Source organism: Trachypithecus francoisi, unplaced genomic scaffold, assembly GCF_009764315.1.
Source record: "Trachypithecus francoisi isolate TF-2019V2 unplaced genomic scaffold, Tfra_2.0 Lachesis_group3, whole genome shotgun sequence".
NCBI classification, from domain to species: domain Eukaryota; kingdom Metazoa; phylum Chordata; class Mammalia; order Primates; family Cercopithecidae; genus Trachypithecus; species Trachypithecus francoisi.
In genome coordinates this window covers 42816685-43356962 of record NW_022681468.1, presented here as the reverse complement: position 1 = coordinate 43356962, position 540278 = coordinate 42816685, and the positions used below count along the sequence as shown (strand labels likewise).

At 38.9% G+C, this 540278-nt stretch overlaps 1 protein-coding gene, 1 long non-coding RNA gene and 1 pseudogene across 2 annotated transcripts; 1 reads left to right on the top strand and 2 right to left on the bottom strand.

Annotated features, from left to right (window-relative positions):
• Positions 1-20566: 20566 nt before the first annotated feature.
• On the bottom strand, positions 20567-21246 carry LOC117069502 (annotated as a pseudogene).
• A 34851-nt stretch (positions 21247-56097) lies between these two features.
• On the top strand, positions 56098-320614 carry SYT16 (synaptotagmin 16). The gene is given in 14 exon segments (XM_033187801.1): positions 56098-57122; positions 57125-57754; positions 161803-161982; positions 258751-258963; positions 264316-264572; positions 269986-270426; positions 273333-273522; positions 290469-290782; positions 304381-304485; positions 304879-305025; positions 306154-307644; positions 308746-308869; positions 317435-317550; positions 317663-320614. Coding segments are annotated over 8 exon segments (2931 nt in total). The 5' UTR covers positions 56098-56416; the 3' UTR covers positions 304381-304485; positions 304879-305025; positions 306154-307644; positions 308746-308869; positions 317435-317550; positions 317663-320614.
• A 2551-nt stretch (positions 320615-323165) lies between these two features.
• On the bottom strand, positions 323166-329663 carry LOC117069501. Its single transcript, XR_004431567.1, has 2 exons — positions 329600-329663; positions 323166-324004 (listed from the first exon to the last, which is right to left on the bottom strand). It is a non-coding gene; the product is annotated as an uncharacterized LOC117069501 (long non-coding RNA).
• Positions 329664-540278: the final 210615 nt, after the last annotated feature.

The window sequence follows — 540278 nt, the reverse complement described above, 5'->3', positions numbered from 1 at the left end:
GGCATCCAGTTATAAACAAATCCATTCACCCACTCAACAGAAATCTGCTGAGAGCCTACTACGTGCTGGGAACTATTTTCACATCGGAGACAAAACAGAGGGTGACATGAAGAGCACGGCCCCTTTGGAGCCTACGGGGATGGCGCTGAGCGGTTTCACAGGAGACCTCCTGCCCCAGAGGATCATGCCCAGCACCTGGCTCATCCTCCCAACACCCCCAGCTCTTCTCCTGCTTTGCTCCTTCCAGCTGGGGCTAAGCATGGGGTTCCAGCCTCGCTGGTGAGAAGCTCGAGGTAGGGATGAAGCGGAGAATGGGAAAGGTGACACGAAAACAAGGATGTAACGGGAACGTTGTTGGAAAGGTGGCATGGACAGGCGACCCTAGCGTGGCCGGGAGCATGTTTCCAAGTTGCTGCGAGCATCCTCTTTGGGGGAGGGGCGGAAGGGAAAGGAGGGGAGGGGGACGGACGCGGCGAGGCTAGGACTGGGAGATCCAGCCTCCGGGCGCCGCAGCTCGGCCACTCTGCCCGGGAGGCTGGGCTCTCGGGACGCCGGCGGCGGCCGAGGGGCTGGCGGCTGCTGGGCGCGGGGCGGCGCGGCGGGGGCGCGCGGCAGGAGGGGCTGTGCGCGGCGCGGCCCCCGAGCGCACCGGGCCTGCCGAGGAGCGCGCTCCCGGCCGGGCTCGGCGCCGGTTCCCCGAGCCTGGGCGGCCGCCCGGCAGCCCCCTCGTCGGACCATGGCGACTGACAGTGAGTGCGCTCCGGCCGTGGAGGCCCGGGGTGGGGGGAGGCCGCGGTGTCCAGGGTGGGAAGTTCTCCGCTTTCAAACGCTGCCTTTGTGCTGGCTCGCGGGAGCAGCGGCCGGGTCCCTCTCCGCTCATCACCCTTGGCTGCCTGGCGGGGCTTGAAAGGGCAGGTGGCCCTGGCGGCGCGCCCCGTGAGGGATGTGGCAGAAGGGCGTGCGCCCGGCTCCAAGGCGGAGGGGACTCTCAATGCCGTGTGGCAGCGGGGCCTGCCATCGCAGCCCTTCGCGGGCACTGCCCCCAGGCCCAGAGCCAGCCTTCAGCGAGCCGGGCAAACGAAGGCACTGCGCGTTTTTGGCGCTGTGAGTTCAAGGTTCGCCTCGAGTTCTGGGTCGGGTTTGTGCGTCTGCCTTCTGGGGATCAGGATGGCTTGCAGGGCTCGGCTGCCCTGTGGCCCACGGGCTGTATTCGCAGCGGGCAGCACAAGGCCGGCTGGAGACCGCATCTGGTTACCATGGTCAGTGGATGGGAGGAGTGCCTGGAGACATCAGGTTGAAACTCTGAATGGAAGCGTTGGAAGGCGCTAGGTTGGCCTGCTTTTGGCATCTTGGCACCGCTGCTCTTATGGCTCAGTGCCTTTGGAAATTGGAATCCCGTCTATGAAAACTGGTTAAGTTAGTTGCATTTGAAGCCAGATACATATTAGTGAAGCCTCAAAGGGAGTTCAGAGTAAAACCAAGTCACACCTGCCATACCTAGCATCCAAAGTCCCTAGCACAGGCTTGGTGCATGTTAGGGACGTCATTAGGTGAGTGAATGGGGCTGGATGTGGTGGCTCAGGCCTGTAATCCCAGCACTTTGGGAGGCCGAGGCAGGAGGATCACTTGAGCCCAGGAGTGCGAGGCTACTGTGAGCTATGACCCTGCCATTGCACTCCAGTCTGGGCCACAGAGGAAAAAAACAAAAGATGGAATGGTGTGCTGGCTACAGAGGCCCTTTGGAAGGTATTTTTTTGAGAGGTGAGGAGGAAAAGAGATGGGAAAATGGGATGTCAAAATGTCTGCAATAATTTATTATTTTTCTTGTAAACAATTATCCCAGCCAAGAACACAGCTTTAGGATAGTGCAGAGAGCTTGAGTTTTTGTAGTCAAACAGGCCTGTATTTTATCTCTCTAGAATTCACTAGCAGTGGGACCTTGGCACTGTCCTCAGTTTCTCTAAATTAGGACAAGGCTGTCATTCATAGCTCTCACAATCGTTGGGCACACAGGTGGCCTTCAGTAAATGGTGGTTGCCCTCTCCCTGCTGTTTTGTGTGTGGGATACCACCATGCTGTCCTCCTTTTTAAAGAGAAAAATGTTAATCAGGTGTTTCCAGTAAAATCAGCTAATCTGGGCCAAATTTCCCTTTCCTCAGCTCTGTTCATTTATACAAAGTGTGGTTCGGTTCGTGTGTGTGTTTAGAAAAAAAATTATGGTTGAGGCTTTACTTAACAAAGTAAGACTCAACAAAGAAGGAGATCATGAGATTTGGCCTTATTCAGGAAAAACAAAGGCAAAGGGGTTCAAAGTACCTACCAGCAATTATGTATCACACACATGCAGTAAGACACTGTTCTGCTATTTATTTTATGTTTTGGTTAAGATGAAACATTTAGTACCCTAGAAATATAAACTGAGATGCTTCCATACCAATTTATTTAATGTTTCTTCTACTTCCTTATATGGTATATTCAACTGTACTGAAGAATCAAACTTTTGCCCATTGATTTTGTTTATGAAAAAATTATGATGATATTTGGCCATCTCAGCTCTTGAGCAGTTTTTTAGGCTCAATCTTATGTTCTTTCTTAGCTGAGACAGAACTAGAAATCTGAAAGGTTTCCAAACTGTGGAGAAACATTATTTTGTCTTTGTTCTTATTCAAAAGTAATGTGAGAGGCTTACTATGTGTCCCTAGTATCAAAAGGGAGAGAAGGAAAGTATTCTCTGTCAGTGTCTTGAAAAATTTCCCACAAAGCTTGGCCACGTCTGCAGCCCGAAGTCCCACAGCCTTCTGTAAGCGTGGAGGTGATTCTGAAAATGTAGAGCCCAGGGCTTCTCCCAGATATAGAGTTCTTCAGTTAGCTCTGGTTCTTAGTCCTAGTTGCATGTTAGAATTACCCCAGAGAGCTTTAAAAAAGACCCTGACATCAGTATTTTTAAAAAGGAGGTCTTAAACTTTAACATGCATCAGAGTTACCTGGAGGGCTTGTTCAAACAGATTGCTGGACTTCACTCCCAGAGTTTCTGATTCAGTAAGTCTGGGGTGCATCCTGAGAATTTACATTTCTAACAAGTTCCAGTGATACAGGAACTACTGTTCCCCTGTCCTTCTCCTTACCTCTGCAGGTGAGGAAATGACAGGTGAGAGGCAGGTAGGAACAGAGTGATGATCACTTCTTTAGCAGTCCTGTCTCGTCACCGTGCAGTGACTATATGACCTCGATAAGATAAAATCAAACCTGGGCACAATATTGCCTTAGGGCTATAGCTGACGGCTTCCCTCAACCCGCATTTTTCTCCCCCACAAAATTTCCCCTTGAGGGAAAAATTGGTTCTAAAACCAGGCGAAATCCGAGTGTTCTATTCCAGTCATTTCTGGAGAGAATCCAGAAAGACCTTCTATATGAATGTAGCATGTAAATTATATAAAATATGGAGATATTTTTAAAATATTTGCCTGGAAACTTGTAATATTCACATAAAAGAACATAGCCAATAGAAAATGTTCTTATGTCTAGATAGCATGCTGTCTAAGGGCAGATTCCAGAGGAGAACAGGAGAACTCGAGAGCTTCAACTTGGTTTTCAGTAAGTTATCATGAAATCGTGAGGAACTCTGAGATCCCAGTCTGTTATATAAAGTGGTGGTACTTGGGTACTTGAACTATTTCATGGTTTCCTCAGTGACAAGTATTCCAGATAATATTTTGTCTCCAGAACACAAAAGTAGTGAAGTACTACTTTTCTTTTTTTATTCCATTTATGGCATTTGTTGCATTATTAGTACTTCCATTTATAGGTGTTTATTTTTGAAGTCACTTTAGTCTGTTTGTAAGAATAATTTCTTAGGAACAGCCAGGCATGTTTAGGTAATGTTGGAAACATCTAATTCTATCATACCCTGGAAATCTTGGGCAGTTTTCAGGTGGATGTGTCTTTGGGGCTGTGATGGATGAGCATTTGTTATTGTAAAAGGAGACATCTGTCCCCATTTGAGTGCTCCTGGTTTCCTGGCTGATCTTGTGTCATTTTTGCCTGCTCCATCATAGGCTGATGTTCCTGCCCTGCAGTCAGTCTCCAACAGCAGCCACTTTTTCCCTTCTTCTTTCTTGCTGGCAATCTGCAGTTTCCTTTCTCCCCATCCTGTCTACTCCATCAGCAATTTCCACTCAGTGCTCAGTCCTGGAAGGAGGTGGGTGGGGGTGGGGGATCACATATAAGCCCTCAACAAGTCCAGGTTAGAAACCAGTGCTGTTTAGCACTGGTGACTTGAGATGTTCACGTGACAGTGACTTGAGATGTTCAGGATTTCAGATGCTTAGACTTTAAAAGAAAATTGCTTCACTTTGGCTGAAAATGGATGGAAAATCTTGAGTTAAATGACTTCTAACCCTAGTCATTATTAAAAAGTTTATAAATGATGCCAACCAAAAAATATAGATGAAGAGAGTTAGAAAATTACTACTTTGAAACCATCATAGCAATTATTCAATCAAGATTCATCCATGGATGCTGAACTGTTATGTGAAAATTTTAAGAGGAACAGAATTATTTACATTGTTAAAGAATTTCCCCGGGGCAACCCATTTCTTTAGGATCCCTCTCTGTTGCAGAGAGCACTTCTTTCTTTCTTAGTTAAGAACTTCCACTCTTGGCCTGCGGTGGCTCATACCTGTAATCTCAGCACTTTGGGAGGCCGAGGTGGGCGATTCACGAGGTCAGGAGATTGAGACCGTCCTGGCTAACACAGTGAAACCCCCGTCTCCACTAAAAATACAAAAAATTAGCCGGGCATGGTGGCGGGGGCCTGTAGTCCCAGCTACTTGGGAGGCTGAGGCAGGAGAATGGCGTGAACCCGGGAGGCAGAGCTTGCAGTGAGCCGAGATCGCGGCACTGCACTCCAGGCTGGGCGACAGAGCGAGACTCCGTCTCAAAAAAAAAAAAAAAAAGCATTTTCCCCAAAGATTGTTTATTAATTGGAAGATGGGGGGAAAACCTGGAGTATACTTACTTAACCAAATAATCAAAGTTAACATTAACAATAATGGGGCTGGGCACGCTGGCTCACGCCTGTAATCCGAGCACTTTGTGAGGCCGAGGCGGGTGGATCACATGAGGTCAGGAGTTGGTGACCAGCCTGGCCAACATGGTGAAACCCCGTCTCTACTAAAAATGCAAAAAATTAGCCGGGTGTGGTGACAGGAGCCTGTAATCCCAGCTGCTTGGGAGGCTGAGGCAGGAGAATTGCTTGAACCCAAAAGGTAGAGGTTACAGTGAGCTGAGATCGTGCCATTGCACTCCAGCCTAGGCAACAAGAGCAAAACTCCGTCTCTAAAAAAAAAAAAAAAAAGGAAACAATAATGGGACAAACTGATATCCTGTACTTTCTGATATGAAGCACCGAGAAGGACACAATGCCACTTATTGTGCCACAAATGTATAACCTGGTTCTGATCATGAGGAAACATCAGACAAAGGCAAATCAAGAGACATTCTATAAGTCAATGTCATGAAAGCTGGCTGAGGCACTGTTCAGATTGAAGAAGCCTAAAGAGACCACTAAATGCAACGGATGATTTCAGGTTATATCCTAGATCAGGGAAAAAATGTGACAAAGGACAGTATTGTGATAATTGGTGAGATTTGAACATGGCTTGTATACTGGATAACAGCATTGTATCAGTGTTAAATTTCTAAAATTTGGTGTTTTTATTGTGTTTGACATGGGACATGATATCTGCACCTAAATGTCAAATGCTTTAGGAGAAAAGGATATATGCATGGATGTGTGCATTTATATGTATATGTGTATCATATGAGAGAGAAAGCAAATGTGGCCGAAGGTTAGCATTTGGTAAATTTAGAAGTTCCTTGTGCTGTTCTTGCAGCTTTTCTGCAAATTTGGCAGAGAGGGAGTTTATAAATGAAAGCACTGAGATATTAATTTGTATTCTAGGCTTTATGGTCTGATACTATTGAGTTTACTTTGTGAAATAAATAACGTTGGACTCCTAACTCTGTTGTGAAGTGATAATGTTAACAAAACGTTTTATTAGGGAAAATTTCATGTACACAAGAAGAGAGAATAATATAGTGAACCCCCATGTATCCAGGTCACATAGCTTTAATGAGCATTAACATTTCACCAATCTTGTTGTATTCATCTCCACCTCCACCCCCACTTTTCTGGGAGAGGCATTTTGAAGGAAAATCCAAGACATCATGATGCTTCACTGTCCCCCTGTGCATACTTCCCTCCTCATAATCCCCATGCTCTTATCAGACTTCAGTAGCAATTCTGCAATAAGAGATGACAGCAGCCAGGTGCGGTGGCTCACACCTGTAATCCCAGCACTTTGGGAAGCCGAGGCTGGAGGATCACGAGGCCAGGAGTTCGAGACCAGCCTGATCAACATGGTGAAACCCCATCTCTACTAAAAATGCAAAAATTATCAGGGCGTGGTGGCACACACCTCTAATCCCAGCTACTCGGGAGGCTGGGGCAGGAGAATCGCTTGAACCTGGGAGGTGGAGGTTGCAGTGAGCTGAGATTGCCTCACCACACTCCAGGCTGGGTGACAGAGTGAGACTCTGTCTCAAAAAAAAAAAAAAAAAAAAAAAAGATAGCATTTAGATATTATTAATGTTGTAGAATAGCAGAGTTCTGAGGAATGTACTGATTTGACATATATGGGCTGTGCACTTGTTTTAAGTTTGAAAAACTGACTAAGCCTGGGTAATTATAAACAGTGTAGAAGAAAAGATCTGTGAAGCTGCTTGTTCTTGTTTTGTTTTCTAAACTGCTCCTCCTGTTTTTAAACCAATAATTAAATTCTAGAAGAAAACATAAAGATGGTTATGGTGGCAATATTCTCAACCGATTTACCCAGTTAATGTTATCCTATTGAAACACTGTAAATCAGCATAAATAATTTCATACTGTTTGTAGAATTCCTATGTTTTTATTTCAGCATGGCATCTTTGAATTGGTAAACCCAGTGAAGCTTTTTCTTGACCAACCTGAGTTTCTAAATGAATGTAAAATTTGGTCAATATGTTTTATAATAGAAATGGGACAGATATCTTGGGAGGAATAAACCTTCCCTTCTCCTGAGTATAGTAGATTTGGATGACATTTGTCCTTTTAGGTCACTAGGATATTATTTAGTCATTAACTATTATTTAGCATTATGAATGATAAGATGCCTATTATGCCATTTAACAATTATCTGTATATTAAGATGATAATCAAACTCGCTGACAGTGCTTTGTAGTAGATTAGAAAGGTATCTGAAGTGCATATTACAAAAAACATTTTATGCACAGCTGTCATCCTTCCATTAAGGATTATATATATCTGATTTTAGGTAATTTAAATTTATGGATGGATATCACCCCTTTAGAATGAAATTTTCTTATTATAAGAATATAGGCCGGGCGCGGTGGCTCAAGCCTGTAATCCCAGCACTTTGGGAGGCCGAGACGGGCGGATCACAAGGTCAGGAGATCGAGACCATCCTGGCTAACACGGTGAAACCCCGTCTCTACTAGAAAATACAAAAAAAAAACTAGCCGGGCGAGGTGGCGGGCGCCTGTGGTCCCAGCTACTCGGGAGGCTGAGGCAGGAGAATGGCGTGAACCCGGGAAGGCGGAGCTTGCAGTGAGCCGAGATAGAGCCACTGCACTCCAGCCTGGGCGACAGAGCGAGACTCCGTCTCAAAAAAAAAAAAAAAAAAAAAAGAATATAATATTCTTCTGGCTTCTAATTGTAGGAATATAATAAGTCACATTCTATAGTTTTACTCACAATGGAGCAAAGATTAAGAGACATAAAATGATTTTACCCGCCCTGCATGAAAATGACCCTGGTTTATATACTTAATTCAAAAGAGCACCGTAAACATAATCTACCAATTACAAGTAGGTTTTCAATTGGCTTAGCTCAATAGAAATTGCAAAAGATTGATGAACTGAGTGTGGTATGGTGGAAGAGAGCACAGGCCTGGTTCCAGAGGTGCCTGAGTTGTGAACTCTGGCCCTGCCACTCAATGGCTGGGTAACAGGTAAATTGTTTAACTTCCCAGAGGCTTTGGCTTATTCCACTCGGAGGAATTACAAGGAGTAAAAGAGATGAAACGGAGTTGCTGGCACAACATATGCATTAATAAATGTCTGTCCCTTTACCTGCTACAAGATCCTTCCCATGGCATGTACCTCCCCATAGGGTATACCTCCTATTATGAGAACAATCTGACTCTCAGAAACAGGGTGCCTAGTCATTGATTCCATTTTTTGTGTGTGAGGAATATGAAATTAAGAACAAATGATCTGCGTACAAATGTAAGACTAGGGAAGATAATCTAGGACAAGCACCCAAAGGTGCAGAACTCAGATTTTAAATAGAAGTATTAATCATGTTTTCTTCCCCAATGCTTATTGTTTTGTGCAAGTGTACTTGTACCATGAGCATGTGGGTTTGTGAAACGTGCACACACACAACCTGCAGAAACCTTGGGAGAGTTCACTGATGGGCTCTGAAAAGGGCTACAACAGCTGCCTCTTTGATGTAAGAGCCAAGAGGGTTTTCAGCACTTCTCCGCTGATGTACATTTGGTGATCTCTCTGGGCTTCGTGGCCTACCCTTCTCAGGAATGACTGATGGATGGCTATAGCACTGGGTGGATATGCTTCAGGGTACCTTTTCAGAGATTTTTTTTTTTTTTTTTTTTTGAGATGGAGTCTCTCTCTGTCGCCCAGGTTGGAGTGCAGTGGCACGATCTTGGGTCACTGCAACCTCCACCTCCTGGGTTCAAATGATTCTCCTGCCTCAGCCTCCTGAGTAGTTGGGATTACAAATGCCTGCCACCATGCCCGGATAATTTTTGTATTTTTAGAAGAGACAGGGTTTCAGCCTGTTGGCCAGACTGGTCATGAACTCCTGACCCCAAGTGATCCGCCTACCTCACTTTTCAGAGTTTAATGCCCTCCTGGCTCTGAAGTTTTATAAAAGCCCTTTCAATGATGTTGATAAGCCTGAAAAATTTCTGGCTGTTCCATTATTGAGCTTTAAAAAGGCTTAATATTCTAATAATACCCATACATAAATGACTTTGTCTCCACTGGTCCTGACCTTAGCCATCCAGCCCTTCCTTCTGGGAGTAGCCTTTCTTTGTCTCAGATATCTGCTCTGGGATCCTCTCCACTGCCGATGTTGACATTCCCTGTCTCTCTTGCTTCCCAGCTCTTGCTCTAACTCCCCATATCTGCCAATCTGCTTTTCCCTTTGGTTTCACTAGTTTTGGTATTTTGGCTGAGACATGCCAGCCCCATTAGTGTCAGGTTTGCAGAGCCCTTACGAGCTGGGCTACCTTCAACAGCCCTCCCCTTCTTCTCCACAGGAAGAAGGTAGAGGGTGACCCCTCTCCCTTAATCCCTATCATCCTATTTCTTAGAATTTTTAGAAGTTCATTACAATATCTTTCCTAACTAGTCCAAATCAATTGTTAGATTTTAGTGGTGATAATTAGAACCATAGTCATATTTTCTATAGTGTTTTTTTTTATACTCCCCTATATTTGTTATCTATTGCTGCATAACAAATTACCACAAAGCTAGTGGCTTAAAAAAACACTTATCTGTCATTCCACAGCTCTGTAGGTCAGGAGTTTACATCGTTGCAATCAAGGTGTCAGCTATGGCTGGGCTCTCATCTGAAGGCTTGAGTGGGGCAGATCCACTACTGAGCTACGGACATTGACAGGATTCAGACTCTTGCAGGCTGATGGACTGAGGGCCTCAATTTCTTACTGGCTTTTAGCTAGAGGCTACCCTTAATTCCCTTCTATGTGAACCTCCCAGTATGGCCTCTTGCTTCATCAAAGCTAGCAAGGGAGAAAGTCTCCTAGTAATAGAATCATGCGAGTGACATTCCATCACCTCTGCTGTAGTCTCTTGGTTAGTAGCAAGTCATAGGTTCTTTCTTAACTTGAAAAGAAGGGATTAAACAAGGGTGTGAGTACTAGGAGATTGGGATAATCATAAGCCATCTTAGAATCTGTCTGCTATACTCCCCATGAAACTTTTATATCTACTTCTTCAATTAGATTTTTATTTGGAGTATTACATTTCCTCTTTAAGACTTTAGATATCATTGGGATGGTGTACTAGTCAGGGTTCTCCAGAGGGACAAAGCCAATAGGATATATCTATAAAAATGGATTTACTAGGGGGAATTGGCTAACACGATCACAAAGGGAAAGTCCCATCACAGGTCATCAGCAAGCTGGAGAACCAGGGAAGCCAGTGGCATGGCTCTCAGAGAGCCTGGTAGCATGGCTCAGTCCAATTCCGAAAGCTTAAAAACTGGGGAAGCCAACAGTACAGCTCTCAGTCTGAGGCCAAAAGCCTGAGAGCCTCCAGGAGCTTGCTGGTACAAGTCCAATAATCCAAAAGCTGAAGAAGCTGGAGTCTGACATCCAACGGCAAGAGGAGACAGTCCTGCTCTGGGAGGGAGAGAAAGAGCAGAGGTGAATCCCCCATCTTTTCCCGTACCCCTTCTTTGTCCTAGCAGGGCCACCAGCCAGCTGAATGGTGCCTATCCACATTGGTCTTCTTCTCTTAAACCACTGACTCCTGCGTCATTCTTCTCTGGAAACACCCTCACAGACACATCCAGAAACACTGCTCACCAGCCATCTAGGCATCCTTCAATCCAGTCAGGTTGACGCCTACTAACCACTGCAGGTGGTAGAAACACTGCTCACCAGCCATCTAGGCATCCTTCAATCCAGTCAGGTTGATGCCTACTAACCACTGCAGGTGGTAGAAACACTGCTCACCAGCCATCTAGGCATCCTTCAATCCAGTCAAGTTGACACCTACTAACCATGGCAGGTGGTAAAGCCTGAAATAATCGCCTTGGTCAGAGAAGAAATTGTTCTCTTCTTTCTAACCTGAGAGCTGTTGCACTGTAGAAACCATGGCGCTGGAAGGGTAATTTTTGGTGTTTGAGCTGCTATTGGGAAAGTCCATCTGAATAAGAGGCTGCTGTGGTGAGCTCTGAAGAAGCAGAAGGCAGTATGCTTTGTGAATTTTATGAAAACGTTACAGATTTATAAAAATGAAAACACTCGGCCGGGCGCGGTGGCTCAAGCCTGTAATCCCAGCACTTTGGGAGGCCGAGACGGGTGGATCACGAGGTCAGGAGATCGAGACCATCCTGGCTAACACGGTGAAACCCCATCTCTACTAAAAATACAAAAAATTAGCCGGGCGAGATGGCGGGCGCCTGTAGTCCCAGCTACTCGGGAGGCTGAGGCAGGAGAATGGCGTAAACCCGGGAGGCGGAGCTTACAGGGAGCCGAGATCCGGCCACTGCACTCCAGCCTGGGCGACAGAGCAAGACTCCGTCTCAAAAAAAATAAAAAAATAAAAAAATAAAAATAAAAATGAAAACACTCAAATTGTCTCATTTTTGGAAACATTAAGAAGCACAGGAAGTCAGGATGAGACTCTGAAACTCAGGTTGAAAGTGGGTAAAAGGCACAGAGTGTGACAAATGAGGAAGAATGATACCAAAGAGCAGCTGTTTTCTCATGGGGGAAAATGGACTGTTTCAGGGTACCTTGCCAAAGTGTGAGGCATCATATGGGGATAGGGTATTAAAGTTTTAAGGCTCTAATTTTTATTTATTTCTTTTTTGAGACAGAGTTTCATTTTTGTCACCTAGGCTGGAGTGTAGTGGTGCAATCTCGGCTCACTGCAACCTCTGCCTCCTGGGTTCAAGCGATTCTCCTGCCTCAGCCTCCTGAGTAGCTGGAATTACAGGTGCCTGCCACCATGTCTGGCTAATTTTTTGTAGAGACGGGATTTCATGATGTTGGACAGGCTGGGCTTGAACTTCGTGATGTGTCCACCTCCGCCTCCCAAAGTGCTGGGATTACAGGTGTAAGCCAGTGTGTCCGGCCTATTTTTTAATTTTTAATTTGTTTTTAAGAGACAGGGGACAGGGTCTTACTCTGTTGCCCAAGTTGGAATGCAGTGTAAAGTTTTAATATGCTTATGTTGTATACTCTTAATGATTTTATCCACTTCAAACTATTGCTTTGCCCTTACAAAAAGCGTGATAGAGGCTGGTTGTGGTGGCTAATGCCCGTAATCCCAGCACTTTGAGAGGCCGAGGTGGGCGGATTGTTTGAAGCCAGGAGTACAAAACCAGCCTGGCCAACGTGGCAAAACCCTGTCTCTACTAAAAATACAAAAAAAAAAAAAAAAAAAAAAAAAAAAAGCTAGGTGTGGTGGTGCACACCTGTACCTCCAGCTACTCGGAGGATGAGGCAGGAGAATCACTAGAGCCTGGGAGGCGAAGGTTGCAGTGAGCTGAGATGGCACCACTGTACTCCAGTCTGGGTGACAGAGGGAGACCCTATCTCAAAAAACAAAAAACAAACAGAGTGTGATAGAAATCTAGAAACTGGACAGTGACTGACTGCTTTATGATACTGTTCCGTGCGACAATAAACTGCTGATTGAATTCTTGCTTTAAGATGATTGTCTTAGAGTTTAAAATATGAAACTATTCTCAAGAGTTTGGTTAATGGAAAGTACTGATTTTATTCTATGTCTGTTTCTTGAAACTCTGAACACTATTTCTAATCAACTTAAGGCTATCCCACTCTTTATGAACTCAGTTGGATCCTGGAGACAAACATTTTTATTTTATCTGAGAAAATTGGTCTATATAAAATGAATACAAAGAGAAGAGTCTGAACTCACTTTATTAAAAAGGGTTCTTTTCTCCATTGTGGCCCGAGTCACATGCTGTTCTGTTTGCTCTTTGAAATCTTTGTCAACTCTCCCATTCAGAATCTGTCACTCATTTTATTCATATTTCTCATATACTTTTTTGGCCTTATTCGAGTCTATATTCTCCTTGAAGGAAAGAACTACTTCTGCAGATATTTCCTCAATTTTGTTTTCTATTGAATATACATAGTGATAGCTTATATATAATAAGCATTTTATTTTATTTTATTTTATTTTATTTTTTGAGATGGAGTCTTGCTCTGTCTCCCAGGCTGGAGTGCAGTGGCAGGATCTCGGCTCACTACAATCTCCACCTCCCGGGTTCAGGCCATTCTCCTGCCTCAGCTTCCCGAGTAGCTGGGACTACAGGCACCTGCCACCACGCCCAGCTAATTTTTTGTATTTTTAGTAGAGACGAGGTTTCACCATGTTAGCCAGGATGGTCTTGATCTCCTGACCTCATGATCCGTCCGCCTCGGCCTCCCAAAGTGCTGGGATTACAGGCGTGAGCCACCACGCCCGGTTATAATAAGCATTTTTATGTTTGACAAATTCATTCTGTTTATCTACTGTAAGGCTGCTGTTTTTTCCTGCATCCCATCCTTTACTCCAGCAGTTCCCAAAGTGTGAACTCAAGGTAATGGTGGTCCCTAAGACTTTTAGAGGGTCTGCAAGGTCAAAACTACTTTCATAATAATAAGAATGTATTTGTCTTTTTTCTCTCATTTTATTGAGTGTACACCAAAATTTGCAGAGGGGGCATGAGGAGCTATGACTTCATCACCCTGTGGCTAATCGAACTTGTGTTTGTACATGCTTCTGTTTTTAAATTTTCTCATCTTTAATTTTGAATATTGTACATATCAGTAAATAAAACAAAAACTAAAGTGCTTTGTTTGGGGTCCTGAAAATTTCAAAGTAGAAAAGAGCCCTAAAACCGAAAAAATGAAAAACTGCTTTTACTCTATCATAGGTTATTCTGGAACAAATTCTCCATTAGCATCTTGAAAAATGAAGTGTGATCCTTGGTGGTTCTTTCACATTTGAGAGTGGGGCACCAAAATAGCCTCTAAGGGCAGGGTTGTGGGCTGCTTTATACTTGCTGTGTCACTTCAGGGCGATTATTCAGGATTCCATTTCACTGTGGCCCCTAGCTCTTGGTATTTGTAGATGTAGTAAGTCTTCACTTAATGTAATTGATAGGTTCTTGGAACCTGTGACTTTAAGTGAAACGACATATGACAAAACCCATTTTACCATAGGGTAATTGACATAAACAAGAGTTACGTTCCTGGCTGGGGCTCTTGCCTGTAATCCCAGCACTTTGCGAAGTGGAGGCAGGTGGATTGCTTGAACCCAGGAGTTTGAGACCAGCCTGGGCCACAGAGTAAGACCTCGTCTCTACAAAAAGAATACAAAAAGTAGAGTGATTGTAGTCCCAGCTACTTGGGAGGCTGAGGTAGGAGGATGGTTTGAGCCCAGGGACATTGAGGCTGCAGTGAGCTGAGATCATGCCATTGATTCCAGCCTGGACAACAGAGCAAAACTCTATCTTAACAACAACAACAACAACAACAACAACAACAACCAAGTTTCTATGGTGTATTTCTGGTAACAAAACTTCTAAATAAAGACCCCAAGCCCTTTAATATTAAACATAGAAATGAATGTGAGTTATATATACATTTAAGAAAGATTAATAAAAACAAGTAAGATAATTCTCTAATTTTTGGTGAATCAGTGAGTAATAGTGGCTTATAGTGTGGTGGGCTAAATCAATGAATTAACTTTTGCAGAGTGAAAACTGTCAGGATTACTTCCTGCTACCCCATAGTTCAAAAAGCAAACAAGGGCTTGCTGAGTGCTTTCATAGTGCATCATTTATTTTTGTGTATTGGTATGGTTATAATATACTTTATGAATTTTTGTCTTATAATAATTTGTTTTTATTTCTTCATTCATTTTTCAACTCACTTTTTCCCATTCAGGGTTGTGGGTGGCTGGGGCCTGTCCTGGCAGCTCAGGTGCGAGGTTGGAACCAGCCCTGGACAGGACGCCATCCCATCTCAGGGCACTCATATACAGCCACACTCACTGACACTGGGACCATGTGGACATGCCAGTTCACCTCATGTGCACATTTTTGGGATGTGGGAGGAAACTGGGGTACCCAGAGCAAACCTATGCAGACATGGGCAGAACATGCAAACTCCACACAGACAGTGGCTCTGGTCAGGAATAGAGTGTTTTGTTCTCATCAGCGTTATAACAAAATAGCATTATTCGAGAACCTGCTGTATTTTTTCTGGGCCCAGTAATTTTCTTTAGAGATGAAGATTCCAATTTCCTATCTCTGTCTCTCTCCCTGAAAGTACTGCTGGGCATAAGCCTAGTTGTCATTATTTTGTGAATCCAGGAGGTGAAGAGACCTGGCAGACTTCCCTTTTATTATCATGGACTCTTCCTGAGTACTCCATTTTTGGTACAGAACCTCATTCTTGCCACGAGGGATGCCTGGTTTCCAAACCCACAGCCTCTCTGCTTTTATTTCTCCAGAGATTAAACAGAGGTCCGGGTAGACTTGGTATATTCGTCAGCTGGGACTCCCATAACAAAATACCACTGTCTGGGTGCTTAAACAACACACAAGTATTTACTCACAGTTCTAGAGGTTATAAGTTCAAGACTGAGGTGCCAGCAGGGTTGGTGTTTGGTGAGGCCAAACACAACTTATAAATACCCCATCCCCTTTTAATATTCCTGGCTTGCCGGTGGCACCTTCTTTCTGTGACCTTACTGGGGTGGAGGAAAGAAAGCTCTTGTGTTTTTTCCTCTCCATGTAAGCCCACCAGTCCTATTAAATTAGAGTCCCACCCTTAGGACCTTATTTAATTTGAACTACCTCTTTAAAGGTCACCCTTATGACCTTATTTAATTTGAACTACCCCTTCCTCCTATATCTCCAAATATAGTTGTATTCGGGGACAGTGGAGTCAGGGCTTCAACGTATGAATTTTCGGGAACAATTCAATCCATGATACACTCTGGCTTCATTGTTGGCTGCTGGATCTGGTGGAGGCTTGGCTCTCTAAATATCCTTTTCGCCAATTCCCCTGTTTTCAGCCCTATCTCTATTCCCCACCTTCTGAGGGAACAGGCACCTACAATGACAGAACCATTCTGGGATTCTGCTGCATGAATCAGCTAGCCTGTTGTGGCATTTCCCCTGTGTAGGTGCCTTGCAGAGTGAAGAAAGATGGTGAGACATAGTTTCTAGCTATATCCTTCTCATCTTCCAAATATGTGTTGATCTTTCTCATCTGCTACTGTTTCTCCCTTGCTCTTTTTGTCGATGTTGGTTTTTACCTTAAAATTCTTTTCTCTAAGAAATCTGAGGTGCAGTAATAGAGATAAAAGCGTGTTCAGTCTGCCATTTTACACTGGAAATGAGTCATTGATAGAATAATCAATGTTATTGATTGTTCTAATGTTAATCAAAGGTACATTGCTGGGATTAGACCTATTGGTCATGTTTTTTTGTTTTTTTTTTTTTTTTTTTTTTTTGGTTATTCTATTTCCCCTTCTCTACCTTATTTTGGATTATTTATACACATTTTTGATATTTTATTTATTGCCATGTTTTGTGTGTTTTTAAGTGGAGTGGGAACTACACTGTATATACTGAACTTCTCACTGTCTACTTAGAATCAATATTTCACCACTTCAATGGAATATGTAATTCTTACCACCATATAAGTCCCTTTATCTGCTCCTTTATTTTTTATATATTATATTTCACATTCTCTTATGGGCCAAATTGTATACACCCCAAATCCATATATTGATGTACTAATCCTCAGGACTTCAGAATGTGACTGTATCTGAAGCTAGGGTTTTAAAATATGTAATTCAGTTAAAATGAAGTTAAAATGAGGTCATTAGAGCGAGCCCTAATTCAATATGACTAGTGTCATTATAAGAAGAGGAGACTTGGACGCAGACACAGAGAGGATCGTGTGAAGACACAAGAAGAAGATGGCCATCTACAAGCCAAAGAGAGGCTCCAGAAGAGACCAACCTTACTGGCACCTTGCTCTTGGAATTCTGATCTCCAGAAATATGAGAAAATTTTACTGTTTAAACTCCACAGTTTGTGGTACTTTGTTATGGTAGCCCTAGCAAACTAATACACATACTTTTTGCCTTCAAAAATCAAACATATTTTAAAGAATTCATAAGAAGAATGGTTTACTATGTTTACCAAGATATTTATCATCATCGTTGCTCTTCTTTCACTCCTGGTGATCCGGATTTCTCTTAATAATATTTCCTTTCTGTCCAAATAACTTCCCTTAGCAATTCTTTTAGAGTAGGATTGCTGGCAACAAGTTTTCTTAGTGTTCCTTCATCTAAAAATGTCTTCATTTCCCTTTTGTTCTTGAAGGACATTTTCACTGGTATAGAATTCTGACTTGACAGTTGCTTTATTTTAGCACTTGAAAAATGTGCCACTTCCACCCCAACAAAATAATCATAGGATCTGAAAATGTGGTGCAGACTTGGTAGAAATGGAAAAGAAGAAAAACACGTAGAGTTATACAGATTGTTCTGCGTGTAAAGGAGAATTGGATCCTATCTGATACCATAAATGTATAAATCTGAATACACATCTCAGACACTATGTGCAGTGACAGTTTGTCCTTTGGCTGAGGGTGAGGACCCTGAGTACTCTCAGACACAGACAATACAGATCCAACTCTTTTTCCTTATTCTCACTGTAAGGCTATTCCTAACAAAGCATATGCACAATCAAGGAAATGTTAGGGAAAACACCACCACCAATTGGACCAGGAACAAAACACTGATCATAAAGTCTATGGGCTTAGACAGACGTTTGAAAAAGATAAGAATTGTAATGAAAAAATAAGCCATTATAAACCCAATGCTATTTTGCATTGGAGAATATGTTATATTGGACAAAATAAAGTTTGCTAAAACCTATTTCCTCATTTTTATAATATCTACTATTTAGTGTTGTATTTTATGAATGGTATTTTAGTAGAGTTGTTGGCATTCTATTTGACATATATTTAAGTCAATAAATATATGCTAAATATATATTTGACATATATGATATATAGAATATATTTATATATTATATATGACATATTATATATTTGACATATATAAATATACAAATATATATATTAATCTATTAATATATCACAAAAGAAAAAGTGCCACTTCCTTCTGGCCTCTATGATTTTAGATGTGAAATCCATGGTCATTTGAATTGTTATCCCACTATATATACTTTATCATTTCTGTCTACTTTCAAGATATTTTTATTGTCTTAAATTTTCAGAAATTTGATTATGATATGTCTGGGTATGGATTTCTTTGGGTTTCTCCTGTTTGAAGTTTAGTCAGATCTTTCAATCTCTAGATTTATGTCTTTCCCCAAATTTGGGATATTTTCATAATTTCTTGAAATAGTTTTTCAGTCCTGAATTCTTTCTTTGATCCTTCTGAGATTTTGATGACACAAATGTTAGATTTTTTTGTTATTGTTCCACAGCTCCCTGAGTCTTTGTTCATACCTTCCTCCTAAACTTGTCTCTCTTGTTCAGATTAGACAATTTCTATTGATATACTTTCTTTTCTTTCTTTTTTTTTTTTTTGAGGCAGAGTCTCGCTCTGTCACCTAGGCTGGAGTGCAATGGTGCAATCTTGGCTCACTGCAAACTCCGTCCCCCGAGTTCACGCCATTCTCCTGCCTCAGCCTCCTAAGTAGATAGTCCCCTGCTACCACGCCTGGCTAATTTTTTGTATTTTTAGTAGAGATGGGGTTTCACTGTGTTAGTCAGGATGGTCTTGATCTCCTGACCTCGTGATCTGCCCACCTTGGCCTCCCAAAGTGCTGGGATTACAGGTGTGAGCCACCGCGCCTGGCTTTATTGATATATTTTTAAGATCACTGGTCTTTTCCCTCTGTCATCTCCATTCTGCCACTGAGCCCAGCTAGTCAGTTAAAAAAAAAATTAATTTATTGTATCTTTCAGTTCTGTTATTTTCAGTTTTGTTCTTTATATCTTGAGTATTTTTCAGAGACCTCTGGTTTTTCCATTTGCTTGAAGAGGGTTCATAATTTCTTGGAGCATTTTTATGATAACTGCTTTCAAATCCTTGTCATAAATTCCAACATTTGTGTCACTTTGATGTTGGTGTCTGTAGATTGTCTTGTCTTTCAGATTTTCCCTGTTCTTGGTATGATGAATAACTTTGATGAATAACTTTGGATTGTATCCTAGACATTTTGAGTATTACATAATGAGACTGTGGTTTAGAGGCAATCAACGTGCTTGGGCTCAAAACTTATGTCTTATTCACTTTTGTGGGCTGTGGCTTGAATGTCAATTTAGTTTTTATAGCCTTTGCCCTGCTCTTCTGATCTGCTCTATATAGTGTGTTATCCGTAGGTGAATTGAAATCTATATGATATTTCTCACCATAGTTCAGTTCCCAAAACTTTACCATGTTGATGCCAGTTGATTTCGTGCATGGACCATTTAGGGGTATGTACAGGACTTCATACACAGATTTAACAAGATTTCTTTATCCAGTCCCCTCTTCTCCATAATCCTTCCTCACTCTCTAGTTGAGAGGAGGTAGGGCATTGCCTCTTTGCTGCGCTTCAGTTAGTAAGTGCAGGGTGCTAGAGTGCTTCTCCCTACAGTTCCTGTGGGTTCTGTGGTTGCTATGCCATTGAAGAAGGGAAGGGGCACTGCTTCTTTCCTCATCCTGTCTCGGTTTAGGGCAGGAGTGGTCAACAGAGCTCCAACCCATTCCAGTGAGGAGGGGAAGGCATGCTACTTTTGCTGTTAATGCCAGGCAAGGATGGTCATCAGGGCTCTTCACAGTGCCTGGTGGGGATGCAGAGAGATGCAGTTCTTTCATGGTGTTTGTCTAAAATACAATGAGTATATTCAAAAGGGTTCTGTCTTGCAGCACTGTCCTCTTCCACATCCTTTGGCTAAGGGGATTGATTCTCAACTGGGGATACTTTTATTCCCCCAGATGACATCTGCCAATGTCTAAGACATTTTTGGTTGTCACAACTGGAGGGTTGTCACTGACATCTAGCCAGGGATGCTGCTAAATATCCTATAATACAGAGAACAAGATCCTACAGCAAAGAATTATCCAGCTCCAAATCAAAAGTGCCAAAGGTGAGAAACCCTGAGGGAGAGAGAGCAGACTTTTCTTGGAGCTTTTTTTTTTGTACTTATTCCATCTTGTCCAGAAATGGGGGTCCCTTCAACATTTTAATGTATTACTTTTTAGTCCTTTATCATCTATCACTGATGAGAATTATAACTTATAATTTATTTTTAGATAAATTGTCTTCCTCTGGTTGATTTTAAGAATTTCTCTCTCTTTTTTTTTAAAAAAAAATCTTAAATTTAACCATTATGGGTATAGTGTGGATTTGTTTTTATTTAGACATTTTCTGTCTTAATTCTCACTTTCTAATTTTGGAAAATTCTTAGTCATCTCTTTGAGTATTCGCTCTCTCTCTCATTCCCTTCTTTCCTTCTTAGACCTCTTTAAACTGCCATATGCTGGAGCATCTCTTTCTGTGTTTCTTATCTGTTAAGTATGCATTGATTCATATTCATATTCTTTATTTCTCTTTTCTCCCTTCTCCACACCTTCTCTCTGGTAACTTCTCCAGATTTTTCTCCCACTTAGGTAGTTTTTTTTTTTTTTTTCGGGTAAACTGGTCATTTATTATCAGTGGTACTGTTTGGCATAACAGGTTTCCAATAAATAAGCATGGAGTTGCACGGAGGTGACAGAGCAAGGCACAGACGCAGGACAGCATCTCTTACTTCTTCCACTCATTCTTGTCATAGTCCCATTTGGCGGCAAAGCCCTGCACGGGGTTCACCTCATGTCCAGCACCCTCTTAGTCTGCATGGCCACCCACTATTTGTCAACGATGTGCGGGATGGGGCTGTACACACAGCGCTTCTCCCAGATGATAAGGAACAACGTGAAGCCAATGAAGAACATGGCAGCGCCAACAACCGTCTTCCACTCGTTCGCACCCCTGTTCATCTCCGCAAAGGTCTCCTTGAACTGAATGCAATACAACTCGACTTTCTCATCCATGGAGAGGTTGCTTCGGGAGGCCTTCTCCTCCTCCTTCAAGGCCTTCTATCTGGCAGACAGGTGCTTGACATGAGCCACATCAGGTAAGGGATAGTCACATCGATCCACATAAGCTGAGAGCGCATTGTCGTCGCTCTTCACATCATTTCCGTGTGCTTGTACAGACGCCGATTTGGAAATTGCTCGCTTGCCGACTAGGCTAAATACCCTGGTAGGCAACATTCTGCCGCTGCTGTCCACCACCACCACCCTTTATGCCGGGTGTCCCGCGACCCCAGTACTTTTTTTTTTTTTGAAACTGAGTTTTGCTTTTATTGCCCAGACTGGAGCGCAGAGGCGTGATCTCAGCTCGCTGCACTTCCGGCTCCCGGGTTCAAGTGATTCTCCTGCCTCCCGAGTAGCTGGGATTACAGGCACCTGCCACCATGCCCAGCTAATTTTTTGTGTTTTTAGTATAGATGGAGTTTCACCATGTTGGCCAGACTGATCTCGAACTCCTGACCTCAGGTGATCAGTCCACCTCGGCCTCCCAAGGTATTAGGATGACAGGCGTGAGCCACCGCGCCCGGCCCAGCCCGGTAGTTCTTTTTAAAGGTAGCTCTGTTCTATTATTTAACCTAGCAATAGTTTTGTTTTCCACTAATAATAGTTTTTATTTATAAAATTTTATTTGGTTATTTAAAATAAATCTGTCCCTTTGCCAGAGTATCTTATTCCTTCACTATGGTTTCTAAATTATTTTAAACTTGACTGTTTTGTAGTCCATTTGGTTCATCTATTGTTTTCACTTCTTAAGGTGTCAATTTTCAGGTCTGCTGATTCACCCTCATGGTGATTCGTTTCCTAATGTGTTCTGTGATATTTAATTGTGCTAGTTCATCTTCAGTGAGTTTCCCATAAGCTTTGAGCTGTAAAATTATTTATTTCAATCTCTGTCTGTAAGGACAGAGATTTTCATGTTGTGTTTACTGGATCCCTAGGAATTTTGGTGGTCCTGGATCACTTTTTATAGTAACAATTCATCTTGGAGTATTAAAAACTGTATGGAGGAAACATTTAGACCCCTCATCCTGTGCAAGCCCAGGATTTCTATTTCTCATGGTGGCTTTTTTTTTTTTTTTTGAGATGGAGTCTTGTTCTTGTTGCCCAGGCTGGATGGAGTGCAATGGCACGATCTCAGCTCACTGCAACCTCCACCTTTCAGGTTCAAGCGATTCTCCTGCCTTAGCCTCCTGAGTAGCTGGGATTACAGGTGCCCGCCAACGTGCCTGGCTAATTTTTGTATTTTTATTTTTTTATTATTTAATTTTTATTTATTTTTTTTTTTGAGATGGAGTTTCGCTCTTGTTGCCCAGGTTGGAGTGCAATGGCTCAATCTCGGCTCACCACAACCTCCGCCTACCAGGTTCAAGCGATTCTCCTGCCTCAGCTTCCTGAGTAGCTGGGATTACAGGCATGAGCCACCATGCCTGGCTAATTTTGTATTTTTAGTAGAGACGGGGTTTCTCCACGTTGGTCAGGCTGGTCTCGAACTCCCGACCTCAGGTGATGCGCCCGCCTCGGCCTCCCAAAGTGCTGGGATTATAGGCGTGAGCCACTGCGCCCAGCCAATTTTTGTATTTTTAGTAGAGACAGGGTTTCGCCATGTTGGCCAGGGTGGTCTCAAACTCCTGACCTTGTGATCTGCCCACCTCAGCCTCCCAAAGTGCTGGGATTACAGACATTAGCCACTGTGCCCAGCAGTGGCTTTTTTTTTTTTTTTAATATGTAAATTTTAAACTCAAGGACCAGGGCACTCAGCAGTTTCCTCTCTCTCTCTCTTTGGGCTAGCGAGCAGGCTGTGTACAGTTTCCTTTTTACTTACAGGACTGTTTTTTAAGGTGCAGGGCTTTATTCCTGCAGGGAGGTGGAGGTGGAGCTTCCAATCCTCCTCTTTTTCCCTGTGGAGTCCCATAGCCTCGAAGTCTGAAACTAAAATTCCAGTGGATTGCTGAAGCTCTGGCTTTGATTTTTTTAACTTTGGAATCTGGTAGATACCTGTCCTTTGGAAGTAAATTTTGCTTATTGGTTATATTTTATTCAGAATTTCCATGTGTTTTTAGTGGGAAGGATGCATCCATATCAGCTCTGTATACTACATGGTCAGATGTCCTGATTCACTTTATTTTTATTTTTTTTTGAGACAGAGTCTCGCACTGTCACCCAGGCTGGAGTTCAGTGGTGCGATCTTGGCTCACTATAACCTGTGCCTCCCAGGTTCAAGTGATTCTCCTGCCTCAGCCTTCCAACTAGCTGGGATTACAGGTGCCTGCCACCGTGCCTGGCTAATTTTTTGTATTTTTAGTAGAGACAGGGTTCCACCATGTTGGCTAGGCTGGTCTCAAACTCTTGGTCTCGTGATCTGCCTTCCTTGGCCTCTCAAAGTGCTGGGATTACAGGTGTGAGCCACCGTGCCTGGCTATTTTTAAATTTTTTTGAGACAGAGTCTTGCTCTTGTTGCCCAGGCTGGAGTGCAGTGGTGCAATCTCGGCTCACTGCAACCTCCTCCTCCTGAGTTCAAGTGATCCTCTTGCCTCAGCCTCCCAAGTAGCTGGGATTACAGGTGTGCGCCACCATGCCTGGCTAATTTTGTATTTTTAGTAGAGACGGGGTTTCACCATGTTGTCCAGGTTGGTCTTGAACTCCTGACTTCAGGTGATCTGCCTGCCTTGGCCTCCCCAAGTGTTGGGATTACAGATGTGAGCCACCGCACCCAGCCCTGATTCACATTTGATATATAAGATCACCTATCCATCTATCCAATTGTACTGGTATATAAATACTGCTTGGTGCTTTGTGTTGTTCTCTCTTGAAATTATTCATTAAACACATTGCTGTAGTCCAATTACCTATTGTTTGAAAAAGATGTGTGTTGATATATGATGGTATATAGCATAGCATTCCATAAAACCAGGCATGTGTTTGGAAATATTTCTGTTTCCAAAGCACTTGTTTTAGTTTCATTAAGGCCTTAAAAAAACTTACCTTTTTATAAATCCTGATCTTTTATACCCATTTTGCATATGAAGATATTAAGAGAAATTGTTGCATTATTTGCTGTGATAAGACATTTTCAAGGAAGAAGGCAGTGTGTGCTGATATATAAGTTCAAGAATGGCAAAAAACAGTTAATAGACTGCTACTTTGAGCATCACTGAGTAGTGGAGTAAATGCATATGAGGACCTACCTTTTCACTAAATAGTACATTGTAAATGTTGTCTCATGAAAGGTGAATTTTTTTTTTTTTTTTTTTTTTTGAGACAGAGTCTCACACTGTCACCCAGGCTGGAGTGCAATGGCATGATCTTGGCTCACTGCAACCTCCTCCTCCTGGCTTCAAGTGATTCTCCTGCCTCAGCCTCCCAAGTAACTGGGATTACAGGCACCTGCCACCATGCCCAGCTAATTTTTTGTATTTTCAGTAGAGACGCGGTTTCACTATGTTGGCCAGGCTGGTCTCAAACTCCTGACCCGTGATCCGCCCACCTCAGCCTCCCAAAGTGCCGGGATTACAGGCATGAGCCACCGCGCCCGGCCAGGTGATTTTTTTTATGATTGATTTTATCAATCACCTTTTAATGGCCATTTAGGGATTTTTAAAAGATCAAAAACTACTGCCAGAATATTCCTGAATTTATCTTTTTACACTGTTTACTTCTCCTGGGTGTAGAACTGCTGAATCAAAGGATGTACTCATTTAATATTTTGATGTTGCCAAATTTCCCTACAGAAAGAAATTTTCCTTCGCTACAGAAGGAAAATCAAAGTGTACAATTTATACTTTGATCAGCAGCACGTGGATAACAAAATCAAACAAAGCTTTTCTACAAAAATACATTTTAAACTACAGATAATGGAACAAAAATTTTCCTATCTGGCTCACAGAAACTTTTCCTGTCTTTCTTAACTTACAAGTCCCAGGTGAGTAAGACCTACTCTTGTTGGCCTAGAACGGTGGTTTACAAAGTATGGTTACTGGACTAGTAGTGTTACCATCACTGGGAACTTGTTAGAAATTTAATTAATCAGAACTTACGTCAGACCCACTGATTGAGAAACCCGGTGGAGCGCAGCAATCAGTGGTTTGATTAGCCCCCCAGGTGATTCTGGTACTTGCTAAAATTTGGAAACCACTGGGCTAGGAGCAGCTTATCTTTATATAACCCAGAGATCAGCTCAAGTCTTTACTACCATATCCTTCATACAAATCATAGAATTTGAATTCCTGGGGGTTGATTTCTCATGGTCCCTTCCACCTCTTTGTGCCTGCATCTGCGTGTCTTGATCGCTCTACTTTACTGCTGGTGGCTGCTCTTGTGTCTGCATTGCAGTGACCCAGATGGGCAAAGGAAAAGGAATCTATTTTCCTTAATTCACACAAACATCAGCAGTCCATTCACTTGAAAGGCATTTGAATATGTAGAAAACTAATGGATGGTTTGGAGGGATAGGAGAAGTTTCTATCTTGGTAACATAAACAGTTTAAAATTGAGTATTAAATGTACGCCTTCTGAAATCCTGTAGCCATTCTCCTACATTCCTTCCCCAGTCCCTCATTTTCCTCCCTGCTGCACCTCCCATTGGTTTGCTTTCTTCTCTAGAGTGATTTACTAATGCTATTTGTGTCCTTGTCTTCTGTTGTAATAACCAGGATTTTTATTGCAGACGATACAACCTACTCAACTACTTTAAGAAAAGAGAGTCTCAACTAGAGAGTTGTATGGCAGATTACAGAATTGATGAGAGGGCCGGGGAAACAAACTTGTTAGCCATTCAGTCATAGGTATCCTTTACATCCATTTATTTATGCCTATCTTAATTTCTTTCATTAGGATTTTCTAAACTTCTATGAATAAATTTTTTGTGGCCTTAAATTAATATCCAGTTAGGTTTTTATTTTCTGTCATGATTTCATGCTAATTTTCTGATTGCTCTGCAGATTTTCCAATCTCTCCTACCTCCCCTGCAGACAGTACACTAACCTCTACTGATAGGAGGAGCAAGGGAAGTGATTTGAAGATAATAAGGCCGCTTCCCCGTGACTGAGGCAGTTGAGCCTGCATTTGATGAGTTTGACATTGAGCTTGTCTTTCTTCCTGTTTGAAGACAGGACTTTGAGATTGAGGGGGTTTCAAATGATACTTCTGTTCAGTGGTAACTCTGTGCTAGTGAGCAGGGCCAGGCCTCCTCATAGGTGTTGATCCTAACAGATTTCCATGATTCTCCACTGAGTGTGAGAAGCTGACTTTTTTTTTTTTTTTTTTTTTTTTAGACAGGGTCTTGCTCTGTTGACCAGCTTGGAGTGCAGTGGTGCGATCTCGGTTCACTGCAACCTCTGTCTCCTGGGCTCAAGTGATCCTCCCACCTCAGCCTCCCTAAGTGGCTGGGACTACAGGCGTGGGCCACCTTGCCTAGCTAATTTTTTGTATTTTCAGTAGAGACAGGGTTTCGCTATGTTGGCCAGGCTGGTCTTGAACTCCTGGCTTCAAGTGGTCCTCCCACCTCAGCCTCCCGAGTAGCTGGGATTACAGGCGTGAGCTGCCATGCAGCTGAGGCTGATCTTGGAAAGCTGGAGAACTGGCATCTGAAAGCTGCTAAGGCCTCATGGAGGCTCTTGGAGGGTCTGCCTCTAGAAGACAAGTACATTAATAATACGAGAATCCACCACTCAGTGGAAAAGTCCTCTAGATACAGGCTTTCCAACTATTCTATATTGCCTGTCTCCTGGGTTCTCTCTGGATTCCAGAACAGCCTACACATTGGATGATATGCGTCAGGCTTGCAGAGTCACCCTGCCACCTTGTGGCCATGTTTGAGAACTGTTCTTCCCCCAGATGTCGGCTTCTTTCCTATGTCTCAGAATCCAGCAAAGCTGAAATTGGTCACGCTGGATTGCTTCTGCCTTTAGCTTTTCGAACTAATAGGATTGGAAGAGATACATCATAGCATACACCAAAAGAAGACTTTCTAATAGCTTTAAACAGAAATATATATGCAAGAAATTTCGTTGCCCCTGTAATGACATCTTGACATATTAGATAATGTGTGTTCAAAGCAAGAATGGGTCAATGTTATGTCCCAAAGCTGTTTCAGGGCTGCCCTGAGAGATCCTGTACTTTTCCTGGGAATCGGAGTGAGCATTATGTAGTAGACATTAATTTTAGAGCACAATTGTCTTTTAGATCACATTCCTTTATTTTTCTATATTGAATTAACTGCCTGACTGGTGGGAAAATTAAATCTCGATCATTACCGACACCCTTTCCCACTCCATAGGATAATATAAGAATCCCAGGCTGATACAGTGCCGTAAATTTGGGGCTGGTCCACTCCCCACAGTTGGCTCCGTCATGACCACCGCACATTCCGATATGCTGCCGCTGAAGACATGATCCCCAGCAACTAGGCTGTGAGAGGACCCTCCCAGCTCTTCACCCACTGACCACCCTGAGAGACAATGCACCATGTCCATCTACTCTTGGCTTTCTGGAAGAGCTCCCCCAGCTCCCACCTACGCAGGCACAGGTGGGAATGAGGCCTGTGTTTCTGACAGAACACAATCCCTTAAGCTCACTCCTTTCCTGTTCTGGAGAATATTTCTGTCCTTTCCCTTTTGGCATAGGCTTTCTTTCACAAAGAAAGTCTGGATGTGAACTTTTGTAAGTACCTTGAAACTTCAATTTCTTACGCTGAAATTCACAAAATTATTAAAAATGGAGTGTGACTCTTGCCAAGGACTCAAAAACTCCAAACATAAAGTTGATTATGTTATTGGAAGGGAGAAGGGAAAAATGCTGATAGTAGCAATAGCAGCAGGAAGAAAGTACAAATTAATATCTCAATAAATCATCATGCTCCATTGTGTCTGATGTAGGCAACAGGTCTAAGGCTTCTGCAGGGCAAAATCGTCTCTTTACTCGGGCCAGCCCTAGCAGTTGAAAGGGTGTTTATTGAGGGTGTTTCCCCCTCTCCCCATAGTCTAAGCACTGTGCTGGGTTCTTGCAAAATGAAGATGACCTCACAGCCACAATTACGGAATGGTAATCAAGTACTAAGTGTTAGGAGAGGAACACAGCTGGAGTTCTGTGGGAGTGCTAAAAGAAGTTGCTGTGGTCTAAATGTGCCCTCCAAAATTCATGTGTTGGAAACGTAATCCCCAGTGCAACATTATTGAGATGTGGGGCCAAAGGGAGGTGTTTAGGTCATAGGGCTCTGCTCTCATCAATCGATTAATGCCACTATAAAAAGAACTCTTGGCCGGGCACGGTGGCTCAAGCCTGTAATCCCAGCACTTTGGGAGGCCGAGACGGGCGGATCACGAGGTCAGGAGATCGAGACCATCCTGGCTAACACCGTGAAACCCCGTCTCTACTAAAAAATACAAAAAACTAGCCGGGCGAGGTGGTAGGCGCCTGTAGTCCCAGCTACTTGGGAGGCTGAGGCAGGAGAATGGCGTAAACCCGGGAGGCGGAGCTTGCAGTGAGCTGAGATCCGGCCACTGCACTCCAGCCTGGGTGACAGAGCAAGACTCCGTCTCAAAAAAAAAAAAAAATAAATAAATAAAAATAAAAATAAAAATAAAAATAACTCTTGGGAGTGGATTCATGCTCTGCTGCTCTTCTGCCATGTGAGGACACAGCAAGAAGGCCCTCTTCAGATGCTGGTAACTTGATCTTGGACTTTTCAGCCTCCAGCATTGTGAGAAATAAATTTCCATTCTCTGTAAACTACCCAGTCTGTAGTATTTTGTTATAGCAGCACAAAATGGACTAACACAGAAGTGATAATTGCAGGAGGAGTTATATATAAGTCAGGAGATAACCTATATGAGATGATATTTGAGCTGTGCCTAGAACCATGAGAAAGCATCTGCTTGGTGGGAAAAGAGTGAGGTACAGTACATTCAGGCAGTGAGAACTGCGCCAGCACAAGTGTGGTATAACAAAAGTACATGGCTGATTCTGGGAATGCTCTGTGGCTGAGTGTGGTGCACATTTTGGGGTTATCCGAAGCAATGAATAAATGTGAGCTGAGTTGGAGCTCAATTACAGAGGACCTCGTTTGATATGCCAACAAATTTTTAATTTATTTTTTAGGCCAGCAAATCACCATCCATTTTCTGTTGCATTATATTCCCATGGGTTTACTTAGGGAGATGTGCCAGTCCCTCAGAGCTAACTGTATTTCTATGTTTTTTTCTTCAGATGAAGAAACTATCATTAACCTGGGAACATTATGGAGGGGAAAGCGGGAGGGAGAAGGGAAAGAGGAGGGGAGGGGAGCAGAAGAGGAAGAAGGGACAGGGAGAGGAGAAGGAGAGATGAGTTACTAATTATTGGACTACGTCAAGCAAGAGGTATTCAGGGACTGAACTCAGACAATTCACGGGGAACATATGGATATAAGACATTTTGGAGATGGAATCAGGACTTCTATGTCATAGATTACATGTAGGGAATAAGGGAGAAAATAAAAGATTATAGAGTTTTTCAAGTTTAGACAACTGGTTGGATGAAAATCACATTGAGACAGAAAGTAAGAGAAGAAGCAGATTTTGAGGCCAAGATAATGAGTCATGTGGGGGCACATTTAAGAGCCTGTGGGACTTCTGGATAGTGAGACAAGGTGTGCTATTGGAAATACGAGTCTAGAGCTTGGAAGAGAAGTTGGTGGTTTTAGCTGTGGGAGACATCAGTGAAGAGAGTTTAGGGAAGCCCCAAGAATGGGTGAGATCACCCAGGGAGAGTGAGTAGAGTAAGGAGAAACGTTCAGGCCAAAGCTGTAGGGATATAAATGTTGATGAGTAGGAGGTTAACGAAAATATCACCAATGAGACCAGGAAAGAATAGCCAGAGTTGGGAGCAAAACCCAGGAAGAGCATGGCCATAGCAGGCAAAGGAAGACGATTTTATTTCTTTTTCTTTCTTTCTTTGTTTGCTCTTTCCTTTTTCTTTATTATTCATTCATTTATTAGGAAGACAATTTTAATATTATAAAGCAAAAGGGTAAGGAGTGAACAAAGATCTTTAAAACAGCAGTGACACGGTGGCTGGTGGCTTCCAGGTTAGTGTTAGCTAAGCAGCATAAAGGCAGCCGAGGTAGCTGCATCCTGGTAATTAGGAATAAACGGAGATGAAGAGGTAGAGCTCATAAATACACGCTATTCCATCAAGAAATTTGTAGGAGAAAATAAGGAGATGAGAGAGCAGCTTAGTATCCATATAAAATATCTTATTTTAGAAGGGAAGACTTGAGTATATTTATAGGCTCAGAGGGAAAAGCCAATGGAAAGGGAGAGATGGAGGTGTGAGAAGGAAGAAATAGTCAATGAAACAGTCACCCAAGTGAGGAGAAGGCAGTGGGATTAAGTTAAACCTGTGGTTCTTTGCCATTTGGAACCAGTTTTGGGGACTAGTGACCAATTTGGCTTACTTGAGGACCTACTGAAGTGGGGTAGAAATCCCCTAAGATGTCCCTGGGCCAAAAGTTAGCCAGAATAGGAAGTAACCCAAGGTCTCCTAGGGTTATCTGGAAATAGCAGTTTGGCCTCCCAGCACCATTGAAATGCTTTTGGAGAGAGCCACATTATTCAAGTTCAAAAAAGAAAAATCACAGAACATTCATTCTTAGCAGACATTGTATGGGGATACATTTATAGCTGTGTTCCAGGGTTTTGTTTCATGTCACAGAAAATGCTTGGCAGCTTCCCAGCTAACTGAATCTGGTTACAGGAAAAAGGAATGCTTTTATCCTGTGTCACTGCTTTCATATTCATTAGCATGTAATGAGAAGCAATGGAGGAATTCTTAGATTAGCAGTTTTCATTTAAAAGGTTTTAAAAAAATACTAGCTAAGTCTGTTTAATTTGAAATCTTTAATTTTAATTGATTATTTTAGATTCAGGGAGTATATGTGCCTGTTACATGGGTATTATATGTGTAATGGTAGGGGTTGGGCTTCTAGTGTACCCATCACCCAAATATTGGACATTGTACTCAGCATGTAATTTTTCAGTCCTCCCCTCTGTGGAGTCCCCAGACTTTATATGATAGCTTTCTTTTTCTCCATCTCTATGTTCATGTGTGCCATTTGGTTAGCTCCCACTTATAAGTGAGAACATGCAATATTTGATTTTTTTGCTTTTATGTTAGTTCACTTAAGATAATGGCCTCCAGTTCCATCCATGTTGCTGCAAAGGACATGATTTCATTCTTTTTTATGGCTTCATAGTATTCCATGGTGTATCTATGCCACATTTTCTTTATCCAATCAACTGTTGGTGGACATTTAGGTTGGTTCCATGACTATGCTATTGTAAGTAGTGCTGCAATAAACATATGAGTGCACGTGTCTTTTGTTTTTATTTTTAAATCTGTTGTGGGCTTTAAAAATTAAATTTTAACTTGTGCGGGTACCTAGTAGTTGTGTATATTTGTGGGGTACATTAGAGGTTTCAATACAGCCATGCAATGTGTAATAATCACATCATGTAAAATGAGGGATCTATACCATCAAACATTTATCCTTTCTGTTGTAAACAATCCAATTATACTCTTTTAGTTATTTAAAAATGTACAATTATTATTAACTGTAGTTACCCTGTTGTGATAGCAAATACTAGGACTTATTCATGCTTTCTACTTTTTTTGTACCCATTAACCATCCCCACTTCATCCTCCTGCCACTCTTCTCAGCCTCTCATAGCCACCCTTCTACTCTCTATGTCCATGATTTCGATTGTTTTGAATTTTAGGTTCCACAAATAAATGAGAGCATGCAATGTTTGTCTTTCTGTGCCTGGTTTATTTCACATAGTATAATGACCTCCAGTTCCATCCCTGTTTTTGCAGCTGACAGGATCTCATTCTTTTTTATGGCTGAATGGTACTCTATTGTGTATAAGTACCACATTTTCTTTATCCATGCATCTGTGATGGACACTTAGGTTGTTTCCAAATTGTGGATGTTATGAACAGTGCTGCTACAAAAATGGGAGTGTAGATTTCACTTTGATATACTGATATCTTTTTTTAAGGTATATACCCAGCAGTGGGATTGCTAGATCGTATGGTAGCTCCATTTTTAGTTTTTTTGTGGAACCCCCAACTGTTCTTCGTAGTTATTGTACTAATTTACATTCCCAGTGAACAGTGTTCCCTTTGCTCCACATCCTTGCCAGCGTTTATTATTCCCTGTCTTTTGGATATAAGCCATTTTAACTGGAATGAGATGATATCTCACTGTAGTTTTGATCTGCATTTCTCTGATGATCAGTGATGTTGCATTCCTTTCCATAGGATTATTTCTTAACTTCATTGATTGTTTCTTTTGCTGTGCAGAAGTTTTTTAACTTGATGCAATCCCATTTATCCATTTTTGCTTTGGTTGCCAGTGCCTGTGGGGTATTACTCAATAAATTTTTGCCCAGAGCAATGTCCTGAAATGTTTCCCTGATGTTTTCTGGTAGTAGTTTCATAGTTTGAGGGTTTAGATTTAAGTCTTTAATCCATTTTGATTAGATTTTTGTGAAAGGCAAGAGATAGGGATCTAGTTTCATTCTTCTGCATATGGATAGCCAGTTCTCCCACCACCATTTATTGAAGAGACTATCTTTTCCTCAGTGTATGCTCTTGGCACCTTTGTCCAAAATGAGTTCACAATAAGTGTGTGGATTTGTTTCTGGATTCTCTATTCTGTTCCATTGGTGTATGCGTCTGCTCTTATACCAGTAGCATGGTGTTTTGGTTAGTACAGCTATGTAATATAATTTGAAGTCAGATAATGGGATTCCTCCAGTTTTGCTCTTTTTGCTTAGGATCGTTTTGGCTATTCTGGGTCTTTTGTGGTTCCATATAAATTTTAGGGTTTTTTTTCTATATATATGAAGAATGTCATTGGTATTTTGATAGGGATTGCACTGAATTTGTAGATTGCTTTGGGTAGTATGAACATTTTAACAAAATGTATTTATCCAATCCATGAATATGAAATATCTTTCCATTTTTTTGGTGTCTTCTTCAATTTAGTTCATTAGTGTTTTGTAGTTTTCATTATATAGATCTTTTCTTTCTTTAATTCCTGGATATTTAATTTTATGTGTCGCTATTATAAATGGTATTACTTTTTGGATTTTTTAGGTTTACTGTTCTCATGTAGAAATGCTACTGATTTTTGTATGTTGATTTTGTATCCTCCAACTTTATAGAATTTATCAGTTCTAATAGTTTTTTTTGGTGGAATCTTAAGTTTTTCCAAATATAATATCATATCATCCACAAATAAGGATACTTTTGATTTCTTCCTTTCCAATTTGAATGCCCTTTATTTCTTTCTCTTGTCTGATTGCTCTAGCTAGGACTTCCAGTATTATGTCAAATAACGGTGGTGAAAGTGAGCATTCTTGTTGTGTTCCAAAGCACAGGAAAGGCTTTAAGTTTTTCCTCATTTAGTATGATACTAGCTATGGGTCTGTTATATATGGCTTTTATTGTGTTGAAGTATGTTCCTCTATACCCATTTTTTTAGGGTTTTTATCAGGAAGGGATGTTGAATTTTATTAAATGCTTTTTCAGCATCAATTGAAATGATCATATAGTTTTTGTCCATCCTTCTGTTGATATGATGTATCACACTGACTGATTTGCAGATTGTTGAACCATCCTTGCATCCCAGGAATAAATCCCAGTGGTTATGATGAATGATCTTTTTAATGTATTGTTGAATTCAGTTTGCTAGTATTTTGTTGAGGATTTTTGCATCAATATTCATCAGAGATATTGGGCTACAGTTTTCTGTTTTTGATGTGTCTTTGTCTGGTTTTGGTATTAGGGTAATTCCGGCCTTATAGAATGAATTTAGAAGGATTCTCTCCTCTATTTTTTGGAATAGTTTGAGTAGGATTGGTATTGTTTCTCCTTTAAATGTTTGGTAGAATTCAGCAGTGAAGCCATTGAGTTGCAGGCTTTTCTTTACTAGGAGACTTTTTTTTTTTTTTTTTGAGAGGGAGTCTCGCACTGTCACCCCAGCTGGAATGCAGTGGCATGATCTCCGCTCACTGCAACCTCTACCTCCCAGGTTCAAGTGATTCTCTGGCCTCAGCCTCCCAAGTAGCTGGGATTGCAGGCGTCTGCCACCATGCTCAGCTAATTTTTTGTATTTTTAGTGGAAATGGGGCTTCACCATGTTGACTAGGCTAGTCTTGAACTCTTGACCTCGTGATTTGCCTGCCTCAGCCTCCCAAAGTGCTGGGATTACAGCCATGAGCCACTGTGCCCAGCCTGGGAGACTTTTTATTATGGCTTCAATCTTGTTACTTGTCTGTTCAGGTTTTGGCTTTCCTCATGGTTCAATCTTGGTAGGTTGTATGTGTCTAGGAATTTATCAATTTCTTCTAGATGTTTCAATTTATTGGCATATAGTTGCTCATAACAACCACTAATGATCCTTTGAATTTCTGCAGTATCAGTTGCAATGTCTTCTTTTCATGTCTGATTTTTTTTGGATCTTCTCTCTTTTTTCTTAGTCTGGCTAAAGATTTCTGAATTTTGTTTAACCTTTCAAAAAATCAACTTTTTGTTTCATTGATATTTTGTATTCTTCATTTCAAATGTATTTATTTCTGTTCTGATCTTTATTATTTCTTTTCTTCTAATTTTGGGTTTGGCTTGCTCTTGTTCTTTAAAATGCATTATTAGGTTGTTATTTGAAATTTTTCTTGTTTTTTGATGTAGGCACTTATAGCTATAAACTTTCCTCTTAGCATTGTTTTTGCTGTGTCTCACAGGTTTTGATATGGGACCTATGTGTTTCCATTGTCATTTGTTTCAAGAAAATTTTCAATTTCCTTCTTAATTTCTCCATTGACCCATTGGTCATTCAGGAGTGTATTTGTATTGTTTCCAAAATTCCTCTTGTTATTGATTTCTAGTTTTATTTCATTGTGGTATGAGAAGATACTTGATATTATTTCAGTTTTTTGAGTGTTTTAAGACTCGTTTTGTAACCTAACATATGGTCTATTCATGTGCTGAAGAAAATAATGTGTATTCTGCAGCTGTTGGATGAAATGTTCTGTAAATATACATTAGGTCCATTTGGTCTATAGTACAGATTAAATCTGATGTTTCTTTTTTTTTTTTTTGAGACGGAGTCTTACTCTGTCGCCCAGGCTGGAGCGCACTGGCACGATCTCGGCTCACTGTAAGCTCCGCCTCCCAGGTTCACGCCATTCTCCTGCCTCAGCCTCCAGAGTAACTGGGACTACAGGCGCCCAGCACCACGCCCGGCTAATTTTTTGTATTTTCGATAGAGACGGGGTTTCACCGTGTTAGCCAGGATGGTCTTGATCTCCTGACCTTGTGATCCACCTGCCTCGGCCTCCCAAAGTGCTGGGATTACAGGCATGAGCCACAACGCCCGGCCTCTATATCTGATGTTTCTTTATTGATTTTCTGTCTGGAAGATCTGTCCAATATTGAAAGTGGGGTGTTGAAGTAGAACACTCCACTTATTATTAGCTATTATTGTACTGGGGCCTATCTCTTTAGCTCTAATATTTGCTTTATATATCTGGGTTCTCCAGTGTTGGGTGCATATATGTTTAAAGTTGTTATATCCTCCTGCTGAATTGACCCCTTTATCATTATGTAGTGACCTTCTTTGTCTCCTCTTACAGTTTTTGTCTTGAAATATATTTTGTCTGATATAAGTATAGTGATTCCTGCTCTTTTTCAGTTTTCATTGCCATGGAATATCCATTTTCATCCCTTTATTTTCAGTCCATGTGCATCTTTATAGGTGAAGAGTGTTTCTTATAGGCAACAGATCATTGGGTCTTGCTTTTTCATCCATTCAGCCAGCTGTGTCTTGTGATTGGAGAGTTTAGTCCATTTGCATTCAGTGTTACCATTGATAAGAACTTACTCCTGCCATTTTGTCATTTTCTGGTAGTTTTATGGTATTCTCTTCCTTCTTTCTTTCCTTCCTGTCTTCATTTTAGTGAAGGTGATTTTTTTCTGGTGATATAATTTAGTTTCTTGCTTTTTATTTTTTGTGTATCTGTTGTATGTTTTTTTATTGGAGGTTACCATGAGGCTTTCAAACACTATCTTATAACCCATTATTTTAAGCTGAAAACAACTTAACACTATTTGCATAAACAAACAAGCAAAAAGAAAATTGATAAGGATTCTATGCCTTAACTCTGTCTCCCTGCTTTTAAACGTTTTGTTGTTTCTCTTTATATCTTACTGTACTGTCCACATCTTGAAAAGTTGTTGTAGTTATTATTTTTGGTCAGTTCATCATTTAGTCTTTCTACTTAAGAGTAGTTTACACACCACAGTTAGAATGTTATATATGTTTTTCCTTGTACTTACTATTACCAGTGAGTTTTACACCTTCAGATGATTTCTTTTTGCTCATTAACATCATTTTCTTCCTAATTGAAGTACTTCCTTTAGCCTTTCTTGTTGGACAGGTCTGGTGTTGATGAAATCTTTCAGCTTTCGTTTGTCTGGGAAAGTCTTTATTTTTCCTTTATCTTTGAAGGATATTTTTGCTAGATATACTATTCCATGGTAAAAGTCTTCTTTCCCCCAGCACTTTAAATATGTCATGCCATTCTCTCCTGACCTGTAAGGTTTTCACTGAAAAGCCTGCTGCCTGATGTATTGGAGCTTCATTATATTATATGTCAGTTGTTTCTTTTCTTTTGCTGCTTTTAGGCTGTTTTCTTTATCCTTGACCTTTGGGAATTTGATTATTAAATACCTTGAGGTAGTCCTCTTTGGGTTAAATCTGCTTGGTGTTCTCTAACCTTCTTGTACTTGCATATTCATATCTTTTTCTAGGTTTGGGAAGTTCTCTGTTATTACTCCTTTGAATAAACTTTCTACCCTTGTATCTCTCTCTCTATCTCTTCTTTATGGCCAATAACTCTGCCTTTTAAAGACTATTTTCTAGATATTGTAGATGTGCTTCATTGTTTTCTATTATTTTTTCTTTTATCTCCTCTTACTGTATTTTCAAATAGCCTGTCTTCAAGCTGCCTAATCCTGCTCTTGATTAATTCTGCTGTTGAGAGACTCTAATGCATTCTTCAGAATGTCAATTGCAGTTTTGCAACTCCAGAATTTCTGCTTGTTTCTTTTTAATTATTTCAATCTCTTTGTTACATTTTTTCTGATAGGATTCTGAATTCTTTGTGTTATCTTGAATTTCATTGAGTTTCCTCAAAACAACTATTTAGATTTTCTGTCTGAAAGCCTACATATTTCTGTCTCTCTGAGATTGACCCCCGAGGCCTTATTTAGTTTGTTTGGTGAGGTCATGTTTTCCTGTATGGTCTTCATGTTTGTGGATGTTCGTCTGTGTCTGGACATTGAAGAATTAGGTATTTATTGTAGTCTTCACTGTCTGGGCTTGTTTGTATTCATTCTTGGGAAAGCTTTCCAGGTATTTGAAGGGTGTTGTGATCTAAGTGTTTGGTCACTGAAGCCATATCTGCATTAGGGCACATGCTGTGTCCAGTAATGCTGTGGCTCTTGCACACTTAGTTACCACCTTGGTGGTCTTGGATAAAATCCGGAAGAATAATCTGGATTGCCAGGCTGATACTCTTGCTCTCTTTCCTTAGTTTCTCCCAAACAAAAGGAGTCTTTCTCTCTGTGCTGAGCAGTCTGGAGGTGGGGGACAATTGACATAAGCACCCCTGTGGCCACTACCACTGGGACTGTGCTGGTCAGACCTGGAACCAGCACAACACTGGGCCTCATTCAAGGCCCACTGTAGCCGCTACCTGGGTACTGCCTGAGTTTACTCAAGACCCTAGGGCTCTATGATCAGCAGGTGGTGAAACCAGCTAAACTTGTGTCCTTCTCTTCAGTGTGCTGAGTTTCCCTGGGCCATAGGAAAGTCCAGATATGTTCTCTGGGAGACAGAGCCTGGAGTCAGAAATCTACCTGGTGCTTTATTCTACTGTGGCAGAGCTGGCACCTAAACCACAAGGGCCCACTTAGGGCTTGACTCTTCTGTGACAGAACTGGTATCTAAGCTGTAAGACAAGCCCCCTTTACCTTTCCCTCTGCTTTTATCAAGCAGAAGGAGTCTCTCCTTATAGCTACCACAGCTGCAAATGTGCTGGATCAAACCTGAAGGCATGTCTCAGAGTCATCGAAGACCCACAGCGTGTATTACCTGGTTGTTGCTGCAAATTATTCAGGGCCCAAGTCCTTTTTAGTCAACAGGTGATGAATCCTGCCAGGACTGGGTTCTTCCCTTCAAGGCAGCAGGCTCCTTTCTGGCCCAAGGTTGCCTAGAAATGATGACCAGGAACTAGGCCCTGGAATGGGGGCCCTCAGGACTCTGTCTTATGCCCTATCCTATTGTAACTGAACTTGTATCCAATTTGTAAGACAAAATTCTCTTTACTCTTTTCTCTCCTCTCCTCAGGCAGAAGGAAGGAGTCTTTTTTGGAGCTGTGAGCTGAACTGCCTGGAGTTGGGGGAGGACTGGCACAAGCACTCTCTTAGTTGCCCCAGCGGGTGTCTCACTAGGTCACGTGCCCCCCAAAAATCCACTGGTTCTGAGCCCAGCACAGCATTAGGATTTGTGTGGGAGTTACAGTCGTTGTGGCATAGATTGCCTTTCAAGTTTATTTAGGATCCCAGAGTACTTGTGGTGGCGAGGCTTGCTGAAATTCAACTTCCAACTGCTTGGATGGGTGATTTCCCTCTGACTAGGGCTCATCTAAATGCTCCATCCATGGGCACTGGCTGAGTTCTGCCTGGTGTTGCTTTCTGCTGTGATAGGGCAGCATTGAGTTCCAATGCAAAGTCCCACAATCGCCATGCTCTCCCTCCCCCAAGTGCACAGATTCTTTACCTCACATGGCCACTGCCAGGGGGTGGGAGAGGGGTGGCATTGGCAGTTCAAGACCGTCTTTCCTATCCTCTTCAGTGCCTCTTTCAGTGATATGAAGTTAAAACCAGGTACTGTGATTGGTCACCTGAGTTTTCATTCTTACATAGGTGCTTTTTTGTGTGGATAGTTGTTCCATTTGATGTTCCTGAAGGGAAGATGGTTGGTGGAGGCTTCTATTGACCATCTTGTGCTGCCTCCACTCCCACAGGTATCTTTTTGATATGATGATTTATTTTCCTCTTGGTAGACATCTCCATAGTGTTTTCCATAGATGTTGAATTAATTTACATTCCCACTGACATTATGAGCTTTCCCTTTTCTCTGCATCCATTCCAACATCTGTTGTTTTTGACTTTTTAATAATAATCATTCTGACTGGTGTAAGATGATATCTCAGTGTGGTTTTAATTTGCATTTTTTTTACTGTCTTTCTTTTCCTTTTTTTTTTTTTTTTTTTTTTTTGAGATGGAGTTTTGCTCCTGTCACCCAGGCTGGAGTGCAATGGTGTGATCTTGGCTCACTGCAACCTCCGCCTTCTGGGTTCAAGTGATTCTCCTGCCTTAGCCTCCCTAGTAGCTGGGATTATAGGCAACCGGCACCATGCCTGGCTAATTTTTGTATTTTTAGGGATGCGGTTTCACCATGTTGGCCAGGCTGGTCTCAAACTCCTGACCTTAGGTGATCTGCCTGCCTTGGCCTCCCAGAATGCTGGGATTACAGGCATGAGCCACTGTACCCAGCCTAATTTGCGTTTTTCTGATAGTGATGTTGAACATTTTTTTCAGGTAGTTTGTTAGCTGTTTGCATTTCTTCTTTTAAGACGTATACGTGTCATTTGCCTATTTTTAATGGTGTTGGTTCTTAAAATAAAACAATTTTTATGTAACTTTCTTATGTCTACCCAGTAACTAAATTGTAAACCCTTCAAAGAATGAGATTCTTTTATGTTTATCCCTTTAGTGCCCTCCACATCAGATGCATTCAACAGAAATCTATTGCTTTGGTTTGGATGAACATGCCTCTAACTTTTCTGTTTGTGCTATTATGTGTTGGTAATCTCTAGTGAATCAGAATGTTCTTCAGATTACTTTTGAGGCCAACATTATGTTTTCTTGAGTTTTAAACTTGTGAAAGGGTTAAAGGGAAGAACTGGCTGTTGTGAAAATAGCAGTTACTCTGAAAGATTATTATTATTTTTTCTTAAACTTTTATTTTAAATTCAGGGGTACATGTGCAAGATGTGCAGGTTTGTTATATAGATAAATGTGTACCATGATGGTTTGCTGCACAAATCGTCCCATCACCTACGTATTAAGCCCAGCATCCATTAGCTATTCTTCCTGATGCTCTCCCTCCTCCCACCCCACCCTCCAACAGGCCCCAGTGTGTGTTGTTTCTTACCATGTGTCCATATGTTCTCGTCATTCAACTCCCACTTACAAGTGAGAACAAGTGGTGTTTCGTTTCCTGTTCCTGCATTCGTTTGCTGAGGATAATGGCTTCCAAATCCATCCATGTCCCTACAAAGGACATGATCTTGTTCCTTTTTATGGCTGCACACTATTCCATGGTGTATATGTACCACATTTTCTTTATCCAGTCTATCACTGATGGGCATTTAGGTTGATTCCATGTCTTTGCTATTGTGAATAGTGCTGCAGTGAACATATGTATGCATGTATCTTTATAATAGAATGATGTATATTCCCTTGGGTATATACCTAATAATGGGATTGCTGGGTCAAATGATATTTCTGCCTCTAGGTCTTTGAGGAATCACCACACTGTCTTCCACAATGGTTGAACTAATTTACACTCCCACTAATAGTGTAAAAGCATCCCTTTTTCTCCACAACCTCGCCAGCACCTGTTGTTTTTTGACTTTTTTAATAACAGCCATTCCTGACTGGCACAAGGTGATATCTCACTGTGGTTTTGATTTGCATTTCTCTAGTATCAGTGATGTTGAGCTTTTTTTCATGTTTGTTGGCTGCATGTATGTCTTTTTTTGAGAAGTGTCAGTTCATGTCCTTTGCCCAGTTTTTAATGGGGTTGTTTGCTTTTTTTCTTGCAAATTTGTTTAAGTTCCTTGTAGACTCTGGATATTTGGCCTTCGTCAGATGGATAGATTGCAAAAATTTTCTTCCGTTCTGTAGGTTATCTCTTCCCTCTGATAATTTCTTTTGCTGTGCAGAAGCTCTTTAATTTAATTAGATCCCATTTGTCAAGTTTTGCTTTTGGCATTTGCATCATGAAATCTTTGCCCATGCCTATATCCTGAATGGTATTGCCTAGATTTTCTTCTAGGGTTTTTATAGTTCTGGTATATTTTATAGTTCTGATTTATTTAAGTCTTTAATCTATCTTGAGTTAATTTTTGTCTGTGGTTTAAGGAGGGATTCCCATTTCAATATTCTGCATATGGATAGCCAGTTTTCCCAGCACCATTTATTAAATAGGAAATCCTTTCACCATTGCTTTTTTTTTTGGTCAGGTTTGTTGAAGATCAGATGGTTGTGGGTGTGCAGTCTTATTTCTGAGTTCTCTATTCTGTTCCATTGGTCTATGTGTCTCTTTCTGTACCAGTATCATGCTGTTTTGGTTACTGTAGCCTTATAGGATAGTTTGAAGTTGGGTAGCAAGATACCTCCAGCTTTGTTCTTTTTGTTTAGGATTGTCTTGACTATTCAGGCACTTTTTGGTTCCATTTGAATTTTAAAATAGTTTTTTTCTAATTCTGTAAAGAATGTCAATGGTAGTTTAATAGGAATAGCATTGAATCTATAAACTACTTTGGGCAGTATGGCCATTTTCAGGATATTGATTCTCCTATCCAAGAGCATGGAATATTTCTCCATTTATTTGTGTCCTCTCTGATTTCTTTGAGCAGTGGTTTGTAGTTCTCCTTGAAGAGGTTCTTCACTTCCCTTGTTAGCTATATTCCTAGGTATTTTATTCTTTTTGTAGCAATTGTGAATGGGAGTTCATTCATGATTTGGCTCTCTGCTTGCCTGTTGTTGGTGTATAGGAATGGTTGTGATTTTTGCATATTAGTTTTGTATCCTGAGACTTTGCTGTGAAAGATTATTTAAAAAGCAACATATATTTTTCATTTGAAAGAAAGTTAAGTAGGCTTTGTAAAAGTCAAAGTGATACTGTAAACACAGAGGTTTATTGCCTGTTATATTATTGATGATTTAAAGTGTGGAATTTGACTTTTTTTTTCTTTGAGTGGAGTCTCACTCTGTTGCCCACACTGAAGGGCAGGGGCATGATCTTGGCTTACTGCAACCTCCACCTCCCAGATTCAAGTGATTCTCCTGCCTCAGCCTCCTGAATAGCTGGAATTACAGGCGTGTGCCACCATGCCCAGCTAATTTTTGTATTTTTAGTAGAGACGGGGTTTCACCATGTCGGCCAGCCTGGTCTCAAACTCCTGACCTCAGGTGATCCACCCGCCTCGGCCTCCCAAAGTGCTGGGATTACAGGCATAAGCCACTGCACCCGGCTTTGTTGTTTTCTACTTGTCCCAAACAGACATAGCTTTAAAATCACAAGAATTAAAATCACTTTGGACCCTTGAGTCACTGGGGCCATTTAGATGCTGGGCATCTTTTCACTATTGCTATATTCAGGGTCAGTTTTTAAATCTGCAATAAGAAACCTACTGTTATGGTTTGAATGTTTGTATCTTGCCAAGTACATGTGTTGAAATCCTAACCCTCAAGATGATGGCATTAGGAGGTGGAGCCTATGGGAGATGATAAGGTCATGAGGGCAGAACCTTCATAAATGGGAATAGTACCCTCATAAAATAGGGCTAAGGCCTTCTGCTATTTCTTTGTATCTTCTACACAGGGAGAAGGTACCATCTATGAATCAGGAAACAGAACTTCACCAGACAGCAGATCTGCTGGCACTTTGATCTTGGAACTTTCCAGCCTCCATAACTGCAAGAAATAAATTGCTATTGTTTTAAAACCACTAGCTTATGGCATTTTGTTGCAGCAACCTGAATGGACAAAGACACTTACATGTTGCAAATGGAAAACTCAGGCACAGGGAAAGGATGGATTTTTAAGGAGCTTCCTGGAGAAATTTTAGTGGGAGCACAATTTATTATTGGAGGTCTTTCAGTCTCTGATTACCTTTGGAATTATTAGGATTTCTCATGGACATCTTATTCATCAAGGACATAAAATATGGACTTTTGATCTAATGTCTAAATGTGTCAATATATACATACATATGGATACTGTAAGTCAAAAATGTGTACACATAATACACGTAATCTGTGAACATCATAGTTTAGCCTACCCTACTTTAAATATGCTCAGAACACTTATTTTAGCCTATATATATTAGGTTGATACATGCACACCCCCACCACGATATGTGTATGTGTACACACATATGCACATACACACATATGTATACATGTGTATATACTTTTTCCAGAGATATATTTGTAAGATTGAAAGAAAGTATTAGTGTTCATTATGCAACTTTAAACTTGGGTTCTAGATCACACCACTGTGAATTATTTTGCCACGTTTTTCAAAAGGTGCTAATTTGTTGAATGAAAAAATTTAAAATATACTCCAATGATGTTAAAATCTCTTTTGGCATTTCCTAATTTGTATTATACTACTTTACCTAGTTTTAAAAATCATACTATACATACACGTGCGTGCACGCTTATACCTCTCTCAGAGGCCCTTGTCACTATTACTCTAGTAAGAAATAGTAAGTGGATTGGCTTTTGCTTGTGCCTTTCCTTTTTTCACATGTTTAATGTTTATAGTGTCACCGCTTTGGTTTGCCAACCTAGAAAGTCAGCCCATCTGGGAGTCCTTCTTGTGCATTTGTTTAGGGAGAAAACTGGTTTCCCTGGACTCCTTTGACCAATTTAGCAAAGTGAGGAAAGAGAGGAACCCAACATTGATTGCCTCCCTAGAAACTTACGCCTCCCTCATGGTTATTTTATCATGTGTATATATGTGTGTATACATTCATATGCAGCAGCAGTTTTTTGCAGTGTAATTTTCTCCATACTTATCTAAAGTTTATAAAAACTGTTGCTTATTCTTTTTTTTTTCCCCCACTAGCTTAGCCCATGGCATGCACAGTGAATATTTCCCCCACTCCCACCCTGCCTCTATATATAGAAAAGGACTTGTGGGATCTTTCTTTTGCTTGTCTCATATTGGTGAAAATCTAGCACCTTGGGTTTTTCTCTCATCACACTTGCTTGTATAGGAAATGGGGAAGCAAATTTATATGAGTACTTTATCTATAAGGACTGAGATAAATTTATTGATTGTTAGCTTGGTGTCCAGAAAGTTTTTCTCTTTTTATAATTCATTAACTACAAATCAAAGACAGAGTTCTTCAAGTCAAAAGGTGACTTAGGGCATGTTGACATTTTCAGAATCTATTTAATGCTGTCTGAGTCCAAGTTAATTTCCTAAGGAAGGTTAAAGGAGCAAGCTTGTCTTGCACCTATTGGTGGATTAATTAGACTATAATTTTGCATGGAACTACAAATGTATACAGGTGCTCCTTGACTTATGATGGGGTTGTGTCCTGATAAACCCACCATAAGTTGAAAATAATTGTAAGTCGAAAATGTGTTTAATACACATAACGTGCCAAACATCATAGTTTAGCCTACCCTACCTTAAATATGCTCATAGCACTTACATTGGCCTAGAGTTGGGCAAACTCATCTAGCACAAAACCTATTTTATAATAAATTATTGAATATCTCATGTAATATATGGAATACTGTACTGAAAGTGGGAAACAGGATGGTTTTATGGGTACTCAAAGTATGGTTTCTACTGAATGGATATTGCTTTTGCACCATTGTAATGCTGAAAAAAATCTTGAGTTGAACCATTGTAAGTTGGGGACTATCTGTATGTGTATTTAATAGGATGACTATTAAGCTACTAGAAGCTATTATAAAAAATAAGTTACCATAAGAGTAGAGTGGTAATTATGTTGTTATTTATTTATCAGTTATAATGCCTAGGCAAAGTTTTTGTACTTCTTCATGATTTGGGAGCAGAATCCAACAGACCAATGAAAAAGGGTCCAGTCCTTTTGTAATAAACCTGAGTGGTTTGAATAAATCTAAACTGACTCAGCTGAAAAAAAGACTCTCACAAGTAACATTTAAAATTAACATGTAGATTTTATATCTTCCCACTCAAATGTTATCCCCAATGTCTGCAATGGGATATAAAAAGGAGGAGCCAGGAGTGTATGTGGTGTGGCAGGGAGGGTCACTCTACCTAGAGCAGAGCCAGTGGAAGGGAGTGCAGGAGGAGGAAGGTTAGAGAAGTAATGGACAGCCAGTTGTGATGGGATGGCCCTTGGAAACTGGCAGGAAGGCTTTGGATTTTACTTTGAATGAGATTTGAAGCTATGCAGAGTTTTGATAACAGAATAATGTTATCTAACACACACATCTTTTTTTTTTTATTATACTTTAAGTTCTAGGGTACATGTGCACAATGTGCAGGTTTGTTACATATGTATACTTGTGCCATGTTGGTGTGCTGCACCCATCAACTCATCAGCACCCATCAACTCGTCACTTACATCAGCTATAACTTCCAATGCAATCCCTCGCCCCTCCCCCCTCCCCTCTCCAAATAGGCCCCGGTGTGTGATGTTCCCCTTCCCAAGTCCAAGTGATCATTGTTCAGTCCCACCTATGAGCGAGAGAACATGCAGTGTTTGGTTTTCTGTTCTTGTGACAGTTTGCTGAGAATGATGGTTTCCAGCTACATCCATCTCCCTACAAAGCACACAAACTCATCCTTTTTTATGGCTGCATAGTATTCCATGGTGTATATGTGCCACATTTCTTTTTTTTTTTTTTTTTTTTTTTTTTTTTTTTTTTTTGAGACGGAGTCTCGCTCTGTCGCCCAGGCTGGAGTGCAGTGGCCGGATCTCAGCTCACTGCAAGCTCCGCCTCCCAGGTTCACGCCATCTCCTGCCTCAGCCTCTCCGAGTAGCTGGGATACAGGCGCCCGCCACCTCGCCCGGCTAGTTTTTTATATTTTTAGTAGAGAACGGGTTTCACAGTGTTAGCAGGATGGTCTCGATCTCCTGACCTCATGATCCGCCCGCCTCGGCTCCCAAGTGCTGGGATTACAGGCTTGAGCCACCGCGCCCGGCCGCCACATTTTCTTAATCCAGTCTGTCACTGATGGACATTTGGGTTGATTCGAAGTCTTTGCTATTGTAAATAGTGCCGCAATGAACATACGTGTGCATGTGTCTTTATAGCAGCGTGATTTATAATCCTTTGGGTATATCCCCAGTAATGGGATGGCTGGGTCATATGGTACTTCTAGTTCTAGATCCTTGAGGAATCGCCATACTGTTTTCCATAATGGTTGAACTAGTTTACAATCCCACCAACAGTGTAAAAGTGTTCCTATTTCTCCATATCCTCTCCAGCACCTGTTGTTGCCTGACTTTTTAATGATTGCCATTCTAACTGGTGTGAGATGGTATCTCATTGTGGTTTTGATTTGCATTTCTCTGATGGCCAGTGATGCTGAGCATTTTTTCATGTGTCTGTTGGCTGTATGCATGTCTCCTTTTGAGAAATGTCTGTTCATATCCCTTGCCCACTTTTTGATGGGGTTGTTTTTTTCTTGTAAATTTGTTTGAGTTCTTTGTAGGTTCTGGATATTAGCCCTTTGTCAGATGAGTAGATTGCAAAAATTTTCTCCCATTCTGTAGGTTGCCTGTTCACTCTGATAGTAGTTTCTTTTGCTGTGCAGAAGCTCTTTAGTTTAATCATATCCCATTTGTCAATTTTGGCTTTTGCTGCCGTTGCTTTTGGTGTTTTAGGCATGAAGTCCTTGCCCATGCCTATGTCCTGAATGGTATTACCTAGGTTTTCTTCTAGGGTTTTTATGGTATTAGGTCTAACATTTAAGTCTCTAATTCATCTTGAATTAATTTTTGTATAAGGAGTAAGGAAAGGATCCAGTTTCAGCTTTCTACTTATGGCTAGCCAATTTTCCCAGCACCATTTATTAAATAGGGAATCTTTTCCCCATGACACGAGAAATACGTGACAAATGCACAAGCTTCAGTAACCGACGATGAACTGGAAAAAAGAGTATTAGCGACTGAGGATCAAATGAATGAAATGAAGTGAGAAGAGAAACCTAAAGAAAAAAGAGGAAAAAGAAATGAACAAAGCCTTCAAGAAGTATGGGATTATGTGAAAAGATCAAATCTATGTCTGATTGGGGTGCCTGAAAGTGAAGGGGAAAATGGAACCAAGTTGGAAAACACTCTTCAGGATATCATCCAGGAGAACTTCCCCAACCTAGTAAGGCAGGCCAACATTCAAATTCAGGAAATACAGAGAACGCCACAAAGATACTCCTCGAGAAGAGCAACTCCAAGACACATAATTGTCAGATTCACCAAGGTTGAAACGAACTCTCGGCAGAAACTCTACAAGCCAGAAGAGAGTGGGGGCCAATATTCAACATTCTTAAAGAAAATAATTTTCAACCCAGAATTTCATATCCAGCCAAACTAAGTTTCATAAGTGAAGGAGAAATAAAATCCTTTACAGATAAGCAAATGCTTAGAGATTTTGTCACCACCAGGCCTGCCTTACAAGAAACCCTGAAGGAAGCCCTAAACATGGAAAGGAACAACCGGTACCAGCCATTGCAAAAACATGCCAAAATGTAAAGATCGTCAATGCTAGGAAGAAACTGCATCAAATAATGAGCAAAATAACCAGTTAATATCATAATGACAGGATCAAGTTCACACATAACAATATTAACCTTAAATGTAAATGGACTAAATGGTCCAATTAAAAGACACAGACTGGCAAATTGGATAAAGAGTCAAGACCCATAAGTCTGCTGTATTCAGGAGACCCATCTCACATGCAGAGACACACATAGGCTCAAAATAAAGGGATGGAGGAAGATCTACCAAGCAAATGGAGAACAAAAAAAAGCAGGGGTTGCAATCTTAGTCTCAATAAAACAGACTTTAAACCATCAAAGATCAAAAGAGACAAGGAAGGCCATTACATAATGGTAAAGGGATCAATTCAACAGGAAGAGCTAACTATCCTAAATATATATGCACCCATACAGGAGCACCCGGATTCATAAAACAAGTCCTTAGAGACTTACAAAGAGACTTAGACTCCCATACAATAATAACACATACATCTTAACAGGATTGCTCTGGCTGCTGCTTTGACAATAGACTAAAGATGGGTGACAGTGGCACCAGTTAGGTAGAATGTAGACAACAGATGATGGCAGCAGGGGAGTAGCAGTGGAAATGGTGAGAATAGTCAGATTTTGGAGATATACACACACTTATCTCCAATATAATATTTTATACATATGCACATGTATTATTTAATACATACGTACTATTCTGAGGATAGAACAGACAGGATTTGCAGATAGACTGAAATATGAGAGATACTGAGGATCATTCTAAAGTTTTTGCCCTGAGACACTGGAGGGCAGGAGACACCATAAATTTAGAGGGGAAGACTGTGGAAGGAGTGGGTTTGGGCAGGTGAGGGTTGAGGAGGAGTGGAGATCAGGAATTTTGTTCTGGGAACACCAAGTCCTAGATGTCTGTTAAATATCCTGTTGGAGATACTGAATAAGCAGTTAGGTGTTTGAATGTGGAGATCAAAGGAAAGATCGGGGCTTGATATAGGAATATGGGAATCATCAGCACTTGGGTGATGTTTAACACCATGATTTGACATCACCAACGGAATAAGCATAGGCATGGGAGATATGTGGCCAAGGACCCAGAGTTTAGGGAGGAAGAACTAGCAGGGATGAGAAGGAGCAGTCAGTGAGGTAGGAGGAAACACACGCTATTTAATATCCTAGAAGCCAAGAAAAATCTGCTTCAGAAAAGAGGATGATCACCATGTCAAATGTGGTTGATAAGTTAGATGAGGATCATCTTAGTTTGGGTTCTCTAAGGCAGAGATGGTGGACAAGGTATTTATTTGGGAGATGATCCCAGGAACTGGAATGAGAGAGTAGGGAAGTGAGATAGTGGAAGAGGAAAGCCAATAAAGGGTGTGTGATTGAGATGGTTGCTCTAGACTGTGGGGTCAGCTCCACTGAGACATCTAAGAAGGATGTAAAGTGCCAGCCACAATTTTCTGCTCAGACAGTGGGAAGTCGGGACATGTGTCTGGTCCCCCCCGCTTGGCTGAGGGTTTTCTTGAGAGTGTTAACTCTTCTCTACTTCCGGGATTTACAAGCTCCTGTGGGCAAAACCTTGAGGCTGAAAGTAGAGAGAGGTGAGGTGGGTGCTTGTTAAGGCATGCTGTTAATGAGCACGGAACCATCTGCAGCTGTGGCTGAAATTAGAGGTGGGCCCAGGGAACATGACATGGACCATAGAAAGCGTCTACTTCAAAGACTGACAGTTGACTGCCAGAGTTTACAAAGTGGGTTTCCCTAGTGACCTTGAGAAAGCAATGTAATGGAGTGGTGGGGTAAGCCTGGTTGGAGTTGGTTAAGGAAGAGGGACTGGAAAGAGCATATAGACAGTACTAAAGGAGAGTGCAGTCAAGAGGCTGGAGAGGAAGTGGGAGCAAGAGAGTTTCTTCTTAAGATGGGAGAAATAATAGCATGTACACTGATGGAAATAACTCAGTAGAAAGGGAAAAATCTCTGATGCAGGAGACAAAGAATTGATGGAACAGTGTCTCTGAGTAGAAGAGAGGTTGGAATCCAGTACATAAATGGAGGATTTGACCTAAGATGGGAACACAAACAATTCATCTCCAATAAAAGGGAAGAAAGAGTATATGGAAGGAAAGTTTGCTCCCTTCTGATTGTCTGTCTGTCTGTCATTTTGACAGGGGGAAAAAACATTCAAAATTTATTCTCCAGCAGACAGCATCTGTGAGTACAATTACAGGGGTTTCTCTGTAGATCATACGTTCACATGACATTATCATCTCAAAAGTGAGAGAGCCACTATTATGTTCTCTGTAACAGTATCCACTTCACAGTGTAAGCAGGTACTATTGTTGTGTTCACTTACAATTCCAGAAGGAAAGGCACAGCTTGGCAAAAAAAGAAAAAAAATTGGGGAATCCTAAAGTCAAGATGCAATAACTAAGAGACAAAACTTGGCAAACAGTCTTAGGTCCACATTTCAATCAGGGCCTTCTGCTTACAGGGGAAAGACTTTTCCACCCAGAAGTTAGGATATTTCTTTCTCCTTTCCCGTTAAACCATTAGAGCAACAACAATTCATATGTTCAATTATTATTACCTGTACAAAAGGAGATTATAAAAAAATGGAATAAAAAAATCATCTTGCACATTCAGTTCTTCCTAGCAATACATCAACTCTTAAGTTTAAGACAGGGCCTGGGAATACTTTAGTGGTCTTAAAATAGGAAAGCAGAGACTATGACTACAAAAAATAAAAAATAAATGAGGTAGACAAAACTTTCACACCCAGGATTTTCCTGTTCCAACTTCGTAGCCTTCACGAAATACCCAGGAAAAAAAATCTTCATAATTACTTGGCATAAGTTGTACCAAGGCAATTAAACAAAAAAGTTAGTACGTGAACTTGTGATAGGAAACGTGTCCTTCCATAAGTTTCTTCTCAAGAATGAAAACCTAATTTTTCAATAGAGTAGGCACTGATACGGGGGTTAAGAAGAAATCACTTAGGCAGATAGTAAGGTTATGGGGAGTCCTTGGTAAGGCTTTTCCTTTTAATAAAAAGCAACCCCAAATCATTTTCTTTTTTCTTTTCTTACTGTCTTTTTTTTTCTTTTTTTGAGACAAAGTCTCACTCTGTCACCCAGGTTGGAGTGCAGTGGTGTGATCTCAGCTCACTGCAAGCTCCGCCTCCCGGGTTCACGTTATTCTCCTGTCTCAGCCTCCCAGGTAGCTGGGACTACAGGTGCCCGCCACCACGCCTGGCTAATTTTTTTGTATTTTTGGTAGTGACAGGGTTTCACCATGTTAGTCGGGATGGTCTCGATCTCATGACCTCATGATTCACCCGCCTCCCAAAGTGTTGGGATTATAGGCGTGAGCCACTGTGCCTGGCCTGCCCCAAATCATTTTCTAACAAAGAGCAGCCTGTAAAGTCGAGCTGCAGACATAGACAGTGAAGCTGGGATCTTGCACTGGTGAATGCTGGCGGGAACTATGGACTAGACATGTTGGCTCCGTCTTCCTGTAGGTGCCAGCTGTGTGTACAGTAAAGAGCGACAAGATGGTGGCCAGACAAGGAGAGTTCCTTAGCATATAAGATTAGGGTGGGGAGAGCAGCTTTTGGGCGTGCTGTGTAAACATCACATTTGATTGAACCAATCTGTGAGCCCTACCTAAATCAGACACCACCTCCTCAAGCTTGAATATAAAATCCGGGGCATCCACAGCCAGCCCATCTTTTCCCCTGGGAAGACCCCTCTCTCTCGACAGAGAGAGCTATTTCTCTTTTCTTCTGCCTATTAAACCTCTGCTCCTAAACTACTCATGTGTATCTGTGTCCTAAATTTTCTGATGCCAGACGGCAAACCCCTGGATATATACCCCAGACAATGTAGCCTCCTCAGCACTGGAAAACCGAATTCAGTCACCTGAGATTCCTAGCTCAGGTGCTCACAGGAAGATGAAGGCATCTGGGAAATGTGGGGTTGGCATACTTAGGGCTCCAACCGAACTGTATTTAAATAAGCAGCAACATATTGACTCTCTAAGGACTAACATATCCATTTGAAGGCATCTTAAGGTTCTAAGGTTGAAATAATTTTATAATTCTTTTTTTTTTTTGAAAAGTACATTCAAAAGAAAACAAAAAATGAGGATAAGTTTGGGGGCATATAAAACAAGTCCCTTAATAGATGACAGACCTTGTCCATGTACCCACATACAGTTGCCACAGAAATATACAGTACCCTTCTCCTCAATGAGGCTAAATAGTTGTCCTTTCCACTGTGGTTCAGTATGTTTTAATGGTTCCACCACGAAATAGGTAACAATCTTTGGAAAAAGTCACTGTACGTTGCAAAAAGATTTTATGTATACAGTTTGCTACAAGTAACAAAGCTACTTTGCAAGAACTGCTTCTTTCCAAACAACAACAACAACAAATGATTCTAGCCTGTATTTGTTTGGGTGTGATTTATTTTTAGTTTTCATTTTTTGCAAAGCAGCACAGAAACAATTATTGGAGTGTAGTAACAACCTTTGTAAACATCATTTGCATATCAGTAAGAACTGATTGTCTTTCATTCCTTTTTAGTGAAAGAGGAAGCAAGATGATCAACTGAGAGTGAATAAGGTAGGGAAGTGCTGGCAGTTTGAGATTTGTCATCTAGGATTGCAATGCACCAAGTGGCCAGTTGGGGAGCCTTTGGTTACTGACTTGCCAGGAGATGAGTACAGAAAGTGAGAGTAAACTTTTAGAAACTTTTATAGCACTTGACATTGCTATAACGTTTTTATTGTATTTTTAAAAAAGTTTTGGTCTATAATGGATTGGAAATAAAAATATCTAATCCTCACAACAGATAGTTTGAGAGGCACTGGGCCAAGAGAGTGGGAGAAAATGGAGTAGGGAAAGGTAGAAAGATTGCTGCACTGCACTGAGGATCCACCTGAGGCTTGTGGCCATGAATTTCACGTGAGGCCATTCGATTCAATAGTGTTTTTCTCCAGCCTTGTTTAGCTATGTTGATACAGGCAGTGTTGGATTTTACCAGGGTGTGGTTTTGCTAAGTGGGTCTAATGCAGTGGGAAGATGCAAGTGTTTAGGAAGTATGTCAGTGAGGTGTACGGAGACTGACCATGGCATTTTAAGCTGGAGGAAGAAGAAAGCAATCATGAGGAGGGTGAGAGGCAGTGAAGAAAGTGGTAGGATTGATGGAATCTAGGACCAGGAAAAATCAAGTTTGCTGGGGTTGGAATGTAGGACCAGGAAGGAGTGAACTAGAAGTATGGATAGTGGTGATCAGAGTGGGATTCCTGATAATGAGATTCATCACAACATTGCTCACCAACTGGGAGGGAATCTGAATCAATTATTTTGTACGTATCCAGCGGACTATTTTGTAGCCATTAGAGGTCATGTTGTCATTCTATTTCTTTATGGACACAGAAATGTTCAGGATATGTTAAGTGAAAAACGCTTACCAATTTGCAAAATTAAGTTGCAAAGTTTACTATTTTTTTTTGGTAAAAATATAAACATTTTAATGCACAGAAGTCTTAACTGTGGTAGTATCTGGGAAGAATCACAGATGCCTTTTACTTTCTGTTGGATAATCTCCTTTTTGTTTTCGAGACAGGGTTTCCCTCTGTTGCCCAGGCTGGAGTGCAGTGCAAACATGACTTACTGCAGCCTTGATCTCTTGGGCTCAGGCTCTTGCTTCAGCCCCCCATGTAGCTGGGACCACAGGCATGTGCCATCATGCCTGGCTTATTTTTATATTTTTTGTAGAAATGGGGTTTTAACATGTTGCCCAGGCTGGTCTCAAAATCCTGGGCTCAAGTGATCTGCCCATGTCGGCCTCCCAAAGTGCTGGGATTACAGGTGTGGGCCACCACGCCCAGCCCATTTGATAGAATTCTTACATAGGCATATTTTAGAGATACTGGGGATTCAGTTCCAGCCTATTGCAATAAAGCAAGTATCTCAATAAAGTGAGTCATGCAAATGTTTTGGTTTCCTAGTGCATATAAAAGTTATGTTTACACTATGCTATAGTTTATTAAGTGTACAATAGCATCATATGCAAAAAATATCTACCTTAATTAAATATACTTTGTTGCTAAAAAATACTGGCACAGAGTCACAAAGTGAGCACATACTTTGGAAAAATAATGCTGACAGACTTGCTTGATGTAGGGTTGCTACAAACTTGAAATTTGTAAAAAAAAAAAAAAAAAAAACCACACACACACACGCACGCACAGTATCTGCAAAGCACAATAAAATGAAGTGCAATAAAGTGAGGTATGTGTGCATATTTATTGTTATATTCTTATAGCTTTATTAAAGTATAATTTGCATGCAAAAATTCACCAGTTTTAAGTGTACCATCCTATAACTTTTGACAAATGTATAGTTTTGAAACTACCACCACATTTATCTTGTAGAACATTTCTCTCATGCCAAAAATTTCCCTTGTCCCCTTGTGCAGTCAATCTCCTCTCCCACCTCCCGGACCCTGGAAACCAGTGACCTGCTTTCCATCATGATAGTTTTGTCTTCTCTAAAATTTTATACAGATGGGATCATATCATATGTCATCTTTTGTGTCTGGCTTCTTTCACTTAACATAATGCTTTGGAGATTCATCATTGTTCTTGTGTGCATCAATGTTTATTCCCTTTTAAAGAGTAGACATATTTTAGAGTAGTTTTAGGTTCACACTAAAATTAAAGGGGAGGTACAGGGATTTCCCACCTACACCTTGCCCCTATACATGCACAGCCTTCTTCATTATCAGCATCTCCCACTAGACTGATAACATTTGTTACCACTGATGAACCTACCCTGGCATATCGTCATCATCCGGAGTCCAAAGTTCACATTAAGGTTCACTCTTGGTGTTGTACATTCTCTGAGTATGGACAAATGTATAGTGACATGCATTCATCATTATAGTATCATACAGAGTAGTTGCACTGCCCTAAACATCTTCTGTGCTCTGCCCATTCGTCCTTCTACCCTTTCTAACCCCTGGCAGTCACTGATATTTTTACTGTCTCCACAGTTTTTGTCTTTTCCATAATATTATATGGTTGGAGTCATACTGTATGTAGCTTTTTCAGGTTGGCTTCTTTCACTTTGTAATACACATTTAAATTTCCTCCGTGGCTTGTCATGGGTTGATAGCTTATTTCTTTTTAGCACTGAATAATGTTCTCTTGTCTAGATTCACCAAAGTTTGTTTACCCATTTACCTATTGAAGGACATCTTGGTTGCTGCCAAGTTTTGGCAATTATGAATAAAGCTGCTATAAACATTCATGTGCAGTTTTTTTTGTGTGTGTGTGGACATATATTTTCAACTCCTTTGGGTAAATACTAAGGAGTTGTATTTTCAATTCCTTTGGGTAAATTCTAATGTTGCCCAGGCTGGTCTCAAACTCCTGGGCTCAAGCAATCTGCCCACATCGGCCTCCCAAAGTGCTGGGATTACAGGTGTGGGCCACCACGCCCAGCCTGTTTGATAGAATTTTTACATAGGCATATTTTAGAGATACTGGGGATTCAGTTCCAGCCTATTGCAATAAAGCAAGTATCTCAATAAAGTGAGTCACACAAATGTTTTGGTTTCCTAGTGAATATGAAAGTTACGTTTACACTGTGTTATAGTGTAAAGGAGAATGAGTGCTGGATCATATGGTAAAAGTGTGTTTAGTTTGGTAAGAAACTTCCAAACTGTCTCCCAAAGTGGTTGTACCATTCTGCATTCCCACCAGCAATGAACGAGAGCATTCTCTCCAGCATTTGGTGTTGTCAGTATTCTGGGTTTTGGTTATTCTTATACATATGTATCTCGTTGTTTTCATTTGCCTTTCCCTGACAACATATAATCTGGAACATCTTTTTACATGCTTGTTTGCCATCTACACCTCTTCTTTGCCGAGCTGTTTGTAAAGTTCTTTGGCCCATTTTTCAATCAGGTTGTTTGTGTTCTCACTGTTGAATTTTAAGAGTTCTTTGTATATTTTGGATAACAGTTCTTTATCAGATAGTGTTTTGCAAATATTTTATTCCAGTCTATGGTGTTTGTTCTCATTCACTTGACTTTGTCTTTCACAGGGCAGAAATATTTAATTTTAATAAAGTCCAACTTATCAACTCTTTCTTTTGTGGATTGTGCCTTTGGTGCTGCATCTAAAAAATCATCACCAAATCCAGATCATCTAGATTTTCTCCTGTGTTATCTTCTAGGGGTTTTGTAGTTTAGTGTTTTACATTTAAGGCTGTGATCCATTTTGAGTTAATTTTTGTGAAGGGTGAAATGTCTGTCTAGATTCATTTTCTTTGCATATTAATGCCCAGTTGTTCCAGCACCAATTGTTGAAAAGATTATCTTTGCTCCATTGTATTGCCTTTGCTCCTTTGTCAAAAATCAGTTGACTGTATGTATGTGGGTCTAATTCTTGGCTCTCTGTTTTATTCCATTGATCAATTTATTCTTTCACCAATGCTACATTGTCTGTAGTTTTATAGCGTGTCTTGAAGTTGGGTGTTATCAGTCCTCCAACTTTGTTCTTCTTCAATACTGCGTGGACTATTCTGGTAATTTGTTCTTTTTTATGTGGAGGAATATACCTTTGTATGAATATACCACAATTTGTTTATCCATTCACCAACTGGTAGACTTGGGTTGTTTCAAATTTTTGACTATTATGAATAAAACTGTTAATGACCCGGGAGGAGGTGCTCCCCTTACAGACCGAAGTTGTCCAATGTGAGGAGCAATTGAACTCCCTGAAACAGAAGCTGGCGGCGGCCCTTTTGGCGGAGCAGGAACCGCAGTCAGAACGGGTGGTTCCGGTGTCGCCGCTACCGCCGAAGTCCGCTCTGTCCGGAGATGAGATTCTGCGCTATAGCCGGCAGCCGGTGCTGTCCGAGCTGGGCGTGCACGGACACGTGCTAGTCGTGCGCTGCAGTGAGCTCCGCTGTCCACTGGTGCAGTACTTGGCAGCGGCCGGCGTGGGCCGCTTTGGCCTTGTGGACTATGACGTGGTAGAGATGAGCAACCTGGCCCAGCAAGTGCTACATGGTGAGGCACTGGTTGGACAGGCCAAGGCCGCTTCGGCCGCTGCCTCGCTGCGCTGCCTCAGTTTGGCGGTGGAATGAGTGCGGTACACTTAGGCCCTTACGCCTCACTCCCTAGACCCGGTCTGCCGATATGATGTGGTGGCCGACTTCTCGGACAACCTGCCCACTCGCTAGCCAGTTAGTGACGCATGTGTGCCGGCGGGTTGGCCCCTAGTGTCTGCCAGTGCCTTGCGCTTCGAGGGCCAAATCACAGTCTACCATTATGACGGTGGGCCTTGCTATCGCTGCATATTCCCCCAGCCACCCCCAGCCGAGACAGTGACCAACTGCGCGGACCGCGGGATATCCCGGGCTGCCTGCAGGCTTTGGAAGCGCTGAGCATCGCTGCGAGTCTCGGCCCATCTCACAGTGGCGGCCTGTTGCTCTTTGATGCCCTGAGAGGGCATTTCTGCTGTATTCGGCTGCAGAGCTGCAGGCTCGACTGTGCAGCTTGCGGGAAATGGCCCGCTGTGACTGCTCTGCTGGACTATAAAGCCTTCTGTGGCTCCTGAGCCACCGATAAATGCCACTCCCTGCAGTTACTGAGCCCAGAGGGGAGTATTTCTGTCACCGACTATAAGTGACTTCTGGATTCTGGGGCACCCCACCTATTGCTGGACATCAGGCCTCAGATGGAGGTGAACATCTGTCATTTGTCTCATGCCCTACACATCCCTCTGAAATATTTGGAACACAGGGATGCGGAGAGCCTGAAGCTCTTAAAAGAAGAAGTCTGGGAAGTGAAGCAGGACACACAAGAAGGGGCTGCTCTCCCCATTTATGTGATTTACAGACTGGGAAATGAATCACAGAAAGCCGTGAAGATCCTCCAGGCCTCATCAGCAGCTCAAGAGTTAGACTCTTTAACAGTTTGGAATATTGTGGGGGACCTCATGGCCTGGGCTGCCCAAAACGATGGAACACTTCCACAGTACGAAGGTGACTGGTATAGTCTGATGGGAAAGAAGTGTATGGCTGTAATACTGCAAAGATATATTTATTTGCATTTTTCGGTAATATTCATAGGAGCTGGAGATTCTACAGTATCTGTGAATACATGGACTCCTTTTTTTTTTTTTGTTTTGTTTTGTTTTGAGACGGAGTCTCACTCTGCCGCCCAGGCTGGAGTGCAGTGGCCAGATCTCAGCTCACTGCAAGCTCCGCCTCCCGGGTTCACGCCATTCTCCTGCCTCAGCCTCCGGAGTAGCTGGGACTACAGGCGCCCGCCACCTCGCCCGGCTAGTTTTTTGTATTTTTTTAGTAGAGATGGGGTTTCACCGTATTAGCCAGGATGGTCTCGATCTCCTGACCTCGTGATCCGCCCGTCTCGGCCTCCCAAAGTGCTGGGATTACAGGCTTGAGCCACTGCGCCTGGCCTGGACTCCTTTTTTATAAGGAGTTTTAAAAATTATTTTGTGCTGGATGACTTGTTAATGGATTTAACTGTTTCTGGGAACCATCATTTTTTTTTCAGCACATGGAGGGTGTCTTGAACATGTGAGATGTAACCTGACAGGATTTTATGTTTTAAACTGCAAATCATTTACTTGTTCTTATTTTCTACCTCCCCCAGTCAAAATGCTTTCTAAATCATTTTATACCTGGAATTAAGGTGCAGTAAACTTAGTCTTATGAAATTGATCACAAATTATATACTTATGATCAGTTTACTTTTTAGTTAAGAAATTCTTGTATCTTATTAATATTTCAGATGATAGAATACATCTTACAGAAATACATGTTTAAAATGTAAATTGCTTTAATTATTCAGAAAGTTGGTCGTTCTATTTGGCATTTTGAATTAGTATCAAAATGAGATCTTTAACGTTTACCAAAATAAAGGAAACTACCTTTTTAGTCTGGAAAAAAAAAAAAAAACTATTATGAATACTCATGTATAAGTATTTGTGTGGATATATGCTTTAATTTTTCTTGGGTAAATACCTAGGAGTTGACTTGCTGGGTTATATGGTAGATGGGTACACATTTAGCTCTACAAAAAATTGCCAAGAAAGGAAGAGTGGGGTCGGGAGAAAGGAAAAAATAATTGCCAAAATGTTTTCCATAGTGGCTGTACCATTTTTTATTCTCTCCAGCAATGTATGACATTTCCAGTTGCTTTACATCCTCTATTATACTTGGTATCATCAATTTATTTTTATTTTTGTCGTTTTCATGGTTATAAGAAGGTATCTCATGTTGGTTTTAATTTGCATTTTTCCAGTGACTAATGATATTGACCATCTTCTCATATGCTTATTTGCCATCTGTACCTCTTCTTTGGTAATGTATATGTTCAAATCTTTTGTTCATTTAAAAATTATGTTTGTCTTATTATTGCATTATGAGGGTTCTTTAGTGTGCATACAAGTTGTCAGATATGTGTTTTGCAAATATTCTCCTGTAGTCTGTGGCTTGCCTTTTAATTTTTCTAACAGCATGCTTTAGAGAGTAAAAATTTTAAATTTTGATAAAATCCAATTATTTTTTTCTTTTATGTTTAGTGCCTTCTGTGTTCTACATAAGAAATCTTTGCCTAACCCAGAGTCAAAATAATTTTCTCCATTGTTTTTTCCTAGAAGTTTTATAGTTTTAGATGTTACATTTAGATCTGTGATGCATTTTATATTTTTGCTTATGTTGTGAGCTAAGGGTCTAGGCTCATTTTTTTTCATAAGCACATGTAATTATTTCAATAGCACTTGTTGAAGATTATCCTTTCTTGGTTGCATTACCTAGGCATTTTTCTTGAAAATTATTTATATATGTTTGAGATTATTTCTGGAGTCTCTTTTCTCTTTCATTGATCTATATGTATATCTTTATGCTAATATCATACTGCTTTGATTACTGTAGCTTTTTATGTAATAAGTGTTGAAATCAGGTAGTATAAATCCTTCCACTTTTTCTTTTTTTCAATCCTGTTTTGGGTAATCTAGGTCATTTTATTTCCATGTAAATTTTAGAATTAACTCACCATTTTCTATGAATAAATTCCCCCTGGATTTTCTTGTTTGTACATTAACATTTGTTGAGAAAAAGACATAAATGGCATATACATTGAAAAGGAGGAAGTAAAACTCTTTATTTACTGATTTGACCTCACAGTGACTCATTTCCTCATGTGGCTTGTGAGAATTTTGCTAGTTTGTTTTCAGTGAATTTCCCCATACCCAGCATCTAGAAGACCCATATGTTCTGAACTATGATTTGGAATCTACATAAAAGCTACTAGAATTAATAAGTGAGTCTAAAAAGATGCAAGGGAAAATATACAAATATTGTTTTTCTATATACTAGCAATTAACTTAAAACAATATTATTTACAATGAAAATACATTACTATTTATAATGAAAAACAATACTATTTACATCAGCGTAAAAATTATGAAAGACGTAAGAAGTGATTTAACAAGTTTGTACTGTTGAATAGGATGACCTTGCTCCCAGTCTTGGGGAAAAGCATTTAGTCTTTTACCATTAAGTCTGCTGTTGCTTGTAGATTTTTCATAGATGCTCTTTATGAAGTTGAGGCAGTTTCCTTCTACTCCTAGTTTGCCGAAAGTTTTGATCAAAAATAGATGTTGAATTTTGCCAAGTGCTTTTTCTGCATCTGTCAAGAAGATCATATGGTTTTCTTTAACTAGTCTGTTAATATGTTGAATTACATTGAGTTTTGAATGTTGAATCAGTCTTGTATTATTGGGATAAACTCCACTTGGTCTTATGTATACATTTTGGTATATTTTGTCTTCATTTTTATTCATTTCAAAAAATTAAAAAATTTCCCTTTTGACTTCTTTCAATCATAGGATATTTATAAGTATGTTCTTTAGTTTCCAAATATTTGGGGAAACTGTCTAGAAACCTTTTTATTATTGATTTCTTATTTAACTCTCTTTCAATAACATTTGTATGAGATGATTCCTTTTAAATGTGTTGTTTTGTTGCCCAGATTATGGTCTGGGTAAATGTCCCATGTTCACTTTATAAGAATATGTATTTTGCTCTTGTTGGTTGTTCTATAAATGCTGATTAATTTTATTGATAGTATTTTTCTAGTGTTTTAAATCCTTACTGAATTTCTGTTTACTTTTTCTATCAATTATTGAGGTTCTGGCATTAAAATATCCAACAATACTTATGAATTAATCTATACATTTATCCTTCTAATTACATCAGCATTTGCTTCGTGCATTTTGAAGTTTTTTAATTATGTGAATAAACATTCAAGATTGCTATGTACTCCTGATGACCTGTTCCCTTTATCATTATGGCATGATCCTTTTCTTTGGTAATATTTTATTCTGAAATTTAACTTAGTATAGCCACTCAGCTTTATTTGGTTAGTTTTAGTGTGGTTTATCTTTTTTCTATCTTTTTTACTTGTAATAATTCTGTCTTGTTACTTAAAGTGTAATTCTTGTAGATAGCATACATAGTTGAGTATTGTTCTTCTATCCAATTTTATATCTGTTTTTTTAGTTGATGAGTTTAGACTATTTCCATTTAAAGTTGGATTTAAACCTACCATTTTATTATTTGTTTTCTATTGGTCTTCTACCTGTTCTTTTTTTTTTTTTTTTTTGCTTTGTTTCTACCTTCTTTTGGATTAAATGAAAATTTATTAATATTATGTTTTAGGTTTTTTTTTGGCTTGTTAGCTCTACCTTTTTTTGTTGTTTAATGGTTGCTCTAGAGTTTACAGTATAACTTTTAAATTTATCATCATCTACTTTCAAATAATATTACAGTGATTCCCACATATTTTAAGAACCTCAAAATTGTATAGTTCTATTTATTTTCTCTTGGTCTTTGTGTTGTTGTCATACATTTTACTGCCACCTATGTTATACACCCAACTGCCATGGACTGAATGTTTGTATCCCTCCACAGCTCACCTGTTGAAGCTGAATGCCCAGTGTGATGGCATTTGTAGGTGAAAGCTGTGGGAGATAATTAGGTCAAAAGAATGGATCCCTCATGAAGGAATGGATCCTTCCCTTATGGAAAACCCATAAGGATTAGGGTCCTTATGAGAGACATGAGAGAGTTTTCTTTCTCTTTTTTGCTCTCTGCCAGAAGATAGCTATCTGCAATCCTGGGAGCAGGCTCTAACCAGACACATCTTCCAGTGCCTTCAGCTTGGACTTCCCACCCCACAGAACTGTGAGAAATAAATATTTGTTGTTTAAGCCACCCAGTCTGCTAATTTGTTATAGAAGCCCAAATTGATCAAGACACACAACAATATGTTATTATCTTTAGTTACCTTCTAAAGTATATTAAAAATAAGAAAAAATTTATATCTACTCTCTCTTTTACCATTTCTGATGCTCTTCATCCCTTTGTGTAGATACAAATTGCCATCTGGTATTATTTGCCTTCTACTGAAGGACTTCCTTTACTATGTGCAGTGATGCTCATGATATATGCTTTTAGCTTTTGTACGTCTGAAAAAGTATTTACTTTTATTTTTGAAGGATATTTTTGCTAGGTATAGAATTCTAGTTTGTCAGCTATTTTATTAATTGCTTTAAATACGTTGTTCCATTGTCTTTTGACTTGCATTGTTTCTGATAAGAAATATATTGTCATTCTTATTGCTGTTCCTTTGTATGTAATATAATGTCTTTTTTTTTCCTGCCTACTTTTCAGTTTTTCTTTGTCATTGTTTGTTTAGAAACCTGATGATGATGTACCTTAGTTTGGTGTTCTTACTGTTTCTGCTTGGGGTTTGCCAAACTCCTTGGATATATGTGTTTATAATTTTCTTCATATTGGTAAAATTTTTTGGCCAATTGTTTCTTCAAATATTTTTGCTACACTTCCTTTCTCTGAGACTCCAGTTATATGTATAGTAGGCCACATGATGTTGTCTTCTTTTGAATTTCTTTTCTTAAAAGTCTTTTTTCTCTGTGTGTTTTATTTTGTTTAGGTTTTATTGCAATGTCTTCATGTCCCTAAATCTTCTACAATGCCTAATCTTCTGTTAATCTCATCCAGTGTATTTTTCATCTCAGTTATTTTATTATTCATCTCCATAAATTTGATTTATGTCCCATTTAATCTTCCATTTCTGTTCTTAATATGCTTTTGTGGAGTACATTTATAATAGCTGTTTTAATTACCTTGTCTAATGATTCTGTAATCTCTGTCATTACTGGGTCTGTTTCTAGTTATTGAATCCCTCCCACTCCCACTCCCCATTTTTCTTTTTTGCCTGCTGGGTAATTTTTGGTTGGAGGTTAGATATTGTGAATTTTATATTGTTGGATGGTGCTTCATTTTATTTCTTTAAGTATTTTTGGCTATGTTCTGGAAGGCAGTTAAGGCCGCTTGACTTCATCTAGTTTTGTTGAAACTTGCTTTTAAACCTTTTTAGGTGGATGTAAATCATCCCATAATCTACTGCTATTTTGTTCCTACTAACGAGGCAATCAGCCTTTAAGTATCCCACTTTATATTCTGTATATTAGTAATTTTTGCCCACTGGCTAGTGACAACATAAATTATTCCCAGCTTTTCATGAGCTCTGGGGATTTTTTGATTGTACCTTTCTGGTGGCTCTTTCCCTTGTCTTGTTAGTTTCTTAATACACATGTGCTGATCTGTACTCAAAGACTCAAAGGAAATCCTGTCTGTGAATGTTTCTTCTGCAGTGCTTTACCCCATAAATTCTAGTCACTGTGGCTTCACCAAACTCCACCCTGCTTCTATTCAACTCAGCAAGACTCTGTTCTGGGTCTGTTTGGGCTCCCCTTCCCTGTCCCGTGACATGCTCTCCAGGCGGTGAACTGGAGCACCCACAGGGATCACTTTATTCATTTGTTCTTTCTCTCAGGGAACACCATTTAGTGTTGCTTGCTTTCCTGCATCTTTAAAACCATTATTTTATATATTTTGTCCAGTGTTGTGGTGGTTTAAGGCAGAAAGAGAAATTTAATCCCTATTACTATATTATGATCAGAGCTGGAGTCCTTAGCTAACTTTTGCACATGAAATTACAATAATTATAAAAACAATACCACATTATAGACAACATATTAAAGGATATAAAATGCCATTCTATGAAGTGTTATCATAGCACATTTTCTTTCAGTATTTTTTTGTCCTCTGTGAAGTTTTTAGGCAATATTGTTAGTAAAATGAGACTTTGGAGTTGCTTGACCCTACAATTTATTATCAGTGTTCCATTTTTAATTCTTTTTTTTTATCTTGGGAATATTATCATCTTTAAGACTCATTTTCTTACCTGTAAAATGTGTGGATAATTGTACCTTCCTTGCACTATTGTAGCAGGGATTAAAAATAAAATATGAAGTGTCCAGTAAATAGTAGTTATCAATAGTTTCAATCACACTATGTATGCAGCTTCATACCCTGATTTTAAAACAATTATAAGCATTTGATATATTGTCTTATAGCATTGCTTGATACTTAATGAATGACCCAATGCATACTCATAAACTCTTCCCTTATTTTTATTTCTTTGTAAATACATATTTTTAATTGATACATAATAGATGTACCTATTTTTAGAGTACATACAATATTTTGATACTTTCATATAATGTGTAAAGATCAAGTCAGGGTAATTGGGATATCAATCCTCTTAAATATTTATCTTTTTTTATGCTAGGTCTTCGCTTATTTTTGGATATCTGGTTTATTTATAATTTTCTCCCTTAATATATCATCATACCTAGGGCTGTCTTATCTAAATTTAAAAGTTCTTAATACAGCCAATTTGAAGATAAGTCTTGATTTGAAACCTGTTTGAGATCTCCCTGCATTAGTTCACCTGAATTTAACTGGATCTCAGCAGCTTCAACCTTCACTGTGCTTTTCCTGCCCCTCCCTGTTTCTTCTCAAGAGAAGACAATTTCTTGCTCATTATTTTCTGTGGTAACTGAGAAGAGGAACTGAGTAGAAAGATGTTGGGCTACTAAGACCCAGGGCACATCCCATATAGAATTCTCTCTACTCTGTTTTGTGCTTTGGGAAATGCAGATGTTGGTTCAGCCCCCCTCATCACAGCTCACGGCTTCTCCTGTTTTATTCTCTTTCAGGGCAGGGAGTTAGTTAGCGCTTGTCTGTTTGGATGCCTAATTCAATCTCTATTGACTGTGTTTAGTTTTGCATACATTGTTTATACTTCGGTAAAAATAATTCATTAATCTTTTCTAGTAAGCAGTTACAATGACAAAAATTTGATTTTGAGTAGAATACAGATGAGACTCATACTAAAACATTGTATTCATAGATAGGATAGGATGTATCCAGAAGCAAATTCATTAGCCTTATCTGTTTGTTTTTTTTCATGAAAGGCAATCATTTGTTAAAGAGGGTTCAATGTTTTACTGAGAAAGGGCCAACTAAAATATTGACTGTAGATAGATCCTTCCTGGGAAAAGAGGACCCATGAGTTGGAAAAACATGTGAAATTTAAGAATATGATCTCAAATTGGCCCTAGTGTTTGCTGTTGCAAGCTTGGAGAGTCCTTGGTTGAAAAAGTATAACTCTTTCCCTGAAAGGGTTATAGGCTTTTCCCATAATCTGAAGAGAAACCACCATGCCACAGCCAATCAGGAATGAAATGGGGTGAGAGGATGGATAGGCATTTTTCCCTGGTTCATCTCAGGCCTCTTTCTGTCACCCTGGGTTTGCCTGGCTTCTCCTTAACAAAACATCTTTCGTTTTTCTCCTACTGTCTTTCCACCAGAGCCCTAACTGCCACTGGCCCCTTCCTTTGTACTTACTGCCCATGCCCATTGGCCATGGAGCTTGACATTTTTCAGAATATTCATCTGAAAATGAATCTCTTTTGTGAATAACATTTATTCATAGCCTAACTTTGATGCATTTTTTAAATTTTAAAAATCCTTTTCTCACATGAGTAGGGGAGGTACAAAGTGAGCAAAGTGGGAAGAGAATCCATGTGTAACACCCCAAGGGTGAATATTCACAGGAGGGCAAAAATGTCCTTAATTAATGAACCATTTCCTATTCTGACCAGTAATCTAAGCTATCCATCATCATATAAAAAACAGAACTACATGTTATGATAGCCAAAAGTAGGATGATGTCTTCCTCTACCCTGTGGCCTTCTAGGAAACCATAACTGATTACAGTTCTTTCTAGAGGTATTAAAACGGGATGGTGGACCTTTTAAAATTTTTGTGTGTATCGTGAAATTTTGGATATGTTTAGTGAAGAGTTGTCAGCGTTTTCAGTAAAGGAGAATATATTCTGCCTTCAGTAATTGCATTAATACACAGAATAATTAATACTCAGAAAAATACTCAGATTAATACTCAGAAATACTCAGAAAAATATGATGGCCAATTTTGGAGGTGAATTTGGAGGTAAGAGCTGCTGATGGCACCATCTTTATAGAGGACGGTGAATATGAACCATGAACGCTAGTTGCATAGAATTTTGCAAAACAATTTTGTTCCTGTTGACAAGGGACAGTCCCTTTCAAAGACATTACTGTGGAAAACTCTATTAAGTTCAGGAGAGGAAAGTGAGACATGGAAATACAGTTGACCCTTGAACAATGTGGGCTTGGACTCTGTGGATCCACTCACACATGGATGTTTTCCCACCAGATGGTACTTGCAGGATGCGAATGCCACAATCTGGAGGGCCGACTTTTTGTATGAGTGGGTTCCACAGGGTCTACTGCAGGACTTGAGTGTATGTGGATTTTGGTATATGCAGGGGGTGATGGGCCCTAGAACCAACCACTTGTGTATACTGAGGAACAACTGTACATGCACAATATGTTTTTATATCAGACAAGGTACAGAGAGTATTTCTTTCTTGTGTCATCACACCTTTGTGCCCAGGTATTACAGTGCTTCAAAGATAAGTCTTCATACTTTTAATTTATATTTGAAAAAAAATTAGTGTCCATCCAGATGAGACTCTTTGGGACCATAAAACAGACAATGTTCTCTAAAGTATCCAAACTGAAAGCATAAATGGCTCTTGTATTAAAGAGACTAGTTTTATAGAATTTAACATTTTCAGAGCCAATGAAGCAAGAGTTTTTTTTTTTTTTTTTTAACATGTTCTAACATTTTGCACATAAGAAATTTTCCATTTGGTGTGAGGCATGTGCCAAATGATGGAATGTATTGCCACGTTAGAGTCTGGTTATTCTAAATATAAAATTAAAAGGAAAAGTAGAGGAGATGAGCTCCAGAAAATGGAAAGAAAACACACTGAATTTTTTCTCTCTGGGGACATTGGAAAAGTTACCTGAGCACTGGAAACTTTGCTATGCAAAGTGCAGTTGTGGACCAGTAACCTGCCTGGGAGCTTGTTAGAGCTGTGGAATCTTAGGCCTGCTAAATCAGTCTACATTTTGTCACAATTGCCATGAGATTCATAAGCAGATTACAGTTTGAGAAGCATTGCTCCAAATTGATGAGGGCTGCTCTGTGCATCACCTGATATCAGTGTTATGGCTTTAGAGTATACATGTAATACTTCTTCATCCTTGGGGAATAGTCTTATACGAAAATGGCTGTGTCAGCCTGTATCTTCCTTCTGTGACTTTGACCTTTCTATGTTTGGTTACATTCCTAGTTGAAAGTGAGGAATCAGGGAATCTTTGGGAATTAGAGACATTTATGTGGATTGGGTGTACATAAAATAAAGACTGGAGACTCAAGAATTAGGAAAGAGATGGAAAATTTTGAAGGGTAGCAAAAACTTCAAGGATATTATTTGTCTTCATGTAGTTAAAACATTAAAAATTTTTTCTCATGTAAGGTTTTTGTTGTGGCAATAAACACCAGTGCTGGTTGATTTAAGCAGCAAATGAATTGTTGAAAAGATGCTACTTGGTTCACAGATTTCTGGGAGGGCTGGAGAGCCAGGTTGTAGCCATGAAGCCAGGGAGAGAGCCCAAGTCAGCCTGCAGAGCTGGGTTGGTGGATACTCCTGTTACTACAGAGCACTAGAGGCTGCAGATTGCACCCCAGGTGCCATTAGGACCAAACCATGCATGCCTGCACCAGCCCTGCATTGTGGGGCCGCTGTATTCCTTGTAGCATCTCTGTTCCCAGAGGGAACACTGGGTGATCTCTGTACACTGGGTGGGTATGTCTGATTGGTGGTGCCTAGACTATGTTCCTTTGTCCCAGGTGCCAAGGAAGCTGGGAAGGCAAGTCTTTGGTATTTTTGCAGTCATTCTGGGAGGTGACCACTGCCTTGTTAGGTTGGGGAATTTCCCAAACCTAGTTCTAATCTAGGGTTCAGATACAGGTGGATAAAAAGAATTATAGATGTTTGATAGAGTTGCATGTGTCTGTGTGCATGTGTGTGTGCACATGCATGTGTGTGTGAGTGTGTGTTTGCTAGGGATATTTATTTCAATAGGGCATCTTCCTGAATTTATGATGAAGGTCGATAATGGAAAAGCAGGATTCATTTTGCATAATTTTGCTTTTTTGTTAAAAATGCTAACATACATATAAAATCAAGAGTACTGATACTTGTTTCAGGTTGCGTTTAACCAGGACAAAACTTGTTTTCTGTGAGATTGAACAGCTTCCTAGCACTCACTCTGAAATATGCAGTTCATTGCATTTGCTTTCTAAATGAGAACCACATTTAATGAAACCTTGACCGTGTAATCAAGATAATGAGAGATTTTTAATTTGCCTGAGTGACTCAGTTGTGGAGTACACACTTTGACTTGTGTTCAGATGGGAGGTTGAGAAATTATCACTGCCTTGGTGTACATGAGACACAAAGCAGAAAACAAAATCAGCATGCGCTGTGTCATATTTGTACTGAGATAACACCGAGGAACAGCTGTGACTCTTTCAAATGACTCCATTTGTTTGATAATTGCTGGGTAAAAATAGTGCCACTATTGGTTATTTCAGGAAGACAGATGGCGTTCTAGATTATGTTCCTTTCCTTGTACCCAAAAAGAACAGGACCAAGTCTTTCTGAAAATTACTGTCTGTGTGTGTGAAATAGCATCGGGGAAGGGGACAACACATTTCAAGCTTTTGCCCTGCAGGTCCATAGGGAGCAGGGGCTGCGCCGTAAAGGAAACAGGGAATTCAATTATTCCAGCCTGAGCTAGGGTAGGAAATCAAGGCATCTATCTGTTGCTTAGAAACAGAAATATCCTGTGCCTCAGCTACAGCTGGAGAAACCAGGTCATTTACTTTCAGAGTTCACCTACCGGTTATCCAAACAGAGCTGAAGGAGAAAGCACCTCTTTTCTCCTGGCAGGGGTTATTTTTCTCATCAGACCTCCTACCTTTCTTCCAGTCAGCAAATTCTCTGTTGTTCCTAGTGTATTTCTCAAAACTGTGCCAAGCAAATTACAGTACTTCTTGGGGAGGAGGGTGGGAGATGATCGGTTTTCTTCAGGAGCTGGCCCTTGGGTCTTTTTCCCTCCCAGGAAGCCTGGGGAGGCAGTGGTGGAGTGTGGTACTCAGCCTTTTGTCTGAATGGCAGGCGTGTGATGGTTTGACATGTGGTTGGCATTCTTGTCTGCACCTCAGGGAGAGAAGGTTGTCACACACACTCCCACGGTCCCACAGTTAGGTCTCGGGTCAGGCAGGGAGGCAGAAACACAGATCTTTTGTGAGGTATGAGGACCCCACTTCCTGTGCCAAGGGAGGACCGTGGATTGCACCCTTACCTGTGTCTAGGAATCTCTTTGAGATCTTTCCAAAAAACACACACCTGAGACTTACACCCAGAAATTCTGCTTCGTTAGGTCTGAGGTATAACCTGGGCTCCCGAGGGTTCAAAAGTTTCCCAGGTAATTAGAGCTTAAAAGTCATTCCCATTTTTCTCCTTAGCCCCTGCTGAAGAGTGCTGGACTCCCAGATCCAGGCTGGGCATAGAAACGCTTAAGCATGGAGTTCCTGGGTGTCCTTATTTCTGTCCAGAGTTGAGAGCTTGCCCTGTGCCCTTCTCCCTGGGGAGCTCTGTGTACTCAGGGTCACATGATTCCTGCAACAGTGGGTTCCTTGGTCTTCAGTTTGGGTGGGAACGTTTACTCTTTCAGGAGCACTCAGAAGGAGAATTGAGACTTGTAGCTGGGTAGAAACATTCTGGAATTATTTAGGCGTTAACTAGACAATGGGAAACTGGTAGGTAGAACCTTAATCCCTGGGTGTTTCTGACTAAGCAGGCTGATAAGAGCAGAATGTCCCAGGCACATAGGCACACACTGCCAGTACACCTGCCCTGGGGAAGGCCTTGGGGTGTATAAACACTGATCATTTCTACTCACTGTTCTCCAGGGATCCTAGGAAAATCAGATAGTTTCAATAAGAGTATTACAGTACGCAGAGGCAAAAAACTTAAAAGGACAATGAGATGTAGTTCCTTTTTGCCTCTTCTTTTTATCTTCACAAAGAAAAAAAAAGTCATTATATTGAAAATGAAGATGATTAGAAAAGCATTAAAACATTCTCAGTATGTTTTAAACATTTCTCCTAGAAAGCCACAAGCCAAAGGCAGTTATTTCTTGGCTCCTTTTTGCTCAGTTATGTAAACGTCCATTTGTGGGAATACCAGAGTTGATCCGGAAATCTCAATTTCAAGAGAGCTGAGAAGTAGACTTGTTAGCATGAACATGAAAGGAAACACTGTGGGGCAGCTTTAATTTTCATGACTCTCAAATGCAGGGACGTGACTAAAGCACAAGGTGTCCGATTTTCAGTTGTACCTGGCCATGAGATCAATCTCCGAGTCTACATAGCCACACTTGAAACAGCCTCACATCTCTCACACTGGCTTGCCAAATCCGAGGGACTTTGATTTGAGAAAAGAAAAGGAAGACATTTCCACCATTCACACCAAAACCTGGGTTTTTGAAGTAATTTGAATTTCTGATCCTTTTTTTCAGCCTCTACTTGCCTCTCTTCCTGTCACTGTAGAATCCAAAATAAATTCGAAGCTCTCTCTCTTCTGTGGACTAGGAAGAGTCAGAGAATTTTAGAAAGATTTTTGCCAACCTGCTGTGGGAGGTACAGAATTTCTAAATAGCAGGGTCTTGGAGTGGTATTCTAGGCACTATTAGAGGATTTATCTAGAGGCAGTGTCTATGTAGCAAGCATACTTAGTTTGTAATGTTTATATTTAGGATAATGAGAGTGTTGGCTCTAAACCCCCAGACTTCCCTTCAGTGCTACCACTGTAAGCTATGAATAATCTTTTAAATACAGAATTGGATATCTCTCCCCTTTCCTGCTATTAATTTTTTTTAAAGTGTGAGTCCATTTCTCTTGATACACTCAATGTGTGTGTAAGGAAGAGGGCCAACCATATCCCACCTCGGAATACCACCAAAGCAGCCAGGACAACTGTGTTATTAATACTTTTTCTCTTTGGCTTCCATAAGGATTTAAAAACAAAAACAGAGAAATGTGCCTTTTCTTTTCTCTCCTACTTGATCTTCAAGTTAATAAAATGAGTGACAGAGAGATTACAACTGTGAAGAAGTAAGGATGCCCTTTCAGCCAAGGGTACTTGTCATGCCTTCGTCTCTGTGCTCTTGGAAAATAGTAAGATCTCAATAAACATTCTCTCTTAGCACTTTTGACAAACAATTCACCTGTCGGGACTTCAGCTCTAACATTGCATGATCTATGATTTTAGGACCTAGATAATAATATTGCCAACCCCCATTTCTATGGGTCCCTTGCTCTTTCGTCACCAATAAATGGCACCATCTTCAACATCTTTGTTTTAAGGTACCTGCTCTCCGACTCCTGTCCCACCCTCCTGGCTGGAGCTTCTAGTGTTATCACCCCACAGACCTCTAATCCATGGCCTACCACATTTTCATTGTCTATGATCCCCTTTCTCTCTTTTCCTTTTTTACTAGTTTAGATTTCACATTATATCATTTAAGCAGTAAAATATGTCAGAAGAAAAATGCATAATTATGCTCAGTGATCTACAAATTCCTGACATTGATGTAACATTAGCCCTTGACACTGCCTGGCAATCCTGCCATCTATCTTTTGGATTTTTGTCCTTCTACTCTCCAGAACAATCACACTGTCTTCTCTCACCCCAGCTTTCTGGGCTCCTTTCCTATTCACTCTTAGCTGACTATGTTGCTTCCACATTTACTGAAAAGGTAAAAGTAGTAAGGCAGGCCACATGCCCATTATCGAATCTAGCACCCCACTTATGTCTTTATTTGCACTCCATTTCCCACCTCTGTCTGCATGAAATGTCTTAGTTCCCACCAAAAGCTGCTTCTGCTTATTTACCTCCAATGCTGCCACAGATATACTGGGCATGCATCCTCATTTGCCCAGTTCAATGATAGTTTGCATTTGTTGGCCTGGCATGACCATGAATAAATAGTTCCCCCTAACGTACCCCAGTTTGTATGACAAATTATATAGTCCTCTTAATCATGTAACAAGCTTCCATGTATGGTGGGGGGTCTGTTTCTGGACTAGCAGGTCAGAGCATCTCTGTGCCCACATCATACTGTCTTAGTTGCTTTACAGGTGGTCATGTAGCTTTAACAAGTCCATACACAGGGCAGAGCAAGCATTCCTTTCTGTTCTTCAGATGTGTATCTGCTTTTTTTGGTCCTGTACTATTTCATGTGCATTTTAGAATTAGTTTGTAAAGTTTCACAAAATCCTGTTGGGGTTTTGATTGGAGTTTCATTGAGTCTCTAGATCAATTTTGGACAAATTCAATCACTGCAAAATCAAATCTTCCTATTCATTTACACATATATTGCTCTATTTAGTTTTTCCTTAATATCTCTCAGCAAAATCTCACAATTTTCTGCCTGCAGGTTAAATACATATTTTGTTAATTTTTTACTAGATATTTTATGGTTTTTGTTTCTATTGTAAATAGTGTATTAAAAATTGAGATTTTTGTTGTGGTGCTGTTGACTTGTGTATTATTCTCTTTTTTTTTTTTTTTTTGAGACGGAGTCTCGCTCTAGCCCAGGCTGGAGTGCAGTGGCCGGATCTCGGCTCACTGCAAGCTCCGCCTCCCGGGTTTACGCCATTCTCCTGCCTCAGCCTCCCGAGTAGCTGGGACTATAGGCGCCCGCCACCTCGCCCGGCTAGTTTTTTGTATTTTTTAGTAGAGACGGGGTTTCACCGTGTTAGCCAGGATGGTCTCGATCTCCTGACCTCGTGATCCGCCCGTCTCGGCCTCCCAAAGTGCTGGGATTACAGGCTTGAGCCACTGCGCCCGGCCTACTTGTGTATTATTCTTATATGCAGCTACTTTGTGAAATTTTTATTTATAATGATTTATAAATTTATCAGGATTTTCTTTATACGCAGTCATAACACTTGCAAAAATGATGGTTTTGTTTTCTTTTTTCTAATCCTACTTTTAAACAACATAATTGACATGCAGCATACATACAGGAAGGAGCACACATCATAAGGTCACCTCTTGATACATCTTCACAAAATGAACACATTTATTTAACCAGCACCTAGATTAAAAAACAGAACATTATTTGCATCCATGAAGCCCCCTGGTGCTCTCTTCCATCACTACCTCCCCAAAGAAAAATGCTTGTGTTTTTAATGTATTTTTTTCTGGTCTTATTGACTTGGCTCTTGCAAAGTTCCCTTTTTTAACATAATCACTTTCTCCCTTTCTGCTGGAATATTCCCAGTAACATACAAATGTGCTTTACAATCTTCTATCTTAAATCTGAAATCATTCTCCCTTGACCTTATTTGTGTCCCTTTCTAGCCAGTGCTCCATTTGGCTGCTCCCCTTCTCAGCAAAACCTTCTGAATAAAAGTCCTGTAGCCACTGTTTCTACTTCCTCACTGTACAGTTTTCTTTTCAACTCACTTTTATCTGGCTTCTGTCTTGGTATTCCACTGAGGCAGCTGTTGTCACGATATCAGTGTCGTCCTTGGTATCAAATCCAGTAGACAGCTCTGTTAATGTCCTCTCCATCTCTTAGTATCATTTGATATAGTTAGCCCTTGCCCATTTTGAAATACTTCATTTTCATGTTTCCATTTTTGCATTTGGATGACTACTTGTTGAATGCCCTTCTCTTCACCTAAACTCTAAGTTCCATAATGGCTATGGTGATGTATGGCTTTTTCACTGTTCCATTCCCAGTGTCTAGTCCAGTGTTGACATTAGATTGACAAATATTTGTTGCCTGGGTTTTAGGGGTGACAATAAACATCACTTTTGTCTCATGTCTACTTAAATGTCTTACAGGTACCTCAACCTCAACAGGTCCAAAATATGTTTATCATCTTCTTCCACAGACCCCTTTTGAGTATATACCTACCAGTAACATCCACTAAACCAGAAACCTTAACTCCTTACTTTTTCTCATCCCCACATCCAATCCATGATTTCTGACCATGCTACTGCCTACATACTTCTCCCAAACCATCCTCTTCCTTCTGTGTCCATTTGCATTCTTCTGGCATGCCATTAGATTGAATTACTGAAACAGCTTCTAATCTGTTTTTGTTCTGAACTGTTCTGAACTCTGGTATTACTTCCTCCAATTAGTCTCCACATAGCAGCCAAAGTGATCCTTTTAAATATACAAGTCTAGTTAAATCACCCTCGTATGGCAGACATTGTGCCATATACTATCCTCCCAATTATAAAAATAGAATGAACAAAGGATAAGAAACAAGAGCGTACAGGATCGCACTATTAAAAACAAATTACATGATAAGTAATTTATAGTTAATTTTAATATCACTATTCTTCCACATTTTCTTTTTCTTTTTTTTTTTTTTTTGAGGCGGAGTCTCGCTCTGTCGCCCAGACTGGAGTGCAGTGGCGCAATCTCGGCTCACTGCAAGCTCCGCCTCCCGGGTTCACGCCATTCTCCTGCCTCAGCCTCCCGAGTAGCTGGGACTACAGGCGCCCGCCACCTCGCCCGGCTAGTTTTTTGTATTTTTAGTAGAGACGGGGTTTCACCATGTTAGCCAGGATGGTCTCGATCTCCTGACCTCGTGATCCGCCCGTCTCGGCCTCCCAAAGTGCTGGGATTACAGGCTTGAGCCACCGCGCCTGGCCTCTTCCACATTTTCAAAGCATCTGTATTAGTCCCTTCTTACACTGCTATGAAGAAATACCCAAGACTTCTTCACAGGGCAGCAGGGCAGAATGAATGCAAGCAGGAGAAATGCCAGATGTTTATAAAACCATCAGATCTTGTGAGACTCATTATTATGAGAATAGCATGGGGGAAGCTACCGTCATGATCCAATTACCTCCACCTAGTCTTGCCCTTAACACATGGGGATTACAATTCAAGATGAGATTTTGGATGAGGACAAAACCAAACAATATCATTCCTCCCCAGCCCCTCCCATGTCTCATGTTCTCATATTTCAAAACATGATCATGCGTTTCTTACTGTCCCCCCAAATCTTAGCTCATTCCAGCATTAACCCAAAAGTCCAAGTCCAAAGTCTCATCTGAGACAAGGCAAGTCCCTTCTGCCTATGAACCTGTAAAATTGAAAGCAAGTTAGTTACTTTCTAGATACAATGGGAGTACAGGCATTGGGTAAATACACCTGTTCCAAATAAGATACATTGGCTAAAACAAAGGGGCTTCAGGCCCCATGCAAGTATGAAATCCAGTAGGCCAGTCATTAAACCTTAAAGTTTCAAAATGATATCCTTTGACTCCATGTCTCACATCCAAGGCATGGGACTTGCACCCTCTGAAGCAATGGCTGGAGCTGTACCTTTGTCCCCTTTAGCCATGGTTGGAGCTGAAGCAGCTGGGATGCAGGGCACAATGTCCTGAGGCTGCCCAGAGCAGGGGAGCCCTAGGTCAGGCCCAGGAAATGAATTTTCCCTCCTAGGCTTCTAGGCCTGTGATGGGAGGGGCTGCCAGGAAGGTCTCTGACATGCCTTGGAGACATTTTCTCCATTGCCTTGGTGATTAATATTCAGCTGCTCATTACTTATGCAAATTTCTGCAACTGGCTTGAATTTCTCCCCAGAAAATGGGTTTTTCTTTTCTGTCACATCATTGGCCTGCAAATTTTTCAAATGTTTTTGTTCTGCTTCCTCTTGAACACTTTGCTGCTTAGAAATTCTTCCACCAGCTACTCAAAATCATCTCTCTCAAGTTCATAGTTCCTCAGATCTCTAGGGCAGAGGCAAAATGCCACCAATCTCTTTGCTAAAGCATAGCAAGGGTGACCTTTACTCCAGTTCTCAACAAGTTCCTCATCTCCATCTGGGACCACCTCAGCCTGGACATCATTATCCATATCACTGTCAGCATTTTGGTCAAAGTCATTCAACAAGTCTCTAGGAAGTTCCAAACTTGCCTACATTTTCCTGTCATCTGAGCCCTCCAAACTGTTCCATCCTCTGCATGTTATCCAGTTCCAAAGTCGTTTCCACATTTTTGGATATTCTTGTAGCAGTACCCCACTCTTGGGACCAATTTACTGTATTAGGCTGTTCTTACACTGCTGTGAAGAAATACCTGAGACTGGGTATTTTACAAAGGAAAGAGATTTAGTTGACTCATAATTCCATATTGCTGAGGAGGCCCCAGGAAACTTACAATCATGGTGGAAAGCAAAGGAGAAGCAGGCACCTTCTTCACAGGGTGGCAGGATGGCATGAGTGTAAGCAGGGGAAATGCCAGATGCTTATAAAACCATCAGATGTTTTGAGACTCACTAACTAACTATCATGAGAACAGCATGGGGGAAACTGCTTCCATGATCCGATTACCTCCACCTGGTCCCCCTCTTGACATGTGGGGATTATGGAGATTACAATTCAAGATGAGATTCTGGGTGGGGACGCAGCCAAACCATATCAGCATCCTTTGGATTTCACTGCCACTCCTGTATCCTCTACAACTACACAACCATCAGTGGCCTTTCTCTTTCTCCACCTACCTTTTCTCCAAATTGAAATCACAGGACTGTTTTTCAATAATAGCAGGTAGATTTTCAGTAACTACCAGAAGAAGGAAGTATATAACTAGTTATCTGGGTTGATGAGCTACCCAGCAATCCATTCATTAGCAATAAGTCTTGTAAAAACATTAAAAAGAAAACTCTTCAGGCTTCCTTTATTAATATTAAGGATTGTTAGAAGTGATCAAAAGTTAATTTATTATACCTCACCTCCTTTCTTAAACACAGATCTTCAACTAGTTAAGGAAGTACATTCTGTATTATTAAGGGCACTGTGCTTCAGTCAATGATATGCATATACCCTACAATGAAAAAACCTAGGTTTAAAGTGATAAACCACTTGTCTGCTCCACTGATTGAAAGTTGCCGCTTGCAAGAAAGCCTGACCAGTTGAAGGACAAAGTTGAAAAATTCTTTGTTTTTGATGATGTGCCCTCTTTTTAAATTTGAGAGCAACAAGTTGTGACTACTTTCCTGCTTCCGGAATTAGCAGGAGTAGCAGGACAAGATTAATAGGTGGGTTCATTATGCCTAAGAAGTCGACTTTTTTTTTTTCCACAGAAAATAATTGCTTTTTTGGAGTGCAAAAAGCTTTTGCTCATGCAATGTCAAGATCTGTTATACTGATTAGGGGATGAAGTCACTCTTCCCGCTGTTTGTAGGGCACAAAGTCCATAAATGTGATCGGTGGTTTTGTACAGCATTGAAAAGTCTCCAGAAGATTTCTCTCTTTTGGGACCCACTAAAAACCAGAGGACTCCAGGAAATAAAGCCAAATTGTGCTCTTTTGACATGAGGCCATAAACATAATGGAATGCTTTTTCCCATGAAAGATCTGAGCAAAATAATCTCTACTGATTTATTTGACTGAGTCACATCCAGCTTTCCTTCATTCTTAGGTGCTGTTGCTTCAGAAAGTATCATCACAATTTCATTATCTGTCTAATACTGTGTAAACAGATACCTTATTTCAAATGGACACAAGGAGGTAGTGGAGTAGAGAGTAAGATCCTGGGCTCTTGAAACAGACTCTTGGATTCTAAACTTGATTCAACTGGTTTTAGAATGTTGGGTGAGTAACTTACTTTTTCTTTGCCTCAGTTTCTTTATCTAAAAAGGGAGAGAAGGTAGATAATTACCTCCCATGGCCATGGAATGTTTTTGTGAAGATTAAATTTATTTATGTAAAGTGCATGGCAGATAGTGATGACTATTATTATTATTACTGAGGTTGCAAGGACTGGCTGAACATTCTCTTGTGGCATTCAGGGAACGCTGAAGGTGAATTCTGCCTAGCCTTAACATTTGTGGGTGGATGAATCCTTGCACATATAGTCAGATAAATATTTAATAAGTGGTCATTGGGGGGTTGACAAAGCAAGGAGACATTTAGAAAACATACAGAATCCTGTTTTAGAGTGCCTTAATTGATAGATCATATTTCTATTTACAGGCTTACTTTGGAGATATTGCAGGTTTGGTTCTAGACCACCACAATAAAGCAAATATCTCAATAGAATGAGTCACACACATTTTTTGGTTTCTTAGTGGATATAAAAGTTATGTTTACACTATGATATAGTCTATTAAGTGTGCAATAACATGATGCCTTAAGAAGTACATACCTTAATTAAAATATTTTATAGCTAAAAAATACCAACAATCATCTAAGCCTTCAGTGAGTCATAATCTTTTTGCTTGAGTGTTTTGCTTCAACGTTGATGGCTGCTGAATGATCAGGGTGGGTTGCTGAAGGTTGAGGAGGTTGTGGCAATTTTAAAAAATAAGACAACAATGAAGTTTGCTGCATTGATTGACTCTTCATTTCACAAAAGATTTCTCTATAACATGTGACGCTATTAGATAGCATTTTACCCACAGCGGAACTCTTTTCAAAACTAGAGTCAGTCTTCTCAAACCTTGCCACTTCTTTATCAACTAAGCTTTTGTATTATTCTAAATCATTTGTTGTCACTTCAATGATGTTCACAGCATCTTTACCAGGAGTAGATTCTGTCTTAAGAAACCACTTTGCTCATCTGCTCATCTGTAAGAAGCACTTCCTCGTTCATTCAAGTTTGATCATGAGATTGCATCAATTCAGTCAAATCTTTAGGCTCCACTTCTAGTTCTAGTTCTCTTGCTATTTCCACTGCAGTTACTTCCCTACTGAAGTCTTGATCCCCTCAAAAGTGATTCATGAGGGTTGAATTCAACTTCTTCCAAACTTCTGTTAATGTTGATATTTTGGCTTCCTCCCATGAATCACAAATGTTCTTAATGACATTTAGTGAATCATTTCAAGAAGGTTTTAATATGGTAGCGGTAGCCTTATGAAATGTATTTCTTAAATAATAAGACTTGAAAATTGAAATTCTTCCTTGATCGATGGGCTACAGAGTGAGTGTTGTGTTAGCAGGCATGTAAATAACATTTATCTCCCTATACATCTCCATCAGAGCTCTTGGGTGACCAGGTGTATTGTCAATGAGCAGTAACATTTTGAAAGGAATCTTTTTCTGAGCAGTAGGTCTCAACACTGGGCTTACAATATTTAGTAAACCATTCTATAAACAGATACGTTGTCATCCAGGCTTTGTTGTTTTTTTTCTAGAGCATAGGCAGAGTACACTGAGCATAGTTCTTAGGGGTCCTAGGATTTTCAGAATGGCCAGTGAGCACTGGCTTCAATTTAGTCACCAGCAACATTAGGCCCAACCAAGAGAGTCAGCATGTCCCCTGAAGCCTTTAAGCCAGGCATTGACTTTTCCTCTCTAGCCATGAAAGTCCTAGATGACATCTTCCAATAGAAGGCTGTTTGGTATACATGGAAAATCTGTTGTTTGGTATAGCTACCTTCATCAATGATCTTAGCCAGATCTTCAGGATAAGTTGCTGCAGCTTCTACATTAGCGCTTGCTGCTTTGCCTTGCACTTTTATATTATGGAGATGGATTATTTCCTTAAACCTCATGAACCAACCTCTGTGAGCTTCCAACTTTTCTTCTGCAGCCTCCTTCTGCACCTCTCAGCCTTCAAGAGTTAGGGTCTTGCCCTTGATTAGGCTTTGGCTTGAACAAATGTTGTGGTTGGTTTGATCTTCTATCCAGACCACAAAATATTCTCCATATCAGCAGTAAGGCTGTTTTGCTTCCTTATCATGCCTGTGTTCACCGGAGTAGCAATTTTAATTTCCTTCAAGGACTTCTCCTTTGCATTCACAACTTGGCTAACTGTTTGGTGCAAGAGGCCTAGCTTTTGCTCTATCTTGGCTTTTGACATGCTTTTCTCACTCAGCTTTATCATTTTTATCTTTTGATTTAAAGTGAGATATCTGTGACTCCTCCTTCCACTTGAACACTTAGAGGCCATTGTAAGATTATTAATTGGCCTAATTTCCTTTTATTTATTTATTTGTTTTGAGATGGAGTCTCACTCTGTCGCCCGGGCTGGAGTGCAGTGGTGTGATCTCAGCTCACTGCAAGCTCCGCCTCCCAGGTTCTAGCGATTCTCCTGCCTCAGCCTCCCGAGTAGCTGGGACTACAGGCATGAGCCACCATGCCTGGCTAATTTTTGTATTTTTAGTAGAGACAGCATTTTACCATATTGGCCAGGCTGGTCTCAAACTCCTGATCTCAAGAGATCTGCCTGCCTCGGGTCGCAAAGTGCTGGGATTACAGGCATGAGCCACCATGCCTGGGTTAATTGGCCTAATTTCAATAGTGTTGTGTCTCAGGGAATTACTAGGTCCAAGAAAAGGGAGAGATGTGGGGGAATGACTGGTCAAGGGAGTAGTCAGAACACATACAACAATTATTAATTAAGCTTACCATCTTATATGGGTGCAGTTTGTGGTGTCCCAAAACAATTGCAGTCAAAGATCACTGATCACAGATCACCAAGACAGATATAGTAATAATGTAAAGGTTTGAAATTATTGTGTGAATTACAAAAATGTGACAGATACAAAGTGAGGCATGTGCTGTTGGAAAAATTGTGCTGATAGACTTGCTCAATGCAGGGCTGCCACCAACCTTCAATTAGTAAAAAAAAAAAAAAAAAAAAAAAAGCAATATCTGTGAAGTGCAATGAATGAAAGCATAATAAAACAAGGTATATCTGTATTTTTTCCTACAATGATGAAGATAAAGCTAATAACTGTCTCTCTATAACACCACATCTTGTAATCCTCTGTCACATTTAGGTTTTGTGCTGACATTGGTACAAGGGCTTAGGGTCACATTCACCGTAGGAGGCCCAGAAAAGGTCACGATAGTCATTGCATGAAATAAGGTATTTAGAGCTGTTAAAGAAAAAAAAGATTCAAAAACTTGGTAAAGTCGGTAAGGCAGACTTTATTCAAGGGAGGCATGGTGACAGTTGCAGGGACCATTGCCATAGGGTCTTGCAGTGGAGGAGAGAGACTGGGCTCAACTCTGACCCCAGCAAGGACAAGTAGGGGTTTATAACCACCGAGCAGAGTAGGGGTCAGTGGATGGAAAATTATCAAGGAAACTTCAAAGATAGGGGGTTACTGGTGAAGCCAAATTGACAGAATTATTGCTGAAGGCAGGCCAGGTTTATAAGATACTAGAGGGTGGTCAGATGCCAAGGTTGGGGACATTTTCCCTGAACTGACTGCTATAGTTTAGATGTTTGTCCCGCTAAACCTCATGTTGAAATCTGATCTCAATGTTGGAGGTGGGGCTCTAATGGGAGATGTTTGGGTCAAGGGAATGGATCCCTCCTGAATCCATTAATGCCCTCTCTGGAGGGCAGATAAATGAGTTCTTGCTCTATTAGTTCCTGCAAAAGCTGTTTGTTAAAAAGAGCCTGGTACTTCCCTCTGCTCGCTCTTGCTCACGCTCTGTCTGTCTGTCTGTCTGTCTCTGTCTCTCTGTCTTGCTCACTTTGTCTCCAGTTATGTACTCTCTGCACAGGCAAGCTCCCTTTTATCTTCCACCCTGAGCGGAAGCAGTCTGAGGCCCTCCCCCAATGCACAATCATGAACCTTCCAGCTTGCAGAATCGTGAGCTAAATAACTCTCTTTTCTTTGTAAATTACCCAACCTCAGCATTCCTTTATACCAACACAAAACAGACTAAGACACTCATTTAGCAGGGTTATTGCTCAAATTGGATTCAGCAAGGACACAGAGAGAACCCCAAGGTCAGCCTAGTCAAGCAGAGGACTCAGAGGGGCTGGATCCAAGTTTTGATCAAAGGAGGCAGTCTTTGTCACAGCCACTGGGGACATACAGTCAGGCCACATTCAGTCAATAAGAATAACCTTTTATAAGTGGAGAAAGATCATGAAGAGGCAGGATATTGCTCTCTCCTGGGTTAGGAGGATCATGAACAAGCCTTTCTTCCTTCTCTCACTTTTAGTTTCAGATGTTCAAGACTGTGTGGGCACTTTGGTGGAAGTGAAAAGAGTAAGAAAGACTGGGAGCTTCTGGGCTATGGGTAGTTTGGGTTGGTTGTTGCAGGGAGGATTGCCACCCTGGACAAAGGAGGGGCCAGGGGAGTTCCCAGAGCTGTGGATATGGGGCAGGCCCCTGGGAATCATTGAGAAGGGGCTTTGGGTTTCCTTTCAAGTTGCCCATCTCATTTCACAGGTTAGTGAGAGGGACAAGGATTCACGTTTACTGCCCCAACCAAAGTGAAAGGGCTATATTTGTCCCTGAGTTCCAGATACAGGTAGTTGGGTGGTCTTAAATATAGTCAAGAATGTTTCCTTAATGACAAAAAAAAAACCCCAAAAAACAAAAAAAAACCAACCCATACAATTTTTACTTCTATAGAACTATAATTTTTACTTCTTTTTAGAAGAAAAACCTGAGCTCCTTTGCTGCAGTATCTATTTATATGCATCTAGATTTTTATAGAGCCTTAAAATTCATTGATACATGAAAACTGAGGCCACCATTGACAGCAATTGTGTGTGTTAGTAAATAACGTATGTTAGTAAATAAGGGTAGCTGAGGAAAACTGAGCCTCTGGGATTGTATTGAACAGTTTCATTGCTGTGGTGCTGTGAGTGAATGGGAGGGAGCTGGCTTCCTGCATGTGGGGGTTGGTTGGTGAATGAGGAAAATTAGTGTGGCTGGGTTGATTTTTCTCTTTGAAAAGACTTTGTGCCCAGATGTCATACATATTATTTAGCTTGAATAAATATGAAATATTCTGGGGGAAATAAATATAAGTCCCTGGAGTGCAGAGACTCTCTGTTGCTAACTTCAGGTGCTTTCGGTAATAAGAAAGAAGGCGACATTTGTCTCCAATGTGTGAATGACCCCACACACATTAGGCTTTTGGCTAAGGTACTTTCCTTCTTTTGCCTTTTAACATTCCACTCATCACTTCATTTTTCTTTTGGCTCTAGAGAAAACCATACTGTTTTATTCCTTGATGAGCATTTGAGAACTGAATCCTTTAATTTATCTTTTGGTCCACCTTCCAGGACATGTGTGCACATGCATACACACACACACACACACACACACACACACACACAATTTATCCATCTCTCTCTTGCTTTTGCTCTTGGTGGCAAGCACATCTTCACCTTTTTTTTCCCCCTTGCAAATTTGAGCATTGATTCACATTTCAAGTCAGTTGTTTCTTGCTGTTGCTATTGAGAATGTGACATTAGGGAGATTCAGAACATTGCATTTCAGCTCACTGTTGACTCATGTTGGATGATTTCAGCAGCAGCAGCTCAAGCTGGTGGCATGTGGGATCAAGGTAGTGTGCCCGAGTAGCTGCCACTGCAGCGCTGAGAGGACAAGTAGGGCTGGAGGGACCAACAGCTGGGACCCTTCCAGATTTCTAAATGATCATGCAAAAGGCAGAAACAAGACAGTTTGCATCAGGAAAAGGTGATAAAGGTAGAACAACTTATTAGAACAGAGAACAAGATTAAGGGAGTGATAGGGAAAAGAATGAAGTCAGAAAATATAATAGTGTATAATCTTAGGCTAGGATCCTACTGAATAGGTCAGCTGATAAAGTCTAAAAGGATAAGGTAGTAGAGATGCTCTGAAGATTGAAAGTTCTTATTTTGGTAGAAGGTAATCAATTCTTGCTGGCTGTGTTATATAATTATGTGTCCATGTTTTGACACATATGTTGCTTTCATCTATTTTAAAGGTTGTTTTGGAAAATATAAAAAAATTCCCTACAGCAAATGGCAGGACCCCAATTAAAATGATAAATGCAAAAGAATTTATTGACTCATCCAGAGGCGAGGCTGACTGGGTTTGGCTGGACTGAAGCATTCAAAGGAAGATCTCACTTCCCTGCCTCCCTCCTTCCCTTCCTTTTCTACTTTTCTCTCCATTTACTCGCCTTTCTGCATCTCTACCTCTTCTCCTTCGCCCTGCATCCTCCCACCATAAACCTCTCCTCTTCCTCCCTTCTCTCTTGCTTCTTCCGCACATCTTTCACCTGACCCTCCCTCTCTCTGACTCGACCCTCCCCACCATGCCCTGGCCCCCTCTCTCTATTGCTTGCTAATCTCTCTTTCCATCCCCTTAATTGCTCTCTCCCTCCACCTCTAGCTGCTACTCTTGCCCCCGTCTGCCTCCTCTCCTTCACACCTCATGCTCCTTTCTGTCTTTGCCCTTGCTTTGTCCCCACTGCTCCCATGGCCACCCTTGGCCTCCATTTTCTCTCATGCTCTGCCTTCCATTCTTTCTCCTTCCCCCATTTATTCTTCTCTCACCCTAGCCCTCTCATTGCTCTGTTGTTCCCTTTGCTAATTTTGTTCTAGGGCTAACTCTCCTCCGTGGTGACCTCGCTGCTGCTCCAGACTTGTATCCCCAGCTTGGCCTTCCCAGTGGAAAAAGAGTTTCCCTTTCACAATAGTTCCAGCAAAAAGTCTCAGGATTGTCTCTCATTTGGCTGATGTGGGGACCAAGAGGCTTTAGAATCGAGGAGGGGTGGTGACATCCCTTTCTGAACCATGTGGACTGAAGTTCAGGTACATTATAGTGCTGAAGAAGGGGAATTGAGGACTGCATTCAGAAGAAAGGGGATTAGATACGAGGCCGGCAAAAAAACTAAGGCACCATTACTGTTCCCGTTGGCCAGGCTATTGGTTGGTAGCTGCCATAACAAACAACCCCCACATCTCAGTAAAATACAAAATAAAGGTTTTTTTTTTTTCTTCTTCACTTTGCCACAGTCCAGTGCAGGTGGGGCCGCCTTCCACAAGCCTTCCTCAGTGTGGTGACTCAGCTGTGGTCCTGCTGTACTGGAGTCCTTCACTTCCAGGGCATGAATAGGAGGAAAAGAGTATAAAACAGGCCTTTATAGCGACACTCATACGGTGTAGAGAATTCCTGCTCACTTCCCATTAGCTGGAACCCAGTTCCTGTTCTTGATCTTACCAGAAAAGATACTGGGAAATTTAGTGTTCTTATGTTCCCAGAAAAAAAGTGAACATGGTTTGGGGAGCACACAGCATTGTTATGGCCATAGCCAGGCTGTTTGGATACATAATTGGATGACAAGCAGCTGGAACTAAGCCAATATAAAGTTAATGCTGGGTATTTATGACATGTACGTTTACGCTTTCCTCTGAAATGCCTCTCGTTCTTTCTTTGATTCTAGATCTTGTCCTGAAATTCTGCTTTTATATGAAGCCTTCCAATATGGCACTGTATAAGAGCTTGGACTTTGGAACCAAATGGCATAAGTTAAGTTTCAGCTTCCCCATTTTCTAGGGGGTGACCTGGAGCAAATTAACCTCACCAAGCCTTTGTTTCCTCCTCTCATATACTGTGCAAAAAGAATCATTAATAATAATCCAGATTTAAAAAGCATTCAAACCACTTGGGTGCTTGTGACGTTTTCTTTTTTTAGCTATAATTTTACTTAGCAACTCAGTGAAGCTCAGCAAATCAGTGGTACATCTGGGCGTGGGCTGCGCTGTAGGCTCCCGTTTTCCATCCACTAGAATCTTATAATATCAGAGCCAAAGGGAAGTTCAGTGGTCACCATTTCAACCTTCCCATTTTACAGAAGAGGAAATTGAGGCTCAGAGAGGCGACTTGATTGTGCGCATGGTGGCAGAGCTGGAGGTAGGTCCCATGTTCCCCGATTCTACATCTCCTGATTCCGCATCTAATAGACTGTGGCTGCTCTCTCAGGGGTGGCCTTTTGCTTTTTTGGATCTTGTTACTTCAACACATCAAAACCTAGCATCCTAAAGTGAAGGCTCCTCAGTTGTACCGCGCAGCTCAGGAAAAAAATGCCTGGTTGGCGTGGTGGCTCACGCCTGTAATCTCAGCACTTTGGGAGGCCAAGGTGAGCAGATCACCTGAGGTCAGGAGTTCGAGACCAGCCTGGCCAATATGGTAAAACCCTATCTCTACTAAAAATGCAAAAAATTAGCCGGGCATTGTGGCGAGTACCTGTAATCCCAGCTACTAGGGAGGCTAAGGCAGGAGAATCGCTTGAGCCAAGACGGAGGTTGCAGTGAGCTGAGATTGCACCACTGTGCACCGATCTGGGCAACAAGAACGAAACTCCATCTCGAAATTAAAAAACAAACAAACAAAGCCTGTTCATTAGGTTCTTGGTTCTCTCTCCATACCCACCCCCGCCCCCCCAAATCAAGTGTAGACATATTTTTTGTGTGTGTGTTCTAGACATAAGACCGTCCTATCTACAGAAACTGTGGTTTAAAACTTTTTGGTTTTACAGAGATGGCTGCTGCAGCTCAATGAGAGGTGATAAAGACATAGGTAATTGCTGTAGAATAATCCTGCTGCCAAGAAGATGATTGAACTCCCACACAGAAGGTGAACAGATGGTATATTTATTGAAATTCATAGGCTGTGAGATGGAATAATTTAACTGATGGCTGGGCACCCTCATTTCAGATTGAGGGAGGTTCTCAGAAGAACAAGTGTGCCGCTAGGTGGCGTGATTATCTAGGGCCCAGTGTGATCTTATCAGAGAAGAAGGCTTGATTCTGTGCACACTCAAGAATCACTTCATTTCCTAATTGGGATGACAAATCTTCCCTGTGGCTAAGTAGGAAACCATCATGTTTTTAAAACTTAAAATCACTTGAATTATAAAATAAATATTTACCACTAAGGACTTTTGCATGGAGAAAAAGCAATCAAATGACAGGATATCAAATCACTAAAGAGATGGAGTCATGGCTTGTTAGGGGGCAGTTTCTGGACCAGGAGTAGCTGTGGGCTCCAACACTCTCTCAAAGCCTTGGCCCATCTGGGCCCAGTGCCATTTGCTCCCTGCCGGCTGCCTTACTCCTCAGCGCCGCTCACTGCTTGTAGTGCAGAACAGCAGAAACAACTGGGGCTCTAGAAACCTCATTTGGAAGTTGATATAGTTTAATGGCATTATATCAGAGGAAGAATAAAGGAATCCGTTGTGAACTAATGTGAAGGCATGGAGGAAATGATTAGATCGCAAAGGTGGATTGATAACAACTTAGCCTCTGATGGTTTCCCATCCTTATCTCTTTTGTTTAGTTAATTTTTTTTTTTTAAATCAAAGTTCTTCCTCTAATGCTGAATCCCTCTGGCTTCCAAATCTAGAGCACCAAGAAACTTTGCCGATGACTTTGGAATGCCCACACCTTGCTGATTTTGTGTGGGTACCACTTCCTGCTTATGTTTGATATCATAAATGTGTCCACTTTTCGGCTCAGCAAATATTCATTGAATCTTTTTCTTGTTCAAGCTGTTCCTTTTTGTATCTAAGTTTTCTCATCTGCAAAATGAAGATAAATACTTGTTTCAAAGGGTTGTTGTAAGGATTAAATGAGTAGTTTCATGTAAAATGCTTAAAACAGGGCCTGGCAAATAGAAAGTACTCAATGAATATGAGTTGTATTTTACTATTACTGCTACTCCCACCACTACCTACTATTGTATTACTACTACCACACCACTGATGCCGCTGCTGTTGCTGCTGCTCCTATGTATTACTACTATATTGTTACTACTACTGCTACTGTTACTCTTGTATTACTACCACAGTTACTCCTACTATTCTGAATTAATTGGATTTTTAAGTCTTTCTTACTCTGAATTGCAAAAAAATTAATCTTGTCAGTTTAAGGTACATTTATTCTGCATTTTTAGCTAAATATTAGTTATTTAGGAATTTTTTTCTTTGATCACTTCTCTTCTCCTCAGAGCTAACCTCTTAGGGTTTACCTCCAGCCTGGCAGTACGGGTGAGGACAATGTGGTTCATGATTATCCTCTGTTTGTGCTGGGCTCTTTTGTCATTACTGCAGTTTGTTCTTTGGCCTTTGCCCTTATACCTCTCTGAGATCTCGGCTGGCCTCTTTGGAGCCATTTTTTTTTGGACTTGGTGGGTGTGGGGGATGGGTTGGGTAGAAACCGGTCAGAATTTTCCAGATCTTCTCTGGCCTTGTGTTTGTGAGGCTCAGCTAAGGCTTCTTGCCCCCATATACCATTCACTCACCGCTGTGGGGACCAAGCTGGACCAGTTCTTCCTGCAAAGTGTACAGGTCCCCTGGGCTATACCCTGGGAAGTAATATACAAACCCCTTTATCCTGGAGTCCCCAAACTGAAGTGAAGTTTTATCACATAATTGCCTACTTCATTTCCACGTATGTACTCATAGTGGAAAGGGATTTGGGAAGAGAATAGAGTGTCCTTGAGAAATGCTTCTAAAGTCATAGCACAGAGAGGACCAGTTGAAGGCTCAAGTATATTATCAACCATAAAGTTGTGCCTTAACAGTTGCTCTGGAACAAAATCCTTGGGTATGGCCAGTTACCTATTCAGACTGAAAATGGGTGGTGGTGATAAGGCCAGAAAGAGTTAATGAAAATTCTGGGCTGTAGACTACATAAAGAAATAGAGTTTTTTGGACTGAATACATGTCCATTCAATATAGGCCAGTAAAATATGCCAAATAGGGACCTTGTCAGACTTTACAAAATGAATATATAATAGTGTTTTCACTTATATATGTTGGGCTTGAAAATAGTTTGTTTTATGCACTTTATATTCTCATCTTATAATTTTGCATTATTTATAAAGAAATACATAAACTCTATCCCCCTCCTCCCATATGAAATACTCAAAAAGAAATGGTTAATAAAGTTTCCTTTTATGTATTACTTGAGACTAGAATTAGTTGCTTGTTAGAACTGAGATTTATCCTATTAAATTGTGATGATATAAGACAGAGGTCAACAAACTATGGCCTCTGGGCTTTGTTCCACTGTCTGCTTTGTATGAGCAAAGAATAGTTTTTACAAGTTTCAAATGGTGGAAAAAAAAGAAGAAGAATATTTCATGTCAACATTATGTGGAATTCAAGTTTCAATGTCTATAAATAAAGTTTTATTGGAACACAGCCATACTTACTTGTTTACGTATTGTCTGCGGCTACTTTCACACCACATTGGCAGAGATGAGGAGTAGCAACAGAGACCATATGGCCTACACCGAAAATACTTACTGTTTGACCCTTTCCAGAAAAAGTTTGCTGACCCCTGGTCTAGGATGTGGATGCAGCATGAAATGAAGAGGAATTTAAGGAGATAGCGTTGTGTTTAGAATTTTCTTTACCCTGTTTACAGGTAAGAGCAAAACGGCCTCACAGAGGAGGCGTCGATCTTGTGGAAAGCGGATGGGAGAAGTTGTGCTTCCGTCAACCAGTGCATGGTGCTGTGTCAGTTCCACCCCTCATTTGTGGTTCTTAAAGCCTGCTGTTATTTTATGCCACCTGCATAACCTGATTTGCATCTTAAATTAATATCTAACTACCACTTGGACTTTTTTCAGAATAAGGAGAATGGCTTTTATGAAGCCATCTGTAGATGAAAACTAAATAGCAGCTAACAGTCCTGGAATATGTGATTCAGGGAGCTCCTGCATAGCTAAAGACTCACACAGCTGATTTGCTCCCCAAGTCAAGAAGATACCAAAGAAATTTCAGTATTTGCAAAATGAGGGAGGCAAGCAGAAGCCATCTGGGAGATAAAAGAAAAATGAAAGCCATTTGGAACCCATAGACACACTTGGCTCAGGGACTGGGTCAGAGCTTGTCCTCTCATTCTGAATCCCCTGCCCTCTGGAGCTCCTGGGTCTTCTGTCCTTCTTGAGCCTGGCAGGCTTTGCTTGAAAGTCATGGAACCCCACATCTCTTGGGACTGCACTTGCTGCACACGTGGTTTTTCCTGTAGTTACTCAAATCAAATGAGGATTTCTACACCTGAACCCAAGTTCCAATTTTGTCTTAATAATGTCAGAGGTTAATGACTAGATTAATATTCTGGTTCTTTTTTTTTTTTCCCCTAACCATCTCTAGCTGCCTGTTACCCCCAAAGGAGTTGTCAGGGGCAAATTGCAGAAAATGTGCCAATTTTTAGCTTCTAAATGCAAAACAGAGGAGTGAAACAAAGGTTGAGGAAATAAACGTGAACAGTCAGAATAATTCTCTATAATTGAATTCTTCCCTGTAATTCCCCACCTAACCCCACTCCTGCCTCATCCTAGTTTTCCTTTTTGAGTAAATATAGACCTTCTAACCAGGAAAAGAGAGAAGAGAGGTGGACAAGGCATATAAGAGAGACCTCTCTCACTGTGTGTGTTCCCTGCTCTTCTTAATCTCCAACTCAAGCTAAGTTTTGGGGTTGTGGGAATACAATCCCCTCCACCCCATTCGATTTAGAAATATGACAGTAGAGAAGATTTGTGTCTGGCATCCTGGGTGAGGTTCGGGGAGATGTCAGATCTCATGGAGGAAATCCTGGGTCCATGATGGTACTACTGTGTAGTGGAAACAGCACTGAGGTGTGTCTAAGCTGGGTCAAGTCCCGAAGATCTGCACAGATTGGAACTGCAGAGCATCCAAAGTTCATGTGACTCCTTCCAGTGGGCACAGACACCAGCTGAGAGTGTACACTTGAAGCCTCCAAGGTTCTTCCAGCCAGCACGGGGGATGTGTGTTGGAAAGATGTGACAGGGATGGTCTCTGCTCACAGTGTGCCAATATCTTGCTCCAGGGAGCTATTTGAGAATCCTGTTGTCTGCACCAGGGACTGGATGAGATAAGTTGTGTCCGGGTCCAGCACAGGATGAGGCCCACACAGGATCCCATTAGGGACAACTCCAGAGAAGAGAGGGACGAAGAAGACTTTATTCTTCTATGTAATCAAGTTTTATTTTTCATATTGGGCAGAATGGAGGGTCAAAGTCAGAAATTAAATTGAGTTATAGGAAATAAGTTATGTTTCTTGCACACTGGAATTTGTGATTGTAAAATTTGTCCAGAAGCAGTCACATTTATTTTATATTTTGTACTGGGTATTCTGCATATGATTTTCATGCATTTTCCCATTTAATTATTTTAATAACTTTGTGAGGCAGGTATTACTAATCCCATTCTGCAGAGGAAACTAAGGCTTTCACAGGTGCAGTAATTAGCCTTAGGTAACCTACTCAGAAGGGTAGGGTAGGATTTCAGTCCAGGTAGCACGACTCCAGTGTCCCATTTGCTCCATGTACCCTGATACTTGAGGGTTAGCTAGGGCCCTAGAAGAGGCTGTTGAAATCTGCTTTGCCCATGGCTGTTAGAGAAGCAAACTTTTCCTTTGACAATAAAACCTTTTTGGGTCTCTTTTCATGTGCCAGGTGCTTTGCTAGGCATGGGATACATAATGAATAATATTCACTTCCCTCCAGGGATGTAACAATCTGCCTACATTTGTTCCTAACACATGGAAGGTACTCAGTATGGGCTGGTTGAGTGAATACATTTGAAAGGTACAAAGCATCAGTAAGGGGAAGAATGCCTTTGTCTAATTTCAAATGTAGCATCATGAGCATTGCAACCATGCTCATAGAGAATTTGAAAGAATCAGATGGCTGATTCTGGTGGAAATACAGATTTGACTTCAGAATGGTCTCTGTCTTAGGCAGAGCCGGAAGGCCTGTTGGTTGGAAACTGAATCCGAGATGAACAAAGCCCTGGGGAGCAATTGGGCTCAGAGCAGAAAGACAGATGAGCTGATGTGAGGAGGTTCTTTTATTCTTAACATCAGTGGTGAGGTACTGATGAGGGAAATCAATCAGTGAATCTCCCAGGGTGGAACTGTGTTCAGAAGGGAGCACTCACTTCCCAAAAAGTGCCCCTTTCTTGGTGTCTATCTAAAAAATGGAAAAAGGGATTGATAAAATGACTGACAGAAGGCAAGAAATCTAGGTCGTATTACAATTTCTGTTATCACATATCACACACTGTTGAATATGGAATATATTAATACAACTAGGCTTCAAGTTTCTGTAAGAGAAAGAAGAAAGAGCTGGTTCCAACCTCATAGCTTGGGCAGCCCACAGGCAGTGACTTTGATTGCCAGGCAGTAAGTGGCATCCTATAAATTTCTGCTATTTTCTTTTCTTTTTTTTTTTTGAGACGGAGTCTCACTCTGTCGTCCAGGCTGGAGTGCAGTGGCGCAATCTCAGCACACTGCAACCTCTGCCTCCCAGGTTCAAGTGATTCTCCTGCCTCAGCCTCCCGAGTAGCTGGATTATAGGTGCCATCACACCTAGCTAGTTTTTGTATTTTTAATAGAGACGGGGGTTTGCCATGTTGGCCAGGCTGGTCTCGAAATCCTGACCTCAGGTGATCCGCCCGCCTCGGCCTCCCAAAGTGTTGGGGTTACAGGTGTGAGCCACCATGCCTGGCCACTATTTTCTTATTGGTACTTCTATTCTGAAAATACATTTCCAGGAAGGCCCATTTATTGGAGTTGTATTAGGATATAAGGGATCTTTGGTGGTTTGTAACAGACACTAGCTTTTGTTATTTTAAATCAAAAGAGAATTTACTGGAACAATAGAGGAGGGCCTGCAGGAGAGAGAAGCAGCTCCGAAAGGGCAGGGATCAGGTAGCACTGAAGGTCTTGAGGCAGGAATTACTCAGTGGTTCACTGGGGCCTGTGAATGCCAGCCTTGCGTGGTGTTTTCATCACTGTCCTCCCAGTTCCATTCCAGGAAGGAGGGAGGGCCTGTTTGGCTTGGCTTGGACTATGTACCCACCCCCTGGTCAGGGGAAGGCAAGGCCTCTTGATTTAAGTTGCAAGGACATCCAATGGAGAAGAGGCAACTCCTCAAGGAAATAGGTGTGTGGGGCTTCTTACCAAAAGAAGGTGGACTGGACGCCACGTGGCCACATAGACCCCTTGGTTGAGAGGGCTCTGCTTCAGAAGCCTGTTGACTGCAGTGTAGGTTCCTTGGTATGGTCTTGGAAGGGTTCTGTGATCCTGCCTTCCGATTTCCCTTCTGACTTACCTGTGATAGCTCCTCCTCGTGATTCAGCCACCTTCAGGCTTCCTCAGCATCTAATCTATCCTTCCCTTTCTGACTGGTGTGTCTTTGCACTATCTACTCTAATACCAGTTTGTCTTCACCTGGAAAGAATCTCTTCCTGTGTGCTCTCTTAAAACATGTTGTTTTGGAAATATACAATCCTTATCTTCCTGGCCCAAGAATCCCCTGTGTACCTATGGCTGCTGCTGTTGCTGCAGCAAATACAAAGCACTCAATACGTACCAGGCTTTCCTAAGCACTTCCTATATATTCACTCATTGAATCCTCCCAGCCATCCTTTGTTGCTAGTATCTCCATTTTACAGGTGAGGAAATGACGAGGGAAGTTAAGCAACTTGTGTAAGCTCAAACAGCTGGTAAGTGGCTGAGATAGATTTTGAACTCTGCATTCTGGGTAGCAGTGTGTACCCTTAAGTAGTCTTGACTTTATTTCATGTCTCCTATGCCCTACACACTCATTAGATGTCTGCCCTACCTCTTAATAATTCTGGGTTCCCCCTGTATCCCCATGTGTTAGTTGAGCCTTCTTGATCTGTTTGAGTAGTGTGGTAACTAGTCTTCATCTTTCAAGTGTATTTAGCACACCACTGTCAGAAATATCTTGTCAAAAAATAGAACATGATCATAGTGTTCATCTGCTTATAATAATAATAATAATTATTTTTTTGAGTCTTGCTCTGTCGCTCAGGCTGGAGTACAGTGGTGCAATCTTGGCTCACTGCAACCTCCACCTCCTGGATTCAAGTGATTCTCCTGTCTCAGCCTCCAGAGTAGCTGGGATTACAGGCACGCTCCACCACTCCCAGCTAATTTTTGTATTTTTAGTAGAGACAATGTTTCGCCATGTTGACCAGGCTGGTCTCGAACTCCTAACCTCAGGTGATCCACGCACCTTGGCCTCCCAAAGTGCTGAGATTATAGGAGTTAGGCCTGCTTATAATTATTGAAAGGTCTCCTATTACCTGCTGTGCCAACATAATTGGGGTCTAATTTTACCTTCCAGTTGTATCGTCCACCCTTTATACTCCTCCCTGTAGTTGTCTACCTCCATTCATTCTCTATGTGCCCCTTAGGAAATTGCCTAGAGCATACCAAGTGCTTTATAATTTGGCAGCTCCTCCAAATTACTTGCCATTCTCTCAAAAGGCCATATATTTTCATCCTTGGCACAGCCTAAAAGACCTTCATGTTTGACTTCTCCCATGTGCCTGATAAAAGTCTTGATTATATTCCAAGACCCCATGCAAATAGCACTTCCTATGGAAAGCCTTCCTCACCCATTACAGGTACAGTTAAGTGATTTCTTCCTCTGTGTTCCCATCATAGCCTGTTCTTAGTTATGCTATAACGCTTAGCTAGTATATTCATTTCCTAGGACTGCCATAGCAAAGCACAAGAACTGGGTGACTTAAAGCAATAGCAATTTATTTTCTCACAGTTCAGGGAGCTGGCAGTACAAAATCAAGGTGTCCCAGGGTCATGCTTCTTCTGAAACTTGGCTTTTGGTGGTTTGGTTGTTTTATCAGTCCATTTTCATGCTGCTGATAAAGACGTACCCAAGATCAGGTAATTTATAAAGAAACAGGTTTAATGGACTCACAGTTCCACGTGGCTGGAGAGACCTCACCATCATGGCAGAAGGCGAAAGGCACTTTGTACATGGCAGTGGCAAGAGAGAATGAGAGCCAAGTAGAACTGGTTTCCCCTTACAGAGCCATCAGATCTCGTGAGACTTATTCACTACAATAAGAACAATATGGGGAAAACTGCCCCCATGATTCAATTATCTCTTACCAAGTCCCCCCTGAAACACGTGGGAATTATGGGAGCCACAATTCAAGATGAGGTTTGGGTGGGGACACAGTCAAATCATATCAGTTTTTTACCAACAATATTTGGCATTCCTTGATTTGCATGCAGCTGCAGAACTCCAGTATCTGCTTTTGTAGTCCTATAGTGTTCTCCGTGGTGACTCTATCTTCATGGGACCATCTTCTTATAAGGACATCAGTCATACTGGATTAGGGGCCTACCCTACTCCAATATGACCTCATCTTCACTACTAATATTTGCAATGACCCTATTACCAAATAAGGCCACATTTTGAGTTAATGGTGGGGGTGGGGGGCGGTTAAGTCTTCATTATGTCTCTTTTTTTAGTGTGGGGCACAATAAAACCTGTGTAACCCCTGGCTATTTTGTAACCTTTTGTAAATGCATGGTTTCCCCCAGTAGACTGTGGCTTCCACCTTATTCATCTTTGTGCCGCTTGCTCTTTCCCATAGTTGGCCCTCATTAAATGTATGGTAAATGTCTGTCTCCCTTCATGAGATAGTAACTTGTGAAAGGAAAGAAGGTGCTTTTTAAATTAGGTTATGAATGAAGGAGAAGGTAGATTAGGATTTCCTTTCAATATCATGTAAATTCCACAGGAGCAGCAACTCTGCCTGTTTGGTTGACTAATATATCCTTAGTGCTTAGAACATGACTGGGCTTAATAAATATTTACAAAATATTCATTTTTTGATTTGGATGGAAACTGTGGAATGAGTGGGTTAAGATTATAGGAAGTAGATTATGGGTAATTTTGCCAACATTTTATTGGTCTTTGTCCTGGCCAGGTCTTTGCTGTGGTTGTTTAGGTAAATTCGTAAGCTTTAACAAGTAAGCGTGATTCTTGCTAGCTGCCAGCCAGTGGCAGGAGCTTGATATAAAGGTAACCACTGCTGGGATGCTGAAGGTATTGGAATTGGAGCTTGATATAAAGGTAACCACAGCCGGGATGCTGAAGGTATTGGAATTGGTTTTCTTGCCTGTAGATCAGCATCCTACTGAAGACTTTGTGGGCTTCCTCATTTCCTTCAAGGGTATCAATAATGAGAGAGTGCCAGTAACTCCTGAGAGAAGTTGGCCCTGCTTTTCAGTCTATTCCTACAAACTCCCAATCGTAGGAGTGATTGGGACCCCAACTTTTCTCCTGTATACTGCTCAAACTGGATGCTTGGCCGAATCCTGTGCACTCCCTGTCATTAACTAACAACTGCTTGATACCACTGGAACTATCCATCCTTGGCTTTTCCCTGGGTCTCCCCCTTCTGTGAGGTTTTGAATGCCCTCTATTGTACCACATGCATGCGTTGATTTAGGACTATCAACACTGAGGAAGTCAAAACTTGCCTTGTTTCCTTCACTTCCTGCCTCCCAACTGGACTCCTTTCCCTTAGGTATGGGGTCGGCTTCCGCATACCATAGAAGGCAGATGCCAGCTTCCTTTCAGGGCCTTGGCAGGAGCAGCTCAGTATAATGTGAAATGCAAACCTGGGATTGCCCATACCTTGGAGGCCTGCTTTGCATTCCCGTGATGTTATGAGGTTGTGTTTCTCATATTTAGGCTAAACTTTTATGAAGAGCTGTGAGTGCTGGCTTTTGCTGGTTTGAGTCTTGAGTCTTGGAAATGGTATGTGTGGAGCTAATGGTTGTAATGATTTCAGATAAAGGGGAGCTACCAAGGAAAGAGTAAATCTGTGTGTCCTTGAACACTGACTTTCTACTCACTGAGATGGTGCCTGAGTAGCTGGGAGAAGTCAAGGCTTTGAGAATGCCCACTGACATACTGCGTTCTTCTCACTGGGCCTCTGAAGGCAGATTGACTAAGGCTTTGGCCCACTTTTGTCACGTGTATAATATTTATGAATTTTTCCCTTTGTCTTTTCTTCCCTATATCTCATGACTATAATTAGCAGCTCCTAATCATAATTCACTTGAACCTCTAGGACCTCTGGGAGGTTAGAAACATAGCAATTATTAAAAGAGGGAGATCATTAACATTCACTGAAAGGAGGTGAAGGGATAATCAGGAACACATTTTCTTATGTGGCCTAAAACTTGTGTTGCTATCTAATTGCTTCTGTTACAGTTGGGGTCAGAATAGAATATCATGTATTTACTTCTCTCCCACTCCAAAAACCTCCCCCTTACATTTCTTTCTTATTCCTTCAATAACCTGATTTCTAGGAACTACCTGCACTGTCTTATGCCCTGGGGCCATAAAGATGAGTGAAACCCAACACAATTCTCAGATGCCTGAAATTCCATCCAAATCATTCTTTTAGCTTAAAATCATGATTTCTGTGAACAAATCTTTGAGAAGACTTAAGCTACTATCAAGTATTAAAATCTTTGTGTGAATAAATATTCATGGGTAGGGATGTTAGCTGTCCTCCAAAGTTCATGCTCTTTCTTTATTAGGCTGGTGCAATTATTGGCAAAACCCGCAATTACTTTTTTATCAAACTGTTGTGGAGTTGTTGCTGGAAAGTGGCCGTCTAGGCAGGAACTGCATTTCCCAGATCTTTTTGCTTCTGGGGACATATGACTGAGTTCTGGCCAGTGGAGTGTGGCTGGAAGTGTTGTAAGCTGCTTCCAAGCCCAGCCTATGACAATCTTCTGTGTAATTATCTGCTTGCCTCACCCCCTTCTTACACCTCCTGGCAGACTGTCCACACCCCGGGTCTCTTTGGAAGTCGAGGGTTGAAGACAGCAGTGTCTCTATTGGTCTAGCCCTTGAAAAACTATGTGACACAGATCTCCTCCACTTCTACCTTCTGCGGCAATTGGGCTTCTCTCTTTTTTTTTTTTTATTTTGAGATGGAGTCTTGCTCTGTTGCCCAGGCTGGAGTGCAGTGGCATGATCTTGGCTCACTGCAACCGCTGCATCCCAGGTTCAAGCGATTCTCCTGTATCAGCCTCCTGAGTAGCTGGGACTACAGGCGTGCGCCACCACGCCCAGCTATTTTTGTATTTTTAGTAGCGTTGGAGGATCCACTTTCAAGCAGACTCACACACATGGCTGTTGACCTCGTGATCCGCCCGCCTTGGCCTTCCAAAGTGCTGGGATTACAGGCGTGAGCCACTGCGCCCAGCCATGGACTTCTCTTATGTTAAGACACTGAGAATTAGAGTTTAGCTATTACCACAGCTAGTACTTCCCTAACTAACAAAGAAGTAAAACACTTTCTTTAAAACAGTGTGTTTTGATAGGGAATTTGAGACAGCCAGTTTCCTCAGAGAAGGGGAGAGGGCTGTGTCTACTGGTGAATGTGGGAGGATTCTAGAATGACAAGCAGTGAGCCATAAAATAATTTTCCTCATTTAATTATTCCTTATGTTTTTTAGTAGCAAAGTCTTTCTCTGTTACCCAGGCTGGAGTGCAGTGGTACAGTCATGGCTCGCCGTAGCCTCAAATGCCCGAGTTCAAGCGATCCTCCCATCTCAGCCTTCTGAGTAAATACGAATATTCTTGTTAGGGCTCTGTACTGTTTGTAGCATATTGGCTAAAAAGGATTTTTCACTGATTTAGCATTTCAGATTCTTTTCTCGCTCTTCAGCTTTTTTTAGTATAGTTTTCCTTCTCTTATTTTCATGGCCTGAAGCAAATATTTGTAAATCATCTCCTATATGTTCAGTACTTTCCTAAGCACTAGAGTATGCAGTTTTAGTTTCTTCTTGCTCCTAGCTCCGATATGAAAATTCTAAAATGATATAAATAAACAGCTACACTAAATAACTCAAAATGTTCCTTCCTTCCTTCCATCCAGCCATTGATCCATCCTTCCTTCCTTCCTTCCTTCCTTCCTTCCATCCATACATCCATCCCTCCCTTGGTCGATCCCTCTATCCCTCCCTCCCTCCCTCTCTCTCTCCCTCCCCCCCGCTCCCTCCCAGTACTTGTACTCTCTGTCTCTGATGCGCCAGGAGCTCCACAAGGCTCTGAGGACACAATGGTAAATGAGACACACAGCACTTGGGTCTCACAGAGCTCACATTCTAAAAATTAGAAATCATCTTACAGGTAAATTACTGTTTTAAATGCCTATTATTCATACCCTGTGCTAGAAGTTATGATGGATATAAAAAATACCTGGAATTTCTGCTCCAAAAGCCTAGTCGAGGCAGAGACAAGCTCCCTTTGTCATTACTACTAAAATAACTGCTCTAAAGGCAAGGTGAGCTGAGCAGAGTGATTTAGTTCCTTCAATAGTTGCTTGGTTCATCAAAACTTGAGTTCAAGTGCATCATGCAAATAGCTTTTAAATATTTGATCATTTTATTCTTGGTTATGGTTGCCTTGAGTGTTTTCAGTAAAACACCTGCTTGTGTTTCCTGAGTAAGACGTGTATATTAACTAGAGATGACGTTCTTATGAGTGATTATTGCCAATGAAAATGTACTTCATTAATAAATGAAATCTGCATTAATTATCTTTTTGCCATGTAACAAATTATCCCACAAGTTGGCAGCTTAAAATAACTTTTATTATTTCACAGGTTTGGCATCAGGCATTTGGGAGTGACTTGGCTGTGTGATTCTGGCTCAGGGTCTGTCTGAGGCTGCAGTTAGACCCTCCACTGGCATCGGAGGATCCACTTGCAAGCAGACTCACGCACATGGCTGTTGGCTGGAGGCCACAGTTGCTCACTGTGTGGGCCTCTCCACAGGGCTGCTCATGATATGGCTGCTACATCACCTCAGAGTGTGGGATCCAGAAGAGAGAGTAGGGCAGAAGCCATAGTATTCCTTATAGCCTACTTCGGAAATGACATGCCATCAATTTTTCCATATTCTGGGAATCACACAGGTAACCCTGGCACAATATGGGGAGAGACTACAGAAGGATGTGAACCCCAGCGGGGTGCATCCTAAAGGCTGACTGGCTACCACAATATCCTTTCTCCACAATTTTTTCTTAACTCTTAGAAATATCACTTGAATAAAGTGAGCTTATGTCATGCTCCTACAAAGAGATTCAGGTGCCACAGGATCTTTAGGACCATATGCAAAGAAGACAGAGCATGAGAGACTTTGTGTGTGTGTTTAGGTGGAGGTGTGTATGCAGCTGTGCTCTTGCAACTTCAAGAGCCTGTTGGTCATTTAATACTATACTTCACAGTCCTCACCTGAGTATGTGGTGAGCCACCCCTGTAGGACAAGACCAGCCTTTGACCTTTAAAGGCTGCTGTTTACCTGTCTTTCCCCTTTTCTCAGTTTTTCCACCAGTGTGCTAACTGCAAAGTTGATTTAGGTGTACCAGGTTTAGTTGCTTGGTGAACTCACAAAGTGTTCCTTCGAGACTTAAAAGACAATAAGCCAGATTGAAGAGAATCACATATATGACATGGACTCAGTCAGTGATTCACACATTTGTCTGATCATAAGAATTATCTGCCATTCATTAGAAATACAGATTCTCAGACTTTCCTAGACCTATTATATCAGAATATTCTGTGGAGAGGCCTGTGTTTGTTTTTTTAAAGTCATTTCAGGTATTTTTTTAGGTTCCATAAAATGAGAAAATACTCGATTATATCACATTGGGAATAGGAATTAGATGAACATCTAACTTAATGGGGTTCATTTAATTTGAAATAAAATGGAGAACACAATTTTAATAAGTGGACAGTTTTGTTTTCTAATTTTTCTTGGTGAACATTTGCTCCAAACTGAGCAGGGATGGAAGGAAGGTCTGATTGTATTGCTTTCTTGGTAGTCTGAGCTCCATGTTGCCTTCAGGTCATGAACATCTTTTTCTGATTGAAAATCTAGTACTGAGAGATACAGGAGTTTTTGGTAAGTGTTCCTGAAACGCAAGCTAGCTTCTACATCTGGTGACTATGGCTCAACCAAAAAGCAGCAATCCATTTATTTCTTTCTTCCTTTCTTTCGTTTCTTCTCTTTGACAGTCTTGCTCTGTTACCCAGGCTAGAGTGCAGTGGTATGATAATGGTTCACTGCAACCTTGAACTCCTGGGCTCAAGTGATCCTCCCACCACAGCTTCCCAAGGAGCTGGAACCACAGGCACATGCTACTACACCTGTCCAACTTTTTAATTTTTTGTAGAGGTGGGGGGTCTCCCTATATTGTCCAAGCTGATCTTGAACTCCCAGCCTCCCAAAGTGCTGGGATTACAGGTGTGAGCCACCGTGCCTGGCCCCATCAATTCATTTTAAGCACAAAGTCAAAATGAACCGTAATGGATATTTTTGTGAGTACTTTCAGAGTGACAGAGGGGATTTTCAAGGTACTTTAGACTACATGCAACTTTTACTTTATGTTCTTATTTTAAAACTCCACAAGAGATACTATTCCATCGTATATAGTGCATATACTGCTTATTTTCTGTGGCCGTCATAACAAATTACCACCAACTTGGTGGTTTCGAACAACAGAAATGTGTTCTTTCACAGTTCTAGAGTTGAGTCTGAAATTAAGGTGGTGGCAGGGCCATGGTCCCTCTGAAGGCACCGAGGAGTGGATCTTTCTTTATCTCCCCTGATGGCTCCAGTTGTTTTTTGGCTTGTGGCTACATAACTTCAGTCTCTACTTCCATTTTCACATGGTCTTACTCTCTCCTTCCTGTGTGTCTCTCCTGTGTGACTCTTGGAAGGATACTTGTCACTGGATTTGGGACTCACTAGGACAATGTTATCTCAAGCTGCTTAACCTAATTACATATCCAAACACCCCCTTTTCCCAAGTAAGCTCGTAGTCACAGATTATGAGTGTTAGGGTATGGAGATATCTTTCTGGGTCCACCATTCAATGTACCATGCTACCTTACTGTAAAACTGGAAGCAAATTATATGTAATATAGCTTGTAATGGCCTGAGTTAGCTAAGAATTTTTCTTCACTGAATATTTGTGGAGGCTTTAATCAAGAATGGCAGCACTGGCCGGGCACGGTGGCTCAAGCCTGTAATCCCAGCACTTTGGGAGGCCAAGACGGGCGGATCACGAGGTCAGGAGATCGAGACCATCCTGGCTAATACGGTGAAACCCCGTCTCTACTAAAAAAAATACAAAAAACTAGCCGGGCACGTTGGCCGGGTGCCTGTAGTCCCAGCTACTTGGGAGGCTGAGGCAGGAGAATGGCGGGAACCCGGGAGGCGGAGCTTGCAGTGAGCTGAGATCTGGCCACTGTACTCCAGCCTGGGCGACAGAGCGAGACTCCGTCTCAAAAAAAAAAAAAAAAAAAAAAAAAAAAAAAAAAAAATAAATAAAGAATGGCAGCACTTAGCGACGTCCTTGGTCATTCTGTCCCTGTGTTTTTTTCTTCTAAGCTGTGCCTTCTCTGATGTGCCTTGTCTGTAGTCATGTTCCATGCCAAACCATGCATCACAGTGGTTTTGTTGCTTTTTAATACAGAGGCTGTTGTATAATTTGAGTGAGTGCTCAGTTTCTGTTTGCATTCATTTAAAGGTGAGTCTTACGGAACAGAAGCTGTCTGCTCCAAATTTGACAAGTATGTTTCCATTATGGTAGCTATTTCTACTCTTACTTGCTGTCATTCATATCCATATAAATATATGCCCTCCAACTCTGTAATTTTTTTCGAATATGACATCATATTAATAATTTCTGCAAAATGTATGCTGTCTCCTTTTTTTTTTTTTTTTTGAGATGGAGTCTCACTTGTCTCCTGGGCTAGAGTGCAATGGCATGATCTCATCCCACTGCAACCTCTGCCTCCCAGGTTCAAGCAATTCTCCTGCCTCAGCCTCCCGAGTAGCTGAGATTATAGGCACCTACCACCATGCCCAGCTAATTTTTGTATTTTTAGTAGAGATGGTGTTTTACCATGTTGGCCAGGCTGATCTCGAACTCCTGACCTCAGGTGATCCACCTGCCTTGGCCTCCCAAGTGCTGAGCCACCGCACCTGGCTGGTTTTTTTTTTTTTTTTTTTTTTTTTTGAGATAGGGTCTCTCTCTGTCACCCAGGCTGGAGTGCAGTAGCATGAGCTTGGCTCACTGCAACCTCTGCCTCCCAGATTCAAAGATTCTCCACTTCAGCCTCCCGAGTAGCTGGGATTATAGTCATGCACCACCACGCCTGGCTCATTCTTGTATTTTTAGTAGAGATGGGGTTTCACTATGTTGGCCAGGCTGGTCTTGAACTCCTGAACTCAAATGATCCGCCCACCTCGGCCTCCCAAAGTGTTGGGATTACAGGCATGAGGCACCAAGCCTGGCTGTATGCTGTCTTTAAATCTGTTCCAAAACTTGAAATTAGCTCTGATGAGACAAGGTGATAAACCTCCATGCAGGGTATCAAGTGACTTCCCACCATTTTTCCAAAGTTGTTTTCCTATACTGTATTCACTTTCAGTATTTCATTTTCAGATATTCCCCCAAGCTGTTCCTCATTCTCTGGCAACAGCATGTGGTTTTACTGGGATCTTGCTATTGAACAATTTCTTGCCTATTGACTGACTTGCAGGTAGCACTTTCAATCTACACACTTGAATATTTATGACTAAAATTTGTATGGCGTTTCCTCAGATAGATATTTTTTATCCTGATGAACAAGTATTTCCTAAGATTCCAACTAGGTATCTAGATAACCCTAAAATGATTGCAGGGGTTGAATTCTGAAGGACATAGCCTAGCCTAACTAGGCTCGAAGATCTGCTATCAGAACCAGGCACTTTCTAAAATAGTTTACAGCCCTTACCTTTAATATAAATTCAGCCCTGATTTAGGTAGTTTTAAGTATTTCCAGTCTAAGGTAATAGTTTGGCCAATTTGGAGGCACATTCACATTCTTACAGTTCTGGATTATATCACAACAGAGTTGGAAAAGCAGGTGCTGTCCCAAACCCATCCTCATTCAGCAAGACAATTGTTGTTTTCTGTTGAAAAATGTATGAAAGAAGATGCCGGTGGATTTGCATCATTGAAATGAAAGAGCCAAGGCAGATAAAAAAGAGGCTCGGAGGAGCTATGTCCTATGTGTTTAAGAAAAACAGAACACCACAGCAGCTTAAAAAATTGAAAGCATTAAAATCAATATCTAAGAAGTTCATTTAACCATAGCAAAGACACCTTAGCAACAGACTTTTTTTATAGTGTTTTGCAAAGGAAGTGGGGCTCTCTGAGCTGTGATTGGCCACTCAGTGCAGTGAACCTGTGAAAAAGAACTCAATGTTCCATTGAACTGGAAGCAAATTATGGTTGCCAAGGGAACCAGCTCCTCTGCACCTCTCAGGTGAAAGGATGTTTGATCTTTAAAATAACAGAAACAGGGGTTTGCATGAGGAATATTATCTGCATGTTGCAAAAAGTGCAGTTGGGGGAAACAAATGTATTATTGCTGTAAATTATCAAATGATTATCGAAGCAGATAATTGTTGGGAAGGCATTTGGTATGTACCTTACAAGACAGGCTGGCAAAAATTCAATTCCAAATTTATTGACGTCATGGATATTTTCAAGATGATTATAGGAGTGATGTATCTTTAAGTTTTAATGCCATTTTGTAATGAATTTTGATTACCAGTTAATATTTGATACTACTTCTCTGGATACGTGTCCCATGCTGGGAGACTAAGAATTTGTCAAACCTTACCTCTAATTTGAAAAGACTTTGCTAAGCACTGAGAAACAGAATTATGCATGAAAAGGGGGAATATATGGGCTTCTTTAAAAAATCAAAGGACAGGATGGGATTACTAAACTCATTTTTGTTTTGCTTACTGCTGTTACACTGACAGCATTTCACACAAATGTGACATTGTGTGTACTTATGACCAATGAGTCATTTGTTGGGTATGATTTCAAAAGAGTCGATTTGTATTATCCTATGTTTGGAAGCTCTTTGAATTATTGAGCTAAGGCAAGGTTTATGGCCTTTATGTTTGCTGTCTAGCAAAGAGTGTTGAATAATGAACTACATTTTTAATCAAAGATTTCCTTTTACTCTAATCCTTTATTTCCCAGTGGGCGTAACCTGATTTATTGTGTTGAGTGCTCTGTGAGGAGTCTGTGTAACCTTGGTGGTCTCCTGAGAGAAGATGTATATTGACTCAGGAAGTAGCAAGGGAAATAATAGTTTTGACTCCTGGACGTACTTAAGTTTTAGGCTATCAGTCCATTTATCTATCCGTTCATCTCTCCATCAAACATATCATTCCCTCCCATACGAAGCACTAAAGGAATTATGAAGAGAAAGATGATCTAGTCCCCATCACTGTAATCTCTTGGCAGGAACAGACAGAAACAGAATGAACTAAAGCTACAATAGAGCTCCAGGAATAGTGCCAGGGCTGTGGTAGGCATTCAAGAATGAATGAATGAATAAAGATATAAAGTGTGATAGAAACATGAGGTACAGAGTGATGGGTGATGAATTCTATTGAGAATCTGGAGTCTTGGTCCTCCTTCATTTCATCCAGATTTTGCTCAATGTGGCATTCCTTAGAAATCTTCCCTCCTCCATATCCCTGCCATGTGGACAGCTCAAATATGTTTTTATCTCCTTGCCTAGCCATGTTCTTCTTCTTAGCATTTTGTCACGATGTGCAAATATACCATATATTTGTTTATTAATTTGTCTATTTCCACCATTAGAATGTGTGCTCATGAGTATAGGGATTTTGTCCCGCATGTGGCTGTGTCCCCAGAGCTGTAGTGCCCAGAACATAGCATATGCTCCACCCAATATTTGTTGAAAGGATGAATGAATGATGGGTTCTGGAAATACAGTTTGCTACCATGGAAACATGAGGGCTACTTTATAAAGACTATAGTCTATAGACTGGAGGAGCTTGGTGGGTGACCAAAAAATTTAAAAAAATTGTTTTTCTTTTTACATCTTTAAAGATTGCCCTTAAGAAAAAATTCATATCATGTAAGACATTAGGAATAAGGCAGCATAGAATGCTAATGCATACTGATAGGTGACATACAATTATTGTCTTTTCCATGTTTTGAAGTTAAACAACTTCCCATTGGAGGAAATGAAAGAAAATATACTCTGCTATTATGATTATGGACACTGGACTGTATTTACACTAGTTTTAGCCTCAACTAAAAATGATAAAATGATAGAAGAAAATAAGATCATCCTTCTTTGGGTCTTGTGTGTGTGTGTGTGTGTGTGTGTGTGTGTCAAATAAAACTTAAAGATAATAAAGTTACAGGGACGAACTTGCATATGAATTTTGAAAATACACCAAGCAAGACGGATCTTCATAAGAAAAAGGCTCATTCAGTTTAAAAGCCTGGGCCCAAACTTGGATTTTTCCAACATAGCCTTGTCTGCAAACTTTGTTTTTGCAGTGCAAAGGAAAATAATCCACACACTATTGGAGAAGCTCCAGATTTACTGACCAGTCTCACATTTTGAAGCAGGTCTTGGAGAAATAAGTTCACATTTCTTTAGCATTCAAATGGATGAAATTACTGGGATTTCTCAGGATAGCCTCTCCTATTTTTCCTATTCTGTGAGTCCCTTTTGGAACATTTAAAGGCTATTGACATCTTTGAAATGGTATAGTTATAATTTGTTCAGTTTGGGATAGCATTAATTTCTCTGTAATATTTTGTTGGATCACTTTGGAGTTGGAGAAGCTTCATGACTTCTGAAGCTCAGGGCCAAGCAAAGTTTCTTTGCTAGGCAAAACTCCAACTGGAAGGAAAAGCTTGGTCTCCGAACTCCAGTGAGGCAGATGACACACTATCTATTTTTGCTGTTTTGGTGAAGCAAAAGCTCCACATGTTGTGGCTGAATCATGCTGTCTATATGAAGGGATCTCATTCAGTCCCATGCACACTATTTTAGCATACTCTTAGGACTCTCTATTTTTATCTCCAGTGTTGACCTGAAATCCAGACTCATTTATCCAATCAGCATTTTCACTTAAGTGTCCAGTAGGGCTCTCTAATTGAGCATGTTCAGGACAGACTCCCTACCACCAGATTCCTCCCTACCACCTGTTCCTCCTCCAGTGTTCCCCAGCTGTGTAAAGTGGTACCATCTGTTGGCTGAGGCCAAAAACCTAGGGGTTATCTTTGACTTATTTTCTTCATGCTCTATATCCAGTCTATCTATCAGTCATACCAACAAGTTGACTTGGGTTTCTCTTCAAAAATACATCCATATCCATTACTTTTACCCAGTTATAAGCCACCATTATCCTTCTCTTGAGGGAGGTTTCTAAGTAATTTCCCTTCTTACAGCCTTGCCCCTTTTAGCCTGTTCTCCAGACAGCAGCAAACTAAGCCTTTTATGCTGTAAATCAGGCCTTGCTACACTCTGGCTTAAAACCCTCCACTGGTTTCCAATTATACCTAGAATCAGATCCAGATTCTTACCATGGCGCATAGGTTGTACATGGTCTGGTCCAGCCTTATCTCCTCTAACTCTTCCCTTATCTACTGTGCTGCTAATCACATAGTCTAGAAGAATAGCCCCTATCACTCTCCATGCCTCAACCCACTTATTTTTTTTCAGGGATTTGTAGTTTGAGGTGACAATAAATGATGATCCTCTTTTTCGGTCATGTTCTGAATTTCATAAATAGGATAATGAGGATAGCTAGATGTTCAACAAAATGTATCTGCCTTTTTATGGGTGGTAAAGGGGTTAGATGAACATGGCTTTAGATTTTTGGCCAAGAAAGATATAGCAGTGATGGCAACAAAGACCCTGTTCTCAAGATACATTTGAAGAAGATTGAGTTTTTTTTTTTTTTTTTTAAAAACAGCACACTCATACATATAATTAATGTAATATGTAATGTGGATGTATGTTTACATAACATAGCCATGAGCTAGAAACATAATATAGAATTCCTTACTGCCAGAAATTCTTTGAATTTATAGACATCAAATTTTTGAAACATTGAATTGAACTATAGGAACAAGTTTAGGACAATTTTTTTTTAGAGAAATAAAAAACGCACTTGAAATCATTTGAGACTGAGGAGTTAATTCTTCATTGGTTTCTTTTTTGAATATGTGTGTGTGTATACATACATTTATTTATTAGGTATACCTTTTTATTTCTCAACACATACCATGATGGACAGTTGTTTTTGAACAGATTTCTACTCTAAAGGAAATAGATATCTATGTGAAGTTCACTGCTGGAAAAATTGCTCCTGTGCGTTGGTGTCCAGTGTGACTATGCTTTGTCAATTGATCTTTCTATGGTCAGAAATCTCCAGACATCTGGAAATGCTGAAGAACTCATTTGAAGGTTGCTGCTACTTAGAAGACCTTTACATTAAAGCATGGATTATTAATCCTTTCCCTGCTGACATCAGTGCATCAGTGATATAGTCTTTGCCAAAGATGATGTCATGGGTTTGAGGACAAAAGAAATGGTACAACGTGAATTCAGGCTACATATTGGAGCATTCTTGTATTCCTTGATACAGTGTTTTCTGTCTGTCAAGGTGAAAGGCATATTTTGATTCTTTGCTGCTGCATGTCTTTAGGCATTTTTTTTTCAGGACTAGTTGCTATCAAAATGCAAAGTTGCTTAAATACTAAAGATGACTTGCATTCTATTTAAAAACCGTTTTATAATTCCAAATCAATAACTTCAACCCTCTCATTGAAATTTAGCTTTGAGCAGATTTTCTTTTGTGGAGCAAAATTTGGATTTCAATCTTTGTTCAGGAAATATCCATTATTTTTTCATAAAAAATGAGTGAGAAGCATAACTTTTTATAAAGTGGCTTTTACATTCTGCGTAGGTGAAGAAAATAAATTTCCATTTCACAAATGCATTGTACGTGCAATCTTTTGCATTTCTGTGTGCTCATATTCCTCCATGGAGAGTTTATATTAGATTTTCAGAGGGCTTTTTCTCCTGAGATTTATTTATTTTTATTGATGAGTAATAGTTGCAAATATTTATGGGGTACATGTGATATTTTGATACATGCATGCTGTGTATAATGATGAAATCAGGGTAATTTGGATATCTAGCACCTCAAATATTTATCATTTCTTAGTGTTAAGAACCTTCCAAATCTTCTCTTCTAGCTATTTTGAAATATGCGATAAATTATTGATAACTATAGTCACCCTACTGTGCTATTGAACAGTAGAATCTATTCCTTTTATCTAACAGTATTGGACTCATTAACTAGCCTCTCCTTATCTCCTCTCCCCCGATCCTTCCCAGCCTCTGGTAACTACCGTTCTACTCTCTACCTCCATGAGATCCACTTTTTTTCTTTGGCTCCCACATATGAGTAAGAACATGAGATATTTGTCTTTCTGTGCCTGGCTTATTTCACTTAAGACAGTGACCTCTGGTTCCATCTATGTTGTTGAAAATGACAGGATTTCATTCTTTTTATAACCAAATAGTATTTTATTGTGTATATATGACACATTTTCTTTATCCATTCATCTGTTGATAGACACTTAGGTTGATTTCATATTTTGGCTACTATGAATAGTGCTGCAATAAACATGAGAATGCAGATATCTCTTCAACATACTGATTTGCTTTCTTTTGGATATATACCCGGCAGTGGGATGGCTGGATGGTAGTGTAGGTCTATCTTTAGTTTTTAGAAGAACCTCCATACTGAGATTCTCAGACGGATTTGTGATCCCAACAAGTGAAGATCACTGTCTTGGAGAGTTCCATCTTTGCATGGATGTCTATTGCTTTGTTTACACAGCATCTCTTTTCCTCCCGGTAATTGTACCCTGTCTCTTTGGTTATAATTAGTACACAGCATGGGAGTCCTTTGACGAATCAAATCAATGGCCTGTTCAACCTCTGGGCCACAGGGATTGACTGGTTCACAGACAAGTAAATAGGCCTAGTGGTCCAATAAGAGCCAGTTCTAAGATTTTTGGGGGGAGCATATTGAGGAAAGAGGCTATCTTCTACTAGACTTGGAGCTATGATCATAGAAGCCTAGTTACCCCTTACAGGGAAACGTTCCCAACCAAAATGTAAAGCCAGTGCAATTGAAAGCAGAGTCAAGAGGTCAAGGAGGGCAGCTTCTTGATATTGTTTGAGCGGATCTGATTATATCTGATTTTAAGTTGTGTGAAACAGCTTTTTTTTGCTTAAAGGTACTTGAGTTGGACTTTTTTTGTCACTTGCAAATGAGAGTCAGAACAAGACTGTTCTAATTATAAATAAACACAGAACTATAAACTATAGGTTAAGTATCCCTTATCTGAAATGTTTGGGAGCGGAGTGTTTGACTTTTGGCTTTTGGAATATTTGCATATACATAATGAGACATTTTGGAGATGGGACTCAAGTCTAAACATGAAGTTCATTTTATGTTTCATATATACCTTAAACACATAATATGAAGGTAGTCCTAAACAATATTTTAAATGCTTTTGTGCATGAAATGAAGTTTGTGTGTATAGAACGATCAGAAAGCAAGGGTGTCACTATCTCAGCCACCCATGTGGTGTCCTGTCGGTGTTTAAAGAGTTTTGAATTTTGGAACACTTCAGATTTTTGAATTATAGGTGCTCAACCTGTATAAGGAATCATAAGCTATGGAACTTTTAGGTTTAGTAACCAAAGCTTTGGCAGGAAGGCATTTTCAAATTGATATATATTGCTGGACACTATTAACATTATCAACGAAGGTCAAGTTTGTTGTTCTGTTTTAAACATATTTTTGTCTCATTATCCAGTGTCATGGTTAGAAGCACCTGGAGTCTAATTAATCAATCATATGGGGGGAAATATGGCAGCTGGAATGAAAGCATCCCCCAGAGCGTCAGTGGGGGTAGAAGCCATAAACTGTAGCATGGCTGACCTCCAGCCAACAGGTGGTGATGGCGGCAAACACCTGGAAGAAAAGAGGGGAAATACAGAAGATGGGGGATAAAGGAAAAATAAAGCCAAATGTCCAGTGATGAGGGGACTGAGGGAATAAATGATGGTATATTCTTATGTTGAAAATACTTAGTAGCCTTTAAGAATTATATTTTAAATGTTTATATTCATAGAAAGATTCATAATATATTGCCTGGCAAGAAAAGCATGATGTTTTATAAGAATATGATTCCACTTTTAAAAATAAAATACATGAATATGTATAAATATTAATATAACATTCTCAAAGATAGCTCTGAAAATACAAAAAAAAAGTTATCTCTGGGGGGTGGGGTGGGAATCATGGTTGATTTACCTTCTTTTTCTTTTTCTTGTTTGTGTTCTGATTTTTCTACAATGAATATGAATTACTTGTGTGGAAAAACAGAAGCAGAAGGTACCTCCTGAGACAGAAAATTATTAGTGTTGCAAGCATGTGGGCCAGGCATTTCTAGGTGTCAGGGAAATGTAGAGGAGAGAATCAGGAGCTAGAAAAACATTTTTCTAACTTTTGGAAATAATGTAAGACTAAACCCAACATATAGGGAGGATTCATAGAAGAGACAGGTCCTGGGGTGCAGCCTTAAAGGTTCGTGACTCTTTTTTAACCTGCCTTTGCCAGTAGCCTCCAATTCAATCCATTAGGTAGGTATTTCTCCAACAGGGATATATTTTAACTTTGCTGCAATACGTGTGTTCCATTATTAGACCCAATAAAAATGTGATAGAAATATGTTGCTAGGCACAAGAACAGGTAAACAGTAGACACTGTTACCTACCCTGTCCCATTTTCTTAAGATCTTCATCATCTGTCCTCTGCACAAACACAACAGCCTCCTAGTCAGGTTTTCTAGTTCTAGTGTTTTACCTCTTAAGGACATTGTGCTAGTTTCTTATTGCTGATGAAACAAATTACCACAAACTTAGTGGTGCAAAGGTACACAAATTATCATGCAGTTTGTGTACAACAAAAGTTCGAGACTCATCTCCCTGGGATAAAATCAAGGTGTCAGCAGAATGGCATTTATTTCTGGAGGCTCTAGGAGAGAATCAGTTTTCTTGCCATTTTTGGCTTCTAGAGGTTGCCCACCTTCCTTGACTCATGGCCTCTTCCTCCATCTTCAAAGTCAGCAGTAGTGGATTGAGTTCTCATGCTGCCATTTCTCTGGTCCTTTTTATCTGATTCCTTCTCCCAGTTTTAAGAACCCTTGTGATTCCATTGAACCTATCTGGATAATCCAGTATAATTTCCCTATTTTAAGGTCATCTGATTAGTAACCTTAATTCCACCTGCACTATTCCCCTTTGTCCTGTTATCTCTTATATCCACAGGTTCCAGAGATTAGGACATAGACATATGGAGAGATGGGGCATTATTTTGCCTTCCATAGACATCATCCAGATAGCTGCTAGAAAAAGCTATCTGATATGCACACTTGGCCAGAACTCTGTCGTGGTGAAAACCTCCTCAAGCCTCTGAGATGATTTAGTCATCTCAAATCCTTGATACATGTTTTATCACCCTCTGTTTTTCTTATATCTCAGTTTTCATCTCCCCACTGCCTCTCAATTTATACTTAGAAAGTATTGAACTGTTAGAGATTTCTGCATGCTCCAGGCCCCCCGACATACACACATTGCTGTTTCACATGCCTGTGCCTTTGCTGATGCTGGTCCTTTGGCCTCTTATTCATCTGGTTACCATACACCTGTTTTTCCTCCTACCTTGTTGGTTACTTCCTCCTACCCTTTTATTTTCCTTTGCTGTTTCCCTTCTTGTCCTGAATTCTAAGTGTTTCTACTGTTAAGAACTTGGTTTTTAAAAATTTATTTTAAGTTCTGGGATACATGTGCAAAACTTGCAGGTTTGTTAATAGGTATACATGTGCCATGGTGGTTTGGTGCACCTCACCTATCAACCCGTCATCTAGGTTTTAAGACCCTTATGCATTAGGTATTTGTCCTAATGCTCTCCCTCCCCTTGCCCTCCACCCCCCTACAGGCCCCGGTGTGTGATGAAGAACTTGGTTTTAACCTTTCTCTCTGTCCTCTCTCTCTTCTTAGATGATCTCATCCATTTCCATGACTACAACCACTCAATGATTCTCACATTTATATCTCTAGGTCCAGGCTTGTCTCTAGAAACGTTCACTGGAGTGTCTGGTCGGCATTGTAGACATTTGAAACAATGCCGTTTCAACACAGACTTCCTCCTGATTTTCCTCACTCTCAAATTGTTGAGTTCATTCATTTGTTGAATGAATATTTATTATTCTATTCAGCAACACAAATAGGTGACTTATTGATTATTTACTGGATGTGTCAGACTCTCTTTTAAGCTTTAATCTTTATAACACCCTCATGAATTAGATACTATTCTTGTTTCCATTTTATGGGTGAAGAAATTGAGGCCCAGAAAGTTTAAGAAGTAGTATGTCTAAATTAAAGAGCAGTAAGTGGTAGAATGAGGATGTGACCCTTTACAGTCTGACTCTAGATGCTCATAACTACTTGGTTAAGCAACTAAAGAGCCTCAGACTTGTTTTCAGTAAACTCTCCTCAGACCTCCAGGCTGTCGGAGGAAACCCTCCCCTGTGTCCCCCAGTCCTCTTTGCTCACTTCCAGCTTGGTAGTTTACATGTCATGATTAAACTTACATTTGTCTCTTGCCTCCCTTTGGAGAACATGCACTGACTTCTTCATCTTTGTTCCCTCAGCATCTAGCACAGAACCTGGCACAGTAAGCCTTGAAAAACAGAGCTTGACTGAATAAATGCTCCTGTTTTGCTTAATTATTATCATATAACTCATGTTCCTGCAGCAGTGGTTTCTCTTAGAACCTTCTCCTCCTGCCCAGGGTGTCACTTTGCCTTTTGAATCAGGTCTAACTCCGTTGTTCCTTATTGCAAAGGCCATGAGCCACTTCCTCATCCTGACAGCACCTGACATTATCCTTCCAGGAGCCTTCTGTTACTAATCATAAGTGAGGGGACAATTTTCCCAGTCTCATTCTCTGTAGCAGGAAACTTCAGTGTTTCTGTTATATACATAACCTTTGCCCTGGAGGCAGTGTCGATGTTTAATTTCGTGTCTGCCCTATCTGTGTATTCATTCTCAGTTCTTTTCTTAGATGTCTGTATTCCATATTGACTGGTGTCACCTTGGGTTGTGAGCTACTGCTCTGAGTCCTGGTAGCTTTGTTGACTTAGAGTAAGGGGCTCAAGAGCCACAGAAGAACCATTTTGTTTGGCGTTTTCTGTTTCAACATTGTCTAACTCAAGCCAGCTGCACTGCTAGTTGTCATTAGTCACATGGAGAACCCAGCAAGAGAGAGTGGACAGGTAGCAGGCTGTCACCTATGGGGCAACCAGCTCAAAGCACATGTCGTATTGGAAGTGGGATGAAAGAGCCAGTAATAGTGCAGTGATTAAGAGAAGGGACTTTGCAGCGGACAGACCTGGTTTCAGCTCTTAGCTTCAATAAAATACTAGCTGTTTTACCCTAATCAAATACTTCCATGAGCTTTTTCCTTGGCTTTAAAGTGGGTCCAGGGTTCTTATGTCTAAAATGGGGGTATATGGCACATATTTAATCGTCAATGCTACCGTCTCAAAAGAAAGAGCATACTTAGGGTTCAAATTAGTCCTTGTGTAAAGAGAAAAGAAATGCTTTATAAGCAGTGTGGTGATTCCTCAAAGAGCTAAACACAGAACTACCATTCTACCTAGTAATCCTATTACTAGGTATATACCCAAATAAATATAAATTGTTCTACCATAAAGTCACAAACACGTGTCTGTTCGTTGCAGCACTATTCACAATAGTAAAGACATGGAATCAACGTAAATGCCCATCAGTGACAGATTGGATAAAGAAAATGTGGTCCATATCATCATGGAATACTATGCAGCCATAAAAAGAATGAGATCATGTCCTTTGCAGGAACATGGATGGAGTTGGGAGTCCATTATCCTTAGCAAATTAACTCAGGAACAGAAAACCAAATACTGCATCTTCTCACTTATAAGTGGGAGCTCAATAATGAGAACTCATTGACACAAAGAGGGCAACAACAGGTACTGGAGACCACTTGAGGGTAGAGAGTAGGAGGAGGGAAAAGATCAGAAAAAATAACTATTGGGTACTAGGCTTAGTACTTGAGTGATGAAATAATCTGTACAATAAACCCCTGTGACTTGCATTTACCTCCTTGAATTTACAAACTTGTACCCCTGAACCTAAAATTAAAGTAAAAAAAAAAAAAGAAATGGCTTATAAATTTGCATGGGTATCAGTGAAACTAGTGTTGGAAAGAAGTGGACTATTTGTAGGCTGGGCACGGTAGCTCACGCCTGTAATCCCAGCACTTTGGGAGGCCAAGGTGGGCTGATCACGAGGTCAGGAGTTTGAGATAAGTCTGGCCAACATGGTGAAACCCCATCTCCACTACAAATACAAAATGTTATCTGGGTGTAGTGGCAGGCGCCTATAATCCCAGCTACTCAGGAGGCTGAGGCAGGAGAATCGCTTGAACCTGGGAGGCGGAGGTTGCAGTGAGCCAAGATCACGCCATTGCACCTCATTGTATACTATTCTTTCTACTCATTATGGCGGGCTGGAAGACAATGGCCCTTATGAATATTATGTAGAAAAATTATTAGGTCAACAAAAGAATATTCCAATTATTTAGGCTACAAATTATGGAACTATGGCATCATAAAAAGTATATCAATGCAACTTAACAAGTCTCCTCTACCTTTTTTAGCAGAATTATTCTTCACTTTCTTATTATGTAAAATGGCAATGATGAAGACTACCTAATATAAATAGTGTATGGATTAAATAAATTCGCTGTATCAGTTAGGACTAAATTCAGCCATTGTTCTTGGTGATAAATTGTATTGATTTCTACTGCTTGGTTTATTACAGAATCAAGCAACCTTTCCAGGAACCCCAAACCTCTCTTCCCCAAATCTCTTATTTCCTGACCTCACCACTAGATGACAATCCCTTCCTGTGTTTTGGCCAGTGAGCGAGAGGAAACATTTCAAGCTGTTTGTTTTACAGTTGTTTCCGAATAAGCACCCTAGTAATATCTGGAGGGAAACTTTATTTATAGCCTTTAAACATCATATTGAAGTTATTGGGATGCAGTACAGTTAAATGTCTGTGCCAGACAAATGGAAATGAATTTTGAGTTTAAGGGTTTGACTGTTACAACTTAATTATCTGGTATTTGGTTTAAAAAAAGTTCTTGAAAATCATGCTGTCATGTCTTTATAAAGATTCAAAACCAACATATTATTAATAGGAATTTGACCCCCCTTCAAAATCATGTTGACAAAAATGATTATAAGACTACATTCTTCACTGAGATCACAATTAATGTATTTTGTGACTGCTGTCAGTCTTTTTTGTTTGCAGAAATGAATAGTTTCCCTTAAAAGGTAAATCTCAGGCAAAGTTAATACAAAGTGCTATACATGAAAGATGACTGTCTATGCTGAATCAGGATGAAAGGAAAGGGATATGGAGATGCTGAAATTATTCTGACATAAAAGTTGAAGTGGTGAGTCTTGCATAGTAGACAGTCCCTTTAAATGACTGTTTTTGATGACCTTGGTTACGCCCAGCACTGTGCTAGGGGGCATGGAGAGATGCAAAAGGTGGGGTTAAATTGGGTGAAGTTTTTTGGTTGAGATTATTAGACCAAATGATCCCAGAGCCCCTAATGATTTTCAGGTCTCTGAGATTATTTGAGGGTATATGAGACCTCAGAGCCAAGATAATCCCTGGGTGTCAGTGCGTTATGATATGTAAGGTTTAGAGTTGTCTTTCAGATGAAATTGTTAAGCAAGGCTTGGAAACTTCACTGCAGTTCAACCAGAGAGTAGAAGTGTCTGTAGCACCAACAGCAATTTAGGATGTAAACAACTAGTGTGTTATGAATTCAGAACAAGGGTGTATTTCCTATTCATTATTAAATCAATTACCTGAATGAAATCTTGGTTTGCGTATCTAACCCTCAACATTCTATATAAAAACCTTTGATGACAATCTAGTTAGTGCTCTTGGCTACTTATTGCACCAAGTTGTGCTTCTTTTTTTCTCATACTACCATGTTTTTCTTTCCCTGTATGAAACCCTCTTGCTTATGAGAGACCTAGCAGAAATATTCCTCAGTTTCTTATTATATAAAATGGCAATGATGAACAGTACCTAATAGAAATAGTGTATGGATTAAATACATTTGCTGTATCAGTTAGGACTAAATTCAGCCACAAGTGACAGACAACCCCAAATTATGGTGCCTTTAACAAGTTAGTTTATTTCTCTATCATGTAAGCAAAGTCCACAGGCACTTGAGTTTTGGGTGATTGTGTTAACTTCTTGGTCCTTAGGGACCCAGGCTGCTTCTGTCTCGTTGCTTCACCATCTTTAACACATCTCAAAGTTGCCTATAAAATGTACATTTGCATCTCATTTGCCAATCCTTAGTTGTATGGTTTCATTCAGTTGTTAGAGGTGCTGGGAAGCGCCCTCTTGATTTGGCACAGCCACTGGCCTAGCTAAATGCTGGTTGTTCTCTTGCTAAGGAAGAAGGACAGAATAAACACTGGGGGGCAGTCTCAGGCATGGTAACCTAGCATAGATTCTGACAGTAAGACGCTCTTCAATTGCTTTTTCAATTCTCTTCCTTCCCTCTTTCCCTCCTTTAAGCTATTTACATCTGGAATTGGTCTTTATGCTCAGATTGGAAAGTGTTAAGCCTGAAAAGAGAGCTTTTTGGCAGTAAGAAAGGAACTCCTGTGGCCAGTTTTAGTTAATTTGTGATTCTAGAAGAAAATCTTGGCATAGATTAGTATCAAATCGTGTGTTGTGCAAAGAGTGTCCAATGTGGACACAAAATGGTGTATTAGCATTTGCTTTTAAGTAGCTAATTATATTCTTAGCATTCAAATGTGGAAAACCAATACTTTTCAAGATTACTTCAGACGCTATTTAGCATTGCTTAGTCTCATTGTAATTAATGTACAAAAAGGGGGTTTCTTCTCTTAAGATTTTTAGAAATGCATAATTACACAGTTTTCCTCGTACAGAGAGCATGTGTACAGAGAACACGTGTTCTCTTATGAAAATTTCATGGTGAGGCTTTATTTTGACCATCTTTCATGTTTTGGCCTTATTTTCTTCTAACATTTTATGATGCAGTGATTATGTTCCTTTCCCTTTTCACCTGAATTGAATAAGTCAGAATCTCTTACCTTGAAGGTGAGAGATAATTCCTGGAAGAATTATCTGAAAGCTGTGTGTGGGACCTACATACAACTGGTGGTATTTTTCCCTCCAGGAAAAGGTGGAGATTTCACAAGAATGTAAAAGCCAAAAGAAAACTTGGAAAATCTAGGACCAGGGTCATGGTTCAGATTGTGTAAGACCACTGTGTAAACTCTGTGAAGGCAGGGACTTCTTCTGCCTTAATCCTGGCTGTAGGTCTGGATTATGCTGGGTACATAGCATGCTGTCAATAACAATATATGGTCTAAATGAATCAATGGTCACCAGGAATGGTGAGTGCTCTGACTTAGCAGCACATGTGTAGGAGATATTGGGGTTTCATAGGCTGAGAACTCAACAGGAATCAAGTTGGGACTTCTAAAAAATCTAGACATTAGATGCTAGAAGGAATTTGCTGTCTTGGGGCTAAAAATAAGGTTTACTCAGCCCAAATTAATGCAGAGAGTCAAAGTTAGAGTATGTGCTCTGCGTGGTTGAAACTCATGGGAAACACAGTGTTTAGTTTCTATTGCCACCCCTATGAAGGGCATAGACAAACAGACATTCAAATATAATTTAGTGTGGATTCTTGCATCTTCTCTGCAACACCCTTAGTGGTGAGAGTTCAGTCTCTGTATGGAGGATGAGTGATGGGGAACTCACTTTGAGGCATGCTGTTTCATTTTCCAGAACATTCTGCTTCTGTGCTTTGGGAAGAGACTCATATGACCAGGAGAATAGGAGTGTAAAAATCATGTCTAATCAAGGGCAGTTGGAAGGACAGCACCTTCGACTCTTTAAAGAGCTATACTGTGAAAGAGATACTGTTTTTCTGTATTGGCCTCATGGGAGAATTGGACTGAGGCAGTGGCCAGATATTACCTCTGAAGTGGAAATTCTTAGCCTGGACTTTGAGGACCTCAAAGGGCTTTTCAGATGAATTTTAAGGGGGCATGAATACATTCTATGAATATATTTACACAATTTTGTGTGTGTGTCTCCTCCCCCTTGCCCCCTACCCTGCCAGGAGAGGGTTCAGGGCTTTCAATTTCAGAGGGTGTCCTTAGCTCCAGAGATAAAAACTACTATCGTGGGGTCTTCTATAACTCTGAGTTTCTATGCTTTAAAAAAAAAAAATGTACAAAAATAAAATATTAGTTTTCTTTTTTACTTAGGTAAAATAGACTAATTAGTAATCCTGTAACAATGTCTCAGCTGTAATTATAGGACTCCTCCTGTATGAAACAGGAAAATTAAAAATCTGTTACAACTCAGCAACAGTGGTCCTTCATCCCACATACTTTCACGTTTTTAGTTTTCACAGAGTAACAGCCCGGCTATTGCCTCTGGCTTCACAGTTTTACCTATGCAAAAGCATAGTGGTTTTTAGCTTCTGTGACCCTCTTGGTTTTAAATTCCAGGAAGCATGACTTCATCTCAGCCTGAGGCTCTATAAAGCTATTCAGTGAAAAAATGAGTGATGAACACTTGGGAAGTAATGTATTTTTATTCCAGGTTACGATATTCGCAGGAGACTAGGCATTTTGTCTTCATCAGCATCCCAGCTGTGATCCTGCACTGGCTTTTTATTGTAGGAGCTTTAGGCACAAATAAGAGAAAGCACTTTTTTGATTAACCAAAATATTTATGGCCAGAGTCTGAGTTTAGTTAGGGCAGCAAATTACATCTGTTCCCTAAAGGGAATAATTACTTACGGTTTGATAGCAAATGAATAATAATTTGCAGCAAATTTATCAGGATGTTTTTTTTCTGTAAAGACAGAACTAATAATGCCACTGAACAGGTGGTTATGTATTTTTAAAAAAATGATTAAATTATTAAGGCAGAAGGTTGTAATAGCTATCATGGTGAGTCAGACCAGTTTCTCTACCTCCTTGATAGCAAACATTCCTTTGGTGAGTCTCACACTCAAGTAAGCAGCTGGCTTTCCTTTACCCCTGCTAGGTGGAAACTGCAGTTTTGCCCAGTTGGGTGCGCATTATTAACTCCAAGGAGAGCAAGAAGTCATTATGACCTAGAGTTAGAAAAAAAAAGTAATAACCTAGTGTCAGAAGGGAGGTGGAGGTGCTTTTCCAGGAAATTCTAGGTAGCCTCAATTGAATCAACTTTCTCAAGGAAATATCATGCCTGGTTTAACTTGCTTTGCAGTCATGAAAGTTCCAGAGAGCTGGGTAAGTTGGTTGTTCTGAACAATCCTCAGGCTAACTTTGGTGTTCTGAGGGAAGGGGCTAGTTTACTTTGAAAATAGTATAAGAACCGTACTAGGTGTAAGTTTGATATTTAACCTATTTGATTTCTCTTAAATTAATTTGAGACTCCTGTTGTTGCAAGTTCAAACCCCTTATGGATCTGCATTGTACGAGTTCACCTGAGCGTTATAGCAAATGGAGGGGTTGAAAGGCGGAGCTAGACAGAGGCTAGAGGTGGGGAGGAGGGGAAGGGATCTTGACTGGAGCTGCAGTGGAATTGATTTGCGTTGTCCTCCTAGGAGATAGGAATGGACATCAGGAGCACTTACTTAAAGAAAGTGGGTGCTAGAAATCTGTTTGCTGAGGAGCAACTGGCAGGAAAAAAGGATATAACCGGAATTTTGCTGTCTTGTGCTTGTTTTCAGCTTTTAACATAGTCTTGACCTTGGCATATATGTCTTTGAGCTAAGTGAGCCTATGTAAAACTTCTTTTCTGTGTGTCTGAATACCTAGTTCAGAGTGGGTGTGTAGGAGGATTAGTGATCTCTAGTCACCAGAAATCCCATGGCAACATGATCTGGCATTTACCTGATTCTTTTATACCTAGGTGAGAAGCCCAGTCTTCTGGGATTGGCAGAAACAGGCAGTGGCAATTACATTTTGTTCTCATTTACAGAGCTTGCTTCTTTGCTATTAGAGGGGCTTAAGTCTGTAGATATTGGCCACTCTTCTGTTCACAAGCACACTGGAGGCGTCTGGTTATTTTTTAAATAACCTGGGTTAAGAATTGAGCATTACTTCCTTTTGACGCTAGGGCATAACACACAGCTTGTTATCAGGAACACAATAATGAGGATAAGTACATAAATATGGATAAAAGCACGTCCCAAAGCACCATCTCCTGCAGGAAGAAAGGTGATTTAGTAGGCACAAGCCTGACACTTCTTGTGTGCATAGTCATTAGTGACAACCTGTGTGTGCAGGGGAAAATTCAGTTTGTACCATGGAGCAAGAACATTGCTAAATATCTATGAAAATTCCTAATGCTAAACACATTTTTGCTGGTTTACCTCTTCAGCACTGGCTTAGTTCAGTTTTTCTCTCCATTCTGAGGCCCAAAGGAAGAGCGATCCGGGGATTACTAGTAAAGACAGTTCAGGCTATTTTGATGTAGTCAGTTCATCTAGCTATGCTCAGTGCATCTCTGTAACAGCTGGTGGGGCAGCTTCTGTGAAATTTGTTGGTCAAGCCTGCTCACTAACCCCTCAGGTTTGGCCGACTAGAAAAACCCTGTTGGAGTCGCTGGAGGCTTGAGTTGTTTGAATTTTATGAAATACAATTCTAGGTGTTTATAAAATTTCATACAGAGAGATGGACAGGAACAGAGAAAAAGCGTTTATGTTGTTTGTAGGGGTGGAGGCGTACAAGTCAGGTGAAGAGGAGAGATTCACAAAGGGATGTGTAAGCAATGTTAACCTGGGGGTTATGCCTAGCACCACCCACCTGCCTCTTTCTGGACTTTAAATGTTTCAGGAAGAATACTTGTTTCAGCAGGAGTTGGGCAAAACCAAAACTGATAAAACTTTTTTCTTTTGCCTTTGATCCCTGAATTTGCAGTGAAGGCATGTCTGAAATATCTTAGGTGTTTTTTTCTACTGCGTTGCTGGAGCATTGATATCTCTGGAGAATGTGTTGTGAGAAGCTGAGTTTGGGTGATCAAATTGGTTTTCTTTTTTTTTTTTTTTTGAGGCAGAGTCTCGCTCTGTCGCCCGGACTGGAGTGCAGTGGCCGGATCTCAGCTCACTGCAAGCTCCACCTCCTGGGTTTACGCCATTCTCCTGCCTCAGCCTCCCGAGTAGCTGGGACTACAGGCGCCCGCCACCTCGCCCGGCTAGTTTTTGTATTTTTAGTAGAGACGGGGTTTCACCGTGTTAGCCAGGATGGTCTCGATCTCCTGACCTCGTGATCCACCCGTCTCGGCCTCCCAAAGTGCTCGGATTACAGGCTTGAGCCACCGCGCCCGGCCATCAAATTGGTTTTCTTATTTTTCTCTGTGCTTGTTTCTAAAAGGGTAATATCATAGCAAAGGAGTTTCAAAATTTGTTATCAGAGTGATTGAAACCTTTTGATGGCTTAAATATGGTTTTAAATGTTGCTCAATTGATTGCCTTTTTTAAAAACTGAAAAAGTGGGTAAGACTGCTGAAATACAGTGTAGCCTTTGCATAATAACAGTTCACTAGGTCAATTTGTATATAAGGCAGTTATATGGTGTGGTTAAGTTACAGAAGTACTTTAAAGTTATGGAAACATAAGGCGCTTTTCCCTACGGCTTTAATTGAGCAAGGAAGGGGCCAGCTTGTTTAATCCACCTTGAGAATAATCCTTCCTGACCCGTGTGGTGCTCACATCTTATCTAGGGCTTCTAAACCTGTGGATGCTGAGTACAAGATGCTTATATTCATAAAGGCAGGCTTTTCTGTTCTTTCCATGTGATTCATACTAGAGCAGACAGCTTGATCTGCTCATATCTCTCACTTTATCCATGAGTTTTATGCCGCTGTCTCCTATTTCTTTTTCTCTAGTCAGACCTCCCTCCAGACCACCTGTTCACAGAGTCATGTGCACCCAGACGTCCCATGAGCACCTCCGATTCTGCATGTGTATCACATTATCTCCCTCCCTCACCTGGTCCTTTGCGTGTGTTCTCGGTCTCTGTGAGTGGTCACAGCTGTCACCTGGCAGCTAGGCTGCAAGTCACTGTCCATATCTGACCACCACCAAATCCTAGAAGTTTCAACCTTAACATCTGATGGAACTGCCTTCTCCACATCTTCCCTTTGGCCATTGCCATCCTTCTGGCTCTCATCGGGATCGTTGTAATGATTTTTAACTGGTTCTAGTAGGCCAAATAGTGCCCCACATCCCCTCGAGGTGTTCACATCCTAATCCCCAGGACCTGTGAATACGTTAGGTTACATGACAATGGGTAATTAAGGTTGCTAACCAACTGGCCTTTAAATAGGGAAAGAATGCTGGATTGTCCAGGTGGGACCAGTATAATTACAAGAGTCTATGCAAGTGGAAGAGGGAAGCAGACAAAGAGGTCAGAGTGATGTGATATAAGAAGAACTCCACTAGCTGTTGCTGCTGGGTTTGAACACAGAGAAAGGGACCATGAGCCAAGGAATTTGAGCCACTTGCAGAGGCAGGAAAAGATAAGGAAATGGATTCTCTTTTAGTGCTTCCAGAATAGAATGCAGCCCTGCTCAAACCTTGCTCTTAGCCTGGCGAGACGCATTTTGAACTTCTGAACTACAGAACTGTAAGATAGTAAATATGTACTCTTTTAAGCTACTAAGTTGGTGATAATTTGCTACAGCAGCAATAGAAAACATACTTGTCTTCCTACCTCTGGAGTGCCGCATTCCAATGCACATGCAGATCTCATATTACTTTCTTGCCTCCAAGGCTTTCAGTGACTCCCCTACCTCCACACTGTCTATGTGGCACCTCAACTTTGTAAGTAGGAGGAAATTACTAAATAATGAATAAATGAAAACAACCCATTTTCCAGCACATTAGTCCAAGTCAGGATTCTTTCTTAGAGGAGACAGATTAAAAGTCAGTCAAAAGTCAATTTTCATATACTCTTCTAGAAACAGGATGGAGCCAGCATATATTCTTTCTCTTATTTATTTTCTTTTTTAAAAGCTTCCTTTGTTTTTTAAATTATGTGATAGCATTTTATTGTAGCCAACTTGATAAATGAAAAAAAGTCTACAACAAAGCCACTCAGAGATGATTATTTTTATTATTTTGATGTGTAACTTTCTAGTTATTCATATGCCTACATCTATATTTTATGTTTTAAAACCCACTCTTCATTTAGTATAGTAGTACAAAAGTTTTTCTACAGCCCTTTTAATGGCTGCATGAAATGCCTTTGTGTGACTGTACTAAAACTTAGTGCCTGTCTCATATTGAACTTTTAGGTTGTTTCCAATTTTCCCCTATTGTGAAGAGCCCTGCAATTAATATCTTTGCTGTATCCATGTGTACATCTAGGATCATTTCCTTAGAGTAAATTCTTTAAGTGTAATAGCCAGGTCAAAGGCTCTGGAATGTTAATGGCATTTAATACGTATTAGAAAACTGCCCTCAAGGAAAATTGTGCCAGTTTGCAGTACCACCAACAGTGTCCTTTTCTTAAGTTGACCTTCCTGCTCTGGGATCTTTTGAATTAATGGGAAGACTAGAGAGCTTGACATCAAAGGTGACTAGAGGGTAATTTTACTTTGGAAGTGGACACTGCTTTAACCAGTTGAACACACACTGGGCACTGTGGCCACCAACCAGCACACCCAGCTCCTTCATAACTGAGATACCCTCTTACCATCCCTCCAGAGGACTGGCACCATTGCTACTCAGAAAAGTCTCAGGGTTGGCCTCACCTTTCTGACTACACCAAATGCTGGAAACCAAGGGTGGAGCCATGGCCCCCTTCAGTGTTTACAGGCTTCTGATTTCTGATAGGAGTCTGTGTTAGTCTGTTTTCACACTGCTATAAAGAACTGCCTGAGACTGAGTAGTTTATAAAGAAAAGAGGTTTAGTTTCCCAGAGTTCCACATGGCTGGGGAGGCCTCAGGAAACTTACAATCATGGTGGAAGGGGAAGCAGGCACATCTCACATGGCAGCAGGTGAGAGAGAACATGTGAAAGAGGAACTGTTAAACCTTATAAAACCATCAGATCTCATGAGAATTCACTCACTATCATGAGAACAGCATGAGGGGAACCACCCCCATGATCCAATCACCTCCCACCAGGTCCTTCCCTCAACACATGGGGATTGTGGAATTACAATTAGAGATGAGATTTGGGTGGGGACACAGAGCCAAACCATATCAGAGTCTGAAAGGAGACTTGACATGGGGCACACAGATAGATCTTCTGTCTCTCCTTCCCCATCTTTGCTTCAGACCTTATCTACTCATGACATTAAACTACTCATGCTTCGTGTATGTAGGTGCTGCATTTTATATGGCAGGGAGTGAGTCCCATAAATGCCTGTTGAATGGACCATCCTGACATCTCTGCTCACTCAAAATTAAGAGTAAAAACCTACTGCCCAGACTTCCAAGTCCAGGATAGTTGTGACATGGTCATAGTTAGCTTTGACTGGCTGTTTTTGTAAACATTGATCAGGTATATACAAAAGCATTAATAAGGTATCAGGTATGTTGTTAGCTACATTCTCTTTTTTGGTGGAATATCTTTGACAGGGTGAGTTTGGGAAAGCCAGGCTAGTTGCCATGGAAACGCAAAAGCTTTCAGGCACTTGTTTGTTTGTTATATTCTTTTGTCGGTTTATGGAGTGGTCTGTGGAGCCCCTTAGAAGATGTGCCACTTAGTGCTGACAGTTAAATCACCATGCTGCCTGTCAGAGATGAGAGCTGGGAGGAGGGGAAGGGACAGACACAAAGCTCCTTTCCTATTGTCTGCTTTCACAAAGATTCTGGCTATAGAAAGAAGGTATCTGACTCTGAAGCAAGAGGTCTCACTTAGTGTCCCTAAAATTACAAAATAAAATCAGTGAAAGTTGGAATAATCAAACCTGACTCTTTCATCCTGTTTTCCCAGCCTCCACCCTATAGTCATCCCTGAATTTAGGACTGTATAGTACAGTTACGTGATTTTTCTCTCAAAAGTCTAAGGGTGAAGAGCTGTTCTAGTCAACCCATAGACTCTGAAACAAAAGAGGTGCCAGGAGAAACAAAACAAAGCTGTCCTGTTCAGGGTTGAGCTGTCCTGTTCACCATTTACCTCCTCTTGCCCTAGTCTCTGGGGGAGTGTGCACTCACAATGTGGCCCCTTCCCAGCTAAAGGGCTAGTTGTGTGCAGAGGCCAGAACTGTTCCCGTTAGTATGATGGCTCGGGGTAGATAGTGAGGGTTAGGTTATCAGACACAATGGAGTACCGCCGAGGTGGCAAAGTGTTTGGACATTTACAGAATAAGTTATTTTCTATTTAATAAAAAAAAGTCTATACCAGAAGAATAGAAAATAAGGAGAATATTTAAAAATCACCTGTATTTGCATTCCCTATTCCCCAAATTAGCATTTTAATATGAATTGTGTATATGTGTGTGTATATATATATATGTACACACATACACATGCATATTTGTGTGTATATTTATATATGAGTGTGTGTGTATGTGTATGTATATGTATACATAGCCATATATATATATATATATGCACACATACATTCATGTATTGCTATTGTTTTTGTGGAAATAGAGATTTGGCTGCATACACTTTTTCTGTATAAATTTTTCATTCAACCAGCTTATGAGATATTTCTATGCTTATAACATTCATGATTGTATAAACTTTTTTTGTTTGCTTTTTTAATCATATAGATATACTGTCATTTGATTCAACCCTTCTTTCATTTTGACATTTAGTTTATTTCTATTTTTCTATTTCTTCAAATAATTCTGTGCTTACATTTTTTTGGTACCTATATGTAAATGGCTTAAAAAGTACATGGCAAGTCAACAAGTCCCTATTAAATGTTAATCATCTAAAGTTTCTTTTTTTGTTGTTGTTAAAGTGGTAATTCAGCCTGAGAAAACCTCTGTATGACAAAAAATGTAGAATGCTTTATGAATGTGTAAATCCTAAACTGACATGTAATACCAGAATTGAGGCACTGTTATGCAAAGAGAACTCTGGGAGGAAATGATATGGTTTGGGACTACACTGGTGGGTAGCACGTGCTTAGATGTATTAAATTGCATTATAGCCAGTGCTAAGGAGATGACTAAGTTATTTCACCGCACTGAGATTTTATGGGGGTGACCCAAAAGTGTTGGATGCAGCATAGTGGGCAGAGATTGGTCTGGACTGAGGCAAGCTCCATTCTAGTTGTGCCTCTCACTAGTTTGTGGAACCTGGGACAAATCCTGTTTCCTTACCTGCAAAGTGATAGAATTGTTCTAGTTGACCTCTGAGGTTCCTTTCAGATCTAAAATCCCATGATTTGAAGATGACTCTGCTCTGTTTAATTCATTTGTAACCCATAGTGAAAACAACGTGGACTTGCAATACACTTCCCAGAGTTTAAAACTTTGTGGCTTGGTGACATTATGGCAGTTTTATTATAGTGAACTCAGTACAGTTTTGCGAAAGAGTATTTTTATTCCTTCTTCCTTTTTATTTTCAAAATTTATTCCATACATTTAAGGCATGCAACATATTTTGATATGTATAGGAAAATGATTACCACAGGTAAGCAAATTAATATATCCATCATCTTCCATTGTTATCTGTTTTTGCCCCTTTCTTCTTCCCCTGTAATTTTAATTGGGAGCGGCACTACTTTCCATGGCAGGCAGTTTGGGTGGGGCTGTCAATCAGATGGCCTTGCTCCTCCAGTCAAGAGGTCAGCATGACCTTTCAATAGGGGAACTCAAGGCCCTGCAGTGATTGAAGCTGATTCATGCCGACAGTGGCTCCCATTAATTTCTCCTCTGCAGATGCCCACACTGTCCTTATTCTGGCCCTTTTCGTGTCTTATTTGTTCCCTTTTCTTTCTATCTGGTGGTCTTTACATATCTTTTCATTATAGTTTGGTTTCATTTTTTTAGCCAGAGTCATTCTGCTGCCTGCAGCAGAGAAGTCCTAAGCCTTGGTTGCTGGTGCCGGCCTAGCCTGGCTCTTCACCTAACTGGGGCTTTGTAACCAATGGGCAGCTTGGTCATTCTCTAAGCCTGTGTGTCCTCATCTATACCAGTGAGGATAAGAAAACTGATCTAGTTGTTGGGGTGGTGAAACTGACCAAGCACAGGGTCGACACATGGTAGTTTCCCTTCAACCTAGAGTTTTGTTGGGAAAGTGTTTGGCCTGTGAATTTAGGACCTTCACCTGGATGCGTCCCACGTGGGCTCTAAGTCGGTAGACTTAGAAGGATGTTTCTGATAGAAATTATGGTTACTTTGTTCTTGATCTTGCTTTGCATCGTGGTAAGCGCATAGTAGGTTCTTTTGAATGTGTTTTAGAAATCATTAAATAAGAACATATGAAAAATTTTGTTACATGTTTTAATAGTACAGTTTTTCATAATCATCAGTGTTTTAATACATTGAGTAAAGGGTGCAAGTATTCTGACCCTTCTGCCAGGGTTTGTAAATATTTTAGCTCAGAGAAACTTGTGTCTAACTATATTGCTTTAATGGAATTTCAGTTGTATAGCACTGCTTTAATTATTGGAATCTTCTTTAGAAAAAAATGTCTGAAATTTGAGATAAGTTTACATATTATTATATGAATCACAATTTGCTTTAAGAGCTTATCTAAATCCCATCTGTTTGATTGGAAAAAGGAACTCGGAATGAATCCATCTGATTTTCGATTTTCTTCCTTGGAGAGAATCGTGATTGAAAGTCAGAGTGGGGTTATGTGCTGCCTCTTTTTGCTGGTTTCTATAGGAAGTTTTAGGGGTTTCCATAGCAATGTATGAGGAGTCATCATTTTCTGCCATGATTTCCCAGCAAAGAAAAAAGTACCGATAACTATGGTTTAGTAGAAATGAAAAAGTTGATACTAGATCATTCTAAATTTGTTCCGGCTGCTGGGGGATAGGTAGGGCAGAGCATCATTCTATCAACTGGAGGTGACTGATTCCCAGTGCCACAAGGCGGCTAATGAGTTCACTAATCATCAGTAGTAACGTCACAGAAATACATTTCTTAATTTGATTAGGCATGACACAGGGAAGAGGTCCTGCCATAATTGTCCCTGAGATTCCATAGAGAATTTGCAGTTTAGAAAGCAATGATGTTGCTGCACCTCCTCCATCACTTTTTCTCTCTTCATTTTCCACATCCCCCTGGCCTTCCTCTCTGCTCCCTGTGCCACCTGTCCGTCCCCTCCTCTGTTCTGTGTCTGCCTGTGTAGCCATGTTCCTTTGTATGATTGCCTTAGCTCTTTGACGCTCCCAGAGAGAGGGTCACAAGCCCAGGTACCATCCTTGGCAACTTTTCATCACTCCCAGGTGGGCCTGGCATGTTCCTTTCCTTGAACAATTCAACCTGTTTTCAGGTTTTCTAAAAATGGCAGCGTTTATACCTGATGTCACAAGGGGTACCCGTGCATCCTTGCTTTGTGAACTCTGAACAAATTGTTCTCATTGGTGAATTTACAAGGGCTAAAAATCCTCTTCATCAGCTGTCCAGCATAAGCATGAACTTGTTTTACAGACAACAAAAGCCAACAAAAAAGACTGTGCCAGGAACAGTGCTACTTGCCTCAGTGGAGGCTGGGCTGGCTGGAGCAGGGATTTCCCAGTGGGTCGTGATGTCTCTGTGATTCTATTTCCAAGAGCTTCAAAGTTTACATTTGCTTTAAACTGATTTTGCTTTGAAGCAGTAGTCCATCATGATTTTTAAAGTTGGTTATCATTTGTAATTGCTGGAGCAAGGCCAGTGGTAATGGCAACTGTGCCTTGCAGTTTGAAATGTTTTCTCTCCTTGTTTAATAGAGTTAAGTGGTTTAGTGAGTTCTTGAAAAGACAAGGCGACCCTTTGCCCTGGGGTAAGACTAACTTCCTTACTTTGCCAATTGTGAGAGGAAGTCCTAATTTGTGAATGAGAGAGAACTAGGGATTTTCCAATAAGTAGTGTTTACAAAATTGATTAACATTTAGCATTTATATTTAATAAAATATAAGATTAAAAAAAAAGAAAGTAAGGTGCATAGGAGCTGTAAGATCTACTTAGCTTTTAGATACTATTTATCAGTTGCCAACTCCGACCTGTGCTCAGTCTCTACTGCTCCTCTGCCTTTTTGGTTAAAATTACTGAAGCATTTGCTGACAAAGTTTCTAATGATCTCAGGACCAGTCAGGGTAATTTCTTGACATACAGACACACAGCCACTGTGGATGGGCAGGAAGCCCCATTTGTCTTTCCATGGAGATCTGGAGAGTGTCGGGACAATTTTCAATAAGAGATTATTGTTTTCGTTGTTTCAGTGGCAGAAATGGAAGTCAGGCACCAGGCTTTCCAGATATGATGTGGCATTTGGCTTTGTTGGGTTAGAGGAAAGAGGAAGGATGGAAACTTGTTCCTACTATGGCAGTGGGAAACCCCAGGGACTCCCATGTTTGTGGTCAGACTTATAATTGATCCATGTGTCTATGTGTCAATCACACATATTGACAGAATACCCACTTGTACAAGTATAAGGGAGAAAATGGTACATGAGTGTCCTGCTTTCAAGGAGCTTATAGTCCATTAAGGAATACCCATTTTAACTTTCATCTGAGGCCTCTTCTGTTGCCCCAACCCCCTGCCCCCCAACACACACACACACACACACACACACACACACACCACACACACACACACACACACACACAGTGTTTCAGACAGGAAGCTTAGAGGGATGAGACCATATATCTAGACTATAAGTTTAATTTTTCAATGAATTACCTAAGGATAAAGAACTTTGTAAGAAATGAGATACTCAAACAGGGTGGGGATTGCTACAAGCTCTGCGTTCACACCTTTTCTCCCTTATGTGCTTCCCTGGTGTTTATTGAATGATACTGTACCCAAAACCCTGTGATAGACAGTGTATGAGAGGAGTGGGGAGGGTACAAGGAATATTAGATATGGGCCTTCAAGGGCTTCACAAAGTAGAAAACAGCTGCCTAGCTTGCCAGATACAAGATGTTTGCCAGGTAAGTAGTGTGGGAGTGCCATACAGTTCACCTTCAGGGGTGGCTGGGTGGGAGGGACTTGACTAGGAAGGCATTCATAGGGAGGGGGTTGGCTTAAAGGTCAGGAGGCCTAGAAATGAATAAATAATGCTCTCTCCAGGGCAATGCACTGAGGTTGTTAACTCTGTTGAAGTAGAAGGCTTCCTTTGGGGGCACAGTGGGATAAACCTGGAGTTGACCTTCAGAGACAAACAAAAGAATTTAAGGGGTATCCTTAAGAGACAAGCAAAGGAATTTGGGCTTTATATTATAACTAATGAGAAACCATTAACACCAGTTAAGGGGGACTGACATGGTAAAAAAACAGGTGAAGATGAATTTTGTTTGATGCTAAGAAGGATAAATTTAGGGGACAGAGGGAGCCTGGAAACAGAATCTAAAGGGATTTTATGCTAATTCCTAAAGGATATAAAAAGGACATGAGGCCAGGCACGGTGGCTCACGCCTATAATGCCAGCACTTTGGAAGGCCAAGGCGGGTGGATCTCTTAAGGTCAGGAGCCTGAGACCATCCTGGCCAGCATGGTGAAACCTCGTCTCTACTAAAAATACAAAAATTAGCCGGGCGTGGTGGCGGGTGCCTATAATCCCAGCTACTTGGGAGGCTGAGGCAGGAGAATTGCTTGAACCTGGTAGGTGGAGGTTGTAGTGAGCTGAGATCGTGCCACTCACTGCACTTCAGTCTGGGCAACAGAGGGAGACTCGGTCTCAAATAAAAACGAAAACAAAAAAAAAAACAAAAAAAGGACATGAACCAGCGGGTTATGTGTCCGGGAGCTTTGCCATGGAAGTCTGGAGGACCTTTAATTCTTTTTTCCTCCTGTTCCTGATGGATGCATAATCCCCCCAAAGCACTAACTGGCAGTCTGTTTGAGGGCCAGGAAGCACATGTTTATTCAGTGAGACAGCTAGCAAATAATCCTCCTCTGCACACCTACAGTTCACGGAAGACACTGTATTAATCCACTAGGGCTGCTTTCACAAATGCCACCAACTGCAAAGCTTCAGCAGCAGAGATCTATTTTCTCACAGTCCTGAAGGACAGAAGTCTGAGATCAAGGTGTCTGCATGGTTGGTTCCATTGTGAGGCTTCTTTGCTTGGGCTCTACATGGCCGTCTCCTTCTGTCTTTGTATGATCTTTCCTTCATGTGGGTACATACCTGTGGCCAGATTTCCTCTTGTTATGAGAATGCCAGTCATATTGGATCTGGGCCCACTTTTAAGGCCTCATTTTAGCTTCTCTCTAAAGACATTATCTCCAAATACAGTGACCTTCTGAGGTACCAGGGGTTAGGACTTCAGTCTGTGAATTTTATGGGCGACACAATTCAGTCCATTGCAGTGTCTAACGGGGAAGAAGAAGGACAACGGAAGGACAGAGGCCAAGCACCTCCCCGACCCCTCATTCCAGGCCCCCGCTGTACACCTCAGTCCTATCTATGGTGACAAAATGGGTCACCTCCACAGAGAAAGTTCCCTGAGCCAGCTTCCTGTCATTCTTTTCTAGGAGAATTTAGGCTGATGTCATCTGGGGGCTTTTCAACTCCCAATCTTAGAATTAGCAGCCTTTTTCCTTTTTTTTCAAAAAAACTCTGGCAATGCTAGTTTCTTACCATATTTATTGCAGTCAACTGTTTATGTGCATGATAATTTTTATAATGATGGGAGGAAATCTCTGAAGATGAACAGAATATACAGAATAAACAGATGCATTAAGTTGCAAGTACATAGTTTTCATTATTGTCTTTTTCACGGGGTTATCTCGTATTTTTGAATTCCTTAACCTCAGCTTTTGAGGTGACATTCCTTTTATTTCTAGTTTTTTTTTTGTTTCCATCTCCTGGCTCAGGCTGATGCTTAAAGATCCTCATGTTATTGCTTCTAAATTCTTGTTCATCTCTCTTGATTTGAGACTAAATGGCTCTCCTCACGGCCACTGAACCCCTATTGACAGTGTGTGTTGCATTCTAGCCTCAAAAACACAAAACAAAATCCCCTAAAAACCTGTGATAAGGCAGGATAGCAGAGTGATTAAAATAGGGTCTTGAGCCAGACTGCCAGGGTCAAATTCTGGCTCTGACACAGCGTACTGCAACTTTGGATAAGTCATTCTTCAAGCCTCAGTATATTTCTCATCTGTTAAGTGATAAGAATAATAATTTCAATGTCTTAGGACCCTCGTCAGATTTACATGAGCATAAAGTGCCTGGCACATAGTAAATGCCATGGAAGTGTAAAGTATAATAATTATTATTCTGCTTGTCTTTGTTCTGAGTAGCTTCCCTGGAGATTCAGATCTTGCTTGGCCCCTTCTCCATTTCCCTCCCTCTCAGGTTTTCCTTTTGTCACTCACATGGTGGTGAGGCAGGCTTCCCTGGAATGCTCTTCAGACCGGCTGCTCCTAGATCAGACTGAGAACCAGAATGGTTGACAAGGTCTGTATGTTTTGCTTGCCTGGGGGCAAATCTGCTTGAATAATCACAGACAGGCTTTGCCTTCCCTTTCAGACTGCACTGAAATGAAAGTCTTCCTGAGCCTTGGGGGAGACCGTGACATCTGCCCCTTTCCTGTGCAGAAGGACCACTTATTTAGAACCAAGAGTTACAATCTAAGGGAAAGTTTGGATGGGCATGTTACAATGGGGAGAGGTAGTGCTCTTTTTGTTATGTTAGTTTGGGATCTACAGACAAACACATGCCTATCTGTGTTGAAGGTGAGGTTCTCTGCCTCAATAGGGTTAATTGCACAAACGCCAGCCTCTCTCCCTGTGCCTATGGCCTGCCTTGGATCAGCCACTGCCAGGACTTTACCAGTCACTAGCTATCCCTTAGTGATGCCTCGTTAAATACTTCATCATTCAAGGACTCCAAGGGCTCAGATTCACAGCTCTACCATCCAGGCATCAGCTCATATATAAGCCAGTAATAATTCTACAGCAGTATCAACAGTATCCTGTATCCAAGGTCTACAACAGTATCCTCACTCTTTGGGCTATTCTTTGCCTTGGGGAAGGGTGACAGTTTAAATTGTTTTTTCTAAATCTTCATTCATAGCTCTCTCATTCTTCCCTGAAATCTGAGACTCTTCTTGCAATCCGTAGTGACTTTTGTGAGACATTCTTGCTACTTTTCCCTTCTTCCAGCACAATCCTGTCCTCCATGAGATAAAGCCTTCTGCTCAATACCTCTCATTCTATCTTCCCTTGCCCCAGCCTGCGGCATCAAATTCCACTCATTTTTTCCCCTTATCTAGTCAAGAGGAATCTCTCTTTTCTTCTTATCTCTGCAGCTCCCTTTAGTGCTTCCTCCACAGTCCCCATCCCTTTCCCAAATGGACAAACCCCATTGCTATGACCACAGGTGCAAAGGTGCCCCTTCCCACTACAAGTTCTCAATGAAGTGGGGGGCAGGATCTCAATTTCCAGTTTGTGAGCAATTGAAATGATTTGTCTTAAATACAAGTCAACAAGCTTTTTGGAAAGTATCTGGAGCCAGATGAAATCCATCCAAAGGTAGAAGACTTTTTTTTGCCTTTGGCTGGCAAGGCTTCTTTGGCCATATATATAAAAAATTACTCATTAATCAAACAAATGTGTTTATGAATATGAAAGATGCTCAGAAATTGGCAGAATATACTGCTTTTCTGCAACTCAACAATGAATATTATATAATTTACAAGTTTCAGATGTTGGTTGTATTTTTATTTTAGATAAGGCACTGCTTACAGATGTAGATAATGAGATGTTTTTACATCAAGTTGTTGCAGTGATTCTTGCTAAGTCACTCGGCCTCCTTTAAAACCATTTCTTATTTTATAATAGTTGATCCTTATAGTCCCTTTTTCAAGTCTTGGTTTTTGTGGAATAAATTTCCCACACATAGAGCCTTCTTTGAGAATATTTATTAAGCTTCTTGAAGTTAGAAATCAAGTTCCAGTCATGAATCGATGCTCAGTAAGTAGCTAAATTATTGATGGAGTGGTGTCAGGCTCGTTTACCATGTTGGAGAAGAGGCTGTATTTAATCTTTGCTCTCTTTAGTAAAAATACCAGTGGTGTTATCAAAATGAGACTCCACAAGGTTTAAATAATGAAAGTTTAGCTTGGAGAGATGTCAGATAAGCTGAGAAATAGATTTCTTCTTCTGTTTTTCTACTCACAGTGGGATTCTGAAACAGAATCTCGGCAGGAATTTAGATGACTGTGATCCTGTCAATGATATGTACTGAGTATTTTTGGTTATGAATTGATATTTTAGTGAGTGCTTTCATGGACTAAAGATGGGGGTTGAAAGGAGAAAAACAGGAAAGAATGTATTGAAAAGTTTAAATTCATTCTGTAAAGTTTTAGGTTGATTTGTTTGTGTTCTAGGGTATTCTGGCCCTAAATTTTTTTCTTGGGTATTTGCATCTAATAGTTTTCCCTCTTTAGGTTTCTATCGAATATAAATCAGTTGAAAAACAACATTCTCATAACAAAGATCAGAGTAGAACTGAAGGAGATGGAGACACAAAAAACCCTTCAAAAAATCAATGAATCCAGGAGCTGGTTTTTTGAAAAGATCAACAAAATTGATAGACCGCTAGCAAGACTAATAAAGAAGAAAAGAGAGAAGAATCAAATAGACACAATAAAAAATGATAAAGGGGATATTACCACTGATCCCACAGAAACACAAACTACCATCAGAGAATACTATAAATGCCTCTGCACAAATAAACCAGAAAATCTAGAAGAAATGGATAAATTCCTGGCCACATACACCCTCCCAAGACTAAACCAGGAAGAAGTCAAATCCCTGAATAGACCAATAACAAGTTCTGAAATTGAGGTAGTAATTAATAGCCTACCAACCAAAAAAAAGCCCAGGACCAGATGAATTCACAGCTGAATTCTACCAGAGGTACAAAGAGGAGCTGATACCATTCCTTCTAAAACTATTCCGAACAATAGAAAAAGAGAGACTCCTCTCTAACTCATTTTATGAGGCCAGCATCATCCTGATATCAAAACCTGGCAGAGACACAACAAAAAAAGAAAATTTCAGGGCAACATCTCTGATGAACATTGATGTGAAAATCCTCAGTAAAATACTGGCAAACTGAATCCAGCAGCACATCAAAAAGCTTATCCACCCATGATCAAGTCGGCTTCATCCCTGGGATGCAAGGCTGGTTCAACATAGGCAAATCAATAAACATAATCCATCACATAAGCAGAACCAATGACAAAAACCCATGATTATCTCAATAGATGCAGAAAAGGCCTTCAATAAAATTCAGCAGCCCTTCATGCTAAAAACTCTCAATAAACTAGGCATTGATGGAATGTATCTCAAAATAATAAGAGCTATTTATGACAAACCCACAGCCAATATCATACTGAATGGGCAAAAGGTGGAAGCATTCCCTTTGAAAACCAGCACAAGATAAGGATGCCCTCTCTCACCACTCCTATTCAACATAATATTGGAAGTTCTGGCCAGGGCAATCAGGCAAGAGAAAGAAATAAAGGTATTCAAATATGAAGAGAGGAAGTCAAATTGTCTCTGTTAGCAGATGACATGATTGTATATTTAGAAAACCCCATCGTCTCAGCCCAAAATCTCGTTAAGCTGATAAGCAACTTCAGCAAATGCTCAGGATACAAAATCAATGTGCAAAAATCACAAGCATTCCTATATACCAATAATAGACAAACAGAGAGCCAACTCATGAGTGAATTCCCATTCACAACTGCTACAGAGAGAATAAAATACCTAGGAATCCAACTTACATGGGGTATGAAGGACCTCTTCAAGGAGCACTACAAACCACTGCTCAAGAAAATAAGAGAGGACACAAACAAATGGAAAAACATTCCATGCTAATGGATAGGAAGAATCAATATGGTGAAAATGGCCATACTACCCAAAGTAATTTATAGATTCAATGCTATCCCCATCAAGCTGCCATTGACTTTCTTCACAGAATTAGAAAAAACTACTTTAAACTTCACATGGAACCAAAAAAGAGCCCGCATAGCCAAGATGATCCTAAGCAAAATGAACAAAACTGGAGGCATCATGCTACCTGACTTCAAACTATACCACAAGGTTACAGTAACCAAAACAGCATGGTACTGGTACCAAAAGAGATATATAGACCAATGGAACAGAACAGAGAACTCAGAAATAACACCACACATCTACAACTGTCTGATCTTTGACAAACCTGACAAAAACAAGCAATGGGGAAAGGATTCCCTATTTAATAAACGGTGTTGGGAAAACTGGCTAGTTATATGTAGAAAGCTGAAACTGGATCCCTTCCTTACATCTTATACAAAAATTAACTTAAGATGGATTAAAGAATTAAAGATTAAGACCTAAAACCATAAAAACCCTAGAAGAAAACCTAGACAATACCATTCAGGACACAGGCATGGCCAAAGACTTCAAGACTAAAACACCAAAAGCAATGGCAACAAAAGCCAAAATAAACAAATGGGATTAAACTAAGGCGCTTCTACACAGCAAAAGAAACTACCATCAGAGTGAACAGGCAACCTACTGAATGGGAGAAAATTTTTGCAATCTATCCATCTGACAAAGGGCCAATATCCAGAATGTACAAGGAACTTAAACAAATTTACAAGAAAAAAAAAAAAAAACCCATCAAAAAGTAAGCAAAGGATATGAACAAACACTTCTCAAAAGAAGACGTTTATGTGGTCAACAAACATATGAAAGAAAATTCATCATCACTGGTCATTAGAGAAATGCAAATCAAAACCACAGTGAGATACCATCTCATGCCAGTTAGAATGGTTAGACTTTCATTAAAAAGTCAGGAAACAACAGATGCTGGAAAGGATGTGGAGAAATAGGAATGCTTTTACACTGTTGGTGGGAGTGTAAATTAATTCATGGTGATTCCTCAAGGATCTAGAACCAGAAATACCATTTAACCCAGCAATCCCATTACTGGGTATATACTCAAAGGATTATAAATCACTGTACTATAAAGACACATGCATACGTATGTTTAGTGCAGCACTGTTCACAATAGCAAAGACTTGGAACCAACCCAAATGCCCATCAATGATAGACTGGATAAAAAAAATGTGGCATATATACACCAAGGAATACTATGCAGCCATAAAAAAGGATGAGTTCATGTCCTCTGCAGGGACATGGATGAAGCTGGAAACCATCATTCTCAGCAAACTAACACATGAAGAGAAAATCAGACACCACATGTTCACACTCATAAGTGGGAGTCGATCAATGAGAACACATGGGCACAGGGAGGGGAACATCACACACCAGGGCCTGTCAGGGGGTGAGGGGGTGGGGAGAGATAGCATTAGGAGAAATACCTAATGTAGATGATGGGTTGATGGGTGCAACAAACCACCATGGCATGTGTATACCTATGTAACAAACCTGCACATTATGCACATGTATCCCAGAACTTAAAGTATAATTAAAAAAAGGATGAAATGATGTCTTTTGCAGCAACATGGATGGAACTGAAGCCATTATCTTCAAGGAAATAACACAGAAATAGAAAGTCAAATACTGCATGTTCTCACTTATAAGTGGGAACTAAACAATAAGTAGTCATGGATATGCAGAGTGGAATAATAGACATTGGAGACTCCAAAAGGGGATGGTGGGGAGGGGGGTGAGGGTTGAAAAATGACCTACTGGATACAATTTTCACTATTCAGGTGATGAGTACACTAAAAAGCCCGACTTCACGACACAATATATGCATCTAAGAAATCTGCACTTGTACCCCTAAAATATATTAAAAAAAAAAAGAAAAACAGTGTTCTCAGGTACTGTTTTCTGTTAATGGGCCACACATATTACTACTCAGACATCCTACAGAGCTGATGGAAATGGCAGTTTTGCATTGGAAAGTTAGAGAAATGGGCACTGAATAACACTCTTTCAGAGGCCCTCTGTTCTCTTTTTCGAAGCCCAAAACTGTTTGGGACTAGGTCCTATTCTGTGGGGCAGAGGAGGGCAACTAGTAAAATTGGGAGTCACAACCATATGTTTTGAGAAATGATTGAAGAAACTGCAATTGTTTAGGTTACAGAACAAAATTGGGGAGGCATAGAGCTGTCTTTAGCTATTTGCAGGATTGGTGCTGGCTTTCTTTGTGAGGAAGAATGTCTAAGCAGAAGATGTGGACAAAGAATGGTTGGACTGTTTGGCAGAGTCACGAGCTTCCTAAGCATCAGAAGTATTCAAGCAGATGCTGATGGTTGTCAGTCAGGGTGGTATACAGTGAAGTCCTTCATTTGGTGAGTTGTTGGAGGTTCTTGGCTGGGAGAAGAGCACTACTGCTGTGAAGAGTGGATGCCGTGATTCTATGTAAGAGGGTCTCAGGGAGAAGCAGCAGGGAATGGTAAAGCCAGTACTGTCAGAATGCATGGGAAATCCTGAGCTCTGGTCTCAGCTCTGCTACAATATTGCTGGGTATTTTGGGTGGATCTTTTGGCCTCTGACTTTAGTTTGTTTCTCTCTCTCTCTCTCTCTCTCTCCGTGTATAAAATGAAGGGTTGAATCAAAGTCCTCCAGGGTTCCTTCTAAATTAACAGTTTTAAGATAATAGTTTTCTTAGCCTGCACATTTGATAGTTGGCACAGCCCCAGAACCATGGAGGTACCTAAACCATAGGGCAAGAGCAGCAGAGCCACATGCTTGTTAGAGCCAATAAGAAAGAAACACTACTTACGGGATTAATTTTCTTCCAGAGATATATCTCATTCCATACTCTTATTCAGTGACAGTTTACTGACAGGGTTATTGTGCATAAAATAACTTAAAGCAAAATGTAATCCTGGAGGTTATACTTTTTTATTCAATTAAAGTAACATGGATCTATGATGAATAAGGCATCAGGAATATGATGAATAATAAGATGCCATCTCTGGCTTCAATAAACTATAGCCTAGTGGGGATAACAGCTGGATTAAACTATGATGCACTGAAATGAGCTTAGTGTAAAGGCACAAGCACCGTGCAAGTGTGCATTCATCCCTTCTGCCAGGTGGGACTTGGATAGGCTTTGTAGAGGGGTTGACTTTCCAGAGGGTCCTAACAACCTGAGTAGGACTTTACCTGTAGAGAAAGTTTATTCCAGGGGCAGGGATTATTATGAGGTAATGCACAAAAGTTTGGAAGTACTTGGTGTGTTTAGAAAAATGGGTAATCTGGTGAGGCTAAGCATAAAGTATCTGGAAGGTCTGCTTGGTAACCTAACTAGAAAGGTGGTTTGGGGCTGGTTTAGAAAGAGTCTTGAATGTTGTAATATTTTGAGCTTTAAATTTTAGTGGAGAGCCCTAGAAGTTTTTAAGTATAACCATATCTGTGGCTCATGTACCTGAATCTATTAGGGATTAGTAGAATGGATTGGAGTTGTGAGGGATCTGGCAGTATCCTGCATAAGTGTATGTGTGTAAAATAATCATTGTTCAGCCATGTTCATGAAATCATCTCTATCTGAACCTCACTATCCTATAAGATTATCAAAGTAGCTTAGTCTAGCCAAGTCCTCTCTATCAGAGACCCAAGTTATATTTTTGAGAAATTAAAGAGCTGAAAACTTGGACTAGGCATTTAAAAAACTAAAAAAAAAAAAAAAAAAAAAAAATCTAAGGGGAAGGAGATGGAGGACAACCTCTAACTGGGGGCTTTCGCCTCCAGCCTCAGAATGGTAAGGGTCTGACTGAAGCACTGTGCTAAGAATGAAGTGCTGCATATTTGGGAAGTTTCAGAGGACTTTTGAAGAGGAGAGTGAGTGAAGTCCCAGGCTTGATAATGTTAGGAATCCTGCAGGACATCCTGGTAGAGATATATGTGCCAGATTAGATATTTGACATATTTGGTAGCCCTCAATGACAGCTAAAGCCATGAGAATGCAGAAAATATGTGAAGGAATCCTTGTTAAAGTGGGAACAGTATCAAGCTCAGAATCTTGAAGATCATAAAACCTTTGTGAGGTGAGCAGAGAGGTGGAACTTTGAGAAAGTGGTTGAAGTGATAGGAAGAGAACCCTAAACCAGGAGATTCTGGTGATGACTTAGGCGTACAGAAAGTAAAGTTGAAGAGTAAGGATGTGCGATGTGGATTCTAGCTCTGCCCAGAGGCTTGGGTCTTCTGATTTTAAAAGGCTATTCTGGAATCTGAGTGAGAGAGTCCTTAGGAGGAGACAGCTGAGTCATCTACCGAGTAGATGGATGGAAATAGACCTTGAGAAGATCCAGCTTTTCTTGCTCTTACTCATTGCTCACCAATCAACCTTTTGATCTGTAATTTCATCTTAAGTGAATCCACCCCCAGATACAAGATTGGTTCTGGTTTCCTGGCCAGGAATAATCATTATAGTATAAAAGCTGGTGTTTTGATTTATCACACATCTATGTGAAAGCACATTGACATCTCCAAGGCAAGACACAACCCTGTCCTCAGCACCTCATATCACCCTGGTTATAGAGTTAGTACACTAGACCAGACTCTCCTAACTCACGGCCAAGTGCTCTTTTTATATCCACTATGTTTCTCTGCCTTTCAGCCTCGTGCTGTTTTAATTAGAATGAACCAGTCCACAGAGACTGAGCATCTCTGTGTGAACTTTAAATCTCATATGTTTTTTTCTTTTCTTTTCCTTTTTTAAAAAGAGATGGAGTTTGCTATGTTGCCCAGGCTGGAGCGCAGGGCTATTCACAGGTGTAATCATAGTGCACCAAAGCCTCCAACTCCTGGGCTCAAAGCGATCCTTCCACCTCAGCCTCCTGAGTAGCTGAGACTATAGGTGCTCACCACACCGCACTGGGCTGATTCTTGTATTCTTAACCAGCAAAGTCCTAGAATAGAATTTGGACTGTGGTGATGTTGTTGGATGCAGCAATGAGTGAGGCTTAGCTTAAAGTCATCCTATATCATTCACATTTTACGGCATTTGAATGATCTCGGTTAACCCATGTAAGTACTTTAGCCCCCTGTGATTCTGATCTGGTGAGGGTAGCTCTGTACCATTAGAGGATGTTCCCTAAGGAGGCACACTTTTCTGGCGAAAGCGATCAGCACATAGCTTGCTATGAAATCAGAGCTTTGTTTCACAAGACTTTGTAACATGGTGCCTGCAAAGCACGAGAATAAAAGCACCACCTTCTGGGCCTCAAAGTCCCAGTTTTATAGTCCTTGTCTGCTTTGCGAATTAAGACGCTTTGACAACTCCCTCTTGACCTAAATGTGTAAAATGTTGCATGTTGTTCGGGCTGTTCTAATAGCTTTTATTTGGTCCTTTCTGAATTTATAAGGTCAAATGTAATTAGCCCCGGATATCCACATCCCCACTGGGAATGATTTCAAGCAGCAATACATCTTAAAATCTATTTAAAAGCCTCCAACCTCTTTACATCTTTCAAAAATTGTTTACGTCTCTAAATTGGCCTTGATTTGGAAAGGTAAATGGGAGAAGTTTGAGGGAGTAATTGGGCTGAGTCAGGTACTTGTGCTCAAGGTTAGAAATAAAGGACTCTTTTAGATGGGCCTGTAGTAGTTGTGTTTTAAGATCAACTCTCATGCTTGCCATATGGAGCCAGACCTATGGCTTTCACAGCTGCAACACTTTGGCCCTGTGTAATCTTCCCTCGATGTGTAGTGATAATCACCAAGTGGAATGCCTGGTACAGATGGCCTCCCATGCTTCAGTGCACAGCCCCTCTGGGTACAGATGATGTGCAGCAGAGTGATGTGGGCACGCAAGTGGGTGGAAATTTTCTAATGTGTCACAATAATAACAATGCTGAATCCTATTGCTGTTCAGCTTCCTCTAGAACTTCAACCCACGCGGCAGCCTACTTGGTTCACAGTCCTATGTGAATGCTAGACAATTAGCAGCTGATAATGAAAAATGCCATGGGAACCAGTGGGAAAATAATAGCTTACTCCAAGGATATAATGAAATGAAATTAGCACAGACAGTAAAACAGACAATTTATGGTGTCTTTTTTTTTGTAATTAAAAAGAACCAGTAAATACTTCTAGTAGAGAAATCTGAGAATCGATTAGAATCCCATCTAATCAGAATTGGAAGAGGGTTTTTGTTTTCTTTTTCCCCAGAAATTAACTCTAGAGAAACTTCCTCTTAGGAAGAGGTTCCTACTAAGGAACTTGAATAGATAAAGGATGCTGATTTTATTTGAATATATGATAGTTTTGTTCAGTAGTTGTTACCTAAATGGTTGTTTGTTGTCTGAGCTTTAAAAAGGGACAGTAACACTAGATAATTGGTTTTACTAGTTAGGGCTATGCATTTTTGCTCTCACCTGAAATATCGGCAGATTTTGAATGCTCCCAACAAACAAATTCTTAGTAATAGGGTGAGCTTATATCTGTGGACAGGTAACCTTTTGAACACAAGAAAATGTGTTGTCTGAGAAGTGTGGGATTGAATGGCTCTTTCAGTATTCTTATTTCTAGATGACCCATGTGCTACTTAGGCAAGTCCTTAAGCACCCAGTTCTACACCTGACTTTGGGGGTCAAGAGTTAAAATTGGGAGAGTTTTATAATCATCTTTCAAAAAATGTTTGTTTTAGGCTGCAAGAAAATGGTTTGTCTTTTTAGGGGTATTGGATTAGTGACAAATAATTCTGTTAAAGTTTTAGTCTCACTGTGTGGGCAGTCTTCTGTGAGTTGAAAAATAAAGTTACAAACAAATCAAAATTATATTTCACTCCAAATGTTTTTCAAATGCATTTGTTTTGGAGAGTTGAAGAAAGTCAGATGTCTTTCTTCCAAGATTTTTTTAAATCTGTCTGAAGTAGACTTATCACTCAATCTCTCTCATTTGTAAACATATTCTCTTTTTATGTGAAAGTTAAATTGCCCCATTGATTCAACAACCAATCCCCCAAAATAATGTGATTGAATATTCTCTGACATTTCAACATGACACACTTTTATTGGGCATATGTTCCTAATTATTTCTATAATTATATTATGTTCAGTACACACACACACACACACACACACACACACACACACGGAGGGCAGTGGTGTGATCATGGCTCACTGCAGCCTTAACCTCCTAGGCTCAAGTGATCCTCCCACCTCTGCTTCCCGAATAACTGGTACTACAGGTAGGTGCCACCATGCCCAGCTAATTTTTGTATTTTCAGTAGAGACCGGTTTTGCCATGTTGCCCAGGCTGGTTTTGAACTCCTGGGTTCAAGGGTCCTTCTGCCTCAGCCTCACAAAGTGTTGGGATTATAGGCATGAGCCACTGTGCCTGGCCATTAAGTTCAACAATGTTGAACTGATACAGTGATATTCATGCTAACTGATTTTTTTTTTTTTTTGGCAAATGACATAAATTGTACAAGGCTCATATATTGCTTAATTAAATTCAGCAACATAAGCATGCTATTGAAAACCCAGCCATCCAGAAATGTTGACTGTGGTCTTATTAACTGACAAATCACCTTTTGCTGGTGTTCTATTCTCTTCCCCATCTGGGAAGATATAGGAAAATGGAGAGGTCTGTAGAGTGGAGAATAGCTGAAGTGCGCAGGGAAACTCAGACAAGCGAGGAAAATCTCAGAGATTCACTCCATGGACTATTGCATCTCAGCCATTTTCATCATTAAATGCTACTTCTGAGCCTACATCTGAGTATTAAAGGAAAGGAGAGTAAGTTTGCTGATAATTTTCAGCTTCTAGAAGTGTGTGTGTGTGTGTGTGTGTGTGTGTGTGTTAATGCTAAGAGAGAATGTACATTTTAAACATGTAAAGCAGATAGGTTACTTAATTCTCAGAAGATGATGGACATATTTCAACACACATATTTTATTATATTAAAGATAGCACCCCATGTATACCCCCAAATGTTATGTTCTCAAGTGTTTTGAAAAATGATTGGTTGCTAGTGACTCCATATGTTGCTATGCTTTATTTTGGAACATGTTAAAATCTCACTTAGGTTTCATTAAGCCACTTTTTTCCCCTATTTTTTGAAAGGTCTATTTTTTCCTTCCAAAGAATTTGTTTTAACGTGTAGTTAACATATCTTTGTTAGTTATTAACTAAGAAGAACATTTAAATGGAATCACCCATTTTCCTTACTTTAAATACATATTTTTTATATTTCACAGTTTCAGAAATTTTTAGAAAAATGACTGAGTATCTATGAATATTATTGCACTTATAATGCCTAACTAGCTCTGGATGTAGGACATTGCCAAAATAATATGCTGCAAAGTATCACAGACCTTGTTCTTCTCTTCTTTTAGTTCTAGAAGCATCACATAGCAAAAAAGGAAAATTAAAGCTCTCAGTGTAACTTGTTCTGTATTAATTTTTAAGTGGCTTATTGAATTTTGTATTTGGTTGTATAAACAACTAATATAGGAATGAGTCTAATTGTACAGATATTTTGAATTTGTGTCCTTAAATTGCTTTTTATAGAGAACAGACACATTGGTTGTCAATGCTTAAAGGCTTCCAATTTCTTACCTCTTTTTTGTTGATTGCAAAGAAAATCTGAACATAAACTATAGTATCTGTGATTATGCTGGTCAAAGCAAGAGAAATGGTCCAAAAAAATTTTTTTTAAATTTCCTCTTTGAAAACTTCAACCCCCACATAATGCCTGCCAAGTAGTTCTAGAGGTCTTCAGGAGACCTCTCTCTTGTACCCTGTAGACCACACCTTTTGTTCACAGCATTTGCTCTCTTGCTCTCTCTGGTTCCCCCATGGTGACCTCCTAAATTGTTGATGACAGTGAAAGTCACCAGCACTGATGCTGGAGCCAACTGCTGTCTCCACCATCCTATTGAATTCTGAGGTCTAGGGCCTCACCTCTTACTGCTGCTGAAATTGCCTTTGAAGACATCTCCTTGTTTTGCAAAAGCTGCTGATACCTAATGCTATACCTTTGATGGTCACTTCCTTATCCTGGGACCGAAGGAGTCTGGGCTTGGGTCAACCTGAGTGGTAGACATCTGTGCTGTACCCAGGTCACCTCTACTCTGACCTTGTTCACTGCCTTTCCTGGGAGATGCTGCGGTCCTTAGGGATGTGGATTCCTGGAGGAGAATGTAGGCATGCTCAAGCAAGACTGAAATCCAAACAAAGCTTAGGTTTAAGTCAGGGACTTCTGCTGCATGACTGTTTGAAAACATCATAGAATGTTTCAAACTTCTGCTGCTTTCTAAATGAATGAGTGAAATTGAGGTTATTTCATTGGAAGGAGAACTTTCAGATTAATGGATACACAAAGATGGGAGGGATCTATAAATGGCATTTTAGATTTACCTCAGACTTTCCTTATGTTTTTAATGAGATTCCTCACACTTCCCACATTGGTGGCAGAAAGTTTATAATACCTGTGAAATTATACCTTTACTTTTTAATTGTTTGTATTGTTTTTGCTCAGTTATCTGGTTGCCTCCTTATTATTTTGTTAAATAAATTTTCAGCTTCCTTTCATCTTATTTCTAGTTCTTGTTGTGAGTCAGATGGTTGCAATTGGTTAGCTCTTTTTTTTTTTTTTTTTTTTTTTTCCCCTTCACCAACCACGGAATGAAATTTACAAACATCTAGTGACTGTGTGACATGCTGAAGCATCTCTATTTATGTCGTTATATGTCCTGCCTTCTCCTTGAGCCATTGCTTGAAAATCAACAGATGGGGCTATCCAGTGGCACGCCAGACATACAGTTAACTTTGAGGAAGTTTTTAGCATGAACTATGTGACCAAACTTTACAGCCATCTGATTTCCAATTTAGTAATTACTGGAATAATTAGATGAGTTACTCTGCAGATGGCACTTAAATTTCTTGACATATGTGCCCTTGTCATCTATAGCAGATGATATATACACTAGTTTTCTTCACTATAGCATTTGTATATAGGGATGCAACATGCCTTTTAAGCTTCCCTGTCAAAGTCTCTAATTTTGTTTAGACTCAGATGCCACCTTGGCTTATACTGATAGAGCTGTTGGCTTGCTCTGTTCAGTGTTACACATTAATTGTAGCACTGTGCTAACTACTATTCTCATGACCTATAATATTTAAACTTTATTTTTAATTCTAAATGTTGAATAATAAAATTACAGAATGTTCAAAGATGAAGGAAATGACTCTCAAACAAAATCTAAGGAAATTAAGATTTTAAAAAATATATATATTTTGAATTTAAAACTTGTTTTGAGATAAAATTCATATATCATAAAATTCAGACCCTTTGAATAATGTTTTCAAGGTTCTCCCATGATGTAGCATTTACTAGTATTTCAGTTTTTCAGTCTTTACCATAGCAGGGTGGTATATAGTACTTAACTGATTTATTAAGGTATGATTAACATACAAAAGCTGTGGGTGTTTAGTGTGGATAACTTGATGTGTTTGCCGATAAGTATATACCTGTGAAATGATCAAGCCATAATCACTATCAATGGTATAAACTTGTTCATTGCCTCTAAAAATTTCATACTGTCCCCCTCCCACTATTTTGGGGGTGGATTCAAGAGTACTTAACATAAAATCTACCCTCTCAGCAAATTTTTTAAATATACAGTACAGTATTGTCGATCATAGGCCCTATATTTTACAGTAGATCTCCAGATCTTATTTAGTTTGTGTAACTGAAACTTCATATTTGTTGAACAGCAACTCCCCATTTTCTGCTCCAACCACTGGCAACTAACATTCTCTCTGCTTCTATGTGTTTGACTATTATAAATGTATTGCATATATGAGATCATGTGGTACTGTATTTATCTTTCTCTGTGTGTCTTATTTTACTTAGCATAATGTTCTTCAGGTTCTTCCATGTTGTCACAAATGGCAGGATTTCTTTTTTTAGGGCTGAATAATATTTTATCTTATGTATATACCACATTTTCTTTATCCATTCATCCATTGATGGATACTTAGGTTGATTCCATATCTTGGCTATTGTGAATAATCTTTCAGTGAACATGGGAGTGCAGATATCTTTTTGAGATTCAGATTTCAATTCCTTTTTGAATGTGTGTACAAGCTAGATTGCTAGATCAAGTGGTAATTCTACGGTTAATTTTTTGAGGAATATCCATTTTGGTTTTCATGGTGTCTATAACAATTTACATTCCCATCAACAGTGTAAAAGGGTTCCCTTTTCTTCGTATCCTCCCCAACACTTGCTCCTTTTTTCTTTTCTTTTTCTCTTTCTCTCTTTCTTTCATAATAGTCATTCTAACAGATCTGAGGTGACATCTCATTGTGGTTTTGATTTGCATTTGCCTGATGACTAGTGATTTTGAGTACCTGTTGGTCATTTACATGCCATCTTTGGAGAAATGCCTATTTAGGTCCTTTGCTCATTAATTGAGTTATTTGGTATGTTTGCTATTGAGTTTTAGGAGGTCCTTATATATTTTTAATATTAATCCTTTATTAGATATATGGTCTGAAAATATTTTCTCTTATTCCATAGGTCACCTTTTCATTTGGTTAATTTTTTCCCTTGCTGTGCAGAAACGTTTTAGTTTGATGTAATCCTGTCTGTTTATTTTTGCTTTTGTTGTCTGTGCTTTTGGTGTCATATCTAAGAATTGATTTGCCCAGTTTTAAAAGTTTTAAAAGATTCAGTGTTTAGAAGCTTTTAAAACTAAGTTTTCTTCTAAAAGTTTTATTGTTTTAGGTCTTATGTTTAAGTCTTTAATCCATTTCAAGTTGATTTTTGTGTATGGTATGAAGTAAGGGTTCAACTTCATTGTTTTGCATGTGGATATCCAATTTTACTGAACCATTTGTAGAAAAGACTGTTCTTTCCCAATAGTGTACTCTTAACACCCTTGTCAAAGATCAGTTGACCATATTCGTGTCTATCACTAGGCTCTTTATTCTGTTCCATTGGTCTAGCTCTCTGTTTTTATGTGAGTGCCATACTGTTTTGATTACTACAGCTTTGCAATATGTTTTGACATCAGGGCGTGTGTTACCTCTAGCTTTGTTTTTCTTACTCAATATTGCTTTGGCTATTAAGAGTCTTTTGTGATTTTGAATGAGCTGTAGGTTTTTTTTTTTTTTTCTATTGCTTTAAAACGTGCTATTGTGATTTTGACAGGGATGCATTAAATCTGTAGATTGCTTTGACAGGGATTGCATTAAATCTGTAGATTTTAAAAAATTTATACATTGCTAAAATAGACAATATTTATTATTCCAATTCATGATCATGGGATGTCTTTCCATTTATTTGTATCTTTTAAAATTTCTTTCATCAATGTTTTGTAGTTTCCCATGTATGTCTTTCACCTCCTGCAGCATTACTGCATTTGCTGATTAGTTCTAACAGGTTTTTTTTTTTTTTTTTTTAGTCTTTTGGGTTTTCTACATAGAAGCTTATGCCATCTGCAGACAGAGATAGTTTTACTGCTTCCATTCTGATTTGGATGCCTTTTATTTATTTTTCTTGCCTATTTTTTTCTGGTTAGGACTTTCAGGACTGTATTGGAGAGCACTTTTGGAGACGGAAGTATGGTCATCCTTGTCTTATTTTAGATCTTAGAGGGAAGTTTCATTGTTGAAATGATGTTACCTGTGGGCTTTGAATAAATGGCCCTTATTTTGTTGAAGTAAGTTCCTCTATACTTATTGAAAGTTTTTCAATTATGAGACAATGTTGAATTTTGTCAAATGCTTTTTCTGCATCTGTTGAGATGATTATGTGATTTTTATCTTTCATTATGTTAATGAGCATATTTCATTGATTGATTTGTGTACGTGGAACTGTCCTTGAATCCTAGGGATAAATCTCACTTGAACTTGATGTATGATCCTTTTAATGTGCTGTAGAATTCAGTTTGCTAGTGTTTTTGTTGAAGATTTTTGTAATGCATTTATCAGGGAAATTGGCCTGTAGTTTTATTTTCTTGTGGTTTTGTCTGGTGTTGGTATTTGGTGATACTGGCCTCATAAAATGAGTTTGGAAGTGTTCCCTCTTTTTCCCTTTTTAAGAGTTTAAGGATTGTTATTAATTATTTAAGTGTTTGTTAGAATAAACTTAGAAGCCATCTGGTCCTGGGCTCGACTTTGTTGGGAGTTTTTCGATTATTCCTTCAATATCCTAATTTGTCATTGGTTTGTTCAGACTTTCTGCTACTTCTTGTTTTAGGTAGGTCGTATGTTGCTAGGAACTTCTCCATTTCTTCTAGGTTGTCTAATTCATTTATGTATAATTATTCATAATATTCATTTATGATTCTTTTTAGCTGTAGGTTCAGTTGTAGTATCTTCCCTTTCATTTCTGATTTTGAGTTCTTTTTTTTTCTTAGTTCAGCTAAGGGTTTGTTGATTTTGTTTATCTTTTCAGAAAAACAACTCAGTTTTTTCAATTTTTAAAATTGTTTTTCTATTCTCTAGTCCATTTATTTCTGATCTTACCTTTACTATTTTCTTCCTTCTGCTAATGTTTTGTTTAGTATTTTTTTATTTTTCTATTTCTTGAGGTATATAGTTAGGTTTTTTATTTGAGATCTTGCTTCTTTAATGTACGTATTTATTGCTTTAAACTTCTCTTCTAGTAGTGCTTTCCTGAGTCACATATGATTTGGTATGTTGTGTTTTTTGTGTCTTGATAAATATTAATTTACTTTTTGATTCGTTCTTTGACCTCATAATTGTTTATGTTATTTAATTTCCATGTGTTTGTGAATTTCCCATTTTTTCTGTTATTTCCGTTTCATTTCATTGTGACTGAAAAATATATTTGTAATGATTTCAGTCTTAAGTTTGTTAAGAATTGTTTTGTGACCTAGCATGTTATCCATGCTGGATAATGTTCTGTGTGTAATTGAGAAGAATGATTACTCTGCTGCTATTAGGTGGAATGTTCTGTATGTATCTGTTAGATCCATTTGGCCTGTAGTGTTATTTAGTTCTGCTCTTTATTGATTTTTTTTGTCTAGATGGTCTATATATTATAGAGAGTAGGAGATTGACATCTTCTATTATATTGCATTGCTACCTATTTTTCACTTCTGATTTGTCAATGTTTGTTTTATATTTCAGGTGTTTTCATGTTTGGAGCATATATATTTATGGTTGTTATAGATCCCTGTAGAATTGACCCTTTTGTCATTATGAAATGACCTTCTTTGTCTCTTGTGACTGTTTTTGTCTTAGTGTTCGTTTTGTCTAATATGAGTATAGCCACTTTTGCTGTCTTTGGTTACCATTTGCATGGAATATCTTTATCCACCCTATTCATTTTCAGCCTTTGTGTGTCCTTAAATCTAAGGTGACTCTTTTGTATATGGCATATAGTTAGGTCCTGTTTTTTGTTTTAATCTATTCAGCCATTCTGTATCTTTTAATTGTAACTTTTAGTTCACTTATGTTTAATGGAATTATTGATAGATAAGGACTTACTATTGCCATGTTGTTAATTGTTTTCTGTCTCTTTTGTAGTTCTCTTCTTCCTCTCTTTTTCTCTTAGCATCTTTCTTTGTGTTTTGATTTTTTTATAGTGGTATGCTTTGATTAATTTTTTTACCTTGTGTGCATCTACTGTACTTTTTTGTTACGGAGTTTACATTGAACACTATATAGTTATAGCAGTGTATTTTAAGCTGATAACTTCAATCACATACACAAATTCTGCGCTTTATGTCTTCCCCCAATGCTTTGTGCAACTGATGTCATATTTTGTTTCTTGCTATGTTATGCTTCTATGAACAAATTTCTGTGGTTATAGTTACTCTTATTATCTTTTCCCTTAATTTACATTCTGGTATTAAATGAGAATTACACACTGCCACTACAGTAGCACAGTATTCTGTGTTTATCTTTATGTTTGCCTTTAGTAGTGAGTTTTATATTTTAACATGCTTTTGTGTTCTTTAGCATCTTTTCATCTCCACTTGAAGAATTCCCTTGAGTACTTCTTGTAAGGCGGGTCTAATGGTGATGCACTACTTTAGTTTTTTTGGGGGGGCTGTTGGGACAGGGTTTCACTTTTCACTCTGTCACCTAGGCTGGAGTGTAGTGGTGCAATCACAGGTTCACTGCAGCCTTGACCTCCCAGGCTCAGGTGATCCTCCCACCTTAGCCTCCCAAGTATAATAACTGAGACTACATGTGTACGCCACCATGCCTGACTAACTTTTAAATTTTTTTGTAGAGATGGTGTCCATGTTGCCCAGGCTGGTCTCGAACTCCTGTGCTCAAGTAATCTGCCCACCTTGGCTTCCCTAACTCAGTTTTTATTTGGGAAAGTCTTTATATCTTTTTCATTCTTAAAGAACAGTGTTGTTTTTTGTTTGCTTAGGATTGCCTTCTTCATTCAGGGTCTTTTTTGTATGCATATGAATTTTAAAGTAGTTTTTTCTAATTCTGTGAAGAATGTCACTGGAGAAGTAACATTGAATCTATAAATTGCTTTGGGCAGTGTGGCCATTTGAAAAATATTGATTCTTCCTACCTGTGAGTGTGGAATATTTTCCTGTTTGTTTGTGTCATCTTTAATTTCTATGAGCAGTGTTTTGTAGTTCTCATTGTAGAGATCCTTCACTTTCCTGGTTAGCTGTATTCTGAGGTATTTTATTCTTTTTGTGGCTATTATGAATGGGATTGTGTTCGTGATTGTCTTTCAGCTTGGATGTTATTGGTGTATAGGGATGCCAGTATTTTCATACATTTATTTTGTATCCTGAAACTTGGCTAAAGTTGTTTATCAGATCAAGGAGATTTTGGGCAGATACTATGGAATATTTTAAGGTATAGAATAATATCATTTGCAAACATGGATAGTTTGACTTCCTCTCCTCCTATTTGAATGCTTTTTTTTTTTTTTTTCTTTCTCTTGCCTGATTGCTCTGGCCATGACTTCCAATACTATGTTGAGTAGAAGTGATGAGAGAGGCCATCCTTGTCTTGTGCTGGTTTTCAAGGGGAATGCTTCCAGCTTTTGCCCATTCAGTATGGATCCAGTATGATGTTGGAATAGAGCTGGGAGTTATCACATTACTTGATTTCAAAATATCCTACAAGGCTACAGTAACCAAAACAGCTGCAAAAATGAGCAACCCCATTAAAGAGTGGGCACAGTACATGAACAGACACTTTTCAAAAGACATGCATGTGGCCAAAAAGTATGTGAAAAAATGCTGAATATCATTAATCATTATATAAATGCAAATCAAAACCACAAAGTGACATCATCTTATACCAGTCACAGTGAATATTATTAAAAAGTCAAAAAATAACAGATGCTGGCAAGGTTGTGGAGAAAAGTGAGCACTTATACACTGCTGATGGGAATGTAAATTAGTTTAGCAATTGTGGAAAGTAGGTTAGTGATTTCTGAAAGAACTTAAAACAGAATTACCATTCAACCCACCAATCCCATTAGTGAGTATATAGCCAAAGGAATATATTCTACCATAAAGGTACGTGCATGTGTATGTTCATTGCAGCACCATTCACAATAGCAAAGTCGTGGAATCAACCTAAATGCCCACCAATGGTAGCCTTGATAAAGAAAATGTGGTACATATATACTGTGGAATACTACACAGCCATAAAAAGAATGAGATTATGTCCTTTGCAGCAACATGGATGGAGCTGGAGGTCATTATGCTAAGTAAACTAACCCAGGGACAGAAAACCTAATAACACATGTTCTCACTTGTAAGTGGGAGCTAAACATTGAGAGCATGTGGACATAAAGAAGGGAACAACAGACACCAGGGCCTACTTGAGGATGGAGAATGGGAGGAGGGTGAGATTTGAAAAACTACGTATTGGATACTATGCTTATTACCTGGGTGATGAAGTAATCTGTACACCAAACCTCTGTGACATGCAATTTACCTATATAACAAACCTGCACATATACCCCTGAACTTAAAAGTTAAAAAAAAAAAAAAAGACAGTTTTGCCAGGTAAATATTTTGTTTTGTAGTTTTTCTCCCAGTATTTATATCATCCCATTGTCTTCTGTTCTGCAAGGCTTCTGCTGGGAAATTAACTGATAGTCTCTTTGGGAGTCTCTTGAATGTGTGACACGTGGCTTTTCTCTTGATTCTTTCAAAATTCTTTCTCTCGGACTTCTGGCAATTTAATTCTAATGTGTCTCAGTATAGATCTTTTTGTGTTCAATCTAGAGAGTTTTGAGATTCATGAATCTGGATGTCTATATTCCTCCCAGTATTTAGGAAGTTTTGGTGATTATTTCCTTAAATATGCTTTTTGCCCCTTTCTATATTCTCCTTTTTGGACTTCCATAATGTATGTATTTGTTCACCTGAGAGTGTCTCATGAGTCTTGTAGACTTTCTTTATTCTTTTCATTCTTTTCTTTCTGTTCCTCTGACTGGATAATTTCAAATGGGTTGTCTTTGAGTTCACTCATTCTTTATTCTGCTTGATTAAGTTGAAGCTCTCTCTTCAGTTCAGACATTGTATCTTCAATTCCAGTATTTGTGTTTGGTTCTTTCTTTCTTGTGGCTTCTATTTCTTAATTGTACTTCTCATTTTGCTCACATATTGTTTTCCTGATTTCATTAGTCTATTTTGTGTTTTTTTATAACTCACTGAGATTTTTAAAGATGGTTATTTTCATGTATTTTTCAAGCAGTTTATGTATCTCCATTTCCTTAGGGTCAGTTTCTAGAGCTGCAATAGTGTCCATGGAAGATGGTGAACTTAATCAATAAATATTGTGTAGGTTCTGACTGCCCCACCGACCAGTTGTTCCTCCATCTCTCTCCCTTTCCCTCAGGCCTTCCTATTCCTTGAGACACAACAATATTAAAATTAGGCCAACTAACAACCCTCCAATGGCCTCTAAGTGTTCAAGTGGAAGCAAGAGTCTCTCAGTTTAAATCAAAAGCTAAAAGTTGTTGTACTTCATGAGCAAGGTATGTCCAAAGCTGAGATAAACCAAAAGCTAGATCCCTTGTACCAAACAGCTAGCCAAGTTGTGAATGCAAAGGAAAAGTCTTAAAAGAAAATTAAAAGTGCTATTCCAGTGAACACACAAATGATAAGGAAGCAAAACAGCCTTATTGCTGACATGGAGAAGGTTTTAGTGGTCTGCATAGAAAATCAAACCAGTTATAGCATTCCCTTAAGGCAATGCCTAATCCAGAGTAAAGCCCTAACGGTCTTTAATTCTGTGAAGGCTGAGAGAAGTCAGGAAGTTGCAGAAGAAAAGCTTGAAGCCAGAAGAGGTTGGTTCATAAGATTCAAGGAAAAAAGTCATCCCCATTACATAAAAGTGCAAGGTGATGCAGCAAGTGCTGATGTAGCAGCAGCAAGTTAAACAGATGGTCTACCTAAGATCACATCTTCAATGTAGACCAAACAGTCTTCTATTGGAAGAAGAGGCCATCCAGGATTTTCATAGCTAGAGAGGAGATGTCAATGCCTAGCTTCAAAGGACAAACTGACACTCTTAGTAAGGGCTAATGTAGCTGATGACTTCAAGTTGAAGCCAATGCTCATTGACCATTCCAAAGAGTCCAAGAGCCTTAAGAATCATGCTCAGTCTAATCTTCCTGTGTTTTAGAAATGGAAAACAAAGTCTGGATGATAGCACATCTGTTTATAGAATGGTTTACTGAATATTGTAAGCCCACTGTTGAGACTCACTGCTCAGAAAAAGGAGACTCCTTTCAAAATATTACTGCTCATTGACAATGCACCTGGTTATGCAAGAGCTCTGAGGGAGATGTACAAGGAGACAAATGTTTACATGCCTGCTAACACAACATCCGTTCTGCAGCCAGTGGATCAAGGAGGAAGTTCAACTTTCAAGCTCATTATTTAAGAAATATGTTTTGCAAGGCTATAGCTTCCCTAGATAGTGATTCCTCTGACTCATATGGGCAAAGTAAATTGAGAACATTTGGAAAGGTTCACCATTCTAGATGCTATTAAGGACATTTATGATTCCTGGGAGGTCAAAATACCAATATTAACAGGAATTTGGATGAAGTTGATTCTAACCCTCCTGGATGACTTTGTGGGGCTCAAGATTTCAGTGGAAGAAGTAACTGCAAATGTGATGGAAATAGCACACTAGAATTAGAAGTGGAGCCTAATGACATGACTGAATTGTTGCAATCTCATGCTCAAACTTGAACAGATGAAAAGTGGCTTTCTTATAGATGAGCAGAGAAAGTGGTTTTTTGAGATAGAATCTACTCCTGGTGAAGATGCTGTGAATGTTGTTGAAATGACAACAAAGGATTTAGGATGCTGCATAAACTTAGTTGATATAGCAGTGGAAGAGTTTGAGAGGATTTTGAAAGAAGTTCTGCTGTGGATAAAATGCTCTCAAACAGCATCATATGCTACAGAGAAATCTTTCATGAAAGGAAGAGTCAATCAATGAGGCATTCATTGTTCTTATTTAAGATAAGAGCCACCCCAACCTTCAGCAACCACCTGCCCTGATCATTCAACCGCCAACATTGAGACAACATCCTCCATAAACAAAAAGATTATGTTTCACTGAGGGATCAGTGATTTTTAGCATTTTTTAGCAATAAAGTATTTTTAATTAAGGTACATGCATGGTTTTTTAAAGACATCCTGCTATCGCACATTTAAGAGACTACAGTATAGTGTAAACATAACTTTTATGTGCCCTGGAAAACAGAAAAATTGTGTGACTTGCTTTATTGTGATATTTGCTTTATTGTGATGGTCTGGAGCTAAACCTACACTATATCCAAGGTACGACTGCATTTTCAGTTCTCTTGGGTGCATACCTGGGACTGGAATTGCTGAGTTATATTTGGAATTTTAAACATGTCTAAACAGGGCACTTTTTGTGCAACCCTGATTAGGCAATCCTGTAAGTCTTGTGTTGCCACCTTCCGAGTCATTTCTATGACACTCTACTTATTTAGAAAGCACATAATCTAATCTACAGTTTAACATACCTATGGCTAACGGTCCTTCATGCACGTCTTTAGACTTCTCGCTGAGTACTCATAAGCACAGAAAAAGATGAAATTGAAATTAATAGATTCTGGAAGAAACATGATGAACTCTTTTGAAATAGCCAAACTTGCCTTTCTCTAACCTTTCTCTAACCGAACTAAGCTTTCCCTCTCCTTAGCTAGACTTGAACTTATTTCTAATGCTCCCCATCCCTCACCCCTGCCCCAACCTGGAAAGATGGAGAAAGACCATATCTTCACTGTTTGTCTCTGACTCAGATATTCAAAGGTCATAATAGTGCATATGGCAGAGTGGTTGTAAGCATGTTTTAACTTGTTTAACTTAGTGAAAATGTGTAGGGAATGTTTAAGATCTGTCAGATTGTAGAGGAAAAAACAAATAGAGAAAAATGAAAGTTTGTAGCTGAAGAAATAGTAATGTAGTTTAAGATGGAACAAGCGCAGTTGAAATAGAAGAAATTCTCGAAGACGTAAGTGAAGAAAGTTCTCCTAAGCTTGGAAAAAAACAAAAACAATAAACAAACCATGGATATGTGATGAAATCTGGCTTCCAGGAAAAATGAACAAAAGAGACTCACAAAAAAATACATTCTGGTAAAATTTTTGTGTTATAAAGGAAAAGGTTCTAGTAGCATACAGACTGAAAAATTCCGTTGCCCGTATAGTAATGAAAAGTAAGCTGCATCATCATACTTATTTATGGAGCATTAAGGCTAAAAGGTAATGGAGCAATGTCTGTATAATTTTGGGAAGAAAAAAATATGGGACTTACCTAAAAATTTTATGCCCATCCATAGTTAAGCCATTACTACAAGAATTGTTATTAACAAAAATGTTTCTTCTCCAAAAAAGCAGAGTTATTTTGAGTAACATAGGGGCCATTTTCTACACTTTTTCTTGTCTTTGGAGATTATATTGAATAACCTCTTCATATTACCTTCAATCTGTGAATGTTTTTACATTGAATTCATTAATATAAGTGTATGAAATGGTATCTCAATTATGATAAAATAAAGTCAAGAAAAAATTATTTATCAAGCTAAAATGTTAACTGACAGGTGATAAGATTGAACATTATCATCATTTTTATATTTTCTAATATTTTCCAAATGTTCTACTCTATGCATGAATTACTTATTTTTTCTTTAACTTGTTTAAAAATAATTAAAACTTTTTAATGAATACAAATATTTATAAGCCCAAACAGTGAAGTATTTACAATTTTATATTTGCTAAGTAGCTAAAGTGACTGAAGGGAAGCACATAAAATCTCAGTAGCGAGTTGTTTTATCTTTTTCCATATTTTTCAGCTTTTATGTAATGAGTTTCATGCAGCTTTTATGATGGAAAAAATCCTTTATTCAAAAATAAAAATTTAGTTTCATTAATTAATGACATTATAAGATGCAGATGTTTCTGCTTATACATGAATCCTGTTTTTCCTAAGACCTATATTAATGTAAATCATATCCTATGTTGATAGTTTTACTGACACCCTTGAGGTATATCTTTCCAGGAGTTTTCACTGATAGGCACATTGGCCAATGTGTTGTAACATAGAAGAGTTCCAACATTTATTCAGGCAACAAATTATCTATTGAATGCTTACCTTATGCTAGCTGCTGAGAGTACAGTGAGTAACTCAGGCATAGTTCCTATTCTTATGAAATTTAAAATTTAACATTTGAAATTGGTTGAAGAAACTGTCAAGGGCTTGGTAGGTGGCAACACACTGTAGAAGCATCCAGCTTTGGCTAGAAGAACAAGAAAAGTTTTCAAAGGAAGCATGGTATCAGATTAGCCAGAGGAGCAGTTGTCCCAGGGAGTTGAAATATGCAAAGATCTGGAGGTGTGACGTACATTTGGGGAACCAGAAATAGGTGAACACAGCAACAACCACGAGTTTGATGTTGGGGAGTGATGAGCAATAAAGGCTGGAATCAGTATCCAGGTCATGAAGGGCCTTGTAAATTGAGTTAGGGAATTCAGATTTTGTCCTCTGGGTAATGGGATGCCATTGTATGGTGCATTAGTTTCCTAGGGTTGTTATTGCAACAAATTACCATAAACTTGGTGACTTAAGACAACACAAATCTACTCTCACAGTTTTGGAGGCCAGCAGTTCAAAATCAAGGTGTTGGTAGGTTGGTTCCCTGGAGGCTCTGAGGGAGAATCTGTTCTGTGCCTGTCTCCTAGCTGCTGGTGACTGCTGGCCACTCTTCACACTCCTTAACTTGAGGTTTTGTAACTCTAATCTCTGCCCTGGGCTTCACGTGGCTTTCATCTCTCTGTGCCTTCTTTTTTTGCTGTCTCATAAGGACACTCATCATTGAATTTAGGTACCACCTTAATCTAGGATGAACTCATTTCAAAATCCTTACTCTAATTACATCTTCAAAGACCTTTATTCCAAATAGGGTCACCTTCTGAGACTCATGGTGAACATATGTCCTTGAGGCCACACAGCGCAACCTGCTACAGAAGGCTTTAGAAGGGCAATTGAACAAACTTACAAATGAAATGACTTATACATTTCAGAATGATTGTTCTGGCTATTGTGTGGAGAATGGACTTGAGGGGGCAAGGCTAGAAACAAGGAGGTCAGTGGGAATCTAGGTATAGAGTACCAGCAACTTTAGAGGTAAGAAAGTGGAGATGAGACTGAGTGCGGTGGCTCACGCCTGCAATCCCAGCACTTTGGGAGGCTGAGGCGGGCAGATCACTTCAGGAGTTCAAGACAAGCCTGGGCAACATACCAAAACCCCGTCTCTACTAAAAATACAAAAATCAGCTGGGTGTGGTGGCGCACACCTGAAATCCCAGCTACTCAAGAGGCTGAGGCATGAGAATCGCTTAAACTTGGGAGGCGGAGGTTGTAGTGAGCCAGGATTGCGCCATTGTACTCTAGCGTGTGTGACGGGGTAAGGCTCTGTCTCAGAAAACAAAAATGGTGATGAGTGTAGAAAATACTTTGAAGATGGTTGATAGTGGAAAGAAGAAGATAAAGGGGTGTGGTTGAAGAGCATGTGGTGGTGAGGAGGGAATTTTAAAGGATGGGAGACACCTGGTGCATTTCTCATGCAAATGAGAAAGACACAGCATCCACAAGAGAGAGTGGCTGACAACACAGAAGTGAAAGGCAAAAAGCTAGAGAGGGGAGGAGAATGGGATCCAGAGCTCAGACTGAGCACAAAGCAGCTGATCCATCCCATATTTGATCATTCCTAGATATTTTAGTAGTTCTGGAAAGTTGGTGATGAGAAAGATAGTTTACTCCTGTTTAAGGACTCGATCAAGTGCCACACTGATTACTTTCCTTGTGTTACCTCTGTTAACCTTTGATGTAGCTGTGTTTATTTACTCCTTTTATAGTTTAGCTCACTGAAGCACAAAGAGGTTAAATAATTTGTGGAAGGCCACACAGATAGTAAGTGGTAGTATCATTTCAACCAAGCACTGTGACTGCTGATCCCTTGCCTATAACTACTACTACAGGGTACTCCTCTGAAGGGAGGGTGCATAATCAACATGCACATACTTTATTTTTCATGGTGTGTGTTGATTTTGATAGCAGGCACTGTTATTATTTTGCAGGCTATAAAGTTATTATCTTGCCTGCTGTTTTTGTTTTGTTTTGTTCGTTCTTATATTGGCTTGCCACTAGGTTGAATCAGTAAGGCAGTATCATTTATTTCTTTATCTTTTCAAGGTGTTGGGATTGGTTTGATTCATCTTTTCTCTATCTGGATAGTAAGGTTAGGTGAGTATTATCCCTTCATATTATTAAGGCTTTGTGTTATTTGTATTATTAAATCATATATTAAACCTGCCCAATGATTAAAGCTGCTCTTAGGAGATTCATTTTCATAAGCATATTCACATATACCCAATTCCCTTGAATCATTCTTAATGACATTTGTTCTGTAATCTAACCCTTTATACAAGTTAATTTCTGGATGTCTTTACTGAATGTTACTTTGGCTCAAATGTTACTTCCTTAGAGGATTCTTCCCTAAATCCCAAACTAGCTCCTCTGGTCTCCCTGTTATATATGCTCACAGCTGAATGCAATGGCTGGGACTCTTTGAGGCATACTGACCTTAGCCGGGTCAGTTAAAGGGCCGAGGTTTTCGATACTGAGGAGGAGGAGGAGGAGGGGAAGGAGGAAATGGAATTTCATCTTCCAAAATTCTAAAATATTAGCAGTCAAAATTATAATTTGAATTTCTTATATGGATGGCATGAATTATTAATTTTCTTATTGGTGTTGATAACCATGATCAAATTGCACAGTTGGATTTGCAAAATGTATCCAGGAAATGACTTTCCCTCCAATTGCCAATATTGATGGAAATATCTATCTGAAAATTTGTCTCAAGTGATGATTGTGTAAGCTTTAGGCAGCTGCATTTTTGGAGACTTGCTTTTATAACACTGGTCAACCATGTCCAGCTAAACCCATTTGATTGAACTCTCTCTTTATTGTGTGTTTGAAGTTGAATATTGGGCTGAGGACAGGAGCAAGGAGAGCTGTACTCCAGGTAGAAGAAACTACACATTCAAAGGTATAGATGTCTCTCATTTAAGGAGCCAGCATCGCAGGATGTACTGGCCAACAGTCCTTTTCCTTTCCCCTGTACACAGTCTTGGGGGATGTCAGCCAGTGTCAGGATTTGTAGAGTATTTGTCATTTCTCATTAATAAAAGTAAAGATTTTGAATAGCACTGATCATAATTTGTTAGAACCAAAACTTAGGTCACTCTCATTGTGATAATATTTTTTTCTGTGTTCTCTTGCCAGTCACTCCTGAAGCCATTGGCTTCTTGTCTGCTGTTGGGGTCTTTATTGTTCTTCTGGCCGTCCTCTTCCTCTTCATCAACAAGAAGCTGTGTTTCGAAACGATAGGAAGCATTCCTTTCCTGGAGCATCGAGGGAAAAGAAAGCAATCTAAAGACAAGACTGGGATTCGCAAGGGGCTGGGTAAGCATTACGCTTCAGATTCTCTTGGGCTTGGCAACTTGCTGTGGTGTAGGTCAGGGTGGACATGATGAATTGACTTTACTAAAGAATACATTATCGTTATGAAAGTAATGTTCTCCTTAGAGTTCGAGGAGCAGATGGGAAGAGGCTCTGACCACCACTTCCCATTTTCTTAGCTCTTTAGAAGTCTCTGTTGAGTTTTCCTCTGATGAATGCTTGAAGAAAAAATATGTGTTCTGTTTGACAAGAACCTTAATGCATTTTAGTCTCATGATGTTAGAATGATGTTGACATTTCACCTGTTAGCTGTTTTTGAGATTTTTCAGTGCTCAGGACGGTGTCCCACCTTGTATGGCAATGGTCACTTTTCCAAAGGGAGGTTTTTACTCTTTAAGCTCACTGAGTATACTGTGTCATTTACTCACTGCCTTCAGTTTGATGAGGGAAAAATAACACACTTAAAGAAGTAATTGGCTTCCTGCTCTTAAAGGACATATTCTATTTTCAATTGCTGAAGCATAGAACTTTGTGATACAGGATGTTCTCACAGAGGGATAGTTATCACACAGATGTGGGGCATTTAAAGAGAGTACTCTTATCTTACAGATAATAACTTTGCTGTTTTTTTATCAGTCTGATTATTACTCTCGTCTTCCATACCCCACAAAGTATGGGGCATGACATACCTGGTCAAGGAGCAACCTTACATTTTTTTCGAGTGAAGGGAAGGTCTTGAGGAGAGTACCCTCTAGGTATCCTATGTTCTTGGTGTGTTCTAAGTATGCCTGGATCAAGGGGAATATTTGGCTTACTGATATGGCAGCTTTTGTAGCCATGGATAGTTCAGCTTTTTTGCCTTGTTATAAGAAAGGCATAATGTAGGAATAAAGGCATTTATCTATTGCTTATAACAAATTATCCCAAAACTTAGTAAGTTAAAACAATAAAAATTCATTATCTAACAGTTCTTGAAGTTCAGAAATTGAGGAGTGGCTTAGCTGGGTTATTCTAGATCAGGGTCTATTGTAAGGCTACAATTAGAATGTCATCTGAAGGTTTCAGTTAGAATGTCATCTGAAGGCTGGACTGTGGCTGTCAGAGTCCCCTCCAGGATGGCAAAAGGCCTCAGATCAGATCCATGTGGAACCCTCCACAAGGCTACTTGAGTGCTTTATGATGTGGCAGCTGGCTTTCCCTGGAGGGAGAGATCCATACGAAAGCAAGGAGGAGCCACCGCTCTTTTTATGCCCTAGCATGGGAAGTCTTACAATGTCACTTTTATCACATTGTGTTTGTTCACTGAGCACAGCTTGAGCTCAAAATTTGGGAAATTCAGTTCTACTTTTTGAGGGGAAGAGTAGCAAAGAGTGTGAGGACATATTTTTAAATCTCTATGTGAGATAATAATAATGAGAGAGGTGTAAATTGCAGATTTGGCAATTGCTTTGGCATTCCTGCTGTTGCAGTGGCCTTATTTTTTGAACTTCCCATGGGACATATGACTTACTCTGAAAATAGAATGGAATATTTTAAATAGAGCTTGCCATGCAAAAGCTGGGACTTATGAATGATTTAGACACTACTGTCCCAGCTGGGACATAGGTGAGTGAGATGAACAGATGTCTGTTTGGCCATGGGGTGGTATGAAGGTAGGATTCATCATGATTCTGTTTCTCTCCCTTCAGCAGCTGGCTGTCACTCATTATGTGACCTTGGCAAATTATGGAACCATTATGAACTTGAGTTTCCTTGTTTGCATATTGGGATTATCAGTACATCTCTCATAGGGTCAGCCTAGATTAAATTAATTAATTCTGTAGAGATACCAGCATAGTGCCTATAGCAATGCAACAGCAATAGCAAGTCACAGTGATGGCTGCTAGGAATGCCATTACACATTCATGAATTGTATTCATTACTTAAATTGGGAGGTTAAAGTTGGTGATGTTTTCTCCTTTGCAAACTATAATGGGTATGAGGAACTGAAGTTAGAACTATTTAAAATATTTCCTTTTTGTCTTGTTTGACATTTTATCTGAATATTTTAGAGACAATTATGAATTATACTTGCAAATAAGTTGAGGTTTTAAGAATGTTGAAACAATAACAATAAAGTATGAACAAAAGCTGTTCGCTCAGGAAACACTGAAAAATACATGTCTCAAATTCAGAGTGGGGTCATGTAAAGGGAGCTTTAAAAATAGTTTCTTCAGGAGCATCCCCAAATTATAATGTCTAAAAAGCAAACACCTTCACTTTGACATTTCTCCTTTTACAAGTTTAATTATTGTTATCAAAAGTCTTTGAAAAACATGCTTCTACCCCAGATTGTGTCTAACCTTTGATATTTGCCTTAATTATCCTCAGAGTACTGATTTCTCAGTGAAGTTGGGATGTTCTTAACATATTTTGACAAACATAAAGAAGGGAGGCAGGCAGGCTGGTGTGGTGGGAAGAAGCCCAGTACAGACAGACAGAGCTTAGTTTTGCCACTAATTGGCCACGATATTTTGGGAAACTCACTTCACCTCTCTGAGCCTTAAGTCCTCATTTGCAGATTGATGAGTCTGGACTAGGCTTCTCCCATTCTCATTCTGTGATTCCGTTAGGTTCTTCGGGTTACCATAGCAATTTCTTCTCTAGCTTTCAGTCTATGAATGGAAGAGAACTAATAAAAATGAGACCATCCTACTCTTAGATTAAACCATATGAGATTGCCATTTTTGTTGATCAAAAAATGATAGAATATCAGAAACTGAATTAATCATTTTAATCTAATATATGTGATGTTCTGAAGAATAAAATAATTCTTTTTGATTATGTGGTAACACCAGAGAGGCAACAGTGGATGTTTATTTTCCAAACCTACTATGCAAAATGATTTGCTTGACAAAAATACCTTGCTTTCCTTTAGGCTATATATATTTTAAAGTTTAAAGAATTTACAGACGTCATTCTGCCTGGATTTAGGCAAGGGGACAAAGAAACTGGAATGGTGTTTTCCTAATAGCATAGGTAATAGTAATAATAATAATACAGATAATGATCATTGGTAACTATCATTTATTTAGCAATTACTATTATCAAGTATTTTACATGCATTGTTATTTTAAGTATTTTAATGCATTATTTGATTTCTTCATGTAACGTTCTTGTGTTGTTCATTGACAATGATTGCTTTGGGGGAAGGATGAATATCAGTTGGAACAAAAAAGCCAATATTCAGATTTGAGATAAAAAATTGATTAAAAATAAAAATTTCACAGTGAGATAATAGTTTTTAAAAGAAGCCCAGCTTTGAGAGAAGAGGAGGGGAGAGAGAGAATATTTTTGTTGTTGTGTTTTGTTTGCTGCCCCCCCCAAAAAAACTTTATATTCCAAAAGCAAAATTTAGGAGTTGGTACAAAGAGCTTCATTTTAAGAGGCACAATGTAGAAAGCATAGACAACGTAACATGAGGGCATTTCCTCCCAGGCAGGCAAGGGAAGAAGGATGCCCTTCCTCTTCTGGAAAGGGCAGACCATGACTTGAAAAGGTGAAAGGAAAGAGGTTTGGAGACCATGAAATGTTTCCTGGACCAGACCCTGAGAAGGAGGACAGATGTGGGACCCAGTCAGGCCAGTTGTGATAAGAAGGTTGGAATTCAGCACGCCCCAGGAAGAGTTGGAAAGGAGAGTGCCGTGTGCTTCTTTTTGGAATTGTGGCAGGAGACTGCCTCACTGGTGTCCCATATGGGCCTGGGGGTCTGTGGTGGGGTGAATATACTGGTGGTGCTGGAGGGAGAGAGAACTTGACAAGACGCCGCTGCTACAGTTCCTCTGGTGAGCAGGAGAACACTTGTTTTAGAAATTTCTGCCTGACCCTGGCGGTGGGAGCAGGGGCAAAGAAGATAGCAGATGAATGAGTCAATGTGCCTGCCGGCAGTTATTGCAGCTTGCCATGAGGTGGGCCTGTATTGGAGGCTGGAGGATGAACAGTCCAAGGCCTTTTGTAGTCAGAGCTGGCTTCATGGGCATGGAACTGCACAACTGCCCAAAGCCTACACTTAGAAGGGCCCCTGTGCTTGGCTTAGTGATGATGTGCTGTTGCAGTCTTGAAATTCTTAGTGATTTTCAAGGGCCCTGCATTTTCATTTTGTACTGAGTCTTGCAAATGATATAGCTTGTGCTGCCTAGGGTCATCACCAAGAGGTACTCCTGCTATGGAATGCTGTAAGGCAGAGGTTGATTCTCCTGGAGTCAGCAGGAGCCAGCAGGAATAGCACATCATGTTAAATAAACTCACACCAATGCCCAGACACTCCCTGCTGTAAGAGAACATGAAGGTGGGAGTGGAAATCCCAAAGACTGATACTTTATCCAAAATGAAATGGACTGAGTTACTGTGAGTGGCAAGTTTAAGTTTAGTTTCTCAACACTGAGCATGGGAAGGTGGAGGATTCTCCAGAGAAAGATAAGAGCACTGAGTAAGTAAGGAAACAGGTTTTGTACATTGTGGCAAAGCTGGTGCTTAGCTGGAGCTCAGAAGGATGGTTGCTAAAATGTGACAATTTATCCCTACCAGCTGGTAGAAAGACCTAACTAGCTGGTTCCTGCACAAGATTACCCTCTCCTCTCTACCTGCAACTAAACAGCTACCTTCTGATTCAGCAGGGGCTTCTGACCTGCCCTAGCAGCTGTGGCCAGATTCTTTTTGCTTGGGCCATAATGACTGCTGTTATCAAATACTTTTCATTTTATTTCTGCATTTAGGTGAGAGTATGTTTAAGTAGAGGTGCTCCTCCACCAAATATTTTTCATTTTATTTTTGCATTTAGGTGAGAGTATGTTCAAGTACAGGTGCTCCTCCACTTACAATGGGGTTAATTACAGATAAACCCATCATAAATCGAGAATTTTAGATAAAGACAAAAAAAATAAGTTGAACCATTGTAAGTTGGGGACCATCTGTGCACCTTTCCCACTCACAATTCAACAAACAGGTGCTAGTATCATCTCCATTTTATAGATGAGAAAACCGAGGTGAGAGAGATGAATTCTTTTTTTTTCAAGCTATTAAGTGGCAAGGCTGGGACTCAGACTAAACATTGCCTGACCCCAGTGGCCAACATCTTAATTGCCACATGTATCAGTCCATTTTCATACTGCTATAAGGAACTGCCTGAGATTCGGTAATTTGTAAAGAAAAAAGGTTTAATTGACTCACAAATCAGCATGACTGGAGAGGCCTCAGTAAACTTAATCATGGTGGAAGGTGAAGGGGAGGCAGGAGCCTTCTTCACAAGGCAGCTGGAAGGAGAAGTGTTAAGTGAAGGGGGAAGACTGCCTTATAAAACCATTAGGTCTTGTGAGTGCTCACTCACTATCATGAGAACAGCATGAGAGAAACCATCCCCATGATTCAATTACCTCCACCTAGTTTCTCTCTTGACATGTGGAGATTATGAGGATTCTATCTGGTTCTTAGGGTTACAATAACAATTTCTCCTCTAGCTCTGAGGATTACAATTGAAGATGAGGTTTGGGTGGGGACACAAAGCCTAACCATATCATTCTGCCTCTGGTTCCCCCCAAATCTCATGTCTCTCTCACATTTCAAACCAATAATGCCTTCCCAACAGTCCCCCAAAGTCTTACTTATTTCAGCATTAACTTAAAAGTCCAAGTCCAAAGTCTCATCTGAGACAAGGCAAATCCCTTCCACCTATGAGCCTGTAAAATCGAAAGCAAGTTAGTTACCTCCTAGATACAGTGCAGATACAGGCATTAGGTAAATACACCCATTCCAAGTGGGAGAAATTGGCCAAAACAGAAGGGCTACAGGCCCCATGCAGGTCCAAAATTCAGTGGGGCAGTCAAATCTTAAAGCTCTGAAATGATTTCCTTTGAATCCATAGCTCACATCCAGGTCAGGCTGATGCAAGAGATGGGTTCCCATGGTCTTTGGCAGCTCTGTCCCTGTGGCTCTGCAGGGTACAATCCTCCTCCTGGTTACTTTCATGGGCTGGCATTGAGTGGCTGTGGATTTTCTAGGCACACAGTGCAAGCTGTTGGTGGATCTCCCATTCTTGGGTCTGGAGGACAGGGGCCCTCTTCTTACAGATTATTAAGTAGTGCCCCAGTGGAGACCCTGTGTGGGGGCTTCCACCCCACATTTCCCTCTCTCATTTCTGGAGTAGAGGTTCTCCATGAGGGCTCAGCTCCTGTGGCAAACTTCTGCCTGGATATCCACACATTTTCATACATCCTCTGAAATCTAGGCAGAGATTCCCAAACTTCAATTGTTGACTTCTGTGCACCCACAGGCCCAACACATGAAAGCTACCAAGACTTGGGGCTTGTACCCTCTGAAGCAATACCCTGAGCTGTATGTTGGCTCCTTTTAACCATGACTGGGATGCAGGGCACCAACTCCCAAGACTGTACAAAACAGCAAGGCCCTGGGCCTGTCCCACAAAAGCATTTTGTCCTCTTAGGCCTCCAAGCCTGTGATAGGAAGAGCTGCCATGAGGACCTCTGACATGTCCTGGAGACATTTTCCCCATTGTCTTGGTGATTTACATTTGGCTTGTTATTACTTCTACAAATTTCTGCAGCCAGCTTGAATTTCTACCCAGAAAATTTTTAAAAATTTTCTTTCTATTGCATAGTCAGGATGCAAATTTTCCAAACTTATGCTCTGCTTCCCTTTTAAACATAAGTTTTAAATTCAGATAATTTCTCTCAAGTTCAAAGTCCCATAGATCTCTAGGGCCCTAGGGCAGGGGCAAAATGCTGCTAGTCTCTTTGCTAACGCATAGCAAGAGTGGCCTTTGCTCCAGTCTCCAGGAAGTTCCTCATCTCCATCTGAGATCACCTCAGCCTGGACTTCGTTGTCCACATCATTATTAGCATTTTGGTCAAAGCCATTCAACAAGTCTCTAGGAAGCTCTAAATTTTCTCACATCTTACTGTCTTCTTCTAAACTCTCCAAACTGTTCCAACCTCTGCCTGTTACCCAGTTCTGAAGTTGCTTCCATATTTTCAAGTATCTTTATAGCAGTACCCCACTCTTGGCAGTACCAATTTACTGTATTAGTCAATTTTCATACTGCTGTAAAGGACTGGCTGAAACTGGGTAATTTATAAATGAAAGAGGTTTAACTGACTCAGTTCACCATAGCTGGAGAGATCTCAGGAAACTTAATCATAGCGGAAGGAGAAGGGGAGGCAGGCACCTTCTTTACAAGGCAACAGGAAGAAGTGCCAAGCAAAGGGGGGATAGCTCCTTAGGAAACCATCAGAACTCATGATACTCACTCACTATTATGAGAACAGCATTGGGGAAACCACCCCCATGTTTCAGTTACCTCCACCCAATTTCTGCCTTGACACGTGGGGATTACAGGGATTATGACGATTACAATTCAAGATGAGATTTGGCTGGGGACACAAAGCCTTACCATTATCACCCCATTTTTCTGCCCACCTAATCTTCCCAACTTAATCCACTACTTCATACCTTTGAAGTAAACTTCTGGGATGAGAAAAATCAGGGAATGGAGGATTTGGGTTTCCTATGGCTGCCATAACAAATAGCTACAAACTTATTGTCTTAAAACAACATAAATTATTTTTGCACAATTCTGGAGACCCATATTCTGAAATCAAGGTGTCAGCAGGGCCACAATCCCTGGAGACTCTAGGGAGAATCTGTTTCATGCCTTGCTCTTAGCTCCTTGTGGCTGCCAGCCATCCTTGGCATTCTTTGGCTTGTGGCTGCATCATTCCAATCTCTGCCTCTGTCTTCACATCACCTTCTTCTCTGTGTCATTAGTCACTGGAGTTAATCAAGGAATCTAGTCTCATCCCAAGATTCTTCATTTAATAACATGTGCAATGAAAGACTCTTTTTTTTTTTTTTCAGATAATATAACATGCATAGATTCCAGGGATTAGGACACGGACATATCTTTGGGGAGGTACCATTTGGCCCACTATAACAGGAGAAGAAGGTGGAAGCCCCACTTGGCAGTGGTTTCCAATCTTTTCAAATAAGTTGATGAAAATTGGAGGCAAGATTCTCTTTTCTCAATTTTCCTCTAGCACTGGTATTCCACACTCCCAACTGGGGTTGTAATGATTCTTACAAAGAAAGACATAACAAAAGCTTGTCAGACACTTATGATATAGATTGTAATTAGCAGTCAGGGTATTTTCTAACTGTAACCTCAGTTGAACTACACAGGATCTCAATTCTGGGAAGCTTTTAAAAACTACCAGTGTGAGGCTCACTGCAAATTAATTACATCACAACAGAGAGTGGCAGGGCAAACTTATAGCTTTAAAAAGAATGCCAGGTGATTTAAAGGTGTGACCAGGTGGAGAACCATTGATGAAAAGGGATAGGCTTATTGTTAAGTTCCCCTTTTAAGTCAGGAATGGAAGTGCTTGAGCAGAGTGTTAACACTGGACCAGTGCCCCTTTGCTGCTGCTCACACAAAGTATCTATCTGGCGGTTTCTCCACCTGGTTCCCTCTCTCACTGCTTCAGTTTGCTCAGTCTTGTGAGCAAACAAGGTTTTTCCTTCATGATGCTTTCCTCCCTACTGCCCCATATATATTGTGACACTACCAGCAGTTGACTTCTGCACAGAGAATAAAACATAGTTATTTAGGAAATTTGTCTACTCTATAAGATTATTCAAGTTTGTCAAATTATAACCAACTTTAATTTAAATTCAAGATTTCGAGACTTTTAGAAGTTTTTGGTGAATTTGGCCAAAACAGAAGAGTCTGACTGTCCCATCTCTGTATCTTTCAGTATCCTCTTAATGATTTGGATAACGTTCTGTTTTCCTTTTATGCCCATATAAGGAAGAATATGACAAATTTTGTAAAATGGTGTGAATCAGGATCTGAAACAGATGTAAAAATAAAAATAGATAGTATAGTAGCTTGATATAGGGATGTAGCAGTGGTCTTATTATTATCATTATTTTTGGCTCCTTGAGATGGAGAGGAACATTTAGCCATGTGCTCATCTTATAGTTGTAAATAACCATCGTCAGCTTCCTCATACTTCATATTTAGTATGATTGATGAATTAGGCAGAGAAAGGCATTTTTCAGGATAATGTAAAATCAGCACAATCCATAGTCTTCTTTCCTGGGTCATTTTGTTGCCTTCTTTAGCAATTAATTTTCTTTTACCTGTACCCAGAGTCTAGGTTCCTTCACCTGCAGGTCTGTGCAGTGGCTTCCTTTTAGGCATGTCCTACTCAGATGAATCTTAAATGAATCAAATATCTTGGAATAAAAAAGAGTACATATTCCCCTCCTTTTCTTTTTAATTAGATGATTAAAAATAAATTCTGGCCAGGCTCAGTGACTCATGCCTATAATGCCAGCACTTTGGGAGGCCAAGGCGGGTGGATCACAAGGTCAAGAGATTGAGAGCATCCTGGCCAACATGGTGAAACCCCGTCTCTACTAAAAATACAAAAATTAGCTGGACGTGGTGACATGCGTCTGTAGTCCCTGCTACGCGGGAGGCTAAGACAGGAGAATTGCTTGAACCTGGAGGCAGAGATTGCAGTGAGTCGAGATTGCGCCACTGCACTCCAGCCTGGTGACAGAGTGAGACTCTGTCTCAAAAAGAAAAAAAAATTCCACTGGGATACTTTTTGACAGTCTATAGAATTGCACAATAAGTTTTAGAATTGAGTTTTCAATCCCTAATTGTTTTAGAATTAAGGATTGAATGCTCTTTAGAAAACTGATATCTTCTACATTCCCCAAGCCCTCCACTTTTATAGTTTTTGTCCTGAAATAATAGGATACTTAAAATGTCCCCTTTATACTTATTGTGTCACCCTTCTCCACTGGGACATGCATAAAACAAAACCCAACTGGAAGGGTGGTCTCTAGTGTGGGAAGGACACTTGTGAGTAATCTAAGTTACAAGGTGTTTTTTCTTCTGATTTTATTATCTTAATTTGCATAGAATATACATTTCTCTACTATGGGTTACATTATATTGCACTATGAACTTGCTGTTTTTGTAGGTGAGAAGTTTCATATGGTTCAACCTAATATATGATATTAAACATTTGAAAATTGAGGAACTGTAAAAGTTTATTTGAACATCAAGACAAGCCTTGATATATCTCATTGCAGTCTGTAGTTACTGGTGTTGGTTACTTGATTAAGGCACAAATAATTGAGAATTGATATTAATCTTATATTTTGCTTTAAAAAATATATAGGCTTATGATAATTCAGATGGGCCCATCACCTGTTTGGTGGGTGCAAATTCCAAAAAACTCAGGTGAGAGATTACTGGTTTGAGAATATTTATTCATCCATTCAACATTATTCATTGTGAATCTGTGTCATGCCACACATTGTGCTAAGTGCTGGAAACAAAATGGTGAAAAAGAGAGATGTAGTTCCTACTCTTTTGGAAATTACATGCTTTTGATGAAGACAGGGAAACACAAAACCAAAAGTAAAGAGGCAAATAAAATAATTATGGATTGTTATAAACATGGTAGGGGCTTAACAAAAGACTAATTGACAGGACAGGGAGATGTACTTTAGATAGGACTGCTCTTTGCTGGGCAGACAAACTGAAAATTCTGTAATGGCTATAGGGAGCTCTATTAGGGAGAGTTTTTCCAGAGAAACAGTACCAACATTGTGTGTGTGTGTGTGTGTGTGTTTGTGGTTGTGTTTAGAGAGAGAGAGAAAGAGATTTTAAGAAATTGCTTACATGATCATGGAAGCTGGCAAGTGTAAAATCTGCAAGTTGAGCTGATAGACTGGAGATCTAAGCAACAGCTAATTTTGCACTTCCATTCTGAAGACTGTCTGCTGCACAATTCCTTCTTGCTTGTGGGAGGTCAGTTTTTGTACCATTAAGGACTTCAGTGAATTGGATGAGGCCCACCCACATTATGGGGGTCTATCTGCTTTGCATACAGGTCACTGAATTAATTATTAATCTCATCTACAATAATATTCTCAGAGAAACATCCAGACTAACAATTGACCAAATATATGGGCGCCATGGCTTAGCCATACGGATGCATAAAATTAACCATCATAGGATCTTACCTTCCATCCGTCTGTATTTGTGTTTTGTTTCCTTCAGTATATTATGGTGGGGAGGTTGGGAAAAGAAAATCTTCACTGAAAAACTTACTATGGAAATGTTCAAACATATAAGAAAGTGGAGAGAAAAGTCATGTAATGAGCCCCATATGTCCATCACACAGCTTCAACAATTATTCACAAAGACAATTCATTTCCAAATGATACCCTCTTGTCTCCATTTTCTTGTTTCCCTGGCTCAGAGAACATCCCTTTAAAATCTCCATCTTGTATTATTTGTTTTCTTGCAACTTAGACACGGGTTATTGTCCCCTGCTTGAGAATTTGACCCAGCAAATGAACATGTTACACAGCCAGCTGATTGCTGGAGATGGAGGCATTAGATTCGAGGTTGGGAGGGAACTAGAAGTCATTTGACAGATCTGCACACATTTACAGTTGGAATATGAGCAGCCCTGCTTTCTGAGTTATTTACATAAGGGTGCATGGTGAGTTTCCTTAGAAACAGATTCTTCTTGGGGCATTTGAGCTTCCTCTGTGATGCTAGGATGGTAATAAAAACAAATCTGAAGCTCTCTTTAAGTATGAATTGCTGTGGAAATGTTTAACACCTAAGTTTGAGAGCTCCCTAAACACACATCACTATTTCAAAAGCTGCAGAAGATTTCCCTCATGCTTTTTCACTTTACCAATGACTGTGTAACATATGGGTGTATATATATATATTTAACATATATAGTTCTGAGTCTTATTTTTAGTAGAAGCTCTGGAGCCAGTCTATGTTTGAAATAGTCACAGCATGGAATTTTATGACTGAGAATTCTAGACAGCCCTCAGTAAACCTTGGTAGTCCACATAGAAGCACTCAGTAAATGCTTCTTTCTTGGTTGATAGAAGTTCTTCCTTCAGTCCTGCAGCATGGGTGTATTAGTCCGTTTTCACACTGTTGATAAAGATATACCTGAGACTGGGTAATTTATAAAGAAAAAGAAGTTTAATGAACTCACAGTTTCACGTGACTGGGGAGACCTCACAATCATGGCAGAAGGTGAAAGGTATGTCTTACCTGGCAGCAGGTAAGATAGAGAGAATGAGAGCCAAGTCAAAGGGATTTCCCCTTATAAAACCATCAGATCTCGTGAGACTTATTCACTACCAGAAGAACAGTATGGGGGAAACTGCCCCCAAGATTCAGTTATCTCCTACCAGGTGCCTCCCATAACACATGGGAATTATGGGAGCTACAGTTCAAGAAGAGATTTGGGTGAGGACATAGCCAGACCATATCAATGGGTCTTCAGGATGATCTCAGGCAGCCTGAAATGTACATCTTTTTGCTGGAGACAGTGAAACTATCTCCCCCTACTTTATGGGAAGTTTTGAAGGATTTTTGATGTAGTGGAGATAAATATGTCATTTTCAATTACAGATGAAGACATTTTTTGTAAGTTTAAAGTTTGTATGCCTGTCTGCACATGCTAAAGACTGGCATCATTAACAACAGCTGTTCTCTCGATGGCATCTTCCAGAGAAATCTCTCTCCAAGATATATCCTGTCTGGAGGATCCCATAGGTGGTAAAAGTTACATTTGTCAGAGGAATATTGGGGTTTTATGCTTCTCTTGTCAGCAAGACCCTAATGTTTATTCCACTTTAAAGAGATATATGCCTTAAATTAAAATCATAATTAGTTGATGGGTGGGAAGCAAGGAAAAGAGATTTTTGTGTTGTTTGGGTAGAATAAATTAGTAGAGGTGACTGTTTCTGCATTGAAGTGGGTGCCTATGAGTTTATATGCTTAACTAGCTATTTGAATAATCAGTTTTAAACCAGTTATTGGAGTAATAAGTTTACAATTTCATTACTTTCCTTAGCCTGAAAGATTAAAGTAAAAGAAAGAGCATGTCTGTGTTTATACACTTCCATTAAAAATATATGTTTTCCTCTAAAGCCTACTTGAGGAGCAAATACCTTATTCATAAAAGCTCTCATAATAATGGCAAGCTTGTGTTATTTCAGACTCTTTGATTGAAGTTTAATGAAAAGATGACAGGTATTATTTGAAATGTGTGAATTTAGAAATTTGAAAAACATTTTGAATCTTATTTTCTTATAGTTTTTCTACTCTGGATCTCCTAAACAGTTCTTGATACTTTTGAACAAATAATTTCAGTTTTTTTTGTTTTTGTTTTTAGAGATAGGATCTTTCTATGTCATCCAGGCTAGAGTGCAGTGGTGTGATCATAGCTCACTGTCATCTCAACTTACTGGGCTCAAGCAATCCTTCAGCCTCAGTTTCCTAAGTAGCTTGGACTTCAGTTGCAAGCTACCACACCAAGTTAATTTTTCTATTTTTTCTAGAGATGGGGGTCTCACTATGTTGCCTAGGTTAGTCTCAAATTCCTGGCCTCAAGGAGTTCTCCCACCTTGGCCATTCAAAGTCTGAGGATAATAGGTGTGAGCTACTGCTCCTGGCTTAATGTCAGCTTTATTGAATGAAATTGCTATGTGATTAAAAACTGCTTATCTTTTTTGTTTTTCCCCAGTGAGCATTGACTACAGGGTGGTAATTTATAGTTGCCATTCCACAAAAGTGCAGAACATTTGATGGGAACAGGGTGATGAAGAGAACCTACATTTAGGACATTAACCCTTTGAATATTTCTTTTCAAAATCATCTTGAAGCAAAATCCAAATCATGGCATTACAAGACATTACAGAAAGTATGTTGAAGCTTTCAATGTTTTACCTTGACTGTTTAACAGAAAGGTTTTTTAAAGGTTTACATTTGATCTTCCCAAATCCCTCCATCCCCCTTCTGTCCCTAAACAATTAATGCCTATTAAAGCTACACTCAGTGCTTCTTTAGTCTGTGTTGGAAAGATGTCAGAGTCCTGTTAAATTTTTATTTTTCATACTGTTTGTTTTTGTGGTTAAAGACCTAACTGGTATTAATTTTAATAACATTTTAGGCCAAGAATTCCATTTAGAATTTCTCCAAAGAAGCTGAAATGAATCAAGTGTGTATTTTCTGTGGGACTGTGCTTAGAAATGGAAGCCAATGTGAAATGTCATTTTCATATCACTTGGAAGATTTTTCATTCCATTAGCTGCTCTATTGCAGGACTCATATTTATATTAAAATTCTTTTTGGAATGAAATTTTAGTGTTTTGCTATCAGAAAGTAGAATCTTATTCACTATGGGTGATGGTAGTAAGTCTTGGTTGAATATGAACTGAGCTATGCTAACAGAAGACTACAAGGTATTTGCTATTCCTCAGTAAGCAAGAGTCCACGTCTTTTAGTAAGAAATTGGAAGGATTCAAGGAGAAAGAGGAGGAAAAAGCAACAGACAGGCATTGTTGGCTTAAAATAGAATATAACTAGCATTTTGGTTTAACTGAATAGATACAATCTGTATAACTATATATAATGCTATAAAATAGGTCACACATGTATGTAGAATTAGTTAAGAACATTTGGCTCCACTATCATGCCTAGAAAACAGTGCTTCCCAGTTCTTATGTGAAATTCCCTGCCAGTAGAAAGGGAAATGTAAAAGGAGTGTTTTCAAATATTCTTGGATTGGGGTCACTTTGGCTCGGTAGACCTGAGAGACATCATGTACCACTCACATAACCTACTTATGTTTGCAACCACAAAGATCCCATTAAGGCTGCTGTTTTTGATGGAGTCCCAAGAGGATCTGATTATTAATGTTTGCCAGACACAGAAGCATTGACAATGTCATATTATTAGCATTACTATTCTAGCAGCCCAGTCATCAAGGACCCCAGGAGACCTCATTTTGCTAACCACTAATGAAGAAGACAAAATGTGTAGCAATAGTCACTTTAGTAATGAACAATTTTACTACCTGTTTAGTTTGAAGCTTGTGTAAACAAATGAGAAAATATAAGGAAAATATCAAACAGTTGTTAGCATTGATTTAGATAGGGACTTTCAATTTATGAATGCTAATGTGTTCATTCATAGGAGGGGGCCAGTATAAATAAGGATGTCAGGCTGTGTCCTAGGATCTAGAAGAAACATTTGCAATGAATTAGTAATTTGTGATGGAATGGTTTTCTGCCTATCGATAAAAATTCCATCAGATGCAAGATTTATATTTTCTCATCCCAGAGTGGGGACCAGATTAAAACCTGTTGTGTAATTGTTGGTTTTAGGGTATGTTTCAGAAATAGACCAATTTCAGCAATCTGTGCTCTTTATAGAAGTGACACTGGGAAATAGAGATCCTTTTAAGACTCTGAGAAAGGTATGAAGATGATCTCCAGGAAAAACCTCATTCATTAGACATTTTGCAAATAGTTTAAAATTTATAAAAACCATCCCTAGATTTTATAGGAGGTTAACCTCCTGATTAAGCAGATCTAATTTATGGAGGCCAGTCTCAACTGAGTTCAAATTAATTTGATATAAATATTTCTTGAGTGACTTCTATGTGCTCGACATGGCTGCTAGATGCTAGAATTTGTGATTTGTCTATATCATAGTTATGTTTGAAACAAAATGAATTATATGTGTATTGGCTACCAACAGTAGTAACAAGTCCAGTGGAGGTGGCTAAGGGGAGCTTCCCAAGATCCTGCTTTAGAATGTTATCTTCAGAGAACGTTGACAACTTACCAAGTGTAATTCTATCATTTGCAGGTGAAGAAATGGAAGCCCATGATATTAAACATATTTTTTGAGTTCGTAAAGAGTACAAAGGTGGAACTGGCTCACGGTGGCTGATACCTATTTTAGTGTCATTCCACTGTCTCTCCTAATCTCTTAATGAAAAAAAAAAAAGTAATTATAAGGTAAACAGACACCTGATTATTATTGTTATTTATTAGTTGTTTAACCAGCTATAGATTTTTTAAAATAGAAAATACAGAAGTAAGCTTTAGCTTTGCTCCTATCAAAAGACTAATAAATACCTAATTTATGATGTCTGAATTAATACAATTTATAGACATTCTCATTCTGATGGAGAATACTGGATATTTTTTCTTGAAATGTAAAGGATTGAATATTATTATTAGAACAGGTACTTTCATAGATTTGAATTTGGGAAAATATATTGAGGCCCTAATTGAAAACCTAGTTTTTAAAATATCAAATCATTTAAAATGATAAACATAAAATACTGTAGAAACATGCAAAATGTGTTAAAAATGTTAACTGAAAGAAGCAATATGTAATATTTGTGTATGTTTATATATGTGGAGCTATGTATTCAAATATTCAAAGATATTGATGGCCTATTCTATGGTAGTCAGTTACTTTGCTTGATGCCGACAACATGGCAAAGACAACAATTAACCTACTCCCTGGTCTCATAGAACTTCTTGTTTAGTGAGAAAGACAGATATTAAAAAGAAATAATTTTATAAGTCATCAATAAGCTACAATTATAATAAGTGTTAATAAGAAATAAGAGGTGTTATGAGAGAATATTTCAGTGACATCATTTAGTATGGATTATGCTGGGGGGAAAACATTCTGAAAAGTGAAGTGTAACGTGGGACCTGAAAGGAGATGGATGGGCACTGTCAGGGTCGGGGATCCTGGAGGGAGAAGAGCTTTCTCAGCCTATGAGAGGAGCCTGGGTGAAGTCAGCAACTAAAAGGAAGAGGTGAGATGCCCCAGCATAGAGAGCAAATAGCGCTTAAAGACAAGATGGAGCCAACCAGACATGGCCTTCTGAGTCCTGTGAATTTTGAACTTTGTCATAAGTATAATGGGAAGCCATTTTAAACACTGAATGACAGGATCAAATATGCATCTTAGAAAAATCACAAAGTTCATTTTGTGGAAATGGGGTAGGAGTGAATGCAATGGGGTCATTTAAGAGGCTGTTGAAGTGGTTCAGTTGGGAAATAATGGTGACTTGGACTCAAGTTTTACCTGTTTAGGTGGCAGAAGGCCATAGAGTTCAGTGTTATTTCGATGAAAGAATGGGTAGGCCTTGGTAATAAATTCTGAAGGAGAGAGTTGTCAAAGGTAATTATTAGTTTTCTATATAACCTGATGATAACTGTGCAAATTACAAGGAAAATGATAGAAGAAATGTGCAAAAATAATTGGAGTTGTGTGAAGGTGGAGGGATTGTGAATGATTATTTTTCCTTTTTTTTTTTTTACCAAATTTTTATAAGGCTAATATTACTTTTATAATTAGTAAAAAAAAAAAAAAAAAAACCTTTAACAAACACTGAATGATTGCTGATATTTAGAATATTTTTAAATCTATCTCAAGAGGGTTACAGTGACCTTAGTTCCATCATTTTTGACCTACTTTTGAGCCTAGTGCCTTTTCAAGTGATACAAATGATGTTTCCATCTGTGCTTTGGGGACAAAAATGAGTAATCTGGTATATCTTATAGTCTGAAAGTAATTCTTATTGTGTCTGCATTTTGCCTTCTTCAGTTTTATTACATTACCTCCTAATTATGTTGCTTCATACTGTGGATGTTATTTGAGATTTCAGAATCTTCTCTACTGGGGGCCAGTAGATGTGCGCCGATGGCCCTGGAGCACAGATGCTCTTTTGGAAAAGGTCTGTAGTGATTGCTTTAGACTGGATGATGATAAGATTCTTCCTCATTTTGGTTGGGGTTTTAAAAAGGCAAGTGTAAATAGAATTCATTCTTTTTTCATAAAAATTTTATTATATGTGTATCTGAAAATGGATTTCTGTGCAAGAGGGGTGATAGTCTCTTTAAAAATACTGTGTCATTAAAGCCATGTTAAATAGTCCCTCTGGAGATGCTGAAGACCTTATGTGTTTATATAACCACTGAGTATTTGCAGAGCATGTTTAAATCTCTGCCTTGGATATAATAAATACTCAAAAATACTCAATGGGCTTATGAAATCTAAGGAATACTTACAATGTGCTATTGCTATAATGTGATAAACCTTGAGCAATGTAAAACTTGTATTGAGCCAGTCCTAGTTTGTTTGAGATCATCATGCTCCAAAGCTATTTGTTGGGTAGAGTTTAAAAATACATTTAAATTTAACCCTTACTTGACTTAAGCATAAGTTTATAATCTTTTTAAACTTCATTATGCTTATTTTTAAAAGTAACTGTGACATTTTACATTTTTTAAAGAGTTCCATCAGTGAAACAGGCAACTGTGGTGTACTAGAAACAGAATAAACTTTAGAGCTAGACAAACCTGAATTTGAACCCCACACTTGCCACTTAGGAAAATCACTTTACCTTTTTTATTTCTAATTTCTTTACTATCTAATTGCAATTTTTTAAAAGATTTGGAGTAACGGTTAAAGCAAGAATTTGGAATTCAACAAAGGAGGATGGAAATACCAGTTCCACCTGTGTTATAGATAGAAGCCTAGGGCAACTCACTTACCCTTTCTGAGCCTCAGTTTTTTCAACTGTAAAATGGGAAGGCCAATGTTTTCCACAAAGAGTTTTTATTCATGTAAGTTGTCAAAAAGCATTGTGTACTATATAGTGTTTGGAAAATGCTCGATATATTGATAGTACCATTTTTTCCCCATGGTATTAGCTCATTAGGGAAAGATGATAATATCGAGTTTAATATATTTTTACTTTTTGAAATATCATGAATTTGGGATTAATATTGAATACCTGATGTTGAGTGCCTGTTAATACTGGGCTCTGTTATAGGTGCCTAAACATTGTCTATGTAATCCCAGCACTTTGGGAGGCCAAGGCAGGCGGATCTCCTGAGGTCAGGAGTTTGAGACCAGCCTGGCCAACATGGCAAAACCCCATCTCTACTAAAAATACAAAAATTAGCCGGGCATGGTGGTGGGCGCCTATAATCCCAGCTACTTGGGAGGCTGAGGGGGCAGAATTGCTTGCACCTGGAAGGTGGTGGTTGCAGTGAGCTGAGATCATGCCACTGCACTGCGACAGAGCGAGACTCCACCTCAAAAACAAACAAACAACAACAACAATGATACCAAACAACCAACAAACAAAAAATATTGTCTAATTTGATTTCCATGGTGAGTTGCAAGACAGGGAGTAGTGATTTTCCTGAGATCCTATTAGGATCTCATCCTCCTAGATGAGAACATTTAGATGCATTCACTAGTATGATTTGCCTTGTGCTATGGAGCAAGGCGAGAAGCAGACCCAAGACAGTCTTATTTTGTGTGATTCTAAAGCTATTAATATGTCTTTCCTTTATATTGTCTCATTTTTCTGTGTCTAACGATGAAAGTCTATTTTGATTATAGGGCAGCTTCACTTTTCATTTTATATTAACTGCCTCCCTGATGTCCAGTGTAAAAAGGCCTATTGGATTGCTCATGCTCCGGCAGTGACAATATGGCTGTACTGTATCCATATTGTTACCATAAAGGGTCCTCAGTAGTCCCTTTTTATATTTGTTGAGATGCCAACATTTAGAACACATTTTGGACAAATGCTGTAGAAGATACTTCATTTCAGTGACACATATTCCAACCCACATAAGAAATTTGCTCTTAATGGAAAACACCTGTAGACTCCTCTGAATCATATTAAGGATGAATTGCAGCCTATTTTGTAGTTCTTATTTTGACTCCATGCATTATTCATCTTCCTAAGCTTTCTTATTTATACCAGGTCTATGCAAAATGTCTTTCTCCAAAAGGCATGATAATTGTCATAAAAATAATTAGCTTTATGACTACTCTACTAAGTCAATAATAAATAACCAATGTTTTATAGGTGACACAAGAAAGTTAACTGACAGCTATGAGAAGACACTTGAAATAAACCCATGGTTCTTGACTTTTACTTGTGACTGACCTATGAGTGTTGGTGAAGAATGAGAAGAGTGTATTTTTCCAAGTGATTTCTCCTTCAAAAAATGATGAACATCAGCACACTTCAGTAGATGAACTTGTATAAAATTTTGATTTGATGTTGGGTTACCTGGGGACCGTATTATTGGAAACATGTTCTTGTCTCTCAGAATGTGTCTGACTCTCTACAGGAGTTAGTTGATAATCCTTTGAAAATCACACAGGCTTACAGGCTTCCACTTTAGCTTTCACCAAAATAACATAGATTTTTAAGGCACAGCTTCTAGAATCTGGTATTTCTTCTTAGGTCATAGCTGTCCCCCCACCCTGCAAGCAACACCATCAGATAGAAAATGGGATTGGAAAGATTTAACAGCCTTTCAAGGACTATGAGCATTGTTATTCTGGGATGGAATACCTCTTTGCTGTTCACAGTTAGCTTTGGTGAGAACAATCATAATGTTTGATAAAACATATGGCTCAAGAATTTGATAGTTTTTCTTTCTACAGAAACACAACTCTTTAATACTTACTGCTTTATCATTTCCTATGTACAAAATGATCTTAATTAAAATAGAATTCTAATTAAACCAAGATTTTAAAAAAGTAGGCTTTAAGAATATATTTATTTATGGCTTTTAAAAATCTTTATCAATTGCTACTAATTCTTTCTTCGATTGCTAGTTTATTCTGAGTACTTCAATACTTTGTAAATCTTCCCAGGTCATGTTTGTGATAGAAGCTTGTATGTTAAACACACACACACACACACACACACACACACGCAATCTTTTTTGTTGTCTCATTTTATACTTCCATAATAATGAGATATCGTGAACCATTTCAATTGTAATAATGAGTCTTCTCAGATATGACAAGACCTTAAATGTATTTTTCCTTCTAATCCAGGGAACTGGATGTTTTTTCTATTTTGTGTGTGTGTGTATGTGTGTGTGTGTGTGTTTTCTAAAACACCAGAAGCCACTTTATCTTCTCGTCAGCTGTAAGAAAGCCACCAAAGAAGTAGCATACAGTATATATCTGGCATTATTATCCTTGGTGTGCCCTACCAATGAAGTTGAAATATACCTAAGCCACAAAGACATCTCCATGGTTAGCCTACCAGTGCTGGGCCTCTTTGGCTTTAGACTGATTTAGTATAAAACGAAAGGTCTCTGGTGTTGCTAACTAGGTAGTTTTTCAGATTCTAGCTGCAGATTTCCTTCCTTTTTAAGTACTTTAGAATATAACAACTGGACACTCTTTTATATAGAGACTGAGATTTTGCTTCTTTCCAATTATTCTGGTATCATCTAACAATGGTTTTTGACAAAAAAAAGTACAGAACTATTCCATGAAAAGGCATCTTGCTTCTGGTTGTATCTGGCCTCAATATTACAATGTTCTGTGGTACACAATGGCAAATTCTCGGGTTTCAGAGCAGAATGGAAGTGTTAGAAGTCATCTAGTGCATTAATGCCACTTTAGAGATGGATAAATAGAAAGGAATCAGGTTTACTTAGCTTTAAATATTTTCACTAGTAACTTCGTTCATTCATTCATTCATTCATTCACTCATTCACTCATTCATGGAACATGCAGAGCCCCTGCCCTGTGTAGATTCTGGAGCTACAATGTATAAGCTTAGCCCTAGCACTTGTGGATTCCCAGTCCATTGGAAGAGGAAGACTGACAAATATTCATCGTATCGAGGGAAACATTATATAATAAAGACACATTCAAAGCACTCTGAGTCCACACTTTTGATTGTAGATGAAAAGTTGACAGAGGAAGCAATAAACATTTCCTCATAAAAAATGAGTATCAGGCAGTTTAGGGAGAGAAGTCATCCTGGGCAAAACAAAAGTCAGGAAAGAGCACAGTCACTTTGGAAAATGCTTAGTGTGTCAATGAGACTGGCGCATAGGACTTTATAGAGAGGAGTGGTAAGGAAAGGCTGAGTTCTCATGGTGTGGCAGCATTATTGGGGACAGCTCAGATACAGCTAGGTATTCAGTGAGGATACAAGGTGGTGCTCCGTGAGTTGCTGTTGTCCTGAAATTAGTTCCAAGCTGGTTGATAAATAGCCATTGATCTGAAGCCCCTTCAGTGTCCTTTTGCACTTCTAGACCTCCTCAGACCCAGTGTTTCAGCAATTAAAGTGTTTATTTACACTTTGCAGGAAGCCTTTAGGATCTCCCCAGCACTAAGCCCAGTTGGATGGTGCTGATCATTATTTGTTACTATTACTATTATTTTATTATTATTATTTGACTTATTATTATTATTATTATTTTTATTATTTGAGCATTTCTCCTCTTGTATGCCATAGTAAAGAATTTGAACTTTATCCTATAGGGTATGGCTTGGAAATTCAAATGCATCCAGGGGTCGGGCAGGCCACATAGAAATGAGTGAAGCAAGTGGATTGTAAACAACAGGGAGAGGTGAAGATTATATTGAGTTGGAAACATTCAAATTAATTTTTAAAAAAAGCACTGTATCAACAAATATAAATGAGTAGTGATTTTGACAGCACCAGTGCTCAAACTTTGCAGCATAAGTAATAGGGAACCATTATGACTTTTTTTCTTTAAAACTAGGAGAATGATCAAAAATCGTTTTTTACAAAAATTGCCATTTTGATGAACTGTCAATTTTTTTAAAAAATGAATTTTTTCATGCTCATCATCACTGGCCATCAGAGAAATGCAAATCAAAACCACAATGAGATACCATCTCACACCAGTTAGAATGGCAATCATTAAGAAGTCAGGAAACAACAGGTGTTGGAGAGGATGTGGAGAAATAGGAACACTTTTACACTGTTGGTGGGATTGTAAACTAGTTCAACCATTATGGAAAACAGTATGGCGATTCCTCAAGGATCTAGAACTAGATGTACCATATGACCCAGCCATCCCACTACTGGGTATATACCCAAAGGATTATAAATTACTCTACTACAAAGATACATGCACACGTATGTTTATTGCGGCACTATTCACAATAGCAAAGACTTAGAATCAACCCAAATGTCCATCTGTGACAGACTGGATTAAGAAAATGTGGCACATATACACCATGGAATACTATGCAGCCATCAAAAAGGATGAGTTTGCGTCCTTTGTAGGGACATGGATGCAGCTGGAAACCATCATTCTTAGCAAACTATCACAAGAAGAGAAAACCAAACACCGCATGTTCTCACTCATAGGTGGGAACTGAACAATGAGATCACATGGACTCGGGAAGGGGAACATCACACACTGGGGCCTATCATGGGGATGGGGGAGGAGGGAGGGATTGCATTGGGGAGTTATACATGATATAAACGTCATGCACATGTACCCTAGAACTTAAAGTATAATAAAAAAACAAAAAAAAAACAAAAAAAAAAAACAAAAAAAAATGAATTTTTTCATTTTTGTTTGGATGAACAGAGATTATAGAAACCAAGGGGATATGAGGCCAAGAATATGGGCTGTACTAATTTGAAGATTTGGACAAGAAGATGCTGGCTCAAAATCAGGGATTTTGGGTTGCATATGAAAACAAAGTTTTCTACCAAACACCACATGTTCTCACTCAAAAGTGGGAGTTGAACAAGGAGAACACATGGACACAGGAAGGGGGACATCACACACCAGGGCCTGTTGGGGTGTGGGGGGTGAGGGGAGGGAGAACAATAGGACAAATATCTAATGCATGCGGGGCTTAAAACCTAGATGACAGGGTGATAGATGCAGCAAATCACCACGGCACATGTGTATGTACATAACAAACCTGCACGTCTGCACATGTATCCCAGAACTTAAATAAAAAAATAAAAAATTTCAGAAAAACAACAACAACAAAACACAAAGTTTTTTTTGTGTGTGTAGTAGAATGATGGAAGAATGATTAAGGAAAACATGTCATTTCTGGCCTAAAATGTTTCAGGTACCAAAAAGACGGCTGTGGAAGCTAAAGTCACTGAAATCTCAGAGAGAACCTTGTAAATCTGTAATGTGCTGAAGCTTAGTAACTTACACAAAATACTTGCACAGAAAAAAAAAACAAAAAACAAAAAACTTTGGGTAGTGAAATGGGATGGAACAAATGGCAAAAGGATCTTTACTGTTGTTACTCTGCAGGGGACTTATGTGATAACATTCTTTAACATCTTTTTAACACTTCTGGATAGGATTTATCCATTAACTTAACAAATTTACTGAGTACCTAATATATGCTAGGTGTTGTTTTATGCATGATTTTTAATAGAATTTGCGATTGAGAATTCACTATGTGCTCAACACACTTCTAGGCACTGGGGATAAAATAGAGAACAAAACAGACAGTTCCTGACATCCAAGGAGCCTCCATTCTAGAGGAAGAGACAGGCGTAACCTTATATAAAATCAGGTTATGGTGAGCAAACAGAATGAATTGAGTCTGGGTAAGAATAGAGTATGAAGCGAACTAGGTATGTAGTATCTGAGGGAACTAGAGTATGGGAAATGTGATAACTGTACAAAACATGATGAAAGAGAATCTTTGGAGACCAAAAGCTAACAGAATTTGGAAAGGAAGAAGGGAGTGTTGAAGAGAGAAATTCACAATCACCTATGTTGTGAGTCTAGAGTGATGAACGCTTGTGGCAAAGTGATAACGCTAGGTTTGGATGAGCTGAATTTGAGATTTTAGTGAGACATCCAAGTCTATCAGTGTTTCTTAAACTTCCGTGGGTGTCAGACTTAACTGGAGTACTTGCCAAAAATCTGAAGGTTCAGACTAGGTCCTTTTCCTTCAACCAGCCTGGGCCTTTGTATTCTTTATTAGCTCACTAGGTGTTTCTGACATACCAGAGTTTGAGAATCACTGGCTTTGACAGTCACAGATATAAGTCTGGAAAGAAAAATTGAGCAAAGCCTGGAGAAGTATATTTTGGAGTTTCAAAAAGGTGTTAATTGAAATGTAGGGATGGCCTACTCTTACAGCTGGTGAATATAACAGGGAAGAGAAGCCATAGGACAAGATTTGGTTGTATACATGTAGGTGGTGGGAAGACAACGAGGAGCCTGAAAGAGTGACACATGAATTATTCAGCCTAAGGGGGGAATGTAGAGAGCTCAGTTTCCCTTTAACTGAGATGTGGGCTCTATGGAGACAAAGCCCTCAGGATTACCTTATCCCTGGCGTTGTGCCAGCATTTAATAGATAATCAATATTTGTTTATTGAATAAGTCAATGCATCCATGAATGGCTAATAAAAAATTTTTAGAATGTAAGTAGTCATATCACATGCAGTGGCTGAGGTCAAGAGACTAAGGGATAGCTAGTAGATTTAGTTAAACGGAAGTCATTGCTATACAAGATATTGGGTAATTAAGTTTAAGCAGTGAGTTAGGCCCTCTAGTCATTTGTAACATTCATCTTGAGCTGTTGATGAGCACTGTAATAGCAATAAGATATGCACACACATAATATACACACATAAGCATATGTATACATTGTATGCACGTATACATGTAAAAGTATAAATATTTAGCTCCAGAGTCTTCATAGTGTCCTGTGGTTTTGTTAATATCCAGGAGCTGCTTCCTTCAGGTTGTAAATCTTGTGGGATGAAGTGTGTCTTAGGAGTCTCAAAGGTTGTGGAGAGCTATCTATCTCCGGGAGGTTGGAACATAGACAAAAGCAATGAGATTCCAGGGACATGTCTCCAGTCATGTCTCCATAAGCTAGATAATCCATTTGCCACCCTCGGTTTTTCAGTGATTGCTCCCCAAGAATAGATATGATTTCTAGAGATTGCATAAAAATATAAAATCCTATTTTAAGATTTGTTTAAAGCTTTTTAATTCCAGTCACATACTTCCTTTGAAAGTACAAACTTTAGTGTCATAAAGCAGAGGTGCTTATTAGTCAGCTCTCTGGGATCTGCAGGTTTGTAGATGAAACATCCAACCTTTTTTGTGTTTTGAAATGTCATACCAAACTGGATCTTAATGAAGATTCATTTATCCTTTTCACACTATTAAGGATGGTCTATGGGGACAGACTCCTCTCAGTCCACATGATCAGAACCCATTACTGCTAATGGAAGTTTTCCACATGGCTGTGGAGGTGAATAGGCATTGAAATAATCTACATCTAGGCTTTCACAGTCATTTTTATATAACTATTTTAAGATTTCCATGATGATCCCTTTTCGTGTCCAAATGCTGTTTGACATTGTCTGTAGGTATCTGGTGATGGGTCTGAGGTTGTAACTTTAACAGGTGTAAGTATTTCTTTCCTCTGTTTCAGCTGGAAGTTTTGAGAGTGAAATATTCACAGCCATTAAGAGACCTCCAAATTAATTTCTCAACATGCTTATTCTATAGTTCACATTCAATCCAGAGCACTGAAGGAACTGAATAAGTGGACACTGTAGACATCAGATAGCTGGCCATGGTGTTGGTCATGGCGTCTCAGGATGCTCAGAACTTCTTCCAGCCTTTCTCTTCCTGGATATCTCGGGTTTATGAAGCTCTCCAGCAAGCAGGAGATATGTTATCTGCTTCGCTGGTTAACATAAGCAAACAAGACTCTAAATTGAGTGACAAACTAGATCAGGACTTAGATAATATTCAGATTCAGGAAACATACTTTGAAGATGAAGAACAAGACAATGATTGGAGTCAAGAGGATGCAAATTCCTTGTTTCTTGAAGTGGATCATTTCTCATGTTGTAATAGTGATTTGCAGGACTCTGCCCAAAATTCAAGCCTCAGGCTTAGCCAACATGCAAAGGACTCATGTTCTACAATGTCCCAGTGGCCCAATCGGGCCAGTGATGACCACAAGTCACCACATGTGCTTTCTTCTATTGCGGAGGAAGAGCATCACCTTGAAAAGCCAAGAAGTGGCCTTCAACGTGGCTTTGACAGCCAGCTCCCTGGTACTTTAGAAACTGTTAATGGAAAAAAGCAAGGTAAGCTAGCCAGTCATCATTTTATCTGCGTTCATCCAAAGAGTATTTCTACTTATTTTATTTTGACTTGTTTTTAGTTATCATGTGGATTTTATTTTTCTCTCTCTTTTACCTTCCCACATACTGGCTTCTGATTGAGAGATATAATCCTTAGGAATATTTTCAATATATAAAACTTTGGAAGATCCAAGTTTGGGAGTTCCATATTTCAAAACAATAGTTCTGAGCAAGTGAAATGGTGAAAACGAGTCTGCGGATTCTGTTTGAGAAGCCCCTTGTGCACATGTCATGCTTTTAAAAATATCTTGTAAAATGTTCTTTTTTTCTTCTAGGTTAGGAATTTCTAGATGTTACTATATTATTCAGTGTGAAATCCTGTGCAAAAAGCCATACTTATTGCAGAATGTTTAGTTGATAACACTCCAAGAACACTTCTCACAGTGTTTCACTGAGACGTGATGTGAGATGACAGTGGATAGGAAATCTTTGAAATAAGAATAGCTTGATTTTCTTTTAGCTCTGAATGGTAAGGACACATTTAATAAAAACTGCTGATAAAGATTTATGCTGTGAGAACTGAGCACATATTGGGCCTTCAATAAATATATATTGAATATGATAAAAATGTAATTGACTCTCTAAAAGTAGCTGTGGTATGTTCCAGCATGAATTTCTCATGCCTCTAATACTCTAACCTTGAAGTAAGGACATTCCACCTGGTTAAGGGACAGAGGTAAATGATATGCACAGAAGGCATTTGGGTATGTGTGCATGGTGTGTAGTTGTAATGCACATATAAGTCACACAGATTGGTGAGTCATTTATGTGATCTAAAGACAAAATTGTTAATGTCCCTCTTGTGGGAGAGAGCAGACTTTTCTGGAATACCTCATAGTCCCTTCATTCATTTTCCATGATTCCTATTAGCTTTGTCTTTTTAGGGAAAAGTTTTATTCAGATATATGAAGTGTTGGCATATAAGGAAACACAATTTCATATTCTTCTCATGCTTTCTTGATACTTTTATTCAAATTAAGGTAACATTGAAATGCTAGAATAAATTAGTGAAAATGAGGTAGGTTGATATTCTTTCTGAATCTGATAAGCTATAGATAATTGCAATTTTGAGTCTTTTGAAACTGTCTATAGAGATATTCTAGAAATATCTGGGCCAGCAGTAGAATTTCTTAGATTTGAGTTGAAATTTTGGTTCCTATTTTAGAACAATCTTGAAAAGGTTGAACTATATTTGAAATTGATGTGAATTTGGCATACCGCAAATTTTGCTAATTTTTGTAATTGTAAAATCTAATGGCAGTAAAACAATTGTGTTCATTTGACCCTTCCAGAGATGCTTATTCACTAGATTGGAGGCTCCAGGAAGTCAGGGACCATGCCATAGATTCATTTGTGTTTTCTTAACAATGAGCACAGTGTTGGGTGAGAGATTAAATAATAATTAACAATGGAATAGCAGCAAGGAAAGCTAACAACATTAAGAGGTAGATGCTATTATTATTCTCACTTTACAGTTGAGAAAATTGATGGCGAGAGAGTTTGAGAATCTATCCAATATCCACATTTATTATAGGAAGAAGCAGAGCTCAGGCAGTCTCATTCTAACATTTACACATACACATATTTTCTCTTTTTTTCCTTTTTAAAGGTATAATTTACTATAATAAAATCCATCCTTAGTAAATAGTTCTATGCTTTTTGACAAATAGACATGGTCTTGTAACCACCACAACCAAAGTATAAAATGGTTTTGTTATGTCAGAAAATTCTCCTACATTTGTTTTTAGTCAGTCCTTTCCCTACTCCAGCCCCAGACACGTGTGGATACATTTTTAGCCTCTCCTGTTTTATCTTTTTCAGAATGTCATATAAGTGGAATTACACAGTTTGTCATCTTTTGAGTCCAGCTTCTTTCACCTGTCATAACGTGTTTGAGATTCATCCATGGTGTTGTGTGTTTCAGTAGTTTTCCCTTTTTAATTGCTGAACCATATTCCCTTGAATGAATGCACTAGTTTGTTGATTGATCAGTTGAGGAACATTTTGGTTGTCTCTAGTTTTATTTATTTCCAATATCAATGTCTATTATTTCTTTTTCTTGACTGATTACCCTGGATAGGGCTTCTATTATCATGTTAAATAAGACTGGTGAGAGTGAATATTCTTGCCTCAATCTTAAACAGTGTTAAATCCTTCAGTCACTCAGTAGTTAGGTGCAGGCTTCTGCAGATGCTCTTTATTATGGTGAAGAAGTTCCCTTGTATTCTAGTTTCCTGAGAGTTTTTATCAAAAAAGGATGTTAAATTCTGTCAAATGCTGTTTCACATCTATTGAGATGATCATATGATTTTTGTTGTTTAGTATGTTCAAATAAATTACACTGTGTTTTGAAAGTTGAGCCAGTTTTGCATAGGTTGGATAAGATCCACTCGGACATGTTATGGTATTCTTTTAATGTATTACTGGATTTGATTTTTTAGTCTTTGCTAAAGATTTTTTTTCCACGTATTTTTTATTAGGGATATTGTTTTGTAGTTTTCCTGCAATATCTTTGGTTCTGGGTAATGTTGACTTTATGAAATGAGTTGTGAAGTGTTTTTCCTTTTCTATAGACTGGAAAAACTTGTGTACAATTATTATTTTTTAATGTTTGCTAGAATTTTTCAATGAAGCCTTCTGAGCCTGGCATTTTCTTTGTAGGAAGGTTTTGAAACACAAACTCAATTTATTTAATAGGTATAAGAGGAACCTAGTTATTTGTTTTTTTCTTAAGTGGTTTTTTGGCACTTTTGAGTTTTTCAAATTTTTTCATTTCATCTATGTTGTTGAAGTTATGGACATAGTAGTTAATTACTACTTTTTAAATGTTGTTAGGATTCATAGTAATTTCTCCCTTTATTTCCTGATATTGGTAATTTTTTTCTTTTTTTGTTGCTGATCTGTCTGGCTAGCGGATTATTTGTCTAGCCACCTACCTATCTTGTTTTTTTCCAAACATCTCAATTTTGGTTTAATTAATTTATCTCTATTGTTTTTCTGTTCTTAATTTCGTTAATTTCTGTTATTATTTTCTTGCTTTGGGAATAATTTGTTCTTTGTTATTTTCTATTATGGATGTATAATTTTTTCCTCTCAGCAGTGCTTTAGCTGTATCTAATAAGTATTAATTTATTTTGTTTTTATTTTAATTCCATTAAAAATATTTTCTAATTTCCTTTGTTACTCCTCTTTACTGCATTGGTTATGTAAAAGTGTGTTGGTTAAGTTCCAAATATCGGGAATATTCTATATATTTTTCTGTTGTTGATTTCTAGTTTTATTCCATTATGACTTGAGCACATACTTTCTATTATTTTAGTTTTTAAAATTTAATTAAGGTTTGTTTTATTACCCTGTCCTGAACTGTCAAATATTTCATGTGCACTTGAAAAGATTGTATATTCTGTTACTGGAGAGAGTATTCTATAAATTACAAGTTTTTTGAGGCTATTTTTCAGATTTTCTAATATTTATTTTGTCTCTCGATTTTTTTCCTTTTTAGCCTACTGATTTTGTTCTGTTGATCAGTAAGGGAGGAGTATTGAAGTCTGTAACTCTGATTGTGGATTTGGCTATTTCTCTTTTTTATTTCTATCAGTTTTTGCTTTGTGTAGTTTGAAACTCTGTTAAGTATGTACACATATTAGAAATATGTATCTTCTTGGTGAATTGACCTCTTTGTCATTATGTAATGTACCATTTTTACCTCTAGTAATGTTTCTTGTCCTAAACTCTACTTTGATATTAATACAGCTCCTCCAACTTTCTTTTGATTAGTGTTGACATGATATATTCTTTTCCATTCTTTAACTTTAAACCTATTTTATATGGTGGGTTTCTAGTACATAGCATATAATTGGGTCTTACTTTATAATCCAATATGACAAGCTTCCACTTTTAATTGGTGTGTTTTAACTATTTGTATTTAATACAATTATTGATATTGCTGAATTAAAATCTGTCTTCTTGCTAGATTCATTTCTGTTTGTTCCATCTGTTCTTTGTTTCTTTTATCCTAATTTTTCTGCTTTCTTTGTATTGAGTATTTTTATGATTTCATTATATATCCACTCTGGGCTTGTGTTAAAAAAGGCTTAATGTCCATCCTAGGATCCCTAATGCAAGGATCTTTAATTAACTTCAGTCTATCTTGAAATAATACTGTGTTGTTTCATGCATGGTTTGATGATGTTGCAACAGTATACTCTCAATTCTTCCTGCTTATCCTTTGTTTTACTGATGTCATATATTTTACTCTTATACATGGAATAAACGTATAACATACTGATGCTGCTTTGCCCTAGACTATTGATTATCTCTTAGAATGGTTAAAATAAGACAAAAAAAGGCTGAGGTGAGAGGATTGCTTGAGCCCAGGAGTTTAAGGCTGCAGTGAACTGTGATTGTGCCACTGCACCCCAGTCTAGGTGACAGAGTGAGACCTCGTCTCTAAAAATCATTTTAAAAAACCCCTCCTCAAAACCAAACCAAATTTAAAAAGATAAAAATATTATATTTACCTCATTTAGGCCACATGAACATATGCCGCTAATGAATTATCCCAACTTTTCTTCGAAAAATGCTTGACATCTATATTTAAAAATATTTTAGGTATTTTTATTTATTACCTTCATTTATTCAATTTGAAGCATTCTTCATTTTAACATTTCTTATACTGTATATATGCTGCTAATGAATTATGTCAGCTTTTGTTTGAAAAATTTTCTCAATTATTTGAAAAATATTTTAGCTAGGTATAGAATGTTGGTTGACAGTTTCTTTCAGCACTTTAAGATTGCCATTTCACTATCTTATGGCTTTCTATAATACTTTCCTTTATTTTTCTGCATGTAATATGTGTTTCTTTCACTTGCAGCTTTCAAGATTTTGTCTTTATCTTTGGTTGTCAGTAGAGTGTGTCCAGGAGTGTTTGTGCATGGACATGCATGCATGTGTATGTTTTGGTATTTGTTTTTCCTGTGTTTTCTAAGCTTATTAGGTCTGTGGGTTTAATGATTTTCATTACTTTTGAAAAAGTTTGGGTGATCATGTCTTCAAATATTTATTCTGCCCCATTCTCTCTTGTTCCTCCTTCTGGTATTCCGGTTATACAAATATTAGATTGTTTGGTATTATCCCACAGCTCTCAGATGTTTTTCTTTGTTTCATCACTTTTTTTTTTCTTCTTCATAGTTCAGTTTGGGTAGTACCTACTAACATAGCATCTTCAAGTTTACTAATATTTTCTTTGACAACATCAAGTTTACAAAAGCCTTTTTTATTTCTGTTACCATGTTTTTCATTCCTAGCATTTTGATTTGATTGCATTTTAAAATAGTTTCAGTCCCTCTGCTCATCACTTCATGCACATTCCCCCCTTTCCATTATCGCTTTTAACATATTAATCACAGTTATTTTAAAATTCCTTGTCTGATAGTTCCAATATCTGAGTCATATTTGAGTTCGGCTTTCTTGGTTGTTTTGTCTCTTGACAGGGTGTTTTTGTTTCTTTTTTGTTTGTCTTGTAATTTATGACTGAAAATAGAACATTATATGTAGGGAAAGTATGTGATATTTTTTGCTGGAAGTGAGCAAGTCTTGTCTAATGTAGGGTGTTTAGAGTGAGGGGGTTGAATCAGTTTAGTCAACATTTGAGTTGGGTTTTTGTTTTGTTGTTATTGTTGATCTCAGTGTGATATAAGCTTCAAAATTCTCTATTACTACATTGTGTTTAGGGTAGGGGCCTGTTTGTTACACAGTTTTGTCAATATTGGCTCCATCTTTAACATTGTCTTCTCTTTTTGCCTATGCATCAGAGAGTGTCTTTCTTTTTCAGGCTTTTGTCCCTTTCCCAGGAGAAGCCTGTTATTATGCATTACTTATGGTTTGTTAGTGTGGTGCGGTTGAGTTGGAGGTTGTGTTTCCTGCTGTTCTAGAGTGCTCTCCGTCTTAGGCAATTGCTGTGTTCCTATGTCTTGGGGTTAGGACATTCTCAGTAGTCCTGCCTCTCTCCCCAGAGACAAGGGAATCTCCAGTGGTCTGACCCCAGGAGTTTTTCCTGCCCTTTCCCCAGGGATAGAAGTGTTTATTCTGTTCTGTTCACTCACCTTAATGTGTCTTTACCTGTGGTCTAAAAACAACAGGATTTGCTACTGTATTAGTCCATTTTCATGCTCCTATCAAGAACTGCCTGAGACTGGGTAATTTAAAAAGAAAAGAGGTTTAATGAACTCATAGTTCCGCAGGGCTGGAGAGGCCTCAGGAAACTTAAAGTCATGATGGAAGGGGAAGCAAAGGTACCCTTCACATGGTGGCAGCAAGAAGAATGAGAGCTGAGTACAGGGGGAAGTCCCTTGTAAAACCATCAGATCTCGTGAGAAATTACTATTATGAGAATAGCAATGGGGAAACCACCCCCATGATTCAATTATCTCCTTCTGGGTCCCTCCCACCACACGTGGGGATTATGGGAACTGCAATTCAAGATGAGATTTGGGTGGGGATACAGCCAAACTCTATCAGCTACCCTTCCCCAAGTGGCCTAAGGCTTTTGTTTCATAATGGAAATTCAAGAGCGGAATCTTGGTGGGGCTTCTTACTTTGCCTGTAGTAGCCATTGTTCCCCTTCCTCATGACTGTATCATGACAGCAGCTTTCTCTTCTCCTGCTCTCCACCCAGTCTTTCTTGTGAGTGCCTGGTGAGCTCTGTGATGAGCTTCTAAGTGGGCTTGAATTTCCATTTGGTTTGTGACTCCTGTGGGTTCTGTACTGCTGTGCTAGTCCACTGGGCCTTTAGAAATAACTGGAAAATATTCATTTAATTCTTAACAGCTTGTATGAATCTAGTATCTGCCCCTTGCCAGCAAGTACTTGTGTTCTTTCTCTCCTTAAAATAAGTTGCCTCTTTTTAATTTTTGGACTGGTTGATTGCTTTATGACTTCAGCTTTCTGATGAGTTTAAGAAAATATGTGATTTGACCATTTATATAAATTTTGTTATTGTTTAAAGAGTGGGACCATTACTTCCAACTGTCTACATCTTAAGTGGAAGCTGGAACATAGAGTTTATATACTTAACACTACACTGTGAAATTGAATTGGACATTCTTATTAAACTGGGTAGCATGTTTGGGCTGAGGGATAATTGTGTAAATAACATATTGGTCTTCCATTAAAGAGTTCTGTGATGTGTGTGATATATGTAACCAATCCTATAAAAAAAGTTCGTGAGAAGTTATAGTTATGTATGTGATAACTTTTGGTATGATTTTGCCAGAGGTGATCAGATAAGGTTCTTGTGAGCATGAGTCAGAATTTAATAGGTGAATGGAAGGAGAAAGGCATTCCAACTGGAGGAAATGTCATGAATGCTGACATGTGAACAAACCTGACATTTTCAGGGATGGATCATGAGGCTAGAGCTAAGGCTGTGATTGGGAAGGTCTTTGTTTTTTGTGTTAAGAATTTAGCCTTCATCCTGTGTATTAGTCCATTTTCACACTGCTGTAAAGACATACCTGAGACTAGGTAATTTATAAAGAAAAAAGCTTTAATTGACTTACAGTTCTGCATGGCTGGGGAGGTCTGAAGAAACTTACAATTATGGCAGAAGGTGAAGGGGAAGCAAGGCACATCTTATACAGCAACAGGAGAGAGAGAGAGAGAGAGAGCGCACAAAAGGGAAGTGTCACTTTTAAACCATCAAATCTTGTGAGTACTCCCTCACTATCATGAGAACAGCATGGGGGAAACTGCCTGCATGATCCAATTACCTCCCACCAGGTCCTTCCCTCCACACATGGGGATTACAATTCAAGATGAGATTTGGGTGGGGACACAGAGCCAAACCATATAATCCTGTAAACGACTGGGAATCTTAGAAATATCTTAATCAAGGGTGGCACCCACAGAACTCTGATATAGAAGGATAACTTTAGTATCAGTTTGGAGGCTAAATTGGAGGGGAGAATATGTGTTGGAGAACTATTATAGTAGCTTGTAAGAAGGAACCTATGTAAGAGAATATGAACATATAAACAGAAATAATTATTATTTTGTCATTGTTCTGCCAAAAAGACATCTCACAAAGAGAGTCTATGACATGGTTCTGGCATGCAATGGGGTACCACCTCATTACTGTGGAGGTAGAAGACCAGCGTCCCCTCTTGGCCTCTTTGACCCTTGAAGAGGTGCTCTTCATTAATGCTGAGTTAAGATGGGAGTTCCATCTTCTCATGTGGTTTCCAATGACCCCGAGGTGCAGGTGGACTCATTACCACTGGGTTCTGGCGAAAGTCTTGGGTCTCTGCTAGACCTTCCTTGACATTACCTAAATGGGCAGGAAGAGGTGTGCCTCATGACTTCCAGGCGGGGGTGGAAGACAGGGCTTCCCAAATGGTCTCCAGTGAACACTGTGTGGGTGGGGGATACTCACTCTGGCATCAGGGATGGAAGTTCCAGTTCCTAGCTTGGCCTTGTCTGGCATGCCTTGTGAGAGTATTGGGTTGCCTCATTACAGATTGGTGAGGATGGAAGTCTAGGTTCCCCATGTGGCCTTGTTGTCATGGGTAAAGTTGAGGACACAATTTTTTTCTGTGCTGTTTGGCTTGGGTAGAGCAGGTCCTATCTAAACGTTTTCTGTCTTACTAGGCTGCACCTTTCCTAGTCCTTTGTGCAGAGAGAGCAAGCCTTTATTGAGACTTTTGTTTTGGTCAGTGTACATGGGCATTTTTGTGTTGCCAGCTTCTTCAGCTTCAGGTCTGGGATATATGAGGTAAAAGAGCCCAGGGAACTCATGACTATGTTGTTCCTTGAGTCCCAAGGTTCCTATCCATTCTACCTTCTTCTCTGCACTTCTCAGTCTTCTGATCTCTGTTTAATAGACAATGTCTAGGGTTTAGGGTGGTACTTAGAGGGAAGAAGAGGGAAAAGTATGCTCACTTTCTTCCTGGATGTTTTCACATTAGTCCTTAAACAGCATTATGACTTTGAATTCCACCCACTTCTTTCCATTTCACAGGGAAAATAAGAGCAGTAGAAAATGATAAAGAGTGGTGTGGGTGTGTAAGTAGATATGAGGAGGAACATTTCTCTATAAAGAGAGGTGTTATACTGTGGCCCCTTTTAACCAATCAAATATGTATTGAACATCTATCATGTACAAAGCATTGTGGGGAGCAGACAAGTATACACAAGTATAAGCCACAGGCCTTTCCTTCAGACTGTGCAGAAGCCTATATCACTTGTTTATTCTGTTCCGGAGGATGCAAAAATGTTTTCAATGCCCCGGCTCTGTGGTGGCGCTGGGAATTGGGAAAGCAGCATGGGCTTAGAGTGAGACAGCCTCGGCCCAGTTCACTCACAGCTTTATAGATGGAGGAGCTCGCCTAAGTTGCCTCTAGGGAGCTTCCATTTCTCTCTCTCGCTGATGTGATATAGCCCACTAATTTACTTCAAATGCCTTTTAGCCATTGAACAAAAGCTCTTATTTCTCTTTCCTCAAAATATTTAAGTACCCTGAGGACCCTCTAAAACTAGGATATGTGATTGGACTCTTAGCTGTATGGGTGTTAAAGCACCTGTTTTTTGTTTTTGTTTTTGTTTTTGATGTTACTGATGGGTTAACAGTCTCGAAGACTCCTCATGCGCTCAGTTGTTCCTTTATACCATGGGGTGATGTAAGCCATAGCACATGGGCTGCTTTGTAGTCTGTTGAAGAGAGGTATTAGGAAATACGCTAGGGAAAAGCAGCATTTTAATCAGTGATTTATGTGCACGTCTTAAAAAGCCTTGTCAAGCTCGCTTTTCCCATTTAACCTTGAATTCTTTTCATAATGTTGTATCTTGATTTTATGTTTCTTAATGTGCCATATTTTTCTCCACAATAGATTTTAAGCTAAATTGGCCCAAAACAAGAGGGATGCTGAATGCTTTTTGTAACCATGGAAACATTTCTGGGCACTTACTGAGGACCTGGTTGCCAATAGTAATGTAACAGAGAAAATAGATACACTTCATTTAGCAGTTGCCGATGATTAAGAGGCAGAGAGACTACTTATAGTGTCATCCCAAGATAGGCTTTTTGGTTTAAAGACTCAAATCCAAAACACCACCTTCTCAGTAGAGAAGCAGCTATGACACCTTTGATATGTGATGGGAAGGAGTTCTAATTGCATTTAAAAATCATCTTTGTTTTCAGTTTTTCACCTCTTGCTTTTTTTGAAGCTGTTTTTTAACCACATGTATTTGTCTCCAAGAAATATGCTCACTATTTCCTGAAATAGCCTGCTAATGGAATTAATGTGTTCCAAGCACATTGGCATATAGAACTTTAGAAACAATCTCTGAATGTACTTAAAATATAGAACAACAGGCTTTGAAATCATGGTGATATTTTACTTTTCAACCAGATTACTCTGCTAGGCTAATGTAACATGGAAGGGAAAATCCTACAGTGTTCTTAGATGCTGATTGATTCCAACCCTTTGCAGATTGAAGGTATTTTCTTCTGTCAGTATTATTGGGATTGCTTGTGGCAATTGAGACTAAGTGGCATCAGAAAATATAATATAGCTGATTCACAAATCATACAGGCCTTATCTTTTCTACAGGATATGCTATTGCATGTGAAATGTTGCATTCCACCTTTCCTTCCTTTGCAGTACTGGAACTTTGCTTTTCCATTGCATAAATGCTTTCTTGAAAGTAAGCCTATGCCTAGTTAAATTTATCGTCATTTGTTAGTCCTTCATTTGATAGTATTTGCCATCATGTTCCTTGGTTATCCAGAACTGTCCAGGGAAAAAGTTTTAATATTCTGTGACTGCTCCAGAATCTGTTTTCTAAAAGCTTTATAAAGTTAATTTTCTTGATATATTGATTTACATGTTTTAGCAAAGGTAGATAGATATTAATGAACATGTTAGCAGCTGACATACAGTTTTCAAAGTCTTGACGTTTAAGGTGAGAAGATGATTATTCCCATTGTTACTTATTTTGCAGTTTTGTGTCATTTTTGGAGGAAATTTCAGGCATATAACAAAATCCTATGTGGATATAAGTTAGAATATGTAAGATACAAATGATCAGATGATTTAATCCTTACTTTGACTTCTGGATGTTGTTATGATAGAATACTGGAACATTTTGAAGGACAGATTCAAAATAAGAAAATTAAGTCCTTTTTTTTTTCCTATTCTTAACATAATTAGGAATGGATTAGAGGAATTAGAGGCAAATTATCCTCCAGATAAGCTTAAATCCCATTTTAACAATTCTCAAGGAATAAAAAAATTTTCTTTATTAGTGGAATCACTTGATATATTTTTTTTAAAAGCTCAGAAGTTTTCCTTGTCCTATAAAAAGTAAGAGCAGGGATATCTTTTTTACAATTACCCAGCCTAAAGGGGAAGAAACCAGAGCTAGACAGGAAGTACAAACTTAATAAGATCTTTTCTCATTTATCTTATTTCTTCTTCCTGAGGAAGATTCTTACCTGTGTGTTTGTGTGTTATTTATTCATTTATAAAAATATCATGGAGATATTATCCTCTTCTTCCCTCCTCTATTCTTTTTTCTTTGGTAAATCTCCTTTCTTTCTTCGCTGGCACCCTCTTCCCACACCTGCCCCTGAGGAGAGCGAGTCTTGTTTCTGAAAAGGAGCCTTATAGCAGGAGGAGTTTCTGAAATGTGATTTTAAGTTCCTCTTCTCTTTGAACTCATGTTAATTATGCTAAGGGCTGGCCTAGGTCATTGCTAATGGAGTTCTTAGTGCCCTTTATATTTCCTAGTTTTTAAGTTTATGAAACATTTTAAAAACAGAAAAACATACAGTAATATAACAGAGTCACAGATCGCCACTTTGCCAAATCTTGACATTTTGTCATATTTCAGATTTATTTTAAAGAAGCCAACCAGGACAAAGGGAATTGAAATACCCTGAGAAGCCCTTTCTGTTTTCTTTCTTTTCTCTACTCACTGGGGTAAAACAAATCTAAATTTGGAAATTATGATTCCCATTGTGTTTCTGTTTTTTTTTTTTTTTTTTGCTGCAAGCATATGTATCTGTAAACTACATGTAACATAATTTTGCATGTTTTAAAACTTTATACAAGTGATATAATGCTAAACATATTATTTTGCAATTTTTCCCTTCCCTCTGAATGTTATGTTTTTGAGTTATGCAGATACACGTAGATTTGTTTTAGTTTTACTGCTACATGGTAGTCAACTGTATTAATATACCATTTTTCCATCCTTCAGTTGATGAACATTTAGCTTATTTCTAAACTTTTACTATTAAAAATAATTCTGCAATATAAATGTCTCTTTGAGCACATATACTGGAGTTTATGTAGATGGTATGTATGAGGAGACTGTCCTATTCCACACCACTTTCTTAAACTAGGTAGTTTCTTTCCTGGTCAAGGTCCCTTGAATGAATTTCCTTCCCTTCCCCTGCTTTATCTTTAGGTGGTTCAAACTGGTTTCTTTTCCTTGTCACCAAGAGAGTCATAGTCAATAGTGAACTTAAGGCATTAAAAGAATCTAAGTATTAGAAGTTGTCTGTGTGTTTAATAGTAAGTTTAAATAATGAATAAATGAGAACATGGGCAGTGATTCCAAATCTTAGGAGGGTTACAGGCTCCTTTGAAACTTCATGAGAGTTACAAACTCACTTGTCCAGAAAGATCCATCATGACATATCAAAAAAATTTATAATGACATTTTATGGGTTCATGGACCTCCTGAATTTCATGTGTGTTACTCCAGATTAAAGTCAACCAAGTTTACAAGAGGAAACTAGTAATAATACAGTCAGGAGTTAATCATTGTACCATTCATTTTCAATTTGGCTTTTCTAAGAAGATAAAATTGGAGAAATGCGTTGGAATCTGTGCTGGTTCTCAAACTACTGTCAGCTCAAATCCATTCTTCTAGATTCTGCTTTGGATGTTGGGTTTAGAATTCTGCAAATTACAGTTCTCCTATGGTGGTGGATCATCGGATTCTCCTAGGTTCTCCTATGCCCGAAAGAGCAGTAAAAAGACATTGAAAGATGGGAGGAGATGAGAAGGGACTTACTGATTTCTGTTTTACTCACTGTTCCTATTAGGGGTACTCCAGCACAGCCCTTCACTCTGCTATCAGCAGTTTGGGTTCTCATCTGTAACTTCTTTCAGTGTTCCAGAACCAGCCTCACTTGGAGGAACAGCAGGCGTCAGACAATTTTTCCTCCTCAGATGCCTGAGCCCCGTTCTGTGGCGGCTGATTTCTGATAATTTGACTGCTTCCCTTTGGTCCTCAGCCCTAGGGGTGGTAGCTGCTTCATGCAGTTGTAATCTCTGGCCTGTTTCCCTATTCTTCTTCCTATTCATTTGACATCCACTACCTGTGAAACCAATTCCCTGTATTAAATAAATTGCCTCTGTTGATAATTTCTGCTTCCCTGAAATTTGACCAGTAGTGTAATGAAAGTGTTATCAAAGCATTTGTATAGATCTTAAAATAGTCTATGTTAATTGCACAAGACCTAGATTCTGCAGGTAAACTGCGACTTTCTGGAAATTATAGGTAACTGATGAAGCAGACATCTATGTCTTACCCATATCTGATATTCACCAGCCAAACAAATAAATATAACATGTCAGGTGATGAAAAGTGCCATGTAGAAAAATAAAGCAGGATAAGGGGATACAAATTAATTGGATGAATGCTACCTTAATAGGGTGGTCCTATGTTTTATAGGATGATCTCTCTGAGAAGGCAGCATGTAAACAGAGACCTGAACGAAGTGAAGATGAGAGCTGTGCAAATATTTGAGGGAAGAACATTCTGGGTATAGGGAAAAATAAGTGGACATGCCCTGGGGTGGGGTGAGGAGTGTTTTGGTGTTTGATTGATTCACTTTGCCCGTGCTTACTAGCATCTGGTCCTTGGTAATGCCATCTAGTTGTTACTCTGGAATTTCTGCTATCCTAGAAATTTCCTAATATTTAATACATTTTTACTAAAGGATGTCAGGTATAAGATCATCACAAGAGACATTGTTGTTCATGGAGAGACTTTGAGAACTTTTATATTATTTCAAACATTGTTTTTTTTTTGTGGGGGTGGGGGGCAGGGATAAACAAAGTTGAAACATCAAGCAGTATCTTCTTAAGCTGTAATATCAGAGCCTATTTCAAAACCAAAACAAGAACTTTAGGTTCTTCTGGGACTACTTACTTTTTATTCTGTTTTGATCTCACAAAAAGTAGCCACTGCAAAACCTATGTGCAGAAAGTTAAAAAACTGTTCTTCAGCATTTAAATGCATATTGACCAGCAGTTACTTCTGTTGGAGTCTGCTAAATCAGTTTTTACATGAACCACGATTTCTTACCCTTAATATTTCCCTTTGCGAAGTTGGATTTATTCTTAGCCGTAAAGTGATATAGAGGCAATATTGCTTATGTCCCAGAAACCACACTATTTACACAACTGAACTAAAGTCAAATTAGGCATTTCTTGGCTTCTTATGAGCAAAGATAAAGGCGTGAGCTCAAGTAATGGATGAATCTGGGAGTAAATCTGGTTTCATGGGGAATTCTATCTAGAAGTGCAAATGTTATCTTTGGGACCTATTTCTCCCCTTCATCCCCAGTTTCTAATCTCTACTTCCATTTGGGCTGGCTCCATTCTCAAGCTCCATGCATAGCCAGATGGTTGCCAGAACCTCCCGGTTTATATCCTCCTAGGTTATAATCCAGCGAGAAAAACAAAAAAACACTACTTTCTGGCAATAAGAAGAAAATGCTGGAATTAGCACTAATTGGCTTGATTTGTGTGGCTTGACTTGAATTATGTGATGAACTTTAGCAATCACTGAAGCCAGGGAAATGTGATGTTCTGATTGGCCAGGTCTAAGTCAACTGCTGCTTCTGGTGTTTGGGGTAGAGAGCTTTTCCAGAAATGACCTGAGAGTGGAGGAAAGGTGATTTACTGGAGAAAATGAAGGTTCCAGAAGTGGAAAGAATAGATACTGGGTGTCAAAAAACCCCACAGCTCTATTAGAGGAGTCAATGCCATTCATAGACCTCTCCACTGCTTTTACATTGAATGCTGGTTACAAGCCTGTTTCAAGGAAAAGCCTAGATTTCTTGTGTCACCACATATGCCATATATCACCATAGGACCCCAAACACCTACTTCTCAGTGCTTATGGAACATGTCTCCCACAAGTCAGGGAACACTATATGTATGTATATATGCACACATATGGGTGTGTGTGTGTATATATATAAATAAAAAATATATATACACACATATATATATATTTTTTGATGCCGTGCATCATTTGTCACTGCTGATTTATATCATGGCTTTTCTCCTGCATGTTAAAAAAAATCTCTCTAATGCACCTTTTTAGAGTGGTGTAACCATATAGGATCTGTATTAGTTATCTATTCATGCATAACATATTACTACACATTTAGTGGCTTAAAACAACACTCATTTAATATGTCACAGTGTCTATGGATTAGGAGTCCAGGCATGTGTTAGCTGAATCCTTTGCTTAGGGTCTCACATGGCTATAATCAAAGTGTCAGCTGGGCTGCATCCTCATCTGGAAGTTTGACTGGGGAAAAGTCCACTTCTAAGCTCTCTCAGGTTGATGGCAGAATTGATTTCTTTGTAGTTGTAGGATCGAGGGCCCCAGCTTCTTACTGGCTGTTGGTTGGAGGCCACCCTCAACTGCTGGAGGCTTCCTGAGGTCCCAGAGGCTACCTTGCCACATAGGCTTCCCCAGCATGTTTGCTTACTTCATCAAGCTAGAGTCTGATAGCAAAAGGAATCTCATGTAATTTAATTGTGATGTGACATCTTGTCACCTCTGCTATATTCTACTGGTTGGAAGCACAAGTGCCATCAACACTGAAGGGGGAGGGGCACCAAAGGCATGGACACTAGAAAGTGGGGCTCAGGGGGACTACTTTAGCATCTTCTTACCACAGGATTCTATATTGTCCATTTAAATAAATAGAGAAATTGCACAAAAGGTGGGAGCTACTTACATGCCTTCATATGAGTTATTTACTCTTATAGATTTTTTTTTTAAGTGGGGAAATTATATTTTTGTCTTCAAAGGCAACTTTTACTTTACCTTGGCTATTCTGCAAATGGTGCGTCCAGGAATTGTTCTTAAGATGATTTTGGTTATAAGCTAAATCTATATAGTTGAATCGATTTTGAAATTATAAAGATAGTAAAAGGAAAGCAGACTGTAGGAAAACTCACACTAGCATGAGCTTTCTCACGGAAAGTGCCTAAGACAAGAGACTTGCCAAGAATCCTTGTTGACTTTATAGATCACTTCAGGTGAAGAAGTTCTCAATTGCAAATGTTAGCAATAATATATAGAGAGTGATAACCTTAACTATGTAGTAGTTAACTATGTAGTAACCTTAACTGATGGTAGACATTTTACATACATTATATTATTTAATCATCATCAAAATGTTATGAGGTGTATCCAGAGTGGTGGTAGATTCTTATTCCTATTTTTAAATAAAAGGTAATCATTTTAGGGATGTTAAGTAGCTTGTTCAGTGTCACTATCTGATAAAGAAGCTGGGTTTTCAAGCCACATGTGTCTGACTCAAAACATCAAGGCATTCTCCTCATGGTGGTGGTTGTCCCAAAGTGGGTTGAAGTGCCCCCACTTCCATCCCATGCCTTTGCTACAAGAAATTCAGCTCAACAGCATTTACTGGCAATGAAAAAATTCCTGGGCATTATGGTTTCTGAGAGTGGACTTACACATTCCTAGGTCAGGTTTAAGGAGTTTATGGGAAAATAGGCTGTATTTGCAGTCTCTACTTCCTCCTGCCTGCTTCTTCATTCACTGCGATTTGGCTTCTATTCTATTACTCCCATGGGCATGTTTTTTTTGTTTGGATTGCCGTGACCTCCTGAATGGTTTAGTCACAAAATCAGCCTTCCTCCCCGCTTCCTTCAACTTTACTTGACTGATTTTGACAGTTAAAATTGTTGACTATTCGGCCATGTGTGGTGGCTCATGCCTGTAATCCCAGCACATTGGGAGACCGAGGTGGGCAGATCACAAGGTCAGGCGTTCAAGACCAGCCTGGCCAATATGGTGAAACCCCATCTCTACAAAAAATAAAAAAATTAGCCAGGTATAGTGGCGGGCACCTGTAGTCCTAGCTATTCAAGAGGCTGAGGCAGAAGAATTGCTTGAACCTGGGAGGTGGAGGTTGCAGTGAGCCGAGATTGTGCCACTGCACTCCAGCCTGGGCAACAGAGTGAGATTTCATCCCCCCCCCAAAAAAAATTGTTGACTATGCCCCCCATGAAATTCATTCCTCACCTGGGTTCTGGACTCCACTTGTTCCTGGTTTTCTCCCTGCCACACCTAGTCATTCATTTTCATTCACCTTCCTCTGCCTGTCCCTTAAATATTTGGTTCCCTCTTATGCATCCTTCCATGACTTCCATGACAAATCTTCATCTCTAGTCTGGACCTCTTTCGAACCATGGGTTCATAGATCCAGCTGCCTTCACGTGGATGACAGATATCACATACATGTTTAAAAATATAACTAATCATCTTCCTTTCTTATTTCTGTTATGGAAATCCTGTTATCAAAGTAAGATACAAGTCCTTCTCAATCTCTTATCCTTCATAGCTCCCCTACCTTGCCTATATTTTGTTCAGTATATACCAAATCCTATTGATTATGTCTCTGCTACTTATCTTGTATCTGTCCAACTCCTCCCTACCCCTACTACCTTAATTCAAGATATGCATCCTCTTCTGCTTGGTCTATGCCAATAATGTCCAGGGTGTAATGGCACAGTCTCAGCTCACTGCAACCTCTGCCTCCCGGGTTCAAGCAATTCTCTTGCCTCAGCCTCCTAAGTAGCTGGGATTATAGGCACCCACCACCATGCCCAACTAATTTTTGTATTTTTAGTAGAGACAGGGCTTCACCATGTTGGCCAGCCTGGACTCGAACACCTGACCTCAGGTGATCCGCCCGCGTTGGCTTCCCAAAGGGCTGGGATTACAGGCATGAGCCACCGCGCCTGGCTGGTTTCTCTATTTTTATGTTATTTCCATCTTTTATTTATTCTTGAGTTTCCCCGTCAGAATGTTCATTTTAAACTCTGCATCAGATTTCATATTTTCTTATACAAAAAGCCCTCCAGTACAACTTACTTTGAAAGATACATAACCTTCAATTATTTACGTCTACTGTCTTCTAGCATCCTGAAATACTAAGTACACTTCATACCTAAAACTTTTGGTTTCATCTCCCCCAACCTTGTGCCTTCCTTGCGAAAACTGTTCATCTCTCAAGAGTCATCTCAAGCAGCATTTTCTCTAAGGAGCCTTCCTTGTCTTCTTTCTCCAGCTTCTGTCACATTCTGTACATTCCTTCTCCCTGCCTTTTTCTGGCAGTTAGCTGCTTCCTCTGCTATGTTGCAATAGCATGTTACATTTCTCAGTAATATAGATTTTATATTGTATCTAAAGATTTTATGGGTATACCCACTCAAATCTGTAGACTTTTTCAGGGGTTTGTGCTTTTAAAATAATTTTTACATTGCCAGCATTTAGCATAGCATCAGTTTCATGAATGAAAAAAAAAAGAATGACTTAATGAAGGAACATAAACCTAATCTTAGCTGTCACCACTGTATTTCATCATCTTCAGAAAAATGACCAGTGTAAATATCCTACAAATACTTTTAGATTACAGATTATTAGAAGAATGCGGCCAAAGTTCTTAACATTTTTGACATGCTATCTTATGAAGACATAAGGCAAAAAGACAGCGTCCTAATATCTGCCTTGACCTTCTCCTCCCAAAATTAATGAGGACTTAAAAAACAAGTGCTGTGATCTGAAGGTTTTTGTGTCTCCTCCACAAATTCACATGTTAAATCATAGTCCCCAGCGTGATGATATCAGGAGGTGGGACCTTTGGGAAATGATCAGATCATGAAGGCAGAGCCCTCATGAATGGGATGAGTGCCCTTCTAAAATAGGCCCCAGAGAGCCACCTTGCCTCCTCTACCATGTGAGGACACAGTGAGAAGACTCTTATCTCAGAAGTTGGCCCTTATGAGACACTGAATCTGCTGACACCTTGATCTTGAACTTCCCAGCCTCCAGAACTGTGAGAAATTTCTGTTTTTCATGAGCCACTTGGTTTATGGTATTTTGTTACAAGCAGCCTGAATGAACTAAAATAAGGGAGAATAAATTGTGACTATTATTGTGTTAGCCTTCACTTTCAGTTGTTAATTGTTTCTCTGAGATATAAGGCAAGACATATGAGTCCTTCCCCTGGGATAGTCCTGGAGCTCTAGTTGCACAGGTGTGGCTAACGTGGTATCACCGTTACGTGAACAGCTGTGAAAGGGTCTGTTTCAGAAAACTTGTCAATAGTGAAATCATCACAGTGTCTGTTGATGTGTTCTGGCAGCACCTCCTGAGCATGCTCCAGGAACAAAAGATCAAGGGAGCAATAACTCTTCTTTGGCACTCCAGCTGTGGAAATGAAGTCATGATGTTTCAGTTTCCATGGCGCAGCTCCAAGTCATTTTCACGAGAGGTGTCCTCCTGTTAAAAGATTTTTTAGCAAAGATGAGAGAGATGTTATACATACCAGCGAGGAGCTATCATTCAATATTAGTGCTGAAGAACATTTAATAAGGTCATCATCATTTGAGACTTTGAAATAACTCAAGTACATTTTTGCTTTCAAGTATGGCACTGATTATAATGGGATTCTTGTCAAATTATAAGTATTTGACCCCTAAATATGTTTTTGTAGCTGCTATGATTTTATCTATGTTAGTTTGGTGTCACTATTTCTGATGTACATATTTGAGCTCTCCTGCTAAACTGTGGACTCTTTAGAACAGGGACCACGTATTATTACTCATCCCTGTATCCCATCACCACTGTGTTTAGTACTGTGACTTTCCTGTGCTAGATTCATAATAAATATTTCACAACTTAAGTTAGGGGGAAGGTTAAATTTTGCTGAGATTCTGTCATAACTTTGTCAGGCAAAGTAGAAGACTTGAGGAGGACATGCCCAAAGAATCTGTGGCATGCTCTTTTGGGTTGCTCTGTTTTAAGGAATTTTTGAATTGGGGGGGATTTAAAAAAAGAAAATTTGTGAAAACTGATATTCATAAAATACTGGTTTTATTAATAATTCTTTAGAGATCCAAAGTTTCATTGTTGGTGTAGGAAATAAATGCTTCCTCCTACTTACCTGGTCACTTTCTCTTAGTCTCCTTTGCTTGATCTCTAATGCCTCCCTGACTTCTAAGTGTTACCATGATCTGGGGCTCAGCCTTAGGATTGGTCTCTCTTCACAGTATCATCACATCCTAATCTCATTCACATGCTGACAAGTCTATAAGCTATGCTTGAATTATCCAAGCGTATACTTGCAACTCTGCTTGGATGTCTAACAGATATCTCAAACTTAGTGTATCCAAATCTGAATTTCTGACCACCTCTTAAAATCCTGTACTTTCCTCAATTATGCTTATCTCTATATAGCAACTTCATTCTTCTAGTTTCTCAGGTTAAAAATCTTGGAGTTGTTCATACTTCTCCCTTTTATTCATGCATGTAATCCATCAGCAACTCTGGATGGCTCTACCATAACAATATATCTAAACTCAGGCTGCGTCTTCCCACCATCACTGCTATCATGGTGCTTTAAGCAACCATTATTCTCAGTATGTGTGTGTGTGTGTGTGTGTGTGTGTGTGTGTGTATGTGTTTTGAAATGGGGTCTTGTGCTGTCACCCAGGCTGGAGTGCAGTGGCGTGATCATAGCTCATGGTAGACTTGAGCTCCTGTGTTCAGGCGATCCTCTAACCTCAGCCTCCTGAGTAGCTAGGACTACAGGTGCACACCATGACACCCGGCTAATTATTTTCATTTGTTTGTAGAGACGGTGTCTCACTCTGTTGCCCAGGCTAGTCTTGAATTCCTGGCCTGAAGCAATCCTCTGGCTTCAACTTCTCAAAGTGCTGGGATTGCAGGCATGAGCCACCTTGTCCTGTGTTACTGAACTTACCTCCCAACTGATTTCTCTGTATCCACCTCTCCCTCTCATGTGGTCTCTTTTCGACATAGCGCATTGCTTTTAAACTTATGTCAAAGCATGTCATTCCTTTGCTGTCAATAATTTCCAAAGCATTTAAAGTAAAAGCCAGAGCCCCTGTAGTGGCTATAAGGTCCTGTGTCATCTAGCTCTGTTGCCTCTCTGACCTCATTCTGTTCCTTTCTCTTTGTTCACTCTGCTTTAGCAACTCTGGTCCCCTTGGGTCTTTCTCCTCCTCCTCCTCTCCTCCTCCTCCTCCTCCTCCTCCTCCTCCTCCTTCTCCATCTTCTTTTTTGAGACTAAGTCTCGCTCTTGTCACCCAGGCTGGAGTGCAATGGCACAGTCTCAGCTCACTGCAACCTCTGCCTCCCAAGATCAAGCGATTCTCCTGGCTCCACCTTCCAAGTAACTGGGAGTATAGGCATCCGCCAGCACGCCTGGCTAATTTTTTGTATTTTTAGTAGACAGGGTTTCACATGTTGGCCAGGCTGGTCTCGAACTCCTGACCTCAGGTGGTTTGCCCACCTCAGCCTCCCAAAGTGCTGGGATTACAGGCATGAGCCATTGTGCCCGATCTACCTTGGGTCTTCTTCTAAAATGCTAGTTATACTTTTGCACTAGCTGTTTCCCCTGTCTGGAACACCCAAGCTCCACATCTCCCCAGGGCTGGATTACTCACTTCCATTGGGTCTTTGCTCCAATGTGGCCCCCTCAGAGGTCTCCCTGACTACATGAATGTAAATGGTACCTTCCTCCACTCTCCACCTGTCCCCATCCCCTTTCCATGCCTTATGTTTCACTCTATGGTACTTCTTACTCTTGGACCTGTTTTACTTCTTTCTTTGTTTCCAAGAGGGCAGGCGTTTCCATCCACCTCTTTCACTGGTGTTACCCCTGCATCTGCGCTTGCCTTATGGTGGTAACAAATCTTTGTTGAATAAATGAAAGAATACTTTAAAAAATTTGGTGTACTCTGTTTCCGAATAGTTCATTGTGACAGCATCACAAATAAAGTGACTGAATTTACTGTGAGACATTTTTAGTTTTGTAATCAGTGGAATTATAAGCTATTGACATGTAAGGAAAAGTGAAGTTTTTCTTCACTTCACAATGCCTTAGAAGTAGGCCAAAACTTGAAAAGAAGGAACAACACTGTAGTAATACAAAATATTTGATTTTTAACCTTAAAGTTTAGCAGATTATCTAGCAGAATCAGAATGTGCCTGTTTCTTAAAAGAATTGGGGAATGTGGAACTAAACACAGAAATGAAGATATTCGATATGTTTTTTTCATGAAATGAGTCAGTCCCATTTTTTAACTTACCACACTGAGCGTGTGTGTGAAGACCCTGGTTTTTGAAGCCATCTGGGTTCAAATGCTGATGCTGCTACTTTCTTGCTGTATATCCGTGGGAACAAGTAGAGGCTCTCTTTGCTCATCTGAAACGCGAGGATAATGGTATCTAGTTAAATGTGAGAACCTATGCAAACCTAGGCACAGAATTAGGATGAAACAAGCACATTTTCTTTTTTCACAAATTGCTGTACTTTTTTGTTTTTTCTGTCTTTATGGTCTTTGGAAATGTGAAGTTTAGCCTAGAATCAAAGGAGATGCTTCCAGGTGTTTGCTTCTCCGTGGGATACATTTGCAAACACAGTGAGTCCTCTTTTGCTAGCCAGCTATGTTATCAGACAATAGGCAGAGTGTAATCTAAGTCATGGGAAGTCCCTGTTCCATTCTATGAGGCGTGATTGCAGTGGAGCGGGCACTAGCCCCTTTTCCTGGGGCTCCTGTGAAGACGAACTGTCCACTACATCATTTAAAAGCGCCTGACACCTGATTCTAAATGGTGGCCTGACCACAATCCTGTCACATACTAGTAATGCTGCCAGAAGGCTTGGAGATAGGCGGTAGTCAGAATTAGTCAAGGGAATTGTTCTTTTTTTAATTTTTAAATAAAGAAATCCTTTCAGGTTTTTTTCTAACTTACTAGTTAGAGATTTAAATTCATGAAGGAATTTGATTTTATCTGGGTCACTTCGTAAATCACATGTAGTGGTTCCTGAAGAAATTTGCCTGACAATCTTGGAGTTCTCATGTTGAATTCTGATCCCTTATTTTGTGATACCTTATTTCAGTGGAATGGAAAGAACTTTAGTGATTCCAAAATGTTTAAAAGCCTCAATTATTTTATTTTCTTAAAGAATTTTTTCACTCCTCAATAGTAAAAGTACATTAACTTGCCACCTCACTCAAGTTTACTACTATGTGTGTATATGTCTTGTATGATATAATATAATATAATATAATATAATGTAATATATAATAAAATCATCCTTGTCACCTAATTTTAGGAGAGCAGATGTGATCCTACCACATATACCTCTCCCCCTCCCTCTTTCTGTCTCTTTCTTTCTCCATCTTTATTCTTTCATAGATCTTTAGGATAATTCCTAAAGTTACCCATATATTTGCCTAGGAAATGTTGAATTGAATTTGGAGGGCTCAGTTTCAAAGTTTTCCACATTTTCCAAGGGAGGAGGGGGACAAAAGGTAATGGAGATTCCCTTTCAACTCTCAAAAAAGTGTCCGTGTTTTCATTTCCCTCTTTCCAATTCGTTTTCATCAGCCAGCAGTGGGCTCTTTCCACCTGGTCCTGACTTTGATTAAACTCAGGGAATCTCGGCAAAGCTTAGCTAAAATTCCTGGTGGGCACCAGGAGCCTCCTAGGATCAAGCTGGAGATTTCTAAGTGAGCATGACCACTGTGATGGTGGGGGCACTCCATGTCCCCAGCGTTGGCACACACCACCTGTGCTGCTTGGCAGTGACCATGGGCAAGCTCCATGCAGCCCCATGGCTTCTCAGGATGCAGGTGGCTTGAGAAAGAGCAAAGTTGTGAAGGTTCACACTCATAAGTGGTGACATTTTATTCTTTCTTGGAGTGTGAACTGTTTCTGATTTTTAAAAAGCTGTGTACCTGCTCTCCACGTAGGTGCCCTGCTCATGGTTTTATTCTGTGTTGGAAATTTTCTTCTTAATTCCTCTCCTAAAAACTCATCTTGTATTATAATAATTATTAAGGCTTTTTGTGATGTTTCACAAGTATTTTTCCAAATATGCTTTTATAGAGTGTGAGTTGATCATTTTGAGGGGATGATTTTTCAATTGCTTTTATGGTCACAATCACTCCAGAAGGCAAGAGTAAAGTTCAAAATCAATTTTATTGCATTTTCTAAGGCATTGCTTTGAATGTGCCTAGTTGGCAGAATGGAATGGTGGTCTCTGTTGTTCTGGTGCAAGTTTGGTCTTAGGTAGGTGTTACCTCCTTGGCTCTCATGGGAGTGGCCTTCTCATTAATCCTGCCTCTTTCTCAGATGTAGGAGACATCTCATGACCTGGGCCCAGGCTCTATTCCTGCCACCCTACAGTATTAGAGGTAGAAGTTATTTGTTGTTGTTGTTGTTGTTTTTTTATCCTGTTCTCTTCCCCTACTTGCAGAGGTCTTCAACTGTGCCTAAAAGCCAACAGGATTTTCTGTCCTTCCCCCAGGGACTTAAGTCTATTGTTTCCTAGGAAAAGTGGAAAAGAATCTGTGTGGATTTAGTACTGTTTTCCACAGTGCCTGCTGTTTCCCTCTACCAAGAATGGACTAAAAGGGAGGCTTTCTCTAGTCTCTCCCTCAGCCCCCAGTCTTTCTCATTAGCATCCAGTGAAGGTGGTTGAGAAGAATCTGTGAGTGGGTGTAGATTTCTATTTTGTCTGCAGCTCCTAGAAGTTTTGTGCTCTCATGCTAACTCATACTTGGTCTTTAGCAGTCTGTTAAAACTTTTAGTTGAAATTCTTCCTAATGGCTTGTCAGGGGTCCAGTGTCTGTCTCAGGTAAGCGAATTCTAGTATCTTGTCTCCCTTTGGAGGCTCCTGTCTTTTCTTAGATTTTGGGTTATTTTGGTTGCCCTAAAAGCTAAGTGCTCTCTAATAGGTTCAATAAAAGTTATAATTTTGCAAATCTTTTCTTTTTCTTTTTTTTTAAGGAGTGGGAGATAATCTTTTCCAATGGGAAGAGTATTGTAATTCTTGTTAGTCAGTATTTTATACCTACCTACACGTGTACTCAATCTTCCCTTCTACATTTCCATAATTCCATATGAGACTGTTTTCTGTTAGCTTCAAAAATTCCATTTAGTACTTCTCATAGTGCCAGTCTGCTGGTTATGAATTTCTTAGCATGTATGTGTTTGAAATGTATTTTCCTTTATTTTTGAAGTAAAATTCTGAATTGCTAGTTCTTTTTTTATTTCAGCATTTTAAATACACAATTGCATTGTCTTCCAGCTTTGAAATTTTTTGTTGAATAGACCTCAGTCTTATTGTTGTTCTTTTGAAGCTAATATGCTGTTCTGCACTGGCTGTTTCTGCGAGTTCTCTTTGTTTTCGTAAGCAGTTTTACCATGATGTATTTAGGTGTGGTCTGCTTTTTATTTATCTTGATTTCGTGTTTGATGTTTCATCCATTTTGGAGAATTTTTGGCCCCTATTTCTTCAGATATTGCTTCTGCTACATTTTCTTTTCTCCTTCTAGAATTTCTATTACACACACACATACACATACACACATGCGCACACACACATATATGTATATATGTCATACACTATTTGTGCTTTTTTTATTATCTGGTTTTTAAAAATGTACTTCAGTGTAGGCATTTTCAGTTTACTTATCTTCTGCTTTGCTTTATCTGATCTGCTCTTGGGTTCATCAATTGGATTCTTTCACTTAGGAATAATTGCGTGCTCATTGGCTGTGATACTGCCACTGTGCAAAGCTATGAATTGTATTCTTAATTTTAGTTATAGAATACTTTTAAGTTCTAGATTTTCCATTTGAGTCCCCTTATAAACAGATTCTACATCTCTATTTAAATATTCATACTTAAAAAAATTTTAAAACATACCAATCTTAATTTTAAAGTCCTTGTCTGATAACTTCATTGTTAGAATCACTTGTGGTTCTATTTCTCTTGACTGATTTTCTCTTTGGTTTTATGTCGTTTGGTACTGTTTTCTCAGTAAGCCCAGTCATTTGTGACTTTTTGCCAAACATTGTGGCTCAAAAATTGTTGAGACTCTCGATGATTTTTTTCTTCTTCTAAAAAAAGCTGTTTTTTTTTTTGTTTGTTTGTTTTTGTTTTTGTTTTTCTGCTGGCTGGGAGCTGGAATACCAGTGGATTACCTCCTTCAAGGGCTTATTTTAGGCTTTGTTTGGGTAGGTTTATTGCAGTCTTACCTTTATTCTTAGAGATGGCTCTTCTTACTAACCTGCAGTGCCTCAGAGATCTCAATGAAAGTCCAAGTATTTATCAAGTGCACTTCACCCTAGTAGAATTTGACCTCCAATCTCTGACTTCCCCCAAACATACCGGTGATAAATTCTCTACTTAACTGTTTAGTTTCCCAGTTGCCAGCTTAGAAATTGGCCAACAACTTGGGGGAAATTTTTACTCAGATTTTTGGGTTCACTCTTCTGTGCTTACCTACTCCCAGGAATTTTGCCCCAACTGCTTTGGCTGATTTTACCTTTTTCTCTTCATCTCCAGTTCCCCATGCTGGGATTTTGAACAATGGTCCCAAGGAAATAGTTGAGGTGAATGTGTAGTTTACCTTCCATGCTTTTCTTCTCTCAAGGATCATAGATTCTTAAGTCCTACCTGTGTTAGTTGTTCTTGAATAGCTTCAAAATTTTGTTCAAACAATTGTGTTTATTTTTTCTTTCAGCTTTTATAGGTGGCTTTTGTGGGATGGTTATTCTGATAAAAGGTACTCCATCCTTAGTTTTGCTTTTTTTTTCTGAGACAGAGTCTCTCTCTGTCTGGAGTGCAGTTTTGCGATCATCCTTAGTTTTATAATCGTGTAGTCTTTCCACCTTGCAAACATGTCTTGTATGTCTTGTTTATCTTATCTTCAACCAAACATTCATACTGTATTCTTTTTCAAACATGCACTAGTGTTGGCTGTTTGATTCTAAAGTTTATATGCGAAAATGTTTTATCAATTTTCCATAAAAACCTTATTGTGTTAATCTTATATAAAAAGTAGAGGAAGAAATGATGTCTTTAAAATATGTCTTTCCACTTAGAAATATGGAATATTTTCTGAAATTTTTCCTGTTACCCTTTTATAAATACTAGTAAAGCAGCTCAAATATGAACAATATCTTTTTGGTCATAATAATATAAACAGCAACTGTTGACTTAATGAAAAATGTTATATATAATATTTGAACAGAGGAGGAAGAGAATGCAAGTAGTGCAAAATAGCTAGAGTTTCATCCACCACAGGAATTCTATAATATCTAAACTTGATAAGTGAAAATTAGTAGTGTAAATATACTTAGAAAAATGAAGGTAAATACCAGAAGAATCAGCTCTAAGAGTTTAAAGTGTTGGCCTCAGGGGAGCAAAATTGAGAGGTGGGACAAAGCATTGCTATTTTTTAATACTGATTACTACTCTTTGATTTGAGAAAAGTGATGTATGTGTATTATCCTTAAAATAAAAATTACGGAAAACAGATAGCTTTTTGGTTAATAGACTTTTTAGAGCAGTTTTAAGTTCCCAGTAAAATTGATGAGAAAGTACATAGTTCCCAAATAACCTGTGCTCCCCTTTTCCCCCTCACTATCATTCTCCTTCACCAGAGTGGTAGATTTATTACAATCAGTAAACCTGCTTTGAAACATCATTATCACCCAAAGTCTAGAGTTTATATTAGGGTTCACTCTTGGTGTTGTATGTTCTATGGTTTTTGACAAGTATATAATAATATGCATCTACCATTATAGCATCATGCATAATATTTTCACTGCTTTAAAAGATCTTCTGTGTCCTGCTTATTCATAACTCCCTCCTCACTAACCCCAGGCAATTACTGATCTTTTTACTGTTTCTATAATTTTGACTTTACCAGAATATTATATAGTTGGACTCATATAGTATATAGGTGTTCACACTGGCTTCTTTCACCTAGTAATAGGTATTTAAGATTTCTCCATATCTTTTCATGGCTTGAGAGCTCATTTCTTTTCAGGGCTGTATAATATTCCATTATCTAGATGTACCAGTTTATGTGTCCATTCACCTACTGAAAGACATCTTGGTTGCTTCTAAATTTTGGTGATTACAAATAAAGCTGCTATAAATATCCATGTACAGGTTTTTGTGTGGATGTGTTTTCAATTCTTTTGGACAAACACACAATTGTTGTATCATATATAGTAAAATCTTAGTTTTGTAAGAGACTGCCAAACTATCTTCCAAAGTGGTTGTACTCCCTCCAGCATTTTGCATTCCCTCCAGCAATGAATGAAAGTTCCTGTTGCTTCATATCTCTGCCAGCATTTACCATTTCTAATAAGTATATAGTGGTATCTTATTGGTGTTTTAATTTGTAGCTCCTGAATGACATATGAGGATGAGTATATTTTCATATGCTTATTTGCCATTGGTATATATTTTCTGGTGGGGTATCTATTCAAACATTCTACCCATTTTTAGTTGGGTTTTTCATTTCCTTACTGTCGAGTTTTAAGGGTTGTCTGTATACTTTGGAAAACAATCTTTTATCAGATATATCTTTCACAGGTATTTCCTCTCAGTCTGTAGCATGTCTTATGGTTCTTTTGACAGTGTGTTTTGCAAAGCAGATGTTTTTGATTTAATGAAGTCCAATTTATTATTTGTTTCATGGATTGTGCCTTTGGTAAAATGTTTATCTTTTTGTTTTTCATTTTTTTTGTTTATTTTTATGTTATCCAGCCCCAAAACCTCAAAAATATTTCTAAGTGTTTCATTTTTGGGGTTGCTAATGTAAATGGTATTCTATTTTAAATTTCAAATTTATTGCTGGTCTATTTTAGTTTTATTGTTGGTGTATAGGAAAGCAGTTGACTTTTGTATATTAACCTTGTACTCTGCACCCTTGCTGCAGTCACCTGCAAATTGTTTTTAAAGAAATAACAATAAAAGTAGTTCTCAAATTAAATTTTTCTATTGGATCAAATGATATATGTTAATTACTAATATTAAACTATCATTGAATTCTTGAGGTAAACCTTATTTGGTTATTTGTGGTGATTCTCCAATTTTGCTACACTTTGCTGTCTTCATTAAAAAAATTAGGTAGCTTTTCTTTTATATACCTTATAGTAAATTATCACATGTAATGTAATATCTGAGCCCTCAAAGTTTGGAGTAACTCTTTGTCCCTGTTTTTTGTTTGATTTGCAACCTGCCCTTTTCCTTAAGTATCACATGGATCACAATGGGTGGGGGGAATGTCTCCTATGATCCATACAATTGTCATATCAAAGTATATTTCAAACTATGTTGCAATTACCCATTTTCTTAATCTGTTTATGTTGCTATAACTAAATACTTGAGACTGAGTATAAAGATAAGACATTTATTTCTCACAGTTCTGGAAGTTGGGATATCCAAGATCAAGGCACTGGTATCTGGTATCTGGTGTGTGGTGAAGGCCTTCTTGCTGCATCCTCCCATGGCAGAAGGTGGAAGGGCAAGAGAGCAAGCTCACTGAGTGAGCTCACTATGTGAAGCCTCTTTTGTAAGTGTCTTAGTCCTATTCATGAAGGAGGAGCCCTCATGGCCTAATTGCCTCTTAAAGGCCCTACCTCTTAATACTACCACTTTGGTAACACCTGGATTTTGAAGGAGACACAGTCAAATCATAGCCCCCACTTTCTTTTCTCTTTCATTTGTTAGTTTCTAAGTTTTGTAGAGGCAGCAACATGTCTGTCTTGGTTACTACTGTAACATCAGAGCCAGTATACAGCAAAGCATGTAGAAGGTGCTCAGAGAATACATGAGAATAAATGAATAACAGCTTCTCATTCTAGTAATTTATTGGATTTTCCTTTAAGACCAAGTATAGATACTTTGACACTTTAAAATTAGGTGTCCTTTTTGCTTTTAAGGGATGAAGTTTTATGCACCTGAAGCTGTTAGTTATATTTTTATTTTCAACTACTTTTTTTTTTTTTTTTTTTTGAGACGGAGTCTCGCTCTGTGGCCCAGGCTGGAGTGCAGTGGCCGGATCTCAGCTCATTGCAAGCTCTGCCTCCCGGGTTCACACCATTCTCCTGGCTCAGCCTCCCGAGTAGCTGGGACTACGGGTGCGCACCCGCCACCTCGCCGGCTAGTTTTTTGTATTTTTTAGTAGAGACGAGGCTTCACCGTGTTAGCCAGGATGGTCTCGATCTCCTGACCTCGTGATCCACCCGTTTCGGCCTCCCAAAGTGCTGGGATTACAGGCTTGAGCCACCGCGCCCAGACCCCTTTTCAACTACTTTTTTGCCTACTTGATCTTTCATAGACTTAAAAGTGTTTTTTCATGCATATCTTAAATATTTTTATACATTTCAATGCCGTGTGTCTCCACACAATGGTTTAAGATGCTGATGTCTTCACTGCAAATTTTGTCTTTTATCATTTGTAAAACTAACTTCTCTGTCATTTAATGCTCTTTACCTTAAATTTATCTTTTTCTGAAATTAGCCTTTATTTTATTAAAAATAGGTGGGAAAATGAGAGAACGTTCCCTGACAGCACATTGAGCTTCTTTCTTTTCCTGTTTCCTCCCCTTAGCATCTGTGACTGCAGTATATGGCTTCCCATCCTAATTCAGCCTTGACCATGTTACGTCTCTGATGCTTTCCAAAATGAATGTAGATCCACTGGTATCAATGTAGGACCAAGAAAGAGAATGGCTGTAGCCCTCTCAGAAGTAGAGCCCAAGAAAAGAGAGATGGAGAGGAACCTCATTTTGTGGTTGGTAGCTCTAGACCTAGGTCTGTATAAGGGCACATTGGAAGGATGGGTATAAGCAAAGCTTTTACATCCAGACAATATTCTGATTGATTGTTACCTATGTTTCATTGACTGTTTAAAAATGTTTAATATCATTTTCTCACTAGATTATTCCATTTTTGATACTGAAGCATGAGTTGGATGTTCATTGTATTTCAATCCAGCCTTACATGCACCACAGTAATACTCTCAGAGGTGACATATCACTGATCACTATCCTTTGGTTCCTGCAGCACAATGACCTTGCATGTTTTATGTTATGTTGGGAGTTTCACTGTCTTTGACCTGCCCATTGAATCAGACATGGATCCCTGATTGGAAACACATCTCAGAAGTCTCTAGTCAGCCATGTTTAATTTGAGTCTTGTGTTCTCCTTTATTGCCTTCCCCAAGCTGCTTGAAAAGAGCCTTTTCATTTCAGAGGGAACTTTATATTTTGTGCAGGCGGTATATTTCTGAAATGTTGCTCATTTTTATTGCAGACTTCTTCACTGCTGGGGGTTGTGCCAAATGTGGGATTTGATTCCTTGGGAAAGAGAAACATCTGAGTTTTATACACCAGAAAGTGTTATTACCCTTATCCTTCTTATCACTGAAGTCTGTGATGTTCCATCTGAGGTTCTCAATATTGAGAAGATATCTCTGTGTCCTTCCTGGCCTGGCTGGGTTTTGGAAGGCAGAATTTGCTCAGTTGTGTTATGCATTATATGATGTGCTAACTAGTCACTTATGTTTGGCTTCTATCTTCAATTAATTGTCTTGCATTGGTTTGATTAGAGCCCCAAACACAGTGGGTTGTGCATTTACTAGGTTGTATTGGACAGTGTTGTGGTTGGGATGACAATGATTATAATCACTATCGCTTCCTTACTTCCATACTGCCTGCTTACTGCATGACTTCTAAGTGCTTTATGTACATTAAATCATTCAATCCTTCCAACAATTCTCTAAGTACTATTAACTCCATTTTACAAAAGAGGAAACTGAGGCACAGAGCATTTAAACCCAGGATCACACAGCTCATATTTGACAGACCAAGATTTGAATATAGGCAGCCTGTCTCTTAACCACAATGTTATGCTCTTTCTATACACAATTAACCATGAAATCACTCTGTTCATTTAAACTTTTAGGTGAGTTGGAAAAATTTCTATATTAATTTCTGTCTTAATTATAATTGTCTAAGTAGGATTAAGATTACCTGAAAAGGCTAATTAAGGAGAACAGGTTTATGATTGAACAGGAAAAGACATTAAAATGTTATCATTCTGAAAGATTAAAGTCTTATGTTCTTCTATTATACAACTAGTGCTGAAATAAATATTTTTTTAAAAAAAGTAAACCCCATACTATTTTTACCTGAGCTTAAAAGATAAATGTAAAGGAAAATTTACAATTAATTTATAACTATGAATTTGAAAGTACTGTGCATAATGACAGTACCTTGAAGTGTAATTTGGAAAAAGTAGGAGAAACTGAGTGGAATTTATCAGGTGAAATCAAAGACAAATGTGGAATGTTTTAACATTAAATTCTGGGAACTATTTCTTAAAACTGAAAGTAGCTGTCCTATCCCCTCAGTGCAAAATTCAGAATGAGGCCAGAGTGGCAAGCTTTGCATAACTACTTTTCATCTGAGTGGTTCCCACAGGGCCAGCCTGAGCATCACAGTTAGGAATGAAATGGTTCTTTTTTTTCCCCTCTTTGAGACAGTCCCGCTCTGTTGTCCAGGCTGGAGTGCAGTGGCGCAATCTCCGCTCATTGCAACCTCTGCCTCCCTGGTTCAAGCGATTCTTGTGCCTCAGCCTCCTGAGTAGCTGGGATTACAGGAACCCATCATCACCCCTGGTTATGAAGCGGTCCCTTTGGAGCAGTCTTGGGTGAATGTGGGAGGAAAAGGAGATAAAAAGAGCACCATGTTCTTCCAATACTTGAGGCAGCCATGCTTCATGCTGGTAACAGGCGTTGGGCTTTTCCACTGCACCTGCGTGAGCAAATAGCGGTGCCCACTGGTGGTTTTCTCTTGATTGTGAAGATTCTTGATGAGTGTATGGAGATCATGTGGAACTCTAAAAATGATATGTTACACTTCCTTTCGGGAGTTCTATTCCTAGAATAGCACAGTTCTTTGAAATCCTCATTTAAATGAGCTTCATGATTTGTGAAAGGTGAGAATGCACACACCTGCTTTGCAAGTTGATAAACTATGCCCTAAATTCATAACAGGTGGTTTGCTTGAAGTAGATTAGTGAGTCAGCAGTAGGGCTATCAATAGAGTCCAGTCAATAGTTCTGCCACTCACCCTCCGACCTCCCTTTTAATGTTAGTCTAGTTGGAAAAAAAATAGTAGTAGGAGGGGATTGATGGTTTTTATCAGCTGAGGCCATTGCTTTTCTCTGTGTGTATGTGTGTGTACACATTGATATGTTTGTGTGTGTTTCTGTGTTTGCCTGTGTTTTCTGAATCATTTTTGCCAAGTGGTATCTTCTTCCTACTTCCCAGATGGTAGTTCTGATTTTTTTTCTTTTGGAAATTGCTCACAAATCAGAAGGCTTCACTTGCCAGTTGACAGATTTTAACAGCAGCTGGTAGCTGACCACCCTCCACCACCCATTCCTCCCACCTTCTTCCACGAAGAGGCGTCACGAGATAGCACAGATAAGCTGTAAGATGTTTAGCTTTGTTAAGGAGGTTAGGACAGTGGGAAAATTTGACCATTATTGAAAATATTCAATACAAAGCCAAACTGAAATGTATCTTTCTGCTCAGATTAAAGCCATTTTTGCCAATGTCTCTGACTCCTTATTTTGATCAATTCCTTTTCAATAGTATGGTAGTTTTGTCTACTTATATCATCCTGCCAGGAAAAAAAATTAGTTTTGAAAGTGTTTTAAACATAACTTACTCAGAGAATATTGAAAATGCAACCATTGTGATGTTGATGTTATGCGAAGGATCCTCTGTGTGGAAATCATTCTGAAATGTCTTTGGATGATGAATTGTACGGAGACAAGTGTGGCCTCAATTTACCTTACTTTGTTGGGAAATAAGAGATACGTAGATCTATACCAGTCCAAATCCCATCTAGATTTGTGCTATACATTTTGTTTATTACTCTCACTTTCTCTTTCACACAATTACTACCTGTTTTCTTACCAGGAGCAGAACGTAGCTCTGGTCAGTCTGCAATAGAGTATAAAGGTTTTTGTTTTTAATTTGGTTATTTGTTAATCCCATTCAAAGGTGGCTTTAACTTTTCTCTCAATTAGCCAAGAGTGTATTATCATTGATTGAATTCAAGCATTGATGAAACAAAATGGATTTTCAGACAGTGGCCTTTTGTATTTATAAAATGAAAGCTACAAAGAAAGGAAATCAAAGCCATGATTTATCTGTTGCATTTGGTTATTAATAAGCATCAGAGATGCCATATCATTTGATTTCAGGTTGAATAATGTGCTCCCAGACTATGTGGGATTGAAGCCTAGGCTACCGTGAGCATGCTAACTTAGCTGCCTCAATTTCCTTATCTATAAAATGGGGGAAATAATAGTGCCTGCCTCATGGTATTGCTGTAAGAATTACATGAGATGTTTGCAAAGCACATAAGCTATATGATATATATTTTCTTGAACTGTTAAAATCTGCTTTAATATTTTGCGAGTTTGCTTCAAAGTCTCTTTGAAAATGTATGCCATGTGTTAAAAAATGAAAGGCCACAATGCACAAATAAATACAAGCCTCCTCCCTATGTGAAACACAACCATGCCTTCAAAACTGACTCCTATTTGGTTGAATTCAGAGAAAGAGACTTGCCAATCTGGATTTTGAATGAGCTAAACTGCATTTATTTGCAGGTCTATTCACATTTAGCACAAACACTATAGTTAAAAAAACACCGTGGAGCTGTTCAGAAATGGAGACGATGTTCACAGTGTATTTTAAAGGTGGAAGAAAATAGTTCAAACTCATTTGAAAGGCAAATAGCTACTAATCTATGTGAACAGGTAGGTGAAATTTTGTGCATCTTTTCACTTCTCCTAATCATGAAAACAAGAGGGGCAAATGTGAGCCTGGAAGTGAGAAGAGTCATAGTGTTTTAGAGCTAAAAGTAAGTTAAAATCCAGGAGAGTCCCCTCTTTACTGTCGAGGAAACTGAGACCTGGAGAATATATGATAGTGAACTTGCTCTAAACCACATGATCAGGTGGTGACAGGAAACAGACCTTATGATTCATGCAGTGACTCAATATAAACTGAACTCCCTGGGTAAATTAAGAGTCTTATCAAGACTCCATCTTGATAAGATGGTAACTTACAGTGGATTGATCCTTGACACCAGGGAAACAAGCCTTGTACTGGAATTAATAGTGGGTGGTGTCTGTATCAGACTTTCGCCCATAGAGGAAGACTTTAGGTATTTCTGCTACTGAAAGACTGTTGGGATGAGGGAGGGCCTATACAGGGAAGATGGACTTCATCTGAACCCTAAAAGCAAGAGGCTGTAGACACTAAAATCTAAGAAAGGCAGCGGCACAGTTTGCAGACGATAAAAATGGAAGGGAATTTAATGAAGTGCAGAATGTCAGGTGAATTGCCTTGACGATGGCTAGAGAGGTTAGAAGGAAATCCAGTGGCTTGGATGACTAAAACGGGAATGATGTATTAAATGACCCAGTAAGTTGAGTGAAAAGAAGCATGTGACATTGAAGGAAACTCAAGTTACAAAAGAAGGGTAGAAGTTTAAAAGGAAAGAGGGAGAATGAATGTTGGCATTATTGCTAGCAACCAAACATCTTAATAAGATTTAAAATTCCATAGAAATGTAGGATGCTGTTAAGGTAATTTTGTCATTTTCTTTACTATGGTAAAACCATTTAGTCTTTGTGGCTTTTAATTCCTTTCTTGGTAAGATAAGAATTAGAATAGCATACCATCCTAAACATCTGTTAGTCTGTGACATTTAAAAGAATCAAGGATCATTTACTTGACTCCTGCAAGCAGTGGCACTTTTGAATCTATTATTTTGTAATATCCGTTAGCTTAGGATGGTTTTGTATACCTAATACACAGAAAATTCTTATTAGAATTTATGAATATATTAGTTATTTGAGCTTATAAAAATGAATTCACATAGGGTAATGATACTGAATAATGACAATGATCTTTTAGCTCTAAATGCTTAATTAGTTTTGCAAGCAAAACTCTCATCCGGAAGTTTTGGAAATCTGATTAAACATAATATTGACAGATTGTGGAGCTTCTGCAGTTAGTGAAAAAAATTAAGGTAAATTTAACAGCTTAAAAAAAAACGTATTTAATTGGGATGGAGGGAGGAGTGGTTGTTTCAGGACTAAAATATTTTGGTAACTACAATCTTATTTTGTTACAGCCCATTTAGCTAATGAAAGTGTCACTACAATGAAAGAAATTTTTATGCCTAATTGTTTTGGGTATAAACCCATATTAATTGGTTCACTTTTAATACTAATTTTGGAAATATACCAACTATTAAATGCAAATGTAGTACTAGATCATAAATTACACTTTAAGAAACTTTGAAAAACATTTCATGAAATTAAGGTACCGCTGAAGTTAACTTAGCATACTAAACTTAAGGAAAAATATTTCTCTGTAAATATTTCAGAAAAATATAGAAAATAATAGGTGGTTAAATATTGTATTTGATTTTAAATATTAAGGCAAGAGTATGTCTTAAAAACCATAGAACAGTTGAAAAGTAAATATATAGCTATTTTATAAATCAAAGATAAGAATGGGTACCTTTGGATTGTGTTATGAATGAAATCAACTGCATTTTTTTTTTCCTGAAGGTCAAAGTGGAAATAAAATGTTTGACAATATGACTGATAAGTGTATAAATCTTGGTTATCATATGAGGGATATCTTTCCTCCCTGGCCTGATGCATAAAGCACAGAAACTGGCAAAGTGTGGTCTATCCATCAAAGGGAATATTACTTGGTTATAAAAAGGGATACTTCACTTTTTAATTTTCAAAGCAAGAACAAATATTCTGGAAGAAATTTAGTGATCATGAATCAATTGAGTTGTTTGACAAGTTCATGAGCCAACTTGAAGAAAGAGAGTATATGAGAGCATGAGTGAGGTGGAGAGGAGAGGGATTGAATTAGTGCCCTATAGGAAATGGAAGGACGTGAGAGCTGCTGTATAATTTATGAATATATAATTGATATCCAATGAAAAAACAGCCTTCTTATACCATACACACAATAAACTGAGATAGACTTATAGACATAAATGTAAAAGTTAAAACCATAAAAGTTTTAGAAAAAAACCTGAGAGTAAATTTTCATGACTTTGGGTTATGCAAACCTGTATTAGATATAACAGTAAAAGCACAAGTGACAAAACAAAAAAGTAGATATATTGGATTTTATTGAAATTCAGAGTTTTTGTGCTGAAAATGATATGATTAGCAAAGTGAAAAGACAACCTAAAGAATGAGGGAAAGCACTTGCAAATTTTATATCTAGTAAGGGACATGAATCGAGAATGTATAAAGAGTTATTGCAACTAAATAATAAAAAGCCCAATTAAAATGGGCAGAGGACTTGAATATGTCTGATTTTCTAGGGAAGATATACAAATGACCAATAAGTACATGAAAAAATATTCAACATTCTTAGCGATCAGAGAAAATCAGATTGGAACCACAATGAGATGCCACCTTGTACCCACCAGCATGGCTGTAATAAAAAAGACAGATAATAACAAGTGTTGGTGAGGATGTGGAAAAATTGGAATCTTAATATACTGCTGGTGGGAATGTTAAATTGTTTAGCCTCTTTGGAAAATAGTATAGCAGTTCATCAACAGATTAAACATAGAGTTATCATACAACCCAGCAGTGCCACTCCTAGGCATAAATTCAAGAGAAATGAAAAAATGTGTTCAAACAAAATCCTGTACATGAATATTCATAGTACCATCATTCATAATAGCTGAAAAATGAACACAACCCAAATGTCCATCAACTGCTGAATGCATTAACAAAATGTAGTCTGTTCATCAAATGGAATATTACTTGGCTATAAAAAGAATGAACTACTGACATATGCTACAACATGGATGAAGCTTGGCAACATGCAAATGAAAGAAGTCAGTAACAAAAAGTCACATATTATATGACTCTTTTTTATATGCAATGTCCACAATAGGCCATTCCATACAGACAGGAAATAGATTGTGCTGACCAGGACTGGGGGGGATGAGAGGGATTCCAGGTGTGGGGGAGAATGGGTTTGTGACAGGTCATAGATATGAGGTTTCCTTTTAGTGTGAAGAAAATGTGCTAAAATTGATTGTGATGGTTGCATAAGTGTGTACAACATTGAACTGTATACTTAAAATTGGTGAATTGTTATGTGATTTTATATCAATAAAGCTGTTTTTTTTTTTTTTTTTTTTTAAAACTTCCTCACAAACAAAACAAAAACTGTTCCAATTGATCTTCTTCCAGAAAATGACAAAAGTTTTTCTGTCGGAGGGTGGATTTGACTGACTGCCCTACCCCGAAAGCTTCTTACTTTGCCTTGTGGCTTTGATGGGTATGACAGATAGTACTGTCCTTGAAGTGACCTTAAATATCCATGTGTGTCATCTGTTTTCCTGATGCATAGGAAGGGTAATTTTTGCGTATGAAGGGTCAAATCTTCTGGGCACAGCTTGCCTCAGGAGCTCTAGTAGGTTCTTGTATGAAGGTTCTTTGACATGTTGCTAGCCCCCACTTAAATCCAATTTGGATCCTGACCAGTTTTAGCATATATTCCAGAACTCAGCATGCAGCAGTTCCAAGGGCATGTAGCCCAGTTGTTTAGTATCTTATTTTTGAAAGTATGAATTATTTCTATTTGTGCTGTATACTGCTTTGATTTTTACTTTGTCCTAATTATTTGGTCAGACTATTCTGTTCATCTTTTTATCATGTTATAAGAGCTCTTAAGAATGTTAAATCCACTTAAAGGAAAAAGAACATGAAGATAAAAGAAGGATACAATATGGAAATAAAATAATGAAGTAATATATGTTTAATTCTGTTAAAGAGACAGATATCAATTTTCAGGTTTGGGGAGACAAGTGAAAATAGATTAATAGAAACCAAATTTGATAAACAATGTTTCACTGTTGTGCACACAGCCCCTGCTTACCAATGGGTGTTGTTCCAAGCATTGCTTTGTAAGCTATTTGGAACTTGAAAGACAATAAAACTTTCCTATAAAAGTTGGGGCTAAAATCCAGAGCACAAAAGCCCATTTAATCCATGTATATCTGAATTTCAAGTTGAAGAGTCCTGTAAAGACTAATGAAATATATAATTGATTAATTCAACCGATCCGTGTTAAGCATCCATTCTGTGCTGGTCATGGTGATAGATGCTTTTCCATGTTAGATGCTTTTAGAATTCCTACTCCTCCAACTATGGTAGGATGGAGTTAATTAATTACTGCCTTCATTCAATAAATATTTATCGAGCAGCTGCTGTTGGGCTGACACTGTGCAAGCTATGTAGGCTCTGAGGATGCAGAAAGAGGGATCCTGCTTCCACTTTTAAGGAGCTGTCAGTCTGGTGGGGGGAATATACAAGTAAAGGGAGAGCTTCAGGTTATTTTGGTAAGTGCCTCCATAGGGGTAAGCACAGGGCGTAGGAGGAATGAAAATGAGGGAAAGGAACCCAAGCTCAGATTTGTTTTCTGTGGGAGGTGGAGAATAGATCCCAAAGCAGGTGAAGCTTAGAGCATTTTGAAGAATGAAGTTAAAGTTGGAAATGAGAGTATGGGAGCAGAGACATCCTGGGCATAGAGACATGAGGACCTGAAAAAAGAAAAGAGGTAACCACATATTGGTTGGGTATGGCTGGAAGCGGAGATGGGCAGGATGGGGATGTGGAGAAAGCTGAGGCTAGAGGTAGTGTTGAATACATGTGTCAAGATTTCAGGAAAGAGGGGGATGGAGAAGCTACTCTGCTGGCCATCATTATGGAGGTGGGAGTTGGAATTGTGGGTTGTTTAAGATTTGCAGAGAGAGCACGTGAACTCAGTGTGTTAGTCCATTCTCATGCGGCTAATAAGACATACCCAAGACTGCGTAATTTATTAAGGAAAGAGGTTTAATAGACCCACAGTTCCACATGGCTGAGGAGGCTTCACAATCATGGCAGAAGGCAAAGGAGGAGCAAAGGCACATCTTACCTGGTGGAAGGCAAGAAAGCCTATGCAGGGGAGCTGTCCTTTGTAAAACCATCAGCTCTCATGATGAGACTTATTCACTAGCATGAGAAAAGCATGGGAAAAACCCAACCTCATGATTCAATTACCTCCCACCAGGTCCCTCCCATGACACATGGAGATTATGGGAGCTACAATTCAAGGTGAGATTTGGGTGGGGACACAGCCACACCATATCACTGAGCAAGTGCTCACAGTAGATTCTGGAGGAGCACTGGTGCCAAGAGGTGGTAGAAGAAATGAGTTGGCTTCAGGGGCTGAGATGAGCAAAGAGAACAGAGAAAAATGAGGCTGTGTTGTCATGGAGGACAAGAGAAGGAACTTGGTCAGTGGCCACCTGTTCTGCTGAGAGGATGGCAAATGAGGACTGAAAAGCCTCCACTGTATGTAGCAACTAAGAACAAGTTATTGTGTTTCTTAGACACTTTTGCCTCTGAGCTACGGTCAAGTCTCAGATGCTCTGATAATCTGGTCCCCACTTGAAATGAATTACAGAAGCGTGAGCTTTTTTTTGACCCCTTTGGCTTAGTTATGGCAGGATCCCTGTTCACAAGGTCCTGCAGTTTTCTAGTGTTTTGTTTGTGTTTATGTAACTTCCTTGCATACTCTGTCACCTCCAGACTCTATCCTGCATCTTAAATTTATATTAACTTATCAATAATCTCTTAGGGAAAAAGTTTACATGTCTTTATTAACTATCAACCTGTGATTTGGGATGTCTCTTCTAGAAATCAGAGAAACATAATTAGCTTGTGTCTTAAATTTATGTTTTCAACATTATTCTTAATACAGGTGCACAAACCTTTATCTGGAATTCTAAAAACCAAACCATCTAAAACTGGAATATTTTTCATGTTGTTAAGATTGTTTTAACTGAGATGAATTGATTTAGAGTGTTTACTTATCTCTGTTCGTTTGAATAATCATGTTTTAATTATTAATGTGTTTTATGACAAGGTGTTTCCTCAGACTCCACTGGGGTATTAAATAATGTATGGTGCATATACCATATTGTCTTTGTAAAATTCCAAAGAACCTGAATCCTGAAACATATCTAGTCCCATGGGTTCCAACAATGGACTTGGCATGTCTAAGCTAGTGACTCATCTGGGCCATTTCTGGTTTCTTAAGTGAACCTGACTTTCCTGCCTGCTTTGTGCCCCCCGGAGCCTTTCAGTGTCATAGAAGAGAGAGCTGGTGGTATTGGAATTGCATGTTGGTAACCTGTAGCCAGAGGTCTTTTTATGATCTTTTTATGATCACCATGTACATCTGTATCAGGCTTGAGCTTGGCATGTCACAGAGTCAGTACTGTTGATTAAGCAGATGGATTTGTAAATAAGTTATTTTTCCTGAATTTTTCCTGATTTCACTTTTCTTTTCCTGTCCTGCTTCCAGGCTTGTTACAGCTCCACTCTGCCAACTCTAAACGGGACGTAGATAGGGGTTTCTTCAGGGCCCACGCATGGCCGGTGGTTTCATCTTGCAAGCATCTCTGATGGATTTTGCTGCTGCTAGAGTGTGGTATATGGATTGGATTCTGAGGCCACACTCAGGAAAGAATACCATAACCAATTCACAACCTCTACTTTTGATATAGAAGATATATGGCACTGTTTCCTGAGTGTGGCCTCAGAATCCAATCCATATACCACACTCTAGCAGCAGCAAAATCCATCAGAGATGCTTGCAAGATGAAACCACCGGCCATGCGTGGGCCCTGGAGAAACCGCTGTCTATGTCCTGGTTAGAGCTGGCAGAGTGGAGCTGTAACAAGCCTGGAAGCAGGACAGGAAAAGAAAAGTGAATTCAGGGAAAATCACTTATTTACAAATCCATCCACTTAATCAACAGTGGCACATATTCCATGATTTTGTTGATCCTAGCTACTGTGAAGAGCAAGGAATTCTTGGGTCCCAGGACTCATTTGTTTTGTGTCATTTTGGTTTTGAGGCCTAGCTCACTGTCTGGCCTTTGTAGTTCCCTGGCACCTGAGGAATGGAGCACCTGGCATTTGTACTTTGTGTTGACCCATCAGGGTAGTGTGATGAAGGGACTATGTACTTGAGAGTCAGAAAGAGCCCACCCACATGTTACTTAACTTTTCTGGGCTTCAGTAACTTCATCTGTTGAATAACCATATAATAGCTTTCTCTGAGGATATTATAAGTTTTAAATGGAATATTATATGTAACATGATGAGCACATCATAATGCCTAATAAATGTTGCCTAGAGTTCTTTTGTGCCTACAAATTATTATTCTAATTTATTTATGAAGAAATGGAAGGTCAGAGAGGTAAAGTGACAAATGGCAAGTCACACAGCTAAGAAGTGGCAGAACTAGGACCCTAACTTGGGTTTTTAAAATTCTAAATCCTTTACTCTTCACTTCCCCTCTTCTTCAGTGAAGAAAACAATTTCTGGCTGTAAAGGGAAATTTTGATCTAGTTTAGTTTAATTCAGCCAATGCTTTCAGTGTGCTAACAGTGATCCATCTTGGGATTGTGGAGACCTAATGCAGACCCTGCTGCAAGGAACTTGAGTGTTGAAAAGACAAGGCATAAGGTGCCTTGGTCATTTTGAGTAGAATGCCATGAAATCAAGGAGCAGTAATGCATGATATTTGGGGTTACGGTATTCTTATAGATTCATAAAATATCCTAAGCTGAGAAGGCTCTAAAAATCCACTTCCACATATTATGTATGCTAGGTCTATATTGGGTTAAGAAAGGGTAGCATTAGCTATGTGTGAGGACACAAGGACATGCAACTTGAAGAAATAAGACATTAAATGAATGAAATGTTAATAAAGATTTAAATAGCTAGTCAAGATAGAAGACATCACAAGACAGTATATATTTATATGTCTAATGAATTTAATACATTTTTAATGCATTAAAAATAGAGACAGCATTTATTGCAGGAATTCAGTGGAGAGAGCAATATAAAGTTCTTTGGCCAAGATTTCATAATTATGTGTTGACAGAGACAGATCTTGAACAGAGATCTCTGAACTCTCACCTATAATACTGTTGCACTTCACCAATATATGAGAATACATCTGGGCTCAAGTGACAGAAGCCAAATTCAGAGGGGCTTAAGCATACACACACACACACACACACACACACACACACACACACACAGTAGATTTTACTGGTTCACATTAGTGAAAATTGGTGTGCTAGAAAAGCATATCCAGTGAGTGCTGGATACAAGAATGATTTGCTCCAGTTCACGGAGGGTGTTGAAATCAGTAATCTAGCAGCAACCTTGGTTCTGCTTTTTTTTTTCTTTTTTACTATGTTGACTTCTTTCTTAGGCAGACTTTCCCCAGATGATGGCAGATACCAGTTTATGTTCTACTTGTTTATCCACCACAGCTTCAGGAATGGGGAAGCTTGCTCATAATATTTCTAGCAAAATCCCAAGGATGGTTATCATTGGCTAAACTTGAGTTTTTTGCCCAGCCTAAAATGAAGGAATGTGGAATCAATCTCACTCAGACCTCATGAAGATATGGAGAGGGGTGGTTTTCTAAAAGAAAATCAGGATATTGTTACTAAAAAAGAGAGAAAGATGCTAGAAGGTTTCAAAGTTAACATCTGCCTGCTGCAACACATACATACAATTGGGACATTTTAAAAAGAGGTTTAAATAATAAGAACCTAAATCTTTATGTATTTATCCACATAATGATTTCAGGTGCATAGATCCAGATTTATATTTGGTATTTTTCTTTTGCTTGCAGGACTGACTTTAACATTTTTTGTTTTGCAGGTCTGACAGTGATGAATTCTTTCTGAAAGTGTATTTTGCCTTCGTTTTTGAAAGATATTTTGTCTAAGTATAGAATTCTGTCAGTTTTTTCTTTCTGCATTTAAGAAATATTGTTTCACAGTGAGATTTTAAAATGAGAATTCTGCTGTCATCCTTATCCATGTTCCTCTATTCATGAAACATCTGTTTTTCCTCTACTTTTAAAAAATAGATTATTTTTAGAGCAATTTTAGGTTTATGGAAATAGAGAGCAGAAAGTATCAAGAGGTTCCATATACTCTTACCTCTTCCTGCCTTGTTTCCCCTATTAATATCTTAGATTGATGTGGTACGTTTGTTACAATTGATGAACTGATATTGATACCTTATTGAATTAGGGTTCTCTAGAGGGACAGAACTAATAGGATAGATGTATACATAAAGGGGAGTTTATTAGGGAGTATTAACTCACACAATCACAAGGTCCCACAATAGACCATCTGCAAGCTAAGGAGCCAGGAAGCTAGTGTGAGTCCCAAAGCTGAAGAACTTGGAGTCCGATGTTCGAGGGAAGGAAGCATCTGGCATGGGGGAAAGATGTAGGCTGGGAGGCTAGGCCTGTCTAGCCTTTTCATGTTCTTCTGCCTGCTTTTTATTCTGATTAAATTGTGCCCACCCAGATTAAGCGTGGATCTGCCTTTCCCAGGCCACTGACTCAAATGTTAATCTCCTTTGGCAACACCCTCACAAACACATCCAGGAACAATACCGTGCATCCTTCAATCAAGTTGACACTCAGTATTAACCATCACACTTATTAACTAAAGCTCATAGTTTGCATTAGTGTTCACTCTTTGTGTTCTGTTCCTGGTTACTTTTAACCGATTTTAAGGAATTTATTATATACCTTGATAGAGTTTTCACCATTTTTCTCAGGCTCAGACTGTGTTGAGCCTGTTGAATTGGTGAGCTTATAATTTTCATCAAATACAGAAAACTCTGGGCCTTTTTTTTTTTTTTTTTTTGAGATGGAGTCTTGCTCTGTCACCTGGGCTGGAGTATAGTGGCATGATCTTAGCTCACTGCAACCTCTGCCTCCTGGGTTCAAGCAATTGTCCTGCCTCAGCCTCCTGAGTAGCTGGGTCTGCAGGTGAGTGCCACCACGCCCAACTAACTTCTTATATTTTTAGTAGAGATGGGGTTTCACCATATGGGCCACTATTTTTAGATTTTTTTTCTGCCCCTTTCTCCTTCAGCGTTTCCCATTATATGTGTATTGTGCTACCTGAAATTGTCCCACAGCTCACTCGTGCTTTCTTCATGTTTCTTACGTTGATTATTTTTTTCTGTGTTTCATTTTGGATGGTTTCTATTGCTGTTTTCAAGCTCACTAGTCTTTCAGTCTGCATTGCCCAAATCTGCCATCAATCCCAATCAGTATATTTTATGGTGTTTAATTTTCATCTCTGCAAGTTTCATTTGAATCTTTCATCTCTTTACCTATCAGGTTCAATCTGTTGTCTAGTTTCTTGAATATATGGAATATATGGAATGTAGTAATATAAACTGTCCTTTCCTACTAATCATTCTCTGTGTAATTTCTAGCTCTGTGTCAATTGATTGACTTTTCCCCTCATTATGGATTTATTTTCTTTTCCGCATCCCTAAAATTTTTTTTCTATTTTTTAGGGCGGTGGGGTCTCACTATGTTGACCAGGCTGGTCTTGAACTCCTGGCCTCAAGTGATCCTCCCATCTCGGCCTCCCAAAGTGCTAGGATTATAGGTGTGTGTCACCACGCCCAGCCCCAAAATTTTTGATTGAATATCACACATGGTGAATTTTACCTTTGTATGCACAATATATATATATATTTTTTTGAACTTTGTTCCAGGAGGTTGTTAAGTTATATAGTGGCTCTTCAATCATTTCAGATCTTGCTTTAAGCTTTTTTAGGAAGGGCTAAAGTAATGGTATACCTGGGGATGATTGTTCCTCATTACTGAGGGCATATCTTTCTGAAGAGTTTACCCTGCGCACTGTTAATAATGAGGTTTCCATTCTAGTTGGAACAGGCACTATTCGTGGCTCTCAGTGAGCCCTGGTACTATTCCTGCCAATCATTTCAAGTGGTTTTTTCCATGATTCTGAATCCTCACATGCAGGCATTGATCAGTATTCAGCTAAACACTCAAATACTGTATATCTCTGGAGCTCTTTCTCTTGGTAGCTTTCCTCTTTAATACTATTTCTGTGAGCTCTTATGTCCTTGACCTCCCTGGACATCTAACTCCATCTTCTCAAATCAGGGAAACCTGGTGGTTTGTCTTGAGTCCTGTTCTCTGAGCTGTGGCCTGGTAATTTTCTCTAGGGAGCCAGCTTGAAAATCATAGGACTCACCTTTCTCATTTCTCACCTCTCAGGAATCCCTGTTTTTTGTTGACTAGAGTTCAGTATATGGAGAACTATTATTTATGCCCCCCCTTTGCCTGTTTTATGTCTATATGGTGGTAAATTTGGTACTTGTTATTCCATCTTGATCAGAAGCAGAAGTGTCCTTGATAAATTCTTTTTTTTTTTTTCGGTTTTTTTTTTTTTATTATTATACTTTAAGTTCTAGGGTACATGTGCATAACATGTAGGTTTGTTACATATGTATGCTTGTGCCATGTTGGTGTGCTGCACCCATCAACTCGTCAGCACCCATCAATTCATCATTTATATCAGGTATAACTCCCAATGCAATCCCTCCCCCTCCCCCCTCCCCATGATAGGCCCTGGTGTGTGATGTTCCCCTTCCCGAGTCCAAGTGATCTCATTGTTCAGTTCCCACCTATGAGTGAGAACATGCGGTGTTTGGTTTTCTGTTCTTGTGATAGTTTGCTAAGAATGATGGTTTCCAGCTGCATCCATGTCCCTACAAAGGACGCAAACTCATCCTTTTTGATGGCTGCATAGTATCCCATGGTGTATATGTGCCACATTTTCTTAATCCAGTCTGGTACAGATGGACATTTGGGTTGATTCCAAGTCTTTGCTATTGTGAATAGTGCCGCAACAAACATACGTGTGCATGTGTCTTTATAGCAGCATGATTTATAATCCTTTGGGTATATACCCAGTAGTGGGATGGCTGGGCCATATGGTACATCTAGTTCTAGATCCTTGAGGAATTGCCATACTGCTTTCCATAATGGTTGAACTAGTTTACAATCCCACCAACAGTGTAAAAGTGTTCCTATTTCTCCACATCCTCTCCAGCACCTGTTGTTTCCTGACTTTTTAAATGATTGCCATTCTAACTGGTGTGAGATGGTATCTCATTGTGGTTTTGATTTGCATTTCTCTGATGGCCAGTGATGATGAGCATTTTTTCATGTGTCTGTTGGCTGTATGAATGTCTTCTTTTGAGAAATGTCTGTTCATATCCTTTCTCCACTTTTTGATGGGGTTGTTTGTTTTTTTCTTGTATATTTGTTTGAGTTCTTTGTAGATTCTGGATATTAGCCCTTTGTCAGATGAGTAGATTACAAAAATTTTCACCCATTCTGTATGTTGCCTGTTGACTCTGATGGTAGTTTCTTTTGCTGTGCAGAAGCTCTTTAGTTTAATTAGATCCCATTTGTCAGTTTTGGCTTTTGCTGCCTTTGCTTTTTGTGTTTTAGACATGAAGTCCTTGCCCATGCCTATGTCCTGAATGGTACTACCTAGGTTTTCTTCTAGGGTTTTTATGGTATTAGGTCTAACATTTAAGTCTCTAATCCATCTTGAATTAATCTTCGTATAAGGAATAAGGAAAGGATCCAGTTTCAGCTTTCTACTTATGGCTAGCCAATTTTCCCAGCACCATTTATTAAATAGGGAATCCTTTCCCCATTTCTTGTTTCTCTCAGGTTTGTCAAAGATCAGATGGCTGTAGATGTGTGGTATTATTTCTGAGGACTCTGTTCTGTTCCATTGGTCTATATCTCTGTTTTGGTACCAGTACCATGCTGTTTTGGTTACTGTAGCCTTGTAGTATAGTTTGAAGTCAGGTAGTGTGACGCCTCCAGCTTTGTCCTTTTGACTTAGGATTGTCTTGGCAATGCGGGCTCTTTTTTGGTTCCATATGAACTTTAAAGCAGTTTTTTCCAATTCTGTGAAGAAACTCATTGGTAGTTGATGGGGATGGCATTGAATCTATAAATAACCTTGGGCAGTATGGCCATTTTCACGATATTGATTCTTCCTATCCATGAGCATGGTATGTTCTTCCATTTGTTTGTGTCCTCTTTGATTTCACTGAGCAGTGGTTTGTAGTTCTCCTTGAAGAGGTCCTTGACATCCCTTGTAAGTTGGATTCCTAGGTATTTTATTCTCTTTGAAGCAATTGTGAATGGAAGTTCATTCCTGATTTGGCTCTCTGTTTGTCTGTTACTGGTGTATAAGAATGCTTGTGATTTTTGCACATTAATTTTGTATCCTGAGACTTTGCTGAAGTTGCTTATCAGCTTAAGGAGATTTTGGGCTGAGACAATGGGGTTTTCTAAATATACAATCATGTCATCTGCAAACAGGGACAATTTAACTTCTTCTTTTCCTAACTGAATACCTTTTATTTCTTTCTCTTGCCTGATTGCCCTAGCCAGAACTTCCAACACTATGTTGAATAGGATTGTCTTGTGCCAGTTTTCAAAGGGAATTTTTCCAGTTTTTGCCCATTCAGTATGATATTAGCTGTGGGTTTGTCATAAATAGCTCTTATTATTTTGATGTACGTTCCATCAATACCGAATTTATTGAGCGTTTTTAGCATGAAGGGCTGTTGAATTTTGTCCAAAGCCTTTTCTGCATCTATTGAGATAATCATGTGGTTCTTGTCTTTGGTTCTGTTTATATGCTGGATTACGTTTATTGATTTGCGAATGTTGAACCAGCCTTGCATCCCAGGGATGAAGCCCACTTGATCATGGTGGATAAGCTTTTTGATGTGCTGCTGAATCCAGTTTGCCAGTATTTTATTGAGGATTTTTGCATCGATGTTCATCAGGGATATTGGTCTAAAATTTTCTTTTTTTGTTGTGTCTCTGCCAGGCTTTGGTATCAGGATGATGTTGGCCTCATAAAATGAGTTAGGGAGGATTCCCTCTTTTTCTATTGATTGGAATAGTTTCAGAAGGAATGGTGCCAGCTCCTCCTTGTACCTCTGGTAGAATTCAGCTGTGAATCCATCTGGTCCCGGACTTTTTTTGGTGGGTAGGCTATTAATTATTGCCTCAATTTCAGAGCCTGCTATTGGTCTATTCAGGGATTCAACTTCTTCCTGGTTTAGTCTTGGGAGAGTGTAAGTGTCCAGGAAATTATCCATTTCTTCTAGATTTTCTAGTTGATTTGTGTAGAGGTGTTTATAGTATTCTCTGAAGGTAGTTTGTATTTCTGTGGGGTCGGTGGTGATATCCCCTTTATCATTTTTTATTGCGTCTATTTGATTCCTCTCTCTTTTCTTCTTTATTAGTCTTCCTAGCGGTCTGTCAATTTTGTTGATTTTTTCAAAAAACCAACTCCTGGATTCATTGATTTTTTGGAGGGTTTTTTGTGTCTCTATCTCCTTCAGTTCTGCCCTGATGTTAGTTATTTCTTGCCTTCTGCTAGCTTTTGAATGTGTTTGCTCTTGCCTCTCTAGTTCTTTTAATTGTGATGTTAGAGTGTCAATTTTAGATCTTTCCTGCTTTCTCTTGTGGGCATTTAGTGCTATAAATTTCCCTCAACACACTGCTTTCAATGTGTCCCAGAGATTCTGGTATGTTGTATCTTTGTTCTCATTGGTTTCAAAGAACATCTTTATTTTTGCTTTCATTTTGTTATGTACCCAGTAGTCATTCAGGAGCAGGTTGTTCAGTTTCCATGTAGTTGAGCGGTTTTGATTGAGTTTCTTAGTCCTGAGTTCTAGTTTGATTGCACTGTGGTCTGAGAGACAGTTTGTTATAATTTCTGTTCTTTGACATTTGCTGAGGAGTGCTTTACTTCCAATTATGTGGTCAATTTTGGAATAAGTGCGATGTGGTGCTGAGAAGAATGTATATTCTGTTGATTTGGGGTGGAGAGTTCTATAGATGTCTATTAGGTCCGCTTGGTGCAGAGATGAGTTCAATTCCTGGATATCCTTGTTAACTTTCTGTCTCGTTGATCTGTCTAATGTTGACAGTGGAGTGTTGAAGTCTCCCATTATTATTGTATGGGAGTCTAAGTCTCTTTGTAAGTCTCTAAGGACTTGCTTTATGAATCTGGGTGCTCCTGTATTGGGTGCACATATATTTAGGATAGTTAGCTCTTCCTGTTGAATTGATCCCTTTACCATTATGTAATGGCCTTTTTTGTCTCTTTTGATCTTTGATGGTTTAAAATCTGTTTTATCAGAGACTAGGATTGCAACCCCTGCTTTTTTTGTTCTCCATTTGCTTGGTAGATCTTCCTCCATCCCTTTATTTTGAGCCTATGTATGTCTCTGCATGTGAGATGGGTTTCCTGAACACAGCAGACTGATGGGTCTTGACTCTTTATCCAGTTTGCCAGTCTGTGTCTTTTAATTGGAGCATTTAGTCCGTTTACATTTAAGGTTAATATTGTTATGTGTGAACTTGATCCTGCCATTATGATATTAACTGGTTATTTTGCTCATTAGTTGATGCAGTTTCTTCCTAGCCTCGATGGTCTTTACATTTTGGCATGTTTTTGCAATGGCTGGTACCGGTTGTTCCTTTCCATGTTTAGGGCTTCCTTCAGGGTCTCTTGTAAGGCAGGCCTGGTGGTGACAAAATCTCTAAGCATTTGCTTATCTGTAAAGGATTTTATTTCTCCTTCACTTATGAAACTTAGTTTGGCTGGATATGAAATTCTGGGTTGAAAATTCTTTTCTTTAAGAACGTTGAATATTGGCCCCCACTCTCTTCTGGCTTGTAGAGTTTCTGCTGAGAGATCTGCTGTTAGTCTGATGGGCTTCCCTTTGTGGGTAACCCGACCTTTCTCTCTGGCTGCCCTTAAGATTTTTTCCTTCATTTCAACTTTGGTGAATCTGGCAATTATGTGTCTTGGAGTTGCTCTTCTTGAGGAGTATCTTTGTGGCGTTCTCTGTATTTCCTGAATTTGAATGTTGGCCTGCCCTACTAGGTTGGGGAAGTTCTCCTGGATGATATCCTGAAGAGTGTTTTCCAACTTGGTTCCATTTTCCCCCTCACTTTCAGGCACCCCAATCAGATGTAGATTTGGTCTTTTTACATAATCCCATACTTCTTGCAGGCTTTGTTCATTTCTTTTTCCTCTTTTTTCTTTTGGTTTCTCTTCTCGCTTCATTTCATTCATTTGATCCTCAATCGCTGATACTCTTTCTTCCAGTTGATCGAGTCCGTTACTGAAGCTTGTGCATTTGTCACGTATTTCTCATGTCATGGTTTTCATCTCTGTCATTTCGTTTATGACCTTCTCTGCATTAATTAGTCTAGCTGTCAATTCTTCCACTCTTTTTTCAAGATTTTTAGTTTCTTTGCGCTGGGTACGTAATTCCTCCTTTAGCTCTGAGAAGTTTGATGGACTGAAGCCTTCTTCTCTCATCTCGTCAAAGTCATTCTCTGACCAGCTTTGATCCGTTGCTGGCGATGAGCTGCGCTCCTTTGCAGGGGGAGATGCGCTCTTATTTTTTGAATTTCCAGCTTTTCTGCCCTGCTTTTTCCCCATCTTTGTGGTTTTATCTGTCTCTGGTTTTTGATGATGGTGACGTACTGATGGGGTTTTGGTATAGGTGTCCTTCCTGTTTGATAGTTTTCCTTCTGACAGTCAGGACCCTCAGCTGTAGGTCTGTTGGAGATTGCTTGAGGTCCACTCCCGACCCTGTTTGCCTGGGTATCAGCAGCAGAGGTTGCAGAAGATAGAATATTGCTGAACAGTGAGTGTACCTGTCTGATTCTTACTTTGGAAGCTTCCTCTCAGGGGTGTACTCCACCCTGTGAGGTGTGGGGTGTCAGACTGCCCCTAGCAGGGGATGTCTCCCAGTTAGGCTACTCAGGGGTCAGGGACCCACTTGAGCAGGCAGTCTGTCCGTTCTCAGATCTCAACCTCCGTGTTGGGAGATCCACTGCTCTCTTCAAAGCTGTCAGACAGAGATGTTTGTGTCTGCAGAGGTTCTGCTGCCTTTTTGTTGTTGTTTTTTTTTTTTTTTAGCTGTGCCCTGTCCCCAGAGGTGGAGTCTACAGAGACAGGCAGGTTTCCTTGAGCTGCTGTGAGCTCCACCCAGTTCCAGCTTCCCAGCGGCTTTGTTTACCTACTTAAGCCTCAGCAATGGCGGGCGCCCCTCCCCCAGCCTCGCTGCTGCCTTGCGGTTAGATCACCGCAGACTGCTGTGTTAGCAATGAGGGAGGCTCCGTGGGCGTGGGACCCTCCCGGCCAGGTGTGGGATATATTCTCCTGGTGTGCCCGTTTGCTTAAAGCGCAATATTGGGGTGGGAGTTACCCGATTTTCCAGGTGTTGTGTGTCTCAGTTCCCCTGGCTAGGAAAAGGGATTCCCTTCCCCCTTGCCCTTCCCAGGTGAGGTGATGCCTCGCCATGCTTCAGCTCTTGCTGGTTGGGCTGCAGCAGCTGACCAGCACCGATTGTCCGGCACTCCCTAGTGAGATGACCCCAGTACCTCAGTTGAAAATGCAGAAATCACCGGTCTTCTGTGTCGCTCGTGCTGGGAGTTGGAGACTGGAGCTGTTCCTATTTGGCCATCTTGCTCCGCCCCCTTCTCTTAGGATTTTTAAAGGTTCACTGTATATATTCTCTTATATCTCAATCAATCTTGTTAGTGACTTATCATTAAAACATGCAGTTTTTGGCTGGGCATGGTGGCTGTATTCCTAGCACTTTGGGAGGCCGAGGCAGGTAGATCACCTAAGCCCAGGTTTAGGTGAGATCAGCCTGGGCAACCTGGTGAAACTCTGTCTTTATAAAAAATTAGAAAATTAGCTGGGTGTGGTGGTACACACCTGTAGTCTCAGTTCCTTGGGAGGCTGAGTGGGGAGGATCCCTTGAGCCTGGGTGGTCGACGCTGCAGTGAGCTGTGCACTCTAGCCTGGGAGACATTTAAAGAAAAAAATGCAGTTTTTATCTTCTCTCATTTTGTTATGTTTTCTTTATATGAATATTTTTATTAACAACTGCTTTTATCTTTTATAGTTCTTCCTTATATTTTGCTTTGGTTTAAACTGTTGACATCTTAAGTTGACCATTTATCATATTAATTTTTCAGTCTTTTTTTTGCTTTCTAACGTGTGCATTAAATTAATCCATGAATTTCCTTTAAGTACCACTTTAATATACCCCACAAATATATGATATGTGATGTGTTCATTATTTTTCAGTTATAAATATTTTATCATTCCAGTTAGGGCTTCTTCTTTGACCCATCAATTATTTAAAAATGTGGTTTCTGGTTTCCAAAAGCATTTTTGTAATTTTTAAGAGACTTTTATTTCTAACGGTGTTGAAATTAGAATGTGGTCTAATTGTAGCTCTGAAGCTTCTGTGCTCGTGGCCTAATACAGGGCTAATTTTTGTAAATCTTCCATGTATGCATGAGATTACTATGTATTCTGTGATTGTTTTCCAACTTTCCTTAAGCTAGTTTAATCCCTTTAATGTATTATCTTCTGTGTGTTTGTGGGGTGTTATGCAGTAAATGTTTACGCCCCCCCAAAACACTCATTTGTTAAAACCCTAATCCTGACAGGTTGGTACTTAGAAGTAGAGTCTTTGGGAAGTAATTAGGTCATGGAGGTGGAGCCCTCATGAATGGGATTAGTGCCTTGATAAGAAAAGGCAAGGGAGTTAGTGAGCTCTCTTTCTGTCATGTGAGGATAAAAAGAGAAGTCAGCTGTCTGCAGCCCAGAAGAGGGCCCTCATCAGAGCCTAAGCATGCTGGCTTCCTGATTTCAGACTTCTAGCCTCAAGAACTATAAGAAATAAATTTGTGCTGTTTATAAATCACTCAGACTGTGATACTTTTTTATAGCAGCATGAAAGACATAAATTGGTTCTGAGCAGTGGGGTGCTGCTGTAATAAATATCTAAAAATGTGAGGGCAGCTTTGGAACTGGGTAATGGGTAGAGGCTGGAAGGGTTTTGAAGTACATGCTAGAAGATGCCAAGATTGTCACGAAGGAACTTTTAAAAGTGATTCTGGGAAGGGCTTAGAAAAGAGGAGCGGTCTAGAGAAAACTCCCATCTTCTAAGAGAATACGTAAATAATCACGTCCAGATTGTTGGTAGAAATGTGGACAGTAAAGTCCATTCTGGTGAAGTCTCAGATGGAAATGAAAAAGATGTTTTTGGACAGTAGAGGAAAGTGGATCCTTTCTCAAGGACATGAGCCTTCTCCTGCCCTCAGACTGAAACTTACATCATCTGCTCTCCTGATTCTTAAGTCTTTGGACTCTGGAACTTATGCTATTGGTTCCCCTGGTTCTCAGACCTGCAAAGTCAGACTGAAACTACATCACTGGCTTTCTTGGGTTTCCAGCATGCTGACTGCAGACCTTGGCACTTCTCAGCTCCCATGATTGCCTAAGCTAATCTCTTATAACAAATCTTTCTATACACATTTATATCCTATTGATTCTATTTCTATGCAGAACCCTAATTCAGTATTGTACTGATTTTTAAATGCCTTTGTTCATTCACTATTTAAGCATGTGCTTTATTCTTAATAGTATAATAGACGCTAAGGGCAGAGACTAGAGAAGTATGAATTAAGACTGCAAATTCCTCAGAAATGTTCAGGGAGTCACGACTACATAAACCTATTTAGAAAATGTAAATAAGAAAAATAATGGAAGGTAAACTCTGTATGAAAATTATGAAAATGAGTGGAACAAAGGGCATTATTATACCTAGGGCAATTTTTTGTTCAATGGTGCCAGGCTTGTTTTTAGGTGGTTGAATGCCTAAAAAGTCGAGGTGCTTTTTGTGGAGCCCCATGAAACTTTAATGGATTTATTTTCATCATGAATCAGGAACCATTTTATCAGTGGAAAATATGAGTAGATTATGGAAGCCATTTAACAGGCACAGCCATGGATGTGCATATCCATGACTGAACAAGCTGGAGAAAGAAACATGATTAGCTGTTTCTTTGTTAATATTCATTTGTTTTATTACCTGCTTGTTCTTGTCAGCATGTGTGTGATAACAGGCATCCATGGCATAGAAGTGTTAGGGGGAAAAGTGAACATTTAGAAAACCTTTTCCATTTTTCTTCTTGCAAATGGAGAAAAGTTATTTATTATTAGATTTTATAGGGAATCATTTGGAGGCTGCTATTCCAGTATGAGCACACCACAACCAAATATCTGATCTACAGATTGTATGTTTTCTTTTTTTTTGGAATATGGCTTTTAAAAAAGGTATTACTTAGTTAAGTGATTTTTTTTTTTTTTTTTTTTTTTTTGAGATAGGGTCTCACTCTGTCATCCAGGCTGGAGTGCAGTGGTATGATCATGGCTCATTGCAGCCTCAATCTCCCAGGCTCAAGTGATCCTCCCACCTCTGCCTTAGTAGTAGCTGGGACTACAGGTGTGTGCCACCATGCTCAGCTAATTTTTGTATTTTTTTTGTAGAGGCACAGTTTCCTCATGTTGCCCAGCCTGGTTTCAAACTCCTGGGCTTAGGTGATGTGCCTGCCTTGGCCTCCCAAAGTGCTGGGATTACAGATGTGAGCCACCGTGCCTGGCCAGTGAGTCTATTCTTCTTCTTCTTCTTCTTTTTTTTTTTTTTTTGAGATGGAGTCTTGCTCTGTCGCCCAGGCTGAAGTACAGTGGCACGATCTCGGCTCACTGCAAGCTCCGCCTCCCGGGTTCACGCCATTCTCCTGCCTCAGCCTCCTGAGTAGCTGGGACTACAGGCGCCCACCACCACACCCGGCTGATTTTTTGTGTTTTTAGTAGAGACGGGGTTTCACTGTGTTAGCCAGGATGGTCTCAATCGCTTGACCTCGTGATCTGCCCACCTCAGCCTCCCAAAGTGCTAGGATTATAGGCGTGAGCCACCGCGCCTGGCCGAGTCTATTCTTAATATTCAGTCTATTTATTTTCAGTTGTTGTGATGTATTTGGATATATTCACTATAGAGTCAATGCTGAGGAGAGTTTGTAACTGCCTCATAGAAATTATCTCTGTAGCTTGACTTGGCTCTATTGTGAGATAAAAGAATGACTTTAGAAATTGCCTTGAGGATGATTTACAGCATGGGATGGGAAGACTAGTGAATGAACTGAACAGCTAGAAAGCCAGAAACTCATAACACCTGAAAATTGCCTGAGCCATTCATGACCTTTTTCAACCTGTTTACACGTCCCAGGCTAGTATGTATGGCAGTGAGATTAAAAAAAAAATCTTTCTAATCAGAGAATTTGTAAATTAAAATGTTGACACAACATTTGCTTGTAAGGATTCATTGGAGTGATAGAGAAATATTGGGGGTTTGGGGAAAGAAAGCAAGAACAACCATTTGGTGTTGTGTTTTCTCTGCATGCACAGAAATTTAATTATCAGGTCACCTCAGTTCTCAGCAGAGTAAATTACAGTCTTGGCCATTAATTTGTATGCAAATGCCACCACAGTAGGAAAACAACACAACACTTGGGTCCTATCAAGCAATTCCCTTGTAGGAGGCATACACATGAGAGAGCAGAGCTTAGACGAGTTAGAGAGGCTGACAGTTTCACACTTGCTTTTGTCTAGGTGAGTCTTTTTGCAGTGATGAAACAGTTTAGAGTAATCATCAAAGCCAAATGTTCGGAAAACATTGGTAGTTGAGAGAGTCCTTGAAGTGAGAAACGAGGGCCCAGTGAATCTGACTACAGATATGGATCTGTTTAGAACACTACCTACAGTTGAGGGTTTTGTGATCCCTGCAGTCAGAACCAATCACCCTACCTCTCAGTACTTTCATCATGGCTCTTCTTTTACCTTTGATGGGTTTGGCCTCGTGGGGAAAGCAAATAAGCCTCAAAGAGGCTAGAGGAGCCCTTGATATAGGGTGCATCCCTTAGGTGAATAATCAGCAACCCAAATCCCTGCTCAAAGATGCAAGGACAACTTGAGGCTGACATAGGTGTATTAGTCAGGGTTCTCTAGAGGAACAAAGATAATAGGATGGATGTATATATAAAGGGGAGTTTATTAAGGAGTACTGACTCACATGATCACAAGGTAAAGTTCTGCAATAGGCTATCTGCAAGCTGAGGAGCAAGGAAGCCAGTCCAAGTCCCAAAACCTCAAAAGTAGTGAAACCAACAATGCAGCCTTCAGTCTGTGGTCGAAAATCCAAGAGTCCCAAAGCTGAAGAACTTGGAGTCCGATGTTCAAGGGCAGGAAGCATTCAACATGGAAGAAATATGGAGGCTGGAAGACTCAGCCAGTCAAGTTTTTCCACGTTCTTCCACCAGCTTTTTATTCTGGCCATGGTGGAAGCTGATTAGATGGTTCCCGCCCAGACTGAGGGTAGGTCTGCCTTTCCCAGTTCACTGACTCAAATGTTAATCTCTTTTGGCAACACCCTCACAGATATACCCAGGAACAATACTTTGCATCCTTCAGTCCAATCAAGTTGACAATATTAACCATCACAATAGGTAAACACTTTTTTCTCGTGGGTGTAAATATAGTGGGCTGAATATGGCACCAGAAGGGCCCAGGTTGTAGTATCATTGTCTGTATTCACAGTTAGTTGGGTTTGACCTTAGTTCATGGCTGTTGGGACAGGGAAGAGGGTCCAATAACTAGAGACATGGGGACGGGGTCAGACAAGTAAGCTGTGGGCTGGATTTAAAGGCTTATCTAGGAACTCACAATATAAATAGGAATGCCAGAAGAACTTCCCCGGTAAATACAGTAGGGAGTAGAGAAATGCAACATTTCATGGGTACTCAGCCTTCTTTCCTAGGTTTAGAGCAGGAAGACAAGTGCTTATTGGCTCATGACTTATGGATTTGAGCTTTCTCAACTGCACAGAAATGACTTTATGCAGGGAAAATTTGAGTCACTAAGGGGAGATCATCTGGGTCTTGCAATGGAAAGAGGTAAGGCTGCTATAAGATACAGATTTCTTTTAAGCCACCATTAAAAAAACTCCATTGGGGCACAACTGAAGTACAATAAACTGCACATACATAAAGTACACAAGTTGATGAGTTTTGACATGTTGTACTTGTGAAACAAATACCACAGTCAAGAAAACATATATTTACATTACTCCAAAAATTTCCTCTTGCCTCTTTGTAATCCATCTCTCTCTCTAACCCCACCCCAGGCAACCATGGATCAGTTTTCTGTCACTATATATTATTTCGAATTTTTAGATTATTATATAAATGGAGTTATATAATGCACATTTTTTCACCTTTTTTCCCACTCAGTTTAATGTTTTTGAGATTCATTCACGTTGTTGCAGGTAATAAATAGTTCCTTCCTTTTGATTTCTGAGTAGTATTCCATTGTATTGATATACCACAATTTGTTTATCTGTTCATGTGTTGCCAGGCTTTTCTTTGCTTCCAGATTTTGACTATTACACATGAAACATCTATGAACATGTGTAAGTCTTTGTGTGAACATGTGTGTTTGTTTTTCTTGGGAAAATATCTGGGAATGAGTGGCTAGGTTATATGGTCAAATGTATGTTATGTTTGTATGTTATGTTTAAATTCTTTTTTTTTTTTTTGAGAAGGAGTCTCGCTCTGTCACCCACGCTGGAGTGCAGTGGTACAATCTCAGCTCACTGCAACCTCCACCTCCCATGTTCAAGTGATTCTCTTGCCTCAGCCTCCGGAGTAGCTGGGATTACAGGCGTGTGTCACCATGCCCAGCTAACTTTTATATTTTTTAGTAGAGAAAGTGTTTCACCATGCTGGCCAGGCTGGTCTCGACCTCTGATCTTAGTTGATCTACTCGCCCTGGCATCCCACAGTGCTGGGATTACAGGCATGAGCCACCACACCTGGCCTAAATTCTTGGGAAACTGCCAAATAGTGTTCAAAAGTTTTATCATTTTACATTTTCACCAGGAGTGTATGAGGGCTCCAGATGCTTTGCTTCTTTGATTTTGATATGTTCAGTTTTTAAAAATTTTGTCGATAGCAAAGACATGGAATTAGCCTAAATGTCCATCAGTGGTACACTAGATAAAGAAAATGTGGCACACATGCACCCTGGAATACTATGCAGCCATAAAAAAGAATGAGATCATGTCCTTTGCTGGGACATGGATGGAGCTGGAGGCCATCGTCCTTAGCAAACTAACACAGGAGTAGAAAATCAAATACCGCATGTTCTCACTTATAAGTGGGAGCTAATGATGAGAACACATGGACATATAGAGGGGAACAACACACACTGGGACCTTTGGGAAGGTGGAGGGTGGGAGGGGGAGGAGGATCAGGAAAAATAACTAACGGGTACTAGGCTTCATATCTGGGTGATAAAATAATCTGTACAAAAAAAAAAAAAAAAAACCCATGATACAAGTTTACCTATGTAACAAACCTGCACACGTACCCCTGAACTTAAAAGTTAAAAAAAGAAAAGATTTTTAAAAATTGCCCTCAATTCATTGATATCTCATGTGGTTTTACTGTGGCTTACCCTGATGATCACTGATGTGGAGCATCTTTCATTTGTTTATAGGCCATTTGTACACATTAATTTATGAAGTGTCTGGATTTTTAAATTTTGTTGGTTGTGTTATTTATGAGTTGTAAAGGGTCTTTATAAATTCTAGATAGAAGCCCTTTATTTTCCCTCAGTCTATGGTTTGCCTTTTTGTAAATAACATTGTTCAAAGAACAGAAGTTTTTAATTTTGATGGAGTCCAACTTAGGACTTTTTTTCTGGTATGGTTCATGCTTTTGTATATCCTGAAGTCACAAAAGATTGCTCTGAAGTTTTTTCCTGGGTGTTCTATAGTTTAAAGTTTTACAGTTAGATTATATATATGTAGATCTACATATATACAAATTAATAAAAATCATATACACATACACACACACTCAATGTGAGATAGAAGTGTTGATGTTTCTTTTCCCAAATAGATACCCGTATGCTCAAGCATCAGTTTCTGAAAATACTTTAATATTGAATTACATTGGCACTGTTGTGAAGAAATAATAGAACATACATGTGTGGTGCTATTTCTGGACTCTCTATTCTGCTTCATTGATTTATTGATCTATCCTTATAGCAAGTTGTCTTGATTTAATGTGCTATGTAGTAAGTCTTGAAATTAGATAGGTTAGTCCCCCTACTTTGTTCTTCTTAAAAATTATTTTGACTATTCTAGGTCCTTTATGTTTTCTTAAACACTTCAGAGTCTACTTGTCAGATTTGACAAAAATGTCTGTTTGGATTTTGGTTTGGATTGCATTAAATCATTATACTGGTTGAGGGAAATTAGCATGTTAACAATATTGAGTCTTCTGTTTTCTCTCAGTAATATTTTATTGCTTTTAGTGTGAGAGTTTTGAATGCTTTTTGTTAAATTTATTTATAAGTATTAGTGCAGTTTGATGCTCTTTCTAAATGGAATTAAAAAAAATTTCATATGTAGTTTATGACTAGAATATAAAAACAGAATCGATTTTTATATAATGACCTTGCCAAATTCACTAAGTAGTTCTCATAGTTGATTTTAGCTATAGGGTTTCAGTAGATTCCCTACACTCCTTTTCTTTCAAGATTGAGAAATATCCATAGAATGGTGAAATTTTTTATTTTTTATCAGAAATTGACAATAAATTCTGTCAGCATTGTTTTCTGTATGAGTTGAGATGATTATTTGGTTTTTCTTTTTTATTGTGTTAATTTGGTAAATTGCATCAACTTTAGTATCTTAAACCAACCTTGCATTTCTAGGGTAAACCTTATGTGATCATAATATATAATCCTTTAAATACATTATTGGATTTCTTTTTTTAATATATTGCTGAGGAATTTTTTATGACTATAATCATAAGAGATATTGGCATATGATTTTCTATATTTGTGATGTCTTGTTAAAAGGTGTTAAGGATTATGCTGACCTCTTAAAATGAGTTCAGAAATGCTCTTTCTTTCTCTTCTTTCTGTAAGAGCTGTGTAGAGATTGATATTATTTGATATTTATTGAACTCTGTATCCAAAAACTGCAGAACACTCTTTTCAATTGCACGTCATTATGGTCAACTATATGTCAAGGTACGGAGATTAATAAAAGATATAATATTGCATTGTGGGGTTGATAAAGTGTGAAGTTAAATATGAGATAACAATAACACAAAGGAGAGGGGAGGTAAATTATTTATACTGTTGCAAAGTACAAATCATTGTACCATGGTATAATATTGTATAATGCAATGTATAAATTTTGTAAATTGATATAACACTGTCTTAAAATAGACTGTGATTCACATAGGACACAATCCCTAGAACAACCGTTGACAAAAGAAAATGCAAATAGGTATAGCCAAAGAACTTAATAGACAATTTAAAATTGAATTTTAAGCGAACAGGTTATTAACACATATATAAAGTAGTAAGAGCAACTGAAGATGAAAAAACAGACGCAACAAATAGAAAACAAACAGCAAAATGACATACCTAAACCCAACAATGTTCTTACATTAAATGCAAATTAAATAAATTCTCACTTGAAAGTACAGATTGTCAAACTGAAGAAAAAAGCAAGACCCAACTGTATTATAACTATAAGAAGCATACATTAAATATAAACACGGGTTGAAAATGAAAGAATTAAAAATATGAGTTATGCAAACTGAAAGCATAAGGAAGCTAGTGCAGTTACATTAATATCAGACAAAGTAGACTTGAAGACAAGGAGTATTAGGAAAAAGAAAGAAGTATGTTTTATAGTGGTAAAGTGGTCAGTTCAAGAAAACACAAAATTGTAAGCGTGTATGCACCTATTAAGGGCTTAAAAATACATGAAGGAAGAAGTAACAAACTAAAAGAAGAAATAAAATTTCAAAATAAAAGTTAAAGATTTTAACACCTCTTTCTCAGTAGCTGCTAGAGCAATGAAAAAAAAAAAAAACAAACCCAGCAAGTATATATATAATCTGTGTTCCCTTCTTTCAGAAATTGGATCTCCTCCAATTTCTGCCTGCTCTTGCTCACCATGCCTTCAAATAGTTGACTTAAAAAATGTTGTTGTGAATTTATAATTTTTACTTGTAGAGGGGTTAGTTTGAATCACTCTGCCATTATCAGAACTGGAATTTTCAATATTGTAACTTGTTTCCTAGTATAGTGCTTTGTAGGTTACTAATTGTAATGGAAGATTTTCTGTTTGACTCACTCATATTTAATTATTACAAGTGCCATCGCTTTGTTCATATGTGAAATGGAGTTGTCAAAACATCTCGTATAAGGTTTGGGTGACAAAACAGATATTTGCAGGAGGACCAGATGTTGATCTTTTTTCTGCCACTTACTAGCTATTTGATTTTACTCAAGTCTTTTAAGTGGCCTCAGCCTTAGTTTCTCTATTTGAGGTGGGGATGAGGGAGAATGAGGGAGTTGGTTTACATCAACGTTTTTCAAACTTAATGTGTCAGAGGCTTCCTTCTCCCCCCAGCATAATCTTATAAAAATACAAAGCATATTAAAACAAAATAGCCCTGATTGAAAAGAGTACAGAGCCCAACCTGTGTATTGCATCCCTTATACACCTCCATGTCTACATTGGCATTGAAGCTCCTTTGGGGAACCTTAGACTTCCTCAGGGAATAGTCTCAAAAAAAAAAAAAAATCAAGACTGGGTAGTTTATAAAACTATTTTCCTAACCTGTTTGAGTCCAGGAATGGCCAGATTGTGCTTTTGGAAATGTGGCCGTTTTTCCTAGGGACTAATGTGGGCAGTTGTCATTTTTGACCTCCCTTCTGCTTTTTCTTACCCTTGTTTCTATCCTTATCCAACCAACATGGGCAGCCATTTGCTGTGGATATTGGAGAAATCTCATATCTAAGGGATTTCCTGAAATTGTAGTTGAAAGTAGCACTCAGGTACTGCACCACTGAGCACAACCCCCCCTACCTGTCTCTACTTCCCATCTATACAGTGTGAGCAGTACTTGCCTCCACCGCATTGCTCTATGTGGGAGGAATTAATAAGCTTGGCGCTGCTCTGATCATTTATAATTTTTTTCTCCATGTCTAAAGTAGCAGCAGACAGGCTCAAGAAATCCTCTCTTTGCATCGCCAGTTGGTAATTTTGCTTCCTTAAAAGAAGCAACAAAATGAGCAGGTGTTGGGCACTTCCCACTTCCAGGCAGTGTTGTTAGCTCCTACAGAGCACTCCACCTCCAGGCTTGGGAAAAAGCATTGTAAGGTAGGGTGGGAAGTACAACCCACACTATCAGCTCTATCTCCTCCTGCCCCAGCCCTCATTTTTTCCACCCTTCCACTACAACAACCCTAATGGTAAGTTCTCAAAGTCAGACCCTGGGAGAGGGCACATGCTTTCCTTTGCATATAAATGCCAAGCTGGAGAAAAGGATTTCCACAAAGGGCAGTGACATGGTGGGGGATGCTGATGAAGATGATGAAAATAACAATAGTAGTTAAACATTTAAAAAGTGTATCATATGCCAGACATATGCTAAGTGCCTTTATGTGATTTACTCATTTAGTCTTCTCAACAATTTTAAGAGGTAAGGGATATAGAAATGAGGACAGTGAAGTTTAGAGAGATTAAAGGAACTTGCTTAGGTCCCAGACTTGCAAATGTAATATCCCAGTTTTAAACTCTGTCAGCGTGGCTTCACATTCTGCGCTCTTAACCACTCTAACCATGGCTGATACTACTCCCAACAGACAGTTTCTGTCATACTAAGACCCCACCATCCTGTCTGTTTGGAAGATAGAGATGGAATTTCCTCTGCCCCTCCTTAAACTAGAAAAAAATGATTAAAAATTACAGAGAGAGGAACACTCTGGCTTCCTTGCAATAGGAACTTGATATTCATAGGTCATTTTTGGATACCTCTTTGACTGTGAAAGTCATGAACTGCCTGCCAGTCCAAGAAGCCCACAGTAGCACCTTGATTATGTGTTCATAAAGGGATGAAGCTGCTGGAGTACGTGTATCAGAAAGATTGCAGGAGAGTCAGTCTTCTCTTTGGTGGCAGATATTTAGATGATATCTGAGATATGTCTGAATTCTGTGATTGAGTGAGATGAACAGTCTTTCAGCTTCAAGGTGTATCCACATTTATGAAAATTGTGTAACTATTTTTCTGTCACATTAGCAAGTTAATTGGATAAGGGTAAATTAGATAAAAAGATAAAATAAAAATTTCTATTGTCTTATTTCCTTGGTACTTAATTAGAAAGGGATTACAACTTGGTATGTATATGATGCTTCAGAAGATGCTAACTTATTGTTGAAATAAGTGTCACAACTTAGAGGAGACCTTGTGACTTTCAAAGATTAAGTTAAATGAAATCCACATCAGCTATTTAGTAGCATAGATACATTGAAAGGCAAGTAGCTGGGATCTTGCAAATAGACAAGAGCCAAATTTGAAATTTGAAAACAAACAAACCAATGGGCAAACACTGGGGAGAGACTGGAAAACGCTTTGGAAAAACCATTGACTTGGAACATGGTAGACTTTAGATTGGTCCTGGTTTGGTGTGATGGTGGGCAAATCACTTCAGCTTTTTGGCTTTGGTTTTTCTATATGAAGTAGAGGGAATAGATGCTCATGAAAATGTTTTCCAGCCCAATGTATGTAATTTTATTTTCCTGGTGATAAAACACAGTTGCATCCATTTTGTCCAGAATTTAAGAAGTTTTTTCCATGGGGAAACAGATGGTAGAGGGAGCATAATGGACTATTAATAACATGGACTTCGGAGCAAGACAGCTTAGATTTGAATCTTGGCCCACTGCTTATAAACTGTTATGACTGTGGCAAGTTATTAACCTCATTGTGCCTTAGTTTCTTCATTCATAGCCTGGGGATAATAATAGTACCTACTTCCTTAGGTTGTTGTGAGGGGTAAATAAGTTAACGTATGTCAAGTAGTAGAACAGTGCCTGGCATGTGATAAATGCTGCATAAAGGATTGCTCTTATTACTGTAACAGGCCACTATTGACTTCTATTGCTGCTCAGTGGCCTTTGCAAGATCTCTTTGCAAGAGATCGCAGGTTTCATTTTTAGACTGAGAATTCCCTGAGGTCCTTGGGGAGTGAGGCTTAGAACAGCATGTGCGGATGTATTTATAATCCCACAAGGAGCAATAAGCCTGTATGCACTCACATCTACACTACTGCCCTTTTCACTGCTCTGTTCTTCCTTTATCCATCACAAAGAAAGCACTCTTGACAGGTGTCAGGGTGGAAGCAGGAGAACTCCCTGAACCTTGCTATGACTAGTAAGCTAGATAGGGCTCTAGCTTCCTAATGCAATGAAATCTGATGATATGCACAGTGGTTAGGGACATAGATGCTACACCTAAGTCCCAACTTTGGTAATTTCTTAAATTTGTTGCCTTATGACAAGTTACTTAACTTTTCTCTGCCTTTTGTTTCTATCTATATAATCATAATATAATTCCTACTTCATGGAATGGGTAGATGCAAATTCCCAAGAAGGTAGCTGGTTTATATGTTTAGTATATGGGAAATGTTATAAGTACTGTATGATTGTGTATCAGGCAAGGAGAATTTTTGCTCTGTGGATGATCAATGACTCACTAAAAAAAATCAAGAACCAAATGCTAATAAATTAGTTGCAATTATTTTATAGATGGAAAGATATCCATGCATTGACTAACTCATTTGAAATGGATGACTTATGACTACTTAAATTTTAAAAATTGGCCTAAAAATATAAATTAGAATGGAATCTCAGAGTTGGAAAACACTCCAATTGTTGTCTAATCCAGACACCCCTCACATGCATGTATCTCCCCAGGTGCTTAGCTGGTCCTGTACTCTAAAGGTGGAAGTAGTTTGATTTTGTTCCTGTTGTTCCTGGATCTCTCCTATTTGCAATGGTCCATCCCATCCTAGAGTGCTATGCCCAGCACATGGAGGCATGAAGAGACTGGTCATTATGGTGGTTTTCTGATGGAATGGTATTTGCATAGCTTATTGGAGTAATGCTGGGAAATCTAGTCTCTTCTGACACTTAGGTTTCCAGGTCCTACTGTGGTGTTACATGCAGCCAATAGAATTAAGTGAGATGACAAAGATGTACTCTTACGTTTCTGGAGAAGCTGCTCCATGAAAGAGAAGATCAGTAAAAAATAAATCGAATGTTGATGCATGTCGGGGAAGTTTGGAGTTGGAGAATTTTAGAGCTAGAAAAGACCTGGGAGATGATGCAGACCTTTAAAATGATCCAAAAACAAGGCATAAGAGAGGTTAAGAGACTTGGCCACAGGAGCTCCACTAGTTAATGTGAGTACACAGAGTGAGAGTTCTTTCCACCACCTCTCTCTGATTCTCCAGCACTATGATTAGAAATGTGGGTGCTAGAGACTGGCTGCTTTAAATCAGATCTTGGTTCTGCTCTTTATTGGCAGTGTGATCTTCTGCCAGCTGTATACTTCTCTCTGCCTCAATTTTCTTACTTGGAAAAATGGAAATAATCGTAAAGGTTTTGTGTGTAAGGCACTTATGACAGTGTCTGACGCATAATGAGTACTCAGTAAGTATGTTATTATTGCCAGTCTTCCAGAGAACCCCAGGAATGTCAGCTCTCAGACAAGCCAGAGAATACATGTTTTGACCAGGCTGGTGTTTAAAAGTATTTTCTCTCACTTGAAATATGGCTTTTTATTCCTTCCTGACTTCTGATTCAGATGTGATCTTCAGGACCCATCTGTGAATGAACAACCATATTCTTCTCTGGAATCACTATGTGACTTTGGGATATAAAATGATTAAAAATTATTCCCCATTATTTGTGGTTTCCAATTCACATTCAGCAAATATTTACAGAGTAGTCTGCTGTGTGCCTGGCTTGGAGATAGGGCCTGGATGCAAAGGTGGGCAGTCTGATGTGCTCCTTACCCTCATGGTATATGCAGGTTAGGTGGGGCAATTTGCAGTTAGATAGGTAATGCTGCCATGGCATGGGAGGGAGCACTGACAAGAGAGAACAGAACATTGTTTTACAGCACATGGAGGGAGCTCTTAACCTGATGTAAGAGGTCAGGGAAGGACTTTCTGGAAGAAGTGATGTCTGAGCTGAGACCTCAGTGATGAGTTAGATTCCTGACTAGTGTATATAGGGGCTGGAGAAGAGTATTCTAAGCACAGGGAACCGTGTATGTGTGTGTATGTGTGAGTGCATGGATATACACTCAGGCTTAGGAGAACTCTGGGTATTCACCAAGTCATTCAATATTTAACAAGTGTTTATGAACTACTTACTATGCAGCAGGCATTGTTTTACATATTGAGAGACATCAGTTAACAAAATAGGAAATATTCTTACTTTCATGGAAGTGATAGGGGAGAACAGAGAACTAAAGCTTAGTGCTATGAAGACAACTACTTAAGGGAGGATGTTCAGGGAGGACTGTAGGATGAAGTGCCAGTCAAGCTGAGACCTGCGATATGAAGGAGCCAGACATGTAAACACCTGGGAGAGGCAGAAGGAACAACAAAGTCCAAGAGCTCAACAGCAGGAACAATCTCGGCCTGTTGGAGAAACTGAAAGAGGGCCCATGTGCTGGTATATCAAGATGTGGGAAAAGTGTATGAATAATTCAAAGGGTGTTTCATTAGGAGGGCTGTTATCAAAAAGATAAAAGACAACGTGTGTTGGTGAGGGTATGGAGAAGAGGGAACTCTAGCACACTGTTGATGGGAATGTACATGGTTGCAGTTGTTATGGAAAACACTATAGAAGTTCCTAAATAAATTAATAATAGGCTGGGCATGGTGGCTCACGCCTGTCATCCCAACACTTTGGGAGGCCCTGGCCAACATGGTGAAACCCTGTCTCTACTTAAACAAACAAACAAACAACAAACAAACAAACCTAGCTATGGTAGTGCATGCCTGTAATCTCAGCTACTCTGGTGGCTGAGGCATGAGAATTGCTTGAACCTAGGAGGCAGAGGTTGCAGTGAGCTGAGATCGCACCAGTGCACTCCAGCCTGGGTGGCAGAGTGGGACTCTGTCTCAAAGAAAAGAAAAAAAATTAACAATACACTGCTATATGATTGAGAAGTCCGTCTTCTGGTTATATACCTCAGGAGGTGAAATCACTACCTTATAAAGATATCTGCACTCCCATGCTCACTGCAGCATTATTCACAGTAGCGAAGATAAGGAAACAACCTAAGTGTCCATCAATAGGCGAATGGATGAAGAAATTGTGGTACATAAATATGCCTTAGAAAGGAACGAGATTTTTATATTGACAATGAAAAAACAATTTAAAAAACAAGATCTGTCATTTGCCCTAACATGGATGGAACTGGAGGACATTATGCTAAATGAAGTAAGCCAGACACAGAAAGAGACATAGTGCATCATTTCACTTATATGTGGAATCTAAAAAAAAAAGTCCAAATATACAGAAACAGAATAAAATAGTTACCAAGGGGCAGGGGGCAGGAATAGGGATGCATGTCAAAGTATACAAAATGGATATGCAGGATGAACAAGTCTACAGATCTAACCTACAAGATGTGGATTATAGTGAATGAAACTGTACGTCATTAGGGACTTTTGTTGAATAAGTAGATTTCAGCTGCTCTTGTTACACAAAAAAGTAACTATGCAAGGTGATAGACATGTTAATTTGCTTCACTATAGGAACGATTTTACTATCTGTATGTATCCCATACCATCATGTTATAAACCTCAAATATATACAACTTATTTTTAAAAATCAATAATTCAAAGGTTGGATTGTTGATGCTGAGAAAGATTCAGAAAATTTCTCAATGGGTTAAAACACACACACACAATGAGTCTCTTTTCTTTTCTTTTTTTTTTTTTTGAGACGGAGTCTCACTCTGTCACCGAGCCTGGAGTTCAGTGGCGCAATCTCAGCTCACTGCAACCTCCGCTTCCTGGGTTGAAGTGATTCTCCTGCCTCAGCCTCCCGAGTAGCCAGGATTACAGGCGCCTGACACCACACCTGGCTAATTTTTGTATTTTTTGTAGAGACAGGGTTTCACCATGTTGGCCAGGCTGGTCTCGAACTCCTGACCTCAAGTGATCTGCCCACTTTGGCCTCCCAACGTGTTGGGATTACAGGCATGAGCCACTGCGCCGGGTGGACTCTCTTCAAAACTAGAAAGCTTTTGGAAAATCATGTTGTAGATACTCCTTCTCCGAAGTAGGGATTGGCTATGTGTGTTTTAATAAATGAGATGAGATGAAGAGCATACATCCCATGGTTGTTGACTAGAACTGCATATAAGGAAATGTGCTGATACACATTCTGTTTCCAGTTATGAACACATTTAAGCAACATAACAAATCAGCAGGGCTGCCTGGCTCAACATGAGAGTTCATTATGATGACTATGGGTGTCCCAGTGATTTCTGTTGGGTTCTAGCTTTATACCGTATTTCTAATTACCTTCAGGAGCATTCTTTTCTTTGGATTCAAATTTGTGTTGCAGAAGTGTTTTCCATTTTTTTCTATACAGTTTGAGCGTGCCTTTGTTCAAGCTTATTGTCCATGTTCTTCTGTTCTGTTTTCCCGGAGAGTCTATCTCTGTATTCGAGCACATAGGCCACACAGGAGACTCATGGCTCTTGTTTACTCCCAGTCAACAGCTTTGGGGATGACGAAGAGCTGTCCACATCTTCCGACAGTGACGAGGAGGTGATCAAACAATTTGAGATTTCCGTGTCCCGGTCCCAGAGTTTCCGTTCAGTGACATCTGAGAAAGGAAAGCAGACAGGATTGGAGCAGAAACCAAAATTCAGCCGTTTGTTGTTGACACACGGAGAAGATGGCACAGAAGTATCTGCCTGCGAAGGTATTCTTTGCCTGACACCCTTTCTTTAGACTAGGGATGGCCAATGGTAAGAGCACATCCGAGTTATTCAGCCTCCGCACTCTGCATCTGAGAGTCCAGAAAGGAAAAGAAAATAAGACAGGATGCAGCACATGGAGCAAAGGGGCTGCTTTAAACCTCCCAAGGGGACTGCCATGCAGGAGGGTTGAGAGAAGGAATGGATCAGAACTGGGTGGGTCTCGATACTAGGTTGTGGGACCCCTTTCTTTCTTATCGGCCACTTCTTCCTAAATTTAGAATAGCATTTATTGAGCTTAGCAAATCTTGTTCCCTTTTGATAAATACAAAAATTTCATGTACCTGTCCGCTGACGTTGAGAGTCTGTGCCATTTCTCCCATTTAGAATCATAAAATAAGTTTTCCACATATCTATATAACTCCAGAAGATATTTTAAAGCCTTTCTTCTAATTAGTTTGCATTATGAAAGCAATGGGTATTTTTATCTTTCAAATAAAAAAAGTAGTGTAATAATATTAAATAACCTTTTTCAAACAGCACATGCCCCTGCATCCTTATCCTCAGTCCCTGTAGTTTCTTACACACCCCACCTGCATGAAAATTACTGGGTAAGCACAAAGTCTTATGTCATTCTCCAGCATTATCTTCCTAAATTTACATTTCACAAAGGGGAGGGGATACTCAAAGGTAGGGCCAGCTTGGGATGGTGGGCAGACCTTGTTACAGGTCCTCCTCCCCTCTCTAACATAGACCCAAAGTAACCTGGAGAGAGGATGCAAACAGGACAGTACACTATTTCTTTGTGGTTTCCCAAGCAAAGGTCAAAGTATCTACCCGACTCCTTTATGACCAGAGCCCTGAATAGACACAGCCATGGTAACAGGGAAGGGTCTGTGAAGTGTATTTGGTAAAAAAGCAAGAGAAAATGCTCTGCCACCCACCTTCGTGACCTGATCTCAGTTACCTGCGCTCTAACCTTTCCTTCTTTCCTTTTGGGAAGGTGGTCAGTCAAAGGAGAGCATAGCTGTAGATGTTCCATGTTTTCAAACCCAGACAGACAAAAAGGATGGTGCAGAAATTGAGAGAAGATAAAAGAGGAGACATTTTGATTTGAGGATGAACACAGGACATGCAGACAGAATAAAGGATTAAAGAGCTAGAATTAACAAAAAGACCCCTAATTTTCAGCAGGAATAACTTGTTATCTGTCACGTGGTCTGACTTATTGGCATAAACCAACATAATGTATTTTATTGCCATTCTTTTTAGCTCAAGGTAAATTAATAAATAAAGATCTTATATAACCGAACCACAACATCAGTGGCCGCGGACACTGTCATTTCCCCACCCCCTCTCTTGGCTTTTCTCTTTCTCTGATGTTACATCACAGCATTCCTTTCTCTCCATTGAGAGGGCAAATGTTAGCTAATGAAAGTTAATAGCAGTTGATTCCCTGAGAACAGCTTGTTTAATCCTGAAGCTAATGGCCCCATTTCCCCAAAGCCCAAGTGTCTGGCTTCTGATTTACACAAATGGCTGATATTCTGAGAGTTCTGACAACCATTCTAACCCTTATCCCTCCTGGGATGAGCAGCAAATTATCTCTTGTCCTAACTGGTAATTCTGAATTTTAGACAGATGGTGATAGAAAAGGTTAAAGAGGAAAAAAAAATCTACTACATTGAATGAAGTACCTGTAGATTTTGAAGAAAATCAGCAAGATTTTCATAGAAATAGACACATACCAAATTTTAGGTTACCAGATGCCATGGAAATGTTAACATGGTTTTTATTGCTTGATTTTTTTTTGTTCATCTTTATATCAGTGGATTTTCTTTGGTGGTAAAGAATCATGAAAAGATTAAGCATGCAGCCCAGAGAGGAATTTTTTGGTATGCCTGTTCTCTATTTAGCTGTTTTATTCCACTGTAAACCTTGTTTTGTAAGACCAAATGTAGTTGTAGAAACAGTTCTTCCACTTTAAAAATGCATTCCAAAGTGTTGGACAGTGAAATTAAAGGGCCAAATCCAAGTAAAATCTGAAACATGAATGAGCTAGTGGTAGGTTGTCTCATATTTCATCTTAAGTGAAATCCTTCATTCTAGATTCTGTGGTGAGGCTATTTGGAACCATATTCCAGGCAAATTCTCTTTTGTCCTGTGTATCTGATTTAATGTTACATTGCACACTAATTGTCACTGGATTCCCGATAATGTCAAAGAGGGTTTTTGGTCTAAGTGGTCTGGATTGGAGGCCTGTATGCAAGGTCTTTAGGCATGAAACGTTAGTTGCAGAATATTAGTCCATTTCCTGGGGCTTTTCTTTTTTTTTTTTTTTCCTAGCAATAACCTTATTTTTGCTTATGGAATAGTTATTCTGAGGATGTTTCCTACAAGCTAGATATTATTACCTTGGTGTCCTCAAAACCAGATCAATTGTCTCCAGAATGTATACTTAGTTTTGTTTGAGATGGTATATCCGTCATGGTTCAATTGGAGAACTAGAACCAGCAGGATTACATGCATACATATACATACAGAATGTACATGTACATACAAACACATGCACATGCAGGGGTGTGTGTGTGTGTGTGTGTGTGTGTGTATGTGTGTGTATCCCAAGAGATTCATTGCAAAGAACTGGTTTATATGAAGGTGGTGGCTGGCTAGGTAACAGAAATACACAGCCCCCATATTTGCAGAACAGGTTGCAGAAAGGTAGGGGGAAACTCTAGGCATGAGCTGAAGCTGTAGTTCTTAGGTTAAACTTCTTTTCCAGGGGAACCTCAGTTCTCTTAAGGTCTTTCAGCTGACTGCTTATGTAGGATAATCTCCTTTGGTTAAAGTCAACTGATTATAGGCTTTAATCACATCTATAAAATACCTTCACAGCACTACCTAGATTTAGTGTTTGATTGAATAATTGGCGCCTATAGTCTAACCAAGTTGACACATAAAACTTGCCGTCACAGATGGTAAGCAGAAGTCTTTGTATTTGGGTGGCGATCAGGGAAAGAGGTTTGGGAGTATGAAAAGTGTATTTGAATAATGGGGTTTTATTCTATCAAAGTGGGATATGGACTAAGCAAGTGGAAGAATTTCTCTGTTAAAATAAATTTGGTTGATGTGACATAGTTATGGCCTATAATTTCTAAGAAGCCAGGATACATTTATCTGACAACAGGCAATTACTTTTGTACGTGTGTTGAAGGTGACATGATCTTCTTTAATTTAAAGGCACGGGAAGACTGCTTTATGGAAAGGTGAATCACCTTTCCCTTTCCTCCTCCTCGCAACTTGACTTGTACCCCAGATTTGCTTCTCTCATTCATTCCTTGCTTGTCTGTCATGGAAAATGGTTTGTTACGTTAATATCATTCTTATGTTTTTCAGTTATGAATAGCTTTTCAAGGCTTAATGTAGCTTTTGAAAATTCTCTTATTACTGATCTTGGTATTATCACCGTAGGAGTTAAAGTCATGAGATAATTTTATGGGGGTAATTTCTTGGTAAAGTAAAAATTTGTGCTGAAATCCTGCTGGGTTCTACACATGTTGATGGATGACCCGCTGTTTAATAGGACATTTTACTGTTCGTATATGTGAGGAATGGGTGTGCTAATTAGAGACTTAGAAGAAAATCCTGCTTTGTGTTGTAGGTTTTTGCATGTGGATTTTTCCTTGTTCTGTCATTTTGTGTGGCCTGTTTTTAGTATGTTTGCCAAATAACCAAAAGTCTGGATGTAAAAATGTTGTGATGTCCTATAAAAGTGTGTCTAAGGCGTCTGAACTGAATAATTGAGGATAACAAAGAAGATAGAGAACTTTCTCAATGGCCTGCTGTGATTTTACAAAACCCCAAATCAGGAGTCTGAAGTTCTGCCTCGAGGACCTGCCTGAAGATGTTTTTATATGGTCTGGTTGATAACATATTTTTAAAGTTTGAATGCTTACTATACATGGGTCATATACTCTGGTGAATCCCTGTCACCAACACTCATATTGCCGCATACCTGGCTGCTTTCAATGTTTATTACCTACCTAGACTTTTAAGTTCTCTGAAGGGTTAGTGATAACCCACTGGCAGATAAAGACTATGCAGTAGATGTATGTGGCTTAGTACCATCCAGGAGCTTACATTCTATTAATAGCTGAGGTATCAGGCTAACGAGGGAAAACAATTGCTACCATATGATGTATATGTAAGAGCTTTATGACATAGACTTTGCCAACCCACTCCCTTGTCCTGTCTAAATCTCTGATTTTCTTTCATCCTGGGATGGGGTCTGCTGGAGGAGAAAAGAGGCCAAAGAGATAAGAGATCTTCAATTTCTCTTTGGGCAAGGGAGGCAAATAGTGGGGGCAGCTATTTCTTAAGAAGATCCTGCCAGCTTTTCCTGACCATCTGAGGACAACCTTGACATGTAGGAAGACGAAAGGGGATGAATTGGGGTGAGGAGTGCTGAGAGAGCAAAGTGTGGAGACTGAAGGAGGCAGGGAAGGCTCAGGAGTTGTTGGCGCTTTCTATGGGGAGGGAGGACAGGACACAGGGAGGGGTTGAGGGGCACCGTGAGCAGAAATACACAGCTAGCATTTTCATAAACGGGTGAGACCAGAGGAATAAGGCATGGTCACTTGGGAAGCAGTGGAAAATGGGGTTGGATGGGCTGGATGAGGCCAGTTCGGGCCAGGCAGGTAAGCAAGGCTAATATTTATGGAAGGCCTGCTGCATGCCAGGTGAATATTATTTCATGTGTCCACAGTGATCTTCTGATGGCTTTCATCATTTTTTAGATAAAGAAGCAAAGATTCAGAGAATTTGAATATTGTCCAAATTCTTATGGCAGAGACAGGATTTAAACTCAGATCATATCAATCCAAGACCACGGATCAAGGAGAGAACTTTTTACTTGGTAGGGTCCCCGAAGCTTTTTGAGCAGAGGGGAATATAGTAAACACTGCAGAGAAAAGGAAGCATGGTTAGGTTGGGAGACCATATGATCTTCGCATTAGATGACTCTTTTTGCTTTCTAGATCCATTGCAGAAGTCTTGTGGTCATTAGCTCCAGCAAAATGCTGTGTCTATTTTATCCTTTTGACAAAAATATACATTCTCTACACTCATATTTAAAAAGTATTAAACCTTCTGATACCCCCCATAATGAGATAATGTTCTTTTTCATTTTATGGATCAAGTTTCTTCACTGTATGGATAGAATTATGTTTCTGCAGGTATTATTGGTATGGGTTCTGTTTTTGCAATCTTGATTGTTGTGACTGCAATTACTCAATTTCTCTAGGTAAAAAGGTGTTAAGAATGATGCATTTGAAACAGTTTTCTTATTGCAAATTTAGATTTGGATGGAGCCAGCCAACGGCGTTATTCTGAGAATCTCTCCTATGGTGAAGATGACCACATCCCTGCTCACTCACAGTCCCCATGTGAGAGGGGGGATGCCAAACACCATGGCACATCGCACCAAGAGTCCAATGTGGTCCAAAGCCTCAGGCGCCAATCCACAGAGGGCAGCTTGGAGATGGAGACAGCTTTTAATAGCCGGGGATTTGAAGATTCCTATGCCACTGACAGCTCCTCCATGTGGAGTCCAGAGGCAAGTTATTTGTTTTTTATTCTTTCATTGGTTCCCTTTCCCCTTCCCCTCTTTCCACTATCCTTTCTCCTCATCTCACTAAAAAAAAAAAAAAAAATTCCAGAAAGGAAGCATTACCTTTATCTGCAATAAATTTTTGTTCAGATGACCAAAATCCCATGCATGTCAATAACAGAATCATAAATATCTCTCAAAGTGGAAAAAAAAGGAAGAATGCTTTAAAAAAAAGGAAGAAAAAGAGGAATGGTGACAGAATGGATCCAGGAACAGCCAGGCTTTTCTTTTACATAAAGAATTTTACAGGCTTAATTTTAAATAATGGAATTTTCAGTTCTTTAGAGAGACTGGTTTATTTACTTCATGGTTTCAATTAAGTGGAGTCTATTTTTATTTAGCCCGAATCTCAAGTTTTGATTATTTGATATGAAAGTTATTTGAAAATTGAACTAAAATGATATGACCTTCCAAGTGAAATTATACAAGGTATGATGATGTGGCTGTTGCACTGTAAATATATTTGTTAGCTTTGAATTTAACTGAAGGCCTAGGAGACAGCATTAATTAGTAATGGCCCTCTGGCCATTGACACTGCTTTTTGTAGTAAATCTCTGATAAAAGATACTTCTTCCAAAGTTCTTTTTCAATTAAAGCTTAGTCCAGAATAAATGTGACAATCAATCCAGAGATATGGCTGGAGGTGATGATGGTAGTAGCTACAATTTATTGAGCAGTAAATATATGCCAGGCATTGTGATAAGGATTTTACAAAATTGTTTCCTTTTACTGGCCCTTACGGTTATTTTTCCATTAGATAGATCCCTCCTATCATGATTCTGTGACATTGGAAGGCATTAAGGAATGGCGTTTAATACCTAATTTGAAATTAATTTTGATGAAATAAATCATATACATATATAAACCTTTAATATAATTTGCAGGGATGAGGGAAGGAGGAGAGAGGTAAATAGATTTTATTAGCATCCATTGGAGAAAATAAACAGAATGCATCTCTTATTAGGACTTGGAGTGTCACACACACTAAATGCTCAAGGTAAAAAAAAAAAAAAATCACAGAAAACCCTGTTTCCAAGCCTTACTGCTGACACATTGGTGCGTGTAGGTGGTATCTAAGGAGGGGTGTGCACACATATACGTGCCCCTGTGTAGGTGTCCCTGCTGAGGACCTAAATGGTAGCTCACATATGTGGTTTGTGGCTTGTGGTTTGTGGTTTGAGGCACCCAAAGCCATTAACTTTATAAATTTTGTTTAAAAAAAGAAAAAACTCTGCTTACCCGTTAGTTTACTACCAAGCCATATTAAATCCCACACACTAACATTTAAAAAATGCTTTGAATCTCTCACCCAAAAACAAAACAGACGAAACGATTTGCCTGCCTATTGATACTCTGTCTCCTTGGTGATTGTGCCACGAGGCTTGGAAGTGCCTTCTCCAGGTCACCTCCCATTTACCTGCCTGCTGGAGCTTTAATAGAAGACTCGGTATTGAGGGTACTAAATGTTCTCAGACTCCAAAAATACCCAGACATCTCTGTGTGCTCCATTCAACCTCCTATCTATTTTGAGAAAAAACTGTAATTTGGTGCTCCTACAGTAGAACTTCAAATCCAACACGGAGGCAGTTCCCGTAACTGCCTGCTTTGCAGGCTTAGCTTGCCTTTTAAGAATTGATTTATTTGCCTCTTAGCTGTATTGAGAACTCTGTCTTCCCCTGTGTATCTGGCATCAGGAACATATTGTAGGCCTGTTTGCTTTAGGCCACACAGATGACATCAACACTATCTTACTAAAACAGAAAGGCTTTCAATTTGACAGAAAATCTTTAAACATACATGGGTTTTGACAATTTGACACAAGTATTCTCATCTTAAGGAAAAGCCCAGGATATTAGAGCTCAAGGAATCATTTATTTTGTCTCAGAAGGAAAGCGGTCGTGCAGTGTGACTACCTGTTAGGCTGATGGATTTTTGAGCTCCACTTTTCTCTGCTGGCAAAGGCCTTTGGCTTTTTCCTGCAGAGCCAGGGCTTGGCAGGAAAGACAATGGGAGTGTGGCTCGTGATTTTGAGCACACAGGGAGACAGGTGTCCCACTTTTCATCTCTGCTTTCCACTGATTAATTGGTTGGCCTTGAGAAGTTAATTAAAATCTGCCAAATGGGGATAAGAATGAAGAGATTTTTACCTTGCAGGAAGGTCAGATGGATTAGTGGTGTTAACAGTACCCACATGAGGAGCTCCTTCAGTTGCCTGGTGAGAGGTAAAGTGTATTGAAATAATTAATTGCTATGAAAATACCAACATTCACAAATCTTTTTCTCAAATCAACCCAGGGAGGGGCCACAAAGCCCAGTTTTTATGGGCCACAGCTTGAATTGGCCTATCCAAAGCCCAGCCATTGGCAGGATCTGCGCCTTATTCAGAGGCGTTCTTAGGACAGTCAGGAGCTCTACTCAGGACTCTCCTAGAAACCTGCAGGTGCAGTGAGCATTTATCTGAAGAGATAGCCTGATACATAAGTGGAGAGAGTTCCTCATTCACTAAAATATTTTTACCTTGGCATTGGAGTTGACAAAACTAAGAGCTATTAACTAACATTAGGAGCAGGGGCCGCAAAGGATGTAAAAACCACAGAGAGTGTGATTCCAACCCCCACCTGCTGTCTTCTCCCCTCTTCATCTTGTGCTCTCTCTCTCGTGCGTGCTTTCTCTCTCTCTCTCTCTAGATATATATATATGTGTGTGTGTGTGTGTGTGTGTGTGTGTATAAATAAAAATTGTTATGCCTGAAGGTTTGGGGAAGAAGAAAGGAGACCGTATGGTTCAAAATAAGGTTTGGGATTTTGGGATTTTGAGTATTGAATATGAGTTAAGGCAGGCCCAGAACTCAGACTGCCAGGGAATGAGTCCTGGATAATCTTGTCTGTGAATATGATCTGGGCTTGTGGGGAAAGAGCGTGTTATTTAGTCTTTCTAAGCTTTAGTTTCTTCCTTCATAAAATGAAGATATTAAAATACCTACCTCATTACATTGATGTAAATATTCAAAAAGATAATGTTTCTTAGTTGAGTTCCTCAAAAAAACAGAGCCTAAGTAAAGGCTTTGTTCCCTACTTTGGGAGTGCAACCTCAGGGAACAAAAGTGCGAGACAAGGGAAGTAAGGCAGGGAAGAAGGGAGATCAAGTATGAGAATACACAGTTGAATTGGCCACCACTCAGTATGGCTAATTGCTTGATCTTGTGTGTCCACACTCCAAGAATCTGTGTGAACTGATAGGGCAACTGACTACGGGGCAAAAAGTAGACTTTACATATATTAGTGTCAAGCAGGATTCTGCAGCTGTCTAAGCCTTGGCGGTCAACAGAAGGACCAATGATAAGAGATGAGAATTATATTGTGTGGGTAGACGGTAAGACTTTATTGAATTGTTCCAGACTGAAACTACTTAGAGCCCAGATAGGCTGTGCCTTAGGGGAAGATGGAACATGAGGTAAGGCCAAGAAGATCTGAAGTGTTTAAGAGCCAGTTTTTGTAGCCTGTAAAAGATTTGATATGGTATTTGGCATAAGAAACAGCATAGTAGATGTTAGCTATTATTACTTATGGTCAGAAATGCAATACAGAGATGAACAAGAGTAGGCTAAAATAGATGGGAGTTTTAGGAAGAAACAAGGGAGTTTGAGAGAAGATTCTGACTTGATTTTTGAGTTGGCTTAAATCCTTGGAGACTTGCTTCTAATATATATACACCAGTCAGTTGTATTCAAAAGTCTCTATAGCAACCACTTTTATCACTTGAAACTAAGTACCTCTGAATAGAAACACTCACGCATGATTGCATGCTCAGAGGAAAGGATATAAGAAGCTTCACTTATTTTACAAGAAATCTAAATTTTCTTGTAGGCTACTTTGAATCTTAAAAGAAAAGGGTATTTATTAGATGTCTACTATCTGTCAAGTCCTCTACCTTTTACAACATCCCTACACAGAAGGTACCATCTCCATTTTAGAGTTGAGGAAAATAGAACATGGAAAGGATTAAATAACTTGCCCAGTGTCATAGAGCTAGTAAGTGGTAGGCCTGGGCTTCCTAAGGAAATATGAACCCAGAGAACCATGAACTTTCACCCAGACTATGTGGGAAAGTTTCATTGATGGATGCATATTTTGAGGCATTTTATTATAATTTGAAACAAGATCTCTAAATTAGCAAGGTCTGGTGTTCAATTGCGTAAATAAGAACTGGTTTGCAATAAGAATCAGTTCAAAGTTGAGTTACAGGTAAGGATCATGCCTTCAGAGGAAAACAGAATTATTTTTGACATTATTTATAATTTGTTAGTGGGGTGGTTCATTATAATAAATGCAGTTCAGCTCAGTTTTCCCAGTAAGGTCATCAGATCTGAGTGGTTGCAAGTAAATTGCCGTCCAAGGATGACATTCCATAAAGAGAGATGTGTGTTTGAGAATAGGTGGCACCAGTCCAGTGGTGGGAATAGATATTGATGCAGTCTGGCCTGAGCCAGGTATTTTCACATCAATGAAAACCTCACAACAACACATCAGCAAGCAGGCACATTAATGTGCGTTTTTAAGCTTGAATACAGAGAGGCTGGTCTATTTGGCCAGCGTAAAAAAGCTAGTCAGTGCTAGAGTTATGATTTCAATTTAGATGTTCTGGCTCCAGGCTCAGTGTTGCTGTTTACTAAAGGGCTGTGGAGGTGTCCTCCTAAACCTTTGTTGCTCAAAGTGTGAGGCGAGGCTAGTAGCATCAACATCCTTTGCACATGTCCCAGAAATGGCAGAATCTCAAGCTCCACTCCAGACCTACTGAATCAGAATCCTCAGATGATTTAGGTATACATTAAAGTTTGAGAAGCTCAGCCCTAAACCTTTTCTCCCACATAGATTGAAAATATACTGAAGCATCACCTTCCTGGGACTCCCATCAAAATTCTTGTCTGTAGAAAACTCTTGTCTGTGGAGAACAGGCTCAGGCTCAACCATCTGTATTTAGGGACACAAGGAAAAGTCTCCTATGGACAATTGCCTGTTGACTTAATTTTAGATTTAGCATCTCATTTGGTTTCAATGATCCTGGGCAATTGTGCTTTTTGAGAGGCAGTGTATATGAAAACACTTTGCAAAATATAAAAGCTTTAGTTATCCATTCCAAAAACATTCACGAAGGCGCGCCATATGCTAGGCACTGTGCCGTCAAAGAATTCACAGTTTAATGCAGCGACAGACCAGTAAATAGACCTGTCTGATATAGAGGGAATACACTGGCAGTTAGAAAGCAGGGATTCTGAAGGAGCACAAAGGAGCACCAACTGGCCAAAATGTAATTGGGTATCATCATTTCTGTTTCTAATTGTTTCCTCTGCCTGCAACAGGAACAGGACAGGACCAATTTGCAGGTGCCATCCGGAGTCTCAGAGCCCATCTCAAAGTGTGGTGACCTAGATGTCATCTTTGAATATAGAGCCTCCAGCCAGAAGCTCACAGTGACCATCGTGAGGGCACAGGGCCTCCCAGATAAGGACCGAAGTGGTGTCAACTCCTGGCAAGTTCATGTAGTGCTGCTGCCTGGTAAGAAACAGAGGGGCAGGACAAACATACAGAGAGGGCCCAACCCCGTCTTCAAGGAGAAGGTCACCTTTGCCAAGCTGGAGCCCAGAGACGTGGCTGCCTGTGCTGTCCGCTTCCGCCTGTACGCTGCCCGGAAGATGACCCGAGAGAGAATGATGGGAGAGAAACTTTTCTATCTCAGCCACCTGCACCCAGAAGGGGAAATGAAAGTGACTCTGGTTCTGGAGCCAAGAAGTAATATAAGTGTGAGTATGTTAAATGGTGCTGCTAATGACGTGGTGTGTTCGAAGACCTGGGATTGTCAGCCCTTGATTTAGTACATTCAGTCTGTGAATTCAGAGACTTGAATTTAATTTTCCATTTGGCTCTCCTCACCCTTGTAAGCCATGATTTGCACCTCATGGTACAATGGGTCTTTCATGCCTGTCTTCCTGATAACCTGATGGATAAATGCCCTGTCCATTTTAGGACAAGATAGCAGCAGTGTGGTAGAGGGCATGGAAAAAAACAGGGAAGGTGGCTTGGCCTTCTGGTTTGTGGATAACTGATCCTACTCCTCCTACCCCCAATCTGCATCATGATGAATCTCAGAGATGGGACTTTCTGGGCAAGGTTCTTCACGGGTATGCTGGGGCGGACTGAGATAGCAGCCCAGAACTTCAGCTGCCTCCAAAACCTTTCATTTGTACTACTACAGTCTTCCCTCGTACCCCATTTCCCTGCTTGCCCCAGAGTTTCAAGGAAGCGTGTCATAATTTATATGTCTACAGGATGGGCAGCTCACTACTGCTGTGGGTTATCTGTCATGTAGTATGCCCATCTCCTTTTACAAAACCATGTTAACAGATCAGGGAGCTCTCTAGGCTTTGGGATCAATCAGTCATTCATTCAGAGATGTTTACTGTCAATTATGGTACAGGCAAAGTGGATGCAGGAAAGAACTAAGCAGGCGATGCCTCTGCACTTGGAGAGCTTGCAGTCTAGTGGTGGCCAAGTAGGCAAGGAGAGAGAGTGATAGGCTGCGCTTGTTTAGAGGATCAGAGAAAGTTTCTTTGAGGTGGTGATAAAACACCAGAACTCACAGCATCGAGAGAGCGAGGCTGGTGACGTGAGGAGGATGAGAGTTCCAGACAGAGAGAACAGCACAAGCAAGCAGTCAGGATGTGGGGTGGCCGGGGGAGGGAGGAAGCTTGTCATATCTGAAGAAGAACAAAGGAGACAGAAAGGCTGGACTGTAGTGGTGGCAGGTTCATCTACTTAAATGTCCAATGATGTCTCAAAATTAACGTCTTCAGGCTTGAAATCCTGATTTTTGCCTCCCTAAATCTATTCCACCTGTAGTCTTCCCCATGTTGCTTAAAGGCAGTTTCATTCTTCCAATTGCTGGGTTCAAAAATCTCAGAAGTCATCTGTGACTTTTCTGTTTTCCACCTGAAATCCTATGGGCTCTATCTTCAAGTACAACCAGAGCCTGGATCTCTGCTGGATTACTGAAATAGCTGCTCAGTGGTGGTCTTTCCACTTCTGCTTTTGCCTCTACAGACTCTTCTGGATGTGGGAGCCAGAATGAACCTTTTAAAGTATAAGCCAGATGATGTCTCATCTCTGCTCAGATCTCCCTTTTTTCTTAATATCTGAGTAAAGCACATCTGAAGTGATGGAGAACAGAATGCACAGGAGATCAGGAGGGATCCTGCATGATAGAGCTGGGGAATGGGGATGATCACACCCATATTTCTGTTTGCTAGGCCCTATGCTGTGTGCTGGGGGCACAGAGTTGAATGGGGAAAATGAGCTAGTGTAAAAGAACTTTGCAGGTGAAAATCTTTCATTTTGTTGAGCATAGTTATGTGCCAGACATTAGGCTATGCACCAGGGACTGAGAGATTTATACGGATTCAGAATTTGATGGGAGAGGCAAGCAGTGAGTGACAGGCGCCACAGCGGGAAGCTTTTATAGAAGCACTGGAGTGGGAGTGAGTCTCACTTAAAAGTAGGCAAATATTTCATTGTTGAATTTTTGTCTTCTAGACAGTAGGGTCTGTAAGGCATTTATCACAACCACCTAGCCCTACCGTTTTTCCATAAAGCCTCCGGGGCAGCGGGGCGGGGGGTGGCACTTTGCCGAGATGTCTGTGGTTTGGTAAATAGGATATTTTCCTGCAGATGGGCAGAATATTTGATTCCTTTTATTGGTTCTGATTATTGAGTTTCTGGTCAGAAGTTTGAATAAATGATTTTAGACATTGAGAAGAAAGGGTTAAGCCAAATCGAATGCCCTTGTTTCTGGTGGAAGAGATGGTATTTCGGGGGGACAGGATTGCCTGCCCCCACAGGGCTGATTCCTACTCCCGTGCCTTGAGTGACAATCAGTGTCCTGTTCAATTTTGTGCTCCTCCTCCTGATGTGCCCGTGCCTGGTGGGGAAGGGTAGGTGCTCAGGAGAAGCGTGCCCATGAATAAACATGACAGAAAGTGCAAGTTCTCCTGGGATCGCTTGGTGCCTGCCAGGTCGCTGAGACCCACAACCCATGTGTTGGCTTTTTTCTCAAACAGTTGTAAAAGTGCTCATTTGTAATGTAGGTTATTTCTTTAAAAGGCAAAATTTGGCACCTGGCCTATATTTTGTAACCTTAAGCAGTACTAGGAGCCAAATGTTCTATGTGGGGGTAGATGTCCAGTGATCGTTTCTTTTATAGTTAGGACACAACACCTCCTGTATTGCCATATTCATCAAGGAGCTGCAGAGAACAGAAACAAACCTCAGGCCTGGAGTGGAGGGGTTCCTTAGAAACAGCCAAGCACAGATTACACAGGAGGGAATTTGAGTCTATATTGAATGTATTATTAACTCTCCTTGTATTTTAGAGGGTTTGATTTACACTAGTAATAACGTCTTTGTCCGTTTTGTCTTTAGAGAGGAAATATTGAATGGAGACAGCTCTTGAAGCAAACATGTCAGTTCCTAATGCAGGGATCTCATCCATGACTGTGCTCCCGGGGCCATTGTCATTCACACCGAGTGCGCCCTTAGTCATCTTTGGCAGTCATTGGGGATTGGGTCACAATGTCACCAAACATAATATCGGCTTTCTCTAAAAGAGAGTAGTGCAGCGTGGGCCAATGGATTCTTTGTTGTTCTTCCCCTCCAGAGTGGAGGGTCTCCGCTCAGCCCATCTGCGGTTTCTCACAGTGATAGTACTTCATCCACGCAGTCGCTGTCTCATGGAGGGGCGCCAGAGCTGTTGGTGGGGCTCTCGTACAATGCCACAACGGGGCGATTATCTGTGGAAATGATCAAAGGCAGCCATTTCCGAAACCTTGCTGTTAACCGAGCACCTGGTAAGTGTGAGTCTGTTCTCCCAGCTCTGGTTCTTCCAGGGACAAATGGAAAGACCTGTCTGCTTTCATCTTAGTTCTTAAATTTTTACCGTAAAAATGATCTTATTATGACTTAGGCAAGCTTTCACAAAGAGATACCTTTCTATTTTTAAATGGCTTTCTATTTAATTAGACTTCTTTGCTATCTAGATGTATCTGGACATGAAATAGACTGGCCTGTGTGTCTATATTGTTTAAAGGAAAAGAATGAACAGCATTTTCAGCAACATAATGTGTATGGGCAATTAAAATCTGCTAATATGTCCTAGACCCTCAACTTTAAAGAAAAAGAGCTCTGGCTTTGGAGTAGGGCAGATCTGGGATTGAATTCCAGCTTTACCTACTACTTAACCACTAGCTTTGATCTGATCCTGTGCAATTTATCCCTTTTCAGAACACAGCTAACTCATCTGACAAAAAGAAGATATTAATAGTACCTTCCTGATGGAGTTGTTTTGGAGTTTAAATGAAATGATTTATTTAAAGCATTTAGTACAGTGCCTACCACATAGTGAATGCACAAGAAATGTTAATGGTTATGGTGGTGACAGAGAAAGGAAGTACAGGAGGCAGATCTGGGGCAATGCAGGACTGGCTCTCCAGGGGAACTGCCACTTTTGAGATTGTCACTGGAAAGAGGGGTTCAAGGTATATCCCCAGAGCTGCAGTCCAAAGTTCAGAAAGCCACACTCAAAAAGCTGCTGTTTTCAGTTGCCTCAACAGCCTTTCACCATCTAGGAAGTTAGAGATTGAACATTAGAAGCATGCTGTTAAAAAGTTAGCTTACCTTTTTATGATCTTGTTTTTCAGCAAAAAAGCTTGAAAGGGGGTTTCTTTTTTGCTTCTGCCTTCTGGACCTCATGCAAACACACTTAATTGGAGGACTTAATTTGGATATGGAATGCTAGTTGCAAGAGAGTCTGAAAATGTTGTTGAATTTCTAGTTTTTCAAGTCAGAAAGGTAAACTTGAAGGGAGTAGAATGGAGGGTTAGGGAGCCTGCCACCATGGGCACCAAACTGTTATTGAAAGAAGGATGAAATCAGTATATTTGTGGCAAGCTGAAAGAGTCAGTGGACTCAGGTCTCATGTGTCAGCAGCAGGTGAAGAACTAGGAGTGCCACTGTAAAAGAGTTGTCTCCTACAGCTGAATCTGGGCTCTCACTCTTTTTTTGCCCTTAACTGTGCCGCAGCCCTCAAAAGCTCTGTGGAATGGGTGTATCTTGTTAGAACTTGTGTGAAAACCATTAGGGCAAATTAGTAAGGAATGCCCCAGCACTTTGGATAACAGAATAGACTGGGTTTATCAGCCATATTCTGTGTTGACACTCAGAGCCACGTGAGGGCTATTTAGAATGCATAATAGATGCTTATTATTAGTTGCATAGCTAGACTCTTTTTACTAGATACCAATTTGTTTTCCAGAATAGCTCTGAATTTACTAGAGATCTGTCTGGATTTACTACTTTGCCTTCTGAACTTTTGCTAACCTCTTTCCCTGTCCTTCTGAGACCTGGTAAAGTCTGAACAATTTTTTAGGAACATAGTAGAGATGCAGAGAATGATGGGGTTGTGGATCACACAATCATGGCCTGTTCAAGTCCATGCTGTGAAGCTTTATTTTGTATATTGGGTGGTACTAGGCAATACAGAGGAGAGGTACAGCATGGTGCTTGAGAAAGTACCAGCTGGAGGCCAACAAACCAAGGTGTGAATTCAGGCTCTGCCACTTATTATAATAGCTGTGAGTTACTGCCTGGGTGTGGTGGCTCAATGCCTGCAACCCCAGCACTTTGGGAGGATGAGGTGAATGGATCCCCTCAGGTTAGGGGTTCGAGACCAGCCTGGCCAACATGGCGAAACCCCATCTCTATGGAAAATAACAAAAATTAGCCGAGCTTGGTGATGCACGCCTGTAATCCCAGCTACTTGAGAGACTGAGGCCAGAGAATCACTTGAACCCAGGAGGTGGAGGTTGCAGTGAGCCAAGGTTGCACCACTGCACTCCAGCCTGGGTGACAGAGTGAGACTCTGTCTCAAAAAAACAAAAAACAAGGCCGGGCGCGGTGGCTCAAGCCTGTAATCCCAGCACTTTGGGAGGCTGAGACGGGCGGATCACGAGGTCAGGAGATCGAGACCATCCTGGCTAACACGGTGAAACCCCGTCTCCACTAAAAATACAAAAACTAGCCGGGCGAGGTGGCGGGCGCCTGTAGTCCCAGCTACTCGGGAGGCTGAGGCAGGAGAATGGCGTAAACCTGGGAGACAGAGCTTGCAGTGAGCTGAGATCCGGCCACTGCACTCCAGTCCGGGCGACAGAGTGAGACTCTGCCTCAAAAAAAAAAAAACAAAAAAACAAAAAAACAAACAAACAAACAAAAATTGTGAGTTATGAAACTGTTCTGAATCTCATTTTCCTCATCTATAAAAAGGGAGTTGGTATAGTATATACTTTATAAGTTTACATACCTGTAATACTTGCAAAACTGTGATATTGAGGATGGAACTATTATATCTTAATAAATATCTATATAAATATGCTAAAGATGAAATTCTTGTAACAAATATTTAAAACCAAATAGCAAAAAAAGGGCAAATCCTAATTTAGAAATTGATTTTATTCCAGAAGTTTAAGACTATTTGGCATTTAGTACATGATTTGCCATAGGCATAGTGTTGCAATAAAACTTAAAATGTAACTGACATGTTGTATCTTTGCAACCCATAGAATAGAAAACAATGCTGCTGTGATGCTAGGAATTAAAATAGAAACCCAATAGTGAAGACAAAAGTTTTTTGTCTCTGTAGAATGCTGGTACTTGAGGAAAAGCCAGTTTAATTAGGAAGGGATGAGAAAGTAGAAGGTTCCTTTGTGGAGCTTCTGAAAGGGACCTCTTGGAATTTTTAAGGGCTTTAGATGTCGATGGTCTTGGTTTTTCATTATGTCTCGCTTCATTATGGCACTCACACTACTTTGACAGTTACATGGCAAGCTTGGGATACATTTTTAGTTCCCATATGGAAGAGAACAAGAGAGAGAAAGAATGAGGGGACACGAGTTTTATGAGGTAACTGAGAAGAGTTGGAAGGAAGAGGGGGAAAAGAAGAGAGGACAGGAGCCAGGAGAGGAATGGAGCTGTGAGTGGGGAAAGGCGGAGGCTGCATGCCGCTTTCACCGCTCCCCACGGCAGAGGGAGAGCCGGCGGCAGCCCGGGCCCTGCTGCAGAGTCCGCCACAGGGTCACCGCAGGCCAGGGGAACTTGTACCACTGAGGGCCACGACATCCTGTGGTTGAGGCTCTCAGCTCAGGTGCAGTTACCTCCTCCGTGACTTCAATCCTGCCCGATAGGGTGGTCATGATCACGTAAAGAATGGTTCTTAGGGAAGTGTGAAGGAAAATAGGTTGAGCCTGAGTACTGGGAACTTTTCTTCTCTTGAATATTGTTAAGGTTTCACATGTTGCTGGAAAGAGAGACAGTGGCTAGGATTTAGAAGTGAGAATCTTTTTGCCTCAAAATACATCATAAAACAAAAGGCAACTTTGAGTTAACCAACCTGACCCAGTTAGATGATCTGATACTTTTAAAACTTTTTCTCCTAAGTAAGACAGAGGAACTGAACAAACAGTAGATGAAGTTCTTCTCCTCTGTTGGGGTCTTAGAAGAAATAAACCACTGAGATAGAAACCCCCTCCCCTTCTGAGGTAAAATCCTTGGGCGAGAGGGCTCCTTACTCTGATGGACTGGAGCTAGTGGGGGCAATAATAGAAATGTGAGTCTCCGCCAGCTCCAACCAGAGCCTCCACTGCACAGCCCCCAGCATGGCTAAAATGAAAAATTTGCACAAAGTATTGGTGAGGATGTGGAGAATACATTCTTGGTGGGAGTGTAAAATGGAACAACCACTTTGGGAAAAGGCATAGAAGTTTTTTTTATAAAACTAAACATGCACTGAGAATCTAGCAGTTACATTCTTAGGCAGTAACCTATAAGTCAAAAAAGAAAAAAAAGACCCATACAAGAATGTTTATAGCAGCTTTATTCATAACAGCAAAAACTAGACAGTCCTCATGCCCATCTAGAGAAGAGTGAGTAAGCAAATTAAGATATACTTATATAATGGAATACTATTCAGCAATAAAAAGTAATAAAATTAAACGTAGGCATTCAACAGCACGGAGGAATCTCACAAACTTGCTGAGTTACCTACTGCTTGAATCTATTGATAAGAAATTCTGCAGTAAGCAAAACTAGTGTATAGTGGAGAAAAAAGCAAAGGAATGGTTGTGTCAGGAATGGTATTGGTGCTAGGATGTACTAGGTAGGGACATGAGGAAATGTTCTAGGGTGATGGGAATATTCTGTATTTTGTTATTCTTTAAAATTTTTAATCTATATATTGATAGGGATGTGAGTTAAATGGATGTATACATTTGTCAGAACTTGGTGAATGGCACCGAGCTTTGTACACTTCACTATAGGTGAATTTTACCTTAAAAAAGAACTGTAAAATATTAAACTCTAGCTAATGAAATGCATGCTGAAATTTTTAGCATTGAAGAACAACAATGGCTACAATTAAAATGGTTTAATGGATGAATAGAGGCACAGAGATACGTGAGAAATAAAACAATTGAAAACTCAAGGTGGTGGGTATATGGACCTCCACTGTACAATTATTTCAAATGTTCTATATGTTTTAAATTTTAGATACTGGGGAATACAATCTAGTGTGGTATGAAGTAGATCAGCTGGGTCAAGTTGGTAAAAATAAAATATGAATCTTAGCCATGAATAGGGACTTCTGTGGTTGGCAATACTTCTTGTTTTTTGTTTTTGTTTTTTTAAATTAGCATGACATCTCTAGATGTCACTCTATTTCCCTAGATAAACCTTGGATCAGAAAGATGGGGTACTGACTGGGCTGGGTGGCTCATGCTTGTAATCCCAGCACTTTGGGAGGCTGAGGCGGGCAGATCACCTGAGGTCAGGAGTTTGAGACCAGCTTGGTCAAGTGGTGAAACCCCATGTCTACTAAAAATACAAAAAATTAAGTGGGCACGGTGGCAGGTGCCTGAAATCCCAACTACGCAGCTACTTGGGAGGCTGAGGCAGAAGAATTGCTGGAACCCAGGAGGTGGAGGTTGCAGTGTGCCAAGATCGCACCACTGCATTCCAGCCTGGGCCACAGAGCGAGACTCCATCTCAAAAAACAAAAAACAAAACAAAACAAAAAAAAGATGGGGTACTGAGCATCTGAACCTGAGGGCATCTTCTATAGTGTCCTCCGTAAACCACATCAATCAAAAGGGAAAGTATTTGGCTGGGCATTTCTTCTTTTCTAACTTCATTTTTCTGTATCTATCTGTCTGTCCATCATCTTTTGGTGAAAAAGCCCATGTTATAAAGTGTTGTGATTTAAAAGAAAATTCCTGTAGGTGGGCTAAGAAAGGTAAAATAGGCTATTTGGAAATTACTGTAACTAGCTGATAGAATCTATTTATACACAATATATAAGTGCAGTAGCAGCATGAACTTATCCTAGTGCAAATCAAGTAACAATGTGCCGAACATCACTCCAGCCATTTTCAAGGTCATGTCTCATTTAGTACATGTGGTCAGTGTTCAAAACTATTATTGCTATTAAGATGGTATAGAGTAGTCTACAAATCTTCTGATGGCAAATGATAACTCCAAGTCTGTCCCTGGCTAATGGTCCAGATGTAAAAGCAGTGTATAGTGTCTAGCAGACATCTGAAATCCTGATGTACATTTATAAATGCTTTTGGAAAAGTTAGCAGTAAGAGATAGAAACATTTGATTATCTTTTGAATTTAGCTTCACGGGAAAGCAATTCAATAGCAACTTAGCAGCTCTATTCTGTTCTTCCCCTAGTCCTGCTATCCAACTGCCGCATGGCCTCAACATTTGATTTAACCCCTCTGAATTACATTTTCCTTATTAAATGAGGTTAACAAGCTAGTGTTACAGATATACTGCTATGTTTCAAAACAGTTAGCTATTGTGTTGACAGGTTCTCTTTCTCCATCTTCATCTTTGCTATGTCTCCTTCTACAGTGTGCTACTGCAATGTGTATGTATGTGTATATGTACACATATAATGGTTCTTGTCAAAAAGTATCATTAAGATGTTCCCTCCAGTTAAAAACAAGTTCCCCAGCTTCTCAGCATGTGCGTGATTAGCCACACATGCTAATTACACCCCAAATGATAATACTTAACAGCAGCGGCAGCATATTAACCTTGTTAGGCACTCGCAATAGCAGAGACTACAGGAAAGAAAAACAAGCAAATCAAGCTCCCTCATGTTTTGTGTGAAGAAAAAGTGGGATTCAGAAAGTGTGCTCTACAAACAGAGTGCAGGGAAAAAAATACTCAGTGAAAATGAACATATACGAGACATATGACCTTCTTTTAGAATCATGGTCCAGTTTTTGTTAAATATCGTGTATTAAGAGTCACTGTCTGCTCAGAATCATGGCCATTTCACATGAAAATTTAGATGAGGCACTAACTTATTGAATGCATAGGTGATATTCCTTTTTCTACATCAACTCATTTAATTCTCACAATGATGATATCAAAGTTAAAAAATATTAAAAGCAGTAGGAGGCCGGGCGCGGTGGCTCAAGCCTGTAATCCCAGCACTTTGGGAGGCCGAGACGGGCGGATCACGAGGTCAGGAGATCAAGACCATCCTGGCTAACATGGTGAAACCCCGTCTCTACTAAAAAATACAAAAAACTAGCCGGGCGACATGGCGGGCGCCTGTAGTCCCAGCTGCTTGGGAGGCTGAGGCAGGAGAATGGCGTAAACCCAGGAGGCGGAGCTTGCAGTGAGCTGAGACCCGGCCACTGCACTCCAGCCTGGGCGGCAGAGCGAGACTCCGTCTCAAAAAAAAAAAAAAAAAAACTTTGGGAGGCCGAGACGGGCGGATCACGAGGTCAGGAGATCGAGACCATCCTGGCTAACACAGTGAAACCCTGTCTCTACTAAAAAATACAAAAACTAGCCGGGCGAGGTGGCGGGCGCTTGTAGTCCCAGCTACTCGGGAGGCTGAGGCAGGAGAATGGCGTAAACCGGGAGGCGGAGCTTGCAGTGAGCTGAGATCCGGCCACTGCACTCCAGTCCAGGCGACAGAGCGAGACTCCGCCTCAAAAAAAAAAAAAAAAAAAAAAAAAAAAAAAAGGCAGTAGGAAAGAAAAGATAGTTACTATGGTGTATTAGTCTGTTTTTATGCTGTTGATAAAGACATACCCAAGACTGGGTAATTTATAAAGTAAAAGAGGTTTAATGGACTCACAGTTCCACGTGACTGGGGAGGCCTCACAATAATGATGGAAGGTGAAAGGCATGTCTTACATGGCAGCAGACAAGAGAGAACTTGTGCAGGGAAACCCCCCTTTATAAAACCATCAGATCTCTTGAGATTTATTCACTATCATGAGAACAGCACAGGAAAGACTCGCCCCCATGATTCAGTTACCTCCCACTGGGTACCTCCCACGACATGTGGGAATTGTGGGAGCCACAATTCAAGATGAGATTTGTTTGGGGACACAGCCAAACCATATCACATGGTATGTCAATTATATTGCAATAAAGATGTTAAAAAACCCAGTTACCTACAGAGGAATCGCAGTGAGACTGAGGACAGACTTTTTAACAACATTAATAGAAACCAGAGGACAATGGAAAAGAATATCAAAGTATTGGGAGAAAAATACTCAGCTTAGCGTTTTGTTCCCCAAGTGAAGGAAAAATAAAGATATTTTCCACAAATTTGAAAGAGTTTTTCATGAGAAAAAACAACTAAATGATGCATTTCAGGAAGAAAGCAATTGAAATGGAAAGGAAGTAATGAGAAGCAAGAAGGAAGAATGAACAAATAAATTGGCTAACATGTAAGTAAATATAAGCCTGCATGGATTGCATAAAGCAAAAACAGAAGCAGTAGGAAAAATGACTAATATTGGGGGTAGTACCACAAAGTGGCAATAAAATTCTAGGCAGAAATTACATAAATATGGGAAAGAGAGAGAGACTCCAGGTGATTTTTGACAAGGCTGCTGAGACCATTCAAAGGGAAAAGGATAGTCTATTCAACCAATGGTGCTACAAAAGTGGATCTCACCCTGCAAACGCATGAAGTTGGATCCTTACCTAACACCATATATAAAAATGAACTCAAAATGGATGAAAGACCTAAATATAACACCTAAAACTATAAAACTCTTTGAAGAAAACATAGGGCAAAAACTTTATGACCTTGGATTTGGCAGTGATTTCTTGGATATGACAACAAACACATAGGCAATAAAATTAAATATAGACAATTGGACTTCATGTAAGTTCAAAAATTTTGTGCATCAAAACATAATAAATAGACCACCCATCGAATGGGAGAAAATATTTGCAAATTATATATCTGATAACAAACTAATATCCAGAATATATAAAGAACTCCTAAAACTCAACAACAAAACAATGAGTTTAAAAAACGGATTAAAGACTTGAGTAGACATTCCTCCAAAGTTGATATATAAATGGCCAATAGAAATATGAAAAAATGCTCAAAATCATTAATCATCAGGAAAATGCAAATCAAAACTACAGTGAGATACCACTGCACACTCATTAGAATGGCTACTATAACATACACACACACACACAATAACAAGCGTTAATGAGAATGTGGAAAAATTGGAGCCCTTGTCCATTACTGGTAGGAATGTAAAATGGTACAGCTCCTGTGGAAAACAGAATGACAGTTCCTGAAAAGATGAAAAATAGAATCACCATATAACCCAGCAAATCCCTTTGTGGGTATGTACTCCAAGGAATTGCAAGCAGGGTCTTAAAGAGAAATTTGTACGCCCATGTTCATAGCACCATTATTCCCTGTAGCTAAAATGTGGAAGCAGCCTAAGTGTCCATTGAGGGATTAATGTATTAGCAAAGTGTGGTATATACATAGAAGGAATACTATTCAGCCTTAAAAAGGAAAACAATTCTGACATATGCTGCAATATGTATGAACCTTGAGGACATTATGCTAAGTGAAATAAGCCAGCCACAAAAAGACAAGCACTGTATGATTCCAATTATATGAGGTATTTAGAGTAGGAAAAAAATCATAAAAGCCAGTAGAATGATGGTTGCCAGGGGGTGGAGGAGAGGGAAATGGGGAGTTATCATTTAATGGATATGGAGTTTCAGTTTTTACAAGATGAAAAGAGTTCTGGAGATGGATGGTAGTGATGTTGTACAACATTATGAATGTATTTAATACCACCAAAATGTACACTTAAATATGTTAAAAGAGTAAATTTTGTTATATGTATTGTAACACAATTTTTAAAAATTGAAAAAAATACACTGGAGAGAGATCAGAGGATATTGCAAAACCAGGTTATGAGTAAGACATATGAGAGCTGGATGTTTAGACTGATGTTGCTTCAAGGAAAAGAAATACTAGTATTAAAATGAAGAGATTAGGAGGCTGTATGTATGTGGGAGCAGGGAGTTTATGGGAAATCTCTGTACCTTCTGCTCAATTTTGTTAAGAAATTGAAACTGTTCTAAAAAATAAAATCTATTTAAAAAATTAAAAGATTTAAAAATAGAAGAGAGTAGAGATTTTGATTAATTTTAGACATTAAACCAAGTGAACATATTAAAATTTTAATCTTTTAAACCAATGGAATAAATGAGAAGAAAGCGAATGTAACCAATTCAGTAGAAAGCAGAGAAAATATTTTTTAAAGTGTAGAAAATTGCATGATAAATAGAAAGCACAAACCAAACAGTGAATATATGTCAAAATTTATGAGTAGTCATAATAAATATAAAGGGACAAAAATTTTTATGTAAAAGATAGATATAAGATTAGATTAAGGTCTCTCTCTTTTTCCTAGTCACTGTCTGCCCCACTTCCTCACACTGCCTCATAGTAAAAACACACTACAGTTTATACTGGGTTCACCTAGCTTTGTGATATATAAGGAAGGAAATCATTAATTACCAAAGAATTGGACTTAGCTCAGGAATGCAATAATGATTTAATATTAGGAAAATCTGCTAGTTTAATTCACCATTTTAACTGGTTTATGAGAAAGCCTTATGATAATATCAGTAGATGCTAATAGAAGCTTTTGATTAAAAAATAAAATTTTTGAAAACATTATGATTATCTCAATAGATGCAAAAAGTTGCTTTTGGCAAAATGCACTCTTCACTACTGACAAAAATCTTAGCAGATGTGTAATAGAAGATGTATTAATATAGACTAGGCTATGATGCATCTTGTAAGATGTATTAATATAGACTAGGCTATGACCGTTAAACCCTGCTGACTCAGGGGCTTCACACAGCAAAAGCTTATTTCTCCTTTGCATTACAGTCCAAAGTAGTTATGTGACTATTCTCTAAACTGTAACTCAGGCATATAGGCACTCCCGGTTTACTGAGATGATGATATTCAAAATGTGGCCTCCATTGTTGCCATAGAAAGGGAAGAGACAACATGGGAGATTTCCTGCTTGGGTGGGAGTGGTTGAATATAACCGTGATTGAAGGTGACATTTATCACTTCTCATATTCCATTTTCAGAACTCAGTCACATAGTTCAGTTAATTCAAATCTGGTGTAAAGACCATACCCTTAATTTGATATTTGACCTGAATTAAATGTTGCATTATTCACCTGAGAAAGTTTACTGAGCCTTTGTGGCTCAAAGCCTTTTAAAATCTCTTTCTTCAGAGATCTGGAATCAATCAACTCTTCCAGCCAGGTCTGAATTTCTGTATTTTCTCTTTTTTCTTGTATACTGGTCAGTTCTTTCCCAAACTTAAATTTTCCCCTCTTCCCCCTAAATGCAGCCAGTAGTACTGAATACATACTTCTAACATTCCATTTTTCAACTTCTTTTTTTAGAGCAACAAACTCATTAGGCACATGTTCTTTATTCTAAGTCATAGCAGGTGGAAGTTTTACCATCTCATAATATGGATTATGGATCTTCAGTGTTATATCCTCTGATATAAGTTTATTTATTGCCTGATACCCAACTTCTAGACCAATCTCCAATCTTATTTTATTTTATTTTTATGATAGCAAGTTTCCAGTTCAGGTTAGCAATTACTATTATCAGTCACATGTTTTCAGGAAAATAGCAAATATTCTAGGTATGTTTGATCAGAAGTTATTATCAGGTTTAAACATTGGAAGACAAGGGAGTGAAGATCAGGAAGACTGTTTTCAGGAAGCTCAGGAGTATAAGGCATCACAGGAGAGATGTCAATAGGCTCTGAACTGTTTGCACACGGGACAGGTGATTTTTTATAGGGGTCTTTGATCAATATCATTCTCATCTACTAATGATCACTATGGGCAGAATTTTTCCATTGTCATCTTCTAATGCCTACACATGCCTGCAACTGGTTCTAGAGTACTGGGGCTCACTCTCCTTCTACTTTCCTGTCTCTTGCCGATGGCTTTCTTTAGTGGAACCTTACTGATAAGAGACTAGGGGAATGTAGTTTTAAGGGTTTATATCTATCACCCAGGAAAGATCTTAGAATGGTGGATCTGGTAGTAAATATCAGTAACTAATAATGTGGCACAGAAAGAAACTTGCTCAACTTGACAGTAGATATTTTAAGGAAATCTATATCAATTATCAATCTTAATCCTCAAATCCCTTTATAGTCAAAAGCAAAAGGATTCCCACCAGCAGTTTTGTTTAATATTAGACTGGAAGCTTGAGGCAGTTCAGTATAATAAGCAAAATAAATAAACATTTAAAGATTGAAAGGAAGAAATGAAGCTGCCATTATTTGTAGAAAATCTGATTATCAACATTAAAAATAAATGAAAATCCATAAAGTAATATTTCTTATATAAATCAGTTGTGTTATAATACATCAGCAACAATCAGAAAGTAGAGCTTTAAAATGTTACTATTTATAATAGGAACAAAATATCTAAGATACCAAAAGATAATAAAAGATGGATATGAAAATTATAGGAAAACAACAGAACTTTATGAAAGATACAAAGAGAAACTATACACACAGACACAAGCACACACACATCTATATATACTGTGTTCATTAGCAAGAACATTCCATATTGTAAAAACAAAACAATTTTTTTTCCAAAGTATGTGTCCAGTACAATACCAATCAGAATCCCGAGTGTTTCTTAGTATTTTTGTTTTAGTTAGTAGTTTTTAATCTTGTTTTGTTTTTTACAGAGCTTGGCAAACTCATTCTAAAATTCATATGCAAGAGCCAATTAAACCAAGCAAGAGAGTAGAATAACTAAAATAGCTTTTAAAAAGATGGTAGAGGGATTATCCCTAGCAGATATCAAGACATGTTATAAAATGATGATAATAAATATTGTAAGACTTAGGGGAAGACACTGAATCTTGGAAACTTGATATTTGACAGACATGGTATTACAAATTAGTGGGGAGATAATAGATTATTTAATGAATAATCCTTCCAATACAGAAAAAATAATTAGATCCCTACCTCACACCACATGCAAAGCTCAATTACAGCTGTATTAAAGACCAGATGTGAAAAACAAGATCTTTAAGATTCAGAAGATAATGTGGGAGACTATTGAGTTTGGGTAGGATTTCTTTAAAAAAGCATCAACTTAAAAGAAGACACCAATAAACCTGACTCCACAAAAATTTAAAACATTTGTACTACAAATGACTATAAATGAAGCTGAAAGGCAGGTAGAAGGTAGTAGCAATTAATACAACTAGCAAAGATTTTGTGTCTAGAATTTGTAAAGAGCACAGTCATTCACTTCTAGGTATATCCTAGAGAAATTTTTGAATTTTGGTATAATGCAAGATAGAGAAAAACGTTCACTGAAATCTTTTTAACTTTTGGTAATTATAAGGAATTAAATGTTCATTAACAGAATGAAAAAATGAATTATAATTTATTAATACATTGGAACATTACACACAGAAGATAAAATAAATGAATCACATATATGTATACATAGAGAGAATATAAAAAGTTATAAATTAAATAAGTTTTAGAAAGTCATACACAACAATGTTAAATTTTTTAGTGTGCTAAATTCTATTAAATATAGTTTGGACACCTATGTTTACATCTATTTATATATTGAAAGTTTAAATACATATATGGAAATGATAAATTCCAAATCCAACATAGTAGTTACCTTTGTTGAGAAAAGAAGTTGGACAGGATCCCAAAGAGGGATGCTAAAGGATCTTCAATTGCAATGTTTTATTTCTTAAAAATCAATAAAAAGGCAGAAACATTAGTAGCATATATGACAAATTCTAAATACCCTGTCAGTTTGTGTGATATTATTTTTTATTTTCATATGTTTAAAATCATTTATACGTATTAATAAATTAAAAGTGAAAGTTAAATGGCCAAATTCCTTTCCCTTGCCCTGTATCCCAGAGATTCATAGTTCCTCTGACCCCCAGCCAAGACTCAGCTCAGCAATTGGTAGAAAATTATGCTGCAAATGGGTAGGTATTTTGTGGGGGCTATTTAACTACTGGGTACCATGTTGTTTCTTTGGAAAAATGCCTTCTGAGTTCCAAATGACATACTTTTGTGCCATAATAATTTGGGGATTGTGTACTATAATAAATATTGTAGTACAAGTGCCATCTTCCTTTAGCAAGAAAAAGGCAAGTGACTAGTAAAACAGTTGACAGGGCTGTCAAGGGATTATGACCCATTCAGTGTTTTGCTAATGGTTCTGAGTTACTAAAGATACTATAAAGCTTTTTGAATCACCACCAGAAAAGAAAATACTGCTCAGCATTGTTTTGTAGCCACGATTACCAGTTTCCAAAGACTAAAACAGAGCTTATTTAAATGGCATATTTACTTAGCTAGAGTCTTTCTCCATTCATTCTGACTGATGTTAATCAGAGTAGGTCACTGAACCCCAAAAGACCCTGGTCATGCTCCCCAACTATTCCATAGAAGCCAAATTTCCTGGGCACAGCCTCTGCACTGGAAGTTAAGAAGTAGGTGCATTATTAGTGTTAATAGAAGTTTCCCTTTTGAACTAGAACAATGAACATTTTCCTTCCTTTTGTCTGGTGTCTTCAGACTGGATTGCTTATAAGATTATTATTATTTCTCTTGTTATGCACATACAATCCAACTTCTGTGACAGTAATTTGGTAGTAAGTGGCCTTTCTCGTAATTAGAAAATAATCTTATGGCAGGATAAAGCTTGAAATTGCTCTCTGTGTGAAATGAGCATGCTTTTGTTTGCAAGATTAACTCAATTCCCACTGCTATACCTGGCAGCAGACTTGCCCAATCAGTTTGGTGACTGGATTGAACTTTTTCTACAGAAATCATGTAGCTATGCAGCTTCAGAAACACAAATCCACTCCCTCATTGTTGGTTTTCTGACAGCTTTTTCTGTAGAACAGTTTGAAAAGAAGAGAGCCCTGTTTCTGAGACAGAGAAGTGTTTTCACACCTGAAGTGTAATTTCACACCTTGTGTTTCTCAGCAGATAAGTGCATAAAATAACACATCAAACTGGAATAGAAAAAGATCAACATAGAAAGAAAACTGCAGGTTGTAATTTGTTTCCTATCTTACAATGCTCTTGGAGAGAACAGTAAATTACAGAGATCTGCGTTTAAGCTTTAAAAAGTTTGACTGGTCGTTAGGTGGGAAAATGAGCAATAAACACTAACCAGCTTGCAGCCTGCATTGAACAGAATGTACAGAATGATAGAATTTTGGAAACACCCTAACATTTTGATTTTTTAGGAGAATAATGTGCGCATGTTAGTAGTAAAATTTGTAGATAAAGGTCAAGACATTTATAAATTGATTTTAATAAAAATGTAATTGAGGAGATAATTATTTTATGATGGTCCCATTCAGGAATTTTAGCAAAAGGAGATCATGTTGGTAAAATTTGAATGCTTTCTTTCCTTTCTATAATGATGCTAGTCACTGTTTTCTGGCATTCTAGTTGAGGGGGGGGGTTCTACAATGAAGAGGTTTAGCTTCATTGCTCAAGTTTGAAAACTTGAGACCGAAAGAAAAAGAAAGTTGAGCTTCCTGACTAGGCATGAACATTCATTACAAAATATTTATTGAAGGTCTAGCACATGGTAGGCACAAGCTAAGTATCAGGTGTACAGTGGTTAATACGGCAATCCCTCTCTCCACCACTGGAAAACTGCATCTTTGCAGACAAGTAAATAGGCAGTGATAATACTGGTGGTAAGTGCGGAAATAGGCTAAAACTAGGTTTTAGTGGAGACTATAAGAGGGTTATCTGAACTGGTGGGAGTGAGAGAAAAAGGTCAGAAAGGCCAGCAAATATTCCCAGATAAAGTGATATCCAAACTGAACGCAATGAACAAAAGTCATATGAGGCTGAATATCGGTCCGGATGACAGAGCACGGGGAGCATGTACAGATGAGAAAGAGAAGAAGAACAAATTGGGTTGGAGGAGGGGAGAAAGTTCAATGCAGTAGAATGCAGTGTATAATGGCAGCAGTGGTAAGCAATGAGACTAGAAGATAGGGCCAAAGAAGAAAGTCTACACCAAGAAATTGAGCTTTTATCTTGACACTAGTGGGAAGTACTGAAGACTTAGTTTGTGTTTATTAGTGAGAGTGACATGGCCGGATCTGTATTTTACAAAGATTGCTCTTGGAGTCCCCTGACTAGGAAGTCAGTGAGGAAACATGAGGTAATATAGGTGAGAAATGCTGGCAACCTGAGCTTACAGTGTACACAGAGTTCAGAGGCACTGGGGATGGAAAGAAGTGGGTAGATTTGGGAACCGTTTGAGAGGTAGAATCAACAGAACGTGGTGACTGATTGGATGAACTGGGAATGAGGAAGTCAGTCTTGTGAAAAATGAGGTCCTGATTTCTGACTTGGATAATTTGGTGAATGATGCTACTATTCACAGGGATAGGGAACACTGGAACAGCAAATGTTTACAGTTGGGGGCATATTGAGTGTGAGACGAGTGTAGGATTTCAAGAGAAGAAATGTAGTATTGAGTTGAATCTTGAGTTTGGGAGAGAAGTTGAGGCCAGACCTATGGACTTGGTAGATGTCATTGAAAATATGGGAGTGGATGAGATGGTCCAAAGGATATGTAGACAGCCCGGGCAACATAGGGAGACCCTATTTCTACAAAAAATTTTAAAATTAGCTGGGCACGATGGTGCATGCCTGTAGTTCCAGCTACTCAGGAGGTTGATGGGGTAGGATCACTTTGGGCCCAGAAGTCAAAGCTGGAGTGAGCTGTGATCATGCCGCCGCACCTCAGCCTGGGCAACAGAGCAAGACCATGTCTGTCTGTCTGTCTCTCTCTTTCTCTCTCTCTCTCACACACACACATACATACACACACATACGAATATGTAGAGAATGAGAAAAGAATTCTCCAATTCAGGCATAAAATAGAAATTTGACTATGAAAAAAATCATGTAGAGCAAAATGTGTATATTTATCTTGTTACATAAATAAATATAGATGAAGAACTGTGCCTGCCCACAAACACCATTGCACATATGCTTGTGTATGTATGTATACAGCCTGTGCACGAAGAGGTACTAATGAACATCAGCAATGTGTGCTAGATAGTGAGCCACATGAAACATTAGGCACTCAAGGTAATAATTCCCTTCCTTAATAATTCATGTAGGCTGTGTTGCCCAACAGCAAGAACCAGGCTTAAGGATACCGATCAGTATGTTGAAAGGAGACATGTGTAGCCCATATAAATGTTATGACTAGTCCAGCCAAACAGAGAGCACTAATGTTTCTTACCATCCCCACCCCACCCTTTTTTTTTTTTTTTTTTTTGTCTTAGATACATACGGAAAACTCTTTCTCCTCAATTCTGTGGGTCAAGAGATGTCCCGTTGCAAGACGTCCATTCGGCGTGGTCAGCCCAATCCTGTCTATAAGGAGACCTTTGTCTTCCAGGTGGCCCTCTTTCAGCTGTCTGATGTCACGTTGATGATTTCCGTTTATAACAGGCGTACTATGAAGCGTAAAGAGATGATTGGCTGGATTGCCCTGGGCCAGAACAGCAGTGGAGAGGAGGAACAAGATCATTGGGAGGAGATGAAGGAAACCAAAGGCCAGCAGATATGCAGATGGCACACTTTGTTGGAATCCTAGGTTTGCTAACCTGCATTTGTGTGCTGTGTCCACCTTGGTTACCTGTGTTGCTGTCTACTGACACCAAGTCGGTGTGTCCTGGCAAGGGTTTCAGGGTTTCAAAAGCAGATTCCAGTAACCCCTAGGACATTGTGAGTGGGAGTTTTGGGTTTCTCAATAGTTTGATTTGGATTTAAATATTGTAATTTTAAAAACACACATACACAGTGAAGTGTCCATATGGAAAATGTTAGACCACAATTAAGACCACTGATGAGTTAATTTGTGCCAATGATCATTGAATTTTGGTTCAGGGTATGGGGTGAAGCTTCTTCTGCTGTCTCTGTTTGCTTGAAGAGTAACCTGAGATTGCAAGGGAGCTGTTAAATGTTACTATTTGCAACCATTTAGGTGGATGAATCAGAATTTTCTTAATATGGTACAAAAAACTCCAAAATATAGAAATGAATCAGATGCTGAGCCTCATAGAAGAATCTAACTCTAATCCATAAACTCTTATTTCACATTTTTCTCTTTATCAAAGAAGCCTATTTACCTAATGAGTAAATATTATAAACTTGCACTTTTAAAATAAATTTATATTAATTAAATACCTCTTTTATCTTATATTTTGTGGTTTCTATGAGATTTGGTTAGATGAATCATTTTGAAGCAAGAAAAGAGTTCAGAAACTACTGTTTTAAGACAACTTGTCTCCTTTTGAATATGTAAGATTTCAAACTTGTAACTTTCAAAGTTTTTATGCTGTCTTTCTCACCCAGTAAGTTCTTACAGAATAAGAAGAAAACAAAAAACAAGACTATTTCAGTTATAGATTTATTGATTTTTCTGATTCTGGTGTTCTTTTGGATTAAACTTTTTCTATGTTCAATTATATATACTCATATATTAATATTTTGAATGTACTGCATGTAAATCATGCTCTTTTTAAATTGAGTATTTTCCATCACTAGAGCATAGTGAATTGTACACCGTGGGTCTTTAATAAATATTGATTTGATTGACTCTTCAAAGTGAACATGTTATAATACCTGTGAATGGAGAAATATTTTCAGCTTGTGTGGAATAACATTAAGTTTTTCTTTGAGCATTTGAAGTGCCTATAACTGTCATTTTTTATGGCATTTGCAGCAACATATATTAGTCACTACTTGCAGTCTGGGCATGTGCCACTCAGAACACTGATCTTGTATGGTTATGAGCATGGGATTTTACTTGTGACTTACTTTTACATATTTATGCAGTGCATGTTTATTTTCCTTATTCTTAGGTCTGGGCCCTTAATTTCAATTACTTTAAATTGGCTTTAATAAAAAAATAGGGAAAGAATGTATGTACATTTAATCCCTGCGCTCAATGTGCAGCTCTTCTGAGCAATTGCTCAGTCACCTATTTTTAGTTTCTATGTTTCATTGTGGACTTTTTCCTGTCTGTGGGAAGAGTGATAGCTAGTGATGGCTGTATACAGTTAAAAACACATAACTCCTCCTCAGCTCCACGTTTTGACAGATTGTAAGCGTAGGCTGTAACACTTGAAGAACATATTTATTCCTTACAGTGTGTAATGGTTATCCTGACAAGACCAGACTAGGGCACAGGATAACTCTACTATGCTTTCACGGTTCCGTCTTTGAATGAAATGATTTCATATGGAAGAATGAGAATTTGCCAAATAAATTAATACCTTAATCACTTTTCAGGTCATGGGAGTTTCATATATATGACTGCTCAGTTATTAGGAATATGTAATAAAACCATGCTCCTCTGGGTTTTTACCCTACCTTTCTTTGGGAGAGCTCAGAGTGCTTTTCCAGCATTATATCCATTAACTGCTGAGTGGTCTTTGCAGCGTGGCTAAGTCATTGAGTAGAACTGAGTGCGATTGATTAAGTAGCAGCACAAAGAATTGGCTTTTCACATCTCTTTATGCCCTGTGTTTAAAGGGAAGTAGAACAGCCTCGCTATGCTTTCCTTTATGCAGTAACATAATAGCAGCATTCATTTTAAAATTTACATTTGAAAAAAATCTGTATATATTGTACAGACAGCCCTGAATTTTTCCTTCTCATATTTTCCTGCTGCTGCATCCTTGTTTCATGGTACCCAATAATCACCTATACTTCATTTTCTGTTCCCAAGACCCACCCATTTTGAAGGTTTTCTGCTGGTATAGTGAAGATATTTGTGTGCTTGATCTGCCTTCCAATGGTCTGTTTATGATACAGTTTACAGGAATGTGCAGCATTTTAAGGGAGGGAATGCCTGAAAAGCATTTTTTATTTTTATAATTTTACTGTGTTGGTGCTACTCACCAAATAGGATGCATGTACATCTTGAATATACAGCAACATTCACCCTCAGCTGATTGTATAAATCTAAAATGCTGAAGACAAGATATATAACAATATGTGACTGATTTTTTTACCTTGATTTGAAATTCTAGTTTAGTAAGATCTTTTGATTTTGTGCACTTAAACTCCCTTATTTTCTTGGCATAGTCTAGACACAAATGCATTTAACATGTTTTTCACTTGAGCTTTTACATTTGGTTTTCAAAAGAGTTATGAAAGATAATTAGTTGGTTCTGCAGTGAAAAAAAAAAAACTGCTTTTGCCTATTTCTTCCGGCTAATGATTAATATCTCATAGGGAGATTTGACATTGAAGCAGCACTGGTTTTTGTTGCTTGAGTAAGTCTTTCAGTGATTTTGCCTGAAGAGCAGGCTTTTAAAATAATATTGTTAAGAGTAAATGATGTGCTGGGTTGATGGAAATCTGCTTTATAGTGTGCCTTCTTCTAGGATGTGAGTTTACACTGAATTGAGAAATCCTGATTTCACCAATTACGGTGGTGGCTGTTGTACTCCCTGTTCCCCTCTGACTATTGTTGAATTTTTAAATGGACCATTCACCAGGCAGCCGAACACCTGCTCTCCGTTCCCTCTCCTTCACTGGCTCCCAGTGTGATGCACAGTTGTTTTGGACTCTGTTTTTGCTGATGCCGCATAACTGTTGGAGGTGGGGGTGTCTTGCCTTCCCTAACATAAGAAGAATTTGTAATGCCTGTGGATGTATTATACTCGGCATTCCACCTGCATGAAATCAGGGAAAGAATCATCACCGTGTTTGTGAGAGGGAAAAGAGTATGGCATTGCACAGTCATTCACTTTAGGCACTATTAATTCTGACATCCTTCATTGAAAATTAACTGACATCGAATGTCAATATTCTCCACAGTCCTAGGTGCCAGTGAGCCTGAAACACAGCTTCTGCCTTTTCAATGTGTAGATTTCATAATATTTTACAAGTTACCATTACCTCTTGGGCAGTCACCGTGCTTTAGATGATCTTATCTGAGAACCAAAATTCTTTTCTTTCCAGAGGAAGTACTATTTAAGTAGAAACTAGCATTAGGTTAAATAAAGGTGCTCCTCTGATAGCCACCAATTTGATTTAATTGATGATTCGGTGTGGACATCACTGTGGGTTTCCTAAAAACCTGGTTATCCCTTTGCAGCAGAGGACTTAGTATATTAAAAGCAGAAAAGTGAGTAGGAAATAATTATTTGTAAATGTCATAAAACCAGATAGAGGTATATTCTTTACTGATAAAGAAACAGGACCGGAACATGCATGTGGTATCTCCTTTTACTTTTGAGGAAACTGTGGTTAAAGAACATTCTATTGTATTTGATCTAAGAACCAAGCAAATGATGGATAATCCTGAAATGGTAAAAGTATTTTTATCTTAAAAATTATTCATCTGGGCAAAGTCATCTACAACAAAATAAAAAGGTCATACAGCACACCAATGGAAGAATTAAAGAATAAATAAATGTGCTGGATACATTTAGAATCCTCCAGGGAGCAGTACGCAAGGCGAGTAAACTAATAAACCAAACAACGTATCCGATCAACTAGCTATCACTTTTCTAAAACTTGGAGAATTCTGAAAAATATTTAAAGATGAGAGAAACGAAACTGTCCTAAGACAATGAGATTGGCATAGCACAGTGAAGTTGGCACAAACTGTGATCCTAGCCTGGGTTTACATGAAACTCTGCTGTGGGGCCTTAAGAAAATTACTTAGCAAGCCTGTGTCCTGGTTTCTTCAACTGGAAAATGGAAATACTACCTACCTCATTAGGTGTCTGAAAACGTATCAGTGAAACCACAGACGTAACGTGCCTAACGTAGAGCTGGGCATGTAGTTAGCATTCCATAGTTCCTCCTCACAGTCATGCTTGAAAAAGAAAATATTTAAGATGTATCTTCTCTTTCTAGCAAAAGTTATTGTAACACTGGAGAAAAACAAAAACCGACTTTCAGATACTGTAAAAAGGATAGGCTCATGAAGCCAGGCTGGATTTGTAAATAAAGGAGGCTTCATCAGGACAGCCTAATCAGAGATAAGCCTGGTATGTGGAGGAAATTGAGCCTTAACAGAGTCCAACTGTGGTAGAACCAAGTCTTTGCATTTATCCCCTTAGTTTGGAGGGAGTACACATCCTTGATGGTTTGTGTGTACCTTTTGATCGGTCACAAACAAAGCCTCTCCTTGTCTCCAGCTCTCTTATTCATAAATGGACAAGGCACCTTGTCGCCTTCATCAAAAGAGTTGGTGACAATGGCAGTTTGACTGCATATTTCAACTGTGATCCAGAAAAGTAAAATAAATGATGTGATACTTCACTGACACTCTTTTAAAAATGGATAACACTTTCTTTGAAACCTACATTGCATATCCATTTTATATCCTGATAGGCAAACATTTAAAAATACTCTCATAACATGGCTCTCAAAACTTATCTGTTCAACTGGAATGCTCTATTCAGAACAAATTATCACTGTTTCCCTTATGAGATCATAATGAAAGACATTTAGTTGATACTACTTTTTAAAATGGGTTTTAAGAGTGGCTTGTTCTCAAGTTTCTGGAGAATTTAGAAAAATCTTTGTTGACATTTAATCTATAGAAGTCTTCATGAGAAAACCACTTCAAGTTTAGTGTAACCAGGTGCCATGAATCAGTCATGTGCTACTTGTGGTTTTAAACTAAACATGATTCTGGGAAGGGGAAGTGCGAGGCTACACTCCTGATATAATCAAATTGCCAAAGCATTGTTTTGATTCCTAGGTATCCCAACTAAGGAGAAACATGAAGACATTGGAGAATCACTTAGCTTAGGGCCTTTAGTAGGGAATAATTAAACATGTAGGGAAGGTGAAGGAGTTAGATGGTAGGTAAGAAGGCTGTGGAGATTTCTAGTAACAATGATCCAGAAGTTCTAACCAGGGGGATGGTGCACACTTTCTCTTCTTGACCACATGGATAGATTTCAGAGCATCCCCCTAATCAAGTCTGGAGAATTGTGTGAAGGTTGTTTCTCATTAATTCAAAATTTATTCATTGTCTAGCCCTGTGCTATTTGGGCTGGCACAGAACTTAAATCTCTTTGGAGTGCTGTGAGTGCACATTGAAGCAGTTAGTCATCATTATACAATAATGCTTACCAATATACAATTGTTAAGTTAGTCTAACTATGTGCCATAAACAGTAGAGTTCCTTTTTGTGAGTATTGGAAGGTGAAACATTGGCTGAATTTATTGGGGCAAGCGTCTAGGAAGCCTTGGACTGGCAGTGAGCCTTGGTTGCATTATATGGGGAATTGGTGGGGGTGGGGGTGTCAGAGAATCATCATCTTTGGAAGTTTTTTAAAATAGAAAAATGTGCTTGAAGTCTTGGTTCTGCTAAAGAAGAATGAGAGGACACCCAGGAATATACCCTTTATAAAGTTCTTTCTAATATTCAGGTGTAAAGTTAAAAAAAGAATCAACGATAACACTCCAGGCCTGTCCTCTTCCATTTTGGACATTTTTTCCACATTGATTTTTCTCTGCATCATAGAAAGTTTTCTCTGAAGAGTTCCTATTTGGGTTTTGTTTGGGCTTTGGGGATGCCTGCAGGCTCAGAGGGAGTTTCCTCTCCTATGGTGCTTTGACTGTTTTTGTTTCCCTTGGGTCACAAAACTGTATCCTAGACACACACACAACAATCACCTTATTTATATCCACTGTGGAACCTGTGAAACAGCTCGAGGCTTTATAGAACAAGCTCATAGGCAGTCATGGGGCTCTGAGGCCCTTCTTGGAATGAAGCTGCTAAATTGCTAACTGCTTTCCATTGCTCACTAATGCTGCCTTAAGCTTTCTCGGTGGGAATTTTTAGTTTATGGCTTCGGGTGACAGTGTTACCAGTTTTATTTTGAGGATGATGAAAAGGCTGACTTCCCATTGTATTGCCATATTTATGCATTATTTTTGTTTACTTCGTTTCCCCCGGAAGTATCTAGTTGCTGGGATTTTGTTTGTTTGTTTTATACAAAATTTATTCATTCAAAAAGAACTTTATAGGTTGGGCATGGTGATTTACACCTGTAATCCCAGCACTTCGGGAGACCGAGATGGGAGAACAGCTTGCGTCCAGGATTTCTAGACCAGCCTGGGTAACATAGTGAGATCTTGTCTCTACAAAATACCAAAAATGTGCCGGGTATGGTAGTGTGCGCCTACAGTCCCAGCTCCTCAGGAGGCAGAGGTGGGAGGATCACTTGAACCTGTGAGCTCGAGGCTGCAGTGAGCCGTGATCATGCCACTGCATTCAGCCTGGGTAGCAGAGTGAGACTCTGTCTCAAAAAAACCCCACAAAAACCAAGACTTTTTAAAGTGTAAATGTTCCAGACTCAGGGTTAGGGGTTGGAGAATGGCAGTTGGATAAAACAGTTTGACAGTTTTTTTTTTGTTGTTGTTTCTAAATATTCTTTATAAAAACTAGATTCTGATAAGTAATCTAGGTAAACAACAAGATATTTTATTAAGCTTGAATGTTTGGCTTAATGTATTTTTCTGTAATTGTCTCTTTCCCCCTTTGAAAGGCAGAGGATTTAGGGAAGGTGAAAGTTATTACCCTGTCTCTAATTAAGAAATAGAGACACTTGTTTGTCAGTCTATGCTTCCATTCCATATAAATGGATATGTTTTGTATCTGGGGGAGGAAATGCATCATTCCATTCCAGCAGTGAAAAGCGTTATGGCATCAAATAGGATAGTTAGTATTTTTGACTTTTATAATTAAATACTGAATGCCCTTTGCAAGACAGTAAGTGAGACCCTGGAATGCTAGGTCTGTACAAACTTGACACATTTCTTACAAGCTCTGTGTTTTCATAGTCAAAGGCATTGCTACCCTTTGCTTTTTGAAAGAGTGAACTGGAAACAGTAGCCTCCAGAAAAGGAGGTGACAACCTAAACAAAGAGCCCTGCTTACCTCTCTGTGCCTAAAACTAGTCTTAAAAACTGAATACATTTGGGGTATGCTTATGAAATAGGTAAAGGTCAACATTGGGAGTGTCCCTAATTTGGCAGATAGACCAATACTTTTTTCCTAGACTCAACCCATTTTTAAAGCAGGAGTTTTTCCAATGGATTGGTTATCATTCTACTAGACATGTCTTAGTCCATGCAAATTAATGCAAAATCTTTGGTGGCCTAAAAATTCTTACTGAAAGCAAGTTTTTCGTGTTGCCCAGTTGATAGTCCATAATAAAAAAAGTACATATCTTGTTTAATAAAAACCTTGATGTTTAAGAAGAAATATCAGAAGCCGGCTGGTAAAAACTCTGATTAAGTGAGGAACATGTACATTAAAAGATATTTTCATGTAAGTTATTTTAAGATAGTTGCATTCTAGGGCCATGTTTCTTTTTTTGAGAGTGTTTCTTTGTCAAGTTCCTTATAGCCAATGCCTTGACCAAAGCTTCCTAATTATGCCATATTTCCTTGTGGGTTATGATAATCTTTATTAATTCACAACTCTACCAAATTATAATATGGTCTTTTATTATGCCACCATATGAATGCAGCCGCAAATTCAATTTTATTGTGAAGTACAAAGTCCTTTCCAGAATTTTAAAACTTAATTTCAGTATAGATTTTAAGTTTGTGAATAAGAAATTAGTATTTGTGTACCTTATTATGACAGAGGTTTCTGTTACAATATTTTCTGTTACAGTATTGGGATAAGATTTGACCTACATTTTCAGGCAAAAGCTGGTCTTTGAGATCTACTTTTTAAGAAATTAATAAATTTTATTTTTTAGAGTTTTAGGTTCACAGCAAAATTGATCATAAAATATAGAGAGTTCTCATATACTCCAAACACAACCTTCTGCCCCGTGAACATTTTGAATACCACAGTGGTATGCTTGTTACAACTGATTAACCTTCATTGACATATTATTATCACCCAAAGTGCATAGTTCATATTAAGGTTCACTCTTGGTGTTGTGTATTTTATGGGTTTTGACCAATGTACAGTGATGTGTGTTCATCATTGTAGGATCATACAGAAGATTTTCACTGCCCTAAAAATCCTCTGTGCTCTGCCTATTCATTCCTCCCTCCCACCTAAGCCCTGGCATCTACTGGCTGTGTACTGTCCCCATAGTTTTGCCTTTTCCAGAATGTCATACAGTATGTAGCCTTTTCAGATTGTTTTTTTTTTTTTTCACTTAGGGATGGTCATGTAAGTTTTCATGTCTTTTTAGGGCTTGATAGTTCATTTATTTTAAGTGCTGAATAATATTTCATTGTCTGGTTGTATCACCGTTTATGACCTATTTGCTTTTATTTCTAGTTCCAGTTGCTATGGCAAATTTTATTAAAGTGCATGCTCTCAGGAAAGGCTTCATATATTTTATATGATCCATCAAATAAAATGTAGCAACTTCCAGTCTAGAATAAATTTCACCTATATGATATTGAGCTTGTTTTACATTGGAGGAGGAGATTTATGAAAAAATCTAATAATTTCATAATTTATATTACCCTATCTATGAGTTTTTCCCTCCATTGGAATCTAAACCAAAAGTTCTGAAGGTTACGAAGACGTGATCCCAAATTTAGTGACTCTGTAGTGTCTTCTTTTGTTGAGCAATGAGTTAAATATCTGTCGATAAAAAGTGCTAATTGTGTTATTACTGATTCATGATAGAAAATCACCTTCTGTTGCTAGTTTATATGACTTTACATTTACCACTCCTGCCAAGAGAAAGGAAACTTTGTGATTGTGCTCCATCATAGTTAATTGTACAAATCAATTAAAAATGGTATGTAAGCATCTGGCTCACACAGCAGCTCTGAATTCTGAATGAAAAGATAACCCATGCTAATGTATAGGTTGCATGAACAAGTAGATGGGTGTTGGAAGGATAACACTGATAGTCATTCCGGGTGAAGGGGGAGTCCTGGCCAATGATTTGTATCTGAGAAACATTTTGAGACTATATGTCTTCTGACTGCCCTTTGCTTTGTAGCTATAGCAACTTGCAGAACCTGGCATTATTCCAGAGATAAAGGTATAGTTGTGTAAAGAATATTGGATTAAAGTTGATGAGGCCTGTGCTCTCATATCAAATCTTCCACTAATGAGCTCTAAAATATCAAGTCACAATTTCTTCAGGCCTTCATTGTTGCATCTATCAGATGGGAATAATAATACTCATTTTACCTATTTTTACCAGGTGGTTGTAGGAACAGGATTCATTCATTCCTTCATTAATATAATGAAAATTTTGAGACTCCACTATCTATCATGGCCATAAGTATGACAAGATGATAGATGGAAAGACATTTTGCTGAATTTTTGAAGACTTGCAGTGTTTTTGAAGACTGTAGGATAGTTTGTTATTTTTATATGAAGGTCATATCAACTCTTTATGTCAATATATCAAAGTAATTGACACTTTTAGAGCTCTGCCAATCAGTGGGCCATATTCATAGAATGTCAGTAATTTGTCTGAATACAAGTTAGAGTTGAATGGTCTTTAGCCGCTCTATCTCTGAGATGCTAGAAAAATTGGATTCTAATTTTTTTGTTCAAACACTGATCATATAACAAATTGCAAATCCACGTTTTCAGCCAGTCCACCAACCTTTGAGTAGAATGCAGACCTTTCTTTAGAACAATCTGACTTTGAATACAGGCAAAGTATTACATGGAATAGCTTTTCCTCCCCTACAAAGTGGATTTGAATACAGTACTTAGAAAAATTCTTCCCCTGCCAAAAAAGGTCCTTCAATCTACTTTATCATTTTTGTTTTGAAGAATCAATCTGGCCCATCTCTCCCCTCCCAAGTGACTTTCCTCACTCATATAATCATTTTCTTCATAAACGCCCTTTTATTGTCTCCCAGAAAAAGTAAAGATTTAAAACACCATTTTTAAGGTACATCCAAGATTTCATAGCAATATTTTATTTGTGTTCACAGTGCAAGATAAATCTGACTTTCTCAATATTTTTGGTCTTCATATGGCATCTGAAACAGTTGTTCATATTCACACATTTATGTTTCACCATATGCATACTGTGTGCAGCTCTGTTGTTCTAAAATATTTTATTGGTTTTCCTTTATATCTCAACTTTTGATGGGTGTCCTTGAAGAACTTTCATGAAAAAAATGTAAATGTGAATGATTCATTCATTTTGAACATATGTAACTATTTTAGGAGATTTTCAGGAGATTTTACCCTACATGGAGTACACTGTTCTTAGCAGGGAATGTGCTTTGTATTACTATTCTACTCACAGCTGGATGCTGCAGATGTATTAACCTTGTAAACATGTACTTTTTTCTATTCTGTGCTTACTTTAATACATTATTGATATGTACGAGACTGTGCTGAATTTTGGTGGTTGTCAAAGGCAGTCAATAATTTTATAAATTTCACTTTTGTGGATAGTTAAGTATAACATGGTTTAGTATAAAATCTGGTCTTCCTCTAGATTTCTAAGTCACTAGAAGAATTTCTTGGCAAATTGATTGTTCAAGGCCAGTTTTGTTAGTTGTAAGGTAGAAGCCACCCAGTCCTCTCCCAGTGTTTCACAGGCATTTTCAGACCTGAATGCTATTATAGTTCCTCCTCTAGTTTTCCAGTAGAGAATTCCTCTGTGGTCCAGAGGTTCGAGGGAGAGAGAGAGAAAAAATTTCTCCTCAGAAGAATTGAACCCTTATTTTAGAAACTTCTGACAATCTTCAGAACATTCCATGTGGGTGTCCTTGTGTTTCTCATAGTATGACTTATTGATTCATGGTGTCTCTTATTAAAGAAGCATGAATGTATCACTAGCTGTTACCAGAACAAACAGCTGTAGAATGTAATGACCCATCCTATTTCTAAATTTACTTCTATCAGTGGATAATTTGTGTATAGGAAAAGGTGTGGAAGTTTTTTAATTGTTAAAAACTAGAATACCTTTCTACCTTTTGTAGTCTTTAAGATTTCATAATAATGGTTTTAATGTATTACTATCCACTATTATGTATTGTGTTTAAACAAGACCAATCAGTGAAATTTTGAATGTCAATACTTTTTTTGTTAGAAACGCCCTTTGAAAATGTTAGAAAATGTAAAACTTTACCTGTGACAAGGAATAAATTCATGATTAGAAGAATTATAATGTTTTTCTTGTGCAAATAATACTTAAGGCAGATGTTCAGTCTCACAGTGATGTTGGAAAGCATATTTTATGCAGTCTAAACACTATTTCTGTATTAGATATTTAAATGCATGAGGATAAATTCTAATTGCTTTTTGTTTAAAACAGAAACATAGAAGAAGCATTAGCCCCAGTTTGTATAAAATGTCTGCTGCAACTGAATTCATGATAGTTCATGAAAACTGAAAATCATTCCAATTTTGTAAAACTGCTGCTACTGGTTTTATCAATAAAGTTTTAGCAGATGGCTTATATGTACATGTGTGAAAATTTTTTATGTTAAAAAAGGATACAGTTTTGCAGCATCAACATGCAAATCTTATGGGCCTGGATGATACTGCTTATTTTAGTATATACAAAAGCCATTAACTTCAAAACCATACCAACTGCAGACATATATTTTAGAACTATAAGCATTACATGTATGATCCATACAGTTCATTTGGTTTCAGGGTGCTGTAGGCTTTTATGGTGAACACATATACAAATCAACATATATCAGTTCAAATGCTGGCTTGAACATCAGGTAAGGAGCTGTATAAATGTAAGGATCACCTGAATTAATTAAATTGCATCTAAAGAGGATTCTGAGAAGGCCAAATGCAAAGTGTAGGTGTTCATGTAGAAAAGTGTATGCAATTCCTCATTAGAGAAGCTCTTGTCCAGAACACTTTCCCCTCTATGAATACCCAGTTCTCGTAAGTTTGCAAGGCTCAGATGCAACAAGCTAGAAGTAGAGGGAGCTGAGCTATTATATTCAGACACCTACATAGCACTCAAAACATGGCTGACATCCCCCAAACAGAAAAGCATAGAGAAAAAATTCTATAGATGATTCAGTGACAATTTTTAAACAATTTTAAAATTCTGTATTAGTTGAGGTAATGTTACCTGTTGTAATAACCCAAAATGTCAGTTGATTCACACAAGAAAGGTTTATTTCTCCCTAATCTGGGATGTTTTTGGCCAATCAGCTTTCTTTCTAGCAGTATCTCAGGGGTTGAGTCTTCTTTTGTGATTTAGTCATTCAGAGTCCTTATGGACTTTGAAGGAATGTATTGCCATACAAATGGGGGAGGAAGAAAAGACATGAGGATCGAATGATGTGTTTTAGGCGACAGGCTTAGAGGTGCCACTCTTCACTTCTGCCCAAACTCCATTGACCAGAATTAGTCCAATGGCTCCACCTATATTTAAGAAGGCTAGGAATTGTAGTTTATTTGTATACCCAAGAAAATGAAACAGTATCGGTAAGACTCTTGTTAAGTCAGTATCTGGCATGCTTACATTTAAAAAAAAGTATTTGAAATATTGTGGTACTGGTGATTATTTATGAAAAGCTTGCCAATGGCAAACTTATTGGTTGCTTAAGTTCCTTCTCACCCACGACAGCACTAGAACTCTATCGGCTGATTAAGGGTTCTACTTCTACTTGTACATCCATAGTCACCTTAGATTTAGACCATTTCAACACTGTGAAGGAGCATTGTTGCAGAGAAAGACCATTTGAGTTCATATTTCCAAAGCCACAGGGCAATGAGTTGAGCAAGGTTGACCATTTCTACGTGTGTATGTACACTAGTAGATACATATATGGCATACTGGAAACATTAAAGCAAATATAACTATAAGCAAAGGAAGAATAATGCAGAGGAAACATTTTTCCATATATGAATCTTAGAGTATGTCATCTGGAAAGCTTAAACTTGGCAAATGATTGCTATCTTGTGACACTGCTTCAACACAGGCTTACCCATGCTGAAATGTTAAAATAATTGAGATAGCCATCTATGACTGGTTCTTTGGTTCTTTTTGTCTTTTGTAGTAGTTGAAAAATCCTGTGTAGCATTTTATTGATAAGTCAAATAAGTCAAATCACATGATATGTATTGTAAGCTTCATCGTCTCTTTATAGTTTCCCTGGGGTTGCTCCAGAAAGATTCAGAAATATGGCTCAAGGGGAAGCTTGGGTGACATTTCACAGTGCTGATAAATTTTAATGTGCATTCCACTACGTAACAAAACATCTGATTCTTTTCAGCAAACAGATAAGAAGTAGGAGACAGGATTGGCATTATACCTATGGTCATCTCAAGGAGGGACAAGATTGAGTGGTGAGAAGATTAGAAGTTGGATAAATTCTAAGGTAGGTTTTATGGAATTTTAATATGTATTTTAAAATCCAAAATTGTTTAATGAAAGATTCTAATCTTACAAGGATAATTGCAGAATTTATCAAATTCTATCTGCAGACATAAATAACCTAGTCAAGATGAAAATCATACCTGTTTTCTAATTCCAGTTATGCCATCAAGGAATCCTGTGATCTTGGATTACCTTGACCTTTCTTTTGTGTCTTCCAACATCTGTTATATCTTGAGGTAGTCCCAGAGGAGGAGGGGATTTGGCAATTATTTGTTGAGTTAAACTGACAATAGAAAAGATTTCCTAGGCTATTCAGATAAAGTATAACACTAGACATACCGTCCATACTGGTCAAATTAGCTAGCTGCTCCCAAATACATTTTTTTCTCCCTAGAGGTATAGCATGTGATTATGGAGGCTGCTTTTACCTGAGGTAGAGGAGTATTTTAAGGAAAAATGAAACAGTTCATCTCAGAGGACTCACAACCACTTTACAGGGTGTGGAAAGATGAGAATTAGGAAAAAATATAAATGACTTTAGGTGAGTATTTCCCAATGCTATTAAAATGCCGGTAGTGACCTTTATAAGATGTTTTGAAAAGGGGGAAAAAAAAGTCGCTTTATAAACACAATGTCTCGTTAAGGGAATAAAACTATTTTCTGTATAATAGACTTTCCCCCAGCCCCCCTCTTGTGCTTGAGTAACTGTAAAGACAGTAACTAGTGGCTGCCTTCAAGGTTAGTGTAAGTTCATGAACTGATAGCTACGTAGCTGAGGTGAAAACAGGGACCTCAAACGAGGTAGGTGGACTCATCTATTCCCATGTGTTCTTGGTTACCTTTGATGTACCAGGCACTGTGTGCTAGACACTGGGGACACAGTGTTAACCAGGTGCACTAGCTTAAAATCTGGTGTGATGAATATTGTGAAATAGGATTGGTAGGGTGAATTGGGAACGTAATTAAGGGGCTAATATAGTCGGTGGGAGGCTGTCAGGAGAAGCTGCTATGAGGAAGTGGTATTTAAGCTGAGACGTGAAAGCTGAGTAGGAGTGAGCCAGGTAAAAGGCAGGCACATTAAGAAAGAAGAAACAGCATGTACAAAATACCTTAGGCAAGTGAGACCCTTCCATATTCAAGGAAACTGAAAAAAGTCCAGCGTGACTGGACCTTAAAGAGCGAGGAGGAGAGTGTTTTGAGATGAAATGGACGAGAAGACAAGGCTGATTGAGATATCAGCTGCATCTTGCCCTTATTCCAACTAAGAAGGAAGTAGCAGTGGTGTACTTCTGGCTAAGACCATCTCCTGGATTTGAAGTGTACCCATCCCAAAGCCTGCTGTCATACCCGATAGCTGAAACTTTATCATCAGATCTTCAAACCACTGTGGCTTATGATTACTTCTTCAGACAGTTCAATTTTAGGTTGCCAGCTTTTTAAATCTTAGGGCTAACAAACTGTTAGCTTTGCCGCAGGTGTTCAGTAGGTGCTGAGAGAGAGCAAGCAGGGGGACCTGAGAGTGGTGGGGCCACTGGTGTAGCCCCTTCAGCCTGACAGACGGCCAGCCACCACAGGAATCAATGTAACACTGCACAGCAGCCCTGCCCTGGCTCCAAAGACGGCAACTTTTCTTTCTAATTAATTCCCAGTAGTGTTCTCTTCCTTCCAGGTCCTGGCATGACTCTACAGGGAACCAGGGAAGTGATGTGTCTCTTCTTTGGTGCGATTCTCCCTCTGAAGATAGCTTTGGGCAACATTTCTCTACTAGATTTTTCATCTTCCCTTATTCAATTTGGCTTACTGGCTACCCAAATTGCCCACTTTGATGTTCTAATTATCCCCCATCCCCAAGAAAACAGCCCTATTTAACAACCACAACAAAAGCAATGTAAAACATAAAAACACAGCTTGAGTGAGATATGAAAAATGATGCAACCAATTGGGTAAATTTATACTAAAGTGTACATGTACACTAAAGTATACTAAAGTGCTAAAACAAGCACACCTCTAGTCTCCTTTGTGAAAAATACCTTTGCTCTTCTGCATTTTCATTTTAAAGAAGTTTACATGTTGGCCTGAGGTTTTAATTAGCTATTGGACCAAAATGAAGACTTTCTAATTGTGTGAAGGACGTGTTTTAGACCACAAGAACATTTTTTTTACTTAATCTGAGGCACCCTGCCAGTAGGTAGCCAAAGACAACGCCAAAAGGAATGAGACTCTGGGCTGATTTTTATGAATTAGTTAATATATCCCTCCTCAGAATCTATCAAGTGCTCAAACCTGCAGACACAAACACGAACATACTAGGGAGGAGAGTCCCAGAAGGCAGAAGATCCCGTACTGCTCATCCCCAAACGCCTCACCCCTAGTCACACCCACGAACTCATCCGGTTCTCCCTTCTCAGCGCCCTGCTCCAAGGCGAAGAGTATCCCAGAGGAAGCATCGGGGTCTAAAACAACAACAGCAGCAGCAACAACAACAACAGCAACAACAACAACAGCAACAACAACAACAACAACACTGAGCCAAACCCTGCTGCTTCCTCAGTCTATGAAAGTGCCGCCCCACCCCTCTCCCCAAACCCAACCTCCGTAGGGGACATCGAGCCAAGGCCTGCAGCGAGTGACCTGCCGGTGGAGGCGCGGGGCCGCTCACCTACCCGGGCCCGTGGCTCTCGCCCTGCCCCAGCCTCCCAGTCCACTCCGCCGGCCCCAACTTAAGCGAGCGCAGTCGGGACCCCTCTGTCGGGCTCTTTGTTCGCCGCCCCTCGGCGTTCCAGCTCTCAACCTTGCTCCCAGCAGCCCCCGCCAGCGCACTCGACCTACAGGAAAGTTGCTCCCGAGCTGTGGAGGGGCGTCATCGCCTCCTAGCAACGCTCCTAGCAACCGGGTAACATCTGCTCCCTGTGGTCCAATGCGAGCGGAGAACAGCTGCGCGCCCGCCTAGAGCTGCGAACCCGGAGTGAGAGGCGCTTCAGAGACTGGAGGGACGGACCTGCAGGAGCCAGGGCTGCCCGCCGAGCTGCAGTTGCCGCTGCTGCCGCTGTCAGTGCCCGACTGAAGAGTGACAGCCGCAAAGGCAGAAGTGAGCACCGAACCCCGCGCCTCTACCTAACAGGTGCATGCGCCGATCTAGTGAGTGGACCCAGCTCGCAAGGTATGTCTGGACCCATCCAGCCAGGTGCTTTCCTCCGAGCTCAGAAGAGACTCCTTTCCTTGAGGGGGATGATACGGACGTGTTCCGGGATCCCACCCCGCCCCCAGTCATTGAAGAGTGTCCAGCTGCTGGTCCCAAATGACCTGATTTGATTTTTTAAATGTAAACCTTGGGATTGGTTCTTGGGTGAAGATTCCCCTGCTCTTCGCTATCAGGTTAGCGTTCGGAAGTTTTCAGTCCTTGTTTATCCGTTGACTTGGCTGCTTATATGCGGCTAGGCTGGAAGCAGCAAGCGCCCATAGAAAGCCTGTGGTTAAAGCTCAAACGACATGGTGTAGTCTTGACTAATTGAATCAACACGTATGGATAGCAACATTCTTTTTAGGTCCTCCTCTGGAAAGGGTCCATTTGGCTAAGAGCAGCCGTTCACTGTTACTCAACCTCCTGAAAAGTAACCATAGTAACTCACCTCTCTTTTGATGGGATCCTCCTTATTGGCTGCCTATCTTCCTTTGGAAAGCGCATCTCTCTAAATTTAGAAGATGATGAGATCCGTAAGCATACATCCATGTAGAAAAGGTGCAGTTAAACATGGCCCTTTAAAGAAATGCCGTCTTCAAAGAAAAAGTAGCATTTGGTGATTTCAAATCTTGTGAGAAAGAATGTGCATTCCAAAGAAAGACTGGGTTCATCTGTTTAGTTAACTCCTGGTTTGTTACTTTAGAGGGAATACTTCCTGAAATTATATAAAATCTGGCATTAAAACTTAAGAATGACTCTTGATTTTTTTTTAAAATCAGCGTACTGATAATCTTCCAAAAATAATCTCCCAAGTAAATAACTGGTAAGATGAGTTATTCAGTTATTTCCAAATTTCTTAGGATAGTTAAGATTTCTCATGTTTAAACTTAAATCTGTAGAACACTGAAGTGATTGTGTGTGTTTGAAGGTTTATCTATCTATCTAGTCCAGACCAACCCCATCTCAAATATCTTAGATAGTATCCTCCTGTTGCAGGCTTTCTCCTGACTTGAGAACCAGTTCATGTCAGTGCAGTCCTGACTCGCCCGATGTTATTTGTGTCTGTCTCCTTGTTTCAAGATCTCAGGTAACCATTCATGAGCCTGAGGCTGTGAGAAATGCTCGCTGTGCAAAGGGGAACTCTCAGCAGATTTTCTGAAACTGTTCTAGAAATACACTTTTCGGATTGATTCAGCATTACCAGGTAATTGCTAGCTTAAAAGAAATTACTGTTTAAATATGTATCCAGAGAAATGAATGCTAATGTAGCATTACCATAACTTACAAGATCAATATAAGGGGTTGTTTATATAGATGGTTGCTGGGTAGAAGTCAATAGAGGTTTTCTGTAAAAAGGACATTTGTGGGCTGGCAGATTTTCCTCTCTAAGACCCATGTGAATAGGGCGGGCCAAATTAGGTAGCCTGGCTCCGGGAACATGCCAAGCGGAAGCCTACTGAGCACACGAGTGCCTGTTTGAATGAAGGAAGTGAAGAGAACTCTCCAAGTTGCAGAAAGAGATTATTGTGATGTTTCAAATTTAATTTGCATAAGGTCATGATGATAGAAACCTCTGAGGGTTCAACATTTTAAACTCAATTTTCAAGACTGAATACATCTTAAGTGAGTATTCAGCCCTCCAGCATTTGTAACTTTCACATGTCCTGTGCCCTTTCCGTAGGTAACCAGCCTAGCAAATAACAATCAAATTTATAAGAATAGACCATGCTGCATTTCATCCCATTTCTTTCCTCCCTTTATAAAAATAAATAATTGACAATTTTTATTCAGAAACCTATTTGAAAATTTATTCTGGTCTAGTGGTACAGATTTATGAATACCATGAGACTTTAAGATTATTGATCTCTGTAGCCACTTATTTAAATATCTGTAGTTTAATCATTTTAAGCATTAAAGATTAGCATTTGAACTGTCAAAAATGTTTGTTTTGTTAGCCGTTAGCACCATCCACCCTTCTTCCTTCATTTATCATACTGACTGTATTTTATGGTGAGAAACAACCTAAGGAGACAAATAATATTTACTGTCATCTGCCATGAGATGTATACAGAGTTCCACACCAATTTTTATTTAAGGATCTAGTCACCCTCATCAATTTGAACACCAGCTGCACTTGTATATGTAATGGGTTATAAAGAGAGCATGCACTTAGGAGTATAAGATTTGGATAAGGCTGAGATCAAGCAGGTTAAAACTAAATCAAATTATAATTTCAGTCTTTTTTACTCATATACTCTATTTGGAAGTTTTTAGGTATATGTGAAAAATTCTATGTTCAGTTTTATGTCATGTAAACTTCATGGAATTTAGAAGATGCTTTGATGCACAGAGAGATGTTGAAAACTTTTATCAAGAGGTTGAGGCCCTTCCCTCCATACCTGGGCTCCCTACTGATGACTCATGTCAGCTGGCATCCCAACAATAACTCTAAAGCCAAGGAATAATCAGTTCAGATTGCTCTGTTTGTCAAAGCAATATGCCTCAGAAACCTAGAAAAAGCAAAACTGCTAACTCTGAAGCAGAGGTAGGAGTACATTGACCACAACCATTTAGCACTAAAACGAAGGAAGGATACTTTTGAGTTTTGGGAGAAGCCAATCCTTGTGGATTCTTTTTTTTTTTCCTTTTTCTTTTTAAGTTGTTTATCGAAATAGTGTTAATACATTAATGTTTACCCTTTGTAATCCAACACCAGTTTTTTAATATTTTCTTTTTTTCTAATTAAATTTATGCAAATGGGCTAATAACAGAGCCAATCCTATTCACTGCAATAATTCTCAGATGGGGTGAAGGGGTGGTGGAAGGATATTACTGAAAAGCACTAAGAGCTAACCAGTATTGTGCTCAATATTGTAATATAGCCTTCTATTTAGAAAACAAAAGAATGACAGAAAGTAAAGTGCAGCAAGAAGGCTTCCTGGTAGAAATACAAGAGTTATCTAAATATCAGTGGTGCGTAGAAGGACAGGAGGAACAAGTTTGAGGTTGGGAAGTCTACTCTGCATGTGTATTTCAGAGTATATATTATTTTCAAAGTGCTTAGGAAAAGGGAGCATGAGTAAGGAACATGAAGAAAAGTTGGGAATATTGTAAAGAGAGTCAAGACTCAAGAGCCTAGAATCTCAATTCTGCCTCCACGTGCTGCTCATTTTACTGCTTTATGGCTCATTTTCTCGCTATCTAATGTGTGGTATAAGACTACAAGCTTAAGTAGATTGCTTGAGCTCGAACATAACACAATTTAATGAAGCATCTATAGCTCTTTAGGAAAAACTTATTTTATATTCATGGGTACATGTGCAGCATTGTTACAAGGGCGAATTGTGTGTCACCGGGGGTTTGATCTACAGATTATTTCAACAGCAGGTAATAAGCGTAGTACCTGAGAGGTGGTTTTTGTATCCTCACCCTCCTCCCTCAGGTAGGCCCCTGTGTCTGTCCTTTGTGTTCATGTGTACTCGTTGTAGCTCCCACTTATACATGAGAACATGCAGTATTTGGTTTTCTGTGTATGTGTTAGTCCTCTTAGGATAATGGCTTCCAGCTCCATCTATGTTGATGCAAAGGACATGATTTCATTCTTTTTCATGGCTGTAGAGTATGGCTATGTGCTCTTCCATGGAAGCACCCATAGCTCTTTAGTGAGAAGGTACCCTGTGAATGAAAATCATTTCACCACTAGAGCTACTCCAGGTGAAACACAAATCAGGTACCACATGAGTGAGGGCAGAGAGCCACCCAGCTCCAGGCAAATCCTCATGTGTTTTAAAGTGAGTAAAATTAAAGATTAGTTCAATCTTATGGTTTTTTATCCATAAGAGTTTGTTATCCTTTCTGGGATAGCAGAAGCAACATTGGCCCAGATAGTTGTTTTTGTTAATATACTGAAGCATGGAGTGGTAGTGGTGGTGATATCAAAGTGGAAGACAATGTGAGTGATATAGATCAGGTACTTTTAGAAAGGCCACTGTTATCTATAGGTTAGGGATTAAAAGTCCTTTCTTTGAGTACCAGTCCTGGGTATTGAGGGAAGGTGTAGTATCTCTCTAGCATATCTCTAGGTATGGATTTCTTGGAACCCATATACTGCAATGTGGTTCCAAGAAAGCAATTTTCTTTCTAATTCATTTCTACTTTCCAAGGTAAAAGATGGGGTAAAAGGGAATATCATTCCTCAAAATCAGGAATCCACTTCTAGGGGGTGGAAGATCACGACGTTTACCCGAGAAACCTCCTGCACTTGGCCTCTATCATTAGCAGAGCCAGATCACGGCAGCAATTGGCTTTAGTACAGCATGTAAGGAAACTTAATGGTGTTCTGTTTGGTTCAGAGACCATTACCATGGGAGCAGGGTAGGCTTGTGGAACTGGTGGGGTTTTCTTTACTATTCCATGCCTGTGCTTGGGGTTATCCCAAAGGACATGGATACAATCTAGTACCAAACAATGCTGCTAGTATCTTGAGAAAGTCTTCTAAGTCATTGGCTCTCAGTATTCCTGGAAGTTCATAAGAAAGTCTGCTAGGAGCTGGGACTTGTTGGTAATTCTAAACTGCCAGTAAAGTCAATATTGTGCTTGGGGTGGATGATAAATCTGAAGAAACAGATTGTTCCATTGATTCGGAGATAAAACCTGGCACTGAGTTCCGCTACCATACAGGATGTTATCCAGAAAGGTGCTAGGCAAGGGGGTTATGAGAGAGAAGAAAGATGGCTGATGGAATATTGTTAAACATCAACAGAGCCAAAGGTCTCCAGAAGGCACAGAATCATAGCCTTGAACTTTGCACCCATCTCCCTTCTTGAACACATTTGTGAATGCTTCATGCAGCCCGTGCTTAGCACTAAAGAGAGGACCAATGTCCTAGGTGTAATATAATGCTGCTGAGCAGGATATGTACTTATGATTTCAAAATGAAATCACTGCAATAATAATACATAACATTTATCGAGCAGAAAATATGAGCCCATGCGACAGGCACTGAGTAACTGCTTTTTAAACATCATCTCTTCTAATTCCAGTAAAACTCAATGAGTTTGATATTGTCCCCCCATTTAAAGGTTAAAGAAAAGTTAGGCTCTTTGAGGTTAAATATCTTGGCCAAAGTCAGTAAGCAAATAAACTGTAGAGCTGATATATGAACTAGGGCCATTGGACAGAACTAGAAGGTTATGCTGAAGTATTTTAAGCCATGCAGCGAGACTGCAGAATATAGTTAACAGGGACAGATGGGGTAACTCTTTCTAATCAACTGTGGTCATGGCCCTTAAGGAAATATCTCCAGTAGCTTTGCCACCAGCAAAGCTTTATTTAGCTAGATAGGAACGATTGTGCTTTCAAAGGCTCGTGCCAGGCTAACATATTACAAAGAAAAATCAGCAAGAGATTGTGAAGCTGAGGTGCCTGATTTATCTATAACACAAGTCAGTTGTTGATCTGAGATGGAACCAACCTTCTTTCTCATTGATCAGCCTCCACCCCTTCTGTCTGTGGATAGGATGCACACAACTAATAGGACGGTTTCAACTCTGTTTTTGGAATGTTTTGATTCAAATGTTGTGGGGAGAAAAATGAAAACCAAACTAAAATTAAGATATATTGGACTCATCACTTCTTCACTATGTCTCCAGCTTTTCAGTCTTGGATAAAGAATGGATTACTTTGACAGGAGTTGTTCTTTTTACTGTGGTCTGTTATCTCAAAGTATTTGTAAATTAATTTGCTCATGATGATTCCTTAATATACTGTCCCCGGGCCATGTACCAAATGAAATCACCTGCCCCATAATAGGATTTTAGTTTTCTGGAGGCAGAAGCAGAGCAATAAGGAAGAGCATTTGAGCAATCATTTGTAATTACATTTTAAACATTTATTTAAAGAATTACATATAAATTGTATTGCTAGAACTCTAATGACAGGGATGGTCACTCTGTTCCGTAACTTTTAATTTGTTGGTTATTGACGTTTTATACTACCAAAGACACTGAGCCTGGCACAGATATTTTATGGGCCCAGAGGATATAGCATTAGAAGCAGCTTGAATATTCAAGCCAGCATTAGCCATTTCACTTTCAGAGATAAATTTAGGCTCAGCCTAATTCAGTTTTGTAATTTACATACTGTTCTCAGAGCTCAGAACACTCAGAATAAGAAGACATAAAGTCATTTCATTTTTTCTTGTCTATTTCGTCATCTTTATTTGAATAATAGGCTGGGTTGAGTTTGACCTTTTAGTTGCAGGAGAACTATAACAGATTTACACATGTTTACTGAACCATAACAATCAAACTTCCTTGGACAGTCAGGTCAGCTTTAATTAATTATCCAGATGATTACCTGTATGTTTCAAAAATAGTTTACACCTCCTTCACCCAAAATGCATGACCAATGGCAATACGCCAGAGATATTTGGAGTTATTATAGAATCTGTACTACTTTTTTTCAGCTTGATCATTTGCAATATCTTCTTGCAGTTTTTTAACTTGCTGATTACAATCTAGTATTCTTGGGAGGCAGGGTGGTGGAGTCTTTGAGTCAGAGCTAGGAGGCCAGGCTGGGCTTTGTTTCTATGTGGTATATTTGTGACTCAGGCTGGGCTTTGTTTCTATGTGGTATATTTGTGACTAACGGCACAAATAAGGTCTACAATTTGATTGAGTATTTACTATATGCTAGGCACACAGCCAGTCACTTTCTATGAATTATTTTAATGATCTTATGAGCCAGTGTTATTTCTATCCTTACTTTACAAATGAGATTTCTAGAGAGTTTATGTAATTTGCTCAAAGTCACACAAATAAGAAGCAGCAGAGCTGGAATTCAGACCACTTCCATCTGATTTTCAAAACCCAAACTCTTAGCCACATACCAGAATGTAAATTATTGAACTCGTCTGGGCTGTAATTTTCTTATCTGGACACTGAGGAGGCTCAATCAGGTGATGGATACATAGTTATCAGCTATGAATTTTTTTGAGTTCTAATCCAGCCAAGCAAACAGATGTAGGAACTTATGTTTGCTATATATTTTAACCTAAAAGTGGCTAGAACCATCCTCCAAAATTGATACTGAAAACATTTTAAATAGCTAAACAGCTTGCAAAGAGGTAATTGTCAAACTGATTCCAGCTGTGAAGGCTTTTCAGCATTTTAACAACTGGGGGGTATTTTTTAAGAGCAATAAACTAAATGGCTAAGTGTGTTGCCCACGGAGGAGTTGAGATTCAAATCTGGAACTCCTGAGAATTTTATCTGTATTTTCAGGATCTGATACATTCAGTATCTTAGGCTAACTGGTTGATGATAGCCAGACAATCTTTATGAACCTTGGAATCATTTGATATGATTTTTTTATCTTGATCTGTTAAATAAAAATAACTTTCCTGGAGGTGCACTTGGGAGCCAGAACTATAAGTTTGTCATTTGGTTCTCTAATCTGCCACCTGCCCTCCCTTGTATCACTCATTAAAAGATTTTTAATTGGTCATAAATGCTGTAGATATTGCATTACGTGGAAGATAAAATGAGCAGACATTTAAAAAAGATACATATAAGAAAGTTATGTTTGCTTATGATAAAGTTACTCATCTCATTTTCTAGTCTTTCCTCAATGTCACCTACACTATAGTAATTCATTAGAACTTGTTAAAAAAATTAGTGACCTGCCCAGGTATAATGCTAATAACAGCCATTGATGCTTCTTAATGTGAACCCAGGAAAACTGACTTCATTGTTCACTATTTAGTTAAAATGCAGTCTGGCTTTGTTCATGAGGCTAAAGCATCTAAGCCAGTGTAGGGAAGCAACAGTAACAACAACAATCAATCAAGCCAATTGCCTGACATTCTATTGATATGGCAATCAGCTGATTGACTGAACGTTCTGCTCTTAACTTGTTGCCATAGTACTACTACTACACCTGCTGAATGCTGCAAATGAGAGGCTCTCAAAATGCAATCCCCAGACCAGCAGTATCAGCATCACTTGGAAATTTGTTAGAAATGCAAATTCACTGCTCCTAGCCCAGATCTACTGAATTAGAAACTCTGGGGGTGGGACCCTCAGAGTGTAACATACCCTCCAGATAATTCTGCTGCTCACTAACATTTGAAAACTACTATTACATCAATTAGCTAAACAGTTTAAAAAGAAGTAAGTACAAGTAATTGTCACATGGGATAACCCAAAGCTTCACCTAATTATTTGATTAAATCCTTAAAATATATACCAAAGGAAATGCAGTTTACTAAAAAACAGCCCCTGAGAAAACTGGTTTCTTTGTTCTCTATACAGTTTTGTTCTTCTTATTTCCTAAACGTTTGAAATCAGTGAAAACTCTGCGTAAGCTGTGTTTGCTTACTGAATTCAGGGATTGTGTAAGTGTAGTAGCAACTATTGTCTTTGCTTCAGTTCAGTTGTGAATTATCATGACATACTCATTTCTTTTAACATCAGATACACCAGTGTTTTAAAATTCTTCATTCCGTTAACAAAACATAACTCAAAATTAAGGCTCTCTTTGGTTAATAATCCACAGTGATGCCAGTGAAAAATCGGAATGCTTGGGAGTGATTTTGTAGCTTTTCTTACTGACTGAGGAAAATCATATAACTACAAAAAATTGCAGGAAGCTTTTGTTGCTCAGGTGCCACTGAGTTGGAGGACAAACTAGAAAAAGAAAAGTCTTGAACGCATTTTAAATATTTAAGCTTAGAAAAATTTAAGATTTTAGAGAAAAACCATCAAATGTCTTGCTGTAGATTTATTTAACTAACACATAAATTATTCATTATTTTGTGAACTAAATGGTTTCAACACATAGAAATATTTGACGGTGTGTATTACGAGTAAAATAAATTGTGTTTAAATATGAAGTTTCTTTCTGGCCTGGTCCCCTGAGGTTGAATGAGTATTGAACTGGACTCAATTTGTTTTCTAAATTCACTCAGTGCTTTCTCTAGGAAGCTGCTTGTCTTTAGCTTTTAGAGTAGATCTTGCCTCCTTTTTGTGATATGAGTGCCACCTGGAGTACACTCTGGGAACTCCCTTAAGCACTGCCTTTAAACTGAAGGATCACTGAAAATTGGCTTCTGGAACTCCGTCCTTCCTTAAACAACTCAGAACCTCGGTAGCAACAGTATTTTAAAGGAGAAAACAAAGGTCTTCACTTTGAGTATTATGACAAGGCCAAGTCTGCAAATCAGAACCTTACCTAATTCTTTCATTTACTTAGAACATCCATTAAACCATGTGTTAGGATGATGGCTATACCATAATCATATCATAGAGTGTTTTGTCTATAGATACACTGTTATTTCTTTAAAGTGTAATTGGGCTATCAACTATTTTATGCCAATTTGATTAACCTAGTAACACTAAATGTCCTCTCTATATTAGGCAGTTTAACTAAAAGAATGATGAAAAATTTCTTATCTCCTCCCATTACATTCCATTTCAAATTTGGGTGTGTTTTGACATTAAATGGCATGAAATAAAATAGTATATTGGTATTTGATTTCTGAGGGGCTGCATAAGGAAATAAAGATAGGTATCCTCTCTAGAACATCTAGTTTGGGTCTGGATGGTGGTATTTTCCTGCCTGCCGGCGTTTCAATCACAGCTTCACCACGTTGAAGGGAGAACACCAATTTCCAGGATCACCAGTTTATTTTTATAGATAAAATGTATATTATAAGATACTATTTGCCACAATAAAATCTGACCTTTCCCCAATTCTTTTATTTGTTTAGCTTATCCAACAAAAGTGTTAACATATACATTAACAACGTCGAAAGTAGCCTACTTTAAGAGAAAATATGCAGAAGAAGAAGATTTACATCAAGATTACCATGGGTATTTTCCAAAAGTAAGGGTTTATTTATTATTATTTTTTTCATTTTTATGAGTGTTGTCAACAGTAAAAAGCTGTAGTTTTTGTTTTTCTAAATATAGATTTAATGATCATGTTTGCTTTCCAGCACCTGATATTACCTGAGGACAGAACTTGCATTCTCAAACTTTCTCTGGAGAAGCTCAGGTTTCTTGAAGACCCAGAAACCTACTTAAGAAGGTCTGTGTTAATTAACAATTTGCTGAGGAAGATACATCTAGAGACGGAGAAAGAGAGCTATGAATACTTTAAAGAAGCTCCCTGTTATAAGACTGCATATTCTGATACAAGAAAACGGCTGAAGTTTATGGTACAAGAATGCTGTTCTCAGTCTCTCTATTATGAAGAGCTGCATTCCTATCATATTGTGCCTTATGCTTCGGAGAATGCCATTTATGAAATGGGCTACACTAGCAGCCACTTGGAGCAAAATTCTCAGTTGCTTATTTATAAAATGAATTAAAGTAACTGTTAAGTCCATTGATACTTTGTTTCTAAATGCCTGAACTGTTTCTAGTGAAGATGTTAATATAAGGCACTCATTACCAGTGCACTTGATATCAAAGATGAGATGCATGCTGAACTGATTGGAGAGAACAATGGTTATTACTCAGCAGTCCTTAGAATCATCAAATTGAATAGAAAATATGTTCACATATGATAAAGTGGTCAATTAGCGCTTTAGAAGCAAAGATTTTTTTAAAACATAAGATGTGTAGGAAGGGGCCTATGTTAAACAATTATACAGGTGAAAAATTTTCTTTTACGCCCTGATTTCCAAATTCTGCCACTCTTACTGGAAAGTAATGAAAGTAACAGATTAAATTGATAATGCCATATCCCTGAGGATGAAGGGTGGAACACATTTAATTTTCTGTAAATGACATGAGGAAGGGCTGGTTCTTTCTGAAGTGCTTTGACTTGTCAAGCATTGTGCCAAATAATTGTTTGACACCATTTTCCTTTTACCATTAGTAGCAATTCAAGATGGGGCAAAGACACTGCAACTAAACTGCAACTAAACTGCTGAGTGTAACGACCAGATTACTCCAAACTGATCCATTTTACTATTTTGTGGGGAGGGCTTAGACTTTTCTCTTTAAAAGTGAAATTTAACAAAATAGCCTTGCAGATGGGCTTATCTTTAAATTCTACAGGTTGGTTAAAATTTTTGGTGGGCCTTTGGTTAGCAGTTTAAGTTTTATTTATTTATTTTTTCATAGGCTGTGAAGCTCAGGAAAAGGGTAGGCAGGTAAATTTGTTTTTAATGAGTTAATACTTTTTAGAAACCTTATCTGCAAAAATTAATGAGAACAACAAATTCCACATGATGTTATTTCTTCATCTAGCTAAGAGTACATTTAAGGCTGCCTGGATGAAACTTTGCACTGATTTTTGTATAATAGTTGATCATTCACTATTTGACAAATTGTTTCAGAATGCCTTTGGTGGTGAAGTTTAGATAAGTCTTTATGTTTTGCAATTTGACAGATAATTGTTTAACAAGTTGGATAGATTCACGAAATTGTTTGAAGTGGCTCATACTGTTCTTTCAGGTTTGATTGAGTGAGATGTCTGATTTCAATGTCTGAAGTTTTGTCCTATGGAGCGTATCATTTAAAGAATTGTCATTAACTGATAAAACAGATTGGAAAAACTAGGTGCCAAAGGTGTATTTAAGAAAATACCAAAGACTCAAAGATGAGTGTTAGGAAGACTATGATAATGAAGATAAGAATCTAAAGTACGGATTGCATAGGACATAAGAAGAACATGGTTAAAGGGGTTTGGAATGATTTGCTTACTAATGTGCTTTCAGAACACTTTACACATAATAATCATAATCAAGGGCACTGCTTTAAATGAAGATACTACAGACCTTTAGGAATCATATGCCTTGGAAAAAAATCATGTATGGTGACTTGTCAACAAAGTATCTTCCCTAGTTGGATGCCATCTTGTAACCAAGAAGACTTTCTTCTATTCAAGAGAAATTTGGTTTCAGTTTTGATTCAATACTTGGTCCCTCTAATTAATCACTGGGGTGATTAACATGAATTCAGTTGGCATAAAGAGTATTGGTTCCCTAATTAGCCTGCATTGTTGAAGACCACATAGATATATTATTGATAAGACTATGAGGCTTATGTTTAATTACTCAATCAAAGTAGGAAGAAATGCTTGAGAAGAAACTAAAAAATTATAATTTAGGTTAATTTTTAAAGGCAATTTAATATAAATGAGTTAGCTTTGAAATACAGATTTAAATGTTTAAAAATTAATTTGAGGGCAAGATTTGATACCAAAGTTTCAAAAATTTTATTTCACTGCTTATAAAATACTTAATCAGAACACTTATTTTAAAAAATAAGATCTTATTTGAAAAACTCCAAATTTGATGGGATAGTTACACCATCATGCAATTTTAAAGGTAGAATTAGCTTTCTAATACTTTAAAATGTTTTCTGAAATGAACATTTGACTTGGTTTAGGACAGTGTCTGTAAGTAAAAGACACCAATGCTAATAGATATGAATTATAAAAATGCCACATATTGAAATTGATTGAGGATTGAAATACATATACTTTGGCATAGAGAAGAGAGGAAGAGAAAAAATATGAAAAAAGTGTGACATTGTAATATTTATTGTATTTAATAAATCTTGAAGAAAGAACTCTTGAGCAATGAACCAGTGACAGATATAAAAGCCTGTTTGATGACATCATTAACTGAGTTTTCTGATCTATACATTCATACATCGAGAAGGAACTGTCTTAAAAACCAGTGGTTTTTTTTTTTTTTTAAGTTCTAGCATACATGTGCAGAATGTGCAGGTTTGTTACACAGGTATACACGTGTCATGGTGGTTTGTTGCACCCATCAGCCTGTCATCTACATTAGGTACTTCTCCCAATGCTATCCTTCTCCAGTGATATTTGTTAATATGCTTTTTTAAAAAGTGTCTGCCTCGAAACAAGTAGTTAAAAAATATCTTGTAGGGCATTTAATTATTTTTCCCAATAAACAACTCATAGATAAGGGGTTGACTAATGTTATCTTGATTTAGAAAATTTGTATGTAAAATGTGTAAACTTATCTGGGTTAACTAATAGACTACCGGCATTTTAGCACGGCAAACTAATCTATAGGGAGACCCACACACAGGCTTGCTTTGCTGACTACCCAGCGGGCTTTGTTAAGGAGCTGCAAAAGGTGGAAGACCAGTTACAACTTTTTTGTTTTTTTTTTTAAACCTGGACATCCTTTCTCTGGTGGCAAGAGCCATCCTTATGACAAGGAAGGTGAGATAGAAAATGGAGAGCCTTTGGTAATGTTGATCTTTCTTGTGGGTGTCCAACTAGCCTAAAGGCCAAGTGAAGAAGAAAATAAAAAAGTAGAAGAGGAAAAATGAAGAAAAGAGGAAAACGAGGGCAGGGCCAGAGAAGTAAAGAGTAGGATTAGTAAGTGAAAGAAAAAGTTGCTTTGTTGTGTGGGGGGGTGTTCTTGCTTGCTATACTCAATTTTGCTTTCCCGTGTCTGCTGTACACAGAACACCTGATCTCTGCAATGTATTTCTCCTTTCTTTCATTCACCTGTGATGAGTAAGACTAGATTCTTTTCAGTATATCTACTATTTGCAAAGTGTGAACACTGTAAAATATCCCTGAAACTGAGCTCTTTGGGTGGATAAGCAAAGGGAAAATAGAAAATAATTAAGGTTAGGGAAAGGCTAAAGGATAAGCCTGTGTGTAAATGGAAAATGGATAAGTTCAAATGCATTATCTGGTTTCAATGTAACACCCAAGATTTAACAAACTCAGTGCTAGAAGACTTGAAAATAAGTGCAATTTACTACCATTTATTGAGCAGCTATTATGAGCCAGGCACTGTGCTAGGGCTGGGGATACATACGTGAATAATGCACAGTCCCAGAAATCAGATTATTTGGTTTTGTTTTACCAAATCCAAATGCAGTACCTGCATTTCCCTTTTCCAAACTGGGATGGCTATCAAACATGTCTTTCAAAAAGTGTTTGCAGGTGAGAAGATGCACAAGATGAAGGAAAGTTTTCCTGACCCAGATCTTAGAAGGGAAGGAGAGGATACATTTTGCTTTACAGCGTATTTACTGTTGGCAAAAAGCCACTATTGCCTAAGGGAAGTATGGCTGACCTTAGCCCATCCCTGGGGCATATCTTGTGGGTGTGGTAGGGAGACAAATCAGGTAGGGAACAATTCCTTCTCCCCTTACCTGTCTAGCTTCCATGTTCTTTTATGGGACAAGTCAGATTAATATTAATGTTAAGGAGAGCCTTAAAGGAGAAAGAGAATCGATAAATCACAGCCCGAAAGTTGTGTATGTTGTGTGCAAGGTCAGAGGGGCAGCCTTCTTTAATTTGCCTTGTGCTGGTGAATTGCTTGAATGAACTTCAGTATTTCTTAACACCAGGTACTGGAGCCACCTTCCTTCTCTCCCTGTGGTTTCCTCTTTAAATCACATCCCGACCCCAGTCTTTATAGTCCATTGTAAGTGGAAGTTATGGTTCTATTCTTCACCCCCAGCTTGCTCCTTATCATTGATACTTAGAGGAAAGTAACAATTTGCAGTACTGGCTGAACTCCTTTGGGAAAGTTTCTGGAGTGTATCAAATAAGAATTCATCATAGTAACATGGTCATTACTGGCAGAACAAAATTCTTTTTGAAACTATTGCACTTAGTCATTAAATAATTGTTTACTAAGGCAATCTTCATGTTTCCAGAATTCAGTGTAATAGTTAACAGTTGTATATGTCTCACAAAACAAACTACTTAGGTTGGAAACAATGGAAGGTTGTATATAATTAATCAGGTCCTGAATATTTATGTAACATATGGCATTTTAACTTATATGTTCTCATTCTCAAAATTCATTACTATACAGCAGCAACAAGACAAATTTCAGGTGTTTTGTTTCTTTATTAAGTGGGCCATGTCTAAAAGTTGTTACATTCCTGATTGAATGTTATGGACAAAATTTCCCCATTAAAGTAGTTTTGTCTTTCTCAAGGATTATCCTTTAGGGTTGGGTGGATTAAAAACATTACATTAGTGCTTCTTGTGCTTACAAGTCACTAGGGATCTTGTGAAAATGCAGATTCCTTTTAGTAGGTTTGGGATGAGGAATGAAGGTCTTCATCTCTCAAATGTCCCAGGTGATGTGGATGCTGCCAATCCATCGACCACACTTTGAGATGGGAGAGTCTACATCATTGGAGAAATATGCAGACTGAAGCCTATACTCTTAAACTTTCAAAGACTCTGTGTTCATGTCTGTGTTCTGCGGGATTTTTTTTCTTTTAAGAAATAAAATGCATAAAGTAAAATCAGCAAACCATAACACTAGTTTTCTAAATTTGCCACAAATACTATAATACTTTGCAGAGTAAAATGCAAAGATTATTCCTCTTACAAGTTTTCTCTATATCAAGTGCAGGAAAGGAACATGGGTAGAGTCATGTACCATCACATGCAAATTTCTCTTCTTGATTTTCCTCTTGATTATATTCACATAAGGGAGCTCCATTTGGTAACAAAGATGAAATCCTGTTCACAGTTAACAAGAATTTAGCAATTTCTTGCTTGGCAAAATCTGAGACAACCTTACAAAAACATCCTACATTAAATTCAGAATTTTGGGTAGCTGCATAAGCTGAAGATTATGGAAAACCTGAGCTGAAAATGGCACCTGGATCTGTAACTTCTTGTCTTGAGCTCTTTTTTTGAGCGTTATTCTGTGAGAGATCCTTCCCCTGCAGTAATTTTTCTATTTCTCCTCAGTCGCTGGGGTCTCAGTACGGGGTGGAGGATTGGTGTAAATGAGAGAGTCACATAAATTGTCTAATTTGAGCATGCCAAGTGATTTTTGTCAGGCTCTTTTGGTCATAAAATTTTGATATAACTATTGTGAAATATAGTGTCATAAATTTGTCATAAACCATTAATGAAGGAAGAGAAGTAGAAATTTATTTCTGTGGGAATGCACTCAAATATCAAGCAGATGGTGTTCTACAACATTTATCTGGGAAAATGTGTATCTGTTACATAATCTAAAATATGTCTTTTTCACATTTAAAAATATTTGGGTCATGATTTAGAGTTTTTATTGGATTGTTTTTTAAACTGAGAGGAAGAAGAAAGGTAATTGTATTTTAAAACATTTGACATGTTACTAATAAAATTTTATTTCTGGTGAAATATAGGTGCCTTTGTTAAGTAGTGGAAGTGGGATCATGAACATCTGGCAACTGCTGTATGTCCCTTATTTCCAGAGCCATCATTTTAAAGTCATATGCTTGTATTTGTTTCAGCAGTTTGTTTTCAGCACAGTTTGCTTAAGGATTTGGAAGATATTCCCAGTATCCTGGCACAGCTTCTTCACTGAGTGACCCTGAAATGGTTTTTAGATAGTGCACGTCATTAAAAAGGACACAACAGAACTGACTCCTTTTAGGCATTATTTAAACACAACAACTATAAATCTCAGGGTGAAAGATAGCTCCTCTATCCACTGAATAGCTGTGGGTGTGTGCATCATTCTCCATGATTCATTAGGTGAACTGAGCATTAGATGAACTTGGATTCATTAGGTAAACTGGCATGCACCAGGGAGATAGCGTCCCTCTCTTTCTAGCAAACTTTCCATCAGTTTGCAAAGCTGATAAAGTTGATCTAGTTATCAGCTTTGCAAACTGATGATCCTAGGGGCCCCTACAAAACACTGACTCACATGGGGCACCAGTGCCCATGTAGGTGTCTCAAAGCAAATAATCTTTTTCTGTGTATATCCAGTGTTTTAGTCTGGTCTCTCACTGCTAATAAAGATATACCTGAGACTGGGTAATTTATAAAGGAAAGAAGTTTAATGGACTCACAGTTCCACATGGCTGGGGAGGCTTCACAATCATGGCAGAAGGCAAATGAGGAGCAAAGTCATGTCTTACACGGCAGCAGGCAAGACAGCTTGTGCAAGGGAACTCTCGTTTATAAAACCATCAGATTGCATGATATTTATTCACTACCATGAGAACAGTATGGGGGAAACGTCCCCCTCTGATTCCATCATCTCCACCTGGCCCTGCCCTTGACATGTGGGGATTATTACAATTCAAGGTGAGTTTTGGGTGGAAATGTGACCAAACCATTCCACCCCTGGCCCTTCCCAAATCTCATGTCCTCACATTGCAAAACCAATCATGCCTTCCCAACAGTCCCCCAAAGTTTTAACTCATTTCAGCATTAACTTGAAAGTCTACAGTCAAAAGTCTCACCCAAGACAAGGCAAGTCTCTTCTGCCTATGAGCCTGTAAAATCAAGAGCAAGTTAGGTACTTCCTAATACAATGGGGGTATGGGTATTGGGTAAATATAGCCATTCCAAATGGGACAAATTGGCCAAAACAAAGGGGCTACAGGCCCCATGCAAGTCCAAAATCCAGCAGGGTAGTCAAATCTTAAGGGTTCAAAATGATCTCCTTTGACTCCATGTCTGACATCCAGGTCATCCTGATGCAAGAGGTAGATTCCCACGGTCTTGGGCAGCTCCACCCCTGTGGCTTTGCAGGGTACAGCCTCCCTCCCGGCTGTTTTCATGGGCTGCTATTGAGTGTCTGTGGCTTTTCCAGGCACACAGTATAAGCTGTTGGTGGATCTATTATCCTGGGTTCTGGAGGACAGCTGCCTCCTCACAGCTCCACTAGGCAGTGCCTCAGTGGGAACTCTGTTTGGGGGATCCAACCCCACATTTCCCTTCTGGACTGCCCTAGCAGAGGTTCTCCATGAGGGCCCTGCCCCTGCAGCAGATTTCTGCCTGGACATCCAGGAGTTTCCACATGTCCTCTGAAATCTAGGCACAGGTTACCAAACCTCAATTGTTGACTTCTGTGTACCTACAGGCTCAACACCATGTGGAAACCACCAAAGCTTGGAACTTGCACCCTCTGAAGCAATGACCTGTGCTCTACATTGGCCCTTTTTAGTCATGGCTGGGATGTAGAACACCAACTCCCAAGACTGTGCAAAGCAGTAAGCCCTGGGCCTGGCCCACAAAACCATTTTTTCTTCCTAGGCCTCCAGACCTGTGATGGGAGGAGCTGCTGTAAAGACCTCTGACATGCCCTGGAGGCATTTTCTCCATTGTTTTGGCGATTAACATTTTGCTCCTCGTTACTTATGCAGCCAGCTTGTATTGTTCCTCAGAAAATGGGTTTTGCTTTTCTATCACATCATCAGGATGCAAATTTTCTAAACTTTTATGCTCTGCTTCCCTTTTAAACATAAGTTCCAATTCCAAACCACTTCTCTGTGAATACATAAAACTGAATGCTTTTAAGAGCACCTGAGTCACATCTTGATCACTTTGCTGTTTAGAAAATTTCTTCTGCCAGATGCCCTAAATCATCTTTCTCAAGTTCAAGGTTCCACAGATCTCTAGGGCAGGGGCAAAATGCTGTCAGTCTCTTTGTAAAACATAGCAAAAGTCACCTTTATTCCAATTCCCAACAAATTCCTTATCTCCATCTGAGACCACCTCAGCCTGGACCTTATTGCCCATATCACTATCAACATTTTGTTCAAAGCCATTCAACAAGTCTCTAGGAAGTTCCAAACTTGCTCACATTTTCCTGTCTTCTTCTGAGCATTTTGTTCAAAGTCATTCAACAAGTCTTTAGGAAGTTCCAGACTTACCCACATTTTCCTGTCTTCTTCTGAGCCCTCCAAACTGTTCCAACCTCTGCCTGTTACCCAGTTCCAAATTCACTTCCACATTATCAGGTATCTTTACAGCAGTGCCCCACCACCCAGTACCAATTTACTGTGTTAGTTCATTCTCACACTACCATACCCAAGACTGAGTAATTTATAAAGGAAAGAGGTTTAATGGATTCACAGTTCCACATGGATGAGGAGGCCTCACAATCGTGGTGGAAGGCAAAGGAGAAGCAAAGACACATCTTACATGGTGGCAGGCAAGAGAGCTTGTGCAGGGGAACTCCCGTTTATAAAACCATCAGATCTTATAAGACTTATTCACTCTCAGGAGAAAAATATGGAGGAAACTGCCCTCATGATTTAGTTATCTCCACCTGGCCCCACACTTGACATGTGGGGATTATTACAATTCAAGGTGAGATTTGGGTGAGGACACAGAGCCAAACCATATCATTGAGCAAGCAAAGTCTTGATTAAATGTACAGTTATTTGAGTAACCCAGTTATTTCAGTTTAAATGAACAACTGACTCATATAAATGACAGAGACTATCATGTATGTGTTAGTAGAAACTTAAACACATATGATCAGACACATCCAAGACAGTAACATAAAGAGCTGATCAGTACTTTCCAGCAGTAAAGAATCAATCTTATATATTATATTATGTAAGTGCCTTAGATAGTGCCTGGAGCATATCTGGTAGAAGTAAATGGCACTGTCCAAGTGACTCTTAGTCTGTTTTTTAAACAAATACACGTTTTTTTTGTTTCCATTGGTGTTCTACTTTTAGGTTTAAAAGTAGGTCAATATAATTTTCTTTCCTATTGAAATTTGTAAGCTGAGCATGGTGGCTCATGCCTGTAATCCTAACACTTTGGGAGGCTGAGGCAAGAGGACAGCTTGAGCCCAGGAGTTCAAGATCAGTCTAGGTAGCATAGTGAGATCTTGTCTCAGCAAGTAATTAAAAAAACATTAGCCAGGTGTGTCAGTGCATGCCTGTGCATGGTCCCGGCTACTCGGGGGGCTGAGGTGGGAGAATCATTTGGGCTCAGGAGGTTGAGGCTGCAGTGAGCCAGGATCACACTGTTGCACTCTAGCCTGGGCAACAAAGAAAGACCCTGTTTCAAAAAAAAAAAAAATAAATAAACAAAAAATAAAAGAAATAAAAAATTTATGGAATATACACACATAGAGAGCATGTGCAAGAGTGGGAGCGAGAGAGAGAGAAACCATCAATTGCAGGTGAATGGGCTTATTTATTTATTACCATTAAGAAGTAAAAGAAAGGGTGAGTACCTCAAGGTGTTTCTTTCAATCACCTTGGAATCTGCATGAGAATTTCAAGCCGCATTGAGAAGCTTAAATATAGTGGAATTGGTGAGTTGGTAGTTTTAGCCTCAAAATGAAGATCCACCACAAAAAAGGATTTCTCTTTTTATTTCCCCACACTACTCCCCAAGCTTATTCTAGCTTATTCCTGGCCCACTGCTTCTATTTCAGACCTGATTGCTGTCACTGAAATTATATAGTCATGGTAAACTCTACCAGGACAAATCCTTCAAAGGCCTTGATTAAATCACCCCAGTCCTTTCTTCATATTATAGTAGTTTTTTTTACAATTCCTCCATGTATTCCATACAGTGAGACTCACTCCCAAACATTTACTTATCTGAAAGGTATTCATACTGTTGCCCCATGGATTTTATAATTAGAAGTGTTTACAAACTGTTCTGTGTAAACTCAAGTTATACAGAGTTATTACTCCCCTCAATGCAAAAGAAGGAGATATTAAATTATTATTAGTTCATACATACAAGTAGAATACAGCACCACTTTGATCAATTATGGTCATAGTATTTCTATAGTTTATGAAGAAACCAAATACAGAAGTTTTATCTGTATGTCTGATATTCCCCCCACTTTCTTTTTATCAGTTTGTGAAAAAAAAAGGGTACAATTCTTCAATTATCTAATTAAAATACTTCATGCTCATTTGATCTCATTGGCAGGAGGAAAGACTGGACATCTTTCTCCTGGGAGAGCTTACCCCAAGGTGCTCCAGGGCCATGTCCACTGGTCAGTAGCCAGCTGCAGCTTGTCAGGAGAGAGCAGGACTGCTTAAGGTGTCTAATCTTGCCAACTAGAGGCTGCTGGCGCTCAAGTGTCAACGTGATATCACCATGGAAACCAAGCCCTTCCAGGGCAGGCCTTCCTAGTGGTTACTGTGAATAGGGAAACTGTCTTCTTACAATGGAACCTTATCCTGATTGCCCTATTTTTTATAAAACACACGTAGACTAAACTCCTTTTCATGTCAAACTCTCCAAGGAAATTATCTCTGTTGATACTAAATAATTAAGAGTCCCAAATAAACTAGAAACTGTTGTTTCTGTTTAGCTTTCAAAATGAGCCAACTGCAAAAACTCTTCACTCTGTTGTAGTTGATAGGCCATTAGGAACTGGAAAACAAACAAACCCCAAAATACTAAGTAGTTCACTGTCTCTGGTTTGTATTATGTCCACTTTCCCGGATCCCTGCATAATTGAATGGAATGGAATTGATGTAGTCAGCATTGATGGAGAGAGCTTTCTGCCTGGAGATAAGAAGCAGTCAAGTTGTGGGGAGGCAGAAGCATGAAGCAACCTGGACAACGGGAACAAATGCCCCAGAGACTTAAATATTTGTTCCTATATTTAGAGGAAAAGAACCCTAGGCATGGGCCCAAAACTTCGACAGTGCTGTTTTCCTTCTTTGAATTTGCTCTAAGGGTGTGAGTGTCTTTCAGACAGATGGCTGAAATGATTGCTCCCCTCACTTGCATATTGCACAATGAATTTTGTTTCATGGATTTGGTTTTATCTAAAGAAATGGTTATATTATTTTTACATACCACTGGCCTACTGATTTACAAACTTGTATCCTATTACCCTGGAACAAAGACCCAGTAATTGTCCTGGTTATAGAATTAGACATCATCTGGGAGAATATAAGGGATATCCTCAGCCAAAACCAAGATTATAGTATTGGAAAAAATGCTCCCTGAGATGGTGAGGATACCCACACTTATACCCGAATTATAACATGACAGCACTTCAGTAATGATGCCAGGCTTCTCTCTCCTAGGCAGCACTTTCCAAAACAATGCTGCCTGAAAACACATCTCCAAAAGAGAGTTTGTAGGCTAGCTTTTTGAGTTTTAACCTTAACTTCCCATTTAAGCTCATAGAAAAAAAAATATGACATTAAATCTCCCTGCCTTTCTGGGTACTTACTGTTGCCTGAATGATGGAAAGCTCTTTCGAAAAGACGGTTTTCTGTATTCTGCTTTTCTTCACCAATGGGTCTCAGAGATTGGCTTCTCTTAGGTATCTATTTGTAGATTCAAGGAACCAGTTGACTGTTGCCTGGGATACTGAGATTTTAAAGATACCGTCCTGGCTCACAACAGGCTAAAAATTAGAAGGGATAAGAAAAATATACACAAAACTCTAAATCAAAATAGATTTGCCTAAATTGCATGAGAAATACAGAATTGTGCAATAAAATAATGAAGAGATTCTATCTAGTTGGGAAAAACAGGCAAGTATTAATGAAAAAGTAGATTTCAGCAACAACCTTGAAGAAAGAGTAAAATTTTAACAGGCAGAGAGGGGAGCCAATGACCAAAGGGAAAGGGTTGGGAAAGTAGGGATATGATGGGGAAACAATCTGTATTCTGGATTAATTGAAGGAGACGAGTGTTAGACAGGGACAATGAAAAGTGATGCCATAAAATCATCAGGGCACCTTTTGTGGAAGGCTTTGAACACCAGTGTGAGGCATCTGAATCCTCTTCGGTAGGCGATTGGAAGCCATTGATGGTGTTTTTGATAGCACTTTGGAAAGGCTGGTCTTACACGTGTTGAATAGAAATGGCAAAATAGTTATGAGAGACATTACAGAGACACGCTAAACCCTTGGAGATGGAGGGTGAGGGAACAAGAGTGAAGAGTCACTTTTCAGATGTAGACAGACCTGCATTGTCTATGTAACAAAGACCCAGTAATATTGTAGCAACTTGCCACTTGAACTGTGGATGGTCTAAACTGAGGTACTGTAATTGTAAAATATACTCTGGATTTCTAAGGTTTTTATATTAAAGAATGTAAATATCCCATTGCTTACATGTTGAAGTGCTAATATTTAGTATTTACTGCATTACATAAAATATATTTAAAATTAATTTAACCTGTTTCTTTAAAAATGTGTAGCGTAGCTACTAGAAAATTTAAAATTATATATGTGGCTTACATTCTATTTCTATTGGATGGCGGTCATTTAGATTTTAGACAAATGGAACAATGGTGGACCATTAACAGACAAAGAAAAAGGAAGAACATGAGGTAGGGAGAGAGATCATCAACTTAGTGTTTCATATTTTTGCTTGGAGTGAAACATTCCAGTGGAACGTCAATAAAGCAGCTGAAAATATAAGTCCGGGATTAGGAGGGAATTGAGTGGGAGAAGCAGTTAGGAAACCAGTTGCTAAATCTTCTAGAACTACTGATAATTGCTCGAAAATATTATATCATTATGAGTCTCTGACAAATAATTTCTTTGGGCATACTCCTTAAAATTCCATATGGTATATATGGACCTCCTTGACCTTGCATGTGGGCCTTCTCCTTACAAAATTCTCTCTAGTTTCCAGTGCCCACAGGTATGGATGACTTACAAGGTGCCGAAGACTTGCAATGGAGTGGGCGATGATGGTGTGGGGTGTAGGCTGCTGCCACAATTGTGAACAAACTGGTCCCTAGGAGTTGGTGAGGTGAGTGAATACTGACATTCAGAACAACCACAACGTTTGTTTTGCAGTACTCAGGAGGGAACAACAGAAGCAGTCTTTGCACTTCATGATTTTATAATCTGATATGTGGACATAAAACACCATCAGACAGTGGGATTTTTCTTTTTTGATCCCAGTGTCTAGAACTATATGACCATCAGTTTAAATGCTCCATTCATTTTTGGTCCAATTCTAATGCCTTTTTTTTTCATTAAATATGTTGTTCTCTTCCAACTAGATATACTCTTTTTTTCATTTGAGCCCTTATAGCATTTTGTATCTCTTTCTTTTTTATTGTCTGCCTTGTGTTGAATTATTTCATTACATATCTCTCATCTCCCCTAGACTATATGGTCCTTGGATATGGAGGACATATATTTATCTTGATCTTTCCTGATAATTTGTCTTTAGTTCATTCAGCCAGTGCTATGCGGAATGAACAACAATTACAACAGCTACCATTTGTTCAGCATTTACTATACGTGAGGTTTTGTAAGTATTTAATTGACTTCTCACCAACCATAAAATTACATTTTATTATTTTCAAATTTATAGTTAAGAAAACTGAGGTACAAAGAATTTAAGAAACTAGTCCAGCGCTGTCCAGCTGATCGGTGGTAGAGTCAAAATTAGAACTCCTGTGGCCTGACCGCAGAGCCTTCACTGTGAGAGAGTGTATTGTTGTGCTTAGGAAAATGGTTTTGGAGTAAAAGTAAAAGGGTTTGGAGTAAGCTTCAAGCATTAATACCACTACCTATACCTGTAGGACTTTGGGAAAGTTCCTCTCTAAACTTCTTTAACCCTTTTCCTGTTTTCCTTGAGATGACTTGCCAGCGGCTGCAGCGTTTACTCCAAGATAACTTTGCCACAAAATATCTCACTTTTATTATTATTTTCACATGGCTCTACTATATCGACTTTGGAAGCAAGAGACATCATTCTATTGATAGCATTCTGTTTTTAGAAGTGGTATTTTCATTTACGAAAATGTAGTAATTCTCCATCATTGAAAATGTCAAATCCTAGAAAACGTGGCATTCCTACAACAAGCAGTTGTTGGCCAACGATTCATTTGATGAATTCGATTTTTCTGAAATGGATGATTCTGATGTTAGTTTTGTTTAGAAGTAATTCCAAGAACAGTTTTTATATTTTATTTTCACGTTGAAAATCAGTCAGATTGGCTTTAGCCTCATTAAAGTGTTTATGTAAAATTAAATGAGTGCTGGCAGTGAGCTGCACTTTTTTTCCTAAATGAAAAAAGCATTAAACTTTGGTTTTCTCATCTCTAAAACAGGGGAAACAATTTCACCTAACTCTTAAGTTTACTAAGAGAAGCACCAATTATCTCAGGTACAGCATTTAATACCATGCCCAGGTTAAGGATCAAACTCAAAAAAATTTTAGCTGAGTAAAATAAATAACAGTGCAAGATTAAAATGTCAATCCATTAATCTGATTAAGTAAATTTCTGTTACTGACTTAGAAATAATGAGAAACCTTTAGTTTTCCAGTTATTCTAGGTTCCTCACTCATTCAAAAATGGCCCGGTATAAAATGGTTCCAGACAAGTAATTGTGATGCTTCCCATGGGACTTCTCAAAGCATGAGGTATTTATTCTTTATAAAGGATGCTGTGTTCTAAGCCAATGTGTATGTATTAATTAGATGGGGGAGACTTCAAAATAAGAGGAGGTATTTCTTTTTTTTTCCTGCCAAGAACGTGCTAAGGAAACCTAACGTATATACACATACACACCACAAATGAACTGAGAGTGACTGACGCGGGGGGCATAAAGGAAAGCAGTGCCAGGACATTCTCACTGTTTATTTTCCAGGCCATGTTCCTATTAGCTAAGTGATGCCCACAGCACAGCCAGTACAGCCTTCCCAAGCACAAACGGTTTTTCCAACAAAGAACTCCAATCACAGAGAGAGTCTGACTCAATACTTGCCAGATGCCTGAGTAAGGGCCCTTCCCCAAGCTTGGCAGTGTTTTCAAACACACTCAAGGGCCAGATGGCTATTGGTCTGATTCACAGGAATGTGGTATAGTCACCAATAATGTGTCCAATTTTTAATTCCCACGCAGATAGTTCATCTTGAGAGGAGATTAAACATAGCTAGATAAGATGGCAGTGAACCAGAACTTCAAAGATGTGTGTTATTGAGAGGTTGCAGTTTGAACTAGTTGTAGAGAAGCTTCTTCTGTAGCCTTTAGAATTACAGATTTGTAGCATGTGATAGCCAGATAGAATGTTGGAGGCCATCCTGTGTAGCATTCTTCTTTTATAGAGAGAACAGAACCCAAGAGGCTATGTGATTCAAGATTGAAATCTGGGGTAGAAGTCAGAAATCTCAATTCCTCCCCAGTTCTGAACATTTTTCAGTATTATAATAACCTGTTCAGCAGTTGTTTCAGTAGTCTTATAACATAATCATTAACAAATTCTAGTGAATAAAAGAGTTAATCTTCAATATTATTTTAGTCATGTTTCACAGCCCTGTTATTCTTTGTTGCCATAACTAATTTTGTCTGTCCCCTCTTCTACTCTGTGATGTCCCCAGGAAAATGAGTATCTTTTGTTTTTCTCTTTATCCTCATGAACTAAATAAATGTTTCTTGAATGAATAAATGAATAGATATGGACCTGTCTGTGAAATTCCCTTTACAGGGCACTTCACACATAGTAAAACTCAGGTAAACTCATACTTATTTACTAGGATGACAATGAAAGTAAGTCCATGGAACAAAACACACATTTCCTATTCACTGGACGCTAGCAATAAAAGAGAATTTATATTGCAAATGAACAATTAACAACCAAATGAAACTACCAAGTAGAAGACGAGTTAAATAGATGGAGATGCTAAAATGGAGCACAATGACAAATGCACGTGGTGCTGAAGAAAGTGCTTTCAGGAGAAGACAGAAAGATCCAATTTCTAACCTCCGTAGGCACCGTCATGGAGCAACATAAGCTGTTGCTATTGTGGTCAAACCCAAAGCAAATCTTCAAACAAGTAAATAAAAGAAATATTATGCTAAAATCCAATTAGTAAAAGAGGTAGGGATATTATATGCTATTTTTTAAGTATGTTGCAAGAGATCATATTAATAGATGGAAAAATCAGTACTGAGACAGACTGTTTTTATCCACAGCCAGGAAAGACTTCAAAGAAAAGATGGAGTTTTAGGTGAAATCCATTAAACTGAAAACAACAAACTGATGGATTGCTCAGCCTTACATTGAAAGGCAGTAATAAGTAAATATAAAATTTGGGGTTCTTAATTTTGAACCCAGAGCTCAGTTAACTGAGTATTATACATTGAAGCTAGAGTTTAGCACATTAAAAAAGCAGTATATTGATAAGGATTCTTTTTACTACATGTAACAGAAACACAGCTAGTTTAAGCAAAAGGAGAAAAGCATTAGCCAGAGATAATTCTGGATATTTAAAGGGACACTATTTGATTAAGAGAATTCCTTTCTCTCCAATGCCTGGCCCTGGCGACTAAAGACTATTGTTTCTACTTATGCTCTTTTAGAAAGTTTGTTTTGAAAGTCAACATTGGACAATTTCTTTGTTGTTCTTGGCTGTATCTTTCCTTCCTCTGAAGTGCTGGCTGCCTCAGCTTCCATGTATGAAACAAGAGTTTTAGAAAATGAAAATACATCTGGTGATATTTCAGAAATATTATCTTCTTATGCTGATTTGTGGCAGACTTGGGTTTCTGCTGACATTTGCAAGCCCAAATGGAATAGGAACACTCTGCTAGCAGTAATTAATATTATTCATAAGATATGAGTATCTTCAGTGACTTCATCATAAATTAATAGTGCATTTAGACCACTAAATTTTTCTCTATCCTCTTCCACCTGATTCCAGTGGAGGTTGAACTTATCTGTATTTTACCTTCAGGCATATGAAGCAGTTGTCAACTTTAAGAGTTTTTAGATAGTGGGCAATTTCAACAATTTCCTAGCAGATTTTTACAGGTCTAAGGATAGAAGCTTCTGTGTTGAAATATACATGTCAATACTCCCTTGACTGACCCCCTACTTTCTACTATGATGTCTACTGTAAAGGGACACACTCTCTCCCTACGAACCACTGTTCCCCCCACTACTAAACACAAACTCAAAATACCTTTAAATCTAAGCTGCACCTTATCTATTGCCAGTTTCTGGCATAATTTTCTATTTTCTAAGACAAATGGAGCTGAAGTGATGTTGACATCTATTTTGCCATCTGCAACTTAACTAACCCATCATCATCCCTTTCTCATTCTTTTGCTTGCCTTCTGATTGGGGTCTTTATAGTCCTATCTGAGTACTGTCTCCATGTCCCAACCCTTATTTTCACATTCCTCATTAGTACCTCTTTTTCAACGTTCATTTGGATACTGAAACTTCCAGAAAACAACAGGACAAGAAATCAGCATTTGGGGTGGGGAGGTGGCAAACAGTTTCACTTTGTATTACTGGAGATAGAGTAGCAATATATAAAAAGGCTGTGGGTGGGAACAAAAAGAACAGTCCTAATACTCCAATGGTTCACCAAGTCAGAGAGTCAAATAGCAGGAGTAGGATTAATGATTTCACTGAAATCCAGCAGAGCCATAATAGCAGAGTATCTCTAAACCCTGGAAATCAAGTTATATGCTACTATATCATTATACCCTCCAATTGTAATAAGCCGTGTTAAAGCTAAGCCATAATCCCTGTGTGTTAGCAAACATTGGGACTAGATAGATGTTTTCTCATTCCATGAGGAATAAACTGAAAAATAATAACAGACTGCAACAACAGCTGGGATGTTGCTCAACATGCAAAATTATGTTGGAATACAAGAGATGTTACATAATTGTTAAAATTCAGAGGAATGACAATGTCTTCAAATGATGAATTCCTGGTGTCAGAAAAAGTTTAGAAAAAGTTAGTGTCCACAGTAACATAAATAACGATATGGCATCTATAAAATAGGAATGAAAAGCTATAAAAAGAGAAAAAGTTACAGAGTGAGCTCAAAAGCCACTATTTCAAGGTGAAGCTGAAGCTGAATGCAATGATAGAACTTCCCAGTAGTTGTTACTGCAGCATATATGGGGAGAGGGAAATGAATATGGGGACTGAGTTGGATTTCTGTCTGTTCAATATTCAGAGTATTATCCAATTTGAGAAATAAGGGATGGCATACCCTGTCTTGCTAACTAGGCTGGGTCTTTAACTGGTCCTTCTAAAAAGCAGAGGCTGAGTTAAGGATTGAAAGTATTTTTCATTGGAGAAACACAAGACAAGGGCAGTGAGATTGAGGAAAAAGTGGAGTGAGGCAAGGGAAGAGGCAAGGAGAAGCAGTGGAGACCACTTCTTGAAGAGTCAGAGGAGACATGTGAAGTCATATGGTGGGCACTGAGAGGCCAGGGAGGAAGAGCTAAATTCTGGAGTAGTTCGTGAGAGGGAGAAAGGAAGGCGAAATGTAATTGGCCCACCTCCTTCCCATTTCCTGGTTTCCACTGGCCAAGTTCACCTGTGGTTCCAGCATTCATCCTCCTATAGCTACTTAGGAAGCTTAGCTACCATACTGGCAGCATGTCATTTCATCTTAGTCCAGAAGAAGAGATGTCATTTGGTATGGATAAGCTCTTGGAATCGGGCAGCATCTTTGGAAGGAAGGAGACAGTCAAGGGAAACTGAAGAGTGACTGCAAGGTTTTCATCTCATAGCGGCGGTTAAGGTTAGTGTCATTTGGGTACTTTGTACTGAGGTTTCTGTAATTGATTTTGTAGATAACCTTATAGTTATTTATGAACATATAATCAGAGTGCTTTAGGATGGTGACGATGATGGAGTGATAGGGATTAACTATAATTATGAGAACCTGAGGGACGAGGAATAGAGAATTCCTGCTCTGGCTTCTTATCCTTATCAACATCATCACCATTATCAAAACTAGACCTGTCACTCAAACTGGAGGACCAAGAAGTTTGAAGACATGTACCCAGGTCAGAAAGTTTTTGAGTCTAGTCGAGAGTAAGACAAACAATTTCATTGCAGTAGTACAGTGCCCACAAGCCTAGTTTCTTTCACATCTTCCTTGCTGGAGGTGAGATGCTATAGATGAAAGGGCTTCTAGGTCAATTCTATTCCTGCCAATAACCATAAGGCTTTTGGTTTGCATTCTTGTGTTGGCAGGCAATATGTTCCCAACGGGACAACCCTATCTGGATTATTGATATAATGCAGTAATAAATAATAAAATATAAATTTCTAAGCATACATCAAATCCAATTATTTCTCTGGGACATAGAGCTTCACCTCCTACTCAGTAAGGCAGGTTTTTTATTTCCTGCACCAGGAGATTTTCCTTTTCTGCTTTTCTGCTGAGCTCTATAGAATAAGCCTTCTTTCCCCCGCAGACACGGCAATTCTAATTATTGGGATTAGAATTGTGTAGTGGTGGTGAGTTTTTCCTTCATCTGCTTATTCTGTGGTCTTCATTCAGAAGTCTCTCAAGGCATTCTCTCCTAGCATTTGAAATACACACTTGACCTTGAATTAAATTCCCATCATATACGCGGGTCTGTTCCTGAAACCTTTACTCTGTGCCAATGATATGTGGGCCTATTCTTGTGCCATTGCTGCATCATTTAAATGACAATAGTTTGAAGAAAATTTTTATATCATGTAGAGTAAGTCACTACTTGTTGCTTTTCACATTTCTAGAAGTTGTCCTATATATTCTTGTTCATGAGCTTTAGAATTGGCTGTCAAATCCAATAATCAGTTTAGACTAATAGGGAAGAGGTTACATTTTTGCAATATGAAATCTTTCCATATAGAGACGTACTATGTCTGTCTGTTAATTTGAGTTTTTCTTTCCTCTGGAGGAGTTTTACAGCTTCTCTAAGGCTTTTCACATTTGAGTTAGGATTATTGTCATTTCATGGGCTTTGTTGCTGTAGTGAATTGGATCTTTTTTTTAAATTAAATTTGCTAATCTATTATTGTTAAGTTGTAGAAAAATCTGTTGATTTGTCATTGTTGATTTTATTTAGCCATCTTATCCTAATAGTTTTCCAACTGATTTATCTGGCTTACCTAGGTAAAAAGATTATTTTTAAAAAATAGCTGATTTACTGCTTTTGTTCTGATCATTTTAACTTTTGTTTATGTACTTTTCTTTGAACCTGCACTGTAATGTTAACTAATAATGGCAATAATGGACAGCCTTGTCTTGTTACTTAGTTAAGTTGCTTTTAATATTTCATGATTAAGTGTAAAGTTTTCTTGTAGATTTCTTATAATGGCTTTAATTAGATTAAGGAATTTTTCTTCAATTGTTAGCTTATTGAAGGTTATCATTAGCAAAGTGCATGGAATTTCATTAAATTAACTTTTTTGGCATCTATTGATGGATGCTTTGATTATTTTTCATCTTTTTATTTAATAGATTTTCTAAGTTGAACAATCCTTACATTCCTACACTAAATGTTATTTGGTTGTAATGTATTTTTAGTTCCTTTTTCTATTCGATTTGTTGAGTCTTCATTAGGAATTTCATTTCTCTATAATGACATGGTCTTTTTAAAAAGTGCTTTGGGGTCAGGCATGGTGGCTCACGCCTGTAATCCCAGCACTTTGGGAGGCCAAGGTGGGTGGATCACCTGAAGTCAGGAGTTTGAGACCAGCCTGACCAATATGGTGAAACCCTGTCTCCACTAAAAATACAAATATGAGCCAGGCTCAGTGGTGGGCACCTGTAATCCCAGCTATTCGGGAGGCTGAGACAGGAGAATCGCTTGAACCCGGTAGGCAGACTTTGGTATCAGAGTTATAGTGGCTTTGAAATTTTTTACTAAATAAGATAAAAGTAAAGGAAATGTAGTCCATTTAGATAATACAAATAATAAAAATTTTAAAAATCTGAAATATGAAAGCACAAGCTACTGTGGTTGAATTAGCCAGTATAAACTTGACATAATAAAAGCAAAGGATTGTATTAGAGGAAAAATGTACAGACTATTTGAAAAGAATGAGTACAATATATATCAAAAGTTTTGTGCCGTGGTGAAACAGTCTCAGATAAAAATTTATAGCTGTATATATTCTTGTTATTTAAAAAGCACAAATGACAACAAACAAATAAGGCATTCAATTTAAAAGTTGGAAATATTACTGCAAAATAAACATGGAAAAAGCAGAAGTATACTGAATATAAATTTAGAAGTTAATAAATTATAATACAGAAAAATTCATGGCATTGGTAAATAAATTCAGGAGTTCATTCTTTTAAAAAAGTATAAAATAGGTAGAAAAACCATTGCTAAGTTGAATTAAGAAAAATAGAGAAAAACAGTAATTTTATAAATGGTTGATTTCCAAAATTACAAGTAAAAGGTATGTACAGCTTTCTTTATGCTCTCAAACCTGAAAATCTCAGTAAAATCATTTTTTTGGAGAAATTATAAATAACCAAAATGGAATAGAGGTGAAATTGATAAGCTGAAGAAATAAATAAGCAAAAACTTTTAAAATTATCTAAGTATTACTTACAAAAAGTTGGTAGGGCTAGATATTCTTACCAATTTGAATTATTTCAAGCTTTGAAGACATAATATATCAACTGTTAAATAGTGTAGAAAAAGATAAAAAGCTTTCCAGTTCATTTGTATTTTGTATTTTTATTGTTTTCAGCTTTTAGATACAGAGGGTACATGTGCAGGTTTGTTTCATAGGTATATTGCTCCCTGGTAGTGAGCAGAGTATCCAATAGGTAGTTTTTGACCCTTGCTTCCTCCCTCCCCCCGCTGTCTAGTATTATGCAGTATGTGTTGTTCCCATATTTGTGTCCATGGGTGCTCAATGTTCAGCTCCCACTTATAAGTGAGAACATGTGACATTTAGTTTTCTGTTCCTATGTTAATTTGCTTAGGATAATGGCCTCCAGCTCCATCCACGTTGCTGCAAAGGACACACGTTCATTCTTTCTATGGCTGCATAGTACTCCATGGTGTATATGTACCACATTTTTCTTATCCAATCCACCATTGATAGGCACCTAGGATGATGCCATGTCTTTGCTATTGTGAAGTGTGGAACTACTACTATAAGTGCATGTGTGTTTTTGGTATAATTATCTATTTTCCTTTGGGTATATACCTAGTACTGGGATTGCTGGGTTAAATGGTAGCTCTGTTTTAAGTTCTTTGAGACATCTCCAAACTGCTTTCCACAGAAGCTGAACTAATTTGCATTCCTACTAATGGCATATAAGTGTTCCCTTTTCTCCACAGCCTCACCAGCATCTGTTGTTTTCAACTTTATAATAATTCCAGTTTATTTTTAAATTTAGGGAAATTCTGATAACAAATCCAGTCAAATACAACATAGACAGGAAAAACAGAACAAACTCTATACATGTAGGTGTCAAATACTAAATTCAGCAGTAAATTAAGAGACTAATGTATCAAGACCAAACAAGTTTTATTTTGGAGATATAAAGATGTTTCAGCTAAAAAAGCTAGAAATAAAGCATACTATATTAATAAAGGAAGAACATGAAATATTTCAAGTTTCTGATAAAAGCGAGTCTCTCAGTGAACTAGAAATGTAAGATGTTTTTAACAAGATAATGAATATCATTCTATGTTTCCAATTCTACATTATGTACTTAATAATGAAATAACAGAAACATTTCCTCCACAATTAGTAGTGCACTAAGCATGCCTGCTATGACTACTTTTATTTAATGTTGCCCTGGAATTTCTAGGTATGGGTACAGAAAACGTAGACATTATTAATTTTAGATAGTGTTATTCCCATGGACACAACACAAAAAAAATCCATTAAAAAACCATTAGCTGTAATAAGAAAATTTAATTAAGTGACAGATTTAAAAGTAGAGGAATAAAAGCTTTTCTATTAAGTAGTAACTATCAGCTAGGAAAAAGAATAATGAAATAAAGATACCATTCAGAATAGCAATAGAAGTATAAATACCATATTTGATATAACAGTCATTCAGGGTATCCTATTTCATGGATTTACCCTGACACAACAGGACACCTGAGAGAGATGAACTATATTTTTAGATGGGGTGTGTGAATACCATAAACATTTTTATCAAACTAATTTATATGTTTAATGAAATTCTAATAAAACGTCCTTTAAAGAAACTTTCAGCAATATGATTCTGGTGTCATTCTGACCTTCTAAATGAATAAAACTATGGGGATGAATAATAGTTTTTTTTTGGAGGGGGACGGAGTCTTGCTCTGTCACCAGGCTGGAGTGCAGTGGCGTGATCTCGGCTCACTGCAACCTCTGCCTCCCGGGTTAAAGCGATTCTCCTGCCTCAGCCTCCTGAGTAGCTGGGACTACAAGCGTGCACCACCAGGCCCAGTATTTTTTGTATTTTCGGTAGAGACAGGGTTTCACCATGTTGGCCAGGATGGTCTCGATCTCTTGACCTCGTGATCCACCCACCTTGGACTCCCAAAGTGCTGGGATTACAGGCATGAGCCACCATGCTCAGCTGGATAATAAAATTTGGAAGAGAGAGAGCAAGGAGAAAATATTTGCTGAGACAATCACCAAACATTATTATAAAGCCATAGTAATTAAAAATAGGATGCCACAGGAGCTGAGGGTAAAGGGATCTAATAACAGTAAATAAACAAATACATATATGATCAGTATGTTACCAAAGAGAAGAACATGTCCCAGGAAGCCTGGGCTGAGAAGATGGGGACAGAGTCTAGGATGTCAGCACAGGTGGGAGTGTGGCAGATGTCGTAAATGTAGGCACAGGGAGAGTAGTCCATAGTCAGGGAGAGTAGGTGGCAGAATTCAGAACCCCAGACAAGGGCTTGGAAATAATAAGTGATAGAGAAACTTGTCATTTGAATTATATATTCTCACTTAAAAGTGGGAGCTAAGCTATGAGGATGAGAATGCAAAGGCATAGAATATTCTAATGGGCTTTGGGGAGTAGGTGACGGGGAAGCGGGTGGAGGGTAAGGAATAAAAGGCTACATACTGGGGACAGTGTACTCTGCTCGGGTGATGGGTGCGCCAAAATCTCAGAAACCACCACTAAAGAACATATCCATGTAACAAAAAAGCACCTGTACACCCTAAACTATTGAAATAAAAACAAAAATTAAAAAACCCAATACAACAATTAAAAAAATGAACAAAAACCAATACGGTTTTTTTAAAAAAGAAAAAAGCAAAAGAAACTAATCATTAGAGCAGTAGCTGAGGCACACAAAGATTGGTATTAGGTGTTAGAGCCTATTGTTTCTTCACTGCTCATTGATACATTCATCAGTATGGTCTCAAGGACCCCTGGTTGAAATCTCTGCTCTTGTATTTACTAATCATAAAATGAAAAAGTTATGTAGTCACCCTGAGCCTCAGTTTCCTTATGTATAAAATGAGAATGATAGTACTTACTTCATAGAATTGAAAGGATTAAGTGAATGAATGAATATATATATATATATATATAAAATGCACATGATTAAGTAACATTTATGTAGAACTTACTATTTGCCAGGCATTTTCTAATATATACATACATACCGCGAACTATTATTAAGCTTCTTCCATGGGGTACGTGTGGTTGGAGAGACACTGAAGTAGAAATGCTTTGTAGATAAATGGAAAGATTCTAAACATCCCCAAAGGTGCTGTATTTTGCAGAGTAAAATGCTAGATCTTAGATCTTGTAAATCTTATCACAATTGATAAGATGGTTTCTGGGACCAACTTAATGACTGATTCTACACTCTCTGGGTTTTGTGGTAACTAGCTCTGCTTGGTGCATGAGAAACACACACACACACACACACACACACACACACACACACACAAACCAACACAGCTGATGAGGAATAGGTGAGCACTGGAGATTGTTCCTTTCATCATCAGTGCACATGTCCACAGAAATTCCCTTAGTGACATTAAGGGTCTTTAAATCTGGGCTTTTGGTCATTGAATTCAGACAGGCGTTTATAAGAGATTTTAAGGCTTTTAGATTATTTTCCCTGTGATTTGTCTTTTAAAATAACCTTTTATAGTAGAAGCCTATGCTATTTTTCTCCATCAAATAAAAATGATTATCTTTGTGAATTGTACTCTCAACTTGATTATCCCCTTCCCACTTTCCTGGGTGTAATGGAACATCCTCTGATGTCACATAAAGGAATACATCTTTTACTAATGGCTCCTTGCACATGAGGGAGCTGGATTGCCTGTCTATTTGTTTAGTTTTACATTCTGGAACAGTTTTCTTCTCTTAACAGAAAATAGTCTATTTTCATATGTATGAATCCGATATCAGGGCTATTTACCAAGTGAATTCATTTTTCATATCCCAGAAGAAAGAAAATATATTTAAAAATAAGGTTATTGTAACTTTTGCTTGTATGTATAATTGATGCAGTTTTGGGCAACACATATCTATAACGCACACTAACAAAAAAGGGAAAAAATGAGGATGTGACATATAAACTACACTTCAAGTACAGCAGAGCATGTGATCACATTGTTAACAGAAATTAACAACTGCCCAGCTCAAGGTGGGCAGCCCAGCCCAAATCTGATATAACTGTCTGTTTAGTTTATCAGTCTTGGCTATCAAGTCTCCTGACATAACAGAGCCACCCATGACAGCTGACCCCATTGAATATCCAGATAAGGACTCAGGGAAAATTGAGCTGACTACTTTGATCATACCAGAACAGCTAAGATTAATCTCACTGGGAAATGCATGTAATCGATTTCTCATTTATCCCTATAAATTAAAACACGAATCATTTCAAGTTGAAATGAACATAGTTTGTTTTCCCAGGGACAAGATGATGACATACATGCAAATTTGTATCCAGCTCTTTTCACTTATCATTACAACAAAAATTCTGTCATTGTTGGCTTTTGAAAAACATCCTTTGGTGTAGATATTTATTCAATTAGAGGGACAATAATATTATATTTTTGTTGGAAATTTAAATGATTTTAATTTTTTGATATTACAGATAGTACTTTTATCAATATCATACATAAGGCCTTTTCAGTTTTCTTTTGATAGATTTCTCAAAGTGGAATTGTAAAGTCAAATGCATTTATAAGACTCTGGATAGATATTCTCAACTTATTTTTCAAAATGGTTACATTGTAGAATCTGAAAATGCTCATGTCACCACACTTCAGAAATACTATTTCTGTATCTCTCTAGGAAAGACGGCATAGTAAATTGGCATGATTAAAGCATTATTGCTATATGTTGACATGTGCATATGTGTGGCAGGAGTGTGTGTGTTTGTCTGTCTTTCTGTCTGCTATTTATTCTGGATCTTCAGTGGGAATTTGGTGTACCCAGTTTTTAAGTGTGACTGGCTTCTATTTTGTGTCTTTTTCGTTTTCCTTCTTTACCTCACAATCTTCTTCATACTGTCCCTCTCGTTAAGAATGACTGGGTTTTTCAGGGGATTGGCAACATTTTCTTTTCCATCTGAAAGTCAGGAAAGTGTATCATAATCACATCCTAAGAGCAACATGGATAAAACCATTGCAGGCAGTGAAAATGTGTGATGAATAATATCCAGGGTTCTCTGGTAAGCTCTTTTAATATGTCTTCTAAGTTTATAGGACATTTCTTCAGGAAAACTTTTTTTAGTGGCTTAGTCCCATGCTGTACTGGGCTTTGCCTATCAGTCTAGATATTCTCAGTTGTTAGTGTCAGAAACACAACCCAAACAGGGAAAATATTGGCTCAAGGGACATAGAAGTTCCAGAATTATAGCTACTTTAAATGAAATGATTGGAGGCTTGGACCATCCGTTGGGTGCCAGTTTTCCTCTCTGCCAGCCTCCCTGGTTCTGCCTCTGCCTCCACTGTCTGCCCTCTTGCAGTGGGGTTCCAACTGCATATTTTCTGTCTGTCTAGTGGGAAAAGAAAGATTCCTAATCTCTGATAGCTCAAAATGAGGGTTGGGAATTGTGTCCTTATTAGTTCTTATTGGCTTCCCTTGGGTCATAAACCCAACCCAGAACCGATTCCTAAACAAAGATGAGCAAAACGAACTGATTGGCTTAGCTCTGGGTGTTGTGTCTTGCCTTGGACTTGGACTGTAAGTGCAGTGGAAGGGATCCCAGACAAAAATCAGGAGTTGTTACAGAAGTGCATACCTGGAAACCATGTGTATTATAACTCTTATAGTTTTGCTTTCTAAAGCCAAGTTTCCCCCAATAAACTATAAACCCCAGGATCACAGGGACAATGTCTGTTTTGTTAATGCCAAGCTACAAGCGTTGCTCTTAGAGAGCACTCAATAAGCATTTGTTGAATGAATTAGTAGGACCAGCTGATTAATATCTCTCAATTTAATATCCTGCTATTTTTGATAACTGAAATTGTGGCAGTGGTAGATGCTGTGATACTTAAAAATAGTCTTTACAAATTATTAAAATTTTAAAAAGTTGTAAAAAGATCTCCCTCCTGTTGCCATGTAAAAAGTTGGTAACTTCGTGGTAACTTGACCTATGTTGCAGTTTAAAATTCCAGCCTTCACTCCCTTAGCAGTGTTTGTACTCAGGAAGCTTATCCTCGGTGACTTTTATCTTCTTTTCAGCTCTAATAGTATACAACATCTAATCATGGTCAATTAATACATGATGGCTTCCTTCGGGACTCTAGATGCTGAAATTACTGCTCAGAGCTGAGAGTGACTTTCCCAACATGCAACATCCGTAGACAAAGCAAATGTTAAGATCCCTGAGAGCCGATATTGCAAGAATGGGAAATTGAACAATTCCATGGCCAATGAAAAGAAGACTGGCAACCTTTATATTACAAAAGGGAACATGGAATGTGACTAAGTGTGGTGTTAAACATTAAAATGACACCATCAAGAAGGACAAAAAGCACCAACAATAAGAATAAAGGGGGACAAAAATTTGGGCAATTTTTTTCTTCCCCCTCTCCTCCAGTATTTGAGGGCTGATGTGATCCAGTCAATTCTTTTATCCACCTGGGCTGTCTTATAGACCTCTTTGATGTTTTCCCTGCTGGCACTGAGGATGCTGCTGTAGTGCTGGAAAGGGCTTACTCTCGTTCACCAGTTCCCTCCCGGTTAGAACGGCTGTCCTTCCTACATATTAAGATCATGTCCCAGGAATTGCCAAGCACTAAACTTTCATTTGTATGCTGACTGATCAATATGTCTGACATGAATATAAGAGAGAATGAACATCTCCATTCCAGGTATTCAGTGGTAAACAATGGTGGACAAATTTTCAAAAAACTGTGGGGAGGAGAGATTTCCCTTGGGCTTGGAAGGATAATAGAGGTCTATGCAGCCCAGAAAAGAGCAGGCAGGGATACATTGCTTAGAGTGTTGTGGGAGGCAGGACTGCAGCTTTTGGGAGCTTCGGCTATATAAAATATTCCCATTCTCTGAAATAGCTAGATCTGAAGAGGGTCAACCAAGCTGAGACAAGGCTCTTCTTTGCTAAACCAGAGGAGGTCTCCTTGCCTGTTGGCACTACTTAAGGTACTGGGACTGCTTTGCCACAGCTGTGTGAGTATGTGTGTGTATGTATGTGTGTGTGCTTGTGTGTGTGTATGTGTGTATGTGTGTGTGTGCATGTGTGTGTGCCCCCACTGATGACTGAGTTTGAATTCTCCCCACTATGGTATTATTTTGGGTACAGATGAGTGTTTAGAGCTGTAGTGAAGTGGTTTGCCTTTATAAACTCTTTGTTATATTACTGCTTTTATTTCTATTAGAAAAACACAATTCAATAATAACATTGATGTTTATGGCAGAAAGCCCAAAAATATAGGGAAGAAAAAAGAAGAATGCAGAAGTGACTTTTTATTTTATTTTTTTTTTTGAGACAGAGTTTTGCTCTTGTTGCCCAGGCTGGAGTGCAATGGCCTGATCTCGGCTCATGGCAACTGCCGCCTTCCGGGTTCAAGCAATTCTCCTGCCTCAGCCTCCTGAGTAGCTGGGATTACAGGCATGTGCCACCAAGCCCGGCTAATTTTGTATTTTTAGTAGAGATGGGGTTTCTCCACATTGGCTAGGCTGGTCTCGAACTCCCGACCTCAGGTGATCAGTCTGCCTCGGCCTCCCAAAGTGCTGGATTACAGGCGTGAGCCACCGCATCCGGTCTAGAAATGGCTTTTATTCCACCACTCAGAGATAATCACTATCTGTATTTTGATATAGATTTCCCCCTCCTCTTTCTCTTCTTTTTCTCCTTCCCTTCCTAAAGCAAAATGATACTGGACATACTAGCCTTTGTTTTTGTTTTTAAAAAAAACCTGGCTTTTACACACACACATCCACACATGCACACACACACAATCACCTTATATATTTGTGGTGATAACTTTTTAAGTTGTTAAATATTCTTCTACAATACTATTTTTGGTGATTATAAAATGTTACACAATTCATTCAACAAGTTCTCCATTGTTGAACATGATTATTAGTTCAGATTTTTGCTGTTACAAATATCTCTCAGATAAGAAATGTGTAAATCTGTTTGTGCACCCATTAATTAATTTTGAAGACAGCCATCATTTCACAAACTTTAGAATTTACAGGCCTGTAATGTCTCATGATGTCTAGTGGTTTGTTGATCCCAGTTTGGGAATACATTTCATTGAATACATTCCTGAAAGGGGGCATTGATAGTTCAAAAGGGACCCAAAATGGTAAAGTTTTCCACAGTACTCCAGAGAATCGCTTTGCAACGTGCAAAGCTGCGGAATTGTGTGGTTCCAGGATTCTGTGTTCAGGTTCTCTTTCTGGGTGACTTGCTGCAGCACAAGCCATTCTACTCTAGATGGCGATGTTTCATTAGGTTAAAAACCTGTTCTGCCTTGGAACAGATGCATAACCATCGTTTTCTCAATTGTCTGTGTATCCACTAACACTTAGAAGAGAGACAACAATGGGAATACAGTAGTCACGTAACTTTCATCTATAAGGCATTATTTATTCAAGGTTGAGAATCAACAAGTCCTACACTGGCGTTCGCCCTTTGTGACATTAATCTTAGGAAAGGAGTAACTTTAAAAGCATGCAGGGATGTTGCAGATCTTGAAACTTGAAAAGATGAAAATAAACCCCAATCCATGAAGTTCTTGTCTTAACTCTTACCCTTGCACACTTACTCTCAATTTCTCAGGTCAACCTGGCAGGGGGACACCCTCATTTTCCCTTCTTATCCCATAATTCTCCAGTGGAATTTCTGTCTCTGGGTTCCTTCGGATTTGCGGGCATGGGAATATTCACTGTTCTGAGGACAGGTCTGGTGTTGTGTCCTGCAAACCTCTCACCCACCTCTCTTCCTGTAGCCAGCCTCTCTCCTACATAAACAGAACAGGATTCGGATCTGAATACAACAGCTTCTGGATGTGTGGCCACCCTTCAGGCAGCCCAAAGCCTCCTTATAGCACTGAAGAAACACTTTTGAGAGACATAGGTAGGAACCTTGTCACTCTTTTGGGCTGATCACTGTGAGAAAATTCTACAAAGACTTAGTTCATCTGACAAACTCCTGTGCATCGTTTAAGACTCAATTCAACTCATATCTCATCGTCTGCAGAGCACCTCTAAATCCAGAGACAGTAGATTTTTCCTTTGTGCTCTCAAACATGTTGATTCATTCTTTTTTCAAATGTATTTATTGAGTGCTCACTATAGTTGCTGTATACCTCAAGCAAGACAGACAGGGCTTCTGCTTTTGATAGTTCAGAACTAAATGAAATGTCATTTAATTACTAACAACATTTTTGACAAGCATCATGAAGGACAAGTACAGGTGTTTTAAATTCTTGTGGAATTTAAATACCTACAGAATTTAAAACAATGTAGTTTGGGAAGCCAAGAAAGACCAGAAGTTAAAGAGGTGACGGCAGAAAGGCAAGAGAGTCATGCAGGAAGGAAAGCCATGCACACAGGGCCCCAGGAGGGAGGAATTGAGTACATGTGAGAAATAGGGTTGGCCCAAGATGGTCAGTGCCTAACGGAGAGGGGCATGAGACGAGGCTAGAGATAATCTCCCACAGCCTAGAGGCTGTACTATGGACTTTGCATTTATCTAAGAGCATTTGGGAAACTATGCAGAGGTTTAAAATAAGAAAGTGATGGGGTCCAATTTGAGTTAGAGAAGCTCACTCTGGCAGGTATGTGGAGAATAGTTCAGTGTACAGATGCTGGGAGACTAGTTGGGAAGCTATACCACCTTCCAGGCATAAGGTTTTAGTGCTGGTAGAGATAAAAGGGATGGTTTTGAGATATATATAGGAGAAAGAGGAGCCATGAGGTAGTAACTAGTTATATGAAGAATGAGGGGGAGGGAATAATCAAGGGTGGCACCCAAGCCTGTGGCCTCAGTAAGTAATTGAGTTTATTAAGACCATGGGCAACTGGAAGAGAAGCAGATATGGGCACTATTTCATGAGGTCAGTTTTGGATGAGTAGCATGGAGATGTCTGAGAAATATCCAAGTAGTATTGTCAAATATATAGATTTGGGGTCTGGAAGAAAGTCAGGTAGGAAAGTTGTCCTCAAAGTGTGATCCCTAGAGCAGCAGTGTCACCTGGGAACTTATTAGAGATGCAAGTTTCTGATTCACTGGAATCAGAAGTGGGAGCAGAGCCCAGCAATCGGTTAACAAGTTCCCCAGATGATTCTGATTCATGCTAAAGTTCGAGAATTACTGGCATATATCTCCAACATTTAGAAGCTGTGTAGAAGAGGATGGGTAATCAAAGAATCCCAGGCAATGATGAGAGTTGTAGGAGGAAAGCTGAGGAAGTATAGAGTCACGGAAGCCAAACAAGAGAGAGGTCAGCTGTATGGAGGACTGCTGTGAGGTCAAATAAAATGAAGACTGACATGGGTCCACTGGCTTAACAGTTGGTGGTCATAGCTTCAGCAATTGTGGGGGAACAGTGGGGCGAGCAGCCTGTTGAATGTGCATTAAGGAAGGAGAGGAAGATAGAGAAATGGGGGTGGTACATTTCTCTCTGATAAACCTGTCTTTGAACAGGAAATGAAAGGTGGGTGGTAATTTGACAGAAAATGTGAGGTTGGACATTTTTATAAAGAATGTATGCTTTCTAAGCAAACGTATAGAAAAGTGCACAAATCACAATTACGAAGGTCAACTCAGACAAGTTGGTGACCAAACTCAATCACAAAAATAGAGAGTGACAGAACATGGTGTCCTTCACCTGGATGGAGCACAGCCCTCCTCTGCGTACAGCTACACCATTCCAAGCCAACTCTCTACAGATTGTTGGAGAACAGGGACAGGTGTATTAGATGACTCTTCTGCCTGTAGGATCCACTCAGCACCTGGTAATGCTGGCTGGTAGTCACCTGAGCCCTTCACCTGAAACGTATCTGTCTTTCCCCCGAGGAAGCGTGTGAGACTCAGGATGGGATCCCTACCTTTACCTTCAGGGTTAGATCCTAATTAGTTTAAATTAATCATGGTAATATCATCTTCCTCGCCAACGATTGGCTCAGTGCCCAGGCCTTAGCCAATCAGGGCAATTTTCACTGGTACAGGAGTGGACAAGCGAACTAAGTTGAACCAATTAGAATGAAGGATAAGGCTTTTACTCCGTGATTGGGGTGAAAGACACTCACTACACCAGAGGAGACAAAGGAAGCGCATTGCTGTTATTGCTGTTCACGGCCTTCTTTCAGCAGTAAGGGAAGCTAGTTTGAAGATAAACTATGCAAAAGAAAGTAAAACAAGAGACGTGCAGCAAAATGGTGCCAGAGCCGTGATGCGACTACAACCCAGAGTTCTCACAATCTCTTAACTTCCAGCTGTCGGCGATAAATGTGATTATTTCGGCCAGTTTGGTTCAGATTTTCCGTTCCTTGAAGCTGAAGGCGTCCTGACACAGGTAGGTATCACCATTCTCCCGAGTACATAAATAAGTAAAGTAAGACTTATAGAGGTGAAGTCACTTGCTAGCTGTACGTTTGAACTCAGAACTTCTGATTTCTAAGCCCACAATCTTATCTGTTAGCGTTATGCCTCCAGCTAAGGCTGTGTGCACTCTCTTTCATTCCTTAGGAAGATTTATTTCTCAGGAGGCTGCTTGCGTCTCCATACAAGTAAACTTCTACTGGTCTGTGTTCATCACGGACACAGCAAAAAACAGATGACATACTTGGGTAGGGTAAAGAGCACTTAATAAGGAATCTTCTACAAAAGCATGGGCAGGGTTAAGGGAAACCAAAAAAGGCCAACGAAACTCCCCAGGGTTAACAATAGACAAGGTTCATTCGTACTGTTAAATCCAAAGAAGGGAATCGAGAGTGAAGAACTGGGGGACAATTCAGGGATACTGCAGAGAGCTATACCTCTGAACCTGGGAGAGGGTCACTTTTTAGAGTTAAGGTTTTCAGTGGAGCATTGCAACCATGGCCCAACCTGTGAGAAGACGGTAAGGGAGTCTGGGTCATTAGTATTTTGATGGTTTTATTTTCTCACCCTTCAGTCTCCTGTTGGTCTCCCTTGAGAAGCCAGTGGGCAAAGGGTTTGGAGGATGCAGTCCATAGAGAAGGGAACAGAGCAGGAAGAAGAGTGGAGAATAGATATGGAAGATATCCAGCACAAGGAAACTCTCATTTTCCACCAGTTTCCCTGACTTGCCCGATGCTGGTTAGCCTGGGAAGTGGACTCTGAAAATGAGATTAGCTTGCAGAATATTTCATGTGAAATGTCTTTGCTGTCAACCCCCATGAAAGGAAGGGAAGGAAGCAGGATTGGGCAGAGAGAGGATGAGCTGCAACACGGTCCCAAAAAAGCTCAGTCTTACGGGAAGCTCTAGGCCTGGGATGGCCTTTCAGGGTTCTCCGGAGTTGGGGTCTAGGAATTTTATAGGCCTCAGCTGATCACTCATTGGATGTAGACTGTTTTGAGTATTCGAGTATCATTGTCAACTCAGACTCTGTCAACAGTCCTTAACATGTTTCAGTTTCCCTTGTTCAACTCCACAGTTTCCTAATCAATTTCATACGTCTCTTTGAAAGGAGACTGGAGGAATCATTCCCAGCGTACTTGCCATGGTATTGCTGGGTTCTTCCTCCTGGAAACCTAACTACTTTTTCCATCCATGGGTTCTGATTCTGAAACCTAGCTTAGGTCTAGAAGCTGAGAAAAGGATTGTGACTTTGCATTGAGATGGCAGCGTTCAGATTCCTGATTAACCATCTTGAATTTCTTTTGATTGTACAGCTTAAGTGCCCGTCTAGTTTGCCTCTAGCAAAGCTGTTTTCTGTTAACTATCTCTATGGGTCATGCTACCTTTTGCTGACACTCATTCCAATACTTTCCTCCACCCAGTCTCCTGGCTAAGTGCTGATGCATGGCCTTGATTGTTTCAAGGACCTAACATGCCCACTGTTAATAGTGAGCTCATTTCTACATCTGCCTTGGCCTATGTAGAGCCACCACAAACCACCTTAGTAATGTTGTTGCCCCTCTCGCTAGACACCCATTATTGCTTTAGTAAATGGCTTATCCTTCAGCCCACTTGTGAAATAATCTGGTGAATTTTTCTGGCCTTTCATAGTATATTTTGATGTATTTATTTCTTGAGTCTTTCAATCCTTTCTTCCGTTGTCTGGTAGTAATTCTTGTATTTCTCATTTAGTGTGAGTCAGCCTATCAGTGTGTTTTCATCATTTCAAAGGGTTCTTGCCAGAGCATTAGAGGCTGTATTATAAGAAACTACTCCTATATCAAACTCTTACTCAAATTTGTTTTACCCATCTTGATCTAGGACACCGAGATTCCTACTTACACTTTCTGGGTACAAGTGTACCATACAGTTACTTTAGGATAAAGTACCTCTCCTTTTAGCATGTTCCCAACTGAATTATGTTGTGACTTAACCATATTTATTTGTCAAGTGACCAGTAGGGAAGGTGAGGGCAAATCCTGAGGGGACACGTGTTCTTTTGTGTGGGTGAGATCTGTGAATGATCCTCAAGGAAGAGTGCTAGCCCTTAACTGGGAAAATTGGGCCAATTCTGCAGGCATAGAGAATTTACGGCAGTCTGGTGATTCAAGATTTGAGTCCATTAACTTAGATGTCCCCATACCATATGTTAGCCTCCTATTCTTTTCAAATCAAAATCAGGGCCCTGACTGTGGCACAGCTGATCTTCCTTGGTTGGGAGTTTAATCTTCTAGAAAACCTGACTGTTCCTTGGTGGGATGCACAGCTTTTTCTGCCCTACTGCTGAGGAGATAACCTCTTTACTTGTTACCATGGAAGTACTCACTCTTTTTGTATTTAGCTTTTAATTGCCAATGTATCCTTCTCAACTTTTTGTTATTTTTTTAGAGCATCAGCAGGTGGCAGTAGCTACCCTATTTCACTGTCCTCATGGTTGCTCTTTCTCCATTTCTCCTCAAAATCTAGCCAATGCATTCCCTTCCACTGGAAAAGTGTCAACAATTATCCTATTATCTTGTGCCAGAAGATACGTGTGTTGCCTCTAGCATCAGAGATGGGGTAGATGGCCCATTGCCAGCAGGTGGGCAGGAAATCCGCATGAAAATTATTATCTTGATGTTTGTTTTCTCACTCCTAAGGGCAATTGCCACAGATTGGGTTCCCTCTGGGAAGCCAACTTTAAGATAGAGAAAGGCACGCAGGAGCTTATTAGAGAATGTTTTTGGTAATGCTCTTGGGATGAGTTGTTGTGGATAGTAAGGAAGCAGGAGGAGAAGTTGCATCCTAAGTAGAGCCAATAGAGATCTCTACTGATGCCATAGGCTGCTCTGAAGCTGACATGCCCTTTGTCCTAAGGTGTAGTGAGGAGATTGGGCCTTTATGGCTCCGTGTTTATCAGTCTTTGGGTATGGGATGCCCTGGAAGGTGGTCTGATGTTAGGTAAAACACTTTTTTTTTTTTTTTTTTTTAAAGCTAATTCAAATCTCCAGACAGGGTTGATAGCTGCACTCCCAGCAGCTCAGGAAGCAAGTCCTTCATTCTTGAAAGACGATCTGGATGACCCAGTAGAGCATCCTCCACATCCAAATACATCTAAATTCTTAGGGTGAACAAGCTTAAGTTGGGATGAAAATGAATGACCTGGGAATGTGAGCAACATAAGTGCAGTGGTTTTTGTTTTGTGCATTGCTCTTGTCCTAGCACCTAGAACAGTGCCTGACATATAGTATTAGCACCAGAAATATTTGTTGAACAAATGCTCGTCACTCTCAGATTCATAGATTCTGACATGGTATGTAGTGTGTCTTCCTACCTCTTTGGTAAGAACTATTTCTTTTGCGCACATTTCTATTGCCATAGTCTGTGATTCAAGTTCAATCCCCTGTATATTGATGTTAGTGAATTAATATTTACCCACTGATGTTAAAATGGAAAACAATCTGATGTTTTTCCTGTTTTCTGAGATTATGTGGATCATTGAGTCATCAGTGTTATTCCTGACTCATAATTTTTTTCTTGAAAATTACTGGGTGGCATATAATTCATTTGTATGCATTTGGCTGAGGGTTTTTTTTTCTTTTCCTTTTTTTTTTTTTTGTAGAGCTGATGATGCAGCCACAATGGAAAAAATCTAACTTTTGTCTTGGTCTTAAAATATCTGACCTCTTCAGAAGTGTTTTGGGCAAGCCAAATACACTCATCTAAAGAGAAGATAAATACGCAAATTGACATAGAACATCTTTCCCTGCTAGATATTGCCAAACTAACAAGGGAATGCAATAAGAAGTGAAAATCTCTCAGGAAGCAATATTAAAAAAATCCTTTTACATTTATTATACTTCAAGTTCTGGGATACATGTGCAGAACGTGCAGTTTTGTTACATAGGTATACATGTGCCATGGTGGTTTGCTGTACCTATCAAACTGTCATCTAGATTTTAAGCCCCGCATGCATTAGGTATTTGTCCTAATATTCTCCTACCCCTTGCCCTCCACCCCCACGGCAGGCCCCAGTGTGTGATGTTCCCCTCCCTGTGTCCATGTGTTTTCATTGTTCAATTCCCACTTATGAGTGAGACCAGAATTACTGTCAATGTGTCCCATTAAAATATCCTACCTATTTATAATCTTACAAAAAAATTCTTTTACAAATATCTGTCATGTAATGAAAGTGGTACCTACCTATTCTCCTATTTTTCTTGTTTATACTATGAATAGCTATTATAGATAAATATACATACGTATGTGAGTCTATGTTGTTTAAAAATAGTTTATGGACTATAAGTTATTGTTATGACAATTTACATAGATTTTTAGATTTAAATTCTTCTGGAAAATCAGATGATTTTATATTACTCATCTTGTTCACTCACATGCTCATCCTGTAGAACTAAATGTCTTAATGGGTAGCAAAATTCATAAATATCACAGTATAACTATAGAATACACCTTCCAATAATTTAATAAGTAAAAGAGTAGCATCTGATATTTATGAAGTGCTGCTCATGTGCCAGACATGGTGCTGAATATCTGTCATCATTCTGTATGACGCTCACAGGCATCCCATCCTGACTCCAAAGTCCATGTTCCCAGTGTGTACCTGTGTTCCCTTCCAGTGGTGCATTGGCTTGTCTTGAGAGCTGTTTTTCACTGCCTCATGTATTAGTCTGTTTTCCTGCTGCTGCTGATGTCTTTATTCATGAGACTGGGAAGAAAGAGGTTTAATTGGACTTATGGTTCCACATGGCTGGGGATGTCTCAGAATCATGGTGGGAGGTGAAAGGCACTTCTTACATGGCAGAGGCAAGAGAAAATGAGGAAGAAACAAAAGTGGAAGCCCCTGATAAACCCATCAGATCTCGTGAGACTTATTAACTGCCACGATAATAGCAGAGGAACGACCTGCTCCCAAGATTCAATTACCTCCCCCTGGGTCCCTCCCATAACACGTGGGAATTCTGGGATATACAATTTAAATTGAGACTTGGGTGGGGACACAGGCAAACCATATCACCACAGCTCACTGAATTCACTGACAGCCACCACTAATAAGGTCATGAAAAGAGCCTTTCGAGTCCGATGCTGTGATTCTTTCACATTAGGTACATTAATTTGGGTCATTGTATGAAATTATAGTCTACCAAGATTCAGCCAAAGAAGCAATAGAAAACATTGAGGGTGGTTGCAGGATTTATAGTTAGCTGAATAGCTCTGTCAGCCTATGCTTTTAAATCTCTGTGCATGGTGTTCCTTAAGCTCTAACATGGCCTACCATGTCCCACTCCATTGCTGATCTTACAAAATCTACTCACTCTTCAAGTTTCATTTCAAACATTCCTTCCTGTTTCAGTGACACTTTTTGAATTACCAGGCTGAATGAAGCACTTGCCTATGCTCAGTTCTCATTCTCTCCTTCCTCCTCCACTCCTCCTCTCTATAGTGTGTGTATATATCACTATGACAGAATTTATAGGAATTATTTGTAGACATAATAGATTATGATACTTAAGGTATTATCTGGGTCTTTTAATCATTGACTTCCTTGGACTTTGCACAGTATCTTGCAAAATTGTTAGTGAATGAGTAATTGCAAGAATAGACAGAAGTTTGGAGAATACTAGGACTGGAAAGGACATGTAGGCAAGAAAAGCCATTTCAGTATAAAAAGCTAGGGCATGTGTCTTAGTTATCAGTGCACACAGACTGGATGTGCCATAAAAATACTTCTCTCCATCCCAGGAAGGACTCTTGCCCGTGGTGGTAGCCTTTTGATACTTGCTATTCTGGATTGGAACAGAAACCCCTTTTCTTTAGTAGTTCATGTGTACCATGTACAAAATACCAGTTAGTTTCACTCTTTTGTCAGTTACTTCTCCAGTTGCTTTAGTGAATTAATGTCACTGTGAACGTATAAATGCTACCTCATTGTAGAATTTGCCATTTGCTGCAAACCTTTAAAGAACAGAAAATTTCTTGCTTTCTAGTGCCCCTTTAAATACCTTTAGTACGTTCTTCCTCTTTTAAATACGATCAGGTCTTTAATAGCCATATGTATCTTCTCTTCCTTCTACTATTAAACACGTGCCCACCAAAAGAAGAAGCAACTTATTCTAACCTTCCCAGTCCATACTTATGTGTGAGTTTCAAGGGAAAATCTGCACAAATCCCTTTTCTAATTTCTCATGTGATTAGATTATTCCTGCTTCACAATTTTTTTTTTAAATAAATAAGGGGCAATAATTGGGAGAAGAGGAAGAACAGGAAGATGGGAAGAATTTTTGAAAAGTGGAAGCATCTTAACAGGGTCACAATCAATATGGTGTCACAATTGGATTTCTACCAGGACATGAGGATATAGGGACTGTGTGCTAATCAATGAGATGGAGAGAAAACTGTGAAGCTCTTGCTTTTTCTTCCACAGAACTAGTTTTTCCTCGGCATCTCTCCTCTGTGTTCTCTGAAAGAAACAATGCTGGATCTGAGATTAAGTCTCCCTTTGTCTTCACCTCTAGCCAGTGCACTGTGACATGTGGCAGCTCAGCTCTGATATGCAGGGACTGAAGGGCAGTTTCTGAGGGATTCTTCTGTGATGTGCAGGACAGTCTTTCAGGTGATTAACTGCACTCTATTTGGGTTAGCAAAGAAATGCTAGCCTGAGATTTCCTCAGTTCTGTCACAGGTCAAGAGTCTTCACCAACCAAGTTTGAACAATTCATTAGTGGATGCTTTTGACTTCACACTCTCAAATTGGAAATTCTTGCTCAGTCTAAATTGATACTGAGTTTTCCCTTTCCCTGCATTATTTTAAATGAACAGACAGGATGACCTGTCTTCTTAACCATACCAGCTCTTCTTTATGATAAAGATAATAACTCAGAATCTGGCATTTCCCCCATTTCCAGTAACTGACTTTGGTAGAAACATTGCTATAGCCATAGAAGGTAAATTTTCATAAGGGGTTTACTATAAAAATATGTAAGGATTCAGGCTGAATGTGATAAAGTGGTAGGTGACCCTGAGAACTGTTATATGGGAAAGTTTAATAATTTGGGAATAAAATGTTCTTATTGATCATGTTTCTTCAAGTGAGCTGAGAAGGGGTTTATTTTATGTAGAAAGCAATGTCTGGACAAATTGTCAAGCTATTCATATTGAGAGTGAAGCTATGCAGTTAATGTTTTTTGGCCCTACTTTTTTTTTTTATTTTGATGTCACTCTGATCAATTTCCATGATGCTCGCTGGGTCAGAAATTCACTGTTTTCTGCAGGGACATTAAGATTTATCAATCTAATCACCTTAAAATTGAATTTGGGTCAAATATACAGCTAAAGAAAGACAAGTGTAACATGCTGCATACAGACGTAGGAATAGACTTGTTTTAGTATTTTTCTACAAATTTTAATAAATTGAAAGTTGGGATTTTGCCAGGTGTAGTGGCTCACACCTGTAATCACAGCACTTTGGGAGGACAAGGCAGGAGGATCACTTGAGGCCGGGAGTTTGAGATCTGCTTGGCTAACATGGTGAAACCCCATCTTTACTAAGAATAAAAAAGATTAGCCAGGTGCTGTGGCATACACCTGTAGTCCCAGCTACTCTGGAGGCTGAGGCAGGATAATTGCCTGAGCCTGGGAGACAGAAGTTGCGGGGAGCTGAGATTGTGCCACTGCATTCCAGCGTGGGTGACACAGCAAGATCCTGTCTCTGAAAAAAAAAAAAAGTTGATTTATGAAGAGAACAGCTCAATTTCAATTGAGATTGAAAGAGACCTTGGGATGATCAATGTTTATTTTCCTTAACAGGCTTAAGTACACTGAAAAAAACACATTATAAATAATAGCTACAATTACAATATGATCCTTTCTCATTAACATGAGAGAAACCCTTCCCTAGAGGAAATGTCGCCATCCTAGTTTTCTGCATATGCCGTTTCTTGTCATGGTCATCTGTGCCCGTCCCCATTTTCTCCTGTTTGCCTTTGGTTTGAGGTAGCTGATGGTCAGCAGGTCCCCTGTTTGGATCAGGTTATATACCAACTCCAGAGCATGATCAGTTTTCCTGTCCGCAGTTGTTCAAGGTTTAAACTCTAAATTTAGTTGTTACCAACTGTGTGTCTGTATTGGGATATAAAGCTGGGGATTTCAAATCACTTCCTTTCTGATTCTATAAAATGCTTACTATAGCTACTGCTTACAAAATTTCCATGCTGCAGAGGTGGACAGGCTTTATAAGTCTCTATTGTTTTTGGAGGAGGTGGGGATGACTTTTCTCCGGAGTATATCTACAGCAGTTTCTCCCACTGCTGAAAGCTTGACACTAGTTTATTTCTGTTTTCCTCTATCAGTTTGCCTAACTAACAGCAGCAGTTAAAATACCCATTTGCTGCTACTTGGGTTTTGCTCTTTACCAGTTTATGTCTTATGTTTCTGATTCACAAATTGACATGAAACAGATCTCCTAAGAGGCACGTGGTAGGAAATAATATGGAGGTGGTTCTACAGACTGCTCCACACTGACAACTAGAACAGGTTCCAGGACCCACTTAACCATTAGTTACTATGAAGTCATTGGAACCTCAGGAGAAAATTTAATTTATTCTCTGATTATCTGATTATTGGTAGCTAGCAGAAAGGGGTATGATGGAAATACAAGAATATACAGGCATGCACAATTTGTTGAGTGCTTATGTGTATCAGATACCATTCTGCTTTACATATTTTAAAATATCTGCTTGTTTCCATTGAAATAATAATGGAATATTACAGTGCACCCTTATACTTTCAAAGTGTTTTTCTGTGTGAAGTAGATGATATTACTATTATTTTATAAGCAAAAATATAGGCACAGAGAAGTCAAGTAATTCATCTAAGGCATTACATAATTACTAAAAGATAAAGCCAGAATCAGATCCTAGGCAGTCAAGTTCAAAGCATGTCTTAATGACCACACTTATCAGCTATCCCATTCAATTTAGGAAACCCAATTAGGTAGGGTGGGAGGCTTCACATCAGCAATTGAGGTAAACGCTTACACATTTGATACCTGATGGCATTTTGCTTTTTAACCAGTTTGTGAGTATTATGTTTTACACTGGTCCTTTTGCATGCTCTTCCTCCTCTTTCAAGTCCTTAGAAAGGATTTAATGTGGCCGGGTGTGGTGGTCCACGCCTGTAATCCGAGCACTTTGGGAGGCCGAGGTGGGCAGATCACGAGGTCAGGAGATCAGGACCATCCTGGCTAACATGGTGAAATCCTGTCTCTACTAAGATACAAAAGAAATTAGCTGGGCGTGGTGGTAGGCACCTATAGTCCCAGCTACTTGAGAGGCTGAGGCAGGAGAATGGCATGAACCAGGAGGTGGAGCTTGCAGTGAGCCAAGATTGTGCCACTGCACTCCAGCCTGGGTGACAGAGCAAGACTCCATCTCAAAAAAAAAAAAAAAAAAGTATTTAATGTATTTAGAAGAGATGACACAAATGAAAAAACATTCCATGCTCTTGAATAAGAAATCTCTATCGTTAAAATGGCCTTACAGTCCAAAGCAATGTACAGATTCAATGCTATTCTCATTAAACTACCATTCACATTCTTCACAGAACTAGAGAAAACCATTTTAAAATTTATATGGTATCAGAAAAGAGCCCAAATAGCCAATGCAATCCTAAGCAAAAAGAACAAAGCTGGAGGCATCGTGCTACCCAACTTCAAACTATCCTGCAGCGCTACGGTAACCAAAACAGCATGATACTGGTACACAAAAAGAGATGTTGACCAATGGAACAGAACAGAGAACCCAGAAATAAGGTCACACACCTACAAACCATCTGATCTTCAACAAACCTTACAAAAACAATGGGGAAAGGATTCCTTATTCAATAAATGGTGCTGGGAGAACTGGCTAGCCATATGCAAAAAGTTGAAGCTGGACCCCTTCCTTATATACAAAAATTAAGATGGGTTAAAGACTTAAATGAAAATTATGAAAGCCCTGGAAGACAACCTAGGCAATACCTTTCAGGATATAGGCACAAGAAAAGATTTTATGACAAGGATGCCAAAAGCAAATGCTACGAAAGCAAGCATTGACAAATGGGATCTAATTAAATTAAAGAGCTGCTACACAGCAAAAGAAACTATCAGCAGAGTAAACAACCTACAGAATGGGAAAAAAATTTGCAAACTGCATCTGACAAAGTTCTGATACCCAGCATCCAAAAGGAACTTAAATGTACATGAAGAAAAACAACCCCATTAATAAATGAACAAAGGACACTTTGAAGAACAGACATTTTTCAAGACATACATGGAGCCAACAATCATCTGAAAAAAGTCTCAACATCACCGATCATCAGAGAAGCGCAAATCAAAACTACAATGAGGTACCATTTCACAACAGTCAGAATGGCTATTAAGCCAGAAAATAACACATGCTGGTGGGGTGGTGGAGAAAAATACTTTTACACCGTTGGAGGGAGTGTAAATTAGTTCAACCATTGTGGAAGAGAGGGTGGCAATTCTCAAAGACCTAAAGACAAATACCATTTGACCCAGAAATCCCATTACTGGATACATACCCACAGGAATATAAATCTTTCTATTATAAAGACACACGTGTGGGCATTTTTATTGCAGCATGCTTCACAATAGCAAAAATATTGAATCAACCTAAATGCCCATCAATGATAGACTGGATAAAGAAAATATGGTACATATACACCATGGAATACTATGCAGCCATAAAAATGAGATAATGTCCTTTGTGGGAACATGGATAGAGTTGGAGGCCATTGTATTAGTCCATTCTCATGCTGCTATAAAGAACTGCCCAAGACTGGGTAGTTTACAAAGGAAGAGGTTTAATTGACTCACAGTTCTACATGGCTAGGCAGACCTCCCATGCAGGGAGGAAACTTACAATCATAGCAGAAGGGGAAGCAAACATGTCCTCCTTCACATGGCAGCAGGAAGGAGAATGAGAGCCAAGGAAAGGGGGAAGCTCCTTATAAAACCATCAGATCTTGTGAGAACTTACTATCATGAGAATAGCATGGGGGAAATCGCCTCCATGATTCAATTACCTCCTCCTGAGTCCCTCTCATGATACATGGGGATTATGGGAACTACAAGATGAGACTTGATTGAGGATACAGCCAAACCATATCAGCCGTTATCCTTAGCAGTCTAACACAGGAACAGAAAACCAAGTACTGCATGTTCTCACTTAAAAGTGGGAACTAAATGATGAGAACACATGGACACAAAGAGGGGACCAACGCACACTGGGGTTTATCAGAGGGTAGAGGGTGAGAGGAGGGAGGGGATCAGAGAAAATAACTAATGGATACTATGCTTAATATCTGGGTGATAAAATAATCTCTACAACAAACCCCCATGACCTTTACCTATGTTGACAAACCGGCACATCCTGCACAGGTACCCCTGAATTTAGAAGTTAGAAGACTATAATGAAAAAATGTCCCTGACCTCATCTGATACTGCTGGGTCCACAGATACGACGGAAACAAACACAAAAGGCTAGGGATCATGAGGAAAGTGGTAAAGATAACCCCTATTTCATAGATTTCTTTAGGACCGGCTCCTGTGTGCCAAATTTGTTTCTAATCAAAATGAGAGAAATGACTAGAACATGCATCTTCCTTGGGTAGCCAATAATAATTTCAACATGTCACAGGCCAAGCTCTATTTTTTTTGGAAGATGCAAAGATATTTTAGGCAATATCTTTGCTCTCAATTTTTCACTGCTCTGCTCGCTGTCCTTTCATGAAATACATTTAAATTCAGCATGGGCAGGAGTCTCAGTCTTTTTGTCTCCTTCCCTAGATTAGGGTGCAGAAGGTTCACAGTAAATGCTTGTGAGATACATGCTTGATGGCCTCATGGTTCAGTTCTGGTATGAGTGAGTTGAAGAGTCTGGGTTCCTGGTGATGTCCCAAAACACCAAATGCCTGGAGCCCAGCTGCTGTCCTCTTGTTAGCAAGGACGAATATGCAACAGCAGGTGGCAGCAAACCTTTGCATTTGCTCTTCTCTAGCTAGCGATAAGTGTCTCAGCCAAATTGTGTTATGGCTCACAGGTGTCCTGCTTTTTCCACTTGGTGCCTTTTGGATCTAATTTGCTGAGAAATGCAGCTCCATGAACAATATCCTCAGCACCTCTTTCAGAATAAACTAGATTTCAGTAGAAGGAGTTGAATTTGAATTAAAGTGAGCCAATCTGCCTTGCCAGCTGTTGCCCTTGCATGCTTTGTGTGCCAGTAATGGCAGCCACCTGGGGAGATGCCCTTCCTGGGAAAGAGCTGCTGCTGCAATTGTGCCCTTTGCCTCAGCAGTACATTAAAAACTGTCTTGCAGAGAAGGGGACTGGGAGGTATGACCAGGTGACTATACATCGAGGTGGCCTAGGATAGTCTATCTTATGTCTGATAGGCCAACACATTTAGCAATAGTGTCCCCTTACACGCTCAAAGTGTTCTTGCTTGAATAAGTTGTATGGTCATGAGTGGCCTCGTGTTTCCATCTGGGTCCTCAGCTGTGTAAGAAGGGAATTGAAAGGAATCTGAAGCAATTGCCTTGAGCAGTATCTGAGATTTGAGAGGTGAGAGGTAGAAGCAGGAAGGTGGGATTCACGAAGGAGAACTTTGGGGCTTAGGGGGACTGTTTTTCTTCCCTTGTCTTCTGAAGGTGGATGGCTCTGTGGCCAAGTTGCAAAGGGAGTGGTACATTTACCCAGTGCTCCAATAGGCTCCACAAACTTCCTTTTCCTTCTGAAGACATCCTAGGTTTCATACTTCACATCTACAGAAATGTACTTTCTAATGGGGTGTATTTGGCCACTGGGTAGCTTTTAGGCGAGGGCCCCGCTGAACCCAATTAGAACACATACAGAAAATTCCCGTGGTAAATTGACACTAGACACTGGAGGTAAGCAGTAGTGTGTGGGTGGTGGCTGGTCAGGGGCAGGGTCATAGGGATGAGGATCTAGTTTTGGCAGGAACCTGAGCTAGCTTCAGGACCCTAAGAAAACCCACTTGTACATGGCGGGTGATGTTCTAAGAGGTGGTGTAGCATAGTGGCTAATACGGTCCACTTTGAAGATAGAAAATAGTAAGTTGGCTTCAGACTCTGACATTTCTTCATTGTGTGAACATGGATAAATATTCAACTTCTCAGTGTCCTCATTTCTAAAATGGGTCTAGTAATGCCCACATTCATAGTACAGTACTCTACACATGGTAAATCATGAATAAATTATTATAGATGATTTCATAGGAAAACTAAAATATCTGTGGTTATTCTTTTTCCATATATGTAAAATTAAGGGTCTTTATACCTACTTATTTTAGTTTTTGATGAAGACACATAATAGTTATTTCCATAATTAATGTCAAAGAGAAATAGTTCTAAACCTAGGAATTAAAACTTGGACATTGGCCCTGGCTCTGCCATTAACTAATTATATCACCTTTTACAGGTTGCTTAACTTCTGCAGGCTTTACTCCTTTATGTGGATGAGAAGTATAGGGCCTGATGCTTGCTTCCGTGCCTTAGATTTCCCAAGATTTGCCTTTAGACAGTGTAGTGCAGTGCTCTATCCCCTACACTGGCTGGTTGGTTGAGTCTCTTAGAGGCTGAGGTTTGAAAGGCTGGGGTCAGAGGCTTGATTCCACAATGGCCTAGTTACATTTCAAGGTTGTTTCCAGTTACGTCTCTGACTTCAGCCATATATTCTGTGAGCATAAAGAAGGGCACTTTCACAAATATGGGGTATTCAACCATGCCATCATGACTACTACAGCAGACAAAATGATGAAGGGGTCACCTATGCTGAAGGTCAATCAAGTTGCCCAAGTGTGAAAAGAACAGTATCATCTTCCAGGGACCCTTTACCATGGTGGTCACCTCCTGCTAATTACTGCCTGTTTTATAACAATTTGCTAAAATAAGTCATATGGAAATTTGATTAAATTTTAGGATCTCGAATTGGCTTAAAATAATTCTCTCATTAATGGCAAGGTACTTGTTGGAAGAAACGAAACACATCAGAAACAAGATTTATGACCACTTAAGAAATCTGTTAAAAGTTTTTTTAATGGACTCCAGCTCTTGGTGCGATTTGCATGCTATTGGAATGCAGAGATGGTGAATCAGAGCCTAAATCCAGGCTCCCAGCAGATCGAGGTGGGAGAGCTTTTAACTAGAATTAGAACTGTCTCTTCCAAGAGACTTTCTGTAGGCAGGAAGTCATTTGCCCAAGGTATTGGTTCTCCTGCTGTGGTGTTGGTGACAGTCCTTTAGGGCTCTGCAAGAGGGACCTTAACTTGGGTAGTTAATGAGCCAAAGGCCTTCTGTCTGACAATATTTTCCAAGGATCTATCTTCCTCTGAATGCAGCAGTTTTCCTCTCTTTAATAAGGATGATCTGATTTACGAAACAATAAAAAACAGTAAATCAAGACCAAAAGGTAAGACTCTCTGCCCTCATGATGAATGAACCCAAAGGTTGGTGTCCATACAGATCCTTCTGACCCTAATATCCTACAGTAGAAGATAGCACAGTCTCCACGTTTGGGACAATATTTTTATTATGTGTTAGGATCAAATCTGTAGAAGCTCCAAGCTCTGAAAAGATTATTGTACCCACTGCTTGTCATGGAATTTAAAATAATAGAATAATTTTCTAAACCAAAAAGTTAAAAGTTAAACAAGATAAACAGTTATGACTTTTTGATTATTCTGATAATGTTTTTGTAATGCCACCTATCAAATTACTTGAGTAATTACTTTCCTTATTGTTCTCTTCCCCGTCTGTGCCCCTGCATTGCTGGTACAGTGCTGGTGGATGTTTTCACCTGTTCCTTGTGTAACAGCACTTCCCACTGCCAGTGAAGTATTTCTTCAAATGTGGTTCTGGGGTCCCCTGAGTTAGCTCGCGTGCAGAGCATAGTAAATGAACATTCCAGGGGACCTCAGGCTCGTTTCAGATCTAACTCATCAGAATCTCTGGGGTTGCAGTTAGCTGATTAATGAGTTCCCCAGGTGATGCATGTACAAAAATAAAGCTTATGAAGCACACTTAGAATGTTCTAGTGCAGATACTCTATGGCTCTTATAATCATTGAGGAGCATCTTAAAAAGCAGGACCACTCATAGTTTCTGCTGATTTATATGTACTGGGAGAGACCTCTGGGATGTCTACATGAGAAAAGCTCCATTGCAATTTTATTGAGAATCATATGCTAGACCAGTACAGTTCAACAGAAACATAATGTCAGTCACACCTATATTGTACAATTTCCTGGTAGATACATTAAAAAAGTGAAGTGCAACAAGTAAAATTAATATTGAACATATTTTAACTTTAAACCAATATAACATCATTTCACATATAATCAATATAAAATTATGGAGATGCATTACATTCTTTTTTCATATTAAGTCTTTGAATCTAGGTGTGTAGTTTACAGTTGCAGCACATTTCAGGTTGAGGTAACTGCATTTCAAGTGCTCAGTAGCGACATGTGAGTGGTTACTGAATTGCATAGTGCATCCCGAGACAGTCTCTTACTTCATCTGGATAGTGCCAGAACTGGGATGTTTCAAAAAAGCTATTTTATCTGTGATCTCAGTCACCTTTGATTTCCTAAATATACTTACATAATTAAAAAAACCTATAATCCTTTTCTTTTCCTTTTCCATTGCTCCCATCTTAGTTCAGGCTGCGCTTACCCTACGCCATCACTTCATTCTAGGCTACTGAGAGCTTTTCCCCTACTTCTACTTTCTCTTCAATTCATCTTGCCTTATCAAGTTTCCATTGTTCTTACAACATAATTTTCATCATAACACACTCTTCTGGACCATAACATTTTTAGGCTATAAACACAGAATTGCAAGTTGGAAAGTTTAACACTTGTTAATATTAACTATTATTGGTATAATCTACTTTTACAAAGTAGATTCACATATTACGTGTACTTTGTCCAATCCTCTGATGCAGTTACTATTATGCTCATTTTATAGATGATAGAAGGCTTATAATGACAACCCTAGGATAACAAAGGCAGTGAAGAACAGAGCTGGTCTTAAATTCGGGTATTTGATGCCACATTCTAAGGTCCTCTGTTGCATCGCCTAATTCTGCATTCCGTAACACAGAGCAGAAAATCTTTGATTGTTCACCCCTAACAGATCGGCTACTGACAAACTTCTAATAATGGAAGGTGACTACATTTAGAAGCAGCCAATTTCTTTGTTGAAAGCTGACTTTTAGAGTGCTCTGTGTCATTCAAAGTTCAAACTTTGCAGCTGGATTCTCAACATCCTCCATAATCTGGCACTAACCTTCATTATCAACATTTCCCACTTCTCCTCTCCAACCATATGGTATATTCCACATTGTGATCCACATTCCGTCATTTCCCTGGCCATCCCATTCATGTTCACTGTCTTCTTACTTCCTTTTCTTAGTGCAGAATGGCATCCATCCTCCAATGGCCAGCTGTGAGCCCTCCCTGTCTGCAGGAAAGCCTCCTTCCCTTGAATCTGGTACCATGCTACTGTCTCTCTGTTTACTGCTTACAGAAGGCCTTGGATTCATTTTATTTTTGTTCCATTATTGTAGTAGAGGACCAAATTCTTGCAAGTGTTGATGATAGAAATCCCCTTTGATAAGATTTGGCTCTGTCTCTCCACCCAAATCTCATCTTGAATTGTGTGTGTATATGGGGGGTACTTGGTGGGAGATAATTTGAATCAGGGAGGTGGTTTTCCCCTTACTGTTCTCATGGTAGTGAATAAGTCTCATGAGATGTAATGGTTGTATCAGGGGTTTGTGCTTTTGCATCTTCTTCATTTTTTCTTGCTGCTGCCATGTAAGAAGTGCCTTTCACCTCCTGCATGATTCTGAGGCCTCCCCAACCATGTGGAACTATAAATTCAACTGAAACTCTTTTTCTTCCCAGTCTTGGATACGTCTTTATCAGCAGCATGAAAATGGACTAATAAACCCTTCAAGTCCACCTAGAGACTGAGACCTTGGATAACATCTTGACAAGTTAGTGATATCCCTTTACTGCTAGATATTCTCATGGTGTCTACTTTTGTCCTCGAAAGGCCGCTTAAAACTTCATAAATCACTGTTCTGAAGATGAACAGTTGGTTTCCATGAGCCTGAAGGGAGTTGTGAATGGTGAAGGTGTCTGAGGAGACTGGGACCTGAGTTAGGTTTAGGTGTTACATAACCAACTGCACAGATCATTGTACACCATGACAAGTCTGTGACACAATATAGCCTGCTGAATGGCTGTCACAGAGCCACCAAACTGGGTTTGGTGAGATCAGTGAGCTCTGGGAATGGTTCTCTGGAGGAAATTGTTCAGCGTAGCAGTTAGAAATGGTTTGCCCTGTCTCTTCAGGGAAAGTGCAGAAACCATGAGGTTTGTGATACCTGAGTAGACAACTGGTTCACTCAACACACAGTGCCTCTGGAGATAGTCAGGGAGAGTGGGGATCACTAAAAGAGAAGTTCCAAAGTGGGGAAAAGCCCCAAAACACTGAGAGGCCATTGTTTTGTAGCAATTTTATCTTCCACTGCATGTAATTAAACTAATAACCTTTTACTCTGCACTGACCATTAGGGGGCATTATGGGATATATGAAAAAAGAATGTTCTCTACTTGCCCCCACCCCAGGAGACTTGTGGAATAGCTGCACACAGAGAGAAGTCTGAACACTGCCAGAGGGATGGCATGAGGAGGGAAGTGAACAGCCAGTGGTGTTTGGAACAGTTCAGAGTAAGGTGGTTGGTCGGGAATTTGTAGATGTGGAAACTAAATTTTAGATACATTCATGGAGGATTTATCTACCTTCTGAGCGACTCACTTGAGCTTTGAAGGAGAACCTTTAAGAGAAGGTGACAGGAATGGCAAGTTTAGTGGGCTTACTCTGTCTGAGGATAATGGAAGAAAAAGCACTAGTGCTATGGCTTGAACGCCCTTTACTTGGCTTGCCTGCCTTATGGAGCAAGAGCAAACAGGGACTATAGACTCCTCCTGGGGTCTTTGTCTGAATCACAAATGCTGGAGCACATTCTTCAAGGTGAAGAAATCTACCCTCTCTGGAAGTCTCCTTTAAGGTAGAGTGTTATTACATCTCATGATACCACAGGGCACAATTCCATCTACTGGCATTCTGCAATTGCTCTTCCTATCGATAACCTTCATCCATTCCATTCTTTTAAACCTTTATTGCAATCTACTGCTCAATTCTTAAGGAAAGAACTCCTGAATGACGGCAACCTGCGGGTGATTGGGGTGCAGAATCTTGAATGGTGGGGGAAAGGGAAGGCATTGTTGGTGCTGTGTATCCACAAATCCCCTACCTCACAAATTCACAAATTTCAAAGTTTCTCATGTTCCTAGGGAGCAGCACTTTTATCTCTAACTTGACGGATCATTGGTGGCCCTTGATAAACTTTGTGAACTAGAAACTACTCCTCTCATATGACCTATTCTGAAAATCCTAGGCCAGAGGCCATCCCCTTTACCTTACCGTACCAGATGCCCCTCTGGAAAAAACATGATTGCTCCTCTAAACTCCATTACACTTTATGAGGAATCACTGTTCTGAGCAAGACCACTTAGATTCTCATGGTGATACTTATCTTACTTCCTCTTAGTCCATGCTGGTCACACCTGGAAGGCAAGTTCTCCTCTGTTTTGCTTTTCCTCCCTTGTAGTGCCTGGCACAAGTTCTTTGCATGCAGTGGGAGATGCAGTGTGCAAATGGCCATGGTAAAGTGATTAGGAGATGAGTTTTAATCTTGACACTGGTACCACACCTCAGGTAGAAATATACTATGTATCAACCTGTGCATTTGCGTCTGTATTTCCCTACTAATGAAATGAGATGCTACTGTTTATTTCAGCTGTGAAATTCTGTAACTCTATAGCTACTTTCATACCTGTTCAAATGCGATGTTAGATGCTGGTAACATGAAAATAATGGATGAGCAATTTAACTATATTAAAAATAAACATGGTTAAGAGTGCTCACAAGTGTAGGATTTAAAAGTGCCGGTTCTAAAGTCAGACTGTTTGGGTTCGGAACCTGGTATCATTACTGACTTGGTGTGTACCTTCTCTATTTCTCAGTTTATTTAACTTTTCTCATCTAGAAAATAGTGATAATAATGCTGTTTATCTCATAGAGTTGTTGTGAGAATTAAGTGAGTTAATTTGGGCACAGTGTTTTTAACAGTCTGGCACATGGTGTGTCCAACAAATGTTGGTTATTAGAATTGTGGGCCGGGTGCGGTGGCTCACGCCTGTAATCCCAGCACTTTGGGAGGCCGAGGCAGGTGGATCACGAGGTTAGGAAATGGAGATCGTCCTGGCTAACATGGTGAAACCCCGTCTCTACTAAAAATACAAGAAATTACCCGGGCGAGGTGGCGGGCACCTGTAGTCCCAGCTACTCAGGAGGCTGAGGCAGGAGAATGGTGTGAATCCGGGAGGTGGAGCTTGCAGTGAGCAGAGATGGCGCCACTGCACTCCAACCTGGGTGACAGAGCGAGACTCTGCCTCAAAAAAAAAAAAAAAAAAAAAAAAAAGTGATGATTTCTCCTATAGCTCAAGTTTTTAGTCTCTGCAAAGTAAAAGACTTAGGAGAAGCCGCCCCTTTCGGATGTGGTGTGGATTTATTTCCAGGTGCACGTGTTTGTCACCTGTCTTGGTAACTCTCTAGGGTGCCCGTTAGTGTTTTCCAGTTGGTTAGTGTGTCTCTCTTCTTCCAATAGCAAGATAGGTGTTTCAAATTCCTAGGGCTTCTATCAGCACACGAGGAGGCTTCTGTCCCTTGGCGAGCACTGGCTTGTTTGTAAGTCTACAAACAGCGCTGTGTGTCTGTCTGCACCTCTAGATTTACCTCCATTCTTCACCCTGATTTTTGTCCCTAGCAGGCTGACCTGTAAGGATGCCCTGGCTCCTGTGCCTTCTACATTCTGGTTAGAGTCAAAGGCAGGTGCAGGGAGGCAGTCAGAGAGCAAGAGGAGAGCAATGCTATAGGATTATCTCTCCCAGTCCAACACATTCCTTTTCTTCTGGGCTGCAGTCTGGCAGGGGCTGTATTCCTCTACTAAATGCCACAGCTCCTCTCAAGTGACTCTTGTCTGACAACTTCCTGCTGGGTTCCGGTGGTTGCTCTTTCTCTTGCCCCTTCAGATCTGAAGGACTCCTCAGTTTTCTAGTTCTAAGTACTGCCACTTACCTGTTCCCTTATCTCTTGCCACATCTTCGTAGTTCCTTGATTGAAAGTTCTTCAGCTATCCTCTTTGAGCACACTATTTCCTAGCTGGTCCATATTGACCTTGAGAAGGTTGATACTTCCCCACCTACTTACTGTTGGGAAGAAAGTGGAATATTTTAATTTGCTCCTGCAATGTCAATACAGAATTGGCCCTTTCAAAGTCCAGGGCCATAAGATATGAAGAGCATTGCTTGAACAGCAGGACATGAATGTTCTACATGGCTAAATACAATGATCTCCAGTGTGAAAACCCAAATGGTAAAAGATGAACTCAAAGGATTGGAGTGAACACAGGTTTTATTACAACTCTTAGAACACTCTGGGTTATAAAAGAACTTACATTCTTTAACATTATTCTGTTGTATTGATACTAACATTTAGTGCCCATTGGATGGCAGGGCCAGGAATAAAATGTCTGAGTTAAGCTAGTGGGGATGATTGAGTTTATGGCCAGGGGCTAGATTGGAGAGAGAGCCACGACAACAGCCAGACAGTGACCCAAGTACCCTAGACTTGGATGTTTTTGATAGGTTCTTTGGAAAAATCTCTTCTTGGTCATTAAGAAAGTTTGAAAGGCTTTAGGGGTTTAATTAGATAAAATTTAGCAGAAGGCAATATAACATAGTTACCCATAGAAAAGAGGGCAATGGTTTATAAGAGCTTGACTCTGACTCACATCTGAGAGACAAGAAAACATAAATCCTTCAGTCAGATCCTTTTATGGGAACCACTTTCCTGATAGATTAGTTTATGTAAAAACTCCAGTAAAGAATAGCACAGAGACCTCTGTTTGTGTTTGATGATTTTACTGTTAGGGTTTTATTACTTGGTTCATGTTCCCGAGGACGTGAACTGGTCCATGAAGGATATATTTGTGAGGTTGAAGTCACATGTGGTTTATTTTACTTTTGCAATTTTGCAATTTGGATCTATATTTCAACCCCCAATTTTCTAATTTGGGGTCTACATTTCAATGAAAAAGAGATTAAATCTCTTTTCCTCTGAGTTTGTGGATCTCTCTGGGCTCCACCCTTAAAATTAGCATCATGGTTCTTATGGCAACTAACATACCTGGAAGATGGCAAGAAAGGAAAAGGACTAAATAAAATATAATGACACTGCATCTGATAAGCAGGAATTAATTATGAACTTGAACAAAGGGTTGTACAGCAAGTGGTTGGGGAGATGGGTATTAAGCACATAAGGTCTTTGGTTTAAGACCTCTGTAATTCACTTACCGTTTCATTACGTTGTTTATTCAGCAGTCCCCAAACCACTGCTAGTTTTCTTTTCCCTCTCATCTCTTGGCTTCAACAGAGAACATCATTGGGATCAGGACTGTGCATAGTTCAGGATGAGTTTACCTCTACAGCGTGCATTTTGTAAGATGTCCCCAAAGTCATATGGACCCTCGGTTATAGTCTTCATCTGTGCAGACTGCTATAACAGCGTACCATAGACTGAGTGGTTTAAACAGCAGAAACTGATTTCTCTCAGTTATGGAGGCTGGGAAATTCAGGAGCAAGGTGCTGGCTGATTTGATGCCTGGTGAGGGTCCTCTTCCTGCTTGTTGATGGCCGCCTTCTTGCTGTGTCTTCTCATGGTACAGCAAGAGATCTCCTGTCTCCTCTTATTTTTCTAAGTATATGAATTCTATCATGCAGGATCTACCTTCATGACCTAATCTAATCCTAATTACTTTCCAGAGATCCTGCCTCCAAATACTACCATATTGGGGATTAGGACTTCAACATATGGAGGGAACACAAACGTTCAGTCCATTGCATTCTGTTCCTGGACCTCTATAATTTATGTCCTTCTCACTTGCAAAATACATTTATTCCATTCAAACAGCCCAAAAGTCTTAACTCATTCCAGTGTTAATTCTAAAATCCAGAGTCTTATCTAAATATCATCTAAATCATATATGGAAGAGACTTGAGGTATGATTAATCCTGAGGCAAAATTCCTCTCCATCCTGTGAAATCAGACAAATTATGTGTTTTCAAAATGTAATGGTCGGACAGGCATGAGAAAGGCATTCCCATTCCATAGGGGAGGAAGACACAGGAAGGAAGGGGTGACAGGTCCAAAGCGAGTCCTAAACCTAGCAAGGCAAACTCCACAAGATTTTAAGGCTTTGGAATAAAGTCTTTGGTCCAGTTCTCTGCCCTTTAGACCCACTGGGGATGACAATGGACTCTGTCCTTGAATGAACTTGGATCAGGCTCCTCTGAGTCCTCTTTCTGACTAAGCCCTGGCTTTGGGCTCTGTCCTTGGCCCACTTAGTTCAGTTTCAGGAAGAACCCTGATGAGTCAGTTCGATGCATATCTCTCACCTTTGTTATCTTACCACTTTCCCCTGACTTCAGTAAGAGTCCTGTTAGGCAGCTTAGCCAGAATCCCCCCATAGCCTTGATGTTTCCTCTTAGAAATCCACTGACGTCCCCACCATCACACCTGCTCCTTGACTGTAAATCCCTACTTGTTCTTGTTGTATACAGAATTGAGCCTAATCTCTCTCCCTGTCAAGCCCCCATCTCTCTCTAATGCCAAGCCCCATAGCAGTGATCTCTTTTGAATAGAATCTTTAACAAGTCATTAACAGGTGTCTAATTTTTTTTTTTCTTTAACAGTTATGGCTTCCACAACTCAGGATCAGATTCATTGGTGAGTCCAGATTTTGAGCTAGTGCTCTGAATGGCGGTCCACTGAGGCATGGTAGGGCAGTTTCATTCTTATAATTAAAGGTACTTCCTGGGCTGAAAGTTCTTCCTGGCTCCTTATTTTGAGTGGGGTTCACTCCCTGACTCTTGGGCTGAAAATTTTTGTCCTGGATCCTTGTGTGGCTTCTCTGTTCTGTTTGATCACACTTCTTTCATGGGAACTTCTCAGTCACCAAAACTTCCCTTCTTGAACTCAGTGTCAAATTTGGAACTTTGATAGCATCTTTGGGAAACATGATCTCCCCAAACTGGCTCCTCTAAGACCCCTCTCTTCACATCACCTTCACTCTTCATTCCTCCTTTTACCACATTTTGTCTTCCCTTCCGCTCCTTTGTGTCCTTGGATAGTGTTTTTTCAAGCCCCTATATCCTCCACCCCTCTGCTTGCTTCTGCCAGGCCTTTCCATTCCCAGTTCAGCTTCTCAGCTCCCTATAGCCCCTGAAATTTTAGCCCCCTGACCCACTGTGGGACTCTCAAGGAACTCAGACCCCCAAAAGGAACTACCTGAGGCTGAAAAGAAAAAAAGATAATTAGAAACAGCTGGATAAGGCTTTGGATACACCCAGACAGCTTTGACGTCCCCTCGGTGCCTTGTCTAAAATGTAGTTTATTACCTCGATAAGATTACAGATCATAGCAAAAGGAAATCTTAAGTCAAGCTACCAATGAGTTTCTTCACAGAATTGGAAAAAACTGCTTTAAAGTTCATATGGAACCACAAAAGAGCCCACATTGCCAAGACAATCCTAAGTCAAAAAAACAAAGTTGGAGGCATCACGCTACCTGATTTCAAACTATACTACAAAGCTACAGTAACCAAAACAGCATGGTACTGGTACCAAAACAGAGATATAGACCAATGGAACAGAACAGAGTCCTCAGAAATAATACCACACATCTACAGCCATCTGATCTTTGACAAACCTGAGAGAAACAAGCAATGGGGAAAGGATTCCCTATTTAATAAATGGTACCGGGAAAATTGGCTAGCCATAAGTAGAAAGCTGAAACTGGATCCTTTCCTTACTCCTTATACGAAAATTAATTCAAGATGGATTAGAGACTTAAATGTTAGACCTAAAACCATAAAAACCCTAGAAGAAAACCTAGGTAGTACCATTCAGGACATAGGCACGGGCAAGGACTTCATGTCTAAAACACCAAAAACAATGGCAACAAAAGCCAAAATTGACAAATGGGATCTAATTAAACTAAAGAGCTTCTGCACAGCAAAAGAAATTACCATCAGAGTGAATAGGCAACCTACAGAATGGGAGAAAATTTTTGCAATCTACTCATCTGACAAAGGGCTAATATCCAGAATCTACAAAGAACTCAAACAAATTTACAAGAAAAAAACAAACAACCCCATCAAAAAGTGGGCAAAGGATATGAACAGGCTTTCTCAAAAGAAGACATGCGTACAGCCAACATACACATGAAAAAATGCTCATCATCACTGGCCATTAGAGAAATGCAAATCAAAACCACAATGAGATACCATCTCACACCAGTTAGAATGGCAATCATTAAAAAATCAGGAAACAACAGGTGCTGGAGAGGATGTGGAGAAATAGGGACACTTTTACACTGTTGGTGGGATTGTAAACTAGTTCAACCATTATGGAAAACAGTATGGCGATTCCTCAAGAATCTAGAACTAGAAGTACCATATGACCCAGCCATCCCATTACTGGGTATATACCCAAAGGATTATAAATCATGCTGCTATAAAGACACATGCACACGTATGTTTATTGCGGCCCTATTCACAATAGCAAAGACTTGGAATCAACCCAAATGTCCATCAGTGACAGACTGGATTAAGAAAATGTGGCACATATACACCATGGAATACTATGCAGCCATAAAAAAGGATGAGTTCGTGTCCTTTGTAGGGACATGGATGCAGCTGGAAACCCATCATTCTCAGCAAACTATCGCAAGAACAGAAAACCAAACACCGCATGTTCTCACTCATAGGTGGGAACTGAACAATGAGATCACTTGGACTCGGGAAGGGGAACATCACACACCGGGCCCTATTGTGGGGAGGGGGGAGGGGGGAGGGATTGCATTGGGAGTTATACCTGATGTAAACGACGAGTTGATGGGTGCTGACGAGTTGAGGGGTGCAGCACACCAACACGGCACAAGTATACATATGTAGCAAACCTGCACGTTATGCACATGTACCCTAGAACTTAAAGTATAATAATAAAAATTATATATAAAAAAATTACAGATCATAGCAAAAGGAAATCTTAAGTCTCAGTAAATATTGGTAAAAGTGCTCACCCTCATACTGAGCAGGTAACCTTAAATTGTTCCTTCTGTTACAAACACAATTTGGATAAAACTATAAAATGGAGCAAAAAGTGAAAAACAACTCATGTAAACTGTTGAGTTTTTGTTTTTATGCCTGACTCAGGGCTAAAATTTTAAAATAAAACCACAGATCTCAATTTGTATCTTGTCTTTGTGTGTATATGTATGTATATTATCATGTATATTTCCCTGCTTCTACATATTATTACCAAGTTTATAAAATCCCTTAAAGTAGTTCTGTTCTAATTGGCTTAGAAAGAAATAAGTGCTCCTATAACTTGTCTTCCCAAACTCCCAGAAATGCAGCAACCAACTAAAATGTATTTCAAATTCACATGGGTTGGGTAAATATTTCCTAAAAAAGGGGCTAGTTTAATAGTATTGGTTTAATAAAAACAGCTGTATATTCTGAGTTAGCATTAAATATAATATGAACATATATTATTATTTACTTGGGTCTGCTAGTCATATGAGGTTAAAAAATACTTAGCAGGGAAATAACTTGAGATGATTGCCAACCCTGTTCAATGTTATGTGTCTATCTAAAAATACATTTCTAAAAATCTTTTTGGTGACTTGAATCCTTTAGAGTTATGCTAAGTTAGATATTAAGAGTCTGTATCATTTCTAAACAAATGTACTTTTGAAACAAAAGTACTAAAACATGCTTTGCTAAGTACAAGTTTACGTTTGTCTTCTTATTTATATATGATATATACAGAGAGGCTAATTATATTTGAGCTTGTTAATAAACACGTTCTTTTTTGCCACCTTGAGAATTTGTATTATGAAACAGCATATGCCTATAAAATGGTGAGGTGGTGTTTTCATAAAGTTTGCTAGTCTTTCAGAGAACACTGTTGTGTGACTGGTAGTTCACAATCATCTACTCCTAGTTTCTCTATTTAAAAGTTTACTGATGGTTTAAAATTATAATATATGGGAATAAGGCTACTAAAATCATAAGAGAAACAACTCTGCATGCAAAGTCTACAAGAAAAGTAGGATATATTTTTTGATAAAACTATACAAGGTATAAAGGATGTGTTTTTGTTAAGGAAAAAAGTAATTTTTTTTTGTGAAATAGAATGGCTGGTTATTCTAGAATGAGAGAGGGAAATGTATGGAAAAAACCTCTAAATCAGAATGAATACAGAAAGTTGTAGAAGGTTTGCAGAGAAGTAATTTTACGTGTAGTAGAGCCAGCTAAGGGGTAAATGCATTTATTTAATAAATTGTTTTTTAAAAATGAACTCAATATTAAAAGTACAGTGATATAAACCTAGAATTTTGGTGTCTTTCTGTCAAAAATGACAACATTCTCGTGGATTATTGATCTCTTGTTAACAAGAAACTGTAAAAAGGTTTTACCTTATCTTTCAAATGATCTGCCTAGGAAACAAAGATTCTGTGTTTTATCAGAATATTTTCTTGAGATTTATGTTCACCTTTACCATGTCCTCGATTATTTAAGAGAACTGAGATGTTTCACTTTTAAAAGAGCTAAGTTATTTTTTGTATTTTTGGCAATTGTGCGTTCCTGAAATCATATCCTAAATGAAATATTATTTTCAAACTGATCTTGAGGTTTTCCAGAGGCCCCCCTCTGGAAAATCTCAAAATATTTATTCTTTCACTTTGTAGAAAAAGACATGTTAAAGATAATTTCATTCGTTGATACATTGAATTTCATGTAAAGCATTGTCATATAAGGAAAGATATTAATATTTCCTAAATTATCTTTGCATGGGTAAATATTAATATAAATATTTCAGAAATTATATGAAATTTCTAACCTTTGTCAATGTCCTCACTTTCCATGATATGTCCTAGTATTCATTGTAATTTCACTTATTATTTTAAAATGTTATATACCACAGAAACAAATTCCCTTGTCAATTGTGCCATTTTAATAATCTCACTGCATTTTTAAAAAGCAGTTTTAAGTTTACAGCCACATGAAAGGAAAAAGAGATATTTCTCACATACTCCCTACTCCCACACATGCATCTCCTGTCCCATTACCAACATCCCCCGGCAGAGTGGTGCATTTGTTACAGTTGAACCTACATTGACATATCATAATCACCTAAAGTCCACAGTTCACATTAGGGTTCACTGTTGATGTATATTCTAAGGGTTTGGACAAATGTATACTGACATATCCACCATTATAGTATTGTAGGGAGTAGTTTTACTGCTCTAAAAATTCTGTGTTCTCAGGAATAGAAAACCAAACACCACATGTTCTCACTCATAAGTGGGAGTTGAACAATGAGAACACATGGACACAGGGAGGGAGGGGAACCTCACGCACCAGGGCCTGTTGACCGAGGAGCAGTCAGTGGAAGGGGAAGGAGAGCATTAGGACAAATACCTAATGCATGTGGGGCTTAAAACCTTAGATGACAGGTTGATCAGTGAAGCAAACCACTATGGCACCTGCACATTCTGCACATGTATCCCAGAACTTAAAGTAAAAAACAAAACAAAACAAAACAGCATTTCTAACCTCCCCCCATAAAATAATAAATCCTGTGTTCTGCCCGTTTATCACTTTCTACCCCCTAACTCCTGGCAACTACTGATTTTTTTTTTACTATCTCTGTAGTTTCGCCTTTTCCAGAATATAATATGGTTGGAATTATACAGTATGCAGCCTTTTCAGAGTGGTTTCTTATGTTTAGTAATATGTGTTTAAACTTCCTCCATGTTTTTTCATGATGATGCCTCATTTTCAGCACTGAGTAATATTCCATTTTCTGTATGTACCACGGTTTATGTATTCACCTATTGAAGTACATCTTGGTTGCTTCCAAGTTTTGTCAATTATGAACAAAGCTGCTATAAAAATCCATGTGTAGCTTTTATATGGATATAAGTTTTTATTTCCTTTGAGTAAATGCCAAGGAGCGCAATTGCTGGATCATATAGTAATAGTATGTTTAGTTTTGTGAGAAATTGGTACACAGTCTTCCAAAGTAGCCTTACCTTTTTCCATTCTCACCAGTAATGTATGGGAATTCCTGTTGCTCCATACCATCAATAGCTTTTGGTGTTGTCAGTGTTGTGAATTTTGGTCATTCCAATAGGTGTATGGTGGTATGTTATTATTTTAATTTGCATTTCTCTGACGTGTGATATGGAACATCTTTTCATATGCTTATTTGCCATCTGTATATCCTCTTTGATGGGGTGTCAAGATCTCTGTTCTATTTTTTAATTGGGTTTTTTTTTTTTTTTTTGTTTTACTGTTGAGTTTTGAGTCCTTTTATATATTTTGGGTAACAGTTTTTTAAAATCAGATGTGTCTTTTGCAAATGTTTTCTCCTCATCTATGGCTTATTTTGTTCTATTCATACTGTATTTTGCAGGGAAGTTTTTAATTTTAATACAGTCCAGTCTATCAATGATTTCTTTCATAGATCATGCCTTTCATGCTATATCTAAAAAGTCATTATAATACCCAAGGTCATATAGGTTTTCCCCTATGTTATCTTTGAATTTTATAGTTCTGCCTTTTATATTTAGTTCCATGGTCCATTTTAAATTAATTATTACAAAGGGTATAATATCTGTGTCTAGATTCATATTTTTTGTAGGTAGACGTCCAGTTGCTTAGCCCTGCTTATGGAAAAGACTATCTTTTCTGTACTGTGTTACCCTCGCTCCTTTGTCAAAGATTAGTTGACTAGGTTAATGTTGGGTCTATTTCTGGGCTCTCTATTCTGTTCCACTGATACATTTTTCTACTATATATCAGTCTATTCTTTCACTAATACCACACTGTCTTGATTACTATGGCTTTACAATAAATCTTGGAGTTGGATATTGTCAGTCTTCCAACTTTATTGTTCTCTTTCAATATTGTGTTGGCTATTCTGAGTCTTTTGCCTCCCCATATAAACTTTAGAATCAGTTTGTCAATACTGTATCCACAACATAACTTTCTTGGATTTTGATTGGCATTGCACAGAATCTATAGATCATGTTGGAAAGTACTGACCCCTTGACAATATTAAGTTTTCCTACCCATAAATATGGAGCATCTCTTTTTATTTAGTTTGTTCTTGATTTCTTTAATCACTTTTGTAGTTTTCCTCATACAGATCTTGCGCATATTTTGTTAGATTTATTCCTAAGTATTTCATTTTTATGAGATGCTACTGTAAATGGTATTGTGTTTTATTATAAAAGTGATTTTTTTGTATACTAATCTTTTATTCTGCAACTTTGCTATAATTGCTTATTCCAGAATTCTTTTGGATTTTCTACAGAGATGATTATGTCATCTGCAGACAAAATAGGCCTATGGCTTCCTCCCCCATCAGTATTCCTTTTGTTTTCTTGTCTTATTTCATTAATTAAGACTTCCGGTGTGATGTTAAAAACTAGTGATGGGTGAGACCCTGTCTCAAAAAAAAAATTTGCCAAATAGACACAGTCCTCTCAAAAAGGAGTTGGCAGAATAACATCCCTTCCTACTACATATCCTCAGAACCTGTGCATTTGTTAGGTTGCAAAACAAAAGGGAAATAAGGTGGCTAATCCGCTGACCTTAAAACAAGCAGAGGATCCTGCCTTACTAGGTGGGCCCAATGTAATCACAAAGATCCCTCAATGTGGAAGAGGAAGGCAAAAAAGAGTCCGTGTCAAAGATACTTTTAAGAAAGACTTGACTAGACACTGCTGGTTTTGAAGATGGGAAGGAAAGGGTCAGAAGCCAAGGAGTGTGTGTGCCGTCTAGAAACTGGAAATGGCAAGAAAGTAGATTCTCGCTAAGAGACTCCTGAAAGGAGTGCAGCCCTGTTGACACCTTAATTTTAGTCCAGTGAGACCAGGTGGACTTTAATCCAATAGAACTTTCAGATGATAACATGTTTTAAGCTGCTAAAGTTGTGGCAATTTATTAAAGTAACAAAATAGAAAACCTAATATAGGTCTCAAGTAGAAGTTCCCATCATTTTTATTTTCTGCAGTTCTGGCTTACATCTTATTTCTCCACCCTTCCTAATGGTACACTTCATCCCATGCAGACCAGGGTTTTCAGAGACTGGCTTATTGATTTAGTAATGGGCTGGGGGAAATAGCACACACAAGGACATACAATATCTAAACCTCTGCCTGGGCCACATTACAAGATTCAGAATCACCTGTGGTATAATGGGTACCCCCACCTCATGTGAAAGCCCAAGTTCAGGTTAATGTGAGAGCATTAAGAATTCACTGGCCGGCCGGGCGCGGTGGCTCAAACCTGTAATCCCAGCACTTTGGGAGGCCGAGACGGGCGGATCACGAGGTCAGGAGATCAAGACCATCCTGGCTAACACGGTGAAACCCCGTCTCTACTAAAAATACAAAAACTAGCCGGGCGAGGTGGCGGGCGCCTGTAGTCCCAGCTACTCGGGAGGCTGAGGCAGGAGAATGGCGGAACCCGGGAGGCGGAGCTTGCAGTGAGCTGAGATCCGGCCACTGCGCTCCAGCCTGGGCGACAGAGCGAGACTCCGTCTCAAAAAAAAAAAAAAAAGAATTCACTGGCCTAGGCCTGGGAACTAATGCTGTCTGATACGTTCAGCCTCAAAGGAGAAGAAATGACTTGAAGGACATAATTTGTGAGTTTGCCATTTTTTTTTTTCAATTTAAAGAGCATCACACAGTAAAACGAGTAGATTAAATAATTTTAATGAAAATAATTTTATGAAATAAAGGCCACTTGGGAGTATTTGAGCAACACCTCAAAACAAACAAACAAACAAAAAACTAGTGATGAGAGGAGACATCCTTTCCTTGCTCCTGATTTTAGTAAGAACACTTCCAGTTTGTAAACATTTAGTATGAGGTTAACTATAGCTTTTTTTGTAGATATTCTTCAAGTTGAGAAATTGCCATCTATTCTTAGTTTACTGAGTTTTTTTTTTTTTTGTCATGAATGGTATTGGCATTTGTCAAATGCTTTCTGCAGCTATTGATGTGATCACGTGATTTTTATTTTCTAGCCTTTATATGTAATGTATTGATATGTAATTAATTGATTTTCAATGTTGAACCAGCCTTTTATACCTGAGATAAATTATGGTATATAATTTTCCTTAGTCTGGCTAGAGGCCTATCAATTTTATTAATCTTTTTAATCTTAACCTAGCTTTTGGCTTCAGTGATTTTCTGTATTTCCAATTTTATTGATTTCTGCTCTAACTTTATTTTCTGTTTACTTTGAGTTTAATTTGCTGTTTCCAGTTTCTTAAGATAAAAACATAGATCATTGATTTTAGATCTTTCTTATTTTCCAATACATGAAGAAAATGCTATAAGATTCTTTTGTGACTCATGTGTTATTCAGAAATGTGCTTAGCCTCCACATATTTTGGGATTTTCCAGTTCTTTCTGTTACTGATTTCTAGTTTAATTTCATTTTGATCTGAGAACAGACATAATTTCTCTTCTCTTAAATCTGTTAAGGTGGGATTTGTGACCCAGAATGTGGTCTACCTCGGTGAATGTTTCATGCGAGCTTGAGAAGAAAGTATATTCTGCTGTTGTTGGATGAAGTAATATCTAGGTGTCAATTATATATAACTGATTGATGGTATTCTTGAGTTCAATTGTATCCTTCTTGCTTCAATTGTATCCATTTCTAATAGAGGAATCTCAAACTCTTCACCTATAATAGTGGATTCTTCTGTTTCTTTTTGCAGTTCTATTAATTTTTTTGCCTTTTGTTCCTATTTTTATGTTCCACTTTTTTTTTTTGCGTTTTGTGGTTCTAACTGAGCAGTTTGTGTAATTCAATTTTATTTAGTTTGCCAATTATACACACACACACACACACACACATATATATATTTTACCTTTTTTGAGTGGTTATATAGTTTGGAATATACATGTACAACTAATCCCAGTCCACTGTCAAATAACACTATACTACTTCAAGGGAAGTGTTAGCAGCTTATAATAAAATTCCAATTTCTCTCTCCCATCCCTTTTATCATTGCTGTCATTCGTTTCACTTATATATGTATACATAGCATACATATACATAAAAAATAAACATATATAATCAGATACATTGTTGCTATTATTACCTTGAACGAATTTATCCATTAGATTAAGGATAAGGAAAATACAAGTTTTTATTTTATTTCTTCTTCCATGTGCTTCATTTATGTAGAGCTCAGTTTTTTTTTTGTTTGTTTTTTTGTTTTTTGTTTTTTTTTGAGACGGAGTCTCGCTCTGTCGCCCAGGCTGGGGTGCAGTGACCGGATCTCAGCTCACTGCAAGCTCTGCATCCCGGGTTTATGCCATTCTCCTGCCTCAGCCTCCCGAGTAGCTGGGACTACAGGCGCCCACCACCTCGCCCGGCTAGTGTTTTGTATTTTTTAGTAGAGACGGGGTTTCACCGTGTTAGCCAGGATGGTCTCGATCTCCTGATCTCATGATTCGCCCATCTCGGCCTCCCAAAGTGCTGGGATTACAGGCTTGAGCCACCACACCGGCCTAGAGTTCAGTTTTTGACCTATATTGTATTGCTTTCTTTAAAGAACTGCTTTTAACATTTCTTGCAAGGCAGATCCACTGGCAACAAGTTCTCTCAATTTTTGTTTGAGAAAATCTTTTTCTCCTTCACTTCTGAAGGATAATTTCACAGGATGTGCAGAATTCTAGGTTGATGGTTTTTTTTTTTTTTCTATCAACACTTTAAATCACTCTTTTTGCCTGCATGATTTCTGAGAAGTCAGATATAATTCTGATCATTGGTCCTCTGTAGGTAAGATGCTTTTTCTCTCTGGCTTCTTTTGGGATTGTTTTCTGTATCTTTACTTTTCTGTAGTTTGATAGGTATAGGGTTTTCTTGTTTATGTTTTATGTTTTTTTGGTCATTTATCCTGTTTGATTTACTCTGAGCTTCCCAAATCTGTGGTTTAGTGTCTGGCATTAACTTGGGGGAAATGTCCAGTCATTATTGTTTCAAGTATTTCTCCTGTTCCTTTCTTTCTTGTAGTTATCCCACAGTTCTTGGATGGATATTCTATTTTTTTCTTTTTTCCTTCTTTCTCTTTGCTTTTCAGTTTTGGAGTTTTCTATTGATATATTCTCAATTTTAGAGATTCTTCCTTGAGCTGTGTCCAGTATACTAAGCCCATCTGTCTTAGTCTGTTTTTGCTACTATAACAGACTACCACTGATATGGTTTGGCTGTGTCCCCACCCAAATCTCATCTTAAATTGTAGTTCCCATAATCCCCACACGTCCTGGGAAGAAACTTGTGGGAGTAATTGAATCATGGGGTCAATTGCCCTGTGCTGTTCTCATGATAGTGTGTGAGTTCTCACAAGAGCTGATGATTTTATAAGGGGCTTTACCCTACTTCGTTCTGGACTTCTCTTTCCTGCTGCCATGTGAAGAAGGACATGTTTACTTCCCCTTCTGCCATTATTGTAAGTTTCCTGAGGCCTTCCCAGCCACACAGAAATGTGAGTCAAACTTTTCTCATTTATAAATTAGCCAGTCTCAGGTAGTTATTTATATTAATAGCAGCGTGAGAATGGACTAATAGAACCACAGATAGGGTAATTTATAATGAACAGAAATTTATTGGCTTACAGTTCTGGAGGCTGGAATCTAGCCTCCAGAGGCGCTGGCATCTAGCTAGAACTTTCTCACTGTGTTGTGCCATGGTAGAAGGGCAAAGATAGGGTGAGAAAGAGAGCCAGGGGGGATAAAGTCTTTTTTTTTTTTAAATAAGGCAACCCTCCTGTAATAATAAATGCACTCACAATAATGGCATTAATCCATTCATGAGGGCAGAACCCTCATTACCCAAATACCTCCCATCAGGGCCCACCTCCTAAAACCTCCACATTAGTGATCAAGTTCCAACACATAAACTTTGGGGGATACATTCAAATCATAGCATGCCTCCCATGGACCCCCAAATTTATGTGCTTCTTATATGCAAAATACATTTAATCCATCCCAGTAACCCCAGAGTCTTACCTTAGTCTAGCATCAACTCAAAAGTCCAAGTCCAAAGCCTCATCTAAATCAGATATGGGTGAAACTTGAGACATGACTCATCATGAGGCAAATTTTCCTCCATCTGTGGCCCTGTGAAAGAAAAACAAGTCATCTACTTCCAAAATACAGTGGTAGGACAGCCATAAGATAAATGTTCCCATTCTAAAAGTGAGAAATAGGTTTCAAAAAGTGGGGAGGGATAACTAGTCTCAAGTTCAAAACCCAACCAGGCAAACAAAACTAAATCCTGAGTCTTGGAAATAATCATCTTTGACTCCATGTCCTACTTTCCAGACATATGAAGGTAGGGCTTGGGCTACCAAGGCCTCAGGCAGCCCTGCCCCATGGCTTTGCTGAGTTCAGCCCATGTAGGAGCTCTCATGGATTGGAGTCTTTTGCCTTCAGCTCTCCCAGGCTGTGCTATATGCTGCTAACTCTACAGTTCTGGGTTCTCTGTGGCAGCTCTGACTGTACAGTTCCACTGGGCATTACCCTACTTGGGGATCACTGTGGTAGCTCCACCTCTGCAACAAGTTTCTACCTGGGCCCCCAGGCTGTCTGATACATTCTTTGAAGTCTAGGTGAATGCTGCCATGGCCCCACACCCTATATATTCTGCAAGCCTAAAAAATTGGGACCACATGAATACCATCAAGGTTTACTGCTTGTACTTTATGGAGCAGAGGTCTGAGTTGCACCCAGGCCTGCTTGAGCCACAACTGGAGCATCTGAAGAGGATCATGCTGGGATGTGGGAGCAGAGACTTGAGGCATCCCAGGGAAGCAAGCCTATGGAGGGTGCCTCTGGTCTGTCGCTCAAAACCGTTCTGCCTTCCAAAGCTCTGGGCCTGTGATGGGAAGGGCAGCCTCAAATATTTCCAAGTGCCTTTAGGGCCATTCTGTCATTATTTAGATGAATACCACCTGGAATTTTTTCTAGCCATACTGATCCCTTTATTAAGCATCACTTAGCTGGATCCTTGTAAGTTTTGTTGTTCTTTATGTGACAAGGCTGCAAATCTTAAAAATCTGTTTGTTTTCCTTTTAGTTATAAATACCATCTTTAAATAATTTCTCTTATTTTACTCTAGGCAGTTAAAAGAAGCCACAGAACCCCTTCATATTTTACATAGAGGTTTCTTTTGCCAGATATTCTAGTTCAGTGATCTTAAACTCTGCCTTCCACCAAGTCCTAGGACATGAACATGTTCCAGCCAAGTTCTCAGCCACTTTATAACAAGAATAGGCTTTACTCCAGTTTCCAAGAAGATATTCCTCATTGTTATCTGAGACCTCATCAGAATGGCCTTTACTGTTTATATATATACCAACATTCTAATCATGACCACTTGAAAGTAATCTCTAGGAACTTAAATATTTTCCCTACAGCTTTTCTTTTTTTCTGAACCCTCACCAGAATCACCTTTAATGCTCCTTTTATGAAAATATAGGCTTTTCCCAGCATTTCCTAGAAAACTGTTTCAGCCTTTACCCATTACCCAGTTCCAAAGCCACCTGCACATTTTCGTGTATTTGTTATAACAACAACTTCAATTCTTGGTACCAATTTTTAGTACTAGTCCATTTTTGCTGCTATAACAGAATACCACGGACAAGGTAATGAACAAAACCCTATTGGCTCATGGTTCTGGAGGCTGGGAAGCCCAAGACTGAGGGGCTGGCATCTTTCAAAGCCTGGTTTTTTTTGTAATCCCATAGCAGAAGGGCAAAGAGAGAGTGAGAGAAAGTGAACAAGGGAGCCGAACTCATCTTTTTATAAGAACCCAGTCCTGTGATAATGAACCCACTTCCACAATAATGGCATTAATCCATTCATGAGGGCAGAGCTCTTACCCCTCACTAGGCCCCATCTCCCACACCTCTACATTAGAGATCAATTTTCTAACATATAAACTTTGAGGGGACGCATTCAAACTATAGCACCATCAAAGGCATTCTTAATTTCTTTCTTTGATCTTTAACATTTTAAAGTTGTTTTCCTATGATTTCTGTCTCTCTTACTATACTGCCAATCTGTTCTTGCATGCTGTCCACTTTATCCTTTAGGGTTTCTTTTAGCATATTAAATGAGTTATTTCAAATTCCTGGTCTGCTAGTTCCTACATCTCTGCCATGTCTGATTCTGATGCTCTCTCTTCAACTTCTGTTTTTCAGCTCTTAATTTGTTTAGTAAACTTTATAGTCAGACACCATGTAATGAATAAAAGAAACTGCTGTAAATAGGCTAGGCCTTATTAATATGGTGGTAAGGTGTGGGAAGAGGAGAAGCATTCTATGATCTGATGATTAGGTCTCAGTCTTTGGTGATCATTTGCTTCTAGACTGAATTTCACGAATGCTTCTCAGACCATACCTGCCTTAGGTGGGACAGAATGGCTAGAGCAGGCTGATTATTTCCCTTCCACGTGGTGTATTTTTATTACTTTGTGCTGAAAACTTAATGGTCCTTTAAAGTTCTGTAGTCCATATATAGGGAACCCCTTTTTCTTTTCCGTTAAGCAGTCTCTAACTCTCAACAATTTGCATTTTATACCTTTGTAAATAAAACCGAAGCATTTATTTCTCTCTCTACCTGATCCCTCTATAATTTGAATATTCTTTATGGTAATGTAGTTGTTTGCATAAGTTTAATAAGAACATGTTATTCTTGTAACAACATAATTGGAAACATTTGTTATCTAGGTTTTGACTGAAATGTCATATTTGAGTATGATGTACCTGGAATCAATTATGATCAGACCATTTTAATAAACTGAGGATGACTTAAGGAATGAATGCTTATACAGCCCTCTTGGAAAAGCTGTTCTGATACTTGGATTATAAGGTTCCCAATCTTACAGTTCAGTCCTTTCCTGATCAGTCATTTCCTGGTTGGCCTAGGAAACGTGGGATATTTTGGAGACCTCAAGAAGAAATGAATTCACTCAAATCTAGTTATGGCAGGCACAGTCTAATGGCAAGTTCTTGGCTTTATTTCCTAGCCTTGAGAGGCTTTTTTGAAAGTCTAATATGAGATTCCTTATTAAACATTCCAGCAAATCTGACTTAAAAAGGGTCCTGTGCAGTCAATCTCTATTATTGCTGCTCTTACATAATCTGGCCAAGTTTAATGAGACCAGACTTCTTTTACGAAGAAAAGTAGCCTTATTTTGATTAACTTTAATCAAAATGGAGAATGACCGTAGAAAGATATTTTATCTTTTAGTGGAAAACTATAGTCCATCCTTGTGGGTATTCATTGCCTTTGGGCTATTTCTCACCTCTTGATGTGCTTTTTTTTTTTTTTTTTTTTTTTTTTTTTTCCTATTTCTAACCTGGACAGGATAAATTATTTTAGTTTTCTCCAATATCTGGCTACAACTCTCTAATGTTTCCAATTTTTCTCCCACTCTTCTGACATGGCACCATTGAGAACTAAAACCTGATTGCCCTGATCCTTATTTGGACTGTCTAAAGAAGCCCTGTGAGCTAAAACTGAACACTTTCATGCTGTTCTCCAAAAAAAAAAAAAAAAAAAAAAAAAAAAAATCCATGACACTGATGTCTATGCCATCACAAAAGTATTCAAACAGCCAACTAGGAAATCTGCTGGACTGCCTCTGCAATCTTCGCTCTATTATCTAAAGATACTTTAAGTCCAATGTGTATAAATCTTCTTGACTGGCTTCTCTACTGTGAAGTCTTAACAAAGAGTTCCACTGGTCCTTAATAAACAAAAGTGTCTGAATGAGAAATGGACTTACATTGTTCAAAGAAAAGAAGACTATCTCTTTTTCCCTTGAACGACAGGGAGGTTTGACAGAGTCTCTCCTTGACCAAACTTGAGACAGGGTCCTACTCTTTTTGATCTGGTCTTGACCTTGGGCTCTGTCCCTGGGCCAGTTGTTCAGTTTTAGCAAGAATTCTGATGAGTCAGTTCAGTAAAAAGTCCTCATTCTTGATATCTTATCACTCTGGTCTGCCTTCAGCAAGAAACCTGTTGAGCAGTTTAGCTAGAATGCCCCATAGCCTTATGTTTTCTCTTAGTAATCCACTGACCCCCACCCTAAACCTACTCCTTAGTTATACATTTTCACTTGTCCTTGTTGTTTACAGAATTGAACCTGATTCCTCTCCCCTACTGAAAAGCCCCCATTGCAGTAGTCCTTTTTGAATAAAGTCTTCCATATTGTCTCTAACAAATGTTATGAAAAAATTTTAACAAGGTAGAGGTCCCTTCTTCTGAACACACTAGGATGGAGATCCTGCCTTTAAAACTATACCAGATCAGGGTTGTCTTTTCAGAGCTATGCTAGTTGGAGAGCCTATTCCCAGAGCTCTGCCAGGTAGGGGTCATGACTCCAAGGCTTCTAGTAACTTTGCCTCAGTAGCTTTGTCACCCCAAACTGTGGGGCTGTCTGATGCCCCTACTCCTTTGAAATGTGGAAGCAGTCCTGATTATCTCTGAATTATCTTCAGTATAAATCTTCCCTTCTTTTCTTTTCTTTTTTTTCCTTTCTCTCTCTCTCTTTTTTTTTTTTTCTGAGATGGAGTCTTGCTCTGTCACCTAGGCTGGAGTGAAGTGGTACAATCTCGGCTCATTGTAACCTCAGCCTCCCAGGTTCACACCATTCTCCTGCCTCAGCCTCCCAAGTGGCTGGGACTACAGGCACCCACCACCACGCCTGGCTAGTTTTTTGTATTTTTAGTAGAGATGGGGTTTCATCGTGTTAGCCAGGATGGTCTTGATCTCCTGACCTCGTGATCCGCCCACCTCGGCCTCCCAAGGTGCTGGGATTACAGGTGTGAGCCATCGTGCTCGGCCAAATCTTCTCTTAATTTCAAACACTGCACATTTGTGGCCATAGTATTCCATAGTTCTGTCTTATAAAATTAAGATATTTGGCAGTCTTTCTTCATTCTGTCCTATCTCCATTCCCTTCAGTTAAAACTGGCAGTGTTCCTGCTGAGTGGCTAACCAGGATAGTGGTTCACACATGCAGTAATCTCCTTATTAAATGATCATGAAGCCCGCGCTCTTAGAGTTCTTTTCTGAACATGTGTTCTCATTTTTAAAAATACAGATAGGCTGAGAATTTTCCAGGTCTTTAAGTTCTGGTTTCTTTTTGTTCAACAATTCCTTCTCCCTCTACCTGCCTCTTCCCAAACACATATTTGACGATCAATTCCATCTTCAATTCATTTGGCTTCTTGCATTTAACAATAAGCTGTTAGGAGGAACCAAACCACCACTTCAACACTTTGCTTAGAAATCTCCTCAGCTAAATATAAAATTTCATTATTTCCAAATTTCACCTTTTCACAAAACATTAGAACATGAACAATTCAGCCAACTTCTTTGCTACTTTATAAAAAAGGATCACCATTCCTCCAGTTTCCAATAACATGTTGCTAATTTTTGTCTGAGATATTATCAGAATGGCTTTTACTATCTATATTTCTACCAATATTTTGTTCACGAGTATTTATGTATTCTCAAAGAAAATAGAGACTTTTTATTTCCAGCTGTCTTTCTTTCCAAGCCTTCACAAGAATGACCTTTGAAACTCCCTTCATGGCAATATTGACTTTTTCCATCATGTACCTCCAAATTCATCCAGCCTCTACTCATTTCCCAGTTCCAAAACTGCTTGCACATCTTTTAGGTGTTATAGCAGCACCCTACCTCTCACTACCAATTTCTGTCTTAGTTTGGGCTGCTATAAAAATTACCATAGACTGACAAACATTTATTTCTCATGATTCTGAAGGCCGGAAGTCTGAGGTCAGGGTGACACATGGTCAGGTTCTTAGGGAGGGCCCTCTTCGTGGTTATATCCTGACTTGACCTTTCCTTAGTAAGTGCACACAGACAGAGGAGATCTTGTGTCTCCTCTTCTTTTTATAAGGGTGTTAATTCCATCATGGGGAGCTCTACCTTTTGACTTAATTTAACCATAATGACCTCCCAATGGCCCTACCTCCAAATACCATCACATGAGAATTAGGGTTTCAACATACGAATTTTGGGGAAACGTATCTGATCCATAAGTTACCTTTCAAATATGAGCTCTAGACTTCTGCTGTTTATATTCCATATCTGGTTTGTTATAATTTACTTATTTGTTTTGTCTCATACAGAAATAGCAAAAGTAGGATTTGTTCTCTTAAGAGAAAGGCTTGTGTATTTCCTACTGAGAATTTTGCCAGCTTCCTCCTCTTCAGTTTTATCCCCTAAATGGGTGAAAACCAGACAATAAAAACTGGCCACTGTTGAACAGGGTATTCAGAGTTCCTGAAGAAAAATGTTTTGCATCCCAACAAGCCTGTGATCCAGACAATCTAGACCCAGGCTTTAGAATCAATCTACAAAATAAGGAGAGCTGACTCAGTGATTTTGCACTTACTATATGTCAACCTGCTTTTCCTTACTATGTCAATATCTGCTAATTTGAAGTTTATCAACTCCCCTTTTCATTCAAGGGCATAGAAAATCTGCCAACTCAATCTGCATACCCTCCTTATTGTTTCTAATAGAATTCCCAAACCGTCAGTAATTAAGAGCAAGTAACATTTCTAAAACAATTTGGGGACTGACATAGGGTTGCTACCTTTTTAGTTTGCAAAATGAGGACATTAAAAAGAGAATCAACTAATATTGTGTTTTATGAAATTACATTTAATGAAAAATTTTTATACCCAAAAATTTGGAGGGACTAAGGTTAGACTAAGTAATTTTTCCAATGATTCTTTCAAACCTTACTCAACAAATCACACTCCCCACCTCCACATTCACATACATCTGATTTTTTCACTTTGTTCTGGGCCTGAGAAATTTTGTCATGAATCATCAGTAGGATAAATTGCTCTGTTTGGGATACTCTATTCCATCATGCTCTTTGCTGTTTACTGTCTTACTAAAGATAGATCGCTCACTTTGTTTCAATCAGTTTTGAAAATGTCTCATTTGGGAGAAAACTCAAAACAAGGCCTTAGTCTTACTACCATAACCTCTAGTTCCTGACACAGTGCCTGGCACATAGAAGGTACTCAAAAAATTCTTGTTGAATGAATGAAGGGCATAAACTTGTCCATTTTCTTTTCCCTAACTCTGCCTGTTTGGGCAAGTGGTGACTTAGTGGTTTAGTTATCTGTGGTTGTCACCTATATCTGTTCCGTTATGTGCAAAAGCAGCTTAAGAAGTGAATTTCTGTTTGGGTTGAGGACCATGCTACGTGATGTGGTAATACATTCTTCTGTCAGATTGGAGCCTTGCTGTTAGGTAATTTCCACACTTCACCATCACCTATTCTTGGCTAACATCCAGGCTTGATCTCCAATTCTGGCAGCTAATGTGGTCTTGTTTATTTATATTCTCTCTCAGATGACTCAAGTTTCAAAGTGAATAGTCCTTTATAGTAATATTTATGAGCAAATTGCATGACGTGGATAAAACTGGGAAACTCTTCTAGCCTACTGCATATTCATAGAGGAGAAAGTATAAATCATCACTGAATGTTGCTCTTATTTGAATGTTTAATCAGCTTTTACAAATCATTTAGTATTTACCATTTCAGATTGTTTCCCTTGGGTCAATGATGGTTAATTGCTCTAAAATGTTTTTTAGTACGTATTCCACCCTGTTCACATTTTTTGTTTTAACATCAAGGGAGCTGAACATATATAGTGGGTGGTGATAACTTAGGGAAGAAAAAAAAACATAGAATACAATTTTGAAATTTGGAAAGAATTCTGGAAGAAATTAGATTATAAAAGATCACCCTAATTAGGTTATTACTAATTTGGACCAACACACCATCAAAAAGATGAGAAAATAGACACAAAAAGGTGAATGATCCCTCTCTGCCAACTTTACAGAGCTAGTTGTGATGGTGAGGACTAGAATGCAAGTAAGACCAAACACTCTAGGTGAACAACTTATTCCCCTAGTGTTGTCTATCCACACCTGGACTCTCTCCCTGCCCTTCTCACATACTCCTTCTGTTATCTGATTGGTAAGTTGAGGAAATAAGCTACACATGTTTGGGCTGGCATTCCTCTCACTTTTCTTCTCTGTGACATTTGCCTGCCTGCAGAGAGCAAGCAATCTGATGTGCTCCTCTGTGCTGTAGACTTATCAGGGTACCCACAACATAAGCAGTTTCACAAGTACTGCCTATGTCTGTGAAGGGCTAATTTTGGGGTACATTGTCAGGAAGCCCAATTGTAGCCCACACCTAAGCCTTGTTCTTCAACAGTTCTATCAAAAATAAATCTGGCATTTTGATTTTCATCTTTTCAGCTTCTCAATCATTCTAGTTATTAAACACAGGTAAGGAATAATAATAATGCTATTTATTAGATACCTATAAGCCCTAAGATAAATCTGTGGTCTTGTGGAAGAACAGTGATACTTAGCATGCTGGCTAAAAACAGATACCTCAGACATATTGCCCCAAATGCCAGCATCAGAGGCTCAGCCAGAAACAGCTGTAGCCATTTTTTCCCCATCTCTCTGTCTCTGGGCAGCTTTGCAGGTCACCAGCATGCGGAGAAGAGATGTCTGCCTTCAAAGCTATGGACTCACCTAATGTCCAACTACCAGCGAATACTGTAGCATGCAGTCACATGGGGGCAGTTTGGTGTGCGTGCAGGAAAAAAACACTCCTCCCTGTCTTGCATGTACTGCTGTCTGTCTCCAGCTGTGAGGACTTCTGAAGAACTTCATTTGCTGTGATTGTAACCCTTTCCCAGTGGACTATCTAGAGAAGATTTCTCACACATACACCCTCCCTTCCTCCTACACACACAGTTTGTCTACAGAGATACGGAAAACTCCAGCATTGTTAGCATGCTATTCAATTACTGATGCCATATCATTCCCCATACCTTTCTACTTAGAAATTCAGACAAATCAGAAAGTAGGCTTACTACAAACAAACCATTTCAGCAAATGAATAAGAGCTGGAAAAGTGTGGAGTATCATGACTGCCAGTTTCAAAAGAAGGTCTTTTTAGAGCTATTTCTCAAGTTTGAAGACTTCCCTAAACACCTTTCAAATTCCCTAACTCTGAAATAATAACAATTAAATGTTTGAAATAGCTTTGTTATTTTGTGTAATTAAAGATGCAATATATGTGTACTGGAAGAAAATCATAAAGTGCATCAGCATAAAGCAAATAAAGGTAATTAGTCACCATACAGATAGTCACTGATCACATACTGACGTATTTTTCTAGACATACACATTCATTTTAAAGAGCTCATTCCACACAGGCGCTTTCATAACCTGTTTTTTTTTCTGTGACCCAATTTTAATGCTTATCCTGATGGACAACCTCAAGTGCATTTCTGTGTATCAAGATACAGCTGGAAGTAGGCAGCCACAGAATTAGTGTTTTTTTAAAAAGAGGCTCAGCCTCTGGTTTTTTAACAAAGCCCACTCAGTGTATGGTGACAGGGGAGCTAAGTCTCAGGATGAGAATCACTGAAGCAGATACTAATTTGGGCAAGATAGAAAAAGGGGTGTTGTTAGAGGAGCTGTCCTCTCAAAGATAATTAAATCTTTCCAGAAGTTAATCTGGCCCACCAGCATAATACCTGAGATGGAAAACTTTACTTTCATTGTCACCGAACAGCTGTCAAATACAAGTGATAAGAAGGTGGAGAAAATGAGTGATAATTGGAGTTTGAGGTTCTGTGTGGTAAGTTTCAGTGACAGGGCTGGCATTACTCTGGAACTCCCTCATCAGCAGATGGGATCTTCCAGTGCACGCACCAACCAGTTGCTTCCTGCAGCTTTCATCACAAACATGGCTGTGGCACAAAGTGAAAACACACAGCTCTGGCTGCTTCAGAACCCTGGCCAATGACAGCTATGCTAGAGTTAGAAATACTGCTTTGGTCTGAATGTTTGTGTTTCCTCAAAACTCTTATGTTGAAATCTAACCCCCAGGGCAGTAGTGTTATTTAGGTCATGAGGCTGGAACCATCATGAATGGGATTAGTGCCCTTATAAAACAGGCCTGAGAGAACACCTTCCACCATGTGAAGACACAGTGAAAAGGTGCCCTCGTTGAGGAAGCAGGCCTTCACCAAACATGCGCTGCTGCCGTGATCTTGGACTTCCCAGACTCAAGAACTGTGAAAAATGTCTGTTGTTGATAAATTACTCAAAGGTGTTTTGTTATAGCAGCCCAAATGGACTAAGGAAAATACCAGACACAACCCCTTTAATGAAAGTGTCCAAAGTGGTTTCTTTCCCCTTAAACTATTGACTGATATAGTACAAGGAAGAATGTACAAGTATTTTTGTAAAAATAATACATTTTCCTGATTATTTGTAAGTGAATAGACAAAACAACTGGAAGCTTGGCTGAAATTAATTTAAAAAACATTTCAAAAGCTTGCTTCATATTATATCCAGAAATAAATGGAATCATTTTAACTGCTATTTTAACTATAACATATATATGGTAAGAAATGAAACATCATGGAAAGGTTATAAAATGAAAAGTAATTCCTCCTTTCTCACTGATGACAAGCCACATAGGTAAACATTATTCTTTCTCGTGAATACTTGAAAAAACCTAATTATGCTGTCTTGCATTTTTTTTAACTTTAGTACCCTTTGAGATGGCTCCCTTTTACTCTAGTATCATTTCATCGAATATTGCTTCGGATTTTTAAATGTACTTGTTGGTGGGGGGGAGCATTGGACACATCTGCACACCCCACCTTAACTATTATCTTTTAACATGCTTTGTTCTCTCTTGTCCTTGGGCAAATCCTAGAGTTTTGACCCTTTTTGTTGTAAGAATAGTACCCCATTGGTAACTAAGACTTGATGTCAAGTATTAAAATTCCTACCAAATGCTAAAAGGTTGAGTCTCACACCCAATTCATAGCCTCTTTTCTCTCTTCCAATTGTGGGCCATACTCACAACTGGGACCCACGGGGGAAGAGGACGTAATCTAGTCTTCAATTTTTCTGTATTTCTTCTGCCTCCCATTTTAGTACTTACAGAAGAGAGGAAATCAGATGCAAGGCACAAAAATCCTTACTTATCTAGTCCTATAATTAAGGTCCTCTCTTGACTGATACCTGGCCCAAAGAAGCCCTCCGTTGCAGGTGTCCAAGTGCTGGTTCTTTGAGACGCTTGTCTGGGTTCTCACAGACCAGAACTCCCTTACACTGGTGATGCATATACCAGCTGAGATTAACTGTGTATCTGTCCATTGTTCCTTGCCCTCTCTCAGCTCTTGTCCTGCAGTAACTCTTTTTCAGGGTTTAGCCTTCTATCTGCTGAAGGTAGATGATGAGATGATGATCTTTCATCATCTCAGCATTGTGTTAGTGCTGTGGAAATATGTTTGTTTTTTGTTTGTTTGTTTTTGAGATGGAGTTTCACTCTTGTTGCCCAGGCTGGAGGGCAATGGCACAATCTCAGCTCACCACAACCTCCACCTCCCATGTTCAATCGATTCTCCTGCCTCAGCCTCCTGAGTAGCTGGGATTACAGGCATGTGCCACCATGCCCGGCTATTTTTTGTATTTTTAGTAGAGATGAGGTTTCTCCATGTTGGTCAGGCTGGTCTTAAACTCCTGACCTCAGGTGATCTGCCCACCTAGGCCTCCCAAAGTGCTGAGATTACAGGCGTGGGCCACCATGCCCGGCTGGCAGCTTTTCTTTAGTATAAATTTATTGTTACCTTCAATATTGAGTCCTTGGCAAAATTCTTCAACAAAAAGAAGAGTCATACTCAAGTATCAAGTTACATAATTTTTCAAGGTCAAATACACCTGAGTTCCTATGTGAGCTCTACCATCTATTCACTTGGGCAAGTTACTTCATTTTCTCTCCATGTCTCTCTCTCTTTTTTTTCTTCAGCTTTTATTTTAAGTTCAGGGGGTACATGTACAGGTTTGTTACATGGGTAAATTGCATTATGCTGAGGTTCGGTGTACAATGATTTCATGCCCCAAGTAGTGAGCATGGTGCCTGACAGGTAGTTTTTCAATCTTCCTCCTCCTCCCACCCTCCCCTCTCAAGTAGGCTCTGGTGTCTATTGTTCCCATCTTTGTGTCCATGCATACTCAATGTTTAGCTCCCACTTATAAGTGAGAGCATGTGCTATTTGGTTTTCTGTTCCCATGTTAATTTGCTTAGGATAACGACCTCCAGCTACATCCATATTGCTGCAAAGAACAGGATTCCATTTTTTAAATGGCTATATAGTATTTCATGTGTATATGTACCACATTTAAAAAATCCAGTCCACTATTGATGGGCATCTAGGTTGATTCCATGTCTCTGCTATTGTGAATAGTACAACAGTGAACACGTGAGTGCATGTGTCTTTTTGGTAGAATGATTAACATTCCTTTGGGTATGTGCCTCGTAATGTGATGACTGGGTTGAATAGTAGTTCTAAGTCGTTTGAGAAATATTCAGACTGCTTTCCGTGTGGTTGAACTAATTTGCATTCCCAGCCAGCAGTGTATAAGCATTCTCTTTCCTAAACAACCTTGCCAGCACCTGTTATTTTTTGACTTTTAAATAATTGCATTCTGACTGCTGTGAAACGGTATCTCACTGGGGTTTTGATTTGCATTTTTCTAACGATTAGTGATGTTGAGCATTTTTTTCATGTGCTTGTTGGCTGCATATATGTTGTCTTTTGAGAATTCTCTGTTTATATCCTTATCCCGTTTTTTAATGGGGCTGTTTATTGTTTGCTTGTTGATTTGTTTAAGTACCTTATAGATTTTGGGTGTTAGAGTTTTGTCAGATGCATAGTTTGTAAATATTTTCTCCCATACTGTAGATTATCTGTTTATACTGAAAATAATAGTTATTTTGCTGTGCAGAAGCTCTTTAGCTTAGTTACACTCACCTATTTTGGTTTCGTTGTAATTGCTTTTGGAGACTTCATTGTGAAATCTTTGGCAAGGCCTATGTCCAAAATGGATTTCCTTGGTTTCCTTCTAGGCTTTTCATAGTTTTAGGTCTTACATTTAAGTCTTTAATTCATTTGAGTTGATTTTTTATAAGATGAAAGGGTCCAGTATTAATCTTCTGCATATGGCTAGCCAATTATTCCAGCACCATCTATTGAATCCAGGGAGTCCTTTCCCCATTGTTTGTTATCGTCAACTTTGTTGAAGATCAGATGGCTGTAGGTGTACTGCTTTATTTCTAGATTCTTTAACCTGTTTTATTAGTCCATGTGTCTGTTTTTGTACCAGTATAATACTGTTTTGGTTACTGCAGGCTTGTACTATAGTTTGAAGTCTGATAGTGTGATGCCTCTGGCTTTATTCTTCCTGCTTGAAATTGCTGTGGCTATTTGGGCTCTTTTTTGGTTCCATAAGAATTAAAGTAATTTTTTTTCTAATTCTGTGAAGAATGCCATTTGTAGTTTGATAGGAATAGCATTGAATCTATAAATTTTTTGTGGGCAGCACAGCGATTTTAACAATATTGATTATTTCTGTCCATGAGCATGACATATTTTTTCATTTTTGTCATCTCTGATATTTTTAATGTTTTGAAATTTTCATGTGGACATCTTTCACCTATCCAATTAGACTTATTCCTAGCTATTTTATTCTTATTGTAGTTATTGTGAATGGGATTACATTTTTGATTTGGCTCTCAGCTTGGGTGTTTTTGTAGTTTTGAAATGCTACTCATTTTTGTACCTTGATTTTGTATTGTGAAACTTTACTAAAGCTATTTATCAGAACTAGGAGTCTTTGGGAAGAGACTGGAATTTTCTAGGTATAGAATCATAGTGTATATGAAGAGAAATAGTTTTAGTTCTTCTCCTTTTATTTGGATGCCTTTTATTTCTTTCTCTTGCCTGATTACTTTGGCTAGGACTTCCAGTGCTATGTTGATTAGGAGTGATGACAGTGGGCACATTTGCCTTGTTTTGGTTCTCAAGGGGAATGCTTTTAGCTTTTGCCCATTCAGTATGATGCTGGGTGTTGGTTTGTAATAGGTGGCTCTTATTATTTTGAAGTATGTTTATTAGATGCCCCGTTTGAGGTTTTTTTTTTTTTTTTTTTTTTTTAACATGAAGGGATGTTGAATATTATCAAAGGCCTTCTCTGCATCTATCGAGATAATTATGTGGCTTTTGTTTTTACTTCTGTTTATGTGATGAATCACATTTATTGACTTGCATGTGTTGAACCAATCTTGCATCCCATGAATAAAGCCTACTAGATTATGGTAGATTAGCTTTTTGATGTGTTGCTGGATTGGGGTTTCTGGTGTTTAATTGAGGATTTTTACATCTATCTTCATCAGGTATATTAGCCTGAAGTTTTCTTTTTTTCATGTCTCTCCCCCCATGTTTTGGCATCAGAATGATACTGATCTAATAGAATGAGTCAGGGAGGAGTACCCTCTTTTTGCTTTTTTTGGAAATAATTTCAGTAGAATTGATGTCGGCTCTTCTTTGTATATGTGTTAGAATTTGGCTGTGAATCTGTCTAATCCAGAGGTTTACCTAGTTGGTAGTTTTTCTGTTCCTGATTCAAGAACTGGTTTTTAGACTGCCCAGGGTTTCAATTTCTTCCTGGTTCAATTTTTGGAGGTTGTATGTTTCTAGGAATTTATCCATTTCTTGTAGGTTTTCTAGTTTGCCTGCATAGAGGTGTACATAATAGTCTCTGAGAGTTTTTTTTTTTTTTTTTTTTTTGTATTTCTGTGGGATTGGTGTTAATGTTACTTTTGTCATTTCTCATTGTTTTTATCTGGGTCTTCTTTTTTCTTTATTAGCCTAGCTATCAGTCTATCAATCTTGTTCTTTCAAATAATCAACTTTTGGTTTAGTTCTTTTGTAGAGATTTTCATATATCAATTTTGTTTTGTTAAGCTCTGATTTTGCTTATTTTCTTTTGCTAGCTTTTGGGTTGATTGCTCTTGCTTTTCTAGTTCTTTTAGGTGGTATGTTAGTTTATTAATTTGAGATCATTTTACCTTCTTAATGAAGGTGTTTCATGCTGCAAACTTTCCTCTTAATACTGTTTCAGTTGTGTCCCAGAGGTTTTGGTATGTTGTATCTTTGTTTTCATTAGTTTCAAAGAATTTTTTGATTTCTGCCTTAATTTCATTCTTTAATGAAAAGTCATTCAGGAGAAATTTGTTTAATTTCCTGTAATTGTCTAGTTTTGAGAGATCTTCTTGGTATTGATTGCTATTTTTATTGCACTGTGGTCCAAGAGTGTGGTTGGTATGATTCGGTTATTTTGAATTTGTCAAGAATTGCTTTCTGTTCTAACATGTAGTTGATCCTAGAGTATGTGCTATATGCAGGTGAGAAAAATGCATATTCTATTGTTTCAGGTAGGGGATTCTATAGACGTCTGTTAGTTCCATTTGTGAAGTATCAAGTTTAGGTCCAGAATATCTTTATTAGTTTTCTACCTCAGTGATCAGCCTAACATTGTCATTGGGGTGTTGGAGCCTCCAAATATTATTGTGTGGTTATCTAAGTGTCTTTGTAGGTCTCTAAGAACTTGTTTTATGAATCTAGTGCTCTAATATTGGGAGCATATATATTTAGGATAGTTAAGTCTTCTTGTTGAATTGAACCCTTTATGTAATGTCCCTTTTTGATTATTGTTGGCTTAATGTCTGTTTTGTTTGAAATAAGAACAGCATCCCCTGCTCTTTTTGTTTTCCATTTGCTTGATAGATCTTTCTCCATCCTTTTACTTTGAGCCTATGAGTGTCATTGAATGTGAGATAGATCTCTTGAAGACAGCATAAAATTGGGTCTTGATTCTTTATCTAACTTGCCACTCTGTGCCTTTTAAGTGAAGCATTTAGTCCATTTATGTTTAAGGCCAATATTGATATGTGAGAATTTTATTCTGTATCATGTTGTTAGCTGGTTATTATGTGGACTCAATTATATAGTTGCTTTACAGTGTCAGTGGGATATGTACTTACGTGTGTTTTTGTGGTGGCAGGTATCAGTCTTTTGTTTCTATATTTAGCATTCCCTTAAGGTCCTCATGTAAGGCAGGTCTGGTGGTAACATATTTCCTTAGCATTTGCTTGTTTAAAAGGGATTTTATATCTCCTTTGCTTACCAAACTTAGTTTGGCAGGATATGAAATTCTTAATTGGTGTTTCTTATCTTTAAGGATGCTAAATGTAGGCCCCCAATCTCTTCTGGTTTATAAGGGTTCTGCTGAAACGTTCACAGTTAGCCTGATGAGGTTCCATTTTTGGGTGATCTGATCCATCTCTCTTGCTGACTGTAACATTTTTTCTTTCACATTGACCATGGAAAATCTAATGACTGTTTCTTGGGAACGGTCATCTTATATAGTATCTCACAGGAATTCTCTGCATTTTCTGAATTTGAACATAAACCTCTCTAGTGAGTTGGGACATTTTTGTGGACATTATCCTTAGCTATGTTTTCCAATTTGCTTGGTCTCACTGCATCTCTTTCAGGAATGCTAGTGAGTTGAGGTTTGGTCTCTTTACATAATCCCATATTTCTCAGAGGTTTCATTCTTTTTAAAATTCTTTTTTCTTTATTTTTATCTGCATTGATTCAAAGGAGCAGCCTTTGAGCTCTGAGGTTCTTTCCTCAGCTTGGTCTATTCTGTTATTATTTTCAATTGCATTATGAAATAGGAAATTCTTCATTTCCAGAAGTTCAGTGTGGTTCTTTCTTAAAATGGTTATATCATCTTTCAACTCTCAGATCATTGTATAGCTTTCTTTAGATTGTATTTCAACCTTGTGTATCTTGTTGAGCTCCCTTGCCATCCAGATTCTGAATTCTACGGCTGTCATTTCAGCCATTTCAATCTGATTAAGAACTATTGCTGAAGAACTAGCGCAGTCAATTACAGGTAAGAGGTAACTCTAGCTTTTAGCATTGCCAGAATTCTTGGGCTGGTTCTTTCTCATTTGTGTGGGCTAACGTTTCTTTGACCTTTGAAATTGCTGTATTTTGGATGGGGATTTTTGCTTTTACATTCTTTGATGGCCTTGATGGTTTGACTCTGGTATACGTTGGGTTTAGCTGATTGGCTTCATTTCTAGATGCTTTCAGGGGGCCAAAGCTCAGCTCAGCATTCCAAGGCTGTGTGCTCTAACCTTGAGGGGTTGGGACCAGGCCCGTGACTTTGTCCTCTGGCTTCTGAGGGTAGAACACCTGCTGTGCTGGAAGGGCTCAGGTATTCCCAGTCTGCTGGCAATGACCCTGTGACTGGGGCTGCAAGCGAAAGCACTTTGGTGGGGTGGCAATGGGGTTGTGTGCCTATGCACCTGTGGGACAGCAGAGGGAGGCTGTGGCTAGTGTGCACTGGCATGGGAAGGCTGTAGGTGGGTGCGTATTGGTGGAAGTCTGTCTGCAAAAGTGTTCTAATGGGTACGTGGAGGCTGCTAGTGAAAGAGTTACAGTGGTAGCTACAGTCAAGCATTTCACTGGGGCAGCTGAGGGTGCATTGCAAGTGGGTGAGGCCAGGCAGGGAGCCTGGGAGAAGCCGGCGGACAGCTGCATTTGGATCAGACTGGCCCTATCCCATGAGCAAGACAGTCCTACTCTCTTTAGCTCTGGCAGCTAACAAAGACCAAAGCCACCTACAGTAGTCTGATGAGGCTTGGCAGATGAGCACCCATGTTTGTGCTCCCCTGCAGCTATTCCTGCACCAAACCTGGACTCCGTGCAGACTAGGGTTCTGTCTCTGCAACTCTCCAGGCAGTTTTCCCTGTCAACTCAAATGTCTAGTTCGGTTGTGGGGTCTCCTGAGGCTAGGATCCTGGAGGTCTCTGACAAGAGTTGGTCACTTCGTGCCTGTTTCATCTCTGACAGGAGTTGGTCACCTCATGCCTGTTTCACTCACCCCTTCTTTAGGAGCTGCTCAGGACCAGGAATTAGTTCTGGTGCTCAGCAAGCCCGTGCAGGAATCCCAGCTTCTTCCCGGGATCTGAGTCCTCCTTCTGTCCACTCTCAGTGCCTTCTTTCCAAGATCTCTTTGAAGTGTGCTGGTTTACTTGATGGTCTGGTCTCTCTAAGTGGGAGAAACTCTTCCTGGATACATTGAGTTGGCCATTTTTTTCTCATTTATAAAACAGGACTAATGTTAATTACCTCACAGGACTGTTGTGGGGATTACAACACAATGCCTGATGCTTAATGAGAACTCAATACGATGTGGCTAACAGTGTGATCTTAATGGTTATAAAGGATGTAATTGATAAGAACAATGGCATAAAAACCTTTGAGATGGGAGTGGCCAGTTGTGAAAGTGCTGTCAAATTGATACACAAGAATATGTTTGGAAAAAAGTAGAAATAAACAATGGCCTTGGATCCCAAAGTAACTTGGCTCTGGGGGCTTCTCCAGCTTCCTCTGCCAGCCAGTGGCTGATACCAAGAGGAAATGAAAGATTTTTTTCTCCTTGGGGTAAGGGAATATAGCACGTTTTTTCTTTTTGATTGTTATTATTACGTAATGAAAATCTTACAAGTTGAAATGGCCTTTCTTACACTGTGATAAAAATGGCTTCCTTATATCTTTGTATAAGGGAAATAATGTGATCGAATTTGATGAGAAAGAGAAGAAAATAGAGGGGTAGTGATAATTCAGATAGCAGTTAGTCTTTTTTGCTCATATTTACACAGCACCTTAGGACAGTGTTTTAAGTGCTCAGGCTGAGATGATTTATTGCCAGCCCTAATCCCAAACATACACCTTTCTTCTAAGAGCTCTCACTGTTTGGAAAGGGAATGAGTTGTTGCTACTTGCAGTAAAAGAACAATTGAACAAACCAAAGGCAGTGTTTTTCAACTCTTTAGTTTACCCTCTGGAAGATGAAAATATTGTTAGAGTGGACACTGGAAGTCCTCATCTGCCATGTGCATGGAATATTAGAGAATATTATTCAAGCAACAATTGGTAGAACAGAAAAAGGCTAAAAGAGATTACCTTCAACAAAGCTTTCCTTGATCCCACCTTATCCCACCCACATCCTCCAGAGGTATCTCTCTTGCTTCTAAGAGTCATGGCAATTTATCCCTCTCTCAAGCCACTTAATTTTAGTCTGTCTAGGTTATTTGTCATTTGCTAGGCCTATAAGGTAGGAAAGGTACTTGTCTTATATGTTCTCTTTTTGGAACCTGTGTGTTCCAGGTCATATCAGCACATAACAACAAAAAATCTCACCGTTTTGTTTTTCTATGCAGCAAAACTTTGTTTTATTTCACTGTGTCTATGAAAACAAAATTAAATAACTTGACAACCTAAATTATTTCTTGCAGGTTCCTATTAGAAAGAAAAGAAGTGTGTTTAGTAGTAAATTTCAGAACATTATACTTAAAGTATATTCTTGAGATCTGGGAGCCATTTTTGCTTCTGAAAGAAGTGACTGTGCTCAGAGGCAAGATTATATTATACTATAAAAGTCAGCAGGCTACTTTTCTTCCTTGGCTGCAGATTGTTGGGAGAACCTTGCCTATGTGTCCATAAAAATGTCTTCAAACACAGGTGCCTTAACATCCCTACATTTGTTCCTCAATGAATTCATTCAATATATGGTTTTTGAGGAGTCACAAAATGCAATATCTTAATCCACTTTTTCCTTCCTTCAGTAGACTTGGTATACTCTTCTAGTGATCTTTGATTGCACAAAGGGAGGTATGGATCCTAGCTTTCTCTTAACGTCAACTCTCCACGACTGAGAAAGCACCACTGAGTAAACATGGCAGGTTCTGTGCCAGTGAGCCATGGTCTGGCAGTCACAAAAAACATTCATTAACTGTTCAGTCCCATAACTACTTACTGAGTACAAAATCTTGAGAATGGTAAAACAAAGTTGAGTAAGACAGTGCCCTTTCTATAGGGTGGGGGTGATTGAGTCTGTGGCATCAGGTGTGTGTTTGTGTGTACATGTGTGTGAGAGTGTGATTGTGATTTATTGTTCATCTACCTCAACTTATTAGACTTTCAGCACCTTGGAAACTAGTCTGTGTCTTTAAAAACTTTTATTTTCTTGTAATCCCAGCACTTTGGGAGGCCGAGGTGGGCTGATCACAAGGTCAGGAGATTGAGACCACAGTGAAACCCTGTCTCTACTAAAAATACAAGAAAAAAAAATTAGCTGGGCATGGTGGTGGGCACCTATAGTCCCAGCTACTCGGGAGGCTGAGGCAGGAGAATGGCGTGAACCCAGGAGGCAGAGCTTGCGGTGAGCCGAGATCGCGCCACTGCACTCTAGCCTGGGTGACAGAGTGAGACTCCGTCTCACACGAAAAACAAAAAAACAAAAAAGACACCACTTTTATTTTTTATATGACCAAGCAGGAAAATTGACCTTCTTGGGATATATAGTTCTGTGAATATTAATACAGGTATAGTTTTGTGATTTGTGTAACTTTCACGTTTGTGTAACTTCCTATTCTCCAGCAACCACCAATCTGTTTTCTATCTATAGTTATTTTACAGAATGTTATAGAAACAGAATTGTAAAGTATGTAACTTTTCAAAACTGGCTTCTTTAGCCCAGGGAGATGACTTTAGGATTTATTCATGTTGTTACATGTATCAGTAGTTCTTTCCTTTCTCTTGCTGAGTAGCATTCTGTTGTATGGGCCTAACAGTGTATTTATCCATTCAACCATTGAAAGACATTTGTTTTTCATCTTTTGGTGATTGTGAACAGAGATGCTGTAAACATTTATGTGCAAGTTTTAGTGTGAACATGTTTTTATTTTTCCATGGTGAATGCTATGAGTGGACTGCTGAATCGTATATACGTGCATGTTTACCTCTATAAGAAATTACCAAGCTATTTTCTAGAGGGTCTGTACCATTTTGCATTTCCTCAGGCAAACGTATGATGGTTCCAATTGCTCTGTATCCTTATCAGCACCTAGTATTCTGTCAGTACTTTTCATTTTGGCCATTCTAATTAGTGTATAGTGATAGCTTATTATTGTTTTGTTTTCCCAGAATATCTAGTGATGTTGGACATCTTGTTATGGGCTTATTTGCCTTCTTTGAATAATCTTTGGTAAAGCCTTATGCCTGTTTTTAAATCGGGTGGTTTATTTTGTTATGGAGCTTTGAGAATTCTTTGCATATTAGGATACAGATCCTTTGAAAATGTGATTTGAAAAATTTCTTCCGAGTTGGTATTTTGTCTTTGAAGTCTCTTATCTGTCATTGGCAGGGAAAAATTTTTTTATTTTGATGGAGTCCCTTTAATGAATTTTTTCTTTTCTGGATTGTGCCTTTGCTGTCATGTCTAAAATCTCTTTTCCTAAGGTCAGATTGTAAAGATTTTTTCCCCTGGTTTTCTTCTAAAAGTTTTATAACTACATTTTATATTTAAATATGTAATCCATTCTAAATTTTTGTGTAATTTCATGAATTTTTATATAACTTTACATATTTATTTTGTATAATTTTCTGTCCATTTTCCCATCTGTCCTTTCTTTGCTTTATTGTACTGGCTAGGATCGTGGGTATAATATTAAATAAAAGTTGTGATAGTAGACATTATTCTCTGATCTTAGGTGGGAAGTATTCAGTATTTCACCATTAAGGATGATGTTAGGCTATAGGGTCAAAGTTTATTTTATGTTTTTGCATATGGGTTATCAATTGTTTTGGAACAATTTTTTGAAAAGATTGTTATGTCTACTGAATTCCCTTTGCATCTATTAAAAATCATTATTTTTCTGGCCATATGTCTGGGGTTTTACTTCTAGACTCTATTCCATTGATCCATGTGTTCATCTTTTCACCAGTCTCACACTTTGTGATTATTGTAGCTTTATTTTGTAATGTTAAAATTGGATAGCGTGAGTCTTCCAAGTTTATTCTTTTTTATTCAAAATTGTGGTTCCCTTGCCTTTCCATAGACATTTTAGCATCAGCTCGCCTAATTCTATGTCATAAATCTTGCTAGGGATTTTATTGGGATTGCAGGAAATCTAAAATTGATGCAGAAAGAGAGACTTGAGATCTTTCCTGTGCTGTTTTCCAATCCACAAACATGGTATTTTTATCAGTTTATTTAGGTGTCCTTTTGAATTCTTTCATCAGCATTTTATTGTTTTTAACATACAGTTTCTGTCCATGTTTTGTTAGATTTAAACCAAAATATTACATATTTTCAGAACTATTGTAAATTGTGTTATTTTAGCTTTCTTTTTCCAATTATTCATTGCTATTATATTACTTTTCTATTGCTGTTGTAACAAATTGCCACACACTTAGTGGCTTTAAACAATACATATTTGTTATCTTACTATTTATTCTGTAGGTAAGAAATCCAACTGGAGTCTCACTGGGCTAAAATTAAAATGGTTAGCAGGGCTGTTTCTTTCTGAAGGCTCTGGGGGAGAATCCTTGCCTGTTTTAGATTCTAGAAGTTAACCACATTTCTTGGCTCATGGCCTCCTCCTTCCATCTGCAAGATCAAAAATGTCAGGTGAAGTTCTCTGACTTCCATCCATGCAAGGATTATAGGTAAGAATATTTTGCAATTTTAAGGAATTATGCAATTTTATTGGGTCCACCTGGATAATCCAGGATAATCTATTTCAAGGCCCATAACCTTAGTAATATCCACAAAGCCATTTTGCCATGTAAAGTAATATATTAACAGGTTCTGGGAATATTGCAGTATTGTCATGAATATCTTTGGAAGGGCATTATTCTGCCTAGCACAGCAAATATATAGAAATATGGTTGATATCTTAATGTTGGCCTTGTATCTTGTGATCTTGTTAAACACAATTTTTTAGTTGCAGGGTTTTACCCGCTAGATATATGGGAATGCATACATGATTATGTTATCAGTGTTTGAAGAGTGTTTTATTTGTTCGTTTTCATTTTATATGACTCTCTTCCCTCTGTTCTTCTGCCCATTATCCCATCTGTCCTTTCTTTCCTTTAATGTACTGATGAAAATTTTGAGTACAACGTTGAATAAAAGTTATGATAGTGGACATTATTGCCTGATCTTAGAAAGCATTCAGTATTTCACCATTGAGAATGATGCTAGCTCTAGGTTTTTGCAGATGCCTTTTATGCCTTGTTTAAGGGTTCTTAATCATAAATGGATGTTGAATTTTGTCAAATGCTCTTTTTTTCTGCACCAATTGATAGAATCATTCTATGTTTATTTAGAATTTGATGTAATGGATTATATTAATTGAGTTTGTATGTTGAACCAGTCTTGCATTCCCAGAATAAATACCACTTCATCCTGTTACATGATTCCCTTTATATATTGCTAGAGTAAAATTACTTCTTTTTAAAGAAGTTTTACATGTATGTTTATGAGGGATATTTGGTCTATTGTTTTCTTTCTCTAACATTGTCTTTGTCTGGTTTCAGTAGCAGGACTAACTTGACCTTATAATATTCATTGGGAGGTATTGCTTTTCTTATATTATTTGGAAGAGAGTATGCAGAATTTGTGTTAATTCTGTCTTAAATATTTGATAAAATCTTAAGTAAAATCATAGGGCCTGGAGGTGACTCTTTTGGGAGCTTTTAAATTATAGATTCAATTTATTTAATAGTTGTAGAACTTTTCAGATTATGTTTAGTTTGAGTAAGTTTCTGGTTCTTGAGGAACTGTCAATTGCATATTCTTTTACTGTCATTTTAATATCTCTGGGCTTTGTAATAATATCTGTTTTATTCCTGATATTGGTTGTGCCTTTTCTCTCTTTAAAATCTGTTAGTCTTGCTAAAGGTTTACCAAGAAATAAAAGGCATCTGTATAGGAAAGGATGAAATAAAAGTTTCTCTGCTGATGATGTGATCACATATATAGACAACTCTGAAGACTCTACCAAAAATTATTAGAATGGGTAAACAAAATTATTAAAGTTGCAGGTAATGAAAACATCATAGAAAGATCAGTAACATTTCTATATATTCCATACTAATGGACTATCCAAAAATTAATAATCCCATGGTGTCAAAAAATGCTTAGCAGAAAATTTAACCAAGGAGATGAAAGATCTGTACACAGAAAACTATAAAAGCTTGATGGAGGAAATTGAAGAAACAAAAATAAAAGATATCTCATGATCGTGGATTATAAGATTAATATTGTTAAAATAGCCATACTACTCAAAGTAATCTATGGATTCAGTGTAATTTCTGTCAAAATTTCATATTGTTTTTCACAGAATAGAAAAAAAAATCTTCAAGTGTGTGTGAAACCAGAAGAGACTTCAAATAACCAAAGCAATCTTCAGCAGAAAAAGAAAAACAAAAACAAAACTTGGAGGCGTCTTACTCCCTGATTTCAAAATATATTATAAAATGACTTAAAATCAAAACACCATGGAACTGACATAAAAACAGACATGTAGACCAATAGAACAGGAAAGAAAGCCCAGAAATAAATCCAAGTATATAAGGGCAATTGGTTTTCAACAAAGATGCCACGATAAAGATGGCACAAATGTACCAAATAACACACAATGGGGAAAGGACAATTTCTTCAGTGAATGATGCTGGGAAAACTGGATATCCAAATTGATATGGTTTGGCTCTGTGTCCCTACCCAAATCTCATCTTGTAGCTCCCATGTTTCCCACGTGTTGTGGGAGGGACCCAGTGGGAGATGATTGAATCAAGGGGGCAAGTCTTTTCTGTGCTATTCTCTTGATAGTGAATGGTTCTCATGAGATTTGATGGTTTTAAAAGGGGAGTTTCTCTCTGCAAGCTCTCTCTTTGCCTGTAGCCATCCATGTAAGATGTGACTTGCTCCTCCTTGCCTTCCACCATTACCTTGAGTCTTCCCCATCCACGTGGAATTGTAAGTCCATTAAACCTCTTTCTTTTGTAAATTTCCCAGTCTTGGGTATATCTTTATTAGCAGTGTGAGAATGGACCAATACAATAAATTGCTACCAGGAGAGTGGGGTATTGCTGAAAAGATACCTGAAAATGTGGAAGTGACTTTGGATCTGGGTAAAAGGCAGAGGTCAGAACAGTTTGGAGGGCTCAGAAGAAGACAGGAAAATGTGGGAAAGTTTGGAACTTCCTAAAGACTTGTTGAGTGGTTTTGACAAAAATGCTGATAGTGACATGAACAATAAGGTCTCAGGTAGAGATGAGGAACTTATTAGGAACTGGAGCAAAGGTGACTCTTGTTATGTTTTAGCAAATAGACTGGGGGCATTTTGTCCCTGCCCTAGAGATTTGTGGAACTTTGAACTTGAGAGAGATGATTTAGGGTATCTGGCGGAAGAAATTTCTAAGCAGCAAAGCTTTCAAGATATGACTTGGGTGCTGTTAAAGGCATTAAGTTTTATAAAAGAAGCAGAGCATAAAAGTTTGGAAAATTTGCAGCCCGACAATGCAATAGAAAAGAAAATCCCATCTTCTGAGGAAAAATTCAAGCTGGCTGCAGAAATTTGCCTAAGTAACGAGGAGCTGAATATTAATCCCCAAGACAATGGGGAAAACGTCTCCAGAGTATGTCAGAGACCTCTGTGGCAGCTTCTCACATCACAGGCTTGAAGACCTAGGAGGAAAAAAATGGTTTCATGGCCTGGACCCAGGGTCCCCATACTGTGTGAAGCCTAGGGACTTGGTGCCCTGCATCCCAGCTGCTCCAGCCGTGGCTGAAAGGGGCTAACACAGCTCTAACCATGGCTTCAGAGGAGGCAAGCCTCAAGCCTTGGCAGCTTTCATGTGGTATTGAGCCTGTGAGTGCACAGAAGTCAAGAATTGAAGTTTGGGAACCTCTGCCTACATTTCAGAAGATGTATTGAAATGCCTGGATGCCCAGGAAGAAGTTTGCTGTAGGGGCAGGGTCCTTATGGAGAACCTCTTGTAGGGCAGTGTGGAAGGGAAATGTGGGGTGGGAGTCCCTACACAGAGTCCCTACTGAGGCACTGCCTAGTAGAGCTGTAAGAAGAGGGCCACCATCCTCCAGACCCCAGAATGGTAGATACACTGAGAGCTTGCACTGCGCACCTGGAAAAGCTGTAGACACTCAGTGCCAGCTCATGAAGGCAGCCAGGAGGGAAGCTGTACCCTAAAAGCCACAGGGGCAGAGCTGCCCAAGACCATGGAAACCCTCCTCTTGCATCAGTGTGACCTGGATGTGAGACATGGAATCAGAGGAGATCATTTTGGAGCTTTAAGATTTGACTGTCCTCCTGGATTTCGGATTCTCATGGGGCCTGTAGCCCTTTGTTTTGGCCAATTTCTCCCATTTGGAATGGCTGTATTTACTCAATGCCTGTAGCCCCATTGTATCTAGGAAGTAACTAACTTGCTTTTGATTTTACAGGCTCATAGGTGGAAGGGACTTGTCTTGGATGAGACTTTGGACTGTGGACTTTTGAGTTATTGTTGAAATAAGTTGAGACTTTGGGGGACTGATGGGGAGGCCTGATTCATTTTGAAATGTGAAGATATGAAATTTGGGAGGGACTGGAGTGGAAAGATATGGTTTGGTTATATGTCCCCACCCAAATCTCATTTGTAGCTCCCATAATTCCCACATGTTGTGGGAGGGACCTGGTGGGAGATTGAATCATGAGGGCAAGTCTTTCCTGTGCTTTTCTCATGATAGTGAATGGGTCTCATGAGATCTGATGGTTTTAAAAATGAGGGTTTCTCTGAACAAGCTCTCTACATTCTGCCAGCCATGTAAGATGTGACTTGCTCCTCCTTGCCTTCTGTCACGATTGTGAGGCTTCACCAGCCTCGTGGAGCTGTAAGTCCATGAAACCTCTTTCTTTTGTAAATTGCCTAGTCTCAGGTATGTCTTTATTAGCAGTGTGAGAATGCACTAATACACACATGCAGAAGAATAAACTTGGATGCTTATTCCACATGCTACATACAAATCAACTAAAAATAGATAAGACTTAAATGTGAGAGCTGAAACTCTAAAGCTACTCAGGAAAACATAGGGGAATTACTCTGTTTTATGGTTTAGGGAAATGCCAGGCTATTCCCCAAAGCAGTTGTACCATTTTACTTTCCCACCAGCAGTGAGATTCTGATGTTGCTATACCCTCATCAACACTTGTTATTATCTGGCTTTTTAATTCTAGCCATTCTAGTGGTATCTCATTGTGGTTTTAATTTGTATTTTCCTGATAATTAATGATTTCAAGGCTCTTTTCTTTTTTTTTATTTTTTTATTTTTTTATTTTTTTTGAGGCGGAGTCTCGCTCTGTCGCCGGGACTGGAGTGCAGTGGCCAGATCTCAGCTCACTGCAAGCTCCGCCTCCCGGGTTTACGCCATTCTCCTGCCTCAGCCTCCCCAGTAGCTGGGACTACAGGCGCCCGCCACCTCGCCCGGCTAGTTTTTGTATTTTTAGTAGAGACGGGGTTTCACTGTGTTAGCCAGGATGGTCTCGATCTCCTGACCACGTGATCCGCCCGTCTCGGCCTCCCAAAGTGCTGGGATTACAGGCTTGAGCCACCGCGCCCGGCCCAAGCCTCTTTTCATGTGCTTATTGGCCACTTGTATATATTCCATAGAGAAATGTCTATTCAGATCCCTTCCTCAGTTTTTATTGGTTTGTCTTTTTATTTAGTTGTGATATTGCTTTATATATTCTAGACGTAAGTTCCTTATCAGATATATAATATGAAAATATCTTCTCCCATTCCATGAATTAGCTTTTCACTTTCGTGATGCTGTCCTTCAAAGCACAAAATTTTTTAATTTTGATGAAGTTGTATTTATTTTTCCTTTTGTTGCTCATGCTTTTCATTATCTAAGAATCTTTTACTAAATTCAAGGTCTTATGGATTTATCCCTATGTATTTTTTTCTCAGAGTTTTATAGTTTTAGCTATTACATTTAGTTCTTTGGTTCATTTTCAGTTAATTTTTCTATATATGGTTTGAGAAAAAGGTTCAACTTCATTCTTTTGCACACTTGCAAATACAAGTGTCCCAGAATCATTCATTCAGGAATCTCTTTTTTCCCCCATTGGATGGTCTTGGCAACCCAATAAAAATCATTTGACATATATATACACACCCACACACATGTATACACACACACACATATATATACACACATATATATGGTTTATTTCTGGACTCTCAATTCTATTTCATTGGTCTATATGCCTCTGTTACTTCTGAGAATTTACTTGAGTACTTTTTCACACAGGCTTATGGCAACATGCTCCTTTGGGTAAGTTTCTCTGGCCTCTCTGTTTTGCTGCCCTACCGCATACTAGGTCAGCATGCTCCACTGAGACAGAAGCTCTTTTGGGTGTGGCTGTCTTTCACAATGACTCCCTCTCTTATCCTGATACTGTGGCCTTCCAAATTATAATTACTACCCTATTCAACCCCAATCTTAGGCCTTTTACTTAACTGGTTTCCTTTGTTCATTCTTCAAGATAATTTCCTGAGTGAACAAGCATTTCTACTTCATGGGGAATACCTTATCTCCAAATACAGGGTACGATTTGCTCTTGTAGCCCTGTTAAATCAGTCACAAAACAGTCTGACGTTGTTTCATTCCTTTTATCATACAGCTTGGTAAGAAACACCTTTTTTGTCTTCTGTATATATTTGTATTTTAGTAAAACCATCCTTCTATAAAGGACATCCAGGAATAATGACTTAGAGGGCTCTGGAGTAGTAATCTTCAAGTCCAAGATGGCACCTGTCAGTGGGGCTCAAGGTGAAGAGTCAGCTAACCCCACTAGTTTTCCTATTCTTGAGAGATAATATTTGAATGGGTCATCTTGATTTGTCCTTCCCCATGCTGGTCTGCATTTTATACATGAGCATTATTGGCAGTCATTCCACGACTAGAAGACAGCATTCTAGCAAGTTTGGGGCTGTTTGATGCTTAGCTAGCAGAAAGAAAATTGCCCATAGTGGTCAACTTACTTCAGCTCCTATCATTGCTTTCAGGCATTATATTGGGGCTTGCACTTTTTGTCATTTCAGTATGCTAAGCTAATTGATAAGCTTTCTCCCTCATGTCTCTTAGTTTGACTGCACACTGAGCAAGATTCCTTATATTTTCACTCTCTTCAATTTGCTGATGCAGAACTAATAGGTAGTCAATATTCCTGCCCAAATACTTAAAGAAACATGGTGTTAACGGTAGGTTGTACATAATGGTTTCATCCTTAGTTGCAGTTTAGAAGTGAGGCGAAAATGTAACATTCTACTACTAACCTTGTTCACAGCACTTTCTGCATCACTTTTAACATTTGGTTGACTCAGCTTTGGAGCTCACTGGAAGTAAGTTTAGACATTGGGTCCCAGCCAATCAGTTACCGCAAGAAGCAACTGTCACTCAAAGCCTCTTTCTTTCTCTGAGAGTATTTTAGCATGAAATCTATTTATTGAGCAGCACTTCTCCCATAATATCTGGGTTATTTTGAGTGATGGTGATTCCTGATGGGAAAAGTTTGTGCACAAAGGATGAAGCAATCACATGCTTCCCTGTTACCAGTCCCAGGGACCAGAAATTTATAAACATGGATTCTATGGACTTGCCAGCTTAGCTTGCAGTTAAGCTGCCTGACTGACAATGTTTTCATGTGAAAAACATGCCATTATGTATTTTAGCACCCCCACCCCCACCCCAGAAGATGCTGAATAGGCCTCCAGGAGCAAACCCAGGGTTTATAATGGGCTTTGCAGACCTGGCATGATCTGCCATTCATAGTTTTTATTTCTGTCAGTCTCCATCCTTGGAGGTCTCATCTCCTCTGGAACCTAGCACTTGCTGATGTTACCTATCCCCCTACTCGACTCCCACATTCAAGGGCCCAGCATTGACAAATGACTTTTTTTTCTTTTTTCTTCTCACTTCCTTACATGTCTAAGTCCTGGATATCCTCCAACGCTCAGTTCAAATCCCTCAAGTCTGAGTTCTTCCATGAATCATGCCATGCTCTGTGCCATGGCACTGTGTGAATCTGAGAAAGGAGAAGGCCCACTATTGGAACTATTTTTAATCCTCTACTTTCTTTTATCTTTACCTCAAACCAGTTGATACCATTTTCCTTAACCACACACAACAAACTTGAAGCAGTCCGAACTATACTATAGTACTTCATCTATATTCCTACTGTAATTTTCTTTTCTTCACAAAACAATAAACTCTTTGAGAATGCTCGTCTTTCAGTTCCTTGAAACAACTTGCTCAAGCAGCATTAATACCTAACTAGTTAATGTTCATTGTCTTATTAGAAATGAAGACAGAGATTAGGCAAAATATCCCAAACTGGCTTAGAAATCATAATTCTTGGCCAGGTGTGGTGGTTCATGCCTGTAATCCCAGCACTTTGGGAGGTCAAGGCGAGAGGATCACCTGAGGTCAGGAGTTCAAGACCAGCCTGACCAATGTGGTGAAACCCTGTCTGTACTAAAAATACAAACATTAGCCAGGCCTGGTGGCAGTTGCCTATAATCCCAGCTACTCAGGAGACTGAGGCAGGAGAATCACTTGAACCCAGGAGGCAGAGGTTGTGGTGAGCCAAAGTCATGCCATTGCACTCCAGCCTGGGTGACAAGAGTGAAACACGGTCTCAAAAAAAACCAAAAACCAAAACACACACACAAAAAAACACTACTCAGTATTTTGCAAAGAACTACATATACTTAGTAAAGTAAGTGTATGCTCAGCAAATATTTGGTTGAATGTACCAACAAGCAGAAATTATTTCATGTGGCATGAGTATATACAGAACAAGTAACATTTTCACATTTAAGTCTGATAGCTGTGTTTTGTGGGCTTTCATCTCATTCCTGTCCTCAGACTATAGGATTGACTTTTTGACCACTTCAGAGCTGAATAAATTAGAAAATGGTATTCTGCAATTTTGGGGTTTTATTAGAAAGTTGTGCTTTTGTTAAATATTCAAAGTTTTCTGGAGTCAAAAGTCAGTTTCTTAGTAAATGAAATATTTTGTAATTCTCCTTGGGGTATTTTTGTTAGTACATTTTCACCGAACAATTTGTAGTAATTAATATCAACAAATTAGGTAAATAAAAATATTTACTAATCTTTGCACTGTGCTTACATGAGAAGCTGGTGAAATGTATAGGAGTGAACAGCATCATTTATTTCTGTATAACTAGGTGTTAGACTCTTTAGCAGATTACTCTGTTCTTCAATTTGGGATGTTGATGAATGGGATGTTGGTAGTTCTTTAAGTTGGACTATCAAATATTTATGTTAAATGCTAAAGATTCCTGATATTGATACTTTTCCTATGTAATGGAAAGGATTACAAGATTGACATAGTGACTTCAAAATGTTCTTAGAAACTTTTAGATAGTAACATTATGAAGTTCCGTAAGGTTCTTTCAGGAAATACTTTCCTTTAATTTTAATAAGGTTTAATTAACTCAAATACATGTTAGTTGAATAAGACAAATTTTATAATTTTAACCCGAATAGATTTTGGCTGAATTAACCCAAACAGATTTTGGTTGAATGACACAGATTTTATAATTTTGAATACTTTTATCAGCTTATATTTATACTTGAAATTCAATATTAAAAACTTGGAGTAGTTGAAAGTCTGTGGCTTACCATTTGACAGTAAAGAATAAAGGGTTGTAACAATTTCTCTAACACAAAAAAGGGATACCTATTCCTTCATTTGGTAATTCCAACCTTATGGAAAGTTGATGACTTAAAACCTAAATTGTCTTTCACTTAATAGCTAAGATTAATGAGTGAGTTCTACTGTCAGCAAAATACGTTTTGCCTCTTGCTGACTCTGCAACCTGCATCTACTTTTGGATACCATGACAGCAACAACGGAAAAACGATTTCATCAGGCCTTTAAAACTGGGCAATATAGACACGCAAATATGTAGTTTGCAGATAATGATAATTTTCCTGAGCTGTGTGAGGGTCATCTAATGCCTTTCCTTTTCAGGGCTTATTGTTCTGTAGGAAATATAATAGAAAAAAATAGGATCAAAGGGGTGAGGAGTGGTGGGGAGGAGAAACATAGTTTTAGATTTGGTACTTTTCTGGTGAGCATAGGGTTAAAAAATAAGCTAGCTTTACTTTTAGTAAATATCTCTTACTGTCTCCAATGAAATCAAACTGCTATCAGTGAGTTTTCCTAGAAAGAGACTAACAAAGTAGGTTAGATAAATGAAAGAGCCTAAATTTTGAGGTAGCCAAAATATATTTGATTCCAGTTTGGCCATTAACTACTAGTGTGAACTTGGATTGGATCTTTGGACATTTTGAGCTTTAGTTTCCTTATATATATGAAATGAGGATGAACGCATCATCTTTCACCCCAAATTTGCTTGGAGCACTGCCATTCACCTCCTAGGCTAAGAGCCTTTAATCCTTTTTATTCCATAAATCCAGTGTGTTCATCATGAATTCTTGGTTCACATTGCCGATGTCTTTGTTCTTTTACAATCATTGGGTGCTTAGACTTCTGCAATAGGCTTCTAGTCACTCTGCCTCTAGCAGCTCAGATGCTGCCTCCTCAAGGAAGACCCCTGTGACCTCCTCATGTACTTTACCCTGTCTCCTCTGACTTTGTCTAAAACTTGCAGGGGCATCTCTTATAGCATACTCCGTTCTCTTCATCAAGGTCTACGTCATAGTCATCTTTCAGCCTGGGGCTTAGGTGTCTGAGACACTCTGGGAGTCCAGTTAATATTTGTTGAATAAGTCAGTGAGTGAATAACATCAATTTGCTGGGTGATTGTAATCTATGACAAAAAACCAGGAATTTAATAAATGGCATGTATTATCAATATGATTACTACTATTTTTATTCTCTGAAAAAGTTTGTAAATGGTTAGCATGCTTTCACAGGGCTTGATGCTAATTATTATAGGTGCTATATTAACCCAGATATCAGTACCACCAATTAGTGAATCAACCTCTAAACTGGGATTATCAAATTAGTTGTTTCCTGATTTAAGCAACAGTCCTTTTCAACTCAGATCATAATGGGGAAGCAGGGACACAGAAGATACAAATACAACCAGGGTGTGGAAAAAACATTCACATGGGGTCTGGGTTCAGATAATTCTGAGATATAGCAGATGGAACATTTCACCAGCTCTCTGGTAGGCAAGGGCTCAGGCTAATATCACAACCAGCCTTATATTGTATGGGTGAATTCATTACTTCATGGTTTAGAAAAATGTGTGTGGTATATTCTGCAGGGTAAAATGATTCATTTGCAGTAAAATTTTCTGCTAATATAAAGCCTAGCAAATGAGTACCCATGCCAGGATCATTAACTTTAGTTTAAGGGATCAGCTGGCATGTGCAGCCAATATTCTGATGTTCAGAGAGGAAGAACTAAAAAAGCATCATCCCTTACAGTCTGCTGCCCAGACAAGATATAATCTTCCTTGAAGTGCTAATCATATGACAGCCTGAGGATTGGACTGTCCTACATATTTAATAGATTCTATGTATAAACTGACAGGGTATGATGGTGATGTGAATATAGAGATTTAAATGATCTAAAATGTGTACTTCCAATCTTTGTTGTTTCTTTCTGAATAGTGTCAAGCATTTAACATTACTGTGCATAAATCCCCTCATTCAAGTTAGAAGAAATTTGAACAGCTCAGGAAAAATGGTTCTGGTATTCTGACTTTACCAGAAACATCTTTTTAAGAGTTGCTAACTGGTATTGGAAATCTCTGTAAAACTGACTTGACTGCTTTCCTCCCTTGGATTGGCTGTTGTGCAGAATGTCACCCTCCACTGATTGAGGGCAGATCTTACACACTTTTCCTCTGCCATCACTCTGACCACAGAGGCTCTGGTACCAAAGTTGAAGGCAGAGTGGGAGAATGAGATAAAACTCATGACCCCAGAATATTCTGTGGAAGAGATTCCTTTGAAAACAAATTTCCTCACTTGATCTTGTTTTCCTCTAATTCCTGTAATTTGTCTCTTTCTTCTGAAAAACGAAAACAACAATTTCTTCAACTCAAAGTCCTGGCTGCCGGTTAATTAGTATCTGACTGAAATGGCCTTCAGGGACATCTAGAAGGTCAAGGAATGATTTGAAGCTTTTGGGTCAATTTTTAAAGTATTATCTGAACCCCAGGGCTCTTCAATGAATATACAAATAATTATTTCTTTGAACATGAGAATGTTTAATACTGGAGAAAATATAGTAAAACATGCAACTTTATCCACTGATGGTCCAAGTGCTAATAGAATAGAATTGATATCTTTTTGGAAAGCACTTTGTTAGCATGACTCAAGAGTAATAAAATGTTTATACCCTTTGGCTCAGTAATTCTCTTTTAAAATTTTTTCCCCTATTTTTGTTGAAAAATGATCAATACAAACCATTTTCCTTTTAAGTTTACTTTTCTCCATTTTTATTGAAAATGATCCAATAATTTGAATTCTGAGACCCCGTCTTAAGAAACATTTTAAAGAAAGAATAATCTTGATACATAAAGATGTTCAGCAAGGTATTATTTAGGGTATTGAACACATAATCAACCTAGATGTACAGTTATAGTATGTTAATTAAAATGACTGTGTACTGATTACAGAGTTAATTAACATTGATGAGCATTTTGTTAAGAATCAAGATGGTTATACAAAAGCATATACAATATTATTAAAATTGGGCAAAATTTATGCACACCATATAGCTAGGATAGTTTGCTGTTCCCTTGAAGTGAACCTTAGCATAGGGTCATCTTCAGAAATAACAACAAAAAACGTGAGAAAAATCTCAAAAAGAATGAATGTAAATCACTTTTTTGTATATGTGTTCTCTTGGAAAACATTAAAGGGGATTTTTTTCATAACACACATCTAATCTACTTAAAGTTTCTCTTTTTGTTCCATTGCCCCAGTGTCTCAGTTATTGGAGAAAGAAAGTTGCCCAACTACTCCCTCTTTCCCCAGGACTCATCCTTAATTTCCACTGGAATGGTTCTGGTCTTTTTCACTCTTTCCCCCTCCTCATTTACATCTTCCTCCTTTGATCTTCCTAGAGAGTAAGTTTTGCTGTTTCCAGTGTAAATCACTCAACTCTTTCTACTCCTTCGTCTTCTCAACTGCCTAATTCTGCATGACAAAAGTCGAGAAACAGAGTGAGCAAAGAGAAAGCAACCTCAGTGGGCTGGTCACAGGCATTGAGAGATTGTGAATACTAAATATACTATTTTTTCCCTGTCCCACATGTTTTCAGAAAAGTCTGGATCACATATGCCAGAATGTTTTAATTGGGATTTTGGGTAGTTTCAATCTTCTTTTGACTTGTCTGTTTTCTAAAATGTTTATATTTAATATGTACTTTTTTAGCCATTAAAGGAAAAGACTTTAAAAAGAATCTTACCTATAATTAAAAAAAATTTTCTCTCCATGGGGAAAAATAGAATAGTAAATTATTACTTTTTTCCCAACTTTATTGAGGTATGATTGATAAATAAAAATTGCATTTATTTATTTATTTAAAAAAAATCTTACCTCCAAACTTCTAAGCAGAATAAAGAAGGATAAAACAAATAAATAAAATTAGTAGGTATGAGATAGTTAAATTACTAAGAATGAGTCTGGAGAAGAGATATGGGATAGATACAGAAAAATAAACTACATGCAATAAATCATTTTTTCCAAATGATAATTATTTAACATTATGATATAGATGTTATTTTAATAGAATTCTCAGGCTCATTTATTTCCACATCTTTAGGCCAGAATGTTCCTACATTATTCCAGATAAATGTGAAGTTCCTGTTTTAGAAGATCCCCACCAGGAAATTAATTAGTCTCCTAGGATTATGTCTAATACTTTACCAGGGATAAGAATGTATATCCAGAGTAAATTTTCTGGATTTAATGGAGATGAGAGGCAGCTGTATAATGATTATCCTTCATGCCTTTGGCTAACACTGATCACTTTTTTTTCATTCTGATGGTTAAATTGCTACAACTCTTTTGAAATCTTTCCTCTAAGGATCTCTATGTCCTCCTTTGGTACCTTCACATTTGCTCTGGATTCTCTCAACATTTTCACTGGATCTGAATCAGTGGAAGCTGAGTCTTTTCCTTGTTCCTGATTGCTACTCCCAATATTATTCAATGGTACAAAAGTATGGTGGTTCTTCTCTCCCACAAATGTACTGTAATGGTGTTAGAAAAATAATAGTAGCAGTGATGATAATATGTGATCTTAATACCAATTCTACAAAATATTTGCTATCATTGTTTCCATTTTGCTGATGGGGAAATTGAGGCTTAGTATAGTTAACTGGTGGGCAAGGTCACCCTGCTGGGAAGAACCAGACTGAGACAAAGGTGGGTTTCACTCCAGAACTCCAGAAGTTAATATTCACTTAATTTATACCACAACCCTATAAGGAAAGTATTTAAGACATAATAAATGTAACACAAGCAACACATGTTAGAAAAGTGCCTGTTGCACAGAGAACTAAGTAAGTTATTGATACAGTTAAGAGGAAGCATCCTCTGAAAGCTGCATTCAGGAGAAAACACAGGAGAAGACAACCACATGTATTCCCATCTCAACTCCTGTTCAATTTCTGCCTTGAAAACTACAGAGAATAGTGATTCAAATTTTAAACAGCTATAAAGCCACTCTATGCTAAATGATATTCCTCAAAATTTCTTCTCAAGTAGTAGGAAAGCATAAATGTTACAGGTTCAGTTTTCTTGCTTGGGAGAGGGAAGGTGGTGAAGCAAGTCAGTGCAGCAGATGTCATTGATACAACTTGAACCACTTTTTGCTTTGGAGAAGACAAATGCAAACAGGGTGACATAAACTATATATATATTCTCTGTGTGTGACAACCTAACCTGTATTTATATTCATGATAGCAAGTTAATTTGAAGATATATTCACTGTGGTCCATAAACAAGGCTTTATCAACACATCCTTAGAAAAGTAAATATTTTCTTCATTATTCTCTGGGTCTCTTGTAGACAAACACACACACACACAGCAGAGTGCTGGGTTCCCACTGAGGAAAAAGATTTTATTAATAAGTATGACCAAAATCATTATGGTGCTGCCATGCACATAGATCTTGTGTGCATGTGTTTGTGTGTATGTGTATACATACCCACAGGAAGTCCAGAGAAAAATGAAAAAACTTTGCTCTTCTCAAAATGTAATGAGATGAAGCATGCTCTTCTTCAATGCCTGTGGCTGTTTCAGGATTAATCCCTCTGCCTCACATTCCACCTTCTCTGAATCTTTAGCATTGCCTCCCTGGCATTCAGGGCTTCCTGTCGTGGCTCCTTGATGAAGTCTTCCCTCCCATGCATAGTCTTATATTGTGAATTTCTGCTTTTCTTCATCTTCCACATCTTCATCATTTCTCTATTCTGTATTCTGCTCTCTTAGAATCATCCATGGTACCTCACTGACATCAGATTTAGCAAATAAAACTTCAGGATGCCAGTTAAACTTGAATTTCAGGTAAATGGAAAATTATTTTTCGGTTTAAGCATGTCCCAGGCAATGTTTGAGACATATCTATATAAAGTAGTCTTTATTGTTTATATGAAATTCAAATTTAACTGGCTGTTGATGGAAATGAGAGTAAAGGAGATTCTTGTGATTTAGTGAAGAAAGCTCAGCTGAATTGTGTTCTATTGTTATATGGAAAGAAGAGCTCATAGTTATGAACTTGTTGATGTTTAGCTGATGGAATCTCAGCAAAGTGTTGAAGGTATAGCTTGGTTTCTTCTTGCTTTCTTATAGTGAAATGTGACAGAAAAGAGACAGATTGGAGGAAGTCCTCTAAGCAGAAACAGAGCTAGGACTTGGGTACTTGGGAAATTCTCAGCCTACCCAGATTGAAGAAAAAAATGCTACAATCAGGAGATTTGCAGTCAGTAAGTTGTGCTCTGGAGAGAAAGTCAAGATTATGGCTGGACAACTTTTCACTTGCTCCTTGTAAGGATCAAAGGTCCGAGAATTCAATCACATTATGTCTTATAGTTCATGGATCCCCTAAACCATTTCAGGAGAAGTGAAAAATAGAGATGAGATTATCCAGGAAAGATCTCTGAAGGAGCATCTTGTCTAATGGAGTAAGTCCCTGGAACATACATGGAAAACCCACACTATCCTTGAGGATATTATATCATCAGAAACACTGCCAGTTTGGGCTAAAACTGACAGGAAGAAATGAAAGAAGGCTGTCAGGCTCCAAAAATTCTACATGCAGGAAACAGGTTTATAAATTACTCAGTTGTAAAGATGTTCTGCCTTTTGTCCAAAAGGAAGGATGACCCAGATGACAGAACTCTTAGCCAAAAGGGCTGTTTTATGTCCAAAGAATGGAGGTGTGGACTGGGGGGCAGAAGTGTAAGACTCAGAGGATTATTCCTAGACTTCTAAACCTAATAAATTTGTTTCCATATGGATCTCAATATTGCTCAGGACCAGTGATTCTTTTCTTCCTTCTATCCCCACCGCATGTCCCCCTTTAAACGGAAATTATTGTAACTTCCTATGTCTGTCCCGTCATTGTATTTTGGGATCACATTGCTTGTTTTCTAGTTTTACAGGTCAAATGGGGATAATTTTTGCCCCAATTGATCACACCAAGAGTTTCACCCATATATTATTTAAGGAATGAGATTTAGAACTTCTTGGTCAGTGAATTTAGATGGCATTTTTGAACTGGATTGATACTGTAGTGGCCTGAGACTTCTGGGAATGTTGGGATTGGGGGAATATATTTTGCATGTAGAATGGATGTGAGTCTTTAGGGACCAGAGAATAAACTGTGGTAGGCTGAACAATGGCTTTTAAAGTAGTCTATGTCTCAGACCCCAGAATGTGAATATTTTGCCTTACATGGCAGAAGGGACTGGCAGATGTAACTAAATTGAGTATCTTGAAATGAGATTATTTTAGATTATCCACCTGGACCCATATAATCACAAGGGTCCTTATAACAAAGAAGATGAAAGGATGGAAGTAGAGGTCAGAGAGAGTAGAGAAGATACCATGCTGCTGGCTTTAAAGATGGAGGAAGGGCCGGCCTGGGAGTCAAGGACTATGAGATGGCCTCTGGCAGCTAGAAATGACAAGGAAACATTCTCCCCTAGAGTTTCTGGAAAGCATACAGCCCTTAAGTTCCGTTTTGGACTTCTAACCTTCAGAACTATAAGATAATAAATTTGTATTGTTTTAAGCCACTAAGTTTATAGTAATTTGTTACAACAGCAATAGGAAACTAATATGCCTGGTGTCCGGTATTATACCTGGTAACAGCTAATTTCATTAGATATGTATTATGGACCAGAAGCCTTATATACATTAGCGTACTTAATTATTTCAATAATCTTGTGAAGTAGTGACCATTTTACAGATAAGAAAAATGAAATTCATTGCTGATAGTAGCAAAATTTAATTTGAACTCAGCTCTGAGGGACTAGAACTAACTTCCTTTTTTTCTTCCTCCCTCCCTCTTTCCCTCCTCTTGTCATCATCATTATTTATAATGACATGCTTTGACTGTCCCCCCCCAAATTTCACCTTGAATTCCTAAGTGTCATGGGAGGGACCTGGTGGGAGGTAATTGAATCATGGGGGCAGGTATTTCCCATGCCGTTCTTGTGACAGCAAATAAGTTTCATGAGATCTGATGGTTCTATAAAGGGGAGTTTCCCTGTACAAGCTCTCTCTTTGCCTGCCGCCATCCACATAAGATGTGACTTGCCCCTCCTTGCCTTCTGCTATGATTGTGAGGTTTCCCCAGCCGTGTGGAACTGTGAGTTCTCCATTAATCCTCTTTGTAAATCGCCCAGCCTCAGGCATGTCTTTATCAATAGCATGAAAATGGACTAATACAGTAAATTTGTACCAGTAGAGTGGGGTGTTACTGAAAAGGTATCCAAAAATGTGAAAATGACTTTGAAACTGGGTAACAGTGGGGGTTGGAACAGTTTGGAGGGCTCAGAAGAAAATAGAAAAATGTGGAGAAGACTGGAACTTCCTAGAGACTTGTTGAATGGCTTTGCCCAAAATGCTGGTAGTAACATGGACAATAAAGTCCAGGCTGAGGTGGTCTTAGATGGAAATGAGGAACTTGTTGGGAAATGGAGCAAAGGTGAATCTTGTTATGTTTTAGCGAAACAGACTGGCAGCATTTTGCCTCTGCCCTAGAGATTTGTTGAACTTTGAACTTGAGAGAGAAGATTTAGGGTATCTGACAGAATAAATTTCTAAGCAGCAAAGCATTCAAGAGGTGACTTGGGTGCTGTTAAAGGCATTAAGTTTTATAAAAGAAGCAGAGCATAAAAGTTTGGAAAATTTGCTACCTGATAATGTGATAGAAAAAAATCCCATTTTCTGAGGAGAAATTCAAGCCAGTTGCAGAAATTGGCATAAGTAATGAGCTGAATGTTAATCCTCAAGACAATTGGGAAAATGTCTCTGGGGCATGTCAGAGGTCTTCATGCCAACCCCTCCCATAACAGGCCCAGAGGTTTAGAAGGAAAAAATGGTTTCATGGACCAGACCCAGGGTCCCTCTGCTGCTGTATGCAGTCTAGGGACTTGGGGCCCTGCATCCCAGCCACTCCAGCCATGACTAAAAGGGGTCAGGGTACAGCTCAGGCTGTTGCTTCAGAGGGTGCAAGCCTCAAGCCTTGGCATCTTCCACGTGGTGTTGAGCCTGTGGGTGCACAGAAGTCAAGAATTGAGGTTTGGGAACTTCCACCTAGATTTCAGAAGATGTATGGAAAGACCTGGATGCCCAAGGAGAAGTTTACCACAGGGGCAGGGCCCTCATGGAGAACCTCTGCTAGTACAATATGGAAGGGAAATGTGGGGTCAAAACCCCCACACAGAGTCCCTGCTGGGGCACCACCTAGTGGAGTTGTGAGAAGAAGGCCACTGTCCTCCAGACCCCAGAATGGTAGATCCACTGACAGCTTGCACTGTGCACCTGGAAAAGCCAGGGACACTCAATGACAGCCCATGAAAGCAGCCAGGAGTAGGACTATATCCTGCAAAACCACAGGGGAGGAGCTGCCCAAGGCTGTAGGAGCTCATCTCTTGCATCAGTGTGACCTGGATGTGAGACATGCAGTCAAAGGAGATCATTTTGGAGTTTTAAGATTGACTGGATTTCAAACTTGACTGGATTTAAGATTGCACTGGATTTCAAACTTGCATGGGGCCTGTTTGTTTTGGCCAATTTCTCCTATGTGGAATGGCTGTATTTACCCAATGCCTGTACCCTCATTGTAGGTAGGAAGTAACTAACTTGCCTTTAATTTTACAGGCTCATAGGCAGAAGGGACTTGCCTTGTCTCAGATGAGACATTGGACTGTGGACTTTTGAGTTAATGCTGAAATGAGTTAAGACTGTGTGGGAGACTGTTGTGAAGGCATGATTGGTTTTGAAATGTAAGGACATGAGATTTTGGAGGGGCCAGGGATGGAATAATATGGTTTGGCTGTGTCTCCACCTAATCTCGTCTTGTAGCTCTCATAATTCCCATGTGTTGTGGGAGGGACCTGGTGGGAGGTAGTTGAATCATGGGGACAGGTCTTTCCCGTGCTGTCCTCGTGATAGTGAATGGGTCTCATAAGAACTGATACTTCTCTAAGGGAGAGTTTCCCTGTACAAGCTCTCTCTTTTGCCTGCCAGCATCCATGTAAGATGTGACTTGCTCCTCCTTGCCTTCCGCCATGATTGTGAAGCTTCCCCAGCCATGTGGAACTGTGAGTTCTCTATTAAAATTATTTCCTTTGTAAGTTGCCCAGTCTCAGGTATGCCTTTATCAGCAGCATGAAAATGGACTAATACAATGACGATTTTATCTATGAACAATCTGTTTCTGGGGAAAAGTATGTTCTTGATCCAATGTGTTCAATGTTTCTCTATGTACAGAGATACCTCTGATTATGGAATATCTTACAGATTCTAATTTAAACGATATTCAGATATAAACTAATAGTCTTCTGAATAAGGTTTCCACTGCATTCAAAATGAATATTAAAAATACTATACTTCACAGATAAACCACATGTTCTTCAATGCCAAAATGTTCTGGTTTACTCTGCAAGTAAAGAAAAGGATCCAAGTGTTATAAATTTCAACAAATGAGCCAAAACAATTAGTTTCCTTAGATGATTAAATAACATAATAAGCCAAAAATGTTCCACAATCAGGCTTGTAGAGAAGCAAATTCTCTGTTTTTATTAGCAGCTTACTTGCAGATTTTTACTTCAGCTAATGAACGTTCTAATAGCTCTAGGGAAAAACAACTCAAATGCTGCAAACTCAGACCACTGCTAACCAAGGAGCCGGTGTTTAAATGGGGTTGGCCAACTGCACATATTGCTTCTCATTTTCAATCTGAAGTAATTCCACTACTCTCTCCGTATGCCCCAAACTCCGACTAAAATCCTGTAAGTGCTGTGTTGGAAGAAAATCCCACAGAGGGCTTCCTGCAGACTGGAGATATTATCTGCTCATGTATCTGCCAGTTGACCAGCAAAGAACATCTGGCAGGGCAGCTGGAGGGATGTCACATGCAAGCTAGCAGGGGGCCAGAAACAGCTTAATGGGCAGCAAGGGGAAGGGCCATGGCAACTGGCAAAGTGCATACTATACATTTTACCAGAGCAAATTTGTTGTGAATGCTTCGTCATTTTTCAAAGGCAAGCAGGTTTTCCCTTCTTCCTGGTTCCTTTTGCTGTATCAGTTAATTATGAAAAGCACTGAGCACAGTGCTTGGGAATTAAGTGCTCAACAAACACTAGTTATTATTACTTTTTGCTGTGTTATTATTACAACAGGACCGTTCCCTCCCTGCATGGTCACTGAATGTCCCAGAATTCAGCTGCATGGTTGAACTGTGAGCTTTAGTGGAAGGTCATGAAACCAGGTAGTTAATGGGTCAGTGAGTGTTTATACTGTTGTATGTTATTTAGGCAGCACATTTTTGTTTGGAATAGTCAAAACTATCTTTGTGGTGGCATCTCAATGAAGGAGGAAGGAGGAATTTGTATCTGGTAGGTGTGTTTACTTTGAAAAGTTGACCACCAGATCACAGACCACTGGGACAGCCCCTGTTATGACAAGGATAAGTCTTTTCTGCTTCTGTCTGAGAACTATTATTAGTAGAATTGGAAAGGGTTAACTTTTTCATCTAAAACAAGTGATTAAAAGAACCACTGCAGACCTGGAGATGTGGGGATAATTATAAAGCTAATGTTTTCTTTCCTATTGGAAACATCTGGATAAATGGTAGCTATGGGATTTCTCTTCACCCTGCACCTTCCACAGATTCAGTGCCTTTATATGAGTGAGACTGCATTATTTGCAATAGACAAGTAAAGCGGAACTGCTCTTTTCTCTTTCTGGAAAATGGTTTTGAATTTGATGTTCTGGAATCTACTAGGAACATGTCAGGTCCCTATTAAGAATATGTACAAAGACAAAATTGGATAGATGTAATCAACAGCCATGGTTCCAAACTTAGGGGTGCATGAGAATTATGCAGGGGGAAGAAGATGGGGTTGGGATGATTGTGTGTGTGTGTGGGGGGAAGTGGGGGTTGTTTAAAATGTAGATTCCTGGGTTCCACTCTAGAAAATCTGATTTTATAGGTTTGGGAAGGGACACTAGGAATTTGCACTTTAACATACAGACTTGTAAGGAGACAAGGAGCCTGTGGGCCAAGAGGCTGAACACTTAGGGAAATGGCTTGGGTGACATAGAAAGATTTGACAGTAGGAAATAAAATACTGTATAGAACTCTGAAGAGGCCAAGGACCTAGAGAGATATCATGTAATAAATATTATGTTGATACTAGAACGCCTTCACCCTTGTTGTAAAGTTCAGTGCTTATGAGACAGTATAGCTCAGGGCACTTCATGGGCTCTGGGTTCGATTCCCAGGCTGCACCATTTACAAGCTGGGTAACTTTGGGTTCAGTGCCTCAGTTTCCTAAGCTGTAAAGTGAGGATAGTCATAGCATCTACTTTATAATGTGGTGATGTACTAATAATACTAGCTAGCAATGATAGGGATTACATGTAGAGAAAAATTATGTGAGGTCCTTTACATAGATGGACTCATTTAATACTTACAAAACCCTAACAGGATGCGCAGTTGTTTCTAATTGGAAAAATGAGGTTAATAGTTGACTTAAAGTCACATGATTAGAGAATGGCAAGGCTGGGTATCAGATCTGCAGTGCCCGCCTTCATTACCTCCCTTGCTATCCTGCAATAAAACATGAGCTCCTCTTCCTCCTCCTATCATATAGCTCCAGATGAGCCAGCATTAGTTCCTGTTAAGTAAAATGTCATTTTGTTAGCTGAAAAAAGTGAATTCTGCATGTATACCCAGGCCCGGGCTATAATGCAGGAGAGAGAAAGCAGTGTTATGATTGCCAAGCAGTAGTTTCAGCCCGGCTCTGTACCTAAGTGCTCCAGGGTCAGCTGTCCGAGAGAAGGTGTGGTTGGCTGTGGCTCAGCTTAACCTTTTTCACTGGTGGGCTTAGCTTTTCTAAAGTAAAAGGGGCTGAGTCACCTTTGCACCCACACCTCCCCCAGTAGCAGCAGCACAGCAAAGTTCTTGCCAGCAACAAGCATGGTCTTCTCCTTTTGAGGCCCTGGAGCTCAGCGGGATGAAGCTGAGTACACTCTGTTCCTTTGCTGGTGCTGCCATAAGTACCACGGACAGGGTGGCATAAACAATAGAAATGCATTTTCTCACAGTTCTGGAACTTCCCCCTCCAAGATCAAGGTGTTGGCAGCATTGGTTTCTTCTGAGGCCTCTCTCCTTAGCTTGCATATGGCTATCTTCTCTCTGTGACTTCACGTGGGCTTTCCTCTGTGTGCACTTGTATCCCGATCTCCTCTTCTTAGAAGGACACCAGTCACATTGGATTAGGGCCGACCTTTAATTACCTTTTGTAAAGGTCCTGTCTCCAAATATAGTCACATTGTTAGGTACTGGGGGTTGAGACTTCAACATATGAATTTTGGGAGGACATAATTCAGCTCAAAATAGGCCTGAATAACTGTAGTAGCTACTAATTATTGAATGTGCCAGGTCTGCACTCAACATGTTTTAGATATTGTCACATTTAATCCTCAAAGTAAACTTCCACTTACTTTTAGGGGCAGCTCCCCTGCTGGGCCCACCATCATGGGGACATCCCCTTTACTGTATGTCCCTCTCTTCACTTGTGCAGAGATTGGCCACTGGATGCTTGGTGATAAGGTGTCATGAAGCTGCCCTTCCATTGCCCAACTGTGTGTGTCTGGTCTCTGACGAGGCTGTGGCTTCAGGACTCCTGGCACTCTTTCTTGTTTTGCCACATGTCCTAGCAGTGCTTATGCCCTGCTAGGGACACAGTCTCTCTCTCTGTGTGTGTGTGTGTTTTGCTTGCCTGATTTTCTGTCACCAGATTGCTCCAGGAGCAGTGATGCTCTTAATTAAGCTGAGATCTGAGGTGCTTAAAATGCAAAAGTCACAGGCAAGCTGGCTAATGCCTGAGGCTGGAAAAGGATGCTCTTAACTTTCAGAACCCTAGACGCATCACACCATAAAAATGCCTTCATTCCTATGGAGCTAGCTCACAGGACGAAAGAGTGAGATCCATCTGCAGTGAGGAGAGTTTATGATGAGTTAGACTTCTCTGTGTCTTCTGCAAGCCAGCTGGGACCTTAGGGGTTGCATTTAGCAATGAGGAGAGGCCACAAGGGGTCTCTTGGTATACCTCCCCTACCACATGAGGGTAGCCTCAATTCGTGAGAGGATGAACCAATGAGCTAATGAAGAAATTCCCAGGCAAGGAAGTTCTGGTTCTTAGAAAAGATGGGAGACCAAGAGCCCAGCCGCGGACTCAGAGATCACAAATACATAAGGGGAGGTTGCAGCTGGCCTGGAAAAACTTGAGAATTAGGTAGGACTGGTCTTTAGCACTCACCTCCCATTGTTCAACACACAGGTTGAACTTCTTCCCTTCGACACAACTTCGCTTTGACTTCTCCATTTAGGACATGTGGAGAAGGAACTTGGACTTTTCAGATATGGTCCTATCATTCAGCTCTTGTCACTCAAGTCCCCACTCATCCCCCTTTATTGCTGAGCAGATGTCTGCAAGTATCCACATCACTTCTGCTCCTCCTTCTCTTTCCTTGCTCCTTGGAAATGCTACATGTGTTTTCTCATCTGTTTCTAGACTCTCTGGAGCTACTTAAATAAATACCCGTGCTCATAGGGTATTGACAAGAAAAGAACTACAGGCCTCTCTGATCCCTTTGTTGTGAATCCAAAACAGAGCTCCCAAGATGAGTGAGGTCTGTAGGAGAGCAGGGCGCAGGAACTGTGGTACAACAGTGGGGGGAGTTCCGGTTACCCCACAGTTCTCTATTTAGCTTCTGCTCATATCCAGTTGAACTGGACTTGGCATGACCTTTGCTTATATATAAGGTGGTGTTGTGCCTGCTAAGATAAAGCTGCATCTGCTTGGCAGACCAACTATAAAAAACAAACAAACAAAAAGGCACCCACTTTGGAAAGCCTGCTTAGTCCTGCCCAGATAGTTGCTTGGCTTGCAGACAGTAGTAGAGTTCCCACTACTGTCCACATGGACTGGGTGCTCTTGTGCAGAGCACAACCTGTATGGCAGTTCAGGGCAGTGCTGGATCTAGCTCTCAGTGCAGATAGAGGGGCTATGAGTCCATTTATTTCCTCCATTATGCCCCATCTGTGTCCTGGATCCCCAAATAGTGCTCTCTCAGCTTCTCTTCCTTTTCAGCCCAGCTGAAAGCATTTTGCACCTCTTGGGTGCTGGAACACAAACCCAGGCTTGGTTATTTTGAAAGTTCTGGTGATTAGGTGACTTTGGTCTGCTAGATGGATGGTTAGAATGTGATGGGAATGCAGATCTTTTGCATTTATTGTCGCCAGAACCTGACTGTGTGAGCAGGAAAACCAGCCACAGCATCTCAATGACAATATTCGTACGATTTGTGAAGCAATTATTTTCCAATCAGATTGTGCAGGGAGTGTGACATGCAGCTTGTCTTCTTGCAGGGAAGCATAGAACACCAAGTCACTGCCCAGTTCTGAGTAATTTCAGCCCCGAGCTCAGTCTAACCATGTGCTGCTGATCAACCTGATACCAGAACATTGTGTCTCCTGCCTGCTTCATTATTTTCCAGAGATGTCGGGTGCTGGCCTGGTAGCCTTTGACCCCTCTCATCCAACTCATGTTTTGCAATAGACATTGACTGGTAAAGAAGCACTTCTCTCTCACTAAAACCCTTTCCTGAGTCAAAACTGCTTATTGTTCCCAGTGTCCTGGATACACCTGTAGACGTGCAGTGACACAGCCAGCTTGAAAAAACTGTAAAGCACATCATGTGTGTCTTTTGGGTCTTCCTCACCCTTCCAGCAGTCATCTTTCTCTGCCTCCTAGGACTCCTCTCCCTTCTCCTTGTACCAGTATAGATCATTTTCTTATTCTTCCCCATGGACAAACTGATCTCAAACAGGGAATTATCAAACAAACCAAGTGTTAACTGACAATGACTTAAGCTTTACTTCTTCACAGGGTGCTGGCATTTTAAATGGGGGTTTGCCCCAAATGAATAAGGTCATAATCATTAAAAGAGAGGTGGTATTCTTCCGGCACTTTACAAAATCAGGGTGTCTCTATTCTAAGTAGGCCTACTTACTGGTACTTAAAAATAAGTAATGAGGTGGAAATTTCAGGACACCGATAGACCTACAGGCCAGTCAGATTGTAACGAATGACATTTGACTCTCTGTTCAGACAGTGCACACTGTTCATACAGTTTCATGCATCTTTCTGTTCTCTGTTGCTTTTTATGCGGTATCTATCTTTTCACAATTTGAACAAATCTCAACCCTCCAAATGCTTGTGTTCAAGGTAGATGAGGAAGGTGAGTTCATAAGCAGCCACTTGTTCACTGTGCTCTCCACCTTTCTGTGTAGTCCTCTGAGAGGGATAGCATTGTCCATAAGGACAGGGTGATCTCATTTTCAGCATGTTTAACTCTGGACATGTTTTCTGTTCTTTAGCAGCACATTAAATAAACATCAGGCTGACACAGGTTAGAACTGAGATTTTGCACAGAAAATGTACAAGCATCTCCTTTTTTTTCTTTTGGCAATGATGTGAAATTTGTCTTTCTGAAGTAAATGGGTTTACCAGATCTTAATGAACTTTACTTGGCTTGAGAACAACGCTTAAGAGTCACTATTCTTTGATTTTTTCCCCCAAGCAAGAGCAATAGTTTACTAACATTTTAGTTGTTAAGAGGAGGAAGAAGATTATATAGAAGGAAATTCAATTAAGTGTCTGTTAAAGTGAATAGAGTCTTTGATTTGGATGGGGGCCTCTGCCAAACCTCCTTTATTTAACAATATATCCATAATTTTGTTTATTAAATTGAAAGCCTACAATGTGCCAAGTCATACATGACAAGTTGTGGTTATAAAGATGGAGACAATGAATTTTCTACTCTCAAGGAGCTTGTTTGTTACTGCAAAAGATGAATAGTCTACGTGTCTGTGCTTCAGCTTCCCTAGATATAAAATGGGGGTAACAGCAAAACTACACTTTGGGCTGCTATGATGATTAAATAAGGTGAGATTGTAAAGCAATCAGGACATTTCCTGGCACATATTAAGTGATTTATGCGTGTTTCAACAAAATACAAGATAAAACATGTAATAAGAACATAGATTGAGAATGTGCACATACACATGGGTGCCAGGAAAATGCTCCAGAAGGCATCAAAAGTTTAGAAGGGGAGAGTGTGATGGTTGGGGCTGGCTTCACTCATGGAAGTGTAGAGACTTTATCTGGGTGTTGAATGATGAGTAAGGGTTTAGTATATAGAGAGATAGGGTGTTTCCAAGAAAAGAAAGAGCACAACTGTTGTTAACTCAAACAGCTCTGTCTAGAACATTCTGCCTAGAAGCCTTCCCTGACCACCTGCTCATCCCACTGGATTAGTTCAGATCAGGCACTCTACAGCACTTGGTACAGGCCTCCTTCTCATCATTACCTCAACATTTTCTAGCCAGTTTCCTCTAATATTTATTCAACAGCATATATTGAGTACCAGCTTTGTGTCAGGCCTTGCACTGGGCTGTCTGTTCTCAGGAACTCCTAGAAAAATAACAGGTTTGGCCAGGTTTCGTGGCTCATGGCTGTAATCCCAGCACTTTGGGAAGCCAAGGCAGGCAGATCATGAGGTAAGGAGTTTCAGACCAGCCTGGCCAATATGGTGAAACCCCTTCTCTACTAAAAATAAAAAAAATTAGCTGGGCATGGTGGTGCATGCCTGTAGTCCCAGCTACTCAGGAAGCTGGGGAAGAAGAATTGCTTGAATCCAGGGGGTGGAGGTTGCAGTGAGCCGAGATTGTGGCACTGCACTCCAGCCTGGGTGACAGAGTGAGACTCCGTCTCAAAAAATATATAGGAACACTTTTACACTGTTGGTGGGACTGTAAACTAGTTCAACTATTGTGGAAAACAGTGTGGCAATTCCTCAAGGATCTAGAACTAGAAATACCATTTGACCCAGCCATCCCATTACTGGGGATATATCCAGAGGATTATAAGTCATGCTGCTATAAAGACACATGGACACGTATGTTCACTATTCACAATAGCAAAGACTTGGAATCAACCCAAATGTCCATCAGTGACAGACTGGATTAAGAAAAGGTGGCACATATACACCATGGAATACTATGCAGCCATAAAACAGGATGAGTTCATGTCCTTTGTAGGGACATGGATGCAGCTGGAAACCATCATTCTCAGCAAACTATCACAAGAACAGAAAACCAAATACTGCATGTTCTCACTCATAGGTAGGAACTGAACAATGAAATCACTTGGACACAGGAAGGGGAACATCACACACCGTAATCCTATTGTGGGGAGAGGGGAGGGGAGACGGATAGCATTAGGAGATATACCTAATGTAAATGACGAGTTAATGGGTACAGCACACCAACATGGCACATGTATACATATGTAACAAACCTGCACGTTGTGCACATGTACCCTAGAATGTAAAGTGTAATTAAAAAAAAACAAGAAAGAAAAAAATGCTTTCTCTCTGGCACCAGGAGTTCCCATAGCACACTGCTTGGCTCAGTATAGCAGTTTAAAAGAACATTTTTGTGTCTTTATAACAGCATGACTTATAATCCTTTGGGTATATACCCAGTAATGGGATGGCTGGGTCAAATGGTGTTTCTAGTTCTAGATCCTTGAGGAAACGCCACACTGTTTTCCACAATGGTTGACCTAGTTTATAGTCCCACCAACAGTGTAAAAGTGTTCCTATTTCTTCACATCCTCTCCAGCACCTGTTTTTTCCTGACTTTTTAATGATTGCCATTCTAACTGGTGTGAGATGGTATCTCATTGTGGTTTTGATTTGCATTTCTCTGATGGCGAGTGATGATGAGCATTTTTTCATGTGTCTGTTGGCTGTATGAATGTCTTCTTTTGAGAAGTGTCTGTTCGTATCCTTTGCCCTCTTTTTGATGGGGTTGTTTTTTTTCTTGTAAATTTGATTGAGTTCTTTGTAGATTCTTGATATTATTCCTTTGTCAGATGAGTAGATTGCAAAAGTTTTCTCCCATTCTGTAGGTTGCCTGTTCATTCTGATGGTAGTTTCTTTTGCTGTGCAGAAGCTCTTTAGTTTAATTAGATCCCATTTGTCAATTTTGGCTTTTGTTGCTGTTGCTTTATCTGAGTGTGACCTATCTTCTCTTTTGCCTTCCTTTCCTTCTTTCCTTCCATGCCTTCCACCATCCTTTCTTCTCTGTATAGCTTTTTGTTGTTGTTGCTGAGGAGTCTCAAATTATTGGGACATAAACACAAGATAATCTTTTACTCCCAACAGCTAACCTCAACTGTAGCTTACTGATCCTTCAGAACATTAAAATCTGATTCCATAACTTTTGGGGCATGTTTACCGAAAAAGTTTCATTCAGTTTTTTTTGAAAGGCTTATTCTATGTATTTAAAAACTGAAATTTCATATTTAGTTCAAAGCCACCCTCCTTTCCCCATTTCAGACTAGATTTTCGTTACTACCCTTGTTCACACTCCCCTCACCCCCAACCTTCCATCTGCTTTTATTCTGAGGTTGGGCTGGCTGGAGAGACAGCGTGGTGTGGCATCTGCACTCTCCTTTGTGGTCATGACCAGCCAGTGTTCAAGCTCTTGTCTTGATGTGGACAGGTGGGGACAGCTTCCCTGGGCACTGGTGCTTCCCTGAGGGTCTGTGGCATCATGTGAGTGTTCATGGGCAGCAGCATCACACCACATCCCTCTGACATGCACTCTTCTTTGTACCACTGTGAGCTCCCCATCTCATCTAGTCTTCATGGCTATCACATGTGGGATCTGTTGCTAGGAAGTGATTTGGCTTCTGTAACTTTCAGGATCTCAGGGAGCAGGAACTTAGGGAAGAGACCCATACCATATAACCGTACCAAGCTTGTCACATGCCTGGTGGTTTGGCAAAGATTCAAGCACAGAAGGATTGAATATTTCAGTATTCCTGTCTTTTGGGTCCCCTAAAACTCAAGTGATTATTCTCAGAGCCTCTCTTGGCTTTATTGTGGGTTTATCATCTCATGGGAAGGTCAGAAGAGGAGAGGTTTCTCTTTTCCCAAACTCTAAATTTCAAAAAGACTAGCTATCTCCATCCGGTTGCCTTCTTATGTACTGGGGTGGTGAAATATTGGGGTGATCATGTTATGCAGGTTCTGTTTAACAACTTCTATTATCAAGCCCCACCGGTGGAAAGTGGCTGCCCTGGCAGCCTATAGTTCTCTCAACCTTGAATATAGAGTACCCAGAATGCTTTCTGGGGAAACAGAAAAATCCCCCTTTCACCTAACAGGATCCTAATAGAGATTCATTCATTCATCACCTATTCCTTAGGCTAAGCATTGTCCTAAACACTGGCAATAGAGCAATAGTTCCTATTCTCACAGTGTTTATGCTTTAGTGGGGAGATGTCAACAGATAGAATATGGTAGAGATGTACTGAGAACAAAAGGAGAGGTTCCAGGGTACAGGGGATGGGAGCCAGGAAAAAGATTCAGAGGAGATTGCCAGAGGTGAGGCTGATAGAACGACCAAATCTTGAAGGGTGTTGGCATGGCAGACAAGGTAAATAGGGCATTCCTGGCACAGGAAATGACACTCACTAAGTTTCAGAAGCTTGATAGTGTCACTTAGTCAAGGAAATGGAAGGAAATCCATATAATCCAGGGGTGGATGTTCCAAGGGAAATGGCAAGGATGCAGCAGCAGAGGGAAGAAGGTGAGAACAAGTTCATAGAGGGCCTTGGCCACTATACTTAGTTACCAAGAGCCCTAGAAGAAGCTAGGGTTGGCAAGAATGGTGATCACATGTTACATGATCAGATGTGTATTTTCCAAAGATCTCTGACAGAGCTAAGGAGAGTGGAACCAGTTTTTGTATGAGTAGGTGGATGGTGATAAACACTGGAAGCAAGAACACCAATAAGGTGATTTTCATAATTTGCTTAGGAAATTACAGTTTGTGCACAAAGGCAGCAATGGTAAGGATGGAGAGAAGGAAATGAACGTGAGAGATACTGATTTCTTTTCAGACAGAATTGACCCAATTCAGTGACTGAGTGTAGAGAGAGGAGAGGGGCCTGTGAGAGCTCTCAGATTTCTGGGCTGGGTCATGAATGTTGTGGTGGTGTTCATGGGGAAAGGACATCAAGTCGAGAAACTCATTTGGAAGGAAAGGTGATTTCAGTTTTGGATGTTTTGGATTTGAGAAACCTGTGGCATGTGGACGGGGGGTGGGGGAGGGGGATGTTGAATAAACTGATTCAAAGGAGACGGAAGAGGGCTGTAGACACAGAAATAGGTGGGATAGTGCATCGGTGCCTGCTGATGGCTTCACACCAGCTGCCTGGGGACTAACAGAGATGAATGAGACCTAGACTATTTATTTTATGGATAAATTCACATGACCTTTTAGAAACATTTGTAAGATTATGACAAATATACTGGCAAGTAAAGAAAAAAGTCTTCGGTTAGGCTACTTGTTTTGAGTTTTGGTTCCAAAGACATGGTCTGAGGTAGCGAATGACATCTCAAGGTCCCTTCCCATATGAGGATTGCAGGAGGCCTGGTGAACAAAGGGAGGTATTTTTAAGTGAAGGTCTATCCTACAATTACAACTGTAGGACAGGAGAGAAATCAGACTTTGAGCTGAGATAGCATTTTTCCCCTCCCCTTCGATTTCAGCTTTCATTGAATTTGGAAATCATATATTTCTTTATCTGGGTCAAGGACTTGAGCAGAAAAGGCTAAGTGAGCTCAGTGCAAAACAGCATGTTCAGGTGTTTGCATTAATCCTCTCAAATCACTCACCCGAAGAAAGTAGAAAGAAATGACAAAAATAAAATTCTTCTTAACAGATGGTTATCTTTTTGCCCCCTCTTTTTACTTTAAACTTAGCTACTACAATCATTCTGAAACCATGCTTCTTTGGTAAGTGGATAACTGGCATTAATGACTTTGTGGTCAAAGCTATTGAATTCTCTGCTTCCCCAGAATCCAAACTTCCTGGGAAAAGTATCAGATATTCTCAGGATTTCAGTTTCTTTCAGTTGTTCACAACCTGGTAAATACACTGTAAGTAGAACAATCCTTTACGAGTATATAAGCCAAGCAAAACAGTTTAATTAATTAATAATTCTATGTTTAATTTTATAGAAAAATCTTAGGATTCTAACAGATAAATCAGCATAGGACATAAACATTCATTTTTCAGAAAAAAAAATTTAGATAAGAATATAGGAAAACTTCCATACATACCCAGTCATCAGAGGCTTAAAATATAAACAAAATTTAAGATGCATTTAAAATCATACTAAATTACAAAAGCATTTTTTTAAATGATAAATCCCAGTCCTGGGAAGTATTTGATGAAATGTTTTCACCATTATTCTCTAGTGGCAATATAAACGTTGGCAGAATGGTTTTGTAAGTAACAAAATAGGGTACTTTAAAAGCTATAAAAATGTTCACACTATTTGACTTAGCAATCCCACTCTGAGTGTTATTTTCAGAAAATACTCTGCAAGAAATATAAAATCCACATACTAGAAATTGTCACTGTTGTGATAACTGTCAGGAGCAATTGGAAAAAGCCACAAGGCCCTAAATGAATCCAAATTTGACTTAGCAAATTATGGTACTTGACTCAATATAAAGTTAAAAATTAGGAAGATTTATAATTGTTAAGGCAATGTAGAAACCAGGAAACTGGTTACAGATACTTAAGGAATAAAAAAAAGAAATGTGAAGAGATTTTGTTTTACCTTGTAATTGCAACCACCAAACAACAACAAAAAACTTTTACTGTCTGTTTCTCTTTGACTGGAATGTGCGCGCTTCACAGCTGGAAACTCTCTGTCCTAGTCATCATATTTCTCCAGCGCTCAGGGAATGTCTGCCAAATTGAATCTAATCTGTGCAAATCAAATATGTACAAATGGAATGGGTAGGGAATTTAAAGAAACTTTTCACTGAAAAATTTTCTAATGCCACTTCATATGTGCCATCATATGAGACACAAAGATATAAAATATTTTCTCAAGATTTTAAGGATAAAATGATTTTTGGGAAAGGTACATTTCATGATAGTATCATATGTTTTATAGGAAATATATTTTTCTTATATATTTTATGGGAAATATATTTGTTCATATATATGTACTAGAGTTTAGGAGACAATCATATGTCATGGATATATTATGAGTATGATCATGTATATTCTAGTCCTGAAAAAGTGTAAAATCATAGTTATTTGTACATAGTTGTTTGTGTACAGCAAATATATTGTGTGTTGGGTAGTCACAGGCAACAAAATACAATACATTAACTGGTAAATGAAGTTTTATATCATGTGGTTTTATAAAATCAGATATTGGTAATACATAGCAGAAAATTACGTTAACTTATGAAAAGCAAACTAAGTTAAATGAGTACATTTAATGAAGCCTACTATGTTGCATATATTACATGATGCCAAAACTAATATATCACAAATACTGGTGCAAAGTAAATGGAAACATAAAATAAATTTCCATGAATTCCTATGCAGAAGTGCTTAGTACCTGTTCAGGGTTTCTCAGCCTCAGTGCTGTTGACATTTTTGGGCTGGATAAATCTCATGTGGTAGAAATGCGGGGCTGTTTTGTGCCTTGAAGGATCTTTAGCAGCATTCCTGGGCTCTATTCATTAGAGACCAGTAGCAACTTCGCCCAAATATGACAACTAAAAGTGTCTCCAGACATTGCCAAATATCCCTTGGGAGGCAAAATCACTCCCTGTATTAACCAGGGATCTCCAGAGAAATAGAACCAATAGGATACCTACCTATCTACCTACCTATGAGGTGATTTACTGTGTGAATTGGCTCACATGACAAGGGAGGCTAAGGAGTCTTGTGATACGCTGTCTGCAAGGTAGAAAACCAGGAAAGCCAGTGTTGTAATTCAGTCTGAATTAAAAGGCACAAGAACCAGAGTAGGCAATGGTAAAAGTCTACGTCTGAGTTTGAAGGCCCAGGAACTAGGAGCATTGATGCCCAAAAGCAGGGTAAAATGGATGGCTCAACTCCAACAGAGAGAGCAAATTTGCCTTACACTGCCATTTTGTTCTATCTGGACTCCTAGTGGATTGGATGAGCCTACCCACATTGATGAACTTAATCTTGTTTGCTCAGTCCAAGGATTCGAATGCTAAGCTCTTCCAGAAACACCCTCACAAGACTGATATGGTTTGAATGTTTTTGTTCCTCCAAAATTCATGTTGACACATAATTCCTAATACAGCAGTATTAAGAGGTGGGGGCTTTATGAAGTGATTAGGCCATGAGGACTTTGCAGCCCTCTTGAATAGGATTAGTGACTCTACAAAAGTGCTTTAGTGACTTCATTCACTCCATGCCTTCCACCACGTGAGGACACAGCAACAAGGCACCATCTTGTAAGCAAAGAGTGAGTCCTTACTAGATACTGCATCTGGTGGCACTTTGATCTTGGACTTCCCAGCCTCCAGAACTGTGAGAAATACATTTGTATTCTTTGTAAGTTACCCAGTCTAAGATATTTTGTTATAGCAGCATGAACTAACACAGAGCACAGACAAATATTATTATATGAGAACATAATAAAAATATAAAAAAATTGAATGAATTTAAATAGAAATATTATAGCAGTGCCTTCATTACTTTTAACCTACCAATTATATAGTAGAAAAATATTTAGATCTAACATGTTCTGGATATGTTTCCAATCTCTGTCTCATGTCAGATGGTTGGCTCTATTTTTTGTTAAGAAAGTTGGTGTTAGAACATGAACTTCACAGGGGTGATGTTTGTGTTTTGCTTTTAGTTTATTCTAGTTCTAACCTTAAGTGCTTGGATATAATATAACTTTGATTCTTCCCTCATCCACTTTCCTCCTCCTGTTTCTCTTCCTCCTCCTCCTCCCTTTCTCTCTCTCTCTCTCTGTCTTGTGTATGGGTAGAAAAATGCACCTTATATTCTTGTAAATATTATAATTTTAAAAATGTGATTAAATAATGAATTTATCTACTTTTAACTTCCACAGTGTACGTGAAGATGCTTTTCTGTCTGTAGACACTTGAGTATCTTTCTTGCAGACCTTCAGCCTTGTGAGACCACCTAGCCTGTGGAGGTCATAGCACTGTCAGAAAACATAGACTTTGAAGTCAGCTAGGCATGTTTTGAAGCTTTGTTTGTGAAATAAATTAGCCAAGTATTGTTAGAAAACTTTTTAATCTCTGAGTCTCACTTATCATAAAAATGGGGTTAATAATGCTGCATTATAGGGTGGTTTGGGAGAGCCAAAGGATGATTCTCCTGAAACACCTGGTACTGTACCCAGGCATATAGTGGGCAGTTATGTTAATTACCTTCACATCTCCTTTCTTTTATGAAATATTGCAGGTCATAGAGCACCAGAGCTTTGAAAACAGCCATACCCTGTTGTATTAGCTTGCTAAAGCTGCCATAACAAAATATCGCAGATGGGTGGCTTAAATGCCAAGTTAATTTACTCAGGGTTCTTGAGGCTGGGAGCCTGAGATCAAGGAGCCAGCAGGGTTGGTTCTTTCTGAGGCTTCTTTCCCTGGCTTGTAGGTGGCCATCCTTTGCCTGTGTCTGTGTGTCATCTTCCTCTGTCCATGTCTTTGTCCATTTCTTTTTCTTGTAAGGACACCAGTCATAGTAGACTGAGGCCCACCCTAATCATGTAACTGTAACTGAAATGATCCTCTTTAACCCATTTATATTGGAGGTTGCAGTTTTTTGAATTGCAGACATGTGTGAAAAATCAGACTTTGGTGATGACTTTGAGTAGTAGGACATAAATAACTCCCACATGCTTAGTGTTCCAGTAATGGAACACTAGGCCTAAATGGGTTTTAAAGACCCCATCTCCAAATACGGTCACTGTATTAGTCTGCTCTCATGCTGCTAATAAAGACATACTCAAGACTGGGTAATTTATAAAGGAAAGAAGTTTAATTGACTCACAGTTCCATATGGTTGGGGAGGCCTCACAATCATGGCTAAAGGTGAACAAAGTCACATCTTACATGGTGACAGGGAAGAGAGCTTGTGCAGGGGAATTCCCATGTATAAAACCATCAGATCTTGTGATACCCATTCACTACCACGAGAACAGTATGGGGGAAACTACCCCATGATTCAACTATCTCCACCTGGCCCCGCCCTGGACACATGGGGATTATTACAATTTAAGGTGAGATTCAGGTGGGGACACAGCCAAACCATATCAGTCACATTCTGAGGTTCTCTGGAGATTTGGATGTCAACATACAAATTTTGGGGAAGACAAATTTCAGCCCATGCCCTGCCCTCCTCCTCATGTTGAACTTTAGAGAAGTGCTCCAAAAAGAAAGTCTGCTGGGACTCTGATAAACCCACGTTAACAATACCTCATCATTCACTATTAGTTGCTTTTTCCTATGTGCTCTAACAGTTTTGGCAGTAATTGCAAAAGCACACACTTAGCTGACATGTGTTTAGCGAATATGCTACTGATCATACCGTTTATTCTTTTAATCTTTTACTCACACAGTGGGTCTGTCCACAAATATCTACTGAGAATGCACTGTGTCCTAGGCACTACACTAGGCCTTTAGAGATGAGAAGAACACAATGTATTTGCTTTTGGGAGCTCAGAGTCATGAGAGAGAGAAGGAGGGAGAGAGAGAGAGAGGCTCAGACAATTCTGAAATAATGTAGTTGTGCAAGAGAGAAATAAGAGATATATCAAATTGAAATAATTACAGTGTTACACTAATATTATAAATGAAGTTGTGAAATTTCCTGTGCAGGGTGAGACTGAGAGTTAAGGGTTAGGTTTTGAGAACTACAGTTCAGCCACTCCTTATCCACATCCTAAAATAAAGCTAATCTTAGACTATCAGTTTGCTTATCATAAGGATGAAAGTCTGAAGTTTAGACAATTAGGAAATTGGACTAATCTCTATACCAAGTAAATAAACTGAACTTTTATACTTTTTTTTCCCTCAAGATGGAGTTTCCCTCTTGTTGCCCAGGCTGGAGTGCAATGGTGCAGTCTCGGCTCACTGCAACCTCCGTCTCCCAGGTTCAAGTGATTCTCCTGCCTCAGCCTTCCAAGTAGCTGGGATTACAGGTGCCCACCACCACACCTGGCTAATTTTTATATTTTTAGTAGAGATGGGGTTTCACCATGTTGCCTAGGCTGGTCTTGAATTCCTGACCTCAGACGATTTGCCCACTCTGGCCTCCCAAAGTGCTGGGATTACAGGTGTGAGCCACCACATCTGGCAAACTTTTATAATTATAAAGAGGTAATGTATACTTATAAGTTTGTTAAATTTATAGGTAATAGAACTATAGATGCAAGATCTTGTACTCTTGAAGCCATATGTCAAATACAAAAGTGCTGAAATACTAAAAAATATCCCCAAATACTAAATATAAATACTAAAAATGTGCTAAAGATGTTGAGATGCAGAATTGCAAGAGTGCTGGAAGGCAGCAAGAATAAAGTCAACATTGAATCTTGGATGCTCTAAGCCAGCCAAATTGCCAGGCAGCTTTGGTTCTATGGGCTTTAGGTAGTGGGGATTTTGAGGGGATCTGGTTCAGAGGTATCAGATGTTATGCACTGTTGGTCACCTTTTGGGAACTACTAGGTAGTAGTCCCTAAGGAAGACTCAAAGAATGAACTATAGTGGGTTCCTAGAGGACAAACGGGAGAATACTAGAGTAACCAAGAGTAAAAAGATTTCTGTGGATGTTTGCAGGGGAGGAAGGAGTGGGTATCTGCCATAGCCACTGTCCTCAGTGGCTTCTATTAAGATTGCAGATATGGGTAAAGATTCAATTTCAAATGAGTTTTTAAGAGCTCTGTTTTACCACTTTTTTTTTTTCCCTGAGACAAAGTCTCACTCTGTCGCCCAGGCTGGAGTGTGGTGGCATGATCTCAGCTCACTGCGATCTCTGCCTCCTGGGTTCAAGTGATTCTCCTACCTCAGCCTCCTGAGTAGCTGGGAACAGAGGCATACACCACCACGCCCGACTAATTTTTATAGATTTTGTAGAGAGGGAGTTTTGCCGTGTTGGCCAGGCTGGTCTTGAACTCCTGACCTCAAGTGATCCGCCCACCTTGGCCTCCCAAATGCTGGCATTATGGGCATAAGCCATTGTGCCCGGCCTTCCTATGTCATTGAAAAGAGCCTGCTGATATTTTCTCTGAGAACTGGAAAGTTCTGATGAATTGTGAATGTTTCTGGATGCAGTACTTATTGGAAAACTCCACGATTATCAGTAATTGTTATCTATAAAACCAGCTGTAGTCCGCTCCAACTGAAAATGTCTTTAAGCTCACCGTTTTAATTGATCTACTTCTGAGTGACGGACAGAGATGCCTAGGTCTACTCTTCTACCTTTCCTGAGACGTCCCTGGGTAGGGAAATCAGTTTCTATTTAAGTACAGCATCTGGAAGGAGGTAACGTACAGGATGGTATTGGGGGATCAGCGTGAGGAGGATACTGTCCTTGGCCTGCTTCATTATTACTATGGACATTGGGTGTTATTCCCATGGGATGGTACTAAGACAGTAGTTGTTTAATTATGAAGCTCTGAAGCTGAGTGGATGTTTGCAAAATATTTTGAGTACCTTGGAAAAGTGGCATTATTTGTGTGTAAAATATTACTAAATGTATTGTTTGCCAAATAATTCAGAGAAAGGTTCAGCTGACTTTCTTTGGTTTGCTGATTTAGAAGCTTTTTCTTCAAAGTAGAAGTAATGATCCTTTTGCTTAAATGTAGCTCTGGGCACAGTTACAAATTTTCAGCATGTTTTTGGCTTCTATTACTCTACATCAGCTATTCAGCAATTTGGCTTTTTTGTTGTTGTTGTTGTTGTTGTTTATTCCTAATGCAAAGTGTTATTTGTTAAACATTATTCCTGCTAGTAAAATATGGTCACTTTTAGTGATTTTGCTACAGGAGCTAAAAACGGCTTTGCTGATGTTTAAGTAGATGGTTGAAGAGGGGAGCTGATATTTTGTATTTTGATAAATGTTAGTTGAATAAAAGAAAGCAAGTAAGTAGGAGAATTTTATCTCTTGTGTATGGGAATGTTATATTTTCTGTTTATACCTATATCTGGTAATGCTCCTTAATAACACTAATATGCAATTTATAGCTTAAGCTATAAAACATAGCATATTCTTTCTCTCTTTCCCTCCTTCCTTTTCCTTCCACAGATAATTTTTAAAGTACCAATTATATGTAAGATACTTCCTGGCATCATTCAGATAACGTCTGCTCTTCTTATGAGATACATGTAGTCATTTATTTTTAAATAGGGAAACTCAAATTTTATGGCTTAATCAGTGGATGAGTCAATAGTTATTGAACAAACTGTATCACTAATATTCTGAAGAAATAAATTTCACATATTGATCTTGGGATTTATAAACTTAATGGAGAGCCATGAAAATGTCATAAATACATCCATAAATAAAATCAGTCTTGGAGAGATAAGTGTAGTAGAAGCAATGTGATATGGAGGACTTATTGACTACCTCATTCCAATGATTCTTCAAAGGATAAAAGTATCTGATTTTTTACCTTAGGATCCAGGTGGTAGTTTCTGCTTATTTTGAGATAAAATCACTTATTTTCAACACTTCTATTTGCTTATGCATTTACATATATTTCTGTATTAAATATAGAATTAAATATCTTGCCATTAAATATCTCTCCATACAATTTGAAGTACATCACCTCGAATAATTTATCAAACTCCTACTCACCTACAAATGGACACTTCTATGTATCATATGAAGTACACTAAATGGACATATCTGTGTTCTGTAAATGTTCACATCTTTCATAATTGACCCCTAAAGATGTGATTAAGGCCTTAGCCAAGAAATGCTCAGGATATATAAAAGTGAAATCTTTTCCACATTATAATCTTATGCTGCATACATTTAAAATAGGTATTAAGGATCTACTAAAATGTAGGGAGACATTGGATTTTCATGTAGGATAATAAAAAGTCTTTGATTTCAAAGAGCTTTGAACTAATTTAGGAGAAGCAGGACCTACACACTTTAGAGGTGATCATTAGCAGGACCTATACACTTTAGAGGCGATCATTCAGAAGTGAAAATAACTATATGCAGCTTTGAGAAAAGAAATGTCACAAGACAGGATGATAAGGTTGTCAAAAGGGTGATCCAGAGAGGAGAGAGACTATGAGAGTTCAGGGCTGAGCTAGACACAGCACTGTGAAATGTCAGTGGGAAGATAGATAGAGTTCTTCTGATCCTCAGAGGGTAACCATCATAGAAATAGTGCAGAGGAGTGGTGAAGGCTTCCAGGCAGAATGAATGATGTGAGCAGAATCGAGCAAGGCTAAAATATTAGCCAAGCTGGGAGAAGCCATTTTCTAGTGGAGAGTAGGTGGGAGAAAGTGAGATGGCAGATGAGGACCAGGTTGAGAAGAGCCTTGAAAAGTTAAGCAGGGAGTATTGTCTTTATTCTGCCAATGCTGGACAATCCTAATGATGATCATGAGCAGGGAAGTGACTGGCCACAAAGTGTAGGAACTTAATAATAAAAGTATTTTTGATTAAAAGCAAGCTTGAAGTAAGAGGTACCTTTTCATGTTTGTGGTTCCAAAGATGATAATTCAGAGTATTTTCCAGAGTGTGGCTTTTGCAGGCAACTTACGTTTCTCATTACTTGTGTTTTGGGATAGTTAATGTTTGGGATTGCCATTACTTATTTTTAATTCACCCCAAAGGACATTTTCCTATGTCCCTTTTCAGGTTAGCACATGGGCTAGGGAGAGAGTTAGTGCAAAGTCTATGCAAGAGGTTCATCGACTCTGAGAATATGTAACTATGTATGTATGTACTTATGTACATATGTGGTTATATATGTATGTATATAAGTATGTATGTACTAGCAGAGATCAACTTCTCCTGGCCCCATCCTTCTGTTCTCCATCTGGGTGGCTTAAAGAGCAGAAATTAATTTTCTCAGCTCTGGAGGCTGGAAGTCCAAGACCAAGGTGTTAGAAGGTTGGTTTCTTCTGAGGCTTCTCTTGTTGGCTTGCAGATGGCAAACGTGCATGTGTACATACCACCCTGGTGTCTGCTCCTCATTTATGAGGACACCAGTCATATTGGAGTAGATCCCCTCCATCTAATGACCTCAGTTAGCTTTAATTATCTTCTTGAAAGACCGATTTCTAAATACAGTCACATTCTAAGATACTGGGGGTTAGGGATTCAACATAGAACTTTGAGGGGAACACAATTTCATAGCAGTTGTCTATATAAAATTTGCCTTGTTCATAACGAACAAAAAGAGAGAAAAAATCAAAACCATATTGTTTCCAGATATTGAGATTTATTTACTACTGTTCTCTTTCTGAAAATAAAAAGAGCCATTACTTATGTTTGGTTCACCCCAAACTATAAATATATAGGCCATAAAGTGTCACGGTTTTATAAAGAACCAAGGAATGTTTCTCTTCCATAGCATCCTGCTTAAATCCTCATAAGTGCTTCTTGTGAACTCATTTTCATTCACACTTCAGATGAAACTCTCAGTTACGAAATGCGGCAGCTAAAAACCTTCAGTTTCTCATTGGTCCCACAAAGCCTAACCTATGAACTACATTATCAAACAAACAAGTCTAGGCCTAGAGGAAATTGGCCCATTCTTAAGAAAACCCAGACTTTTAATTAAAATGGTAGTATAGTAGTTCCCCCTCCACCCTCTACCCTTATGTATGGTGTCAGTTACTCATGGTCAACCGTGGTTCAAAAATAGTAAATGGACAACTCCAGAAACACAAATTCATGTTTTAAATTTTGCCCTGTTCTGAGCAGTGGTGATGAAAGCTTGCACTTCCCCACTCTCTCCCACATGGGACATGACTTGTCCCTTTGTCTGGTATTTCCACACTGTATATGCTACCTGCCCGCTAGTCACTTAGTATTCTTCTCAGTTATCAGATTCACTGTGGTGGCATTATAGTGCTTGTGTTGATGCAACCCTTATTTTACTGAATAATAGTCTCAATGTGCAATGTCTGCTGGCCATTCAGAAATGCCAAAGCGAAGCCGTCAGTGAGGGTGAAAGTTTATCATAGGTAGGTATGCGTAGGAAAACACAGTATGTATAGGATTTGGTACTGTCCCTGGTTTCAGGCATCCACTCAGAGTCTTAGAACACAACCCTGTGGATTTTCTGGGATGAGGGTGTTCCAGCGTGTCTCTAGGCTCTCAAAAATTTTTGCCATTACACATGTCAGATGTGGGTAATTTTAGGGAGAAATAGTAAAAACATCAATCACTATTGAAACTCCCACAGACTGATAAATGACAAAATATATTAAGCCTAACACAAATTTTTCAGTAAAATTGTTTTTCACAAATTTCTTCTAAGTCTAAAAGAGATGGCTTTACTTACCAGCACTGGATATGTATATTATGCTTCAATGTACTTGTTAGTTATTTGTTATTCCCAAGGTTATTTACTTGTGATTTATTCTTATTCATTGTGTGTATTTTTCATCATATATTTGAAAATTGTACACATCCAATAATGCACCAAAACACTGAGCCATGATATCTGGTTATTGAACACGTGTTTTCTAGAATGCAACTGGTGATAGAAAGTGACAACTCGTTGTCTTGCATTCAGCAAGGTTCCTTCATCTTTTTCATTGAGATGATTCAATGCTTATTGTAAAAAAACATAATTGAGAGTATACTAGATTTATTTCAGCAATTCTATACATAAAGTCCTTTTGAATTCTAGATAGTATTCTCTAAGTTGCATGTGTATAGTAAGATAATTTAAGCAATATACTTGAATCTTAACTTAGTATTGAGGCTTTACTATTCATGAAATATATAACCTGATTTTAAAAAAATCAATGAATTTGATCATATCTTGGAACCTCATTTCACTCGCTCTGGTGTTGTCATGGCAACAGGAAAGCCAGGGTGCTATGGGGAGCTGTGATTTGAGATTTCTGCTGCAGTTATGCCTGTGTGTGGTCCAGAGAGAAAAAATAATGTGATGGTACTTGATTTTTAAAAATTATATTTAACATGCATTATGCTAATATAGCAGTCATGGAGGATTCACACTCTTAAAAATGCCCAGTTTTGTCTTTTTAACCATTAACTTGAGTTCAGGTTTACTTTTTCCTGTTTAAGTCCAGTTCAGTAACTATGAGAATTATTTTTGATATGAACAGTATATAGTTAGTTATCAGGCCTTGAAACAGGATGGATAATATAAGATTCAAACAATTGAATTTACTAAATGGTTATGTTAAACATTTGAATTAATTACAAATACTTTATAAAACTGTGAGATGAGCTTTGGTTATAAATCCTGCCCACCAATGATATGGGCAGCTCACGGTCTTAGTCCACATTACTGAGACCCTGTGCCTGCCTGTCTGTGGCTCCATGTCCAGTTTACATGATATGACATCTTTCTTACTTTATATGTAAATTCTAGTAATTCCCTTTTACTTGTACCTTTACTTGATTCTTTCTTTGTTTTTCTTCCTTCACTCCATCCTCCTCCCTTCCCCATCCATCCTTTATCCTTCCCTCCCCCATCCATCCTCCCTCTCTCCATCCTCTTTCCATCCTCCCACCCTCTCTCCTTTTCCTTCCTCCCACCCTATTTCCTTTTCCTTCCTCCCACCCTCTCTCCTTCCCCTTCCCTCCCTTCCCCTCCCATTCCCTTCCCTTCCCTTCTTTCTCTTCAGATGCTTTATTTGGGATATTTATTACATTAAATGTACTTGCTGCTCTGTATTGTCCAGCTGCAGGCTGCTTTTACTCTTCTAAGTAGGTTCAATTAGCTTCCCTTTGTCCCTGCCTTCATTCTCCTACCCCTCCCACTAACCTCTTCCCCAGTTTCCTCACTTAGCCCCGGGTGACACAAACCCATAGGTCTCTGTGTCCAGTGGCCACTTGCTTCTTCCTGCCAGGTCTCTGCTCAGAGTAGATGGAGTTCTTGTAAAATCTGGTGAGGAGCCTAAATACATGCAGCAGTATTATATGCAAAGGCCAGAGGCAGAGGGGAATAAAAAAAATAAACTGCATAGGAATGAGCAGGAATTATGAAGAAGGTCACTACGAAATAGAAAATTGATAGCACTCTGAGAATCATGTCTAGATTTCCAGGGAACTCTGATGAACATCAGGATTATGCACATTTAAGGTAGTAAAGATCAAATACTTAAATACATTTTAAACAAAGGTATGGTTGAGGCTGCAGTGAGCTGTAATTGTACCACTGCACTGGAACCCAGGTGACACAGTGAGACCCTGTCTTAAACAAAACAGAATACAAAGGTGTACCAACGTGGCAAGAGCTAGGCTTATATGCATACATCTTTGCAATATTTATATTATTTTAGAAGTTCACCATATTTAGAATTTTTTAAAATTTAGCTCAAAACAAAAATATTTACCTACATTGATTCCCTGGGAGCTCAAATGTATTGCAAATTAGAAGAACAGAAGAGAAAGATGGAAGCATTTTCTTGCCATGTGATATTAGTGTTTATAGGTTAAATTCCAGATCCTTTCTAGGATGAGACATTAAAAAGAATTATACACTAGGTGTAATTATGCACAAGGGTGCCACTTATGTCTTTATCACATCCTAGCCATTGATTGAAAGGATTTGTCTTCTTGTTCCCCTCGTTAAATAAACTATAGACCATTGCTAACTCTGATTACTACTGAAGTCTTGTGTATTTAATTGCATGCTATATACCTGCAGTGGGGCATTCAGAAGGATGTGACGACACAGTTGATTTGGATTCTATTTAGGTAACCCACACTACAGAATGCACTGAATGATAGATGTTTTCACGACAAACAATATGAGAAACTTAAGATTACTAAATGACTTGAATTCATACTAAATTCAACCCTATGCTGACACAATTAGGGCTGAACTGCAGACACACACTAAAAATGTCTGTTCCAGAATCAGTGTTCTGGAACAAGTTATGGAGCATTGGTACTTTTGGTCATTAAATATTTGGTAGAACTGCCCTGTGAAGCCATCAGGGCCTGGTGCTTTTTCCCAACTGGCACTTGTAAAGGATACAATAGATTTTCATCATTAAAATTATTAAGGTGACTACCAAAATATAAGTACTGCATTCTGGTCAACTGTAGTTTGCTGGAATGGAGTCATGGATAGAGGCTTTAATTCTATACCTTAAGTTTATATGAAGTGGGTGACGAGTCTCTAGAAGGTTTAAGACTGCTGGGTCCAGAAACCTACTAATCATTACAGAGACAAGAATAGACTCAAGAGGGCACATGGTTGATGAAAGTATTATTGGAATAAATAAGCTCTTCACATTTGTGGGTCTCACAATGTTGGCTGTGAAGGCAAAGTCTCTGTCTCCTTTCCTTTCATGTGCTTCTATACAGCAAAGCCTAAGGATATGTAATGCCCTAGACAGATAGAAGGTATTGCAAGCATTAAGTGTGAAAGTCACATCCACACTTATATTTCACAATTAACATGTATAACACTAAACTTATCCTTTAGACTTGTATCACCCAATGTCTTTCCCATCTCAGTTACACCAGCTCCATCTGTTTAGTGGTTCAGGCCAAAACCACTTAGGGTTATGTGAGATTCCTCTCTGTATTTCCCACTCTATGTCTAGTTTATCAGGAAATCAAATTGATTCTAGCTTCAAAATGTATCAGACATCATACAGTTTCCCACTATCTCTATGGTGACTACCCGGGTTAGAAACATCATCATTTCCTGCCTGAAATCTGGCAAAGTTTCCATTCTTTTTTCTCCAGAATTTTTAAGAGTTCCACATGTATTAGTGTTATTAGCTCTTTATCTGTGAAGCATGCCACACATGTTCTCTCCTAGTATGTTATCTTTTGACTTTTTTTATGCCATGTAAAAGTTTTCAAAAAAACTTTTGTGAATGACACAATGTATTCAAATTTATTAATGTTTTATTTTCTCTGGATTTTGAGTTAAAGCTAGAAAATCTTTTCTTATCCCTAAGTTTTATAGGAATTCACCCATATTTTCTTCTGGTACTTTTGTGGATTTATTTTTTACATTTAGATTCCTGACTCACTTGGTGTTTTTTCTTGTGTATTAAATGAGGTATGGATCTAACTGTCTTTTTCCAAGTATCAGTTCTCTTAGCACTTATTAAGATATCCATCCTTGCCTCAGTGGTTTGAGGTTACCTTCATGTGTCACATACATTAAATAGGCACTTTGTTCTATTTCTGGATTTTTAATTCTTTCTCACTGGTCTACTTATGTATACTTATGTACCAGTATCACTCTATTTTTATTATAAACATGTTTCAGTATTTTTTAAAGTCTGGTAGGATCAATGCCCTAGTCGTAGTTTTTCCTTTATAGGATTTTCCTGAATATTCCATATAAAATTTGTATTAACTTGCTTAGTCCAGATCCACCAAATGGCTTGCTGGCATTTTCCTTGGGGTTGCATTAAATTTATAACTTAGAACTGATACCTTTATAATGTTGAGTCATATTATCCAAGAACTAGAAATGTCTTTCCATTTCTTCAAGTCCAATATTATTTCTCAGGGGAGTTAAGTTTTCTTTATGTAAATTCATACATTTTTTTGTCAAAGTTATTCCTGGGTATCTTTTCTCCTTGTTGCTATTGGAAATAAAATTTCTTTGCCATTATATTCTCTGATAATCTTATATATGAAAACTATTTGTTTCTGCATGTTAATTTTATATGCTGCTAATGTATTGTATTTTTTTAGTTAGAATTATCATTGACTTTCTGGATATATGATCATTGACTACATCTTCAGCAAATAGCAGCAGTTTACTTTTTATTTTCCAACACTGTGCCTCTTGTTAATTTTACTCATCCGATTGCATAGGCCTCTAGTAAATGTTACATGGTAGTAGAGTTAGTGGGTATCCACTAATTTTCTCAATATCAATTTTAAGAAAGTATATACCAATTTATATTTTGCCATATGATTTTTCCAAAAATGAATAGTATAATTCATTGAATTTGTTATAACTATGAAACCATTAAAAGTTTTCCTCTTTAGGTGTATTGGGTTATAATAATTTATTTTCTAAGATTGAGTCAATTTTATATTCCTGAAACCAATCCTATTTTGTCATGGGATATTGTTTTTATATATTATTGTGTTAGATTCTGTTTGCTAATGGTTTAAATAAAAACTTTTGTTTGTACAGACTTTATCGGGTTTAATTATCAATGTTATTCTTGTTCCATACTAATAATTAGAATTTTTTTTATTTTCAGTGTTCTGGAACAAGTTATGGAGCATTGGTATTTTTGGTCATTAAATATTTGGTAGAACTGCCCTGTGAAGCCATCAGGGCCTGGTGCTTTTTTTGTGCTACAGCTCCTTGTTTCTTTTCTCTCTTCTATGGATATTTGTCTTTTTTTTCACTAATGGAACATTTTCATAAGCTGTATTTTCTTTAAAATCCATTTCATCTTGGTTTTCAAATTTATCTGCATAAAGCTCTGCAATACAATCCCTTATGATTTCAGAATATTTATTTTGTTTCAGTGGTTATTTCCTCTGGTCATTTCTTATTTTGTGTACTTGTACTTTCTCTCTATTTTTTAAATGAGTTTTCGGTTTCATTTTTAATATGATTTTGATTTATTACATTAAAATTTCAATTTATTACATTAATTTATTATTTTTCTTTACTGTATTAATTTTTACTTTTATTTTTAGTATTTTCTTCTTTGTAAGTTCCTTTGACTTACTTCAATATCCTCTTTCTGATTTTTTGAGATAGTTTAATTATTTTAATTCTTACTTTTTGATTGATAAAAGTATTTAAGACTGAATTTTTCTATTCACTGTTTGAAACATATTCCAAAAATTTTGGTAGTAGTTTTTTCATTATTATTTAAAAAGAAATTCTGTAATTTTGTTTTCTAAGTTTTCTTTTCATCCAAGACTTGTTTACCAGATTTTAATTTTTTTAATTTCAAAAGAATATTTTGTCTGTTTTGTTTATAATTTTTAAGTTTATTGCGTTGTGATCAGAGATTATTGTTTGTAACATTTCTACTTTTTATGGAACTTTGTAATGTTTTCATTGTGACCAAATATGCGACCAATTTTTGTAAATGTGTTTTGTGCACTTGAGAAGAAGATATATTCTCCATTATAAGGGTATGAATTTTGTATGTATTAATTAGATTCATCTTGTTGATTATTTGCTTAAATCTTTGTCCTTACTTTTTGTGCTCTTGATTTGTCTTACACTAAGAGTGTTGTGTTAAGGGTCTGCTATTTTTACTGCATTTTTATATCCCCTTGAGTCTTTCATAATTTTACATGTAAAGGTAATTTCTATGTTATATCATACATTGATATACATAATAATTACAGATTTCTACCTCTGTTTTTGTATTTCCATTTGCCTGCTAGGCCTTTGCCCATTCCTTTATTTTCAACCTTTCTGGACCATTTTGTTTTGGATATGTCTTTATATATCGTATTTGGATTAGCTTTGTGGGACAGATTGGAAATCATTTTTCTTTGATTAAGTGGATTAAGTATTGTATTAGTCCATTTTCATACTGCTATAAAGAACTGCCAGAGACTGAGTAATTTATAAAGGAAAGAGGTTTATAAAGGCAAAGTAATTTATAAAGGAAAGAGAACTGATTCACAGTTCAGCATGGCTGAGGAAACCTCAGGAAACATAGTCATGGTGGAAGGTGAAGGTTAAACAATACACCTTCTTCACAAGGTGGCAGGAAGGAGAAGTACCCAGAGAAGTGGGAAGACCCCGTTATAAAACCATCTGGTCTCATGAGAACTCACTATGATGAAAACAGTGTAGGGGAAACTGCCCTCATGATCCAAGACCTCCACCTGGTCTTTCCCTTGACCTCTGGGGTTTATGGGGTTTATGGGAATTATAAATCAAGATGACACTTTGGGTGGGGACACAGTCAAACCATATCAAATATTCACTTTTTTCTCTGTTAATACATGTTTAATTAAGCATTTAGGCTAGTTATAGATTTGCAAAACAAAAGTTGCAAAGGTAGTACAGAGTTCCCATATAGCCCACAACCATATTATCATCTTACAGTAGCACATGGTACATTTATCACAATTAATGAACTAGTATAGATATGTCAGTGCTAGCAAGATTATCCAAATCTCTTTAGTTTTTTAAAAAATCTTTTTCTGTTGCAGAATACCATCCAGAATGTCCTATACATTTAGTATTCATGTTTCCTTACGTGCCTGTTGGCTGTGACTGTTTCTTAGATTACCTTGTTTTGCATGACTTCAACTCTTATAAGGGATAACTGTTAGGTATTTTTAGAATTTCCCTCAATTGGGATTCATATGATGATTATCTCACAATTAGTCTGGGGTTGTGGGTTTGGAGGAAGACCACAGATAAAAAGTACCATTCCTACCACATTCTGTCAAGGGTATATACTAGCAACATAGCTTATCGTAGTTGATGTTGACCTTGACCGCCTGTCTGAGGTAGTGTTTGTTAGGTTACTGTAAATTTACATTATTCTGGCTTTTCCATACTGTACACTTCAGAAAGAAGTTTATGTGTACAGTGTTCATGTAAGGAGTGAGTAATTATCTTCTTTAGGGTGGAGTGTAAATTATTTGGAATTTTTCTGCACAGGAAGTCTCTTTTCCCTGTTTATTTATTTTATTTATTTTTTTGATTGGTGGGGGACAGAATCTTGCTGTGTCACCCAGACTGGAGTGCAGTGGCATGATTTCAGCTCACTGCAACCTCCGCCTTCTGGGTGCAAGTGATTCTTGTGCCTCAGTCTCCCTAGTTGCTGGGACTCCAGGCACGTGCCACTATGCCCAGCTAATTTTTTGTATTTTTAGTAGAGACGGAGTTTCTCCATGTTGCTCAGGCTGGTCTTGAAATCCTGAGCTCAGGCAATCCTCCTGCATCGGCCTCCCAAAGTGCTAGGATTACAGGTGTGAGTCACTGCACCTGGCCTCCCCTGTTTATGCAATCAATTATTTATACCACTGTGGACTCTTGGATGCTTATTTTATACTCTGGTTGACAATCCAATACTACTTGATTTATTTTATTGCTCAAATTGTTCCATGTTTTGCCATTGAGAGCTTTCCAGGCCTATGTTCCTTTGACAAATCCTTATTATTATTGTTGTTAGTGTTATTAGCACTTTCTTTCTTTTTCACATTAAAATGCATCTTAGGCTTATCTTAAGTAGTTACCTGTCCTGGTCCTAGAACCAGCCATTTCTTCAAGAAGAGTTGTTTCTTTTTATTAAAGAACCATATTAGAAACCAAGATCTGGACTGTTACTACTGAAAGTCATTGCTTTTAGACTCTTTCAACTGACAGAGCAAGGAAGTTTATGTGTGTATAATAATCTGTGAATATACACATACATACACATATTTCTATACTTAATCATCCATGTTTAAATTAAATAGAATATGAGTTCATACAGATATCTCCAATCCTAATCAGTTACCACAGGGATTATTCTGGTCTTCTTCCCTTGGATGTTTGCAACTCCTGCTTCAACAGTTAGAAATCTGACTTCCATATTCATTTGCCTAATTGTTCAATTCCAGTACACATAAATGGTGGCTTCGGAATTAATAACTTATACCTCCATGGGAAATAACTATTAACTAAAGGACAGCACTTATGTACAGTACTTTTTGAATTTTTAGTCTTAGAGATTCCTCTTCTTTTCCACAGTTACTTAGGTCAGAACCATTTTCCATTCTTCAGTGAAGTTGTCTCATGTATTTGTAATACAGTTAGATTGTTTTGTCATTTGATGCATTCCATCCTGGGATTTCCTATCTCTTTTTTTATCATTTGTGTGTATTAAGTTTCATTCTTTTGTGCTGTATCCTTCTATGGTTTTCAGTTAATGCATAATGTCATGAATCTGCCACTATAGAAGCATCATACAGAGTAGTTTCACCAAATTAAAAAATTCCCTATGTTTTACTTAGTCAATCCAACCTCTAGCCCTCAAACACTTGTTACACTCCGTACGTTTGGAGAATTCCTTACATTTTCAGATTTGATAAGATTTAGATTCTATTTTCTCTGTACTCTTGACAGCTAGGATACAGGGTGCAATTTCATAGGTATTGAACATTGAATTGGAAATTAGGGGCACAAAGAAGGGGGGCACTGTGAGTTACACATTCTGGCAAAAGTGGTGGCAGCTAAATACAATTTACAGAGGTAGCAATAACAGGCATTCAAGTAACATTTTCCGGGGCGTAAGATAAGATGGTTATGCTAGTTGTGCCCAGTGGAGGCAGTGGCCACGAGATCTCCAGCAGACTAATTTTAAGGTGTAACTGGGGACATTGTTACTGGCTTTACAGCCTCTAAGTCTGATCTTCTGGCCCATTTTGAGATACTGAGAACTCAGAATATTTAATATATATATTATAGTAACATAGATAATTTCTATTAAGTTCTTTTTCAGCTCAAACTAGTAATTTCCATTGTTTGCAAATTAAGAAGCCTGACCACTTTTCTAAAATAGCCTCCTTACCTTTACTGTCTTCAAGAACTCATATTTTTCGAAACTTGCTACATGTTGGTCATAGTGCTAAGCATTTTTTAGGTACCATTTCAGTAAGTTTCTGGAAGATAAGTACAGATTACTTTCTTAACCACTCACTGTGTGACCTCTCTAGGATCTATACATGATAAACACTTGTGCTCATGGTGTATTATCTAGTAACTTTCATTCAATAGATATTGATGACATAGTAAAAAATTGGATAGGGATTTGTCTTAGTCCGCTTTGCCTTAGTCTTGTTTAAATGACATAGACTGGGTGTTTAAACAATAAAGCTTTATTTTCTCATATTTCTGGAGGCCGGAAATCTAATATCAGAGTACTAGAATGGTGAGGATTCTCTTCCTGGCTTGCAGACAGCTGCCTTCTCATTGTGCCCTCACATGGCAGAGAGAACAAGCAGGCTCTCTGGTGTCTTTTCTTAAACAGGCACTACTCCCACTGAACCCGGGCCCCACCTTAATGACCTAATTAACTCCTAAAGGGGGGCCCCATCTCCAAATACAATCACATCGAGGGTTAGGGCTTCAATATGTGAACTTTGTTGGCAGGGGTGAGAGAGGCAGGACACAAAAATTCAGTTTATAACAGATTTTGTGTTTTTTCCCTTTGGGTAGAGGCAGGAGAAAGTTAACCTATGAACTGAGATAGAAAATGAAATCTAATGGAAGAGGTCTTTGTTTGGGGAGGTAGTTTGGAAAAATGTGAGCAAAATAATACTGTTACTCGATTAAACAGCCAAAGAAAGCTTGCAAATTAGTGGAACTACAGAACAACAAATTATCTCAATCTTCTTTCCATTACTCAAATTATGAAAGTAAACTTTGTTACAAAAGGATTACCTGCAGAAATAATGCTATTATCTTTCCGACCGCTCCTTGTGGGTTTCTGTTTATTTTTGGTTTGCTCACCAGATACTCCTGTAGAAGGCTCTGCAGATACATTAATCAAGGGTTTTGAAACTTCCTCAGGGAGAGTAAGAGAAAATGGGGGAAGGATTAAAACATCCATCCCTGTGCAATTTCTGCTGTTCATCCTACCTGCCTTTCCTGTGGGTTTTAGCCCTCTCTTCTACTTGAAGATGGGGAATAGATAACATCCTCTGACCTATTATTTGAATTCATTATTTAGTTTGATTCCCACTCCTGGCTTCAATGTAGGGAACTAGAGAAGGGCAATGAGCAGAAATTAGGATTTGTTATCACCCATGGTTCTGCATTAATGAGGCAGGATTCTGGAGCTCTGAACTACCATTGGCCCAGGAGGGGAAAACAGCAGTGTCTCCTCACTGAGTGCGTTCTGGCAGCAGCTCTGCCAGCTCACAGTGTGTCACTCTTCCAGCCACCCCATGATGGTGGATCACAGTGAAAGCTGACAGAGAAAGAGGCGTTTCAGATTTGAGTTGGAAAATGTTTAAGCATTCACTATTGTGTAGTGGTTAAAAGAATGGGTTTTTCATTAAACCTCACTTCAAATCCCAACTAAGCTCCTTACTAATTATAAACAATTCTTTCATTACCCTAAGCCCCAGGCTTTCTTCAATAAATGTGGAATAATTCCTCCCTTGTTAGGGGTATTGTGAAAATTTGATCTGATAATGTATCATGGGGTACCTGGCGTGAAGTAGGCACTCAAACCCCATTCTTTGAAGGATGAATGAATGAACATATGTCAGGTGCTTAGTATACTAATTTGTACTTATTTGTGTTCAGTATATGGAAGCATTTGCAGGCTATCACTGGGGAAGAATCCTACCTCCTAGCTCTAGCTCATCTTCCTTGTACACACCCTCAAATGAAAGAAAAATTCATACATCTGATTTGCCAGATTCCAGCATGCCTACTGAACCCCCTAATTGTTACAAGAGAGAGAACCTGAGCATGCTTGCTTCCACTTCCCTTATTTCATGTTGCCAGGGTGGTAGGGGCCACTCTCTCCATGCCCCTCCTCTGTGTATCAAAAGGAGAAAGAATAGGTTTATTTTCGAAGCAAGTCAAGGACCCTTACTTTCAATGTGTTCCTTTTATGCTCCTAGAACATGATAAGATTTGAATGTTGGCTGGGGGTAAGAAGGAGGGCCTCAGGCTCCTTGGTGAGGCCACATGTCCAACCTAGCTTTCCTTAGACCCTTAAGTTATTAGGTACTGGATATGCCCGGAATATCTGGAGGTTCCTTTATCTTGCCATCAGTTGAATTACCTAAATATATTAGCTTGAGCCACACAAAACTGTCAATAATTAAACATTTTTATCCACCAAACAGTGATTTCATAAAGCTTAATAAAACTAAAAAAAAGCCACTTCAGACCAACTCCTAAAGCATGATGCAAATATTTACTAAACAGGTTTCTTCAGAAGACATGAGAGGCTCATTTTCACACAGAAGTATTCCCTATTAAACCCTTTTAAACCTTCCCAAAGTCCTGTCTTAGTCAGACTGGCTGCTATAATAAAATACCATAGACTGGGTGGCCTAAACAATAAACATTTATTCCTCACAGTTCTAGAGGCTGAGAAGTACAAGAGCAAGGAGCTGGCAGATTTGGTGTCTGGTGAGGGCACTGATCCCATTAGGAGGGCCCCACACTCAAGATCTCATCTAACCATATTATTTCCCAATGGCCCTATCTCCAATACCTTCACTTTGGGGATTAGAGCTTCAATATGTGAATTGGATTGGGGGGATAAAATCATTCCATCCACAGCAAGTTCCATTGTTCCTCTTCCTTTGGCCCTCACTACCATCCCTTTTCTAGCCCACGCTTCAATTTTCCAACTCACTCCTCCCTCTCACTCTGGTATTAGGTTGTCTTTTCTTAAGTAGAACAATATGGTTTTCTTAGCTTCCTCATTTTTCTTCTCCATTTATCACCCCACTCAACACAATAAAGGTCTGGAAGCTACAAAAACAGTAAAATCTCCATCTCCTTTGAAGAGGAGGGGGGTTAGAATTGCAAATACTTATAATTTAATGTATTTCCCTAACACAGAAGAAAGTTCTCAGATAGAATTATAAGTGACATTCTGTTTGCAGTAAACTTAGCTGGAGGGGATACAATAAACCTTTACATATTCAAGGTGTAACGGGGATTTCAGTCTCTTACCAAGTCATCATTTTCTCCATTGTAGCATCAGACAGTTTGTGTTGTGAAACTTGTCATTAGCAAAATGAGAGAGCATGGCAGTGGGGTTCCTGTAAAATGATAAACTCATTTCTTTTTTGTGTTTAGTAAGTCTGAAAAAGAATCCAACAATTTTAGGACCAAAGAATATATTTGCATATGTGTATTCACAAAAACATGCCCTCCTACATGTATATATGTAAACATATAGGCTCACTGTTATGGACTAAATTTTGTCCCCCTAAAATTCATATGTTGAAGCCTTAACTCCTTATGTTACTGTATTTGGAGACAAAGTCCATAAGATCGTAATGATTAAATGAAGTTATAAGAATGGGGCCTTAATCCTGAAGGACTGGTATTCTCATAAGCAGAGGACGAAATACCAGACCTCTCTCTCTCCTCTCCTCTCCTCTCTAGGTATACACAGAGGAAAGGCCATGTGAAGACACAGTGAGAAGGTGACCATCTCTAAGCCAGAAAGAGAAGTCTCACTATAAACCAACCTTGTTGACTACTTGGTTTTGAATTTCTAGCCTTCAGACTGTGAGAAAATAAATTTGTTGTTTAAGGCACAAAAGTTTTGTTATGGCAGCTCTAGCAGACTAATACACTCACAGATCCCAAAACCTCAGTGGAGACAACACATTTTCTAGATTTGTAACATATGACAATAGGAAAGACTGGGAATCTATCAATGAAAGCTTCCAGCAATATAAGGAAGTCATTGCATGTGCTCCATTGTTGGAGTATGTGGCTAAAACATAGCTTCTGGCCAGGCGCGGTGGCTCATGCCTGTAATTCCAGCACTTTGGGAGGCCAAGGCAGGTGGATCACAAGGTCAGGAGATTGAGACCATCCTGGCTAACACGGTGAAACCTCCGTCTCTACTAAAAGTACAAATACAAAATTAGCCAGGTGTGGTGGCAGGCGCCTGTAGTCCCACCTACTCGGGAGGCTGAAGGGGAAGACTGTCGTGAAGCTGGGAGGCAGAGCTTTCAGTGAGCTGAGATCGTGCCACTGCACTCCAGCCTGGGTGACAAAGCAAGACTTGGTCTCAAAAAAAACAAAAACAAACAAACAAAAAACCAACAACAACAAAGACATAGCTTCTAAATCATCTTTTACAGGTATATAATACTGGTACTCATGCTGCCTGATTCGGGTAGGGAGTATGTGTATATATGAGAAGGGTGCTGTAGCATTTCAGCTGGTACTTCTAGGGTGAACAGTGTAGCAGTCTGGACGGTTGTTCTGGACTTTAAAACTATTCTTACACCTGCCCAGGCCCACCCACTGGATAGACTTTGAGTACCCATGACTCCTGCTCTGGCCTCTATTTGATAGAATCCTTGCTGGTAGGTGACTTTGGCTTTGGTCAAGGAATCTGGATCTCCTACAGCTCTTAAAGATTTCCCTTTAGGACCCAGTAACTCTGTTAGTCTTTGTCCTTTTCTGCTGGCCTGACTGGTGTGTCCTTTCCTGCATGTTTGCATGCTATTCTCCAGGAAAGCCCTGAATTCCTTTGCCTTGTCCCTGTGGCTGGTGTGTACATATGGTCCAAATGCTGTCTGGGGGCAAAGCTCGGAGTTCAGGGAATTCTTGGAAAATCAGAAGTCCCAGAAGAGTAACAGGATCTCAGTGTCAGAAATTTTCAAGAGAGCCTTCATTCGTTTTCTCTGTGGCCTGAGGCAAGGGAAGGGGGGGGAGTCTGTTAGTTTACACTGAGGGAGATTGTTATGAACAGAATGTTTGTCATTCTCTCAAAATCCGTATGTTGAAGCTCTAACCTAAATGTGACGGTGTTAGGAGGTGGTGCATTTGGAAGGTAATTAGGTCATGAGTGTGGCACCCTCGTGGATGGGATTAGTGCCCTTTTAAGAAGAGACACTAAGAAACTTGCTCACTATCTGCTCTCTGCCATGTGAGAAATAAATGATGTTTAAGCCACCCAGTCTATGGTGTTCTGCTGTAGGAGCCTAAGCTAACTAAGGAAGGGCTCACATAAATAGGTAGGAGTTACTTGGACATCAGCTTAAAGTATAGGAATTTGCCTATCCTCTTTAATAGTGACTCACTGTCCATTGGGTCTTCCAAGGTGTATTTTTATTTCAAGTATTAGATACAACCATCCCTTTCTACCCATTTCTCTTTCCGCCCACTTCTTGGTAGAGCTGGCATTTAACATTGAGAGAAGTGGGGACTTGGAAAAGGCATCACCTTTTGATGACTTTTTAGGTTGGTTTTATAATCTGAACTCTGATATATTCATTCTACAAATACTTGTTGAGCATCTAGTATACACCAGGTAATGTTCTGGGCACTTAGCAAATATCATGTGAGAATGTGAGAAAATGTTGAGCAGGGAAAGGAAGCCTGGGAGTACAAGAAGAAGATGAGTTGCAGTTAAATATTGAGTGGTCAGGGTAGGTTTCTTTTAGAAGGTGACATTTGAGCGAAGAGTTGGTGGGGAGTTGGCTATGTATCTATCATGATTAAGAGCATTCTGAGCAGAGGCAATATTAGGGCAACAAATCTGAGGAAGGAGTATATCTGATATGTGCAGAGTATAGTAATCAGGTTTCCATATCTGGAGTGAAGTCAGTGAGGTGTGGAGAGTAGAAGGAAAAGAAATGGGAGGAATTGGGGGATGGTAGCAGGGAGGGTAGTGAGCTAGATCATGCACGGCCACATGTGTAGAATGTTGTAAGGACATTAGGTTTGAATATATAACAATCCCATATTGAACATGCTGACCCTTGTTTTCACCTTATCTTCTATAAATCTTGTTCTCAAGGTGTAGTCCGTGGACCATTGCATTGAAATCACGTGAGAGCTGTATAGACATGCAGAAAATGAGGCCCCACCCTGGACCTACAAACAGAATCTAAATTTTAACTAGATTCCCTGGTGATGGGTATATCCATTAGCATTTGAGAAACTGTTGTCTCTTTTTATCACTGTATTAGCAACAATTACATCCCTATCTTAAGATTATGAAAATGTGCCAATTCTGTAGAGTATGTTCTGGGTGAGGGGTTGGTTGTCCCCCGCTGCCCTGGCTACATCACTGTTTGCTTGAATGTGGTTTGCACATTCATGGCAGAGATTTCTGCTGCTTCCTCCACGACATGGTGTTGTGGCAGGGAGGCATGCACCCAACCAAGGAGAATATTTTCTAGTCTCCTTTGTATCTAAATGTGACTCATTAACTAGTTCTCATCAATGAACTATGGGTGGAAGTGATGTGTATTACTTTTGAGCCAGTAATTTTGAGATGAGGATAGGAATTCTCTACTCGTTTTCCCCCATCAATCAAAATGCGGCAAACTCTGAGGCCATAATGGATGGAGCAGACTCAAGATGAAAGCAAATTGGCTCCCGGAACCACTGTGTGAATCATACTGAGCTATTATGTGAATGATAAGTCATTGTTTATTGTGTAAAGTCACTGAAAATTTCAGGTTTGTTAAAGTGGATGGCATTATCCTAACTCAAAGATTTTCAGACTTTAGGAGACATCGGAATTACCTAGAGGGCTTGATAAAGACCTCGTTGTTTGATTCCACTTTCAGAATTTTGCATTCTGCAGGTCTGGGGTGAGGCCTGAAAATGTGAATTTCTAGCATGCTTCTTGGGGATGCTGATGTTGCTGGTTTGGGGACCTCACTTTGAAAACCACATCCCTAACTAAGAAAATGTCTTTGAGAGAGTGGGAAAACTCATGACCTCTAAGGATATGTCATTGACCCAAAAGTATGAAATGAAAATAAAACCAATTTGCCCTAACAGAGACCACTGAGTGCTACTGTATTGGCTGCATCTCCCTGATGCTGCCATGTTCACTATAAAAACGGATACAGAAAAGAAAATTGACATTCATTAAGCTTAACTTTGGAGGGATGATTTAACTGATATTGGCATCTCTACTTTTTTAATTACTCCACCTTTTATTCTGTTCTTCCAGTTCCCTAGAAGAGAAAGCAGTTGATTTATGACCCTCAAAAAGCTGTTAGCCTAGGGTGGCCTTGTTTGCATCAGTGGGAATACAGCTGAGTCACTGAGACAAGAAGCCAGAGGATCCTCTGCCTCTCACAGGAGGGGAGGGACAGGCAGGGTCTTCTCCTAGCCTGACATTTAACAAATTATCCAGAAGTTTCACTGTCATTTAATGTTATAGAATAAATTTAAAGGATTTTTACTGTCTCCACTGGAATATTCTGGGCTAGGCTGAAATGAATTAACTTCATCACTTAGAAAAACTTGCTTTAGTTTTGGAAGGAGTTAGTGTAGGTTTTTCCAGATTGGACTTAGTCCTTTTAAGGTCCTCATATAAATTAAGCCCTGGAATTCTTCAGATAAATTTGTAATTTTATAGCATCTCTCTTCCAAAGTGCTATTATTAAATTATCATTCTGGATTGCTTCACTGACAGCTCCACTTCTTAAAATAGAGATCAGCTGTATTCCTGGACACTGGCATCAAATAGCTGACTTAGAAATGTTGGTTTCCAAATGGTCGCTTGTTTCTAACTACTATTTTTCTACTTTGAGTTCTCTTGATTTGTTTTAGAGGACATGACACATGTTTCTTCTCTAAATATCTTTGTGCTCAGTACCTATACATAATGAGTACCATTTTCATTTGCTTCTCTGTTGCTAATTGGTGCTTGAGCCTCCTTTTCCTACATGGGGTGTTTTTGCAGCTTTAAATCCTACTTCTAATCACTGTGATGTCAGGGCAGGTTTGGAATGGGCTTGCTTTGACATTGGCAATGCCCTCAGAAGAACTCAGATATAACCTGGCTGTGTTCCATCTTGAGAAATGCTAAAGAAGGTGGACTTCCTCCATTCTCTTCCTCCCGTTCTCCCTCCAATATTCATTTGCCACTTGATGTATGCCAGGCTCTGGCGATTCATCATTGAACAACGGGGACACAATTATGGACCTTTTATTCTAGTGGAGGAGAGAGACAATGAAACATTAAACAGAGAGATGGAGTTCAAATACAACTAATGTTCTGAAGAAGATAGAGTACAGTGCTAGAGACCTATTGGAGTGGGATGCTCCAGGTGATAGAAGAGATCAGGGAAGTCTGACTTGAAGAGGTGGCATCTGAGCTGACCACTGGATAGATAAGTGAGCTTTGTGAAGATCCAAGGAAAGAGTGTTCCAGGCAGATGGAAGAGCAAGTGTGAAGGCTGTAAGCTGGGAACCATCTTGGCATACTTGGGGAACACCAAGGAGGCCATGTGGCTGGAGTCTAGTCAACAAGTAGGGGAAAGGGAATTGTCTAGTGAGATCAGCTCTGGCAGAAGCCATAGCACATGGACCTTATACATTGGCAAATGCCTTTAAATAATAATTTCAGTCAAAATCTCTTGGTAGCTGAAAGGACTGAATTTATTCTCATTATTTTTGCTAATGCAGGCTGCTTAGTTGGCTGTTTAATTTCCTAAATGGTGCTCTGTCTTGGTTAGTGGGTGATTTGAGAGAAAAGCCTGCTTTAACTTTCGGTACCAGCATTCTGGGTGCTTCTGCTCTCCTCTCCTTTCTGTCTTGGGAACAAGGAGGCAAAGATAACTTGGTTGTCTTTGGGAGTTAAGAGCCCATTACCATGCTGTTTGGTTACTATAGCCTTGTAACAGAATTTGAAGTCAGATAATGTGTTTCCTCCAGCTTTGTCCTTTTTGGTTACGATTGCCTTGTGAGTGAACTATAGGTTCTTCTTTGTTTCATACAAATTTAAATTTTTTTCTAATTTTGTGAAAAATGGAAAAATGATCTTGGTATTTTGACAGGAATTGCGTTGAATCCATAGGATGCTTTGGGTAGTGTGAATCAATATCATTTTAGCAATATTGATTCTTCTAATCTATGAGCTTTGATTGTTTTTCCATTTTTTTGTGTCATCTGCAACTTCTTTCATCAGTGCTTTACAGTTTTCCTTGTAGAGAGCTTTCACCTCCTTGGTTAAGTGTATGCCTAAGTATGTTATGTTATTTTATTTTGTAGTTATTGTAAATGTAATTAACTTACTGATTTGGTTCTCAGCTTGACTGCGATGGGTATATAGCACTGATACTAATTTTGTATGTTGATTTTGTATCCTGCAACTTTAGTGAATTCATTTATCAAATTGAGGAGTCTTTAGGGTTGTCTAGGCAGAAGATCGTATCATCAAACAGAGATAATACATAGTTTAAAAAGCCAAAGTGCTATAAAGTGTGTAACACCAAAAACAACAGCAACGACAAAGTCTCTTGCCCCATCCCACCATACTTAATTCCACTCCTTAGAGGCAACTACTTGCTACTTTTTAAGTTGTTTCTTCAGGCTTTTATTTCTGTATATCTAAATATTGTTTAGTATTTTTAGATGTTTCGTCCATTATTGACTTTCTTTGGTTAGGTCTGCTTTTCTGCCTCGATTTTTTTACTCCACACTTCCCTTTTAACCAATTTGGATATATTTAAACATAGCTATATTAATATTATTACCATACACAGATAATCCCCTGCTCAAATGGTGTACTATGACTACTCCTACTTTTTAAACAATTTTCCCATCCCCTGAAGCTGTGTCTCTCTTTCTCCTGTGTGCATCTCTCTCTCCTTAGTGTGCTTAGTTTTGTATGTATACAATCATTAATTTTTCACAAGCTATGGAATTATGTTTTCTAAAAGATCAAATAAACCAGCTAACTTATCAGGTTGTTTTTCTTGGGGCCATACTTGAGGAATTCTCAGTCCTTCTTTTTAACCCTGGTCTGGTTGTTCTCTTGGCCTGCTACACAAGTGTTCTCTAGGACCTCTACCTATTTCTCTCTGTTTTCTAATAAGGTTAAGCATATCATAGTGTAACTTCTTGAAAACCTAAACATGGGATAACTTTTTTTTTTTTTTTTTTTGACACGGAGTCTTGCTCTGTCGCCAGGCTGGAGTACAATGGCATGATCTTAGCTCACTGCACCCTCTGCCTCCCAGGTTCAAGCAATTTCCCTGCCTCAGTCTCCCAAGTGGCTGGGACTACAGGTGCACGCCACCATGCTCAGCTAATTTGTTTGTATTTTAGTGGATACTGGGTTTCACCATGTTGGTCAGGATGGTCTCGATCTCCTGACCTCGTGATCACCTGCCTTGGTCTCCCAAAGGGCTGGGATTACAGGTGTGAGCCACTGTGCCGGCCAATGTTTTTAAGGTGTTGACCAGTTGAGAATGTCTTTATTCTACCCTCACAATGATTGATTTCTTGGCCAGGTAGATAATCAAGTTGGAAATAATGATTCTCAGAATGTTTCTGAAAATTTTATTACATTTTTAATAACTGTCTTTTCCTCTTAAATTCACACATCATGCATATACTTTTACCTCAGTGTGTCAGTGAGATAAAACCATGTGTGCTTTTCGCAGTGATCTTCTTGTTTTCTCTCTTCATGTTTGCTTGGATACCTGGCTGTCTTGTCTACCAATTTTGAAGTGTTTTTTCCGTTGTTTCATTACTGCTGTGTTGCCCTTGTGGAGCTCTACTGATGTTTTTATTCCACTTGTTTTTTAGGTAACCTGTGATTTATTTACCGAATCTTCTCTTTCCCCCTGGTGTGCTGAAATTTAGTGACAATGTGGCTTGGTGTGATTTTTGTTTTTTGTGTCAATTCATTGGGTCAGGCACTTGTTGGGTGTCTTAAATTTGGAAATTCACATTCTTTATTCAGGAATTTTTACCTGTATTTGCTCTTTGGTCATTTCCTTACATCTGTTTTCTGTTGTGTTTTGTTTTCTTCCTAAAACTTTTATAACTTAGTAGTTGGACCCTGGGTTTTTTCTTTCCTTTTCTTGAGTTTCCTTAACTTTCTTCTATTTTTCTCCTTTTGTAGGAAATACTTAATGTTATCTTTTGATCCTTCCAATTAATTTTAGTATTTTCTTATTCCCTATTCAATTTTTTAAAAGCATTCTTTCTTTATGGACTCAGTAGCTTTTCATTTCTTCAAGGCTATTAAAATACTTTTAACAGCTTACCTTTTTTCTTTTTCATTCAAATTATGATCTTCATTCTTGTGTTTCTCTTGCTTTTTGTCTTTCACCCTAGAGACTTTCCTGAAATAGCTGTTGATCTTGATTCTACTTCTTTATTTAAGAGTAAGCCACTCTAAATTTAAAAAGATGTAAATACCCAGTGGTGGTGATGATACAGAACAACAGGAATGATCTAGGATCATTTTGGGGAGAGCAAATTGGTACAACATCACTAGGAAAATGAGCTTGCACATTAAGTTGAAAATATGCATAACCTCTGACCTGGTACTTCCACTTTGAGGTAAAAACCTAACGGAGATGCTTTGTACATGGGCCTGAAGAGAGACATACAACAACCCCCAAAGAACCAATAATAATAATACATAGAAAATGGAAGCAAGTGAGATGTCTACCAACATTAGAATAAAAATTTGTTCTTATAAGGGAGCATTATACAATAATGAAAAATAATGGTCTATAATTACCCATCACAACGTGGATACGTCTCACTAATGTTGAGCAAGAAATGCCTGAAACAATACATAATAGGTATCAATTGATGTCTACATAGGTCTTTACTATGTGATATTTCACTGAATAAATTCCATTTGTCTTAGGCACTGTTCTGTATGTATGTTATATTTTAAAATACAAATAGTTTAAGAAAGAATAATGAATTAAAAATATAGTTGCAAATTCTATATTCATGGTTGAAGCTGGATAACTTGCAGTCTTTACTGAAGGTCTAATGAGTAGGGATCCAGAAGTGTTCTGGCAGGGACCCCTACATGTCAATATCTGTTAGTCTTCCTCACCCCTCGGAACTATTTAATTATTCCAGAGAACAATTTACCAATCACTTCCTGAGGCAGTATTTGCCTGTCTGCCTGTGTTCCTAAGGCAGAGTGTAGAAGAGCAGTAGGGGGCTTATCATTCAGTGTGCCAATATCAACTCAATCTGCCTGGTTCCGGGAGGGTGCCTTCTCCACCCCAGTCCTCCCTGTGTTTGTAATATCCAGGGTTCAATTTCTCTACCAAATAAGTCCCATTTGTGGACAAGGAGGATGCCTGGGGATATGAGTTCTTCTTATATATATTTTCAAAATAAACATCTTGCTTTCAGCTCTTTGCTTCTCTTTCCTTTTCTGGAGAACAAGTTGCCACCATTTCTCAAGCTTTCTGGTGTTGGATGTTATGAAATACTGTTTCTTATTTGCAATCCTTTGGTGTGCATTGGACATTCAGATTTCTTAGGTTCTATTTTTTTCTGTCCATTTTTCATCTTCTAAAACAGTTTTGTTTCCAATTTTACTTTTGTCTTTGTGGGATTATTACTACTATGGGTTGAATTGCATTTCAAATCCCCAATTCCCAATTTATATGTTGAAGTCCCAACCCAGCACCTCAGAGTACCTAAAGAGTCTTTACAGAGGTAATCAAGTTAAAATGAGGCCACTGGGTGGGTCCTAATCCAATGTGATTGGTGTCCTCACATAAAGGAGAAATTTGGACACGCAGACATGCATAAGGAGAAGACTATGCCAAGGAGAGAGGCCTGAAACTGATCCTGCCCTTGCAGCCCTCAGAAGGAACCAACGCTGTCAATACCTTAATTTTGGACTTCTGTTTCCAGAACTGTGAGACAATGCATTGCTGTTGTTTAGGCCACCCAGTTTGTGGTACTTTTTTACAGTAGCCCTAGGAAACTAAAAGGATGACTTCACAAATTTTTTATTATTACAGTTTCATTTTAGGAAGGAGCAGAGAAAACACTATGACAGGAAATTCTGCTAGACATTTTACATATATTATTTAGTGGAGGTATGACTCTCTTTATACATGATAAACTTTCTATAAAGAATAGATTGAGAATCTGAATTGAAGTATGCTCTATCCAAACTGTAGGGACCTTATTACCGCACTAACATCTCTCCAAGCTTATTTTTTCATTTTTAGAATGTGTTGACATGAATCTTGCTTATGGATTTTGAAAGGCCAAAATAAAAGTTTCTTTGAAAGTATTTTATTTAGTGTCAGTTATATCAATGTTAATTATACTTATTGTTTAGTATAGGAAAGAAGGAAGAAAAGCTGATATTTGTTGTCTTACTATATTCTTATATAGTTCAATTTTGATTTTCAAAATAGTCCTACTGAGGATTATAATTATTAAAATTTTAGAGAACACTGGCTCAGGAAATGGTATAATTTCTCCTAGACTGTAAAGTCAGAAATTGGAGAGATAGCCCTCACATTAGAACTTGGGGGCCACTTTTGTCACTTCCTTTCTATTATATGCTCTGCAAGAAGAGAACCAAGTCACCTGGGCAGCAAGTGAACTGGATTCAGAGATACTCCAGAGAACAGACTGCTCCATTGTCTTAAGTGCCTTCCAGAGGCTCTGCTATTAGTTTGTGATGGTTTCACTGATCTGATGAGCTTCAGTGGTAGGTACTTTGATACTCAATGGGTCGTCCACAGATGAACAGTATCAGCATCACCTCAGGCAAAACTGCTAGCCTCTCCCCACGCTTCCTGAATCGGAACCTACATTTTAACAGGATTCTCCAGGTGATTTGGATGCACAATAAAGCTTGCAGAGACACTTAGGCTAACTCGTTAGGTGGGTTGAGAGCTGAATTAATATCAACTGAACCCTGTTCTGCAGGAACCTCTCTTTCTTTGCTCATTGTCAGTTGTCTGTGGTTTCCTGTTTTCAGTAGATCTGTCACTGGTACTTTTCATTATCTTATTCTCTTTTACTCAATTCCTTCAGTGACTTACTAAGGTAACTATGCATAACCTCCCTTGAAAAAGTCTTTTCTGACAATATCCTCTGCACGGCAGCCCTCTCTAGCCACCAGACTCACCATTTTGTCGCATGCTGTATTTCTCTGAATGTTAAGCAGCACAAGTAATTGGGAGTCTCCCTTTCAGTTCACCACCTGCCATGTATGTGTATGAGAAGTTCTCATCTTAAACTCCACAGTCAACTCTCCTCATTAAAGCTCCTCCTAAAAGAGAAATAACCTGAGTTCTTCACTATAAGGAATCTTAAATACAATTCTTGACAAACTGGAGCAGAGCTTGATATCCTTAAGTTCTCATTTCTTTTCATCTCTCTAGCTCAGGGTGTGGAAAATGGCACCTGTACCGTAATGTTTCTTGAATGATTAATTCCAAATAGTTGGGTATTTTTTTCTAACTCTTTTAATAAGCTATGAGATAGGATGGCATCTTCCTTAGCTGTGACTTCCCAGTGAATGTTTTCTGATTCAATAACTCTACATGAGTGGCCTCCAGTATTCATACAAAGATATCGATATGACAAATGTCAAGGGCCACATGGAATTGCTTCATTTAGGTTTAGGACAAGTAGTTTATATGGCGTGGTGGAGGTAAACTGAATGTATTTTATGAGCCAAGTCTCCTTTTTATCAGAGGTAGTTCAATTCTGAATGACAAGAAAAGCTGTATTTAATGTGAGTTCTTATTTGGATCAGTTTCCTGGAAAGGTTACATGTACTCAAACGTTTGAATCTTCTGATGTTTAAATGCCTTTGCATCCCTTCCTCTATCTGAAGAATAAGAGATACAATACAGGCTGAGTTAGAAAATGATGAATCTACAAAGGGTCTTCAGGGATAGTGGAAGGCATATCTTATTTAATGAAGAATAGTTTTTAGTGCATTATTCATGGTCTCCAGCCCACCTCTAATAGCAGTACTTTATTAATGAGATTAAAACCATATATTTAAATTTCACCATTGTACAATTCTTCCCAAGTTCAGTTTCTGTCATGTATATATATATATATGATGTGTGATTGAAAATTCTGTAGGTGAGGACCCACAGAACAAAGCTGAAGATTTATGAGGCTTTGGAATCCTCTCAAAAAGGATCAGGTGTTTGCGAAACATCTTAGTTTTATTTTTATGCTCTTCTCCAAAGCCTGTTTTAGGAAATTACATCTTGAAATTTAAGTGCAAATACAAAAGCAAAATCCTTTCTCCTTGAAACTGTATAATAAAACCTGGTACAGTTTTCATCAAAGGAAAATAACCAGAGGCAGGAACATAGGAGATTCAATGTGGACAGAAATAGAGCCCATAAAAAGAAATCCTGGTCTTAGGGTATTTGTTGGGAGATTTGATACTCTGAACCTGATATTTAAACAAAATTCTAGGCCTCTGAATTCTATGAATTTATGGCACATCCATTGTCACATCCTTTCTTTTTGATATTTGTTAGGATCTCATGTGCCCAGTACTTCCACCCTCTACCTTCTCTCCGTCTGATTCCTGAACTCATCTGTTCCTCCTTCATTGCTACTTTCCCCACTTGGGTATGGCTTGGCTTCCCCCAGAATGTAAATAAGAGAATTAGTTTTAAGTTTTGCAAAACATACCCAGATTTCTTTCTGAGCTAAAATTTCACATTTCCAACTGGGAATCTAACTCCTATGGGGAAAACTGACACTTTTGCCTCTGGTGAAATTATGAAATTTTATGAATTTGCTACAGGCAAAGCTTGCTGTTTCTGCAGAGCCTAAATATCTTTATTTTTTGGCATCAAAAACCAATGTTCATGATATTCTGCTAATAAAAAAAAGTCCCTGCAATTTTTGTTTATTACAGTGTTGCAAATTTTTCTTAACAAGACTTTTGGAAGAACCCTTTCAAATGTCTCTATCCTCCCTTTCCAACATTTAGGGCAATGGACAGAATGGAGTCCTTTCTTATATTTACTGAACACCTACTCTGTGCAATGCGGCGTTATTAATAGATTGTATTTCTTTAATTCTTTTATGGCAGTGACCTATTCTGTTTGGAAGAATGATCAATATATCATTTTCCTACATTTCTTCCTACCTAGCTTTGTAATTTTTTTCTTTTATCTTTTTATTTTTTGCACTATGAAAAGTGTATCACAATGACCTAATTAGTTTAGATACAACTGAAGTGTGATCAGGCCTTTGGGGTGTTTGCTTTGTAACCTTGATTTTTATGGGTAGTCTAAAGACGTACTTGGACACCCAACAAGAAGTCAAGCCATGAACTATTGCTGAGACCTAAATGATGCCACATGTCTTTAGGAAATCTTCCTTTCTAGCCACACTCATCACAAACTCCAAAAAATTTATTTGGCATAGGTCTTACTTGAAGTTTTGGCTTAGCTTTAACATTTAAGCAGCATAGACTGCAACCAAGTTTTGGTTTAGCTTTATACTTAAGCAACATACCACCCCAAGTAATTTTTTGCCTAATCTTTCCTTCATTTCATTTTGAAATAAGGTTACAATGTAAATACCACTGGAACAGGCACCATAATATTATTGCTATTTTTAGGACTATGTAAGGGGTTTTTTTTGAGACAAGGTCTTGCTCTGTTACCCAGGCTGGAGTACAGTGGCATGATCATGGCTCACTGCAGCCTTGATCCTCCTGGGCTCAAGCAATCCTCCCACCTCAGCCTCCCCATTAACTATACCCTCCAACCCCTGGAGAGACAGGATCTCTATGTTGCCCAGGCTGTTCTTCAACTACTAGGCTCAAGTAATCCACCCATCTCAGCCTCTCAAAGTGCTAGGATAACAGGTGTAAGCCACCAGGCCTAACCTCAAAGCTATTTTTAATTACTTCATTAATCCTCATGGAAAACCTCTGCAGTAGGTGTGAGCCCCATTTCAGGTAAGTAAACTGAAGCCTAGATGAGTCAACTAACATGTTCTGAGTCACACATTGAGGCATGGTAAAACTAGGATTTAAATACAGGCTTTCTGGTGCCAGTATTAACCAATGTCAGTACTACAAGTAGTGATTAAATTCTTTCTGATACAGATAACTTATACACCAGATGTATTTAAAATCCAGCTTTGTGGAGATTGTGAACAGGGAGGAAGGCAAAAGAATGAGACAACTACATTACCAAAGGGAAGAAGAGGATAATCAGAGAGGAAAAGGCCCAGGGTATAAAAGGTTTTCTGTTCAACATGTTTACTAGGACTGATCCTGGGCACAAGGCCAAGTGTTGTCTCTTGCTTGTTAAGAACAATTACCAATTTTCCATGTGAATAGGCAAGTGGTGTAGCAAATTCAATAGAAATGATTTCGTATTCTTTTCCATTTTCTAGCACCTTTTGCTCATGTATCCTGTCTTCTAGAAGAACTAGAAAAGATAAAAATGTGTTTCTATTAAGAAGTTGTCAATCATGACAATGCAATGCCTGAATGACATGACAAAAGAAAAGATGGCAAATACCAGAGTTGTAGCTGATATGCAGACTGATTTATCATGCCAATTAGAAACTCTCATAAATCTAATGTTTTGGAAATGATTTATAGTTGAATTATAATTCATTGATGGGTTTTTTTTCAAAAAAATACCTATGCGTTTTGTATTTATGCATACGGTAAGATCCAAAGGTTGTTCTATTTGTTTTCCATCCCTGGGGTGAAATAGGTTTCTCCCAATCTCTGTCTTTATTCTTCAGCATTTACTTTTATGTGATTCGTTCTGTCTTTTCCACCTCACTCCCAGCATTTGCAAGTTTCCTATCTCTGAGCAGCAGTTCTCTCATTAATGCTGCTATTCGATATCACCATTCTCTACTTATATTCTTGGAAGCTGTTAGAGCAGTTTGTACAGCTGTACCCTGTGTTTTCCAATCAAGAGAGGCTAGGGAATATACTAATGAGCTTTCCACATAAATCCAGTGAACATGCCCAGGTAAGGATCATGTGCCTTGAATTTCTATTTTCACTTCTTGACACAAGTTTGTTAGCCAGACAAATGTGTCAATTTGGGTATCATCAATGTTCGTACTGTACTTCCCTTGATTTTTGGATTTTATTTTCAAGTATTTTGCCAGAGGCAATTAAGGCAGAGCTTTGTTTTCGAAACAGTAGAGTATTCTGGCCAAAATTCTGCAGGATGAGAGTGCCAGGCACAGGGTTCCCAACTAAATGTATTTCTAACGAAAAGATAACAACTAGGCATACAAAATGCTCTTGAGAGGAGTCCCTGCCGCAGAACCATCAGGCAGAGCTCATCCACCAGTCTGGAAGGGTTTCAGATCTCCCTGCACCTGTGTGCTCACAGAGTGGGAAGAGAACAAACTCTATGGCTGAGGACAAGGTAAAGGGGTGAGATAGAATGACTAAGAGACACTGTGGCAGGACATAGAAAATCACCAACTATTGTGGGTTTAGAGGACCAAGTTCAGAACCAACATTGCAAGGCATCAAACAGAAGAAAAGGGAAATACCAGTAATGTTACTAGTAAAGCAGAACTGGAGAAATTGGCTTGGATGTGAGGCTACAGTGAACTTCCTAACACTGTTAGCATTCTTGACCTAAATCAAAATTAGATTCATATAACCAGTCACAGGCAGTACTGAACAACCTCAGGCCTCCTTCACAAAGGCAGAATTTGTCCCTGCAAGATTGCCACATCGAGGAGCAGACTAGCTCTCTAAAGGAGGGAGGGGGAGGGTGGCTGGGCTGAACATGTCCAGTGTTTTCTCCCAAACTCATCCATCAGACCCGTTTCTCCTTTTTTGAAGGAGCGAGTAGGGAATGGAAAGAAAGATAAGGAATGTCATTTCAGCAGAGACTCTTCCACCGGGAGACAGGAGGCAAGATTGTGACACCAACTGCAAGGCTTATTCTTGACATAGTGACACCTTTTTAACTCTACTGTGAAGTCAAAACTACTTAGTATGGCACAGCTAACAAGACTGTAAAACATTTAACATCTGTAGCTGTTTCTAGTGTTTTCTGGTATCTCAGTCTCACCTTGTCCCCTCTCCTACTCAAAATCTCGTGTTCCAAACACACTGAACTACTTGCAGCGCTAGGAGCACCTTCATTTCCTTTGTTCGGAATGCGCTTCCTGTCTCCTTCTTCCCTGATACTTCCTCTCAGTCTGCCTACCTCACTTGCTCTTGGTAGCATGTCAGTGCTAGTCTTAATTGTCCTCTCCTTTGCAGAACCTTCTTTGATCTATGCCCAGTAATCCTTTGGCGTTCCCCTTATTCCTGTGGCAGATGCTGCTAGTTGTCAACCCAATTGTATTCCTCCACTTCTTCCTCATTTATTAGTAGAACATATTGAGGCACAGCTAAAATACATATCTCTTCTACCTTCTTGGTAGGAGTGACTGACCCATTTCTGGCCCCTGAAATGTAGAAATTTCTAGACAGAGCTTCTGGGAAAACTTTTTGAAGGGAGAAGGGAGATGTTTGGCCACTATGCTTCTCGTTGCCTTCATCTCTTCCTCCTTTTCCCCCTAGAGTGTGAATAGGATGTATGGTTCTAGTTATGCCATTTTGTGACCAAGAAGATGAAAGATGATGGAATAAAAAACGAAAAGACTTTGATGCCATGATTAGGATATGAAACAGTCCCTGGCCTAACTTATCCCCAGCTTTCTTGTTAATTGAGGCAAATCACTTACTTTATCCTGAACCCACTATTAATTGGGGTTTCTTAACAAATTAATGCAACCAAATGTATTACTGACCAATGATCTACCTATCATGTGTTTCTAATTGCTGCTGATTTTTTGGTTTTCTTTTCTTTCTTTCTTTCTTTTTTTTTTTTAAAGACAGAGTCTTGCTGTCACCTGGGCTGGAGGGCAGTCGTGTGATCTCGGCTCACTGCAACCTCTGCCTCCTGGGTTCTAAGCGATTCTCATGCCTCAGCCTCCCAAGTAGCTGAGATCACAGGCATGTGCCACCATGCCAGGCTAATTTTTGTATTTTTTGTAGAGATGAGGTTTCACCATGTTGGCCAGGCTGGTCTCAAACTCCTGACCTTAAGTGATCTACTACCTCGGCCTCCCAAAGTGCTGGGATTACAGGAGTGAGCCACAGCGCCTGGCTTATTTTTTAGTTTTCATAACTAGTTGGTGAACAATTGGCAATAAGGGATTATGCTGTGTTTGTTTTTTCAGCACCAAGCATGCTCCCTAGCACATAGCACGCACTCCAAACATCTTTTTTGGAATCCATGATGTTTATAGTGTTACTACAAAAGCCAGTTTTCTCTATGCTGGTGATCATAACTACAATTATTAATATTACACTTATCCATAAAACTAATACCTCTCAAGCAGCTGAGAATAATTCACTGCAATAAGATACGAATTTAAAATCATAAGATTGATTTTTTAATGTGTGGTCTGTTATCAACCTCACAATTTGATATAAAATCTATCACTGTTGAATCTAACAGGGAGAATATTGGCAGAAATCGCAGTAAATGAAAGAAAGATAAGATTCGGCTCATGATATTACATGTATTATTTGAATTGAATGAATTGGACTTTTCTGGGGGAATTTGAATAAGTTTAATTATTAACTTTATATAGTGTTGATTACAGACATTCTCATGTCACCCCCACAGAAAAGTTAAATAAATGAACTCCTTTTCTGTTTGACAGTTGGTACTATACACACATGTGGCATAAAATCTTGAGCCACATTTTAGGTTTATTTTCTTTGATCAGAGCTAGCAAACATGACACATAATTCATTTGGATAATGATGTCTCTGTTCAGCTGGTAGCAAATACAGCCTCAGGATTAATTACACGTGAGTCTTTATCACACTGGACAAAGGTTACTCTTACAACATGTTCATGAAGGGCATGTTTGATGATTTAGTGAGGACATCCATTTTCAATGATGCCCTTAAGCAGGATGCTTTTCCTTTCAAGTTCACTCTTAGGGTACACAGAGCTGTTGAAGCCATCAGAGTATCAGGATGCTGATCTCCACGGCAAGTGCCTGAACAGAGGGAGCTCAGTGTAGAGGGACTGCTCCAGCACTACACAGGCATTCTTGGTATTATCTACTCAATAATCACGGATTGCACACTAAGCAAGTGCATAAGGACAGGCTTGGATGTAGTAATAGAGGCCCCAACATAAGAAACTGGCATCTCAATGAAGAGCATAGCTCACCTGGGGCAAGAATAATGAGAAACATACAAGTTAGATCAATATAGAGACAATTACCGTAGCCATGCTCCCTGAGTGGTGATGAGCTCCAATCTGATCTTTGAATCTATTCTAAATTGTTTTAGGTCACTTTATATAAAGTGCATATAATTAGCCTTGCAATTCTCATTAGAGAAGGATAGATTGCTATTCTCAACAAAGCCTTTAATTATATTTTAAAAGTTCCCTGTTAAAATCATTCTAGATTCTTTGTGTAGGTACCTGGACCAAGTATCTCCTACATGATAATTAACACTAAAGTACAGAAGGCCAGTGTGGGGCAAATCAGGTGAGGATGTCATCTGGCATGAAGCCCATTTTTTTATATGTATGCTACAAATTACTAAAAACGTAGATTATTGTGAGATTATTGTTTATTTTTCTCCTAACCATTACTTTTGGTGAACCAATCCCAACACATATCACAATTCATAATAGCTCTAAAAATTTATAGCAATCTTAAATGAAATTGTTGAAAGGCCTCTTACAGAAGTATTTGAAACATGATTCATTTCTTAAATTGAGACTAGAATTTTATTTTTTTCACCAACGGGGTGAAAAAAGGTAAAGGACAGTGATGGATGGCAATCTTTTCTGGAGTGTTTTACTTATCACTTCCCCTTGGCTATAAGTGATGGATAACATTTTAAGGGTTCTAATATTAATGGGTTAGAGTAAAAAAAAATCGAGTGTATTTATGCATACATGTGGATTTCATGCTAAGATGGAAGTTGAATTACCATGCCCTTCTTATATACAGCGTCACTAAATATCATTTATTGCAGATCTGAATAACATATTGACTAATTTTTGTCTTTCTGCTGAGAAATAACCGTGATCGTTGAAAATTGGATAGAATATCTGATGATTTAACTAGTTTAGAGTTGAAAAGCTACATGCTTGTTATTTTAGAGTGAGTTAGACAAGTATCTTTTTACACAAAGGATTATGCAAATAATAAAATGGGTTTTCCTCATTAGTCCTACTGACTTCGAGAGGAAATAAACATTCAGACTCATCCATGTCAGTGTGCCATTGGGTCATTCTTTCAAGACACCTGGCCTACTTAGCAGGCCAAACAGGTATCCTAGGCAGTAACTACCTGGGCTTCTCCTTTCAGCTCCTGCCTTTCTGAAACAGATAATACGCTGCTTCCTTGTTGCCTTGGAGCTGTCTCAGAAATTGGGCCCTCTGCTCTCAAGTCAATGCCTTACTTGCCTCTTCTCTGTTTAGGCAACCCTTTTGAAACCTCCACTTTTGCAAATTCCTCCTTTATTTTTATTCCTGCACCTTCAGGGTAGCTTATGATGCCTTAATGTTTTTATCTAGTCACAATTGTGACTGCTTTCCAGGGCCATGGTGGGAGGGGCATTTTATAAATAAAGTGATTATTCCCTCAAAATCAAACCCGGCAAGATTTAGCCTCCTTTGTGTGGGTCTGATGCTTTCTTAGAGGCATCCCCTTAGCCGAAATCCGCATCTGGCTGAGTACTTCCTTGCACTTGTGTGGGGGAGGGGTCAAATTGCACTCGAGCTGACTTGAGTTGGGTGACATCCTTAGCTTGCTGCTGGTGGATGGTATCACAGCTGTTATTTGGAAGCTGCCTCAGTAGGGAAGCAATGACCTTAAGCAGAAAAGAACAAATTGTACCAAAATGGAAAAATAGTACAATTGACAAATCTATTCAGCAGCAGAATTAATAGCCACAGAGCCTGAACTAGGTCATTGACAACCCACCTCACTTGGTTAGGATGGCCTCATGATTTTCTTTAATTTGTGCCATAGCAAGTTTTCAAATGCTATTAGATACAGGTGACAGAGAGAAAGCATGGATTCACGGCTTCTCTGCTCCCCAGCAAAAGCACTACAACTCCCAAGCACAGCAATACAGGTTACAAGTCTGACAGGTCTCAGCAGCTCCAAAAATTGAATGTGGAAGCTACATTTTGAGAGATCACCATATTTCTTTTTGCTTTATTTTAGAACTGTGAAAATAATCTCAGCATCAGCACTCATCACTTACAGGAGGAAAAGGCTTATGTCAGTGAATGTTGGCTACATAATTGAGTTTGGTTTTTAATTATAAAGAAGGGTCATGGGACAGGGAAGTAACTGTCACTGGAGTGCCCCCTTCTCCATTGAGTTCTGCCCTTTTTGGCAAACACTGCATCCAGCACAAAGGCTCTAGCTGAGTTATTAATCATGTTTGTCAGGCAAGCTACAATAATCTGCTGCCTAGATACAAAGCAAAGTACGGAGTTGCAGGCAGGAAGCAATGATAGAACACTTGATACCTCTAACTTTCAGACTCTGATCCTGGTAAGGATTAATTTTTTTCATCTCCATTTAATTAAAGGGGGTAAAAATTAAAGGAAGTGATTTCAAAGATGTCTCATGCTCTCAGTTGTTCATGTTCTTGATTACAAAAAAATGGACAGCATGAAGGCTGGCAGAGCTGTTTGGATGTAAGGCACATCGCTCTGGGCTGCTGAAGAAAGAAGGGCCCAGGGCTTCCACAGATGAGTGAAGGGAGAATGTGTATCTGGATTTTCACATCTAATTCCCATCCCTTCTGTCTTTTGCTAAGCATAAGGAGGGGGCTCTGCTATTCTATCATACTCTATTTCCTGCAAATTGAGTCAAGGAGAAGAATATCAATTAATATGGTTAGGCTTTGTGTCCCCACCCAAATCTCATCTTGAACTGCAATCCCCAGGTATTGAGGGAGAGACCTGGTGGGTGGTGACTAGATCATAGGGATGGTTTCCCCCATGCTGTTCTTGTGATAGTGAGGGAGTTCTCATGAGATCTGATGGTTTTATAAATGGAATTTTCCCCTGGACTTTTCACTCTCTCTCTCTCACCTGCCACCATGTAAGACATGCCTGCTTCCCCTTCTGCCATGATTGTAAGTTCCCTGAGGTCTCCCCAGCCATGTGGAACTGTGAGTCAATTAAACTTCTTTCTTTACAAATTACCCAGTCTTGGGTAGCATCTTTATAGCAGTGTGAAAATGGACTAATACAGCAACTTACCTACTGGCCATTAGGGATGATCCTCATGGTAGAAGCAAAGTTTCTACATGTTCTCATCTTTGGGAAGGCAGATTACCTGTAATCTGATTTACAGTAAGCTGCTATAACTTCATGAGATCAAGGACTAAATAGTGAAATTAGTTAGTTAGTCTTAAGCCAGAAAAGTCTCACCTCCTGTGAAATGGTCTCAAAATGTTCATAGGATGCAATGCTTCTTTTGTGAGGAACATCTTTTTTTTGTTTTGTTTTGTTTTGTTTTTTGTTTTTTGTTTTTTAGTGTGCTCATTTGAAAACTGATGCTGCAGGTGTTGAGGGCTAAATGGTAAAAAAGTTTGGAGAATGCTCAATAAAACAAACTTTTAAAACATTTAATGTTCTAACTAGCACATGGAAATGTGTGATATGAACCATTTTCTGTACATGACAAGTATCTCATGAGACACGGGTTAACAGGGCACACGTTGAATAAAACTGTTCTAGAGAATGAACGTCCAAGAGCCTTAGAACATTTTTCCTCTTGTCTGTAGTCCAGTAATTTTGACTCTTTGGAGTTGAAAATTCTACCCTTCTTTCTTATTTATAAATGGCTAACCATGTAGTGTTTTGACTCATATATTCTGACTATAAATACATGCCATTTTTCTGGCTACCTTGCCTCTGAGTTTCCTTATTGATTCTGGAGAATCACCTGTTTTGTGGTTGCGAATGGGCCAGAGAGTGGGGTGGGGTGGGAAACCTCTCTTTGTCCCATAGCAGCAAGGTTTGGGCATATGAGAGTAGCTTAGCAAAATAAATGCTTCTGTCTGGGAGGGGTTGATTTTGAGCATGTGACAAAAAGAGGAAGGACAGGTGATATAGGTTGGGGAAGCATCTAACAGTGGTGGTCCTGGAAACAAGCAGAAGTGACCATGTTTTTTCTAATCTCTGCCTCCTGTTTGTTTCTAAGCCGAACTGTCCTGAATCATATAACAAAATCCTTTCAGTAAGTGCCCTTTTAAAATTGAGACAGTAGGGTTTGTTTCTTTGGGATATGAGCAAAAACTAGTTGAGAACTCTAACTATAGGTGCCTGATATCTCTGCTCCAGACAAATGTAGTAGAAGAAAGTGCTATTTTCTTTAATGTTTCATGTTGTTTAAGGAGAATGAGTCTATTTGAGTTCTCTTAGCAAGAATGCATATGAGGAGGGTATTACCGGGGGCTTGCTGCTTTTTCAGTTTTTCCTTGTGAGTCTTAAACCTCTACTAGAAAAGGCCTAACTCTTATGGAATCCTCCAACTCTCAATTTAGTAAAGAATTTACAATTAGAAAAAAATATTTAGACTACATACCACGTACAGATACGTACATGCTTACAGTTACTTTGTGTTCAGGATAGAGACCACAGAGCTGAGTGGCCTTTGCCATAAGACCTGGATTCCAGGCTTGTCTCTTCATTATCTTAATCAAATTACTTCTAGGTAAGAAAGGAAGATCTGATAATGAGTTCATTGTTTCAAAAATGTTAGAATTTTTACAGCCAATTAAAACCGTTCAGTGGTACTATATAGTTAATCCTGGATAAACTAAAGCTCAGCTTCTTGAAAATGAAATGAAATGTATAAATTAAATTAAAAGTTAAAGGTGATACATAGCTTCATTCCCAAAAGAAGAGATAGGCCAGGTGATTATTTTGTGGTCCGAATGCTGCTAAACCCCAGGGTTCTGCGATAACATCTCAGGGGCAGCTTGGGGGTGAAGGTGGGAGGTTGGATTTGGTGCAGAGGTTCAGGTCCACATTCCACAACTTCAACTAAGGCAGCTTTTCTTATTTCATAGACACTGGTTCATGACCTACATGTGGTTTCTAAAATTCTAGATAAGAGTTAATAGACACTAATGCCTTAGTTGTTAAAAAAAACCCAAAAAACTAAAAACTGAAATGTTTCAATATTTTTACTTACAGTGTTTTAATTTTTAATGTTCTCTACCTCTTTCCAAAATCTCATTTTAAAAAGGGAATTGTTGAAAAATTAAATATAGAATAGGAAATAGAACTGTGTTATATTTCAGTATCGTTGCTCTTCAAATGTGACACAATCTCGTAGTTAATCCTTTTTGTGATGATTTGATTTTCAAGGAAAAAAATGACAAAATTCTAGGCTTCATCAGCTCTTCCCCACACCCAGGAGGTTTACACTGAGTCCAGGATTGACAGGGGCATCTACTTTGTGATTTGTGTCCTCTATATGAGCTGTACATGGAGCCAAGAAAAACAATCACTAGATTTTTTTTAAGACAGTAGCTTCATTCACTTATCAACTAACCTACTGATGTTGTGATTGTCATCAATTCAGGTGAAGGGATATTTTCTGCAGCAGTTAGCTCCCAGTGACCATGCTGCTTGGAGTTAAGGGAGGTGGAGAGGAGAAAGCAGACTTTCCAGGATGTGCACAAGTCCTAAGCCTCAACTTGCTATTGCCTTGGCTGTGATTTTATTTTGTTGCAAAATAAAAACAAAATATTTTTTTCACTATTACTCTCTCTTGTTTTTTTTTTCCTGTGTTTTTTTTTTTTTTTTTTTTGGAGACAGAGTCTTGCGCTAACCCAGGCTGGAGTGCAGTGGTATGATCTCAGCTCACTGCAACCTCTGCCTCCAAGACTCAAGCGATTCTCCTGACTCAGCCTCTCCAGTAGCTGGGATTACAGGCACATGCCACCACACCTGGCTAATTTTTGTATTTTTAGTATAGAGGGGTTTCACCATGATGGCCAGGCTGGTAGGCTGGTCTTGAACTCCTGACTTGAAGTGATTCACTCGCCTGGGCCTCCCAAAGCTGGAATTACAGGTGTGAGCCACCACACTCAGCCAAATTTTTAAGTTTATATAGATACACAATAGTTGTACATACTTATGGAGGACATATAATATTTTGATACATGCATATAATGTATAATGATCGAATCTGGTTAATGAGCATATCCATTGCCTCAAACATTTATCATTTCTTTGTATTGGAAACTTTCCAAATCTTCTAGCTAATTTGAAATGTATTAATACATCAAATTACTATGAATTACAGTTGTTCTAGTGTGCTATGAAACACTAGAACTTATTCTATTTGACTGTATGTTTTTATTCACTAACCAAGACCTCTTCACATCCCCACTCTCTGTTATACTTCAAAGCCTCTCTGGTCACCATCACTGTTCTCTATTAGATCATTTTTTTTTTTTTAGTTCTCATATATGAGAAATTACATATGATATTTATCTTTCTGTGCCTGGCTTATTTCACTCAGCATAATATCCTCCAGTTTGAGCCATGTTGCTACAAATGATAGGATTTCATTCTTTATTATGGTGGAATAATATTTCATTGTGTACATGTACCACATTTTCTTTATCTGTTCTTCTTTATGAGATCAGACTACTAACTCCACCAGGGCAGGGACTGTATCTGTTTTGTTCATTCTTGTGAGTCTATAACCTAGAATAGGTGTGGCACAGAGTACAGTAGACACTTAATTAGAATTAGATCAATGGACTTCCTCATCCGAAAGGTATTTTCCTTTCTCTTCTACCTGAACTTTAACTGACTTTAAGGCTGAGTTTTAATTCTTCTTCTGTGAGGCTTTCCTTATTCCATATAGACATTTGCTCCTATTAATTAATCTTTCTCTCAACTCAACTGTGGAAAATTCTCAAGAAATATTTTAGGCAGCTCTTATAATTTTGGTTCACTTACTATTCAGTTATTGTCTTTATATTAAACTTTTCAGGTTGTGTGATTTATCTCAATACCAGATTGCACATTTTGTGGGCAGATACTATTTTACCTTCTCAGGTCACAATTACTTGGCAAATGGAAACTCCGTAAAATACTTGTTGGTGATGTTTTCACCCACCTTTAAAACTGTTTTCCAAATAGTCACATTCTGGCTGCATTGAGAGCAAGCATGGGCTTAGTTTTATTTTTAGTTGCTCAGTTTTGTGTTTTGAAAAATTTCTGTAAAAATCACCAAATTGTGTTTGACTAATAAGTATTTTTAGTTAAATGTTTTGAGTTAACATACTGTGATTTCAGGATTGTCTTTATTAGAATCTCTGTTACTTAATGAAGATTAAAACTAGACTGGAATCATAGCTTGTACAGAAGTCTGCAATGAGGTAATTCTCCAATTAGCAACAACAGTAAGAAAACAACAAACTGAATCATCCTTGCCAAGTCTGAAGAGATTACAGATTCCCACATGGACAAAGAAAATGCTAAAAATAGATGTGCCCATTCCCATTGAGCTGCTGCATCAGAAAGCAAAAAGAAAATGCAGGAGGCAGAAGGAAACAGGGATGGGGGCAGGAGCTATCAAACCATGAAACTTCTGTGGAGGATCTTGTCCTCCATGGTCACAAACTTCCTTGACTAAATTTTGTCTTCCTTCTCAAACATTTCCCAAGCAGCATACTGTAGGCTATTTTGGGAAAATATTTTCACAAAATATCTAAACCTTATGTTTGCTGACAGGCTACAAAGTCTAGTTTCTAAGTAAGAAATTTTCATCTCACACTAGAACTTTCCAGTCCAACTGGCACTTCTACTTCCCCATGAATCCTGAAGACCAGATGGAATTGGAAACCTAATTTTGACTGAGCTTAAATCCAGCCTTAGGTATACTTTTAAAAATCTCCTATCAACATTCCACCGGTTTCTGATGTTTTCATTGGACTGGACTGGCTTCTCTTAAGAAAAACTGAAAAAGAAAAATCATGAAGGTGAGAGTCTGCTTTTAATGGATAGCAATATATAAGTAAATATAAGTAAAAATGATGCACCATCACCAGATGAATTTTCAGTCATGTATTAAAACTGATCATGAATACAAAAGTGTGTGAAGGTACTATAAAACACTACATGCATGGTGGTAACGTTACTGCTGGAATTAGCAAGCTTCCTGAGAACATACAGCTAAATGCATGTTGACTGCCTTGTTTTGATAAATATGCTGCCTTTTGCTTTCTGCTTAACCCTAGGGCTGGCCGATCTCTTTCTTTACCAAGAAATGTTGGCTAGTCAGATCTCACAAGTAAAATTCTATAGCGTTTCTCCATTGTACAAAACTAAAGTTTAGTTAGAAGATATGAAATACATTTTATGGCCCCTTTTCCTCTCAGAGTACCAAAGTCTGGATTATGATTCTTTGCTACTAGTTGATACTGAGAAGTTAGAAGCAAAAAAAGAGGAAACATTTTCCCACTAAATGCTGGAACTCAAGGGGAGTTTCTCCAGGTCCAGTGATTGACTTGACTGTTCATTTGGATGTTCCTCTTGTCCCTGGTGGTACAAAAATACCAACCACCTGACAATTTTATCTGTATCTCAGTCTAGCCGGCTTAGAGAAGTTGACTGGTGAACTTTATGAGGCTAATACCTATATGCTATTCTTTCATAAATACAGATACTATCTTGGAGACTTAAGCTTTGTGGTAAAACTATAGATTTTTTTCAGACCTGGAAGCAATCTGAGTGGACCTTCAGTACAATCATTTCATTTGGTAGCTAATTAACAGCTTATATTAATATAACAAATGTAGTTCAATTTTTCATTTATGGTATTTAATTTGAGGTAGACTGAGAAGACATGATTCTTCTTTTATACAGGGAAAGCATATTTAGCTTTCTTGACCTAAAATAAATTATAAGACTGCAGATTAGAGTCAGAACCAACTTTGGAACTGAAGTCCCCTGCCTTGCAGGCCAATTATCTTCCTATACATAATTTACCCATGTTGCACCCCAAGTAAACACTTCTCTGGCCTTCATCTCAAAACTGGATTACAACCAGTTCACCTAGTTATCCACAGGCTCTTTGTAGAATTCTCCAACTTATGCAAGCTTAATATCCCAACCTCCAGAGAAAAAATATCATAAATTTCAAACTGAAGTATGAGCTTTCCTGTAAGCCCTTTCGTGATCTCTAGAAAAAGACTGGTAATTTTCTGTTACATGTTTCAGCCCAGAAGAAAATCCATTTCCTCAGATGCATCTTTGAAGCCTTCCTTTTAGTAGTTCATAAGGATTTCTATATTTCTTCATCAAATGTGTGACCTGAGTAATATCAGTTCTATGCTTTCACTTTATTATCTCAGATAATTCTATTTAGAATATTTGCTAACTTGCTACTACAGTAGATGTGCTTAGATGATCAGTAAATATATATACTACTCAGTGTCCCAAATGGTATTAAATAAGCACACATAGAATTAAAATAAATTCAGTTACCTCAGAGGTATCTTACCTTTTAAAGTTTTTGATGGCAGGATGTATTTCTAGTTTTTAAAAATCTCTTATAGTATTTGAAAAGTGTCTTGTACATAGTAGGTACTCAACAAATATCTGTTGATTTGAAATGCATGAAGCCTTACCTGTAGAGATAGTGGGGATTTATTGTGATTTTTTAGCAATATGACACATCAGGACTCAGTTCTTTCCTACAACTGCTTATTCCAGGGGTTCTCAGCAAGAAACAATTTTATCCCTTAGGGGACATTTGGCAATAGCTGGAGATATTTTTGGTTGACACATCTCGGGGGTGTGTGGTGGTAAGTGTAGGGTTGCTACTAGCCTCTATTCGTTAGAGACTGAGGATGCTGTAAATATCCTATAATGCACAGGACAGCCCCGACAACAAAGTATTATTTGGCTCAAAATGTCAATAGTGACCAGACTTAAAAACCTGGCTTATGCAAGTCTCTCACTAAAACCCTTCTAAGTTTTTATTTAACATAATAGGATATTGTAAGTCTATTTTCAATGTTTGTTTCTTATTGTGAATTTTGTGTGAAATCTGGAAGTCAACACAGCCACCAAAGCCATATATACTTATGCAGTCTTGCAACATTAACACTTTTTAATTGTGATTTTATGTGTTACCATGACATATGAAAGGGTAGAATGCAGGTCTGAAATGACTTCATGGGAAGATCAGTCATTTAAGTATCACTGTGAGAATTTGGACTGTTGACCTGCATGATTATACTATGAAAACTTGAATGAGACAGATTAAACATACTGGATAGTTAAGTATTATTTCATGTTGGAATTTTAGATCACCCACATAATTTGGATTGGGAATATACAAACCTGAATAAATAGAAGGAATTAACATTAGGATTTGAAAAGCTAATAGTAATATTTATGTAACATTAATATAACTGATACTTGGTTTTGTATCCCAAGTTATGTCTACAGAATACAAAAGTTCTTTGCAACAGGCCAATTTGAATGAGGGACTTAAGAGGAAGATAGCATGAGATGCACAAAGTTGGTTTGTGGATAGGCTAATACGTAATTTGTTGTCTAAATCAGGGCACCTTTGAATATAGGACACTATTAATAATTAAGCTAGGACAACATGCATAAATAGGACTATTTGGGGGCAAATCAAGCCCGATCAATTGTTTACAAGAGCACAATTATTAAAAACGTGGAATTCTGGATACATTTTAAGATTTTGTTGTTTGCATATTTTATTTAAAAACATAACCCTTGCTTTAGATTTTACTAGGTTTAAAGTGGTACCATAGTGAAAAAAGTTTGAGAAAATGCTAGGTTGAATCAAGTATCTCAGATTTTTTTCCTACAGGCCTTGGAGAGTGTTGAATATGTTAATATACATGGGCAATTCTCCAAGAGAGAATAAATATTAAGCATTTTCCAAATGTATTTGACCATAAGAACATTTCTATGGATCATGAGTTTGTTCAAGGGTAGAAGTCATACCTTCACCCTCTCTAGAACATAAATGATGCTGCTTAAAAGATGATAAATGATTAAGTACAAGGACAGGGAAAGCCATAGATGTACTGATGTCTCAATGAATCGGGGTGAAAGGAGACACGGAGACAAATAAGCAAAGTAGGAAGTTGATGCCCTTTGAAGGTTTCACTCAAGTATGAGCAAATGCTGATAAATTCCATCTTAGGCATGCTGGACTGTGTGGCAGAGCCTGTGTTTTGTCCTTCCCTGCCTCTCTTGTAACTTCCGTTCTCCTGCTTTTGGATGCTCCAGTCTCATTTGACCTCCTTTGCCAGTGTCTAATCCCTGAAAACTTTGGCTTGCAGAAGTTATCAATCACCTAAGTAAGACATTAGGGAGGGGTGACTTACTTTTAGTACCCCAGGGTATTATCAGAAATGGAATAGAACCAGTTACCCATTTCCACCCTTTCAGACTCCTCTCATTTAATCCATTGCCTTTCACCTCCAAATTTGGAATAAATAATCAGTAAAAAAGGTCAAAGCCCCAATAAGCCCATGGTTTCAGTGAGGATGAATTTATATTACGATTCTTGTCATTTATGAGGAGAGGAAAAATCCTTTCCTTCAGAATTATTTACATATTCATTTAACAAATATTTATTGAGAGCAAGTTGTATACCAAGTACTGTATAAAGGTGGGGGAGGGGATCAAACAGGGACACAATGAAGACACAGTCATTGCCCACATATCTGGACATCTGAAAGCTTGCCTCAAAAACTGGGATAAGCCTTGTCACTGGGAAAGCTTTACCTCTTCATTTTATTCAAATGCTTGCACTAACAACCAGAAGTCTTATAAATTCTCCTGTGAAGGTTACAGGATGATATATTCTCTGTTTCATGGACTTTCCTGTCAGGCCAAGTTTTACAATAATTTAACATTTATTTAGCACCACTGGCCTGGAGGTGGTACAGAAAATGGAAAATAATCACGGTTTCTGCCTTGTAGGCTTGCAATCTATTAAATATTATTTCCTCTCTTTCTAGCTGAAAGTTTAATGGCTTGAGGCCAAATATAACAAGGTCATTTTTTTAAAAAAGTATTAATCAAGATATGTAACTTTAAAATTACCTACTCTTTCTCAGGACATTAATCTTATATATGTATTTATTGCTGTGGGCTAGCAATACATTGATGGAGGATTTCTCTAAGATACAAATTTCAAGGAAAATTTGCACACAAATTCAGTAATCTCTATATAACCCACTTCTCCATTTTCTGGAATCTGCTTATTTTATGAAAAGGGATTTCTTTTCACTAACAGAAACCAATTAGGCCAATGAGTCAGGATTTGTATTCTATCTTTGATACCTCAAAAGAAATTTTAAAAATTTCTATGGATACATAATAGTTGTACATATTTGTAAGGTTCATGTGATATTTTGGTACAAGCATACAATGTGTAATAATCAAATCTGGATAATTGGAATATATATAACTTCAAACATTTATTATTTCTTTGTGTTGGGAACATTCCAAATCTTTTCTTCTGGCTATTTTGAAATATACATCATATTATATTATTACCAACTTTAGTCACCCTATTGTGCTATTGGGTACTAGAACTTGTATCTGTGTATTTGTCCCCATCAACCGACCTCTCTTTATTCCCTCATCCCCACTACCATTCTCAGCCTGGTAATCTATATTCTATTCACTATCTCCTTGAGATCAACTTTTTTTTTTCCTCTACAATGTATGAGTGAGAATGTGTGAGATATATCTTTCTGTGCCTGACTGATTTTACTTAATATAATGTCCTCCAGTTCCATCCGTGTTACTGCAAATGACAGGATCTCATTCTTTTCATTTGTGGTAGGATAGTATTCCACTGTGTATGTTTACCACACTTTCTTCATTCATCTGTTGGTAGACACTTAGGTTGAATCCATATCTTGCCTACTGTGAAGAGTGCTGTTCATCAGAACAAGGGAGTACAGATATCTCTTTGACATACTGATTAAGGGTGAGGACAAATTCCTGCAAAGTCAGGTTTGTGACAATTCACACTCTGAAAGTACTCCTTACTCCGGAAGAACTGGCTTGTTAAATGTGGGCTGACTGACTTCTGCAGGAGTTACATCATTCCGTCTCCTTTCCTGCGTCCTTCCTAAGTCTCCACCCTTCCTCACCCATCGCTCTGCGTCTTGAGCTTGACAGCTTCATTCTCTGTGTTGAGATATTTCTTTTTGACACACTCAGCTGTCAGAAAAATCAGTGTCCCAATCTACAGGAAGTGGATTGAAGGAGGTCATGCAATATTATTTTTCATTTTCTTGGATGACATTTCATATCTCTTTTTACTTCAGTTTCTTGGATCCCGGGCATTTGTACAGTGTTTTGCAGATTTTAAAACAATGTTACCATTCATTATTCTATTTATTCTTTCCAACGAACCAGTTAGGCAGATAGAAAAAGCTTTCTTCATCCCCATTTAGCAAACGAAAGACCTGGCGCTTAGAGCATTTATGAGTCATTAAAAGTTACATGTTACAAAATAGAGCTGGGACAGGAGCCTGGGCCTTTTTTCATATCAAGGCAATGCCCATGATTATTAATTATAAAATTCAGTATGGTTTGTGGTTTACAAAAATTTACTCAATTCCATAATTCCTTATATTACAGGGTAGCAACTATGTATGGTTTGGTATATACCCTTCCAGAGATTTTTGTGAGGATACTTGTAAGTGCTTCACACACACACATAGTTTAAAACATTTAAAATGGCACTATGTTATGAATATTATTTTCTTCCATACTGTTTCCATTTAATAATAAATCCCTGATATTTCTCTCTAAGACTGTACAGAGGGCAGCCATTCTTTTTAACTGCTACAGAATATTTTGTACATGAATATAACATAGTTTATTTAACCAGTCCCCTATTAAGGGACATTAATACCTTTTCAAATGCTGCTGTTAAAAACAAGACTAAGCCGGACAGGGTGGCTCACGCCTGTAATCCCAGCACTTTGGGAGGCCGAGACGGGCAGACCACGAGGTCAGGAGATCGAGACCATCCTGGCTAACACGGTGAAACCCCGTCTCCACTAAAAATACAAAAAAAAAAAATTAGCCGCGCGCGGTGGCAGGCGCCTGTAGCCCCAGCTACTCGGGAGGCTGAGGCAGGAGAATTGCGTGAACCCGGGAGGCGGAGCTTGCAGTAAGCCGCGATCGCGCCGTTTCACTCCAGCCTGGGCGACAGAGCAAGTCTCGGTCTCACAAATAAAATAAAATAAAACAAAAAATAATAAAGATAAAAACAAGGTTAGAATTTGCAGCCTTCCATTACATGTTGGGGAAAAGAGTGAATGTTCATATAGAATGGGTTTCAAAAAGCATATATATACACATTCAATATTTTAATAGATTTTTTCTGAATTGATCTCCCAAAAGGCTTCAAAAATTTACATTACCACTGAAGGTATGGAGTCCTAATTTCTACATACCCTGGTCAATATTAAATAGAATCAATTTCTGCTTTTAAGTGTGCTACCTTCCACTTTGAATTTATTTAATTTATGTTCTATGTTCTTTAGTTGAATATTTAGTTAATCTATTTCTGATCTTCTTATTCTCTAGTAAGTACGTTTATGTATACGCAATTTCTTCTGAACACCAATTAAAGTACACCCTATAGATTTTTGCCTGTAGGTTGAGATATAATCACAAATTTTTCTGTAGCCTCTAATTCCTATATTGATTGCCTTTAAAACACTTTATATAGAAGGTTTCAGCTTTTAATTGTATAGATTTTTGTGTTCAATTATGTTAAAGTAGTCTTCTTTGCAGTAAGAAAATATGGCTTCTGGTTTTTAGAATTTATTGTTCTTTCTTGATCATCTCGTAGTCAATTTCAGTAAATGTTAAAAACATTTTAAGAATAAATATGTAATCTCAATTTTGTAGACAAAAAAAACCCAACATGTTACTAGTAGCGATTAAGATTCATTCAAGTCTTCCACTATGCTGGGAACTTGTCATTTCTGTGTTTCTAACAGATTTTGCTTTGTATTTATGTCAACGCTGTGCTGTTAGATGCATGATATTTAATGACATATTTCTTGGGAAATAACTCTTTCTTCTGCTTTAAGGATTGTTTACCTCAAATAGACTATACATGCTTTTGATATTGCCACTCTCGTTTGTTTTTTGTTACTCTTTGACAGGTGCGTGATCTGCCTATCACCGTTTTTCACCCACATGAGGATTTTGTTTTATATTATTTGCATGTGTCTTTTGTAAATGACATATAGCTAATTTTTAAAACCCAATCCAAGAATCACTGCTTTTGAATGAATGATAGGGTCATTTACTGTAATCACCTGTAATAACTTACATAATTGATATTATTTCTGACATCTATTTCTATTTTTAATGTTTCCTAGTATTGTCTTTAGCTGTAATAATAGGTTTTTTTCTATTTTTCCCCCTTCTAATGTTTATATGGCATATTTTCATTTTTTCCTTGTGTTTACTAATACATTTTAAACAAGCATTATAAAATATTATTTTATAAACATAGATAATTGATGAAGTTTTTTGATCTCTTCTTAAGAGTACAACATTCTTAGCACTGTGTATTTTCCCTTTCCACATCCTGTGTATTCTGTTTCCTTGAAGACACTGAAATTTAAACTTTAGATTGTTTTTATTGTTATTTTTATTTTGGTTCTAATTTCCTAGAAATAATTTCTTAACAATTGCCTTAAATTTCACAACTCTATTTTCAGCAGTTATTTAGAATTATCTACATTTTCTGTTGTTCAAAAATTTATTGTTACGTCTAGTTTTTCAGTTTTGTTTTTTTTTTTGTTTGTTTGTTTTTGCTTGTTTGGTTGAAACCCATCCTCATAATTCTTTCAGAAAGATTTGTTGGTGGCTACAGTTTTGAGCTCGTTTCAAAAATGTTTTTATTTTGCTCTCACACTTGAATGCCTGTTGCTCCACAACAAATGACCACTACACTCAGTGGCTTAAAACAACAATTTTAAAAAATAATTTCTGTGGGTCAGAAACCCGGGTAAAAATTTTTCTGGTTGTCCCTGGCTCAGTCGGTCAAAGTTGCAGGGAAACTGGTGTCTAGGCCTGTGGTCAATCTGAAGGCATCACCAAGGACTAGATCAAATTCCCAGTTCACTTAAGTGATTGTTGATAGGATTCAGCTCCGTGCAGGCTATTGGCTGGAGGCCTCCCTCCTTTCTATGCCACACAGGCTTTTCCATAGGGCATCTCGCAACATGGAAGCTGCTTTCCTGCAGAGGTAGGGAGTGGGAGAGGAAAAGAGAGTTCCCTCAAGACAGAATACAAAGTCTTTTAATTCCTGAATCTCAAAAGTGACATCCCATTGCTGCTTCTGTATTCTATTTGTTTAAAGTAATTCACTAAATCCAGCTCACACTCAGGGGTTGAGGGGAATCACAGAAGAGTATGAATACCAGAAAGTGGAGATAATTAAGGCCATTTTAGAGACTGCCTACTATTTTAGGTTCAACATTATTTTTTCTTGGTACTTTGAAGACATAAGCTCACTGTCTTGTAGTATCCATTTTGTGTGTGGGTGTGTGTGGGGGGGGTGGGAGGCACGCAAATAGTAAGACTTTAGTCTATCTAATTTTTATTCCTTTACAGGTAACCTATTTTCCTCTAGATAAGCTTATACCTTCTTTTTATATTTAGAATTCTGAAATTCCACTGGGATATTTCTAGCTGTCATATTTTCTCATTTATAATCTTTTAATATTCCCTTTAAATATTAAGCTGCAAGTTTTTATATAGCTTAAATATATTTTAATATGTTATTTCTTCTCCCTGGTTTCCCTGTGGTTGGCTTCTGGAAATCTTAAAAGGGATATTAGAACTTCTATATTTATCTTTTATTATGTTTTTTATTTGCTCTTCCAGATTTTTAAAAATTTAAATCTTTTAACATTTTTTGTGGATACATAGTAAATGTATACATGTCTGGAGTACATGAAATGTCAAAACATGATACAGGCATGCAATGCAAAATAAGCACATCATGGGGAATGGGGTATCCGTCCTCTCAAGCACTTGACCTTTGAGTTACAAACAATCCAGTCACACTCTTTATTTTAAAATGCACAATTAAGTTATTATTGACTATAGTCACCCTATTGTGTTATCAGATAGTAGCTCTTACTCATCCTTTCTATTTTTTTTTTTTTTACCCATTTACCATCCCCACATACTCCCTCTTCACATCACCCTTCCCAACCTCTGGTAACCATTCTTCTACTCTTTATGTCCATGAGCTCAATTATTTTGATTTCTAGGTCACATAAATAATTGAGAATATGTGATATTTGTATTTCTGTGCCTGGCTTATTTCACATAACATAATGATCTTTAGTTCCATCCATGTTGTTGCAAATGACTGGGCCTCATTCTTTTTTTATGGCTGAATAGTACTCCACTGTGTATATGTAGCACATTTTCTTTATTCATTCATCTGTTGATGGACACTTACATTACTTCCAAATCTTATCCATTGTAAACAGTGCTGCAGCAAACACATGAGTGCAGATATCTCTTCAATATGCTGATTTCCTTTCTTTTCAGTATATACCTACCAGTACTATTGCTGGATCATATGGCAGCTCTACTTTTAGTTTTTTGAGGAACCTCCAAACTGTTTTCCATAGTGGTTGTACTAATTTACATTCTCACCAACAGTTTACAATGGTTACCTTTTCTCTACATCCTCGCTAGCGTTTGTTATTGCCTGTATTTTAGATATAAGCTATTTTAACTAGGTGAGATGCTATTTCACTGCAGTTTTGATTTGCATTTCTCTGATGCTCAATGATGTTGAGCACCTTTCATAATGCCTGTTTGCCATTTGTATGTCTTCTTTTGAGAAATGTCTATTCAAATCTTTTGTCTATTTTTTGATTGAATTATTAGATTTTTTTCCTATAGAATTGTTTGAGTTCCTCATATATTCTGGTTATTAACCCCTTGCCAGATGGGTAGTTTGCACATATTTTCTCCTGTTCTGTGAGTTGTCTCTTTACTTTGTTGATGGTATTCTTTGCTTTGCAGGAGGTTTTTAACTTGATGTGATCCATTTGTTCATTTTTGCCTTGGTTGCCTGTGCTTGTGGGGTATTACACAAGAAATCTTTGCCCAGATCAATGTCTTGCAGATTTTTCCCCATGTTTTCTTATAGTAATTTCGTAGTTTGAGATCTTAGATTTAAGTCTTTAATCCATTTTGATTTTATTTTTGTAAATGGGATAGATAGGGGTCTAGTTTCATTCTTTTATATATGGATATTCAGTTTTCTTAGTACCGTCTGGGAAAATTGAATTTATAGAAGAGACTGTCTTGTTACCAGTGTATGTTATTGGCACCTTTGTCAAAAATGAGTTCACTGTAGCTGTGTGAATTTGTTTCTGGGTTCTCTATTCTGTTCTGTTGGTCTATGAGTCTGTTTTTATGTCAGTACCACCCTGTTTTGGTTATTTTTATATCTCTGTTACATAATTTGAAGTCAAGTAATGTTTTTCATCTAGTTTTGTTCTTTTTGCTAGGTTAGTTTTGGCTGTTCTGGGTCTTTTGTGGTTCTACATAAATTTTAGAATTGACTTATTTTTCTATTTATGTGAAGACTGTCATTGGTATTTTGATAGGAGTTGCATTGAATCTGTGGATTGCTTTGGGTAGCATGTACATTTTAACAACATTGAGTCTTCCAATCCATGAACATGGAATATCTTTCCATTTTTTATGTCCCCTTCATTTTCCTTCGTCAGTGTTTTATAGTTTTCATTATAGAGTCTTTCGTTTCTTTGGTTAAATTCCTAGGTATTTAATTTTATGTGTGGCTGTTGTAAATGGAATTACTTTTTAAATTTCCTTTTCACATTGTTCACTGTTGGCATATAGAAATGCTACTGATTTTTGAATGTTGATTTTGTATCCTGTAACTTTACAAATTTATCACTTCTAATAGACTTTCTGTGGAATCTTTAGGTTTTCCAGATTTTTCATTTTTGCCCAAGGGATCATATTTTGAGTAAATATTTCAACTTGATTTTCTAGTTCATTAATTTGATTCTAAATTGTGTCCATTCTGCTATTTTGCACATCTATGTATTTCCTTAATTTGAAAATGCTTGGAATAAAAATATTATGTCTATAGGCTCACTGGAACATAATCTTATCATTAACTAGGAGCAATGGTTAGAAATAGCTGATTTAGTATTCATGGCAACTTTATAAAACATAATCTATGGTAAATAACGAGAACTGACTATACTTCAAAGGAACTTAGTTTTGGAAAGGAGAAATAAGAAACATTAACTTTCAAGTGACAAAGAGGAGCAAGGGGAACACCTGCCTACCTCCTATTCCTGAAGTATTTCTTGGGAAATTGTCAGAAGGCATGGTCTTAGGAGACTTTCAGGTTTTTGTTTTGTTTTGTTTTGTTTTGTTTTATCAAACAAACAAGGGAGTAAAGGGCATATTCAGAGAGGAGACTCAGGTTGCAAGGGAGTTTGTTATTCCATATCAGGAGCACCAAAAGGCACAGTGAACAATTTTGGAAGGAAAGGAAATGAAGGTATTATTAACCCAGCCCTTTAGGGTATGTGCACTACAGTTTGGGTGGGGAGTTGGATTAGTGAATGGCTTGGTTAACTTAGAGTTTTGGAAGTGACCAGGCAAATAGGAATGTGAGGCATCGTGAAAGATTAGTTTGGTAGTTTGTTAGAGAAAGGGGGATAGTTGACACTGTCTTCTGAAACTGGTCATGCTATAGCTGTGGGTCAGTAGTAGCTGAGTCTGAGGTTCTGATGTTATAGTTAGTCTAGAGTTACGTCTGAACTTTCACTTTTCTTCAGATTTTCCTCTTTTGATGCTATGGGATTAAGGGTTTTTTCTCCCCATCTCTGTGTGGCTTAATTATTGATTTTCCTCATCTTTTATACAGATTTCTGTAAGTCATAATATTTTGGTCTGTCTGGTAGTGGTAGTGTTAGGCCAGGTTCCAAAACTATCTGCTTTTATTTTTATTCTTACATTTTCTTTGTCCTTTTAGTGGTTCTTTGGGAAGAAGGAGAGTGTGCTAGGCCTTGGACAAACTTTATACCATTTCTATTAAAGCCTTTCCCCCCTCCATTGCCATATTTAAAAAGTTGAAACATCAAGAGAGGAAATATTATTGAAGTATTTTAAACATTGACAGAAGAAAAGTAGAGTTCATTTTCTGCCTTTTGTACAAGAAGGTACCTGTCATACTTGCTATGTTGATATGGGGACATGCATTTTAAATATTAATATCATTATCTATTAAATTGTAATATTGAAGTCTATCAAGTGCCATTCCTTTGGCAATGTGGATAAATGTGCATTAGCTACACCTTTAACATTTATCCTGCTACCTTCCGACCATCAAGTTCTTCAGAATGCTCAAAATCATTCTAATCAATTCTTGCAATGAGGGAAGTTCCATTAATGGACTTACCACAATACTAATGAGAAATTAACCACTTGCTACTATCTTTTAATGAGAGAGAGTTACTACTTAATTTCAGGAAGTGTTCTACCACTTTTCTTTGCTGCTATGAAGCTACCTCTAAAATTTTAAACAGACTTTTCCCTATGACAAGAAGCTGCTGAGGCAAAGTACTTTTAGAAAAAGGTATTTGACTTCCAACAGGGAAGGGAAAATGAAGGAGGTGTAAGAATCAAAAGTACATATAGCAAGCAGAGGGCAAATTATTGAGCAAAGCTAAGGCCCAGGACTGTTTCCGAATAATAGAGATGGGCTTTTCTAAATTGTTCTCCCTGAGACTTAGCACTAGAAACAATGTTTTGATAATGTTTTAAATAATAAATTACAAAGTTTTCTTTTTTCTTTTCTGTATACAAAAGAAAGAGTCCACTTTCATAATGTGGAATTGATTATATCTCAGGCATGAAAGTGCATTTCTGCATTTTCTACAGTATTGTCCAATGCAAAAAGTAGACACATTTAGTGTCATTAGAGTTCTTTCTAATGTTGTCTTTATACTTTCATATACCAATTACCTTAGAATTAAGAAAGAATATCATCACATTCTTTCTTAATCAGGTTCTATTTCGAGAGAGATCTTGACATAGTCTGAATGTTTGTGTCCCCCCAAAAGCATATATTGAAATCCTAAACCCCAATATGATTGTTTTAGGAGATAGAAGGCAACTAGGTCATGGAGGTGGAGCCCTTATGAATGGGATTAGTGCCCTTATAAAAGACACCCTCACTCTTTCTTATCATATGCATACAACACTGAGAAGGTGCCATCTATGAACCAGAAAGTGGGTCCTCAACAGACAGCAAATCTTAAATCTTACAAGTTTTATCCACCAGAACTGTGGGAAATAAATTGTATTGTTTGTAAGCCACCCAGTTTATGGTATTTTGTTATAGCAACCTGAATGGACTAGGACAGATCTTTTAAAAGATAAGATAAGTACTAAAATAAACCAGGACCTACTGCATTCATGTAGGTTGTCTTCTGCTTTTATTATGTATATATTTCCATTCATGTCATTAAATATTTGCTGATATAGTTTCTTTTAAAATTTCTATTGTAAAACCAAAACCATTTTCAGTCACAGTTACAAGTGATAAGCTGATAGTTTTGCTTCAATAATCATGTTTTCTTCCTCTCCTTCTCTCTCTCTTTAGATCTTGATGATCATTTTGTTTTCCGTATTTGCTATGTGGATTATAGTTTGTTTGCTCTTATTTTCAGGGTTATGAAGGACACAGACAGTTTTTAATTCTACTAGTTGCTACTTGTAGGATCCTTTTAAGTCATGTGTTCTTTGGAATTAACAAGTAAATAAAAATGGAACAATAACATCGTGTACAATATTTTTACTTACAGCAGCCAGGAGTTGTTGGGACTTGTTTAACAGAATCCTGAGATTTCAACTGGGTTTGTTGTTAATGATTTTATATATATATATACACACACACACACACACACACACACACACACACACACATATATATACACAAATACACATACTCCTCCAAGAATTATTTTTAACATGAATTATATAAATATTAAATAGTATTTCTTGAAGTCTAAATTTATTTACTTTGTTTTTTTCAAATCAACTTTGGAGTTGTGTAATTTAGACAAGTAATGTGTGTCAATTTGAAATATACAGTTTGAAGACTTTTGAAAAATGTACTATAGTCGCTCAATTATGTAGAATGATGTAGTCTTGAAATAAGATTGTATAGGCCTTTTAACATTGTTCTTCTTTTTCAAAATCCTTTTGTTCTATTTTAGATTGTTAGCATTTCCATTTAAATGATAGAATTAGGCTCACAATATTGAAAAAAAAAAACCCACATTCTGGGATTTTGATTGGGGTTTACATCAGTTTAGAAGAAACAATTAGCAATTTTGTAATATTTATTCTTTGATATGCATGGCATAACTAGGCCTTTAATTATAGCTATGAGTTTTAGTTTTGATATAGAGGATTTACCTGTATTTTGGTAAATGTATTCCTGAATATTTCATATTTCTGTTGCAAATATGAATTGTATTGCTTTATTAATCTTTTATTTTGTTTATATTTTATTTTCCCATAGTTTATTTCTAGTTTATAGAAAAAATTAATTTTTATGTAGTGACCTTGTATCCTATGACCTTGCAAAATTAAATAGTTCTAGTGGGTTTATTTTATTCTTTTGTAGATTCTTTAGGATTTCTCTATATGCACAATCATAATGTCTGAAGATGAAAATAGTTTTACTATTCCTTTCCAAGTATTATTACTTTTATTTATGTTTTCTTTATTGCACTGGATAAAATCTCAAGTAGAATATCTAATGTGGTGGTTAGGAGCTTGCATTCTCACCTTCTTTCGATTTTGGAAGGATAATGTTAATTCTTTTGTCTTTAAGTTTCCTATTAACTGTGGATGCTCGTTAGGTTTCGTATTAACTGTAGATGCTTGTAGTTTCCCTTAATCAGGTAAATAAAGGCTTTTTTCTTCTTTAATTCTGGTTTTCTATCATTTTAAAAATCACAAATGGTTGCTGGAAATGAGACTCAAATGCTTTATCTGCATCTACTGAAAAAATCTTATTCACTTTCTTTATTCAGTTTATGTGCTGAATTATATCAAAGCTTTAAATATCTTGTGCTTTTAAATATCAAAGCAATCTTACATTTCTAGGATGAATATCACTTGTTTATTTTTACTTTCTGATATAGTTAGCATGTTACAGAATGGTGGTTTGCAGTTTTCTTTCCTCGTAATGTCATTGTCTGGTATCAGGATAAAGCACTAGACACTTACTTCTCTTCTATTAGCTAAAGACATGTCTGTTTTGTGAAAGACTGGCATTTTTATTCCTTAAATATTTTTTTTTTTTTTTTTTTTGAGACGGAGTCTCGCTCTGTCACCCAGGCTGGAGTACAGTGGCCGGATCTCAGCTCACTGCAAGCTCCGCCTCCCGGGTTACGCCATTCTCCTGCCTCCGCCTCCCAAGTAGCTGGGACTACAGGCGCCCGCCACCTCGCCCGGCTAGTTTTTGTATTTTTAGTAGAGACGGGGTTTCACCGTGTTAGCCAGGATGGTCTCGATCTCCTGACCTCGTGATCCGCCCGTCTCGGCCTCCCAAAGTGCTGGGATTACAGGCTTGAGCCACCGCGCCCGGCCATTCCTTAAATATTTAATGGAATTCTCCAGTGAGGCAACTGAGACTGAAGTTAATTTGAGGAATGGGGGAATTGTCATTGAGGTTTTACATTATAAATTCAAAAATTTTAATAGTTAAATTTTCTGTCTCTTCTTAACTGTTCTGATAATTTTTTGTTTTTCAGGATTTTTGCTTATTTTACCTGTTGAGTTTTGCAACATAAAGTTGTTTATTTTTCTTATTACTTTAGTTTTAGGTTCACATTGATTATCCTCCACACCTACTTCATTGTTGATTTTGGAGACTTGTGTCTTCTTCCACCCACCTGTTCTTTTTTCATGAGTCCAGCAAATGATTTTCCATTTTTATTTCTTTCCAAAGAAGTTTCATTTGTTCTTAATGATTTTCTCTCTTGTTTTCTGCTTGCTTTTTCATTGGTTTATGCTCTCATTATTATATCTTACTGTCTAGTTTTTTTCCTTGATTTTTAAGGTGGAAGCTTCACTGATTAACTTAAAATCTCTTTTTAAATCAATCCTTTCTAATGTATGCATTTAAATTATAAATTTATCTCTGTATTTTCTGCCTACTTTGCCTTTTTCTAGAGCTCCAATTATCCATATGTTAGACCAATTGATATTATCATACATTTTTTTTCCCTGTGCTTTGGTTTTCATAGTTCCTTTTGCTCTGTTTTAGAGTTAACTTATCTTTACCTCTGTAATGCTAGTCTTCTGTTAAACTCATCAGTGAACATTTCATTTAAGGCAGCTTTCTTAGCTCCATATTTCCACTGTTCATAGTTTTTTCATTCTTCCTCATGTTCATATTTTTCTTTATGTTATTTAACATATTTATATTACTTATTTTTAAGTCATTGCTTATTTTACATTATCATTTGGTTTTGTTTCAATGAACTAAAGTTTCTCTTGGTTATGAGTTATATTTTTCAGTTCCACATGTTGTTTGTTTATTTTGTTAGATACTGGACATTGTAAATGTTACTTTGTTTTATGTTTAGATTTTGATATCTTCCTTTAAAAAATGTAGTTCTCTTCTAGACTGTAGGTAATTTACTTTTCCTGTCAAGGCTTATTTTTGAGCTTTGTTACAGTGGGTAACAAAAACTACAAAGTAAACAAAGTAAAGTTAACCTTTAGTCCTAAAGGGTAGTTTTAGACTAAAAGAGTAGTTTAGCCCTACTTCTAAGACACAGACTTTTGGCGAGGATCTCTGTTTAGTGCCTTAGGTATTTATTAAGGCCTCTCTTCTGGTTGGTCAGAATTTGAATTTCTCTTACCCCTGTGAAAGCTCTCACAATTTTTCAGCATGTAACTTCTTTCCTTTTTAGCACATAACTTCCTTCTAGCTGTTTTTCCCTGGTAGTACCACTGTTTATAGTTTACAAGGCACATTCATGTCTGGTGCTTCAATCCTCAATCTTCCCTATTATTCAGTATTATTTCCTCTACTCTTTTCTCCTAGATTCTCACATTTGTGAAATTCCTAAATTCTGCGGAGTTGACATCTGCATTATTCTCATACCTAGCCTTTCGTTTTCATGCCCATTATCACTACCTTAGTCAAATCCTTACAATCTGTCACCCAAACAGGCAGCAGTGTTTATGCAACACTACAGAATTAATATTTTTATAAAAGGAAGTTATGATCAGATCTCCTCTGGTCAAGAAGCTTCACCTTTTCTCTATTGCTTATCAAATAGTGTCCACACTTAACAGCCTGCTGTATATTTAAACTCCCCCCAACTGGGCTCTCTAATCTCCCTGAACATGTCTCATGTGGATCCATTTGTGTACTTTTTCCCATGCTGTTTCCTCTGTCTAGACTGGCATTCTCTAATCTCTTTAGATCTGATTCATTTAAGATTTTTTTTTTTTAATATAAGCTACTCCACGAAAAATTTACTAACTTCCTCAAACAAATAAGATCTCTTTTGACTTTGCACCCCAACAGCACTGTACTTACTATTCTACTGACTCTTGGATTTTCTGTTTCTGTTAAGTATTTGTGTATTTATTTCCCCTGCTAGGCTGAAGGACTTGCATTTGGGGATTGGTTCTCACTTATCAAGAAGCTCCATTTTAACCTAGCAGGATAATATAGGTAACTCCAAAAGAAGTCACTTTAAATATGTTTTTGGATGAAGGTTAACAATATAAATAAATATAAATACATTTGTAGAACAAGTACTTTTGCAAAAACATACTGAACAAAGTCAATTTTTTCACATCTAATTTTTATCTTCTTTCCCATAGTATGACTACAGCCTATAAGGCTGCATAATAAAACCGTGTTCTCAAAACGGCCTCACATATTTAGCAATGTGTAGGCTTTATTAGTCTGCCAGAAATATGATCAAGTGACAAGAGTTGACACCTAGAAGTCCCACAGGTGGACGTGAGGAAGGTGGCTGCCATCCATACACAGTGCACTTCACCATGGCCCCCTTTCTCTGCATTACATTCTTCCTAGTGTTTTCTCACTTATGTTTTTCTTGTGCTTTCAGTTCACTCTTGCCATGATGTCTACCAATGCTTTTAATAGCTGAAAATACAAATATTAGTTGTAAAACATTTAGCCAGTATGATCTACCTCATTAAATTTGTTAAACATATAATCATATGTCTTCATAAGTCCAATTAATTACTAAAGGCTTCACCACTCCTTTTTAAATACAAATATATTTATTTAAACTGAGAACAGGGCAGGGAGTAGTGGTGGGAAGAAAGGATCCTTGCAAGAGATGGGCCTGGAGTTTGAGCTCTAAATTTACTGCTGGTCACCCTCATCACAGGTAGCCCATTTGCCATGTGGTCATGTCACCCCTTTTCTTCCAACCATACTTTGTCCTTACTTGACTGTGCTCTCAGCAGGTGAGTTTGTCTGTCCTGGCCACTGAGTTCAGACATTGAATTGGACAATGTTTTCCCCTTTTTTCTGTACATTAAATTTTAAGTTGACAGATAACCATATATATTTATGAGATACAATGTGATGTTTCCATACATATACACCTTGTGGAATAATCAAATCAGGCTAATTAACATATCCATCACTTCACATACTTCTTTGTGGTGAGAACATTTAAAATCCAATCTTTGAGTAATTTTGAAAAACACGTTATTATTAACTGTAGTCACCATACTGTGTATTAGATCACAAGAGCTTATCCCTTTTGTCTAACTGAAACTTTGCATCCTTTGACCAACATTTCCCCTTTCACTAATTCGTCCCCAACCCAACCTGTGGTAACCATTGTACTCTCTGATTCTATGCGTTCAACTTTTTAAAATTCCACATATAAATGAAGTCGTGGGATTTGCCTCTATGTACCTGACTTATTTCACTTAGCATAGTGTCTTCTAGATTTATCCATATTGTTGGAAATTATAGAATTTCTTTCTTTATAAATGCTGAATAGTATTCCATTGTGTGTGTGTCTATATATGTGTATACATATGCAACATACATCTATACATACACACCATATTTTAAAAAATCCATTCGTCTGTTGATGGGCACTGCAGTTGTTTCCATGTCTTGGCTATTGTGAATAATGCTGCAACGAACATGGGTTTACTTACTCTCTTTTTTTTTTTTGGAGACAGAGCCTTGCTCTTTCACCAGGCTGGAGTACAGTGGCATGATCTTGGCTCACTGCAACCTCCAACTCTCTGGTTCAAGCTATTCTCCTGCCTCAGTCTCCCAAGTGACTGGGATTACAGACACGCACCACTATGCCCAGCTAATTTTTGTATTTTAGTAGAGACGGTTTCACCATGTGTGCCAGGATGGTCTCCATCTCCTGACCTCATGATCCACCTGCTTGGCTTCCCAAAGTGCTGGGATTACAGGCGTGAGCCACCATGCCTGGCCAGGTTCACCTACTCTTAATGGAAAGAAGTCAGTCTGGAGGACTGAGTTGTCCAAAAATAATTAGGGCATGGGTAGAAGAAATAGACACATGTTAATAATTCTTTTTATAGCTTCTGTTGTTTCTCATGCCATGTAGTCTTACTATAAAAAGCTGGTCTTTTACAAACAACTCTGCAGCTATGTCCTTGCTGGTTAAGGCCTACATAGATTTTATGCACATGTGACTCGTGGGCTTTAAGGTTACACTGCCTTGCTAGCACTTGTAAGCTGATACACCTTTTATATTCAAACCATGTTGTGTGAACATATAGTATCTGAACCAGTTTTCCCTAACACATTGAGGTCATCACATCCATCTTTTGCGAGGGAACGTAGAGTCAGAATATCTAGAAGTTATCAGGAAATGTAGGTCACATCAGGAGAAGGTGGGAGAAGCTGCATGAAGTTTCGGTACGAGGTCTTCTGTGAGAGCTCTATGCATAGAGCTTTCTCTTGGATGTTTTATTAAACTGGAGCCACATAGCTCTATGGGAGCCCATCTCCACTTCAAAGAACCACCCATAGGTAGTTGCCTCTCTCATTAGTCCTCATTAATCTTACTCTCATTACTCTCATATCTCACATTTAGAAAGATGAAATTGCTCTTTTTTTTTTTTTGAAAACTGATGCTAGTAATAATGAGAGTTCAAAATGAACATTTACTGAGTTCCAGGTGCTGGGCCAAATTTTGTATATGTGTGATCTAATTTAATCCTTAACACTACCCTACAAGATAGACCTTATCTCCATTTTACAGAAGGGGAAATCAACACAGAGAATTTCACTGACTCACCCAAGTTTATATAAAAGTATTAGTAGGCTGCAGACTTGGGTGAACCAAACTCCGTCTTAGTTTAATTTTTTCAATCCTCAACTTTTTAAAATATTTTGAGGAGAGATCTTAAGTTCAGAATTAAGAAGGACTTGTGGCTTCTCTTTGAGTCATCATGTTAGGATAGACCTTCATTAATATAAGCATTCAGAGACTGCCTTTAAGCAATTCTCATTAGGGGTCTAATTAAACATTTTGAGCTGTTCCTGAAGTTGATGATGCTATCCCTTGTTCAATAGTGTAATTGATAGTGGCTGAGCACAGATGAGTCAGCCTTCCTCATTGCTTCTACAAACTTATTACAAGCTCGTTAGTGTCAAGTTAGCTGTGGACTAAACAATGTCTCATCCTCCATCACAATACCACAGAGAGGACATGAGGGTCAAGATCTATGCTCTTCAGAAGAGCTTTCTAGGGTGACTCTCATGACCGGGTGAAGGAGCACAGTATATGGTGGCTGCAGGAGGAACTAATTAAATACTTGGATGTGGTAAAAAGAATAACTTTCAAAGCAGAGGAAGAATGAATTTTAGAATGGATATGTAGAGTGGCAATTAAAAGAGGCTGCACTCTTGTGGTCATCAAATTAGGAAGTACAGAGGTAATATAAGGGTGTAAAGGGCAGGGCACGATGGCTCATGCCTGTAATTCCAGCACTGTGGGAGGCCAAGGTGGGTGAATCACTGGAGGTCAGAAGTTTGAGACCAGCCTGGCCAAAATGGTGAAAGCCCATCTCTACTAAAAAAATACAAAAAAAAAAAAAAAAAGCCAGGCATGGTGGCAGGCACCTGTAGTCCCAGCTGCTTGGGAGGCTGAGGATATAGAATCGTTTGCACCTGAGAAACACAGGTAGCAGTGAACCAAGATCACGCCACTGCACTCCAGCCTGGGCAACAGAGCAAGACTCTGCCTAAAACAGAAACAAAACCAAAAAAAAAAAAAAAAAAAAAAGTAGAAAAGAAAATATCAAAAGAAGGAAAGCTTGGAATATGCATTAATATTTAGCTTCTTTTCAAATCCAAAGAACATGCTTATTTTGGAATACAGTTATGTGTTGCTTACTGATGGGGATACGTACTGAGAAATGGTGTAAGTAGGAGATTTCATCATTGTGTGAACACACAGAGTGTACTTACACACACCTAGATGGGATAGCCTACTATTCACCTAGGCTGTGTGGTGTAGCCTAGTGCTCCTAGGCTATAAACCTGTATAGCATGTTATGGTACTAAATACTGTAGACAGTTATAACAACAGGAAGTATTTGTGTATTTAAACACAAAAGGTACAGTTAAAACTACAGTATGCAAGATAAAAAATGTTTCACTTGTATGGGACACTTACCATGAATAGAGCTTGAAGGACTGGAAGTTTCTTTGGTGAGTCAATGAATGAGTGGTGAGTGAATGCGAAGGCCTAGAACATTACTGCACACTACTCCAGGCTTTATAAACACTGTACATTTAGGCCTACACTAAATTTAAAAAACCTTTTTCTTTAATAATAAATAAAGCTTAGCTTGCTGTAACTTTTTTACTTTATAAAATTTTAAGTTGTAACTATTTTACTTTTTTGTAATACTTAGCTTAAAACACAGGCCAGATGCAGTGGCTGATGCCTGTAATCCAAGCACTTTAGGAGGCCAAGGTGGATGGATCACTTGAGGCCAGGAGTTCAAGACCACTCTGGCCATGGTGGTGAAACCCTGTCTCTATTAAAAATACAAAAATTAGCTGGGCATGGTGGCATGTGCCTGTAATCCCAGTCACTATAGATGCTGAGTCAGGAGAATGGCTTGAACCCAGGAGGCGGAGCTTGCAGTGAGCCAAGATCACACCACTGTACTCCAGCCTGGGCAACACAGTGAGACTCCATCTCAAAAACAAACAAAAAAACCACAACCATATTGTACAACTGTACCAAAGTATTTTTTCTTTATGCATTTATTCTATAAGCTTTTTTGTATTTTTAAAAAATTATATACTTTCTTTACTTAAAATTTTTTTTGTTAAAAATCTAAGACCCAAACACACATTAGCCTAGGCCTACATAGGGTCAGGATCATCAATATCACTGTCTTCCACTTCCACATCTTGTCCCACTGGAATGTCTTCATAGGCGACAATGCATGGAGTTGTTATTTCCTATAACAACAATACCTTTTTCTGGACTACCTCCTGAAGAACCTGACAAGGCTTTTTTCCAGTTTACTTTTTGTTTTTTATTAAGTGGAAGGAGGTTGCCCTAAAATAATGATAAAAATATAGTAAATATATAAACCAGTAACGTAATCACTTATTATCATTATATATGCTATACATAATTGTATGTGCTATAATGTATACAACTGGCAACAGGGTAGGTTTGTTTACAGCAGCATCAGCACAAACGTGAGTGATGTGTTGCACTGCATCATTATGATGGTTTTACCATCACTAGGCAATAGGATTTTGTTTTTGCTCTATTATAATCTTATGGAACCACTGACACACTTATGGTGCATCGTTAACCATAGCATCATTATGTGGTACATGACTGTACTTCAGAAATGGAAGGAATGGCAGGGATATGAGAAGAAAAAGGGAGGTTAGTAAAAAGGCTGAGGGGAAAAAAGAATTTGAAGCATAACCCTATAATAAGTAGATGAATTTTGTTAATAACATTGGTTCCAGTGGCAGGGCTGTTTGCAGTATGCAAGATTCCTTCACACATAGGACTATTTGATTTTCACTGCCAGTCTACCAAATAAGGAAGGCAGAAAGTCTTAGCCACATTTTGAATGTAAAATATAAATGTGAAATGGAAAAATGGAGAGACTGGAGCTAAGAGAGGGTAGAAGAATTTTCATTAGGTCATATAGCTATACTTCTTCAGATGCTGTGGTTCACCAGCTCATTTTTTTTCCTCAGATATTCTAGAAATTTCATTTTCTGTACTGTTAATGGAGTTCATCTCCCTTTACCAATGCAAATCCACACTAATGCTTGGGAGTCAAAACAAAATTAAGAAGAAGAATGTTAGAGTCTATGATGAAATATAAAAGATTAGCTGGACTGGAGTTTACGTACTTAAGACCCATGACCCAAAGTAACATGCTCTCTGTAGTTTCTTCCATGCTACGGTGAAATAATTCATGGAAATGTTAGCTTGGCTGAATTCGTTTAATACAAAAGGTCATTATTTTGTTTACAAAAAGTGTCTGGTACTGTTGTAAATGTTTACAGTATATTGTAATGAGATTGCAATGTTCACATTTCTCTACTTGTAAGTACAGTCTAAGGCCTATTAAATAGCCTTATTATTATTATTATTATTTTGACCAGGGCATTTTATTGTCCTGTGTGTCTTCAGGCATAGCCATTAAATGGGAACCACTGCTTCATTTAAAAACTGGGAAGAGCAGGGATGTCCAATCTTTTGGCTTCCCTGGGCCACATTGGAAGAAAGAGGATTGTCTCGGGCCACATATAAAATGCACTAACACTAAGAATAACTAATGAGGTAAAAGAAAAAAAAATCTCTTAATGTTTTAAGAAAGTTTACGAATTTGTGTTGGACTGCATTCAAAGCCATCCTGGGTGGCATGTGGCCCACGGTCCACAGGTTGGACAAGCTTGGGCTAGAGGTTGTGATAATCAGTAGAGCTAGGATGAAGTCAAGGCTGACGAGGGTGCTCAGGACTCCAGGGAGCCAGGCTTAAGGGTGGACTGGAAATTCAGATGCTCACAGTCATGCTTGCCTGCGGTGCCCTTTCCCAAAGTTTGGTAATCACATGTCTTGAAGGCTGCAGTAGAGAACAACTCCCAGGTAATATTCGTTACCTTAAAGTGCTAGAATTTGAGAGAGATCTTCTACTCTAGAAATTGTCCTGAAATTTCCAAAAACAATGAGATTTGAGAGCTGGAGAGGGTAGCACAGGGAGAACTACAGTGAGTGATGTAGAGCTGATTCTGGGCCGTGTAATTGGACTGCAATTTGCATAAACAACTCTTAGAGCAACATCTGCCATGCCTTTGGGTAAGTGACATCTTTTTGCCCATATTATTGTTGGACTGAAGGCAAGGAAAACAAATGAAAGTCTGAATGGTGTGACATTTCTGGCAGTGCTTATGAGCTTCATCCTGCCTGCACATATTTAAAGGGAACTCATGCAAATTATTTCCAAGTCAGGCGTGATTCAATGTGACAGAACCCCCAGAAACCTCTGCCCCATCAAGCAACTTTCCCTTTTCCCTGCAGAGAGCATTGCCGTTTTGCCTCATGTTTCTGTCTCAGCATTTAAATTCTGATACTAATTCCGCTGATTGGTCCTGAGTTCAATTCTGTATTCTGAATTATATCCTGAATATGTGTCGTGCACTCACTGGTGGTGTTATTGCTAATGATAAACATGATGGGGATCTGTTTGGACAGGGATTCTCAGCCATCTTCTTATCAGAAACAGCCAATTAATGAGCTCAGGAACTGGAGTGCAAGAGATAGTGAGGCTGACAGATCCAATAGGTGTAGTGAGGAATGTGATGGAAAGAAGGCTACAGAGACCTACCTGAGGCAGTCCTCACAGAGGCTCGCTGCGAGGGAATCCTGAGATGTCACCAAGTTTGGATTAGAAATCTTTTAGTTGGATGTATGGCAGTGCTTCGATTTCAAATTAGAAAGTTTTCCATCTGCAAGTTCAAAAGTGGCCTCATTCCTTTTTACTTAATAAATTTTAAATTACACATTATGTGTGCAATGATAATTATGTGTATAATAGTTGTACATATTTATAAGGTACATGTGCTATTTTGATATAAATGTATGACATGTAGTGATCAAACTGGGATAACTGGGGCATCCATCGTTTCTTTGTATTAGGAACATTCTAATTCCTATTCTTTTAGCCATTTTGAAACACACAGTGAATTATTACTAACCAATATAGATGAAAGTGTTTTAAGGAGAGGAGTGTCATCATTCATAGCAAGGTCTCAGCTGCCTGCTGGTTGGTGTCTGTGGCTATAGCACATGTTTTTGGCCATGTTGGTGCAAAACACTTGAATTCTCATGTGAAAGGAAATAATAGGATGTGATGAAGTCAGAGATGTTCTAGTTGGGCTTCTCACTGTCCTGGTTGGGGATGACATGGTCGTCTTCAAAGAGATCTATGATCATTAAAACCTCTACCGTGTCCAAACCTCTAAATCTAAAGGAATTTGTCCTGCTTGGTTTTGAACTTGCTCAGGACCCATTACCCCTTTCTTTCTGATTTCACCCTTTTGGAATAGAAAGGTCTATCGAATGCCTTGTCCCACCCATTGTATTTTGAAAGAAGATAACGTGTTGCCTTGTTACACAGGTTCACAGCTAAAAAGGAATTTGCTTCAGGATGAATCATAGCTCCAGCCTCACCCATACTTGATTTAGATGATATTTTGAGCAGACTTTTGCTGAAATGGGTTCAGACTTTAGGTCTGTTGGGATGTGGTGAATGTATTTTGCATGTAAAAAGAACATGAATTTGGTGCGAGGAGGGCAGAGGATAGGGCGTTATGGGCTGAATTTTGTCCCTTAAAAATTTTATATGTTGAAGTCCTTACCCTCAGTTCCTCAGAATGCGACTGTATTTAGATATAGGGTCTTTAAAGAGGTAATTCTTTTATATTTTATCATTTCTATTTACATAAAAAGAAGCCCCAGAGTAGAACTACCTTTGGTCCTGAGCTGAGGATGACTTAGGCATGAGCCTCAAAACACCACACGTGTGTGTGCACATGCACACCCCACCCCACTACAATGGGGCATACTGAAGGGACGCAGGAGCCAGCTGGAAGAGCTCCCAGTGGCCACAGCTGGGATAATTTGAGTGACAAAATAAATAAAGGAGCATTGGATTATAACTCAAAGTATAAAATATCTACAAGTTCATACTGAAATAAAAAATTGTTACATAAATGAGGGAGAATAGAGAAAGATCTCCTGTAGAAGAATTACAAATAACTTATAGATATACTCTGGCCACAAGAAAATGGAACATAACTTCCCACTCCTTAAGTGTAGATTGTGCATAGTGAATTCCCTCCATAGAATAGAGTACGGAAAGGGGAAAAAATAACTGGACAGTGGAGAAACCTGATAAATACTGCGTTAGCCGCATAATCAAGGTTAACATAAACAGTGATAGGTTATACTAGTATTATGTGCCCTTTATATAATGTGATGAGAATGGCAGTACACCACTGGAATCTTCCAAAAACTCACAAGCTCAGTCAAACTATAAGACAATATCAGACAAATCCAAAATGTGGGAAATTCTTCAAAATATTGAGCAGTCCTTTTACTAGGTTGGTGCACAAGCAATTGCGGTTTTGCACCAACCTAGGAAAAACTGGTGAGGTTATCAAAAACAAGAAAAATATGAGAAACTGTCACAGCCAAGAGGAGCCAAAGAAGACATGAAGAAGACATGACAATGTAATACGGTATCCTGGGTGGGATCCTGGAGCAGCAAAAGAAACTAGGTAAAACCTAAGCAGATATGAATTAAATATGGGCTAAAGTTAATAGTGTATCAATATTAGTTTATTAATCATGATAAATGTACTAGATTAATGTGAATAGTTAGTAATAGGGGAAGTTGGGTTAAGGTATATGGGAACTCTGCACTAGCTTCACGTTTGTTTAATGTCAAAGTATTCTAAAACCAAAAGTTTATTTAAAAAACCAAAACAGAAAGTTAAAACAGAAGATTTTGTCTTTAAAATAATTATTGTGGTAAAAGCACTTAATATCAGGTCTATCCTCTGAAATTTTTTAATTTTATTTTTAAATTGACCAATAATTAATATGTGTTCATAAAGTACCTAGCGATGTTTTGATACATACAATTTATAGTGATCAGATCAGGGTAATTGGTATATCTGTCATCTTAAACATTTATCATTTCTTTGTGTTGGGCACCTCCAATATCCCCCTTCTGGCTATTTGAAACTATATATTATTGTTAACTATAGTCATCCTGAGTGGTACAGCACACCAGAACTTACGTCTCCTATCTAGCTGTAATTTTGTATCCTGACCTCTGAAATTTAAAGTATACAAATGATGTTGACTATAGGTACAAAGTTGTACAGCAGACTTATAGTTTATTTATCTTGCTTAACTGGAACTTTATGCCTTTTCCTATTAACTCCCCATTTCCCCCTCCCCACAACCCCCAGCAACCACAATTCTACTCTTTGACCCTATGAATTAGACTATTTTAGATACTTAATATAAGTGGAATCATGCAGCATGTGACTTTCTGTGACTGGCTTGTTCCATTTAGTGTAATATCCTCAAGCTTCATCCATGTCGTCACATATTGCAGAATTTTCTTTTTTAAGGCTGAATAATATTCCATTGTATGTATATATTACATTATCTTCATTCATCAGTCAGTTGACACTTAGGTTGTTTCCACATCATGGCTATTGTGAATACTGGGAATACATGGGAATGTCAATATAACTTCAAGATACTAATTTCTGTTCTTTTGTATAAATATTCAGAGTGGGATTGCTGGATCATATAGTAGTTCTTTTTTAAATTTTTTGATAACTCTCCTTACTGTTTCCAAATGGGTGCACTATCATACATTCCCACCAACAAGGATGTGCAAGGGTTCCCTTTTCTGTACATCCTCACCAACAATTATTACCTTTTTAAAAATAATAACCATTCTAACAGGCACGAGATGATATCTCACTGTGATTTTGACTTGCATTTTCCTGGTGTCTAGTGATGTTCAGCATTTTTTCTTATATGTGTTGAACACTTGTATGTCTTCTTTGGGAAAATGTTTATTCACCTTTTCTGATCATTTTCTAGTTCGGGTATTGTTCATTTTTTACTATTTAGTTGTAAGAGTTCCTTGAATATTGGATATTAATTCCTTATCAGATATATAGTTTGCAAATATTTTCTTCATTCCATAGGTTGCCTTTTCATTCTACTGCTTATTTATTTGGCTGTGCAGAAGCATGTTAGGTTGATGTAATCCCATTTATTTATTTTTGGTTTTGCTGCCTGTGCTTTTGATTGTATATCCATAAAATAATTGCTAAGGCCAATGTCCGAAAGCATTTCCTCTATGTTCTAGGGGTTTGAAAGTTTCAAGTCTTGAGTTTAAGTCTTCCTTTTGAGTTGAGTTGATTTTTGTGTCTGTGTAAGATAAGGGTGCAATTTCATTCTTTTGCATCCAGTTTCCTTAGCACCTCTTATGGAAGAGACTGTCTTCTCCCCATGTGTATTTTTGACAATCTTGTCCAAAGATGAGTTGAATATGTATGTATTGATTTATTTCTGGGTTCTCTATTCTGTTTCATTGAGATACATACACCCACACATATGCATACACACATACACATAGGTGTATACATATATACCCATAAATACATGCATATCTATGTCTTTATGCCAGTACCATACTGTTTTGATTACTATGGCTTTGTAATATATTTTGAAGTTGGGCAGTATAATGCTTCCAGCTTTGTTTTTTCTCAAGATTGCTTGGTCAATTAATAGTCTTTTGTAGTTTCATATGAATTTTGTACTTGTTTTATCTATTTCTGTAAAATATACCATTAGAATTTTGATAGGGTTTCTTTGGATCTATACATGTTGCTTTAGGTACTGTGTACATTTTAACAATATTAAGAGTTTCAATCCATGAACACAGAATGTCTTAGTATTTGTGACCTGTTTAATTTCTTTCATCAGTGTTTTGCAGTTTTCATTATACAAGTCTTTCACTTCTTTAATTAAGTTTATCTTACTCTTTTTGTTGCTATTGTAAATTGGATTGTTCTCCAATTTTTTACAGATAGTTTGTTAATGTATAGAAATGCAACTGATTTCTATATTGATTTTTGTATCCTTCAACTTCACTGAATTCTTCGATTAGTTCTAAGAGCTTCCCCCACCCCCAAAATGTAGTCTTTAGGGTTTTCTACATAGAAGATCATGCTGTCTTTAGACAGGGACAATTTTCTTTCCTTTCTAATTTGTAGGACTTTTATTTCTCTTCCTTGTTCTTGCTAGGACTTCCAGTGCTATCTTGAATAGAAGTGGTAAGAGTGGACATCCTTGCCTTGTTCTTAATCTTGGAGGCAAAGCTTTTAGTTTTTCACCATTGAGTTTGATGTTAACTCTGAGATTTTCCTAGATAGTTTTTACTATGTTGAGATAATTTTGTTGGAAGTTGCTATGCTGAAAGGTGTTAACTTTTGTCAATGCATTTTATATCTTTTGAGTTGCTCATGTAATTCTTATCCTTCATTCTGTTAATGGGCATATCACATTAATTAAGTTTCATAAGTTGAACCATCCTTGCATTCCAGGTATGAATCTCACTATGACATAATGTATGGTCCTTTTAATGTTATTGAATTCAGTTTGTTAGTATTTTGTTTATGATTTTTGAATCTGCTTATCAAAGACATTGGCCTGTAGTTTTCTTTTCTTGTGGTGTTTTTGTCTGGTTTTGGTATCAGAGTAATTCTGATCTCATAAAAATATTGGAAGTGGCTTCTCTTTAATTTTTTTGAAGAGTTTAAGAAGGATTGACATTAATTCTTCTTTAAAGGTTTGGTAGAATTTACCAGTGAAGCCATTAGGTCCTGGTTTTTCTTGGTTGGGAGGTATTTTATTATAATCAAATCTTCATAATAGTTATAGTCCTGTTCCAACTTTCTATTTCTTCACGATTTAGTCTTGATAGGTTGTGTGTTTCCAGAAATCTATTCATTTCTTTAAAAGGTTATCCAATTTGTTGAAGTATAATTGTTCATGGAATCCATTTTGATCCTTTTCATTTCTGTGGGGTAATGTCTCATTCAGTTTTAAATTTTATTTAAGTCCTCTTTTTTCCTAGTCTACCAAAGTTTTGCCCATTTTATTTACCTTTTTAAAACACCAATTTTTAGTTTCAGTGATTTTGTTTTTCCTTTTTGTGTTTTGTGTATATCTGTGTTAATATTTGTTATTTCCTTTCTTCTGCTGTGAGCATAGTTCTTTTTCTAGTTTCTTTTGTGTAAAGTTAGGTTGTTTAATTGAAAATTTTATTTATTATTTCAATAGTTTTTTGGAAATAGGTTTTTTTTTGTTGTTGTTGTTACATGAGTAAGTTCTTCAATGGTAATTTCTGAGATTTTGGTGCACCCATCACCCAAGCTGTGTATACTGTACCCAGTGTGTAGTTTTTTATCCCTCACACCAGTTTCCTCTGAATCTCCAAAGTCCCTTACATCACTCTTGTGCCACTGCATCCTTATAGCTTAGCTCCCACTTGTGACAATATATGATGTTTGGTTTTCCATTCTTGAGTTACTTCACTTAGAATGATGATTTCCAACTCCATTCAGGTTGAAGTAAATGCCATTATTTCATTCCTTTTTATGCCTGAATAGTATTCCATGGTGTGTATATATATACCACATTTTCTTTATCCATTCATTGGTCGATGGGCATTTAAGCCGGTTCCATATTTTTGCAATTGTGAATTGGGCTGCTATAAATGTGCATGCGAAATGTCTTTTTTATATAATGACTGTTTTTCCCTCTGTGTAGATACCCAGTAGTGGGATTGCTGTATCAAATGGTAGTTCTACTTTTAATTCTTTAAGGAATCTCCATGCTATTTTCCACAGTGGTTGTACTAGTTTACATTCCTACCAGCATGTAAAAGTGTTCCTTTTCTACCACATTGATGCCAACATCTATTATTTCTTGATTTTTTAATTACAATCATTCTTGCAGGAGTAAGGCAGTAGAGCAATGTGATTTTCTCTATTAGTGATGTTGAGTATTTTTTGTTTGTTGGCCATTTTTATATCTTCTTTTGAGAATAGACTATTCATGTTCTTAGCCCACTTTTTGATGAGATTACTTGTTTTTTTTGTTGCTGACTTGTTTGCGTTCCTTGTAGATTCTGGCTATCAGACCTTTGTCAGATGATAGTTGTGAATATTTTCTCCCACTCTATGGATTGGCTGCTTACTCTGCTGATTATTTCTTTTGCTGTGCAGAAGCTTTTTTGTTTAATTGGGTCCCATCTATTTATCTTTGTTTTTGCCGCATTTGCTTTTGGGTTCTTGGTCATGAACTCTTTGCCTAACCCAATGTCTAGAAGAGTTTTCTTCTAGAAATTTTATAGTTTCTGGTCTTAGATATAAGTGTTCGATCCACCTCAAGTTGATTTTTGTAAAATTTTCTTCATTTTTAATGTAGGCATTTATCTCAATAAACTTTCCTCTTAATGTTTTTGCTGCACCTCATACGTTTGATGTTTTTATTTTCTTTTGGGTATTTTTTTCTAATTTCCATTTTGATTTTTTCTTTAACTCAATAGTTCTTCAAGGATGTGTTGTTTAATTTCCACATATTTGAAGATTTTTCAGTTTTCCTTTTGGGATAGCTACTTCTAGTTTTATTCCTTTGTGGCTGTAAAAATATAATTTCAACCTTAAATTTTTTAAGACTTGTTTTGTGACATGTGATCTTTCATGGAGAAGGATCCATGTGCAGTTGAGATGAATATGCATTCTGCTGCTATTGGGTGGAATGTTCTGTATATGTACATTCAGTCCATTTGGTGTATAGTGTTGTTTAAATCTTCTGCTTCCTTACTGATCTTCTGTCTGGATGTTCTATTGAAAGTAGAGTATTGACGTCTTCTACTATTATCGCGTCACTCTATATTTTTCCTTTCATATCTGTCAAGGTTTCCTTTAGTAGATTTTCTGATGTTGAGTACATATATGTTGTTCTGTCTTCCTAGTGCATTTACTCTTTTCTCATAAAATATCCTTCTTTCTATATCCTGCAACAGTCTTTTAGTTAAACTAAATTTTGTTTTTTATATATATAGCCACTCCTGCTCTCTTTCGGTTAGCATTTGCATAAAATAGGTTTTTTTTTTCATTACCTTTTCATTTTTAGCCTTTGTGCATCCTTAAATCTAAAATGGATTTGTTTTACACAACATAAAATTTAGCCTTGGTTTTTACTAAAAAAAAAAAAAAAATTAAATCATCCTATGTCTTTTGATTGAGGAGTTTAATCCATTTACATTTAAAGTATTTACTGATAGGAAAGTATTTGTTGTTGCCATTTAGTTAGTTTTTTTTCTGTATTCCTTTTTTCTGCTGTCTTTCATTGTTTATTGATTTTTTTGTGATTATATGTTTTGATTTCTTTCTTTTCTCTTTTGTGTAAGTTCTATAGGTACTTTGTTTTCGTGGTTATCTTGCATTTTACATAAAATATCTTTTTTTTTTTTTTTTTTGAGACGGAGTCTTGCTCTGCCGCCCAGGCTGGAGTGCAGTGGCTGGCTCTCAGCTCACTGCAAGCTCCGCCTCCCGGGTTCACGCCATTCTCCTGTCTCAGCCTCCCGAGTAGCTGGGACTACAGGCGCCCGCCTCGTCGCCCGGCTAGTTTTTTGTATTTTTTAGTAGAGACGGGGTTTCACCGTATTAGCCAGGATGGTCTCGATCTCCTGACCTCATGATCCGCCCGTCTCGGCCTCCCAAAGTGCTGGGATTACAGGCTTGAGCCACCGCGCCCGGCCAAAATATCTTATAATAGTTTATTTTAAGCTGATAACAACTTCATTTCAATTGCATCCAATCTCTGTGGTTCAACTTTTACCCACACATTTTATTATAACAATCTGTATTTATTCATATTTCTTTTAATATATTTTAGTTATATTTCTAATACTTTTATCTTTTAAATGTATGCTGAAATTGAGAATGACTTACCTACCACTACTACCATAATATGGTACTTCTTTGTATATTTCTATATATTTACCTTTACCAGTGAATTTCATACTTTCTATGCCATCATTTTGTTCTTTACATGTTAACTTGAAGAACTTCCATTAGAAGTGCTTGTAAGGCAGGTCTAGTGGTGATGAACTCCCTCAGCTTTTGTTTGCCAGGAAAAGTCTTCATCCCTTTTTTCTTCTGTCTGAGAGTTTGTCAGACATAGTACGTTTGCTTGACAGGGTTTTTCTTGATCTTTTTTTTTTTTTTTCGTTTAGCATTTTAAAATTATGTCTTTGGCTTTTGACCATTTGATTTAATGTGTTTTGCTGTGAATTTTTTTAGTTCCTCTTATTTGGTGTCCTTTGGGCTATTTGGATCTGAAGTCCATTTTCCTCCCTAATTTGTGCAGTTTTCAGCCATTATTTATTTAAATACATTTTTTTATCCTTTGTCTTCTCCTCTGGAATTCACCTAATGCATATATTGGTCCACTTGGTGTATAATTTTCTCAGGCTTTTTTTACTCTTTTGTATTCTTTTTCCTCTCTAACTGAATTATTTCCAGTGACTTATCCTATAGGATTTATCTTATTTCTTTCTTTGGAACATCTTTGACTGCTTCTTTATTTCCCTTGATTCTCTGTGTTGATGTCTGGGCATTAGACAAAACAGGCACCTCACTTAGTCTCACAGACTTGTACGGAGAAGATCCCCAACAATTAGCTCAGCCAGAGATTTTAGGAGCCTCTATTCTTTTTCTCCCCAGGGAAAAGTAGACAGTTGTGGGTTTTTCCTGCTTTCTCTGTTCTCTGCCAAGGGCAAGGAGAATCCATGGTTTCTATCAGCCCATGCTGCCATTTTTATTCTCCTCTGTGTGGCTGGAATGTGCCAGACCTGTAAGAGCTCAAAAACTGGCAAGAAACATGCTAGTTCTTTGGGCAGCCCTAGAGAAGGTGGGGTATTGGTTACACAAATTAGCTCTTACCCTCTCTAGGGGAGAGCTGAAAGCTGGGATTTTCATCTGTTCTCTTTGTTCTAAGCAGCAGGGAGGATCATTGGCATTTACCAGCTCAGTCTGCTGCCTCTGTTCTCTCCCAGGTAGCTGGACACTGCTGGACCAATCAGAGTTTCAATACTGGCAAGAGAAAAGCCAGTCCTCTGGGGAAAGATGAAGCACTGGACATACAAACTAACTACTTTCAACCCCTGGATGTATCTAGGAGGTAGGATGTCTCTTTCTGATCATATGGTACTGCACTGGGGAAGAGTCTCTGATAAGAGGACTGTTCTGAATCTCCTTTGGCCTGAGTGAGTGTTTTCGTATTTGACCAAGTTGCAGGAACCTTTTAATTCATTTCCTCTTTCTCACAAAGGGAATTTGTCCATATATCGTTGGTGAATTCAGTTTGTTTTTGGGGTGGAGGGTCCAGAGCTTCCTACTCCATGATCTTGTTCACATGTCTTTCCAAAAGATGATGTCTCAGTGTTCAAGTAAGTATTAAATCATAACTTCTGTCATATCACTAAACTCAAACAGCATAACTGAGCTTTGTATACAAAATGTTATGGAGTTGAGCCCTTTGTAAAGCTTTAAAATTTAAAATAATAGTAATATATTTATCCACAGACTAAAGAAATCAAAGGAAGTAACACAAGTACCTATAATGGAAAAACCACAGTCCTCTGCCCTCATGGAATCTTTCTTGCTCTCTAGGAGGACTGCTTTTAATTAATGTTTTTGGGTTTATATCCATGTCTGCGACTTTATTTTACTTTTTCTTTCACAGATCAAGAAAAGGTTCACTTACATTTTCAGCTCTTCTTATGCCTTCCTTTCTATATGTGTTGATCATTATTTCTAGTTCCTTGGATATTTTGCGTTGAAACTTGAGGTGGTACACATATATATTTATGTATTGCTTTATTTCTTCAATCTCTACTTAGTCAGGGAATGTGTTTAATCTCTGATTTTTTTTCAGCACTCCTCCTTTTCCTACCTCTTTTTGCTATCAATGTACTATATTTGTTGACTTTTAAAATTAATCAAGTAATACATGACCTATTTTATTTATTTATTTATTTTGAGATGGAGTCTTGTTCTGTCACCCAGGCTGGAGTGCAGTGGCGTGATCTCGGCTCATTGCAACCTCCACCTCCCAGGTTCATGCCATTCCCGTGCCTCAGCCTCCCGAGTAGCTGGGACTACAGGTGCCCACCACCACACCCAGCTATTTTTTTGTATTTTTAGTAGAGATGGGGTTTCACCATGTTAGCCAGGGTGGTTTTGATCTCCTGACCTGTGATCTGCCTGCCTTGGCCTCCCTAAGTGCTGGGATTAAAGGTGTGAGCCACTGTGCCCGGCCATACATGACCTCAATTATTTATATTTAATATAAAACTTTGGGTGTTTTAATTTTTTTCTATGGTTCTTTAACTTTTTGTGTTACTCTGTAACTCATTTTTTTTACACGGAATAGTATGTTTTAGGTACTTGTCTAACTTACTGAATATGGAACTATAAATTTTTTCCTGCTCTAGTAAATATGGCATGCTTATATGGTGGTGTTTCCCAGTTGACAAATATTTATGTCACTTTCATTTTTCAGTTATAAAAATGCTGCAGTTAACACTAGCATACAGAGTCTTTTGCATTTGTGTACATGTTTTTCACAGATATGAAAAATGGAATAGCTGAGGCATGGATCAAGCAAGGGTAAGCACATGTTAAGTTGTTAACAGATATTGGCAAATTTTATTTGTTTATATTTTGTTAAGAAACTTTTGTTTATGTTCATGAACATTTTGCCTGTGTTTAAATCATTTTTTGACTGTTCTGGGCCTACTGCAGCAGAGGTAGTAATTTAACTTTTCAGATTGATTGGTAAGGAGGCTGTGAGTAGACTTCTATTGTTATATGTTGTCTCCCCATTGGCAATTGGTGTATTCAGTCTCACTGTCCTCCCTCTGTGTCATTGTCTCATTTCTGAGAGATTGACCCATACAGGGAATGCTGAAAATCAAGATCTTTGCCACTTAAGAGTTGTTCAGTTTTCTCCTTAGTCATTGGAATTGTAGATCTTGTTTTTTTGTTGTTATGTCACCATGGTGATCATTTAGTCAGAGAACAGCTGCACAGAAGCATTTAAAACTCTGAACAGAGTGCACCAAACCAGCATCATGATCACTATGAGGAAAATAAAAACAATAGTTTCTCTGGGATTTCAGAACCAGGAACTCTAATTGCCTAACTCAGACTAAAAGAGACAATCCTGTAGGCCATGAAGTTTAACCTTAGCCAAGTAGCTTTTCCCTACCTTGTCTTTTTCATTCATTCAGATACAGCAAGAAGTGTTTGCAGTGGGACAGGCATCATCATTACTAGCCAACAAGAAAATCTTAAGCAATGTGACTGTACATTAGTACTTATGCCCAATACATTGAGACTGATCTGTATTCCATTTAGGGAAGAAGTAGAATCATTAGTAACTTATGACAGAGTTAGTGATGAGTTCCTTACAGTGTTTTTTTCTATTTTTCTGATTCCTATTTTGGGGAATACTGCTATGATCATTTGCATAAATGACGAGTTAATAATTCCCCCAGGTTGAGTGCCCAAATAATCAAGGATGACCCTGTTTTGAAACTTGTGTCTGAGTTAGGATTTCCAGCATTGGTGATTTACAGAATAAAGGCTCTGTATCCAGACAAATCTTGCAATAGTTTTCCTTAAGTGCATGAAATGTTAGTCTGGGGCAAACAGAACCATCCTGGAAAAAGGTAGTATCCAATGGCTTCATGAAGAACCAGGAAAATAACTAGTTGTTAATAACATGAGGTCATAACTGAGGTCTTATGTTAGCTAGGTTATATATTTAAATCTTTACTATTATTATTATTATTATACTGTAAGTTCTAGGGTACATGTGCATAACGTGCAGGTTTGTTACATACATATACTTGTGCCATGTTGGTGTGCTGCACCCATCAACTCATCAGCACCCATCAACTTGTCATTTACATCAGGTATAACTCCCAAGGCAATCCCTTCCCCATCCCCCCTCCCCATGATAGGCCCTGGTGTGTGATGTTCCCCTTCCCGAGTCCAAGTGATCTCATTGTTCAGTTCCCACCTATGAGTGAGAACATGCGGTGTTTGGTTTTCTGTTCTTGTGATAATTTGCTGAGAATGATGGTTTCCAGCTGCATCCATTCCCTACAAAGGACACAAACTCATCCTTTTTGATGGCTGCATAGTATTCCATGGTGTATATGTGCCACGTTTTCTTAATCCAGTCTGTCACTGATGGACATGTGGGTTGATTCCAAGTCTTTGCTGTTGTGAATAGTGCCGCAATGAACATACGTGTGCATGTGTCTTTATAGCAGCATGATTTATAATCCTTTGGGTATATCCCCAGTAATGGGATGGCTGGGTCATATGGTACTTCTAGTTCTAGATCCTTGAGGAATCACCATACTGTTTTCCCTAATGGTTGAACTAGTTTACAATCCCACCAACAGTGTAAAAGTGTTCCTATTTCTCCACATCCTCTCCAACACCTGTTGTTTCCTGACTTTTGAATGATTGCCATTCTAACTGGTGTGAATCTTTGAGTTTCTTCCTGGTGACAAGCAATTTGTCCACGGCTCTAGAAAGATTTTTGAGAATTACCTATGATATGATCAATAGATTGTAATAATTGGTGCTTTGGGAAAGAAGAACACTAGCAAAATAATAGGTTGATTTTTAGAAAAGTCATTTGTCTACATAGGTGTGATTTATTCTGCTTTTTATAATAATTACATAATGATAGCATTATTTGGCTGTAATTCCTTTTGGTTTCATTTGATGAAAACAGAATTATCCAGAGGGTTTTATAATTGGGGTCTGGTGATGAAAGGTATATCCAGCATTTGGTAAATTGGCAGTGGCTACTCTTTGGAATAATTTAAGAGTGGCATTAGACATTAGAATTAGTATGTTCTGACCTAGCCATTATAATACAGAAAGAGAGGGTTATTGTGGGTGTAAACAACCAGATATTCATAAAATAATAAGAATTATAACCAATCAGATGGAAAATTAAACAGGAGTCTGAGTCTGATGTCTTGGGCAGAAGTCCACTAAACAAGGTCCTCTGCTTGTTTCAGAGGTCATCCGTCTAATTCAAAATATCAGATGCTTCTAGAAGATCTTTGAGAAACCTGAATTTGAGGCTATTGGAATTATGTTCTAATTCTATAGAGTTCTGGATTGTTAGCTGTGAAACATGACTTGGGTTTCACTATACTGTTGTTAACAATACTAACAGTACTTCCAACAGAGTTCAAGAGTAATTTTTCTCTGATTTTTTTTTCAAGTAGATGAAATCTCCAGTTGAAGAGCATATAGAGGCTGTTTAAGAGGATGTGGGAGGGCAGCCTTAATCTATTGGTGATAGCTATAGTACATGTGTCTCTTGCAGTTTTTTGCCATGTCTCTGTGCAGAAGGGAGGAGTCTAATAACAGGATAAATTCCCTAAACATATGGTGTATTGTGAGACCTAAACTTTCAAGTGTTGCTTTCATATTTTTGAGCCTCACAGGGCCCTAAAAGCCTAGGTCTGTATTCCCCTGTTCTTGCCAGGTATACTCTCCAAGTAGAGGGAAAGGACCCCCACTTGGCTGATTTTCCTATTAGCTGATCAAACTGCAGCCCCCCTAATTCTCAACTTAATGAGTTTCACCTCCTTGCCAGCCTATGAAATTATTCAAACCAGTCATAGCTTCCTGTAAGAACCAAGGGTCACCTAATGCTCTTATCACTTCGAAGCCTGCTTCCCATAGTCCCTGCTGTTTCACTCTATTCCCAAGCACAGTTCAGCCCCCACGTGACCCTGGTGGCATCCTCATTCTCTCAGGCTATGAGTATATGTGACTAATAAAGTGCTACAATTCTTATCCTTCCAGTGCTGGGTATTATGTGTTCAGCCATCTCATACTATTTGGGGTGAGAACTCCCTCCTTCACCGATGGGATGAAAAAGAGGTGATCAGAACACATGGGCCTTCCAGTTACCAGTTTGTGGTTGGTAACTGTGTATCCCTGAGGGACATTAGGGATAGTGGGAGTAACATGAGTAAGGGTGCTTAAGGGTTTCTGGGAGTTTGGCAAATTTTAAGGAAGCTATTATTTTTTTCAAACTTTGTAGATGATTGTGGTTAATAAGGGTAGTGTAATTTTTGCATACAAAGCGAATCATTACAGAGTCCTTTTATGATGATTCCTGTAAAGTATGAGCCTCAGTCACTTGATACAAAAGTTGGTATGCCCCAGGTTGGAAACACAAAATCAGTTAGACTTTTTTTTTTTTTTTTTTTTTTTTGAGACGAAGTCTCGCTCTGCCGCCCAGGCTGGAGTGCAGTGGCCGGGTCTCAGCTCACTGCAAGCTCCGCCTCCTGGGTTTACGCCATTCTCCTGCCTCAGCCTCCCAAGCAGCTGGGACTACAGGCGCCCGCCATGTCGCCCGGCTAGTTTTTTGTATTTTTTAGTAGAGACGGGGTTTCACCATGTTAGCCAGGATGGTCTCGATCTCCTGACCTCGTGATCCGCCTGTCTCGGCCTCCCAAAGTGCTGGGATTACAGGCTTGAGCCACCGCGCCCGGCCTCAGTTAGACTTTTAGTGACTGTGAGGGCTATAGCTTTTGGGCAAGTAAGAAAGCTACAATAATACCTAGAACCTGTTCTTGAGGATGGAAGCGGGATAAGATCCACCTGAAGGCATTCAAAGGACCCTTACAACTTCCTCAGCACTTTCTCTGGTGTTATGTTGTTAACAGGTGATACATAACACAACAAATAATCTTGCCTGTCTTTTTAATGTTTCCCCAGAAGTGTTGATTTAGGACAATAACCAATTTGTCTGCACTATGATGGGTAGTTTCATGAAGAGATTTAGCTGACATTCATTTGAAATTATCTGATGCTACCAAATGGCCATCTTGAGAGACCCAGATATTATCAAAGTGAGGGTCCAACCAAATTTTTTCCATTTTTTCCTTTTCAGAATCAGAGGCTGAGCATTTATATGTTATAAACAACCTCTTTGTTGTTTATTTACATTTATTTTAGGTTCAGGGTTACATGTGCAGGTTTGTTATATAGGTAAATTGCATGTCATGGGGATTCGGTGTACAGATTATTTTGTCACCCAGGTAATAAGCATAGTACTCAATAGGTAGTTTTTTGAATGTCACCCTCTTTTCTCCTTCTATCTTCAAGTAGGGCCTGTTGTCTTTTTTTCCCTTCTTTGTGTCTATATGTACTCAATATTTAACTCCCACTTATGGGAACGTGTGGTGTTTGATTTTCTGTTCCTGGGTTACTTTGCTTAGAATAATGGCCTTCAGATGTATGTTGCTGCAAAGGACATGATCTCATTCTTTTTTGTGACTGCATAGAATTCCATACTGTATATGTACCATATTTTCTATATCAAATCTACCGTTGATGGGCATTAAGGTGATCTCATGTGTTTGCTATTGTGCACAGTGTTATGATGAACATGCACATGCCTGTGTTTTCATGGTAGAGCAATTTATATTCCTTTGAGTATATACCCAGTAATGAGATTACTGGGGTTGAATGGTAGTTCTGCTTAGAGTTAATTGAGCCATTGCCAAACTGCTTTGCACAATGGCTGAACTAATTTACACTCCCACCAGCAATCTATAAGTGTTCCCTTTTCTCCATAGCCTCACCAGCATATATACATGTATATGTATGTGTGTATATACATATACATATATATACACACATATATAGCATATATATGTGTATATATAGCATATATGTGTATATATAGCATATATGTGTATATATTTATGTGTGTATATATATGTATATTTTTTACTTTAATAGCCCTCTGACTGGTTTGAGATGGTATCTCATTGTGGTTTTGATATGCATTTCTCTAACGGTTAGTGATGTTGAACATTTTTTCACATTTGTTGGCCACATGTGTGTCTATTGAAAAGTGTTCATGTACTTCGCCCACTTTGTAATGTGGATTTTTGCTCATGAATTTAAGTTCTCTATAGGTTCTGAATATTAGACCTTTGTCAGATACATAGTTTGCAAATATTTTCTCCCGTTCTGCAGGTTGTCTGTTTACTTTGTTGATAGCTTATTTTGCTAAGCAGAAACTCTTTAGTTTAATTAGGTCCCACTTGTCAATTTTTGCTTTTGTTACAGTTGATTTTGGCATCTTTGTCATGAAATCTTTGCCAGGTCTTATGTCTAGAATGGTATTTCCTAGATTATCTTCCAGGGTTTTTATAGTTTTAGGTTTTATAGTGAAGTCTTTAATCTGTCTTGAGTTGACTTTTGTATGTGGTGTAAGGAAGGAGTATAGTGTCAATCTTCTGCATATGCTAGGCAGTTATCCCAGCACCTTTATTGAGTAGGCAATCATTTCCTCATTGCTTGCTTTTGTCAACTGCATTGAAGATCAGATGGGTGTATGTGTGTGAAATTATTTCTGGGCTCTCTATTCTGTTCCAGTGGTCTCTGTGTCTGTTTTTGAACCAGTTCCATGTTGTTTTGGTTTCTGTAGCCTTGGAGTATAGTTTGAAGTTGAGTAATGTGATGTGTCCAGTTTATTCTTTTTGCTTAGGATTGCCTTGGCTATTTGGGCTTCTTTTTGGTTCCACATGAAGTTTAAAATAGCTTTTTCTAATTCTGTGAAGAATGTCATTGGTATTTTGAAAGGAATAACATTGAATATGTAAATTGGTTTGGCTAATATGGCCATTTAAATAGTATTAATTTTTCCTGTCCGTGAGCATGGAATGTTTTTCCATTTGTTTGTGTCATCTCTGATTTCTTTGAGCAGTGTTTTGTAATTTGCACTGTAGAGGTCCTTTGCCTCTCTGGTTAGCTGTATTCCTAGGTATTTTATTCTTTTTGTGGCTATTGTGAATAGGATTGCACTCTTGATTTGGTCATCAGCTTGTGTGTTGGTGGTGTATAGGAATGCTACTAATTTTGTACATTGTTGTTTACCATTGAATTTTCTGGAGTTGTTTATCAGATCAAGGAGTTTTTAGGCAGAGAATATGGATATTTATAGATATAGAATAATATAATCTGTAAACAGGGATGGCTTGACTTCCTCTCTTCCTATTTGGATGTCTTTTATTTCTTTCTCTTGCCTGTTTTTTGCTGACCAGAACTTTTAGTACTTTGTTGAATAGGACTGATGAGAGAGGGCATCCTTGTGTTGTTCCAATTTTCAAAGGGACTGTTTGCAGCTTTTCTCAATCAGTATGGTGTTGGCTGTGGGTCTGTCATAGAAGATGACTCTTATTATTTTGTGGTATGTTCCTTCAATACCTTGTTTATTGAGCGTTTTTAACATGAAGAGAGGTAGACTTTTATCAAAAGCCTTTTCTGCATCTATTGAGATAATCATGTGACTTTTTTTTCAGTTCTGTTTATGTGATGAATCACGTTTATTAATATGCATATGTTGGATCAACTTTCCGGCCTAGGGATAAAGCCTACTTGATAGCAGTGGATTAGCTCTTTGATGTGCTGCTGGTTTCGGTTTGCAAGTATTTTGTTGAGGAATTTTGCATCCATGTTAATCAAGGATATTGGCCTGAAGTTTTGTTTTCTGTGTGTGTGTGTGACTCTGTCAGGTTTTTGGTGGTATCAGGATGATGCTGACCTCATAGAATAACTTAGGAAGGAGTCCCTCCTCCTTAATTTTTTGAAGTCATTTCAGTAGAAATGGTACCAGCTCTTGTTTATGTATCTGGTGCAAGTCAGCTGTGAACCCACCTTGTTCTGGGTTTCGGGTTAGTAGGCTTTCTATTACTGATTCAATTTGGGGTCTTGTTATTGGCCTGCTTGGGGATTTAATCTTGGGAGGTTGTATGTTTCCAGGAATTTATTCATTTTTCTAGGCTTTCTAGCTCATATGCATAGAGGTGTTGGAAGCAGTCTCTGAAGATTTTTTGTTTCTATGTGGAGTCAATGGTAACATCTCCTTTGTCATTTCTGACTGTGTTTTGGATCTTTTTTTTTTTCCTTTGTCAGTCTTGCTAGTGGTCTATGTATCTTATGAATTCTTTCAAAAAAACCAGTACCTGGATTCGTTGATCTTCTGTATGATTTTTCACAGCTCAGTCTCCTTCAGTTCAGCTCTGATTTTGGTTATTTCCTGTCTTCTGCTAGCCTTAGAGTTGGTTTGCTTTTGTTTCTCGAGTTCCTAGTTGTGATGTTTGGCTGTTAATTTGAGATCTTTCTAACTTTTTGATGTGGGTGTTTAGTGCTACAGACTTCTCTCATAATACTGCTTTAGCTGTGTCCCAGAGATTCTGGTATGTTGTATCTTTTTTCTCATTAGTTTCAAAGAACATCTTGATTTCTGCCTTAATTTCATTATTTACCCAAAAATCACTCAGAAGCAGATTGTTTAGTTTCCATGTAATTGTATGACTTTGAGCAATTTTCTTAGTATTGATTTCTATTTTTATTGCACTATAGTCCAAGGGTGTGGTTGGTAGGATTTTTTAAATTTGAGGATTGTTTTATGTCCAGTTGTGTGGTCAACCTTAGAGTGCGTGTCATGTGCAGAGAGAAGAATGTCTACCTCGTTGTTATCCCTCCAGAGATTCATACTTTAGGGATTTAGTTAGAATTATTACCTCGAGGCTGCCTTTCTGGCACAATAACCTGCTAGAGTATGTCTTTTAGCTTCTTTCTTTGTCTTTATCTTTTTCTTTTTTTTGCATGGGCCTCAACTTTTATAATAGCTATTTGTCTAGGAAGTGAGAATGCAACTAAACGTTCTGTAACTTGTCCTTTCTTTACAAGTGGATGTCCAAACCCCAGTTGTTTTCAAAGCCTCCCCACATGTTGGTTTAGAAGCATACCTGTTGTCTGTATATATATTGACTCTCTGGTCTTTGGTTTATTGAGAAGCTCTTTATCATGTACAACAAGTTATCAAGTTTTGCCATCTGAGATCAGTTTATTCCAGGTAGAGATCTATATTTTAAAGGATAGCTTAAGTAAGTGATAGCGTATTCTTCTTGATAGTTTCTCATTTCATTTTTGAGTCACGATCCAACAACAACTAATATTAGGTTAGGATTCAAACCACATGAGTCTCTAATAAATCTAAGTAAGTTACAGAAAGTTCCTTAGCTGAAGTAAGTTGATTAAGAGGTTCCCTGACTTTTGGTAGGGTCAGGGGAGTGGCAGGATTCAGCTGTGAACAGTATGTGAAACAGAGTAGCAGCATCTCCGTGGAGGCTGATGGCTGGATGAGAGTGTTGCATGCCCTCAGTTGCTAGTAATGTCTGTATTAATGAAGAACTGTTAAATTATGTGGGGGAACCTAGAGCTAGTCCAACAGAAGCTGCAGCATTTTTTTTTTTTTTTCTTTTTTGAGACGGAGTCTTGCTGTGTCGCCCAGGCTGGAGTTCAGGGGCGCGATCTCGGCTCACTGCAAACTCCGCCTCCTGGGTTCACGCCATTCTCCTGCCTCAGCCTCCCGAGTAGCTGGGACTACAGGTGCCCACCACCACGCCTGGCTAATTTTTTGTATTTTTAGTAGAGATGGGGTTTCACCATGTTAGCCAGGATGGTCTCGATCTCCTGACCTTGTGATCTGCCCACCTTGGCCTCCCAGAGTTCTGGGATTACAGGCGTGAGCCACCGTGCCTGGCCACTGCAGTGATTTTTACAGTCTAAGTTATTTCTCTAAGACCACAGGGTTAAGACTTTGCAACTGGGTCTCGGACGTTTTAGTAAGAGATGGGTTTTTGATCGTTCTCATAAGTGAAACCTACAAGAGATTGTCTATATGGCTTATATACAAATGGACAAAAGGGTGTTTTATAGTTAGGGATGCCTATGGAAGAGGGGGTCTATTGAAAAGTCTTCTGGCTGGGTGCAGTGCCTCACGCCTGTAATCCCAGCACTTTAGGAGGCCGAGGTGAGTGGATCATGAGGTCGGGAGTTCGAGACCAGCCTGACCAACATGGAGAAACCCTGTCTCTACTAAAAATACAAAAAAAAAATTAGCCAGGCATGGTGGCACATACCTGTGATCCCAGATACTCAGGAGGCTGAGGCAGGAGAATTGCTTGAATCCGGGAGGTGGAGGTTGCGGTGAGCTGAGATGCGCCATTGCCCTCCAGCCTGGGCAACAAGAGCAAAACTCCATCTCAAAGAAGAAAGGAAAAAAGGAAAGCCTTCTATAGGTTATGAAAGGCTTTCTTTCTCATGCTTGAGTTCCTATTGAGAACTTAATCCATAAATAGGTAGCAATCTCAGAAAAAAAAAATTGACCCCGCTGTTTGCAAAACCCAATTAAGCATGGAAATCTTAATTGTTATTTTGTGAGATGTCTAGGAAAAGTTTGTATTGTGTTTTGCCTATTAGGATATAGTGATAATCCATTCTAAGTCTTTCCCTAAATAGTGCATTGGGTTTTTATGACATTATAGTTTACCTTTTGAAACTCTGTTGTTGTTCTGCTAGGGCTAAGTGCAAGTAGATGGAATTGTTTTTACAGATTTCTTTTTGTGTTGTTCTTTAAACAAAGTGGGAGATTCACTACTTATTATATCAGAAACTGAATCACAAGGGAAATTTAGGCCTTTGAAGCTTCTATTGAGGACCTGAGACAAATGGGAGGGGCTTCAGTGAACCCTGAGGACATGATCAATTCGTATATATTGTTGTTCTCTGCAGATAAAGAAAAGAAGATATTGACTGTCTTGGTATAGGGGTACACAGGGCAAAGATCAATTAATATGGTGAAGCAAGTGGTTTGAGGTAGATTTGATGATAGGTATGTAATCGATTTAAGTACTACAGTAAATGAAGGGATAATAATTTTGTTGATGGCCGTGAGATTTCAAACAAACTATTATCCTTGTCCTTTTGGTTCCTTTAATGTCAGGGAGGGAAAGTTACAAGGGTATTGTAGAGTATGAGAAGGTCTTTGGATATATGGCCTTCAACTATAGGTGTGAGTCCACTGCTTCTGGCTTCTAGGAATATTGGGGAAATGTGGGTAACAATTTTGCAGGGTCTACTTGAATTTTAACAGGTTTTATTCTAGTTTACCTATGTCAGTGGAATTTTTAGCCCATAGAGTGAGGTACAGTGCCAGTACTTCTATTTTTGACATGCATTAAATATAATAGGGCAAAGATATGCCCAGAACAGACACAACTTGATTATGAATAGAGGAGTCCTCTGGAACATCCATAAATAGTCCCACTGGTGTAGGTTTAATATTACAATTCCATTTGCAAAATAAGTCTTTCCCTAACTTGCAGGTGTGGTATCACAAAGCAGGGAGGAATGTCTTTTAATCAAGGACTCTAGGGTTAGAGTTAAGCGCTGGGAGATAGAGAAAATCTGTGTTATCAGGAATACCTACCCCTTATTTGGCATGTTTATGCCTAAGAAGAGATTGCACAAAGGTGTCAGCATTTAGCTGTAGAAAGAATAGCACTTCCATCTCCCAGGAATTAATGAGGTTAATCTTTATATTTATAGTTAACTCATTTTGAGTGTTTAATTGTAAGACAAGATATCGGCTTATGTTTTTCCTTCCTTGGAGCGCTCTAGTTGATGTAACCTGAGGGATTTTGTTTTAATTTGGTTTTTATTTTGTCAGATGGAACGATATCTTTTGCAGTACCCCTTCTGTTTACAATATCTATAAATATCCTTGTTAATAAGTGTTTGGCTGGGAATTGGGCCACTTGACTGTTAGATCTGCAGTGCCATAATGTTATTTTGGGTCCTATTTTTATTTTTGTTTTACAGCTCTTCCAAAATGTTCTGTCAGGAGTTGTATGTGAATCACCATGCTGAACATAATATAAATGAGCAAATATAAAGTGAAAAAGACACCATATCTGTTTCCTGGGACCTTAAATATCTAATAGATGCATTGTAAACCTTAATTTGGATTAAAATTTCCCTATAAGACTTTTTTATTTAATTCGAGGAAATGCATAATGGATTGAATTGGGACCTTGATTGAATTGGTCCCAAGATTGGGACTTTGATCAAGTTAGATTAAGCTCTAACGGTAGGTAAACAGGTCCAGTGATCAGAAAGCGAGTCATACATTTAATGTAAATGAGCATGTCTTTGATATAAAACAGCTTATTGGGACCATAATATGTGCACTGTCAGGTGCATCTACTTACGTATTTTTTTTACAAAGTATTTCGTGCTTTAAATCTTCCTTTATTTCAGTGGTTTGTATTCATGGGTAATTTTGCTCCCTGGGTGACGTCTGGCAACGTCTGGAGGCATTTTTGGTATCACAACTAGGGGCAGAGGGATTGCTACTGATATCTGGAAGGTAGAGGCCAGGGATTCTGCAATGCACAGGACTCCTTCCCCTACCCCCTAATAGAGAATTATCCAGTCCAAAATATCAATAGTGCTAAGGTTGAAAAGCCCTTCTTTGTTTAGCAAAGGTGATGAAATTCTGAAAGCAAATCCCTCAGTCACCTATTTGTCAATGCCACAAGGATGGCTTGTTAGTTACTTAATTTCATACAACTGAGAATGAGGGCTGGGCTGAGTGAGTCAAAGGGACCAGGAGTGGCATGAGGTGGGAAGATGGAAATGACTTCAACTCTAATTTATTAACAGATATTTAATTCTTTGAAATGGAGAACAGCTACTCAGTAGGACCCAGGTTACCATGGTAGCATGTGACTTCAATCATTCCTGATTAATTTCTAGTAATTACAATAAATGGTGAGCTCCTCTTAAATCTCTTGTCAGGACTGAGAGAAACAGCGTCAAATGAACCATTCTAAGAAGCAGAGTCTGATGTATTCAATTTTAAAATCTGGAGTTTGTTTTAATCCTGTGCCTGACTCAGAAATGGCAATACTGTGGCTCTACACTGTGAGAGACTCCTTTCCATATGCTGCTGATAAAATGATTACCATTGGCATCTCTCAACCATCTGCTCCTGAAATTCCAGATTGTAAAGGTGAAATTGACTTAGCGTTGCATCAAGGATACTGGAGATTGTTTTGTCTTTTGCATTCTATTAGTGTGCTGCTCATGTTTATTTTAAGCAGCTGAAACAGTCGCAAATAATCGTGCTAAATTTTCAATGCCTATGTATTGTGTATATTTATAACAGATTGTCAAATCCTGATAGGTGCTTACATCTTTGGTAGTGAGAGGTTGTTTTCATTTTAAAATGTTTAATTTATTGTTCAGATTTTTCAACAACTCAGGAAATAAAACATGTACAACTATCTCTTTAATCAAATATATTCATTTTTAAATGTTCCATTCCAGTGTTGTTTATATAAATATATGAACTAATACAATTTTGTATTATTCTTTTGCACCTACTCATAAAAAATTGGACTTTTTCCTTAGTTATAATCATTATTTTACACCTAAGGTGTTTCTTGAGTAGAATTTCTAAATTCTTCAGGGAAAATGCAAAAATTTGCTTCTAGTATGGAGCACTGGGTTGCCTCTTCTGAGTGAGGGTGAGATCCAAGCCGGCACTCCATCCTACAGCATCGTTTACTGTACACCTCCCAACACGTCTTATGGGGACCTGAGAGAGGAGCTTGGCAAACTGACTGTTTTTGTTAAACATACTTTCAGAAATTTTTATAATTTCTTAGACATGTACTGAGTGTCCATTCTGTAACAGGCTCTGTGCTGTCACGAATACACAGGTGAACAAAAGAGATGTACATGGGCCCTGTTGTCTTGTTTACATTCTGGTGTGATAAAAGTGTGGGGCTGTGAGGGTGGATAAGCAGGGTGCTCTGGAAGAATGCAACAAGAGCATCTGACTTATTCTCAGGGAAGTGAGGTAACAGTCATGACCCTCACTCCTCAGAGCTAGATAAAGTAGCTGTGGATGTGCACCCACAGATCCTGCCCTGGCTTTTGTCCCTGTTCTAATTATACCACTGGTAAATAACCAGAATTTATTTTTTTTATTTTCCTTTCCCTACATTCTCGCCACCTGCAAATTTCAGTTTCTGCAAATTTTGCCCCCTCAATTTCTGATCATTCCAACTCCTTGAAAAGGTCAGAGATTTAGTGTTCCCACTACAGAAAGCTCTCTGACAGAGAACCTGGCTTAGATGGCCTATTAAATGTATCAGAGATCCCGAGGCAACAAAATATTGTTAATTCAGACTTTACGAGTGTCTTAGCTGTTATCACAGAGTGTCGTAAACTAGGTGACTTATAAACAACAGAGATTTATTTCCCAGAGTCCTGGAGGCTGGGAGTGGGAGATCAGAGTGCCAGCATGGTCGGGCTCTGGAGACAGTTAAGTGAGGGGTGTCTCGCTTACTCAGCCCGCATCTCTCAACCCCTCACGGGTAGGGGTGCATGCAGGTGAGCGTGTGCAGGAGCCGGGCAAGTGCTTCTGGGCACCAGCAGGAGCAAGACTCAGTGCGGGCCCATGGCAGCATCTGGGAGGGGATTATCTGTGCCCCCTGAAGCCTCAGAGGGTGTATGTTACTGTGTACTCTTTCAGCTTTGCCTTCCAGGGACGACTTAAGTGTTCAACAGCTCAGTGGGCCCTCTATCTTTTTGTGTGAGGCAGTTGCTCTCTGTCAGGGAGGAGAGAGGGTCAGTGTGACAGCCTTAGTGCTCCTATGGTACTGGAGCTCTTTTTCGGTGTCCGGGAAAAATCAGATCGCACAAATGAAATGAAGGATAGGAAACGCAGGGGATTTTACTGCTGATGAAAGTGCCTATCAGCTGGAAAGGGGATGGTGTGGGAAGGCATTCTTCCCCTGAAGTCCTGCCATCAAGCCATCCCTCTGAAGTCAAGCCGCTGCTTTCTGACATTCAGCTGCTGCTTCTCTTCTCCCTGTCTCTGCTCTCTGCCAGTGGAGCCTGAGTCTTTATGGGTGCAGGATGGGTGGTGGGGTTGACCAGGGTTGGTTTTGGAAAATGCAACATGTGACTGGGAAAACAGGGATATAAAGTTCTCTCTTTGGGCCTGTTTCAGGCTTGAGGGTGGGGATTCGCCAGAGACCCTGCCCTTTTCTGCTGAGAATTTTCCTGCCTCCTGTCGCTATCAGTTCCATTTATAAGGCCACAAGTCCCATTCTGATCTCATGACTTAATTACCTCCTAAAGGCCCGCTCCCCCCCACCCCGCTTCTTAATACCATCACATTGAGGGTTAAGATTTCAATATATAAATTTTGGGGGTACACATTCAGTTCATAGCATGTGTGATGACTGCATCTTGGTACACTCTGTTTTTAAACATGGACCTGAAAGGTCTATTAACATAGTCAACTTTCTTATGAAAAACCTTTCGCATAACTGGAACGTTTATATACAAATATTCACAGTTTTAGATCTTAGTCATTAAAGCACACCCATAGGACTCTAGAGAAGATGCCTCTGGTGCCCTAGTCATTACCTCTCAATCCAGCTCTAATTTCAGCTACAGTACCTGTTTAAATTAACTTCATGCTGACAGCCTCTCATCTCAAGTGCTTAGTGCATTTTCATACTCGCTGCTGCAGAGCTTTCTCTGAAACCAGAAGAATCTGACATCTCCTCCCCTGTCTTATTCTCCCAATATCCTGACTGTCCTTTCTTGAGAGCAATTCCCTCGAAAAACCACCAGCATGCAATACCTGGTCCCAGGCTCTGCTTTTAGGAGGTTTCGAAATGAAGATGGCTCTCAACTTGGAATTTCATTGTGTACTTGCTTGTGTGAAAAAAAATAACAATTTAAAATATTTTCTTTGATATGTTTAAGGTTCAGAATTTTTCATAGCTTCAGCCTGACCTTACCTAAATGTATCTAATTATTTCAGTTATTAATATATTTGACTTTGTGACTTCCTGGAATTCATAGGAAGAAAGCCTGCTTGTTTTGTTCTGTTTTGATTTTTCTTCTCTTACCCGACTGTAGACTCATCCTCTCTTAGTTGGAGACATGGGCTGATTTTAGAACTTTTATGAACTAAATAATCTTCATCTAAAAAAAAAAAATGAAAACAGCAATGGAAGTGTGGTCATTAAATTTGACAGCTTATTATAAGTGATTCTCAGCTTGGCCAGCTGCCCTTCATAAGGCAAAGGCACTCTCAGCTGTTGCTATGGATAGATTTATGGAAACTGATTCAATGTGAATATTCACACATTATTCTCTAGGGGTGAATATGAACTCTATCTGAAGTTCATAGCCAATACAAATCTGAAATATCTAAGCCTTCTTTCTTTCATTTATATATGTAATTGCTGGTCTTTAAGAAAAAGGGGATATAGGTAACAAACTTGTTATATGGACGTGGTGTATTATTTTTGGTCAGGAACATATTTGAACCTGGAAAGAACAGATATATAAATCAAATTGAATTTCTATGCTCTTCATATTTCTACAGGACCCTTTGTTTTTACCTGACTCTTACATAGTTTAACAGCCAGTGTCTTCCAATCCTACCATAAACTCAGGAAAGGCTAGTTAGTGCCCTCTAATGACTGCTGATGTGCTTATGTTATTCTCTTAAAGGCATCTGGAGTCTGTTAAATATTGTCTCTTAAAGTCCCATTCATATGGCTTCACTGTAAGCAAGAGGTGACTAAAATTAAATAGAATTTAGCCAGAGGTTTCCATGCCAAGATAATCTTTTCTGAGTTTCTCATCTATTATGTACCGTGATTCAGAAAGTAAGCGTAACTGGGTATCGATTAAGGGTAGGTTTCACTGGGAAAGTAGAAACTCCTATAAACAAAGAGTGAGCAAGAGTAAAAACTAATAAGCCCACACCACCAGCCCCCATCTCCTCATCTCCTCACAGTGAGGCGTGTTGTGGCCAGGGCTCTATAGGATTTGCTCTGTGACTCTGTTGCATGGGGTGAGACCTCAGTCATCCCTCCTTCAAACCCTCAGTCACTATATGTGCAAGCATTCCTTGTTGGAAAGGCAGTAGACTCCTTGATGTATGAAGTCTGCATATGAGGATCTGGAATTTACAGGAGTAGACCATAGCCACACAATCCCCAGAGACCTTGAGGCCCAGGGGAAATTGTAATCACTTTTCTGGAAGTAGAATGACTCCAGAACTCTGGGAAGCTGAGTCTGTGTGCATCCCCCTGGACTGGGAGCAGGGCCAATCCAGACCCAGTTAGCTCTTTGTCTG